The sequence below is a fragment of the Melospiza melodia genome, chromosome 23 (genome assembly GCF_035770615.1).
Source record: "Melospiza melodia melodia isolate bMelMel2 chromosome 23, bMelMel2.pri, whole genome shotgun sequence".
NCBI lineage: Eukaryota > Metazoa > Chordata > Aves > Passeriformes > Passerellidae > Melospiza > Melospiza melodia.
Genome location: NC_086216.1, coordinates 12,246,606 through 12,783,658, shown reverse-complemented (window position 1 = coordinate 12,783,658; position 537,053 = coordinate 12,246,606). Strand labels below are relative to the sequence as shown.

The following is a 537,053-nucleotide window of genomic DNA, read 5'->3' as shown; positions in this document are numbered from 1 at the left end:
TGAAGCCTAGGTGGGTATCAAAACATTTTAAAATAACTCTGCCTTTTGTTAGCACCACAGCTATCTTTAGAAGAGATTTGGTTTTATTTGAAAGCCCTCTCTGTGAGGGTTCAGTGGAATAGATCCCCAGCCCAGCAGTTTAAAGGGATATAGGTGTGATGATCTCCTTTCTTGTCTGGAAACACAGTATTGATTATTGCTTATTGATGTGATAAACTCCATCTTACCCCTACAGCCATCTCCTCAGCTTTTCTGGCATTTCCACAGCTGAAAGAGACAGTGTTGTGCTCAGTGTGTTGCTCACGATTCATTTGTCCAGGCACCCTGGGATGGCTCTTGAGGCATCCTGGTCCCCAGCTCCATCCCCTCTCTGTGAGCAATTGCCCTGCTCATAACAGCTGGTGGTTTTCCCAAACGTTAAAATCAGTGTGAGGAGAACCACTGCTGTGTTTTCAGGTCACAACCATAGGCCACCACCTCTGCAGCCATGACAATGGCTTGGGGGACAGCTCACACCCAGCACCTGCCAGTGCTCCGGCTGTGATGGGAAGAGGAGGGAACAAGGAGCTCTGCACTGGAGCAGAGGTGGCCAGGAAGGTGCTCTGGACGCACTGGGGGCCAGCTCTGCACCTTTTGGGCAGCCAAACCATCGTGTGTCTCAGCACCTGTCCTTTCAGCAGGGTTGTTGTCCCTGCAGCAGACTGGGGAGATGGGACTGTGAATCACCCACAGTGGGCAGGGTGGCTGTGGTCCTTCTGTCCTGGGGCTGCTTCCTTGGACCTGCTGCCTTCCATAGAGCCAGCAGTGAGGGAGAGATGCTCTAGGAGGACCGAGCGGAAGCTATGCCCTCCCTTTTGGTTTCTTGCATGCTATTCTCAGGCTTCCTGCTCTCTCCAGGCTCTGATCTTTCTGACATTTAACCTGTGTCCCCTTTCTCCCCGCACAGCAGACAGGAGCAGTTCCAGACAAACCCCGACAGCTACAACGGAGCTGTGCGAGAGAATTACACCTGGTCCCAAGATTACAGTGACCTGGAAATTAAAGTGCCTGTGCCCAAGCACATTGTCAAAGGCAAGCAGGTAAAGTGATGTGAGTGGTGTCTCTGTAGCATTTGGGTGCACAGCTTTCCTGGGAGACCGTGTTTTGGATTGAAGCACCAAGATGTGGCTGTGCCATGTTCCACAGTGTGAGTCTGGTGAGGACTGAGATCACAGCCTGTCCGTGTTCCTGTTGTGCTGCACTGTCCTCTGCTCCATCTCAGCTAGGCTCCCTGGCACTGCCTCACCCCTTCTGTGCTTTTTCTTTCTGCTTCCACTACCTGCATACTCACACGTGTGTTTTGGAGCCTGGCTGGGGATGGATGCCCTTCCTCAGTTGTTCCTCTGGCTCTGAGTGTCTTCTGCCTTGTGTTTGGAAGCAGGAGCTGCTGGAACGGCTCCTCTGGCACTGGGGAGCTGGATCAGGCACAGCCCCTGTGTGGCTTGACCTGCTCTAGATGGAAGGGAGCCGGCCTGGGGAGGAGGCTGCGGGCCAGCCCCTCCTCCTGGCTGGCTTCATGCACAGAGAGGTCTCTCCTGTCTTTGGCTCAGGCAGGAGCTCCCCTGTTCTGCTTGTGCTCATGCTGTTCTTCCTGCACTTCTTCTGTTCCCTCCCGGTCAGGGACCCAGAGGGAGTGTGCCCATGGCTGGCCTTAGCTGCAGCTAGAACTTTCCCAAATGCTGCCCTTCCCTCTTTATTTTTCCATTTGGGAAGCCTGTGCTCCCCCACCTCTGCTCTTCTCTGCTTCCAGGGTGGCTGAAAGGAGCACGCTGGAGTTTGTCACTGGCTTCAGCCTACACAGCTCCTCAGCATGCCAAGGAATGTCACTGGCAGCAGCGGCAGCAGCCCGGGCCAGAGGGGTGAGGGGGCACACGGCTGTCACAGGCACAGCAGGGCACCAGGAAAATGCATCTCTCCCAGTGGGTCTCTAAAACAAACCCAGAGTGTTTCTTGAAAGGATTCTGGGGTGTCCAGATGGATATTGCATCCCTCTGCATCAAACTTTGGTCACGATTCCTCTCCCTGACTAGGGAAGTTTCCTCCATGCTAGGGAAGTTGTGTTCTTTCCAAAAACCCCACACAGGGCTCTGTCTGCTCCATCCTTGGCCAGGGAGAGGTTCAGGAGCCTGCAGGAGCTCACAGGAGTGGAGACAGGATATGGTTTCCTGACCTTTCCTTGGTTCAAAGACTGTGCCATGGCTGTGGAAGAGTCCCTGCACCTCAGAAGGGGCAGGGGGGCTTTAAGGCACCCCATTCCCCTGTGCCCGTGGCATGGCTCTGCCCACCCTTGCCCCAGTACTTGCCCACGCTGCCCTCTTGAAGCAATTGGTTGTTCAGATGCTGGACTTCCCTTCTCCTCGCACTCTCTTTCCTGGTGTTTTGTTCATCCATCCTCCTTGGGGCTCCTCTTGGCAGCTGAGTTTCCATTTCCAAATGATTCTGTGTATTCCCAGCCTCGAGGGAATGAGAACAGACAGGCTGGGGCTTCGGCCAGAGCAGGAGGACTCAGAGCAATTTAAAAGCTCCATGTACTTTGGACGTGTTCATGGGTACTTGCACAAGAGCAACATTCTCTTGCATTCAGACAACTTCATATTTTAAAAAAATTACCAGGTTTTTGGCTTCTGCCTGCCAAGGCAAGATAAAAAATTTCTGCATTTGGTCCCTGAGTTCAGAGTGCACCCAACTCTAATGTTGCTCACAGTCTTCCTTATGACACTTTTTGGGTTTCAGGCTGTTGCTATGGCACATTTTGCTCTGGTGTGCTTAAGGTTTCCTTGTTTGGAGCTCAGGTGTCCTTGGAGCTGGAATGGGTGATTGGGTAGGTGAGAGCATCTTCCCCCATGGTCCCCCCGCTCTGATCTACTTGTGGGCGCAGCAGAGGCCCCTGGATCTGAGCGCTCAAACAGAGATAATGACTCCAGGCCTCTCTCTGCTGAACTCAAAAGGAGACAAGCTCGATTCCTCTCTCAGTTTGTATTTGCTCGTTTGAGCTGCGTGGGCGGGCGTGGGCGTGCGGTGTGCACAGAAATCCCTGTGGTGAAAAGGCCACAGCACACCACGAGAGCTGGCTTTCCTTGGGGCAGCCAGGTGTTCTGGGCAGCAGAGGTGCTCGCAGGGAGCGCATGGGGAGGCACAGGAAGCTTCAGAGCTGCCGAGTACTGTGGCTTGCTCTTGACCTTCCCCAGGTGAGGGCTGTCCACAGGTACCACCTTGTGCACACCTGAGTCCTCTCAAACATGTCCCTCCATGCACGGAGGGGCTCTCCAGCAGGGCATGTGCTGCCCCTGTCCCTACTCCTGGGGGGCTGCTGTGCTGGGTGGGGCCTTCCTGCTAGGTGCAGGTAGAAGCAGTGTTGGAATGGCTTCTCATGTTGTCTACTTGCACAGCAAAGTGGCAAGGTGAAGTCTTCCCAGACTTCTTCCATTTGGGTTTCTCTTCTCCCTCTCTCAACTCATTGCTGGTCCCAGAGCTACCTAAAAGGTGTCCCTTGGTCCCACCAGATACCTTTTGCAGCCACCTGTGAATAAAACCCTCTCACATTTGGTTATTTTTGTCCATGTAGAACCCACAGACACAATGCCTGCCACAGACCTGTGCCTGCCATGTCTCCAGCTTAGGAGTCACCTTGCCTTTTTCCCCTTGGTCCTTTCTGGGCAGGCCCTGTCCTGTGCTGAGGGCCAGCACCAGTAGCTCTGTCCCTGCAGCCAGGAGCCTGAGCAGATGGTGGTGGTGGAGGGCAGAGCCTCATCCCCCTGCCTCTCTGCAGTAAGGTGCCAGCACTGGGCTGAGGGAGCTGCTCCATGGAGGGAGCACCTCCTCTGGAGGTGTTTTCATCCCAGCCAGGGGACAGCCTGCTGTCCTCTGCCGTCCTCCTGTCCCGTGAGCACGGTCCTGCTGCCAGCTGCCACGGGAGCTGAGTGCCTGCGCTGTGTGTGCTGGGCCTGCTGTGCCCCTGCCGGAGCACACAGCAGCTTTGGGGGCTGTACCCCGGTGACATCAGTCACACACAGCCGCCCTCCCTCCCTGGCTGGAGCAGCTCTGCCTGTCTTCTGCCTGCGTGGAGCTAGTGAGCTGCTGGAAGTCTCCTAGGTAATGGATAATGTAATAACATTTCAAATGAGATCTGCAGAGCAGGAGGAAGATCTGGGGGAACTCTGGGAGAGAATGCAGGCAAATCTCACTGCAGTCTCCTCCTCTCGGGCCAGCGCAGGGGGCCACAATCCTGCCCCTTCCCAGGCAGGTCCTCCCCACATCCCCTGGCTTGGCGCGGGCTCTGCTGGCGGCACCTCGGGGCTGGAGGGGACAGGAGAGAACATATGGTCTCCACAGAGACCAGGGGAACGGCGTGCCTCTCACAGCCTGCCTCTGTCTCCCCGGGGGACAGCCATGTCACCTGCGTGGCGGGTCGGAGCAGGGTTCCCCATATGGCTGCTGTGGGCGGGCGCTGGCCCCGTTCCTGGGGACGGAGCTGCCCCTGTAGCAGGGAGCCAGGAAAGCGTGCTGCAGCATTCCTCCTGCGCACAGCCCCTCCTCACACGCCCGACGGGAGGCCTGGGCTCAGCCCAGGGCTGCCTCCAGCAGCAGAAGCAGAGCCAAGGAGCAAGCTTTCAGCATGGTGCAGCAAATAGGGGATGACCGACTGCAGCCCTAGTGTAGGAACCCCGACACTATCAGCCCCTGCTCAGCTATCAGGATCACACACACTCATGCCCAGCTTGGCATGGTGGCAGAGAGGCAAACCCTAAAGAGCTCTCTCACAGCGAGTAGATGTCCAACCTTTGAATGCTGTTCAGAGGCCTGTAGCATTACTGGTCTTCTTTGAGAGGAAACTGAGGCACAGGGTAGAACCAGCTGCCTTGAATTCTTCAGGGGACCCCCGATTGCTGGCTGTACTGCTTTTCCTTCCCTGAAGAGGCTCCCTCTCTCCTCCAAACTGTTGCTCTTTGCTGTGAGAGAACAGTGGGATTCTCACCCTGCTGCTACAGACAGGACTGGAAGCTCTTCTCTCTCTCATCCCCTTGCAAGTGCACTTGACCCCAAACCCCAGCTTGCACAGTGAGAAGGGAAGCAGGAGCCTTCCGGATTATCGTGTCTGTGTTTGTTTCCAGGTGTCTGTGGATATCAGCAGTGGTGCCATTCGTGTAGCAGTGCTGGAGGGAAGCAGCCAACACGTCCTCATGGAAGGGAAGCTCACCCACAAGATCAACACAGAGAGTTCCCTGTGGAGCCTGGAGCCTGGGAAGTGTATTTTGGTAAGGGTGGTCTACACCAGCTGTGTCTGCTTGGCTCGCAGCTCTGCCACGCTTAACCCAGGAAACTGGAGCAGCTGGAAGTTGGAGCCAGCTCTAGATGTGTCTGGCTTTGCCTGTCCAACTTCTGGCTCATGCTGCCCTTGCCTGTGTGCTGTGCCTTGCCTCCTACTCCTGAGTTGCCTGTCAGGGTGTGGGCTGGGCAAAGGGGTCCCCAGCTCCAGCTGAGGGCAGGCAGCACAGCCATCACTTGAGGGTGGTCTCTGTCCTCAATCCCAGCATGGGGCCCTGCACTGCACTGCTGGTCCTGCACACTGGCCGTGCTGACCCTGCCCTCCAACTCTCCTGGCCCCACTCCAGCCCCAGCATCTTGGCAGGTGCCTGTTCCTCACCATTCCTTTCTGTCCTGTCATGGGATTCCTGCTTGTTTGAGGTGGGCACTGTGGCTCCTCTGCCTCCAGCGGGCCTGTGGTTTGCTGTGGGTCTGTTGTCCCAAATCATCCCTGTCAAGGAGGTCTCAGGGCAGCTGATGCCCAGCTATGTGTTATTGGTGGGTTCCCAGCCCCAAGCCTCATTTCCGAAGTGCTCTAGATGTTCAGGCTGAGGGTGTGAGTTCAGCTGTGCCCACAGCTGGAGCTGCTGCAGGAGTTCTGCCCTTCACCCTGGGATCCTGAGTGTCAAACAGTTTCCAAAGTTTATATGCCAGTTTGGGGGCCAGGATTGTGCTAGGAGCAGGATTTTGCTACCTGTGACCATCTTTGTTTGCCCTATCCTTTCCCACCCAGAGGCTTTTCCAGGAGAGTTTCAGGAGTAACAAAGCTGTTGTGAGACCCAGGAGAGGACACGTGCTGTCTCCTGGGAGGGAACGAGCTGGCTCTAAGCCTTTCTCCCTGTAGCACGAGGGTGGCAGCAGATGAGCACCCAAATCCAAGCCCTCACAGTGGAAAATGGAGTGGAAATGTGCTGCCAGAGTCAGGAATCCCGTGAATGGTGTCTGGGGAGGCTGCACAGTGCCACCCGACCACTGCTGATCCACAGGGATGTTCCTCGAGTGACAGGCTGGTGCCAAAAGGTTGAGTGAGGTCCCTGCAAGGGAGAGGAGCTTCGCTGATGCTGCTAGGCCACTGAAGGGATGTGGTAGTGGCATCCTTAGCCTGCATTTTGTAAATATTCGTAAACATCTTGAAAATTAGCTGATCTGGGACAAAGCAATAATCCTGGAAAGGCATGAACCCGTTGAAGAGGAGGTGGCCCGATGGGTGTCTGCTCCACAGTGTGGATGGAAGCCTGGAAGTCCCTGGTGGGTGTTGCCAGCGCCAGCAAGGGAGGCAGTGTCTCCTGAGTGCCCGTCAGAGGCCGGGCACGGCTCGGTGCCTCCCGGGGCGGCCGCGGGGAGCAGAGGGGGCCGTCGCCCCCAGCCCCAGAGCTGGCTCTTGCCTCGAACAGCACGAGCCCAGGCTTGTGAGGATCTCCAGCTGGCTGCCAACATATTGATGGTGGGATGAGATCTCGCTTGAAGAATTGTAAGGTAACTGGAGCAGAGTGAGTAATCCTCGCCCAAGAGCAGCTCCTTTTCCATGCGCTGAGTAGCCAGGAGTGGTTTGCGCCTCCTCCCGATTCATTCATCAGGGGACACCCACCCTTGTGGGAAGGCATTGCTTCATTCAGTGCCCGGATGGGGCCATTGGGGTTTATTTGGGGCTTGTGGGGCATATGGACCCTTTCTGTGCCCCATTGCTCCCTGTGAGCTCCAAATGCAGCAGTTGGGCTGTCTCCCTCCTGCAAGAAGCTGCAAGGTGCTGCCTGGCTTCCCTGTGGGACCCAGGGGTGGCATTCTCTGGCAGGCTGTGGATGTAGCCAAAACGGAACTCACCCAGTGCCAGCGCTGGGGTAGTCCAAGGAGATCCTGCCTGCTTTGGGGACTGCTTGGGGCACCTTGGTGGCCCTGTCCATGCTGCATGTTCATGGTCTGTGAATTGAGGTGATCCCTGCAGCACAACTTGGTCTTGGTGCCAAGGAGGTGGAATCTCTTGCTTGGTCCTGTCTGTCTGAAAAGATCTCAGTTCTGTGCAGAGAGGCTGTTGAGTCCTGTGTCCTCTTGCAGGGCGTGTCAGGGATCATCAAGATCCCCAGATTCTTCAGGTGGCTGCAGTAACAGCTTTCTCATTGTCCTCAGCTTCCCTGGCCTCCTCCCAGCTCCCTTCTGGGATGTCATTCACAGCCGTGCCACCAGCAGACTCCCTTCTCCTCCAGCTCTTATCTTGGGGAGATGTTTTTGCCTTACAACCCATCCTAGTTCTGCTTCCCCCATCCTGCCTGGTGTTCTTATTCGTATATCATCTTCATTATGTCACTCACACTCCAGCAGCCCCAGAACTCCCCTCACCAGCATTCAGAGACCACTCTGCCTTCCGCCTCCTGCTCCATGGAGCTCTCCCAGCTGGAGCCCAGCCTGACACCAACATGATTCTCATCTCATCCTTTGGCACACCCGTGTGCACGGCAGCAGAATCCAGCTGGCATTGTTCCTCAGTGCTCTGGTGACGTGGGGGGGGGGCCCTGTCCATTGCTCCTGGTCAGGATTTTGTCCCAGGATTGTGCCCCTGCCTGTGGCATGCTGCACGGTACCCTGGTCCTGGGTGTCATCCCTGTGCTCTCCCTTCTCTGTCACACCCGCTTGCTTGTTGAAAGTGAGATTAAAATAACCTCGCTGTTTTTAGCAATCCCCACTGGGTGTTGTGCACAACTCCTTTTGGTATTATTTTCGTTGTGGAGGATTTTTCTCCCATTCCTTCTCTTTTTCTCTTCCTCTCAGCCTTTGTTTTCCGCGCTTGGGCTTTTTTCAGCAAGTCCTGCCTTGAACGTTTGTTGCAGTCTCGGCTTGCCATCCTGTGAGCCATGAGGCTGAGGGGATGCAGTTCATGGTGCTCAGCCCTGCCCTCCCCATACTGCTGAGAGCCCTCACTGGGGAAGTTCACAGCTTGCCAGCCGCATCATGGGGTCATCCCTCCTGTTCCAAACCTGAGGAGCCCGAAGGGTGCTCCTGCTGCAAGTGTGGACAGTCAGGGCTGCTGCCCCTCCGCTTTGCTTTCTGTCTCAGGGTGATGTTCTGGGGGCTCCCCCACCTGCCCACCCAGGGTTGGGAAGCCCAGGAGCAAACCCTCGGTGGCTCTCCCTCCCCTCCAAAGTGGAACTGTGCAATTAAAAAGAGAACAAGCATGCCTGTCTAGCTGGAAAAACTAACGCCTTCCCCAAGCTGGAATATTTTACCGGCTCTGCTCTCCCAGAAGGATTAAACCCCAGCCACCCCCTCCTGTATTAATTGGTTCCTTTTCTTCACACCACGGAGAAGCTTGGCTCCGTAACAGGAATGGCTGTCCGTGTTCTCCCCTCCGGAGCTATTGAGCTTCCTGGGAGGTTTGAGCAAATTGTATTGTCTGCCTTTATTGATGATTTTGCAGAGGCCGACGAATGCCATAAATCTGCCCTGCTGCTGGGATTAGTGCTAAAATAACATGGGAGGAAGGAGCCCACTCTTCCTGGAAAAGCTGAAAGCAAGTTGGAGTTGCCGTTGCAGGATGCCCCTTGCTGGCCTCAGCACAGCCCTGCTGGCCAGCCAGCTCTGTTCAAGGCACTGCCATCAGGATGGCTTTTCCCACTGAGGGTGTTGGCTGGAGCAGGGAGATATCCCCTCTTCTTGTCCATCCCTCCGGGGCTGCTGCTGAGCTGTGGTGCCACGGGAAGCAGGTGCTGGCAGTCAGCAGGGGTGGCACAGAGCAGCAGGTGATGTCCTTGCCTCCTCTGCCACCCGTGCTGCCACCCACCAGCCAGAGCCAGGGGAGCTGAGGCCAAGCTTCCTTCTAGGTTAGGGAAAGGCAAGATGGCTGCACTGCCACACCAGAGTCCCTGACCCCACACTCCACCAGACACAGCCTCCTCATCCCACAGTGCTGGGCTCTGACACTGCTGCTGTGTCGGCCGTGTGGCCCCAGGCCAGTGTCACCCCCAGCCACCCCTGGGGCACACTGGTCCCAACTTGGAGCCGTAGCGTGGGCTGAGATTTCATCCTCAGGGTGTGAGCTGGGGCTGTGGGGGCCCACAGCAGCGTTGTGCAAAGCCTTTGGCTGCTGGGGGAGGGAGGCACGAGCATGCCACCCCTCTGCTAGCTGTGAGGCTGGATTAGTGTGAGCTTGGCTTCCACTGGTGGGCAAGCGCCATGCTGCTGTCAGCCGAGCTCTGCATCCCTGCCATGGAGCTGTGAGGTGGGCAGGGGTACCAGCCACATCCTGGCCAGGACAGGGGCTGCTCCCCCCATTCGCTGACCCATAGCTTGTCCCCAGATCAGCCTGAACAAGGGGGATGAGTACTGGTGGAATGCCATCCTGGAGGGCGAGGAGCAGATCGACATCGACAAGATCAACAAGGAGCGCTCCATGGCCACGGTGGACGAGGAGGAGCACGCCGTGCTGGATCGCCTCACCTTTGACTACCACCAGAAGCTGCAGGGCAAGCCCCAGAGCCATGAGCTGGTAGGTGCTGGCTGCTTTGTGCCACCAGCCTTTCAAGGGTCCCATCTCCAGGAAAAGGGGCCCCATGGCTCTGCTCCATCTCAGAGCTCTTCATTTGTCCCCCCACACTAACATTTGGGGGGGGTCAGGTTCTGCTGATCAATCTTTTGCCATGCACTCCTGCCTTCCCCTTCCTGGCACCCTGGCAAGTGCCCGTAAGCCAGGGGTGGGCCCCACATCCCTGAGCCTCTTTCCCCAGCTGGCCCTGCTCAGGGCTGCACCCACATGGGTCTGGGCTCAGCCCGACCCAGGAGCTGCCTGGTGCTGCCCTGGGCGCTGTCTGGGCACAGAAATGGTGTGTGCCCCCCCTGGCAGTGACCACTGCCAGCCAGGCAGGAAGGGGCACTGCTGCCCACACCCCTTCCCGCGGGTCAGGTGGCCGCGCAGCCCCAGGGCCTGTGGGATGAGCTGCAGAGAGCAGGGGGCGCGGGGAGCAGCGTGGCGTCGCCCCGGGCTGACGGACGCCTCTTTGCAGAAGGTGCATGAGATGTTAAAGAAGGGCTGGGACACCGAGGGCTCGCCGTTCCGTGGCCAGAAATTCGACCCCTCCATGTTCAACATCTCCCCCGGCGCAGTCCAGTTTTGACAGCGGCAAAAACAACTGAGAAATAAAGCGGGGAGAGGCGACGTGCCTGCCCCTGGATGCCCACCAGGATCCTCCCAGCCAGCGCTAGTGCCCGGGACTCACTGATCCACGCTGCCAGCCCGTCCGTGCTCTGAGGGGAAGCCTGAGGAAGTGGGCAGATTTACATCCTGTCACCACGGCAACCTGGGCACCAGGACCCCTCTCCTCCCCTCCTCTCCCCTCCCCTCACCTCGAGCTGCTCCATGTTTTTCTGGGTGGCATAGTTACTGTTTTTGGTGGAGGAGGATACTGCTTTTGGGGTTTCTGGGGATGCAGAGCCCTCCCTGCCCTGGCACGGGGCAGCTTTGCCCCTCACAGGTGGAGATGGGTGCTGGGTACGGGCAGTGGGGATGGGGAAGCCTGCCCCTGCCTGCCTCTGCCAGCACCCTGCCCACCTGGCACCCCCAAATCCTCTCGCCAACCCCACTCCAGGGTGTCCCAAGGGGGCCGTGCTGCCCCGGGGGAGGCTTTCTCCTGGCTTCCCCCTCCTTCACGTCCTCACTGGACGGGGTCAGGACACCCGGGAGTGGGCAGAGGCCACAGCCATCCGCTGGGGTTTGCTCCCCCTGTGTCAGGGAGCAGCAGGGGTGCTCCCCACAGCACTGGCGTTTGGGGGGGCTGCAGGCCCACCCCTCATGGCCAGCAGCTGGGCAGGAGCCCCTGAAACATACGGGTTTCCCTGGCATGGTACTTGGGGGTCTGAGGGTGGGGTCTGCCTGGGAGAGGAGGCCCCAGCAAGCCCAGCCTGGCTCTCACAGCTTCCACCAGCCCTCCCCCCGGGGTGTGTGGGCTGGGGGTCCCCGGCCCGTTGCCCACCCCTCACCCCCAGCCTGCAATAAACACATGTCACCGTGGGGCCTGTGAGTGACTCGGTGCCACCAGGGGAGATGAGTGTGCCCGATTCTCCAGCATCACCTTGCTTAGGGGACAAGGACGGGGACACCGAGCCCGGGGTGTCTGTCTGTCTGTCTGTCTGTCTGCCAGCACGGGCTCCAGACACTGGGGTGGGTGTTGTGGTAGATATGGGATTCCTGGGGGAGAGTGGAATTTTTGGGGGTCCTTCGGGGTGTGGATATAGGACTCCTGGGGGTGGAGGGAGTGAATTCTGACATCCCTGGGAGGGGCTTGGTGTAGGATACCCGAAGGAGGGCCGGATTTATGGGGTTACTTGGGTGCGGGGGTGTTGGAATGTGGGATCCCGGGGGAGGGGGGCTAGGTTTTGGACTCCTCGGGGTGTGGTGTGAGATCCCTGGGGAGAGGCGCTGGATTTTCGTGTCCGTGGGGCAGGGAGGTGGCTCTGGGATCCCCACGGCTGGCTGGGTTCCACACGGGGGGTGCTTTGGGGACGCCGCCCCCGCCCGAGGTGTCACCCACCCAGTGCCGGCATCTCCCGGTGCCGATGCGCTCACCGGGCCCCCCGGGCCCCCCGCCGCCCACCCGCGGTCCCCATGGCAACGGCAGCGCCAGCCGCCCGCCGCCCACCCGCGCCCACCGCCCGCCCAGGCACCCTCCGGGGCGGGGGGACGCCGCTGCCCCCGGCCCTGCGGCCGCTCTGCCCCCCGGGGCGGCCCCTGCGTGCCCCCCGCGCTGTGCTGCGGCACCGGGGGGCTCCAAGGTGCCCTTGGGGGAGGCACGGGGCGATTCTGTCCCGCCCCGACCCCTGCCGGGTGCTGTGCTCGGGGAGGCGTTGGAGCCTGGCAGGGTTGTTTGGGGTGACAGTGGTGCGGGAGGAGGGCGCTTGGGGTTGGGGGGAACGGGGGGATTCCCCGCGGGGGGAGAAGGCAGGGCGGGGATGGGGGGGGTCTTTGAGCGGGTTATCTGGATACTGGGGCTGTTTAGGGGGAGAATGTGGGATCCGGAGGGGCTGCGGGTTGGGATTCCTTTGGGGGGGATTGTGAGGTTCTTGAGAGAGGTCTGGGTCTGCGTCCTGTTGCGGGGAGTGTGGATTTGGGGTCCTTGGGGGGATCCGTCGGAGGGAGCCTGGACACAGGGTTATTTATGGGGGGACTCCCGGGAAGGGCCTTTAGGGGTGGGGGCCTGGTCTCCCTCTGCCGGGGCAGTTTGCGATAAGGGGGTCCCGGCTCGGGGGTCCGGTCGCGGGGCGCTCGCGGCGGGCGGGGGATCCCCCGGCGTGCGGGGGCAGCTCCGCGGCGGGGGTGCCCGGGAGGGGGCTGGGGGATCCCGGGCGGGGCGGGGGGCGGCGGGGGCTGTCCCGGGCTGGAGCCTCCCCCGGCCGGCGCCTCCCCCCGCCCCCCCGCGCCGGGCGGAGCCGGAGCCGAGCGGAGCCGGTGCCGGGGCGGCTCATTGCGGCGCGCCGCGGCGGCAGCATGGCCACCACCGTGCCCTGCACCCGCTTCACCGACGAGTACCAGCTCTACGAGGAGATCGGCAAGTAAGGGCGGCGGCCCCGGCCCCGGCCCCGGCCCCGGCCCCGGCCCCGGCCCCGGCCCCGGGGCGCGGCGGGGGCGGGGGGCGCTGCCCGGGGCTCCGGGAGCCGCTCGGTGCAGACGTGACGCATCCCCCCCCCCCTCCTCCCCCCCCGGGATGGGACACCCGGGACTGGCCCCCCCGCCCCCCCCGGGACCGGCCCCCCCCAGCCCACCCCCCCGGGACCGGCCCTGCCCAGCTCCCCCCCCCCGGTACTGCCCTCCCCCCGGTATTGGCCCTGCCCCCCCCAACGGCCCCCACCCCTTATACCGCCCCCTCCTGGGGCCTTCCAGCCCTCCCCGGCTGCCCGGACCCCTCGGCTCCTCTGGGCCCCCCTCCCCGTAGCCTCCCCGGTCCCTGCAGCCCCCTTGCTGCCCATCCTCATGGACCCTCACCTTTAGGCTCCCCTGTCTGTCCTCATCCCCCGGCCCCGGTCACCCCAGAGCCCTCCTCCATCCCTCCCGATCCCCTGCAGTCCCCAGTCTCCTGTCCCTGGAGACCCCCACTCAGTCCTTAGAGCTGCCCTTGACCCCATGGACCCTCCATCCTCACAGACCCCCAATTCCTCCTCAACCCCCACCATTTTCACAGATTCCCCCAGCACTGCTAATCCTGCCCCTGCCTCCTGCAGACCCCTCCGTCCTTAAAGCCCCTTTGCCTCCATTCTCACTGAGCCCCCCCATCCTTCAGACCCCCTCTCCCTGGTCCTTATAGATCCCCATCCCTCCAGATCCCCCCCAAACCCCCACCCCCTCCAGTCCTTATAGCCCCCTCAGTCCCTACCAAATCCTCCACCCTCCCCAGTCCCCCCTCCCGAGTCCTTACAGCCCCCATTTGCGCCCCCCCCCCCCAATTTTCCATCCTTGAGTATTTATAGGCACCTGCTCCTTTTAGATCTCCTCCCTTTTCAGGACCCCTTTGCCCCTCATCTTGATGGATTTCCCCATCCCTCCAGCCCCTCCATTTCCACAGGCCCTCCCCCATCTCCACAGACCCCCCCTGCCCCCCCATCCCTCTCCCCCCTGGTCCTTTTAGACCCTCTTCCCCCCATCCCCTATTAGACCCTTTTGGGCCTTATATAACTCCCCAAATCCACTCCCCCTTCGGGTCCTTACAGACTCCAGCCCTCCTGGGCCCCCCGGGCCTCAAAGACTCCCAGGGCCCCTCTGCTGCCCTGAATCCCTCCAGGCCCCCCGGCTGTGCCCCCCATCGTGCCCCCCTCGGGTGGGTGTTGTGGGGAGCTGGAGAGGAGCTCTTTTGGGGGGTTCATTTGCCCCCAGGGCCATGGGGATGCAGTTTTCCCCCCCATCCACGGGCAGGGATCGGCTGGGGGTAAAACGAGGGGAGCGGGGAGGGGGTCTGACCCTTTGTGAGGGGTTGCACCCCCTCCCTAGATGGGGGGAAGGTTTTGCAGGGGTGGCTGTAGTCCCTTTGGGGGTGCCAGCAGGGGGAACATGGTGCCAATCGGGGGCTGTTCTCTCGGTCTGCCCAAAATCCAGCCCATCCTGGTTGCCATGGCAACGTGGTCCTGTTTCCCCCTTCCCATCTCTCGGTGTAGCCTGCCAGCCATCGCGCATGTGTCCCCCCATCACCGGGGGGAAACTGAGGCACGGCTCGGGCCAGGACAGCGTGCCCCCCCCCCAGGGACTGGCACCCACCATGTCGCCTGTCCTGGGGGCCACGTGGGGAAGGGAGGGGTCAGGGCCCTGGGAGCCCCCACTTTTCCCCTGGCGGTGAGAGCATCGCCCTGTTTTGGCCAGCATGGGGCCCGTGGTGCCTGGGGACATGGGGACATGGGGCGGTGGCAGAGGACAGCCAGGCCCCGCTCCCCTCCCAGGGCACACGTCCCACACGGCTCCCTCTCCGTGGCAGGCCTGGGGTGGTGCTGGCCCCAGCCATGTCCCCATCCTTCCCGGGAATCTCCTCTGCGTGCCCTGGGGCTGCCTTGGCCCCCCCAGCAAGGGACAGGCAGGGGACGTGCAGGGACACGGGTCCTGGAAGGGGGACAGGAGCTGATGGCACCTGAAGGGGCTGCCGGTGCTTCTGCCTGGCACGGGCACGACCCTGCTTTTCCCATCTCTGTCCCTGTCCCTGCGGGGGACAGCTGGTGGCTGCCAGCTCCCCATACTCAGAGCTGGGTGCTGTGCCCCGTGCCAGCCCCACCGCTGTCACCGCTGTCACCGCCACTGCCATCCTCACCATCGCCGCCACCACCACGGCCACCGCTGCCATCCGGGCCACCCGCTGTTCCCATGGCAACGAGCTGCCGGTGCTGGATCCTTCCTGCGACCCCCCCTCCCGCGATGCTCCGTGGCTCCCAGCCCCCCCCCTTCCCAAAGCCACCCCCGGCAGGGCCCCGTGTGCCAGGGCCCCGTGTGCCAGGGCCCTCCCGCCACCCCCGGGCCGGGGCTCACCCCCCGTGCTGAGTCACGGCGGGCGCAGCCCCCCGACCCCCGTGCTGAGTCACGGCGGGGCCGCCCCCACGCCCCCCGGCGCTCGGGGCCGCGCTGAGCCTCGCCCTCCCCAGGGGAGCCTTCTCGGTCGTCCGGCGCTGCGTCAAGCTCTGCACTGGCCATGAGTACGCTGCCAAGATCATCAACACCAAAAAGCTCTCTGCCAGAGGTAGGACCCCGGGAGCCTGGCACTGCCGGCACCCCTCTGCCACCCCGGGGCACTCCCAGACAGGCCAGGTGCCTGGGACGGCCCCACGGCACCTGTGACACCTGTAACATCTGATACCCCTGGTGGCCATGGCACCTGTGACACCCCTGGTACCCCTGGTGGCCATGGCACCTGTAACATCTCTGATACCCCTGGTGGCCATGGCACCTGTGACACCTCTGCCACCCCGGGGGACTCCCAGACAGGCCAGGTGCCTGGGACGGCCCCCCAGCACCTGTGACACCTGTGACCCCTCTGATACCCCTGGTGGCCATGGCACCTGTAACACCTCTGGTACCCCTGGTGCCACGACAGCCGGGCTACCTGTGGTGCCCATGGCAGGTGTGAGAGCTGTGACCCCAGTGGTGCTGGTGGGAGGGAGGGGTGAATGCTCTGGGGTGGGGTCTGGCCCTGTCCATCCCCGTTATCCCCCTGCTGCCTCCCCCGAGGCCCCTCAGAACCTCACCTGTCCCTAAGGTGTGGGTGCCCTGCAGGTACACAGGTGTAAGTGGATGGGGAGGAGGGTGTGCACGCACAGGTGTGAGCCGTGTGTGTGTGCAGGTGTGAGCTGTGCGTGCACAGGTGTGTCTACATGGGGGTGTGTGTGATGGTGGGTGTGCACACATGGGCAGTGGGGGCACCTGAGTGTGTGTGCACAGGTGTGTGTGATGGTGGGTTTGCACAATGAGCAGTGAGGGTACACACACACCTGAGTGTGTGTGCTCGGTGTGCAGGCAGGTGTGCACATGTCAACAGTGTGTGTGTGCTTTCACACGAGGGTGAGCGCTGCTGTGTGTGCACAGCTGTGAGCAGAGTGGGTGCCTGTGGCGTGGGGTGGGGTGTGCTCACAGCTCGGCAGTGGGGGTGTGCAGGTGTGTGCAGGTGTTTGCAGGTGTGGGATGTGTGACAGCGTGTGGGGGTGTGGAGGTTTAGGGTGTGCACTTGGATAAGAGGCAGCACAGAGTGGCACAGGGGGCGTGTGAGTGTTCTGTGTGTGCACACGTGTGTCTGTGGCTGGAGCTGTGTGCACAGGTGTGAGCAGTGCACACACACCTGTGTGTGAGCTGTGTGCACATCTGTGCGCAGGTCTGTGTGCCCTTGAATGCAGACACACCCAGAAATGCAGCTGCACACACAGGTACACATGTGCACTCATACAGTGGCTATTGCAGGCACACACATGTAGAGTTGCACACACACACAGCTGCACAGATGTGCACACACCTGCACATGCAGGAACCACCACGCACTGGGGAACAGCTGCACACTCCACATCCCGTACAAACACAGGTACAGCGATGCACACGGTGCAGCCACACACACACGTGTACCTGTGCACACAGGTACAGCCACGGAGCTGTCTGGCTGCACACAGAGGTGCACAGAGGGACAGCCACACGCAGGCACACTCGCGTGTGTGCACAACTGCAGGGTAGGGATACCCACCACACCTGCACACCCACACGCAGGTACAGCCACAGGTGCCTGCACTCATGTGTCCTCCCATCTGTACCTGTGTACTGGCATGCACAGCCCCAGACACGGGCCCACACGTGAATGTGCACACCTGTGCACACCTGCAGCTTGTGCATGCCTGTATCCACATGCACAGCCCACCCTACCTGTACACACGTGCACACCTGTACAGCCCTACCTGTACACACGTGCACAGCCCACCCATACCTGTACACACCTGCACACCCAGGCACGCGTGCACAAGCTCACAGGTGCCGCCCCCCCCAGCCCTGCCCCCAGTGCATACCTGCACACCCACAGAGCCACGTGGCTCCCTCAGGGGCATCTTGGGCTGCTCTCACTGGGGCTGGGCTGGGGACAGGTGACGTGAGGGGGCTGCAGGGCCGGGCAGGTGAGGGGGTGCAGGGCAGGTGAGGGGGCTGCAGGGCCGGGCAGGTGAGGGGATGCAGGGCAGGTGGGGGGGTGCAGGGCAGGTGAGGGGGCTGCAGGGCCGGGCAGGTGAGGGGATGCAGGGCAGGTGGGGGGGTGCAGGGCAGGTGAGGGGGTGCAGGGCCGGGCAGGTGAGGGGATGCAGGGCAGGTGGGGGGGTGCAGGGCCGGGGAGGGGGTGCAGGGCCGGGCAGGTGAGGGGGTGCAGGGCAGGTGAGGGGATGCAGGGCAGGTGAGGGGGTGCAGGGCAGGTGAGGGGATGCAGGGCAGGGCAGGTGAGGGGGTGCAGGGCAGGTGAGGGGGCTGCAGGGCGGGGCAGGTGAGGGGGTGCAGGGCAGGTGAGGGGATGCAGGGCCGGGCAGGTGAGGGGGTGCAGGGCAGGTGAGGGGGTGCAGGGCAGGTGAGGGATGCAGGGCCGGGGAGGGGCCCCCCTGACCTGTGCCCCCCCAGATCACCAGAAGCTGGAGCGCGAGGCGCGGATCTGCCGGCTGCTCAAGCACTCCAACATCGGTGAGTGACCGGGGACGGGGCTGGCACCGCTGGGGACACCCCGAGGGGCGCCGGCAGTGGCTGGGAGAGGGGACCCGGGCTCGGGGGCGCCTGAGGCTGAGCCTGTCCCCATCTGGTCCCCACAGTGCGGCTCCACGACAGCATCTCCGAGGAGGGCTTCCATTACCTCGTCTTTGACCTGTGAGTGCGGCAGGAGGCTCCCGGAGCTCCGGGAGGGCTCGGGGGATGCCGGGGGCCCTCGGGCTCATGCGGGGCCCGGCTGTGTTCCAGGGTGACGGGCGGCGAGCTCTTTGAGGACATCGTGGCGCGGGAGTACTACAGTGAGGCCGATGCCAGGTGAGCGCTGGCCCCGCGCAGCGCCGGGCACCGTGCCCCGTGCCCCGTGCGCCGTGCCCTGCAGGGACGGGGCAGCGCAGCCAGGCAGGCGGGGGGGCAGCCCCTCCATCCGGTGCTGGGTGGGGCGGGGCCCCCGGCTGGGGCACCCCCATATTGCACCCCCGTGCTCCCCCCCGCCGCCGAGCCCCGGCGCTGCCGAGCCCCGTGCCGGGGGCCGGGGGCAGGCGGGGGCCCCGGGCCCCTCGGTGCCGTGCCAGCCCCGTGCCCTGTGTGCCGCCGTGTGCCCCCCCCCATGGTCTCTGGGCTTTCACAACATTTGTTTCTCCCCCTCTCTCGTTCCCCCCATCTCCGCCCCCCCCCGTCCCCGTGCCCCTCGTGCCCCTCACCTCCTCCATCCATTCCCCCCATCCCTCTGTCCCTCTCGTCTCCCATCACTCGTTGCTCGGGCTGTGTGCGTGTCCGTGTTTCCATCTGTGTGTCCGTCCGTCCCACCGCTGCCCTCCGCTCGCTGCCCCCCTGGCCCTTGCCCTCTGTTTTGCCTCCCACACCCGTCCTTGCCCCCGAAATGCCTCCTATCCTCCCACGCCCCTCTCCTGCCTCTTTCTCCCACCCCTCTGCCCCCAACCTGTCCCCACACCCCGGCCTCTCACTTCTTGCCCCCACCCCTTTACCTCATCCCCCCCCCGCCAACCTGCCCCCCATTCCCACCCCCTTTACCTCACCCTGACCCCATCCCGCCCCCGTCTCCCACCCGTGCCCCTCCATCCTGCCCCCCCTCGCCCCATCCCGCCCCCCCCCGCCCCGCCCGCCCCCCGTTCTGTTTTGCAGTCACTGTGTCCATGAGCTCTTTGCCCGCGTTCCTCCCACCCATCACTTTGCCCCTGAGCAGAGGGAGCCGCAGGTCAGTATCTGGGGGGGGCCGGGGGGGCCATTTCCCCCTCGCTGCCCCCGCCCGCGCTGCCCCCGCTCCCCGGCCCCCTCCGCTCCTCAGGACCCCGCTCTGCTCTGGGCCTTTCTCCTCACTCTTTTTTCTCCCCCAGCCCCCTTTTTTGCCCCCCCCTCACAGGGAGGTGCCCCCCCAGTGCCCCCGCTGCCCCAGCCAGCGGGGCCCCCCTTCACCCCCATTTCAGGCTCTCATCCCCTCGCTCTTTCCCTCTTTCTTTCTTGTCTCGTCTCCATCCGCCGCCCCATCCCCTGTTCCCCCCTCCCCGTCAGTCCTGTCTGGGGGACCCCCGTGTCTGGGCGGCAGCAGGGACGGGGGGCTCCCGTGGGGGACGGGGGGGGGCACAGAAACACCACTGGGGTGGCCCCCGTGGCTCTGTGCCCAGGGCGGAGCTCACCTGGTGGGCGCTGGGGGGTGAGCCCAGGCAGTGACCCCCAGGCAGTGACCCCCAGGGGATGGTCCCACAGGTGTGACCCCCAGGGGATGATCCCACAGGTGTGACCCCTCTCAGTGACCCCCAGGGGATGATCCCACAGGTGTGACCCCAGGCAGTGACCCCCAGGGGATGGTCCCACAGGTGTGACCCCCAGGGGATGATCCCACAGGTGTGACCCCTCTCAGTGACCCTCAGGGGATGGTCCCACAGGTGTGACCCCCAGGGGATGATCCCACAGGTGTGACCACACTCAGTGACCCCCAGGGGATGATCCCACAAGTGTGACCCCTCTCAGTGACCCCCTTGCAGTGACATCCCTGGGATGACACCCCAGGGGTGACCCCAAGGGATGACTTGCAGACAGGGATGTGCCCCCAGGAAGGAATGGCACGCTCAGGGATGACCCCTGCTCAGGCTGTGACGTCCCCACAGGTGTCCCCTAGGCACCGAGCCACCCCAGGTGGGGCTGTCCCCAGGGTAACCCCTCTGTGTGACCCCCCAGGGGTGATGCCCCCGGGCTGAGCCCCTGGCAGGGGTACAGACAGGTTCTCATGCACGCAAATCCAAGGTCACCGCTGGTTTTTGTCAGCTCCCCCGGGTGCAGAGGGGCAGGGGCTGCTCTGGGGGTGCAGGTGGTGCGCAGGGCGTGAGGCAGGCGGGGGGCAGCGTGCCTCTGACCCCCTCCCATTTGCACGCAGCCACTGCATCCAGCAGATCCTGGAGGCTGTCCTGCACTGTCACCAGATGGGGGTGGTCCACAGGGACCTCAAGGTAAGTGTGTCCCCCACCCCCATCCATCCCCTGCCCGGTTCCTGGGGTCCCCACAACCCGGGGCTGCCCTGGCCTGGCGGGTTCCGGGGCTCACTGGGATCTTGCTGGGCTTTGGGGATCCCCATCCACCTTTCCTGGGGTGCACACGTGTCCCCCAGCTGTGTCACAGTTCTGCACTGCTGGGGGGTCTCACTGCAGCCCCCAGCTGCCATTGCCCCAGGGGGAGTGTGAGCTGTGGGGATGGAAATGGATGGGGGCACGGGGGGGGAGCAGCTGGAGCTTGGCTGGGGGACAGGGCAGGACACGGAGGGTGATGGTGGGACACGGGGGGACAGTGGGACATGGGGACAGTGGGACACAGGGGGATGGTGGGACACGGGGGGACAGAGGGACACAGAGGGACATGGGGACAGAGGGACACAGGGGGATGGTGGGACACGGGGGGACAGAGGGACATGGGGACAGAGGGACACACAGGGATGGTGGGACATGGGGACAGTGGGACACAGGGGGACAGTGGGACACAGGGGGACAGTGGGACACAGAGGGATGGTGGGACACGGGGGGACAGAGGGACATGGGGACAGAGGGACACAGGGGGACAGAGGGACACGGGGGGACAGAGGGACATGGGGACAGGGGGACACACAGGGATGGTGGGACACGGGGGCACAGAGGGACACAGGGACAGAGGGACACGGGAACAGGGGGACACAGGGATGGTGGCATGGGGAGATGCTGGGCTGAGGCCAGTGAGACACAGGCGGACCCTGAGCTGGCCGTGGGGCTGTGCCATGCGGCGCCATTGGCAGAGGGCACCCACGGCCGCAGCCCCACAGCACAGAGCCAGCCGAGGGCAGGACCTGGGCAAGGGCAGCAGTAAAGCCCCTCTGTGGTTGCTGCATCCCTGCTCTCTGTCCCCCCGTCTGTGCCCCGTGCTGGTGCTCCCTGTGCAGCCCGAGAACCTGCTCCTGGCCAGCAAGTGCAAAGGGGCAGCAGTGAAGCTGGCAGACTTTGGCCTCGCCATCGAGGTGCAGGGGGATCAGCAGGCCTGGTTTGGTGAGTGCTGGTGTCCCCCTGTCCCCCACAGCCCCTGCCCACTGCTCTGGGCACCTGTGCTGTGTCTGCTGGGTCCCTGCACATCCCCTGAGTCCCTGCTCTGTTCCTGCTGTCCCTGCCCCGAGCCCACCCCAGCCCCATCCCAAACCCACCCTGTCCCTGCCCTGTGCCCTCTGCACCCTGCTCCCTGCCCACCCCTGCCCAGCACATCCCTGCCCCACGTCCCAGTGCCGTGTCCTGTCCTTGTCCTCTCCCCTTGTGGCTCATCTGTCTCTCCTCACTCACGCTCTCTCTGTCCCTGTCCCAGGATTTGCAGGCACACCTGGCTACCTGTCCCCCGAGGTGCTGCGCAAAGAGGCCTATGGCAAACCCGTGGACATCTGGGCATGTGGTACGAGCCAGTCCCTGCCTGTCCCTGCCCAATCCCATCCTATCCCTGCCCCATCACTGCCCAGTCCCTTTCTGATCCCATCCCACTCCCGTTTGGCACTTTCCAGGCTCCATTCCAGTCTTAGCCCATGCCCATCCTAGTATCGCCCTTTTCCCCATCCCATTTCTGTGCTGGTCCCAGTTCGTGTTCCAGCTCTGACCCCATCCCGGGGCCATCCCGTGCCATGTGCCTGGCAGTGCCACACTGCCTGTGCCATCCTGGCAGCACAGGGACAGCCCACGTGTGGAATGCTTGCTTTGTCACGGGGACACCTTTGAGGGAGCCAGGGTGGTCTGGGGTCCCTGCATCCCTTAACCCCACTCTCCCCGGCCCAGGGGTCATCCTGTACATCCTGCTGGTGGGCTACCCGCCCTTCTGGGACGAGGACCAGCACAAACTCTACCAACAGATCAAGGCTGGCGCCTACGACGTGAGTGCCCGGTGCCAGGGCCCGTTAATTCCGGAACCTTCTGGGAGCCGCAGCTGATCTGCAGCTGTGGGCTTGTCTTTGGTGCTGGCTGGGGACGTGTGGGGATGTGGGGGCCATGGGGCTGCCCCTCCTCAGCTGTCCCCCCCCTGTCCCCGTGCTCCCCCAGTTCCCTTCGCCTGAGTGGGACACGGTCACCCCCGAAGCCAAAAACCTCATCAACCAGATGCTGACCATCAACCCCGCCAAGCGCATCACAGCCCACGAGGCCCTCAAGCACCCGTGGGTCTGCGTAAGTGCAGGGGTCCCCCGGGCCTGGCACCCCCACGGCGCTGCCCCGGCACCCGGTGCTGACCCCCCTGTCCCCGCAGCAACGCTCCACCGTGGCCTCCATGATGCACAGGCAGGAGACAGTGGAGTGCTTGAAAAAGTTCAACGCCCGGAGGAAGCTCAAGGTGAGGGGGCTGCTGGGGAGCTGTGGGCAGTGCTGGGGACACCACCCTGCCTCTCATCTCCATGGGGCTCTCCTGTGGGACCCTCCCTGCCCTGCCCACTGTGGGACCCCTGCCCTGTCTGCTGTGGGACCCCTGCCCGGCCCACTGTGGGACCCCTGCCCTGTCTGCTGTGGGACCCCTGCCCTGCCCACTGTGGGACCCCTGCCCTGCCCACCGTGGGACCCTCCCTGCCCACTGTGGGACCCCTGCCCTGCCCACTGTGGGACCCTCCCTGCCCACTGTGGGACCCCTGCCCTGTCTGCTGTGGGACCCTCCCTGCCCTGCCCACTGTGGGACCCCTGCCCTGCCCACTGTGGGACCCCTGCCCTGCCCACCGTGGGACCCTCCCTGCCCTGCCCGCCGTGGGACCCTCCCTGCCCACTGTGGGACCCCTGCCCTGCCCACTGTGGGACCCCTGCCCTGCCCACTGTGGGACCCTCCCTGTCTGCTGTGGGACCCTCCCTGCCCTGCCCACTGTGGGACCCTCCCTGCCCACTGTGGGACCCCTGCCCTGCCCACCGTGGGACCCTCCCTGCCCACTGTGGGACCCCTGCCCTGTCTGCTATGGGACCCTCCCTGCCCTGCCCACTGTGGGACCCTCCCTGTCTGCTGTGGGACCCCTGCCCTGCCTACTGTGGGACCCTGCCCTGCCCACTGTAGGACCCCTGCCCTGCTCGCTGTGGGACCCCTGCCCTGCCCGCTGTGGGACCCCTGCCCTGCCCACCGTGGGACCCTCCCTGCCCACTGTGGGACCCCTGCCCTGCCCGCTGTGGGACCCCTGCCCTGCCCACTGTGGGACCCCTGCCCTGCCCACCGTGGGACCCTCCCTGCCCACTGTGGGACCCTCCCTGCCCACTGTGGGACCCTCCCTGCCCTGCCCACTGTGGGACCCTCCCTGCCCTGCCCACTGTGGGACCCCTGCCTGCTCGCTGTGGGACCCCTGCTCTGCCCGCTATGGGACCCTCCCTGCCCTGCCCACTGTGGGACATTTCCCTGCCCTGCCCACTGTGGGACCCCTGCCCTGTCTGCTATGGGACCCTCCCTGCCCACTGTGGGACCCTCCCTGCCCTGCCTGCTATGGGACCCTCCCTGTCTGCTGTGGGACCCCTGCCCTGCTCGCTGTGGGACCCTCCCTGCCCTGCCCGCTGTGGGACCCTCCCTGCCCGCTGTGGGACCCTCCCTGTCCACTGTGGGACCCTCCCTGCCCTGCCCACTGTGGGACCCCTGCCCTGCCCACTGTGGGACCCTCCCTGCCCTGCCCACTGTGGGACCCCTGCCCTGCCCACTGTGGGACCCTCCCTGCCCTGCCCACTGTGGGACCCCTGCCCTGTCTGCTGTGGGACCCTCCCTGCCCACTGTGGGGCCCTCCCTGTCTGCTGTGGGACCCTCCCTGTCTGCTGTGGGACCCTCCCTGCCCTGCCCACTGTGGGACCCCTGCCCTGCCCGCTGTGGGACCCCTGCCCTACGCACTGTGGGACCCCTGCCCTGCCCACCGTGGGACATTTCCCTGCCCTGCCCGCTGTGGCAGCACCTGGTACCCTGGTACGGTGGCAGAACCCGGCATCTTCCTGCCCCCGTGCCCTTCAGGGCCTTCCTGTGCCCTTCCATGGGGCACAGTCCCTTCCCATCATGCGTGGCAGTGCCAGCCCTGTGGGCCCCACCCTGCACCCCCCATGCCATCGCCCGTTTGCCCCCGCCCCTCGCCCACCCCACGGCCCCCCAGCCCCTCTCCGGCTCACGCTGTCCCTCCCCGCAGGGTGCCATCCTCACCACCATGCTGGCCACCAGGAACTTCTCAGGTAAGGGGGGGCTCGCCCTGGCCGGGGGGGCCGGGGGCCGCAGTCCCCCCTCCACGCCCCCCCCCCCGGGCCGGTGCCCCCCTCTCTCTATCTCGCTGTCTTTCTCTCTTTCTCTCCCCTCCCTTCCTTAACCCCCCCACCCATTTTTTCCCCATCGGTGAGGACGGGGCATGTGGTAGCCGCGGTGGGGCCGGCGGCGCCCCCCGCCCCACGCACACACGGCAGCAGGTAGAGCGCGGTGGTCCCCGCGTGTCCCCCCGGGCAGGGGCACGGACACCGCAGCCCCCCCAGGCCTGGGGCCGGGTGAGGGGCGCCCCGAGAGCTCTCTCTGGGGGGGGGGGAGGGCGGGGGTCCCGGCCGGCCCCGCCGCCCCCTAACAGGAGCTCCGCTCCCTCTCTCTCTCTCCGGCCCTCCGGCAGTGGGCAGACAGACCACCGCTCCTCCCACCATGTCGGCGGCCGCTGCCGGGGCCCCGCTGGGGCTGGTGGAACAAGGTAGACGCGTCCGCAAAGGGCCCCCGGCCCCCCGGCCCCGCTTGGTCTCTGTGTGTCCCCGGACCCTCCATCCCCACGTCGCCCCCCTCTTCTCCCGCCCGTCCTCTTCCCTGCCTCCCACCTCCCCAACGGGTTTCGGGTGCCCTCCTCGGAAATCGGAGCGCATGCATGGCCCCCGGCACTGCCCCGCAGCCGCTCCCTCCCTGCTGGCGCCGAGAGACGCCGCTGCCCCCCGCTGCCCCCGCGCCCGGCCCCGGGGAGGGTCCCTGAACGCCCCCGCCCCCGAGGCGGGCTGCGACGGCCTCAGCCCGGAGGGGACACGCTGCTGCCATCCCCGGGGGCACACAGGCGGCGTCCCCAGGTACCCACGGGTGCCAGCCCCAGGTGCCATCCCCAGGTGGTGCCATCCCCAGTCCACACTGGGTGAACACAGGGAGCTGGGGTGGGGGGATGATTTTGGGGTGATTTTGGGGTGATTTTGAGCCTCCCCACCGCTCCCAGCCCCCCATGCACACAGGGGGGGCACACGGTGCATGAAGGGGGGGGCAAAAAGCTGCATGTCCCGTGTCCCCCCGTGCCCCCCCTGCGTCCCCACCCCGCATGTCCCCCCTTGCATGTGCCCCCCCGCATGGCCCCCCATGCATGTGCCCCCCTGCATGTGCCCCCATGCACGTGCCTCCCCACGGCTTCTGAGAGCTGCAGCCGGTGTTTGTGGTGCCGTGAAACACTCGGCGGGTCTTAAACCACCCCCTCACCCAGGGCTGCCCCTGGCCCCCCTGCCAGGGGTCCCCCCCTCCCGCCCCCCAATTCGGCTCTGGTTTAAACCCCCACCTCTCAGCGCCCGCCTGCTTTCAGAGGAGGGACCGGGACCCTTGGGGACACCCTGCTAGGGCCCCTGGGGGACACAGGGCCAGGGGAGGGATGTGTGGGTCATGTCCCCCTCCTCTGGTGCCGATGGGCGCCGCCCTGCTGCCACTGGGCTTGTCACCACACATCTCCCCCCAGCTTGTGCTGCCAGCCAGGGGAGGGGTCCCTCAGTGTGGAGGGATGACGAGGATGCTCGAGGTGATGGCCCCTGCCCTCCACGCACCCCCACAAGCACTCGTGCCCCACCACGTCCCCGTCAGCCCTGTTCCCCTCTGGCCAGAGGTCGTGGTAGCAGTGACAGATGCTCGTACCCGTGCCCGTCCTTGTCCCCCTCCAGGGAGACAGGGGGGCACAGGCGGCTGTCCCCGCCCCCTGTACTCAACTCATCTTTTTTATGTTCTTTTTTTATGTTTTTCCCCTTTTCCTCCTTTCCCCCCTCCCCGTTTCTCTCTTGTCCCCCTCCCCACTCCTCTCTCTCGCTTTCCTCTCTGCATTTCTCCAAGGTAAGCCAGCCCTGCCCCCCCACGCGGGGGCCACCAGGATGGGGACCCCCCTCAGGTTGGGGGCACCTCCTCCCCCCAGTGTGGGGACCCCCTGAGTTTGGGGACCCTTCCCTCCAGGATGGGGACGCCCTGCCTGGATGGGGATCCCCACAGGTTGAGGACATCCCTCCCAGGGTGGGGACAGCCCCCCAAGTTCGGGGACCCCCCTGAGTTTGGGAACCTCCCACTAGGAGGGGGACACCCCCCAGGATGAGAATGGTCCCACAAGGTTGGGGAACCCCTCCCTGGGTGGGGACCTTCCTGAGGCTGGGGACTCCTCCAGGTGGGGGACACCCCTCCCAGCATGGAGAACCCCCCAAAATGGGGATTCCCTAGGATGGGGACCCCCCACCCAGCATGGGGACTCCCCCCTGTAAGGGAACACCCCCAGCATGGGGACACTTCTCAAAACGGAGCCCCCTTAGAATGGGGACACCCCTCCCTGCATGGGGACCACCCCTCTAAAATGGGGACCTCCCCCAGGCTGGGGACAGCACCGTGCTGGCGTGTTCCCCTCCGTGGCACGGGGGTTGGTGCTGCCAGCGCCCGGGGTGGGGTCAGCCGGGGTGGCCGGGAGGGCTCTGGGCAGGGGGACCTGCGGCGCCCCTCGTGCAGGGGGGCACTGACCCTGTCTCCCCCCGCAGCAGCTAAGAGCTTACTGAACAAGAAGGCGGACGGCGTCAAGGTGAGGGGCCCGAGGGGCTGGGGGGGCCCGGGGGACTCCTTCCCCCATGGCACTGAGCCCCCCGTCTGTCCCCTGCAGCCCCAGACCAACAGCACCAAAGGCAGCGCCGGCGTCACCAGCCCCAAGGGGACCCTCCCGCCCACCGCTCTGGTAGGTGCCCCCCGCCCCGCACCCCAAATCCCCCGTCCCATGGGATCCATCCCACAGCCCATCCCATCCCATCCCATCGGCCGCTCCTGGGGAGGGGGGTCCCGAGCGTGGAGAGGGGAGTGCAGGACGGGGGCGCAGGGGGACCCCGCCGCACAGAGCAGGTGGGTGAAGGGACAGCCCCGTGTCCCCCTCGGCCCTGGGGACAGCGGCGTGGCTGAGGACACGCCCATGCAGGTGTCCCGTGCAGGGACAAGGTGGGTCCAGGACACGGACACAGAGATGTTCCTGCCGTGGGCACAGCAAGGTGGGTGCAGGACGAGGGCGTGAGGGTGTCCTGTGACGTGGGCACCGCAAGGTGGGTACACTGCATGAGGATGGGAGCAAGGTGGGTGCAGGGTATGGGCACAGCTGCCCCGTAATGGGGACGAGGCACAGCCTGGTGACACAGATGGACAGGTGGGTGGAGGGCAGGGCGTGGGGATGCCCTGCAGTGCCAAGGCAGGTGCAGGTCACAAGGATGGGCTGCTGACTGTGACCTCGCAGGTGAGGTAAGTGCAGGATCCAGACATGGAACTGCCCAGCGGGCACGGTAGGGTAAAGGCATGGCTGTCTAGAGCAGCATGTGCTGGATTTGGGGGTGCTGTGGCAGTGCCAACAGCAAGGTAGGTGCGGGATGTGGGGGCAGGTGTGCCCGTTGTGACCTTTATGGCACAAGGGGTGCAGAGTGAGGGCATGGAACCACGAGGGCAGGATACAGGCAGGGTGATGCCCAGCTGGCACAGAGTGCTGTGCACTGGGGAAGGGGTGCCTGGCTGGTCAGTGAGTGCAGGATATGGAGAAAGGGATGCCCACCCCACACACTGAGGGTGGGATGGGCAGCAGGAAGCTGTGGTTGGGGTGGCTCAGGATGTGGGCACTGAGATGCTCAGGATGCAGACACAGGGACGGTTGGGATGCAGGCACAGCAGTGGTCTGGGTGCTCGCTGAGGGATGCACAAGGACATGGGCAGTGCTCGGGATGCAGGCAGCAGGATGGTTGGGGTTCAGGCACGGGGATGCCCAGGATGCTGAGATGCACGGTGAGTGGAGCCCCTGGGCACCGGGATGCAGGACAGGGGCACGGAGCTGCCCCCCAGCCCAGCCCATCCTTTTGGCCTCACTGCGTCTCTCCCCCGGCTCTGCCCACCTCTTTCCCCCCTCTCTTCCCCCTCCATGTCTGTGAATTAAACCATTTGGCTTTGCTGGACTAATGACTCTCTGCTTCTCTTCCCCCTCTCTATCCCCTTCCCAAACCCGGTCTGGGTCTCTCTCCTCGCCCCTGTCCACGTGCTGCTCAATCCGTCGTCCCCCCTCGTTGTCCCCTCCGGGCTCTCGCTTCCCCCACCCCGCCTGTCTCTCTCCCTTCTCCTGTAGGAGCCTCAAAGTACCGTAATCCATAACCCCGGGGACGGCGCCAAGGTACCGCTGCCCGCCCTCGCCTCCATCCCCCGCATCAGCCATGGCCGGGGGGGTGCCAGGAGCGCGGGGGCAGCGGGGTCCCCCCGCGCCGTCCGGCCCCGCCGGGGTCCTGCCGAGCCCCCCGGGCTCGTCCCCCCTCCCCGTGCCCCCCGGGGCCAGCTCTGACCCCCTGTTTGTGTCTCCCCCCCACCGCCGCCGCCCCGCGAGCAGGAGTCCTCCGACAGCACCAACACCACCATCGAGGACGAGGACACCAAAGGTGACGGGCGTGGGGGCGGCTGGGCTGCACTGGGATGCACTGGGATGCACTGGGAGCGAGCCGGGGTGGTGCTAGGATGCACTGGAATGGCACTGGGATGCACTGGGAGGGTCTTGGAATGCACTGGGGTGGTGCTAGGATGGCACCAGTATGCATTGGGGTGCACTGGAATGGTACTGGGATGACCTGTAGGATGCACTGTAGGATGGCACTGTGCTGGACAGCTGTGGAATGCACCAGGATGGCACTAGGATGCATTGGGATGCACTGGGAATGTGCTAGAATGCACTGGGGTGGAGCTGGGATGGCACTAAGATGCAGTGGGTGCACTGGAATGGCACTGGGATGGCACTGGCATAGCACCAGGATGCACTTGGTTCACTGGGATGCACTGGAGCAGCACTGAAATCATTGAGACGGAGCTGGGATGGCACCAGGATGCACTGGAATGGCACTGGGATACACTGGGACGGTGATGGGATGCACTGGGATGGCGCTGGAATGCACTGGGATGGCACCAGGATGCACTGGGAGCGTGCTGGATGGAATGCATTGAATAGAGCTGGGATGCATTGGCACAGGATGCCTTGGATTGCACTGGAATTGCACTGGGATGAACTGGGGTGGACTGGCATGGCACCAAGATGCAGTTGGTGCACTATGATGTGCTGGGGCAGCACTGGAATGCACTGGGTGGGGTTTAGGATGGCAACAGGATCCATTGGGATGGTACTGGGACGTTTTGGGATGCACTGGGAGTGTTCCAACTCACTGGAATTGATCTGGGCTGACACCAGGATTCATTGAGATGGCACCAGGATACACTGGGAGCATGCTGGGCTGCACTGGGAGGGTACTGGGAGGCATTGGGGTGCGCTGGGTGGAAATGGGATAGACTGGGACACGCTGGAATGGCCCTGGAATGGCAGCTGGGTTTAGTTGAAAAGGCACTGGGATGGCACCAGGATGCACTGCAATGATACTGGGACATACTGGGATGGTACCAGGAGGTGCTCTGGGTAGAGCTGGGCTGAACTGGGATGCCCTGGAATAGCAGTGAGACACAGAACGTTGGCACTGAGATGTGGTGAGAAGTCGCTGACAGAAACTGGAGTGTACTGGGACATACTGGGATGGAAATGGGCGGTGTTGGAATGGACAGGTGGCACTGGGATACACTAGGAGGGCACAGGAGTGACACTGAGATGCACTGGGATGTAGTGGAGCGGCACTGAGGTGGTTGGGGCGCATTAGAGTGACAAAAGAATGGATTGGGGAGCACCAGGATACAGTGGAATGGTAGTAAGATTAATTGAGATGCACTGGAGTGACAGTGGGATGGGACTGGGGGATACTGGAATGCACTGGAGTGTACTGGGCTGTCACTGGAATGCAGCGGGATTGAACTGGGGTGTATTGGAATGCACTGGGCTGGCACTGGGATGCACTGGGAAGCATCAGAGCACACGAGCAGCTCTGGGATGCACTAGGATTACACTGGGATGTATCAGGATGCACTTGTATGGAACTGGGAGGGTACTGGGATGCACTGGAATGGCACTGAGACACACTGGGATGGCACTGGGAAACACCAGTGTGGAACTGGCTGTTCTGGGATGTGCCAGAACAGCACTGGGATGTACTGGGACTTGAAGGAGCAGTGCTGGGAGACACTTGGAACTACTGGGACAGGTTGAGCAGGCACTGGGATGCTTTGAGCAGGCTGGGAGGGCACTGGGATGGCACTGGGACATGCAGGGCTGGCACTGGGCTGGCAGTTGAGACTTGTGAATACTGGTGTGGCAGAGCTGTGGGGGTCCTGGGAGCACAGCGGTCCCTATCTGTCCCCAAGGGGTGTCTGTCTGTCCCCATAGTTTCTGTGTCTGTCCTCGAGGTCCCTGTGTGTGTCCCTGTGGCCTGTCTTGTCTGCCCTCATGGTCCGTCTGTCTGTCCCCGAGGTCCCTGTGTTTGTCCCCGTGGTCCATCCCCATGGTCTGTCTGTCTGTCCCCAAGGTTTTTCTGCCCCCAAGGTCTGTCTGTCCATCCCTGTGTCTGTCCCCAAGCCTCCCCTCATGTCCCGTGTCCACCCCCCCCCGGACGGTGTCCCCGGGGCTGGGGCGTGGCGGTGACAGTGGCGTGCCCCCAGCCCGCAAGCAGGAGATCATCAAGATCACGGAGCAGCTCATCGAGGCCGTCAACAACGGCGACTTCGAGGCCTACGCGTGAGTGGGGCGGGGCCGGCTGGGTGGGGCCGGGCGGGGCCGGGGGCGGGCGGGGCGGGGCCGGCTGGGTGGAGCCGGGCGGGGCCACTCTCACCTGCCGCCCGCAGGAAGATCTGCGACCCGGGGCTCACCTCCTTTGAGCCCGAGGCACTGGGCAACCTGGTGGAGGGGATGGACTTCCACCGCTTCTATTTCGAGAACTGTGAGTACCCGAGCTGCCCGTGACACCTGCCCGTCCTGCCTGCCCGCGACACCTGCCTGTCTCACCTGCCCTGCCCCTCGAGGCCCTGTCCAGCCCAGCCCGATCCCTCCTGCCTCTTCCCTGTCCCCTGTCTCTTGCCCACTGCCTGCCCATCCTGGTCACCTTGTTTGCCTGTCCCCAGCCCTCCTTTGCTGGGCCATCTGTCCGCTTGCACTGCCCCCGTCCCTGCCCCCGTCCCTGCCCGTTCCCTGCCGGTGCCGGTGCCAGCCGCGCTGTCCCGGCCGCCCCGCAGTGCTCTCCAAGAACAACAAGCCGATCCACACGACCATCCTGAACCCGCACGTTCACGTTATCGGGGAGGACGCGGCGTGCATCGCCTACATCCGCCTGACGCAGTACATCGACGGGCAGGGCCGGCCCCGCACCAGCCAGTCCGAGGAGACGCGCGTGTGGCACCGCCGCGACGGCAAGTGGCAGAACGTGCACTTCCACGGCTCGGGGGCCCCGGTGGCCCCGCTGCAGTGAAGGTGAGCCGGGCTCGGGGCCGGGGCGCGGGCAGCCGCGGCCGTGCCTCACCCCCCGCGCTGTCCCCGCAGAGCTGGCGGTGGCTGTCCTGGTTCCAGCCCGATGGAGACGGCGATGGGAGCCGATGGCAGCCGGAGCTGCGGCCCCCCGAGCACGCGTCCGCATGCCTGTCCCCCCTACCCCGGCCCCGCTCCCCCCTCCGGTGCCTGTGTTTGCAGAAAACAAAAAGACAAAAAAAAAAAAAAAAAAAAAAAGGCAAAATTATGAAGACCACACACAAAAAAAAAAAAAAAAAAAAAAAAAAAGGGAAAAAAAAAAAGGGGGGGGAAAAGCCACCCCCAATCCCCAACCCCACCCACACCCCCAAACCCGACCCAGCCGCTCGGCCACAGGCGAGGGCGCTGGGGGGCTCGGCCCCCCCCCTTGGCCCGTCTCTGCTGGGGGGGACGGGGGGTCCCGGGCCCCCTCCCGGCTGTGCTCGTGGCGTGTTGCTGTCGCTGGTGGTGGATGTTGTTCTTTGGGCTCCGCTTTGCTCTGTCCTGCCCCAGCCCCTGTACATAGAGAGAGCTATTTATTTTTGAATTCCCGCGGGGGTCCCCAGCACCGGGGGGCCGCCGGGGGGTGGGTGAGGCGGGGGGAACGCGCAGAGCCTCTCTCCCCCGCAGCCCGGCGCGGTGCCGGCCCCGGGAGCGCCGCCCGTGGGCCCGAGCCGACCCCGGGCGCTGCTGCTGCCGCTGCTGCTGCCGCTGCTGCTGCTGCGCGGGGAGCGGGGGCTGCCCCGGGGAGGCGCCCGCAGGGCCCCCGAGCCCCCGGCCCGCTGCTCGGCCCCAGCAGCCCCGCCGCAGCGCCAGCCCGGGGCGCGGGCAGGGGCCGGGGGCGCCGCTCGGGGGGCAGAGGGCAGCTGGCGTGCGGGGCGGGGCGGGGGGCTCAGGACGATCCAGCCAGCACTGACGCAGCATCGAAAGCACTTTAGACTAAGAGAATGGGTCTCTTAGGGGGCACAGGCTGCTCCGCCGGGCGCCCAGCACGGGGAGACCCTGCACCCCCTCCCACGGCCCGCGCCCGGGGGTCCCGGCCCCGCAGCCCCCCGGCCGTCCACGCCGGGCGCTCCCCACGTCCCCCAGGGCATCCCCACCACGCTGAGGGCTGGTTTGGCTGGGGGCAGGGGGCGGGGCGGGCGGGCGGGGGATATTCATTATTTTTTAATTATTCCGATGATTTCTCTGCATGCCCTTTGCGCGGGAGCAACCCTCGGGCGCTAACGCTGTATGTTGAGGAGCTGAGCTGTTCCTGTCCCATGAATGCTGGTGGATCGTTGCCAAATTTTTCTCCTTCCTCCCCTTTTCTCTCATTCTTTTTCGTCTCCCCCTCCCCAGCATATCCCCCCCCCATGCCCCTCCCCCCAAAAAAATCCCCTTTGTCTTTTCTTTCTGAGCCTTGTAAGTGTAAAAGATGACTCTGATTTCGTTTTTGTCTCGGGAAAACTGCAAATAAATTACGAGGAAAAACCGATGATCGTTGGAGTGAGGGGTGGAGAGGGAAGGCCAGGTGCATCCACCCCTGCCAGGGTGCCCAGGACGCCACAGAGAGGAACAGCAACAACTGCCAAAGACACTTTATCCCCCGGCCTGCAGCCGGGGCACAGACACAGCCCCAGGTACAGCCCAAGCCCCACCTTCACCTTCCCCTTCCCGCCGGGAGGAAGAGGAGGCAGCGAGGGCTGCCGGGCCCCGGCTGTGGGAGCAGGGCAGGGCCCTGAGGTGCAGGGGTTGAATTCCCCCCTCCCCAGCACCAGGACACAGCTCCGGGCTCAGAGCGTGGGGAGGAGCTGCCCCCCGCCCAAAATCCTCCTCCCTTGCCCCCCATCCCACCCCCAGCTCACCCTCAGGACACAAATACATAAAAGCTGCCTGGGCCGGCAGCAGGGCTCCGCCTGCCCCCCCAGCCCCCGGCCAGCACTGGGGGGCTCCTGCAGGCCCGGGGGGCTGTGGAGGCAGGGCGGTGCGTGGCCGGGCGCCCCCTGGTCCCAGCTGCCCCAGGACAGCGAGGGTGGGGGCCTTGGTGTGCCCCCCGGTGCCGGCCCGGTGCCAGCCTCGGTGTCCCCGCAAGGTGGACAACAGTCACATCAGCCCAGGGGGCTGGGGACCCCCGGCCCAGCCCCAGGAACAGCCCTGGGGGGGCTCTGCAGGGGGGTGTGGGGCTGCTGGTCCGGAGCTGGAGAGCCCGGGCTGCACGTCACATGATTGCACAGCAGGAATTCTGCTTGCGGGCCTGGCGAGAGAAGGAAAAGCATCTGTGACCCCCCCGGGGCTCTGGGGGTCCCGCACAGCCCCTCCTGCCAGGGCAGGACAAAGCACAGGGCACGTGGCCAGAGCCGGTGCCAGCGCTGGGCAGGGTGCAGGGCACCCCCGGGAGGGGCTGGGGGCTCTGCGGCTGCAATTGGGGCTGGGGGCTCTGGGGCTGGGGGCTCTGCGGCTGCAATTGGGGCTGGGGGCTCTGGGGCTGGGGGCTCTGCGGCTGCAATTGGGGCTGGGGGCTCTGGGGCACCCAGGCTCCCCCCAGCCCCAGAGCCTGCAGCACCAGGGGGGGATCCCTGTCTGGCCCCCCGAGCTGTGCCCCCCAAGGATGACCCCCACCCTCCCAGCCCCTTGGGGAGGGGTCTCCCTCCACACCCACCGTTTTGTAGAAGGCTTTGGACTGTGCCCCCAGCACCTCCGACTTGGAGACCAGGTCGTCCAGCTTCTCGCCACGCTCCAGCAGGGACTCCATGGTGTTGTGCTGCCAGGGAAAGGAGTGCTGAGCACCGGGGGGGCTCACAGCACCCCCAGCCACCCTCCCAGAGCCCCCCCGGCCCTGCAGCCCCAGGGGAGATGGGACAGAGAGGAGGCGAGACGGGCACGAGGGGGCAGAGCCTGCGTCCTGCCAGCCGGGAAAAGCCCCAGGAGGAAAAGGGGGAAGGCAAAGGGGAAGAGCAAAGGGAGCTCCGGCCCCAGGGAGGTGTCTGGGCATGGCTGGGGGACCCCAAAGGTGCCCCAGGCCCGGGCAGGCAGCAGCCCCAGCCCCGCAGCCTCACCAGGATGATTTTGGTCTCGTCCAGCTCGGCCTGCACTCGGGTCATGGGGTCAGCATCGCGCGGGTTCTGGGGACAAACAGCACCGTGAGGGCGATGGTGCTGGGGCTGGCACCCCCACAGGGACACCAGGGGGGTCCCAGCAGGTGCCAGAGCTGCCCACACACCTGCCCTGCCATTTCCAGGGAGCCCTCTGTACCTGGTATTTGCTGAGGTACCCATCCAAGGCAGAGTAGCTGATGGTGGCAGGTGACCCTGAGGGCCAGTCCATCTTGCTGACCTCCCTGGAGAACTCCTCCAGCACCTGCCAGGTGAAGAAGCAGCAGTGAGGAGCCACACCTGCCACAGAGGGCCACAGTGGCTGGAAGGGCTTTGCTCATCAAAATAGGAGATCTGAAGATTTTTGGGAAGGGACCTCACAGTCATCCACAGCCCTGCCATGGCAGGAACACCTCCCACCAGACCAGGCTGTTCCAAGCTCTGCCCCAACTGGCCTTGAACACTCCAGAGATGGGGCTGGAGTGGTGTCCAGAGACAGGACAGAGCTGGGGAAGGGGCAGGAGCCCCAGCAGGAGATGTGAGCAGTCTTGGCCAATGATGCCCAGGCTGAGATGGCCAGCCCCGAGTGCCCAAAAGGTGTGCCAGGGCAGGGGGGCTGGAGGAGCCCTCACCTTGTCCAGCAAGGTGAAGCAAACCCTCTGGGGATACTCATTGTCTGCAATCACCACTCCAGCCAGCCCGTCGCTCCTCACGTACACGTGGCACAGGTACTCTGCCAAGGAAGCTCCTGTCAGGGATGGAGCAGCACCCAAACCCTCCCAGCACCCAAGGAAGCTCCTGTCAGGGATGGAGCAGCACCCAAACCCTCCCAGCACCCAAGGAAGCTCCTGCCAGGGAGGGAGCAGCACCCAAACCCTCCCAGCACCCAAGGAAGCTCCTGTCAGGGATGGAGCAGCACCCAAACCCTCCCAGCACCCAAGGAAGCTCCTGCCAGGGAGGGAGCAGCACCCAAACCCTCCCAGCACCCAAGGAAGCTCCTGTGATGGAGGGAGCAGCACCCAAACCCTCCCAGCACCCAAGGAAGCTCCTGTCAGGGAGGGAGCAGCACCCAAACCCTCCCAGCACCCAAGGAAGCTCCTGTCAGGGAGGGAGCAGCACCCAAACCCTCCCAGCACCCAAGGAAGCTCCTGCCAGGGAGGGAGCAGCACCCAAACCCTCCCAGCACCCAAGGAAGCTCCTGTCAGGGAGGGAGCAGCACCCAAACCCTCCCAGCACCCAAGGAAGCTCCTGCCAGGGAGGGAGCAGCACCCCCCGGCCCTGTTGCAGCTCCCAGCAGTGCTGCCCCCTCCCCAGGCTCTGCTTTGGGGTGCGTTTCCCCGGGGTGGGCCAGGGGCAGCTCTCACCTTGCTCCTTGACAGAGGCCCTGCTGCCCAGCGCCGAGCGCTCCGCGATCAGCTGGCTCGTGAAGGTCATGAACTCCTGCACGCTGTGGGGACAGGCAGGGCTGGGGACACTGCTGGGGACACAGCTGGGGACACAGCCCCCGCCGTGCTGGGTATCAAACCCTGCCCTGCCCCCCGAGCAGTGCCAACCCCCAAGGGCACCCCCAGGCGCAGGGACGGCCGCTGTCCTGGGCTGAACCTGCTTTTGGGGGGTTTAGAGAGCAAAGCCACCACTGAACCTGGCCCTGCCTGGCCAGCACCTGCTGAGCAGCTGCATCGTGGAATGATTTGGGTTGGAGGGGGTGGATTGTTTGGGTTGGATGGAGTTATTTGGGTTGGATGGAGTTATTTGGGTTGGAGCCCCCGGGCACGCTGTGAGTCAAAGCTCAGGAGCAGCCCCAAGCCAGGCTTGCTCTAATTTGGAGCACATTCCAGAGCCCAGGCCCAGGCCTGTCCAGCAGGCTCCTCAGTGAGCCCTCAGCACCCCTCAGCAAGGAAAGGAGGCCAGAATTAATGAGCAGGAGCCAAATGAAGCTGCTTGCAGGACAGCCCGTGCTGGCAGGCTGGGATGAGCCACCCCAGGAAGGGACTTTTACCAGGGATGGGGCACAGAGCTCACCAGACACCACGAGTGGGACAGCCCCTGCTTGGAGGTGCCAGGGAAATGTCACTGGGCACAGACTGGTGGGGCTGACTGGTTCTGTGACAGCCCCCACTGCTGGGAGCAGCTCCAGAGGGGAAATGGCCTCCCAGTCTGCATCCCCGAGGGCTCTGCACTGCTCCCAGCCTGGACACCAGCTCCACAGAGACCCTGCAGGGCAGGGAAAGCCCAGCCCGAGGATTCCTGAGCATCCTGATCCAGCCCAGGGACCCCTGACCATCCCTGCCCCATCAGAGGGGCAGCACAGACTCCCCTCCCCACGAGGAGGGTCCTGCTGCCAGCCCCAGCCCCCGTGGCCCCAGGGTGTCCCTCACACCATGGAGGTTTCACACGCTCCTCCAGGAGCCAGCTGGATGCCAGGGCCTATTCCCACTGGGAAATCTGGATTTATTCCCAGTGCTCCAGAAGGAAGTGGCCACTCAGCGCCTCCCTCTGACCCTGCCCAGCTCCTTGGCAGGAGCTCCTGCCCAGCAGGTTCCACAGCCCTGCTCACCCCACATCCAGCTCTCCACAGCCCCGATAAACACACCCGAGCCATCACACCTGGGCCAAGCACCAAACCCTGGGAGCAGCCGGCAGGCACAGACCCCCTCCCCAAAACCCCAGAGTTTTCCCAGGGCACAGACACAGCCTGCTGGGGGCACCCCACATGGAATTTCTGGGGATTTGGGAAACCAGAGCTGCAGCTGTGTTGGGAGTGAGCTGGCACTGCTGCACATCTGGCTACGGAGGAGCTTTTTCAGACAGTCCTGCTTCACCTTTCCCCTTTTCCCCTGCAGTCACGGAGCCCAGCGCGCCTGGGGCTCCACAAAACCCTGGCACGGAGACTTTGGGTCCCTGCGGGATTTCCAAACTGCTGCGTGTGCTCCACAGCATGTTCCTGCTCTGTCCCACAGCTCCAGGCGGTGCTCAGGGGCTGCTGCAGCCCCCGACCCCCATGAGCCCCCTCCCAGGGCGCTCCCTGAGCCCCGATTTCCCCCCTGGGCTGCCCTGGGCATCTGTGGGCTCAGAGCTCTGGGGTATTTTCCCCAGGAAAAGCCTCTCCCTGCTGCCACTGCAGCCCCAGTGGGGCAGAAACCCCCAGGGCTGTGCCCCCCTGCCCCAGGTGCTCCCGAGGCAGCCCCCAGCAGCAGCAGCCCCCCAGGCCGAGCTGCCCAGCCCCACCTGGACCTCTGGAAGAAGTTGAAGGTGGACACGTCGTAGGCAGCTTTGAGCAAGTGCACTTTGGGGTCACCCTTGTAAAGGACACTTAGGCTGTAGAGCCTCATGGCAGCGGCTCGGGGGCCTGGGGGGAGAGCAGGGGCTGGGCTGGGCTCCTCAGGGGGCCAGGGCTCCCCCGGACCCTCCTGAAACCCCCCTGGGGCTCCCCCGGACCCTCCTGAAACCCCCCTGGGGCTCCCCCGGACCCTCCTGCCAGCCCAGGCAGCTGAGCCCCCCACCCCCGGAGCCCCCCTGGCTCCCCACCCTGACCCCTGCCCAGCCCAGTCCTCACCTGGCCCAGCATAACCCAGCACCCAGCCCGGTACAACCCAATACAACCCCCCCCAGTACAGCCCAGTACAGCCCAGTATAACCCAGTATAGCCCAGCCCAACATAACCCAGCACCCAGCCCGGTACAACCCAGTACAACCCCCCCCAGTACAGCCCAGTATAACCCAGTATAGCCCAGCCCAACATAAGCCAGGACCCAGCCCAGTGCAGCCCAGTAAAAACCACCCCAGTATAACCCACCCCAATATAACCCATGCCGGTATAACGCAGTATAACCCAATATAATCTACCCCAGTATAACCCAGAATACCCCAATAAATCTCATCCTAATGTGACCCAGTACAGCCGAAAATAACCCAGTAAAGCCGAGCCCAGCGCAACCCAGCACCCAGCCCAGCACAGCCCAGTATAACCCAGTACAACTCACCCCAGTATAACCCCCGCTACAGCCCAGCCCCTCCACCCAGTGTACCGCGGCCACTCCCAGCACCACCCCTGCAGCCCTGGGCCCCCGGGCAGCCCAGCCGGCCCCGCACGCCCAGGATCCCCCCGGTTCCCCCCGTTCTCCCCCGGTACCGACGCGGCGGTCGCGGCTCAGCGCGGGCGGCGGCCGGGCGGCGATGGGCGCGACCCGGAAGTGGAACGCGGCGGCCGGAAGTGCCGGCGCTGCCACGGGACGCCTCCCGTCCCGCGCACGCGCCAAGATCGCTCCGCCCCCTCAACCTTCTGGCCAGTCATCGCCCGCCTCCCCGCATTCCGGCGTCAGCCGGGCGACCAATCAGCGCCTCCCGAGGAGCGGCGCTCGTTCCTCGGGGCGGGCAGCAGGGGGCGCTGTGCCCCGAGGGGGCCGCGGGGCGGGGCCTGCCCGGTTCCGTGGGGCGGGGTCTTTCTGTGGGGCGTGGTCTCTCTCTGGGGCGGGGCCTGTTCAGCTCAGTGGGGCGGGGTCTCTCCCTGGGGCGGGGGTCCCGGTGTGGGGCGGGGGTCCCCTATGTGGCGCCCTGTTCCCGCAGTGTGGTGACGTCTCTGAGAAGCGGGAACGGCCTTCCCCGGGTGCTGGGGGCCGCCCTGGGGAGTGGGGACCCTTCCACGGGGCGGTTCTGTTCCGGGGTGGGGTTCCCTCCATGGTGGGGATGTAGGAGCTGAGCCCCCCGCGGGTTTGGGACCCCTCAGAGGTGCGGGGAGCCCTCGTGGTTGGTGACACAGGGGCAGGGCTGCCAGGGCCCTCCTGTGACCCCGGAGGGGCAGGGGGTGCTGTGGGGTGACCCTGCATCCCCCAGGCCCTGCCCCGACACCCTAAACTCTGTGCTCGCCCAGAGCACCCAGGGCTGTCACAGTCCGGGCCTTCCGGGGTGTCCCAGAGCAGCGCCGGCGCTTTCGGGGTCACCCATCCCCGGGGTGCCCCTCATCCCACTCGGACCTCCCCTCTTTCCGCCACACCGGGAGCATGACGTGCCGCGGGGCTGCCGGGGTGCCCCATCCCCGTGCCCACACCGGCACCATCCCGGATCCCCGCGGTGCCGGTTCGGGGGTGCGGCGCCGTCCCGGGCCGGGGCCCGCAGCGCTCCTGCCGCCCTCGCCCCCGGCCGTGCCCGGTCTCCATGGGAGCGCGGTTGCCAAGCCGGCCGCTGGAGTGCCTGCCGCCACCATCGAGCCGTTGGCACGGCAACGGGGACACGGCTGACCCGGGGCGGGGTGCGGCGGGGAGGGTCCCGGCCGAGCCCGGCCAGCACACCAGGGGTCCCCAGGGCTGCCGGAGCCCCCCGCGCCGGGCTGGGACCCCCAGGCAGGCCGCAGTCACCGAGGCAGCCCCGGAGAGCGTGAGCGGAGCCGAGCAGAGCATGTGGGGCCGCAGGGCTGACCCCGCCGCGGCCCCGGGGCCCGCTCGCTGCCGCTCCGCCTGAGGGCCGGGACCGGGACCGGGGCCGGGACCGCCTCGCCGGGGCCGCTCGGGCCCTCGGATGAGATAAGGCAGCGAAAGTGGAGCATCCGCGAGGCACGGAGCGAGGGACGCGGCACGGAGCAGCGCGGGGCCCGGCGGACGCGCTCCAGGCCAGGGCAGGGCGCTGCCCCGGGCCCGGCACCACGGTGGGGACACAGCGGCCGAGGGGGGCACGGCTCGGCCCGCAGCCCGCCCCAGCCCGCGCCTGCCCCCATGCTGGATCACCGAGCCAGGATGGAGAGCAGCAGGAAGGAGAAGGTGAGGCGCTGCGGGGGCCCGGGCGGTGGCGGGAGGAGTGCGGAGCCTCGCCGGGCTCCAGCCTCCCCTGGTGCTCCCAGCAGCTCCCCAGGCTCCAGCCCAGAGGAGGATGGCTGCTGGGGAGGGCACCAGGGCAGCCCCATCCCTGAGGTCACCCCCAGAACAGCACAGGCCCTACAGCCCAGAGGGCTCCTGATGGAGCTGGGAGCGTTTGTGGGACATTCTGCTGGGCTGGGATTCTCCCAACATCCCCAGGATGGGATGGGGCCTGTCACCTCCTTCAGCTGGCTGTCATCGTTGTCACTGTGGCACCCAGCACGGTGGCACAGGGCTCATGCCAGCTAAGAACCAGCTGTTTGTGGGAAGCATCCTCTCCCAGATGGATTGAGCTCAGGGGACACCAAGGGAACACTGAGGGGACTCATCACATGCTGGACCAGCAGAGATGGGTGTCACTGGCCACTGCAGCCAGCAGCCACAGGGTTCCCAGCTCCATCCCTTCGATGGGATGTGTTGGAGCACACCATTTCCATGGGAAGCTGAGAGCCAGATAACGTCATGTGGGAAGAGCCAAATCCTGCCAGGAAAGGACCAAACCCATGGTTTTGAAGGCGAGGGGAGAGATGAGCAGGGAAATGTGGTGCTGAGATGGGAAAAACACTGGAGAAATAAAACTGGGACTCCCAGGTGCCAGCCTTGGGACAGGGACCCTCCAGCCATGGCAGACTGGGGATTCCCATTCCAAGTGGTGCCACCGGATGGATTGGCACTGAATACCTGCAGCCAACAGCCCAGGAGGGCTGTTGATCGGATCCAGCTCCAGCTTTCCTGGCAGGATTTTTCCAATCGTTCTGGCCAATCACCCTCAGGACCAGGGCAAACCTCCCCGCCGTGGGAGCCCAGCCCCGTTCCGGGGGCTCCGTGCTGCAGCCACGGCACTGGGGGCCGGGTGATGTGCCAGGGCAGCTGCATTGAGCCACGGCAAGGGGCGCCCCCAGAGCTGGGACGCTCCAAACGCTTTCCTGAGCCCCCTACCCCAAAACCTGTCGGGAAACAGCAGCAGCCTCGAGGCAAACACCTGTGTGCCGGGAAGCGGCGGTGGCTAATGAGCCCTAATGCTGCCGGCTGCAGCTGGCCGGGAGGGAGCGCCGGCCCCGCTCCATCTGACAGCCGGGGCACCTGGCCCCAGCCCTGCCGCCTAATGGAGGCTGCGCCGAGCCCTGGGTTGCTACGGACAGGATAAACACGGATCCTGCTTGCCAGGTGCTTCCCTGGAGTGGGCCCTGCGGCTCTCCCTGGCAGCGAGACAAGGCAGCAATCCCCAGGAGCATTCCTACCTGCCTGCCCTCTGCCCCATTTTAGCCCCACGTTTGGTGGGTGCCCACGATTCCCGGTGGGGTACAGGGAGAGGGATGCTCCCAGGGGAGCAAGGGGGACACACCAGCATCTTCACCATAAAATAATCCCACGTCCTTGGTGGGAGATGCTGTGTTCCTCGAGGGCATGGCCAGGAGCGCACCTTGCGGGAGTGACTCTGGGATTCATCAGGATGGGAGGTCCCAGGTCACTGCTGGAATGGTGCACAGCCACCCAAACAATTCAGCTGGGTGACAGGGATGGCAGCAGCCCAGTGCCAAGCCCGGACACCAGAACTGACCGTGGCGTCCTGCAGGCAGCACCAGAAGGGGCCTTGGTGCCTCATGACGGTTCTATGGATTCCCTGCTCAGAGGGAGAATAGCAGAGCGACAGGATATGTCATTTCAGGGCGGCCGTGTGAAAACAGGGCCGGGGGAAGGGAAACTTGGAGTTTCCTGGAATTCTTGCAGCTCAGGCACCTTGCATCCCAGATCCCTGGTGCCTGTCTGACGCTGTGCTGTGTGCAGGTGGAGCAGATCCTGTCGGAGTTCCGTCTGAAGGAGGAGGACCTGAAGAAGGTGATGTACCGCATGCAGAAGGAGATGGACCGAGGGCTCAAGCTGGAGACGCACGAGGAAGCCTCTGTGAAAATGCTGCCCACCTACGTGCGCTCCACCCCCGAGGGCTCTGGTACGGTGCCACTCCAGCCCCTTGTGTGCCACCCTTGCAGCTCCGCGTGCAAGGCTGAGCCTACCAAGAGCCCGTCACCTTGTCTCCCTCTTCCTGGCTCTGCAGAGGTGGGAGATTTCCTGTCTCTGGACCTGGGCGGCACCAACTTCCGTGTGATGCTGGTGAAGGTGGGCGAGGGGGAGGAGGGGCAGTGGAAGGTGAAGACGAAGCACCAGATGTACTCCATCCCGGAGGATGCCATGACTGGGACGGCTGAGATGGTCAGTGGAGCACACGGGGTGTCCCATCCCATCCCATCCCATCCCATCCCAGTCCCTTTCGTTGTGTGTGTTTCAGAGGGAACACCTGAGGGGACACACCCGTCCCTGCAGCCTGGGGAACCCGTGGTGGGGGACAGCATCTGTCCAAGGGCAGTGGGAGGGTGGGGACATCCCTCGGGAAAGCCTGGGCCTCCTGTCTTCCAGCTCTTCGACTACATCTCCGAGTGCATCTCTGATTTCCTGGACAAGCACCAGATGAAGCACAAAAAGCTGCCCTTGGGCTTCACCTTCTCCTTCCCCGTGCGGCACGAGGACATCGACAAGGTGAGGGGGTGTCCGGGCAGCACCAGGGCTTGGGGGTCCCCAGGCTCACCTAAAGCACAGCCCCATTTCGGTCTGACCCCCATTGCAGGGCATCCTCCTGAACTGGACCAAGGGCTTCAAAGCCTCGGGCGCGGAAGGGAACAACGTGGTGGGGCTGCTGAGGGACGCCATCAAACGGCGAGGGGTGAGAGGATCCCCCTGTGCTGGCACCACCCCTGCTGTCCCTGCCAGGCTCACTGCAGCCTGCCTCTGCCTGCCACAGGGCCACTGCAGCCTGCTGTGTCCCCAGGAAGGAGCCACGGGAGCTCAGCTGTCCCCAGATGTGGCTGCTGGAGCCCTGTGTGTCTCTAGGCAGGGCTGTTCCATGTGTGTGCACACACGTGTGCATGACACGTGCCCAGGCCCTCACCCTTGGGGACCATGCACCCCAAACCCACCTGTCTGGGGACAGCCGGGCCCCCCAGGAGCCCACACTGATCCCTGTCCCCAGGACTTCGAGATGGACGTGGTGGCGATGGTGAACGACACGGTGGCCACGATGATCTCCTGCTACTACGAAGATCACCGGTGCGAGGTTGGGATGATTGTGGGTAAGATGCCCCTTCTACAGGGACACGTGGCTGGGCACAGGGAGCTGTCCACGGGCCCACTGCCCCTGCTGCTGCCCCGTCCTTCTGGGGGGACACACCAATGACATGGGGGTGGCAGCGGCTCTCTGCTGACTTTGGGAGGAGAAAGGGGGTGGTCATCATAACAGGGCTGGTCCCCAAGGGGCTGCCCTGGCCCCAGACTCTGGCCTTTGTTAGTCCCTACCACCCTCACAGGGAAGGATTTCTTCCTGGTATCCAATCTAAATGTCCCCTCTTTTAGTCTGAACCCTCTTCAATCTAAATCTCCCCTCTTTTAGTCTGAAACCTCTTCCCCATGTCCTGGAGCCACCTTTGAAGCAGTTTTATACCATGGTGCCAGTCACCAGGCTGAGGAACATCCCTCAGGCTCTATATGGGTCCCAACCCCTGCCCTGGCACGTCTGGACCCCCCAGTTCTTCCCCACTGCTGCACAGCACCGTCCCAGTTTTATCCCAGCTGGGATGGGGGGCTGTGGTGGGGGGTGCCAGCGCTGCCCCCCTGCCCAGACCCATGCCCAGTTCCTGGCAGGGACGGGCTGCAACGCCTGCTACATGGAGGAGATGCACAACGTGGAGCTGGTGGAGGGCGACGAGGGGCGCATGTGTGTGAACACGGAGTGGGGGGCCTTTGGAGCCTCCGGGGAGCTGGACGAGTTCCTGCTGGAGTACGACCGCGTGGTGGACGAGACCTCCCTTAACCCCGGTCAGCAACTGTAAGGAATAGGAGAGATCCAGTTCCTCTGGGCGTCCCTCCCGTCCCCGCGTCCCTCAGCCCCGGCAGGGCACCCTCCGCCCTGGGCCATGAACACATCCAGCAGGGAGGGGGAGGAAAGAGGGGCTGCTCTGGGAGGTGAGCCCTCAAATCCCAGCTCTGATGCCGCCCCCTGGCCTGTGCCCCCCCCCAGGTACGAGAAGATCATCGGGGGGAAGTACATGGGGGAGATCGTGCGGCTGGTGCTGCTGAAGCTGGTGGATGAGAACCTGCTCTTCAACGGGGAGGCCTCTGAGAAGCTCAAGACTCGTGGGACCTTTGAGACCCGCTTCATGTCCCAGATTGAGAGGTACAGGGCTGGGGGTCACCCCCAAACTGCCTGCCAGGCTGCACAGCACTGGGAGGCACTGGGAGGCTTGTGCTCTGACTCTGCACTGCTCCAGGCACACTGAGGAGTCTGTGCTCTCGCTCTGTGCTGGGCTGTCCCACAGGGGATCGATCCCCTGTTCCATCATCCCATCCCAGTCTGCTTTCACTGCCTCATTTTGGGCTCCTTTATCCTGTTACTCCACACCAGCCTACTCTGACTGTCCAGTCCCTGTGTTCTGCCACCCAAACCAGTGTCCCCTGTCACGGGCCCATCATGATCCCATCGTTCCGTACGTGCCTGCTCTGTCCCATATTGGGGTCCCCATATCCCATCACCCCACATACAGGGGGCCCACTTCCAGGTCCCTCTGTCCCATCACCCCACACAGCCCCATGTTGGAGTCCCCCATGCCATCACCCCACACCAACCCACTCTGACTGGCCCAGTTGGGGTTCCCCATCCTCGGACCCCATACACTGTCCCCCGTCCCCTCAGTGCCCCATCCCTCTGCAGCTGCCTCCCCGGGCTCCCCACCCTTCAGCCACTGCTGACCCCCTTTCCTCCCCTACCCCAGCGACTCCGACGACCGCAAGCAGATCTACAACATCCTGTCAGCCTTCGAGCTGCTGCCGTCGCGGACGGACTGCGAGATCGTGCGGCGCGTGTGCGAGAGCGTGTCCACGCGCGCCGCCCAGATGTGCTCGGCCGGGCTGGCCGGCGTCATCAACCGCATGCGCGAGAGCCGCAGCCAGGACACCCTCAAGATCACCGTCGGCGTCGACGGCTCCGTCTACAAGCTCCATCCCAGGTGGGGACCCCGGCGACGCCCCCGTCCCTCCCTTCATCCCCCAAGCCCTGACCCCAGCGGTGACCCCGCGTTCCCCTCCCCAGCTTCAAGGACCACTTCCACGCCACGGTGCGGCAGCTGACGCCCGGCTGCGACATCACCTTCATCCAGTCCGAGGAAGGCAGCGGGCGCGGGGCCGCCCTCATCTCGGCCGTGGCCTGCAAGATGGCCTGCATGATGGGGCAGTGAGCTGGACTCGGGGGGACGGCGGGGCCGGCGCTCCTCTGGGAGCTGACACGGACGCGGGGAGGAGGCGGCTCCGGCCCCCAATAAACGGGGTGTGTGTGGACTTCTCTGGGGCCGCTCTGGCCAGTGCTGCTCTCTCCCCGTGCTGGCAGAGAGACCCCCATGGGGCTGCCCCACATCTATGGGGTGGCCACGGAGCTTCCTGTGCCCTCACCTCCCTCCCCCATCCTCACACAGCTGCAGCAAGGGGGGCTCCAGCGCACCCCAGCCCCTTTGCTGGGAGAAAGCCCCCCCAGGGGGGTGGCCTAGAGATGAGGGGCTCTCTGGGGTACTTTGGGGGGGATGTCAGGGTAGAGGAGCTCCCCACCAGTGATCCCTGGGGTGCAGAGGGTGACCGGAGTGCACCAGAAATGGGCCAGATGGAGGGGGTCAAACAGAAGAGATTCCCTGCACTCCAATTGGCTGGAATTAAAGAAAAAGAACCGGGTGTGGGATTCCCTGTGCTCTGATTGCCTGGGGCTGAAGCAGGGATGCCCCGTGCTCAGCTGGGACAGCGAGGAGGAGGATCCCAAGCCCATGGCAGCACCGGTGACAAGCGGGTGACAAATGACAGTGGCGAGTGCAGGGACAGATGTAGTGCCAGGCATGGGGTGCACAGGGAGGGGACAGTGACAGCCAGCACCACCCGGGTGTGTGAAGGGAACCCACAGGGGACACATCCCCACCCTACTGCTGACACCTCCGGTGTCACCTTGGCCCTGCTGGGGGCAGGCTGTCCCCTGCCAGTGCCTGGTGCCATTCACCCTTGTCACCATGTCCCCCCAGGGCAGACAAACGACACCCTGGAGCCAGAGGAGGGAGTTTATTGTGGGGAGGGGGATGGCTGGGCTGTGGGGCCATCGGGGCTGGAGGGGCATCGGGTTTGGGGGCACTCGGGGCTGTGCCTGTGGAGAAAGAAAAGAGCAGGGGGAGTCAGGGGCCAGTGGAAGCAGCTCCTCCAGCCGCCCCCTGCTGCACAGCGCACTGGGGGTGGCCTGGCTCAGCCCCACCCTACAGAGTGCAGCACGGAAGGTTCTGAAACACTCCCACCCTTCCAGCAGGTGTGGGGTGAGGGATGCAGAGGGGGGATATGGGATCAGGATGTGGGGTGCAGGATGCCGGGCTCAGGACACAGTGCAGGACTGGGACATGGGGTGCAGGATCAGGATATGGGTGCAGGATGTGGTTCAGGACCAGGTTACAGGGTGCAGGGCACAGTGCAGGACAGGGGGTGTGGGAGTGCCACGCAGGGAAGAGTACACGGTGCAGGATGTAGGACGGGGATGTGGGGTGCAGGATCAGCCCGTGGGGTGCAGGATCAGGATGCAGGTGGGCACTGACCGTGCTCAGGAGCGGCAGAGGCCAATGGCAGTGCAGATGTCCTTGGGCATGTCCCCGTTCTGCAGCCCCTCGCTGATCTGATCCTGGTACTTGCTCACCAGCTGCTGGCACTGCTTGCCCAGCCTCCGGCCCAGCGCCCGGCAGCCCTTCTGCAGCGCTGCCTGCACCGCTGACTGCCAAAGCCACCACAGGTCAGGGGGACGCAGGGACAGGGCCCCCAGCCCGGCCCCCCAGCCCCTCATCACCCCTCACCTCGTCGGGGTCGTCACCTGCCAGATCCTGCATCTTCTTCAGGACCTTGGTGCACAGGCTGCACTTCAACTTCCTGCCCTCTGCCACGCCGTCCCCGTCAGCCACGCCGTCCCCGTCAGCCACGTCCCCCTGTGGGGACACACAGACCCTCAGGGCTGCCTGCACCCCCGGGTGGCCCTGGCAGTGCTCGGGGCTGGGGTCTCACCAGGGCCAGGCTGTCCCAGAGGTGCTGGCACTGCTGCTCCCAGCCACAGCGCTTGGCCGTGGCCGTGTCCCTGCACCAGGAGATGGGGTCACCCTGGCAGGGCAGGGGGTCCGCGGCCTGAGCTGCTGCAGGGGGACAGGACGGTGAGCGTGGCTGCAGGGTGGGTGCCGAGACCCTAAACCACCAGCCCCAGGTACTCAGCCCCGTCCCCACCATCCTGCCTGCCTGTTCCCACTGTCCCCGGGTGCCAGTGTCAGCATGGGCACCGTGCCCATCATCCCTGGGTGCTCAGGCAGACCCCATCCCCGCCACCCCCAGGTGCTTGTTCCCATCAGACCCCACCATCCCTCCTGCCTGTGCCCCTGTCCTCCTCCCCACACCCCTGAGCGCCCGTCCCTGCACAGACCCCATCCCCATCACACGCAGACCCTCCCTGCACAGACCCCATCCCCATCACACAGAGACCCTCCCCACACCCCTGAGCGCCCGTCCCTGCACAGACCCCATCCCCATCACACAGAGACCCTCCCTGCACAGACCCCATCCCCATCACACGCAGACCCTCCCCACACCCTTGAGTGCCTGCCCCTGCACAGACCCCATCCCTGGCACACACAGCTCCCCACACAGACCCCAGCCCCCCAGCTCAGTCACACAGGCTGCCATCCCCGTTGTCCCCATGTGTCCTGTCCGTGCCCCCGGGGAGGCGGGAGGGTCCCGGTACCTCCCAGCAGCAGCAGCAGCAGGACGAGGGTGGCAGCCATGGTGAGCCCGCTGAGCCGGTGACAGCAGGTGACACTGCGTGGCCGTGGTGACTGCCTGCGTGCCGACCCCTTTTATAGCGGGGCCGCGGGCTGTGGGGGTGGGGGACTGAAACCCCAAAACCCCAAACCCCAAAACCCCTTAAACCCGTGCACAGCTGCTCGCAGGGCCCTTCCTGCCTCACAGCTCCACCCCCGCGGGAAGGGCTTCGGGGGGCACACGGGGAGCTCGGCACCCCCAGCCCTGCAACGGGGGCACACGGGGAGCTCGGCACCCCCAGTCTCACCCGGGGGCACACGGGGAGCTCGGCACCCCCAGCCCTGCAACGGGGGCACACGGGGAGCTCGGGACCCCCAGCCCCTCCAGCCTCACCGGGAGCTCGCCCCCCCCCCACCTCGCCCCTCAGGGCCGCTGCCCCAGAGCTGGGGCGGGGAGGGACCGGCCGGACCCCCGGGGCCCAACCGTAGGGTCCGTCCCGGCTCCTCCGGGGACCCCCCCGGCCTCCGGGGAGCGCAAGGGCTCGGTGTCCCCTCGGGTGGGTGCCGGTGTGCCCTCCACCCCATGGGTTCGGGTCGGTGCCGGTGTCTCTCGCTGTCCCGGTCCCCGCCATGTCGCCCCCCCCCGCCCCGCGCCGCCCCCGGCCCGCCGCCGTTCCCGCGGCGGCTCTGACGTCACTTCCCCGCGCGCCGCACCGCTTCCGTGTTTGCGGCCTCGCGCCTTTTCCCGCCGCGGCCCCGCCCCCATGGCGGGCCCCGGTACCGGCGGCGACCCTCAGCCTGCGACCCCTGACCCCGCGCGGACCGGCCCCTGACCCCTGACCCCGCACGGACCGGCCTCTGACCCTGACCCCGCACGGACCGGCATCTGGACCCCCCTCCGGTACGGATCGGCCTCGGACCCCTCACCGGCGGGAGCCCCGGGCCGCGGCCGAGCGGCTGTGCCCGATTGGGAGCGAGGGAGACCCGGCTGGGGGGGTCCTGTGAGGGCCGCAGCCTGAGGGGGGCTGCGGGTCTGGGGGGCTCCCGGTGCCGCGGGGAGGGGGATCGTGCCCCAGGGACTGTGTTTGCTGGGCACGGCCAGGGGGCTGTGCAGGGCCCGGGTCCCTTTGGGAGAGGGGCCTGCGGGGATCCGGTGGCCGAGGTGCGCTCTGTGGGGGCTTCAGGCGTCCTGCTCGGGGGGAGATCGTGGGAGAGGATGGTGCGGTCACCAGGATGGGTCTGGGGGTGCCCTGGGTGGAGAGGAGAGCGGGGCCGGGATGAGTTTGGGGATGCCCTGGGTGGGAGGAGAGGGGGGCCGAGCGCTGCAGCGTGCACAGGGAGGGTCAGACCCGGGCGCGGTTTGTATTTTGGGGGTGGAAGGATCATTTTCGGGGGGCCTGTTGTTCCCTGGGGTGACAGTGGTGGCCGGGCCGGACCCTGACCCTCAGTTCCCCGGTTTGTTTTGCAGACCCGTGGCTGCACCCCGAGGATGTTCTCGGAGCGGGCCGCCCCCACGGCGCAGGGGCTGCTGGCCCCCCCTTCGGGCGAGCCCCCCACCTTTCCCCGGGTGCCCGTGGCGGCCTACTCGGACCTGTCGCAGCCGTTCCGGCTGGGCGAGCGCAGCTTCTGCCGGCAGTACGCGCACGTGTACGCCGTGCGCCTGGCCGGCATGCGGCCCTGCCTGGAGCGCCGCGCCCGCGGCCGCTGGGGTGAGCGGCGGGGAACGGGAACGGGAACGCGCTGCCCCGGGGGAGAGGGGGACACTGCCCTGGGGAAAGGCACTGCCCGGGGGAACACACTGCCCGGGGGAACACACTGCCCTGGGGAAAGGCACTGCCTTGGGGAACACAGTGCCCTGGGGAAAGGCACTGCCCGGGGGAACACACTGCCCGGGGGAAAGGCACTGCCCGGGGGAACACACTGCCCGGGGGAACACACTGCCCTGGGGAAAGGCACTGCCCGGGGGGAGCGGGAGAACGCTGAGAAAAACACTGCCCTGGAAGAAGCACTGCCCCAGGGAAAACATTGCCCAGGAGAAATACTGCCCCGGGGAAAGGCACTGCCCTGGGGAAACACTGCTCAGGGAAAGCACTGCCTTAGGGAAGGGAAGAAAACTGCCCCAGGGCAGGGAGACCACGATTGTCACGTCCCCCCATAGGCTTTGGGGAGCAGGAGCTGAGCGTGAGGTTTGTCAGGGTGGGGCTGGGGGCCCAGGCCAGGAAGTGGGGTGCAGGGGGGGTGAGAGGTGCTGTTTGTGCTGGGGGGGCTGTTTCCTGTCCTGGGGGGTTGTGGTTCTGCGGGTGGGACCCTCGCTCAGAGTTTCCATCCGCGGGATGAAGCAACACTGCTGGGGCTCTGCCCCCCCTCCCTGGCCTGAGATCGAATTTCCTTCAGCTTTGCCCTTCTATGGGCAAAAACCCCTACAGTGGGAGCTTTTGGGCCAGCACAGCTCTCGTGCTCTCCCCAGCCCCGTGGGCTGTGTGGAGGCAGAGCCAGTGCTGGTCCCACTGCCGATGTCCCTCCTTGGTTGGGCTCTGCCAAGTGTGACAGGACCCAGTGGTTTGTAAAGCTCCACCTCCCCGAGCCCTGGGATGGGACCAGATTTTGGGGTTTTGTCTCCCAGCAGGAAGCGCCTGCAGGCAGAAATCTGGAGAGCACAGCCCCCTCCCCCCAAACACACATTTTGGGGAGCTTGAGCCAAAAATAAGAAACTTCACCGGGATTGTTTTTGTTCTGACTCAGAGTGTTTGCATTCCTGGGCTCGGGAAGCCTTGTTTCCAGTGCGGGGTGCCAGGGATGGCAGCGGGGTGCTCTCCCTGGGACAGGAGTCACGTTCAGCAGCGCATGATGAGCAAAGTGGGGTTCTGGGGAGGAGAAATGTCACCCAGATAGGACGAGGAGCTGGGGCAGGCAGCGTTGTTTTGGGAGGGGAGACCAGGAGCAAGTTCCTTGCTCTTCTCCAGGGCCTCAGGCTCAGGATGGACTTCACAGGCTGGGATAGATGGGGAATGACAGTCCCACAGCCACATCCTGCATGGGAAGACACACACTGCACGGAGCTGGAGCACCTCTGTGTGCCCAGTTTTGGTCTCACCTTGTGGTGAGGGAGATTTTGCTCCTCTCCCAGCCCGCATCCCCTGTGGATCCCTGCCTGAAACCCAGGGCCCTGTCAGCATGCCAGGACCTTCTCTGGCAGTGATGGGGATCCTGAATTCCAGCGGGGATCTGGGCCAGAGGATCTGGCCCTGGCAGGGGTCAGGTCTGGGGGCGCTGAGTGATCTGTTTGGGTCACCCCCTGGGTGGAGAGCAGGAACAGCAGCCCCCATGCCCAGGGTGCACCTTCCTGGGGCCCTGAGCTGTTGGTGGGAGCTGAGCACAGCACGGTGCCGAGCTCTCCCCCCAGCACAGAGGAAATGCCTGCAGGCTCGCAGGCTCTGGAATGCTCCTCGGCCCCATCTGGCCCACACATGTCTGCTGGGCGCCGTGCCTCGAGGAGAGGAGAGGAAAGGCAGGAGCTCCCAACGTTCCCCAGCACTCCCCAGCACCAGGGCCCTGCAGCTGCTGCCGCCAGCCCTGCCCCTGCCTGCCTGCACCCCAGGGCCACTGAGCTGACCCCCGTGTCTCCACAGGGGAGGACATTGCCCTGCGGAGGCTCTCGGAGCTGCAGGAGGGAGAGAAGTGCTGCGTGGTGGGGACGCTCTTCAAGGCCATGCAGCTGCAGCCCTCCATCCTGCAGGAGATCAGCGAGGAGGTAATGGGCTCACCCCCTCCTCCTCCACGCAGCTCAGGGGGCTGTGCCAGCACACCTGAGAGCTCACCGTGGCTTCCCTGTGCTCCTGGTAGCCAGAGCACTGGCGGAGAACTGGCCTGGCCCTGGATGCCACCTTGGTGCCAACGTATGTGGATAGCTTCCACTGGCCCAGGTTGCTCCAAGCCCTGTCCAACCTGGCCTTGAACATTTCCAGGGATTCAGGGGCAGCTACAGCTGCTCTGGGCAGCCTGTGCCAGGGCCTCACCACCCTCACATTCCTTCCCCATATCCAGTCTAAGCCCACCCCTTGTCCATCTGTGCCCCTGCCCACTTGCCACCACTCTATCTCAGTGAGTGAAACCAGCCCATCCGGGGGGTTCCAGCTCCCCCAGCTGGGGTGCTCGCAGTACTGGTGGTGAGGGGCTGGGGTTGGGGAGGGTCCCTGAGGCTGCTGGTCCTTGCTGAGGCCCCCAGAGCTGTCCCTGTGCCCTCGCAGCACAACCTGGTGCCTCAGCCCCCCCTGCCCAAGTACATCCAGCCCTGTGACGAGCTGATGCTGGAGGACGAGCTGCAGAGGATCAAGCTGGAGGGAGCCATTGACGTGCAGAGGCTGGTGACAGGTGAGGGGCAGCGTGGCTCCGGTGGCTCTGCAGGGGCTGCCTGGGGCTGAGTGCCTGCCTGCTGTGCCGCAGGGACCATCGTGGCTGTGTATGGCCGTGAGGAAGAGGATGGCAAGTTCCTGGTGGAGGATCACTGCCTGGCCGACCTGCCGCCGCCGCTGCCCTGGAGCGGGCCCAGCTCCGACCGGTGAGGCAGCAGCAGCAGCAGCAGCACTGGGGCTGGCACTGTCCCTGCTGCATCCTTGTGCCAGGGGGGCTGCCAGGGGGTCAGGGCCCCCTGCCCCAGCTCTCTGAGCCCCTCGGTTTGGGAGTGTGGCACACTGAGCCTCTCCCTCCCTGCAGGTTCGTGCTGCTGGCCTCGGGGCTGGGGCTGGGCAGCATGAGTGGGGAGGCCCTGCTGAGCACTCAGCTGCTGGTGGACGTGGTGACAGGGCAGCTGGGTGCAGAGGGTGAGCAAAGCTGTGCTGCCCACATCACCCGAGTCATCCTGGCCGGGAATCTGCTGAGCCAGAACACCCAGAGCCGAGACACCATCAACAAGGTACGGCAAGGAGGGGGCTGCAGCCTCGCCTGGGGTGTGGGGAGGGGGCAGACGGGGTGCAGGGCTGTCCTTCACTGTCTGCCTACTTACCCAGGCCAAGTACTTGACCAAGAAGACGCAGGCTGCAAGTGTGGAGGCTGTGAAGATGCTGGATGAGATCCTGCTGCAGCTCTGTGTGAGTGCTCAGGGCTGGCCAGGAAGTCGGGTTCCTCTGGGGGAGGGAGTCTTGTTCCTGAGGCGGGGTAGCAGTGCAGGGTGGCAGAACTCCCTTCCCCAGCACCCAGCTTCCCTCTGAGCACCCTACATGGGGAGGCAGCTCCAAATCCTTCTCCTGGGATCCTCGGTGGAGCCGAGCAGGGTGTCCTGGGGAAAAGGAGCAGCAGTGACACCAGGGCTTTGCCCTGAGCCCCCTTGGCTTTGATGCCACTCTGCCCGCAGAGCTCCGTGCCCGTGGACGTGATGCCCGGCGAGTTCGACCCCACCAACTACACGCTGCCGCAGCAGCCGCTGCACCGCTGCATGCTGCCCCTGGCCAGCGCCTACGCCACGCTGCGCCTCGTCACCAACCCCTACCAGGCCAGCCTGGACGGGGTCAGGTAGGCAAACCTGCCAACTCTGCTGGCTCTCAGTGCCGGGGGCCGAGGGACACGTCCCAGCACGCCCAGCATCTCAAGCTCCCCCTCTTTCCTCCTTAATGTAGGTTTTTAGGGACATCGGGACAGAACATCAGTGACATCTTCAAGTACAGCAGCATGGACGACTACCTGGAGATCCTGGAGTGGACACTGCTGGCGGGACACATCAGCCCCACGGCCCCAGACACCCTGGGTACGGTGAGGGCTGGGGGGTTGAATGGGAGGGCTTTGCCAGGGGCTCCCCCAATAATTCCCATCTTCCCCAGGCTGTTACCCGTTCTACAAATCCGACCCGTTCATCCTCACCGAGTGCCCTCACGTCTACTTCTGCGGCAACGCGCCCCGCTTCCAGTCCAAGGTGCTCCAAGGTGGGTCTCAGAGCACCCCCATACCCTCCTGGGGCTGCGGGGGGCTCCTCTGCCTGACACCCACCTGTGCTTGCAGGGAAGGAGGGGCAGCGGGTGCTGCTGGTGACGGTGCCAGACTTCAGTGCCACGCAGACCGCCTGCCTCGTCAACCTGCGCGACCTCAGCTGCCAGCCCATCACCTTCTCCAGCTTCGGGGCTGACTCTGAGGACGGGGACATGGAAGTTGGACACTGACCACAGGGAGGGCACAGACTGCACAAGCCCCCACCCCTCAAGGGGTCCTGGCACTCGCTGTCGTTCTCTGTTGTCTGGGAGGGCGACAGAGCTGGGGAAGCACCGGAGGGACCAGATGTTCATACCAATATAACTTGATTTATTTGTGTAACAAAAACTGTATGGAAGGGAGAAAGGCCGTGCCCACCTCCATGGGCCCTGCCCAGGAGAGCAGTACCACCCCTGCCACCCCACTGGGACACGGGCAGTGGGCTGGCACTGCCCGGCTCCGAGGGATGGGGCAGCATGTCCCTGACAGCAGCCAGCTGTTGGCAACAATGCCTGCAGTCCTTGGAAGCAGCAAGGTGGGGGGCTGGAGCCCACCTGGAGCAGCTGCCTGGGCTCAGGGAAGGTGTTGGAAGCCAAAGCGTCCGACCGTGGCTTGAAGCAGAGAGGGGTCATTGTGGTGACCCTAGTCCCCGAAGTTGATGGTGTAGGTCTCGGCCGTGGTGAGGGGCTGCGCCGTGCCCGTGTGCAGCTCCCAGCCCTCCGTCTCTGTCACCAGCTCGGTGACCACCTCTGTCTCGGTGTCCATCTCCCAGGTGCCGGCCGTGGGCGGCTCCTGGCTCCAGGGCGTGTAGGCCGTGCTGCTGAAGGGGAAGGGCAGGGCGGTGCTGCCGGTGCCCGTGGGGCTGCCCGTGGGGCTGCCCGTGGTGGTGGTGGTGGCGTTGAGGCGCCGCAGCCGCAGCTGCTCCCGCAGGCGCATGCGGTGCCGCAGGCGCAGCCGCAGGCGCATCCGCTCACGGGGCGTCATGGGCCGGCCCGGCACCACGCGGCGGATGGGCCGGTTCCCGTTCATGGCCATGATCTCCCGGATGCGCTTCCAGTTGGAGCGCGACAGCACGAAGTTGCACTGCGTGGCCCCGATGTCGTAGAGCACGTGGCAGGTCTTGACGCTGGGGTTGTAGCCCTCGGCCCGCGCTGACACGCGGTACTCGCCCGGGTTCAGGATGCGCCAGTAGTCCCCGCCGCTGGCTGCAATTCAGGGGTGGCACGGTGCTGCCAGCAATTCGGGGGTGGCACGGTGCTGCCGGCGCCCTGCCAGCTCCTCACGGCACCTACCTGTCCTGACGTTGTGGTTGATGCCCCCCACCACAATGGTGGCGTTGGCAATGGGCTCTCCCTGCTGGTCTGTCACCACACCCTTGATTCCCCGGTGGGTCTGGGTGAGGGAGAGGCATGAGTGGAGCTGTGTGGGACAGCTGGGGCAGCTGTGGTCACGTCCCACTACACACCTGCTCCATGAAGGTGAGCAGAGACTCCTTGTTGTTCTCCCACTCCTGCTGCAGCTCGCTCTCGTGGGGGAACTTGTCACAGCCCAGGTAAACGGAGAGCTCCAGGCAGTTGGTGTGCAGGTAGCTGAAGTCATTCATACCTGCAAGAGCACAGACACGCCCGCCCAGCCCCTCGCTCCCCTGCCGGTGGCCGGGCTGGGGGGCAGCCAGGGCCCTGTCCCCAACTCACTGCCAGCCCGGGGCCGCCACTTGGCGCCCTGCACGATGCCCATGGCGTCGGTGACGTCCTGTGCGTGGCAGCCCCCGCGGAAGGTCTCGGCCATGCTCAGGTGTGCCGAGGCGTAGGAAATGGCGAGCCAGCGGAACACGGCGTGGTCAGGGGTCTCCTGCAGCTCGGGCCGCTCGTCCTCGTAGTCCAGCGGGCGGGGGGCAGCAGCCGGCGTTGGGGGGCTGGGCCGGGCCGTGTCGAAGGGGAAGGACACCAGCTTCTCCCCGCCCTGCAGGTTGGCTCCCAGCACGAAGGGGTTCTTGTCCATCCACGCCATCACAGCCCGTGTCTCCACTGCCACCTGTGAGGTGGGCACGGGGCATGAGGTGTCACCCCCTGCCAGCCCGTCCCCAGCCCTGTGCCCTGTGCCGCACTCACCGCCGCATCCTCGGACAGGTAGTGCTCCGGGATGGGGATGTGGTGGTTGGGGAACTGGTGGGGCACCAGCCGCCTCTCCTCGGCTGCCCACAGCGCCGACGCCAGGTCGGGGAAGTTCTCAAAGAGGTCAAAGCCTTCCTCTGTCCAGTGGCCCAGTGCCCAGTTGCCCAGTTCAGAGCCCTGTGGGCAGCCCAGGACACTGGTGAGTGCAGGGGGCTGTGTCCCACCACCCACATCCCATCTCACTACTCCTGCTCCCATCCCCTTCCCTGACACAGCTCAGGTGCCCAGCTTGGAGCCCAAGGCACTGGTGAGCTGTGAGGGGGGAGCTGTATCCTACTGTTTTGCCATCCCATCCCCTCCCATCCCATCCCACTGCCCCACAGCCCATCCCAGCACCCCACATCCTCCCTCCCCCACTGCCCCACGGCACTGCCCCATGGCCCCCTCACCGCCTCGTGGGCCAGCTCGTAGCCGTCGGGGTTGAGGGAGGGCACCAGGTGGATGCGGTGTCGCTGACCAGGCCCCGCACGCGGGGGTTCCCGTCCTGGTACTCCTTGCACAGGAACTGCATCAGCAGCAGCAGCAGCTCCGGCCCAGCGCCTCGTTGCCGTGCAGCCCCGCCGTGTAGCGGAACTCAGGCTCACCTGGAGGGGCCCAGCAGGGTCAGCAAACGCCCGGAACCCTGGCTGGGGGCCCCGGCCCCCTCACAGCTCCCTCACCCGTCTCGTGCTCGCCCGGGTTGTCGGAGATCTCCATGGCGTAGATCTTCAGCCCCCGTGAGCTCTTGCCGATGTTGTAGATGCGGGTGATGGTGGGACACTCCTCATTCACCACCTTCATCAGCTCGAGGGTGGGGAGACATGGGGCAGTGCTGGGGGGACAAGCCAGAGCTGCAGAGAATTCCACGCTCTATGGAGGGTCCCACCCTATGAAGATGCCCACCGCCATGGAAGTGCCCACAAGCGCAGAGAATGCCGTGCCCCAAAGATGTGCCCACTCCTCATGGAGGATCCCACCACCACGGGGGTGTCCCATCCCCTACAGAGGATCCTGCCCCCCAGCCCTGCCCACCTGCCTCATGTCCTTGTAGGAGTGGTGTCGGAAGGTCCAGGTTGTCCGTGGAGGTCACCTCGTTCTGCTGGCTGTAGTAGCTGCTGACAGCTGTGGGGGGGACAGGGACAGAGCAGCGGGGGATGGCTGCAGAGGTCCCACCCCCGTGGCCCCCCGGCTGCTTGGGGTGACTGTTACCCGAGAGGGGACAGCCCAGGACCTCGAGGCGCAGGCAGAGGCTCCCGTTCCAGCGCTGGGGGTAGATGCGGATGTAGCGCGCCACCATGGGCTCGGGGAACTCACTCAGCACCGGCGTGTCCTTGTCCACGTTGCCATAAAACATCTGCCAGGAGGGAGGGATGTACCCCAGGGGCTCCCTCCCCGTGTTTGCCCCGTCACCCCCCCAGAACAGTCCCCACCATCTCCTCGTAGCCATTGCTGTACATCACCCAGTGCTGGCTGTCGTTGCTGAAGCCCACGTAGAAGCTGGTGACAAAGTCATCGCTGTGGGAGGACAGGGACAGGTTGGGGCGGGGGTCCCCACGCTGCTGCCCCCTCCCACATCCCCGGCTGCAGCCCCGGGCGGCCGTACTGGATCTGGGAGTCGCGGCCCTGGGTGATGACCCCGGTGAAGAGCGTGATGCGGCGCGTGTCCACCTCCAGCCCAGTGCGCGCGGCTGTCGTCCTCGGCGCACCACGCGCGTCGAAGAAATCCTCCTCGTTGGGGCCCGCCTGGTGACAGCGAGGGGGCGTGGGCAGGGGGGTGTCACTGAGACCCCTGGGGCAGGAGTGTCACCGTGGCCGTGGGGCATGGGCAGGGGTGTCACCGTGGGCACTGGGGGTGTCACCGTGGCCATGGGGCGTGGGCAGGGCTGTCACCGTGGGGCGGGCACTGGGGGTGCCCCTCCTCACCTGCATGTTGAGGCGGCCACGCTGGGCGCCCAGCCCGTGGCGCAGCATGGACGAGGCCAGGATCTGGTCGTCCTCGATGCGGTGGGACTCCAGCCCGATTGGGGGACACCTGGGGACAGCAGGGGGTGAGGGGCGCACCCCCCAGCAGGGTGTCCCTGTCACCCCAGCAATGGGACACTCACTTTTCTTCTCTGCTGGAGGGGCCCATTCCTCCTCATCCGGATCCCACTTCTTTCCTCCTGTTTTTTTGGGTTTTCCTGGTAAAGGAGAAGGCACAGTGAGGGGGCAGGGACGGGGACAGGTGTGAGGGGACAGGAATGGGGGCTGGCACCCACCTTTGGGTGTGAGGGGGCAGGAATGGGGGCTGGCACCCACCTTTGCGGTCCTGGCCCTTCTCCTCCGCCCAGCGCTCCTCCTCCTCCTCCTCCTCTTTCTTGGGCTTCGCTGCTGGTGAGGTGACACCAGTCCCAGGGATGTGACACCAGTCCCAGGGACATGCCACCCTCCTGTGGCTCTGCCACCGACCCTGGGGCACACGTGTCCCCCCTGCCCACCCCCCAGCCCCTCCACCCCTCTCACAGGCTCTGGTTTTCTCCTCGTCCGTCTCCATCCCATCCTCCTTGTCCGGGTGCTCCTCGCGAGGCTTGGTGGGGGGGGGCAGCCCGTAGGACCCTGGGGGGCACAGGAGGGGCTGGGCAGCCTTGTGGGGGCGGGGGGCAGGGATGGGGGCAGGGATGGGGGCAGGGATGGGGGTGTTTGGGGTGTTTGCGGTGTTTGCGGTGTTTGGGGTGCTGCGGCTCCCCGTCCCTCCCGTCCTCACTCACAGTCGTCGTAGTCCGGCGGCTCGAAGCCCTCGCCGTAGTCGCCCTCGGTCACGGGGCCGGGCGGGGGGGGCGGCGGGAGCGGCTGCGGGGGGGGGCGCGGGGGGCGCTCCTCGGGGCCCTGCTGGGCGGGAGAGGGGCTCTGCTGGGCATGGGGGGCAGCGAGGGGTCCCCATGGGGTCCCCACGTCCCTGCGGGGCTCTCCACAGGGTCCCCATGTCCCTGCAGTGTCACCCCGGGGTTCCCAAGGCTGGGGGCCTGTCCCCAGGGTCACCCCGAGGGGCGCCAGCCCCGTCCCCCCCCTCCCACGTACGTGTCTCCTCCTCGGCTGGGGCCACACCCCGCTCGGGTCTCCTCCTGCCCGGGGGCTTGGGGGGCTTCTGCTGCCTCCGGATGAAACTCGACTGGGGACACGGAGGGTGGCACTGGTGTGTGCTGGGGCAGGGGGACGTGCCCAGTGCCCCCTGTGCCCCCAGTGCCCTCCCCAGTGCCCCCCGTGCCAGCCCAGCTCCCTACAGTCCTCGTAGTCCTCCCGCTCCAGCTGCTCGTTGTAGTCCAGGGTTGGGGGCTCCGGCTCCTCGGGGACCTCTGCAGAGAGGGGACACGGGGGTGAGGCAGGGGACAGCAGGGAGGTGGCACCTGACAACGGGAGGGAGGTGACCCTGGGGCTCACAGGGGGTGACACTTGGGAGCAGAGAGATGGTGCTGGGACAAAGGAAGGTGACACAGGGGGTGCCGGAAGGTGACATCTGGGGACAGGCAGGTGGCCTGTATTGCAGGAGCTCCCTAGGGAGCTGGGATGTGACACTGGGGCGCAAGAAGGTGACATTTGGGGACAGGGAAGGAGTCCCAACACCGGGAAGTGTCCCCCAGACACAGGGGTGGCCCTGGGGCTGGGCTCTCACCTGGCTCAGGGCTCCAGTCCTCCCGGCCCGGCCCCCAGCGCTCCTCTGGGGGCTCCTCCAGCTCTGCCGGGGACAGGGACAGAGTGAGGGGCTGGCACGGCCACCCCAGGCCCTGTCCTGCCCCACAGCCCCACAGCGGGAGGGAAAGTGTGGGACAGAGGGGGGACAGAGGGGAAACCCACGGGGACAGAGCTCTGGGGTGCTGCCAGGGTGTGGGTGAAGCGCTGCTGGGATGAGACCCCCACCCCAACCCCCCCAGGGGCAAGATGGGCGCGCCCAAAACTCACCTCGGACACCTCCATCCTCCTCCTCCTCCTTGTGCGAGGGCTCCAGGAGCTCGGGTATCTCTCCATCCTCCCTGCCCTGCCAGGGCTGCTGGAGACTGGGGGGGCTCGGTGCCACTGGTGGCTTCTTGCCAGAGGCTTTGGTGGCCTTGGGTGGCTTCTCCTTGGGCTTTTTGGAGCCTTTGGGGGGCTTTTCTGAGCTTTTGGAGTCTTTTTCAGAGCCTTTGGAGTTTTTTTCAGAGCCTTTTGGGTTTTTTTCAGAGCCTTTTGGGTTTTTTTCTGAGCCTTTTGCTGGGTTTTCAGAGCCTTTGGGCGGCTTCTCCTTGGGTTTCTTGGGGGGTTTGTTCTTGCCCCGCTCCTTGTCCTTGTCCTTGTCCTTCTTGGGCCCCCGGGGTCTCTCCTTGGGTTTCTTGGGGGGCTTTTCCTTCTTGCCCTTCCGGGCTTTCCCGGGCTCGGGCAGCGGCCCCGGAGCGCCTGCGGGGACAGAGGGGGAGCGGCGGCCGGGCGGGGTGAGCGCGGCGGGGCCGGCCCGGCCCGGGGAGCCCCGTGCGGATCCCGGGATCCCGGTGCCCATCACTCACCCGTGCCGGTGCCGGTGCCGGTGCTGAGCTCGGGGCCGAAGCCCAGCTCGGTGCCGTCCCCGTCCCGGTCCCCGTCCCGGTCCCCGCCGTCGCCGGGAGCGAGGAAGCCCCGCAGGAACTCCTCGATCTCGGCGTCGGTGAGCGCGGGGGGAGCCGGGGCCGCTCCCGGTGCCGGTACCGGCAGCAGCGGCAGCAGCGCGGCCGTCAGCAGCAGGCAGGAGCGGGGCGGCCCCGCCGGGACCATCGCGCCGCGCACCGGGCCCGGTACCGGAGAGCCCCGAGAGCCCCGCGAGGGCGGGCGGGGGGCGGCGCTCGGCCGGGGGCGGGACCGGGATGGCACCGAGCGGGACGGGCACCGACACCGGGACTGCTCCGGGACTGCCGGGAACCCGCACTGGCACCGGGACCGACACCGGGATCAGCACCGGGACTGCCCGGGACCCGCTTGGCACCGGCACCGGGACCGGCGCCGCCCGGGACCGGTACCGAGCCCACACCGGCGCCGTGCGGGGCCCGGCTGGCGGGGCTGGCGCTGCATCAGCGCTCGCACGGCCCGGGGACCGGCAGGACACCGGTGCCACCAGCCCGGCCCCGGGGCTGGCACCGGCACCGGCCCCGCGCTCCCAGCACGGACAGGCACACGCAGAGCCGGTGTCTGCGCCCCCAAACCCGGCACCCCCCGTACCCCAGCACCCCGACACCCCCACATGGCGGTGCCTGGACATCTGTACCCACAAACCTGGCAACATGCACCCCCACACCCCGATAACCCCGTACCCCAGCACCCCTGTACACACAGCACATGAGGTGCCACACACACAGAGAACACACATGGATCACACACTCTGCACATGGATCACGGGGCACACAGGGCACGGGGACCCTGCACACGCCTGGGACTGCCCGGGGCCTGCACACACACACACAGGGGATGCCAGGGATGCAGGGCACACACTCTGCACACACAGGGGATGCAGGGCACACACTCTGCACACACAGGGGATGCCAGGGATGCAGGGCACACTCTGCACACACAGGGGATGCAGGGCACACACTCTGCACACACACACAGGGGATGCCAGGGATGCAGGGCACACGCTCTGCACACAGGAAGGATGCCGGGGATGCAGGGCACACGCTCTGCACACACAGGGGATGCCAGGGATGCAGGGCACACGCTCTGCACACAGGAAGGATGCCAGGGATGCAGGGCACACACTCTGCACACACAGGGGATGCAGGGCACACGCTCTGCACACACGTTACACGCGTGTGACCCCCCCAGCCGGCAGGACTGGGGCTCAGGCTGGGCTGAGCCCGCCCCGGTGGTCCCTGGGGGTGCCCTGGGGGTGTCCCGGCTGTGTCCCCCTGTCCCGGCCCCGCAGGCTCCCCGGGCCCCGCTGGTGGCCGGGCCACGTGGCAGCTCGGCCCCGTCACATGCGTGTCCCCCCCGGCCGTGAGTCACTGCCCAGCAATGCTGGGGCCTGCCGGGGCTGGGGGGGCTGCCCGGGGCTGGGGGGCTCCCCTGCACCTCCCCAAACCCCTTCACCCCTCCCCAGCCCCCAGCAGGAGCCTGCTGCAGCCATCACCAAAGAAAAGCCCTTTTATTGATGCTGGGGAGGGCCCGGGGCACAGGGAGGAGAAGGAGCTCGGGCAGGACTCGGAGAAGCCCCCACGGCCCCCAGCCCCTGCAGAGGGGGGGGCTGAGCTGGGACCCCCCAAGCCTTTCTCTCCTTTTGTTCCTAAAGCGACAGCAGAAGGGGAACTCCAAAGGGAGGGCTGGGCTGGGCTTTTCCTTGTTCACAGTGAGTTTGGGGTGGGGAGGGGTCCCACACGCCTGGCCAGGCTGCAGGGGAGGATTTCACTCTCAGTTCAAACCCCAGAGCAGGTCTGGGGTGAGCGAATGCGGGAGAGCAGGGAGGAGAACACAGGGTGAGCACACGTGTGAGCTCAGGGCGCTGCAGGGCCAGGATTCTCTCCTGCTCGTGTCAGACCCTGCAGCACCCCAAAATGGCTCTGATGAGCTTCTCCAATGAAATGAGCTTGGGGACGTCCAGTGTGGCTGTGGCAGGCCCAAGGCCACGGGGAGGGAGGCACGGAGGGAGCACAGGGGGGAGGTAATTCTTGAATCTGTTCCCTGAAAATTCCTGCGAGGGATTTGTCACACCCCAGAGCCAGGGAGGAGGGCTCAGGGTGGGATGGGACCCTTCATTCCCACCCTGAGGGACGGGGAGCAGCTCTACTGCCGAGGGACTGGGGAATGGCACTTCACTGAGAGAGAGAGAAATAAAGAAATAATAAAGAAATACAGAAATAAAGCCACGTGTCGCTGGAAGAGCCCAGCTGGAGCTGGGTGGGCTCGGGGTCTCTGGAGCAGCCCCGAGGGTCTGGGCCCCCCAGCACCCCCTACTCGATCAGCTCCACGTAGTTGGCGGGGAACATCCCAAAGTGGCCGTCGGGGCCGAAGCCGCGCCACCAGCCCTCGTCGATCATCTCGATGTTGGTGATGATGTTCTCGGGGTCGAAGGAGATCTCGGTGTCGTCAGCTGTGAGGGGACACGGGGGACAGTGGGGACAGAGCGCCTGAGCCACCCCGGCCTCGGGGTCACAGGGCAATGGGGATGTGGAGCTCCCCAGGGCCGGAGCCCCTCTGCCACGGGGACGCACTGGGAGAGATGGGGATGTTCGCTGGGGCAGGGAAGGCTCCAGGGAGACCCTTGCAGGGCCTGAGGGGCTCTGGGAGAGCTGGGGAGGGGCTGGGGACAGGGGCAGCAGCGGCTCAGGGGTCTCACCAGCCTGGTAGTCATAGAGGGCCCGGGCACAGAGCCCCTTCCCCGCCAGGTCTGGGGGCTCCTGGTACTCCTCCCTGTAGTCGTACTTGGCATCGGCAGCTTGCTCCTGACGAGAGCAGGGAGAGGGGAGCAGAATCAGCAGGGGAACGGCGGGAAGGGAGAGAACAATGCCCAGGAATGGCCATCAGCATGGGACACAGCAGCCCCTGCTGCCCACAGGGGCATCCTGAGCACCCCTGGGGTTCCCCCATTTCCACTGATTTCAGCTCAGATTTCAGTCCCAGCTCATGCCAGGGGTGGGACCAGCCGCGCTCCCCCACCCAGACGCGGCCCCCAGACCCACCTGGGGGGGCTCCTCGTAGATGGCCGCGGGCTCGGGGGGCTCCTCGTACAGGTTCTCGTCGCCGTGGGAGCCCGGCACGCCGGAGCTGTAGCCAGAGTCCCGTCCTGAGGAGGAAGCAGGGCTCTGTCACCACGGCCAGCCCTGAACCCTGGGGACCCCTGCCCAGGCAGGGGTGGGTGAGGAGGGGTCTGGGGAGCAGAGGGACGGACACAGCACAGACCCACCCCCGGCAGGGGAGGGATGAACTGGCTCCGGATGGATGATTGCCATGGAGGGAGGGGCCGGAGCGCAGCCCTGGCCAAGAGCAGCATCTAGTGGTGCCAGTGGCCCGGGGACACCGGGCTGGGGACACCGGGCTGGAGCCCAGCACGGCCCTGGTGGGGAGCTGGGCGCTCTCTGAGACCCCCGCCCAGCCCAACCCATCTGGGGACAGGGCCAGCCCTCAGTGCCACCCACAGCACACGGGCAGAGCTCTGGGCACAGCCAGCCCTGCCCTGGAACCAATTCCTGCCCAGAGCACTGGGAAATGGCTGGGCAGGGACATCTCCCAGTGCCAGGGCAGGGACAGCCCCAGTGCCCCAGGTGCCCCAAACCCTGCCCAGCCTGGCCTGGGCGCTGCCAGGGACATCCGTGGCATCACCTGCACCAGGGGCTCACCACCCTCACATCCAGTCTGAATTTACCTCCAATATCCAGTCTGAATTTACCTCCAATATCCAGTCTGAATTTACCCCTGATATCCAGTGTGAATCAGCACAGAGAATCCTGGAATGATTTGGGCTGAAAGGGACCCAAAGGATCCCTCCTGTCATGGGCAGGGACACCTCACCATGTCCCAGGAGCTCCAAACCCAGAGCCCAGCCTGGCCTTGGCACCCGAGGACGAGCAGGAACCATCCTCATCCTCAGCACCACCCCCAGCCCTGGCTGCAGGCAGAGCCCAAAACCCAAACGGAATCTCCAGATGCCCAAATTTGTGAGAAAGGCAGCGGGAAGGGGGAACAGCCCTGGGGAGAGCAGGGAGCCGAGCACCAACCTGCTGCAGGGCCTGGGGAGGCCGGGGGGGACCCCCAGACGTCCCTGCTGGGGGAGGCTGGGCCGGGGTCCAGCTCCTTCTGCAGGAATGGGCTGCGCAGCTTGCCTGGGGGGAGAGCGGGGGGCTGCTCACGGAGGGACCCCCAAACCCCCTGGGGCCCCCTGCACTACTGAGTCACACAAATAGAGGAGGGGGCTGCTCACGGAGGGACCCCCAAACCCCCTGGGGACCCCCGCACTACTGAGTCACACAAATAGAGGAGGGGGCTGCTCACGGAGGGACCCCCAGGGCACCCCCACGCTGCCGCCTCGCCCTCCCAAGCAGGATTTTCCAGCTCCAGCCCTGGCTGTGGAAAACAAGTTTGGCAACCGGTTGCAGCGGCAGCCAAGGGGAAATTTAAAAATGAAATGAATGAATAAATGAATGTATTTCTGTGGAGGAGGAAGAGCTGCAGCCCCTGGCTCTCCCTCCGTGTGGCTCTGGGAGGGAAGGCCACAGGCAGACTGGGAGGGGACGATGCAAAGTGGGTCCTGCTTCCTGGGGCAGGAGGCACCTGGGCTGCTGTCGCCTCATCTCCACCTCCAAACCAAACAAAAGCTGAGCAGGATTCCTGCACCAGCCCTGCCAGCACCAGGGCTCCTGCCTGCCCTTATCTCTGATCAACTCCAGGGCATGTACCTGCCTTTCCTCCATGAAACACCTCTAAGTCAGTCTCTCCTCATGATCAAAAAGACATTTTCAACCATCAAAACCACCAAAAAAGACATTTTCAACCACCAAAACAGACACTTTCCCAGCCTGGCATCCTCTCCTCTCCCCCCCAGGGTGTGCCTACCCAAGGCACAGGATCCCTGCTCCTGTCACCAAGTGGAAGTGATTATTGGGATCAACCCAAGGTGCTTTGGAGGGGGCTGGGTGAGGATGAGGAAGAGGAGGCAGAGGCCTCACCCAGGCGTGTCACGGGGGTCACAGCCACTTCCTCAGCCGCTCTCAGCTCTGCCCTGCAAACTTCCTGATTTCTGCCTGAGAGATCAGCCCAGATCGGTTCCTGCTGACAGCACAGGGCTCTGCCTGGCTGGGGCAGCACAAAAATCTGGGTGAAACTTCATTCAGTGGGGACAGACTGCCATAATGATGGTTTCCTGGGGTTAACAGATTGAACCACCAGGCCATATCTGGCTGTGTCCCAAGCCCCTAGCCCTGTCCCCAGGCTGTACCTGGCTGTGTCCCCAAGCCATACCTGGCTGTGCTGGCAGCCCCTGGCAGTGTCCCCAGCCCCCTGGCAGTGTCCCCATGCCATACCTGGCAGTGTCCCCATGCCGTACCTGGCAGTGTCCCCAGCCCCCTGGCAGTGTCCCCAGCCCCCTGGCCCTGTCCCCATGCTGTACCTGGCAGTGTCCCCAGCCCCCTGGCTGTGTCCCCAGCCCCCTGGCAGTGTCCCCAGCCCCCTGGCCCTGTCCCCATGCCATACCTGGCAGTGTCCCCAGCCCCCTGGCTGTGTTCCCAGGCCGTACCTGGCTGTGCTGGCAGCCCCGTGTCCCCCGGCCCCGCTCTCTCCTTTTGTTTGAAGATGTCTCGGGGGTTGACGGCTCTCTGCGCGATCAGCGTGGCTGCCTCCTGCCCGGGGAGGGGGCACGGGGTCAGTCAGGGCCCGGGGACACGGGGGACAGGGCCCAGCAGCCCCCCCTGCCCCGGGGACAGGTGAATTCCCCACCTGGGCTTTCTCCACCGACTGGCTCCTCCTGACGCCCCGGCGAGCCTCATCCTCCTCGGCGTGCTCCTTCTGCACCAGGGGACAGGGACAGGGATGGGCCACCGGGGCATGGGGACAGGGCTGGGCCACCCCCGGCCACCCCTGCCAGAGCCACCTGCCCCCCTCCAGCCCTCCTGCCCCCCTCGGGCCCCAGGGAGGGAGGATGAGGAGGGAGCCCCGGGTCCGGGGGGAAGATGAGGGAATCCTGGGCTGGGAGCAGGGAGTTGGTGTCACTGGGGTCAGGGACATTCCCTGCTGGGGTCAGGGAATGACTCTGGGTGGGAAAACCCCTGAGAGAAGAGTCCAGCTGCTCCCCAGCACTGCCACGGCCACCACTGCCCCGTGTCCCCAAGTGCCACATCCCCAGAGCTGTGACACCCCCCAGGGACGGGGACTCCACCCCTGCCAGGGCCGCACAGCCCTTCCCATGAAGGAATTTCCCCAATGTCCAACCTAAACCTCCCCTGGGCAACCTGGGGGCCATTTCCACTCGCCCTGTGCCCCCCACCCTGGCCTGGGGCCAGCACAGAGCTCACCCACTGCTGCTGCTCCCTGTCCCTGCTCTCGGCCTCCTGCTGCTGCTGCAGTCTCCTGTGGGGACAAATGGGTTAAAAATGAGCGTTTGAGACCTCACCCCACTATCCCAGCTCCAGGAACAGCCTGTGAAGGCCACCCCTCACTGCAGGGCCAGACGAGGGGCTGCAGCCACCCTCAAGGAGAGGAGCAGGAGCTGCTCCAAGCACTGGGATCATTCCAGGCGAATCTCCTCCCTGGGGACAGGGACACCTCATAGGGGAGCTGGGTGGGTTTCCCTGGAGTCATCCCCGCGGGGCCAGGGCTCCCTGGAGCTCTGACACCCCAAAACAGGGCCAGGGGTTTGGGGAGCAGAACTGGGGGAGCCCTGGGGCAGCATCCACGGGCAGGGAGGCTCGGGGTGATGCTGGACGAGCAGCCAGGGAGACGCTCCCTGCACAGCTGCATCGGGATCCCTCCAATCTGTTCTATTCCAGGAGATTTCCTACAGGAATCCCAGCATGGGCACCGTGTGGAACAAACCCTGCCGGGGTGGGGGCAGCTCGGAGGGGCAGTGACAGGGGCAGGGGCACCGCGAGGGCAGGGCGGGCTCTGAGCCCCCGTTCCCGCTCACTTGTGCGCGTCGATCTCGCTGTCGCGGGCCTGGCAGAGCCGCTCCCGCCCCGCCGCCTCCCGCAGCTCCCGCTGGCGCCGCTCCTGCTCCAGGCGCTGCCGCTCCTGCTCCGCGCGCCGCCGCTCCTGCTCCCGCCGCTCCTGCTCGTCCTTCTGCGGGCACCGGGCACGGACGGCGCTGGGGGCTGTGGGGCTCACAGCGCTGGGCACACGGGGCTGGGCACGCTGGGCACACGGGGCTGGGGACACTGGGCACGATACTGGGCAGAGGGGGGTGGGATGCTGGGCACGGGGGGTGCGGGATAGTGGGCACACAAGGGCTGGGGGTCCCACTGCCAGGGCTCCAAGACCCCCATCCCTCTGCAGCCCGGGGCACGGGGCAGGTCTGGAGGGACACAGCGGGTCCAGGAGACACACAGCACACCCCTGGGGACACACAGCACGTCCCTGGGGACACGGTGGGTCCCAAGGACATGGCACGTCCCTGGGCACGCACAGCACATCCCAGGGACATACACAGCACATCCCTGGGGAACACACAGCACGTCCTGGAGGACACGCAGAGTACATCCCAAGGACACACAGCACGTCCCTGGGGAACATGCAGAGTACATCCCAAGGACACACAGCACGTCCCTGGGGCTCGTGGTGGACCCCAAGGACACGGCACATCCCGGGGGGGGGGGGGGGGGGCACACACAGCAGGTCCTGGGGCCCCTGGTGGATCCCAGGGCACTTTCCCAGTCGGGAGGTTCACAGGTTATTGTTCAACCCCATAAAACCCCAGGAGCAAGGGCAGGGAAGAGGGAGCAGCCCTGCAGAGTCAAACTCCCATTTCCCCACCCAGCTGGGGCTGGCTGGGAGCTGGATCCAGCCCCGAGCCAGGCCCAGGTGAGACACAGGGGATGGAGCAGCACCTGCAGCTCGGGGAGCACCCAGGGCAGCAGCAGGACTTGGAATAACACTGGAGAACAACCTGCAGCCATCCCCTGACACCCCGTGCCCACGTTCACCCACCTCTGCTTTGGCCCAGAAATTGTCCTTATTGACCCTCTTGATCTCAGACATGGCGTTTGTCTTCTGGTACACAGAGCCCTGAGCAGACACAGACAAAACACCTTTCAGGCACCTTTTGTCACAAATCAGCCCAAACCAGCCCGGTCTGGGACCTCCCTGAGAAGAAGCTGAGCAGTTTCCATAACCTGATGCTTTGCCCCACAGTTTAAAGGAGGGCTGGGCTGGGTGAGGCCAGTGATGTGCACCTTGCCCAAAAAGGAGAATTGCTGGCCCTGGCACAGGAGGCTGCTCCATCCCTGGAGCGTCCCAGGCCAGGCTGGATGGTGGGAGGTGTCCCTGCCACGGCAGGGGTGGCACTGGGTGGGCAGAACCCCCTCAGGTGCTGGAAAGGTCCCCAGGTTCCCCCTGGACCCTTTAATTCCCCAGGCCGAGCACCCCACAGAGGGGTCGATGCCCCTTCCCCCGTGGGGTCAAGCAGCCCCCAGCAGCCCCCAGCAGCCCCCTGCCCCAGCTCACCACGGGCGCCTGGGGCCCCGAGTCCTGGAACTTGCTGCTCTCCTTGTGGAAGCTGTAGTTGGCCCCCGAGGCCTTGGCCACCTTCTCCATGATCAGCTCGGGCTCCACGTCCTCCTCGGCCCGGGCGTTGATGGTGACGTGAGCGCCCTGAGCACAGGAGCCAGCAGGGGCTCAGGGTGGGCCCGGGAGCCCCCAGACCCAGCAGAGGCTCAGGGTGAGCCCCGGGAGCCCCCAGACCCAGCAGGGGCTCAGGGTGAGCTCTGGAGCCCCCAGACCCAGCAGGGGCTCAGGGCTGACCTCGGGAGCCCCCAGACCCAGCAGGGGCTCAGCCCTGGAGCCCCCAGACCCAGCAGCTGCCCCAGAGCTCCCAGGGCAGGGAACAGGAGGAGATGCCCAGGGGGATCATTTGGGCGAGGGGCTCTGCTGGAAGGATGCAGCTCCCTTCCTTGCATCCCACTCGCCCTGGGATGTGCCCCTGTGCCCCCGAGGGTGGCAGGGGGCAGAGGGGGGGTGGTCTCAGGGCCCTCCCACCCAAAACATTCACTGAAGGGAGGGCAGAGCAGGCTCACACCTTGAGGAAGTTGGCCACAGTGCTGACGTGGTTGGCGCAGGCTCCTTTCCTCACGTCATTGACACCTTCACCTGTCTGCAGGGGACACCAGCAGCTCACCTGAGCCCCTTGGGGTGCACGAGCCCCTCCCCAGCCCACCTGAGCCCCTCCCCAGCCCCCCTGAGCCCCTCAGGGCTGTACCAGGGCTGTCCCCCACTCACCCAGGGCTATCCTCAGGTCTGTCCAGCTGTGCCCATATGCCCCCATTCACCCAGAGCTGTCCCCAGGCCTGTCCCTGCTGTCCCCAGGTGTCCCCACTCACCCAGTTGACCAGGACGTATTTGGGCAGCCCCGAGTTGGGGTCCCGGACGCGGCAGAAGCCGTACATCACCTTCCCGCTGTTGAGCTCCTCCACCATCTCCTCCAGGCCCCCCTCTGCCCCGGGAGGGAGCACAGGGTGAGCCCAGCCCGCCCTGGGCCTGGGGGAGCACCCAGAGCCCCCCCAGAGCCTTCTCAGCCCTGCTCCCCATGAGCTGTGGGGCTGCCCCCAGCCCAGGTTTGCTCTGAGAACACAGAACCTGAGCTTTGCCCCCAAACCCAGCCCCAGCAGCCTTCATCGCCCCGCTCCTCTTGCTCAGGCCTGGCTCTGAGATCCAGGACCCCCCCCAGGTGAGGGGCAGGGGGAAGGAGCTGCCGACACCCCCCGAGCCATCAGGAGCTCCAACGCCAGCTCTGCCCACGGGCTCCTGCACAAAGCCACGCTCAGCAACACTCGGGCAGGGGGAACGGGGCTGGGGAGGAGCTGGCTGGGCCTTGTTCCTGCTCTGCAAGATGGGAAGCAGAGCAGGAACCAAAAGGGGCAAGGTCCTGTTAGTGCACCACGGGGAAACTCCGGCCTCATTGCTTCCCTCTCCCTGTCACACCCACCTGGAGAGGCCCCAGAGCTGCTCTGGGCAGCTGGGAGTGAACCCCAAAGGGAGAATCCCACTCGGGGCTCAGGCAGGGGCAATGGGAAGGGAGCAGGTCACTCCCACTGCACCAACAAACCACAGGAAAGCAGGAAAGCCACCAAAAATGCGCTCTTTCATCCCAAAACCATCCTCCCTCCGTGCCGGGCTGTGTGAGCCTGGGGGAGTGGGAGAGCAGCCCCTGCTCCTTATCAGCCTGGCAGGAACAGGGAGCCTGCACAGCTCGCCCTGCCCTGCCCTGCTCTGCAGAACCACCCGGATCGTTTCCCTCTGCCCATTAAACATTCATGGGCTGCCTCTAAATTTGGCTCCACACCCGGCAGGGAAGCTGGGGGTTGGAACTCTGGAGCTGGTGGGTGAGGGAATGCTGGGGGGAGCTGGGGGCACGCCCTCTGCAGCCCCCAAAACTCCCCAAAAACTCCCCAAAAATATCCCAAAAACTCCCCAAAAAATACCCCAAAAATTCCTCAAAAAATCCCCCAAAAATCCTCATTTGGGACCCAGCAAGATTCTTCCTCAACAAATCTCCCCAGCATCAAATCCCTGTGCTCCACCAGACCCAGGAGCTTCCACGGGCTGGGAAAAGCTCCTGGAAAGTGAGGGAGAAGCTGGGGAGGGATGAGAGGATGCAAATCCCAGCCTGGACGTGGAGCTGCTGCTTCCTGGAGGCTGAGGCTCCCCAGGCAGGGGTGTCTCAGACACAAAACAAAGGGAAAAGAATGGCAGGAAGGAGGGAACGGGGCACGAGGGGCTTTGGGAGCGCGGGGCAGGGTCAGGGCTGAGCGAGGGGCCCTGCCCAAACCCGGGATTCAAACACAAGGAGCAGCCAGGATCAGGGCATGGACCCCAAAATCCTGAAACGGGAAAGGGTCCCCAAAATCAGCCCCAAAAACCTGGAAACAGGGGGATGGTCCCCAAATCAGCTCCCAGACCCTGGAAACAGGGGATGGACCCCAAAATCCTGAAACAGGAAAGGGTCCCCAAAATCAGCCCTAAAACCCTGGAAACAGGGGGATGGTCCCCAAATCAGCTCCCAGACCCTGGAAACAGGGGATGGACCCCAAAATCAGCCCCCAGACCCCTGAAACAGGGGATGGTCCCCATAATCAGCCCTCAAACCCTGGAAACAGGGGGATGGTCCCCAAAATCAGGCCCCAGATCCCCGAAACAGGGGATGGACCCCCAAATCCTCACCTCCGGAGCCGGCCACTCGCAGGTCATTGCTGTTGCCTTCATAGGTGAACAGAGCCCTAAAATCAAGGCAGAAATGGGATTTTCAGCCAGCTTTAGTGCTTATCTGGGGTGCTCACACACCCCTGGTACATTCTGAGGTGCAGAAACCCACGGGGACCCCCCTGAGCCCCCCACAACCCCTCTCACCCACCCCATATCCCCCCAAATCCCCTCCCCATCCCCCATTCCCATCCCCCACCGCAGCACCCCCTCCCCATCCATCTCCCCCCATCCCCTCCATCCCCATCCCGGTACCGCCCCGGTGCCCCCGGTCCCGCACCAGTCGGTTCGGCTGCCCGCGGCCACCACGCTCCCGTAGGCCTCCTGCAGCGCCCGCCCGTTCTTGGCCAGGTTCAGCGCCATGGCCGCGCCCGCTCCGCCCGCCGGCAGCGCCGGGACCGCCCCCGGTACTGCCGGGACCGCCCCCAGGAACGGTGATACCGGCACCGCCCCTAGCCCCGCCCCGCTGGTACAGCCGGGACCGCCCCCAGGCACCGCCCCGCCGATGCTGCCGGGACCGCCCCCGGTACCGCCCCACCCCACCGGTAATACCGGCACCGCCCCCCCGATGCTGCCGCACCGCCCCCGGCCCCGCCCCGCCGGTAATACGGGCCCCGCCCCCCCGCACCACCCCGGCCCCGCCCCGCCCGTGCTACCGCCACCGCCCCCGGCACGGCCCCGCCCATGTCCCCGGCCCCGCCCCGGAAGCGCCCGGCCCCGCCCCGGACAGCCCCACCCCACCAAGCCACGCCCATGAGTCGCTACACCGCGCCCACCACTTGCTAAATCACGCCCCTGTATGGACAGACCACGCCCCTGCTACAGAGCGCCCCTCAAACAGCGGAGCGCGCCCCCCAATAACGGACCCCCTCCCCGACAGGGAGACCCCTCCCCAAAAACAACAGACCCCGACAGGAGACCCCCCCCAAAATAACGGACCACCCCCAAAAGGAGACCACCCCCCAATAGGGAGACCCCGCCCCCAAATAACAGACCCCGACATGAGACCCCCTCTCCGAGCAGGCAGACGCAGCCCCCGGGACCGAAATTCGCCATTTCCGAGGATTTCCCTCATTTCCCAGCCTGAGGGGGGGGGGGGGGCACATCGGGGAGCGCCTCGGAGCCTGCAGCTTTCTGGGGTGTAAATGCGGCTCAATTTTAGCCCAAATCGTCAAAATTGTGCCACTCGCCCCGCTGGGGTGCTGGCCCTCCCGAAGGGGTGATCCTGGGGGTCCCGGGAGGTGACCCGAGGCACGGGCGCTGTCCCCAGGGCGCTGATGGCACATTCGCGGCTCGTTGTCCCCCTGCCCTGCCCCGCTGCTGGGGGGGTGGGATGGAGTGGGAGGTGGAGAATGAGTGATAGAGGGTCCTGGGGTACCCGGGGGTCCCAGGGTGTCCAGAATTCCTAGTGGGACCAAGGATCCCCCGCCCCACGGACCCCCCATCCCACGGATCCCCAGAACACCAGGTCTCACCTACCCGTGGATGAAACCCACCGAGGAGGCTCTCCCGTGTTTGTAGGACCCACAAAAATGTTGGGAAACACCCCAAAACTGCAGGGCTGCCTTTTTTAGGATTTAGGGCGTCACAGGAGGGCAAAGTTTTGGGGCACCTGGGGAGCGCTGGGTGGCACAGGACGTTCACCCCCACACGTGCCCTGCTGGGAACCAGCCACCTCCTCACGCCTCGAGGGTTCATCCCGAATAATTTACGGGAAATATGGGCAAAAATAATGCATAAGGCGATAATTCATATTTTTTAGCATCCCGGGACTCACCCAGACCCCCGGACACATTCACACCCCTGCTCCAAGAGCCCCCAAACCAGGGGCGGTGCGGGAAGAAGGGGCAGATGTGAGCTCCCCATTGAGCACGTGGCTGGAAATGTTAATTAAACGCAGGGCAATAAAACATCTGGAGGGCCGGGAGCGGGAAGGGCCAGCCGGCACGGCCCCCCGCAGCTGCCTCCCGCTTTTCCTTGGGAATCTTGGGCAGGGGGGACCGGGGTCACCAGCGATCCCGACCGTACAAAAGCCTTTTCATCGACTATTTCAGGCGCAGCAACTGAAGGAGCTTTGTGGCGCAGAGCGAGGGGCTGCGCGGCCGGGGGGCGGCGGGGGCTGCGGGCCGGGGGTCTGGGGGCTGCTGGAGGTGCCTGGGACTGGGGTTCACGGCCGGGCTGCGGGCGATGGCAGCGGGACGATGCCGCCTCGGGGGTGATGCACTGAGCCCCGCTGGGTGCCACCCCGCCGGCCGTGCGGGAACGAGCCCGCCCTGTACAAAAAAAGGAGGAAAAGGGGTTTTGCATGAGTCTGTCCCATCATGGCAGGATCCTCTCCCAGCGTGGGGAGGGGTGGGCACGTCCCCGGAGCATTCCTGGGGTGGGGGACAGGGGCACTGGGGTGGGATGGGGGCACCCATGGGTGGGATGGGGTACCATAGGTGGGATGGGGGCACAGGGATGGGATGGGGGCACAGGGATGGGATGGGGAAACCCTCGGAGGGATGGGGTACCATGGGTGGGATGGGGGCACCCCGGGAGGGATGGGGGCACCCCGGGAGGGATGGGGGCACCCCGAGACAGATGGGGGACAGAGATGGGAGCACCGAGACGGGAGGGGACACCCTGGGAGGGATGGAGGGACCCAGGGCACGAGGGGGACCCCAGGACAGGGTGGCAGGAACACGGACGGAATGGGGGGACCACGAGTAAGCTGAGAACGCTCAGATGTGTCAGAAGTGTCACCCCGTGTGGGACGGGGAACACGGCTGGGAGGTGACACCCCGCGTGGGACGGGGAGACCCCAACTGGGGCACCCTGGGCCGGGTGGGGGAGCCCCGGGTGGGATGGGGGCGGCACGGACGGGACGGGGGGAGCCCGGACGGGATGGGGGGGCCGCAGAACGTGCGAGGAGCCCCCGGACCGTGCGGGGAGCCCCGGTCGGGATGGGGGGGCCCCGGACCGTGCGGGGAGCCCCGGTGGCGGCGGCACCGAGCGCGGCCGGTGCGGGGCCGGCGCGGGACCCTCGCGGAGCGGAGCGGGCCCGGCGGGGCGGCGCGAGCCCCTGCCCGGCCCCCGGTGTCGGTTTGCATCCCGGCTCCTCCCCGCCCCGCCGCCCCGCGCATTCCCGACCCTCCGGGCGGTGGCGGCGGCGGCGGCGGGGCCCGGCGGGGCCGGGGCGGGACCCCACGATGCCGCAGCTGGAACCCACGGGGGGGGACGACCTGGGGGCCCCCGACGAGCTCATCGCCTTCCAGGACGAGGGCGAGGAGCAGGACAAGGGCGCGGGGCGCGGCTCGGCCCACGGGGACCTGGACGAGCTCAAGTCCTCGCTGGTCAGCGAGACCGAGAACCGGGGGGGCCCCGGCGGCGCGGCCGGCCCCGGCCCCGAGGTGAGGCGGGGGGCGGCGGGGAGCCGGGGGGAGGCGCCCCCCGCCCGGCCCCGCTCCGCTCACCGCCTCTCCCCGCAGGCGGAGCGGCCCCCGCCGCCCCGGGAAAGTTTCCAGAAGCCGCGGGACTCGCTGGCAGAAGGTACCGGACCCCCCCTCCCCGCTGCCCGCCGCATCCCCCGGGAGCCGCCGGCACTTCCCAACTTCTTTGTTTCCGCCCCCGCCGCGGGCGGGACCCCTTGTGTGCCCCCCCCGTGTCCGTGTCCTCCGCTCCTCCCCGCGGTGTCCCCCGGGGCCGGGTCCCCTCCGGGCCGTGTGTGTCCCCCCCGTGTGTGTCCCCCCCGTGTGTGTCCCCACCCCGGTCACCGGCCCCGGGCATGGATCGGTGATCGGTGCCCCCGTGGCTCGGGACGCCCCCGGGGCCGGCTCCGTTCGGGGGGCAGTGACCGGCACCGGGAGCCGCCGCCGCCCCCGGGGCTGCCCCGCGCAGCCGAGACCCCCACAAGAACCGGGGACACCCCAAGGGACCAGGGACACCCCAAAGGGACCTGACCGGGCCCCTCCCGAGCGGGGCTCCCCCAAAAGACCCCCCCAAAGGGGCTTGGGCACCCCCAGAGGGGCGCACCAGCTGCCCCCCAAGTGGGACCCCCTAGACAATCAGGGATACCCTAAAAAATCGAGGAACCCCCCAAATGACTTGGGCCCCCCAGAGGGACCCCCCCCCCACCCTCCGCGAGAACCAAGGACTCCCCCAAAATTCCGTCGGAGACCCCCGGAGGAACCCGCGACCCTCCCCAATGGATTTGGGCATCCCCGAGGGTCCCCCCGTGCCCCCCGCCCGCTGACGCCCCCTCCCTTCTCCCGCAGTGGTCAGACGGCAGCAGGATGGGGCGTTCTTTAAGGGCCCCCCGTACCCCGGGTACCCGTTCCTGATGCTCCCGGAGCTGGGCAGCCCCTACCTCGCCAACGGAGCGCTGTCCCCCGGCGGAGCCCGCACCGTAAGTGCCCCCCGGACCCTCCCCTCACCTTTCGCGGGGGCTCAGAGCCCCCCAAGCCCGTCCTGCAGGACAGCGACCACCTGATGCTAAGAAAAAGAAATTTGGTTTATTTATTTTAGTTTTGGCTCACTTCGCCCCTTTTGGGGGGGAGCTTAGAGGGGGGTGGGGAGTTTGGGGGGGCTTCGCTCCGGGGGACCCGCCCCGAAACCTGACCCTGAGCTGCTGCTTTTCTCATTTAAACGCGTTTTAAAGCCGTTAATGGGCCAACATTGGCCGCGGGGGGAGAAGTGATTAAGCAAATTGAGCGAGAACTGGGGGGGGGGGGGGGGGTGGGCGAGGGGGAGAGACCCCCTCCCCTCAGCAGGGTCCCTCGACCCCCAGACCGTCCCGGGCAGCGTCCCAGAGCGATGTGAGGGATGTGGAGGCGCTTTGGGAACACAAGGTGTTCCTACGGGGCCATCCTGGGGGGAAATCAGAGCCCCCCAGGCGAGGAGGGAATTCTCGGGCCTCCGGGGGTCCCGACCCCTCGGGGAGGGATGCTGACAGTGGGACGCCCTCGCTCCCGGTTATCCAGGTGTATTCCTCGCTCCGGTGATGCTTTTCCACGTTGTTTCTGCGGATTCACAGGGAACTGTGTGGAATTTACACGGGATAACAATGTTTGTGGTGGTTCGGAATCCCGGAACCCCCCTGGTTCCCCTGGAGGGGTTTCCGCATTTTCAGGGTTTTCCTACTTTTGCTTTCCTGGAAGCAACTGGTTGGAGCGGCCGTGAAGTGCAAATCCCGGGATGGGGAGGGCAGATAAGCTAATTATCCCGGCTGGATAAAGGCTGTATTCCCAATTTGTCACTCCTGGGATTAGGAGGTTTTGGGGATGAGGCAGGGCTGACCGCGATGCCAAACACTGGCCGGGAATCCGGGATAATGAGCAGGGATTGGGCTCGGGATCCGTCACAAGCGGCCACTAACGATGATTTAATGAATCCCAGAAAGGGGATTAATTAACAGGGGCTGGGGCGGGTGTCGCCTCCCGGATGTTTCAGGGGGATGGCTGGCCTTGGGAAAGCGCGGATTTGGGCTGAATTCCGACGGAATGGGGCCTCCGGTTAGTGAGGGGTGTGTGGGGATGCTGGGGGCGGCTCGGGGAGTTTTGTGATGCTCTGGATGCCCCGGGAGAGCAGCAGAGCTCTGTGCACAGCACCAGCCCCTCCTGTGAGTGTGGCAGATCAGGGATCCCCCGGATCCCAGATGGGCACAGTGTCCCTGATCCCACGCTGGATCCAGCTGGGCACAGCACCCTGACCCTGGACCAGACCCAGCAAGGCTCAGCATCCTCAGCCAAACAGGACAGAGCATCCTTGGTCCTGCTCTGGACCCATCTGGGCACCGCACCCTGACCCTGAGCATCCTCAGTCAAACAGGAGAGTCAGGACAGAGCATCCTTGGCCCGGGTCTGGATCCATCTTGGCACAGCACCCTGACCCTGACCCAGAGCCAGCAAGGCTCAGCATCCTCAGTCAAACTGGACCCTGCAGGACAGAGCATCCTTGGTCCTGCTCTGGATCCAGCCGGGCACAGCCCCTGTGATTCTGTGCAGCATCCTGGACCCTACACCAGATCCTGCTGGCTCAGCGTGCCTGATCTCCTGTTGGATCCTGTTCCTGATCCCTCCAGGCATCCCTGATTCTGTGCTGAATCCATCTGGACACACATCCTGACCCTGAACCAGACCCAGCAAGGCTCAGCATCCTCAATCAAACAGAAGAAAAGTCAGGACAGAGCATCCTTGGTCCAGGTCTGGATCCAGCTGGGCACAGCATCCTGGATCTGACCCCGCATCCTCGCAGGCTCAGCCTCCTCACTCCACACCTCAGCCTCTGGGAACAGAATCCTCCATGGAGCTGGACACAGCACCTGGACACACCCAGGCACAGCTGGACACGGCACCCTGATCCCTCCTGGATCCATGCAGGCACAGCTGGACGCAGCGTCTGGGTATACCCAGGCACAGCCTCCCAGCCCCGTGCTGGCAGCAGCCCCTGGTGCCCCTGGGTCCAGCCCCACGTCCCCACACGCAGCACGGCCCCGGGGCACCGAGCTCCCAACCCAAGTGCCCTGGATGGGCCTGGACACGCGGAGCTCCGGGGTGGCAGCAGCAGGCACAGCCTGCCCTGGGAACCGCCCTTGCCCTGTTCCCTTCTTGCTTCTGCCCCAGTTTGGAGCTGATCTGCAGGACCCAGCCATCCCAGAGGCCGTGGCACCCACCCAGGTGCCGTGGATGGAAGGGAGAAGAAAGATTTTAGGAGAAGAATCCCAATCCCCAGATAATCTCCGTGGCTGGAGGTGCTCTGAGGAGGAGGCCAGGAAGGTGATGGATGGACCCTGGGGATGGATGAGTCTGCAGGTGCCAGCACTGATCTGACACACCAACAGCTGGAGGGATTGTTTGGAATACTGGGAATTCTGCATTTCTCCACTCCAAAATCTATGGAAATCTGGGAAATATTTAGGAATCTGGTTGCACAGTGCCTTTCCACACTCCAGACCAGAAGTCACATCCCGTGCCAACCCACCAAGCTCCAATGGATGGATGCTGCTGCTCTCCAATCTCTGTGGACTCACTTTGCTCCTGGAGTGCTTCCAGCTGGGATCCTGGAATTTGGGAAGTCTCCGTGGTGCCCAGAATCACTTTCCTGGCAGTTTCTGCCCAGGGAGGATTTTGGGGGCTCTGCTCTGATGGTGAAGGAATTTGTTGGAATCTGACGATGGCATTGTTGGGAGCAGCGTTCCTGCCAATTTTCCTCAATTCCAATCAGGAATTGGGGACCTGTGAGGCAGTGTTTGGCTCCTTGGGATTATTCCCAACAACCCAAGGTGGATGGAGAGGGAATACTCTGGATGTGCACGAGCTGGATGGATGCAAATCCCCATTGCCACATGATGGATCCACTTATTCAGGGTGGTGTGGAGCTGATGGGTTTTACCCCAAACCCAGAATGAGAGTGATCCATACTGGGCAAAACCTCATCCCAGCATCTTCCTCCTGCTCGGGAAGTGGATGGGAACCAGGCACGGAGCAGCGACCATGCACAGGATTGGCACCATTCCCAAGAAAACCAGTTTAACCCCAGGAATTCGAGTCTGGAGGCGAGGATTTAAATAAATCCAAACCTTCCTCAGGCGTGGAATTCCATCCAAACAGCTCTCCCGACGCTGTGCTGGTGTAATTAATGCACCTCGGTGTAATTAATGCGCTGAGGCAGGCTGCGATCCCAAAATAAATGAGGGAAAAATCCATAACCTGGACCTATTCCGGCGTTTTTTGCGCCACTCCTGCGATGAATTCCCGAGGATACAGAGCCCTATCTGTCTCCTAAAGAAAATAGATCCTTAACTGCGCTGCTGCCAAAGAAAACGATTAAAATACGGATTTTTGGCAGGGAGAAGGGCAGCTCCAAAAGCCGGGCGGGTCTCGCTGGCGGTTCTGGCAGAGCCTGGAGGGATTTTGGCGCTGGGATGCGGATGGAGGTGTTGGAATGGGGGGATTTTTCTGGCGTGGGGGCCCGCTCCATGCTCAGCATCCTGGGACCAGTTCCTCCTCCTTCCTGCTGCACTAATTCGGGATTTTCTGCTTTATTTGGGATTTGCCCCCCATCAGCGCCGCCCTCCTTCTCCACCTGGTAAATATTAAGGGAAAACCCTGTTTTTTCCCCACTCTTTGGCTTGTCCTCGCTGCTGTGCGCAGCTGCTGGGCTGATCCGGCGCCGAGCCCTCCCCGTGCCTCAGTTTCCCTCTCGCGGACTCCGCAGAGCTGCCGCACACAATGGCCCCTTTATCCCGCTCCTTAATTATGCTCTTCGGCTAATTACCCCTTGGGCGGGGCTTGCAGACCTCCGGGAGGTTCCCACCCCCCGAACCTCCCTCCTCCCTCCTTTTCTAACACGATTCCCAAATTAAAGCGATGAAGTAAGCGCTCGGGGCGCCTCTGCTCGGCCCTGGGATTGTTCCGGGACTGAGGCGCATTCATCATCCTTCTGGAATTCCCAGCAGCTGCTTTTCATTAGTTTTCCTTCCTTCGAGTCGCGGGCGGGGAAGAGGAACCCGGGGGAAGTGCCCGGTGCATCCTGGACGGAGGAAGAGGAGGGATGAGGGAAGAAGGGGTTGGAACCGGGAGCGGTCGTGCTGTGTTTTCCTCTCTGGGAGTTTGGGGAAAGGGCATGAGGAGGAGGGGAAGGGCTGATGTGCCCCTTCTCGGTTTGCCTCTTTCCTGGTGGTGTTTTTGGCAAGGATTTCACCTTGTGTTCAGCCTGGGGATCCTGGGGATATTGGGGATCCCTGAGGATCTTGGGGATCCTGGGAATATTGGGGATCTTGAGAGTCCCTGGGGATGCTAGGGATGCTGGTGAGGGCTTGGCAGAGGGCAGGGGAGGGGCAGGACTGGATCTGGCTGTGCTGGTGCCATCCCCAGCTCCAGGAGGCTCTGGAAGCTCTGGGGCAGGGATCTGGCTGTGCTGGTGCCGTGCCCAGCTCCAGGATGGTCTGGGACAGGGATCTGGCTGTGCTGGTGCCATCCCCAGCTCCAGGATGCTCTGGGGCAGGGATCTGGCTGTGCTGGTGCCGTGCCCAGCTCCAGGATGCTCTGGGGCAGGGATCTGGCTGTGCTGGTGCCATCCCCAGCTCCAGGATGCTCTGGGGCAGGGATCTGGCTGTGCTGGTGCCATCCCCAGCTCCAGGATGCTCTGGGACAGGGATCTGGCTGTGCTGGTGCCATGCCCAGCTCCAGGATGGTCTGGGACAGGGATCTGGCTGTGCTGGTGCCATCCCCAGCTCCAGGATGCTCTGGGGCAGGGATCTGGCTGTGCTGGTGCCATGCCCAGCTCCAGGAGGCTCTGGGACAGGGATCTGGCTGTGCTGGTGCCGTGCCCAGCTCCAGGATGGTCTGGGACAGGGATCTGGCTGTGCTGGTGCCATCCCCAGCTCCAGGAGGCTCTGGATGCTCTGGGACAGGGATCTGGCTGTGCTGGAGCTTTGGCTGAGCCTGCTGCTCCTGCTGGGGTCCCCCAGAGGATGCAGGCCATGAATGGATCCATTGGGGGAGCTGCAGACAAAAGCCTGGGCCAGCAGCGGGCTCTGGGGCCACTGGCTGTGGGGACGGGGAGCAGGGGCTGCGAGTTGGGGTCCCCTGTGGGTGGGGGAGGCTCTGGGCACCCATGGGTGGACCCAGGACCACCCTGGGCTGTGCCCACTGCAGTGCTGCAGCCTCATCCACAGCATCCATCCCATCCCATGGATCCCATCCCATGGATCCCATCCCACCCCATCCCACCTTCCTCTGGGCCCCAGCTCTCCCTCAGATGCCACCCAGGGTGTGGATGTGGGATCTGTGGATGGGGATCAGGTAGCACCAGTGCCACCTCTCCAAGCTCATCCCACATTGAGTTGTTTTTGTTTTTAACTTATTTTTCATCTCCCAGCCCCGTTGGCATTTCCCATCCGGTGCCTGTGTTATGGGAACGGACAAACAGCTGCTGTTGGGGGGTCACAAACCCTCATCCCCACCCCAAAATCCCCGTCCCCAGCTGGGACACCCTTTGCATGGCTGCTGTCACCCAAAAAATCCCAAAAGAGAGCGTGGAGATGTCTCCTGCATCAACCCTGAAACCCTTAGAAACCCTAAATCCCGATGGAACAATAACTCTTATTTTGGGGGATTTTTGGGATTCTCCCTGGGATGTGGGGGTGCAGGAGACCCTCCCAGGAGTCCCCTGGCTGGGATTTGTCATGCTGGTGCTCATGGGCAACATCTGGAGGAGATTATGGGTCTGGGAAGCGGATGGATGGATGGCGGGGGTGGGGGAGAGATTTATGTCTGCCTGCCTGGGCTGTAAATCCAGCTGTAATTGGGATTTCTGCCTCCCCAGCCATCCCGGGGACTGCAGCAGCTGTGGGGCCGGGATGCTGCTGGCTTTGCTGCCTGTTTGTTGGCACTGGGGGGCTTTGTTGGGGTGTGAAGGACGCCCCGTCCTGCCTCAGGAGGGTGACAGGCCAGGTCCCCGTTTCCCCTCTCCTTTTGCCCTTTCCCCTCTCTTTTTTGCCCATTTTGGGGCTTCCCCCAGTCCCCACTGGTGCCATCCCCATCGCAGCATCCCTGCCTGCAGCCCCAGACCCTTCTGCCAGGGCAGATTTGGGGGTTTTTTCCCCACCTTCTTATGCCCAAACACAAAGTTTTGGAGGAACTGGAGGATGCATCGAGCCCAGCATCCCCATTTCTCTCCAAAATCCCATTCCCTGTCACTCCTGGAGCCAAATTTGGGTGGTTTTTTTTTCCGGAACAATCCACTGACACTGGGATCGGGACAGACAGACAGGAGGGGCTGGAACCAGGACAGAGGGACAGGACAGAGGGACAGGAGGGGCTGGGACACACAGCTGGGTGATGGAACCCTGGGCAGGAGGGTGACAAACCCCTCTGGGACACGGGCACATGGAGCTGCCAGGACCTGCAGCTATGGGTGGGACACACCAGGACCCACCGGGGCTCTCCCCCTGCCCAGGGCAGCAGCACAGCTGGGCTGGAGCCTGTGCAGAGCAGGAGGAGTGGGAATCCTCTGGTGAACGCCCCCAGCTGCACACCAGGGCATCCCCGGCCCCTTCCCCTGGGTCTGGGGGCTCCCGGGGGGCTGGGCTCCAGCAGGGAAGGGGTTACCCCTGCTTTTAATTGGCTGCTAACGAGCACCCAGAGCTGGCTCTAATCTCTCTGGAATGTGACCGATTTTCGACTATTTTCTCTTTTTTTTTTTTTTTTTTTTTTTTTGCTGCTGTTTCCCAGCTCGGTCCCCGTTGTGGGACAGTGGGGGGACAGTGGGGGCTGTGTCCCAGCTGGAGCCAGGGGATGGGGAGGAAGAGGAGGGGAAGGGGAGGGAGTGGGGGTCATTTTGTCATTTTCCCACATCACCACTGAACCGTTCAGCAGCTCCCCCCTCTTTGTACATTTTGAGAGTCCCCCCTGTTCCTCCCTCTCCCTTCCCCAGGCTCCCAAAATGAGAATTCAGCCCTTTATCCCCAAAACTTCCCCCAGTGCTGTCCCTTGGCATCTCCTCTGCTCACAGGGCAGCCCAGAAAGCCCCTCGGGGTGGGGAGGGGGCCGGCTGGGGCTGGGGGGGCTCAGGGACCCCTCGGCTTTGGGGCTGTGCCGTGCCAGGGGGCCCTGGGTGGGGGTCCTGGAAGGGTTAACGCTGGGTTTGGGTTCCAGCTGCCCCGGCTCAGGGCTCAGGCAGGTTTGTGTTTGGGGAAATTCCTGCAGCAGCTGCTGCCGCCACGTTCCCACATTCCCACATTCTGCAGCCCTGGCATCTCCAGGGACCCTCCCTCTGGTGCCTCGGGCCCCCCAAACACGCACTGAGCCCCTTTTTGGGGTGCCAGGCAGACATCCCAGTGTCACAGCAGGCTCCTAACCCAGACTGGGAGAAAAACCCCGAAACCCCTCTGCCCGTGGGCTGGGGGGTCCTTGGCTGGCTGTGCAGGCCAGGCCGGGGGATATTTTGGGGTCAGAGGGTTGTTTCTGAGCTGGGGAGGATTTGGGGACTGGGGGGAGGTTTTGGGGCTGGGGAATATTTTGGGGATGGGGTTATTTTGGAGGGCTGTGGGAACGTTTTGGGGCTGACTGGGATGTTGGGGGGGTTTGGGGCTGGGGGTGTTTTGGGGCCAGGGCTGGGTTGGTTTTGGGATTTTTGGTTTTTGGGGCCCAGGGGCTGCGTGGGGGTCCCTGCAGGGCAGTGTCCATCCCTCCCACAGTACCTGCAGATGAAGTGGCCGCTGCTGGACGTGCCGGCCGGGGCCACGCTCAAGGACAGGAGCTCGCCCTCGCCCGCCCACCTGGTGAGAGACAGGGGGCAGCCCCCAGACCCCTGGGGGGGGCGTTCACAGCATCCCCATGGTCCTCTCCCATTCCATGGGGGGGATTCGGGGGTGGTTTGGGCTGGGGAGGGGCCTTAAAGAGCCAAGGGGGCAGGGACACCCTCAGTGGGGCAGGGACACCTCCATTGGGGCAGGGACACCTTCCCTGGGGCCGCTCCCGTGGGCTGAGCCCTGCCCTGCCCTCTCTCCCCGCAGTCCAACAAGGTGCCCGTGGTGCAGCACGCCCATCACATGCACCCCCTGACGCCGCTCATCACCTACAGCAGCGAGCCCTTCCCGCCCGGCTCGCCCCCTGGGCACCTGAGCCCCGACATCGACCCCAAAACGGGTGAGGAGCGGGGCTGGGGGGGCACCTGGGGGACACCTGGGGGTGAGTGGGGCTGGGGGACACCTGGGGGACACCTGGGGGACACCTGGGGGTGAGCGGGGCTGGGGGACACCTGGGGGACACCTGGGGGACACCTGGGGGTGAGCGGGGCTGGGGGACACCTGAGGGTGAGCGGGGCTGGGGGGCACCTGGGGGACATCTGGGGGTGAGTGGGGCTGGGGAACACATCTAGAGGGGGCTCTGGGGTGCTCAAAGGGGGGATCTGGGGTGCCCAAAGGAAGGTGCTGGGGGGCACGGGGGGCTCAGGGGGATCTGGGGTGCTCACAGGGGGGATCTGGGGGGATTTGGGGTGCTCAGTGGGATCTGGGGTGCTCATGGAAGTGTTTTGGGGGGCACAGGGTGCTCGGTGGGATCTGTGCTGCTCTGGGGTATCTGTGGTGCTCACGGAAGGTGCTGGGGGGCACGGGGGGCTCCTTGTCTGCTCTGACCCCCCCTCTGCCCTCACAGGGATCCCACGGCCGCCGCACCCCCCCGAGCTGCCCCCCTACTACCCCCTGTCCCCCGGGGCCGTGGGGCAGCTGCCACCCCCGCTGGGCTGGCTCGTGCCACAGTAAGGACGGGGGGCTTTGGGGTTGGGGGTGCTGGGAGGGGGCTGGCTGTGCTTGGGGCAGAATCTGGGGTCCTGTCGGGCTGGGAAGAGAGGGACTCCGTGCTGCTGGAAAATTTGGGGATCCTGCAGATGGACAGAGCAGCCCAAGGGTGCTCATGAAGTGGAAAAGGACTTTTTTTTCCCCAAAGAATTCGTGTTTTTGTAGGCAAGGACAGCCCGTGTACTCCATCCCTGCCGGGGGCTTCCGGCACCCCTACCCTGCCCTGGCCATGAACGCCTCTATGTCCAGGTGGGGCTGGGTCTGTGGGGTGGATTTGGGGTCTGTGGGGCCGATTTGGGGTCTCTGGGGTCTCTCATGAATGCCTCCATGTCCAGGTGGGGCTGGGTTTATGGGGCGGATTTGAGGTTTCTAGGGTGGATTGGGGTTCCAGCACGGATTTGGGGTTTCCAGTGTGAATTTTGGGTTCTGTCACGTTCTCGGGGTTCCCGGCTGGGCTGGGGCAGGCGCTCTCTGAACCCAGGCGGTGCTGGGGGGTCTCTGGCCGCCTGTCCCACCCCTGCTGTCTGTCCCCCCCTCTGCAGTTTGATGTCCAGCCGCTTCTCGCCGCACGTGGTGCCGCCCCCCGCGCACGGGCTGCACCCCTCGGGCATCCCCCACCCCACCATCGTCTCCCCCATCGTCAAGCAGGAGCCCCCCCAGCCCAGCTCCAGCCCCGCCGGCACCTCGTGAGTGGGGACAGGGGGGACAGGGTGTGCTCCTGGGGGTCCTCACCCGGGCTGGTGCTCACAGGGGTCCCAAAATGAGCAAAGAGAATCTTGACTCCGTGTTTCAGACGGCTGGTTTATTATTTTGTGATGTATATTATGTTAAAATGATATAATATATAATATATTGAAATTTAAATTTAAAGATTAAAATTTAAAATTAAAAAAATAATTTAAAAATTAAATTTAAAAATTAAACAATTAAATTTAAGTATTACAAATTTACATTTTAAAATTTATATTTTAATTTTAAAATTAAATTTTAATTAAATATATTAAAATTATATATTGTACTATATTATATTATATATATATTATATATTATATATTATATAATATATATTATATATATTATATATATTATATATTATATATTATGTGTTATGTAGCATTAATTATATATTAATATACTATAGTATATTAATGTATTACAATATACTATATTGTATAACATAGTATATATATCGATATATTATAATCCCATATATTAATATAATAACATAATATATAAATGATATATTGATGTATTAAAATGATATACTAAAAGTATACTAAAAGAATAGAAGTAAGGGTTTAATCAGAAAGCTATCAAAAAATAGAAAGAAATGATAATAAAAGAATAGAAAGGAATGATAATGCAATCTTGTGACTGATGAGGGAGTCCGAGCCAGCTGACTGTGATTGGCCATTAATCAGAAACAACCCCATGAGACCAGTCACAGATGCACCTGTTGCATTCCACAGCAGCAGATAATCAATGTTTACATTCCGTTTCTGAGACCTCTCAGCCTCTCAGGAGAAAAAATCCGAAGGAAAGGATTTTCCATAAAATGCGTCCATGATTTTTCATAAAGTAAGTCCTGACCCTCCTGTCCCGCTCCTCCCACGGCAGGAAATCCCCCGTGGCCGTGAAGAAGGAGGAGGAGAAGAAGCCGCACATCAAGAAGCCTCTGAACGCCTTCATGCTGTACATGAAGGAGATGAGGGCCAAGGTGGTGGCCGAGTGCACGCTGAAGGAGAGCGCGGCCATCAACCAGATCCTGGGACGGAGGGTACGGAGTAGGGACCCCAGGGACCCTTTGGGGGGTTAGGGCCCACCTGGGCACTGCCCCAGGGACCTTGCAGCCCCCACACCTGGGCACTGCCAGCCCAGGAGCCCCAGGGAGCTCCTGGTGACCTGGGATGGGGTGGACAGCAGGTGCTTGGGGTCAGCACTGTGGATTTGGGGATTCCAGCCACCTTTGGGGTCCCCAGCGTGGATCTGGGTGTTCCTGGAGCAGCTCTGGGATTCCCAGTGTGGGTTTGGGGGTTCCCAGCCTGGTTTTGGGGTCCCCAGGGTGGCTCTGGGGGCCCTGGGGCAGTTCTGGTGTCCCCATCGTGCTGTCCCCGCAGTGGCACTCGCTGTCCCGGGAGGAGCAGGCCAAGTACTACGAGCTGGCGCGGAAGGAGCGGCAGCTGCACTCGCAGCTCTACCCGACCTGGTCAGCAAGGGACAACTACGTACGTGTGACCCCCCCCTCCATGGGGACCCCAGCCCCTTCCTGGGGTTTGTCTGTGCTGGGAGGGGACTGGCTGGGCTGGGGGCAGAGTTTGGGGTGCTGGGAGAGGGCTGGCTGTGCTTGGGGCAGAATTCAGGCTGCTGGGGCAGCGTGTGACGGTTTCAGTCCCCTCCATGTGCTCTCCCATCCACATTTCCCACCCCAGCACCCCCATGGCGGCCGGGAGCCGCGGGAGGAGCTGAAACTCTCTCGTTCAGGGCAAGAAGAAGAAGCGGAAGCGCGAGAAGCTGGCCCAGCAGCAACAACAGCAGCAGCAGCAGCAGGGCCCCGATGCCGACGGTGAGTGCCCCTCACGCTGTCCCTGTCGCCTCACACTCCCCGCACCCCTCACGCCATCCCTGTCCCCTCAGGCCCCCTGTGCCCCTCACGCTGTCCCTGTCCCCGCAGGCTCGCTGCCCGCCCGGAGCAAGAAGCCCTGCGTGGTGCCCTTCCTGCCCGAGAAGCCGTGCCCCAGCCCGGCCTCGTCGCACGGCTCCATGCTGGACTCCCCGGCCACGCCGTCGGCCGCCCTGGCCTCGCCGGCCGCGCCGGCCGCCACGCACTCGGAGCAGGCCCAGCCGCTCTCGCTCACCACCAAGCCCGAGGCCCGGGCCCAGCTCAGCAAATCCTCCTCTTCCTCCTCCTCCTCCTCCTCCTCGCTGCTCTCCAGGCCCGTCCCCTTCGCCTCGGGGGCCCCCTCGGCCCTGCTGGCCTCCCCTCCCGGCGCCATGCCGGCCGCCCTGGCCGCGCTGCAGACGCAGCCGCTGTCCCTGGTCACCAAACCCGCTGACTGAGGGACCAACCTCCCCTCCTGTCCTTCCCCACCCCGTCCCCTCCCCGCTGTACATTGCAGAAGCCACAATCAAGATTAGAACGCAGCCAAAACCGTTATTGGTCAATATTTGACCTTTCTGAACTCTTTGGGGAGCAGGCTCTGGAGGGAAGGGGCTTTCTGCTCAGAGCTGCTGCCAGCGGTCAACCTAAAGACTGTTTTTATTAAAAAAAAAGGAGAAAACAAAAAAAAAAAGATAAAAAAATGATGGAATAGACCCTCCAGAAGGTGCCGCCGAGGGGGATCTCTGAGGGAGGAACTGATGCCCGTCGCTGCCGCGGGGCCCGGGGATGGACCCTCACGGTGGTGCCAGCCCCAGACTCGGCAGGCGTGGGCTGGAACTGGCTCTCCATCCCGGATCCAGGGGCAGGAACGCCTCCAGCTGCTCCCAAACCCTGCTCCGTGCCCTGGCACGGGGCTGGTGCTGCCCCGTCGGTGCTGCTCCTGCCCGCTGCGCTCCTGCTGCGCTGGGCAGGGCCTGGGGCTGAGCCCCGGGAGGGGTTGTGTTTTTATCACCTCAAAAAATCCTGTTATTTTTCACAAAAGGAAATAAAAACTGCAGCTGCAGCCGGCGGTGTGAGTGTGGTCTGTGTGGGGAGCGCTCACCTCTTTTCCTCTGCCAGTGTTCCTGGAAAACACCTCGGGATGGAATTCCTGCTCCCGAGCTCCAGCATCCCTGAACAGCTGTGGCCATGGGCTCAGGGGGATTTTGGGGTGCCACCAACAGGGTACAGCTTGCTAGAGTCACCCAGGCATCAGGACAGGGGAAATTGGGTGAAACAGTGCCTGAGAAACCGGGGACTGGGAGTTACTGGTGTGTACTGGGTGCTCTGGCGCCGCTTCTTCCTAACCAGGCATGAAAAACAACCAACAGAAAACCAACTCAATGGAATTTCAGCCCATTTGGGGTCCTCAGTCAGCTCCATACCTGGGTGTATCAGGACTCTTCCTCTCCTTGTATTTCAGCAGGAAAAAACCTCAATTTTCCCCCCAGAACTCACTATTTTGTCTCTGTTGCAGAGTGACCTGGAGCTGCACCTGCCTGGAGTTAATTTATGAGGAGGATCTGTCTGTGTTTTCCAGATGTGAGAGGTGCTGGCATCCATATCTGCAGCAGGAAACACCTGGATTGGAGGATTTTCATACCAGAGCTGGGCAGAACTCCAAAAACCCCCACCTGAACCGGGCCCCAGCTATGGACACTGACCTGAGCCCTGGGGACACACCTGGGGCCAGCTCCAAAACCCTGTGGAAGCTCCAGCAGGAGCGCGGCTGCTCTGTCCAGCCCAGGACCATCATGTGGGCAGCTGGAACCGCCAGCTTGGAGCCTCCCAGAGCTGCCAGAGCCAAGATCTGGGAGGTGCTTCCATTATTTAAATTTCCAAATTATTTAAATTTCTCGCTTTCAGAGAGGAAAACCTGTGTGAATTCTGGCCTGTAGCTGGGGAGGAGCAGCCACGTGTCACACAGCTGGGGCTGAGGGGATTAGGGTGCACCCAGAGCGTGCGTGGCCATTGCCTGAAAAGAGCCAAAATTGAGCTTTTTTGAGAGAAACCATTCCAAAGAAAGTGATTTTTGGTGAGGAGGACGCCCGGCCCCGCTCTCCCCAGCACCAGGAGCAGGCTGTGCACAAGCAGCCCCTTGGATTGGATTTCATGGGGCATTAGAGGCATGGAGAGAGCCCTGTCACAGGGATTAAACCCCAGCCAGAGCCAGACAGCCCCAGACAGATGTTGGGCTTCAGCAGGAGAATATTCCTTTGTTTGACTCAGAGCTTTCCCATAGGGACAGGGAACATCTGTTCCACTGCCTGGTGCTGCTCTGGGGCTGGGGTGAGCCCTGCCAGGGGCTGTTGGTGCCCAGGCCCTGCTCTGGGCAGGAGGTGACACAGGGGAGCAGTGCTGTGCACAGAAATTGGGTCCTTTTTGGGTTTTATTGTCCTCTGGAGTGCTCCCACAGGAGCTGTGTCTGCCCACAGGTGTGAAAATGCAGGATTCGGGGTGGCTGTGCACAGAAATTGGGTCCTTTTTGGGTTTTATTGTCCTCTGGAGTGCCCCCACAGGAGCTGTGTCTGCCCACAGGTGTGAAAATGCAGGATTCAGGGTGGCTGTGCACAGAAATTGGGTCCTTTCTGGATTTTATTGTCCTCTGGAATACAGAGGGTGTGTCTGCCCACAGGGGTGAAAATGCAGGTATCACAGTGGCTGCCCATGGAAAATGTTTTTTATTTCATTTTATTCTCCTCTGGGATACAGGAGCTATTTCTGCCCAAGAGAGGGGATTAGATTTGTCCTTTAAGGTCCCTTCCAACCTAAACCATTCCCTGGTTCTAGAAGAGGGAAACTCTTTGTTGTAGGAAAAAACCCTGAAAAAATCCAGCGTATTTCCATTTGGGATGGTGTGACCAAGAGCTCTGGTGGCTCCACGCAGCTTTGGACAGGTTTTGGGTGATGTTCCTTATGATTTAACCTCTCCTCAGAGCTGGGGGGTGAAATGGAGCCGGCAGCACGGGATGAGGGAGGCCTGGGATGCTCCAGCAGGGTTTGGCTCTCTGGATGTGCCCAAAGGGGATCCAGGAGAGCTTTTGGGGCACCTTGGGAGCACCTGGGGCTCTCCAGGCTCTCTCAGGACACCTTGGCAGCACCTGGGGCTCTCCTGGCTGCTCTAAGGACACCTTGGGAGCACCTGGGGCTCTCCTGGCTGCTCCAAGGACACCTTGGGGGCACCTGGGGCTCTCCTGGCTGCTCCAAGGACACCTTGGGGGCACCTGGGGCTCTCCTGGCTGCTCCAAGGACACCTTGGGAGCACCTGGGGCTCTCCAGGCTCTCTCAGGACACCTTGGGAGCACCTGGGGCTCCTGGCTGCTCCAAGGACACCTTGGGAGCACCTGGAGCTCTCCTGGCTGCTCCAAGGACACCTTGGGAGCACCTGGAGCTCTCCAGGCTGCTCCAAGGACACCTTGGGCGCTCTCCTGGCTGCTCCAAGGACACCTTGGGGGCACCTGGGGCTCTCCTGGCTGCTCTAAGGACACCTTGGCAGCACCTGGGGCTCTCCTGGCTGCTCCAAGGACACCTTGGGAGCACCTGGGGCTCTCCTGGCTGCTCTAAGGACACCTTGGGCGCTCTCCTGGCTGCTCCAAGGACACCTTGGGAGCACCTGGGGCTCTCCAGGCTGCTCTAAGGACACCTTGGGCGCTCTCCAGGCTCTCTCAGGACACCTTGGGCGAACCTGGGGCTCTCCAGGCTGCTCCAAGGACACCTTGGGCGCTCTCCAGGCTGCTCCAAGGACACCTTGGGCGCTCTCCCGGCTCTCTTCTGGCCGCGGGGCTCCTCCTGCCACCCCCTCCCGCTGGTTTAGTCGCAGCCCTGCCCCCCTGCAGGCTGGCCGGGCACTAATTGAAAAGCCTAATGAGGTCCCGGGGGTCTCCTGCCGAGATGGAGCTAATTAGGGGCTGCAGCACGGGCTCCGAGGTTGCTCCAAACCCCTTTTCTCCTTCTCGGGGCCAGATGTCCGGGGTGAGGCTGCGGCTCCCGCGCTGTCCTCGGGGCTCCTGCCAGAGCAGCTGCTGCAGAGGCACTGGCTACACTTAATACATTTTAATTAGCGTCATTAAATTCTTCCATTTGCTAATTGTTCCTCCTTTTGATCCTTTATCCCGAGCAGATTAGCCCTCGGGGGGGACGGGGCGGGCTGGGGGATGCGGACACGTCGGGCGAGGTGAGGACTTTATTATCCTGACACCAGACCTCGGGACAGCGGCGCAAACACCCCAATTAGCGCTAATTAGGGCCAGATCTGCGCGTCCGGCCTGCTCCGGGACAGAGCCATCCCCAAAAAGTGAATTTGCGGGGATCGGTGAGAGCAGGGGGCGCCCCAAAGCTGAAGGTGGGATGGAGCTGTGCCCAGGTGAGAACGGGCTCAGGTGTTGGGGGTCCTGGGGCTGCACCCTGGGGTCCCTCCCGGCCTGGGGTACCCCGGGATCCATGGACAGGAGGCGAGGGGAGGTCACTGCTCCTCCTCATCCTCAGCAGTGCTGGACCCTGCGCTGCCCACGGCGCTTGGGGCAGAATCCCAACCCCATGGGCACAAACTCGGCCCGAGCTCAGCCGCTCTGCACTTCCAGGGGGCGGGTGGGAGCCGAGCATGAGAAACAGCCTCGGTTTTCTGTTGAAATCCCCCAAAAAGCGCTGGGCCAGCTGCTCTGGTCTCCCTGGGAAGGCTGGCACGGGCAGCAGGGGCTGCTGGAATGTGCTGAATGGAGCTGAGATTCCCCGGGGATCGGGAAAAAGAAACCATGAGAGGAGAAATTCAGCCGCATCTCCCGCCACACTCCAAGCAGGATTATTCTCTGTGTTGGTTTCCATGTGGTGTTTTTCCTCTGTTTCAGGAGAAACTGCAGCGGGCCATGGACCCAGGGAAGAGTGTGATCGCTGCTGGAGACAGAGTCCTGGATATTCAGCCCGGAGAAGGGAGATTTAACCGTCTAAACCAGACAAACTGAAAGAAGTGAGCAGTCCTGGGTGCCTGCTGACAGTTTCCTGCTCCGCTGGGAATCGCTGCTGTGGAACAAGACAAGCCTGCCTGGGCCAAAAAAGAAAAACAACAGGTTATCCAAAAAACGAAGCAGCATCTGAAAAGTAACAGGTATCCAAAAAATTTTAAATATTTGAAAAACAACAGGGTATTAAAAAAATACAAAATAATAAAAAATATAAAATAATACCCGAAAAAGAGCGGGTTATCCAAAACCAGCAGGTTCTGCAGAGCTTGTCCTGGAGGAAAGGGGAAAGGAAAGGGAAGGGGAAAAGGAAAAGGAAAAGAAAGCAGCCCTGATTTCCTGCCGGCTGTCCCCAGCCTCGCCCACTCCAGAGCTGGTCTGGGGCTGCAGTCACTGCCTCTCTCATTGACTGTCCGCCCCGGGTTCTCAGGGCCGGGAAACAGACCCGGACCGGTGGGTTTTACCCCAAACCCTTCGGTTTTACCCCAAAATTCGGCTGTGACCGCCAGAGGGCGCCAACCGCCTCCCAAAGGGGATCCCAAGCCCCGCCCGCAAACGGAACAAGCTCCGCCCCACACACGGTCACGCCCATAACCCCGCCCCTCGGCAAGTCCCGCCCCGCGCAAATAGGCTCCGCCCAAATATGCAAATATACTTCCGTCTCCGCTCCCTCCCCGCTCTCGCGAGAGCCGCGCCCGGAAGCGACCGAGCCGGCGCTGAGGGCCCGCCCGCCATGGAGGCCCCGCGGGCGCTGCCGCTGCTCTCGGTGCTCTCGGTGCTGCTCCTGCTGCTCCTGGGGCTCTGCGCCGCCGGTACGCCGCGCCGGGACACTGCCGCGGGGGCGGGAGGGGGCACCGAAACCCTGGGGCCGGGGGGGGGTGAGGCACCGCGCTCGGTTTGGGGGCTTCCTCTGCCCTTGGGGTTCCGCCGCATTCGGTCACCGAGGGTTCCCCCCCCCACACTCTTGGTAACCCCTGATCTCCGTTCCCCCCGGGTTCACCGGGGTGCCCCCTCCGCCCTCGGTAACCCCCGCTCCCCCGAGGTTCCCGTCCTCGTGCTCCCCTCTGGGCTCCCCCGCTCCGGTGCCGTGGCCCCCGGGTCCCGCCGCCCCTCTCGGGGTCTCCCCCCGGTGCCCCCTGACCGTGCTCCCGTGTTTGCCACTGCAGACGCCTCGCAGGAGAACGGCGGATCTCCCGGGGTGTCTCAGGGAGCCGGAGCAGGTGACAACGGGGAACACACCAACACCGCGAACACAGCCCCAGGGAATGGAAACGGGCAGCAAAACAACGGTAACTCCGGCAATGGCAACGCCCAACCAGACACGAGCGGCGGGACCAACACGGGTGAAAACACGGCGAACAAACAGCAGGACAACAGCGTGACTGGAAACGGCAGCGACGACGACAAGGAGAAGAAAAAGAAAGAGGAAGAGGAGTCACAGAATGGCAGCGACACAGAGACTGCTCAGGAGGGCCAAGGTGCAAAAGGCAGTGATGAAACCAGCAATGGAGGAGGCGGGGGACAAGGAGGTGGAAGCCAGAGCAGCAACAGTGGTAACACGGACAGTGGTAACACAGGCAAGACAGACAGTGAGGGGCAGGACAATGCAGGCAGCAAGGCAGGCAGTGGCCCTGTCAGCCAGGGCGAGGCAGGGACCAGCGGTGTTAGCCAGGGCAATGCAGGGACCAGCAGTGATGGGCAGGGCAGTGATGGCCAGAGCCGTAAAGAGTCCAACACTGCAGGCACAGGCAGCCAGAGCAGTGGCACTGGTGGCCAGGGCAGCACAGCGACCAGCACTAACGGTGAAAGCGGCAGCCAGAGTGAAAACAATCAGCAGAACAGTGTCAACGAGAACGGCCAGGCTGGCAGCCAGGCAGGGGGCACCGAGGAGCAGGACAGCAAGAATGACAAGAGCAAGAACAGCAGTGAGAGCACAAATGGCAGCACCAAGCAGAGCACCGACCAGAACAGCAGCAACAAGGACCAGGGCGACAACAACAAGCAAACTGATGGCAAGGACAGCGAGAACACAAATGGCATCACCAACCAGAACAGCAACACCCAGGACAACACCAACCAGGATGGCACCAACCAGGAGCAGGGCAATACCCAGAGTGGCACCAACCAGGACAACAATGACAGAAACCAGGCTGGCACAAACGGGGCCAGCAGGCAAGGAGGGCAGCAGCCCCCGGCTGAGAGCCAGGGCAGTGCTGCTGGCGAGCAGCCCCACGGCCAGGACAGTGCTCAGGCCTCCCAGGAGGAGCAGAGCGCCGTGCCACACTCTGCTGCCCCCGCTGGGGACGGCGACAGCTCCCTGGAGAACGACGAGAGCGCCCTGGAGGAGGCGGCCAAGGCTGAGGAGGGCAGCGACCCCTCCCAGGAGCAGGACAGGGACAGGAGTGTCCCCTCCCTGCCCAGGCCCCGCTCGGAGAGCAGCCACTTCTTTGCCTACCTGGTGACCACAGCTGTCATTGTGGCAGCCCTGTACGTGGCCTACCACAACAAACGCAAGGTGAGCGCCCTGCCAGCCCTTTCCCCTCCTCCTGACTGCTTCCACACCAGTATCTCCCAGTTTGGCCCACGTTCCTGTGGTCCCACAGCACGGGAGGGTTCCTGTGACCAGGAATGGGGCTGGATGTGGTGGCAACTGGGTGTTCTCAGCTCTGCTGCTGGTTTCCAGCTGAGAGGTGCAAACCACAAAGGGGTGTGGATCCCTCCGTCTTATCTCTGACAGTTTCCTCCTGACAGATTTCTGTAGCAGCATTACAAGGTTGGGGTTGTTTTTCCTCACATAAAGCTGTTTTGAGGGAGGACAGAAAAAAAAAAAAAAGCAAATTCTTACTGTTTTCTGCTTGTTGGCAAACCTCATTATCCGTCTTGGGAATGGTTGAGTGCTGGCATTTACATGTTTCAAGTGCCTGGTCAGAGGAAAAGGGTTGTGGGAGCAGGAAAATGAGAATCCAGAGGTGAGCCTGTGCTGGAAGCTGCTGTTCCACTCACCCTGTCTCTGTTTTTCTCTCTCCAAAGATCATTGCTTTTGCTCTGGAAGGAAAAAGATCCAAAACTGGTCGGCGGCCCAAATCTGGTGATTATCAGAGACTGGATCAGAAGGTGAGAGCCAGCCCAAAATGGGGTTGGTGTGCCTGGTGGGTGTTGGAAACACAAAATATTGTCCCTTTGCATTAGAAAGGGTCCCAAAGGCCCAGGTGAGGCAGCTTGGGAAGCCCAGTTTGGTGCAGAAACAGGGTTTTGCCAGGAAATGGAGAAAGTGAGACTGAGGAGTGCTGGCAGAGCTGCCCCAGGGCACAGATGGGAGCTGGGCTGGGCTGGATGACTTTGTCACTGATCTAATGACTTGTCAGAGAGGATTTCAGAGGGAAAAGGGTAGGATTTGTGGAGAAATCCCTTTCTTCTCCCTTGAGACCTTGTTCCACCTCTTGCCCTTCAGATGTGCCTGTAACTGTTTTCTAGCATAGCAAAGTTAGGAAAGCAAAGGCAGGAGCTCGTGCTTGCTTTGGGAGCTTCTCAGCCCTCTCAAGCTGGGGAGCAGCAGAGTAACTGTGAGCTTTCAGGCAGTCCCAGCCTCTCCTTTTGCCTTTCCAGATCTGATTCCTGCTCAGAGGATGGCGGGGATGCAGTGCTGCCACAGCTGGATTCCAGCCCACGGGGAGGAAGGAGGGCAGACGCTTTTTGTTTTGCACCTGCACCTTGATAAAACCTCTCACTTCCCTGAATTGCTCCTTTCCCAGCTGCCTTGTTTTCCCCCTGGGCGTCTGGCTGCTGGAAGAGCCAGACCCAGGATTTGTGTCCCAGTGCCATGGGATTTGCCATCTGCTGGACTGACCCCTCCTTTTGGGGGGAATTGAGGATCTGCTGCACAATGAGCCACGGGACTGTCCCTTCCTGGGGACGGAGCTGCCTCGGTCTCCTGCTGCCCCTCCTTCTCCACCTGCTGGTTTGGCTGCTCAGGTTGGGAGCACCTGGCTTCTCTTGTTTGGCGTTGGCCCAGCACTGGCTCAGGTTTGGGGTTTCTCTCCCTGATGAGCCTCACACCCAGATTCCCTTTCTCACACGCACCTCTGGCTGTGCTGAAGCAGTTTTTGTAGCTCAAACCCCTCGTGCTCCATGCAGGTCTCTTCCCTCCCAGTGCTCCCGATTCAGCTGTGCACACTGGGGGTGTTGGTGGTGGTGTGGTGGTGGAGGAGGGGGTCAGGCTGGGCAATCCGTGCCCTGTTGGCTCAGGGATTCAGATGGGAGCGTTGCTTCCTGCCCTGGTCAGGTGTAGGAAGGAGGGAATGCCAATCCCTGAGGGGTTTGGGATGAGGGAGGCTCCCAGTCCCTCCAGTGCTGGACTGGTGCTGGTCAGCCCAAGGGTTGGTGCCCCGCTTACACCTGTGAGGTTTTCATTCCTGCAGCTCTGCTCCCCACAGGTTTCTGCAAGCTGGGATGTTTCTGGAGAGGGCACAAAGCACCTGCTTAGCTCCTGGTTTAGATTTTCCCAGAAAAAAAGGGATGTGAGGAGCCCAGAGCTCCAGCTGCGCCACATCGGGTGCCAGGCGTGTGCCACTCCTGCACTGACTGCATGGAAGAGTCCCAGGATGGTTAAATTCCCGTTAAATGGTTAAAAAATTAAACTAAAATTTTCTGGCCTTGCCAGGCTTGGGAACAATCGGCTCCTCGCCCTGTGGGCACCCTGGACAAGGGCAGAGCTGTTTCCTGGTCACTGTGAAAGCTGCAGCTCTAGTTTTGATTTGCTAACGGTTCATTCCAAGAGGGGAGAGAGGGGCTGGCCTTCTGCAGACCCTGAAACCATCCTGTCCCTTTCTGCTGGCTCTTGGCAAGCCCCAACTCTCTTGGCTTTGAAGAGTTCTCAGGGTTCCCCTAGGAAACACCCAGGGTGCTGAAAGGACTCGCAGGAGGTGTTTGGAGGGAGGGAAAGAGAAACAGGGCTGGGAATGCAGCTCTGGGGGGAAAGGGTGGGAACCTCCTGGTGCAGAGCCCCTGGGGGACCAGCCAGGCTGGGGTCAGCCCCTTGGGGAGGGGGCACTTCTGCCTTTTGGGCACAGCAGGGGCGCAGACTGCAGCGTGTGGGGCTCCGTGTGCTGCTCTGGCCCGGGGTTTGCAGTGTGTGTGTGTGTGTGTGTGTGTGTGCTTTTTGGAGTGTGAGTGCTCTACGCTGGCTTCGTCCTGCTGTGTGGGTTTTTTAATTGAATAATAATTTAGAAAGGCTTTTTATTTTTTCACCTTCTACCTGCTTTTCTGTCCTGGGAGCTGTTTCAAACCCTCTCTTGCTCCAGGCTGGAATCCCACCCTGCTGCCAGCAGGGCAGGGGATCATTTGGACCTGGAGCATCGATCCCAGGCTGAGCCGAGCATTCCTTGGGGTGGTGAGGACACACCTCAGGGTCTGGGGACAGGCAGGGCTCACAGCAGGCTGAACTGGGGCGTTTTCCCCCAAAATCTCCCCACCAGCACTTCTGAGGCTGCTGTGTTCTGCCTGGGCTGCCCCAAAGCCCTGGGGCTGCTCCACTTTGTTGAGGTTTATGGTGTTTGTGCCACGTGTCCCAAAGGGATCAAGGTGCACAGGACCTTTTCCCTTTGGACACATGTGTCTGTTGGTACAGAGGGGTTTTTGCCAAATATTCCTACTGTTTAGGCTTGAGCCAGCACATGATTTGTTTTCTGCTGCAGTGCAATGCACCTTGCTTCTTGGAAGGATCAGAATTTTTTACAGCTCTTTGTACTGTTTTGTTTTGTTTTGTTTTTTTTTTAATTTTCTGTGTGGTGAAATCAGTAAATGGATTAAAAAAGACACAAAAGGTTGAGTTTTCACTTCTTTCTTGGTTTTGTTTTTCTTGCACGTTCTTTGCACGGTTTTCATTGACACCTGGCACCAAAGGTGCAGGGTGGCTCCTCTTTATGCAAAATAAGATTTTTTTACAAAAAGCCCTGTTTTTGTGGAGCTGTCTGTGCTCAGAGCCCCGTGTGCGGCCGGAAGGAGCCCAGACAGGTGCGGGCCAGAGCGGATTTGAAGTTTCCAGTCTGCTTTCCAGGGCCTAGTGTCAGCCCAGCTCCGCTGGGTGCTCTCAGGTCAGGGCCCAAGAGGAGATTAAACTGCTCTGGACACAGCTTAGTCCTGAGCTCTGCCCTGGGATTTCTGCCTTGTCCTGCAGAGAGCCCCAGAGGGCAATGCCGGCGTGTCCCAGCTGGTTGGAGCGGCCGCTGGAGAGGTGTGGAGCAGGAGGAGAAGGTGCCCGGGGCGCGCTGAGGGCGCTCCGGGGAGGGTTTGGGATAAAGTCCCTCCTTTCCCTGCCAGGAGCGAATCCTGCCTTCCCCTGGCAGCAGGGACAGCCCCTGGTTTTCCTGGGAATGCCTTACTCACAGCTTGCAGCAGGAAATAAGGGTGAAAATGGGGGATCAAAGGAAAATCCCCATGGGGATGTGGGGTTGGGAGAGACCTTACAGACCCCCCAGCTGCCAGCCCTGCTGCCAGGGGCTCAGAGCACGGCTCTGTGTGCTTGGGGTGAACCCCCAAATCTCAGGAGCCCCCTGCCTGCTCCCACCCGGGTCTCAGAGGGCTTTGGCAGGCGGGACAGGTCCTGTCCTGGTGCAGGAAGCACCGGGGGCACCCCAGGGCTGGGCAGTGCCCGTGGGGCCACGCGGGGGTGGCTGCCCCCGAGCCAAAGTCCACGGGTGGAAATAATGCCAAATAAAATCAGGAACGCTTTGCCAGCTGGGCTGGGCCCTCTTATCGGGGCAGGATTGAGACACTGTGATAGAGGCAGCTCAGCAGAGAGGCCCCGAGGGCGGAGGAGCTCTCATGCATGAGAAACTGGGTGAAAGTGGGCACAGGGCTGGGCTGTGCCCTTCCGCCCTCCTGCTGCTCTGCAGAGTGCAGCTCTCCCCCAGCTGACAGGGGACACGATGTGGGGAAGGGGCCTCAAGCTGTGCCAGGGTGGAGACCCCATCCCTGGGGGCTTTTAGCAGCTGTGTGGATGTGGCACCTGGGGACACGGGGCACTGGTGACTTGGTGGTGTTGGGGCTTTTACAGCCCAGAGCATTCCAGGGTTCTGTGAAACGCTCCTGCAGCCCCTCCAGGCTTCTGTGAAAGGCTCCTGCAGCCCCTCCAGGCCCCTCCAGGGTTCTGTGAAATGCTCCTGCAGGCACTCCAGGCCCCTCCTGGGTTCTGTGAAACACTGCTGCAGCCCCTCCCTGAGCTCCGCTCTGCCCCCCTAGCCTGCAAACCCCATTAACCTCCCCGGGTTTGTTTGATCTTATCTTCCTCTCCCGGAAGGAGTCCTGCACGGCCTCCTGGGCAAACAGCTGAACCTGGGCTGATCTCACAGCAGGTGTTTTCCTTATGGGCAGGGCACCAGCCAAGCAAACACATCAGCTTTGCCTCTGCATGACAGATTCCATGGCCTGGGACCGTTCGTGTGGGTTAAAACACCACCAGCATGACTGAGATGGCATTTGCAGGGTTGGAGCTCCTTGGGGTGAGAAAAGCAGGAGGAGAGGCAGGTTTGGGTCTCCTTGGAGCTGCAGGGGGAAGGTTGGGTGTCACTGCACTGTTCTGGGCCTAAATCAGATGTTTCTGCTCTGCAGAGGGTCCCTGGGAAGAGGACCTGGCTCTTCTGCCAGGGAACAATTCCTCATTCCCAATCTCCCATCCATCCCTGCCCTCTGGCACTGGGAGCCATTCCCTGGCTCCTGTCCCTCCATCCTTGTCCCCAGTCCCTCTCCAGCTCTCCTGGAGCCCCTTCAGGCCCTGAAGGGGGTCTGAGCTCTCCCTGGAGCCTTCTCCAGGTGAGCACCCCCATTTTCCCCATCCTGGACTCGCTCCAGAAGCTCCACATCCCTCTGGTGCTGGAGCGGAGCTGGGGGAAGCTCTGCAGTGCCCCCAGGCTGGGTCTCAGCTGGGCTGGAGGTGCCAGAGCCGCCTCCCCAGTTCCCTGCTGTGCCCTGGGCTCCTCGAGGGGCTGGCTCTGGGTGATCTCCCCTGGCAGAGCTCACCTTCTCTGCAAATCCCATCCCATCACTGAATTATCTCTCTGCTCAGTGATATAATCCTCTTTGCCAGATCAGCCCTCAAGCCTCTTTCCAGGGCTCCTTTCCAGCACGGTCACACTATTCCCTGCTCGGTCACACCGCTTCCTGCTCAGCAGCTGCCTCTGGCCTCTGTTTTTCCATGCTTCCATGTTCTTCCATGCTCCATCAGCACATTCCATTCCGCTTCTCCTTCTCCCTCAGCACCCCCAGCCCCACTGACCCATCATGAGGCACAAACCCCAGTTTCATGATCACTATTTTATTACTTCCAGTCTCACGTGCCTCCCTTCCCATCTGGAGAGGACTTTCATCCCATTCCCAAGCTTTTACCAGCAGACAGAAGGACTTTGTTGCTGCTAAAGGAGCATGAGCTTGTGCCTTGGGGCAGTGGGGGAGAGCAGCACCCAAACACTGGGAATTCTAGGGGGCTGGGGAATGACTCTGGAAGCACTGGACAGCCTGCAGGCTCTCAGACAGCCCTGGGGCTGCAGGGGGACGTGGGCTTTGGCTGGGGGAGGTGGGCTTTGGCTGGGGGCTTTGGCTGGGGTCAGTGATCACAGTGGGATCAAGCAGCCACGGGAGCTGCTGGTGCTCCCATTTTGGGGTTATCTTGACTTCTCTCCTGGCCACAGCAGCTCCTGGGCACTCCCTTCATGGCCAGGGACCAGCACTGACGTGATGGTGGAAGGGGATGCGTTTTTTAGGGGGGCTGAGTTCCAACACAATCTGTCTGGGCACGGGAACGGCATCGCCCTGGATGAAATCCCTCAGCTGGGCACAGAGACGGGTCTGCTACGGGTGTGTGGCAGGTGGGGAGCAGTGCTGGGGAGCAGGGGCCCTGCTGGGGGATGGCAGCCTCTAGTCTCCCTTCTTGCTGCTGGCGGCCTGCAGGCGCATCTTCAGCCGCGCCACGTCCGCGTACAGGTTGCGCTTGAGGATGGTGCTGGCGCAGATGAGGGCTCCCTGCAGGGCCCCCATGAAGCCCCCCAGGCACAAATCCTGCCCTGCAAGGAGGGAGCAGCAATGAGGTTCCCTGAGAACAGCCCTCAGTCCCCACTCCATCCCAGCCACCATCAATGGGGGTTTGGGCATCACCTTCCAGCTGCCCCGCGCCATCCCTGGGCTCTGAACCACAACCCCCTTCCCTTGTCTCCAGCAGGAGATCCCCCCGTGCCCTGGGCAGGGGACAGCCCCCAGAGCTGGGGGAGCACAGCCTGCCCCCCTCCCCTGGAACTCTGCTTTTCCAGGCGTTATCCCACTGCCCCACAGCGGCTCTTTGCTTTGCTCCATTTCAGGGTTTTCCCGGAGCTGTCCTGCTCTGAGGACCCCGGTGGCCCTGTCACCTGTCAGGTAGAGGTTGGGCACGGCCGTGTCTGCCCGCACGGTGGCAATGGCCTCAGCCTGCAGCCGGGGGATGCCGTGGTCAGCGCCGTAGAACTCGCCGTGGGGACTGGCAATGTAGTGCTGGTTGGTGAGGGGAGTGCCACCGGACAGGTACTCGATCTGTGGGGACAGGGACAGGGACACAGTGAGTGCTGGTTGGTGAGGGGAGTGCCACCGGACAGGTACTCGATCTGTGGGGACGGGGACAGGGTGGTCATCCTGGGATGGTCACCCAGGTCTGCCCAGACTGGATGGGGACTGGAGCAAGCTGGTCTGGGGGAAGGTGTCCCTGCTCATGACGGGGTGGAACTGGATGAGCTTTAGGGTCTTTTCCAACCCAAACCATTCCATGACTCCACAGTCATGGGCTAGGTAGAGGGGAGGACCCCTGAACCCGAGTTTGGGACTCCTGAATCTGAGTTTGGGACCCCTGAAGCTCACGTTTCCTCACCCGGCCCTCGATGCGAGGGTAGAGCTTGTAGACAGTCTGCATGATGGCATCCACAAAAGTCTTCTTCAGGTTCTCATAGTCATCGCCCCTCTTGTGGACCTGCTTGTCCTTCCACTCCTCGAACCACTCGTACCTGGCGAAGGTGACGATGGCCAGCGTGGATTTGCCTGCAGGAGGACAAGGCTGGGGTGCTTGTCCCTCTGCCCACCCTCATCCCACCCTGTCACTGGATGTCCCCAGGTCCTTGGGGTTCCCTGTCCTTCATCCAGATGCATTCCATGAGCCCCGTGCTCAGCAGCTTTCCCCATGGACTGGCTGAGGGGAAACTCCTTGTTTGGGATCACCAAACCCCATCAGGAGTTTTGAAACCCCTCACAAGCGTTTGTGGTCAGTGTCAGCCTCACCTGGGTGCCTCATTTCCCAGGTGGGGTCCTTGGCTGATGGCGAGGTGACAAAGAGCAGGGGGATGTTGTTGGCAGCTTCTTCTCTGGAGGAGGCCAGGTAGCGCTGCATGCTGCGGGAGAGGGAAGGGCTGAGCTGGGGCTCGGGGCACAGCTGCCCCTGAGTCACTGCCCAGGAATCCATCTCCTCACGCTCAGCCAAGCACATCCCAGGCGAAGCCAAACCTACATTCCATCCAGGTCGTGCCCGGGGTACATGAAGTAGTTGATGGGCTCCAGCCCCAGCTCCTCCCTGGAGCCGCTGAGGCCGACGAAGACGGTGAAGCCGCCCTCGCCAGGGGTCAGCATGTGGAGCTGGGACTGGATCTCTGCAGCGTGGGGGGAAAAGGGCAGTTAGGGGGGAAATCAGGCTTTTCTAGGATTCCTGGATACAGAGAAGTGGCTTCTCCAATCCTGGTGCTTTCCCACCAAACCCTGACCCTTCCCACCCACACAAAGCATCCCCTTTCCACCTGGCTGTCACCCTTCCACCTGACTGTGCCCTTTCCACTTGTCACCCACCCAATGTGACCCTTCTACCCGACTGTGCCCCTTCCCAAGCACCTCTGTCCCCTTCCCCTCATCCCTGCCCCTTCCAGAAGATCTTCTAGGACATTCCACCAACTCCCAAGAATTTCGGGGCCCTGCACTGTGTATTTTAGGGGATCCCCGCAGCAAACCACAGCCAATTCGGGCGGGTTAATTTAAGCAGAATGAGACCCCCGTGGAGAAAGGAGCGGCCGGGGCCGGGTTTGCAGGGCTTGGCACGGGAGCGCCGGGGGGTTCGCAGTGTTAATTGGTAAATCGGCTCTGCCCCGGGGCTCAGCGCGGCATTAGCGCCGTAACGGCGGCGGAGCCGGCGCTGACGCCGCACCCGGCAGAGCCCGCGCCTCCGCCGGCAGCAGCCGCTCGTAGGTGTTGAAGATGCCGGCATCCGAAATGACCACGGGAGCGAAGATATCCACCGAGTCCTGGCCTTTCCTGACGCTCACACCTGGCGGGGGAATCCAGAATGAGGCGCTGGTGGAAGGAGCCCCCTTCGGGAGCGCCCCGAGCCCGGCGCTCACCGCAGGCTCTGCCCTGCGCGTCCAGCAGGATCCTCTGCACCGGCGCCTTCCCAAAGACGTTTCCTCCGGCGCTGCGGATCACGGGGATGGTGTGGAAGGCGATTTCCCCCGCGCCGCCCTTGGGGTACCAGGCGCCGTGCAGGAAATGGTTCACCAGGATGCTGTGCATGGAGAAGCTGGCCTTGGAGGGGAGCACACCTGGGGAAAGGGGTGGGTGTGGGCACATCATGGGCTTGCAGCTTATCCTAAGTGTTTTAGGATGAGGAATGCTTTGTGCATCCCCTTGTCAGCCCATGGGCAAGATGAGCAATGCAGAGGGAAAGAGATGGAGATGAGCAATGGGGACGTGTCACCTGACAGTGACTTGGGGACGAGGATGCTGCCGAAGCATCCACCAGAATATTCATGCAAACCTTCCAAAAAAGTGGTGTTCTTACCTTTTCCCTGTTTCTAAAGGGTTTAACGTCACCCCAGGGCCCCCTGGTCACCTACCATAGGTGGGGAAGATGTAGCTGAGGACAGCCCGGAGCTCGGGGTTGGGGGTGAGACCATCCACCACCTCCTTGAGGCTGCGTGAGGCCAGCTGGGAGAAGGAGCAGAGCCGTGGGAGCAGCCTGGAGCAGACCAGGAGCTTGGCCAGGAACCTGGGGAGCATCTTCAGGATGCCCAGCAGCACAACCCCACGGCTGGCACTCTGCAGGGACAAGCAGGGGCTCAGACACGTCCCAAAGGTGCTGCAAAGCAGTTTTTACCCTTAAATTCACTGCTGGGCAGCTGTGGGCAAGGGCAGTGAGTACTGGCTCCCTCAAAAACCTTCCCTCAAAAACCTCCTTCAAGAGAAGCTTACACCAAAAAGGTTCCCCATCGAAACTCCTCCAGAGAGCTCCTCCCCAAAAACTTCCCCAAAAAATGGTTCTTGAGAAAAGCTTCCTCAAAGACCTCTGCCCCAACTCCTTACAGAACTTCTTCTTTAAAGAAATCTCCCGCATGCTGCATTTTTGAGGCAGAAAGGGGCGATTTTGCCCGATTTTGAGACTGGTGTGTTTCCCGGCGCTTTTGGGGTGATGCCATCGTTCCCTGGGGGTGCCAGGGGGGCTCCCCTCGTTGTGTGACCCCCCAGACCCGGGCTCCCCTGGTGTCACCCCACCTTCACCAACCGCTGGAACTTGTCGATGGCCGCGGCCTCCCCGGGGAACTGCTCCTTCAGCCTCTGGAAATATTCCCTCTTCCCAGAGTGGATGTGGAAGGTCTTGCCAGAGCCCTGGGGGTCCCCCAGAACCACGGCATCGTAGGTGGCCGGCAGCGGGGCCCACTCCAGCTGCCCATCTGTCAGCTGGTCCACCAGGAACCGCATCAGGGAGCCCTCCTGCATCTGCCCCACATAGTGGATCCCTAAAATAGACATTTTTTCTTTATTGTCTTCTCTTTTCCTTTATTTTCCTCTTTTTCCCTTTATTTTCACCTCTTTTTTCTTTCATTTTCCCACCCCAGGACACACCAAACCCACCTCTCATTTATCCATCCCCACCCCACCAGCTCCACGTGGAAGGGGAAGGGGAAATCTGGGATACAACTGCCTCCCAGCTGGGGTGAATGGCACTGACAACAGTGTTTTTAGCTGGTAATTCTGAGTTTTGTTACACTTTGCTATCCATCTCTGCTGTAAATAATCAAGCCTGGATATTCGGGGACACGCAGAGCTGGACTTTGTCTCACCACGAGAAGTTTTCCAGCAAGAAATGTCCTGAGGTGACATTCCCCATGCTGGGAACCACACAGGGGCCTTGGTGTCCTGCACCCAGAGGGTTTTGGGGTGAAAAGCTGGAGAATGGGTTGTGTAACACGAAGAGGGTGGGAATGGGTTGTGTAACACGAAGAGGGGAGCTCCCACACAGCTGTGGGGAATTTGGGGGGGTTTGGTATTTGGGGGTTTTGGGGCGAAGAGCAGCAGAATGGTTTGTGTAACAGGAGCTGTGTGCAGGGGAGCTCCCACCCTGAGGGTGTCCCCTGCCCCTCCCAGGGCCCCGGGGGGATTCGGGGGCCCCGAACACGGTACCGGTGTCGAACTCGAAGCCCTTCTCGGTGAAGGTGTGGCAGCAGCCGCCCAGCTTGCCGTGCTGCTCCAGCACCAGCACCCGCCAGCCCGCCTTGGCCAGCAGCGCCGCGGCCGCCAGCCCGCCGATGCCGCTGCCCACCACGATGGCATCGAGCTCCGGCGGCACCTTGTCCGCCGAGAACACTGCGGGACACGGGGATGTCACCGGGGCATCCCCGCGGCACCGGGGACAACGCCACCCCGGGGCATGTCGCTCCGGGAAGCTAATGGCAGCCCGGGGTGCTCCCGTCCCGGGGATGATCCACCCTGGGCTGGCGATGCCACCCCGGGTCTAACCCCGCCGGGGGGCTCGGTGGCCCCGGGGGTCCCGTACCTGTCTTGACGACGGTCCTGCGCACCGCCTTGTCGGTGACGAGCGGGCCCGGCGGGCGGCGGCTGTCGGTGGCGAAGGGGTTGCGGCTGCCCGAGCCCCGCAGGAGCACGAGCGAGAGGAGGGCGAGGAGGAGGAGGAGGAGGGCGGCGAGGAAGAGCAGCGCCTGCAGCCACATGGTGCTGCGGGAGCCGCGCTGCGCCGGGAGCCGGGAACAGCGGCACGAACGGGAACAGCGGGCACGGGGGTGGCTCCGGCACGGGGCGGGGGGACCGCGGGGAGGAGCGGGGGCGGGCACTGGGAGCCGGGACCGGGAAGTGGCGTTGGGCACCGGGAGCTGGTCCTGGGCACTGGGAATTGGGACTGGGCACCGGGAACTGGGACCGGGAAGTGGCGTTGGGCACCGGGAGCTGGTCCTGGGTACCGGGAGCTGGGGCTGGGCACTGGGAATTGGGACTGGGCACCGGGAACTGGGACCGGGAAGTGGCGTTGGGCACCGGGAGCTGGTCCTGGGCACCGGGAGCTGGGGCTGGGCACGGGGAGCTGGGAAGTGGCATTGGGCACCAGGAGCTAGGACTGGGAAGTGAGAGCTGACACTGGGCACCAGGAGCTGGCACTGAGAGCTGGCGACACCGGGAGGTGGCACTGGCATACTGGGAGCTGGGACTGGCACTAGGCGGTGGCACTGGTGTCGCCAGGTCCGGTCGCCCCTCTGCAGGCTCCGGGAGCCCCGAGTCCCGTTCCGGGCACCGGCCCCGTTCCAGCTCCGCCGCTTGGGCCCCGCCCTGCCCCACCCACTTTAGCCCCACCCACCTGGTCACGCCTCCGCCCCGTACGCCTCCGTTTCCGCGTCGTGCGGTGCACGCCGGGAATTGTAGTCCCGCGCGCCATCCCTAGCGGGCGGAGGTGCGGACTACAGCTCCCGGCGTGCAGCGAGGCTGCGCCTGCGCAGTGCGGCGGCCTCGGGCTGGGGGCGCTGAGGGGTCAGAGGGGCTGGAGCGGGACCGGGTCTGGAACGAGCCTGGAACGGACTCCCGAGGGGCTGGGACGGGCTCCTGAGGGGGTGTCAGTCGCCGGGACGCTCCCCGTTGCCACCAGCCCTTCTCTCCCGCAGGCCATGAGCGGCGCCGCGGGCTGGGAGCGGCCGGAGGAATGGCCACAGGAGCGGCCGGAGGAGCGGCAGCGCGTGGTGCCCCCGGCAAGTCCCGTCCCGAGCGTGTCCGGCCGGAGCCCCCCCAGCCGAGACCCGCGGGACCCACACCTGAGGGGTGCCAGCCCCCCACTTCCCCCCATTGCTCCATTTCTGCCGTTACAACCACATAAAATCCTCCTGAGGGTGCAGATCCTCCCCGAAGGGGCCTGAGCCGGGGGGCTCGGGGGCTGTTCCCTGAGGGAAAGCTTGGGATTGGGGTGGGCCGGAGTTTGGGGTCTGCCGCGGGGCTGACGCTGTGTTTGTTCCCTCTGTCCCCTCAGATGCCAGCTCTGGGGCAGGGAGGTGTCCTGCAGGAGCTGGTGCTCGCAGACGGGCAGCCCCCAGCGCCTGGTGAGCTTCTCCTGCTTCCCCTGGATCGGTCCTGGCGTTTCCTGGTGGGAAAGTCACCTGCCAGCCCCAGGGATCAAGCAGGGGAGATGTCTCGGTCAAATCTCAGTCAAATCCGTCCGGTCCCAGATCGTTCCCCAAACTCACCCCAGACAAACCTTGTGGGGTGGCTCTGGTTGGGATTTTCCTTGCAAAAGAGGAAACACAGCCCCAGGGTGTTCTGAGCGGGGCTGGGGGCTGAGGGAAGCCCCCCACTCCGTGCCTGCCCCAGATCTGATTCCAGCACCCCTTCCCTCGGGCAGGGATCAGCGAGGAGCAGCGCCAGGCCCAGGAGGAGTGGGAGGCTCTGGAGGAGATCCAGTCAGGTACTGGGACTAACGGGGAAGGGGGAAAGGAGCCGCGGACGGATGGGGGCGAAGCGGGGGCGTTATTTGGGATGGAGGGGAAGGAGGGGGCGGCCGGTTCCTTTTTCCCCTCGTTCCCCACGGCTTCCTTCTCCCGGAGCCGGGGTTAATTCGGGGCGAAATCAGGGCTCCGTGGGTCTGACCGTCTCCCTGCCTCCCTGCAGGGTTGGGGGGCACCTCGGGCACGCCCCCCCCTCCGATTTCCTTCTCGGAGGCGCTGCAGCACTTCCAGAGCGCGGAGCTGCCCTGCAGCCGGGTACGGCCGCGCTCCGGCCCCGCTCCTCGCCGGGAGAGGGGCGCCGGCCCCTGCCCCGCCCCGGGCCGCGGCCCTGAGCGCTCCGGGCTCCTCTCTCTCCCGCAGGGCTCGGCCCGGGCCCCGGCGCGCCGCGGCGTCCTGGCCGCCCTGCTGCGCTGCCTCGGCGGGCCGCCCCGGCTGCGCCCGCAGCTCCGCGGCGAGCAGGAGCTGGCGCTGGCCATGGCGCAGTGTGAGTGCCCCGCCGGATCCCGTCCCGCTCCCCACGGGCACAGCTCCGCCTCCACGGCCCTTCTGCCCCTCGGTGCGGGGGCGACGGGGTGGGAATCACGCGCTCCCTTGGCATGAGGGGGCACACACACATGGGAGCCCTGGGCCTGTGAGTCTGGGGGCAGAGTGGACTTTTCTGGGCGCCGAGAGGTTTTTGAAGGTGCCAAGCTGTGCTTTTTAGGTGCTACGAGGGTGTAGGTTTGGTTCTGGGCACTGAGGGACACTTTCCGGGTTTTTTAGGGTATTGAGGGGTGAGTTTGGGATCTTTTGAGCACCAAGAGGCATCTTTTGGGTGCTGAGAGGTGGTTTTGAGAAATGAGGGGGATTTTTAGGGTGCCATGGGGCATGGGTTTGGCTGCTGAGGTTTTTACAGTGCCAAGGGGCGTTTTTAGGTAATGAGAGGGTTTTTTTGAGGACATGAGATGTTTTTTAGGCGCCAGTGAATGATTCTGGGGGCCAAGGGGTGTTGTTGGGGCACTGAGGGGTTGATGACAGATGCCAGGGGTGTTGTGAGCAGCCGGGTGCTGGCTCCCTCCCTGCAGGTGCCCTGGATGACTCGGAGCGGGTGCACATGCGGATCCTGCAGACCATCTACCGGCAGCTGACGCGCTCCAGGCTGGGCTGCCCGCGCTACGGGGCACACTGGGAGGAGCTGGGCTTCCAGGGTAGGGCAGGGAGCAGCCCTGTGCCTGGGGGCATCCCCAAAATCCGCCCAAACCTCCCCTGGAACCTGCCCGTTCCATCCCAGCTCCCTCAGGCACTCCCTGTGCTCCAGAGCCAGCCCCACTGGCCTCCCTTGGGCATCTCCAGCACCTCAGTGTCCTCCTTGGACCCCGAGACTGACCCCAGGCTTTGATCACCCCGATCCTCCCACTCCATATCCCTACAAAATTCCCCCGGGGCACTCTCAGTCCTTTTGTCCATAGAAGAATTAAATCAAACTGGCCCCAGTATGACATCTGAACTGGTTGGCAGGGTCATCCCAGTACCACGTTCCTAAAAAAGCTGGTAATTCCTGGAGAGGTGTGGGAGTGGTGGGGTGGGGCAGGGGCTGGTTAATGCCCAGGTGATGGCCCCATCAGGGAAATGCCTGCAAGCTTTCCCTCAGGAAAGGGGATCCCAGGATTGTTGGGCTCTGGAGGTGCAGGGACAGGGAGTGCAGGGAATAAACACCCCACGGAGGTGGGAAGGGGGCAGGGGGTGACTCCAGGCTGTCCCTCACCCTCCCAGGTGCAGATCCTGGCACTGACCTGCGTGGGACAGGAATGCTGGGGCTGATGCAGATCCTGTTCTTTGTCCTGGATTCCCGGACGCTGCCGCTGGCACGGGAGATCTTCCAGCTCTCCCAGCATGAAACCCAGGCATGATCTGCCCCCCGTCCCTGACAGGGGGTCTCCCTTGAATTCCCCATGCTCTGGGAAGGGGCAGAACCAAAGTCTTCTCTTCTGAGTTTTTTTGGGATGCTGAACCACCTTGTCCTCATGAGGGGAAGAAGGTGGTGCCCAAGAGCCCTGATCCAGGCTGGAGCAGAGCTGTATTTATGTTGGGAATGGGAATTTAGGGATCTGATACTGGCTTGGAGCGGGATAAACAGGCTGGAGAGTTGGGCAACAGGAAAATGGGAGTGAGTAGAGACATTATAGTCTGGGTTTAAGCCTGGGTACAAGATAGGCTCAGCCCTCAGCATCCATCCAGGCCTTGGTCTATAGGGCCGTGTTATCCCAGGGCATGGATAACACGGATGCATGGATGCAGTGTCAAAGGGCCAGAGAGGAGGAGGGTTTTCCAGCTGAGCTTCCTTAATGCTGGGGTTGTGGTTGTTCTCCAGAATTTTCCCTTCTGCGTCATGTCAGTGAACATCACGCGGATCGTGATCCAGGCGCTGCAGGAGGAGCGGCTCTCCCGGTGAGCAGGGCTGGGGTTGGGCTCTCAGGCTGCATCCCAGGCTGTTCCCCTGCCTGCCCAGAAGGTGGCTGTAATAATAGCAACCAGAGGGCACTCTGTTTCTTCATGCAGAAAAGCCATTTCTTTATTCGCATAACTCATTTTACACAGTTTTCACATATCTCATGTGCAACTCCTGTTGGCTGGTAGTTTTCTTGCTAATCAATTAATTGGTTAAAAGGTGCCTGTGCATGTGAGACTCTCTCCATCTACAAGTGTTTACACTTAGTGGATTGTCGTGGGACAGATCAGTTTTTATGGAAGTGCAGATTCCTATTTCTCTCCAAGAGCAGCTGTCCATGTTAACAGACTCTTCACTCCCAACATTGTTCTGCATGGGAACTTCCAACCTGTCGCTCTCTTAGCTAGACCAGCAGGGCCTAAACCCGATTTTTAAAGACTTTTCCAGTGGTTTGAACTGTCAGAAATGTCTGTGCTCCCCCTGCAGGGAGTGCAACCGGCGGCAGCAGGTGATCGCGGTGCTCAACGACCTCTACGCCGCCGCCTTCCTGCGCCTCTCCCGCCTCTGGGAGCAGCAGCACGGCACCGTGGCCAACGCTGGCTTCTTCCTCAAGGGTTTGTCTGCACGGCTGCTCCTTCCCCTGCCCACGGACACTCCCAGTTTAATCCCCACGCTGAGGTTTTTCCAGTTTTCCCTATCCTGGGGGTGGTTTTCCTCACATTTTCCACCCCAGGGGGATGCTCAGGGTGGATGACACATGGGGACAGTCCCTGCTGGGCACCCCTGTCCATGAATTACTTACTCCAGAGAGGAATGCTGTCAGTGGGAGCAGTGTATCCCCCAGAAATCAGGGTCCAGCTTTACCCCATCTCCCCTGCACCCCAATTTTAGGGTGCTCAGGCTGGCACTGTGCTCCCTCCTCCCAAGGAAAGCACCAGCATGCCCTTTCCCAAGGGAAAATGACAGGACACCAGATGTTTTGGACCCTTGGCACCATCCAGGCCTGCTCCCCTCAGCCTTTTCCCCCTTTGCCCTTTCCAGAGCTGGAATTATCCACCAAAAAGAAGCCGAGGCAGCTGCTGAAATCCCTGGAAGCCTACCTGAGCCGTGGCCTTCGGCCTCCCTCCCCTCCCTCCGCCCAGATCCACTTCAGCAGCATTTGTGACCCTGGCGTGGAGCTGGAGGGAGATGCCTGACTGCTCTGGCACGGAGTGGGACCTGCACAGGGAATTGTGCTGGTGGATCAGCCCTTGGAGGGACGCACACGAGTGTGCCCCTGGTTTGGGGGCTCAGCAAGGGCCAGGAGAGGTCTCAGAGCCGGGATTTTGCCTGCTCCAGGTGGAGCTTTCTGGAAGCAAAGGAGGAGGAGGTGGTAGAGCAGGGGATTCTGTGAGCCACCCAGCCTGCTGCTGGGATAGTCCCTGTCCCCACCCCAAATCCAGGGTCCCACCTGGGTGCTGACCCTGCCCAGGTGGAGCTGGAAGGTGGTGCTGGGTTCCTGGGTCCCATCCCAGCCCCAGCAGCGCTAGGAATGGGTGACCCCCACTTTGGGGGGCCGTGTCAGACCCCCAGGGTCACTGTGGGCTGTCAGCACCCAAAAAAGTTATTAAAGGGGAAGACGAGGGATCTGGTGGGAAAGAGAGTTTTGGGTTTGCCACTGGACTCTGTGTCTGGGGGAAGGAAAGGAGAACTGGGGGTGCCCAGAGTCACTTTGGGGTGGAAAAGGTGCTCTGGAGGAGTGAAACGAGGGTTGAGAGCTCCAGGGAGGAGGGGAAGGGTTATTCCCTCTGGGAGATCAGGGCCAGTGCTTGGGAATGTCCCCAGGCCCCTGAAAATGGGGAAAAGCAGCCCCCAAAGCCAGATCTAGGGAGAAATGAGGGGTTTGGAGAAGTGGGAGCTGGGGGAGAGTGGAACGTTGTGGCCCCAGCCCCCCTGAGAGGGCGATGGTTCCCAGGGGCTGGGAATGCTCCTGGATGGAGAAAAAAATAAAATAAATGGAGAAAAAAGCAGCCTGGAGTTGGGGTTTGCTGTCTTGATCTTGAATTATTGAGGAAATTGGAGGGGGAATCGTTTTCAGGTGTTTTGGATCAACAAAGATGTGGTGAGGGGTCGGGGCAGTCCTGCACCTGTGGGAACACATTTGGGAGTGGTGTCTGAGATCTGGGAGAAGGGGGGGATAGAAAAGATGAGAGGAAAGGTAAAATGGATGGTATAAAACCAAAGAGACAAGAAAAAAAGGAGGGAAAACAAAGAAATAGGAGAAGGAAAAAAGGAGGAAGAAAAAGATGAGGAAAAAAAGAGGTTAGAAGGGAAAGAGGCTCCACCACTCTTTTCCTAGTTTGTTTGCCTTTTTTCTCTTTCCCTCCTCCTGTCCCCTTTTTTTTTTACCCTTTTCCAGGGGTGGTCCCGGAGGTGCGAGGCCCCCGCCCCTCCGCAGGTCACCCGGGGCCGCTTTGGCCTCTCCAGGCCGCTGCGCCCCGTGGGCTCGGAGCCGTGGGACGGGCAGAGCTGGGCACGGGACGGGGACGGGGACGGGGCTGGTGGTGCCGGGTGGTGGGGACCGGCCCTGGGGGCACCGGCACCGGGACGGGCCGGGAGCGGCGGCGGGGCTGGAGACCCAGGGGTGACGGGGATCCCCCCGGGGCCACCGGGGCTGGGCTGACCCGGGCCGGTTCCGCCGGGGCCGGGCCCGGTTCCGGCCGGGCCGCCCGGGGGCGGAGCGGGGCCGAGCCGGAGCGCGGGGCCTGCGGTGAGCGGGGCCGGGGCCGTGACCCAAAGGCCGCGGGGGCGGTGGGGCCGAGACCCCCGGGCTGGGCCGAGACCCCCGGGCTGGGCAGAGCCCCCGGGCTGGGCAGAGCGGGGCCGGGCCGGCGGACCCCGAGGGGCTGCGGGGCTGTGCGGGGGAGCTGCCCCCACACCTGGGCCTGGCGGGCCGTGAGCGTGGGCAGGGGCAAATCCTGCAATCCTGCTGGGGATGTGGGGTGAGTAACGCCTCAAACACCCCCAATTCCACAGGAATTTGTTTGTGTCTGCAGGGTTTTTCCCAGGACCCTCGATCAGAGCCAGGACCTCGAGCAGCCATGACACCCCCCAGGGTATGTGACACCACACTCTGTGCCACCATCCCGCCCCTCAGGAACCCCCTCCAGATCATACCAGGGTCTCCTCATTTTCCCCTTCTTTTTTAGGAAATAGGATTTGTTAGCCCTCAGAAAAGGAAGGGGGATCCCAATTGGGGGCCAAAGAATTGGAACCCCAGAGATCCAGGGCACCCCCTGACCCTGGAGTTGGGGATGGAAAGGGCTGAGCCCCCTCAGGCCCACATTTCCCAGCTGATCCCACTGGATCTGTGTCTGTGAGGGAGGGAAAACCCAGTGCCAGGGTGCTGATCCCCCAGAACCAGGTTAATTCCCCTGCATTCCAGGCTGATCCGGGTCCACACAGTCACCAAAAAGTGCCACCAGCTTGTCCCAGCTAAAATTCCCTTATTATTTCCATTACTCATCAAACCCCCCTCATCACAAGCACGTTTTGGGGTGTATCCCCCCCACATTTGGCGTTCCCAGGTGCCCATTCCCATTTTCCTTCCCCTGCTGCTCAGACCCAGCCGTGGCTCGTCCCCTCGTGCCCCAAGCTGGACATGTGCATCCCCTTCCTGGGCAAGTACCACCGGCCGGTTTCGGGGCGCTCCTGCCAGACCTGCACGCCCAGGAGCTGGGTAGGAGAGCCAGTCTGGGGTCCCGGGGCGCCGGGGCTCTGCTCCTGCGGGGCTTGATCCCGTTTTCCCTGCCAGGATGGATTCTACCCCGAGGAGCTGGCCCCTCTGGGGTTCCGCGACGCCAGCCGCCTGACGGAGGCGGACACGCGGTGAGCGGCCGGGGGCTCTGCGTCCCGCACAAGCACTTTTCCCCCCATGTTTCACCAAAACCGAGCTCGTTAATTGGTTTTGGGAGGCTGGAAGTGATGGCTCCGAGGGTTTGGGCTGTGCTGCAGTTGTGGGATTGGGGATTTGGGGATCATGCTGTTATTTGGAGTCTTGGTGGGAAGGTCGGGGAGGTGGAGGGTTGTTCTTCTCTCTGGCTCGCAAGGAAAAGGGAAAACAGGCACTTCCCCCTAGAAGGAAAAATACCAGGAAAGGCAAAATTGTGGTTATCCCCCCTTTGCCTCTGGGCAAGAGCCATTTCCAGATATTTTCATTTTTGAGGTGCCAGATCGCTTTAGCTCCACTCCCCTTTAGGGAGTAATCCCTGGATTATCCATGTTTTGCTTTTCTCCTTCCCAAGCTGGGTCGTTTTCCTCTATTCAGTTCCAAATGTTCCCAGCTTTGGAGTGCTTGGAGGAATCCATTGGGATCACAGAGAATGCAGTTCCCCAAGCTCCCTCCCACCCTCCCCTCAGCACAGATTTGGGGATAGATTGGGAAATTTCTGCAATTTGGGTATCCCAGGTTTGAATCTCAGTTTTCCTTCCTGCTGGGCACCCTGAAGCACCAATTCCCCGGTGCCTCAACACTTCCAGCTGTGAAATGGGGACAAATGTCCTGACTCCGGCAGAGAGGCAGACAGGGGGGGACTCTGATCCCCCGCATGTCACCGTGTGTCCCCTGCAGGTTCCGGGGCTGGCTGGTCCGGAGGATCTGTGGCTTCCTGGCCGCCTGGGAGTGGGAAATTCCAGCAGAGAGCCCCGGGGAGCTCCTGCAGCGGATCTGCAGCAGCCGGAGGTGGGTGGGGGCCCCCCCCAGTCGTGGGGGTCCTTTTGGAGCCCAGCGGGGCTCCCTGCACCCCAACACGCGGTGCTGGGCGCTCGCCCTGCCCTGCTGTCCCCAGGGTGCGGGATGCTGCCTCCAGCCCGGAGCCTGGCCCCCGAGGGGATGAGGGATCCCAGCAGTGCCGCAAGGAGGAGATCTGCCAGATCCTGGGGGAAATCCAGGCCCCACTGTCCCCCCTGCTGCTGAGGTCAGGGGCCTGAGGGGAAATTCTCTGGGGGAAGGAGACAGATCCCTCAGGGGGGATGCACATGGATCCGTTGGGTGGGTTCCTGGGATTGGTTTTGGGGTGTTCTGGGATTTTGAGGGGATGCACGTGGATCCGTTGGGTGGGTTCCTGGAATTTTGGGGTGTTCTGGATTTTGAGGGGATGCACGTGGATCCGTTGAGTGGTTTCCTGGGATCCTTCTGGGGGATGTGCTGGCATATTTCAGGAGATATTTTGGGATCCTTTGTCTGGCTGCCCTCGGGGTCCTCTCTGGCTCCTGGAGCCATTCCCTCAGTTCCTTCTGAGGAGCTGGAGTGGGAAAATCCAAACCCCTCAGGAGGGAGGGAAGCAGAGAAAACTTTCCTTTTCCTTTTCCGTTTCCCATCCCATCGCTGACTGCTGGGAATCCGGGGCTTCATTGCTTGTCTGATCCAGTGGGAATAAAGAGTACTTTTGAGCCATTAAAGGGCAGGTATTCCCCCTGGAATGAGAGCATATGGGGGTCCCAAAGTGGGGCAGGAAGATGGAGGGAATGCAGGATTCCCAGTGGCAGCTCTGATTGCCAGTGGAAAGGAGGATGTTTCCACACACACAGCCTTTCACGTGTGATAAAAGTGGGAGTTTTGAGCAGGGATTTCGGGGGTTTGGGGCTGCCCTGTCCCTGGCAGGGTCCCTCATTGCCATTTTTCCCGCAGGCTGTGCCACTGGCTGCTCCCCAAGCTCCTGACCCGAGTGTTCCTGAGCGTGCAGGTGCACCGGGCGCAGCTGGAGATGGTGCTGCGAGCTGCCAGGACGGTAGGGAGCCCGGGCTGGGCCCTCCCCGGCCCTGGAACACCGGGCACTCACCCCGGGATGCCCCTGGAACGCCGGGCACTCACCCCGGGATGCCTCCCCGCAGCCCGAGGTGCCGCTGGTGTTCCTGTGCAGCCACCAGTCCCCGCTGGACGGGCCCCTGCTCTCCTTCCTGCTGCTGTCCCAGGGCGTGGGGCTGCCCAGGGTGGCCGTGAGCACCAGGACCAGCCCTCGCCTGAGGTGAGGCAGCACCAGGGGCGCGCCCAGAGCATCCCGGGCCTCGCAGGGGTGCCCACGGTGTCCCTGCCTCGCCAGGTCCCTGCTCCAGCGCCTGGGAGGGATTTTCTTGCCTTCGGGCTTGGCCCCGCCGTGCAGTGAGCGGGACGAGGGGCTCCCCGGGGCCGTGCTGGACGCGGTAGGTGCCGTGAACGCCCCCGGAGCGCTCGGGGAGGTGCTGGCAGCCCCCGGCAGCCCTGGTGTCTCCCCAGTACGTGCAGGAGGTGATGCGGAGCCGCCGGCCCCTGGTGCTGTTCCTGGAGGAGCCGTCGGGGTTCGCGCGGCTGGCGGAGCCCGCGCGGCGCTGGCTGCTGCGGCTGCTGCGGGCGCTGCGCGACGGCGCCGTGCCCGACGCGCTGCTGGTGCCCGTGGGCATCGCCTACGACCTGGCCCCGGGCGGGCTGCGGCGGCGTGCAGCGGTGAGAGCGGGGCTCGGGGGGTCAGCACTGCTCCCCACATCCCTGGCACTGCCCCGGGGATCAGCGTTCCCCAAACCCACGGGAAACGCTGCTCCCTCGGTCCTGGGGAGAGGCCTGGCCCGCATCTCTGGGGGCATCCCCGGGGCTGGCATCCCCCCGAATGTGCCACTGACCCCTCGGTGCCCTGTCCTGGCAGCCCCCGGAGCCCCTGGGGCTGGGCTCGTGTCTGCGGGCAGCGTTCCAGGCCCTGTGCTGCCGGCACCATGGCTTCGCCCGCGTGGACTTCTCTCAGCCCTTCTCCCTGCGGGTACGGCATCCCCTGCACCCATCCCCTGCACCCATCCCCTGCATCCATCCCCCTGGGGGACCCTTCCTGGGGTGTTGGTGGGCTTTGGGCTGCATGGGGGGGTCTGGAATCCATCCTGGGGGTGTCTGTGCTGCTCCCAGCCCTGGGGATGCAGGGTGAGCTCCTGCTGCTGAGGGCTGGGAGCACCCACAGGCTCCTCTGTGCTCATCCCCAGGAGTTTGTGGACAACAACCTGGTGGGGCCCATGCTCAGAGGGAGTCCCCCGGAGCAGCTGCTGCTTCCCACCATCCTGGGCAGGGGGTGAGGAGCTGAGCCCTTGGGGGGCAGCGTTCCCCTCTGCCCTGGATCTCTGCCCCCGGCTCTCTCCTCACCCTCTCATCCCAACTCATCCTGCCCAGCCCGCTGGATGTGGGGAGCGTGGGGAATTCGGGCCCCACTTCGGGGACAGAAGAGGAGATTTTGGTGACAGCACTGGGGCTGCATGTGCTGAGCGGTGAGGAGGGGGCTGGGGGGTCCCTGCATCCCTTGGGATGGCATTCCCTGCTCGGGAATGGGGGGCAGGTTAATAAACCCCCCCTGGATAACGAGGGCCTCTCTCCCACTGCAGATTGCAGGGCCTGCTCTGCCGTCACAGCCGTGGGAATCACCGCAGCGCTGCTGCTGCACCGCTACCAGGAGGTGGGAGAAGGGTTCCGTGGAAGCTCCCTGGCCCAGTGGGAATCGCCCTGGGAGCGCCATTCCCAGCGGGGATCCCCTCTCCCGTGTCCCCAGGTGGTGCTGCTGCCCCAGCTCATGTGGGATTTCTCCAAGCTGCTGGAGCAGCTGCTGCTGCGGGGCCGGGCCGTGAGCTGCTCGGGGCGGCTGCGGGTGCTGCTGCTGCACAGCCTGCGCCTGCTGCCGCCCCTGCAGCGCCTGCAGCCCCCCCTGCGCCTGCTGCAGCCCCCGCGCGCCTCGGCCCGGGCACGGCTGGGACAGCTGGCAGGGGGGGTCCGGCACCAGCTGGCCGGGGAGGCCGTGGGCGGTGAGCGGGGACACCGGGAGCGGGGACGGGGACGCCGGGGACACCAGTGACACCGGGAAGGGGTGGTGGCTGCAGTCTGAGGAGCACCAGGGGTGTTGTTTATGTCGTGGTGCTCAGTGACGTTGGGATTTGGGACAGAAGGGATCGGTGATGCCAGGGAGGTTGGTGACATGGGGGATTCAGTGCCACCAGGTAAGGGGCACTGGGGAAATGGGGCACGCAGGGCATTATTGACACTGGGGTGGGGGCATTGGGGATGCCAGGGCTCAGGGGCACTGGGCTGTTCGGTGACTCTGGGACTGGTGCCAGCCCTGTGCCCTCAGCCTGTGCCATCCGTGCCCTGGTGCTGGAGATGCTGCCTGTGCTGGGGCCGCCCTCCAGCCTCACCAAGATCGTGCTGAGCCGGGACGAGCTGCTCCACAAGATCCTGGAGCTGCTGCAGCTGCTGCCCCCCACCCTGCTGGGGCTCCAGGTGGGGACACGGGGCTGGGCTGTGACCCCCAGCCCTGCTGGGGACACGGGGCTGGCCTGTCACCCCTGTGCTGTGTCCCCAGCCCTGCCGGCCTCCTGACTGCCACAGCCTGGACGTCCTGGACAAGCTCATCCTCGGGGGGCTGCTGGAGGAGGAGGTGGTGGGTGACCCCGGGGGTCTGTCATGGGGCACAGGGGCAGGGTGGCTGCCAGGGGAGGTGGCACTGCTGTCCCTCCATGGGGCACAGGGGGGTGGCACTGCTGTCCCCCCGTGGAGCACAGGGGCAGGGTGGCTGCCAGGGGAGGTGACACTGCTGTCCCTCCATGGGGCACAGGGGCACAGGGGGGTGGCACTGCTGTCCCTCCATGGGGCACAGGGGCAGGGTGGCTGCCAGGGGGGTGGCACTGCTGTCCCCCCGTGGGGCACAGGGGGGTGGCACTGCCGTCCCCGCAGGCCGAGGAGGAGCGCTGGGGCTGCGATGTGGCCCCGCGGCGCCTCGGGCAGGGACAGTCCCTGGGCTTCTTCACGGATGACAGCGACAGTGACGGCGAGCTCGAGCTCGGCGTGCCCAAGCAGTGCTACAAGGTACCGGGGGTGTCCCGCTGCTGGGGGGCTGCGGGAGGGCGGTGTCCCCCAAACGTGGCCCTGTCACCCCCACAGCTCCGAGGGCCCCAGGGCTTCCCCGGCTTCCTCCTCTTCCTCTGCCGCCTGCTGAGCCCCGTGCTGCAGACCTACGGCCGCGCCGTGCAGTTCCTGCAGAGACCCCCCTGGCCCCAGCCCGGTAGGACCCCCCGGCCTGGGGAACCCCCCGGGACTCCCTGGGGACACTGAGGCACGGGATCTGACCCCCCTCCCCACTGCAGAGCAGGACTACGTGGAGGCGCTGCTGGAATTCCTGGCCGAGGATGAGGATGGTGAGTCGGGGGGGGTCTGGCTTTAGTGCCCCCCAAACCAGGCTGAGGGGCATTGAGAGGTGGCATTGGGGGCTCTCTGGCATCTCTCTCCCCACAGGGTATCCCGACAGGAGCCTGGCCCTGAGCTCCCTGCAGAGTTTCAAGGACATGGGGGTAAGCACAGCTCCCCCAGCCCCCCAGCATTGCTGCTCCCTCCCTCCCTGCCCTCCTGACCTCCCTGTGCCCCCCAGGTGCTGGAGGAGCTGCAGACCCCCACGGGACCCGCCCTGCAGCTCTCCCAGCCTTTCCAGTCTGCTTCCAGCCGGGAGAAGCTGGCAGCCTTCATCCAGCAGTTCACGCAGCTGTAGCCCCCCGACCCCCCAGACCCATAAACGCAGAGAGCAGAGGCTCGTGGATTTATTGACCCCCGGGGGGGAGGTGGGACCGGGGCTCCTCTCGGCCGTCACACCACCCTGTTGCAGATGGTGCCCAGCTCCTCAATCTCACACTGCACCTCGTCACCGGGCTGCAAGGGGGGGACACGGTGGCACCTGTCCCCACTGGGGTCCCCGTGTCCCCCCCGAGACCCCATTTCCCCTCACCTTCAGGAAAACGGGCGGTTTGCGAAAGACCCCCACTCCCGCGGGGGTCCCCGTCAGCAGGACGTCCCCAGGGACCAGTGTCACAAACCTGGGGGCACAGGGGGGGTCAGACACGGCCTCCTGGGCTCTGGGGGTCCCCAGGCCCCCGTTCCTACCGGGACACCCAGGCCACGAGCGCGGGCACCCCGAAGATGAGGTGCTGGGTGCTGCTGTCCTGCATGCGCTGCCCGTTGACGCTGCAGCGGATCCAGAGGTTGTGCACATCTGCAGGGGACACGGGGCACACGGGGCACACGGGGACAGTGCCACCGTGCCCCCACCGCGGGGGCAAACACGGGGAGCACGGTCCCGCGTCCCTGCCGCACCTGGCACCGCCTCCTTGGTGACAATGGCGGGCCCCAGGGGACAGAAGGTGTCGAAGGTCTTGCCCAGCAGCCACTGCCGCCCGTTGCGCCGCATCTGCCAGTCCCGGGCGCTCACGTCGTTGGCCACGGTGTAACCCAGCACGTGCTCCAGGGCCGCCGACTCCTGGGGACAGGGGGGACGCTGCCAGGGACGGGACGCTGCCAGGGGGCCCCAGAGTGGGGAGGGGTCGGGGGTACCTCGATGTGCCGCCCCCTCTTCCCGATGACCGCAGCCAGCTCCACCTCCCAGTCCAGCTCCTGCGGGGACAGAGGGGCTGGGAGCGCCATCCCGGGGGGCTGTCCCCGTTGGGGGGCACCGGGGGGACACCGGCTACCCACGCTGGTGTCCTGGGGGTGCACGATGTCATCGAAGGGCCCGGCGATGGCGCTGGGGAACTTGCTGAAGATGAGGGGCTCCCGGGGCACCTTGGCCGCCTGCTCGCGGCAGTGGTCGTGGTAGTTGAGCCCCACGCAGATCACCTTCTGGGGGTCCCCCAGGGGCGCCAGCAGCCGCGCAGCCCCCCGGGACACGCGGTGCTGCCCCGACTGCAGCGCCCTGCGGGGACACGGGGGGCGTCTGGGGCACCCCCGACTGGGGGACACGCTTTGGGGGGCTCCAGGAGGGCCTGCTGTGCTTTAGGGACTCTGCTTTTGGCCCCCACGCTGGGGTCAAGCTCTCTTGGGGGTCACGCATCATGGGGAGGGGATCACTCACGGTCTGGAGTGCCTCCCGCCCTTTGGGGGGCCAGCTGTTGGGGTGACCCGCTTTGGGGTCAGCCAAAGCAGCAGGCAGATTTGGGTGGCCACTCCTGGGGGGATCCATGGGGATTCACCCCCGTTTTGGGGCTCCCTCTCCTTTTGGGGGCTCCTCCACCGCTGGGAGTCGCCCACCTTTGGGGTCCCCCACCTTCCTTGGGTCACTTTTGGGGGTCCCCCACCTCCTCTGGGGGTGCCCGTTGGCCTCACGCACCTCTGGGCGAGCTCCAGCCCGCGGGGCCCGATCTCCAGGAACTCCCGCATGGAGCGGGGCAGGTCGGGCTCGGCCGCGCTCAGATCCACCAGGTCCCCCCCGGGCGCCTCCTCCAGCCCGAGCCGGGGCCCCCCGCCCGCGGCGCCCCGGAACCGCACCAGGCGCAGCGCCCCGCGCATCGCCTGCGGCACCGGCCCGGTGAACCCCGGCCCCGGGGTGGATCCCCGGAACCCCCGCAGTCCCGGGGACGCGCTCCCGGTCCCGGCACCTTCCCCCAGCCCCGATTCCCTCCATCCCAGGGATCCCCCTGGTTCTGCCCAAACCCGGACCCCGGGGATTCCCCCCGTTTCTCACCCACTCAGTCCGATCCCAAGGGATTCTCCACCGAGCCCCCAACGCCCCCAGCCCAGCCCCGAGTCCCACAGAGCTCCGATCCCGAGGATCCCCCCCCCCTTCCCGGGCATTCCCCCGTTTCCAGATGCCCTCGTTCCCATGGATCCCCCCAGTTCCAGACCCCCCCATTCCCGGGCATTCCCCCGTTTCCAGATGCCCTCGTTCCCAGGGATCCCCCCAGTTCCAGACCCCCGCGCTCCCGGGCATTCCCCCCGTTCCAGGGGATCCCCCCCCCCAGTCCCGGGGGTCTCACACGCCGCTCCTCCCCCGCTCCGCCAGGGGGCGCTGCGGGCCCCGCCCCGTCACGTGACACGTCAAGGTCGCGGCGCCGAGGCCCCGCCCCCTTCGGGCCGCCCAATGGGAGCGCGCGGGAGGCGGGGCCAGATTTTCAATGAGAGCCAATGAGAGGAGAGAGCTCAGGGGCGGGGCCGCGGAACCGGGAACGAGAACGGGACCGGGAATGGGACCGGGAACGGGACGGGGAGTGGGAATTGGAGACGGGACCGGCCACGGGCAGGGCCCGAGAGCAGGACAGGGACCCCCGGGACCCCGCGCGTCCCTCCCGTCGCCCTTGGCTCCATTTCACCGCTGAGTCGTCACCGTTTGGTTTATTTATAAAATCCCCCTCCCCACGCTGCCGGGGAGCAGGGGCTGTGCTTTGGGTCGGTGTCTGGGGGCTCCATCTCACGGCTGCCCTGTGGACACCCCCACAGCCGGGCTCCCATCTCGAGGGTCCCCAAGCCCCTGGGGTGGGGTCTGTGCAGTCCCTGCACCGCCAACGGGGGGGTCCGTGTCTAGGGGGGCTCAGCCCCCCAAAATGGGTCAGTCTGGGGTGGCAGCGCCGTCCTTGTCCTTGTCCTTGTCCTGTCCCGTCTCTGGGAGCCACATGCTGGAATTCTCCTGCCTCTGGTTCGTCTGAAACAGCAGAAAAGCTCCGGGGGGAGCAGGGTCTAGAGCACGCTGTGGAAGATCTGCATGGAGCTCATGATGTCCTTGTCCTGGCGAGGAGAGAGCAGACCCCGTGTGCCCCTTCTCTCGTCTCCCTTTTGCCATCTCCCTCCTGTCCTGCATGAGGAGGATGAGGATGGTGCCCCCCGGAGCCCCTCACCTCCTGGCAGGCGGCCAGGAACTCCTCGAAGGTCACCACGCCGTCCCCGTTCCTGTCCATCTTCTGCAAGGGAGCGGCCGGGGCTCAGCGGGGCGGCCCCGGGGACACCTTGGGGACACCCTGGGGACACCTTGGGGACATTCTCACCTGGAAGAAGAGCTCCACGTGCTGAGCGGGCGCGCTGTGCCCCGCGGCGGGCTGGCCCATCATGGCATAGATGGACTTCATGATCTCCAGCATGTCCTGGGGGGGACACAGGGCGCTGGCAGCCCCCGCCCGCCTGTCCCCACCCCGCCACCCCCGCTGTCCCCCAGCGTCACCTCCTTGCTGATGCAGCCGTCCTTGTTCACGTCGTAGAGGTCGAACGTCCACCTGAGCTTCTGCTGCTCCGTGCCCCGCAGCAGCACCGAGAGCCCCACGGCGAAATCCTGCCCGCACGGGGGGGCGGCGGGAGGGACCCTGACCCGCCCTGACCGACCCTGGCCCACCCTGACCCGCCCTGACCCCGGCCCGCCGCCGCCCCATCGATCCCGGCCGCCCCGGGGATTGCAGCCCTATTGATCCCGTTATTTTTACCCGGCCACAGCCGGGAGGAGGAGGAGGAGGAGGAAGGAGGAGGATGTGATGAATCACGGCGCGGGCACCGCCGTTCCCCCCGGAATGCCCACCTGGAAGCACAGAGCCCCGTTGCGGTCCGCGTCGAAGGCGTCGAACAAGAAGTGCGCGTAGGAGCTGGCGTCTGCGGGGACCGGACCGTGACCCCCGGTACCGCTCCCGGTACCGCTCCCGGTACCGCCCCGGCCCCCCGGGACCCCGGGACCCCGACTCACCGCCGCGCGGGAAGAAGCGCGAGTAGATGAGCGTGAAGGTCTCCTCATCCACGAGCCCGCTGGGACACTCCTGCCGGGGCAGCGGCGCCGGTGACCCCGGGGCCCCGCGGGTTTGGGGGGGCTCGGGGCTCGGGACCCCCGACTCACGTTCTTGAAGCCTCGGTAGAGGGACTGCAGCTCGGTCTTGGTGAACTTGGTGCGGGCCAGGAGCTGCTCCAGCCCCTCGGGCGGGTGCCGGGCCGTCGGCAGCTCCACGTCGGGATCGCCGCTGTCTGCGGGGAGACCCGGGGCGGAGACCCCCTTAGGGACCCCCCAAACCTGGGCAGAGACCCCCTTAGGGACCGCAAACCGTCCCCGGGAAAAGACCCCCTTAGGGACCCCCCCTGCACCCCAAACCCGGGGCAAAAACCCCCTTAGGGACGCCCTTAGAGACCCCAAAACCACCCCGGGCAAAGACCCCCTTAGGGACCCCTTTAGGGACCCCTTTAGGGAGCCCCTCAGGGACCCCCTCTCCCCCACGGCCCCGGAGCTCCCCGGGGCCCCGCGGGTGTCGCTCCCGGGGCTTTCCCCGCGCTCCCGGGGCTCCCGAACGTTCCCGAGCCGCCTCTTGGCCGCCGGGCCCGGCGCGAGGTAATTAATAAATGATGCTTCATTAATAATTCCCGCTCGGGAAGCCCCTGCGGGGCCCTCCAGCAATTTTGGGATGGGCTTGGGAGCCCCGAACGTTCCCAGGGCTGTCAGAGGGGGGTGAGGGGTCTCGGGGGACCTGGGGGGAATAATGGGGGTCCCTGTGTCCAATCTCAGGGTTTTTTGGGGGTCCCTGTGTCCAATCTCAGGGGTTTTTGGGGGTCCCTGTGTCCAATCTCGGGGGGGTTTGGGGTCCCTGTGTCCAATCTCGGGGGGTTTTGGGGGTCACTGTGGGGTCGTGACCCCCACCTCGGGGGGCTTGTTGGGGTCAGTGCCAGCTCGGAGCCCTCCCGGCCCTCCTTGGGAAGGTTTGGGGGTCACCGGGGGTCCCCATTGCCCGTTCCTGGGGGTTAAAGGGGCGAGGGAGAGCTCTGGGGTGGGGGTCCCCCTTCCCCGGGTATTTGAGGTGGGGGTCCCCATTCCCGGGTGTTTTGGGGATGCTCTGGGGGTCCCCCCAGGCCAGGGCACTTCAGGGGGTTTGGGGGCTCTGCCCGCTCCCCCCCCAGCCCCAAATCATCATCCTTCCCCCCGACCCTCCCGAGGGGACCCCAGACCCAAACCCGGCTCTGCTCCGGGAGGTCACGGGGCAGTGGGGCCGAGCCGTCATTAACTCATTAATTATCGCTAATTGGGGCTCGGGGAGCGGGGGGTACCTTCGGCAGAGATGGGCTCCAGGATGCCGAACTGCTTGAGCACGGCGATGAAGAGGAGGATGACCACGGCCACGGCGCACAGCTCCATGCCCTGGATGCCCATGGCACCGGGGGCACGGGGGGCTCCGGGGGTCCCCAACCCTGCGGGGCTCCTGCGGCAGCGCGGGGCGGGTGCTGCCCGTGCCCGTCCTGCCCTCCTCCCCTCCTCCTCTTCCTCCTCCTCCTCCTCCTCCTCCCCTGGCACCCTGCCCCCCCGCCCCGCGGTTTTGGCGCTTTCCCGCACGAGTTCGGGGTTTTTGTGGGGCGGGGGTCCAGGGCCGCTCCCCCCGCTCCCCGCAGCACCCCGGGGCCGGGGGCACCGCCGGGAGGGTCCCGCGGGAACTGGGGGGGGAAAGGTCCAGAGTGCCCCCCCGGGCCGGGGGATCGATGGGATCGATGGGCATGAGTAAGCAGCGAGGGCAGGGAAACTGAGGCACGGAGGGCGGGCGGCGGGGCTGTCCCCTCCCCGCGCCGGGTGTCTCGCAGCCCCGGGGACATCGGGCCTGTCCCCTCGGGGTGTCCCTGTGTCCCCGGGGCTGTCCCTGTCCCCTCGGGGTGTCCCTGTGTCCCTCGGGGTGGCCCTGTCCCCACAGTGTCCCCGTCCCCACAGTGTCCCTGTCCCCTCGGGCTGTCCCTGTCCCCTCGGGGTGTCCCCGTCCCCACAGTGTCCCTGTCCCCTCGGGGTGTCCCTGTGTCCCCGGGGCTGTCCCTGTCCCCACAGTGTCCCTGTCCCCGTCCCCACGGTGTCCCTGTCCCCACAGTGTCCCTGTCCCCTCGGGGTGTCCCTGTCCCCTCGGGGTGTCCCCGTCCCCACGGTGTCCCTGTCCCCCCAGAGTGTCCCTGTCCCCTCGGGGTGTCCCTGTGTCCCCTCGGGGTGGCCCTGTCCCCACAGTGGCCCTGTCCCCAGAGTGTCCCCGTCCCCACAGTGTCCCTGTGTCCCTCGGGGTGTCCCTGTCCCCACAGTGTCCCTGTCCCCGTCCCCACAGTGTCCCTGTCCCCAGAGTGTCCCTGTCCCCTCGGGGTGTCCCTGTCCCCTCGGGGTGTCCCCGTCCCCACAGTGTCCCTGTCCCCTCGGGGTGGCCCTGTCCCCACAGTGTCCCTGTGTCCCTCGGGGTGTCCCTGTCCCCACAGTGTCCCTGTCCCCACAGTGTCCCTGTCCCCGTCCCCAGAGTGTCCCTGTCCCCAGAGTGTCCCTGTCCCCTCGGGGTGTCCCTGTCCCCTCGGGGTGTCCCTGTCCCCACAGTGTCCCTGTCCCCTCGGGGTGTCCCTGTCCCCACGGTGTCCCTGTCCCCCCAGAGTGTCCCTGTCCCCTCGGGGTGTCCCCGTCCCCACAGTGTCCCTGTCCCCTCGGGGTGTCCCTGTCCCCCCACAGTGTCCCTGTCCCCTCGGGGTGGCCCTGTCCCCACAGTGTCCCTGTGTCCCTCGGGGTGTCCCTGTCCCCACAGTGTCCCTGTGTCCCCTCGGGGTGGCCCCGTCCCCACAGTGTCCCTGTCCCCCCAGAGTGTCCCTGTCCCCTCGGGGTGTCCCTGTCCCATCCCAATTCTCAGCCCCGCCTCTCGGGACCCCCGGACACGCTCTGGGGGCGGGGCCACACGCAGGGGCGGGGCCGCATCAGGGCGTGGCACATAGGGGCGGGGCCACCACAGGGGCGGAGCCATTCACATGGGCGTGGTGCATGGGCGGGGTCTCCCGCAAGGGGCGGGGCTCCGTGTTTGTGGGCGTGGCTCCGGTGCTGCCGCTCCGCTACATCTGGCGTTCCCGCCGTCCCGCCTAACGTCACTTCCGCTTCCGCCCGTGCCGGAAGTGCCGCCAGTCTCGCCGCCATGGCCTCAAGGTTACTGCGGGTGAGCGCGGCCCTGCGGCTCCTGCCCGCGGCCTCGGCCCGCGCCGCGCCCGCCCGCCAGCTCGGCGTGCCCGGTGAGTGGGGACGGGGGAGCGGGGGGTGCGGCGGGGGGCACGGCGGGGGGAGCGGGGCGGGATGGGGTGTGTGTGTGCAGCCCGGTGTAACGGAGCCCCGCAGGGAACCTGGCCAGCGATGAGGAGCAGGCGACCGGCCTGGAGCGGAAGGTGATGGAGGCCACGAACAAGGGGCTGGTGAGTGCCGGGGAGCGCGGTAGGTCTGGGGCCGGGGTCAGCCGGAGGGCGGGGGTGGCCCGAGGGATGCCGGGGGGCTCCGGGGCGGTTTCGGGGTTCGGCTGCCCTTGGAGGGGCAGAGATTGGCGGATGGGTGTCAGGGGCAGCCTCACGGTGTTCTGCGGGGGTTCGGGGGTGGCGGGGGTCGGGTTATTTCAGGGTTCCCGTGCCCTTGGCGGGGGCGGAGTCAGAGGGATCGGGGGTGAGGAGATCTGGGGGTCCCTGGGGTTTGGAGGGTGGGGGGCTCATCTGGGGGGGCGTATTCCAGTGTTGGTGCCCTTGGAGGGCTGCAGGGTCTGGGGGCTCAGAGGTGGGGGTCTCTCAGGCACAGGGGCTCTCGGGTGGAGCTGGGGATGCCAGGTTTGGGGTTCGCGGGGCCAGGCTGCCCTCGGGGGGTTCTGGGCTGGTTCTGGGGGTCTCAGAGCCCGGGGCGCCCTCCAGGACCCGTACAGCATGTTCCGGCCCAAGCGCTACGCGGGCACCAAGCAGGATCCCAACCTCGTGCCCTCCGTGTCCAGCAAGCGCATCGTGGGCTGCGTCTGTGAGTGCTCCCGGCCCTGTCCGTGTGTCCGTGCATCCCTGTGTCCGTGCATCTGACGGTCCCCGTGTCCGTCTGTCCCCGCGTCCATGTGTTTGTCCTTTCACTGTCCATGTGTTCCTCCATCCCTGTATCTGTCCCTTTCCTGTCTGTGTGTCCATCCTCCCACCCATGCCTGTCCACGGTGTCTGTGTGTCCATTCCTGTCCCTTGTCCATTTGTCCGTCCCCTTCTGTCCTTGTGCTCCGTCCCACGCTGTCCCCGTCCCCCTGTCCCTGTCCGTGTGTCCCACGCTGTCCCTGTCCCCCCAGGTGAGGAGGACAACAGCTACGTGGTTTGGTTCTGGCTGCACAAGGGCGAGCCCCAGCGCTGCCCCTCCTGCGGCGCCCACTACAAACTGATCCCCCACGACCTGCCCCACTGAGGGGCCCCCAAATCCCCCCACACTGCTGCCCCTCTGAGGGCTGGGGGACCCCCAAATCCCCCCAAACTGAGCTGCCCCGCCGAGGGGCTGGGGCCCCCCTCCCTCCCCTCCTGGGGCTCTGTTGGACCCCCCAGTTCCCCCCATAAAGAGTTTGTGTGGAGAGCCTGGCTGTGTCTGTGCTGGGGGTGTCACCGTGGGTAGGGAGGGGACAGGGGGGTCTGAGGGGGACCTTGGGCAGAATTTGGGGTGAGGGGACCCCATATTATTGTCCCTCATCCCTGGGGCTGGGGGTGGGACACTGAGTGGGTCCTGTGGTGGCTTTGTCCCCTTTGGGATCCCTGAGCACTGAGGGGGTCCCAGAGCCTCCTGGGGGCCCCACAGTCTCCTGGACAGATCACCACCCCCTCCCACACACACAGGGGACCCCCAGGGCCGTTTATCCCCTCGGGCGTGCGCTGGCCTGTCCCATGGGTGTCACCCAGGAGGGTCCCAGGGTTCCCGTCCAGCGCGGCGCCGGTGGCTGCGTCTCCTGGGGAAGGACCACAGGACCTCAGGAGGTCCCTGAAGGTTCCCAGGTGATCCCCAGAGACCCTGTGTGGTCCCAGGGTGTCCCTTAGGGGTGGCCACGGCTGGGACTCGAGGACTCCCCTTGGGCAGTTCCTCCCAGCCTGGGGTCAGGGTGAGTTCTGGGGAGTTCCAGAATGTTCTGGGGGGTTCCGGGAGGTTCTGGTGGGTTCTGCCCTCCAGGCCCGTCTCGGGGCAGACTTTGGAGTTTGCCCGTCCAAAGTGTGGCCACAGAGCCGCTGACCAGCCATGATGTCATCAGTGATGTCACGCTGACTGGCCATGACATCATGCATCACTGGCCGGAGGGGGCGGAGCTGTCTGCCTCGCTGGCCAATGGGAGCTGAGCTAACAGTGAGAGACAGGTGAGGGTGGGGCTTTGGACACCACGGGCCAATGGGGGCAGCAGGAGGCCGTGATTGACAGCAGGGGAGGGTGGAAATCTGCGCTCAATGAAAGGAGGAGCTGGGGCGGGGGCGGGGCTTCACGGACCAATAAGAGGTGCCACTGCCCATGACTGACAGCCGATGGGGCGGGGCCCTGGACTGCGTTGACCAATAGGAGCGAGCGGTGGCCGTGATTGACAGCCGGTCAGCAGAACGCTGCACTCAATTGAGGGGAGGGGGCGACGGGGCGGGACCCGGGCCCCGCCACCAATGGGAGGCGTGGCCGCGGTGACTGACAGCTGGGGGCGGGACTCGGAGCGATGGAATGAATGGGTGGGGAGGGGGCTTCGGGGCGGGGCCTAGAGAGGGGGCGGAGCTTCGCCGGGGGCGCGCGGGGACGCGGCGGGCGGGGCCCCTGGCGCACGTGACGGCGGCGGTGCGGCGGTGACGTCAGCGGTGTCGCAGCGGGGCCGGAAGCGGGCGGCGCGCGGGGCGGGCGGACAAGATGGCGGACGGGGACAGCGGCAGCGAGCGCGGCGGCGGCGGCGGGTTCGGGACCGCCCGCGGCGGGGCGGGGGGGGCCGGCCCGGCCGCGGGGCCCGGCGGCGGCGGCGCGGCCGGCCCCGAGCAGGAGACGCAGGAGCTGGCGTCCAAGCGGCTGGACATCCAGAACAAGCGCTTCTACCTGGACGTGAAGCAGAACGCCAAGGGCCGCTTCCTCAAGATCGCCGAGGTGGGCGCGGGCGGCTCCAAGAGCCGCCTCACGCTCTCCATGGCCGTGGCCGCCGAGTTCCGCGACTACCTGGGCGACTTCATCGAGCACTACGCGCAGCTGGGCCCGTCCAGCCCCGAGCAGCTGGCCCAGGCCGCGGGGCCGCCGGGCGAGGACGGCGCCGGGCCCCGCCGCGCCCTCAAGAGCGAGTTCCTGGTGCGGGAGAACCGCAAGTACTACCTGGACCTGAAGGAGAACCAGCGCGGGCGCTTCCTGCGCATCCGCCAGACCGTGAACCGCGGCCCCGGCGGCCCGGGGGGGTTCGCGGGAGGCCCCCCCGGGCTGCAGAGCGGCCAGACCATCGCGCTGCCCGCCCAGGGCCTCATCGAGTTCCGCGACGCCCTGGCCAAGCTCATCGACGACTACGGCGGCGAGGAGGACGAGCTGGGCGGCCCCGGCGGCGGCGGCCCGGGCGGCGGGGGGCTCTACGGGGAGCTGCCCGAGGGCACGTCCATCACCGTGGACTCCAAGCGCTTCTTCTTCGATGTGGGCTGCAACAAGTACGGGGTGTTCCTGCGGGTCAGCGAGGTGAAGCCGTCCTACCGCAACGCCATCACCGTCCCCTACAAGGCCTGGGCCAAGTTCGGCGGCGCCTTCTGCCGCTACGCCGAGGAGATGCGCGACATCCAGGAGCGCCAGCGGGACAAGCTCTACGACCGGCGCGCCGGCCCGCCGGGGCCCGGCAGCGGCAGCGGCGCCGGTGACGACTCCGACGGCGACGACGTGGACGACGACTGAGCCGATCCCCCCAGCCCTCGACCCCGACGCCGGCCCCCCACCATCCCCCCCGAGCCCCGGGGCGAGCGGGTCCCCGATCCCCCCTCCCAGCGACGGGGCAGAGGGGTCCCGGAGCCCCCCTTCCCCCTCCCAGTGACGGGGTGAAGGGGTCCCCAAACCCCCCGGGTCCCCGCTCCCAGCAACGGGACGAAGGGGTCCCCGAGCCCCCCCCCAGCAGCGGTGGGGCGCGGGGGTCCACAGGCCCCCGAGCCCCCCCTCCTGCCGCCACCGGAGAGAGAGAAACCTGCCCGACCGTGCCGCGGCCCCCCCGGCCCCTCCCCGGCTCCCACCAGGGGCCCCCCGGACCCCAGGACTCGCTGCTTTGGGGGAGCAGGGGGTCACCCGCAGCCCCCTCCCCTCCCGGTGCCCCCCCCATCTAAACCAGCACGCGAGGGCCCCGGAGCCGAGCGGCGGCGGCAGCGCCGGGGGCGGGGGGGCAGCGGAGGCACCTTGGACCAACGGCCGTTCCCTCGGCTTGTGATTTTCCCTTCATTTTCCTTTTTTTTTTTTTCTTTTCCCTTTCCTCCTCTTTCCACCTTTTTTTTTTTTTTTTTTTTTTTTTTTGGGTGGGGGGAGGTTCTTTTTGGTTTTTTTGGTTTTTTGGGTTTTTTTTTCGGGATGCAAACTCCAGGCGCCCGAACTGGAACCCGCCCCGAGCTGGCGGCTCCCTGGCCATTAGGGAAGATTTCCTCGGTTTTGCCGATTTCTGACCGTTTTTCCCCCCCTCCCCGTTTCCCGCCGGGAAGGGGGAGGCGCCGGCACAAAGCACAAGGAAAAACTCGACGGGGCGAACCATCTTCCCCTTCTCTCCAAATAAGGCGCCTCCGGCCCCGTTTCACCAGGACCCGCCGGAATCCGCCCCTTGGCTTCACCCAAATTGGATTTTCCGGCCCCAAATCCGTGGCCACGCCCGGCCCCGGCACCTTGGGGGTGGATTTTGGAGGTTTATTGTTATTTTTTGCCTCCTTTTGTCTTTTTTTGCCCCCCTGGGCCCGGCCCTGGCGCCGCCTGGTCCCTCCAGCCACCTCCTATTAAACACATTTTTCCACTCTCAAATAGTCTTTTTTTTTTTAATTCTTTTTCACTCCCTCGGCTCAGTCCTGCCCTGTACAGAATTCCGGTTTTTCACCCCGTTTTCCCATAACTCTGAACTCCATCGCTCTCATTCCAAAGTTTTGCCTCTTCTTCTCCAACGGTTTCACCACTTGTAGGACTTTTCTTTTTTTTTTTTCTCCTTTTAATCCATTTTTGGGAGCCCAATCAGCTGCCTCCTTAATTTATTACCACGGATCTGGCATCTCCCTCTCTCCATATTTATTGGGAAGTGAGGAACGGCCGCAGAGCCCTGGGGAGCCCCCACGCCGCTGTCCATCCGTCCGGCCGGCCGGCCCCTGGCCCCATCCCGCTGCTCCCGCCGGTCCCGCCGCCGTCGCTCTTTTTAAAGGGATTTTTAAAGCGAATTTCTTCCGTTTATCCCGTTTTTAAGCCTTCTCCGTCGCAAAGGACCTGGATCCCTCACTCACTCACTCGGGAGCAATAGTCCTTCCTCGATGGCCGATGTGTCCTGTACTGTATTTTGTACCCTCAGGCAGCTCTTTCCGGTGAATTCCTGCTGTATCCACCCATCCTCCTGGTCCTGTGTTCTTTGCCACGGAGAAAAATCCATAAACCACGACGGCGACGACGGATTTGGGGGGAAGAACGCTCCCAGCTCCGCGGGACTCACCGGCGTCCAGCCGCGGGACCTCTCCTTTTATTTTTGAAGAGGATGAGATATATATATATATATATATATATATATAAAAATATATATATATTCCTTTGGGTTTCTTTCTTTTGGCTGAATTGCGGTGATTTGGCCTTATTTCTACTCTGGGAGAGCGGCGGAATTGCTGCTGGCCCGGCCCAGCTCTGAGGAGCTGGCTAGAAATACGTGGAAGAGGAAAAAAAAAGCAAGGCAAAACCACCTAAATCCAGTAATAAACCCAAAAAAGCAGCTCCCGGCGTTGGCCCAGGGAGCCTTTCCTGGCCAGAGAAGCGCTGGATCCATGGACACAACCTCCCACAGCTCCATTTGGGTGGGAAGAGCAGAGCACGTCGGGGGAAGACAGCGGAGAAAAACAGCCAAAACGAGATAAAATAGGGGAAAAAGGGGATTTGAGGTGCCAGCTGGAGCGAGGGGAGCGGCCATGGGGGCGGGGATCTTGGGGGGCAGTTTTGGGTTATTTTTTCTCTTGGAGCCCCCCAGGAGGCGTTGGGAGTTTCCCAGGAAAGCGGGACAACGCCGGCATCTCCCCTGACCCCCTTCCCATCTCTGTGTGTATAGACATGGCTGTGTGTACATAGCTCAGATTCGGTTGGGTTTTGGGTTGAATTCTGTAGAAAATGGGCAAATTGCTTTTTTCTCTTTTTTTAATTTTTATTTTTAAACCACAAATAGGGGGGAAAATATCCCGAATTCCTGGTACTTCCAGCTTTGCTGCCCCAGAGGGGCTGATGGAGAACGCGATGATGGCTGTACAGACAGAATATTGGAAGTCTTGTACAGCGCCCCAAAACCCACTGGAAAATACCCCAAATGGCTGGGTCTGGAGCGGGTGGTGCTTCCAGGGCAAGTTCAAACAGCTTCCGTTCTTTTTGCCCTAAAAAATACAAAAGAAAATTTGGATTCTCCTGCCGTGTTTCCAGGCGATTTGGGAGCAGTGGGGGCTGGTTTGGGGGGCCACGCCATGGCTCCTCATGTTGGTGACAAAACCAACCCAGACCCTCACTGGCCTCTCATAAAAAAAGCAAAATGTGGAAAAAAAGTCGCAAAAAAACTGGAAAAGATTTTAAAAGAGCAGCTGAGGGAGCACTGGGGGTAGGCAGGGTGGTGCACCAGGGAGCTCAGCAGGTATTCCCAGTGTGGGCTCCGTGGATGCTCCCAGCTGTTCCTGCAGGGCGAGGCCCTCGCCCTCCTCGCCCTCCTCATCCTCGCGGAGCCGGTAGAGCCAGCGTTGCCGGGGTTGGGCGTTGGCGGGAGCAGCCAGATGCGGGCGGGACGGCCGGGGAGGAGCACGGCACGGCACGGCCTGCAGCCCCATCCCAGCCGGGGCTCGGGCCTCGGAGCAGCGGTGAGAGCGGCTCCAGACACGGGGCAGCCCAGCCACGGGCTGGGACAGCATTGGTGGGGAGAGCGCTGCATCCTCCTCCAAGAGCCACGCACTCCCAGAGCTGGGTTCGCTGACAGCGGGGTCCTCCAAGAATGGCATCCTCCGAAAGCTGGATCCTCTGAGTGCCCGATCCTCCTTCGAGAGCTGGATCCTTCAAGAACTGGATCCTCCAGGAGCTGGATCCTCTCAGCACCAGATCCTTCTCTGAGTGCTAGATCCTCCTCCAAGCTCGATCCTCTGAGATTTGGATCCTCCAAACACTAGACCCTCCTCTTCGAGCTGGGGTCTTCTCCAAGCAGCAGATCCTCCTCGGAGAGTTGGATCCCCTGAGAACTGGATCCCGTGAATGTTGGATCCTCCTCCGAGCAGCGGATCCTCCTCGGAGCAGCAGATCCCGGGAGCGCCGCCTCCCTCCCCGAGCGCTCGCCATGACGTCCCTTTGCCGAAAAGAGAAAAAAAAAGAAAGTTTTATTCCTGTTATTTTTTTAATGAAAGAAAAACAAAAACTAAAGCAAACCTGCACTTTAGGCGGCCGGGGGGGCCGGGGCCCCCGTGTCCCTTCCCTGCGGCCGGCGGGGCGGCTCCGGGGGCCGGAGGCAGGTCCTGGGTGTTACCACTAGCGCAGACGAGGCCGACGCGACGAACTCCTCCTGCTCCGAGCACTCCTGACGTAGCAGATTTTTGCAAATGGAGTTTTACAGTCTATATTTAAAGAATTGTATGTTTGTAACAAATAAAGTATGCGGAAAAGTGAATGAAAACCAGCCCGGGCCCGACTTGCTCCTTGGGGGTGCCGTGGTGGGCCCTGCAGGGTGGAGCTGGTGGTGAGGGGTGGGGTGGTCACCCTGTGGCATTGCAGGGACACGCAGGATGCCCCCCACAGACGGAACCTGGGGTGTTCTGAGGGGATCGCCTCACTCAGGGGAGCTGGGGACCAGCACGGTGGGGAGGGAGGAGGCTTGGCGTGGCGTAGGCATGGTGTGTCACAGCTCATGGTGTGTGCGCAGCATAACGTGTGTGTGGGTGTGTGTGAGGTGTGCGTGCCAGCACACGGCTCCGTGTGTAAGGTGTGTGTAAAGTGAGTATACGGCATTGTGCCATCACGTGGCTGCCTGCTGTGGGAGGGTGTGTGTAAAGTGTGTGTAAGCCATTTGTGCCATCACATGGCTGCCTGCTGTGTGCGGGTGTAAGGCTGGCAGGGTTTGGCGCGGCCTGTGTGCGGTGTGTGTGCCATGGCTCAGGCAGGTGTGTGTGCACAGATGCGAAAGCCTTGCGTGCCACGCACACGCCTGCGTGCCGCGTGTCAGGTGCGTGTGCCGTCCCACGGCCGTGCCATCACAGAGCCGTGCCCGGGGCGCCGTGCCGTGTCCCCGCCGTGCCCGTGCCGCGTCCCCACCGGCCGGCGCTGCCGCAGCCCCCGCCCCCCGCGCTGCGGCTCCCTGCGGGCTCGGGCTCATCTGAGGACACGCGGGGACCGCCTGCGCATGAGCCGCCGTCACCGCCATCGCTGTCACCGCCACCGGGGCCCGCCGCGACCCCCGCCCGCCCCGCGGCTCTTCCCCGTGCCGAGCCCGCGCCCCGCGTACCCCCGCGGCCGGGGAGCGGCTCCTCCGGCCCCATCCCCGGCCCCACCGCACCCCGCAGCTGCTGCGGCCCCCCCGGCTGGCCCCGGGGATCGGGGGAGCTGGGGACAGCTGGAGGGGCCCCGGGGACAGCCGGGGGGCCCTGGATGGAGCCCGGGGGGGCGCAGCCCGCGGCAGTTGCTGCGCCCCGGGGCAGGTGCGGCGCTCCCGGGGTGCGGAGGCAGCTGCGGCATGAGGGGTGGGCGCACCCTGAGCCCCCCGGCAGCTGCAGCGAGGGGCGCGGGCCGCCTCGGCAGTGCCCAGTGCAGGGAAACTGGCACCGGGACAGCCGGGGGGAGCAGGAACAGGTGCCGCCTCCCCCGGGCGGAGCGGGGTGAGGGGACCGGAGCCCCCCGGCGGTGAGAGGAGGAGCGGGCACGGTGCGCGGCTCTCTACCCCGCCCGCTATGGAGGGAAGCTGAGGCCCGGCCGGCAGGGCTGTGCTGTACGGGGCTCCCCTGTGTGGGGTCCACCAGGTCCGAGCCGCTGCCCTGGCACTGACCCTCGCTGGTGAATCCCCGGTTCCATTTACGAGCTCAGCTCGCCCCACAGTGAGGTTCCACTCGGCACTGAACGGGGCCCGTCATGAGGAACTGAGGTTTTATTCGCTGTGACATGTTTGCTCGGAAAAGGGGCCCTCTTCCCCCAAAACAGTGCCGTGATTTTTTGTTTTTTTTTGGCCACACCGCCGTCACCACTGACAGACCCTCCGGCCTCTCAGGGTCCGCCCCAGCCCCCAGTCCGGCCCGGGGGCGGCGGGGTCCGTGTTACCTCACGACCGCTGCCCTCCTCACTCATCCTACAGGGCAGCGCGGAGTTATTTGTGTACTGTTCCAGAGACACCGGCGGGCCCGGGTGTCCCCTCTCAGCCCCGAGCAGCGCCGGAAGAGCGAAGCCCCCGGAGCCGCCAAACCCCCGCGCTCCCCTCACGATCCGGCCCCCCCTCCCGGCTCCCTCACACAAACACGACCGGGGGCGGAGCGATGGAATGGGCGGGAAACAGCACCCGCTTTCGGTTGGTTTGGTGAGCTGTCCATCATTATAACCCCGCCTCTCATGGCGGCGGTCGTTATCGCTATTCGCCGGGCGGTGACGTCACCGACGCGAGCGCGCCCCGCCCTCACCCCGCTGCGTGCCGTGTGCAAAGGCAACACAGCCGTTAAACGAGCCGCTGGGCGGAGCCAGCGATGGACGAGAAAAGAAGCGGCTCGCCCATTGGGCACCGCGGGATGTTCAAACTAGTATGGGAGGCGGTGATTGGTGGAGACGCGGCGCGGCCCGCCGCCCCCGCCCGGGCGGGTCATTGTCTGGCGGCTCCTGAGGCGGGTCGGGCGCGGCGGTGGCTTTGGGGTTCGGACGACGGCGGCGGTACCATGGTGAGGGCAGGGGCAGCGGTGCGGCTCGGGACTCGGGGGGCCGGCCAAGACAGCGCGGCCGGGCAGAGCCGGGTCCCGCGGGGCCGCCAATGTGCGCCGCTGTCAGCGCAGGCCGGGCGGGGGGAGGGGGCCGGGCCCCGGTCCGTGACCTTGGGTCCGGCCCGGCGCTGCCCCGGTGCCCCGTGCCCGCTGCCGCCTGGTTTCCGGGCAGGGAGTTTGTGCTGCCCTCCAAGCCCGGCCCCGCCAGTGCCCTCCCGCGCTGTCAGAGCGGCGCGGTGGCGGCCGGGGTCTCCTCGGCCGCGGTTTGTGCCGGTTGTGAGGCGGTTGGACGGCAGGAAGAGGTTGTCGTGAGGGAAACGTCGGTCGAGGGGCCCAAGCTGGCTCTGTCAGCCGCCCGGTGCCTCCTCCGGGTTTACACGGGCACATCTCCGCCCGCTTCCCGGGGAAACAGCCCGGTCCCGGGGGGAGAAACGGGGGTTCGTTCTGCCCGGTGCCCCGGTCCTGTGGTCCCGCAGGGAGAACGGGGGCAGCAGCCGGCTGTGGAGCTGTCAGCCAGGGCGGGCAGGGGGATGCCGGTTACGGGGTTCCGTGGGTCGGCAGGGTCGCTGGGGGGGTTCCGCGGGTCAGCGGGAGCGCTCGTGGTTCCACGGGCGGGTTCCGGCGGGTCTGTGCAGCCGCGGGGGTTCTGCCGTTCTCCGGAGATCCACGGGAGAGGCTCTCTGGGTCCGCAGGGGGCTCGAGGGGTTCTCCGGATCCACAGGTGGGCTCGGGGGGTTCCCTGGGGGCTCCGGAGCCGGCGGTGAGAGCCCCGGTCCCTCCGCGGTAATGGAAACACCGTTGGGTTATGCAACTCCGGCTGCCGCCAAGAACTTGTGCTCGGGGATGTCTGGGAATGTGCGGCCCGAGATAAGAAATTGCTGCTTGCAGGGGTTTTATCCTGTTTAAAGCAATAAGAAAAGAAAAAAAAAAAAAGGCAAGTTTGCCTGCCGTGAAAAAGCTAGCGGGTCAGAGCCAGGGAGGATTTAGCACGGGAATGTGCTCCCAGCGAGGGGCTGTGGTGGAGAGCAGGGATGGAGATGCCACAGGGATTGTCCCGAGGTGGAGGGTGAGGAGGGAATTGCTGGGGATTGTCCCCTGGGTTTGGAGGAATCCAGGAGCCCGCACTCCCAGCACGAGTGGGGTGATCTCCCATAGGGAGCAGGAGCCACCTGGGCTGGGGGAGCTTCCCATCGGGACAAACCTCGGGGTTCTTGCTCTTGGTAGTCAACCCCACTGAGAAAATGTCTCAGGCAGGCGGCTCCGAGCTGGAAAACCTGCTGGGGCAGTGGGAAATTCACAGCTGTCTGATAAAAGCCCGCAGAGGGAACAGGCAGTGCTTTTCCCAACGCTGCTTGTTATTCCTGGAGCAAGGAAATATCCACAAATCCCCCTTGCCTCCCCCTTCCTTTCCCATCGATCTCCCTTCCCACCCCTCGAATCCACCCCCAGAACGCCCCCCTTGAGTTCAGCAGCTTGATGCAGCAATGTTTTCTCCTGATGAAAGTAACTCCTACAGAGGGGATTTGCTGGGTCCCCCATGGCCTCGCCCCTCTGCTTGCTTTAATCACCTCGGGATTAATTAATGCCCCCTTGTGACTGATTTATTTTCCAGTGTTTGAACTGAACCTTGTGTTAACTCCCACCTGTCCAGATCCTGGACATTGCCAGGTTAACCAGCATCTTCTTTTAAGGATTAACGTGCTCCACTTGCTCTTCTGGAGTGTCTGAATCCTTTCAGCTCCCTCACCATGAGCCAAAATTCCTCCTTTTTAGAGGGGATGGGAACTGTGGGATCAGTATGTTCTAGAAAAACAGGGATTGTGAATATCCAGGGTGTTTACAGGCTCCCTTGTCTTTCTGTGGGCTGGAAAACTTGTGTTTGGGGATTCTCACCCCTGATTTTGTTTACCTGGAGCAGATTTTGGGTTGCTGACGTCTTTCCCACGGGGAGGGTGCAGCTCCCTCTGCTCTCCTGCGTCACCCAGAGCTCTCACCTTCATTAGGAACAGCTCTCATTAGTGATTAATGATGTCATAGGGGCTTCCCATGTCCCTGAAATCTGTGGATTTCCTGGCAGCGGATGGGAGAGCCCGTTCTCTCTTCCTTGTTACTCAGCAACTCCCAAACTCTGGGCTTTGGCATTTCCACCCCTCCCAACGTGGTTTTCATTAAAGCCACCATTTCTGGGGCTCCTGGTGGTTTCCCACTCTGCAGTAGGATGGGAATTACCCCCAAATCCCACAGGATTCACGTTCCCATGTGCAGGAACAGTGTCCTGCCCAGTGTCAGCGTGGGGAGAAATCGAATCTGGAAACAAACTGGGCTCACAACTGGAAGAAAACTGAACAGTGGGATTTTGGGCTGTTTCCCCCCCCATTTGGCATTTTCTGGAAGATAGTGGGAGTGGTGGCAGCAGGATGAGCGCCTGGGTGAGGGAGCAGCTGCTGCACCCTGAAACCCTCCCTTGTTTATCCCCTTGAATCCGCGTGGTTCGAGCAGCCCTGAGTTGCCAGGGAGCTGCCAGCTTATCCTGCAGCGGGTCCCTCTGGCTTAGAATTAACGAGATTGTTTGGATTCAGGGGCTGATTAGATTAATTAACGGGCCCCTTTCTCCCGCAGGCTGGCGGCAAGGCGGGCAAGGACAGCGGCAAGGCCAAGGCCAAGGCCGTGTCGCGCTCCCAGAGGGCCGGGCTGCAGGTATGCTCAGGGTGCTGGGCACCCACGCCTCTGATTTGGGGCAAAAACAGGGGGGTTTGGCACTGGGAGGGGCATGGAGCCATGGGGGTTTTGCTGTCAGGTGGGACACAGAGACTGGGAGGATTAATTGGGAGAAGTGCTATATTATTATATTCATTATAATATTTATATCATAATATTACATATTACAGTATTTTATATTATAATATTAAGTGGTAAAATATATTATTATATAATATATACTTTTTAATAATTTTTATTATATATTTCATTAAAATATTTTAAATTAATAATTATTATAATTAAAATACAATTATTTTATGCTATACAAGGTATAACTCATGTACACATTTTAGGTATAACTTATATCCCATTTTATATATACAAGATATAACGTATATACACATATACACTTACATACATTTTAGTAAATTATATTTTATGAGATACATATATATCATAAATATATATTATAATAATAATATGTCAATATATATCATAACCATATCATGTGTTACTATAACATATGTTAATAGTAGCTATTAACTAGTAATAAATAAATTGGCTAGTGATCTGTTTGGAGAGTTGCAGCCCACATCAGCCATGCAGGGTGTAAATATGCACACCGTGGGGGCTGTGGCCGTTAACGAGGTTGCTAATTGCCCCCAGTTCCCAGTGGGCCGCATCCACAGGCACCTGAAGACTCGGACCACCAGCCACGGGCGCGTGGGCGCCACGGCAGCCGTGTACAGCGCGGCCATCCTCGAGTACCTGACGGCCGAGGTAGGGCCCCCTCCCTGTGCAGCCCTGCAGCCCCCTGCCCGGCACTCCCACCCACTCCCGCCCTCCCGCAGGTGCTGGAGCTGGCCGGGAACGCGTCCAAGGATCTCAAAGTGAAGCGGATCACGCCCCGGCACCTGCAGCTGGCCATCCGCGGCGATGAGGAGCTCGACTCGCTGATCAAAGCCACCATCGCCGGAGGAGGTGGGGCTGGCTCCCTGCTGGGGGGGATATGGGGCAAGGAGGGAACGGGGGAAACCGGACAGGGACTGGGGCAGGGAGGGAACGGGGGAAACCAGACAGGGACTGGGGCAAGGAGGGAATGGGGGAAACCAGACAGGGACTGGGGCAAGGAGGGAATGGGGGAAACCGGACAGGGACTGGGGCAAGGAGGGAATGGGGGAAACCAGACAGGGACTGGGGCAAGGAGGGAATGGGGGAAACCAGACAGGGACTGGGGCAAGGAGGGAATGGGGGAAACCAGACAGGGACTGGGGCATGGAGGGAACGGGGGAAACCAGACAGGGACTGGGGCAGGGAGGGAACGGGGGAAACCAGACAGGGACTGGGGAGGGAGGGAACGGGGGAAACCGGACAGGGACTGGGGCATGGAGGGAATGGGGGAAACCAGACAAGGATTTGGGCAAGGAGGGGAATTTAACAGGAATTTGGCATAAGCACCTGGGCTCGCTGCTTCCCTTTATTCACACTGAGGGGGATCTGCTTGACGTTCACAAAATGGGGAGTTGAGGGTTTTTTGGAGTTTGTTGGGAACTCTGCAGGTGGGTTCACAGGATTTCTCCTCCCCTCTCTCTGCAGGTGTCATTCCTCACATCCACAAGTCTCTGATTGGAAAGAAGGGACAGCAGAAAACGGCGTAGAGGGAGCGCGGCATCGGATCCCCCGTCATTGTACTGTACCTGGGCACAGGAACATCTCGGGGACACGAGGGATTTTTTTAAGGAATAGTTGAAGGGAAGAGCATAGAGGATTGACTGTAGAGGAAGCATTGGGATGGGTTTAGATTCTGAGTAGGACACACCGCGGGCTGTGGGGCGGCAGCTGGGGGTGGGCGAGTGGCTCGGCTGCCCCCGCGTTTTATACAAAAATGGAACCCATAAACCATTTTTTACAAAAATCCAGACTGTCTCCAGTGGTGGGAGGGGAGTGGGGCTTTCGGAGGGGGCTTCGTGACCTCCCCGGTACCGGAGAGGGACAAGCACCGCCCACTATGCAAATATGCGGTGGGTGGGGCGTGTCGCAAGGCCCCGCCTCCCGGGAGCACATGGCCGGTTCTGTCCGTCTGTCCAGCCATGGAGGTGTCTGTCTGTCCTGGCCTAACACAGGAGCGTTTGTGTGTCCCTCCCGCCCATCTGAGTGGTGTTGTGTGTCCGTCTGTCCCTGGGCCGGGGGTGCCAGCGGGCAGCGAATGGGGTGTGCGTGTTTGTCAGACAGGTCTGGCTGTGTGGGGGCCACATCTCCATCCCTCCGGGCCGTCTGTCAGTCAGTCTGTGACTGCCAGGCTCTGTCAGTCCTGGCTGTCCCTCTGTCCTGCCCACGTGGGTCCTGCCCAAGCTCGCACCGAGCCCCGGATGTAGCAGCTGCATACGGGGGCGCTTCGGGCCGGGCCTGGAGGCGGTGGCGGGGGCAGCCGCAGCCGGGCCGGCTCCAGCACTGGCAACACCGGGCGCCGGTTGCATCAGGCGTCAAGTGGCCCTGACGACCGAGGGCACCATCAGGGCCGTGCCCGGGCTCAGGCGCGCCCTGCCGCACCGCAGCGCCTGGGGTAGCCGTGGGACCGGCTGTGACGGGGGCAGGGGCCAGGCGGGGCCGGGCCGGGCCGGGGTCAGTGCCGGCGGGCCCGAGGTCGCACAATGGCGACGCCGGTCTGCGCAAGATGGCGGCGGCCGGAGGCGGGGCCGTCCTCGCTGCCCGCGGGCCGAGCACTGCGCATGCGCGCTCCGTGCAATCGCCGGGCGCATGCGTGCGCCGCCGCGCGCCTCGAGCTGCCGGGCCGCGCGGGAGGCACCATGCGGATACCACGGGGGAGTACGGCGGGGGCCCCGGTGTCCGACCGCACCATTGAGCCATGCGGGGCAGAGGAGACGGCCTGACCGGTGGTTTAACTCCGGTAAGTGCCCGGCTGGCAGTGGGGCGCTAGGGGCTGCCCCGGAGATTGATTTCAAGCTCCGCGTTACGTAACGTGCTCCCCCTGCCCGACTGCAGTGGTTCTGGCCCTCCGCCCCCGTGGCCCGTATGACGCTCGCCATTGGCTGGAGCAGCAGCGGGGCGGGGCGAGGAGGCTATAACTAGAGGCGGCGCGGTAGGGGCCGCGTTCAGTCCATCTCTGCCGCGCTCCTGTTTTGCTGCTCCTGTGTTCTCCCCTTTCGCCTGTCGCCGCCCATCGTGCCGCCATGAACGGGCAACTGAACGGTTTCCACGAGGTGTTCATCGAGGAGGGCACCTTCCTCTTCACCTCCGAGTCCGTGGGCGAGGGGCACCCAGGTGCGGGCCGAGCGGGGCTGGGCGGGGCGGCGATCGCGCAGGCGCGGCCGGGGGCGGGAGGGGGAGAGGAGGAGGATGATGATGATGAAGATGAAGGTGAAGGAAGTGAGGATGAGGATGGAGGGGAATGAGGGTGGGCCGGGGGGGCGGGCGGGCGGTGACGCGGGCGGGCGCGCGCGCAGTGTGAGGCGGGCGCGCGCTCGCCGCATTGCGGGCCCGGCGCGCACGTGCGGCCCGCGTGGGGCGGGACACGGGGGGCGGGGGGGGAGCCGGTGCCGCCGTGACTCAGCCGTGACTAAGCAGCTCCCGGTGCCCCCGCACCCCGTGGGCCCCGTCCCCGCGCGGATGGCGGCGGTAACACATGCCCGGTGAGCCCCACACACACGCACCCCACGGAGGGCCGCCCTCAGCCCACCCCGCGGCCCCCGACGGTGCCGCCCGGCCGGTGGTGAAGTGCCGTGGGTCTCCCCGGATGTGCCCTCCCGCTGCAGCGGGGCGGTGGTTGGAGCCCCCCAAGCTCGGTACAAGCCGGTGCCGGTCTCTCCCGGTCTTTGTCTTCGCCGTTTCGGGGCACATGACCGTTAATCTGCGGAGGCGGCTGCCAACGCCCAGTGCCCGCTGTTCGGGCGCACCCAGAACTCCTAAACCCTCTCCGCTCCGGGCACTCGGGCACCCAGAGCACGCTGAGCAGCCCCCGAGTTCCCATCAGCTCCGGATCCCACTCGGGCCCCACAGCGCCCCACAGCTCTGCTCTTTCTGGCCCCAGCACCCCCAACCCCATGGCACAACCTGTGCCTGCTCTGGGGCTCTCCCCACACTGCCTGAGGGATGAGGCTCTGAGACCCGATTCCTCCCTCTTTCCCACCAAAAAGCATCCGGGGCATCCTCCTCCCCTCGCCCAGCGGGGCGCTGCCTTGTCCTCGCCCAGATCCTGCCCGGAAGGTCGCTGCCAAGGACACCCGCAGTCCCGGGGACACGGGTGGCCCTTGGGACACCCCGCACCCACACGAACCCCCCGGGAGCAGGAGGGAGCTGGTGTCTGGTGGGCTATGGCTGGAGCAGCTTTGGCTGGAGGCAGAGCTGCTGGGAGCTGGCGCGCTGCGGATTTGGGAAGCTGGCACGCGGGTCTGATCCCCTCAGCAGTGCCACAGGGCTCAGCCTTAGTTGGAGCTGGAGCTTAACTGGGACATGCCTGGAATTCCAGACTGGGGACAAGGCGAGGGCTGTGTGTGCCTTGGGGGTGTCCTGGCTCATGGGGCTCTGATCCCCGTGCTGGAGGCTCCGGAAGGAAGGGCTGTGCTGTGTTGGGCTGTCCCACGCCGCCGTGACGCCTCCTGCTCTCTGTGTACCCAGATAAAATCTGTGACCAGATCAGCGATGCTGTCCTGGATGCCCATCTCAAGCAGGATCCCGATGCCAAGGTGGCCTGTGGTGAGTAAGGGCACCAGGGCACAGCCGGTGGGTGACGTGGAGGTGACAACACGCTGACGTCACCCTTGTCCCTTCAGAGACGGTGGCCAAAACCGGGATGATCCTGCTGGCGGGGGAGATCACCTCGCGGGCCAACGTGGACTACCAGAAGGTGGTGCGGGACACCATCCGGCACATCGGCTACGATGACTCCTCCAAAGGTGCGTCCCGGGCTGCCACGGCCTCGGCGACAGCATGGGCTGGCACCGGGCTCACCCGAGCTCCTTTTGTCCCCTCAGGGTTTGACTACAAGACGTGCAACGTGCTGGTGGCCCTGGAGCAGCAGTCCCCGGACATCGCCCAGGGCGTGCACCTGGACCGCAGCGAGGAGGACATCGGTGCTGGTGACCAGGTGAGCCCGGGGCCGCCGTGGGCTCCCTGTGGAGTGACCAGGGCTGGGCGGGGTGTGACCCCCTTGTCCCTGTGCCACAGGGGCTGATGTTTGGCTACGCCACGGACGAGACGGAGGAGTGCATGCCCCTGACCATCGTCCTGGCACACAAGCTCAACGCCAAGCTGGCCGAGCTGCGCCGCAGCGGAGCCCTGCCCTGGCTGCGCCCCGACTCCAAGACGCAGGTGAGGCACCGGTGGCTCCACAGAGCCCCGGGCAGCCCCGTGTCCCCGCTTGGCCTCTGATTGGTGTGGCGTCCCCACAGGTGACGGTGCAGTACATGCAGGACCGCGGGGCCGTGATCCCCATCCGGGTGCACACCATCGTCATCTCGGTGCAGCACGACGAGGACGTGTGCCTGGACGAGATGCGTGACGCTCTCAAGGAAAAGGTCATCAAGGCCGTGGTGCCCCCGAAGTACCTGGACGATGACACCATCTACCACCTGCAGCCCAGCGGCCGCTTCGTCATCGGCGGACCCCAGGTGCAGCCCGGGGCAGCAGTGACACTGTGCTGGTGGTGGTGGCACGGTGATGGTGTGGTGCTGAGAGCTGGTGACAGCACGGTGACGCTTACGGTGGCACGGTGGTGGCAGTTTCAGTGGTAGTGAGAATGGCGCAGAAGCGGCACGGTTACGGCGGCAGCAGTAACACGACAGTGCTCGCAGCTCGGTGATGGATGACGCTGGTGCCACGCCAGGGTTGTGACGCTGCTGTCCCTGTCCCCCAGGGTGACGCGGGGCTCACCGGCCGCAAGATCATCGTGGACACGTACGGGGGCTGGGGCGCGCACGGCGGCGGCGCCTTCTCGGGCAAGGACTACACCAAGGTGGATCGCTCGGCCGCCTACGCCGCGCGCTGGGTGGCCAAGTCCCTGGTGAAGGCCGGGCTGTGCCGCAGGGTGCTGGTCCAGGTGGGTGCTGGTTCTGTGCGGGTGCCAGTCCCCCCTCTCGGGCTCCGGGGTCTGGCCTCACCCACAGCCCCATATCCCCCCCACAGGTGTCCTACGCCATCGGGGTCTCGCACCCCTTGTCCATCTCCATCTTCCACTACGGCACCTCGCAGAAGAGCGAGCGCGAGCTGCTGGAGATCGTCAAGAAGAACTTCGACCTGCGCCCCGGGGTCATCGTCAGGTAACGGGCGCGGGGGGCTGTGCCGGGGGGCGGGGCGGGCGGGGGTCCCTCCCGGAGCAGCCCGGGGACCGCCTGGCGCCTGGACCCGGCGCGGAGCCGCTCGGCCGGACGGAGAAGGCGCGCTCGGGGCGCGGACGGGGTAAGTATCCGCCGGAGCCGAGCGCTTGGAGCTTCCCCGGCTCCGGAGCCCCGGGGGCGCGGCCCGGGAAGCTCCAACCGCCCCGCGGGGCGGGGAGGGGGCGGAGGCGCCGCTGCGGAACCCCCGGCCAGGCAGGGAAGGAAGGGGCGAAGGCAGGAGCCCGGGGCAGCCTCACTGAGTCCGGAATTGTGTATTCCAGGGATCTGGATCTGAAGAAGCCCCTCTATCAGAGGACCGCAGCCTATGGCCACTTTGGTAGGGACAGTTTCCCTTGGGAAGTGCCCAAGAAACTAAAATACTGAGCAAAGAGCATTGTTAGGGCTTTTCCCCCCACTCCCGCGGGCGTAGGTTACAGAGAAGCCCGTGGGCTCTGGGGGAAGAGCTCCCGGCCCCCCCCAGGCTCCCCGGCCCCCCATTGTCTCTCACCATCGTTTTGGTTGTGTGGGGACCACGTGCCTCTCCTGGAGCCCCCCTCGTGTCCCCCCCCAATTCCCTCTGGATGGTTTTTAACAAATGTCTCTTCACTCCGAGCTGTGAGATGGGGAAAAAGGCCCAAGTGCCCTCTCTCACCCTCCCCGTGCCCCCACTGTGGCAAGGGCCACCCCGATTTGGGTCCCAGCAGTCCTGCTGTGGGAGGATGCTCCATTTTATCACTCCTCTTTTTCCCAAATTCCACTACATCAGGGGGACCCCCCATTTTGGCTCCCGCCGTCCCCCCCATCCTGCTGCAGGGGGGGACACACAGCCCCCCGTTCTGGCTCCCCCTGTGTCCCCCCACAGTCCCCATTCCACTGGGAGGATTCTCATTTTGGCTCCCCCAGTCCCGCTGGTGGGGAAGACACTTCCCATTCCACCTCCCCACGCCCCTGGGACCTCGCTGGTGCTGGGTTTGGTTCTTAACCCTCATTTTTAACCTCTTTTTGTTCCAAAAATGCACATTTCGGGGGGGACACGCTAAAACAGACCCCCAAACCCCCCCTGAGGGTTCGGTACCAGAGGAAAACATTTTACATTCTTTTTCTTTTTTTTTTGTTTTTTTTTTGGGGTTTTAATCCAAAAGCTGAAACAACTCCCCAACTGCACAACCCCTCCACCCCCCAAACTGTGTCCGGATTTTGGGGGGCAAGGGGGGGCATTTGGCGCTTGATACTTGAAGGTTTGGTGTATTTATTGTGCGCCGAGGCGGGGGCGTGAGTACAGAGAAGCCCCCGCGCTCAGCCGGCAGCTCCTGATCCCCCACGAAAGCCCCCCCTTCCCCTCCCCTGCCCTCCCCCCGCCCTGCCCCAGCGCTTTGGGGTGAAACGGGGCGGGATTGGGTTTGTTGGAGCGCCGGGGGTGCCCGGGCGCGGCGCCGTGGCCGGTGTGGTACAGAGAAGCCGGCTTGTTTACTGCCCGCCCGGGCTCCGGCCCCCAGAGTGCCTTGGGGGGGGGGGCAGCGGCGGCTTTCCCTGCCCTGGAGGAGATTTTGGGTTTGTTGGTTTTTTTTTTTTTTTTTCCTTGGTTTTACTATTTTCGGGAGGTTTCGTCCGAATGTTTTGATCCACTGAATCCAAAAATGAACTCAAAAAGAAAAAGAATCTCAATAAAAGCGATGGGTTAGACGGAGCCACCGCGAGTGTGTGGGGGACTCGGGGGCAGCTGAGGGCACTGGGGATGGAGAAATTAGGGTGCAAGGGAAGGTGGGATTTGGGGGAGGAGATGGGGAGAAAGCGTGTGTGGGAACAGGTGCTGGAATGGGGTGGGGAAGTGGAGTACAAGGCAGCAATGAGCATTGGGGCAACAGGTATGGGGGAAATTGGGGTTTGGGGAGATAATGGGAATGGGGAAATGAGCTTGGGGGAGATGTGATGGAGAACCAGGAAGGGAATGTGGCTGAGAGATGAAGGGAAAGGGGCACAGTGGGAATGCACAGGGCAGGAAAGCAGTTATGGGGAGAATCCGGGGCACCGGGGGAAACTGAGGCACGGGAGCATTTCTGGCTTACAAAACTGCATTTATTTGGGGTGTTCAGAGCTCGGGGCCCCTCGGGGCGCCCCCGTCGCTCTCGGGCCGAGCCTCCTCCTCCTCGCCGCGCCAGCTGGCGAAGGCCACCTCCTGTGCCAGGCGCTCCGGGGCCGGGCGGCCCAGCGCCAGGTTCCGCAGGGCAATCATTGTCATCAGGGCACTGCGGGGACACGGTGGGCACGGTGGGCCCTGGGGACACCACGGGGACACCGTGGGGGGACAGGGGGGGCTCTGGGGCTGACCTGCGGCGGAAGAGGAAGAACTTCCTGCGGAGGAAGCGGCGCAGGCGCTGGGCCAGGCTGGAGTCGCGCTCCCGGCGCTGCTGGCGCTGCTCCCGCCGCAGGAACAGCGACACCAGCGGGTCCAGGGGCGCCCCCGCGGGCAGCGGCTCCCCCAGCAGCGGCCGCAGCTCGGGGGGCAGCGGGGCCTGCTCTGGGGGCACAGCGCTGCGGGTTATGGGGTGTCTGCGATCCCCCGGCCCAGCACCGGCGTGCCCGTGGACCCCTGCCCAGTGGCAGGGCCTGGCTGTCCCTGTCATCCTCCCATGCTATGGCTCACCAGAGAATGAGGGGACTGCAGTTTGGGGACTCTGCTGTCCCCCCCCAGCCCTGTGACAGTGCTGGGGTCTTCCGTGATCCCCTCAGCCCAGTGCTACCCAGGGTGTGATGTGATGGGGATTTTGGGGGCCCAGGAAGCAAGGCCTCAAGGATTTTGAGGTTCCCAGGTGTGAGGAGGCAGGGGAGCCCAGGGCTGGGTGTTAGGGGGTCCCAGGGGTGCCCAGCCGTCCGTGTTTGGGGGTCCCAGGAGCGCCCGCCGCGGGGTGTTTGGGAGTCTCACCGGTGCCGTTGCGCACGCGCTCCCGCAGCTCCCGCAGCCGCGTCAGGTTCTGCTCCAGCTCCATCGCCGTGGTGTTCACATACAGGTACATGTAGCACGAGGGCTCCGGGGACACCGTGTGCACCTTGTGGTACTGCCCTGCTGGCAGCTGGAACGGGCTGTCAGCACCCCCGGGCACCCCAAAACCCACCCGGGGAACCCCCAGCCTCACCTGCATGCCCTGCCCCTCACCTGCATGCCCTGCCCCTCCTGCAGGGAGTGGTTCTGCTGCTGCTCCACCAGCTCCACCAGCACCTGCCCCTTCAGCACCCGCAGGCTCGTGTTGCCCAGGTCCTCGCTCACAAAGTTCTCCAGGTGCAGGCCTGTGACACAGCTGGCTCTGTACCCCCACCCCAAATCCTGGACCCCTCTGTGCCCCCCATGACCCCCCCATGGCCCCTGTACCCCACCCCCAGGAGCCCCGGGCCGCACCGGGGAAGTCGGCGATGAACACGGTGTCCGTGTGTCCGTCCAGCTGCGCCTCCAGCTCCTGCAGCCGCTGGCGCCACGGCGACAGATCCACGAGCAGGGGCAGCAGCCACGGCGTGGGGGTCCAGGGGGACCAGGGGGCGCGCACCAGGTCCACTCGAGGGTCCACGAGCCTGAGGGGGACCAGGGCTCAAAACCCTGCAGTGCCCCCAGATCCCTGGTGTGCCCCCAAACCACTGCCGGCAGTGACAGTGCTCATGGCACAGGGAACCTTGAGAGCACATGGGGCCCACAACAGCTGTGGGGACAAGCCACCCCCTTGTGGCACCCCCACGTGTCCCTGTGTTCCCCCAAACCCTGTGTCCACCCTAACCTCAGCTGAAAGGAGCAGCAGCACCCACAGCTCCCAGCCCAGACCCAGCGACGAGTCCTGTCCGCCCTGTCCCCTGTGTCCCGTGTCCCCCATATCTCCTGGTTTCCCACATCCCCGTGTCCCCTGTCCCCCGTGCGTGGCACCTCTGCTGGAAGCGCTCGTTGATGGACACCCAGACGTCGAAGTAGATCTGGGGCTGGCTGACGTTGTAGCGCGGCAGCAGGCGGCTCAGGCAGGCCGAGTACTGCTTCAGCATGTCGGCGTGGTCCCGCCAGCGCCGGCTCTGCGTGAACGCCTGGGGAAACGGGGGGAAACTGAGGCACGGGGACACTGAGGGACAGCACAGCACCAGTACTGCTTCAGCATGTCGGCGTGGTCCCGCCAGCGCCGGCTCTGCGTGAACGCCTGGGGAAACGGGGGGAAACTGAGGCAGGGGGACACTGAGGCACGGGGCAGTGGCACGGAGAAACAGGCATAGGGGAATGAGGGATGGGGGAAATGAAGAATAGGAAAAAACGAGGCTCAGGGGTTGTTCCATGAGTGATGGGGAGACAGAGGCACAGGGGGAAAATGAGGGATGAAGGAAACTGAGGCCCACGGGGGAAGCCCCGCGTCTGGGAGCTCCGGGGGTCACTCACCCCTGGCTTGAGGTAGCCCACCTCCCCGGTGAGCCCGTCCCTGTAGGTGATCTTGACGTGCTGGTGGAAGCGGGAGTGCACCATCATGTCCCACGAGTAGCCGTAGAGCCCGTTGGTCCAGTTGTTGTAGCCCTGGGGGGACACGGGGGGGTCACAGAGCACAGTGCTGTCCCCACCCTGGGGGACAGGGACCCCAAACCCACCCCCAGCCCCCCTTTGCCACCCAAACTGCCCCCCAAATGTCCTCCACATTGCCCAGTCCCCTCCTGTGCCTCCCAAACTCCCCAGTGCCTCCCCGCGCCCACCTGGGTGATGAAGTGCGAGTAGGGCAGGAAGAGCTGCTCCAGCACGTAGAGGATGGTGAAGGCCGCGGCCAGGTGCTGGCGAGGCCGAAGGCCCCCCCGGGCTCTCCTCCCCCCGTAGTGGCAGTCGGGGCTGGGCTGGGGGGGCTCCGTGCTGGGCAGCCAGGCCTGCAGCCGGCGGGGGCAGCGGGCCACGAGCCCCCGGGGCCACTCGGGCCGGCAGAAGAGCCCGTTGGTGGCCAGCATGGTGTAGGAGAACATCCCTGGGGGGGACAGTTAGGGGGACATTGCACCCGGGGCTGGGGGTGCCCCTGGCTGGGACTGGGGGGGGGTCCCTGCACAGGGCCAGGGTGTTTTGGGGTCTCTGGGCACCCCTGTTTAGCATTGGGGACGTTTGAGGGCTGTGGAGGGGAGATCAGCCTGGCTGGGGGTGCCCAGGGATGCCATGTCCAGGTTGGAGATGCTCTGGGGGTGCCCTGGGCACACAGGGGGGGTCTGGGGATGCCTTTCCCCCCTCACCGATGCTGAAGAGCTGCGAGTTCATGCAGTGGAAGTAGGTGACGAAGACGAGGGCCAGGGGCCGCGTGGCGTCGAAGAAGAGCAGGAAGCCGGCGGAGAGGTCGAGCACCAGCCCGCCGCCGTGCACCACGAGCCGGCTGGTCAGCTCCTCCGACAGCACCAGCCTGGCCACGGAGCCTTCCTCGGCATCGGCCCCGCCCCAGCCTCACCCTCCTCCTCCTCAGCCCGCCCCATCACCGTCACACTCCTCATCCTCAACCCAAACCCATTCCCCTGTACTCATCCCATCCTAACACAGGCCTGCAGACCCCCTCCCTTGCCCATCATCATCATCAAACCTCCTTAACCTCATGCTCCAACCCCATAACTCTCCAAAACCTATCCCACTGATCCCATCCTATCCCATTCCCATCCCATTGATCCCATCCCATCTCCCAGCCCAGCCCTACCTTCATCCTCATCCCCTCCCCATCACCCCCTCCCCATCCTCACGTTGGACCCCTCAATTCTGCCACACCCTCACTGACCCCCTTCACCCTCCTCATCCTCACCCCTCGCCCCCCTGGCCCCTGCCCTGCCCTGGCCTGACCTGAAGGGTGCAAAGAGCCAATGCCGGGCCAGGGTCCCCATGGAGAAGCCCCCGACCCAGTCAGCGTCCAGCTTCTTGAGCCCCGCGATGAAGTACACGATGAACACCTGGGGGGGGCACGGTCAGGGGGTCCTGGGGGGCTCCCAGGGGGTCCCAGGGGGGGTCTCGGGGCAGGGACACCCACCTGGGCACGCAGCAGGGCGTAGTTCCACAGCGGCACGTGGGCGTTGCGCTTCTGGGGCCGGAACAGCCCGTCCACGGAGCTGGGGGGACACGGGGGGACACTGTCACTGTCCCCAGTGTGCCACCACTGCCACAGCCCTGGGCACACGCTGGGACACGGAGCCAGGCCTGGCAGCAGCACCTGTCCCACCAGGTGGGTGCACAGAGGCACAGGGATGTCTCCTGGGGATACAGCACCATGGGGACACTGGAGCTGTGCCACCCCAATGCCACAGGGGACGCCAGGAGCTGTGCCACCCCATGGGAACCCCAGCCCCCTGTCAGCACCCTGCTGCTCCTGGGATCCCCTGTGCCCCTGCAGCCACCGGTGCCCACCCGTACCGGTCAGTGCCCGTGTCCCCCTGTGTCCCCCCGTGTCCCCCGGTGCCCACCCGTACCGGTCAGTGCCCGTGTCCCCCCGTGCCCCCCATGTTCCCCGGTGCCCACCCGTAGCGGTCGGCGCCCAGCAGTGCCAGCTGGAAGCCCAGCAGCCCGTAGAGGTAGGAGTGGTTGTTCCAGGAGGTTTTGTCCAGCAGCAGCAGGTACCAGTATGGGCACAGGAACGCCACGCAGCTCAGCCGGTAGCAGCAGCCCAGCATGATGCCCAGGGCTCCTGCGGGCACAGGGTGCCGGTGTGTCCCCTGTCCCCGGAGTGTCCCCTGTCCCCGGAGTGTCCCCTGTCCCCGGAGTGCCCCCTGTCCCCTCCTGCTGCCTGTCCCCAGCCTCCCTCTACTCCCCTGCCAGTCTCAGTGCCCATCCCAGTGCCCATTCCACCCCAGTGCCATCCCCATTCCTGTCCCCATCCCACCCCCGTTCCTGCCCCAGTGCCATCCCCATCCCTGCCCCATTCCCACCCCCATTTCCCCCCCCGTTCCCCCCATTCCTGCCCCGTTCCCCCCCGGTTTCCCGGTGCCCGTACCGAGGAACATGACGGTGTAGAGCAGGTACATCCAGTCCAGGGGCAGCGGCGCCAGGAAGGGCAGCAGGGGGAAGCGGCACACCTCCAGCCCGTCCAGGTACCGCTGGTCCAGGTGGCCCAGCCCGCGCTCCTGCGGCACGTCCAGCGCCATCAGCAGCCCTGGGCACGGCGGGCACGGCGGGCACGGGAACGGCGGTCAGCGGGCACTCGGTCACTGACCGCTCCTCCCGCCCGGACATCGCCGGACCTTTGCTCCGGTGCTGACGTGTCACGGCCGGACACCGCCGGCCCCGGGGATGGGGGACCCCGGATCCCGGCCCCGAGCCCCATCCCCCGAGCCCTCCCGGTCTCCCCGAGCCCCTGCTCGCTCCGTTGCCCCGGTGCCCCCCCGTGCGCGGTCCCCCTGTCCCGGTGCCCCTCAGAGCCCCTCGGTCCCGCCATCCCCCGGTCTCCCCGTGCCCCCGAAGCACCTCCGGCCCTCCCGGTGGGTCCCAGCCCGGTTCCCCCCCGGTGCCGCTCCCCGCTGACCGAAGGCGGCGCGGAAAGCGCCGAGCGCGGCGGGGTCCTGCGGCCGGTGCAGCAGCCGCACGAAGCGGTGCCAGCGCGTCAGCTCCCGCAGCTCGAACCCCAGCAGCCGCCGCGCCAGCCCGGGCCCGGGCCCGGTGCCGGTTCCGGGGGATTTGGGGGTCCCGGTGGGGCTCGGGGGGGGCTCCGCCGCCGCCTCCCCCCGCTCCGGCCGCCGCCGCCGCGCCGGGCCTGCCGGGGGGTCACAGGTCAGGGGTCGGGGGTCACGGGGGGTCACGGGGGGTCCCGGTGATCACGGGGCTCCCCGGGGGTCCCGCGCCCCCCGCCCCGCTCCGCACCCGCCGCCGCCGCCGCCATCGCCACGGCCCCGCCCCGCCCGCCGCACGTGACGGCCGCGGCAGCCAATCAGCGGTGAGGAGGGCGGGGCAACAGGACCACACCCTGTTAAACCCCGCCCCTTGTCCCCCGTTAAGCCCCACCCCCGCCACCCCCGAACCGGGACCGGAACCGGGACCCCCGGGCCGCCCCAAACCCCCCGAACCCCCCCGGGCTCTGCGCGACCCCCGGCCCGCCCTGACCCCGCCCTGACCCCGCCGCGCCCCCGGCCCGCCCCGCGCCCGCCCCCGGCGCCGCCGCCGCTCCCGGAAGCCCCGGGCGGGCGGGGCGGGTCCGGGGCCGCCGCCGGAGCGGAGCCGAGCGGGGCCGGACGGACCATGGTGGGTCCGGGGCACCGGGGGGCACCGGGGGGCACCGGGGGGCACGGGGGGGGCACCGGGGAGGGAGTGCGGGGGGCACCGGGGGTCACCGGAGGCGGGTGCGGGGGCACCGGGTTGTGCGTGGCGGAGCAGCCGGGGTGATCCCGGGTGTCTGTGGGGTGTTCATGGGGTGTCGTGGGGGGTCCCGGGAGTGTCCCCTGAGCCCTGCCCCGTGTCACTGCCGGGGGTCCCGGGGGTCCCGGGGGTGCCCCCTGAGCCGATCCCCGTTCCGCAGGCGGGGGTCCCGGGGTGCCATGTCACTGCCGGGGGTCCCGGGGTGCCCCCTGAGCCCATCCCCGTGCTGCAGGCGGGGGTCCCGGGGGTCTCGGGGTGCCATGTCACTGCCGGGGGTCCCGGGGGTCCCGGGGTGCCCCCTGAGCCCATGCCCGTTCCGCAGGCAGGGGTCCCGGGGGTCCCGGGGTGCCCCCTGAGCCCATGCCCGTTCCGCAGGCGGGGGTCCCGGGGGATGCCCCCCTGGCAGACGGCGCGGGGGGCTCGGGGCGCGTGCGGGCGCTGCAGCAGGAGGTGCAGGGGGTCACCACCATCATGAGCCAGAACCTGGAGAGGATCCTGGCCCGCGGCGAGAACCTGGAGCAGCTGCACAGCAAGAGCCAGGACCTGGAGGCCACGGTGAGGGGGCACGGGGGGCACCAGGGTGGGCATGGGGTACCTGCATTGGGTACCATGTCACCAGGGTGGGCAGGATTGTCACCAGGGTGGCAGGGCTGCCCTCAGGACCTCGGCCGATGTCCCTGGGGTGGCAGCTGGGGTGCCCAGGTGACAGAGGTGTCCCCAGGGGCCAAGGGCTGTCCCTTGCATGGGATTTGGGTTCTCCAGGGTGGCATGGGTGTCCCCAGGGTGGCATGGGTGTCCCCAGGGCTGTCCCCAGGTCCCTGAGCCCTGTCCCTTCCCCGCAGTCGGAGCATTTCCGCACCACGTCGCAGAAGATGGCCCGGCGCTACTGGTGGAAGAACGTGAAGCTGCTCATCATCCTCGGCCTCGTGGGCGTCATCATCCTCGTCCTCATCATCCTCCTGGCCACCGGCACCATCCCCACCTAGGGCCACCGTCCCCACGGGGACATGGCCACCACAGGGCACAAATACAGACAGGGGAGAGCCAGAGGGACTCGTGTGTGTGTGTGTGGGGCTGGGGACACGGGGGGACATGGGAGATCATGGGGGCACATGGGGGGACACAGGGGGACATGGAGTACATGGGGGGGACACATGGGGACATGGGGGGAAACATGGGGACACAGATGGTGAGATGGGCACGTGGACACATGGGGGGGACACAGGCATGTGGACACAGGAATATGGGGGACACAGGCCCCGGGGATGTGGGGACACTGCCGTGGGGTCACGAGGTGGGCGACACGTGTGGGGACACTGGCATGAAGGGATGTGTGTGTGTGGGGGGGTGGGTGCCGTGCCAGGGCGCCGGGGGCCGTGCCAGGCACCGAGGGACAAAGGACACTGTGGTGGCACTGCCACCCTCGGAGGCCGGGGAGGGGGGAGGAGGGGAGGGACAGGGACGGGGACACGGGGGGGTCCCCAGGGACTCGGACACTGGGTCCTGGCGTGGCCCCACATCTGCAGGGACTGGGGGACACCGACACGGGTGGGGTCCCTTTCCTGGGGACAGGGCAGGGCCAAGGACACGGGTCCGGGGGTCCTGGGGACAGGGGGGACATGGGGACAGGGGGGACGTGGGGACAGGGGGGCTGCAGGGACAGGGGGGACATGGGGACATGGGTAGGGGTCCCGAGGAGCCCCGTCCGTGTTGTGTCCGGGCTGTCCCCGCACTGTGTCCGTGCTGTCCCGGGTTGTGTCCGGGCTGTCCCGGGCTGTCCCGCTCTGCGGCCACTCGAGGGTGGCGGGGGGGCGGTCCCGGTCCCTCCCGGCGGGGGCGGCCGCTGGGGCCCGAGGCCGGACGGGTACAGGAACGGGCGCACCGGTACCGGCACCGAGCCCGGCCCGCGGAACCGGGACCATGGTGAGTCCCGGCCGCCGCTTTCGCTTTCGCTTTGCTCGGGGCAGGGCGGGCTCGGATGCCCCGGTGCCGGTGCCGGTGTCGGTCTCTCCCCGCCGAAGGGAGGGACGCGGTCCCCGGGGCGGTGGGAGGTGGCCCGCGCGGGACATTCCGTGTCCCTGCGTGTCGCGGCCCCGCGTGTCCCCCGTGGTCCCCGTGTCCCCGTGTCCCTCTCCAGTCCCCGTGCTCCGGTGGCCGCGTCCCCACGGTTTCCTGTCCCCGAGCTCCGTGCGTGTCGCCCTCGCGGTGCCCCTGTCCCTGCCCGTGTCCCCCTCGCGGTGCCCCTGTCCCTGCCTGTCCCCGTGTCCCCTTGGCGCCCACGTCCCCGGTGCTCTCCCCGTGTCCCCTCTGCCCGGCTCCAGGTGTCTCCCCAGTGCCACCCCCGTGTCCCCACACTGTCCCCGTGTCCCCAGGCGGGGCTGGAGCGGTGCCAGCGCGAGGCCGAGGAGGTGGCGGAGCTGATGCGACAGAACGTGGCCAAGGCGCTGGAGCGGGAGGGACACCTGGAGCAGCTGCAGAGCCGGGCCCAGGACCTGCGACAGGCGGTGGGACACGGGGGGGACACACAGGGCTGGGGACACTGTGGGGGCATACAAGGCTTGGGGACACTGTGGGGACACTCAGAGCTTGGGGACACTGTGGGAGCACAGAGCTTGGGACATTGTGGGGACACACAGAACTGGGGGACACCCAGGGCTTGGGGAGTCTCTGGGGACACCCAGGGGCTGGGGACACTTGGGGCACCCAGAGCTTGGGGACACTCTGGGGACACCCAGAGCTTGGGGACACTCTGGGGACACACAGAGCTTGGGGACACTGTGGGAGCACAGAGCTTGGGACATTGTGGGGACACCCAGGGCTCAGGGAGTCTCTGGGGACACCCAGGGGCTGGGGACACTTGGGGCACACAGAGCTTGGGGACACTCTGGGGACACACAGAGCTTGGGGACACTCTGGGGACAGCCAGCTGGGCAGGAGAGGCTCCAGGGCTGCAGAGGGGCTGCGAGGGTGTCTGTCTGTCCCCTGCTGTGCCCCCAGCCCCTGGCACTGTCCCCGTGTGTGTCCCCCAGAGCGAGGCCTTCACCCGCACCACGCGCACGGTGACGCGGCGCCAGCGCAGGAGGCACCGGCGGTGGCACCTGGTGGCCCTCGGCCTCGGCCTCCTCCTCCTCCTCATCCTGGCGCTGGCCCTGGCGCTGGCCCTGGCGCGGGCGTCCCCCGGGGCTGTCACCAGCGCTGTCCCCACGCCGCAGGGCGGCACCCAGCACCCCCCCAGCACCGCGGGCACCCTCTGAGGACAAGGAACAAACGGCAGAGAAACAGCCGGGCTCGGGGGACGCCTGCAGGGACAGCACTGTCACCCTGCAGTGACACTAACACACCGGCGGGACGTCCTCCAGGAGCCCCCACAGCCAACCAACTGCAAAATCTGCTCTCAAGAGACCCCACACCGAACACCCAGCCAGCCCCACGCGAGGGAAACAGCGCAGCGAGCACAGGGGCTCTGTGGGGAGAGCGAGAGCCCAGACCTGGAGCGTGGACCTCGGGGAGAGCCTGCAAGGAATGAACACCAGGATCTGCTCTGGGGTCACAATAAACAAACACCAGGATCTGCTCTGGGGTCACAATAAATAAACACCAGGATCTGCTCTGGGGTCACCCTGCAATAAATGAACACCAGGATCTGCTCTGGGGTCACAATAAATAAACACCAGGATCTGGTTTGGAGAGATCTTACAACAAATAAACACCAGGATCTGCTTTGGGATCACCCTACAATGAATAAACACCAGGATCTAGTTTGGAGAGACCCCACAATAACTAAATAGCAGAATCTGTTTTTGGGAGACCCTACACTAAATAAAACCCAGGATCTTTTCGGGATGACCCTACAAGAACTAAGAATGTGGAATCTGATACGAAGATGCCCCACAAGAATAAACCAGCAGGATGGACTCTTGGGGAGACCCCACAATAAATAAACACCAGGATCTGCTTTGGGGTGGCCCTACAATAAATAAATACCACGAGATCCTACAGAAGCAGAGCATGGGGTGAGCTCCAGGGTGACCCCACAACAACAAAAGGCCCTGAAATCACAAATAAACCCCACGACCCACCCTGGGGACACCCCACAACCCACAGAACCCACCCTGGGCACACCCTGGGCACACCTGGCCTGGGCCCCAGGGCCACCAACCTGGGCTGGGGGCAGGAGGGGACGCAGAGGGGGCCCTGGGGACACGGTGGCACCCGGGAGAGGCCTGGCAGCCGGTGTCACTGCAGGGGCCACCCCCCCTGGGCTGCTGCATGGGACGGGTGGCAAGGTGACACTCGGGGACACAGGGGCCGCGTCACACCCCCCCCCACACACACACACCCCGCCGTGCCTCAGTTTCCCCGAGCAGTGAAGGACACGGAGCCTCGCAGCACCTTTATTGACACCGGGGGACGGCGGCGGTCCCGGGGGGCGTCGCGGGTCCCGGGGCAGGGCGGCAGCGCCCGGGGCCGTGCCCGCAGCCTCACCCCGTGCCCCGGCGCTTGCTGAGCTCGTCCTGCACGCGCTGGCACAGCGCCCTGCGCAGGGGGGGCTCCAGGGGGCTGTGGGCACACACGCGCCGCGTCACCTCCTCCGCGCTGTCCCCCTGCGGGCAGCACTGTGTCACCCGTGCCAGCCGTGCCACCGTGCCACCGTGCCACCCGTGCCACCCGTGCCAGCCGTGCCACCCGTGCCAGCCGGCAAAGGAGCCTGCCGCGGCTCCGGGGCACCGGGGAGCCCACGGGGTGACCCCACGGACCCGCCAGGGTGACCCCCCTGTTCCGGGGATCCCCACGGGGTACCCCCACTGTCCCCACGGGACCCCCACTGTCCCCGGGGTACCCCCACTGTCCTCATAGGGTACCCCCACTGTCCCCACGGGACCCCCACTGTCCCCGGGGACCCCCCCACTGTCCCCACGGGACCCCCACTGTCCCCGGGGACCCCCCCACTGTCCCCACGGGACCCCCACTGTCCCCGGGGTACCCCCACTGTCCTCATAGGGTACCCCCACTGTCCCCGGGGTACCCCCACTGTCCCCACGGGGTACCCCCACTGTCCTCATAGGGTACCCCCACTGTCCCCGGGACCCCCCCACGGCACCCCCGCTGCCCCACAGCACCCCCAGAGCACCCCCCCTGCCCCGGGACCCCCCCGGAGACCCCCACGGTCCCGTGGGCACCCCCATCCCGGGCACCCCCCGGTCCCCGGTCCCGTTGCCGGTGCCGCACCTGGTGCACGATCACGGCCGTCACCCGCCCGTCGTCGCCCTCGTACTCGAGGCAGAAGAGCCGCGGCCCCCGCGCCGGTTCCGGGGCGGCCCCGCTGCCCTCGGCGGGGGAACCCGCGCTGGCATCGCCCCCGGGCCCGCCTGCGGCACCGGCACCGCCTCAGCGCGGACACCGGGGGCTCCAAACCCCGGGAACCCCCAATCCTCCGGGGTCCCCATCCCCACCCTCCGTCCCCCCGGTTCCTCCGGTCCCCCCCGGTTTCCCCCGGTTCACTCGGTCCCCCCGTTCCCCCCCGTTCCCCCCCGTTCCCCCCGGTATCCCCGATCCCCGCTCACCGCCCCGGTGCGGCCGGTACACCTGCTGGTCGGGCCGCCGGGGCCGCGCCGGGCCCGGTGTCAGCCTCGTCCGCGCTCGGCCCCGCGCCTGCCGCACCGCACGGTCGTACGCGTCCCTGGCACCGGCGGGACAGTGGGGTTAGCGGGTGAGGGGAACCGGGAGCACCGGGGATGGGGGCCCCGAGAGGGCCGCCCCGATGCCGGTACCTGGCGAGCTGGTTGCGGCGGATGTGACGCACGAAGCCGTGGCTCATGTCCAGCCGTCCCCCCGGCCGGCAGCGCCAGCCCGGGGCCGCCGCTGTGGCGGGCGCCGCCTCCATCCCCGTACCGGCGGCGGGCTCGGTACCGGGACGCGGCGCCTTTAAGAGCCCCGCGGGCCCGGCCGCAGCCGCCAGGGGGCGCCGCAGCGCGCAGGCGCGGTACCGCCTCTTCCCGGAGCGGCGGCTGCGCATGCTCGGCGCACAGCTGACGTTTTTTACTCCGCGCCGCGCATGCGCACAGCGCACAGCGCCGCCGCCATGTCGAGCCGCGGGCGGCGGGACCGGGAGTCCCGGGAGCCCCGGGAGCCACGCGGGGCCAGCACCGCCCGCGCCTCCTCCCGCAGCCGCCGCGACGCCGACGGAGAGCGCTCGCGGGGCCGGCGGGACTCGGAGCGGGAGCGCGCGCGGCGGGAGGCGGCAGAGGCGCTGCCTGTGGATCTCGCGCGCGTCAAGCGAGAACCGGGCACCGGCACCGGCACCGGGAGCAGCGTCTGGGGGGGCTCCGGTACTGCCGGGCCCGCCGCGCCCGTGCGGGTGAAGAGGGAGCGGGAGCCGGATGGAGACTCCGACCCTGAGCCCGAGCCCGCCGGTGGGGACCGGGGCGAACGGGTGGGACCGGAGGGCTGAGGGGACACGGGGTGTGAGGGGACATTGGGGGTGTCTGGGGGGGCTCTGGGATGGCAGTGGGGTGTCTGTGGGGGGTTCTGGGACCGGAGGTCACCACGGTCACTGGTCCTGAGCTCAGCTCTGGGCAGGGTTTGGAGGCACTGGGGGGATCTGGAGCTCAGCCCCAGGGAAATGTCACAGAGGGGGGTTTGGGGGGGATCATCCTCATGTTTTCGGGGTCCTGTGCCCCCCTTTTCACACCCTGCCACCCTCCCCAGTGCGTTATGGGCGCTTCGACCCCGAGGACCAGCGCAGCCGGCACTGCCCCTACCTGGACACCATCAACAAGTGGGTGCCGGGGCTGCTTTGGGGTGCCCCCCGCGGCCCCCCAGCCCCCTGACAGCGCTGTCCCCCCAGGAGCGTGCTGGACTTCGACTTTGAGAAGCTCTGCTCCATCTCCCTGTCCCACATCAACGTCTACGCCTGCCTCGTCTGTGGGAAGTACTTCCAGGGTGAGGGACAAACACTCTGGGGCTGCTGGGGACAGCCTGGGGACAGCAGGGACAGCGGGGACACCACCGGGGACACCCCGGTGCTGTGCCCGGTGCCCGGTGCCGTGCCCGGTGCCATGGCGGTGCCCGTGTCCCCGCAGGCCGCGGGCTGAAGTCGCACGCCTACATCCACAGCGTGCAGCTGAGCCACCACGTGTTCCTCAACCTGCACACGCTCAAGTTCTACTGCCTGCCCGACAACTACGAGATCATCGACTCCTCCCTCGAGGACATCACGGTGCGGGCCCGGGGCGCCCCGAGGCGGGGCTGTGGGGTGGGATCCGAGGGGCTCGGGTGAGGGGCTCCCCCGTCTCTGAGGGCTCCCTCTGCCCCCGCAGTACGTGCTGAAGCCCACGTTCACGGCCCAGCACATCGCCCACCTGGACAAGCAGGCCAAGCTGTCGCGGGCCTACGACGGCACCACGTACCTGCCCGGCATCGTGGGGCTCAACAACATCAAGGCCAACGACTACGCCAACGCCGTGCTGCAGGTGACAGCCACAGGGCCACAGGCAGGGTCCCCTCAGCCCTCCGCGGGGCTGCCAGGGCTCTTCCCCGGCTCCGTCTCCTTTCCAGCTCTGGTTTCTCTGGGATTCCCCACCCAAACCCCCCGGCTCCCCTCCCGTGGGGGTCCCGGGGCTGAACCCCCCTGCTGTGCCCCCAGGCCCTGTCCAACGTGCCCCCCCTGAGGAATTACTTCCTGGAGGAGGAGAACTACCGGCGCATCCAGCGCCCGCCCGGGGACATCATGTTCCTGCTGGTGCAGCGCTTCGGGGAGCTCATGAGGAAGCTCTGGAACCCGCGCAACTTCAAGGCGCACGTGTCCCCCCACGAGATGCTGCAGGCCGTGGTGCTCTGCAGCAAGAAGAACTTCCAGATCACCAAGCAGGGTGAGGGTGGGCTCCTGGGGGTGTGCTGGGTTTGGGGGGAAGAGCTGGGCATGGGAGGTGCTGGGTTTGGGGCACAGGGCTGGGTCTGGGGTCTCTGGGCTCGGGGCAGACCCAGCAGGCTCCAGGCCCAGCTCCAGCCGTGCCGTTGCAGGGGATGGGGTGGAGTTCCTGTCCTGGTTCCTGAACGCGCTGCACGCCGCGCTGGGCGGCACCAAGAGGAAGAAGAAGAGTGAGTGGGGGGAGTTCTGGGGGGCCCTGGGGGCTGCAGGGCCCCCTCTGAGCCCCCCTTGTGCCCGCAGCCATCGTCACCGACGTGTTCCAGGGCTCCATGCGCATCTTCACCAAGAAGCTGCCACACCCCGACCTGGTGGGACTGGGGGGGAGTGGGGGGTCTGGGGGGGCAGTGGGAATGGCAGGGTCAGAATATGGGGTGTCAGGGTCAGAAAATGGGGTGTCAGGGTCAGAAAAAGGGGTGTCAGGGTCAGATGGGGGGTGGCAGGGGCTGGTTTGGGCGTGGTGGGGATACGACACGGGTCTGGGTCAAATGAGGAGAGTGATGGGGTTAAATGAAGGATGGGGCAGGGGGGTGTTGGGGTATGGTGGGGGTCTTTGGGTACAACAAAGGGGTTTTAGGTGGGGGTCAAAATACAAATAAGTGGTGGGAAGGTCCAGTGGGGCTGGTGGATCCAGGGAGGGGTTTGGGTCCAGCGGTGGGTGATGGATCCAAGGGAGGGTGATGGATCCGGTTGGGGTGTGATGGATCCCGCAGGGCTGACGTGTCCAGGGGGGATGCGGGGTCCAGGAGGCTGACGTGCCCCTCTGGGCTGCCCTGTGCCCCTCTGGGCTGCCCTGTGCCCCTCGGGTGCCCCAGCCTGCCGAGGAGAAGGCGCAGCTGCTGCAGAACAGCGAGTACCAGGAGCGCATGGTGGAGTCCACGTTCCTGTACCTGACCCTGGACCTGCCCACGGCGCCGCTCTACAAGGACGAGAAGGAGCAGCTGATCATCCCCCAGGTGCCCCTGTTCAGCATCCTGGCCAAGTTCAACGGCAGCACCGAGAAGGAGTACAAGACCTACAAGGAGAACTTCCTGAAGCGCTTCCAGCTGACGCGCCTGCCGCCCTACCTCATCTTCTGCATCAAGCGCTTCACCAAGAACAACTTCTTCGTGGAGAAGAACCCCACCATCGTCAACTTCCCCATCACGTGAGCCCTGGGCAGGGGGCTGGGGGCTGCTGGGGAGGGTTAAAAGGGTCCAAGAGGAGATTCGGGGTATCTGGGGGGGGTTGAAGGCAGCTCTAGGGGGTTTTAAATGCCTGTGAGGTGCTGGAAGTATCTAGAGGGGCTTTGGGAGCACCTGGGCCAGGGGAGTGGAAGTGTCCAGGGGTTTGCAGGTGTCCTGGGTGGTGTGTGGGTGTCTGGGGGGGCTTTGTAGGCGTGCAGGTGGGCTTTGGGTGGTTTTTGGGCATCCGAAGGGGTTTGAAGGCACCTGGGGGCGTCGGGGAGTTTGGCAGGGGGATGTGGATGCGTGAGGGGTGTGGTGGGGGTCCGGGGGCGCTGCAGCGGCCCAGGAGGGGCAGCACACCTGCTGGGGGCCCTGAGGGTGCTGTGGGTGCCCAGGAACGTGGACCTGCGCGAGTACCTGTCCGAGGAGGTGCAGGCCGCGCACTCGCACACCACCTACGACCTCATCGCCAACATCGTGCACGACGGGAAGCCCTCGGAGGGCTCCTACCGCATCCACGTCCTGCACCACGTGAGTGTCCCCTCCCGGGGGGCTGCGGGGGCCGCAGGGACCCCCCGAGTCACCCCGGCCCCTCCCGGCTCCTGGCAGGGCACCGGCAAGTGGTACGAGCTGCAGGACCTGCAGGTGACCGACATCCTGCCCCAGATGATCACCCTGTCCGAGGCCTACATCCAGGTGAGGGGGACACGGGGGACCCCCAGAATGTGCTGTGACACGCCCTCAATGTCCCCTGACACCCCTGAACGTGTCCTGTGCCCCCCAAACCCCTCCTGCTCCCTGCAGATCTGGAAGCGACGCGAGGAGGACGAGACGAATCAACAGCAAGGAGCCTGAGAGCCTTGGGGACACCCAGAACCCCCCTGGGGACACCTAAAACCCCCTTGGGGACACCCAGAACCCCATTGAGGACACCCAGAAACCCCCTGGGGACACCCAGAACCCCATTGAGGACACCCAGAACCCCATTGAGGACACCCAGAAACCCCCTTGGGGACACCCAAAACCCCCTTGGGGACACCTAAAACTCCCCTAGGGACATCCCCAGTCTCCCTTGCAAGTGTGTGCATCCCAGTAAATGCCACCCGTTATTTTTGTAACTCATTTTCACCTCTTCTCTTCTTTGGGTTTGGGGGGCTTTGTGGTTTCTGCTGCTTCCCCAGCACCCCATGAACCCCCGTTGGGCCCCCCAAGACCCCCGGACACTCAGGCAGAGCTGCATCCAAGCTTTATTGGGGAAAGCCGGGGGGTCCTGGTGCCCCCCTAGAGCCAGACGTGGTCCTTGCAGTGCTGCACGGCCTGCGGGGGGCCCGGGGGTCAGTGGGGGTGCAGGGGGTGGCAGCCCCCCGTGTCCCCCCGTGTCCCCCCGTGTCCCCCGTGTCCCCACTCACCTGGCAGCGCCGCGCCGCCTCTGGGCCTGAGCACCAGAAGATGGGGCCCAGGGCACAGGGGCCCAGGGACAGGGACAGCGCGGGGACAGTGGCGTTCTTGGGGTGCTGTGGGGGACACGGCCATGAGGGGCTGCCCCGAGGGTGGGGGAGCCCTCCCCAGGCTGTGCCCTGTGCGCCCTGGCACTGTCCTCTGGAGGGAGGGTGGCACTGCCTGGGGAGCGCCGTGTGTCCCCAGGGCTGACAGGGCAAGCCAGGCTGTGTCCCCAAGGGCTGTGACACCCAGGATGTGTCCCCAAGGACTGTGGCACCCAGGACGTGTCCCCAAAGACTGTGGCACTCAGGCTGTGTCCCCAAGGGCTGTGACACCATGGATGTGTCCCCAAAGACTGTGGCACTCAGGCTGTGTCCCCAAGGGCTGTGACAGCCCAGGCTGTGTCCCCAAGGGCCGTGACACCATGGACGTGTCCCCAAGGACTGTGGCACCCAGGACGTGTCCCCAAGGGCTGTGACAGCCCAGGATTTGTCCCCAAAGACTGTGGCACCCGGGACGTGTCCCCAAGGACTGTGGCACCCAGGACGTGTCCCCAAGGGCTGTGGCACTCAGGCTGTGTCCCCAAGGGCTGTGACACCATGGATGTGTCCCCAAAGACTGTGGCACCCAGGACGTGTCCCCAAGGGCTGTGACAGCCCAGGATGTGTCCTCAAGGGCTGTGACACCATGGATGTGTCCCCAAAGGCTGTGACACTCCCGGACGTGTCCCCTCAGTGCTGTGCCACCCTGTCCCCTCCTGGGGCCCGTCCCCCCCGTGTCCCCCTCACCTCGTCCCCGACACAGTCTGCCAGCCGCACCACGATGGCCTCCAGCACCCGCGGCGGTGGCAGCGTCCCCTCGTCCCCGCCGTCGCCGCCGGCGCCGCTGCAGGCCAGGAAGAGGCGGCAGAGCAGGCGCGGCCCCAGGCGGCCCAGCAGCCCCTCGAGGGCCAGCGCCGCGTAGCGCTCGGCCAGGCACTGGCACGCCCCGGCCACGGGCAGCGGCAGCGCCCGGCACAGCCCGGCCACGGCCGCCGCCACCGAGCGCACCGGCACCGCCGCCTCGGCCCGCGCCACCAGCGAGCGGCACAGCCAGCAGCGCGGCAGCGGCAGCGACAGCGGGGACAGCGCCGGGCCCTGCGGGACAGGGGACACTGAGGGGACACTGAGGGGACAGGGGACACTGCATGGGAGAGGGGACACTGCACCCACTGCTGGGACACTGCACCCACTGTGGGCACTCTGTGCCCGTGTCCCCCTGCTGTCCCCGTGTCCCCGTACCTGCAGGCGGCTGCCAGGCCCCTCGAGGACGGGCACAACCCCGGGCTCTTCACGACACAGGGTCAGCTTGGCACAGACACTCCAGGAGTCCTGCGGGGCACACAGTGTGACCCCGCTGTCCCCAACCCCCTGGTGGCCCTGAGTGCCACGCTGTGCCCGCTGCCCCCGCGCCCCCAGAGCCCCTCCCGTGTGCCCCGGTGGCACTCACGAGGTGCTGCATGTTCTGGAGGAAGCGATGGACAAGGTCATTAACTGCCCTCTTGCACAGGCTCTCCACCACAAGTATATGGGGGCACGCCAACCCCACCAAGTCATCCAACACCACCTGCACCAGGGCACCGACAGGGACAGGGACAGGCACAGAGACAGGGACAGGGACAGTGAAAGCTACAGCGACACCCACAGTGACACCCAGTGACACCCACAGTGACAGCCACCACTGCCGTGCTCACCACCACCACACCCCAGCCACAGCCGTCACCGCTGCTGCCCATGGGTGCCACCTGTGGCCATGGCACACACAATGGCACCAACCCTGTCACCTCAGCGCTGTGGCACCCGGTGACACCCGCCACCGCTTCACCCACTGTCCCAGCACCCACAGGGACACGCATGGTGGCATCTGGGACCGTGGCACTCTCAGTGGCAGCCACCACCTCATCGGCCACATCGGTGGCACCTCCCTGTGCCCAGTGGCACTTGCTGGCGCCCACTGTGACACCCGGTGGCACCTGTGCCTGTGGCCCCCGTGGTGACACCCCCAGTGTCACTTGTCCCCACCCCAGTGGCACCTCCACGGCCGACACGCTGGAGATGTGGCGCAGTGAGTCCAAGAGCTGCTGGCACACGGCACAGGCGTCCTGCAGGAGAGGACAGGGGGACATGGGGACACCGGGACACGGGGGTCTGGGACATGGGGACACAGGGACACTGGGGTCTGGGACATTGGGACACAGGGACACGGGGGTCTGGGACATTGGGGAATGGCCACAGAGGAGGACAGGGACATGGGGAACATGAGGACATGGGGGTGTGGTGGCACAGGGATGTTGGGAGCTGGGACACGGGGACCAAGGGGAGTGGGGACACGGGGACCAAAGGGAATGGGGACATGAGGACCGAGGGGGACGGGGACATGGGGGGTGGCTGTGGACTCGTTGGTGTGGGACCACGGTGGGAGGACTGGGGCCCCTCTGGAGGTCTGGGGACATACGGGGAGGGGGCACAGGGACGGAGGGGAGGCTGGAGGGACACGGGGGGGGCTCTCACCAGATCGGGGGCGTCTCTCAGCGCCTCGAGGGGGTCTCCCAGCGCCTCGAGGGGTCCCTGGCCCAGGCGGGGGCAGCGCCCCAGGGCCCCGCAGCGCAGCGCCGTCACCCAGTCCTGGCACCAGGCAGAGGGGGGCACCCCGCAGCCCCCGCCCGGCGCCCCCAAACCTGCGGCCACGGTCAGCACCCGGCCGGGGGGACCTGGCAGCCCAGGACCCCCCTAGTGCACCCCCCAAAGCCCCCCCGCCCCACAGCAGCGCTTATGGGGGGACCCCTCAGTGAACCGTCCCCATCCAGCACCCATCCCGGGGGGCTCTGGCACCGTGAGCCCACCTCCGAGCACAGAGCGCCCCCAGACCCACCCCTGCCCTCCTGGGGGGACCCGGGGGGAAGGGACCCCCAGTGACACCCCCGTACCCATCCCACACCCCAGGAGGGCTCCAGACCCCACCCAAGGGCCCCCTGCCCCCTTTGCCAGGGTCTGTGCCCCCGGCCCTTCAGCGCAGGGTCCTTGAGAGGGTGCCCGGCTCTGGGGGTGCCCCAGGTGCGGGGGGCACGGGCCCTACCTGGGGTGGTCCCGAGCAGGGCGAGGAGCAGCGGCAGTGCCGGGGCCATGGCTGGGGACAGCGCGGGGACAGCGCTGGCACGGCCGAGCCCGCGGCCTCTTAAAGCCCCGCGGGGCGGGCGGGACGTGGCGCTGGGACGGTGCCAGCCCACGGGGACAGGTGTGTCGCACCCACCCACCCACGGGACACTGCGGGGCCGCCACCCCCGCGGGCCCCGCCGCTCTGTGCTGGCCCCGGGCCCGGGGCCCCTCTCAAGGGCCCCGTGTCCCCGGCAGGGACCCCCTGTAATGTCCCCGTGTCCCCACCGCGTCCCCAGGGCTGTCCCTGAGCTCCCCGTTGGGCTCCACACCGGGCTCCCCACACCCCCGTGTCCCCCCCAGTGCTGCCCCTCTCCCAGCCCTGTGCCACCCCCTCCCTGTGCCCCCTGTCCCCTCCCTGTCCCTTCCCGGCAGGTCCCTCCCCGGTCCCCCCTTGACCCCACTTGTCCCTCGAGAGCCCTCAGGGCAGGTGTGGCCCCAGGGGTGGGGCACCTGGCCCAGGTGAGGCTCTGGGATGGCTGCAGGTGCCCTCTGTCACCCTGTGCCCCCCCCGTGTCCCTCTGCCACCCCAGTGCCACCCCGTCCTTGTGCCACCCCCGGTCCTTGTGCCACCACCCTCGGTGTCCCCTCCCCTCCCGCAGCAATCCCGGCTCTTTCGTAACCAAATAATTTATTTCCTAACAATCAAACAAGACAGAAATATCCATGGACACAGCAAAAAGATCTCCTAAAACACGGAATTCCTAAAAAAAAAAAAAAAAAAAAAACCCAAAAAAAACCCCAACAAAAAAACCCCAAACCAAAATTAAAAAAAAAAAAAAACAAAAAACCAAAAAACAAAAAAAAAAAAAAAAAAAACAAAACCAAAAAAAACCAACCTCCCCCCAAAAAAACCAACAATAAAAAAAAAAAAAAAAAAAAAAAAAAAAAGGAGGAAAAAAAATAAAAAGGAAAAAAAGCACCATTCTATTGGCTTGCCACGGGGGTTCAGCCCTGCAGTGGGACAATATTGGGATATTTACATTTACAGCAGGAAACGGGAGCTGAGCCCGTCCCAGCTGGGCTGGAGCCACTGCTTGGGGAGAGCAGAAAGAACAGAAAAAAGGAGGGGAAAAGCACAAATAATCAGAAGTGTCCCAAAGAATAACAAAGCTCGAGTGGAGACGGGGGGGTGGCTCCGCTGGACAAATCAAGGATGAAAAGAAAAGGACATTTTGGTGCTTCCTGGGAGCTGGTGGTTTGGGATCTGCATTCCAAGAGGAAAAATAAAGGAAAACCAGCCCCAAAAATGGGGGGGTTTGATTCCCACCCGTCCGTGCCCTGATCCGACTCCCCCCACTCCCTGGATTATTTTTTATTTTTTACGTCACAACCTATAAAAAAGTCCTTCCTGCAGCTTATTTGATAGGAATGCTGGTGGATCAGTGAATTCCAGGAGAAGGCTGGCACCACCACGGGCACCCGGGGGGACTCCGGGCCAGTGCAGAGCTCTGGGGGTCCCGGAGCTCAGCCCCACAGTGCAAAGGGCTGGCAGGGGCAGCCTGGGCGACGAGGGGAAAAAGGGGAAAAAAGGGGACAAAAGGCATTGGGAACCCAGAAAGGCACAAAGCTGCCAAAACCCCTCATTTGTGCTGAGGCCAAACCTTCAGAATGCCCAAAACCGACCAAAAATCAACGTCTGGTACCTCTGGAAGGGCCTGCCCAGAGCTGGGAACCACCTGGGATTCCCCAGCTGGAGGCGAAGCCGCCCCAGCAGCTGCTATTCCTCTTTTTCTCTGTCTTTTCCACCTTTTTGCCTTTTCCCCCCTCTTTTTGGCGGTGCAGGGGTTGAGCTCAGGTGCCCAGGGTCTGTGACAACGCCAGAGGGTGGAAAATTCCAGCAGCTTTGAAGGAAAATTCCTTGTGGATTTTTTTTTTTTTTTTTTTCTCTTATGAGCCAGCACATGGAAAAAAAGAGGCAAAATCTGAGGGGATTTGGGCAACTTGTGGGGCCTGTGGGCTCCCATGTGAGACAGGAATGGGATTGGGGAAGGGAAAAGGGAAGGGAAAAGGGAAGGGAAGGGAAGGGAAGGGAAAAGGGAAGGGAAGGAAAAAGGAAGGGAAGGGGAAAGGGCCCAGGAGAGGGAGAAGCGCCGGGGTCTCCTGCTGCCCACCATCCCCAGCGCCGCTCGGCGCATCCCGCTGCCCCGCAGCACCGGCATTTCCTGAGAGGCACCGGCAGAGGCTCCGGGCTCCATCCCAGCCCTGCGGGGTCCCCGGACCCCCGCCCGGCCCCGGGGGCTGGGAACGCCTGGGAGCGGGCAGGGGCAAGGGGAAGGTGCTGCGAGCAGAGCTCTCCGCGCCTCCACAGGCCAAAAGGGGTGGGAGAGCTCCGTGCGGTGCGCTGGGACACGAACCCACACCACGGCCGGGACCCGCCCTCCCTTCTGGAACCTTCCAGGAGCCCGGAGCGATGCCGGGCGGACGGAGGGGAGAACCCCGCGGGGTTATTGCTGAGCAGAGGCATCATCTTTGTGCTGAAGGGGTGGAGAGAGGCCCCGGCTCCCTCCGAGGTAGAGAAGCTGTCCCCGAGAGGATGGGGAGGGCATTCCGGGCTCTGCGGGGCCGTGCCCCGCTCCGGGAGCGGCACAGGAGCCCAGGGCTCCGAGCCTGCCCCGGCCAGGACGCTCCCGGGCTGGCGAGGCGTCCCTGAAGGTTTAGAGTCGGGCAAGGCGGCCCCGACTGATCCCAAACGCCGCTCCCGGTCCCGCGCACGGGAACTCGCAAAGCACCGGCTGCGTGCGGGACCTGCTCCCGAAAACCCCCAGCTTGTCCTGAGGACGGAGGGAACACGGGGCAGCGACGGCCCGGGGAGCATCCAGGGCAGGCTCCTGAGGCCGCTGCTATTGCCGGGCGGGCAGAGAGGAGCCCCGGGAGAAAACGGAGCCCCGGGAGCAAACGGAGATCCGGGAGCAGAGCAGGCGGTGCAAACGGAGCCCCGGGAGCGGGCGGGCCGGCGGGGGTTTCCGTGCAGGGAATGCTGTCGCTGTCGCTGTGCCGGCCGGTGCCGTTCCAGGGAAGCGCTCCCTCCCTACACGCCCGCGGGAAGCTTCCTGCCGCCCGCCGCCTTGGCCCGCGTCCCGCCGGAGCTGGCGTAGCCCTCGTCGCTGCCCAGGCTCTGCAGGCTGCCGCGCTCGTCCGAGTCGCTGGGGCTGCTGCTGCTCCAGTCCAGCTCGGCCGGCAGGTCGTCCGTGCTCTCCACGTCCACGTCCATCTCTTCTGCCGGGGACACGGGCGGCGTTGGGGCTCCGGCGGGGCCGGGGCTGCCCGCGGCCGCGCCCCGCGCCGGGCTCTCACCTTGCTCCGAGTCGGAGCGCTCGGAGGAGACGCTGGAGCCGATGCTGTCGATGCGGACCCGCTCCATGCCCAGCTTCTCCAGCTGCCGCTGCAGGTGCCGCTGCTCCCGCTGCAGCTGCTCGATCTGGTGCAGGGCTCGGCGCTCCTGGTCCTCCAGCTTCTGCGGGGAACACGGCACCCTGAGCCCGGGATTCCCTCAGAACCGCCCGGGACAGGGCACACTGAGCCTGGGATTCCCTCGGGACAGGGCACCCTGAGCCCGGGATTCCCTCGGGACAGGGCACCCTGAGCCCGGGATTCCCACCCAATTCACCCCGGCTCCCAAGGGCCTCCCATCCTCAGCATGCTTGGGATGTGGATGGAGCCGTAAGGATTCCAACCCTCCCAGTTATCCCAGCCCAATGCTGGCTCTCTCCCAGTTATCCCTGCCTGGTGTCAGGGCTCTCCCAGTCATCCCAGTCCAATTCAGAAGTACCCCAGTTATCCCCAGCCCCATCCCAGTGCTCCCGCCATCATCCCATCATGATCCCAATGCTGTCCCCATCACCCCAGCCCCATCCCAGCGCTCTCCCAGTTACCCCAGCCCCATGCCAGCCCTCTCCCAGCCCATGCCCCATCCTGGAACACTGCTCCGGTGCTGGATCCCGTTCTGGGCTCACCTGGATGTGGAGCCTGGCCCTGGTGAGCAGGCTGAGCGTGGTGTGCCGCCCGGCCGCCGCCCCCAGGGGCACCAGCCCCTTCAGCCTCTCCAGGCACAGCCGGAGCTGGGCTCGCCTGCAAAGGGGGGAACACAGCTGCCTCGGCTTCCCCAGGGCCATTCCCACCCCGCTGCTGGGGGGAAACGGGGTGCCGGGAGCTGAACCCCACCAGGAGCCTCCCCAGCGCCCGCGGATGCCAGAAACTGGGAGAGAATGCAGCCAGGCGAAAAGGAAAAGCTCCTGGATGATCCTTGCTGGCTGCTGGGGGGGATCCCAGGCAGCAAAACGCCAATGGCCTCGTGATTCTGGGTGAGAATGCCCACTTTTGGTCATTCTCCTCCATGTCAGGAGGGCTGTGCGAGAGCTGAGGCTGCCCCGGCTAACACCCAGCAGCACATCCCCTGGGAGTGCTTCCTTTCCCTATTTTTAGCAGGAACAGGGTGGTTTTGGACACAAAAGCCCCAGATCCCTGCAGGAGCACTGGCTGTTCTCCAGGAATCCTCCCTCTTCCTGGAACATCTGGGTTTTCTCTGCTTTACCAGGTTAGGGCAGGAGGGAAGCTCCAGCTCCTGGAGGAAATCCCTTTTTCTGCTGGAAAAAAGGGATTTCCTTTTTCCCCAGTTTCCCCGTGCTCCCAGCAGGTCGCAGCCTCCCCGTGCCCATTCCCAACCCCGGGATGTAGGTCAGGTCCTTGGCAAGGGGGTGTAACACCCATCCCTGAACCGCCTGATCCCGGGCAGCTCCAAAGGGATTTTGCAAGGACCTGCTGGTCTTGTTTGGGATATGCTGGGAGGCAACAGGGATTTCCTCACCCAAAGGGCCTCGGGATGGCAACACAGCCCAAAAAAGTGGGATTTACTCGGGGTAAATCCCAAACTGCAGCCGGCTCAAAGATGAGCCTGTGAAAAGATAATTTTCCTGAACAAGCCAGGGCTGTGGAGATGGAGGTGGTTCCCAACAACCAAGGACAGGGAATGCTTGCGTCCTTGGTGTCCTTTATCCCCTTCCTTCCCTCCCAAGCCATCTCAGGATGGTGGAACACCCCTGGAAAAGCAATAACTGCCCCCAGCCCAGCTCCTGACACCCCCTGGCACTCACCTGTTCTTCTCCATCTCATTGTGTGTCGACCTGGAAGAGAAGGAAGGAGTTATTAACTCCTCTGGCTGATTGGGGATTAGCACTTGGGATTAACGTGTGGGAATTAGCAAAGGCTCCCTGCAAAAGCTGCACAGCCCAGAGCTCCCCACCCAGGCATGGTGAGTGCCAGCAAAAGGGCCAGGAAAACCACGAAATGGGATTTTAAACCTGAGACTCCCGAGTTTTAGAGCTGGGGGTGGGATCTACAGCTCATCCCTGTCCCCCAAAGCAGGAATATCAATTGGGAAAAGCCTTCCCTCAAAAACAGCACAGAGCAGCTCTGGAGGAGACCCCAAACACAGGAAACCCACAACAAACCCCCCTGAAGCTCCCAAATCCCACAGAGCTGGGAAAATGTGGAAAACAATCCAGGACTGGCTTTTTCTCCACTGAAATCCAGGAGGAAACCACAGTCCCAGGGAGGAGCTGCTTCCCCGCCCTGACTTCCCAACACCTCCAGGAGCTCCACTCCAGTTTGGGGAAAATGTTGTGATGTGCCTGAAAATATAAATTTGGAATAACCCAGGGGCTGTTGGGATGGGGATTTCTACTGGGATGGCCCTGGGGGACCTGGGAGGGCTGGGAAAACAAGGATGTCACCAAAGGGAAAGGAGAGATGGCACCAAAGGGAAAGGCAGGGATGGCACCAAAGGGAAATGAGGGATGGCACCAAAGGGAAAGCAGGGATGGCACCAAAGAGAAAATCAAGAATGTCACCAAAGGGAAATGAGGGATGGCACCAAAGGGAAAGGCAGGGATGGCACCAAAGGGAAATGAGGGATGGCACCAAAGGGAAAGCAGGGATGGCACAGAAGGGAAAATTGAGAATGTCACCAAAGGGAAAATGAGGGATGTCCCAAAGGGAAAGGCAGGGATGTCACCAAAGGGAAAGCAGGGATGTCACCCAAGGTAAAAGCAGGGATGTCACCACCCCAGCAGTGGGAGATGCTCCCCCAGGTCTCCATCCCTTCTCCAGCCTTTCCTGCTGGATCACCCTGCTCCAGGGGCTTTTGGGCCCCATCTCCCACGTCCCCAGAAATGTCCCATCCCAGCAGAGACATCTCCCACCCCAGGGGGATTCTCCTGGCATGCTGGAAGGGCTCAGCTCCTGGGCAGGGCCTCCCTTCCATTCCTCCCTGGATAAATGTTTCACACCCAGCCCTTTACCAAGAGGCTGCCATGAGCTGCAGCTTTATGAGCTTGTTCCTTCATTCTAAATTATCCAAACACTTCCTGAGCACAGGTACAGACAGGGGTGAAGCTCCCATCACCTCCACAACCGCTAATTACAAATCCATCCTCTTTTCTGCCTGGATCCTTCCTGGAATGGCTCTTTTCTCTTCATTCACCATCACCAATATTTAGAGGGAGAAAAAAATGAACGGACTGATGGATTTAAACTCTGGATGAATCAAACAGGGACAGAGGGGCCGGCAGCCTCACCCCGGGGCAGGTGGAGCTCCCCACAGAGCCACTGGTTTGGGTTCCCAGCACTCTGAACCTCAGCTGATCGCCAGCTTTCCCTTCGGAATGTGTTGTTTTATTGCCGAAAACCCCAGCAGGCGGACCCAAAGCAAAGCAAATATCCCCAAAGCAGCGAGTCCAGGCGGGACAAACCCCCGGAGCCCGCGGGATTCCGCCCCCCGAGGGGCTCCCGAGCCCGGCCCGGCCCCGGGGCACCGGGGCACCGGGAGCTGCCAAAGGTCGGGGCGGCGGCGCCGCGCAGGCGGGAGCGCTCCCGAGCAGGAAAAGGTGACAGGTGTGCTGCCACCAGCGCCGGCCCCTCCCTGGCACCTGGGGACGTGTCGGGATGGGGCTGCCGTGCGGGGCTGGGGACACGAGCAGCTGCGGGGAGGGGATTGCAGGGGGCGATGAAGGCTCCGGGTGTGGGGTTCGCTCCGGAATTCAGTGTGGGTTCTGCAGCTTGGGGAAAAGGATTGAAACCAGCGGGGGACAGGGACAGAGGGACCAGGGGAGGGTCTGGGGTGACTCGGGAGGTGACAGGAGGGTCCCCGCCAGCCCTGCCCGGCTCGGTGACAGCAGCAGCTCTCCGGGCCGGTCACCCCGGGACAGGAAGGTGCCACCCACGGTGTCACACCCGCTGACAGGTGGACTTTGGTGACAGCAGAGCCGCACCCAGCGCTGTCACACACCCAGCGACAACAGGAGCTGCCCGAGCCGGGTCAGCCCATGGCAGCGGGGTCTGTCACACACACCGGGGACAGGAGGGTGCCCCGGCACGGTGACACCCCCGGCACGGCCCCACCAGGGCCCGGGTTACCGGGGAACCGGCCCGGCCCGGTGCCAGCGGGGCCTCCCCGAGCCGGGACAGCGGGGACGGGAGCCTCGGGCCCGGGGCACACCTGGGCACAGGGGGACCGGCAGGCACCGAGCAGCGCCGTGACAGGAGGGTGCCCCGGGCCTGCCGCACCCCCGGTGACAGCGGCAGCGGGGCGGTGACCCCGGGCCTGACCGGACACGGAGCCCCGCGGGGCCGTCCCCCCCCCGGAGCCAGCGGGGACACCCCGGGCCGGGCGGGGCCGCGCGGGGCCGGAGCTGCCCCGGCCGGGCCCCACAACGGCCGGGCCCCTCCGGGCCGGTCCCCCCGCCCCGCCCGGTGCCGCCGTCACCTGCCGCCGCCGCCGCTCCTCCGGGCCTTGGCGCGGCGCCGCGGGGCCTCGCCGTCCTTCCCGCCGGGCCACAGCGAGGCGTAACCGTGCTCGGCTTCTGCGGAGACACAACGGCGGGCGCGGGTCACGGCGGGGCCCGGCCGGGGGCGCCGCCGGGGGCACCGCGGGGGCGGCGCGGGGGGTACCTCGCTCCCGCCGCTCCAGGAACTCGGCGGCCTCCAGCAGCATCTGGATGCCGAGGCGGGGGGGGGCGGCCATGGCGGGGCCGGGACGGGCCGCGACCGGCGGCGGGGGGGGAGCGGCGGCCTCTGCCCGCCCCGAGCGCCGCTCCGCCAGACCCCGCGCGCGCCACGCCCCCAGCGCCGCTCATTGGCGGAGGCTGGGACAGGCCCCGCCCGGCCCCGCCGCTGATTGGAGGATGACGGGCAGGCCCCGCCCCGCGCCTCCACGAGCGGCGGAGAGGGAGCGTGGCCGCGCCTGAGGACACACCCCCCGCCCGCTGCTATTGGACGAGAGCGCCACGCCCTCCTGCCATTGGCCCGACCCTCCCCGGCGGCGCCCCGCCCACACAACCGGCCCCGCCCCGCTGGCCGCACGCTCTGCCCTGACTCACTTCCTGCCGCTCAGCCAATGGCGAGGCCGGAAGGGGGAGGGGGCGGGGCCTCGGGTACGTCGGGCAACGTAAGCAGGGACAGGGACAGGGACAGAGACCCCCGAGATGGGGATAGGGACCCCCAGAAAGGGACCCCGGGATGGGGACAGGGACCACCGGATACGGACATTCGGAATGGGGACAGGGAACCCAGGGACAGGGACCCCGGGATGGGGACAGGGACCACCGGATACGGACATTCGGAATGGGGACAGGGACCCCCTGGGCAGGGTCCCCCTGTGTAGGGACCCCCAAATCGAGAACCACCCCCAACCCCAGGCAGGGCTCAGAGCACCCAAATCCCCCCCCCAAAACCCAGAGCACCCCAATCCCACTGCCCCCATGTGGGCTCCCCAAAATCCGTGTCAACCCCAAGGATTTGTGGGAAAAGGGGAATGCAGGCCCTGCTTTATCTCTGAATGATAGAAATTGAAGGAAAAAATACATCTGGGGTTTTATTAACAGGGAAACAAACCAAAACTGGGGAAAACACAGCAAAAATCCCAGCCAGAAACTGACCTTTGTTGTAAAAAAAAACCAACAAACAAATATCTGGGAACTCGTGGCGGGTCTGGGTGTGGGATTTGTTAGGAATAACCCAAATTCCACTGGAATCCAGCACGGGAGCCACCCAGGAGAGTGCAGGGAGGAGAAATCCTTCCGTGGTGGGAGCCTGTGCCAGCGTCAGGCGATGAAATCCAGGGGCCTGTTGAATCCTCCTTTCCTGTTCATGTATTGCCTGGGCGAGGATGGAGCCAGAGTCAGCCCCAAATCTGGGGAAATCGGGACAAAAACACCCAGAGGAACCCACATGGGAACTCAACTCCCCAGGGATTTGAGCAAAAGGAGGGCAGGAAGGCTCCCAGTGAGGAGTTGCTGCAGAGGAGCCCAGGTGCCAGCAGAAAGGGAGCAGAATTGACAATCAGGGTGGTTTTTGGGGACAAAGCAGGCGAGCAGGGTCACTTTGCTCTGATCCTTGCTGGGCACATCCCAGCTGTTCCTAAGGTGCTCCTCTCTCCTCATCCTCCTGATTTCCCCATTCCCAGGGAGATCTGGAGAGCTCTCATCTCTGTTTCTGAGTCTAAACCTCACCAAATTTCCATTTTCCCTGGAAGCTGGATCAGGGTGAGACCGTGGCCACAGCTACCTCACCAAACAACCTCCTCTCTCCATCCCAAAGCAGGACACACACCTGTACTTCCTCTTCTGGGACACGTTGATGGCGTAGGCATTGGCAGCACCATCCACCTTCTTCCCCTGAGGAGAAACGCGCCAAAATCCCATGGATTACCCCCAAACAGGGCAGCTGGCACCGCAGAGCCCCTGGAGTGGCGCTCACCTTGGTGGTATCAAAGGAGGCAAACCCCATCATCTTCATCATCTCGATCTCCTCCTCTGTCTTGCCCTGCAAATCCTCCTCTGGGGGGAGAAAATCGGGGATTGAGCAAACACGGATGTTGGGATGCCCAAAAACCCAGGTGTCCCTGGGCTGGCCCTGGCCCCGGGGCCCTGGCCCAGGGGTGCTCCAAGAGGGAGATCCCCCCTCACCTGTGATCTGCCGCTCCTTCTTGGAGTCCTTGAGCTCCTTCTTCTCCTCGTCCCGGCGCTCCTTGGGCCGTGCTGGTGACGAGGAGCTGGAGCGGTGCCGGCGCGGGGACCTGCTGGGGCACACAGCTGGGGCTGCAATTCCCACCTGGAGCTGCTGCTGTCCCCAGGCCACCCAGGGTGCCCTCACCGAGCTGTGCCCACCCCACGCCGGTGCCCCTGCCCTCACCTGGATCATCCCTGACATCACCTGGATCATCCCCGCCTTCACTTAGATCACCTCTGACATCACCTGGATGTCCCCACCCTCACCTGCATCATCCCTGCCATCACCTGGATGTCCCTGATATCACCTGGATGTCCCTGCCCTCACCTGGATCATCCCTGCCTTCACTTAGATCATCTCTGACATCACATGGATGTCCCTGCCATCACCTGGATCATCACAAACATCATCCTGGATGTCCCTGCCCTCACCTGGATCATCCCTGCCATCACCTGGATGCCCCTGCCCCTCACCCGGATCATCCCTGCCATCACCTGGATGGTCCCTGCCCTCACCTGGACCATCCCCAACCTCACCTGGATCGCCTCCGGTGCGGGGAGCGGGAGCGGCTCCTCCTCCTGTCCCTGTCCCGGGACCGCGATCGCTCCCGCCGCCGCCGGTCCCTGTCCCGGGACGTGGAGCGCGAGCGCCGCCGCTCTGCCCGGGGAAGGCGGGCTCAGCTGCTGCTCCCTGCCCGCTCCCCAAAGGGAATGCCACAGAAACCCCGGCCCCGACCCGGGACTGCCCTTCCCACCCCGTCAGGGACCCCTTGGGCACCCCCAGGAGGGAGGGAGCAGCAGGACAAATCTCCAGATGGAGCGGGGGAATGATCCGGGGGGAATCACCCGGGGGGAATCACCCAGGGGGCTCAGCCAGGAGGGGAGGGAGGATGGGAGGATGGTCCCCAAAACCTGAGCCAGGTGGAGAGGGGTGTGAGGAAAGGAAGAGAAGGAGAGGAGGAGGAGATAAGGATGGGGAGGGGGAGAAGAAGGAAAAGGAGAGGAGGAAGAGGAAAAGAGAAGGAGGAGAAGGAAGCATACAAGAAGAGAAGGAATAGAGAAGGATGAGAAGGAAGAGGAGGATGAGGGAGGCAGTCTCTGCTCTCCCCCAGAGCGAGGAACCGGGGCCTCCCCGCCCTGAGGGTCTCAGTCCCCCCTACCCCCGGCCCTTCCACCCCGATCTCCCCACGCCCCGGGTTCCCCCTGACCTCCCCGGCTCCCCCCGGTGCCTCCTCACCCCGCCGCGGCGGTGACCGGGAGCGGCTGCGGCCCATGGCCGCCCCTCAGCCCCGCGCTGCTGCTCCCACGGCGCCGCCGGCCCGAGGGACCCGGCCTGAGGGGAGCCGGAGAGGACCCGGCTGAGGGGACCGGGATGAAGGGACCCAGCTGAGGGGAGCCGGCTAAGGCGACCCGGCCTGAGGGGACCGGGCCGGCGGGGCCGGTCAGCACCGCATCGGGACGCACCGGGCCGGTCCCGCCGCTCGCCCCGAGAGCCCGCCCAGGCCGGAACGAGAGGGGACAGCCGGGAGGAAGAGGAGGGCTGGAAGGAGGAGAGGGCAGGAAGGGGAGGGGAGGAAGGCGGGGCCGTTACCGTCACCCTCCGCCGGCCGCTGCTCCACCGGCCCGGCCCGGTGCCCGTCCCGAGCGTGTCGGCTTCGGTGGTGGGGGGTCCACGAGGGGCTTCTGTGAGAAGCTGCGGGGACCTTCCCGGTGTCCGGCACACCCATTCCCACCTCCACCCTGTCCCGTCCCCGTCATCTTAGTCCCATCCCAGTCGCGATCCCAATTTCATTCTCATTTCCACCTCCATCCTCATCCCCTTCTCATCGCATCCCCACTTCCACCCCTGAGGCTCGGAGCGCTGCCGGGTGCCAAACACGGGGTTTATTTATTTATTTATTTACTTACACCGGCGTTCCACGCGCTCCCGGCCGCGATTGTCACACGCGGGGGGACAGGGACATGCCAGCCCCCGGCCCCCTCCCGGGGCTCCAGCAGCCGCCCTTGTGCCCCGGTGGGCAGCGAGGTGCTGAGCCCGGCGGGACTCGCCCGTCCCCGCTGCCTCGGCGGGATCAGCCTCTGTTTTCCAGCGGAGGTGCGGGCGTGGAGATCGGGGATTTGCTTTGCCCTGAGCCTTGCTGGAGCGAGGGGAAGGGGAGGCAGGCAGGTGGGCTGGGGGGATTACCCGAGGGGTGGTCCTGGGATATGAGATTGGCTCTGTTCCCCTCCATCATGGTGATGATGGTGGCACTGGAGCCTTCATCCCTTTCTACCTGGAATTTCATGCGTGGGGAGGTCAACCCCGGGGTCCCCTGCAAAGCCAGTGGCCCTTGGGAAAAGGGGTGGCAAAAGCCCCAGGGACAGAGCCTTGGGGAGAAAAGGGGTGACCAAGGCCCTGGGGACAGAACCCTGGGGAGAAAAGGGGTGACCAAGGCCCTGGGGACAGACCTTTAGGGAGGAAGTGGGAACAGAACCCCTGGGGGAGCCCCCGGGTTGGGCTGGGGGTGTGGCAGTGCTGTCATTCAGGAATGGCCCCCAGGTGTGACAGTGCTACCCCAGGGAGGTGACAGGCTGTCCCTGCAGGCTCTGCTGCCCTGGGTCACGCGGGTGACAAAAGCGGCCTCAAAGAGCCTCAGAATCAGTGGCAGTGAGGAGCAGCCCCTGCAGTGACAGGGTTTGGGGGCTCAGCGTGTCCCCTTGGTGCCCCCCATCCTGCAGGGGTGGGGTGGGGACCTCTGGGAGGACACTGGGCAGGGAAAAAGGCTCTCCCCAAACTCCAGGAACCCAAGATCCCTGCCTGGGCTCTCCCTGCTGCTTCCACCCCCTGTTCCATGAGGCTCCTGCCCTTCCAGAGGGGATCCAACCCCCAGGAGCCGTCTCACAGCAGGGAAAGGGTTTGAAACCGCAGTGATGGCACATGGGGAAACCCTGCTGGGCTGGGGGAGCCCCAAACGGGGGGTTCAGGGCTGTTCCAGACCTCCATGGACTCAGCAAGGCTCAGGGGGAGCGCCCCAGGACAGGGGCAGGATCTGGGGCTGATCCCGGTGGTTTATCCCCGAATGCCAGCGCTGGAAGGGCTGTGGGGAGCACGGGCGGGAGGCTGTAACGCTGGCAGGGAAGGGAACGCCAGGCAGGACGGAACGGAACGTGTGCTGGGAATTCCAGAGCTGGGAAAAGCAGGGGGCCGGCGTCGCTGTGAGCTGGCAGCGTGTGTTCATCCCGAAGTAGCACTTAGTGAGTGAGCCTTGCTCAGTTTTTAAATAACACAGACAATTCCCGGAGGGGTGTGGGTGGTTTTTTTTTCCCTATTTTCCCAGGTGCGGGTCGTGCAGTGAGGTGGGGGCTTTTCCAGCGGTGGGAAATCCTGCTGCTCTTCCTTGGGTGGGCAAAACACGGGCTGGGGGTACCAGGAGAAGGGGATGGAAGTGGTTCTTGAGCCCACGGAGAGGAAGGTTTACAACCCAGGGAGGAAAAACCTCATCTCCTCCCTCAGGAAAAGCAATCCCGTTCTCCTGGCGAAGCGATGGACAGTTTTCCCTGGGGATGAAGCCAGCGCCATTCCAGCAGAGGCGAAACAGAAGGTGAAGAGAATAACCACGAAACACCCTTTTCTTCCTCAAACCAAGGAGCTCTGGGCCCTGGTGAGACAGTGCAGCCCTCGGTGGTGGGAAGGGCCGGAGCCCAGGAGGGACAGGGGCAGGGAGGTGCAGCGGGAGCTTCCCCAGACGGGAGCACGGTCTCTCTGAGCTCGGTGGCAGCCCCCAGAGGGGGTGACAGGGGGGACGAGGTGCCTCGTGCCCGGGAGGCAGCCGGGTTCCGGGGTCTCGGCGATCCCCAGGGACACTCAGGATTCGATCTTTTCCTTCTTTTTGCCTTTTTTCAGGAAGGACGGGGTCCGGAATTTCTTCTTCTTTTTGGAGGGTGATTTGGAGGGCGAACCGTCGGGGGACACGGGGTTGCTGGTCACCGTCTCCTTCTCCTTGGGGGCGTCCTGGTCGGCGTTGGTGGTTGTCCGGTCTGTCCCCCCTTTGCCAAGGTTTTCCTCGGTGCTTTGCTCCTCGTCCTTCCCGTTCACCACCGCCGGTGGCTCCTTCTTGGCAGTGGAATCAGGGGGGGCTTGGCCACCATCGGGCTTCTTGTCACCTTGGGGAGAGGGAACAGGGGTTTGGGGCTGCAGCACCGCTGCTCTGGGGGGTTTGTCCCCCCAGATGTGCCGTGGGGCCTGGGCAGGAGCAGGATTCGGGCTCCCCGAGAGGAGAAGGCTGGGATTTGATCCTGTCCTGCCGCAGGCACCGCTCCCCGAGCCCCCCAAGCCGCCCCCTCCCTGCGGGACAAGCGATGTGGGATGGAGAGCCGGGAGGAGGCAGCAGGAGAAGCGGGAAGCGACACCAGGGAGGGAGGGAGGGTTCCCCAGGGGTTCCTAAGGGATTTCCATGGACCAGAGATCCCCCCGAGCCCCTGTCCCTCGTCCATCCAGGGTGGCCTCTCCGTACTTACTACGGCGCCAGGGATTCAGGGATAACTCCTTGGGTGACAGGCACACGGGGAGGAAAGAGAAAGGAGACGTTGTGGAGACACACAGACAGACAGACGGACACCACGAGACACCATGGCAGAGCCAGCAGCCCCGAGCCGCGCCCCGGCACCCGCTGTGGGTGGGAGCAGTGGGGTCTGGGCTGGGGGACAGCGCTGTCCCCTGCGCCCCACAGAGCCACCGCACAGCCACCACTCACATCCTGCCACGCTCCCCTCGGCCCCTCCGGGGCAGGGTGACAGCACGGGGTGACACGAGGTGACAGCCACAGCCGCCCTGGTGCCCCCACTCCTGCTGCTCACTGGGACCCCAGCCCGCATTTCCCTCGTTTTGGGGTGCTCGTCACCCCACTCACCCTCCGTGGGCTCCGTGGGCGGGGGTGGCTCTGGGGGGGGAGCCCCGCTGTCCTCTGCAGCCGTGTCCTTCTCACCTGCCACAGAGACACGCGCTGGCCTCGGTCCCCTCGGTGCCACCCGCGGCTCTGGGGGGCTCCGGGGGTCCCTCCTACCCTGCAGGCGCTTCTTCCTCTCCACCTCCTGCTTGTACTCCTCCAGCTCCTGGTCCGTCAGCTGGCTGAAGGGGTTGGGGGGCTCTGGCTCGGGGGGAGCCTCCTGCCCGCCCTCCTTGGCCTCTGCGTCCCCCAGGTGGCTCTCGGTGGACTGAAACAGAGCCACGGAGCGGTGTCACCTCCCTGGGGCAGTGTCACCCCCACCGGAGAGATGGGGACATGGAGGGTCACACGGGGACATGGGGTGCTCATGGGGCTGGGGAGATGGGGTGACACAGGGTGACATGGGGTGGCACAGGTGACAAAAGGTGACACAGGTGCCATACGGGGCTGCGGCTGGTCTTGGCAATGATGCTGGCCAGCAGCTGTGACTGGGGACACAGGGACATGGGACTGGGGACATGGGGTGACACAGGTGACAAAAGGTGACATAGGTGACAAAAGGTGACACAGGTGCCATACGGGGCTGCGGCTGGTCTCGGCGATGACGCTGGCCAGCAGCTGTGACTGGGGCCCAGCTGATTTCACGTCCTGGCGGTTTTGCTCGCGGATCTGTGGGGAAGGACAGAGCTGAATCCCCTGTGAGGACAGGGCTGAGCCCCCCGAGACCCCGCTGTCCCCCTGCCCTGCCCACCTTGTTGCGCATCTCCAGCACCTCCTGCGGGTCCGTGTAGAGCGGCACGAACTGGTTGGGGTTCTCGATGCGGATCGGGGTCCCGCTGCTGCCCTTCTCCACCTCGTCTGCCCGCAGCCACTGCAAACCCAGGGACAGGTGTGGGGAAGAGGAGACGCCCAGGATGGAAGGGAGATCCCAACAAATGCAACTTGTATAGAGGGGAGACCCCGACGTAGAGGGGAAGCACCATAAATGCAGGGAGACCCCAATAAACAGCACAGAAGGAAGACCTGACTACATGCATCATGCATAGAAGGAGGAAGACTCCAAACCAAGTTTCCCAATAGTATAGGGAGACCCCAATAAATGCATCTTGCATAGAGGTGGACCCCAATAAATGAGGACACCCCAATAAGTGTGTCTTGCATAGAAGGAAGGCCTCAGTAAATGAGGAGACCGCAATAAATGCGTCTTGCACAGAGGGAAGACAGCAATAAATGACGAGACCTTAATAAATGTATCTTGCACAGAGGAAGGACTCCATAAATGAGGAGACCCCAATAAATGCATCTTGCACAGAGGAAGGCCTCAGTAAATGAGGAGACCGCAATAAATGCATCTTGCACAGAGTGAAGACCCCACTAAAGCCAACAGCACTCGGCCCCACAAGAATGGGGCGGCGATATTTCAAAATAACCATTATTACAGGACGCAGGAGGTCCCCAGGCCTCCCTACACCCCAGATTTTCGCGGAGTCCATCCCAGGACCCCCTCCACCTCCCTGTCCGTCCGTGCCCAGGCCCCCTGTGCCCCTCACCGTGGTCTTTGTCCTCTGGGTGCTGCCCTGCTCCTCGGCCAGGCTGACGCGGGTGTAGGTGTTGGGCGTGTTGAGCCACCGCGTCTTCTCCTTCTGCTGCTTGTGGGCGTGCTGGCGCAGGGCGGGGGTCCCGGCCGGCTCCTCCTCGAACACGAAGGCCGTGACGGTGGCGGGGATCAGCACGTCGCTCTTGGGCTTGCTCTTCTCCTGCACGAACGGGTAGCGGTACGTGTAGCCCGTGCGGTAGCCCTGGGGAGGCAGGGAGAGGGGAGTCAGCCCATAGGGCAAACCGAGGGTTAGGAGAATGTTTTTGTCTCATAAATTATTATAAAGAAAGTGATTTATGAGTTCCCATCAACAAGAATTAGAGGAATGAGAAAACGGCTAGTGCAGTAACCTATTTTAGTGAAAGAACCTTTTGCACCTGCTTAAACTATTGGTCAGTGGACAAGATATGTAAAATTACCTGAAAAGAAGAGAGAAAATATTATTATATTCGCTAGCCCTTACCAAGCACTGAACTGGGTTTCACTGCGCTGCTGGCCGGTTAGGTTTAACCCAGTGCACTCTGACATTTATATATAAACACACATTTTTATATATAAATATAAGCATATTTCAAATAAATATATTTTTGTGTAAATATAAATATATAAATAGATAAATATAAGTATAAACATATAAAGATATAGTTAAAGTATTTCTATAAATAAATAAATATATAAATATATAATCTATAAATATATATTTACAAATAAAAATATAAATAAAAATATAAATTTTATATATGAATAAAATATATTTATATATTAAAATATATAAGTATATAAATATATTAAAATATATAAGTATATAAGTATATAAATATATACAAATAAAAGAAACATTTAACATATTTATACATAAATATATAAAAAATATTTATATGCAAATATAAATATATATTTCATAAATATCTATAAGTAAATATAATATAAAATATATAAACAAATATATAAAATATAAATAAATATGTAATATATTTATATAAAAATATATATTAATATATATACTCTGAATAGAGCAGCGGCCCTTCCTGCAGGAAGGAACCGAGCCCCTGACAAACCCCGCTTTATCCCGCCCGTGTCGGGGCGGGTGGGGCGCTCACCAGGTTGTCCAGCATCCTCATGAGCGCCTCGAACTCGTGCTCGCCCAGGCGGCTCTTGTGCAGCGGCCCGAAGGCGGCCCCGGCGCGGCGCACGGCGCTCAGCCCCTGCGGGCCGCGCTGCTGCTGCTGCTCCAGCACGATCAGGTTCTGCGCGCCGCCCGCGCTCGCCAGCGCCGACACCTGCGGGCACCGGGCACGGCTGGGCGGGGGCCGCGGGCACCCCCGGGGGCGGCGCAGGGCGGGGAACGGGGCCGGGAGAGGGGACAGATCGGGGTGTGGGGCTGGGAGATGGGACACGGGGGGAACGGGGCCGGGAGATGGGACACGGGGGGGAATGGGGATGGAATGGGGCTGAGAGTGGCACAAATCGGGGCACGGGGATGGCAATGAGGCGCAAACACCTGGCGCAGCTCAGGGCACAGGGGAGGAACAGGCCCGAGAGCTGGCACAGCTCGGGGCATAGGGAAGGGACACTGGAGGGGCAGAGAGCCGGCACAGGTTGGGGCACGGGGATGGAAATGGGGCGCAGAGAGCTGGCACAGCGCAGGCAATAGGGATGGAAATGGGGCGCAGAGAGCTGGCACAGCTCGGGAAATAGGGATGGAAATGGGGCGCAGAGAGCCGGCACAGCTCAGGCAATAGGGATGGAAATGGGGGGCAGAGAGCTGGCACAGCGCAGGCAATAGGGATGGAAATGGGGGGCAGAGAGCTGGCACAGCGCAGGCAATAGGGATGGAAATGGGGGGCAGAGAGCTGGCCCAGCTCAGGCAATAGGGATGGAAATGGGGGGCAGAGAGCTGGCACAGCTCGGGCAATAGGGATGGAAATGAGGGGCAGAGAGCTGGCCCAGCTCAGGCAATAGGGATGGAAATGGGGGGCAGAGAGCTGGCCCAGCTCAGGCAATAGGGATGGAAATGGGGCGCAGAGAGCTGGCACAGCTCAGGCAATAGGGATGGAAACGAGGGGCAGACACCCGGCCCAGCTCCTGCAATGCCCCTGGGCACTCCGGCTGACCCGAGCCCGCCCCAGCTCCCGGTGCCCTCCCCTCCGTGCCCGGCCCCGGCCCCGCGCTCACCTGCACCTCGCAGGCCGCCTGCAGGTGGAAGATGCTGTAGAAAGCCTCCTCGGCCGTGTCCCCCAGGGCCAGCACGCCGTGGTTCCGCAGCACCAGGATCTGCCGCGGGATGTCAGCGGGGCGGGCGGGGCAGGGCGGGGCCGCCCCCGCGCCCCCCCAGGTGCGCGCTCACCTTGCAGGTGGGCCCCAGGCACTTCTGGAGCTCCACGCGGTCCGCCTCGTCCTCCACCTCCCCGCGGAAATCGAAGTAGGCGACGTCCCCCAGGAGAAGGGCGGCCCGGGAGATGGGCAGGAGCCCGCAGCGCATGGCCGAGACCTGGGCACGGGGAGGGACAGGGCAGGGGGCCGAGGAACACCAAACAGCCCCAAAAAACACCAAAAAAAACCAACCACCAAAAACCCCAACTGCAGCCCCCCAAAAACACCAACAACCCAAAAAACCCTACAGCCAAAAACCCCACCATCAGTTCCCCAAAAAACCCTTCCACCCTCCGAAATTCCCCCCAAACCCAACCTCCACCAAAAATCCCCAAGATGCAAACCCAACCTTCCAAATCCCCCCATGTTCCCATAACTCCCAAGCCCTCAAATCCCACCCAAACCCAACCTCCCCCAAAAAACCCCAAGTTCCCATAACTCCCAAGACCCAAATCCAACCTCCCCAAATCCCCCCATGTTCCCATAACTCCGTAACCCTCCAAATCCCGCCCAAACACAACCTCCCATAAAAACCACCACATTCCCCTGACTCCTGAGCCCCCTAAACCAAACATCCCCTAAAAATCTCCGCATTCCCCTAACTCCCAAGCTCCCAAATCCAACCTCCCACAAAAACCCCCAAGTTCCCATAACTCCCAAGACCCAAATCCAACCTCCCCAAAATCCCCCCACATTCCCCTAACTCCATAGCCCCCCAAATCCTGCCCAAACCCAACACCCCCTAAAAATCTCCACATTCCCCCAACTCCCGAGCCCCCCAAATCCCCCCTAAGCACCCCCATGTTCCCATAACTCCCAAGCTCTCAAATCCCACCCAAACCCAACCTCCCCCAAACGCTGCCACATTCCCCTCCCTCTGGAGCCCCCGAATCCCCCCAAACCCCATCTCCCCCGAGCTCCCCTGCCTCCCAAGGCCCCAGACCCCTCTCCCACCCCGCTCCCCACGTACGGCGGCCGCGGCCGGGGTGTGCAGCCGCACGATGCAGCGGATGTCGGGGCGCGCCGCGTAGATGGCGGCGTGGAGGCTGAAGCTGCGGGCGTCGGGGGCGAAGCCGGTGCTGCCCTGCTCCACCACGGCCCCCAGCACGTTCACCTTCACCTGGGGGAGCGCGGGGGGCTCAGGGGGCTGCTCCTCGCCCGGGCAGCCCCGCGTTTGTGGGGTGTTTTTAATTTTGGGGGGCTCACCAGGCTGGCCGCTGTCACCTCGCTGCACGCCAGCCCCTGCGGGGCCACCAAGAAGTGCTCCTGCTCCTTGCTGACCCGCAGCTGCCGCGGGGGACGGGGTGGGGTGAGAAACAGCCCGGAAAAATCCCAAAACGGGCATTCCCCGAAAGACCCACACCGCTCTGATCGCCCCTAAACCGTGAGAAAGGCTCCGAAACTCCCCCCCCAAACCAACACCGCGAAGGAACCCAATGACAATCCCAAAACCCCCCCAAAATAACAACCCACAAACCCTCAAAGTCCCAACCCACCTCAAATGTCCAGAACCCCACAAACTTACCCCCAAAATAACAACCCACAAACTCCCCCAACCCACTTCAAATTTCCAGAACCCCTTAGACCCCCCAAAATAACAACCCACAAACCCTCAAAATCCCAACCCACCTGAAATTTCCAGAACCTCTTGGACCCCAAAAATAACAACCCACAAAACCCTCAAGGCAACCCCAAATGCCCTATTTTTTGGGTTATTTTTGTGTGCTCACGGTGACAGCAGCGTGTCCCAGCTGTGCCCAGCCGTACAGGTCCAGCAGGTACCAAAAGCCCTCTGAACCCCCAAATTCCCCCAAAACAACCCCAAATTCCCCCAAAACAACCCCAAATGCCCTATTTTTTGGATTATTTTTGGGTGCTCACGGTGACAGCAGCATGTCCCAGCTGTGCCCAGCCGTACAGGTCCAGCAGCCGGTGGATGCTGCCCACCTTGCAGCGCATCAGCCGCTCGCCCTTGGCCAGGGCCGGCCCCTCTGTCCCGTGCAGGTCATTGATGGGGGTGACCGACGCCAGCCCTGGGGATTGGGGACCCCCCATCAGCCGTGGGACCCCCGAATCACGGGGGGCTCAGTGGGGGAAGAGGGTTGTGGGATGGGTTTGGTGGCTGGCAGGGTTTGGCAGACCCAAAAGTTTGCTGGAGATCAAGGATTGGTGGCCACAAAAGATTTGGGGGTCCCTGAGGCATTAAAGGCTTGGTGGTCCCCCAGGTTTGATGGCTCCAAAGATTTGGTGGGCCTCAATGGTTTTGGAGGGGTTTGGGGGCACCCCAAGATCCCAAAGAGTCGATGATTGTAAAGGTTTGGGAGTCCCCAGGATCTCAAAAGTTTAGGGTCCCCCAAATTTTGGTGGCCTCAAAGGTTTGATGACCCTAAATATTTTTGGCGTCCACAAGGTCACAAAGGCTTGGTGGCCTCAAAGGTTTGATGACCCCAAAGGCTTTTGGGGACCTCAAGGTCCCAAAAGCTTCGTGGTCCCAAAGCCCCTGAAGGTCCCAAAGGTTTTGGTGAGATTTGGAGCTCCAAGGTTGCCCAGATTTGGTGTCCCCCCAGGTTTTGGGGTTTTTCCCACGCCGCCCCTCGTCCCCAGAGGGCCCCACGTACCCATGGGCGAGGTGGGCAGGGTGGCAGGGGACGTGGTGGCCATGAAGTCGGCGATCTGCCGCAGCGCCCACACGTGTGACGAGTTGTTCCCCTTCTTCATCTGCTCCTGGATCAGGCTCTCCAGCTCCTCCCGGAAGGACTGTGGGGACAGGGTGACACTGGGCTGGGTGGCACCAATGGGGACATCGGGGCCGGGGCTGCACCGCTGGCTCGGTGGCACAGTGGTGGCAGTGGGGACAGCATTGCCAGCTTGGTGCCACAGAGGTGATGGTGGCACCACCAGCTTGGTGGTGGCACTGGCTGTTTGGTGTCAGGGACACCATTGCCCTGGTGGCGTGGCAGTGGTGGCACTGCCGGCTTGGTGACATGGGGATGATGACACCACCGGCTTGGTGACACGGTGAGGGTGGCACTGCTGACTTGGTGGCTCACTGGCAGTGCCAGCATCACCAGCTTGGTGTCAGCAACACTGCCAGCTTGGTGCCACAGAGGTGATGGTGGCACCACCGGATTGGTGGCACCGTGATGGTGGCATCACCACCCTGGTGTCGGTTTCACCGCTGCCTTGCTGGCACGGTGGCACTGGCAGCTCAGTGGCACTGCCAGGTGGGGACACCGTGTGGTGACATCCATGAGCTTGGGGACAAGAGCGACGGGGGCGGGGACAACAAAGGACAGGGCTGGCGACAGGAGGGACGGGACTTGGGCTGTGTGGGGGACAGAAGAGAAGAGGTTGGGGACACGAAGAAGGGGTTTGGGGACAGATGGGACAGGGTTGGGGACAGGAGATAAGGATCGGGGGATGTAAAGGAAGAGGTTGGGGACAAGTGGGACAGGGTTGGGGACCAGTGGATGGGGTTGGGACAGAAGGAACGGGGCTGGGGACAGGCGGGATGGGGTTTGGGGACAGGTGGAATGGGGCTGAGGAAGAGGAACAGGGATGGGGACAGGTGGGACAGAGACGGGAACAGATGGATGGGGTTGGGGACAGGCAGAACGGGGCTGGGGACAGGTAGGTGGGCTGAGGACACACGGGAAGGGGCTGGGGACACACGGCGCGGGGCCGGGGCTCACCGGGCTCTGCAGGATCATCGTCACCCGCTTCTTCTGCTCCATCAGGTTGAAGTCCTGGCGCAGGTCCCCGGCCCCGCCCCGCGCCCGCAGGAACTCGGGGTCCTCCTGGGGGGCACAGCGCGGCCCCGGGGCGGGGGGCTCGGGCAGGGGCTCGGGGCTGGCGGCCGTGCTCATCCTGGGGACACGCGCGGCGTCACAGCCCCGGTACAGATTGGGCAGAAAGCACCGAAAACACGGAGCGGCTGCGGCCCGCTGATAAGGGCGGAGGGGAACCGCCCCGCCCCGGCGAGGGGACACCGGGAGGGGACAGCGCGGAGAGGGCTGAGGACGGGCGGGGATGGGGCTGAGAACGGGCACAGCTCAGGGCACCCATGGGCGCTCCCCCAAATTGGGGTCACCCACTATGGGGGGCTCGGCCCCACTCTGCTGTCACACGGGCAGGGGTTCCTGGCCCACCGACCCCAAACCGGCCCCAATAAGGCCCCCACAGGACCCCAAACCGGCCCCAGTAAGACCCCCAAGGACCCTCCCCTCCCCTCCCGGTCACCATCCCCAATCACTGTGGGGATGGTGTGTGGGAATCACTGTGTGCCCCCAAGGCCCCCCCAAAACAGGGCGGGGCCGCTCCTCCAGACCTTGGGGGTGTCCCTCAGTCCCCCCCCCATGCTCAGAACAGGGGGGCACCCCCCGATTTCGCGGCTCGGAGCGCACCTGTCTCACCGGGCCGCGGTAAATCCGGGGGTCCGCGCTGGCCCCTGGGGAAGGCAGGGGGGCTTTGGACGCCCCCACCCCGGGTTCGCCCTCCCATCATCCATCCATCCATCCATCCCCCCCCGCCTCCATCCATCCATCCATCGCCGCCTCCGCCCGCGCCGCGCCCAGCGCCGCTGCGGCAGCCGCAGGGCGGGGGGGGAGCGAGAACCGGGATGGAACCGGGATAAAACCGGGATGGAACCGGGATAAAACCGGGATGGGAGCGGGGGGGCCGCAGCATCGCCCCCGCCCCGGGGAGGGGGGGGAAGGGGGGGTGAGGATGAGCTCGGCACCACCCGGGGATGAAGGCCCAGCACGGGGGGAGGGGAGGGATGCAGCCCCCCCCCCCACACACACACCTGCGTGCGGCCAATTTGGGGAGGGGGCAGAGGAAAGAAGGGGGGGGTCCCCCAGGCTCCCCCCAATCCCCCCCGCCCCCAGGGCGCTGCGGCCGCGGCTGCTGCCATCACCCACCTTCCTCCTCCTCCTCCTCCTCCTCAGAGCATCCTGACAAAGGGCCGCCCCCCCCCGCACCACGCGTGTCCCGCGCCTCCCCCCGCCCCGCCCCGGAGCCAACCCCGCCAATGAACAGCGGGGGGACCCCCGAACCCCGCCATGAACAGCGGGGGCACCCCCGAACCCCGCCATGAACAAACAACGGGGGCACCCCCGAACCCCGCCATGAACAGCGGGGGGACCCCGGCAATGAACAGCGGGGGGACCCCCGAACCCCGCCATGAACAGCGGGGGCACCCCCGAACCCCGCCATGAACAGCGGGGGCACCCCCGAACCCCGCCATGAACAAACAACGGGGGCACCCCCGAACCCTGCGCTGCCGCTCCCGCAATCCACCTTTATTAATTAATTAATTAATTGGGGTCATATCAACAACCATTAATAAGCCATTACCTGGGGGGGGAGGAGCTAATTGCTAAAGACAATTTCATAGAGAAATTAATTACAGCTCTGCACCCCCCCTTCCCCCCAGACTCTGCGTTTTAAGGGGGACAGACCCCCTGTCCCCCCCTTATTTTGGGGTGTGGGTTTTATGGGGTGCGGGTTTTATGGGGTGCGGGGCGCCAGGAAAGGAGCGTGACCCCAAAAATGGGGAATGGGGGCTGGAGCCTTGAGCTTGGCCTTCGGGGGAGACCCTTTTAGGGGCGTCAGGAAACACCTGGGAAAAAAAAGAGGAAAAAGAAAAAGAGGGAAAAAAAAAAAAAAAGAGGAAAAAGAAAAAAAAAGAGGAAAAAGAAAAAAAAAGAGGAAAAAGAAAAAAAAAGAGGAAAAAGAAAAAAAAAGAGGAAAAAGAAAAAAAAAGAGGAAAAAGAAAAAAAAAGAGGAAAAAGAAAAAAAAAGAGGAAAAAGAAAAAAAAAGAGGAAAAAGAAAAAAAAAAAGAGGAAAAAGAAAAAAAAAAAAAAGAGGAAAAAGAAAAAAAAGAGGAAAAAGAAAAAAAAGAGGAAAAAGAAAAAAAGAGGAAAAAGAAAAAAAAGAGGAAAAAAAGGAGGAAATAAAATAAAAAAGGAGGAAATAAAATAAAAAAGGAGGAAATAAAATTAAAAAAGGAGGAAATAAAATTAAAAAAGGAGGAAATAAAAAAAGGAGGAAATAAAAAAAGGAGGAAATAAAAAAAGGAGGAAATAAAAAAAGGAGGAAATAAAAAAAGGAGGAAATAAAAAAAGGAGGAAATAAAAAAAGGAGGAAATAAAAAAAGGAGGAAATAAAAAAAGGAGGAAATAAAAAAAGGAGGAAATAAAATAAAATAAAAAAGGAGGAAAAAAGGAATATTGAATATTTTAGAATATTTGGAATATTTTGGGGAAAAGGTAATTTCGAGCCTCGCTTATTTACCCAGATGCTCCCCCAAATACAGAGCCCATTGTGAACCCCCCCAGATTTTCTGTCCCCTCCCCCGGTGCCCCCAAACCCCCCCAAGGTTCTGTCCCCCCCCCTCCGGGTGGGGCTGGGGCTGATCCCCCCCAAATTCCTGGGGTTCCCCCCCACTCACCGTGCCCCAGGTTTGGGGGGTCCCCAGGGGCACGGGGCTGCTCGGCCAGACCAGGCTCGGGGGCTCCCCCGGCCGTGCCCCCCAACTCCTGCTCAGCACCGAGCTCCTGGGAAAAGGAGAATTAAAAAATAATATATCAGAAACGGGGGGGGGGGGGGGTGCCCCCCATTAATAACAACTCCCCCAAAAGAAATCAATTTAATTATTAAATTAATCCCAACCTCAAGTAACTCATGCAGGGAAGTCTCCACCAGGCCCCCCAATTATAGGGGGGGTTGTGGGTCAGTTTTGGGGTCTCACCTGCAGCACCCCCCTGAGCAGACGGATGTTTTGGGGGGTTTTTGGGGTCTCACCTGCAGCACCCCCCTGAGCAGACGGATGTACTCGGCCGCCGCCCGCAGCGTGTCCGCCTTGCTGGGCCGGCGGTCCCGCGGCACCAGCGGCACCAGCGAGCGCAGCTGCGAGAAGCCGCTGTTGAGGTTCCGGATCTGCGGGGCACAAAGGGGCACGGTCAGAGACCCCAGAGGGACCCCCGAGAGACCCCAAAAGGGCTCCAAAGAGACCCGGTCAGAGACCCCAAAGGGAACTGGGTCAGAGACCCCAAGAGGGCTCCAAAGGGACCCCGGTCAGAGACCCCAAGAGGGCTCCAAAGGGACCCCAGTCAGAGACCCCAAAGGGAACTGGGTCAGAGACCCCAAAAGGGCTCCAAAGGGACCCCCTTAGAGACCCCAAAGGAACCCCAAAGACCCCCACTAGAGACCCTAAAGGAACTCCAGTTAGAGACCCCAAAAGGGACCCCAGAGACCCCCATTAGAAATGCCAAAGGGAACCAAATCAGAGACCCCAAAAGGACCCCCTTAGAGACCCCAAAGGGACTCCAGTCAGAGACCCCAAAAGAGACCCTAGAGACCCCCATTTGGGACCCCAAAAGGGCTCCAAAGGGACCCCAGTCAGAGACCCCAAAGGCTCCTGTTACAGACCCCAAAGACCCCCCCCTTAGACACCCCAAAGATCCCCATTAGATACCCCAAAAGGGACCCCAGAGACCCCCACTAGAGACCCTAAAGGAACTCCAGTTAGAGACCCCAAAAGGGACCCCAGAGACCCCCGAGCTACACCAGGATCCCCCCAGGCCCAAACTGGGCTCTCTCAAGATTAAACTGGGACCACCCCCAGGGCTCAGCAGGATCAAACCAGACCCGCCCATAACCAAAACTGGGGTTCCCCCCGAATTAAATCCCACCCCAGGACTGAACCGCCCCCGCGAGGATTAAAGTGGGTCCCTCACAGAATCAAACTGGGTTAAACGGGGACCCTTAAACCGGGATTAAACTGGGACCTTTAAACCAGATTTAAACTCGGCTCACCAGGGCTAAACATGATTCCCCCATAATTAAACTGAGACCTCAGAATTAAACTGACCCCAGGACTAAGCCGAGTTTTAGCGGGGTTTGGGGCTTTTTGGGGCGGCTCACCCTCTCCCTCTCCTTGGCGTTGGCCGCCTGCCGCCGCTCCAGCACCTCGGCCGGGTCCCCGCTGGGCTCGTAGCCGCCGCCGGGGCCGCGGCGCAGGCGGACGATGGGCGCGGGCCGGGGCAGCGGCCCCAAGCGCTGCTGCAGGAGCTGCTCCAGCGGCTCGGGGGGCGGCGTGGGCTCCAGGGGCTGCGGGACCCCCGGCGGCTGCGGGACCCCCGGGGGCTCCAGGGGCTGCGGGGGCTCCAGGGGCTGCGGGACCCCCGGGGGCTCCGGGACCCCTGGAGGATCTGGGTCCCCCGAGACCCCCGAGGGCTTCGGGATCCCCGAGGGTTCCAAGGGCTGCGGGACCCCCGATGGTTCCAAGGGCTGCAGGACCCCTGATGGCTCCGGGATCCCTGGAGGGTCTGGGTCCCCTGAGGGCCCTGAGACCCCCGAGGGTTCCAAGGGCTGCGGGACCCCCGAGGGCTCCAAGGGCTTCAAGACCCCTGAGGGCCCCGGGACCCCTGAGGGCTCTGAGACTCCCAAGGGTTCCAGGACCCCCGAGGGCTCCAGGACCCCCGGCCACCCCCCAGCTCTGCCGGGCTCCCCCATCCCACAAAAGGACTGAAGCAGGACCCCCCGAGCTGACCCTCAAAAAGGGAGGAATTTGGGAAAAAAAGGGCCCTTAAATACCCGGGGCTAACGAGGCACAGGTGGGACCCATCTGGGCCTGACGAGCTCGGGCTGTGCCTGGGTTCCCTCACACACGCTGTCTCGGCCTGTGCCCCCGAAATCCTGACCCCAGATACCCCAAAATCCTCATCTCTGGCTGTTTCCTCATTCACCACCCCAAAATCCCAATCTCTTCCTGTGCCTCAGTTTCCCCCCCCCCCATCCCAACCCACAAAGCCCTGAGCCCAAAAGAGACCCCCAAAAGCGCACTGAGGAGTATTTGGGATGGTGATATTTGGGGATATTTGGGATATTTTGGGATTTTTGGGGTCCTTCCTGTGCTCCTGAAGCCACTCGTGGGTGGGAAAGCAGAAAAAAAGAGGTTTAGTGACAGCTCGGTAGGTGGCAGTGTCAGTCCCTGGCATGCCGCAAAACTCGGGGAGGCTGGAATAAAAATGGCAAAAAGCAAAATAAAAATGTTAAAATCGCCCTTTTTCCTCCCAAAAAAACTCAGGTCACTTCTTGTTATCGGCCGTGGGGGGATACTCATCCTCATGCCATCCCTCAGCCCTCCGAGGGGCTCATCCCGGGGGATTTGGGGGCACTGGGGCTGCCGTGCCTCAGTTTCCCCACACCTGGAGCCCCCGGATCCTGCTCCGGGACCCTGAGATTCCTTCTGTGCCCATAAGGAGAGTGAGAGCGCAGAGCGCAGAGCAAACTCCAAAAAAACCCCAAAATGACCCTAAAATGAGAGGCGCATGGAAGTTAATGGAGGTTTTCCCTAAGAACTCAGAAAAACCCAATTTCCTTCTCTTTAATGCCCCTTAATGAGCTTCCCCGTCCCGCAGCAGGCTCGGGATAATCCCATTATTCCTGCCCCGATCTGGGCACCGTTCTGGTGCCTGACAAATTAATCTGGGGGCAGGGAGGTGCAAAAGTCACCCCAAAAATGGGCCCGAGCAAGGCTGGACCGCCCCTGGGAGATTCTGGGGCTGGGGAAAAGCTCCAGGTTCGACAGAGGGGGATTAAATACCGAGGGGAAAAGGAGGAACCGGGGTGGAAATGGGGTTTGCAGGGGTCGCGGCTTTGGGGTTACAATAACCAGAATTTGGGGCTATTTGGGATCATGGTTTCAAGGGGATTTGGGGTTATTAGGGGACACTTATTAGAGGCCACTGTTAATAGGGTTGGGGGTTATTAGGGGTTTTAGGGGTTCCAATAGGGGTTACAGTTTTAGGGGTTTCGATGGGGATTACAGTTGGGGTTACAGTTTTAGAGGGGCTACAATAATTACCATTTGGGGTCATTAGGGATCGTGGTTTTAAGGTTATAGTTTAATAGTTATTAGGGCCCACATTTTTTATGGGTCACTATTTTTTGGGGTCGCTGTTATTAGGGATCTGACATCGGGCACCGGGACTGGGAAGGTGCCAGGGAAGGTGCCAGGGCTAATCTGGGCCCGGGGCAGCTGTTGGCACGGCATTAAACCCAATTTTCCTGGCACGGCTCCCGGGAAAATTCGGTGCCTGCCAGGGCTGCCAGCCTCGTGCCAGCCTCGTGGTGCCCAGATAAAATAATAAAAATATTTAATGGGGAGTAGAATATTCCAAGGGTCACAAATGTCCTGGAAAGGGTTCGGTGCCTGCCAGGGCTGTCGGCCTCGTGGTGCCCAGATAAAATAATAAAAATGTTTATGGCAGTGAAATATTCCAAGGGTCCCCAAATGTCCAGGGCTGCCAGCCTTGTGGTGCTCAGATAAAATGATAAAAATATTTAATGGGGAGTAGAATATTCCAAGGGTCACAAGTGTCCTGGGAGGGTTTGGTGCCAGCCTTGTGGTGCCCAGATAAAGTAATAAAATATTTTATGGAGAATAGAATATTCCAAGGGTTCCAAACGTCTCGGGAGAGTGCGGTCCCTGCCAGCCTCGTGCTGCCCGGATGAAATGATAATTTATTTCATGGGGAGTGAAATATTCCAAAGGGGGTTTATGGACATGTGGCACCACCTTGGGGACACCCTGGGGACACCGTGGGGGACATTTCAGGGGCCACATCGGGGGTCCAAGGGACACCTTGGGGACATCCTAGGGGGGACATCACCACTCTGCTGCATCCCAGGCTCCGGCTCCTCCAACCCTTTTGTGAAGGAATTATCGATCCCCCCCTTGTGCAGGGATTATTGATCCCCATTTTGTGCAGGGATTATCGATCCCCCCCTTGTGCAGGGATTATTGATCCCCCCTTTGTGCAGGGATTATTGATCCCCCCCTTGTGCAGGGATTATTGATCCCCCCCTTATGCAGGGATTATTGATCCCCCCCTTGTGCCGTGCCCCGGTTATCCCTCAGGAGGGAGCACAATAAAGCTATTTATCGGCACCGAGGATTCGGGCATGGCTTGGACCCCCCTCTACCCCAGCGCTCATCCCAGGGGATATCAAACAGCCCAGGCTCGGATAAACCCAAATAATGGCTAAAACCCCGCCGGGTTTGGGTGAATCCCGGCGAGCAGCGATGCCGGCGCCCCTCGCCAGCGCGGATCGCTGGTTTCTCACTGTTGCAGCTCCCCGAGGGAAGGGGATGCGGGGGAACAAAGGTGCCTCTGTCCGGGCGGTGAAGGAGCCTTTGTGCGAGCCGGGGCGGCGCGGGGAGGATCCCGGCCCCGAGCGGCCCGAGCTCCCCGTCCCGGGAGGGGAATCTGGGCAGATAAAAGGAGTTTCCGTGGGATGGAGGCGCTGCCAGAGCCGCGGAGCGAGGCAGGTGGGTGGGGGGACAGCTCGGGGTGGGGGTCCCTGTGCCGGGGTCTGGGGGAGCCCTGGGCTGCCACCGGTGGGCATGGGATGGGGTGGGATGGGATGGGATCAATGGGATGGGATCAATGGAATGGGATCCATGGGATGGGATGGGATCAATGGGATCAGTGGGATCAATGGGATCAATGGGATCAATGGGATCGGGACAGGGATCAGGATGGGATCCAAGTGGGAGCAGGAACCAAGACAGAGATGGGGTGGCAGGGATGGGGATGGGCATGGGTTTGAGATGGGGATGGAGATGGGGACAGGGCAGGGATGGAGATGGGATTGGGATTGGGATTGGGATTGGGGTAGGAATAAGGATGGGAGCAGGTTTGCGATGGGGTGGAAGTGAAGATGGAGATGGGGACAGGGCAGGGATGGAGATGGGCATGGGATTGGGATTGGGACATGGATTGGGGCAGGGATCGCGATGGGGACAGGGCAGGGATGAGGGCAGGGATGGGGCCAAGGCTGGAGCTCAGCTCTGCCCTGCCCCACCAGCTCACACAGCACCCAGCCAAGGGCTGGGGCTCATCTCAGCACCTGGACCAAGATTTAGGTCTGATCTTAACCTTTGGCCCATCCAGGCCGTTCCTAAATCCAGCTGGAGCCTGCTGCTCCCAAATCTGAGCTTTACCCCGTCCCTCTCTGTGATGGGCAAACAGGGGCTGCAGCTCCATCCTCCTCCTCCTCCCTGCCAGCAGTTCCTGCCTTTCCCATCGCAGACAACCCTCCAGGAGTCTGCTGGTGCTGCTGGGCCCTCTGGGCTGGATAATCTCCGTCAGAATGAATAAACGACTCGGCCTTAACCCTGCTTTCCCCAGCAGCAGTGACGGGGGCTCTGCGTGCCCACTGTCACGTAGGGATGGACCCACGGAGCCAGCGCTGGAGGAGGAGCCAGGCAGCTCCTTTCCCCTCTTTCCCCCTCTTTCCCCTCATTTCCCCCTCCGTTCTCCCCCATCCGGGTGTTTGGGATTCTCGAGACTCTCAATCTCCCCCTGAGCGCCGGGAGCCGCCGCGGCAGATGCTGCGGATCCCAATTAAGCCCTTTGCCGGCTCAGAGCCTCGGGGGAGGCCACGTGTGCCCGTCCCACGTGTGCCCTCACACGCAGCACACATTTGCACACGCATGAGGAGGCTGCAGCATGGCTCGGCCGCGGCCTCGTTCCGCCCCGGGGCTCCCGGCCCCTCCACGTCCATCCCACCCCTGTTTGTGGGCGCCCCTCCATTTATTGCCGCTCTCTGGGAGGGGGCAGAGAGGGTTCCTCAGTCAGAGAGGGTTCCCCAGTCCAGAGAGGGTTCCTCATTTGAGATAGGGTTCCTCAGTCTAGAGAGGGTTCCCCAGTCCAGAAAGGGTTCCTCATTTGAGATAGGGTTCCCCAGTCCAGAGAGGGTTCCCCAGTCCAGAGAGGGTTCCTCATTTGAGATAGGGTTCCCCAGTGCAGCTCTGCGCTGGAGTTGGGGCTGGGGGCAGCCAAGGTCACCCTGCAGGGCAGAGCCATGCCCAGCCCATGATCTGGCTGCTGCTCCTGGCCGTGCCCAGGGGTGCCAAGCGCAGGGCTCTGGAGCACAGGGGTGCCAAGCAGAGGGGTGCCAAGCAGAGGGGTGCCCCGTGGGGCTGCCAGGGTGGGGCAGCAGCAGCCCAGCCCCTCTGCAGAGCATCCCAGCGCCGCCAGTGCCATCCCAGGGCTGCGGGATTACAGCGCTGCTGCTCAAATCCCGTCTCCATCCGCGCCGTGCCCAGCCAATGACCTCGGCGCTGGCACGCAGGGCCTTCCTCCCTCCGCGGGGACCGGAGGTGATAAAGCCCTCGCAGACCCCGCTCGGCGCGGCTCTGCCTCAGCCAGGCAGCGGGATGGCGCTCCCCGAGAGCGGCGCGGACCAGGAGGGCTTCGCCCAGGTAAGGGATTGCACCTGCGGGTGGGATGGGGGGGTTTGTGCTCTCTGCGCCTGGCGGGTGAAGCACGGAGGGGTGCCAGGGGAGCAGCTGAGGGTGCCAGGGGAGCAGCTGAGGGTGTCAGGGCATCAGGGAATTGCTGATGGCAGGGTGGAGGCAGCTCCCCAAATCCCCGGCCTTGACCGGGTGAGGTGATGCTGGCGCGAGGTGGGATGGAATATTTGGGGCGGTTTTGTGCCTGGCAGAGCAAATTGGTGGAAGTGCACGTGGCTGGGGTCTCTGAGCCGTGATCACCCTGCCAGGGAGCGAGGGATGAGCCTGAGATGGGCAGGGATCCTGGCAGAGCCCAGGGGAGCCCAGCTCTGCTCCCACAGCCCAGGAGAGCTCTGGGCTGGGCTCAGGACCCCTTCTGGACATGGGGCACCGCAGGGTTTCCATCCTTTAGGTCTGATCTTAACCTTTAGCCCATCCAAGCCATTCCTAAATCCAGCTGCTGCCTGCTGCTCCTCAATTTGGGCTTTACCCCTTCTCTCCAGCCCGTGCCTTTCTGTGATGGGCAAAGCAGGGGCTGCAGTTCCATCCTCCTCCCTGCCAGCAGTTCCTGCCTTTCCCATCCCAGACAACCCTTCAGGAGTCTGCTGGTGCTGCCTGAGATGGGCAGGGGTCCTGGGAGAGCCCAGGCACTGGGCACTGCCAGCATGGCACAGGGTGAGAGTGGGATTCTCTGTCACAGCTGTGCCTTCCCCAAATCTGAGTTTTGGGCAATTTCCTGCCATGGGGTGAGAAGGATTTCGTGGAGTCAGAGGTGGCTGTGGCACAGGACCACCAGGGTGGCCGTGGCACAGGACCATCAGGGTGGCTGTGGCACAGGACCACCAGGGTGGCCGTGGCACAGGACCATCAGGGTGGCCGTGGCACAGGACCATCAGGGTGGCCGTGGCACAGGACCACCAGGGTGGCCGTCCCACCCCATGAGACCCCCGGGATCCGGCTTGCTCACACCCACAGCGCCGGGAGAAAGGACGAGGCTGCCCTGGGCAGGGCTGGGGAGAGGCCCCTGGCACCCTGCCCGTGTCCCTGCCCCAGTTTGGTGGCACCGGGGACGTGGCAGTGCCCACGGAAAGAGCCCCGGGGAGGCAGGAGAAACCTCCCCTTTCCGCTGGGATTGGGAAAGTGCCGCACGCTCTGGGAGTTGCTCATGCCAGGCCAGGGTGACTCAGGGTCCCGTGTCCTGACCGGCACTTTTGACCTCGGAGCTGTGCCAGGGCTGGTGGCACCTGGGGGGGTGCAGGATGCTCCTCAGCCCTCCCTGCCTTTGGCCCTGGTGGCTTTTGGGGGACACCTTTTCTCCTGCCGCCGCTCCTGCCAGCTCCAGCGTCCAGGCTTTGGGTGCTGCACTGGGACTTTGGGGACATTGGGATTTTTGGGACCTTGCTGGGAATTTTGGGATCTTTCAGGGATTTTTGGGGCCGTCCTGGGGTGCTGGGGACAGCGTGGCTCCCGGCAATGGAAGGGGCCAGCCGTCTCCTCCCGCTGCGGTGTCACGAGGCCGATCCCGTGGAGCGCCCGATGGATCAGGAGATGCTGGATGGGGCTGGAGGGCTCCTGCACAGCTGGGTGAGCTGGCGCTGCCCTGAGGGAGGTCTGGCCAGGCCAAGGTCACCCTCGCAGTGCAGCGAGCAGGACGTGCAGGGCAGGAGCTGGGAGTAGAGGGGGAAAAGGGGACGTGCCAGAGCGGAGGCTCTCCCAAGGCTGGGGGTCAGCACCACCAGTGGGCAGCGACCACCACAAGAGGACAGTGACCACAAGGGGACAGTGACCACAGGCCAGGAATGGTGACCATCCCTGGAGGCAGATGGCTGTCACTGATAGAGAGTGGCTGTCACTAATGGAGGGTGTGACCATCACCCCCAGCCCCTCCTGGCACAGGTCTAGAGACCCCCACGCCCACCCACCCTGGGTGCCACTGCCCAGCCAAAGCCCCTTTGGTGCCTCCTGTCCTGACTGGTGGCCCCGGTGGCTCTGGGGGTCACACAGGGCTGGGGGAGCAGGGGAAGAGCTGGAGCAGTGTGTCAGCGACACGTGAGGACGCTAAAATTAGGCGGCTCCAGCTAATCTAATTTAATCTCCCCTTTTCCGCCCGCTGCTGGGGATTAGCCCTGGCAGAGGGGTGGGCTGGGGGGCAGCCGGGCTGGAGACCCCCGGGGGTCCCCTGGCTCTTTTGGGGTGAGGTGTCCGTGGGGGTGACGGGGATTTGGGATGGGCTGGGAATGGCACCAGCACCATGAGATCTGCCGAGGGATGGATGGAAGGATGGACGGAAGGAAGGATGGATGGAAGGATGGATGGGCACAACCCTCACGTCCCTCTGCCTTCACGGGGCAGCTGGGGCTGGGGAAAGGCTTGGAGAGGCAGGGAGAGGCTGGGAGAGGCTGTTCCACCCGGGGTCACGCGCTCGCCCGCCCGTCCTGCGGCCGCCCCAGGAAGGCAGCAAAGTTCCCTGACCGGTTCTGCGCTGCCGGCCCCGCGCGGCGCCGGGGCCAGCCCGGCTCCCGGTGAGGTTTCCGGTGCGCCGGGTGACGGGGGCCGAAGTCACGGGCTGGTCACCGGTGTCGCAGCGGCTTTGCGGGGCCGTGGGCGCCCCTGCAGCCAATGGAACCTCGTCGGGAGGTATGTGGAGCAGCGCTGCGGCCCCGGTGAGTCACGAGGCAGGTGATGCCCGATGAGCTCACGCCTCTGCTGGAGCAGCTCCAGGCCCAGCCCGGCTGCCCCGTGATGGTTCCCCGCTCCTCTGGAGCCACCCGTGCCTCAGTTTCCCCAGCGTGGGAGTGGGTTGCGGGTTCCTGAGGGGGTCCCCAGGAGCAGCAGCACGCCGTGGGACGGGGGCTTGGCTGGTGCCAGGGCTCCGGGCTGCTCTGGCCCTGCTCTGGCCGCTGGGCACGGCTCTTCCTCCCGCTCCACGCTGTCATTACTGCGCCACTCGTCCTTGAGGAATCACATTTGAGAAATTAGAGCCGGTTCCAGCTCCAATCCCTGCAATCAGCCGCTTCCTTTACCCCAGGAACGCGGCGTTAAATGCCGATGGATTATTACAGGCCCACGTGGAGCTGGGGTGCCTCGAAAGGGTTCCCATTGGGAGCTTTATTCCATGAAAGGAATTCCAAAACCAACTGAAAAACCTCAAATTAAAACAAAAAAATTACTTTATTTAGAGGAGCTGGTTGACCAGAGCGCAGCTCCTCCTGTCTTTCCTTGACTAGGGCGTTATCTGGGGAATGAACGGGGTGTTGGGGATTATTTTCCCTGAATAAACTGATTTTACGGGACAGAAGGATGAGACAGGTCCCTCATTTTGCACAGACAGTCCCTCCCTTCATCCAGCCAGGCTGGCAGCAGATGGGGAAGGCGGACAGATGTGTCCAGCTATTTTTAGGCTCAAACGCTGCTTTAATTTCAACATGACCACGGAGAATTTGCCTTTTCAGGGGTAAAAAAAAAAAAAAAAAAAAAGCTGGATCAGAGGGTGAATTGAAATGTAGGGCCAGCGACAGAGATTAATGGAATATCCTGGGTTGGAAGAGATCCACAAGGATCATTGAGTGCAAATGCTGAAAGGCATCAGGTCACGATCTGGGGGTTGGACTGAGGGATGCGTGGTGGCTCTGGCAGGACCGGATCCTGCAGGAAAAGGTGTCTGGCAGCAGCATTGCCTCGCCTCTGGCTCGGGTTGCCTCTCCCCCTGTTTCCTTTGAAAAAAGGAGCAGCAATTCCCCGAGCAGAAACACCAAAACGATGTAAATGGCCGCGGAGAGGCTGCGGAGAGGGGGAAGCGCCGGAGCTGCTCGGGCCGGGTTGGGAAAGCGGCGGGAGCGGGCAGACGGGTTGGGTAACGCCGCCCCGGGGCTGCTGCGACCGGCTCTGCCGGCAGCGGCGAGCGGAGCCGCTCCGGAGGGCCAGGACGTGCCGCGGCCCTCGTACGGCTCCGGGCCACCGGCGGGCCGGGGAACCCGGGATGGGGCCGGGAGGGGCCGGGATGGAGCGGGGATGGGGCGGGGATGGAGCCAGGGATAGAACAGGGATGGAGCAGGGATGGAGCGGGGATAGAAGAGGGATGGAGCAGGGATGGAGCTGAGATGGAGCGGGGATGGAGCGGGGATAGAAGAGGGATGGAGCAGGGATGGAGCGGGGATTGAGTGGGGATGGAGCAGGGATGGAGCTGGGATTGACAGGGATGGACAGGGATAGAACAGGGACAGAGCAGGGATGGAGCAGGGATGGAGCAGGGATGGAGCAGGGACGGAGCAGGGACAGAGCCGGGATGGAGCGGGGTTGGGGCCAGGATGGAGCCGAGGAGGAAGGCAGGATGCAGCCGGGATGGAGCCGGCATGGGGCAGGCAGAGCCCAGCCGCGGGGACCCTCCCGAGGGAGCCTTCCCGAGGTTTTGGGGTGCAGGGGGCAGCCCCGCCGTCCGTGGCCGCGCACGGGGAGCGGGACACGCGGGCGGAGCGGCGGCGCCACGGGCCGCGGGCTGATGGATGCGACCTGACGGGCGCACAGGGCCCAGCACGTTCACACGCATGTGACAGGGACAGCCACAGCGCCGGGCACACCGGGCGGGGCAGCGGCGGCGGGCACGGGCTGCGGGGACACGGCCATGGACACACGGACACAGACACGGACACACGGACACACGGACACACGGACACACAGACAGGGACACACGGACACACGGACACGGACCCATGGACACACCGACAGAGCCATGAACACACGGACACAGACACGGACAGGGACACACGGACAAACTGACAGAACCGTGAACACACGGACACAGACACGGACAGGGACACACGGACACAGACAGGGACACACGGACACGGACAGGGACACACATACGGGCTGTGGGGATGGACACGGACACACAGACACAGTCACGGACACACACACGGGCTGCGGGCATGGACAGACACACGGACACACAGACACAGACACGGGCTGCAGGCATACCCACGGACACAGTCACGGACACACACACAGGCTGCGGGCATGGACAGACACACGGACACACAGACACACACAGGGGCTGCAGCACACGTGTGATAGACCCCAAATCCAGCCCCCCGCTGGACACCCTCACTGCCCCCCCCAGTGCTCCCCCATCCTCCCAGTGCACCCCCCAGTACGCCCCCAACTTCCAGTACCCCCCAGTATCCCCCAGTACCCCCCAGTGTAAGCCCCGGGGCACCGCCCCTCCCCGTGCAGCTCCCCAGTACACACCAGTGCCCCCCCGTGCCCTCCCCCGGTCACCCTTCCACTGCACCCGCACCCCAATGCACCGCCCAGTGCACGCCCAGTGCCCTCCCAGTGCACTCCCAGTCCATTCCCAGTGCACTCCCAGTGCACTCCCAATACACTCCCAGTCCATTCCCAGTCCATTCTCAGTGCACTCCCAGTGCATTCCCAGTCCATTCCCAGTGCACTCCCAGTGCACTCCCAGCCCATTCTCAGTGCACTCCCAGTCCATTCCCAGTGCACTCCCAATACACTCCCAGTGCATTCCCTGCCCCTTCTGTACCCACCCCAATGAACCCCTCCAGTGCACCCCCAGTGTCCCCCCAGTGTCACCCCAATGTCCCCTCCGTGTGCCCCCAGTGCCCACCCAACGTACTCCCTAAGCACCCCCAGTGTCCCCCCAGTATCACTCAAATGCACCCCCACTGTTACCCCGGTGTCCCCCCAGTATGACCCCAATGTCCCTCTCAGTGTCTCCCTATTATCCCCCCACTGGACCCCCGGTGTCCCGCCAGTATCACCCCATTGTTCCCCCGTTGTCCCCCCTGTGTCCCGCCAGTATCACCCCACTGTCCCTCTCATTATCACCCCATTGTCCCTCCCAGTGCCCCCCCATTGTGCCCTCATTGTCCCCCCAGTGTCACCCCATTGTGACCCCAATGTCCCCCCCCCCGGTGTCCTCCCCAATATCACCCCAATGTTCCCCCGTGTCCCCCCGTTGTCTCCCCATTGTCACCCCATTGTCCCCCCGCTGTTCCCCCGTTGTCACCCCATTGTCCCCCCATTGTGCCCCCGTTGTCCCCCCGGTGCCCCCTCACCCCCCCCCCCCCGCCGGTGCCAGGCCCCGCCCCCCCGCGCGCGCCGGGCACACACCCTCGCCTTTGGGCCAATGGGGGCGCGGCGGCGCGGCCACGTCACGGGCGCGGGGGAAGCTCCTCAATGAGCGCGATTGGCGCGGGGAGCGCGCGGCGCTGCCGGGGCCGCTCCGCTCCGACCGCTCCGAGCCGAGCCGAGCCGAGCCGAGCCGAGCCGAGCCGAGCCGCTCCCGCCATGATCGCATCGCACCTCCTCGCTTACTTCTTCACCGAGCTCAACCATGACCAGGCGCAGAAGGTGAGGGGGGGTCCCGCGGGGAGCGGGAAAAGTGGAGAGGGGAGAGAGGTGAAAAGGGGAAAGTGAAGAGGAAAAGGGGGGAAAAAAAGCGGCGGGGAAGAAGAGAAAATGGGGGGAGAGGAAAAGGGAAGAAAAAAAAAGGAGGGGTAAAAGCAAAAACAAAAGAAAAAGGAGGGGTAAAAGTAAAAACAAAAAAAAAAAGGAGGGAAAAGAAGGGGAGAGTGAAGAGGGAGAAAGAAGAGAGAAGGAAAGTGAAAAGGGGAATAAGTAGGGAAGGAAGAAGGATGAGGAAAAGAAGTTGGAAGAATAAAGTAAAAGGAAGGAGAAAAAAAGGAAAAAGCAGAAAAGGGGTAGGAGGAGAGGAGTAAAAAGAGCAAAAAGAAAGGGGGAAAGCGGGAAAAAAAAAAAAAAAAAAAAAAGAAGGGGAAATGGACAAAAAAACCCTCAAAACCCAAAAACAAAAAAAAAAAAAAAAAAGGAGAAGAAAGCCCAAAAAACTTTTTAAGAGGGAAGAGCCGGCGAGAGGAGCGGGCAGCGGAGGGGAAGCGGCGCCGGGCGGGCGGAGGCCCCGGCGCTCGCTGCCCGGCCGCGGCCGCGTGCGGTACGTGCCGCGGGACCCCGCGTGGCCGGGCGGCGAGGGGGAGGAGGAGGAGCGGGAGGAAGGGGAGGAAGGGGGGGGATCGGGGGCATCTCCGCGCCTGTGCTGCCCGCCGCGGCCGGGACCCCGCGCTCCACGTGTCCGCCGCCCTTCCCGCCGGCGCCGAGCATCCATCCCCGGCTGCGGTTGCTCCGGGAGCCGGGGCACCGAGCCGGGATACCGGGAAACCCAACCGGGGCACCGAGCCGGGGCACCGGGCCGGGACACCGAGCCCCGCACAAGTGCCTCCGGAGGGAGCTGGCACTTGTCCCTCGCGTCCCCTTCCCCACGCGGTGTGCACCCCAAGGCGCACGTGTGCCCCCGGTCCCCGCACTGACCGGGGTGGAAAATGCCTTTTCGTGACCCGTTCGTTTAGTTTTGGGGTCCTGGATCCTTGGTTTGGGGTTCTGGATCCTTGGTTTGGGGTTCTCAGTGCTTGGTTTGGGGTTCTGGATCCTGGATTTGGGGTTACGAATCCTGGATTTGGGGGTTCTGAGTGCTTAGTTTGGGGTTCTGGATCCTTAATTGGGGGTTCTGAATGCTTGGTTTGGGGGTTCTGGATCCTGGATTTGGGGTTATGGTCCTGGATTTGGAGTTACAAATCCTTGATTTGGGGGTTCTGGATCCTTGGTTTGGGGTTATGAATCCTGAATTTGGGGTTCTGACCCTGGGATATCGGTCACCCCCTGCCCCGGAGCTCAGACACAGGAAAAGCTCGGCTGTTCCTGCTCCCGATGGCTCCGGCCTTTGTCTGGCCGGGACAGCGCTCAGGCTGGGCTAAATAAATTATTCCTGGAGGAGAAATGCCGGGTGGGAGGCTCAGGCTGCTCCAGCACTGCTCTGCTGGCATCTGGGAATAGGGTGGAGAGGAACTATCTGTGATTCCGGGATTTGCTGGTCCGAGCGTGAGGCGGTCGGGATGCGCAAAAATCGCCATAAAAAAAAAAAAAAAAAAAAGAGAGAAATGCTTGGAGAGACCCGGGAATAAAAAAACCCCGAGGGAAATGCTTGGGAGAGACCCGGGATAACCCTGGACATGCTCGCGGGGAAGCGAAACTTGCCACGTTGGCCCTTCAGCGGGGTGAGATAGGAAGGAAACCGGGGCAGGACATTTAAAAAGAAAAAGAAAAAAAAAAAAAAAAAAGGTAAAAAAACCCCCCAAACCTCAAAAAAAAAAAAAAAAAAAAAAAAAAAAAAAAAAAAAAAAACCAAAAAAACCCAAACAAACAAAAAAACCAAAAACCAAAAAAAAAAAAAAAACCCCACAAAAAAATAAAAACAACAAAAAAGCAAAAAAAAAGCAAAATAAAAAACCAAAATAAAAAAAAATAAAATCAATAACAACCAAAAAAAAAAAAAAAGAAAAAAAGAAAAAAAAAAAAAAAGAAAAGAAAAAAAAAAAAAACAAACAAACCCAACCTATACAAAGTGCAGGGAAAAGTTGCCGAGGCCAAGCGATCCGCAAGGAAAGCCGGGCTCGGCTCCTCGCCGCTGGCCCCGGGGTTGTGCAACAGCCGCATCCAGGGTAGGGACGGGGCCGCGTTGTGTAACCCCGGCAGAAATAGGCCAGCGGCGCACTCACGCCTTCCTTATCGGGGATGGCTGGGAACGATGCAGGGGCAAAGCCGGCGTGGGCCATTCTCCTTCCCCGTGCCCTGCGAGGAGCCTCAGGAACCGGCCCCCGCCTCCCAAACGCGGATTGAAAACAGGAAAAATAAATATCCGTGAGCTGGGGATGCTGCGGGACGCGGCGCTGCCCTCCCGGCCGCCTCCACGACTGGATTTCCTGGGATGTTTTCGAACAAATTCCCGGGAATCCTCCCGTGAGGCGAGACGGGGGAGATGCCAGCTGTGCGCCCTGGCTGCCCCCGCCGGGGCTGGAAAATCATCGCTGCCTTATGGAGCTCCCCGGGCAAAGGGAGAAGCCAGCACGGGCGGTGACATTCTTGGAAAGCTGCGATTTGTTTGGTTGGGTCTTCTCATCAACCCCTGTGTTTGGGAGAAGAGATTGTAGGTGGTAGCCTGTAGGTAGGGATGTGATTTCCCTTTGGGTCAAGGAGAAAAGGAGCTCAGTTTGGGTTAAAAAGCGCCTTTTCCAACAGCTGTGGTTTGTGTCCGCCTCAAGGCCTTGAAAATAGCCTCAAAAATGGGATTTTCCTGTCCGTTCTCGCCATGGAGCAGCTTTACCTGCTCTGCCACCTGTCTGGGGGCACATTCCCTCCCTGCCCAGCCCCTGCCCTGCTCCTGCCTGCAGAGTGGGCTGTCCACACTTATCTAACCCCCAAGGGATTGTGCAAACTTTAATTAACCTCGGCGGCGTCCTTGGAGAGATCCCGGCTTGAAAGTGTGCCGCCGCCACTGCCCTGGGATGTGCCAGCTCACCCTGGCCTTCCTCATCCTCATCCTCGTCACTGGGAGGGCAGCTGAGCCTCTCCTCTGCCCCATCCCTCCATCGAAAGGGGAAAAAAATGGGGGTGGGATTGATTCTCCTGCGTTTGGAAAGCAGGGGCAGGTTTTTAGTTTTTTAGGACTTTTTAGGTTTTTAGGGGTTTTATTCATTTTTTGAGTTTTTTTTAAGGTTTTTTGTTATGATTTTTAGGGGTGTTTTTAGGTTAATTTTTAGGAGGTTTTTTTTTAGTTTTTTTTTTTTAATTTTTTAGAGGTTTTTTAGGTGTTTTTTTTTGTTTTTTTTTTTTTTAGGGGTTTTTAAAGTTTTTTTAGGTTTTTTTTTAGGGTTTATTTTAGTTTTTTAGTTGTTTTTTTTTTAGCCCTTTTAGTTTTTTTTTTTTTTTTTAGTTTGTTAGGGGGATTTTTTATTTATTTTTTTAAATTTTTTTCAATTTTTAGTTTTGTTTTCTTTTTAAAATTTCTTTTTCCTTTGCCCAGGGATTAGCTTCACCCAGCTGATTCCTCCCTGCTGGCCGCCTCTGCGGCTGTGGCTTTGGCAAATTCCTGGAAAACCAAGCTTGCATCTTCCCCTGAGGCTGCCCAGGCCGGGTCGGGGCCAGCACAGCTCGTCCCACCTTGGGGGAGCCACCCTGGGTCTCCTTCCTGGGTCTCCTTCCCCACCGGAGCCACCCTGCCTCAGTTTCCCTTGCACAGGGGACGCTCCCGCCATCCCAGGGGGGTCCTGGGGGCACAGAGGCATCGCCGAGACCCTGTGGGTTTGACAAGGACAAACAGACAGCAGCAGCTGGGCGTTTCCAGCTGCAGAACAGAGAGCAGAGCCTTTTCTGGCTGAACTGGGTTTTGCTGGGGTCGTTCCAGCTGCAGAACAGAGGGCAGAGCACTGTCCCGGCTGAGCTGTGTTTTCCTGGGGCTCTGGGGCAGCGGGGTCACCCGAGGATGGGCTGCTGGCTGCTCCCCGCTGTCACTTCCTCACCGTCAGCTCCTCCTCCGGCGTGGATCCAGCTGCTGGCCCGGGGCTGAGGATGAGGAGGAACCGGCCGAGCAGGAACCCCAGTGTGACTCACCCAGTGAGGATGACTCCGGGCGGGCGTGTGTCACCCCGGGCAGCAGCAGCGAGGGAGGAGGGCGCCCACGTGGGCTCGGAGCTGTCCTGGAAGGGTGGAAGGACAAGGACGTGGGTGCCAGCAGCAGGGTGGGGGCAGCCCAGCATCAGCATCACCCCTGTGTCACCGGGGCGAGGGGACGAGCCGGTTCCTGCCCTGAGTCACTGGGGTGGGAAATGGGGGCAGGAACGGGCAGCGCAGCGGGGACTGGGCATGTGGGGCAGGGAATGGATCCCCCAGGCCTCCCCCTGCTTGGCTTCCCCCAAATTCATCGCATCCCACCGGGGATTTGGGTGGGTGGTGCTGGCACAGCATCCCCCTCCCAGGGAGCCAGCATCCCCTCAGACTGCAGGGATTCCTACAGAACAGCATGCTCCAAGTTAAAAACTGTTAAAAACTGGCATGGGGAGGGAGGTAATTTAAAGAAAATATGATTCCCAGCACAAATGTCCCCGGAGAGAGGGGTGACAGTGCATGCTGTGGGTTTGGGGTGTTGCAGCTTTCCTCAGATTTGAACGCTGCTCTGTCACCTTGCAGTCAGCAAATGTTTGGCTTGGTTGGCAAAAAGGTGAAGAATCTGTCCCAGGAAGCAGCCACCCTCTCCCAGTGCTCAGATTTGCCCCCAAATCTGCAGGAATCGGTCACTCCACTGTGTCCCAGTGCTCAGATTTGCTCCCAAATCTCCAGGAATCGGTCACATCCAGCTGAAAATGAGGTGCTGAGGGATGGGGAGCACATGCTCCTGCCCCACTTCCTGGCAGCCACGTGGCTCTGGGACAGGGTTCAGATCAAAATGAAAACAAAAGGCACACGGCTTCCTCTTCCCAGAACCGGGGTCATTAATGGGAAAGATGTTCTGGGAGCCACAGGAACAGAGCTGCCTTCCCTTCCCGTTCCTGCTGCGGTGCCAGAAGGGCTGTGCCCCTCAGCAGCCCAGCCCCGCGTGCCCAGGAGGCGAGGCTGGGAATCAAAGCTGTTTTCTGGGGCGCTTTAGGCTGGGCTCTAAGCTTGGCCCCCCAGCAGCAGGGTTTGGGCAGGCTGAGGTTTCCCAGCGGTGCACAGGCGACCCTGGGCTCTGCTCCAGCATCCGGCGTGGCAGCGAGCGAGCCTTGGAGACAGCCTTGGGCCAGGGGACGGGGATTCGCTGGGGTTTGCTTCAGAAACGTGGCACTGAGCTCACGGCACCCACAGCTGCTCCGTGATCCGCAGCTCTAACGCGCTGCCCTGGGCCGGGGCATGCCCCGGCGCTCCCCAGCCTCCTTTTCCTTTCCCTCCCCTCCCTCAGTTTGTTTGGATTTCCTCGAGGAAATGCCGCTGTTTAGGCTGGAAGCTTTCCAGGAACTCAATTGCCCCCTCCAGGATGCTTTGTTTGTTTGGAATTGGCGACCTGACCCAAACCATTCCCTGCTCTTCAGAAGCCTCAAGCAGCTGGGAAGGTGTTTTGTGCTGAGAGGTGCTCAGGCTCTGGCGCTGCAGGCTGAATTCCTCATTTTATCCCATCTCTGTTACAATTTTAGGGGTGTTTGGGGTAACCAACCATGCCGCAGGGAGTTTTGGGGTGTTTGGAGGAGTTTTGGGGAGTCCAGTGGCTCTTCCTTGGTGGGGAAAGATGGATTCAGTGGGGAAGGAGATGTCCTGCTGTACGCCCTGACCTGCTTTAGCTGCCAAGTGGGGTGAGATCCACCTTGGCAGAAGATGATCCAGGTTTTAAGGGCTTTGGGGATTAGGGGAGGTCACCCTGCTGCTCAGGCTGGGTTATTCTGGTGTGGAGGACATGGGGGACGTGCTGGGCAGGGCCTGCCCTACGTTTCCTTGCTCTGGGATTTTTGGGTAGGGGGGGTTCACTGCTGTTCAAGCCAGTGTTTCTGGGATGAGCAGGTGCTCTGGGCTGATGGCATGGGCTGGTAACTCTGGGGATAACCCCAGGCACAGCTCAAGGGGAGGTTTCCCACCCTGGGGCTGAGCTCCAGCCCCAGATCCACCTCCTGACCAGTAACTGGAGCTTGCTGGTGCCAGTGAGCAGAGCCTGGGCACATGGGAGGGGATTTCCAGCAGGTGAAAGCAAACAGGAGGGCAGGGAGGAAAGTGTTTGACTTCCTGCTGGATAAGGAGAGGCTGGCAAACACCTGGTGCCAGCAAATCTCCAGGTTTCCTTCTCCTTGGCCTTTCCTTCCTGTTCAGCTCCCGGTTTTGGGAAGGAGCTGGGAGCACCAGGAGAAGGGACAGGAGGTTTTGCTGCTCCTCAGGGGATGCAGCATCACTCCTGGAATGCCAGGGTGGGATGCAGCCAGGTCACCCTGGCCCTGGTGCAATTATTTGCCCACAAAATGCCCATTTCCTGCAGCTCAGCCCCATAAAGCACGGCCGGGCCTGGTCCCGGTGACCCGGCCTTACGTGCCTGCACACAGGTGAGCACATGGGGTGGAGCTTTCCTCCTCGATTCTCAGGGCTTGCAGCTGCCCTTTAATTAGCGCTGAGTGGCGCTAATTGGAGCAGGGCACGGTTTGGGAGCGGGCAGTGTCCGTCTGTCCTGCTCCCTGCTCTGGCCAGGGCTGGTGCTTGGGGAGGAGCATTTCCACACCTTGCCCAGCAGGACAGGAGGCTTTGATGCCGTTTTTGGGAGCATTCCCCACACCACCAGTTTGCAGGAATGGGAAGGTGGGGTGGGTTCCTTCCCTCCCCAGCCACGCGCTGGTGTCACCCCAGCCTGGCCTGTGTCACTGCAGCTGCCACCCGTGTCACTGCAGCGGGGATTGCTCCGGGCTCTGGGCTCCTGGCGTGATCTCAGCGGTGCAGGAATGACAGGGCACTGCATTGCTGCCCAGGACAGGCCCTGGGGGTCAAGGTCAAGGTGTGCTGGGAAGGGCTTTGCACCTGGAGAGCCTCCTGAGTCACCCCCGAGCTGGGTTCCTGTTTGGGTGCCCCTGTTTGGGTGTCTGCAGCTGGCTCAGCAGCCTGTGGCTCAGCACTCCCAGCTGGCACAGCCTGGGCAGGGGTCAGGGTGGCCTTGGGAAGGGGCAGGAGCAGGGCTGGGTGATGCCTGCCGTGAGCAATCCCAGCCAAGCTGCTGTGCCCTGCGCTTCGGGATGGCCCAGAGCCTGCTCCAGCTCCCTGTGTGCCCTCAGGAGGGGCTGGGCGCTGTCCTGTCCCCTGTCCTGTGTCTGACCCCATGTCCCTGTGTCCCCTGCAGGTGGACAAGTACCTGTACCACATTCAGCTCTCCAGCTCCCTGTGTCCACTCAGGAAGGGCTGGGCGCTGTCCTGAGCTGTCCTGTGCCCCTGTCCCCACCCTGATCCCTGCTCTTTGTGTCCCTTGCAGGTGGACAAGTACCTGTACCACATGCGGCTCTCGGACGAGACCCTGCTGGAGGTGTCGCAGCGCTTTGAGAAGGAGATGGAGAAGGGGCTGGGGGCAGACACCAACCCCACGGCCTCCGTGAAGATGCTGCCCACCTTCGTGAGGTCCACGCCGGACGGGACAGGTACCGTGGGGCTGAGGGAGGGCTGGGGGCGCCGCAGCAGGGGTGGCACTGCCACAGGAGGGGTGGCACTGCCACCAGAGCCACCTTGCCCGCTCCGTGCCGAGCGTGGCACAGGCCTGGCTCCCTGCTCTGTGCTGGGGCTGGAGGGGATCCCAGTTCCTGCTGGCCGGGGGAGCAGGGAGGAGGAGGAGGAGGGAGGGAAGCCGCCCTCGCGTGCCCTTGCTGGCAGGACAGAGACAGTCACGGGTCCGGCTCATCAGATTTCACGGGCAGCGGTGCCAGCGCTGTCTGAGTGCCACAGGGCCCCGGGCACTGCAGGGCCCTCACAATGTGGCCTTTCTGCCTCTCCCCGAGCTGCCCAGGCCGCGCTCCAGCCGGGCACATCCTCCTCTCTGCTCCCTCCTGTCGTGGGGCTCAAAAGGGTCTGAGATGAGAATGTCGGCTCCATGTTTCAGAAGGCTGATTTATTATTTTAATATATAATTTTATAATAGCAATAATATTCTATAAATATGGCTATAAATAATTATAAATTATATAGTAATATATATTATAAATTATATAATAAATAATATATAAAATAATAGAATATATATCTATATATTAATATAGATATATAAAATATTTATATATAGTATTTATATGTATTGTATATAATATTTATCTATATATATCTATATATATTATATATATTATAAATAATATAATATAATATAATATGTAATAGATAATAATATATATTATAGATTCTATAATAATATAATAATTATAAATTATCATATTAATAATGTATTAAATATTATTCTAAATAAGTAAATAATAAAGGAAATATTGTTATAATATTAATAATGGTTTTAAAATATTAATATTTTATTATATTTTGATTTTAATATATAATTATTATATATAATATGATATGATATGATATGATATGATATGATATAATATAATATAATATAATATGATATAATATAATATAATATAATATAATATAATATAATATAATATAATATAATACACTGTAATACAATGTAATATATAATTTATTATTTTAACATAAAATTTATATATAATATATATTGAAACCATGCTAAAATAATAAAAGAAAGGATTTCATCAGGAGGCTAGCTAAGAATAGAGTAGAAGAATGATAACAAAGGCTTGTGACTGACTGAGACAGTCTGGACAGCTGGGCTGTGATTGGCCATTAATTAGAAACAACCACACGAGACCAATCACAGATGCACCTGTTGCATCCCACAGCAGCAGATAACCATTGCTTACATTTTGTTCCTGAGGCCTCTTGGCTTCTCAGCAGGAAAAATCCCAAGGAAAGAATTTTTCAGAAAATATCACGGCTACACCCTCAGCCACCCGGCTGTGCCAGGCCTGGGCTGCCCTTTCCATGAAGGAATTTCCCCAACAATTTAAATGCAGTTTGTCATTCAAACTTGCAGCGTGGAACCATTGCCATCTCTCACTGCAGCCCTGCTGAAAGTGCCTCCCCTTCCCCCTGAGCCCCTGGAACTCTCAGAGCCCCCCCAGCTGCACCTACACCCAGAGCTGGGCCTGGCTGCCTGCCCTGGCGCTGAGATTCCCATCTATTTAAATGTTGGAGGATATTTTTAATTACAGGCAGGGCCAGGAGCCGCCCCTGGGCATGGGAACTGGTGCAGCCCAAGGTGCTGGGTGCAGGTGGAGCGTGTGTCAGCACTTGCAGCCTCTCCCCTGCCCTCACAGGACGGATCCTTGGCTCCCTGCCCTGTTTCCAGCCTCTCCAGTGCCCCTGCTGGCATTTCTCGCCCGGGGCAGGGGGAGACAGGAGCACCAGCATGGAAAATGTCACATGAGAGGGATGCTGGGGCAGTCACGGCCCTGCAGCTGCCCATGGAAAATGAGGGGGCTTAGAGCAGATCCCAGGGAAATGAGAGCTGGGATTCCCTGTCCAGCTGGAGCTGCACCCAGCCTCTGAGCGGCACCCTTGGGTTTTGGGGAGGGGGAAAACCAGGGCTGGGGGCTTGGTGCCTGATCCCCGGGGAGGATCTCAGTGCTCAGGGCCACCTCCTTCCTCCTTCCCTCTTTTTAAAGCTCCTGGGCAAAGTCTGACCTGGGCTGGGCCCCTGTGCCAGGTGCCAGGAGCTGCTCCCAGTCCAAGGCCGGGTTATTGCTGTGCTGCAGCCCTGCTCTGAGCTGGGGCTGGTGCCACAGGGCTGCCAACATCCACCTGCGGGGCGTCCCTGTCCTCCCTGTGGTGCCACAGGGCTCTGGGGGATGTCCCTGTCCTGCCCCGTGTCCCTGGGTGGGATTAGACCCCGTTTAATGCCCAGCTCCAGGGGGATGAGAGGGGCTTATGGAAATGCAAGGTCACACCTGCAGGTTAAGCCAAAGCCCAGCCCTGGCTCTCGGGGGCTTTGCCATCCCTCTGTGGGGTGATAAGAGGGGGGAATTCTGCTTTGAAAGCAGGAGCTCTTCTCCAAAAAGGTGCTGCAGGATTTGTGGGGCATCCAAAGGATGCTGCAGGATTTGTGGGATATCTAAAGGGTGACTCTTGGCAGCAACTCTCCCCTGCCTGTTTGGCTTGTGGGCTCAGCACAGGGGCTGATACCTTATCACAGACCTGGGAGCCCAAACTGGGGGCGGTGCCCACACCTGGCACCCGCCACGTGCTCCAGGCATGGCTGGGAGTGTTCCAAGGGAGCCTTCCCTGCCCTGTTTCTCCTGCAAAGTTGATCCACCCAGGAATTCCCAGAAATCCACCCAGGAATTCCCAGGGATTTCCCCCAAACTGCTCTTTTTTTTGGGATCCTCCTGGGTTACCCCCAAGGAGCTGAGCAACCTGTGTCCCTCTTGGCTCCTCTTGTCCCTGGTGGATTTATCAGCCCTCTGAGGTGTTCTCTGTGCCCTGTTGGTATTGATCACCCTCCTGAGGTGTTCTCCATGCCCTGCAGGTATTGATCAGCCACTGGAGATGCCCATTCTGGGGCTGTTTCCATGTGGAACCACTGGAGATGCTGATGGAGCTGGGCTGGGGCTGTTTCCAGCCTCATTCCCTGCAGGTGCTGCTGCTCTGTGCACACCAATGGCCCCGATGGCCCGCGGGTTTTGTTCCCTTTGTGCCTCACAACAGCCAGCACAGCACATTCGGGGCTCTGAGTGCTGAGAGAGGCTTTCCCCTGCCCCCAAACAGCCAGCTGGGCGCTTTTCCCTGCCCCAAACACGGCCCTGGGGCTGCCCTTGGAGGAGCCTCGTTGGAGCCCTGCGTGCTGGGAATTTCAGATTTCCTGTGCTGAGTGCAGGAGAGCTCTGCGTTGAGCTGAGGCTGTGGAGAACACTTCCAAAATCGAGTGGTAGCGCTGGGATTGTGGGCGTGGAGTTTGGATAGAAGAGTGTGATACCACAGAAAAAAACCTTTAAGATTTTAGAATATAGGGAAATCTGTAAAGCAAGAGGGAGGTTTTAGGGTGGAGGCTGGTCCTTCTTTTTCACCTTCCTCCCTTTCTTCCCCTCCTTATTTTCCTCCCCTTCTTCCTCCCCTTTTTCCCCTTCCCCTCCTTCTCCTTCTCCTTCTCCTTCTCCTTCTCCTTCTCCTTCTCCTTCTCCTTCTCCTTCTCCTTCTCCTTCTCCTTCTCCTTCTCCTTCTCCTTCTCCTTCTCCTTCTCCTTCTCCTTCTCCTTCTCCTTCTCCTTCTCCTTCTCCTTCTCCTTCTCCTTCTCCTTCTCCTTCTCCTTCTCCTTCTCCTCCTTCTCCTTCTCCTTCTCCTTCTCCCTGGGTTTGGGTGGTTTTGTGTAATTGGATAAAAAGCCCCCATTGCAGCCCATGGGTGGTTGGTTATTGGGTTAAAAGTAAAGATAATTTCAGTGTCATTTTCAATGGGACGGTTTATCCTTAAAAGGCCTTGGAGAGAGAGAGAGAGAGAGGCAGGGCTCCAGTTTTAGTTTGTTGGAGTGCTGCAGAGCTCAGGGTTTGTGAGAGTACAACAGAGATAAGAGCCAATAAACATCTGAGTCCCAGCATGAAATTCTGTCCTGCACATTTAATAATGGCAAATTAAAAGCAGCAGAGATTCCTCAGCCGCTCTCCCTGGAGAAGGCAGCAGTGAGGCCCCAAAACTTTGGGATTTTCTCCCTCCCTGGTTTCCTGCAGCCACGTTCCAGGAGCGTGTGGCATTCCTGGGCTGGGCTGGGGGGTTTGAGTACGGCACAAACCAGGCTGGGGAGTTCCCACAGCTGCTATCAGGGTTTAACCCTTTGGGATGGAGGTTTGGGAGCCTCCAGCAGCATCAGTGGGGTCAGGAATGGCTCTGCTGCCTCCTTCCTGATGGAGCCTGAGGCTGCAGCTCAGATCCCTGCTGGTCTGGGCTTTTCTGGGTGGGATTCATGCCCCAAAGCATCAGTGATGGTCAAAATACTGATCCCCCGTGTGGGGGCAGAGGAGGGGCAGGGAATGCAGCGACCGCTCCAATAAAATACCGAAAAAAATAGAATAGCGGACAAAATGATGAAATATAACAAAAATCTGGGCTTTTCGTGGTGCCTGGGAGGGGGTGGTGGGCTCGGGGCTCCGTGCACAGGGGAATGAAGGGGCTGTGCTTGTGCTGACCCACAGAGGACGGCGATTTCCTGGCCCTGGACCTGGGCGGCACCAATTTCCGCGTGCTGCGCGTGAAGGTGTCGGACAACGGGCTGCGCAAGGTGGAGATGGAGAACCAGATCTACGCCATCCCCGAGGAGCTGATGAGGGGCAGCGGGGTCCAGGTGGGCTCCCGGGGGGCTCCTGGCCGGGGGATGCTGCTGGCAATCCAGCACTGGGCACGGGGGATGCGGCATCCCCTCGCAGTGGGGCTTTTTGTCACTCTTTCCCTTTTTTCCAGCTTTTTGACCACATCGCTGAGTGTTTGGCCAACTTCCTGGACAAGCTGCAGATCAAGGACAAGAAGCTGCCCCTGGGCTTCACCTTCTCCTTCCCGTGTCACCAGACCAAGCTGGACGAGGTGGGTGAGGGGGCTGAGCCCTCCCCGTGGGTCCCACACCGATTTCAGCTCGCCCAGGGCAGCTCGCTCAGTGCCTCAGTTTCCCCAGCTCCAAGGCAGGGCGGGTGTTTGCCTCCCTAAGGGGCTGCGGCCATAGGGCTGGAGATTTCAAATCTTGAAATTTGGAACTGAGTTCTTCTCCTCCCCCCAGGGCTCAGCTCAGCCCCTGGCCAGGTGCCCCTGGCCACAGGGGACTGTGAGCCCCCCACCCCACAGGGCTGGGTCAGGGAGCATTCCATAGGTACAGTGAACCCCCTGCCCCACAGGGCTGGGTCAGGGAGCATTCCATAGGCACAGTGAGCCCCCAGCCCCACAGGGAGCATTCCAAAGGCACAGTGAACCCCTCACCCCACAGGGCTGGGTCAGGGAGCATTCCATAGGCACAGCCAGCCATCCACCCCTCAGGGATGGGTCAAGGAGCATTCCTTGGGCTCGTGAGCAGGTTTTGCTGCAGGGCTCAATCAAAGCTGGTCATGGGAAGCACGTTCCTGCTGCCGGGGCAGCAGCGGGCAGCTCACGTGTTGTTTGGTGGCCATAAACTTTATCTGTCACGGAAGCTGCGGCTGATGGCGCAGCTGGTGAGCTGATAACGGGGAGCCAGGGGTCACCCCCAAGCCTCCTCTTGCTGTTCCCCTGCAGAGCATCCTCGTGACGTGGACCAAGGGGTTCAAGTGCAGCAGCGTGGAGGGCAGGGACGTGGTGTCCCTGCTGCGCAAGTCCATCAAGAAAAGAGGGGTAAGAGCCTGGGCTGGGGGCACACGGCTCCTGGCCAGCACACCTGGGCTCTGGGCAGGTGCTGTGGTGAGTTTTGCCTCTGTTGGGTCAGCCTCTCCCCTTTCCACCACGTCAGGACTTTGACATCGACATCGTGGCCGTGGTGAACGACACCGTGGGCACCATGATGACCTGTGGCTACGATGACCAGAACTGTGAAGTTGGCCTCATTGTTGGTGAGCTGCAGCCAGGGGAAAGATGTTCTAGGGGTGTTTTCTGGGCTCCAGCAGGGCCAGAGGGAGATCCTGCTTCTTGCAGGCCTGGGGGTCCCTGGGGGAAAAAAGAGAGGGGGGATACCAGTGCTGGAAAACCAGCATTGTGCAGAGTTTGTTTGCTTGGTTCTTGGCTTTCTTTGGTGCACTGGGCTGTGGCCAAAGGGAAATGGGGAATAATGGGAATAAGGGATAATGGGAATGGGGGATAAGGGGGATGAGGAATAATGGGAATGGGGGATAATGGGAATGAGGAATAATGCGGATGAGGAAAGGCCGTGTCCCCGCTCACCCTGTGCCCCTGCTTGGCCCAGGAACTGGAACCAACGCCTGCTACATGGAGGAGATGAGGCACATCGACCTGGTGGAGGGGGACGAGGGCAGGATGTGCATCAACATGGAGTGGGGCGCCTTTGGTGACGACGGGGTGCTCAACGACATCCGCACCGAGTTCGACCGCGAGATCGACATGGGCTCGCTCAACCCTGGCAAACAATTGTGAGCACATTCTTGGCTCGGGCTCGTGGTTTGCTCAGCATTGTCCATCCTCCCACAGTCACTGGGGCTGGGGAGGTCAGCCCAGCTAACTGGGTCAGCGTGTCCTCTGTCACTGGTGCAGAGAGGGGCTCTGTCCCAAACCAGGGCTCTGTCCCAAGCCAGGGCTGTCTGCCCCACCTGCTGCCCTTGTGGCCCCCTCATGTGAATGATTCCTGTTCCCTTCCTGCCCAGCAAAGTCCCCACCAGCTCAGACAGAACATCCACATCCCAGTCCTGCAGATCTCCCTTTCCCCACAGTGCTCCTGTGGCCTGGGGGTGACCCTGCAAACCGACTGAGCCCCTTCAGGTGGCCACGAGGTCTCTTTGCAGGGTGATGGTCGTGTCCACATGGCCTCATATGCTCAGTGATGGGATAAACTGCTCTGGGAAGGGATTACCCAGATTCTGTTTGGGATGGGAGGCTGCCAAGGGGTTTTCAGGTCATCCTGTGGCCACCTCGTGGCACACACAGCCAAACACACATTGTTTAGCCTGGAGAAAAGGAGGCTCAGGGGGAGATAATGGAGAGAGAGGAGAGGTTTAGGTTGGATATTTGGGAAGATTTCTGCTCTGAAAGGGCGTCAGGTGTGGCACAGGCTGCCCAGGGCAGTGATGGTGCCACCATCTCAGAGGGATTTAACAGCTCTGTGGATGTGGCACTTGGGGCTAGTGGTGGCCTCGGCAGAGCAGGGGAATGGCTGGACTTGCTCACCTTGGAGGGCTTTTCCAGCCTTTCAAACCATTCCCTGATTGCACCCCATGCCTCCCCACGGGCAGGTTTGAGAAGATGATCAGCGGGATGTACATGGGCGAGCTGGTCAGGCTCATCCTGGTGAAGATGGCCAAGGACGGGCTGCTCTTCGGGGGAAGGCTCACGCCAGACCTGCTCACCACGGGCCACTTTGAGACCAGATTCGTGTCTGCCATTGAGAAGTAAGCAGGATCCAGGGCTTTCCTGTGCCCCAGCCCATGGACGGAGCGGCACCGAGCCAGCCCAGGCTGCCACCCACAAGCTGCGTTCCCCCTTTTGGCATGAACCCCCTTTGTGGTTCCAGGGAGAAGGAGGGGCTGCAGAAAGCCCACGAGATCCTGAGCAAGCTGGGGCTGGAGCCGTCGCACGAGGACTGCGTGGCCACGCTGCGCATCTGCCAGATCGTGTCCACGCGCTCGGCCGCGCTCTGCGGGGCCACGCTGGCCGCCGTGCTGCGCCGCATCCGCGACAACAAGGGCGGCGACAGGCTGCGCTCCACCGTGGGCGTGGACGGCTCTGTGTACAAGAAACACCCTCAGTGAGTGTGGGATGGGCATGGGAACAGGGTCAGCAGGGGCTGGAGACAGGGACAGGGGTCTGGGGACAGGGACAGTGACAGGGATGGGGACAGGGACAGTGACAGGGATGGGGACAGGGACAGGCTGTGCTCCACCGTGGGCGTGGACGGCTCTGTGTACAAGAAACACCCTCAGTGAGTGTGGGATGGGCATGGGAACAGGGTCAGCAGGGGCTGGAGACAGGGACAGGGGTCTGGGGACAGGGACAGTGACAGGGATGGGGACAGGGACAGTGACAGGGATGGGGACAGGGACAGGCTGTGCTCCACCGTGGGCGTGGATGGATCTGTGTACAAGAAACACCCTCAGTGAGTGTGGGATGGGCATGGGGACAGGGTTAGCAGGGGCTGGAGACAGGGACAGGGGTCTGGGGACAGGGACAGTGACAGGGATGGGGACAGGGACAGGCTGTGCTCCACCGTGGGCGTGGACGGCTCTGTGTACAAGAAACACCCTCAGTGAGTGTGGGATGGGCATGGGGACAGGGAACTGGGGGTCCTGGGGACAGGATCTGGGGGTACTAGGGGTAGGGATTTGAGGACAGGGACGTGGATTCTGGGTGTGCTGGGGACAGGGCCAGAGAGGGATCTGCTGCTGCCAGCAGTGCGCACAGCTCGGCACACGAGAAGCGCCCCCAAAGATCCCCTCGGGCCCCTCGTTTTGGTCCCCGGGTGTGCCCAGAGGGTCCCGCTGAGGCCCCCTGTCCTCCTCCCGCCCAGCTTTGCCCGCCGCCTGCACAAGACCGTGCGGAAGCTGCTGCCCGACTGCGAGATCCGCTTCATCCGCTCCGAGGACGGCAGCGGCAAAGGCGCGGCCATGGTGACGGCCGTGGCCTACAGGCTGGCTGCTCAGCACCAGGCCCGCCAGAAGATCCTGGAGCCCCTCAAGCTGAGCCACGAGCAGCTGCTGGAGGTGAAGGAGAGGATGAGGATAGAGATGGAGAAAGGGCTGGGCAAGGAGACGCACGAGGAGGCGACGGTGAAGATGCTGCCCACCTACGTGTGCTCCACTCCTGATGGAACAGGTGATGTGTCCTCTGTGAAACCCCTGTGTGTGAGCCCTGCAGCTCCTGCATCCTCGGGAGGGGCTGGATCCTTTGCTGTGGCCGGTTCCTCTTTGTGGTGGGAGTGGCACAAAGCTCCAGTTCGGTACTGGGCAGAGCACTGAGCCTCTGGGACGTTCTGCACCTGATTTAGCACAAAGCCTGGCCACAAATCCTGCCACAGCATTCCCTCCACCCTCATCCTGGGTTGTGCTCCTGGTTCTTCCTGTGGCTTGGGCGAGTGCCTGACCTTGGCTTGAAGCTTGTGCAGGTCCTGAGTGCCAGGAGCTGGACTTCAGTGATCTTTGTGGGTCCCTTCCAGCTCAGGTCTATGATCTGAAGCCTCACCATCACCCTGAGTGTGGAGCAAACCTCTCCATCCCCCTCCTACCTGCAGCCCCTGTTCCTACCTGTCCCCAGCCACGTTTCCATTTCCATCCCTCTCCTGGGAGGAGGGCAGGTCCGTGTCTGCTCCGTGCTGGGATCTCTCTGAAGATCCTCTCTGGCCTTGCAGAAAAGGGAGATTTCCTGGCCCTGGACCTGGGAGGAACCAACTTCCGCGTGCTGCTGGTGCGCGTCAGGAACGGGATGCGGCGCGGGGTGGAGATGCACAACAAGATCTACTCCATCCCCGTGGAGATCATGCAGGGCACGGGAGAGGAGGTCAGTGTGGGCAGGCATACGGGGGAAGGGGCCTCTTTGCTGGTTTTGCCTTTCCAGAGGGTGAAACCAGGAGTGGGGAGCGCTGGTGCTCTCCTGGCCTTGGAGCAGCCAGCTGTGCCCAGGGCTCTGCAGTTTGGGAAGCTGGGGCCTGGTTTTTGGGTTGGAAATGGTGTTATTCCCAGCCATGAGTGAGCCTCCCTGAATCCCACACACCCCACGAGGGCAGATAAGCATCATCCCCATTTCCCAGATAGGGAAACCACAAGAGAAGCAGTGAGACACGTTTGGAAAGGGTTTTGCAAAGCGCTCCAGGCAGTGCTTGGGGACTGGGCTGGAGGGGATCCCTTGCAGAGGGACTGGGTCCCAGCCCTCCAGGCACCTGTGGGTGGAGATAATGCAGGGATTTGGCCACACTGTGGGTGGGGAAGAGGGTGAGCTGAGCTTTTTGGGGTTGCTCACCTCCCACATCCTGCTCTGTTCAAAGTCCTGGGGGTGATCTGAACACTCCAGCAGGCCTGGGAGTGGGTCAGAATCCCCAGAAATCAGGCTTCCAGCTGGGCCCTGGCTGTGGTGGTGACTGTTCTCGCTGGCTTTGCTCGTGCAGCTCTTTGACCACATTGTGCACTGCATCTCTGACTTCCTGGAGTACATGGGGATGAAGGGCGTGTCGCTGCCGCTGGGCTTCACCTTCTCCTTCCCTTGCCAGCAGAACAACCTGGACGAGGTAAGGGGTAACCCCAGCCCTCCTGGCAGCATCCTTGCCGTGCCTGGCCCTTCAGGGGCACTCACTGGGGGCTTTTCCCACCACAGGGAATCCTCCTCAAGTGGACAAAAGGCTTCAAGGCGACGGGCTGCGAGGGAGAGGACGTGGTGGGGCTGCTGAAGGAGGCCATTCACAGGAGAGAGGTGAGCAGCCACAGGGCTGGGAGAAGCTGGGCTGCTCCCACATCCTGGCTCTCTTTGGCATCATTAATTGGCCTGTAAAACAAATTACTGGGCTGAGCTCAGCGTAATGAGTGTAGGAATTCTCGCAGCCGCCCTTACTCATCAGTCGAGGTTGGATTTTCAGACCCTGGGGCTACGGGCTGGCTCCTGGCCAGGGCTGGAGCAGACTTGTCTGGCCCTGAGCTCAGGAGAGAGCGGCTCGTTTCCTCGGCACAGACCACCCCGAGCTCCTGCCAGGGGCTGCTCCTGGCCGGGCTGACCCAGCTGGAGGTGTCTGAGCTCTGCCTGCAGGCAGGAGGGGCTGGGGAAGGCCAGGTGTGAGCAGACTCAGCAGGGATTCCAGGCCCTCCAGGAGTAACTCCTGCAATCCATCCCTCTGCAGGAATTCGACCTGGACGTGGTGGCAGTGGTCAACGACACCGTGGGCACCATGATGACCTGTGGCTACGAGGATCCCTACTGTGAAGTTGGGCTGATTGTCGGTGAGAGCTGAGCGTTCCTTGTGCAGCTCCTGCCCCGTGCTGCCACCCCTGCCCTGCCCTGGGGCTGTCCTGGCGTCCCTCTGACCCCGCTCCTCCCCACAGGCACGGGCAGCAACGCCTGCTACATGGAGGAGATGAGGAACGTGGAGCTGGTGGAAGGGGACGAGGGCAGGATGTGTGTGAACATGGAGTGGGGCGCCTTTGGGGACAGCGGCTGCCTGGATGACATCCGCACCGAGTTCGACGTGGCCGTGGATGAGCTGTCCCTCAACCCTGGCAAACAGAGGTGGGTGGTGGCTTTGGGGGGCTGGAAGGGGCCCCAATGGGGGGGTTCTGCCTCAGCAGCCCCTTGGTGGGTTGCAGGGGATGACGGGCAGGACCCCGACGTGTCCCTTGTCCCCTGCCCATGCTGCTGAGGGGATTGTCCAGAGGGCACCTGGCAGAGCTGGAATCCCCAGCCAGCCCCGGTGTCCCTTCCTGTGCTGACGTCCAGCCTCGTCCTCTCCTGCCCAGGTATGAGAAGATGATCAGTGGGATGTACCTGGGGGAAATCGTCCGCAACATCCTGATGGACTTCACCAAGAAAGGGCTGCTCTTCCGGGGACGCATCTCGGAGAGGCTGAAGACCAGAGGGATCTTTGAGACCAAGTTCCTGTCCCAGATAGAGAGGTGAGCTCCACCAGCTCCAGAGCAGGGATGGAATGTGGGGGAATTCTGGTGGGAGAAGCTCCACGTGAGCTTGGCGTGGAGCCGGGGAGATGCACGACGGTGCCCCACGGGTGAATCAGCAGAGCCCACGTGGTTGGTTTTGTGCAGGGACAAGGAGAGGCTGCCTGGGGCTGGCAGCACAGATGGCTCTTTATGCTCTGCCCTGGGCAGGGTGGCAGGGGTGTCACACTCCGCTGGCCTTGTCCTGAAACAGCCTCCCCGATCAGGATGTGACACCAGGCCACATCCAGGCCTGAAAGCTGAGGTTTGGGGGGGCTGCAGGCCACCCCAGGCCCTGCCACGAGCCCGAGTGCAGGGTGAGGATGAGGATGAGCAAGGGGAGGCTGCCCGTCCCTGACGCTGCTCCCGCCGTGTCCCCGCAGCGACTGCCTGGCCCTGCTGCAGGTGCGCTCCATCCTGCAGCACCTGGGCCTGGAGTCCACGTGCGACGACAGCATCATCGTCAAGGAGGTGTGCACGGTGGTGGCGCGGCGCGCGGCCCAGCTCTGCGGCGCCGGCATGGCCGCCGTGGTGGACAAGATCCGTGAGAACCGCGGCCTGGACTTCCTCAAGGTCACCGTGGGCGTGGACGGGACGCTCTACAAGCTGCACCCGCAGTGAGTGCCTCTGGATGTGCTGCCTGGGGAGATGGGGGCTCGGGGAGAAGGTTCGGGGGAGAATGGGGGAGGATTGGAGGTGTTTTGGGGGCTTGAGGCCTAACAGGAGCTCGCTGACCCAAACTTGAGGCCTAACAGGAGTCAGCTGCTCCCTCAAGGACAGGGGCTCCTCCAGTCCCACTGGGCCTGACCCAGACGTGGAGACCAGGCTCAGCCAGGGCTTCAAGTCATGGGAATGGGTCATGAAGGTTCATGGCCACACAAATTGCCCATGCCAGAGCTGGCTGGCTGGTGCTGCTGGGCACTGGAGCTCAGACAGGATCTAAGGCACTGAGCTGAGCTTAAATAGGGCTCAGGAGCCCATGGGGAAAGGAAGGCACTGAAAACTCCCCCCCAGATGGGGCTGGTCAGGGCTGTTGAGGCTCAGTAGAGTCCCAGGGCTTGGTGGGCCTCGAGAAGGGGCTGGATTCAGGCCTGAGTTAAGGTACAGCACGGTTCTGTTGTAACCATGGGCTTGGGCACACAAGTGTGGAGACTTGAGCTTTCTAGGCTTCATCCATGACCATCCATCCACCCACCCACCCACCCACCCACCCATCCCTCCCCCTGGGGTCCGTGTTTCTCCTCGAGGCTCTGTGAAGGCGCATTAGGGGCTGGGACTGACACCTTCACCCCGCGGCCGCTCAACTCAGAGCCTCTCCCTCTCCTTGCCCCGCAGCTTCTCCACGGTGCTGCAGGAGACAGTGAAGGAGCTGTCCCCCAAGTGTGAAGTGACCTTCCTGCAGTCGGAGGACGGCAGCGGCAAGGGCGCCGCGCTGATCACGGCTGTGGCCTGCCGCATCCGCGAGGCCGGCCAGCGGTAGAGGCGAGCAGGTTTGCCCCGGAGCTTGGTTTCAGCAGAACAGGACGCGTTTCCTCTCCCAGCCCCTCCCTCCTCCCCCTGCACACACTCACACAGCCCTCCCCTCCAAGCAGACTCGTAGCTTTACTCCTTCTCGGGACACCACGGCGCGACGGAGACGCCGTGGGCTCCGTACCAAGTGTTGTCGTAGGAGTTTCCTTGCATGCCATAAAACCCGCTGTCGAGTAAAGCTCACAGCGCCTTTTGGCTTCTCTCCCTGCATTTCCAGGTGGTGCTGGAGCTGTCCCACCTCCGTCACACCCCAGCTCTCCTCCCACCACCAGCTCTCCCCTAGCAGCAGTAGGGATAACACTCGGATGATTCAGACACTGCATTGTCACTTTAACAGAACCTATTTATGTGTGTCGGAGCCGTAGCTGTCCGTGCTGTAGAAGCAAACCTCTAAGATTGGGCTAAAGACCTCCACTAGTCTTTTACCCTGATCAAGGCTGTATTATTTCCATGAAAGTCATGGTAACTCTTAAAGCACAAGGTGCAGAGTTCCACGGGCGTGGCTGTGGCTGCACTGGAGGTACCGCGTACCTCCCTTGGTGAGCGACCCCAGAAAGTTCTGGGGCCAGGCTGCAGGGCCCTCAGCCTTGGTGAGCAATCCCAGAGAAGTTCTGGGGTCCCTCAGCCTTGGAGAACAGTCCCAGAGAAGCTGCAGGGCCTCTCAGCCTTGGAGAACAATCCCAGAGAGGTTCTGGAGCTCCTCAGCCTTGGTGAGCAATCCCAGAGAAGTTCTGGGGCTCCTCAGCCTTGGTGAGCGATCCCAGAGAAGTTCTGGGGCCACAGGGCCCCTCAGCCACCCCAGCAGAGCACGTGCCTGGAAATAATGGGGGACTCAGGGTCTGATCCCGTTTCCTGCCCTCTCCCCAGCCCTGAGTAGTGCAGGACGTGGCGTGTGTAGGTCGTGTTCCCCCCAGCCCTTCCCTGTGCACGGTGGGCCCCAGAGCCGCGGGTCAGCGTCGCCCCTGCCCAGCCCCAGCCCGTGTCTGCCCTCGGCGTGGAGAGTCTGGTTTGCTTGGTGTCTGTGAAATAGTTCTGCGGCCGCAGCCTTTAGGTGGCACCTGATTTGTACACTGTATATTTATGTTTTAAGAGATCTGATGTCTTTTTATGTACATAGTCTTGGGGGGGGGTTGTATCACTTAGTTTTAACGTCACCTTTTCATGTTGTTGAAGAAGAGTACAGAGTAATTATTTTCCTTTTTTTTTTCTTTGATCCTGTCATGTAATTTTATTTTTTTTAATTTAAAATTTTCTTGGGGTAGACTGGAGAAAGAGACCCAAATACCTGAGGAACTGTTGTACAAGAAGAGGTTTGGGCATTCTGACTTTACCAGCAGGACAAAAGGGAAAGCAGAAAGCCAGGGCGTGCAGGATGCTGTGGGCTTCAGGCTGGGTTTAACCTTAGCAGAGGTTTTGTTTTGTGCCCTGGAATGTCACATCCCTGGGCAGGTGACACACCCAGGGCCCTGCAGGTCCCCCTGTGCCCGCAGCATCATCACCTGTGTGCCCTGGCCCAGTGCAGGGATCCGTTTTTGCCAGCAGAAAACTCTGGATGAACTAAAAGCTGCAAGTCTCTGCCTCAGTGAGAGGAGGCAGACAGAGGGTGGGGGGGTTTTCTGTAAATATTTAGCAGAAGTTAATGAAATTTCAGTGATGTACAAAAAAAAAAATATATAACTAATAAACCCCACAAACAGCCCTTCAGATTGGAGGATAGAGTTTTGTCTATTTTTATGTATATTTTTATACTGCTTGGGGTAACCTCATTACCAAAAGTCTCTCTTCTGTGTTGGGGGTCAAGTTCAGTAGCACAATTTTAAAGGAAAATTACTCTTTTGGGCATTTTAAATGCTTATTTTTTTATAAGCCTCAAGACGATTATAACAAATAAAACCTGTGTATAGAAATGATGTAAGAAACCAAGTTTAGTGGAAGTTTTAGAAGCTGTCAAATAAATCTTTGAAGGATGATGCAGAAATCCTCTAATCTGGTACCAAGCAGTTTTGTGTGATTTTTTTTCCTCAGAAAACCAGCATCAAAAATCAGAACAGAAATCTTTTTAGCTGCTGCACTGTGCAGAGTTGCATTAGTGGCTGTTTTTACTCTTAGCCAGCTGTGCCCCTGCTGAGCTCCATAGTGTTTTCATCTGTTAGTGAGTGAAATTTTACAGCTTTGGGGGCAGAATGGGAAGGATGGGGATCTGAGCAGCCCTGCTTTTGAGCAGGGGAAGGACAGGGTGAGAGGGAAACTGGGGAGCAGGGTCACCACAGTCCCCTCACCTGCTGCAGCTCACAGGGGTGAGGACCTCACCCTTGTGGGTGCTGGTGGTGGATTTTTGGCTGGGCTTGGTCACAGGGACATCCCCTGGCTCTCCAAGGCTCCCCCAATGCTGGAGAGCTTTTGCTTAGGCTCAGAATAAGCAGGGTCTGCAATGTTCCCAATTCAGAGCATTACAGGACAGCTCTGGGTGCAGCCCACCCTCCCTGGGGCTGCAGGGGAGTTTGGGGAGCCCCTGGAGGGGTTTGGGGATCCCTGGAAGGGGTTTGGGATCCCTGGAGGGGTTTGGGATCGCCAGCCCTGCAGGTGTTGGATGTCCAGCCCAGAACCTCACGCCAAAAACGTTGCCATGGGATGTTCTGTGAATGTGTTTAAAATGAAGAAGGGAAGATTAAATCCTAGTTGTTGATATGAAGGGAAGATCAAATGATTATCTGTGGGGACAGACGGACAGACTGCTCAGCCTGGTTTGTCCTCCCTGCAGCAACAAGTGCTGCTTTGTGGGTTTAGGATGGTTTTGTTGTGCTTGGTTGTTCCCATCTGGATGCATTTTCTTTGCCTTCCTGGGGTGCTGGAATGTTCTCTGGCCATGCAGGCAGCAGGGAGCGGAGTCTCTGCCCTGCCCTGCCTGGCAACTCTCCCCTCCTTGGTACTTTGGACAGGATTTTATTGGGCTTTTAACGTAAATGTACATCTATACAAACACAATCAGCAAATGACCGAGAGCTGCAAGCAGAATTTGCCTGCTCTGCTGCCTTGCTGGAGCCCAGGGCTGGCAGGGAGAAGCTCGGTGGTATCAGTGGGGCACAGATCCCTGGCCCTGGCAGCAGCTCAGGTGCAGTTTGACCCGAGATAACTCGGTGCCTCCTCTCCTCCCTTATCAGGCAATCCAAACCCATCTGGCTGTCACAGAGATAAGGGGGTGAAAGGTCCAAGTGCACAGAGGGGAGAGGTGCAGAACGGTGCCAAGTGCACCGTGCAGGGGCTGTGAGGAGCAAGGTAACAACAGAATAACCTGGAATGTGGGGAGCCCTCGCCCCATTCCCCTCCAGACAAGGAAAACGCCTGTTTTGGGCACATCAGTCCCTTGCTCTGGCACAAAAATGGGCACTGAAGGCAAAAAGAGGCAATTCTTGTTCTCAAGGTAAATTGGAGAGAGGAAAATTCTCTCCCTTTGACATCCCTGACCAGCCTGAAATCCTTCTGGCCTGAAGCAAAGAAAATGCACCTGGATGTGGGCAGGGGAGTCCTAAAGCCAAAGACTGTGTGGCTGCTGGCAGAAACGAGTGCTGTAGATTCACCTGATGTTGTTCTCTCTATTGTGTTTACAATATTTATTTTAGCAATTGACTGCAACGATATTATATATAGGCTTCCTTATTTTTGTACTTTTCATACCTGAGTGTGGTGTTGTACTGCTCAGCTCCCCTCGGCCACCACTGCTGCTCCTCAGAGACAATAAACCAGAGAAAAACAACCACCAGCCACTGCTGGGCTCTGTGTCGTGTGTGTGGGGCCCTGCGCTCCCCTGTGCCCCCCAGCCCACCCCAAACCCCTGGTGCTGCCCCCGGGAAGGGGCTGCCCCTGGCACTGGCAGTGCCCACGGCCAGGAGGGCACAGGGACACCCAGGGACCAAGGGACCAAGGGAAGGGGTTGGTGCCTGGCAAATCAATGCCCAGATGAGTTCCCTGCTCCACATCCCACATCCTGGGGACACTGGGTGGGTCCCACTGGGGTCCAGAGGGCACAGCAGGATCAGGCCCTGCCAGGGGTGCAAACCCTGCACAGCTCAGGCTTTGAGGTGCTGCAAAAAACCCACCTGGGTTTGAGGAACCTGCTCCCTCTGCCATTAACCAGCTGCCCCTGTTGCTTTCCATGCAATCAACCTTAAGGAGTGGGTACTTCTAATTAAAACCAGAGCTAAGTATCTAAATACAGGTAATTCTATAAATAAATTGGATACTGCAGCAGCTGAACAGCTGAAAATGCTTCTGCTCTCTGCTGCCAAAGCTGTGACACAACACAAGATCACACTGAGGTGCTGAACCCAGCACAAAAAGCTACTCCCAGCAGGAAAGGACACACATGGACAAATATCCCACTTGAAATCATTTACTGACACGTTGCCATGTTTTTCTATCTTGCTCAGCATATTTTTACCCTTGTTATAAAGTACAAATGGTTTTATATTTTTCTGACATTAAAAAAATAGGCATTAACGAGGCAAAAATTCCCAGTTTGAATCAAAAAATCCTGCTGTAAGAATTGAAAATTGTAAGAGACAAACATAAAACCCAGCAAAGACTGAACAGAGTGTACCATGACACGACTCATCCATCACACCAAGTGGAGAGGAATCTCTTGTTCCCAGCTCTGCCTTTGGATCCTGTGACCTTGCTGAATTGATGTGAAGTTGGTGTTACACATACAACTCAAAAGGCACTGGAAAGTCACAAGTTCCTGAGCTAACATGGGATGTATTCCCAAGGTAACAGCTACAACAAGCCACAGAAAATGTTTAAAAACTGGTATTTGGTTTGTGTGAGTAGAGTCAGCACTCAGCAGAACTCCAGCTGAGAGCTGCTGCTGACACAACTCAAGTAATGGTGAGGACATTGGAGTACTCACTGTACATGGAAAAAGAATTCATTTATGAACATCCTTATTAGTAAATTAACCTGCTAAAAGACAGAATTATTGGCTGCAGTGTTAAGAGCAAGACCAAGAATGAAACGTGTGTTTGTGTGAGCTGCAAAAAAAGGGTTAAACCCATCAGGTGGGAAAGGCTGTGCAGTTAAATAACCAAAGTTGAGATGCCACATTTACAGACATTATTTGGCCCTAAGAGAAAAGGACCAGGAAAAAAGCAAAATATGGATCTGGTATTTACAGATCAGTTATTTAAAAACCCAACAAATAATACAACCAAACCCCACACTAACAAAACCCACACAACCTACAATGTGTGCTCAGAGTCCAAGAGGTCATTTCCTAAGTTGTGAATCTACACAATTTCCCTATTTCCAGTTTGGCTCAGTTTTCACCCAGAAAAGCCCAAGTGTGACAACACTTCTCACACACGGAATGGTTCCTGCCTGACGCAGAACAGAAATAAAATTATAAAAAAATAAAAAGATGACTGGTTTTGGCCTACCTAATGTCAGAGCTGCATAGGAGAGCACTAAGGCCAGGGCTGTGCCACAGTGTAAGGCCTGTCCAGCCAGGCAGGGCTCAGCATTCCAGGTGATCCAGCTGGGCCTCGCTGTCTGCCCTCTTCTCTGGGGAGGTGTACAGGAAGTTGCAGCAGATGTACAGGGGGAAGGTCAGGAGTCTGCTGTCCAAATTCATCACGATCTGCTCCTGCAGCACACAGGATATTTGTGGGGTGAGGGGACCAGAAAGCACAACGCTGACACAGCGCTCACTCTGCACAGCTCAATGGCTGCAGGCTAAAATCAGAATATAAACATAAAGCAAAGACAGCTCCCCTTCACCTCGAGTCTATAACACTGACACATTCTCAGCCTGCCCACAGCTCCTAGCAGCACAGGGAACAGCCACAGGAAATGCTGGAGCACATTTCCCCTCCAACATGCTGGGGAGGAAGGGACAGTTCTCAAACTTGGGAGATTTCACAGGCCAGGCATTCCACAACAGAAAGCAAACTTCAGTTTGTGGGCTGGAATTTTTTTGGTTCCACTCTAGGAACTGGTTTTGGGGAAGCAAAGTTGAAACTTCAACCTCGTGAGGATGCAAAACAACTGAAACTTCAAAACTGAAACTTCACCCTCCAGTGAGGATGGCACTGACAAGGAAAGGTTTTCTGTGTTCTCACCACCTTTGTATCACTGCTGGCTGGGATTTGAGAAACTTGATTAGCAAGTCCCACACATGCCCCACTACATCCTGCTGTCAGCAATGGGTGGAAAAGGGCACTTGCTCTAAGAAAACTCCACTCCTCTCTGGGGCTTTCTTCAGTTTACTTAACAGAGTAATAAATCCAACCCTTAAACAAGATGCAGACATCCTTTTAACTCCTCGGTTTATGAGAGTCTTCACATTCTGGATTTGCCTCTAAATGAGCAGTCTGATGGCCAGATTATGCAGAGGGTGATGCCAGCAGTGCTGAAGAGCAGCAGACAGCAGCACCACAGGCACTCATTTCACTAATATGGGAACTAATTTCACATTATCAACACTCGCACTACCCTACTCTAGATCCACTTCACAAATTAGCCTAATTACCCACTACCTCTAACAGGAATGCCTGAGATTCCACATCAGCAACGCCAACAGGAGCAGCAACTCCCCTTCAAAAGCACCGGTGACTTCTGAGCGTTTTTTTCATGCCTTGAGCTGCAGCAGCCCAGCCCACAGACACACCTGGTCCTTCTCCAGAGTGAGGATCTGATAGCCCGTGGTCCTGCTGCAGATCATCTTCCCGCTGCAGTCGAACGAGGCCAGGCGCAACCTGGGGGCAGCACAGGGGGGAGACCACCTCAGCCTCCGCGATTTCGGGTACTCGTGAGGAGGAGGCAGGGTGGGGAGTGTGCTGTGACAGCGCCAGCAGGGCTGGCAGCAGGGAGGGAGCGGGCCCAGGGCTGCACCTGAAGGCGATGCTGCGGCGCGGCTGCAGGCTGACGGAGCCGCTGCACGGCTGGTTCAGCGTGTTGCGCTTGAAGATGATGTAGCGGTTGGTGTAGGTCACCAGCAGGTCCAGGCCGAAGTTAAAGCCAGTCCAGCGCCAGCAGTACTGCAGGACAGAGGGGACACACAGGGGACACACAGGGGGGACACACACACAGCCTGAGGGTGCGCTGTGACACGCAGCAGCAGGGCCACCCCAGCTCCGAGCGGTCACTCCTGAGCTGCTCGGGGGGCTCAGGGATCCCTGCCAGCACCTGCCCGGGACACACAACTCGGTGGGGACAGCTGGACACTGCAGGGGACTGTGTGACAGCAGCTGAGGGTCAGCTGCCTCCCAGAGAGGCAGGACACACGTCACAGCAGCGGGTATCACATACCAGCTCTGGGTAATGGGGCTGATCTGTGAGCCCCAGCCATGCCCTGAGCACCCTTGGGTTATGCGACCTCAACGGGAAAAATGAATGTTCTCAGCTCATTTCACAAGACCTGTTACCTAAAGTCACTGAGGGGCCCTGGCTCTGAATGTTACACATTTTATCTACAGAACTTCCTTCTCCAGCTGATAAGTGATCAGAGCTCTGTTTAACTGCCTGCACTAACAGTTTTCCCAGTCTTGCAGCACAAGAGCACAATGAAACTCCAGTTCCTTGCTCCTTGCAGAGACATGGCTTCCATCTCTCTGGGGAGGAAAAAATGGTGTCTTTCTCCATGACACCTTTTGATACAGTTTGCCAATGAGGACTTAGATGATTTGGAAATGCCTGACTTGTCTCAGCCACGCCAGCCCTGCAGCTTGCCACGTGCCACACTTACATCACCATCCTTGGCCAGCTTGCGACCACACCTCATGCTGTTTCCTTCCAGTTCCTCCTTATTGATTTCTTGAGGCCTGAAAAAAACCCAAACCAGCATCTTTAAGGACACTTCAACAGCTTTGTGTGATACCTTAATGTGGGGAAGATGAACAGACTGGGGTAAGCTTGTCTGACCACGCAATGATGGAATACCCTGAGGTGGAAGGGACTCTCAACTGACCCTTAGAGCAGAGGCATGACAGGATGAGCTCCCAGAGCCTCTTCCATCCCAAACTGTCCCATCAACTACAAAACTGCAATATAAACCAGGCTGTGACACCTCAGTTAGGGCAGGACTTCTACAAAAGAACTTTTCCAGATAAAATAATAGCCCTTGCAATGCAATGCATTCTCCCAGCCTTGTAAAAACCCAAGTGTTTTTTAAACACAGCAGGCTGACTTCTCAGACACAACCAGAGACAAGTGGTGGGGCACAGCTGCAGGGCTCTGCACAACAGCAGTGCTATGAAGCAGCAGCCACGAGACACTGGGAGAGGTTTCTCAAGGGGCTGGTTATGCAACTTGACTAAAAAAAAACCCACTTCCCCTCAGTGCTCATAAAAAAACCCCACTTCCCCTCAGTGTCAAGAAATGAGAGCTCCTGAGATGCAGAGCCCTGGGCTGTGTCATCCCACACCAAGATCAGCTCCTCTCACCCAACACCCCCCATGTCCAGCACGTACAACAGCCTTGCAGAGCCAGCACGAGTGAGATCAGCCCTGATTTTCCACAGTTGTGTTACTCACTTTGCTTCTCTCACCACGACAGCACTAACCCAACACCCACTGCCAGGAAGTGTCCAAGTCACAGCAGGCTGAGGGCTGGCAGTGAACTTTATTAATCCCGGTGACATCAATCCCCACAGCCTCAAGTGCAAACCCACGGGACCCAGCAGTGCCCTTCAAGCCAGAAGAGATGCAGCCTCTGTTCTCCTCCTGCTGCTCACTCCACAGCAACTCACAGCTAAATCTTTTGTAAGCTCAGCCCAGGTCTCTTGTCTCGTGTCTGTAAAACCCAGTCCTGGGAGGTGAAATGCTCAGAGAACAGGTTATGCATACAACTCATCACACTTCAACAAATTCACCCAGGAACCTCCCGTGCGCCTTTCCACATCTTCCAGCTGAACTGGTTCTGCGGCTGACCTAAATGCAGTAATGGTGATAAAGGATTTATTTCTGTTTAATTAGTGACAAATTTCACAAACATTAGTCCATAATGCTCAGACTGACATTAACATTCCCCTCTCCATGCCTCGAGCAGCCTCAGACAATGCAGAACTCCAGCTTGAACCACTTCCACCAGCTGCCACACAGGGAACAGTGGAGCCATTCTGCCTCCTTCTTGCATACTGCCAAAGAGACTGCTAAGAGCAGAAGTGATTCCAGCCCCAGACTTGAAGGATCTGTCTGGCTTCTGCCACAAAACACATGTTTAATTTAAAAAAAAAAGTGATCCACTTGAACACAAGTAAACCCTGAGCAGCTACAGTTCAAAGCTACAAACTAACTGCTAACACTAAAAAATTCTCCAATTCTGAAGAGTGAATAAGATGTTTAATCCTTTTAAATGCAAACTCAAAGCAAAAAGGAAACACTTTCTTCTCCTCTCCCTAAAGCCACATCACAGTTTCCAGGCAGTGCCATTTCCATGCTGCCAGTGCTGCAAGAAGCAGGTGCAATTATGCCCTGCACCAGGTGGGTTATGGAAATAGAGCCTGACTTCAGCTCTGAGGAGTCAGATTCACGTCCTGCTCTGATTCCTACGTCTGCCTCCTTACCCCTGAGGGAAAACATGTGTTTGATGCTGACACGGGCAGGAGGTGTGAGAGGAAGAGCAGCAGAGCTGGATAAACCATGGGCTTATAAAACCTGAATTCTTTTCCTGCAGCTACACGTTGGTCAAATGGCCAAAACATTTGCACTAACACAAAAGAACAGCTGCATGTCTGCCCTTCTGAGGCTGAGACCTTTGCTTTTCACTGCCTTAAAAGAAATAAGCAGCCCATACTACAAAAGAGAAGACTAAACAAGCAAGAAAAAATGTGGAGAAATACTCTGCCCATTCCAAAAGCCATTGAAATCCTCAGCTGTAGCTGAATTTTGAAATCGCTGTTTTCCAAGCTGGATGACCCCCATCATCCTCACTCTGTGGGAACTCCCTTTCCCAGAAGCATGTGTATGTAGTGGCTGGCAACTCCAATGCTCCCACTGCACTCAACTACCAAAACACATCAAAATTAGCAAATACTGCCTCTGCTGACTCACTTTCCTGAGAACCCTGTCTCCCCACGAGCCAGGAGGTGACACTGCTCTCAGACACAGCCACAGCAGCACTGCAAAACCCTTCCCACGAGAGCAGCACCAGAACCAGGGCACAGCCACCCAAAATTCACCTGCAGGAGCTGAATGTGAGAGCCACAATGCTGCACCTTGCCTCCACCACTTCCCAAAGCACTGCTGCCTCAGAGAACAACTTTCTAAAGATCCTGGCTGTTGTTCAGACCAGACTCTGGGGCTTTTTGAAGCTCCTGTTACAGCCCAACACGTCCCTGCCCACAGTGTCACCTGCTGGGTGACAGGACAAAGGAGCAAGTCAGCCTGCTGGGTTTGGGGAGGTAACAGGCATTCTGCAGCTGCCTGACTTGGCATTTTTTTCTCCTCAAAGCACTCCAGGAGCCAGCAGAGCAGACAAAGGCAGCACCAACTCCCCCAGCTACATTTTGCCATAGTTTTGGTGTTAAATCCAGGACCTGGCTCACTGCAGCACGGCCAAGAGCAAGCACAAGGAAGAGGAACAGTCTGATGGCCAAAGCATGCTTAAAATGGAAGGCTCAGAAATTCCCCCTCTCACAGCCTCAGCACAGATTTCCAGGTGAAGTGCCAGTGAGAAGCATTAACCCACATGAAGCAAAGTACAGAACTCGTGTCCCCCACCCAGCATTTCCCTCTGGTCCCATCAGATCAGTGTTCCAGAGTTCTGCTGGTTGAGGGAGGGGGGACCAGCCAGCCCAGGGGAACTGAGAGCTACAGAGATCAACAGTTCAAAAGCACTGAAGTATGCTTCCCCCCTCCTTTTAATGTAAACTCCAAATAATTCATGTCAAAATTTCCATGACAGGAAGGTTTCTAACATAAGAGAGAAATAAAGCCTGTAATATACCTACCCAATATCATTGTCCTGTTCTGCTCTGAGCATGGCAAACCACTGCTGTTTGTAAACAGAGGACAGCCATTCTAAAATTAAAAAAAAAAAAAAAAAAAAAAAAAAGAAAAAAAGGCTTGGTGTTGTCTTTGGAGCTGGGAATGGGGATGGTCATGTACATTAGAAATAGAGAAATACAATTAGATATAAATAATAAAGTTACACTTATGAACAAGTGTGTGCACCCCACCCCCTGTAACTCCCTGTGCTCTCCAGCCCCAGCACAGGGGTAAGGATAAACACCCACAGCTAAGAGCAGCCACTCCAGACTGTGCTCATCTCCTCCAACACCCACTGCTGCCACAAGTGATGCAACTCCACACGTTTTCTCAGCACACACAGCCCTGCTCAGCCAAGGAGCTTGTTAGCAAGCTCTGGGGAGAAGGTGCTGTGCTCTGAACCCCCAGGGGAACTCTATTCAAGCTGAAGAAGAAGAAAACACAATCAAGGGATAAAAGAAAACAGGGACTTAACACAAATATGGTAAAACAAACACAAGTTGTACCCTGCTAAGAATAAACATAAATCATGTCTTCCTTGGAGAACACACAAAGATTTTACTGGCTGTGTTAATTTAATGTTGCAACCAAGAGATAAAACAGAACAAAACTCAGCGGTTTGCCAGGCAGTTACACAAAAGGGATCCCAGCATCACAGGGTGTAAGAAGTTCTTAGTCAAGATAACAAATGGGGCAAGGGGCAAGGTCAGAAATGAGAATCACCTCTGGGAAATGGGCTGGGTGAGAGAACAGGGAGAGCCAACGTGACCAAACCAACCCAGGAAACTGGTGAATGGGACAGAAGGGAGGAGAGGCCAGATCATGGATGGAAAATTCAAACCAGCCTTTGTCCCACTGACTCTAGAGTGAAAGTACAGACTGTGATAGGAGCAAACTGGGCATCAACCAAAGTACAACTGCAAATAAAAAATGAATTAAGGAAACCTACACAGGCAAGGAGCAGAGAATGGATGTGCTAGAAGGGAAGGAAGAAATATCAGGAGGGAGAGCGTCTTCTCTGTTTGTGCATTGCAGGTATCTATTTCCTACCTCACATTTCAGCTGCTGCTTTATGAAGAGGGAAAGCACAGCTGAGGAAATGTTCACAAGCCACCAATAAAACAGAACAACAAACACTGTGCTCACACAGACACATTATGTATTCCTGCCTCTTGCACCTTTTCTGCACAAACATCAGACTGCTGTGAACTCCTAACACAGAATTTCAGTTCTCCCCTCCAGGACCTACACACCAGAGTATAAAAATAAATAAATAATCACAGTAGTACTTTCAACTACTCAGTGTGATTTGCTTCTCTACCTCCTTGAGAACAATTTCATCTGGAATAACCTTCCAGCAGAGCACAAACTACCCAGCAAAGGCCCTGCCTGCAGCCTCTCAGGTACAAAGCATCCCCTCACATAGTGAATGCTGGCAGCCACCAGCCTGCTCCAAAGTGCAGCCCAGGAGTTATCTCAGCCTCCTTGTAAAGGAAGAGCCAAAGTTCTGATCTCAACACAGCTGCACCCTGGCATGGAGAGATTACAGGGGCAGGCGAGCACCAAACTGAGACAGCACTTCCCAGCACAGAGATCCTCCTGCAGGCAGCACGTGCCCTGTGCCCCCTTTCCTTACATCACAGGCCCTTTGTCCCCTCTCTGTGTCACCACAGTGCCACCCTGTGTCCCCTTTCCTTACATCACAGGCCTGTGTCCCCTTTCCTGCACCACAGTGCCACCCAGCTGCCTGTGTCCCCTCTCTGTGTCACCACAGTGCCACCCAGCTGCCCTGTGCTCCTGCCCCCTCCCCAGCTCTGTCCCTCCTGGGACATGCCCAGCCCCTCCGTGTCTCTCTCCCCTGGGCTGAAGGAACCCAAGGCAGGAGTGGAGGTGAGGCCCCAGCTGTGCCAGCCCTCCCTCCCTGCCTCACCTGAGGGCAGCAGGGCGTCCCTCTCCACGATCCTGGCCGAGGCCAGGTCACTGATGATGTACTGCAGCCTCAGGTGAGCGAACACAGGCACGAAGGCACTGCCCTGCGCCGACTCCAGGAAGGCAACGTCGCCCCCAAACTCTGCAACACAGCGCCCACACCGTGGTTTGCACCCCCAAGTCCTTCCTACACCCTGTTCATACTGCAGGCTTTACTTATTGGTTAGAAAAAGTTATTATTGGTTAGAGAAAGTTATTATTGGTTAGAGAAAGTTATTATTGGTTAGAGAAAGTTATTATTGGTGTTTAACGGCTTTGATTTTATTAGGGTTATTGAGTGGCTTTTGGCATGAAAATGGAGAATTGTTGGTGTTCAAGGGCTGGCAGCTCCTCCTACCTCTCCTGCGCTCAGCAAACCAGGCATCAGCTTCAGAAAGCACCTGCTTGAAAGAGCCATTCCAAGAAGGCACGAGCTGAAGGAACATCCACTGGGCAAAACAAAGAAACTCCAGTGAGTCAGCTGACGTTTCAGCTAAGAAATCTGCATGCTAATAAGAGACATTTCCACAGTGCACTCATTTCTATAAAAGTTCTGCTATTCTATTAAATACTTCCAGTCAATCCCACAAAGGCTCACTGCACTGAGCCCCAGGCAAGCACCTTTTTGAGAGCAGTGTACACATCCATCTCCACCTGCAGCACAAACAGGTTGGAGGAGCTGATCAGCTGCTTCATGAGGTTTATGCTGGAAAAAATCAATTGTAACAGGTCAGTGAGACACAAAAGAGAAAAAGGAGAAGGGGAGGCAGGGAACAAGCAACCAGCAATGCCCAGAAAGTGATCTGCAGTGGGCTCCAGCCTTGGGCAGGGACTGTCCTGCATCCCTGCTGCCCCAATAAGGGAAGTGCAGCCCCAGTACCTGAGCTCCTTGAAGAGTCCAACACTCTGGTGAGTCATCAGATTGTTCAAGAGCCACTCAAGGCACCTGCATGGAAAGCAAGGAGTTAGGGCCTCTGCTTGTTCCTTCTCTGTGTCAACATTGCTGTAACAGCTGCTCCCTCAGCAAATTCGCAGACAGCACTGAGCTGGGTGGGATTGTGGATCTGCAGGAGGGCACAAGGGTTCTGCAGAAGGAGCTGGACAGACTCAATCAATTCAGATTAGGCACTTGATGTTTTTTTCCCTGTTTGGGAGGTCAGGCATTGGAATAGAGTCCCACCTCCACCCTGGAGGTGTGAATCTGCCTCTGGATTATGTGGTTTAGTGGTTTCAGTGGAAGTGCTGGGTGGGTGGTTGGACTGGATGATCTTATGGATCTCTTCCAACTTTGATGTTCTAAGATTCTATTCCAAAAAAATATTGAAACAATTAACCTGGTCATTATGCTACTGTGTGTAAATCCAGTGCTAATTAGCAATGTCCAAAGCAGTTTGGAGACAGCAATTCTTACTTTTTCTTCACGGAGTCCAGCCCATATGTCCCTGCAGAATTGTAATAACCACACACAGTTTGGGCAGTGATGGTTTCCTTCATTGTTTCACCACATTGCTGGATTAAGCCATCCTGCAGGGAGGAAAAAGCACACAGACATTCTGAGTGTTCACTTCCCAACAGGAAATGTCAGACACCGTCCTGTTCACATAGATTTTCATGCCTGAGCCATCCCCCAAGTCCCACAGTGACTGGTGCTACATTGTTCAAACCACTTAAACATCATTCCTCAGAAACACAGACGTTCCTAAAGAACATTTCCCATGAAAGAAAAGGGTACTGAATGCCCTCAGGGTAGAGAGCGAGCTCCAAAACCTATTTAATCTACTTGTAGATATCACTCACAAATCACTTAATCTCACACCTCAACCTTAGTCACAGCATTTTCCAATAAACCCACTGCTTTGTGTTTGGCTTTTTCCCCATTTAGCTGAAAAGCTGATTCATTCCTCTGGGCGCAAACGGCCTCGTGGGCGAGGGTGCCCTGAACTGCTGCGTTCCTTTCAGGTAAGGACAGAAGGAATTGTGGCATTTCTGACTCACCAGCTGCAGCATGCAGGCTGCGGCCAGCAGGGCCACCACGCGGCTGGGGTTGATCAGCACATCGTCTCTGTAGAGCGAGCCAAAGGCCACCTGCAGGGCTGCACAGGGAACACAGTCACAGGGAGGCACTAAACACAACCCTAAAGTCCCTAAACACAACCTAAACATGACCTAAACACGACCTTAAAGTCCCTAAACACAACCAAACCCCTCGCTGCACGCCTTCTCTGTGTCATTCTTTCCTATTCTATTCTTAGCTAGCTTTCTGGTGAAATGCTTTCTTCTATTCTTTTAGTACAGTTTTAATGTAATATATATAATGAAATAATAAATCAAGCCTTCTGAAACACGGAGTCAGATCCTCATCTCCTCCCTCACCCTCAGACCCCTGTGAACACGGTCACATTACTGAGCTCCCAGGATTTAAACAAACTCTCCAGCACCCCTGACAGCGGAAAAACTGCACAAAGAGAAGCTGAACCTCATGAGCCTTCTCTGAACATCACCAGGTTTAACTTAAGCTCTCCCTTCAGGGTTCTGTTAAAATGAAAGGCTCCCACTTACCTTCTACATCAATATTTTGATCAGGAATCTCCAGCTCTATGACATTCATGCTGGATTCTTTCCAAGAGCCACTGAACATACTGGAAAAGTAGCCTGACTGTATGAAGGAAGAGAGAAAAAGAACTCAACCAAGAGATTTCATCCCACTTCAAACTGCCAAAAGCAGCACCAACACGGTTAATATTTCCCTTTATGCAGAACAAAATAGATCAAGGGAGCTTTCACAAGCTAAAACATTCTGACAGACTCGAGGGGCTGACTCTAGCTGCTGTTTCTGACACTCAAAATGCCTACAGGAAAGTTTGGGCTACGTGTGTGTAACCAGAGTAAGGAAAGAGTTTGAAAAGGCCAGAAAAGCTACATAAGCTCTTTTTCCCACAAGCCACAACACCAGTGGGGACAGAATTAGTCCAAAAACGAAGTCCTTAAGGTTACTGGCAAACAACAAATCCTGCAGGCATTAGGGAATGCCAGTTAGGGGTGGAAAAAAAAAAAAAAGGCATGCAAGACATACAAATTACTGTACAAGGCTGCAGCCTCATACCAAGGACACAGACACACACACCATTTACGGCAATATACCTTTTATTATTAAGTGAAAAGCACATAAAACTAGAATTTGAGGTTTCCATCCAAAGGAAGGGAAAGATAATGCTCTACTAGGGTTCCTGATTTTCCTTCCCAGCAGCAGATGTGCCCATTATGAGATGCTATCAATGAAGTTTACCTGAGAGATCAAAAAAATAAAGTCTATTTGTACAGCACCGCATTCCCTGACCAAATGGAAAGCAATCCCCTCGCTGGGACCACACAAGCATTTGCTGAAGCTGCTCTGGAATTCGGGCACTGACACAGCAACAGCCACCAAAAAAACTCAGAATTGGCTTTTCCTGTCACTTGTGGCACCAGAGAAAGCGCAGCCAGGCGTGGAGCACCTCCCTGTGCCGCAGTGTCACAGCCCTGCTCTGGCTGCCACTGCAGCTCCTGTCCAGGTACGGCACCTGAGGGCTTCACACCAACCCCTGCAAGACACGGGCACAAGGGAATTTGGTGTTTGAGGGCACAGCACAGACAACAAAGCCACCAGCACCTCTGAGCTCCCACAACACAGACACAAAGGACTCCACCTCAACACCAGCCCAACAGGAAATGTGTGTGGAAGCAGCATCCTTTCTGGGCCATGCACCAAGATTAGGAATAAAAAAGAAATTAAACAACATAATTAAGCAGTATGAGAAGCAAAAGATTTTTGAAATATGAACCTAAAGCTCTGCTTCCCAACAGGAACTCCTGTCGCTAACAGGAGCTGGTTAACTGTTAACATCTACAAAAAGAGTTAAACTCCTAAATGTAAAGTGGAAAAAATAAAAGATTACCAGTCATACTTCAGAGTTCTCAGACATCCTTTTATTAAAAACACAGTTCCTACTGGGAGCTAGAAAGGAGCCACTTACCTGACACAAATAAATCTTGTGCAAGTTCCACTCCTCTCCCAGTGCACAAATTTTGATATCACTGTTCTCCCCATTCAAAAACAGAGTCTGATAAATATACTTCGACGTGCTTTTCAACTTTTTCCTGGCAAAAACAAAACAGCAGACCACGGACAGTGAGACACACCCCTCGAGACCGTCCCGTTACAGCAGCTACAGTCGCTCCCACGCGCTCCGGGGCGGGCGCTGCCCAGCCCGGGACGGCCGCCGCGTTACCCGAGCCCGCCGGGGCCTTCCCCGACCCGGGCAGCCCCTTGAGGCCTCACCCACCCCGATACCTCTCCCCGGCGGGCTCTGAGGGGAGGCCGAGCCGGGACCTGCGGTGTCTCCTTGGAGCTGCGCGCGGGCCCGGCCCTGCATCCTCCTGGGCCGGCCATGCATGCCCTCAGCCCGGCCCCGCATCCCCTCGGCCCGGTGCTGGATGCCCCCGGCCGCTCGGCCCGGCCCCGCATCCCCCCCGGACCCCCTCAGCCCGGCCCCGCATCCCCTCGGCCCGGTCCGGCCCTGCATCCTCCTGGGCCGGCCATGCATGCCCTCAGCCCGGCCCCGCATCCCCTCGGCCCGGTGCTGGATGCCCCCGGCCGCTCGGCCCGGCCCCGCATCCCCCCCGGACGCCCTCAGCCCGGCCCCGCATCCCCTCGGCCCGGTGCTGGATGCCCCCGGCCGCTCGGCCCGGCCCCGCATCCCCCCCGGACGCCCTCAGCCCGGCGCCGTCGCTCGGACCTGCGGCCGCGGAGGTGCAGCAGCCGCTCCTCCCGCTCGGCCTCGCCGTCGCTGTCGCTGTCGCCGGTTCCCTCGGCGCCGCCGCGCTTCCTCTTGCCGCCCTTGCCCGCGGCCGCCGCCTCGCCCCGCGGCAGCCCGGCCTTCCGCCGCAGCACGCGGCTGCCCAGCGAGCCCATGGCCGCTCCGCCGCCTCATGGGGCCGCGGCGCAGCGGGGCCGGAGCGGCGGCGGCGCCTCAGCAGCCCCGGCCGGAGCGGCGGCCGCGGCCCCGCAGCTCCGCGGGCCCGCAGCTCCGCGCCTGCGCGGGCGGGCGCTGCTCCTGCGCCGCCTGCCGTGCGAGCGAGACCGCCCCCGGTCGGTTATTTATTTATTTATCTATCAATTTATTTATTTATTTATTTATATATACATAACCTGTATATACATATATCGATATAGAGGTAATTATTAAGAAATAGAAATATATATATTTAAGAAATATATTAGGAAATATATATATATATTTCTTATATGTGTTTATATATATAATATTAATATATAATATATAATATGTAATATAATATATATAATTTATTATATTATATATTTTTATAGTATATGTAGTATCTATATATTTGAGAATAAAGCACTACATATATCTATATCTATATCTATATCTATATCTATATCTATATCTATATCTATATCTATATCTATATCTATATCATCTATATCTATATCTATATCTATATCTATATCATCTCTATCTCTATCTCTATCTCTAGCTCTATATCTAGCTTTATTCTTAAATTACTCCTATCCAGCGTTTAGCAAAGTTCCCATAAGCTGATTTAGTAGAAAGCTTGGGAGCCTCACTGAAACTTACTGAAACTTACTGAAACTTACTGAAACTTACTGAAATTTACTGAAACTTACTGAAACTTATAAAAAACTTACTGAAACTTACTAAAACTTACTAAAACATAAACGAACTCTGATGTAGTTCAATGAACGAAGCCTGGGAGAGAAACCTGTTGTTGAGGCTGGACATCTGGAATGTAGAGTGCATGAATGAAAGGACAATTTCCAGAAACCAGAAGATAAAGAAGAGACAAAGATTGAGGCCATGTGTTGTATAGTCCTTACCGGAGGAAAATGATACAAAGACTGAGAGAATGTGGATGAATCAGCATAAAAAGCAGCGCTGCAGCCACTCCCCATCCAGGACCTCAGGACAAAACTAGTGTATTTATTTATTTACTTATTATTTATTTACTTGCTGTGTCCCCCCCCCAGAACACACCATCGCAATGGGAAATACAGAAACAAATTCTTTATTCATTTTTCAACGCTCTGAAACCCAGCCAGACCCAAGGCACTGAAACCCACCCCAGGCAGCACCTCTGCAGTATAATTATTTATACTCCCATGATCCAGCAGACAGACCAAAAACCACAGGGCTGCTCTAACCAGGGCAGAACAAGGTTTTTCTCATTCACCAGTGACAATTTCCCCACTTACAGGCAACATGTACACACAGCACAGCCAGGCTGTTAATGCTCCACACTAACAGAGGCAAGTTAATATGTAAACGCGCTTGTATTTTAGATATTTGGTTTCTTTGTGTTTTAATTCTACTGAACAACTGGAGCAGACCCATGTTCTGCAGTCTCCAGGTACCAATGAGGTTGGTTTTTCCCTGTGCAGCCTCTCACACTCAGGTTTGCTTTAGTTGATTGATGCATTTTGCTGGTGAGCACAACAGCAGAGGGGCAGCTGCTCAGGAAATAACTTTTATACCTTTGGTTACAGCATTCTGTGCAAGCTGGGCTTCACCAGCCCAGTTAGTAGGCAAACGGGTGTTCCAAGCATAAAAGTGTATCAAAAGGGTCAGCCAGAATGGCCACTACCTAACCAGAACATGAACTAACCAAAGTCAATAATCAGAGTAATTAATAAGGCATTTGGGAGAGAAAAAAAAAAAAAAAAAGAAAGAAATCTCTATCATGATTGGGCTCGATGATCTTACAGGTCTTTTCCAACCTAAAAATCTGATCAGCTGCTTGCCACGACCCAGTAGGTCCCCCAGGCCTCCTTAGTCCTCCCCACCACACAGCCTGAGCAGAACCTTCCTGTAGTCCCCTGAGCAGTCTCCCTAGAGAGAGCAGGAAAAAGGAACACCGTGAGTTTTGCAGCTCCGTGGAAAGCAGGATTCCCTCCAGCATCAATGGCTTATTGCAGGGTTTGTATCCTCTTTGACAATAACCAAGAACATTCAGGGGGGCTTCCAGCAGATAAATGTAAAGTCTCCTTAATCCCTCCTCCTCTGAAATATCCAAATGCTGTTTTGAGGGTCTCCTTGGTGCTGCTTAGCAAACCCAGGCGTGTGCAAGACTCCGAGCTCACCTTGATGAAGGAGTGGAGTGATTTTCCGTACGTGGCCAGGAACTCCCTCCTGATGTAGAGCATGTCTATCTCGGCACGGGACACCATCACCCGGATCAGCGTGCTGTCATCGGTGCCCAGGCCCTGCGGGGACACAGCAGCAGCTGGGGACACTCAGGGACACGCAGGGACAGGCCCTGAGCCTTGGCCTTCCCCGCCATCCACTCCTGACGAGACCATTTCTGCATTAATGCAGGCATCCACTACCAGCTCTGAGCTTCCTTAGGGAAAAGAGCTCCACAGAAAACCTCTGAGCATCCTGAAGGAAAAGAGCTCCACTAAAAACCTCTGAGCTTCCTGAAGGAAATAACTCCACAGAAAACCTCTGAGCATCCTGAAGGAAATAACTCCACAGAAAACCTCTGAACCTCCTGAAGGAAAAGAGCTCCACTAAAAACCTCTGAGCCTCCTGAAGGAAATAACTCCACAGAAAACCTCTGAGCATCCTGAAGGAAATAACTCCACTAAAAACCTCTGAGCTTCCTGAAGGAAAAGAGCTCCACTAAAAACCTCTGAGCCTCCTGAAGGAAATAACTCCACAGAAAACCTCTGAACCTCCTGAAGGAAAAGAGCTCCACTAAAAACCTCTGAACCTCCTGAAGGAAAAGAACTCCACAGAAAACCTCTGATTTGTTTATTTTTTTCCCCCCAATTAACACAGTTTCTTTTTCTCTAATTGCTGTTGACTTAAGCATGGAGAGGCAGGGGGGGAAACAGCAAAATCTCTTTACCTTCATGGATTTGTACAATCTTTCAGCAAAATAAGCAGGTTTGTTCCTCATGCACTTTACTGTAAGGGAGACAAGAACGAGATAATTAAAACCAATAAACACTGAAGGATAAATTCTTCCCTTCCAGCACTTTCTCAGTGCAGACATTTATTCTGTAAAAGTGCAACTCAACAAGCACAGTGCAGACATCCAGAGTCAGTGACCTGCTGTCAATTGATGTCTCCATGCCCAGTGCACAGCAATAAAATATTTTTAAGGCTTTAAGGCTTCCACACAGCAAATGCCATCTGCCAAAGCAGAGAAATATAAAGCACTGTGATATTATAAATACTAAGAGCCTTCTAACCAGGTCTTTGCATCTGCAAAGATTAAAACACCGTGCCTTGTAAAACAGTGAGAAAGAATGTGCCTCCCGAAGCTGTGCAAACAGTCAGGGCAAGTGTCTTTAATTATTTAATTAGTTTGTAGACAAAGATTAGAATCAGGGAACTCACCCACAGCTAACAAAGCATCCTCAAGGTCTCCTGACATCTCGGATTTAATGCTGTCTGTGATGTCCTTATTAGCAATCACTCTGTACACATCAAAAACTGGAGGAAGAGTTGGATAACAGAGCCAAGTGAGCTGCTGCAGTGTGTGCCCCCCGAGGATCACTTTGCAAGATCAAGCTCCTCACAGCCTGTACAAACACTGCACCATCACCACGACCCTGTCAGCTAAATCAGGGCTGCCCCCCAGAAACAATTCATTTTAATTATCAGCTCTCTTGCTAATTAGCCTGCCACCGCTGCAAGGATTTTCCAGAACTGCTTTTTAATGCAGACATTTTCTGTGTTTAGCTCTGTCCCATGGGAGTCACACTTCATTATCTCCAACTCACAGGCTGGAGGAAGTTGGATGGGTGTTTTACTGAACCCCCATTTTGAATCCACTGGCCCTGAGAATATCTGTTATCTCAGGAAGGGATCACAGCCAGTTAATAAATAAGTACAAAGCTCCTACAAAATACTGTCCTCAAAGCAGGGAAAAAGCCCAGGACACCAGAGAGGCCCTACCTCTGAGCAGGTGGCACCTGTTCCTTGTGCAGAGGATGGACAAGAACTGCACCTCATCTGTTCCCCATTTCTTCTCCCCAGCTTCGTACAGGGCCTGCAAGGCATGAACAAAGTGGGGATAACTGAGAACACCAGGTGTGTATAATGAGATTTTTGCTTCATAGAACCACTTGGGCTGGAAAAGCCCTCTGAGGTCATTGAGTTCACCGCTAACTCATGTCCCCAAGTGCCACATTCACATGGCTGTTGAGTCCCCTCAGGGATGGGGACACCACCCCTGCCCAGGACAGCCTGTGCCAGAGCTGGGCAATTCCTATGGGGGAAAAATATTTCCTAATTCCCAATCAAGCCTCCACCTGGGGCACTGCTGACTAGCACAGCTCCAGGTTTACTCATCGACCTTGAGAAAAAGAGGCCTATAAACAGCAGGGACTCACCACACATCACACACACAAACCCAGACAGTTCTTGCCAGGAAGCAAATTGCTACACACCTGAGCATCTTGTTGAGCAAGGGCTTCATCCACAAATGTTCCCTCATCTCTGTTGCCCTGCAGTAATACAAGGAAGAAAAACTCATTTCAACAGAGCAGCTAATGGAAGTCAGCCCTGCAAATTCTCCATTCAAAACCAGTTATTGGAGATGTATAATGGGATTCTTGACATTGAGTAATGGGTCACAAATACAGCAAAACATGATTCAGATGTGATTTGTTCTTTCTTTTGAAACAGCCATCCACTTTATTAAAAAGAGCAAATGGCATTAAGGCATGGCAGAGTGAGGCTGCTCTCCCTGCAGAAGCTGGCAAGGTGAAATGCAAGGGAAGTGAAGCAGCAGCCAGCTTGAAGCACCTCTGTGGGAAATGGATTTATAGGAAATTCTCCAAGCCTGACAGCAGGCTCACAAAGTGTGCAAACTTTGAGATAAGAAACGAGCGAGGGATGCCCAGCAGATGTTCACCCCGGTGCTGCCCCGCCTGGACTCACCGTGGCGAGGGACACGAGCACCCTGCGGAACAGGGACGAGGTGTCCGAGACAATGTCCTCCTCCAGGGTGGAGCCATACTCTGCAGAGCACACACAAAGGGCACAGCTGCTACTGACAGCCCACAGAACACACAGAATGCAGGATCTGCTGCCTGGGAAGGGACCCACCAGCATCACCAGGTCCAGCTCCTGGGCCTGCACAGAACCACCCACCATGTGCCCAAGAACATTGCCCAAACACTCCCTGAGCTCCATCAGGATTGCTGCTGGGAACACTGTTCCAGGGAGCCCATTCCTGTGCCCAGCCACCCTCTGGGTACAGAACCTTTCTCTAATATCCTAAATATCCTAACCTTTTCTAATATCCTAATGTTCTCTAATATCCCAAACCATCCCCAGGATTTGCCGAGGTGTCAGCAATGCAGCACTGGGAGGGGGACAGGCATGTCCTGCTGGCCACACTGTGACTAGGACAAGCCAGGATGCCCTTTTTCCCTGCCTGGCTTTCATCACAGCAACCCAGCCATCACATCGAGTGGGGCAGGGCAAAATTCAGAAGCACAGCCAGGATAAAATTGGTAAAAGATCCACCACGGATAGACCTCCATCTGACAGACATAACCACCCCACCCCATTACACCAACTCAATTTCTGGGTGTAATTGTAGTCCCTGCTGCTGACAGACCCTTCTCCTGCCTCTCCACACCCCCCTGCACACACACAGAGGTGGCTCTGGAGCCAGTGAGGAATTGCAGAGCGTGCTACGTACGGAGTTTGTAGTTCTCATTGATGTGCCGGATCTCGGCGTTGGTGCGAGACGCCAGGATTTCAATCAGGCAGCCTTCATCTGTCCCTGCTCCCTAGGGAATCACAGAGACAACACTGTGACAGCCAGGACTCTTGTTTAATAAGAAATTAATGATTAATATACAATTATGGCACTGCACACTGAATTGACCATAAGTCATGCAACACAAAAAGGGATTTCCAAACCTTTAGAGCCCTCCTCAGTTCATGCACGTCATACATGGTGGTAGGAGTCATCAAACCAATGATCACCCTTTCAAAATTCCCACTCAGCTCAGACTTCAAGTCATCAATCAAATCCTAGAAATCAGAAAGAGGAGAAAGGAGAAAAAGACTCAGCCTTTGAGAAGAGGAAGAACTCGTTCAATGCTTTCTTTGGGATGAACAGTTTCTCTGAAGTGAACAAGAACAAAAAATCTTGGCCAAGGAAAGTTTATGCTCAGTGCCAATCGTGCTCTTGTGGAGACTGGGATGTTCTTCACATTTCACCCAGGTGGTACAACCCAAAAGGTCCCCATCTCCCAATGAGAGGCACAGCAGTGATCTCTGGAGAGCCCCTACCCTGCCAATGGTGCTTTTATAGGCGATCAGAACTTGCTGGCGCTGGGACACGTTCAGTTTGGTCAAGGTCTCAATGATGGCATCTTCATCCGTGCCTGGAAGGAGCCAAAGCAAACCAGTCAGGCTGCCTGCAGCAGGACCAGAGGCCTGTGTGTGCCACTGGGTGTGCCAATGGGCACACGGCCTTGCACACACCCTTGCACAGCCTGGGTCTGATGTGTGCACGAGTGTCTCAGCCCAGCAGCACCACACCACAGACACAGAAAACAAAGCCTTGACTAAAGATGTTTTATGGCCAAGACTTGGGTTTCCAGTGGGGTTCAAGCTGCCCAATTCCCTCACAAGGCAGTGAGGTGATGCAAACGGCTGAACTTCCCCTCCAAAAAACACCAGTAAAAACCTTCCCAACCAGCAGAGCTAAAAAAGAAGGTTTAACACCAGTAAAAACCTTCCCAACCAGCAGAGCTAAAAAAGAAGGTTTAACAGTGAGGGAGAAAACTTACCAAGTCCCTTCATGGCCTTCCTTAGTGCCTGTGCTTCATGCTCGGCACTGAAAGCTGAGACACCCTTGACTGTTGCCTAAAGCCAAAGGAGAGGAGTTATGAAAAGTGGTCACAAAGGGAGACATTCACAGAGTAGAGCTGAATTAAAAAAAAAAAAAACAAAAGACAATTCAAAAGATGCGAACATCTCTTTTGGAAAGTGACAGCAAGTAAAGTCTGCCCTCCAAACTTGAGTGATTTTATACCAGGTTCCGTTCATTCCAAAAATGAAATGGTTTGTTCCAGAAGGATTCCCAGGCACATAAGAAATAAGCTAACAACTGAAAGGAGAAAATGTCTTAATGTGGCTGCCCATGCAGTATCTGTTTTCCAGCTAAATAAGGGCACACTGCAGACATGTATGTTCAGTCCAGCTTCTTTCCAGCAGTTTTCCATGTAAATCACAGAAGAAGCTGTTCCCAGCAAAGCCCCATTTCTGCCTTCTCTAAGAGCAGTCAAGGGCCATCATTCTGTTAGATAACACACCAGGAAGTGCAGTGTTTCACCCCAAATGGTGCTTCACAAACAGGTTTCTCCTGCCCGTGGTCTATTGCAATTTCTGGGGAAATACACTTTTCTTGCTAAGCTCTTTGTGTTCCCAAGAAAATCATCAGTGGTAAAAGCATCACTCAACATTCAATGGGCAGAAAAGTGTTTCCCTTGTCCCTGGAAGTGTTCCAGGTCTGTCTGCATGGGGCTTGGCCTAGGAACTTTATCTGCAGAAATTAATGTTCTTTGAATTATTTGAATATCTGATCAGGTTTTCCATTAACTCCCCAAAGGCAAAAAGCCTGTGTGTGCGCGGGCCATTCTCCTCTGCAATGAGGAAGCAGAAAGAAGTGATAAATTGACCCCCTTGAAGGGACAGACAGTGACAGGTTCTTCCTGCTGTGTCCTTATCTGAGCTCCACTCCCCACCTTTATCAGGCCAGGGCAAAGGCTTGGCACAGCCTGGCACAGCAAACACTCTCACTCACCATCCTGCCCAGATCTGGTCAATCTGTTATTGTCTGTGTCCAGGGCACTGACAGCTGCAATAATAAAACACAGGGAGTGTTAGTTTTCTAGCAAATCATTAATAGAGTACACCTTCCCTCGAAGGTTCATGGGGCTGGTTAAATAACCATCCCATTCTTTGAGGAATAAAGCAGGATTGAGCAGCACAAGTGAACACCCAGGGCAGCTCCCCTGAGTGCCCAGCCCTGCTCTGTGCTGGGCAAAGGCTGTAGTTTTAACTGACAAAACCCTCCAAAACCCCCAAAGCTTCCTTGCCATCTGCCCAGGGTTATCAGTTCACAATTTCGTGTGCAGTCAGAGAGCCTCTGCATGAACACACCCAAATTTTCCTGAGTCCCTGATCCCCTGACAAGATGCCACGTACCAGGACAAGGTTCACTTCCCCACAGTTCATGCCCAAGATTCACTTCCCCACAAGCCAAGTTCATCCCAGCATCCCAGCAGAGGAGCTAGGAAAGGCAGACTCAAAGAGATACCCACACATAGCAATTATTAGTGCTGAGTTTGCCTCCTTTCATCTGATCGTAAATCCCAGTCATCACGGAACGACCTGGACCTCAGAAAAGTCATCCTTGCTCTTCTCTAATCTTTCTACAGAAGTAAAAAGCCAATTTGTCAGACGGGCTCCAAATTTCACTGCTGTTTTTGTGATGGAGCTGGTCTGCACACATAAGCATGAATATCAGACAGGCTGGTTGAGCAAGTCAATTAGAGGGCAAAATAAAGGTCAGTGGTAGGGGAAAGGGAAGCAGGGAAATTCTGAGCTGGCAGAAAGAAACCAAACCATGAGGAGAGGCTGCATGCACTGCACTCAGGGAGAATCCCCTCGCAACACCCATTAACAGCAGAAACACCACACTGAATATTGGCTGCAGCACTCTGATTTCTTCATCCTGGGAACTGAAAGAGCAGAGCACTGGGAAGGCAGCAGTGCAAAGCCACTGCTCAATCTGAGAGTGCTGGTTTGCTCCTGGTGCATTTCTGCGTGAGATGAGCACTGAGGTTACAGGTGGGAGAGCCCAGCCGGGCTGTAACCCCTCATGCAGGGGCTTCAGATGAATGAAACTCCCCTAAGCCACCCTTTGGCAAGCAGAGAGAGAGACGGAATTGCTCAGCAGATTTGCCGGTGCTCAGCAGCTTAACACAATTCCTGGTGTGCAGCTCAGCCGGGGAAAAACAGCTCCAGGACAGGAACAATATTCACTCTGTGCTTTGGAGAATTAAACTGCGCATGCAAGCGTCAGCCAGCCAGTGCTACGGTCCTGATGTTATTTCTTCACCCCAGAATAAAGGCCTGGTTCAATAAAGCTGGCAGAGAACAAGCTCCAAACGCTGCGCCCAGGTGACAGAGTGCAAGTGTAGGAGGCATCCCTCCCATCACTCGATTTGTTTTTTTCCATGGACGATCTTTCCCTGGCAGGCTTTATCAGCTAGTTTTAGGCCCATATCAAACATCCTCTAAAAGCTGAATAGACCTGATTTATCAGGTAAGTGCTGACACCATTGCATGTGCTGGCCAGTTCAAGTTTCGGCTTGCACACAGTCAGGTTTTCCTGGCTATGCTCGGAGCACACACACAGGAACCACCAAGGAAAGTTCCAACAGCTCAGGAGGATATAAACACAGATCTTTTCCCCTCCCATTTTGAGCTCTCAGCGTTGCCAGTCCTTCACCTCGCCTCCGCATGGAAACCCACCGCTTGGCGACCCTTTTCCTTGCCGGGCAAACCCCGGACCCGTCAGACGAGTTCCTGCATTGGGTGCACGTTTACCCGAGCGCAACCCGCACCCAGAGCCGGGCCAGCTTTCGCAGAGCTCGGTCAGTGCCCGCTGCTCGGAGTGCGGGACGGGCCCGGCTGTGCCCCGGCTGTGCCCAGGCTGTGCCCGGGCTGGGCTCCCGCAGGCTCTGACCCCAGAAAGGATCTGCCCCGAGCCCGACACAGCTGAGGCATCGCAGAGCCTCCCACACAGCGGCCTTTATCTGGCCACGGCCCTCAGGAGGAATAAAGCACGATTCTTACAGCTTTGTACGCCCCACTCAGCCTGTGCGCGCTCCCCGAGCCAGCCCTGGCACCAAACAGGAGCCAAACCCGCACCCGCTGTGCCCGGGCAAGGTCAGCCCTTCCTCCATCCCCAACTGCCCCCTGTCCTTCCTCAGCCCCGTCCGGGCTGCCCTGGCACCGGTGCGATGCCGTCAGTGCCCGCTGGAGAAGGGCATTGGCACCTTCCTCCATCCCGAACTGCCCCCTGTCCTTGCTCAGCCCCGTCCGGGCTGCCCCAGCCCCGCTGGCACCGCTGGCATCGCAGCGCCCTCGGTGCCCGCCGCGAAGGGGCGTTGGCACCTTCCCGGGCACCGCCGTGCCGAGGGGGACGCCTGGCACTCACCTGCTGTCCCTGCGGCTCCCTGGCACGGACGGGCAGAGCTCCGGCGGCTGCCCCGGGTGGCCAAGTCCCCGCCCTGGCGACACGCGGCGGTGACGCGAGGGAGCTCCAGCCCTGCCCTGCCCATCCCTGAGCGCTGGGCTGCGGTCCAGGGCAGGGAGAAGCTCCCCGGGAGCCTCACTCACACTGCTCATTCGGGATGTAACCCCAAACTGCCCATCCCTGAGCGCTGGGCTGTGATCCAGGGCAGGGAGAAGCTCCCTGGGAGCCTCGCTCACACTGCTCATTCGGGATGTAACCCCAAACTGCCCATCCCTGAGCAGTTCATTGTGATCCAGGGCAGGGAGAAGCTCCCCGGGAGCCTCACTCACACTGCTCATTCGGGATGTAACCCCAAACTGCCCGTCCCTGAGTGCTGGGCTGCGGTCCAGGGCAGGGAGAAGCTCCCTGGAAGCCTCACTCACATTACACATTTGGGATGTAACCCCAAACTGCCCATCCCTGAGCAGTTCATTGTGATCCAGGGCAGGGAGAAGCTCCCTGGGAGCCTCACTCACGCTGCTCATTCGGGATGTAACCCCCAAACTGCTCTTTTGCAGTTTGCTCTTTTTTCAGCGTGGGGCACACGGGCAGCAAAACCCTCGAGCAAGAAGCCCTGTTCCTCCCCGGTGTTGTTTGTGGGGATTCCTGACCTGTATCGTGCTCCCACAGCACCCCTCTGGCTCTTCAGCATCCTCACCCCTTGTCCAGGAGCTCTGCATTGCAGACGGCCGTGATTTCAGTTAGGATGGTTCTTTGCATAACGATTGCTCACTTTGCCCCACAAATGGCAGTGCCCTCAAGCCAAAACCCCGCAGGCAAAGGGACTTCAGTTTTACCTTCCAGGGTCAGCCATGGACAGGATCACAGGGCTGACACAGGGAAATCAGCCTCGCAATAGAAGACATTTGTTTTCAAGTGTTTATCCTCAGCACCTTTGGTCTCCTCTGATGCCAAACGTGCTGTTATTATCATGGGTGTTTTCTGGCTCTGTCTCATCCCTGTGCCTCTCTGCCCATGCTCCTCTGCTGGAAGGAACCTAAATTTAGCAGCCTGGATGTGGGCAGGCTGTGCCTCAGTGAGCATGTCTGTGTGGGTTATTTATTGCAGCTCCTGCTCCCAAAACAGCTCCAGGGAGCCCAGCACCTACTGCTGATGCAAGGGGATGGACCAGGGGAACAGAAAAACCAGGCTCAAGCCTCAAGCCCTCTCCTTTTGCACTGCAGAGCCTCTTTCCTTGCAGAACTTGGCACCTGACCCTGACCAGGATCCAGCGTGGACCAGCACACATAAACTGTTGCTAAGGAGAAACTTTTCTCTTTCCTACATCTGTGAAAGTTTCCATTCTCAGCCCTTTCTCTCACGTCAGCAGTCCCTGCTTTGGGCCCATTTTAATCCCCCAGCAGAATTGCTGTGTTTCTCCATCTTACATTGCCAGGGATTTTTTTTAGCCTGGGTATTTTCATCCCTCTGTTTGCTTCCCAGTCTCTTCAGCCCCCAGGACTGGGAGGCTCTGTCACTGCAATCACTGGTCTATGCAATAGCAATTATTCAATACCACGAGTTATTAATTTTCTTTACAAATTAGCTAAATATTGCAGCAATCCTCCCATTCATTATTTTCACAGTTTAACCTTTTCTTTCCCCCTGGCAGAGGCACCAAGTAGGAGGAATACTTGAAGGTACAAAGTGTTTGTGTGGACGTTTTTGGCCACCTGGAGTTAGCCATGTAAGCGAATTCCATTCAGCAGCCAGATCCTGACACATCACACAGCCAAGTTCCCTGGAATCATGGCTGGTTATGGGTGCTGGCTCCAAAGCCATCTGATCCAGTCACGAATATCTGGACCAGAAAGGAAAACAAAGAGGCACAGAAGCTTCTGAGCACACTGAGAGTGTCTGAGCCTCTCTGGAGGGTGGGTAGAATGACAGGGGGTTTGAGGAACCCTGTTGTACCTTGCTCCAGGAGCTGCTCCCTCCAGGAAGGCGAAGGGTTGTTGCTGTATTTTCCTAGACCGGGTTTAGGTGACAAAGCTTTGTCTCTCCTTTGTGCAGGGTCTGCTCAGCTTTCAGCTTTGTCTTCATCTCTGAAAGGATGGGAAGGCTGTGGTTATTCTCCAGTATCTCCAGCTGGAGGATATCACTGACTGGCGTGGCTTTGCTGTCCTTGCATCAAAAGATGCAGTGCAGTGGTGTTTGACATATGTTCTAACTTTCTTTCAGGTGCAGATGCATTCCAGGTGTGGCAGAGGGTCAGGGTTAGGGGGTGCCGGGCCTTCTTAGGAGCGTGGTGAGTAGCAGAGTGGTGGGGTTGTGGCCGATGCAGTGCCAAGGTCAGGCACTGATGTTTGGTTCTCTTTAATACAGCTGTCTGAGAGACACCAGCCCAGTGCCAGCAGGACCTTCCCAGGTGACGAGGTGGCCTTTCTATGCACCTGACAGGGACCAGCATCCCCAGATGTCTGAGAGATAAGTAGAGGGCTGTGACCCACAGAGGGGATGAACGTGGGGTGCTGGGTCAGGACTCCCTGAGTTGGGGGTCTGAGTTGGCTCTGGCAATGAGGGTAGCCCAGATGTTGCCCCTTATGCCCCATAAAAGCAAAATCTCACTTTTGATCACAGTGGGGAGGTGTGCAGGGGAGAACAGTCCCGGTGTGTCTCGTGTCACTTGTCTTTTGTGTATTGTGTGTTGTCTGGATATCTCATGTCTCTTATCTTAGCCCTGTGAGGGGCCTCTCAGAAACCTTTCCTAGCATCCGTGATCTCAGCGTTCCTTGCCCTGGCACCCATGCCATAGAACTTTTGACTGGGGAGCTCACACAGGCATCAGAAATGCATCTCTCTTTAGAAGCATCCAGTCAGATGTCTTGCCAGGTCTTGTTCTGAGCTGTACGGACAGCCATGCTGCGCAATGATCCATTATAGCAGACTGGGACTTGTAAGGATGTGAGGTTAGGGAGAGGATTCTGACTGTAGGATTCTCGGGCATCCATCTTTGCAGTTTTTGGAATAAATAATTCAGTTTGCATCTTCTTCCTCCAGGGTTCTCTGAGCCTCATCAGCTCGCCATCATCTTCAACTCTTCTTCTTTTGCCTTCTCTCAGTCCTTGCAGCCATTTTCCTTGCTAAGAGTTTTCTGTTCCTGTTGTGTCCCCAGTGTTTGTCACGTCTTGTCTGTCCTGTGTCACGGGTGTCTGCACACATTTGGGACGGGGCTGCTCTGCCCTGCTGCATAGCCTGGTGCAATAGGAGAAGTCCTAGGGACTTGGAATTTGTCATGTGGGGTGTAGTTGGATTCTAGATGGGATTTGTGGATGGACACAGGATACCTGGAGCCCATAAGTTATCCTGCAGCTCTTGACTTTCATCCTAATTTTCTTTTAGTTGCAGAAGGATAAATCCAGGGCGGAGCCCCCCATCCCAGGTGAGGGGATTCCCCCGTGAAGGTCAGTCACGGTTTGTCTCTGCAGAGGAAGCATAAATTGTGGCTGCTGCAGCTCTGCTCTTTGTCTTTATTTTTAGGAAGTCAAGGCAGAGAGCAGCTGTCAAGGCTGAGTGAGCAAGGTGAGCATTGAGTAGGGTACCGAAGCAGTTGTTATTGCTGCCGTAAAGCGCGACAGTCGTAAATACTGCCGTAAAGCGCAACTGTCGTAAAAGGTGCCGTAAAGCGCGACTGTCGTAAAGACTGCCGTAAAGCGCGACTGTCGTAAAAGGTGCCGTAAAGCGCGACTGTCGCAAAAGGTGCCGTAAAGCGCGACTGTCGTAAATACGGCCGTAAAGCGCGACTGTCGTAAATACTGCCGTAAAGCGCGACTGTCGTAAAAGGTGCCGTAAAGCGCGACTGTCGTAAAGACTGCCGTAAAGCGCAACTGTCGTAAATACGGCCGTAAAGCGTGACTGTCGTAAATACTGCCGTAAAGCGCGACTGTCGTAAAAGGTGCCGTAAAGCGCGACTGTCGTAAATACTGCCGTAAAGCGCGACTGTCGTAAAAGGTGTCGTAAAGCGCGACTGTCGTAAATACGGCCGTAAAGCGCGACTGTCGTAAAAGGTGCCGTAAAGCGCGACTGTCGTAAAGACTGCCGTAAAGCGCGACTGTCGTAAAAGGTGCCGTAAAGCGAGACTGTCGTAAAAGGTGCCGTAAAGCGCGACTGTCGTAAAGACTGCCGTAAAGCGCGACTGTCGTAAAAGGTGTCGTAAAGCGCGACTGTCGCAAAAGGTGCCGTAAAGCGCGACTGTCGTAAATACGGCCGTAAAGCGCGACTGTCGTAAAAGCTGCCGTAAAGCGCGACTGTCGTAAAGACTGCCGTAAAGCGCGACTGTCGTAAAAGGTGTCGTAAAGCGCGACAGTCGTAAATACGGCCGTAAAGCGCGACTGTCGTAAAAGGTGACGTAAAGCGCGACTGTCGTAAAAAGGTGCCGTGAAGCGCGACTGTCGTAAATACGGCCGTAAAGCGCGACTGTCGTAAAAGGTGCCGTAAAGCGAGACTGTCGTAAAAGGTGCCGTAAAGCGCGGCTGTCGTAAAAGGTGCCGTAAAGCGAGACTGTCGTAAAAGGTGCCGTAAAGCGCGACTGTCGTAAATACTGCCGTAAAGCGCGACTGTCGTAAAAGGTGTCGTAAAGCGCGACTGTCGTAAATACGGCCGTAAAGCGCGGCTGTCGTAAAAGGTGCCGTGAAGCGCGACTGTCGTAAATACGGCCGTAAAGCGCGACTGTCGTAAAAGGTGTCGTAAAGCGCGACAGTCGTAAATACGGCCGTAAAGCGCGACTGTCGTAAAAGGTGACGTAAAGCGCGACTGTCGTAAAAAGGTGCCGTGAAGCGCGACTGTCGTAAATACGGCCGTAAAGCGCGACTGTCGTAAAAGGTGCCGTAAAGCGAGACTGTCGTAAAAGGTGCCGTAAAGCGCGGCTGTCGTAAAAGGTGCCGTAAAGCGAGACTGTCGTAAAAGGTGCCGTAAAGCGCGACTGTCGTAAATACTGCCGTAAAGCGCGACTGTCGTAAAAGGTGTCGTAAAGCGCGACTGTCGTAAATACGGCCGTAAAGCGCGGCTGTCGTAAAAGGTGCCGTGAAGCGCGACTGTCGTAAATACGGCCGTAAAGCGCGACTGTCGTAAATACTGCCGTAAAGCGCGACTGTCGTAAAAGGTGTCGTAAAGCGCGACTGTCGTAAATACGGCCGTAAAGCGCGGCTGTCGTAAAAGGTGCCGTAAAGCGCGGCTGTCGTAAAAGGTGCCGTAAAGCGCGGCTGTCGTAAAAGGTGCCGTAAAGCGAGACTGTCGTAAAAGGTGCCGTAAAGCGCGACTGTCGTAAATACTGCCGTAAAGCGCGACTGTCGTAAAAGGTGTCGTAAAGCGCGACTGTCGTAAATACGGCCGTAAAGCGCGGCTGTCGTAAAAGGTGCCGTAAAGCGCGACTGTTGTGAATACGGCTGGGAGCCTGCAGAGCTCAACCAGCCCCATTATTTGTGGGACTGCCACTGCTGGGGATGGAGGATTCCAGCCACAGGGAGCAGAGCCATTGCTGGAGCCAGTGAGGATGTCCTGCAGGGGCAAACAGGAGCACCAAGGAGGTGGAAGCTTCCAGTTCCTAAACATGTGAAATACAGGTCTGAGTTATGGAGTGTTTTTGTTGCTCTGCACAGCTCTGAACCCAATAAAGCCCAGCTCCATGATAGTGTGCTTGAGAACTGACCTTTTCCTGGGGGTGATGGAGACCAGTGATGGTTTTTCTGGTCATACTAATGCGCACTTGGGAAGAAATCCTTGAAAAACCAGAAAATCACAGGCAGAGAGAGGATAGAACAGTGGCTCTATTCCTTGCTGGTGAGAGGCTTAACAGAGTTTTTTGCAGTGAATGTGTATTTAAAGAGACATAGGACTGTGGAATGCATTGGGTTGGGAAGGACCTTAAAGTTCAAATCTCCATGGCAGGGACACCTTCCACCGTCCCAGGCTGCTCCCAGCCCTGTCCAGCCTGGATCTGGGCATTTCCAGGGATCCAGGGGCAGCCACAGCTGCTCTGGGCACCCTGTGCCAGGCCCTCATCCCCCTGACAGGGAGCGATCCCTTTCTTACATCTAATCTGAATATCCCCTCCCATACTTTGAAACACCCTCATCGCTGCGTAAAACGGGCTCTCGCAGCATCCTTATCAAGATAAGCGCTGGGGCCCTGATTAAACCTCACTATTACGGTGAATTCAGGAAAAGCTCCGCTCCCCATCGCTGCCGCTCCCGAGCTCTCCAGAAGGGGCCAGTGCGCCCTCGCCTTTGCGGCCGCAGCATCCCTGCCCAGGCCTGCGCTTTTATTTAGAAAGCGCTGAGCTGTCCGGAAAGTTTGATGGGGAGGGATGCAGCTGCATCAATGTGCTTCTTCCCGGGGATTTGAGTGCATTTTCTGAGCGGCGCAGGAGGAGCGGGGATGGGGCGGGCAAGGCTCGGATATTTTAAACCTCGCGTCGTGGGATTTCAGCAGCTTAAAATGCAGCGTTCGGGATGGAGCGCGTTAGTCAGGGGCTGCTCTCTGCAGCACGGCAGGCCCTGGGTGTGCTGTGGCCACGGAGCAGCTTTTTCCCCTTCTTTAGGGCTCAGTTCCCTCTGATCCCTGCGAAGGTCACTGGGATTGCAGCAGCCTGGAATGAAGAATATTTATTTATTTATGCTCAGCGCCTGCAGCCGGGCACGGCTCCTGCTTTTTGTGCTCCCCAGAATGGCCGTGGGTGGGTTTGTGTGCGTGGGCCGAGCATCAGAGCCCCCAGCCCGCGTGGGTCTGACACTGCCTGCGCTGCACTGCAGGTACGCTTGAAAAAAGCCCTCAGAGCCAGGGAGGAGGCTCAGCAGTGCATCTGCAGCTCTCTGCATGCAGTGGCTTTTATCTCCTTCACTTGGAAATGACTCATTTCCCTGTACTATACGGAGATGCCCAATTTCCTTGGAAATGGTTCAGTTCTGCAGAGTCCCCAGAAATCCCCAGTGATGGGGCCCAGTTTTTGCGCTGGGTGTTTTACCTGGCTTGAGAGATGCCTGGGGATTTTCACAGGTTAGAGAAAATAAAAAAAAAATATTAAATAATGGCCAGAAGCAACTGAGACCTTACTCAGCTCATATTTATTCCAAAGGGCACGTGAACCTTCTGTACTGAGCTCTGGCAGTTAATTCATCACAGAGCCCCAAAGCACAGCCAAGCATGTTCCATGCAGATTGAAGGCTGCAAATGAAAAAGGGCTGTTTGCACACGTGTGCTGGCTGCCATCCCTGCAGCTCCAGCTGCGTGGACTGGGGCTCTATTGGAAATGAGGGGCAGCCAGCAGCCACCCTACAAATTATGGGTGGCTGAAGGTGGTCAGACGAGGACTTTTGGGCCCAAACCTTTAAGCCCTGCTGAGGTTGAGGATGGTGGAAGATATGCAGCATTATCCACAGTGAAGAGGCACAGTGGCTCAGCAGAAAAACAACTGTAGTGACGTGCTGTCAGATCTGCGTATTGCTAAATGTTGCCACCAGCAATTTTACCTGCCTGTTCTCAGAGCCATATGCATCTTAAAAGCCTTCAAACACTGAGAGGAAAAACCCAATTAGAGCCATTTACAACAGGCTGATCCAATCTCGCTGGCATTGCTGGAAGCCGGTGACCAAAGCCAGGCCAAGGGCTGTGTGAAGGATAAACATTTTAGTCACCCCAAAGCAGCCAGGCCTGGCCTACCCTGGGGACAGGGGCTGGAGAAGGACGGCTGTAGTTATTACCATCATACAGGAAATAATGGTCATTGGGAAAATGGGACCATGCTTTGGTTTCCTCTTCCATCCCAGTCAGAGGGGAGGAAGAAGAGTGGTGCTGTCATGGAGGTATTCATTGGGCAGCCAAGTGCTGCTTGGGTTTTGCATTCTGGTGCTTCATTCTGGAAAAAAAAATAATTTTGCCATTTTAACATTTCCCTCTGCTGCCTGAAATCCAGCCTTTAATAGTGCATGAGGGGTTGGCTGCTCTGGATGCCAAAGGCAGGGAAAATCCTCTGATTTCTAAGGAAAAAAATGCTGAGAAGAACCCAAAGTGTATTTAAACTGAGCTTCCCAAGATCTGAGCTCAACTAAACCTTTCCAAAGCCTGACCCCATGGCTTTGGGCTCTGGAGGAGCTGCAGTGCCCCCGAGGAGCATCGTGCCAGGCAGGAAGGAGGAGGAAGCTGTAATTCCACAGCAAATCCAAGGCACAGCTACCAGGTGTAAAACACTAAAGATGTTTTAAGGGCTTGGGATATCTCTGCTTTCAGGATTTTTTCTTTGCTCTGAAAGCAGGCGCTAGCAGAGCTTGTGTGAAGATAAGCCTCGTGCTTCAGGTTAATCCCAAGATATCACCGCAGTGGCCTTTTATTATTATATCACAAAAACATCGACTTTAGCGCATTACTTCAAGATAAACATAAATACCCGTCACCATGCACACCCCAATATGGGCCGTGGTTCCCCACGGACAGGATTTCTGCACTCATCCCTCCGGGCGAGGAGGACACAGGGCCCCCGGCCCCGTCCGCTGTCCCGGGGCAGCCTCCGGTCCCGGCCGGTCCGAGGGGCGACCCCGGCCCGGGCCCCGCGGCACAGCGCCCCCTGCCGCCCGGAGCCGCGCGGCATGCCGGGACTTGTAGTCGCCACCGCCGCATGGCCCCCCTTCCGCCGGCCACGGGGAACTACCGCCCCCAGCGTGCCGCGCGCGGCGCCGCCATCCCGCCGAGCCCCCGCTCCCCGTCCCGCCGCACCGTGGGGCGCTCCGGGGGCTGCGGGACGGGACATCCCGGGACGCGACATCCCGGGACAGGGCACTGCGGGACGGGACGGGACGGGACAGCCCGGGGCGGCGGGGCCGGGCCCTGCCGCTGGCGGAGGCGCGGGGGCGGCGCTCCCGACGGCAGCCGGGACTTCCTGTGACGGCCCATTTCCTGGTCGGATGGGGCCGGCGGGGGGCGGCGGCGGCGGCGGGGTCGGTCCCTGTCCGTGTCCCTGACGCGCTCGGTGGTCGCCGGTGACGCCGCCAGGCAGCGATGCGGGCCCCGGGCCCTGCCGGCAGGCGGCCCCCGCCGTGACCCGCCGGGGCTGCGCAGGCCGGCCCCGCGGGGCGCATGGAGGCTCCCGCCGCCCTCTGCGAGGTACCGGGCAGGGTCGCTGCGGGCCGGGCTCGCGGCGGGGCCCGCGGGGGTAACGCCGCAGGCCCGTTATCCGCGCTGCTTTTGCAGGTGTGATCCCCGGGGGACAGCGCGGCTCGGCCCCGCCAGGCCGGCCCCCCTCGGCCGCGGCAGGAGCCGCAGGGCTCGGCACCGACACCGGCATCGCCCCGCGGCCCCGCCGCCGCCTCCCGAGACATGAAGAAGTTCTTCGACTCTCGCCGCGAGCAGGGCGGCTCCGGGCCCGGGGCGGGCAGCAGCGGCGGCGGCGGCGGCAGCAGCGGCCCCGGCAGCGGCTACATCGGCCGGGTCTTCAGCATCGGCCGGCACCAGGTCACCGTGGACGAGGTGCTGGCGGAAGGTGAGGTCCCGGTGCCGTTCCGAGCGCTCCGTGGATGCGGCTTTCCCCTGCCCAGGCTGGAAGGGAGGCCTTGGGCTGTCCCGGGCGCCCAGCCTGCTCCTTGACCCCCAGATTGCTGAATATTTCATTGTCCTTGGCAGAATTGCAGTCCTGTGGTGTCTGCAGGCTGATGTGTCTGGTGTTCCCATCTCTAAATCCAGTGTGGATTTGGCAGAGTTAGTTGGTTTTTTTTTAATGCTTTAGGAATTTGGAGATATTCAGAAGTTAATTGTTTCTTACTTCTAAAGTGGGAGTTAAAAAAACCAAAAGAAACACCCGTACCAAAATTTTGGTGCAGAGAAAGCAGCATCCTTCGCTCTTAAACTTTCTTCGGCTGTTACCTCCTTTGCCACCTCAAGCAGAGAGGATTAAAACACTGGAGTAAATTCCTTGTTATGCACATAGGTAGGCTGAGCAGGACTGGCTGTGACCTGGGATGAGGATTTCTCTGTGTGTGGGATGTCTGCAAGGCGGAGTGGTGATCCCAATTGCCTTTTTTTCTTTTTTTTTTTCTTTTTTTTTTTTTTTCCCAAATAAAACAGTTAGAGACCTAAAAATAAATCCTGGGGTTTACAGAACTCATGGCGTGTGCAGGCCTTGCCGTGCAGCAAGCTGCTGGTGGCATTCGTTTAATTGTAGCCAGCTCTGCTGCTCCAACTATCATTTTACATTTCATTTGTTGGGGCTGCAGGGAGCCTCCCGAACGGCTCTGCCTGGTAACCTTAGCCTCGACCTTCAGGGAGGTGTTGGCCTCTTTAGACCTGCTCCTGGTGCCTCCTGCGCAGCATCCTGGGCAGATTTAGTCCAAACAGTGTTTTGTTTTGATGGCGAGGGAGAGCAGAGCTGCTGGGAGAGAGCTGAGTGGGAGGACCTGTGTTGGCTTTTACAGAAAGAGCCCTAAAATGGAAAAGGGACTCTGTGTACACTGCCTGTGTTCAGATTTGTAAGAATTCACCGCGGTGTGCAGGAAAATAGGTCTGTGGCTGTTTTTCAGACTTGGTTTCTGATGTGTTCTGCTGAGAGGAGCACTGAAGCTAGGCTTTTACCTAGCAACTATAGTGATTTTTTTTTTCCCTTTGAAATTTGCACTATAGGCTTGCCTGGGCTGGTATTTCCAAGGCCCTTTTGGCCCTGGGAGCTGAGGACCCACATGAGCTCAACTTGGGAGGCTGTCAGTCTCCCTTAAACGCAGGATGGCCTCATCCTGGTAGCACGGGGAAGGCAGAGGCTTTTTTTGCTGATGAGTAATGTGCTGGCAGGTTCTGCCCCGGGAAGAGGAGCCGTGTGTCACCGGGCTCTCCTGCTGCTGCAGAGGTGGAGGTGGGAGCACAGATTGCCTGGGGGGGGAAGAGCCTCCCTTCCCTGCCTGCCTGTCCTGGGGGAGCTGCTGGTTCTGGGGGCTCTGCCCTGCATCTCCTGGTTGCTGTCTGTGGGATGCAGCTCTGGGTTCATGCATGCAGGCCGGGAGCTGTGGAACCGTGAGGCAGAGGGAGCTCTGGTGGAAGGTGCTGCCCGGGTCCCTCCCTCCCGGTGAGACAGTGTGAAATCCTTCTGTGTGCAGAGCGGAGCCTCCAAGGGGCACGGGCAAGGCGGTGTGCTGGTTTGTTTGCAGGTTGTCTTGCTGGTTTTTGTGCTGGGGAGCAGCGTGGCTCGGGAGTGCTGCGGCTCTGGGTGTGCTGGTAAGCAGCCTTTTCTCCCTGACTCAGCTGGAGACCTGGGGAGCTCGTGGGCAGCCCAGCCCCTGCGCTCCTGACGCCTGGAAAACCTCTCTGTAGCTGCAGTGGTGCTTCGGCAGTGCTGAAGAGGCAACTCCTGGCTATTTGTGCTGAAAGGAAAAGTCCCCTGGGAAGCACTCTGTAGGAGGAGTATCCTGTCTGGGGAGGAAGCACCTCTCATCCCAATTGCTTTAGGAGGGAGTGGGGAGGGCTGTGTTTCAGTGCAGCCTGTGAAACATGAAAAAAATGAGATGTAAAAGTGCCTTAAAAGAGAGAAGCAATGAAGTGACGAATGGAGTTGAAGCACAAGTTTTGGAATGGAAGTGCTGGGATTTGGCTGTACCTGGTCACCCTGAATTCTGCTGAGCAACCCTGCTGATGGGGAGTGTGCCCTGGCTGCAGCACTGCCCGTGCCAGGTGCCAGATGGCTCCACGTGCCTCTGGGCTCTTGTGTAGATCCCCCAAAATACCTGCTGCTGGCAAACCTGCATGGTTTAACTCCCCCACCCCTGAAAAGTAGTTCTGTCTGGATGCTTGCCTGCCTGGCAGGGAGGAACATCCCCTCCTTTTGGAAGGAAGGAGGTGGGAATAATGCAGAAGGAATTTGAGGGGTTGGTTGTGGTGTTGGGATGTGGTGAATCAGTGGGGGTTTTACAAACAGGGTGTTGCAATAGGCGGTTCCTAGCTGGGTCCTTGTAGCTCTCCTGCTCTAATCCACATAAAAGCACAAATAAGCTCTTGGACAATTGGCCCCAAAGTTTGCACAAGGATTATCTGTGGTGGGAGGGCAGAGCTGGGGGTCTGCAGGGCCAGGTTTAGTTACACAGTGCCCCAGTATGGGCTCAGGAGTGTTGTCAGTGGTTTTGGGGTGAATGGTGTCTCACAGAGCTGAAACAAACACGCAGGAGCTCTTGCAGTGTGGGGCTGAGTCAGGCTGCTGTCTTGCTGTTTTCTTTCTGAAAATAAACCAAAACAGCCTTGGATCAAATCAGATACTGCTGTTTGTTTCTGCCTGTGTGTAGGGGAAAAACCAAAACAACAGAACCCCATCCCAGAGCCCCACGCTGGAGCTCTAGGGAGGTTGGTGTCCCTCTGATGGGGATCCAAGCAGCAGGACCACTGAGAAGGGTGTTGCCATAAATGAGGAGTTTGGGAGAGCTGTGTGTGTGGCAAAGTCCCACAAGGCACGGGTGAGCTAAACCAGGTTGGGGATTGCCCCAGTGTCCCATTTTTGAGGGCCTCTGTGTTTTGTGTGACTCTGTGCTCAGTGTTGTGAGAGTGCTGAGCTGACCCGAGGTGTGTAAACATCCATGGGGCACGTGTTTGAGCAGGGTTTTGTTTGTCTTGCTCTGCTTCTAGCAAAAAGTACAGGCTGAGTTTCTGCAGGTCTGTGAAAAGTTGCTTTTAAAATTGTACTTCTTTGAAGGTCTTTTCCCCTTCAAGTAAGTTGAAGTCTAAGTAAGGGACTTGGGTTTAATAATTGTAGGATATCTCACTGGAGTTTTTCAGGTAGGTACCTGTGTGCTGTAACTAATGTTGATTTGAAAGCATTTAATGATTGATATTACAAACCAGTGCAAAGTCACAGAACCATCCTACGTTTGCCAGCTGTGTTTTCCCTCTGTTTTGAAAAGAGGGATGCTGTGGGATCCATCCTGACTGTGCTTGGCAGAGCTGCAGGGCTGAGGCTTTCTGCTGACCCCTGCCCTCCCTTGGCACCTCCTTCCCTGCAGCACCCTAACCTGAAGCCACTGAAAACACACGTGAGCTTCCTCTGAAATGATTTCACTTTAAAGCAAGCCCCATCTGAGGAACGTTTTGCAGATTTATGTCATCCTCAACCCAGTTCCAGTGTGGTTGGTTTCAGGACATTGCTTTGAAGTGTATTTTGTGAGTTACTGCTTTCCAGCTTCAGCCAAGGGCCAGCTGCTAATCAGCTGACCAGGGACATTTGGATTAGGAATTAAACTGTTTCTCCTCTCGGAATGGGACACGTGATTCTTATTTTTAATTTTTTCCCTGTTTCTTGTGGGGCAGAACATGTACTCTGCACTCTGCTCTGCCAGGTAGGATGTTTGATTCTGTGTTCCAGCAGTCTGTTTTTCTGAGAGTAGAACCAGGGGAACTTGTGAAGGATCTCAGGGGAGTTCTTTACTAAATGCTGAGGTATCCCAAGTGTTTTGGTGCTTTTAGCAGCGCAGCTTTTGCTGGGACAGCGTGTGCTGTGTCCTGAGATGTAATCAGGGAGGAAAAGCAGGTGTTAGTGGATTTAAGTGTGTAAGAAGTAGTGTGGGCCAGAGACTGACCTGGCCCGTGAGCTTTGTGCAGCCTGTTGCAGAAGGGGTCTGCTTCCTTATGGAACAGCTGTGGCAGCTAAAAGCTGCTTTAAAGGCAGTGTTGGCCCAGCCAGTCACCATCCCAGGAAGGAGCTTCCCTGTGAAACCAGCAGAGTTTCTGTTTCAGCACTCCTGCCATGAAGCTGTCAGTGTAAGGAAGCCGAGCTTTGGGATTCTGGCCGGGGGTAATACATGGTTTGACTCCAGCTGGAGCCTTACAGAAGTGTTCTGGTAGTTTTAAAGGCTGCTAACCTCTGGTTGCGCGTGCATAATGTTTTTGTTGTGGCACGGGCCTTCTCCCCTTTGTGCTTGTCAGCAGCTCGAGGAGAGCAGGTGGGAAGTTACAAATGTGCTGAAGACAAGCTGGAATCCACTCTGGGTTTAGCCCTTCTTGCCTTCCAGGCTGACCCACCTGCATTAATCATGGCTAATGAGGGGTCAGCACTGGCTGGGTGCTGCACACTTGGGCAGGGGCTGGGAGCTGCTTCTCTTGAAGGTGACTTTATTCAGTTTAGATGTTCTGGGCAGGCTGAGGCTGTGCCCGTGGGGAAGGCAGCGTGCCAGCTGCAGGGCTGGTGCTGCTTCTCTGGAAAGTCACAACCAATTTGCCTGCTCTTGTGCTAAGTGTTTACTTGTGTTCTACATGTGGTAGGAGACAGGGAGTCTCTGAGGAGAACATGCCATAAGCAGAATTGGTTTATGGAGGAGTTATCTTTGATAACAAGAGGTAACTGAGTAAGTTTCCCAGGAAGGGGTGCTGCCTTCCTTGGATGGGGACAGCACAGGATGTCCTTGTGGTGGTGTCATGCTGGAAACAAACCTCCTTGGATCAGATACTGGCTGCTGTGCTTCTGGAGAGTAGGAACAATACTGACAGTGATTTACTAGCACAAGGAGAAGATTTGGAAAGGCTTAAGTGAGGCACTGCAAGGTAGTTCTCATTTGTGGCTTTTTGTCATTATGGAAACTTTCTGCTTTTGTAGGAGGTCCAGGAATTGCCACTAAATGAAATGAAGGTTATTGTTAGCTGCCCTCAGGGTGATGCAGCAGAGTGAAACAGAGGGGAGCTGCTGCAGCTCCTCTAATGCCAGCAGCTCTCACTCCCCAGAGTATCTGAGCCCTGGCACAGCCTGTGGATGTGCCCTTCCACCCCTTTTAGGGCTGCTGGGAGCTCAGATAGGAGGTGAAGCAATGCAGAGCACGTGTGGCCAAGTCAGGAATTGATCTCTGCCCTTCCAGACTGGGTGCTCTAATTGCAGTCTGTGTTTCCTCTCGAGTGCTGCCTCGCTGTGATTTCAGTGAAGCTCTTGGCACTCGTGTGCTTTGGGTGTAAATTCACACTTGCTCTGTGGCAGAAGCCCTGCTGACACCAGGACCCTGGGCCATGTGTTGCAGGATTGCATTAAAGACATTTTTGGAACAAGATGCTCATAGCATCTGCTTTGCTTCATGATTTCGCAGAAAGAAATTACGTACCAGTGACGGGTGATCTCATAGATTAAAAATAAAAAAAGCCATCAGCAGCTGAGTTCCCTGAGCAGGGATTTGCGTGTGCATCCCCTCACAGCTGAGCTGGAAGCTGCCTGTGCTGTGATGAGGGCAGGTAGAGCTGATCTCCATTCACTGTCAGGCACACAGCAGTTTCCCTTCCCAAAGGCCTGTGGTAGGGGGCCCCAAAATGTGCCTGTGTGAGCTTAGAGCAATCTGACAAGCTGTTCTCGAGGGTGTGAGAGCAAAATGCAGGATCTGAGGCTGCCTAATTGCACAGCTGTTGTTCAGATATCATCTTAGCTTGTGTCTCCTTCTGCAAGCAAAGTGATGCTTGCAGGGCTGATGTGTGCTTTTGCTGCACAAATGGCAGCAGTGGAATAAACCCAGGCTTGTCTCAAAGATGTGCAGAGTGCTCCGTGAGGACATGATGTGCCTGGTTCCTGTGGCTGTCACTGAGCATCAGGCTCTCTCCAAGGCACCAGGTTTGGTGTGCCATACATGTTTTTGTGACTTCCCTATCCCAGGTTCTATAGGGGTGCTATTCAAACGTTCATGAGAGTGATATGGACTTTCAAAAGTGGTTTGAAATTCTTAAAAGGAACACAAGAAACCAGTGCTGATGTGAGAAGCACAGAAATGGAAGCCTTGTGCCTTCTGTGCCTTCTCTGCATGACCTACCTGCTAATTCAGTGTTAGCTGAGTTACCTGTTGTGACCCTCTGAAGGATTAATGGCTTCTGACCTGGGCCATCAAGACCTCTCTGGCACTGAGCTGCTGCTTGTGAGAGGGAGCTGGATCGATGGGAGATGCTCCCTGATGGCCACAGGAAGGTTATTTGTGGCTGCTGCTGGCCCTGGGCTCTGCTCTAATGGCTCTTCCTGACTTTTGGCAAGGGGTGTGTAACCCCAGGGGTATGCAGATGGCTGTGGCATGAGCAATACCCTGGGATTGTTAAAGAAAACCCTCTGGGGTTGGAAGGGTCTGTGACAGCACCTGTGTGTGTGCAGGGACTCAGGTGCTGAGATCCTGCTGGTTCCTATGGTTGTGTTTGTAAGGAAATGAGGAAATGCATCACAGGGCCCTGATGTGTGGGGTGGCAAGGGCTGGAGGAGGGACAGTGTGGGAGAGAGGGCAGGACAGGCAGGTCACACTGTCCTGTCATCCCTGGGGACATTTCTGGAAGGAACAAACCTGCTGAATGTCAGAGCCTTTCTTTCAGCCTCTACCTGTTGCTTCTGAGTCAGCAGATGTGCTTGGATATGTGAACATGAGTTACCCTGCTGTTCCTGTGCTGCATGTCCAGTTGCAGTTTGAAGTGCCGAGCTGTTGTGCAGAACACAAAGGCTCTGGCTGTGAGGTGTGCCCCAACCTGTGCCCGTCCCCTCTCTGCAGAGCAGACACACAGAGATGGTGCCAGGGAGGGTTTATCAAATTATTTCACAAATAAGAAGCTGAAGCCCATGAAGATGAAGCCATTTGACAAGGGCTGTGTAGCAGAGCAGGGACAGTCTTGTATTAAATGCAAATATGACTCCTTGCCTGGTGTTTTAATCGCAGGGTCATTAATATTCATGTCACCATAGCACCCAGGAACTTTTATCATGGGCCAGGGCCCCGTGTCACATAATGCAAACACAGAACAAAGCCTGGCCCTGCTCCTTGGGGATTCCTGGCTCTTCCCTTGGTGCCAGAGCACACTGGTGTGCTGCTGCCTCTCTGCCTGTTCAGGAACAGGCAGTGATGGTTGGTACAGCTCACCATGCCGTGAGAGCTGACACACAGGATCTTCTGGAGATCCACAGAAACACACAGACTCAGCCTTGCTCACCCAGCTCTCAGCAGCACATGTGACAGGAGTAAATGTACTGGACTTTTAAAAAATTAAAATGATGCTAGTTTTGGAGGGGGACAGGTGGTTGTTTCCTACCTTTTGCTTTTGTTTTAAACTTAACATAAGAAGACCTTTGAAAGTTTTTCTGCAACTGATGCATTTAGTGATATATTTATTATTTAAGTTGGGATATAAATACGTAAAGCAATTACTTAAGTTCATTTGAACTGATGAATTCAATCCCCAGTGGTTGCAGGCTTGGTGAGTAACAGTCACAAGACTGCAGGTTCTGGACCCCTGCAACTTTTGCTGTTCCTAGACATCTGACAAATGAGCAGACAAATAGTTCATACCTCTCCCTCTTCACCTGTGCATGTGTGGAGAGCTCAAAGCCTTGTTTCATGTAGGGCTGATATTTTTTCCTGTTAAATGCTGAACGGAGCATGTGGAGTTCTGCTTCTGCTGCTGTGCTCAGGAGCATGTCTGGGTGCTGCCCTGGGAACCAGAATTCCCCGATGCTGGAACCAGAATTCCCCGATGCTGGAACCAGAATTCCCGAATGCTGGAACCAGAATTCCTGCATGCCTGACGTGTCTGTTGCTGTGAGCTGTCCTAGGATCCTTGCATAATTGCTTCTCCAATGGAGTGTGCTGTTTCCATGACACTTCTCCACGGCCTGCTCTGCCTTGCAAGCCAGCCCAGTTAGTCCCAGCCTGGCCTTCATCCTGCCTTCTCCCTCCTCTTCACCTCCAGCTACAGCCTGCTCTCTGCTCGACTGGTTCTGCTTTTTTCTGATGTGATTCACGGCTCCCTGGCCTTTCCAGGGAAGCTCTTGAGCTGCCTGCAGTTGCTGCAGCTTCTTGCTGGCTTTGCATTTCCAGCCGTGTTCACTCAGCCCGTCATGCTCCACAGCATGTTGATGCCAGTGCTAATTTCACTTGGAGATGAACAAGGGCTCAGATGCTATTAGCAGCTGCTGGGAATAATAGCAGCTGAAATGTGCTTTTTAAAGGGCTGACTGATAACTAAACAAATGATTCTTTTAAATTTTTTTTTAAGCCCTGAGTTATTCATGACCCATTAATTTTTATTTTTTTTTCGGGCTTACAGTGGAAGTTCAGGACTAAAATTGTTACAGTAGAGAGGGACTGAGCCTGCCTTGCCAAGTAATCTGTTTGGAGGCAGCGTGTCTTGCTGCACAGCAATGAAACACCGTTCTGTCAGCTTTGGTTCTGCATGTCTGCCTGTCAGGGAGAAATGGAGTGGCTGCACAGGGCTGTGCAGCAGAGCACATGCCCAGCAAATCCCCCCATGTGAACACCTCAACGTGCTTCCTGCTGAGGCAGCCAGAGCCTCCAGTGAGCTGCTGTTGGTTATGAAATTGCTGTCACCAATGCTGCAAATGCTGCGAGGCTCTGATGCCCCTGCCTTGGGGTGCCTGGGCTGCTCCCAGCTCCTGCTGCCCTTGGACTGGAGCTTCTGACAAGAGAGGGCCTTTAATGCACAGCCTGGACCTGGCCCAGTGATTATTTTAGGCTTCTGAAGTGCTGCTGCATGGCAGAGATTAATTTCCTTCCCCTCCTTTCTCTGCTGTGTTGTGATTTACTGCTTCCTGTTTGTCCTTCTCCATGGGCCTGCCTGGGAGCTGCAGGAGGATTGTGTGGGGAGTGAGGTCTGTCATGAGTTGGGGTCGTGAAACATGCAAAGAAATGAGGCTGGATGGCTTTAAAGCAGCCCCACAGAAGTAAGAGGCATAACTAAGAGGCAGTTATGCTTTCCCCATGCTGTCCATGCAGTGAAAATGCCTCTGACTGTATAATTATTTTGTGTCTGTGTGTTGTTGTGAGCATCACAGCTGATAGATTGGCTGCTCACTCCCAAAACTGCCACAGTCCCTAGACAACCAGTCTTGCTCTGCTCAAATCAGGAGAGGCAGAGGCTGTGCTGGTGCTGTGTGGGGCTTTCCTGGCTGCATCATTTTGCACAGTTCAGGCACTCCTGGCTGGGGCTGCCACACCAACATTAGCCATGGTGACGTCCTGCCTATTTAACAGGAGAGGGTGGAGCTTGTAAATCTAAATCTGTCCTGTCATGGCCTAGATATTGCAGCAGTGACATTAAGCAAGGGCCCTATAATTGTGTTGGTAATATTGGATAATCACATTAGGATTCTCAGCTATGGTAAAGCTGTGTAGGGCTGAGAGTCTGAGCCATGAACTCAGTGTGAGCTGAAGCCTTTGTTTTACCTGGGGAGGAATCCTTTGCTCACATGTGCTGGATGTTCTGTTCAAGTTTTCCTGGTGGTATTTAAAGCCCAAAGCCCTAGCAGTGCTGGGGCTGGAAGAGCTGCAGCTTTCTGGGGCTGGAGTGAGCAGGGTTTGTGATCAGCAGGGCTTTGCCTGGGCTGTTCTGCTCTCTTGGCATCAGACCTTTGCCCTGGTGATGGGTGCTGTCTGATGGACTCTGGAGGTGTCTTTGAAGGCGTTTCTTTGGTTTTTTCCCCTTTTTCTTCCCGCCTCCCACTGAGTCCCGGTTGCATTTTGTGTGGGCAGGTGCTGGGCTTTCCGTGCCTGGGGAGCTCAGGGATTTCTGCTGGCCAGCCTGAGCCTCCTCTGCTTGCTGTTCTGTGCAGGCAAAAGCCTTCCCAGCTCCAGTGTGAGCTGTGTGGGGAATTTCTGGCTGCCTGCAATGGTGATTATTGGAAGGACAGTGCCCAGTGAGTTGTTACCTGCCCTGTCAGAGCTGCTGCTGTTGTGGGTATGGGCTGGGTGAGCACAGAATCCACCTCAGTTTCCCAGTTTCTCAGTTCCCTTTGCTCTGGCAGCAGGATGAAGGCTGGGAAGGCCCAGCATTTGCTAGGAGAAATCAAGCTGAGCACATTGCTCTGCAGGCAGGGAAGGGGAGCTGGGGATTTGCCCAGCAAAGCTTGAATATTCTTCAAGAGTTTGTCCTGTGCCAGGAGGATTCTGCCCTTGGTTGGCTTGACACACAACCTGTATCTGTCCCTTGTGTTTCTTCCACTAAAGAATCACTAGAAACACTCAGAAAATAGTTGTATGTCCTGTATGTTCACTTTAGCTCTGAGCTCGCCTGACTTTTTAGAGTTGTAACTGTTGCAGTCTTCTTTAGAGTATGTTCACTATTAAATTCCTGATCTTGTTGCAAAAATACCTTTTTAGCTAATTTTCCATCTGGGGAGATGCAGGATTCAGCTGATTCTCCTGGTACTGTGCACATTTCAGGTTTCCTGTCATGAAATACTAGATGTCCTCTCTGCTTTATCTGGGTGCCATCTACTTTCCCTGCAGTTCTGGGGCTCTGATTGCCTCCTACAGCCAATTAAAATGGTCAGAACAGGGCTGAAATTTGAGTTACTGTGACCATTGCTCCTTTCAGCTGGAGTTAGTGGTGTGCCCTTTCTTTTTTGCCCTCAAGATAAAACTTAAATGTTCAGACTATTTAATTGGCGGTTGATGTTTCAAGATCTGATGTGATAAGTTTCCCAGAGCAGTTCTATCTCCACTCCAGGGTGAAACCTTTTAAAGTGCTGTTTAGGGGCATGGAAACAGCCCAAAGGAGCAGATGGAGCCCCAGCTGAAAGCTCAGTGAACCACCCAGGTTTTTGTTTGGTTTTGGTGTGTTTAACTCCCTGCTCAGGTGAGTGTGGGGGCACTGAGAGCTGCTTGAAATTCTGCTCTGGGAGATGCTGGGACAGCCCTTTACACTGAAGCAGCCCCTTCACCTGGGCACTGTTATGCTTAGATAAGTCAAGGGACTTCATACAACAAAAACCAACTAAGTAAAGCTTGTTATTTCCTTTGAGGTGGAAAAGCTGGGCTGAGAGAGGCCCTGTTTAATTTAGGGTTATTATCTGCTCTTCTCAGCTGGGCAGGACACGAGGGTTTGTTTTGTTCTCATTCAGAGCTGGACTCTGGTTTGTAACACACATGTACACAAACACATGCACTGTTTACAGACATTTGGGTGTAGTAAGAGATCCACATTCAGGCCCTCCTGGAGCAGAGCCTGCTGCTGTTATTCGTGTGTGTGGCGTGTCCTGAGTGTCACCTCTGTCCCCAGTGCCACCTGCAGACACTTGTGCAGGTCCCCTTACCCCTGTGGCTGACACAGCCTGTCAGTGCTTTGTGCCTCAGCGTGCTGACTGTTGACCCCAGGTGCAGAAAATCCTGTTTTTTAGCCTGGGTTATGGTTTTATCTTTATTTTATCTGTATACTCCTGAGAGGTGATGCAAGCCTGTGCCGTGGGACAGACCGTGTGTTTTGTGTGCCTGCAGCTTGAGGGTGAATAATCTTCACTTTCATGGCTATGAAATGGCGTGGAAATACCCCAGTGTAGGCAGAGGATTATGGAGTTGGGTGGGAGAGTGAGTCACAGGCACTAATTAAATCCCAAACCCCAAGTGTCGTGTCTCTCCAGCATGTAGTACTAAAACAACAAAATGCAGACACAAAGGAGAGCATTAGTACAACCACTGCTGTGAGTCCCTCCAGCCTTGTGGTGCTGGATCATTGGGAAAGACTGGAGAGCATCCTTCCAGGAGGAAAGATGGGTTACAGCTGCACTGGCATGTAGGGGAAGAACTTGGGGTTGGAATCCAGAGGAGATTTTCATGGTATTTGGCATTTTCATGATCTTGGATATTACAGCCCCAATGCAAAGTCTGCCTCATTGCTGTGCCTTCTGAATTATGCCTCAAATGACTTTCAAAACAAAATGAGGCAGTTGTATTTGTCTGTAAAGATGTTAGTGCTGACACACTGTGACTTTGAAGGTGTTGCAGATGCTTCACAAAGCATAAAAAGCAATGTGCAGTGATCCTGTTCATTCCAGCCCCTCGTTATGTGTCACACAGAACACTTCACAGTGCTGCCTCTGGTTTGTGGGCACATCTAGTAATAACAAGGAATAATGCTGGAACAGAAAGCTTAATTTGGAGTGAAATATCCTGTCCTGGAAACAAAGAGCTCAGAAGTGGCACAGAAACGGGGGAAAATGGGATTTGAAATGGTGTGTTTGCAGCAGGTATGTGCAGCAATACCCTCCTGCTGGGCAATGGAAGAGTGGAATAAAGGCAGCAGAAAGAATACATTGGTGCAGATTAATAGCCACAAAAATAGCACTGTAATCCTAATGCAAATCATGGGGAGCTATTATTGAAATAAAAAGCCCATATTAAAATCCAGCAGCAAATATTTACTTGTTGGAGGGTCAGAGCAGAGCGTGGCGCGAGGCAGGAGCAGTGGCACTGTTTCCCTTGGCTCTGCTCCCTGGCACTGCTGGCTTGGTGGGACTGTGGTGCTTTTTTAGGAGCTGCTGGGGTCCCAGTGCCACTTCCAGCAGTCACAGGAGGGTTTCTGGGGTCTCTGCAGCCCCAGCTGCTCAGAGGATCCCAGGGCACCTGGGTCTCTAGAAAAGATGCCCAAAACCATTGCTGCTTTAGGACCAAGAATCACATCACAGAATGGTTTGGGTTGAAAGGAGTGACTATTGTGTATACACAACTTGGGGAAAAACTTTTTTCTTTTTTTGAATGACTGTGTGTTGCTCCAGTTAGAGCTGCCAGAGGTGCAGGATGGCTTCCCAGCACAGCAGCAGAGAGAAAATGGTTCTGGTGCTGCCAGGTGATGCTGTCCAGTGATGGGTGATGTGCAGTGTCTGTGTGTGACAGCTGATTGGGGCTGTGACTGGGCAAAACCACATTACTGAGTGTTTTAGTAAAGCTTTGGGAATGGTGAGCTGGGAACACCCCGTGCAGGGGAGTCACTGTGGCTTTCCTGCAGCTGGATCACAGCATCCTGACCGGGGGGAAAAAACAAAACCTGAGTGAGCCTGCCCTTGTGCTTAGGAAGGCAAGAGCTGAGGAAGTTCTTGTGGCTGGTGAGATAAGGCAAAATATGACATAATTCTTGATGGATAAGGATCAGTGAGTATTGGAATTGTGCAAATGGAGTGGCTTTGTGCCTGGTTCAGCAGAGCACTTAAAATTAAGTGCCTGCTGGTACAGCTGGAGCTTAAAATGCCCGGCTGGCTGTCCCTGGAGGCCGAGTGTTCCTGGGGCAGGTCTGGGGAGATCTGAGCAGTGCAGGGGCTGCACTGGTGCCCTGCAGCAGCAGTGCTGGGCTGTGTGCATGCAGAGCATTGGAAGGAGATCAGGCAGGAGCTGCACTGGTGCCCTGCAGCAGCCGTGCTGTGCCTGGCTGGCATTGCTGGCTGCAGGAGCATTCCATCTCCAATCCACCACGAGTCCCTGGAGCTCAGCACAGCTCTCTCCTCCTCACCTGCAGCTGCTCTCACCTGGTTCAGCAGTGCTTGCCTGGCTGTGAGGAGCTGTGCATCCTGCTGAAATTACAGAAGGGCTGAAAACACAACCAGCAGGGCTGGCAGCTGGCCAGTGCCCTGACACAAGCCTGCATGGAAAATTGCTCTGGCATCTGTATTGACTGGAGATAATTGGAACTTCCCAGTATTTTTTCAGCTTATCCTGAAACCCTTTAGCAAGAACAGTGTGTGGCTTGATAACCATGTTTCCATGCAGTTCAGGCAGGCCTAAAACACCAAAGAGACACAAAAAAATTTCCACAGAGAGAGCCCTGTAGCTGGTGGTGGCTCTGAGCTGGTGGTGATCCCAGTGCTGCCTGTGTGCTGCCTGCTCAACAATATTCACATGTCTTAAGGGTGAACACAGAAATGACTTCTCACATTTTAGAATGGGTATTTTAGTTTTTGCTGGCTGCTGGGGGAAGAGAGTTGAATTTCCCTCAGAACCTTAAATCAGAGGCACATGTGCAGGGGAAAGCTGTCCTCTGAGGTGACTCTCAGGCTCAGCTCTTGCTCCTGGGTTTATTTCCTCTCTTGCAGCTGAAGCCTGCCCTGGTCTCATGCCTTTGCTTTCCCCACGTGCCCTGGGAAAGAGGCTTTGCCAGCAGAGAGATGGGCACGTTCCTGGTGCCTGAAGTGCTTTAAGCTGTGCCTGAGTGTGGCACAGGCTCCCTCATCCCAGGATCATCCTCTCTGTGTGCCTGCCGCTGTCTTGCTGCTCTCTGAGAGAAGGAGTAAATGGTCCTGTAATGTGCATCTGGCAGGGCTCCATCATAATTGCCTGTAAATTTGTCTTTGATCTGTTTCCTTTCAACTTTACCAGGATTTAGCCAAGTTGGGGGTTGGACTGGGATAACGAGGGGGAAATTGGTTGTGGTCTGGAGCTCTGGAGGCTGAGGAGGTGCTGGTGGTGGTGTAGGTGTGCAGTGGGCGAGGAGGAAGGGTTAGGCAGCTGTCAGCAGTTAAATGATAAGGTAAATGTATTTTTGATGTATTTTTGCTGCTCAGCTCGTGTTTCTTTCTGCTGAGCACAGCGCTGTAAACAGAGATGCCCTGTCCTGCTGGCCAGAGCTGGGAAAAGGGAACTGAGCCCTGGGGTGGAGCAGCTCACTTTGGGGGCAGGGAAACCCAAAAGTGTTGTTATTACCAAAACCAAAATTGGGACTGTAATAAACTTTGAAAAAAACAATTCTTTGGGTTTTTGTATTTTTCTGAGATCCATGGAAATACTGTACTGAAATTAAAAAAAAAAAAAAAATCCAAACCTGATCTCTCCAATGATTCTGAAAAATGCAGGCTGTTAGCAAAGTAGGATTTGGGGAGATTGTGTTGGTTATGGTCCCTTACTTCTTCCTGGCTCCATTGTGGGGTATAAGAGGGGGAAGAAAAGTCAGTGCAGTGCTGTGTTGCTCTTTTCCACAGGCGCCCTTTGGGCTGAAGATTCACAGCGGGATGTGCAGGTTTGCTCTCCAGAAACGAGACAAACGTGGCTGGGGAGAACAATGAGGCTGCTGCTGTGGGTTCAGAAGCCCTTAAAAATGAGTTGTAATTTGAGATGCTCAACTTGCAGCAGCTTCAGGGAGAGTCAGGGTTATTTTTGGGTCTGAATCGAGCGCTGTGCACAGAGGCCCCTCCAGAGCTGGAGGGGGCTGGAGCAGCTGTGGCTGCTTCATCCCAGGGCCATGGCACGCTCTCCTCACTTTGAGTGTCCATTCTGCAGCCTGGCTGCAGTTTTCAACACCTTTAATTGTTTTTTGTTTTGTTTGTTTCTTCTTTCTGTCCCATCTTTCTGGGGCTGCTGCTGGAAGTCCGTGGGGTTTCCTGGGAAAGCCTGCTGTGGTTCTGTGGCTGTGGTGTGTAAAACTGGGCTTGGGCTGCCAGGAGAGGTTCCTGCTGAGCCCCGTGCTGGCAGTGAGGTACCTGTGTGTGTAACTCCTGTGTCGAGGTGGAAGAGGAGCTGTAATGTCATAAAAACCATTGAAAACGACCAGGGAGAATTGTACATTACACACAGCAGTGTTGTCTGGTTATTTGCTCTTTTTCATTCTTTCCTGGTCAGTAAGTTTCACCCAAGTGTGGCATCATGGGATGGGGGCAGCCCATGCAAGTGCTGAATAACCATGAGCACAAACCCATCCATGGAACTGTGTGAAAGGCCTTCATCTGAAACAAGTCCATTTATCCTGGGAATCCTGACTTTACTAATAGCAATGACCACAGAATGAATTGTGGGTTTTTCCCTTGTTCTTCTGTCCTGATTTAAAAGCATTAACATCAAACTGCATGTGGGAGATGTTTCTTTTGCTTCTTGCACAAATCAGCTTTGTAATGTAACTTAGATGCTTCAAAGTTGCAGAGCCTTTTAAGTTTAGGCCTTTGGTGGTTCAGTGGGTGATCTGTAGCTCTGATTTCTGTCCAAGGCAGCATTGCTGTCCTTCAGCTTTCTTCTTCATAATGGGAATTAATGGAGCAATGAGGGACTGTCTGGCAGGACCAGGAACTGGTGTAATTGCTTGTTTTTATGGAGATGTTAGGTGTTAACTTCGTGGCCATTAATTGAAGATTTCCCCCTTGGATCCCTGTGAGTTCCTGGAGAAAAGTGTGCAGGCAGAGCTGGGAGAGGGGCAGGGAAGGAGCATTTCCACAGCAGGAGCTGCTCCGTGTCCCCCTGTCCCCATCCCTGCTGCACTCCCCTGGCAGGGACAGGGCTGGCAACAAAGGGGGGTTTGGTTAATGAGCAGATGATTTTGTGTCCTCCACAGGTGGCTTTGCAATCGTGTTCCTGGTGAGGACGAGCAATGGGGTGAAGTGTGCCCTGAAGAGGATGTATGTCAATAATGAGTACGACCTGCAGGTCTGCAAGAGGGAGATCCAGATCATGGTGAGTGCCTGCTCTGGGCTGGGCACCTTCTGCTCGTGAGCTCTGTGCCATCAGGTCACAAACCCTGCCTTTTCCTAGCAAAAATGGCTTTTGTGTGGAAATCCTGGCCTCTGGAGTGTGTGAAAATCTGGTACTGAACTATTTCTAAAGTTCCTGTCTAGTGGACAAGGAAAATCTGAAAAAAACAGGGAATTCCAGGAAAAGGAGGGGAGAACTGCATGGCTTAATGGGAAAAGGAAGGGCAGAAGATGTGAGCATGGCTGGGGATGTTGGAATTCAGTCCCACAATCTTCAGTTGGGATCTCAAGACTTCAGCCTTTTAAACCTGATAAGAAAAGGCTGGTGATTCTGATATCTCTGAACTGCAATCAGTGCATGAATGGCAGACCTCCATCCTGAGATAAATCTGTATCACAGCATCGTCTAATCCTGGGTTGGGATGAAGGTTATCTCTGCATCACTGGGGTTGGTAGATTAAAACTGTATTTGTGGGGTAGCTGCTGCCAGGGCTTTTGAAATGTAAAGTATTTGTAATAAGCTCTGGGATATTTCTCCAGATTATTGGACACAAGGATTTAGATGATGGGATAGCTATTTTTAATAACTGTTTCAAACTTAGCTTCCCTAAACAAAGACAAAATGGAGATGATCCAAATAGATTTGCCTAATCTTGTTTGCAGCGTGGTAAACGTGGAAGTGCCACTTTTGAAGTTGTATTCAAAGATACTGATGAGTATTTAGAGCAGCTGCCAGGTGGGGAAGGAAATATAAAATCCTCATGTTGTGAATTTACCGCACGAGGCACAGGTTTGGGGTGGATGTCAGAAACTCCTACCTGTAGTAATTCTGTGTGTGATTCCTGCAGTAGCTTTAAATGAGGTTAATGCCTTTTAAGTGAGCTGCTGTAGTTTGTGATAGTGCAGGGAAGCTTTGGGCTGTGTGGGGAAATGTGAGATTAGATCTCACATCAAAGCTTGTTTACTGGGGTTTCATTGCTGCTGCTCTCTCTTGTCTTTGCCTTTGGAATGATGGCTCGTGGAAAGTGAGGATGAGGAGGGTCCATGGTGTGGATGGGGCTGGTTGTGAATGTGGCTGGTCCATGGTGGGATTTTGGCTGGTCCATGGTGGGATTTTGGCTGGTCCATGGTGGGATTTTGGCTGGTCCATGGTGGGATTTTGGCTGGTCCATGTGTGGATGGGGCTGGTCCTGAATGTGGCTGTTCCACGTGTGAATGTGGCTGGTCCATGTGTACATTTGGCTGTTCCATGTGTGGATGGGGCTGGTCCGTGTGTACATTTGGCTGTTCCATGTGTGGATGGGGCTGGTCCGAGTGTACATTTGGCTGTTCCACGTGTGAAGTTGGCTGGTCCATGTGTACATTTGGCTGTTCCATGTGTGGATGGGGCTGGTCCATGTGTACATTTGGCTGTTCCACATGTGGGTTTGTCTGTCTTGCAGCGGGATCTGTCTGGCCACAAGAACATTGTGGGCTACATCGACTCCAGCATCAACTCAGTCAGCAGTGGGGACGTGTGGGAGGTGCTGATCCTCATGGACTTCTGCCGGGGTGAGTGGGGCTGGGCACGGGGTGGGGTTTGTCCTTCTGTGCCTGCAGGGACCTTGCACATCTTCCTTTGGAGCAGGAGCTGTCCCTAAGCTGCTCTGGGCTGAGCAAACCAGGACTAGGGCTGTGTTGGCTCTGCCAGTGGGATTGGTGCCATCTTTGCTGCTGCCCAGGCTGGTCCTGTACCCCTCTGCTGTGACGGAGAACCCTCAAATACATCTTGCTGTTGTCTTTAGGATGCTCCACACAAGAAGTGGCTCCTCTTAGAGCAGCCAGGAATGTAATTTTTCTTCACTTTAATCTCATTGCAAGCTTTGTTCCTCATCAGCCTGGCTGGGATTGTTCTGGAAGAAGCAGGACATGGATAATGCAAGGCCAAAAAGCATTCCTCTTACCTCTGACCTTTTTGCTTGGCTTTCTGTAGCCAGACAGGCTGTTCCATCTGTCCCAAAGCTTTGATCTTTGTGGCTGGATGTGGTGTGTGGAACATGATGCGTGTGCTGGCCTCAAATTCTGTCTTCTCGCAGAAGAGCCTTCAGCAAAAATAATGTTTTGGCCAGGTGACTTCAGGAGCCTGTGACTGGTTTGGGTGGTGGCAGCTGATGGAAATGGGTATTTTTGGGCCTGTCTGGCTTTGAACTCAAGAGCATGGTAGCATTTTCACACATGTAGATGTGTGTGAACAGGCTCCGTGCAGGCTGCTGTTCTGCCACATCCTCTTTGCTGCTTTGTTTGCTGGTGAGAGGAGGAACCTTTGGGGCAGTTTGGCTGAAGGCATCACCCACAATATCTCTTTAAGCTTCAGGCCGTTGTTAGCCCAGGCCTGGCAGTGCTGGCACACCCCTGCTCAGCCCCACGTGCAGAGCCCACCGTGAGGGAGGTACAAACCTGAGCTCTCCACAGGCACCCCAGTGCAGCACCCACATTTTGGGCTGATGAATTAAACCCATCTTTGTGAGGAGTTTGCTCCCATCTGCAGGGAGGTGGCTTTTCTCACGTGGCTCTTGCCAGATGCTCTGCCTGCAGCCCTCCCCCTGCAATGCTTGTTACTCTCTGATTTTCCCTTGTTACTTTCCTTTTGTGGCCGGCAGTTTCCAAACCAAATCAGTGCCTTTGTGTGCAGAACTGCATTCATTTTGGGTGTAAAATGTTCACAGCTGTAGTATTCATTAAACTGAGCTTTTCTTTCCTACCACGAAAGTTTTCCAGCGCTTGTGATGTGGAATGATGCAGTCCTGCTTCACCAGAGCCTCAGAAAGGAGATTTTCTCTGTCTGTCTAGGGCATTTAGAGGAGAAAAAACCCTCAGGATTGCTTTGGAAAGGCCTTTACAGCAACAAAACCCCAAAGCTGAGACAAATCCAGGACTCGTTCCTGAAAACTTGCCTTTGTTTGTGCAGAGTTTCCCTTGTTACAGATGGATCTTTAATTTTTTGCTGTCAACAGCTTCAGCCAAGCCACTTACTGTGTGTGTTTTCTGAGTGTCTCCCTTGCTCCCTCCTCTTGCTTACGTGAGGCAGACTAATCCATGGACTGTGGGTGCCCCAAATCCAGCCTTTTATTCCTCTAGTCAGACAAAAGAAGTCCTATTTGGAAAAAAAATAAGAAAATTAGTCCAGAGCTCAGTGTCCTGCTGTCATTAGGGATGATCAGAGCTCACTGTCCCTGCTGTGGTTTGGGATGGTCAGGGCTGTGTCCCTGCTGTCATTGGGGATGGTCAGAGCTCACTGTCCCTGCTGTGGTTTGACAGCCCACCCCTCAGTGTCCCTGCTGTGGTTTGGGATGATCCGAGCTCACTGTCCCTGCTGTGGTTTGGGATGGTCAGAGCTGTGTCCCTGCTGTCATTGGGGATGATCCGAGCTCACTGTCCCTGCTGTGGTTTGGGATGGTCAGAGCTGTGTCCCTGCTGTGGTTTGGGATGGTCAGAGCTGTGTCCCTGCTGTCATTGGGGATGATCCGAGCTCACTGTCCCTGCTGTGGTTTGGGATGGTCAGAGCTGTGTCCCTGCTGTGGTTTGGGATGATCCGAGCTCACTGTCCCTGCTGTGGTTTGAAACCCCACCTCTCGGTGTCCCTGCTGTGGTTTGGGATGGTCAGGGCTGTGTCCCTGCTGTCATTGGGGATGATCCGAGCTCACTGTCCCTGCTGTGGTTTGAAACCCCACCTCTCGGTGTCCCTGCTGTGGTTTGGGATGGTCAGAGCTCACTGTCCCTGCTGTGGTTTGTCACCCCTCCCCTCCCTGTGCGTCCTGCAGGGGGACAGGTGGTGAACCTGATGAACCAGCGCCTGCAGAGCGGCTTCACCGAGAGCGAGGTCCTGCAGATCTTCTGCGACACCTGCGAGGCCGTGGCCAGGCTGCACCAGTGCAAGACCCCCATCATCCACAGGGACCTGAAGGTGAGCTCTGCCCCAGGGCTGCAGCAGGGAGCTGCTGGCACCCTCCTGCCTGTCTGCCAGCTGCCCACGCCGCCGTGCTTCTGCTGCTGGTAATGAGGGGAAGTGGGCACAAGCACACCTCTCTGCTGGGAGATAAAAACAGAAAAGAGCCTCTCACTGCTGCCTACCATATGTTTGCCATCTACAGATCTACTTAAACACAAATGTTTGTGAATAATTGTGGCTTGCACACGTGCCAGGATGTACCTGATGAATTATTCACAGTGGCCTGAAACGCTGCTTTATTTAAGGTAGCTCACAGAATTGTTTCCAGATTAAAAGGAGCGCTTCAGAAGTGTTGGCCTTGGGGCAGGAATCCTTAGGAGCTTTGGAAAGTGGCCTCTGGAGCTCTGACCATGAAAGTGTGTTGTTAATTCTGTGTGCTTAGCTGGGAGCAGAGCTGGGCCAGCTTGGGGAAAATCCCCCACCTGTAACCCAGCAAACAGAAGGATGTTCCCTTTGCTCTCAGGGAGCTGGGATGAAACACTCAGCCAGCAAGGAGGCTGCTGTGTGCATTTGAAATTCAGATGTGCTCTGTGGGGCAGGTTCTATTTTCAGAGCCCTCACAGATGTTTGTTTGTGCCACTGGCCATTGTTTTACATGCCACGTGTAGCAAGGAGAGCCAGGTAGAGCAGGGCAAATCATCCCTGGGGTTTGGTATGCTGTGGCATGTCTGAAATGACAGTGATGCCACTCTCAGTCACTTTGGATACAGGAGCAGCTCTGTGTCTGTTCCCAGGGGTGATTTCTTACCATCAGTCCTGGATTTAAGGCTGTAAAGTTTGTGTAGGTCAGGAAAGCAGGATGAGGACCAGGAGCCTCCCCGGCTGACATTAACCCTGCCCTTACCTTTCTGGTGAGCCCCTGGGGGTTCAAACACAACAAACTCAGTGTGTTATAGGGGAGTAAATCTGGGACATCTGCGCTGCATTAGTGAGTTGATCTGTGGTGTTGCTTTTGCCTGAGTTGCAGCTGAAATGGGCTCTCGGTGTCCAGCCCACCAGGTTTTGCAAGGCCTGATCTGGCTAAGCTGTGCCCAGAGTCAGGGCTGGCTCTTCTCTGCTTGGAGATGTGTTTTCTGCTTGAGCAGTGTATTGTTTGTGTCATGGTGACCTCTGGGGATCTAAGCACTAACACAGAATTAATATTTATATATATTTTGACTTTATTTGTGTTAAAATGGAACACTGTCAAGGGGCAGTTGCAAAGCCAGGAGAGATGAAGGGCCAGAGAAGTTCAGGACAAGTTCTGGGTGTCAGGAGGGACACGTAGATGTTTTCTTGGGGTGAATATCACCCTGCTGAAGAGGGGCAGATGTTGGTTTGCAGGCAGCTGGAGCCCTTTTTTGCCTTGCAGCTCTTTGATGCTGCCCTGGAGCTGGAGGCTGCTGCCAGCAGCAGGGAGGCTGTGAATGAGCTCTCAGCCATTCACACCAGTGCAGCTGGAGCAGCTACACTGGCCCTGGCTCTGATTTTGAATTAACCCAGAGCAGAGCAGCCTCCTGTTGGCACAGTCCCCAGCTGGGGACAGCAACCTTCACCCAGCATTTCTGGAGTGAGGATCCTGTGTCCCCCCTGGGTGTGCTCAGGGCTGCACCTTTCTGAGTGTTTCACCACAAGAAGACACCTTCATACTCCTTTTAAAGCCACGTTTCTCTGGCCTGGCAGTGGTGGCAGCGATTCCTTTTGCTGTGTTTATTTTTTTTACCTTCTCCTGGCGTTTGCTGGTCACACCTGGTTGCTGGATGGTCCCGTGCTGATGTGTGACAAACCTTCCAGGGTGTTTGATGAGGAATCAGCCTGCTCAGGCAGATACAGGGGGAGGGCTCCTGGGGAAGTGTTGGAGGAGTGCTTGCAGGGAATAGCAGGGCCAGCGTTGCTGTGCTGGGGAGAACATCTGTGTGCAGGCTTTATTCAGAGCAGATGGATGGCACAGGGGGAAGGGGCGTGTTTAACCCTTGGGTTCAAGCCAGCCTTCTCCCCCCCGGCTGCTCTAATTTGGCTGCATTTTCTGATGCTTAAAACGCTGACTCCTTCTTTTTCTTTCCTTCTTGTAAAGACCATCCTTGATGGGGAGCTCTGCTTCCAAAGGGTTTTGTTAGCAAACGCTCATGTGGGGATTTTTTATTTATTTTGAGCTCTATGAGCAGCATGTTTTATCTCGTTGTTGTATCTGAGCGTTTGACACTGATTGAAGATAAAGGCATGAAAAATGGTGTGTTCCCTCCAGAGAACATGCTGTTAGTGCTGCTGCACAGATGAGGAGCTGGAACACAGGGATGCTCTGCCAAAGCCAAGATCTGAGCACAGGGTTTCACACGTTTACAGTCAGTGTTGGAACAGGCAATTTCCTTAGGTGGGTGCAAGGTAGAGTTTTGTTAATGCACAGGGGAAGGTTTCTGCTGATTTTATTGGTTTCTGTTGCCTGATTGAAGGTCCCAAATAATGTTTGAAAGAAAGGGGTCTCAGCCCCTGTTCAGGGATTTGGGCACCCAGCAGACTCTGAGAACAGGTGAATAAATGTGAGCATGAGCTGAGGTTTGTTTTGAATGGGACCCTCAGGGACAGGTGAGATGCAGGCAAAGACCTGGAGATGTTTTAATTTCATAAACATGGAAGCGTGTGTTGTTTGCCTGCCCCATGGACTGTGAGGAGTTACAGCCTCTGTAAATCTGGAGCAGTTTGGATTTCCTGACCCCAGTTCAGGTGCCTGACCAGGGCCACAGTAGCTCAGGAGCCTTCAGCTCCAAAGGCACCGGGACTCTGAAGCCTTACAGAGGCAGGGAAATGTGCTTGCAGGAGGAGAAGGGAGGGGTGGCAGCATGGAAGGCAGTGTTACAGCTGTGCCTCCATGATTTGATGTCTATTTTAGGAGATGTGACAGTTTTGATGCCTGTTTTCTTTGCTGTCACTTTTAGACTTCAGTGTCAGAGATGTCTGATATGTCTTCAGGCACTTAAAACCTTGACTCATCTGAAAAAAAAAAAACCCGCCAAACCCTGAATATTCTTTTGTCTGAGTGATTCTGTGTCTGTCTGTGATGCTCCAGGTTGAAAACATCCTGCTGCATGACCGTGGCCACTACGTCCTGTGTGACTTTGGGAGTGCTACCAACAAATTCCAGAACCCCCAGACAGAGGGGGTGAATGCAGTGGAGGAGGAGATCAAGAAGTAAGTGTGCTGTGCCTGTCCAGCCCAGTATTTGTGTTTTCAGGGTGATTTGCCTCGTGCTGGGGTGGTTTTGCTCAGCCTGGTGCAGCAGATTGGCTGTGCTGCGTGGCAGTGTCTGCTGCAGGTGAGTGAGTGCCCAGGGGAAGGTGAAACAATAAACTGAGCTCGATGTAATTGCTTTGGAGCTGAGATTAATGCAGAGCAGCAGCCCCTCCTCGGCGAGGCAGCGACCTGCTCTGTGCTGAGCAGGGTCAGGCTGTCTGTCCTTCATCTCCTTGGCTTCTCTGAGCCCCAGGCTGGGCTGGCACAGTCCCATCCCCACGGATCTGGGCCGATCTGGGCAGTGCCAGCTCCTGGAGGGGCTCAGCCCAGCTCCTCCTCCTGCCCCAGCACTGCCAGCTGTCCTGGCAGCATCTCTGGTGCCCCTTTGTAAGAGGGGTTCACCTGCAGTTCAGGAGCCCTGGGCCAGGAGTGGAGCACACTCCAGCTCCTTGGCCTTGCTGTAGTTCTGACATCACTCCTGCTAATCCAGTTAAAATGGGTACAGATGTCTCTTTTTTGCTGGGATTCAGCTACACCTCCTGGATTTCCTGGGTTTGTTTGAGTGCAGTTCTGAGAGTGCTCCTAATCCAGCATTGCAGTCCCCTGGAGTGCCCTACTTGTACACCTAAGCCTACAAAACCTTTGCCTTTGGCAATGCTTTCCTGTGCTCAGGTGAGCAGCAGGAGCAATGACAGACCTGCTGGCAGGAAATCTCATCAGAGAGAGGAGCCTCATCATCTGTGGAGCAGTTTGCAGCTTTCCTGTTCTTGTGATCTGTTAAGATGAGGCAGATTCTCACTGTGGTTTGAGGCACACAGTGACCCATCCCTTCCACAGTGGCTCTGAGCAGGGCTCCTGTTGTGGAAATCTCATTTTTGGGAGCCACATATCCAGATACAATCTCTGTGATACAGCTGGGCACAGCCCTGCAGTGAGGGCATTGCAGAGGACATTTGGTTACTGACCTTGTTAATGCTTTGAATCCTTGGATGGTTCTGTTCTGGAAATGACTGAACATTTTGTGGTGAATTCTGTGCTTTAGAGAGGACTGTGGTTGTTATTTAATTCTGTGCTTTAGAGAGGACTGTGGTTGTTATTTAATTCTGTGCTTTAGAGAGGACTCTGGTTGTTATTTAATTCTGTGCTTTAGAGAGGACTGTGGTTACTGTTCTGGCTGCCCAGGGCACTTTGAGGGGTGTTTCACTGTTTGAGGTGTGTAGCAGGTGATGCTCTTAGAACATTTTTCCAGTAGATAATCTTTAGCATCCCTTTCTTTGTAAAGAATAGGGGAAAAGTGAATTTTGGGTTGTTTGGGAGTGTGACAAACCTGCTTATCCCCCCTTTGAACCCCTGACCCTCCTTCCCCTGCAGGTACACAACGTTGTCCTACAGAGCCCCAGAGATGGTGAACCTGTACAGTGGCAAACTCATCACTACAAAAGCAGACATTTGGGTGAGTATGGAAGCCCTGGGCATCCTTGCACTGCCAGGGCAGGGAAACAGGGCTGGCCTGCTTTTCTGGGAGCCTGGGCAGTTCCTGAATGCAGAATTGCTCTGGTGATGTGTGATGAGCTCCTGCTGCAGCAGACGTGTGCTCCTCCTGTGTGCTTTGAATTGAGAGATGGATCAAACTCCAGGGCTCAGTGGGGCAGACCTGATTCTGTATCATAAATTAGGGTGTTGTGGCACCAGGTTGTTGGTGTGTGGAATCAAAGTTCTGCTCAGAATTGAGTGGGAAGCTGGTGAAATGGCCCTGGCCCAGCAGCAGCAGTGTGCTGGTCTGTGTAACACAGGGCTGAGGTGCCAGACTGGCCAAAGGCCAAACTCTGCACTGTCTCCTGGTGATCAGGGCAATCCTGCCATGCTCCTTCTTCATGGTGGGAACAGAATCCAGCTGTGGTGGGATCCCTTCCTGGCTCACCTGCTCTCCTTTGGGGGGACACAGGTGAGAAACAGTCTGTGCTGTTTGCAGTGGCAGTCCATCACCTGTGCTTAAAAGCGTTTAAGATGCTTACTGAGAGCATTTTTGTGTTTTTTGGAGCCCTGAGCTAGGAGGTAACGTGGTAGAAGCAGAAAAACAGAGTTTTGATCTATGTTCAGTAGTTGTGCATCCACAAGAGGGAGAATTGCTGAATTCCCCTCAGCCCTGCACTGGGCAGGGTCACTGTGTGCCAGGGGAAAGGACAGGGCCCCGAGGCAGCCAGAGCAGGACCAGCATCTGCACTCCCTCCTGGGGCAGGCTGGAAAGGGGAGATCCAAAGGCTCTGCTGTTCCTGGCATGGCAGGAGCTGGGTTCCAGTGACACTTGGAGCATGTCCAGGGCAGTGTTTGGTGGTGGGGCCTCAGCTTCCAGGCCTGTTCCAGTGCTTGTCCTGCTGGGAGCCTCCCTTCCCCTGAAATCCTGTCCAGGTTGTTTAAGCCAGCCTGCAATTTCATTGTGAAATCCTGTGACAAGAGAGATGAGCTGATGAGGAGTTTCTTAGGATGAGGAAATGTTTCCTGCTCCCCGCTCTGAGGTGGTGGGAGTGTTTCATAATTAGCCCTTTGTGCAAAAACGGTTTGCTTTTGCAATAGGTGGTGGCTCTTGGTGCCAAAAGCAGCGTGGCAGTGGAGGGAAGGGTGGCAGAACCTGGCAGCCTGCAGAATGAGCTGTACTTCCCTGGCATTTATTTATAGCAGCTGAAAGGTTGTTTGGACTTAATCTGGGAAACAGTTTGGGTTTCTCTTTGTCACAATGGGTGCATTAATGATGATGGTTACCATTTGTTTTTGCTGTTGCTTTGCTCTTTCCTCCCAGAGCGTGGCACAGAGGCTTTGCCTGTTCAGTGACCCTCGGGGTCGTGTGGTGATGAACATCACGTGTGATCCCTGCCCTGTTCTCTCTCTGCAGGCCCTGGGCTGCTTGCTGTACAAGCTGTGCTACTTCACCTTGCCCTTTGGGGAGAGCCAGGTGGCCATTTGTGATGGCAACTTCACCATCCCAGACAACTCGAGGCACTCGCAGGACATGCACTGCCTCATCCGTGAGTGCCTGCAGGGCTCTGTCCTTTCCAGGGGCTTCCCTGCACACAGGGGGGTTAAAGGGACCTTGGACTGCTTTGGGAGTGATGGTGACAGAGATTTCAGTCTGGCCAGGCTGGAGTGAGCCAGTGGAAGGGCAGGAGCACACACAGCTGTTTGCTGTGAGCCCTGCACAATCAGCCCATTTATGCAGAAACGTATTTCTGCTGTAATAAATCTGTTTGGATAAGGAACTGAAAAGACCACAGTGGCTTAGGCTAGTGATAAGAATTCATCTCCTGTGAACTGGGAAACAGAACTGAAATGATTTATAAATATCCCACTGACTGGAGTGAATGTGTAATTAAGTGTACAATGCACTACTCTTGGCAAAGCTGGGGCAGCTCTCTTGTTTCCAGCACAGCTTTTGATTTTTTCCCTTTCCCTAGCCACAGTCTTGAGTCACACAGAGCTGGATGTGTTTGCAGAGCAGGCTGGTATTTTCCTTGCTGCTGTGGGCTGTCTGCAGTGGCTGCCCTGTCTCCCTGCCCTGCTGGCACTCCAGGATCAACCCTTTTCCTGTGCTTCCCCTGCAAGTGCCCAGTCCCACCAGAGCTGTTCCTGTTCCCTGGCCAGGCAGCATTTCCCCTCCCTGCCCCAGAGTTTTGGGGGTCCCAGCTGTGGTGGGAGGTGTGTCCTGGTCCGTGCTGGGTGTGCTGCCCTGTTCTGAAGGAGGCAGGACTCTGTTAGCTCCTGGTTGTACCAAATGTGGAGTTGGGTGGGTGGGAGGGAGCTCAAAGCCCACCCAGTGCCACCCCTGCCATGGCAGGGACACCTGCCACTGTCCCAGGTTATTCCAGCCTGGCCCTGGGCACTGCCAGGGCTCCAGGGGCAGCCACAGCTGCTGTCTGTGGGCACCTCTGCCAGGGCTGCCCACCCTGAGCACAGAAAATTCCTGCGTGGTATCAAGGATGTGCTGCCCTCTGTGTGTGCTGCTGCTCTGATCTCTGCTTCTCCATCTCCTCCAGGCTACATGCTCGAGCCAGACCCTGATAAGAGACCTGACATTTATCAGGTCTCCTACTTTGCATTCAAGCTGGCCAAGAAGGAGTGCCCAGTGCAGAATGTGCAGGTGGGCAGGGGGAGGCCTGAGGGGGCTCTGGGAGGGGCTGGGGGCAGCTGATGGACACTGAGCACTTTCCTCTGTCCTCTTGGTTGGTCCCAGTCCTGTCATCAGGAGGGTCCTGTTTGTAACAGCACGGTTTGGGTTGGATTTTTTGGGTCAGAAATCACGGTTTCTCATTCTTTTTGTCCCTGATTTACCTCCTCACCCAGTCACCAGTGTGAGGCCAAGCAAGAGATCTTGTGCACGTGAACATGGAAAATTAGGCCATGCTTGGGAAAGCAGTTTGATTTCCAGGCACTCTCATCATAGCCTGTGTAATTTGGCCTGCACTTGGGTTTGAGCAGCAGTTCTGGGACTTGGCATTGGAACTCCATCTGCCCCTTCTTGGTGTGTCTTCAGAGACTTCAGCTGGGAAATTGAGTGGACAGTTATTTTCTTACACTGTTATGGACACTGTGACAGACATTTTATTTTGTTGTTTTTTTCATAAATACAAATTAGGGTTTTCCCCCTATGTTCACATGCTTATTTATGGTCTTTATAAATAAGAGGCAGTTTGGGTTCTATTATGCCTGTGGTTTTATAGCATCATTAATAAATTTTGTCACTACTGTCGTCTGACAGTCTTATAGAAATGTCTTAAAAATGACATGTCTTTTAAAAATTGGTGCTGTGGAGCTTTATGTTCATATTCCATGTTCAGTGGTCAAAAAGCTGAGCCCTCTTTTGTTCCCTTGTAAAGACTCCCCCAAGCTCCTGTCTCCCCATGACACGAACCTTTTGTGGTGGTGTTTGTTGTGTGTCCACTTGAGGAGTAATTGCTTTGGGAATCCCCAGTTCTCTCTGTTTTATTGTGATGTTTTTGCACATTATTTCTGACTCTGTTTTCTGCCCTCGAAATACCAAATTGGGCATTTTTGGGTTCTGCAGAACTCTCCAATCCCTGCTAAACTCCCAGACCCAGTTAAAGCAAGTGAAGCTGCTGCAAAGAAGAGTCAACCAAAGGCCAGGTAACCCCACCTGCTTTTTAGTCCTTCTTTTCTTGCCTGTTGTCTCTGCTGGTTATTAGCAAAGGTGGATTCAGCTTCCTTGGGGACTTCAGTTGCCCAGTTACTCTCCCTGACTCAGAAACAATCTGATATCAGGTTCATTAGTTATCAGTTTGGTATCTCCAAACCACAGAGGGCTGGGGGCATGGCTGCTCCTCTCTCTTGCTGTGCATTTTCGGAGCTCAGTGAACCCTGAGCAGAGATCAGGAGAGTTCAGTGGTTCTGGGCTGGATGTACCAAAGTTAAAGTGCACCCAAAGATGGCAGTTCAGACAGCTCTGCCCAAAGGTACCAGCTGCTCATGAGCTGATCTGTGTCCTTCATGTGCTCATTCAGAAGTCTGGGTGGTTTCAAGCAATATGTTGTAGGAAATAGTTGGGTATAAGTTGAGTGGTTTTGACAAGTCCCAGCTGTCCTCCAGCAGAGGATGCCACGAGTGGCAGAGAAGGCAGAAGGACAGTGTTGGGTTAATTGTGGTGAATGCATGCAGGGGCTTTCCCTGTGCCTGGGTGCCCACGAGTGTTTCACCTTTGTCACTCCCACCCAGCTGAGGTGTGGGTGAGTGTTCGCCCCTGCTGTGTGTTCTGTGTCTCTGTGCTCACTGCCCTTCCCTCTCCTCCTTCCTGTGCAGGCTCACAGACCCCATCCCCACGACAGAAACGTCCATAGCACCCCGGCAGAGACCGAAGGCAGGACAGACCCAGCCCAACCCTGGCATTCTGCCCATCCAGCCAGCCCTGACGCCCAGGAAGAGAGCCACAGCCCAGGCAGCCCTTCAGCCCCAGGGTGAGCCCCGTGTCTGTGTGCTCCCTGCCCCGTGTGCCTCGGGCACTGCCCTAACCCTGCCTTTGCTTCTTGTGCCAGCTGCAGGCCCGGCCGCCCTGGGCAGTGCCCAGCCCTCCAGCACGCCCCAGGCCAAAGCAGCCCCCCAGCAGCCTCCAGCCCAGCCCCAGGCCAAGCCAGCAGCAGCAGCAGCGCCCCAGGCACAGCCCCAGGTGCCCTCCACACAGCCCCAGGCCACCCCTCAGCATCAGCAGCAGCAGCTTTTCCTGAAGCAGCAGCTCCTGCAGCAGCAGCAGCAGCAGCAGCAGGCTGCCTTCTTCCAGCAGCAGCAGCAGCCACAGATGATGCAGGCTCAGCAGGTGGGTGGTGCAGCAGGTTTGTCACATCCGTGTCTGCAGGGCTGTAGCTCTGTGTTCCCTGCTCTTTTGGGGGGACTGGGTGCAGCTTTTGGGCATTTCCCGTGTGTCCCCAGTCCTCTAGCAGGGTTTGCTCTAGGTCCTTCACACCTGCAGCCTCTCAAGCAGCAATTGTTCCCCAGTTCCCAGTGATGCAGCAAGGAGCGCCCGCACAGCAGCAGCAGCTGATGCAGAACTACTACCAGCAGCAGCAGCAGCAGCAGCTGCTGGCCCAGCAGGCAGCTATGCAGCAGAAGACCACAGCAGCAGCAGCTCAGCAGAAGCAGCAGCCCCAGGCCCAGCCTGGCTCAGCACCCCCAGCACAGCCACAGGAGCAGGGGGTGAGACCTTGGGGCCCTGGGATTTGGGTACAGCTGCTCCTCTGCCAGCTCCTGAGTGCTGCTCTGAGCCCTTCCACCTCTGCTCTGTGTCTCAGCCTCTCTACCCTGAGCAGGCTTGAGCCCAGCCAGCCTTTGCCAAGCCCTAATGGAGGTTTTACCTCCAGAGCTGCACCACAGAAAGGGGAGAGACTCTGCCTGTGCAGTAATCCTGCAACACTGCAGAGCAGCAAATCCCTTTGTTTGTCTGGTTTTTCCTCTCTGGGCCATCCCCAGTCCATGGCTGGCATGCTGGGTGCTGTTTTCTCCCCAGTCCATGATTGGGACAGTGGGTGCTGTTTTCTCCCCAGTCCATGACCTGGACGCTGGGTGCTGTTTTCTCTCCAGTCCATGATTGGGACAGTGGGTGCTGTTTTCTCCCCAGTCCATGACCTGGACGCTGGGTGCTGTTTTCTGCCCAGTCCATGATTGGGACACTGGGTGCTGTTTTCTCCCCAGTCCATGGCTGGCATGCTGGGTGCTGTTTTCTCCCCAGTCCATGATTGGGACACTGGGTGCTGTTTTCTCCCCAGTCCATGGCTGGCATGCTGGGTGCTGTTTTCTCCCCAGTCCATGGCCTGGACACTGGGTGCTGTTTTCTGCCCAGTCCATGGCTGGCACACCGTGTGCTCCACCAGGAGCTGTTTTCTCCCCTGGCTGCCGTTCTGAGCGAGGTCCCTGTGCTTTCCTCCCCCGGCAGGCGCAGGTGCAGGCTCAGAGGCAGCAGCAGCAGCAGCAGGCCCAGGGGCAGGGGCAGAAGCTGGGCTCCCTGACGCCGCCCTCGTCGCCCAAGGCGCAGCGCGCGGGGCACCGCCGCATCCTCAGCGACGTCACCCACAGCGCCGTGTTCGGCGTGCCCGCCAGCAAATCCACCCAGCTGCTGCAGGCTGCGGCTGCTGAGGCCAGCCTCAACAAGTCCAAGTACGTGCCAGGGCCGGGGGGTCAGCTTCAGCACGTCTGAGTAGGTGCCAGGGCTTTTGGGGGTCAGCTCTTGGTTTCAGGTGGGTTAATGGCTCTTGTTTGGGGTGACCCCATCCAGATCTGCTTCCACCACGCCCTCGGGCTCGCCAAGGACCTCGCAGCAGAACGTCTACAACCCCCCTGACGTGTCCACGTGGAACCCCTTTGATGATGACAACTTCTCCAAGCTGACAGCTGAGGAGCTGCTGAACAAGGACTTTGCCAAGCTGGGGGATGGTGGGTGCCCAGGGTGCTGTGACACCTGCCTGCTCTGGAAGGGAAGGTGCCATGGGGTGGGGATGGATTGGGCAGGGACTGCTCAGGGGTTGGGGATGGTTTAGTCAGAGGATTGGGGATGGTTTTGGGCAGGCACTGCTCAGGGGTTGGGGATGGTTTAGTCAGAGGATTGGGGATGGTTTTAGGCAGGCACTGCTCAGGGGTTGGGGATGGTTTTGGACAGGGAATGTTCAGGGATTGGGGATGGTTTTGGGAATGCTCAGGGATTTGGGGTGGTTTTGGGCAGGCACTGCTTGGGTGCCCCATATTGTTACAACCCTCTGGCTAAATCCTTCCACATGCTTTCTGGTGGCAGTTGTGTGGTGCCTCCAAGGCAGAGGTACCAGCTGCTTTGACTGGTACTCAGGTGCCTGTGGGAGCTGCAGTTTAAACTCTGCTTCCTCTGCAGCAAGGGCCTTGAGTGGAGCAGTGTCCTGGAAATACAGATGAGCAGCCTGCTGTCAGAATAGAACAGAAGTTTCAGAATCGAGGTTTCCCCCTAACTGTGGGTGTGCTTTGCAGGGAAGGCTCCAGAAAAGGCAGGCAGCTCCACAGAGAACCTGCTGCCAGGGTTCCAGTCTGCAGCCCCCACGGATGCCTTCGGTGGCTCCTCCTTCCCTGCTGGGCCAGGTGAGTCTGGGAGCATGGGCAGCTCCTGGCCAGAACCTCCTTGAAAGGGAAGGAAAATGCTGCAAGCAGAGCGTATGGGCGCTGAGAGCTGCAGGGAACGGGGCTGGCACTTGAGGAGAGGGGGGAATGTCACAGCTGGGTGGCAGAGACTGTGGGGAGACAGAGGTGGGGCTTGTGGTGAGGGAAGAAACTGAGCCCCGAGTTGCCAAGGAAGCTCCTTAGTGTGTGGAAGTTCCATGGAGCTCATAACAAGGAGCAGAGCCTGCCGTGTGCAGGGAGGGAGCTGGCTGGGAGGTGCTGGTCAGAGCTGCTGCTCTGTGTGGAGGAGCAGAGACACAAGGGTCACACCTCTGCTGCAGGGTGAGAGGAGAGCACAGCCCCATAACTGACACGGGCAGTGATGGAGGCAGTGATTTCTGCCCTGGCTGGGCTGTGTGGCTCCACCTTGGCTGCTCTGAGGGGTTTCTCTGCCTGTGGGGCCTTGTCTGGTTCTCCTTTGGTCCTTGTGTCCCGGGGTTTTGCTGTGAGCAGCCCCTTCTATGCCAGTGACCCCTGGTGGGTGCTGCTGCTCATTTCCACTCCTGCAGCATCAGTTCTCCCTGGGAGCAGCTCAGACCTGCCAGGCTCAGGTGGGAAGCTGCTTCCAGGAGCTCCAGGAGCCAGGGATCCTCCCTCCCCTGGTGACAATGCTCCTTCTGGCTGGTGCCTCCCCACCGAGACAAAACAGCCCTTGGTGAGAGGAGTCTGGGCTGAAGAACCCTTTGTGGGGCAAGGAGTGACAAATCCATTTGTGCTTATTTCTATTTATAAAAGGAGATTTAGGGGAGCTTATAACTGAGCCTGGTGTGTTGGTTCTTACCAGAGAATTAAGGAGCTGGAGTCCCTGACACAGGAGTGCTCCTGGGGAGTTGCTTTCTGGGTTTGTCCAGCTGTGAGCAGTTTCTGCTGTTCCATCAGCCTGTGTGGGTGATGCTGAGCAGCAGCAGCTCCACGTTGAGCTGTAAAATACCTTCTGCAAAGCCTGAGGAGCATCTGTGTGCTCTGTGGTGCTGTACCATGGTCAGTTCTGCAGTGTCTGTCTTCAAAATGTGCCCCTTGGCTTCCCAGTGCTGGGCTTGGCATGGGAAGGAGCCTTGGGAATCTGGGCTGGGCACTTGAGCCCTTCTCTCTTTGCCCAGAGACAGGAGCCTGTCCCAGCCTGGCTGCTGGGATAGATTTTATTGCACACTGTGTGTCCTTTGTGAAACCTTTCACCTTTTGTGCTGCTGTGGAGGCAGATAGCAGTTCCTCCCTGCCAGGAAATGTTCTGGGATCTGTGGGTCAAACTGTATTGGAGAGCTGCATGGTAACAGTGGTTTTGTTTGGGTTTTTATTGTTTTCAGTGGCACACTTGGTCAGAGTGTGCCTGTGTGAGTGGCTGTGCCTGTGCTGGGGTTTTGTTCTGTGCTTTCTCCTTTTCTCTGTTCACTCTGCCTTTTCTTTTCTTTTCCTTTCCTTTCCTCTTCTCTACCAGCTGAAAAAACGAAAGACATTCTGAGCTTGGACTCTAGCCCTGCTCTGCTGACTGTGCCTGATCCTTTCACTCCTCTCCCGTTATCTGACACCCCAGGTAACCCGAGCCGGGGGAGGAGGGGACAGTCCTGCCCTTTGTTCTGGCCTCTGCATCTCCTGCCTCTGTGGAGAGAGGGCACACCTGAAATGCTGGGCACTGCTGGGCTCTGCTGGCACTGCCGGGCTCTGCTGGCACTGCCGGGCTCTGCTGGCACTGGGGGTGGTTTCCATAGCAGGGCTGGGGCATCTCAGAAATGGGGGTGGGTGTCCTCAGGGGCTCAGCATCCCCAAAGGGATGGCAGGGCTGGAGCAGTGTCCTGGAGGGAGAGCTGAGAGCTGCAGTTGTTGAGTCTGGAGCAGAGCAGGCTCCAGGGACACCTCAGGGCCCAAAGGGGTCCAGGAGAGCTGGGGACAAGGATGGAGGGACAGGACCCAGGGAATGGCTCCCAGTGCCAGAGGGCAGGGATGGATGGGAGATGGGAATGGGGAATTGTCCCCTGAGGGTGCCCACCCTGGATCCCTGGCCGTGCCCAAGGCCAGGCTGGGCACTGGGGCTGGAGCAGCCTGGGACAGTGGGAGGCGTCCCTGCCAAGGCAGGGGTGGGATGGAATGATGATTTAAGGTCCCTCCCAACACAAACCATTCCAGGATCCTGTGAGAAATAATCCCCAGGTGATTCATTACCTGCTTCTGACTTAAGCTGTTTTCAAATGGCTTCCAACCATGAAATTGTAGGCTTTATTACTGTTAATCTTTCTTTCCTCTAAGAGTCAGTGTTTCTTTGGCTTCCAAAGTCTGTTGCAAATCTGAGCATCTTGAGAAGCACAAGTTCCATGTGACCTTTTCTGATTTGGCAAGGTTTTGCAGTGCAGTTGGTGCTATTTCATTTACTTTGCAGTGCTGCTTCTGAGCCTTTTCTGTGCACATTTCTGACTGCAGCAGCCAACACTTTTTAGCACAGATTATGTAAGGGCTTAGGAGCTCATTTGCAAATCGGTGGGATTTGGAATGTGGGGATGTTTTTATCCTGCAGCCTCTCCCTGTGAAGGTGTGAGCAGGTCCCAGTGTGAGCCCCAGAGCACAACTGCAGCTCCCGTCCTCATCCTCAGCCCAGCTCTGGGTCACTGCTGCTTTGGAGGACCCAAAAAAGACAATTTCACGTGTTTGTTCTTGAATATTTCCAAGGCCTGGGGCTGCAGAGTTTCCTTGGCTTGGAAACTGAGAGGGTCTGTTTGTAAATTCAGCAGAAAGGATCAAACTCGTGGAGCTGAGCTCAGGTTTTCACCTGGCTAAAGCTCAGCTCAGGCACAAACCACCTCCCCTTGGCACCTGGAGGTACAGGTGGCATCACCTGAGTGCCTGCCACACCTTGCAGGGCACAGGTGCAGGGGTGGTGTCACTGTGTCCCTCCTCTTCCTCCCTGGGTAATGGCTGCGGTTAATGGAATTGTAACCAGGAAGAGGAGCTGGCAAGAGGGATGTAAAAATATGGCAAAACATCTGTTAAAACAAGGGAGAATTAAATATTCATGCTGAAAACATATTTCCTTGTGTATGGGCAGGAAAATGAGCCAAGTTGTTCTTAATGAGCTTATTTCAGGCTTCAGCACTGCCTGATCCAGGCTGTTGGTCAGGGGAGCTCCCTGTGGGTCACTGACTGATGCAGGGAGGGTATTTCATTTTTTTGGGTGCAGAACACTGGATGAGGTGTTTTTAATCACCATAACTCTACTCCAGCCCATAAATTCTGAGGAGATAACTGGGTGCCCAGCTCTGCCTGGGTGTTTAGAGCAGCTGCAATAAACAACTGTATTGCTGCTGAGGATTTATTTGCACCAAGATGACACATTGAGATAAAGTAATTGCACATGCTCAATTAGGCATGCACAGCAGCTGTGGGTGTGCACTAATGATCTGAGTTTGCATCTTGAGCTGGGGAGATGCAAAAGGGCAACTGCTCATGTGGGAACTGATGGATTTATGGCTGTATTTACTGGGAGGACAAGGTGGGGGTGTGATGATTTAAAGCAGCAAAGCCAGCAGACCACGAGAATCCAGCTAGATGAGTGTAAAGAGCATCCAGTGTTCTCCTGCCTGGGCTTTCAGTTTGAGCTTAGGGGAGAATTTACTGCTTTACAAATATTTGAAGTCTTGAAAGTGAGCCTGAAATTGCTTGGTTTTGCTCTCTTAAGGAGCCACTGTTTGTCACTGTTTAAAAAGAAATGACACAGATTTATCAGAGGCTGAGTGGCCCAAGGGCCTCAGGGTGCACTGAGCTGCTCCTTTTGTACACTGTCCTGATACAGGTGGGCCTGAGTGGTCATTTACTCAATGCATTTCACCTGAAAGAGTAATTAACGAGATGATTGGTCATTTTCTCAATGCATTGCACCTGAAAGAATAATTATCAATATGATTGGTCATTTTCTCAATGCATTGCACCTGAAAGAATAATTATCAATATGATTGGTCATTTACTCAATGCATTGCACCTGAAAGAATAATGAACAAGATGATTGGTCATTTACTCAATGCATTGCACCTGAAAGAATAATTAATGAGATGATTGGTGGTTTACTGAATGCATTTCACCTGAAAGAAGAATTAACAATATGATTGGTCATTTACTCAATGCATTCACCTGAAAGAATAATGAACAAGATGATTGGTCATTTACTCAATGCATTTCACCTGAAAGAATAATTATCAAGATGATTGGTCATTTACTCAATGCATTTCACCTGAAAGAATAATTAACAAGATGCCCGTTTGTAAACAATCTTGGAGAATAACAAGAAAACAGATATCAGGAAAACAACACTTGCAGGTTGTTTATTACAATTGGCTCTCCTAGTGTATCTCCAGCTCCCTGCAGTCTCCCAGGGCAGTTGTGGGAGAGCTTTTTTAGCACTCTCTCTCTGAGCAGGGTGCCACATCCACAGCTGCTGGGTGTTGTCCCGTGAGCTCTGTGGTGTTTGCAGAGCCCCCATTCCCTTTCCCCGTGTTCCCTGTGTTCTCTCCCGTCCCGTGCTGTGTGAGCCCCAGCCCCATGTCCCCAGGCCAGAGGGGTGCAGAGCATTTCCCTGGGCTGGTGCATGGGCCGTGCCCCAGGCAGGGCTGCTGTGCCTGCTCCGGCTCCATCAGCCCTGGCAGAGCCCCGGGCAGTGCCAGAGCCCTGCCCACCCCTGCCCTGGCAGGGTTTTCACAGCTCTGTTCTCTCTCCCAGCTGCCCCCCAGAGGAGAGGACTCTGCTGTGTGCTCTGCTGAGCTGGGGGTGCTGCCCAGGGCAGCCCTGCAGTGAGTACCAGCCCTGTGTGTGCCCCTGTGCCTGCTGGGCACCGTGTCCTTGCCCTGGCACACAGCTCTGCCCTCCGCTCCCTTTTAACTTGCAGCTTTTCAGGAGTTCTTTCTAATAGCCTGCTCTAACCCCAAGCCCCTTGGCCTCTCTCATCTCTTGATTGGTATTTTTGATGTGGATATTATGGATACTACCTTGGTTGGTGTTTTCTCCTAACTCTGGTGTTCCCTAAACTGCTTTCTGAGTGTTTGTGGCTGGAGGGGTGTGTGGGCAGCAGTGAAAGCAGCATGGCAGTGGAGGCTGCAGGTGCAAAGCCTGAGCAAGCTGACTGTAAACCCATCAGGTGTGTGCAGTGTGCTGGGAAAGGGTCTGAGCTGGTGGGGTTTAGGATAAAGAGAGCTTTGCAGTGAACCAGGTGAGGGCCTGGCACAGAGAGAGATCCCTGGCAGTGCCCAAGGCCAGGCCAGGCTGGGCAGGGCTTGGGGCTCGAGGGAGGTGTCCCTGCCAGGGCAGGGGTGGCTGAGCTCTGAGAGCTCCTCTGCAGCCCAGGGCTCTGTTCAGAGCTGATTCTGCAGCCCAGAGCACTCAGGGCTCTGTTCAGAGCTCTGACTCTGCAGCCCAGGGCACTCAGGGCTCTGTTCACAGCTCTGACTCTGCAGCCCAGAGCACTCAGGGCTCTGTTCAGAGCTGATTCTGCAGCCCAGGGCACTCAGGGCTCTGTTCAGAGCTCAGACTCTGCAGCCCAGGGCACTCAGGGCTCTGTTCACAGCTCTGACTCTGCAGCCCAGGGCACTCAGGGCTCTGTGCTGCAGCCATTTCCCACCCGTGGTGCAGGTGCTGCTCTGGGGCTCACACACAGCACAGCCAGCCCTCATTAATGGTGTCTTCTTCTTTCTTCTGCTTTTCTCACCGTTGCCTCCTTTCCTCCTTTTTCCTGCTTGCCCCAGAAAAACTGATTGAGGGCCTCAAATCTCCCGAGCCTGCGCTGCTGCTGCCCGAGCTGCTGCCCCTGGCTGACCCCTTCGGCAGCACGGCAGAGCCTGCCAATGGTAACTGCCCCCCTGTGCCCCCCTGTGCCCCCCGTGCCCCCCTGTGCCCCCCGTGCCCCTCTGTGCCCCCCGTGCCCCCTGCATGCTCCCAGAGCAGCCCTGGGTGGTGCTGAGCCTGAGCTGCCCTCTCCCTCCGGGGTGGGCACTGAGCAGGGGGACTCGTGGCTGCTCTGCTCTGCTGTTCCTTGGGGGTTCTCTTGGGAATTCCCTCAATTACTGATTGAGGGTGGCAGAAATGCCTTATTTGTGTCAGCAGCTGGTGTTTGAGCGTGCCCCAGGCGCTGAGCTGGCTGTGCCCATGGCTCTCAGCAGGAGGAGGAGGAAGGGGAGGGTTCCCTGGGAGTGCTGGGGATGAAGGTGGGCAGCAGCAGCTGCCGGCAGGTCGGGGCTCTGGGGGGCTGCAGAATTGGGGTTTACATGCCAGGTGCCCTGCAGACAGGGAGGGCAGGCTGCAGGCTGTGCCATCAGCTGCTGCTGTGGGCTGGGTGTGACGTGTGGCTCTGACAGAGAAGAAGGACCGGACTCCTGGAACAGTAAAACTTCTGCTTTGGCAGTTTCTGACAGTTGTCTGAATTGTAATGATCTGAATGCAAGGGGACTCCAGTGGTCACTGCTTTCCTTTTGCTGGACAAGGATCTTGTGGATATTTCCTTCCTGTTCAGCTGCAGGGGAGGTGTTAGCAACCTGCTGTTCCACCCTCTGGGTATTTCAAATTGGGCTTGTACAAATTAAACAAAAGCTGAAACCAGGCTTCAAAGCCAACCAAACCCTTGAGCTGACAGTGCAGGTCAGTAAAGGACTCGGCCAACTCCTGCTCAGTTTCCTCCTTGTGCTTTTCCTTGCAAACCAACCCGTGTGTGCTGTGCCCGTGGGAAGGCCAAGCTGCCGTGGCTGTGGAGAGCCTGATCCCGGGGCTGGAGGCGCCCCTGGCCCAGCGCCTCGTGTCCCACAGCGACTCCGTGGCCTCCAACAGGACAGGTTGGTCAGGCCCGGGGCTGGGGGTGCCCCTTTAGGGGCTGGGGGTGCCACTGCTGTCCCCTCAGGGGCTGGGGGTGCCCCTCAGGGGCTGGGCCTGCATCTCCTCCCTGTGCCCTGGGCCTGCAGCTCCTGTCTGCCCTTCTCCCTGTGCCTTGGGCTGCAGCTCCTCTGTGCCCCTTACCTGGCCCTGTGGGATTCCCTGCTCAGCCCAGAGGGACACAGAGCCCTGCTGAGGTGTTGGGCCTGCAGCTCCTGTCTGCCCTTCTCCCTGTGCCCTGGGCCTGCAGCTCCTCTCTGTGCCCTTACCCGGCCCTGTGGGATTCCCTGCTCAGCCCCAGAGGGACAGAGAGCCCTGCTGGGAGTGCCCTGGGCCTGCAGCTCCTCTCCGTGCCCTTCTCCCTGGGCCTGCAGCTCCTCTCTGTGCCCTTCTCCCTGTGCCCTGGGCCTGCAGCTCCTCTCTGTGCCCTTACCCGGCCCTGTGGGATTCCCTGCTCAGCCCAGAGGGACACAGAGCCCTGCTGAGGTTTTGGGGCTCTGTGCCCTCACTGTGAGCAGCAGGATCTCCCCCATCACAAGCAGGGCAGTTTCTGTGCTGGCTCTGCAGCAAAGCTGTGCTCCCTCCCTGCCTGTGGGTGAGGGGATGTGGCCACAAGGGGAGTTTAACACTGTTTGTGTCCTGTGCAATGCCACCCTGGGATGCTCACCTGGATCCAGACTCTCTCACTGGGGAAGACTCTCTGCTTGACTGTTCTCTGCTCTCTAACCCTGCTGCTGACCTCCTGGATGAGTTTGCTCCTGTAGCTTTCTCAGCTCAGCCTCACAAAGGTAAACTGGCCCTCCTGCTTCACAGGGACAGCTGCTCTGGCCTGTTCTGGAGCTTCACTGCCCCCAAGCCACTGCTCTGTTTTCTTCCCAAGCTGCTCAAACTTGGAATGTGCCCTGATGTACTAAGGGAGGGGGAAAGTCAATTACTCAGCTTGACTGTAAAGACAGAGCTTGTTCGGAGTGATGTTGTTTTCCATGCTCTGTGTGCAGCCCTTCCCCACCGAATGCACTCTGGGTTTGCTTTTTGCACATGGCATTTGAGACTGGTGGGTTTTTCTGCATTATTCATTCCAGAAGGGAGCCTGATAATCATCTGCCATAAGGGTTTGGAATAAAAGGAATTTTTTGTGGTTTTTGGAGTAGCATCCCAGGCAGATGAGCTCTTGCAGCCCTAGGGAACGTTGTCCTTATCAGGAGAAGTTCCTGAGTCCAGCTGTGGTGTCACAGCAAACTGAATGGGAGCCTAGGGGCAAGGCCAGGGGATTCCCTCAGGGTTGTTTTCCCTAGGGCTGGTCCCCCAGAGCACAGAGCAGCTCCACAGGTGCTTTCTTGCCTCACCTCTCCCCAGACCCGTTCAGTCTTGGTCAGCTTTAGGTGGAAATCTTTTATTCCCAGCAGGAGTCAGACAGGAATGTTCTGTCCATGGAAACTGTTGGGTTGATGTGTCCTTGCTGGGCTTTCAGGAACATTTCATGCAGGAGATTTGGGAGGGTATTTGAGGTGTCTGAAGGAACAAGGAGTGATGCCCAGGGAGTGTGAGAGGCTCTGAAAACACATAATTGCCTGATGAGGCGGATAAATCATCTCCTCTCTGGAGATGGTTGGCAGCGCCTCTCCCATGTGTTGAGCTGCAGCTGATGTGGTTTGAAGTGATGGAATTATCTCCCAGAACTGCCCTGGGGGCCTCTGGAAAGCCTCTCACAGCATCTGGGCACTCTCCAGGCAGGTGAACTCCTTGCATATCTGCCTTCATGTTGGTTCATTGCTCCGGGGTTTGTCTCAGGTGGATGACTGGAGTTTCCTCTGTGGTTTGTTTTGTTCCCCAGCCCTTCTCCTGTCCCTGTGCATGAGAGCCAGCCTGAGCCCTCACACCAGGAGCACCTCCAGCCCCTGGGAGCTCCCCCAGGCTCTGCTCACCTTGCAGCTGAGCCCTCAGAGTGCTCTGGCTCTGTTCTGGCTCCTGCTTGCTTTGGTTTGATCCCCTCCACTCCTGTGTTTCACTGCCTCCCTTCTTTCCTGCCACACTTACCAGCTTCATTTCACCTTTTAAATTGAACTCCTGCTTCTAAACGCTGTCTCTGAAAACATTAAACAGAAACATGTTCTAACACTCCTGCAATTCTAACCAGCCTCTCTGCTGTCTTTGCTTCTTTGCCCTTATTTCTCTCTATGCTGCAGAAGATACTAACCTGATATCAGGCTTTGATGCTCCTGAGGGCTCTGAAAAAGTGACAGAAGATGAGTTTGACCCAATTCCAGTGTTGATATCCAAAAATTCACAAGGTAAGCCAGGATGTGGGAGCAAAAAAGGGAAGGAAGAAAGGCAAGCAGTGGATCTATAAAGGAGTTTTGGGGCAGTGATGCTGCAGCACAGGGCTCCAGTCTGTGAGATGGGAGTGTGGTCCCTGTCCCAGCTCCCTGAGGAGCTCTGGGCAGGCAGAGCCTGTGGCAGCTGCTGATTTCAGCGTGCTGGCCCAGATCCCCTGGAGATCCCAGCCCTGCTGGGGTACCAGAGAGCTGTGCTGAGGCTCTCATTGCCCAGGGAAGGGTCACTGAGCTGGGTCCCCTCTCTGCAGTCACCCCTCTGCAAGGGTTTTGTGATTACTTGGGGAGGTGTAAAGACAAATCCAGAACTTTTTTTGTGTGTTTTGGGGGGTTTTTAAAGGCTTTTTTTGCCTTTTTTTTCAGTTAGGTCACAGAACCTTTTGGCTTCCCTAACTCCCGTTTTTGGTCTCAGCAGGAATGTGCTGAACCCTGCTCTGCACCAGTCTTGGCTTTCAGAGGCTGACACTGGTTAGGACCAGTTCAGACATTACAAACTCCTCTGGAAGTCAGGGATTTCTCCCAAGGCTGGGCCAAGACAGGGTTGGAACCAGATGGACTTTGAGGTCCCTTCCAACCCAAACCATTCCCTGGGTCTCTGCTTTAGTACCCAAGTCCCAGTCCCACGATAGCCCAGTTCTCCTGGACGCAGCTCAAAGCACCCAAAGGTGCTCTTAAAATAGATTTCAATATTTAAAATTCTGGCCTGTCCTTTCTGTGGGCTGTGGGAGTATTGAATTTGTGTTAGAGATCCCTTAGCAAGGACAGGGTTCTGGATAAGCTTTGTGGCAGGAATGGGTTTGTAGGGATTTGCTGTGCTGGTTTGGTTTGGGGGCAGAGGGTGAACAGCAAGCAGGGGATTCATTGCTGTGCTGATACAAATAACGAGAAGAGCTTGAGCACATTCTCTGTTTTGCTTTGACTTTTTTCTTTCTTTCTTGATCTTGAACTTCTGAAACTGTCGCGTGTGTGTGTGTCCTGCTCAATACTGAATTCCTATCTCTCACACTTTCAGGTGGGCATTCTAGAAACAACAGTGGAAGCTCTGAGTCCAGTCTTCCCAACATAGCCAGGTCTCTGCTGCTGGTGGATCAGCTCATAGACCTGTAGCAGTGACACAGTAGCAGTTTGTGTAACTACCCACACCTCCGGTTTCCCTGCCAGAAGAGTTTCCTTCCTTGTGCTTCTTTGGGGCTTTTTTTTTTCTTTTCTTTTTTCTCCTTTAATTAAGAGAAAAACCTGCCAACAGGAGACAGTCACCCACCTCTCTCCCTGTCCCCCCGTGGCCTGGGGAAGGTTTGGCTCAGCTCTGCAGTAGCCTGGTGTGTCTCAGGCTGGTGGAGCGCTGTGGGTTCCCCTGGCCCAGCTCAGGGAGCTGGGGCTGCTCTGGGACCCTGCCCCAGCCTCCTGTCCCCGAGCAGGGCGTGAGCAGTGCAGCCCCAGCTGTGCTTTGGGCTTTGGGTCTGGTTCTGTTCCCCCGGGGACAGTGACAGGGACATCCCTGAGCTGCAGGACGTGGGGCAGCGCAGCTGGGGGCTCTGAATTGCTTCAGAGCAGGGGGAAGCCCCAGGTTCCTCCCGGCCATACTCTGGTGATGGTGCACATGAAGAGTTTTCCAGCTGCCCCCAGCTCTTGGTTTGCTGTTTGACAATCCTGCTGGGAACTAACTGCTCTTCCTGGGGGAGGGAAAACAGAGAAAAGGAAAAAAAAAGAGAAAAGGAAAAAGAAAAAAACCAGATTGTTAAAGCTGCAGAAATGACCCTAAGTGAAGCGTGACAAGGTTTTGAACCAAATCCATGTGAGTATGGCTGTGACCAGTGTTTCACTGACCTTTTTTGGGGTGAAAAGGGCGCTGTGGCAGCAGCAGATGTATTTTCTGTGACTTCTTTTCTGTGTTTGACTGGAAAAAAAGAAACTCCCCTCAACCTACTGTAAATGGTGTATGAAACAAATTGTCCTCCGGCTGTTTGTCTATTTTTAATCCTGGTTTTAGTCGAGCATCTGGTATCTGTTCTGGGTTCTCCATTTTCTCTTGTAACTGCTATAGTGCACCCCAGTTCAGTATGGAGCCATTGTTTCAGTAGACAAAGATTCCTGTGGGCCTCTCTCCACCCCAGTCTCTGTGACCACGCATGCCCTGGGTTCAGGTGGTTTGAAATCAGTGCTGCTACAACTCGATGGGTTCTCCCTTTTCCTCGCCCCTCGCTTGGTTTGTCCGTAGCTGGATCCGCTCAGCTCGTTCTCCTCGGCTTCCCACCGAGTCTGGAATTTCTCTCTCGTGTTTGAAAGCCCTCTCTGAGCAGAAGGACTCTTCCTCTGTAGTGGAATTCCCCCCGGCTTCCTGCTCCCCGTGTTTGTGTTTGTAGCTGTATTAGTGGCGGTGCAGTTCCCCCGTGCGAAAGTGCGAGCGACTGAATGTCTGTCTGTGCTGATCTCGCTGGGAAGGGAAGAACCCCACGTTTGTGACTCCTCCTCTCCTCTCTCCATCTCCTCCCCAGCCCCACACTTAGTTTAACAAATTCTGTACATAGAGCTCCCATCGGTTGTGTCTCTACATTACTCTTCTTTTAAAACCTACACTTACTAATAAAAGTATTGCTTACGTGTGTTGTATCATTACATGTGTATACTGCACTTTCCAAGAGAAGCTTTACATGAGAACTATGGAAATGACCTTAGTAAAATTGTGGATAGAACTTTATTATTTTTTTGTTTTATATTCCTAAAGCACAGGCGAGCTGGACTGGAAAACACGAAGATGCTATAGATAGAAAGTTATTGTATAGTCAGATACTGAGATTATATGAAAAGAGAATGGATTTTAAAAAGTAACCGTCTACTGTATATTAGAAACAAAGATTTCTGTGAATTAAAGTACTTTTAAAGAATGTTTAAGATTTTAAATCTAATGGCGCTTGTTCAAGGGTTCTGGAAAAAATGACAAATGCACTGGGTTGTTAATAATGCTATTAAATAAGCAGATGTGAATGTTTATTTTATTGCTTTTTCAAGTAGCTGTTCCTGGGTGTGGGTGGAAATCTGATATTTTAGAGACTTTTATTTGACCTCCTCCATCAGAAAATACCATGTGCTTGCAGAGCGAATGGGATTGAGAGATGAGTGGAGACTGGGGATTCATTTTAAACTCCAGAAACTGTGAGTGTGCCCCAGCTCTGGGTTGGTGCTGGTGCTGCTCAGAGCCGAGGGGCTGTGTGAGAGCCTCACCCTGTGTCCCATGGGACAAGTTTGGTGTCCCTGGGCGGCAGGATCAGTGCTGTAGCTTGGCTGGAGCCAGGGGAGGTGTCCTGGCCCCTCTGAAGGGCTTAGGAGGGGTTCAGGCCACCCCAGCAGGGCTGTTCTGCTCTGCCCTCAGGGCTGGAGCTGCTGTGACTGTTCTGGTGATCTCCTGTCAGGGTCAGACACAGCCACAGCACCTGGAGCAATTCCCCTTCACCCCAGGGTCTGCTCTGGCTTTGGGTGGCAGAGGTTCCAAGGAATGGTTGGAATGTTGGTGTTGGTTACTCTGAGGGGCTCAGGCTGGGCAGGGCCCCTGCCCTTGGAGCCCTCCTGTTCATCTTTAACCAGATGACTTCAGTCAGCCTCCCCATTTCTGACACACCCACTGCGTTGGGAGCATCTGTCCCAAAACAGGAGCTGCACCTCCCTGGCTCTGGACTGTCCAGGTCCTGTCAGGATCCTCTGGGACCTCCTTGGCCAGGGTTTCAGGTGCTGTGCAGCCTGCTGGGACAGTGGGTGGGAGAACCCTGGCTTTGTGAGAGATCTTCATCTTCCTCCAGCCTTCCTCATCACAGCCCAGGGCAGCTTGAGCCAGTCTGTGTGGAGCAAAGTCATTTTTAGAGGGAGCTTCTTGTAAAGGAGCCATAATGGTGTTCTTTGGCCTAAAAGCTGTGCAAAACCACCTCATTTAAAAATCCACTCACTGTGCTGGTCCTGGGGAGCCAGGAGGGGCTGCTGGCTGGGCTTGTGCTGGGGACATCCCTGCTCTGGGGACGTGTCCCAGAATGAGGCTGCTCCTGCAGGGCTCAGACAGTTCATCCCTGCTGGGATGTGAGGTGTGGGTTGGTGTGCCAGAACTGCAGCATTAAATTCCTCATCCTCTGGAGCTGAAGGCTCTGGATCTGCCTCCAGGTGTCTCTCTGTGAGCGGCTTTGAGCAAACACTTAATCCTGCAGATTGTGCAGTGCCACAGGTGTCCCTGACCTCTGGGGCTGTGCTGTTCCTCCTTGCTGGCAGTGCTGGGTGGGGATAGTTCTGGATTCTTGTTTCATGGGATTGCTTCTAGAAACTGGAACAGAGGAATTGGAGTACAAGGAAAACCTGCACAGTGCAGGAATGAAGGAGTGATAAGCTTTTGACCCCTGTGAAGTTCCAAACTAGTAATGCTGCTCACTGGTAACTGTGCTGGTCTTTAGCTGCCTGTTCCTGGGTGTTGAGTCCTGCCTGACCCTGGCTTGATGAAATCAGGAGAGTTTCCTGCTGGAAGGGGAGCTGTAGACTCCAGGAGTTTCTCTGTCTCCCCTGACCTTTCTTTTGGGCTCTGCTCCAGAAGTGAGATCCTCACCATTGTGGTGACTGCTCTGCCTCTTGCTAACAGGGAGTAAATCTTTTCTGGTCTTCCTCTTGGTTATTCCAGTGCTCTGCCACTTCAGGGCACTGTTTTCCTTGGAAGCTGGGGAAGCTGCAGGTGCCAGGGCTGTCACCTAGGGTAAAGCTCTGAATACCTGCACAGTGTGTTCCTGGGGTGCTGAGTGATCAGAGGGGTTTTTTTAAGGGTTCTCCCTCTTGAAAAAGAGCCTGAGTGTAGTTTGGAATCTTCCCTAGTGTGTATAGCTGACCCTGGAATCAAATATTACACACACTGGTATTGTGCAGGAGACAACTGCTGCTGAGCATTTCGTGCCCTTTTCACATCGATGGGCAGAGAGAAGATCAGAAAAAGGAGTTTTTCCCAAAATGAGGCATTCTGCTTCTTGTGCAGTGTCCCCACATTGAGAGCTGTGTGCTGCTCAGCAGATGGGTTTAGATGCTGTCCTCCCTCTCTTACCCTGTCCCAAATGGCTTGTTGGGCACGAGTTAGAAGATTGCAGGCAGCTGTGCTGTTGTGGTGCCGAGCGGGCCCTTGGTGCCCCTGCTCTCCATGTGAGTGCCTGAATGCCTTTTCCCCTGGGCCAGGCGCAGCTGGTCCTGCTGTGGCTCAGCTTTGTCTCAGAATATCCCAGTGTCCCCTGGCCAGGGTGGCACAGCCTCCTGGCAGCTGTGCTGCTCCTGGCATCCCAGAGCGGCCCCTGAGGGAAAACCAGTGTGGAGAGCAGGGCTGCAGGAGACACAGAGGGGATTTTGGGCAGTGACTGCTGCAGTGTGCTCATACCTGCGCTTTGTTAGCCGTGTGCTGTACCCAGGTGAAGATTCCCAATAAATGCTGGTTCTGATGCCTCACGAATGGGTCTGTGTCTTTCCTTGTGAGCAGTGATGGACGAGGGGATGTTCTGTGTCTCTGGTGCCCCAGGGCTGTCATGGGTGTGTAAATATGAACAATTAACCGGGCAGTTTTCCCTGGGTGAGGTTCTGGCACTGCAGGGTGTGTTGGTTGGTGCCTTGCTGACCCTGGGTACCACCCAGCCTCCTTGTTCTTCCTGCAATTCCTGCTGTTTTGGTTTTCTTGTGATTTTCTCCTATGCTCTTGCTAACGAGTCCAATGACACTTCTAAGCTGCCAGTAGTTCTGTGAAGGTAAGAGATCTTCTGTTTTGTCTGTGTGAGTCCTAAGGCAAACCTGGCCTCCTGGTGGCTCCTGGAGCTGGAGAAGGGCAGGACAGCCTCTCCCTGCACTGCCTGGTTGTGCCAATGCAGAAACCAGCCAGGTCTTTGGAGCTCTGAGCCTTGAGCTGAAGTCAGGCTATGGAGTGGTTAAAAGCCATTTGTCTGGCAGTGGTTAAAAGGAATAGCTGCTACTAAAACAGCTGCTACTTAGGATTCACTGAAAGCTGTAAGCTGACCTTCAGTCTTTGAAATGGGCCTGTTATTTTAGCAGGTTTTGGGGCATCCCCACAAGCAATTCCACGTATCTGTGGGCTGCCCCACAGGAAGAGAGGCCAGGCCAAGCAGTAGATGTGCTTGGAGAGCAGCAGTGCAGGATGGAAGGACAGAACTTGTCTGTCTGCTGGAGCTTCCCTCGGGCAGCAGCGTTGGGAAGGGAAACTCTCTGTGCTGGTGGTGGTGTCAGGGGTGGGAGGGAGAGGAACCTGGTGGGACGGTGCTGAGGGTGCTGTGTGTGCCCATGCGTGTGTCAGACATCTCCCATCCTCTCAGCAGTGGTACCCGTGTTGCCAACGCTTCCCTGGCATTGTGTTTTCATTGATTTGCCCTCCCTCTCCTGCCCATTCTCCATGCATGGTGGTGGTTTCCATCTGAGCAGCGTGACATTCCTGTGCAGTGTGCCTTGCTGTGACTGCTGAGCTGGCTCAGAAACTCCCTTCTCTTGTGTTTGTAGGTGTGCAGAGGGATCCAGGCCGGTTCCCAGAGCTCTGCAAAGGAGATCCTGGCACTGACGGACTCACCTTGTACAAGGGCCGGCCCGAGATGCTGCAGGTGAAACAGCACAACTCAGAGCCAGAGTTCCTGGCCAGAGATGGTCCTTCAAGCAACAGCTCCTTCTACAGCAGTGAGGGAGAGGGGACAGACCACGAGGGAGACATCCTGGACTGCAGCGGCTCCAGGCCTTTACTGATGGACTCGGAGGAGGAGGAGGAGACGGGCAAGCCGTGCCCAGGGTTCCTGCAGCCCGTGCCCAGGCACGAGGCCTCCAAAGAGGATGCCCAGCCCCAGGCCAGGGCAGGGGAGCCGCTGTTCCCGGCCTTCCAGTCGCACAGCGGGGAGGTTTTCAACGAACCCGACGTGTTTGCCACGGCTCCCTTCCGCAGCTCCAGGAAGGTCCCCGATGAGGTGGATGTCTTTACCAAAGCTCCTTTCGTCTGTAAGGGCAACGCAGCTCTGCGGCACCCGGAGGAGGCAGACGTGTTTCTGAGGGCCCCTTTCACCAAGAAGAAGAGCGTGGAAGAGCTGGCTGCCCACAAGGAGCCGTTCTCAGCGCCCCTTTTCCTGAGCCCCGGGGGCGACGGCCGAGCTCAGCCCGTGTTCCCAGGCCTGGACCCGGCAGCGCACGGCCCCGTGGGCTCGCTGAGAGCTCCACAGGCTGCTGCTGGCTTTGCTCAGCCGGGCAGCGTGCAGCCCTGCCCCGTCAGAGCCGGGGAGGCCCAGGAGGGCAGCCCGGCCAAGGCAGCGCTGCCGGAGCAGGGCGACGCCCTGGGCCCCGTGGCCAGCAAGCCCTTCCGTCCGCAGTCCCTGTCCAAGTACTCCCGGCACTACGGCCCTGAGGACGGGCCGGGGCTGGAGGCGCAGCCCATAGCTGCCTACAAGGTGGTGTCTCAGACCAACAGGCAGGCCATAGCGGGCTCTGTGCCCCTGGTCCCTCTGTCTGCCAGGACTACGGAGCTGCCCGGCGCCGATCCCTTCACCTCGGCGCCCTTCCCTTCCAGAGCAGCCAAGCAGAAGCCTTGACGTGCTGGGGGCTGTGCTGCCTGCAGGAGCGCCTCGTGGGGGCCTCACACCTCTTAGCTGGACTGAATGACATAGCAATATATATATATATAAAGTAATTATTATTTTTGGTCAGAACTCTATTTGCAGTGATATATAGCTGAAGCATTTAAGTTATGTTTGTCCGAATGCCTGGCTCTCAGGATCCTCGTATCCTTTCCAGTTGCTTCTCAGCTTCCTCCTCTCACTGTCTTCCCTCCATTTATTTCTTTTTTTTTAGATGCTTTTCTCAAACCAGCAGTATTCCATATTTTCTGGTCCTGGGTGGAGAAATGCACTACAAGATGAATTAAAAGGTTTATTAATTACAGAGCGAGTTAAGCAGGACTTGCTAATGCTCTGGAAAGGACATGATTTCACAGGTGAAAGGGTTTTTGTGACTTTTGCTCTCAGAGACATTCCTGGTGCCCAGCTCTGGCTGTGCAGGTGGGCTCTGTGCCCACAGAGCCATGCTGGGGTGTCTGGTGCCAGTTTGGGCAGTGCAGGTGGAGCAGAGCCAGGGCAGGGCACAGCTTTGCTCCCCCAGGATGGGAGCACCAGGCACTGCTGCTGCCATGGAAGGTGTCCTGAAGCCAGTGAAGCAATCAGGCTGTTTCTGTTGCTGGAAAATCAAAGGGTCGTGCAAACAATCAGGCAGAGCTTTCACTTTTACACTTGTATTTCCTGTCTGGTCTATACCAAAGTGTAGGACCTGGAAATCTGCTTATGGTGAAGGAGAAATGTGTATTTACAGTATTAAAAGTAGACCTTATGGGACATTAGTGATGTAAACAGCTCCATAACTGTCCTGTTGTATGTACCTCATGTGGTGTGACTCAGCAGAGGCCACAGCCCCCTTAGACTGGTTTATACTGGCAGAGAGCTCTGCTCAAAGTCACTTCTGCCTATTGCTTTCCTGTTGGTTAAGGATGAACCTCAACAAAATCCATTTGCCCTCCTTCTGAAGTGATGTTTTCTATCCTGTTCCCAAGAGCAGGGCTGTGGTGACTGAGGCGTGGACTCAGCCTGGCACAGAAACTGAGGCGTTTGTTAGGAAAGGCAAACTCTTTTTATACCCTTCCACAAGACACAGTATTTCCTTAGATGGTAACTCTCACTGTGACACACATTGCCACTTCTGTCAGACCAAATCATCTGTCAAAGGACTGGATGACTGTCTAGGTGTTGGTGCATAGTGGTGGTTGTGGGGCTCTCTGCCCTCCATCCCCACCTCCTGAAAACAGAAGTACTGTAGAGAACTTTCTGGGTTTCCCTTGACATGTTTCTTCAGCAAAGCTGACGCTTTTACTCTGTTTTGTTGTTTAGTTTTCTGTTTAAATATACACCCGAAAGGTGGTTTTAGTTTTAATTATGCGTTCCCCCAGGTCGGTTGTTGCTGGAATCAGTGAGAGACACAGAGAATGACTGTGACAGCAAACTGTGAATTCAAGGGCAGTGAGTGTGAGGGTCACGGGCACACTGAGCCAGGAGCTGCCCTTGAGCTCTGGGATGTGCTCAGAAGCTGCTGAAGGGAGGCCAGGCCTTGGTGCTGTGGGAGATGCTTTGCTCCTGTGGGGGCCACGGGGGTTCAAGGCGTTACCTCTGCTCGCTGGAGCTTCTCCTTCCTTCTCTTCATTTTTACTTGAAAAATTGCCTCTGAATAATTCAGTGTGGCTTCTGTCAGCGCCACGAGCTGATGCTGGGGAGCCTCGGCCTCTCCCTTCATGCTGGGAAAGGGAAGGTGCCCTGGGCTGTGCGGGCTCCTCTCCAGCCCTGCTGGGCCACGCCAGGCTCCGTTTCCAGCTGGCATTTTGGCAGCTCCTCGCTCCTGCAGGCACTTTACACGAAGAGCAGGCTGTAGCTGTGCCCCAGAGCTCACCATCCTGCCAGACACATCCAGGGCTTAAACGGTTTGAAATCTCTTCTGGGGGTGCAGGCAGCTCGTTTGTATCTCTGCATGTGACTCATAAGGTAACAGGGCTTCTGGTTATGGCCAGAAAACTCAGTTTCAATGCCTGTTACTCTAATACCGTTCTCATTTCCAGCCTGTGTTCCTCCTAATCCTGCACTACCACTGCTGCAGCCTCAGCGTGATCAGTTGTAAGTGGAAATTTAATTTCCATAGCATCTGAAGCTCACTGTTTTAATGAATGTGGAAGAATCATGCTAATTATTTGCCACACAATCAGTGATCTTAATGAAGTGAGACTTATACAGACTCAATGGGGTGTTTTGAATCAGTTTTATGAAAAGAACCACTGGTTTCTGTATGTAACACTGTAGTAAAAGGTGTTCACTGCCCTGGGTCCTCTGGTTATCACACCCCTGTGACAATCCCGGATTCCTGCTGGGAGAGGGACTGGCTCCTGGTTCTCACCCACCGAATGCACTGAAGTCTCTGTTCAAAGTGATTAATCAGAGTTTCTGCATGAGTAAAGCGAGCAGCTGGCTCTGTGCTCACTGCCCTGACTGCTGCAGGACTTTGGGGGCTGTCCCTGTGTCCCCTCTCCTGCTGTCACCCCGTGTGACACAGCACACAGCAGCAAAACCGGGTGAGATCTCCTTGATTGCTGAACTCAATCACTCCAAAGTGCTAATCGGTTACTTTAACTCAGCTTCCACCAAAGACTCTTGTGTTGGGGAGTTGAATTTTTGTGGGTTTTTGTTCCTTTCCTCACAGTGTTAAATCAATGCCTTGGAGCACACTGACAGACCCCAAAGCACTTTTACAGTAGTATCATGACACTGAAACCCTGCTCCAGTTCTGAAACACATTCCTGAAACCTGATCAGAAATAACCCCCAGGCTGTAGTTTCTGCTGTGGGTGGGTGAATCCCCTCACACACACCCAGAAATCCCCCTGTGCAGTCAGAGGGATGAGGCTGATCAGCGTTCCTGATCCCTCGCCTCCAAAGGGACGGGCTGGGAGGGCAGGGGGCTCTCTCTGGTGTGGGATGCAGCTGGTGGAGCATCCCAAACACCGAGTCTGGCTTTGGGAAAACTCCTTTGTGTCCAGGAGGAGCTGGGGGTGTCCGTGGTCCCCACAGTGACCCACAGTGAGATGCTCGTGTCCCCCAGTCCCCTCTGTTCCCCCCGTGCCTGGCAGATCCCCGGGCTCAAATTTTGCACTCCGGTTGGGATCGTCTGTTCCTGGTAATCATGAAGAAATGTTCCACTTGTAAACTTATGTACATTTTATTAAAACTATATCTGATGACAAGCACCGTCTCCATTGTGCCTCCCTTCTCCCCTCCCCGTGGAAAATATTTCTGCTGGACACAGGGAATCTGGGTTTTAATGAGTTCTTCCTACCTAAGTGCTGAACTGGGTTTGGATGTTTAATCTGGCAGCTGTGAAGTCAAGCTGATCTTGCTGCTTTAAGCAGAGGATATTTCAGTTTATATTCCAGAGAGAACTGCAGGGCAGGACAGAGCCCTGAGCCCTCACAGTGTGCTGGTTAAACGTGTTTTTCGGTATCATTCAGCTGCCAAGACTCTCTTAAGTGCAAAATATTAATTGGGCTTTGCTGCACTTGTTAATTTAATTTCTCTCTTGATGTAAATGTCCATGGAGAGAGATTTTGTGCTGTGTTCTGGCTCTGCACAGTTGCTGGCAGGAGGGGACAGGAGAGGGAACGGGCTCAGGCTGGGCCAGAGAGGCTCAGGCTGGAAACTGGGAAAATTCCTTCCTGGAAATCGGGAAAATTTGTGTTAAAATTTTCCTTTCTGGAAACTGGCAAAATTCCTTCCTGGAAATCAGGAAAATTCCTTCCTGGAAAGGGCTGCCCACGCTGGCACAGGCTGCCCCGCGCAGTGCTGCAGTCGCCATGCCCCACCTGGGGGGATTTAAGAGCCCTGTTTGTGTGAGGCATTCGGGCACAGCGTCCGTGGCAGCCCCGGCCGTGCCGGGAGCGGCGCTCGGTGGTCCCGGCAGCCCCGCTCGGAGCCCGTTCCCTCACGCTCGCCGCCGCCATGGCCGCTGTCCCCCTCAGGCGCAGCCGCCAGGGGGCGCCGCGGTGCCCGCGCGGCCGCGGGGAGCGCCAAGATGGCGGCGGCGCGGCGGCTCTGCGCGGCGGCGGGGCTGGGCGGGCGGTAGGTGACCGCGGGGCCCGCGGCTGCCGCTGCCCCGGCGCGGCTTTTTCTCGGAGGGAGCTCGGTTTATTCCCGGAGGGGACCCCTCTCGCCCCTTCCCTACGCGACTGAAAAGGGGCCGCGTCGCAATTAGCGGCGCTGCGACCTCCAGGGCCGCCCCGGGTGCTCCTTGCTCTTCCCCTTCCTTTCTCCACCGCGGACGGGAGTGACGCTTCTTCCTGGCAGGCAGCGAGAGGCTGTTCTTCGTTCTCAGCCTTTCCCAGCCGCGAGCTGGTAGTTCTGCAGCTCTTGGGTGCTCAGCCTGTACACCCGGGGAGAACCGTGAGGGGAAATTCCCCTCGCACCCGCCCAGGATCCTGCACTGAGGGGTAATTCCACACTCATATCCTGCTCCGAGGGGTAATTTCCCACACACACCCTGTGCCGTAGGATAATTCCCCTCACACCCGCTCAGGACCCTGCTCCGAGGGGTAATTCCACACTCACATCCTGCACCGAGGGGTAATCGCACACACACCCGACTCAGGATCCTGCTCTGAGGGGTAATTCCCCTCACATCTGGCTCAGGACCCTGCTCCGAGGGGTAATTCCCCTCACATCTGGCTCAGGATCCTGCTCCGAGGGGTAATTCCCCTCACACCCAGGACACTGCAGCCGGCTGTAATTCCCCTCACAAGTGCTCAGGGTACTGCAATGAGGGATAATTCTGCGCCCCACGTGTGCACAGGATCAGGCAATGAGGAGCTGTTACACCCTTCCCGCTCCTGTATGTTCAGGGTTGTGAAACAAGAGGAAATTCCTCCCCCACAGCTGGCTCAAGATCAAGCAGTGAGGGGGGATTTGGAGGACCCTGGGCACTATAAAATGGGATATAAAATGGGATATCATCATTAGCTAAAAGGAGCTTCCAGAGCACCTTCCTTACACATCCTGTTGTGGTTTCTGCCTGCTCCGAAGCCCACAAAAGTAAGCAAATAACGCGATTTAGACCTTTTCTCTATTCCTGTGTCCTGCACTCACAGTAGGGATGTTCATTTCATGAGACAGAGCTCCTTTGGGACAGTGGAAATGTAGAATTTGGAAACTGTTACTAAAGTTATTTTTCTCTAGGTTCTGTCACATGCTGTTAAAAGGTCATAATCTGACAACTCGCCAGCCTTTCCACCAACTCCTGCAGAAGAAACCATCTCTTCCATCTGCAATATGGCATCGTGCAGGTAAATACCGGTTAAAAATGAACAGATGAGCACATTGTGTAGTTTTATGTCCCGTGGTAATGCTGAAAGTTTGCTTTTTAGTAAATAAACGTTAGCAAAAGAGGCTAAGCCAAGGTTCCTTTTATCCTGCTGCCTCCTGTGAGATGATGTGCCCGTGTTCAGCAGTGTTCCCATGGGCTGGGATCACCCTGGGCTTGCTGAGTAATCAGGACTTGACTTCCATTTAAGCTCCTTAGGTTTCATTATGTTACTTTTCTTATTTGTTTTTGTCTTTGCAGTGAGAGGCATGTTTATTCAAACCCAGGACACACCAAATCCAAACAGCTTGAAGTTTATTCCAGGAAGGGAAGTGCTGGGGTCCAGGACTATGGAGTTTTCCACACCAGCTGCAGCTTATTGCTCACCTTTAGCAAGGTATTATTATTCCCTTTTAAATAGGGTTCGGAATAAAAATTTCCAAAGAATAAACAGAAGCTCCCTGGAGGAGAGGGAGGGAGGGAAGAGAAATATTTAATTATTTCAGATGGTTTGGTGCACTTCTGCCATTCCATGGTTTAAGTTTTGTCAAAATCCACTTGATTTAGTGATGCCAATGCTCAGTGCACGTACACCTGTTCCATCTGTAGAAATTCTTTCAAGTGGGTGTTGTGAAATCACTTTTATCATTTTCCATTACACATACTTTTGTGGTAGGATTTCTGATTCTTTCATTCATTGCATTTTTGATGTTTTCCAGTCTTCCAAGAGAATATATTTTCTTCCCCTATAATTACAAAAACCACTTTTATAGCCTTACACTGTATTTACTCCAAGTTCACCAGAGTTTTTTTTTTTTTTTTTCTGTAGATGAAATTGTTGGGTAACCGTATTGTTAATTGTTAAAATTAAAGCTCAGCTTGTAAATCTGGGACAAACATTTTTGCCCATTTTCCCCCCCCTTGTGTCCTTAACAGACAGTTATTCAGGATTGAAGGAGTGAAAAGTGTTTTCTTTGGGCCAGACTTCATCACAATCACCAAGGTAAGCAGAGCAGGGATTCAGCTGAGATGAGCTGTGTGGAATGGCCACAGAGCAGATCCAGACAGGCACAGTGGAGCTCCAGAGGAGTGTCCATGAGTGCCTTTAATATGAAACAAAATAAGTTCAGGGAATGATAAATTGGTTAGTTGACAATCTTGAGTCTCTGAAGGAGTTGATAAAAATATCTGTCAAATAATAACGTATTTTGGAGGCTTTCACACCTTTTTAGCTAATACTTTAAAAGCACTTGCTTGGCTTGCAGACAAGGAGAGCCTTCTTTGGCTGTCACAGTCTGAGTCTGACTGAACGTCTGTGGCAAAGCTGGACGTGAGAGAACATAAACCCAGTGTGTGCATCAGCTGGGAGAGTCCATGGTGGCATTTTTAGTGTGACAGTCTCTGGGAATGCAGCAGCAGGCATGTTCTCTTCTTCATTCTTTTTCTGATCCTCACAGGAGAGTGAAGACCTGGACTGGAACTTACTGAAACCAGATATTTATGCAACCATAATGGATTTCTTTGCCTCTGGCTTGCCTGTAGTTACTGATGAGGCGCCCAGGACAGACACAGGTAAATCAAATCTTCAGGGGAAGGCCGAGTCTGCCTTTGGGTTCAGCTGTTGTGACATCCAGGAGAGCCTCCACTTCTCCCTCAGGAAAGCAAGCAGGAGAATTTAAATTTAAAACCCGTTAAGGTGACTGCAGGCAGGAATTTGCAGCCTGGAATTCTCTCAGTGTTCTGACTTGCACATTTTTCTTTTCCCAAGCTGCTTCAGAAGAAGATGATGAAGTTGTACTGATGATTAAGGAGCTGCTGGATACAAGAATCAGGTAGTTTATATTCCAAAGGAAAATCCTGGCCCTCAGTGCATTTTGGCCTTGCACTCTGCTGTGATTTCATTGGTGCTTTAACACAGCTTGAATTTAGAGGCTGGTGCTGACTAATGAAGTCTCAGGAGTGTTTGGTGCTCATTAATTGCCTTCCAAAGCAAACTGAAAGCAAAAGCAACTTGACATTTGAGGTGCAGGGAAGATGTCTATGTGTCTGTGATATCTGATGGTGACATCTTCCCTGGCTCACAAACTGCAGCAACCAGAAACTTTACTTTTTTTTTTTCCTTTTTTTTTTTTTTTTTTTTTTTTTTTAGCAGCTGCATAAACTGATATCAGAGAATTTAAAAAATTGTTTATCTCAGAGCAGACACACGGTGCTGGTAAATTTTCCTGACAAAGCAAGAAAAGTAGAAATAAGCTGGAACATCTTTCCCAAACATTTGCACTAAGTGTTGAAACCAGAAGCTTTCTAGCAGGGTATTCTCAGAAATTATCCATCAGTCAGGCTACACATAGAGCATTTGTTGTCCAGCAGATCAAAACTAAATGCAGAGGAGCTGTCAGAAGGTGCAGGATGGGGGGAATGTACATCTGAAAGGTCCTGTAGTGTGTCAAAAAGTTAATTCAAGTAAGAAAAATGGAATTTTAAATCATGATCTTTGGCTTTCTGGCATGGAGATAATTTGCTGTGGTGAGTTTATAAATGTGTCAGGCTCACAGATTTTTCTGTGAGGACTGTAGCTCTCAGAGAGTTATTTTGGAAATCAGTATAAAGAGCTTCTGTTAGAGTAACTTGATGGTTTTAACTTGGTCTGGAAAAATGTTGCTATGGGGACAGAGCTACAATGCTGGGCATTTGTGGCTGGCAGAGGGGGAGCAGGGCTGCAGAAATGCTCGTGGCACTGGGGTGAGCTTATCAGGAGCTGCTTCCTTCACCCTGAGCAGGATTAACCTTTTAGAATTGGGGCTGTTTTCTGTCCTGCGTAAATTGTGTAGAACTGCATATTTACTTATGGAAGCAGGGCTTCTTATCACAGGTGACAGCTGTGCTGCACCCTGGGGGGACACACCCTGAGGTGTTTATTGGCAGCACCTGGGGCAGCCACTGCCTCCAGGTGTTCCTCTACCCTGAAATCTCCGGGCAAGGCTGAGCTCTGCCCCAGGGTCTTCTACCCTAAAATCTCCAGGCTGAGCTCTGCCCCAGGGTGTTCACTCTACTGTATAAAATCCCAATGCCTACAGAAAAGGTTTCTGTGTTAGATAGTCCATCACAGCGGGAGTTGTTGGAAATGTGAACCAGGTGGTTGTAGAGAAATAGTGACTAAACCCCTCTGTCTCCACAGTTCCTGTGAATATTAAATATTGCTTTCCTGAGGGGTTCTGGCAGGATCCCTGTTTCAGCTCTGACTCTAATGCTGTGTTCCCTCAGGCCCACGGTGCAGGAGGATGGTGGGGATGTCATTTACAAGGGCTTTGAGGATGGCATTGTGCAGCTGAAGCTGCAGGGCTCCTGCACCAGCTGCCCCAGCTCCATCATCACCCTCAAGAGCGGGATACAGAACATGCTGCAGTTCTACATCCCTGAGGTGGAAGGCGTTGAGCAGGTGGGTTGGGAGACATCACTGAGGTTTTGTTTTCAGTGAAGAATGAGCTCTTTGTCCCTTTCCAGCAGGGGCAAAGAGCTCCTTTTAGGGCAAACCAGGGGTGTGTGGATGCAGGTTTTCCAAGCCAGCTGGAGAGCCCAGAGCTGGACACACTTGCTGACACCTTTGTGCTTTGGTGACTTGGTGTCATAAAAAGCAAGGAGCTTTGTCCCCTGAAATTCACATTCTTTGGCTTTCTCATGAAATATGTGATCTCTGGAGCCATTGTTTCGTGGCCTTTGTGGTAGCTTGACCAGCTCCTGTAATTAAAGCTCATTTCCTCCTGGCATTTTGGATTGCCACTTTTTCTTACCTTCCTCCCGAGCCCGATGTTCAGTGGTGTGGAATAACTGCTGTTCTCCTCGGGCCCAGCAGGGATTTAATGTAATAAATCCTGCAGGACTGAGAGCTTAACCTGTTTATCTAAACTACTTCTGGGTTTGATTTCAGGTTGTTGACGACGATGATGACGTGGAGAAAGAAGCAAATTCTACTTGAGCTTCGTCATCTGTGGCCAAATAAACATTTACCTCCTGCTGTACGTAAAGCATCTTTGTGCTGAGGAACAACCAGATCTGCCTTGTCAGAAAAACAGTTGTAGCTACTGTGAGAGTGCACCATCAGTTCAAGCAGTTCACCCACTAATTTATTAAATGCCCTGGATCACAAAAAGATTCTTCTGCTGTCTGTAGAAAGAAATGGTGGGCTCAGAAAACAGTGATGTGTTTCTTGTTTGTTTTTTCACACAGAAACTTCAGTACTGAAAGAAAGAGAAGGCAGAAGATCCTTGGCTTTTTTTGTGCAATAGCAATATTAAATGTTTATTCCCCCAACTTGTGGGACTGACAGGACTGGCTGCCCTTACTCTGTAAATGGGAGCTTCAGGAATGTTCATTATATCATGTCTTGTTAAAAAGCTGCTGATTCCTATCAAACTTCTTTGTGTGAAAGATAACCTGTAATATCAGCTGTTCATTTTGGGGGCTGCAACACTGCCATGGCTTTGTGAAGTTACCTCCTTGCTCACTACCACTGTGCAAACCATAGCAACAGAAACAAAACAGGTTTGTTATAAAAATCATCCCTTCTAAAGCAAATGTTAGAGAAGAATGATCCTTATCAGCTTACGCAGGAAGACTGATGAGCTCGTTTAGCAGTAAAATCGTTCAGCCAGCGTGCAGCAGCTGATTGCCCAGCACGGGGGAAGGAGGGCCCGTGTCTGTGCTGCTCTGCCACATCCTGTTTGCCCTGGACGTGGCAGAGCAGGCTCCTGCAGTCCTGCACACGCGGCAGAGCAGTGTTTGCTGTTCTGACGTTGGAATACATCAGTGGGGCTGTGCAAGGAGCTCTGTTTACTCTGTGTGTGGGGGAATGGTTTGTTCCTGGTGCCTGCCTGTGTGACCAGGAATTCTGTTCCTCCTCTGTGCTGCCACCACAGCTGAGGTTGTGCTGTGACCAGGAATTCTGTTCCTCCTCTGTGCTGCCACCACAGCTGAGGTTGTGCTCCTCGTTTGGCTTAGGATTGCCTTGAGAGCCTCTGGTGTGCTCCCCTCTTTCCTCCCTTTCCCAGGGTAATTATTCCACTGATAAATCCCTAAACAGGATCAGTTCAGCTGCTGGAGAATCCCCTCTAGAGCACCACATCAGCATGTGGTAACTGTAAACTACCTATTGCTTGGGAGAAATTTGAAAATAAATATTTTAGCTAAATAAGCTAAATATTTCCTCAGCTTTCAGTAATCACCCGCGGTTGTTTGACTCTGGCAGTCGGTGTGAAATGACCATGCTTTCTTTGAGTCTCTGGTGAACTGCTCGGGGGTATTGATGGCAGAATTCCCTGCTGCAGGGCAGGGAAGGTATCCTGGCTTGAGGCTCCAGGCTTCTCATGTTCCTGATACCTTCTCCTCTGCTCTGTGCCCAGCCAGGTTCTGGCAGCAAGCTCAAAATACAGTTATTTTCTGTGTCCTGATGGTGTGGGTTGTTTTCTGTGCTTTTGAAGGAAATAGTTCTTGATTGAAACTCTAGTGTAATATAAAGCAGAATGAATGGCATCTCTCTTAAGGCATTGCTCTCTTTTGTAACCTTAGGCTTTTAATAAGTTTCCAAGCAGGGTTTGGTGGGGGTGGCTGCAGACAGACAGACAGCACCACTGATGTCTCCATCTGCACGGATGTCACGCCTTGGTCAGCTACGCCTGTCCCAGTTTGCTTTGCAGATTCGTCTTAATGGTTTCTTTCTGTGGCCTGTGAATGGGAGCTGTTGTAGTGCAGGGCTGGCGAAGGAAGGAAGGAAGGATGCCGCCCGTGTGACGGGCTCGGGGAGCCTGCGGGGCCGCTCCTTCCCTGCAGCAGCCTCGTTTGGCATCCCGTGATCTCCAGACACGTGGGTGCCGCTCCTGCCCGGCGCCAGTGGGAATTACCGGGGGGAACGGCTGCCGTCCGCTGGCCGGGGCTGGGAAACACCGGGAAGGGTCTGGGAAAAGGGGGTACCCCGGTCTGGGGGCCGGGAAACACCGCGAAGGGACTGGGAACGGGGACGCACTGGTCTGGGGGCTGGGAAATACCGGGAAGGGTTCTGGGAACGGGCATCCCCGGTGTGGGGCTGGGAATTACCGGGAAGGCTCGGGGAACGCTCTCCCCCCCGCTCAGAGGCTGGGGATCACCACCGTGTCTCTCGGGCAGCGGGCCCGTCCCCGTGTGCCGGCGCTGTTCCCAGCCCCGGCCCCGCCCGGCCCCCGCGGCGGACGCGGCCCCGGCAGCGGCTGCCACGTCCCGGGGCGGGCGGGCGGCGCGGCCAATGGCGGGCGCGGCCGGGGCGGGGCGGGCCGGGGCCTGCGCCGGGCCTGGCGCGAGGGGCGCGGCCCCGGCGGCACAGACAGCGCGGCTGCGGACCGGGACGCACCATGTGCGGTGAGCACCGGCCCGGGGGCGCCGCGGGGCCCGGCCCGGCCCCGGCACGGCGGGAGGAGCCGCCGGGGCGGGCGCGCTGAGGCCGCGGCCGGGCGGGGACGCGGGCACGGCCGGCCCGGCTGAGGGGAGCGCGGCCCGGCCCCGTTATCCCGAGTGCGGCGGGCGGCTCGCTCCGTGCCGGGGGTTTAAAGGGCCGATTGCCGGCGGAGCGTGGGGACAAAGGGCCGCTGTGCCCGGGGACGCCGGGGGGATTCCGGCGGGCAGGGCCGGCCCGGGGAAGGGGCGCTCCGGGGCCGCTCCAGCCGCGGCTCCGCTGCTCTCGGGGGCGCCGCTCCCACCCGGTGCCGGGGGTGGTTTTAGGCGTTGCTGCTCCGGTAATTTGCGCTCCGCAGGCCGGTCCGGGCTGGCCCGGTGTGGCACGGAGGGGTCCGGCCTGGCCCGGCTGTGCCGGACCGTGCCCGAGCTCGGCCCGAGCCGGGGCCGGTCTGGTCCTGGTCCTGGTCCTGGTTCTGGTTCTCCTCTCCTTCCACTCCGCTGCCCATGGCAGTGCAGCCACCCTGCCCATCCCTCACGCACAGGAATGTCATTTATCCTTCTCCTATCCCTTCCTGGTTTTCCATGGAAATTTATGCAACAGCACTCTCTTGGAATTTCCCTATTTTCTTTCCACTCTACCTTCTTTTTTCTTTTTTCCCTTCCCTGCATTTTTGTGTGCAAAATTATGCTCTCAGCGGGACTGTGCGTTTTACACTTAATGTGCAAGTTGCCATTTCTCTCATTGTTTTTGTGGGATGGAACCGGCGTTGCCTTCAAGCTGTCAAGCTGTGGAGAATCAGTCAGAGGCTCATACCTCAGCTCGTATTTAACACCGTGTTAATTCGTGTTTGAAAGTACAAAGCGGAGCAAAGCTAAGAATAGAAAGAATAATTATTATTATAAATAGTCTGCTGCAAGAATAGGGGTGGTTTTGGTGCCTCGTGCTTGCTGTATTTGGGGTTTGGCCTTTGAAATGTGCAATATTTACATTCTGCTCTTTGTCTTTTCTGCCGTGAAGCGCCGGGCAGTTCCCCAGCTGTGCTCGGGATTTGAGGCGTTTCCCCACTTTTGGATACAAGTGAAGTTCTTCCTGGATATTGACACATTTTATGGGAAGAGTGAGAAAAGCACCGGGGATTATTGTCTCTGAGGGTTGCTCTGGGTTGTATCCTGGACCCTGATTTCCCAGGCAGCTGCAGGGCTCAAACACAACATTTCTGTCATGGAATTGTGGCTGGGGATGGACAAACCTGGCTTTATCCTGCCTTCAGAGTTTTATCCCATTCACACAGAAAGGTTAAGATGGGTTTTAAAAGAGATAAATGTGACAATGGTGCTGTTGTTACCTGAAATCTCAGATTTCTCAGTCTGTGACACTGAAGGGATTCCAGCCTCCAGACTGGAGTGGTCAGTGCAGTGTCTTCAGCCTCATCTTCAGGTTTGTGACCTTAAAAATCTGATGGGCTGGTGCTGCTGGACAGGTGAAGGAAAGGAGCCTCCAGGTGTCTTGGTGCCTGCTGTGGGCACTGTTTGCGTGTGCTGGGGTTTGTTTCTAACAGAGAAAAGCTGGCTTTGTCCTTGGCTGTGTGTCACACACCTGCAGTGTGAGCACCTGGCCAGGTGTGAGCCGGGTGTGCTTTGCTCTGAGAGTTCAATGGCATCTGTGAGACGCTTCAGGAAACTGGTTTTTCCAGGGCTGTTCTGTAAATCAGTAAGCCTGTCATCTGCCACGGCTGGATTTAATGAGCAAAGGGGATGGCAGAGTTCAGGTCTGGTTCTGGGTCTGGGGTGGTAGAATTGTGTGGGACAGCAGAATTCGGGTCAGGAGTAGCAGAAAAAGGGCAGAAAAAGGGACATTTTGGGACTCCAGGAGGTCCTCCAGCAGGGCTGAGCAGCAGTTTTGGGATGAAGGATCCCTTGGAGTTGCCTGGTGGATGTACTGATAACAAGGTCTATGGAAATGAGCGAACAGTAATAGGAAAAGGAATTTGGGAGTAAAGCCAGCCTGAGGGCTTTTCTGCTTTTGTAGGGAAAGGATTGCAAGAAGCAATTCCTTCAAGTATCTCAGTCATTTACCTGCGAGGGGTAAAGGCATTTCGTTTGCCTGGGAATGTGAAATTAAGGAACCTGAGCTCCAAAAAAGTTCATGAGGAAGATAAAGTTCTCAGAAGTAGTATTGTGGCTGTCAGCTGTAGAAATCAATAATGCCCATTTGTTGGGAATGTTATTCTGTTAAAATGACCTACTCTTTATAGGGAATTATTTACATAGGATTTGTACCTGAGTGTTAAAAATCAGTGAGAGAGCTGAGTGTCAGAACAGCTGAATGCCTGTTCTGGTGGTTCCCCAGCTGAGGTGTTTAAGGCAAACCAGCAAGAAAGGAAATGCTTTACATTCTAAATTATATTGTTCAAGGGATTTCACTGGAGAGAACTTATTTCTGTGCATCTCAGTGTGGTTCAAGAGCTGCCTGATAAGCTGACATGCTTTGGGCTGCTCTTTCCAGTCCACACATGCAGAGTCCTGTGTGCTGCATGCCCAGTTCCAGAGGTGTCCCAGTGCTCCTTTCCCAGTTCAGAGCTGTCCCAGTGCCTGTTTCCCAGTTCCAGAGGTGTCCCAGTGCCTGTTTCCCAGTTCCAGAGGTGTCCCAGTGCCTGTTTCCCAGTTCCAGAGGTGTCCTAGTGCTCCTTTCCCAGTTCCAGAGGTGTCCCAGTGCTCCTTTCCCAGTTCCAGAGGTGTGCCAGGGGTGGGAATGGTGCCCATGGGGTGGCACTGGTGCCCACACAGAGCCCATGGGGTGGCACTGGTGCCCATGGGGTGGCACTGGTGCCCACCTGAGCTGGGTTCTGGTGGTGCTGACCCTCCTCTCTCTCCCCCGCAGGCATCTTTGCTTACCTGAACTACCATGTGCCCCGGACCAGGAGGGAGATCCTGGAGACGCTCATCAAGGGGCTGCAGCGCCTGGAGTACCGGGGCTATGACTCTGCAGGTACCCCTGGGCTCTGCTGGGGCTCCTGGGGGGCTCTGGGGGCTTTTCCTGGGGTGCTGGGAGTGCTTTCTGCCACCCTCTGCTGCTGAGGAAAGCTGGGACACAAACTGGATGTGCCCGTGGTCAGAGATTCGGATTAACTTCAATATACAGATTTCTGTAAGCGTTCTTGATGTTTGTGTTTGGGCTTTTTTTTTGTCTGTTTGGGGTTTTTTTGGGTTTTGTTTTTTTTTTTTTTTTTCTTTTGTTTCCCAATGGTTTTAAAAATACCGACATGATGCAAAGTGAAAGCTTAGTTCTAATCTAATCTTAGTTCTAATCTAAAGGGTTTCTTGCCTTTATGTGGCAGGCCAGCTCTTGGAGAAAGGGCTCAGGAGGAATCAAAAAGGGCAGAATTTTTTGACAGAAAATACTGAAAAACCTGAAAATACAAAAACCTCTGCACTCTTTCTCCATGTGCAGAAGTTATTGCAGTATTAGTAATACTGCAATATTATTACAGTAATCATATGACAGTATTATTAATACTGTGCTAACTCTTTCTCCATGTCCCACGGGGGGGTTCAGGTGTGGGACTGGATGGAGGAAATGACAAAGACTGGGAGGCCAATGCTGGCAAAATCCACATTATCAAGCAGACGGGGAAGGTGAAGGCTCTGGATGAAGAGGTTCACAGTAAGTGTCTCCCTTTCCTCCCTTCCCTCGTTTTTGGTTTGAATATCCCCTGTTTTAGCCACAAACACGAATTTCCAGAGGTGTCAATGCTCAGGGTTGAGCTGTGAAGAGCCTGGTGGTCCTCTGGCTATTGGTGTGAAGTCACAGAGAAATCCTGGTTTTTCCAAGATAAATGATTTGCATCCTACTAAAGCAAAACAGACCTGAAATCCATCGTGGGAAACAGGAAAAACTCCAAAATGAGCAACCAAAAAGCTCCTTGAGCTGGGGATAGAGGAATTAGCAGGAGATAATTATCCACACCTAGAGCTTGGGCAGAAGGAGAAACCTGTAGCAACCTCCCCCTGTTCCCTGTAGGAATCTCTTTCTGCCCTTTATTTAAACCTTAATTCATTAAATCTGAGCTCAGTGCAGAGATGCACGAAGGTGTTGGGAGAGGCGAATAGAGGCTGTTTGAGGGTGGGGAGATCTTTTCTTCTCAGCTTCACATTCAGAAGCTGCTGTGTTGGTGAAATTGGAGTCTTTTTAACCCATTCTTGTGTTCACCTGGGGCACAGAGTGCTGAGTGTCCCAGGGGGGAGGTGAGTCAGTGTAAACTCAGTGTAATCTCAGTGTAAACCAGGAGCCAGAAAGCCCAGATGAGGTGGGATGTGTGGTACAGAAACAGGGGACGGACAGAGCATTCCTGAAGGGAGATTTGAAAAGAAAGCATGAAAGAAAACATCAGGATACAGAGTTTAAAAGAGATTGTGGAAACACTCGTGGAGTAAGAGGAGTACTTTTCCCCAAGAAATAATTTTTCCCCAAGAAATAATTTTTCCCCAAGAAATAATTTTTCCCCAAGAAATAATTTTTCCCCAAGAAATATTTTTTCCCAAAGAAATAATTTTTCCCAAAGAAACATTGATGTTCATGTTAGCTTTGGAGGGACAGGGGTTAGGGGTGCCTGAATGACCATGGGGGTGTGCAGGTGACAGGAGGGCAAGGAGCAGCCCAGGCTGGGCTTCTCCCTTAGGGGCTGCTTTTGGTTCTGGCACAGCGAGGAATGCAAGGAATGTTTTCTCTGTGTGTCCCTCAAACCCCCTGAGGTTTTGGTTGGTGTTTGATGATCCCAAAGGCCTTTTCCATCCTGATTTGTGTCCTGTGGGGTTTGCTGGCCCTGCCAGCGTTGCTGTCCTGCATCCCCCGGGTCCTGCTGAGGCTCCCGGGGCACACGGACAGCCCCTCAGGATGAACCTTTGTTGTGCAGAGCAGCAGGACATGGACCTGGACATCGAGTTTGACGTGCACCTGGGCATCGCCCACACGCGCTGGGCCACGCACGGGGAGCCCAAACCGGTGAACAGCCACCCGCAGCGCTCCGACAGGAACAACGGTCTGGGGCTGCTCCTGGGGGGCTGCTGGGGCTCCTGGGGGGCTGCTGGGGGTCTTGGGGGGCTGCTGGGGGTTCTGGGGGGCTGTGCCTGCTCCTGGGGGGCTGCTGGGCCACGCACGGGGAGCCCAAACCGGTGAACAGCCACCCACAGCGCTCCGACAGGAACAACGGTCTGGGGCTGCTCCTGGGGGGCTGCTGGGGCTCCTGGGGGGCTGCTGGGGGTCTTGGGGGGCTGCTGGGGGTTCTGGGGGTCCTGGGATCCTCTGCAGCTCCTCCTGGGGTCGCTGCCGGCCCTGGGTGTCGCGGGAGAGCTGCTGGCAGGCTGGGGCTGAGCAGGGCCTTTCCTGTGTCCCCAGAGTTCATTGTCATCCACAACGGCATCATCACCAACTACAAGGACCTGCAGAAGTTCCTGGTGAGTGACCCCAGGGAAGGGAAGGGGGAAAGAAAGGAAAGGGAGAAGGGAAGAAAAAGGAAAGGTGAGGGAGGAAGGCAGGAGCAGAGAAATGGAAAAGCGTGAGAAAAAAGGAAGAAGAAGCTAAAGGCAAGGTGAAGGGCAGGGAGTAGTAAGAGCAAAGCAAGGCAAGGAGGGGAGGCAGGAGCTGCAGAGCCACAGGAGCTGTCCCTGCAGGAGAGCAAGGGCTACGAGTTCGAGTCGGAGACGGACACGGAGAGCATCGTCAAGCTGGTCAAGTACATGTACGACAACCGCGACAGCGACGACATCAGCTTCTCCACGCTGGTGGAGAGGGTCATCCAGCAGCTGGTAACTAACACTGGGGGGGCACTGGGCACGGGGGCACACAGCCCAGAAACACCCCCTGCACCCCGGGGCTGCTGCAGCACGGCGGGGCTGGTGGGAGTGGGGAGGGAGAGTTGTTCTGCTTCCAGTCCTTCCCAAAAGCCCAACCTGGGACAGTCTGTGCTGCTCCCAGTCCTTCCCAGAGCTCCAGAAATCCTGGGAGAGTCTGTGCTGCTCCCAATCCCTCCCAAAACCCCAACCTGGGACAGTCTGTGTGGCTCCCAGTCCTTCCCAAGCTCCATCAGCCCAGGGTTGCTGCTGAGCCCTGCTGGGAGCTGCTGTGCCTCCCTCCCTGCCTGTGTGCAGGAGCAGGACCCAGCACAGTTCCCCCCAGGGTTACCTGCCAGGAACTCCTGTTGCTGGAGGGTTGTGGCACCTCCCTTCTGGGGCTGCTTTTGGCAGATCTTTGCCTCTGCAGGTCCCCTGACTGCACCCTGAGCTAGAGCAGGAGCCCCTGGGGTAGCCAGGGCAGTCTGAGGCTCCTTCAGTGGCTGAGGATGCACTGCCAGGCTCAGGGGAGGGAAATCCTTCCAGCATGGGGGGGCTGGAGCTGCAGGCAGTTCTGGAAACATCTCTGAAACCTCTTGGGTGTGTCCACAGAGACACAGGAGCAGTTTCTGTGCTGGGAGCACTGAAACAGTGCCTGGGCCTCAGCTGAAATTTGTGTTTCTTGTTGCAGGAAGGGGCTTTTGCCCTTGTGTTCAAGAGTGTTCATTACCCTGGGCAGGCAGTCGGTACCAGGTGAGTGTGCCATGGGAAGGAACATTCTTGCCCCCTGCCTGGTGCTTGTTTCTGTACCCCCAAGTTAGAGTGGAGATCATTCTCATCACACTGTATGTGCTGGGGAGAGGGTGGTTGTTGTTTTTCATGTCCTTTCTCTTGTTTTCCAACTGTCATAGCAGAAAGCTCCCAGAAATGTTTTGGAAATGTCTTAGTGACCAGCTGTAGCACACCTGCTCTGGAGCAGCTTTGTTTTGGCATCCTCTGGGGGTGATCTGAAAGGAGATGGTTTTACCTTTTCCTTTGTGCTTGCCCCTGTGGCAGCACTTGGACAATTCCTCCTCTTGGCCTGGAATGTGGGCCAGCCTCGTGTGCAGGGGTTCTGTCCCACTTTCCAACAGCAGTGCCAAAAGCTGTGTGTGGGTGTGTGCAGTGAGGGCAGTCCCTGCTCAGGGGGACTCTGGGGGATGCTCAGGGCTGCAGTGAGGGCAGTCCCTGCTCAGGGCTGCACTGACTCTGGGGGAGTTTCTCCATCCCTGATCCAGGTTCCTCCCATCCTCGTGTTCTTCATCCCGGGATGGTTTCAGTGTTTGCAGCAGCTGCTCTGGGGGCACAAGGCCTGGGGGGGCCGTGGGGGTGTCCCCAGGGCTGAGCTGTCCCTGTGTCCCTGCAGGAGAGGCAGCCCCCTGCTCATCGGCGTGCGCAGCGAGCACAAGCTGTCCACAGACCACATCCCCATCCTGTACAGGACAGGTGAGTGGGGCAGCCCTAAACCTGACCCTAAACCCAACCCTAACCCAAACCCACAGAGCACATCCCCATCCTGTACAGGACAGGTGAGTGGGGCAGCCCTAAACCTGACCCTAAACCCAACCCTAACCCCAATCCACAGAGCACATCCCCATCCTGTACAGGACAGGTGAGTGGGGACAGCTGAACCCCAAACCTGACCCTAAACCCCAACCCTAACCCTAATCCTAACCCACATCCCCATCCTCTACAGGACAGGTGAGTGGGGCAGCCCTAAATCTGACCCTAAACCCAACCCTAACCCCAATCCACAGAGCACATCCCCATGCTGTACAGGACAGGTGAGTGGGGCAGCCCTAAACCTGACCCTAAACCCAACCCTAACCCAAACCCACAGAGCACATCCCCATGCTGTACAGGACAGGTGAGTGGGGACAACTGAACCCCAAACCTGACCCTAAACCCCAACCCTAACCCCAATCCACAGAGCACATCCCCAGGACCTGCTCCTGTCCTGCTGCAAGAGCCAGTCCCAGCAGCTCTGCCTTTTGGCTGATTAGCAATAACATTAATCTATTTGTGTAACACTGTGGTTTTTTATTGAATAGCTCAAATTTGGTTTGTTTGTTTGTTTTTGTTTTTTTTTTCCAATTGCACTTCCAGCTGTACAATCTATGGATCATTCTTTTGATGGAATATCCATAAAAATGGAGGAAGGTGCCCACCAGAGAAAAAAGCTAACACTTAAAATTTCAGACAAATCCTCCAGCTCCTTAGGAAAGGAATCATAAATATGCATTGTCTTTTTAATATGTGGCTGTTGCTTTCCATGCAGTGAAACATGTGGGAAAATCAAAATTCCTTCTTGATCAGAAACACCACGAGCAGCACACAGGAAAATCCAGCCATCCCACTTCCAGCATTGGGACATAATGCTCAGCATATGTGCAAAAACTGATGACAGTGCAGCTTGTCCTGAGTGTTCCTGCAGCTCTGGCTGCAGGAGGAAACAGTGAATTACCCTAAAAACAAACCCTGCTAAAGCAGGAGGCTGCTGCAAGCACTGCCCAAAATTCCTGGTGTGGTTTGGGTGGTCAGAGCCCTGTCCTGCCCCTGGGCATGGTGAGAGTCTGAGCTGGGCCTGCCTTCCCCTGTGCATTTATCTATCAGGGGAACCATCTGTCACTGTCCTGAAGGGCTTTAAAGCCAGCCCAGCTCACATCTGAGGCAGGAGAGCCTTTTCTGGCAGGGGAGGATGTGCCTGCACCTGCAGAATCCCTCGTGCAGGAAAGCAGTGCCACATAAGGAAGGCAATGCAGGGAATGCTCTATTTTGAGAACCCAAATTTGCATGTTCTGATCAGGTCTGGGTGTTTCTGATGGGGAGTGGCCACTGGCAGCTCTGCTCTGTCCCTTCTCAGCACCAAATCAGCCTGTCCTGCCTCAGCTCAGCAGCAAAGGTGCTGTTCTCCTCATTTACTGACTTGATAACTGAGCTGGGAGGCTCTGAATGGTTCTTCCTCACTGAGTAGCAACATGAAAGCAGTATTTTTCCCTCACATTTTCACCTGCAGAAGTGGGAGCCAGAGCACCACGAGCTCTGCTTGCATCACTGAATCAGATCAGTGTCTGGTAGGTGAAACAGCACCAGGGTTGTGCAATAAATATAGAATGGAGGAACTCCAGTGGTGCTGCTCTTCAGCAATGGTCCCATTTTGGGAGATAAGCTGATTAATCCACCCCCTCCCTCCCCATACCCTGCACAATGACTGGCAAATAGTTCTGCTGGAGGCTGGTGCTGAGCAGTAGGTGTTGGGTGCCTCATCTGCATCCCTGATGAGCTCCAGCACCGAGCAGCAGTGAGGAGGAGGAGGAGACAGTGTTGGGAATTTCCAGAGTACTCCAGGAAGGATCCCTGGTGAAAGGCTGAACTTTGGGCACAGCTTTTCCCCAAGCTGGCTCTCAGTCCTGTGTGCCCTGATGAGCACAGGGGTGGTTTCCTGAGCAGCTGAGGTGCCTGTGTTTGCTGTGCAGGAGCAAGGCCGAGCTCCTCATCCTGGATTTCCTGAGCTGCGTCTGACACTGAGATCAGGCAGACAGAAATGGCTTTGGGTTCCACCTGTGGTGCTCAGGGTGGGCGCACAAAGAGTTCCCCCAGTGCTGAGGGTAACAGAGAGAGAAGGAGCAGTGCTGCTCCATTCCAGAGAGGAAACTTAAAATGATAACGGGGCAGGTTTAATGGGGAAATGTGGCTGCTCATAAAGCACCTTGAATTCTCTGCCCGTGGAGCCACACAAAACATTAATTTGGATTTTCTCCTGATACTTTGCTCTACATTTCAGACACACCAGTAACACACTTGCAGACTTATTAAAAAGCAATCAAACTCTTGCAAGCCAGCTGAGGATGGGCCCAAGTGCTGCTGCCCCTTTTGCTGTGCAGGCGTGAAAATAGTGCTTCATGTTGGTACCGTGCTTTGGGGGCTCTGCTGGTGTCACCTGTGCCCAGGGCTGTCACCTGGGCAGCCCCTGAGCCTCCTGTCTCCTAGGGAAGGACAAGAAGGGGAGCTGCAACCTGTCCCGAGTGGACAGCACCACCTGCCTCTTCCCCGTGGAGGAGAAAGCTGTGGAGTATTACTTTGCTTCTGATGCCAGGTAGGGTTTTCCTGCTCCTCTGGTGGTGTGGGTGGAAATGTCCTGTTTAAAGGAACAAGGCATGGGGAGGCTGGGGTTTTCTGTGTGAATTACTTTACAAATACTAATCAAAACAGAGCTGCTGTTAAAATAACGAGCACTGGCCTTGGAACAGAGCGTTACCATTCTTGAGGCTCATTTCTGATTAAGATTTCCCAGGGATAGGAAACCTGAGGGAGTCCTGAGCTAAATCAGCAGGCCAGGTGCTAATTATGAGGAGAATTGTGTTGATTCTCCAGGGATCTCTGCACCATCAGCAATATACTATTATAATATACTATAAATGTTATATATCTTAATAGTATAGTATAATAGAGTATATGTTATATACTATATAATATAGTATAATAGATATCTTAATAGTATAGTATAATAGAGTATATATATAATATAGTATCGTATAATAGATATCTGAATAGTATAGTATAAGATAGCATATTATATATACTATGTAATATAGTATAATAATATCTTAATAGTATAATATAATAGAGTATATATTGTGTACTATATAATATAGTATATTATATATCTGGATAGTATAGTATAATTATCTATAAAATTCTTTCTCCTGTCCAGCTGAGGTCCATTCAGCAGGACAAACTGAGGCACTCTGCCTGCCTCTGGGGCAGTGTTATCTTTTTATACTAAAAACTACATGTACAATATTTACAATTACTTCCCAATACCCATCACCTCTGTCAGAGAGTGAGCTTCCACTCCAAACCAATCTGTAAGTGCCACCATCACAGCGAGAGATGGAGGCCAAGAACAAGAAGGAGAAAGGCTGGACACGCCCAGATTGCTGTATTTTGCCTCCTGAATTCCCATTCTAAAAACCCCCCAAATTCTATGTGATAAATTCACTGTCATTCTACTTAAACTGTCGTGGTTGTAATTCTTCATGTAAGGTTGGTAATTTTTAACATGGGTTAAAATCAAAGTCACAGGGCTCCGTGCCAGGCTCTCCGGGCCCCTGGCAGGGTTCGGGCAGCCCCAGAGGGGTGTGCTGAGCCCGGCTGCGATGTCCCCGTGTCCCCACAGCGCCGTCATCGAGCACACCAACCGCGTGATCTTCCTGGAGGACGACGACGTGGCGGCCGTGGTGGACGGCCGTCTGTCCATCCACCGCGTCAAGCGCACGGCCGGCGACCACCCGGGCCGGGCCGTGCAGACCCTGCAGATGGAGCTGCAGCAGATCATGAAGGGTGAGAGCTGCTCCCTGCCTGCCTCCCTGCCCGACTGGGGCTGCAGTCACCCTGGGCCACCCTGCCCCGAGCGGGGACAGGCTCTGCTCCGGTCTGGAGCACCTCTGGAGGTGCCGCAGCCTGGTCTGGTGCCTGGAGCATCCTCATGGGGAAAAAAGTTCTCACGTGTCATGGGACTTCCCTTCTAGTCATTGACACCTTATGAGGAGAGTTGTGGGGCTGAGGATTTTGCTTTTTTCCTGCTTGGAGCCTTCTGGTTTTTAACCCAGACTGATCCCTCACCAAGTTGCCAGTCTGGATCTGCCCTTCACTGACACCTCCCAGAAGCTGGAATCAAGCTCTCACCATGAGCTGGTGTTTTGGCAGAAAATCAGTTTAATGATCTTTGGCTGGTCCAAGCTTTTCTCTGTGTCCACAGGAAAAACGGCAACTAGCAGGAAGTAATTTAAAATTTGAGTTACCAGGAGGTAAAGTGTTCTAATTTGTTTTCTATCTTTCTTCATAGGTAACTTCAGCTCGTTCATGCAGAAGGAAATATTTGAGCAGCCAGAATCTGTTGTTAATACCATGAGAGGAAGGGTCAACTTTGATGATTACACAGGTAACTGAGCTGGAGCCTCCCTCACTGAGTGTCCACAGTGGGTGCAGGGGAGGGAGGGGTGGAAATCTTGCTGGGATGGGATGAAATCTGTGTCAGTGCCTGCAGAATCCCATGTGAAATGAAATCTGTGGCACAGTGCCTCCAGAATTGCATGTGCTGCTGGCAAGGGCCCATTTCTGGTGGGTTTTTGCACATTTGGTGATGGAGATGGTGACACTCTGTTAGCACCAGTGGTTTTGGGAGCCTCTCCTCCCTGCTCACCCTGACTGGGCTCTCTGCTCTTGCCCACAGTGAACCTGGGGGGGCTCAAGGATCACATCAAGGAGATCCAAAGGTGTCGGCGCCTGATCCTCATCGCCTGTGGCACCAGCTACCACGCAGGAGTGGCAGTGAGTGCGGGGCTGCAGGGGCCAGGTGGGGTCCAGCAGGGCCTGGCTGTAGGTGGGGATTTGGGTTCTTCGGGCTGGGACACACTCAGGACACCCAGCATTGCATAATTTATGTGCAGGGTTATGTAACCTGTGAGACTGACTTAGAGAAATCTCCATTTGAGGGAGGAGTTGGCCCCACAGGCCAATGAGTTTTACCCCCATACCTCCCTGCCCAGGTGAATTTTTATTAAATATAAAGCTGGTGGTGGTGCCAAGGCAAGGTTGCTTCTCCCAGGGGTTGGTGGTGACTGCAGTGTGGGCAATATAAGTAATTAAAGTCTGGTCCAGCACTAATTGTCACATGGAGTTTAACAGTAATATTTTCCAGCGTGTGTGGCAGCTAGAAGGCTTTTTTGTGCTTTTATAACCATGATGTAATAACCGCTGCCTTCCTGGCCCTCCCGCGCAGACCCGGCAGGTGCTGGAGGAGCTGACGGAGCTGCCTGTCATGGTGGAGCTGGCCAGTGACTTCCTGGACAGGAACACGCCCGTGTTCAGGGACGATGTCTGCTTCTTCCTCAGCCAGTCAGGTACCCTGCGCCCCCTGCACCCCCTGCCCTGCCCTGCTCTGCCCCGGGGGGCACAGGGCACACTCTGGTGCCTCCCTGCGGGACTGGGCGGGTGCTCTTGGTGCCTTGGCAAGGTGACCCAGAGCTGAGTTACAGAATAAAGGAGGGATTTATTGAAAGGCCTCCATGTCCCCCCTGTGTCCCCGTGTCCCAGGGGAGACTGCAGACACGCTGATGTGCCTGAGGTACTGCAAGGAGAGGGGAGCCCTGACCGTGGGCATCACCAACACCGTGGGCAGCTCCATCTCCCGCGAGACCGACTGCGGGGTGCACATCAACGCGGGCCCCGAGATCGGCGTGGCCAGCACCAAGGTGGGGAGCCCCACGGCCTGGGCTGCCTTTGGGTTGTTTATTTTATTTTATTTTATTTTATTTTATTTTATTTTATTTTATTTTATTTTATTTTATTTTATTTTATTTTATTTTATTTTATTTTATTTTATTTTATTTTATTTTATATCATTTTTTTATTTTATGTCATTATTTTATGTCATTATTTTATGTCATTATTTTATGTCATTATTTTATGTCATTATTTTATTTTATGTCATTATTTTATTTTAAATTTTTATTTTAATATTTTATGTATTTTTAATTTTTGAAATTATATTTTTATTTTATTTTTGTTTATTTTATTTTAATATTTTTAATTTAAAATTTAGTTTATTATTTTTATTTTCTTTTAGGTTCTATTTTTATTTGATCTTATTTTTATTTTTATTTGATTTTATTTTAATTTGTTTTATTTAATTCTATTTTTATTTTGTATTTTATTATTTTATTTTATATTTTATTTTTTAATTGTTTTATTTTATTTTTCATTTTATTTTTATTTGATTTTAATTTGTTTTATTTAATTCTATTTTTTAATTTAAATTTAAATTTTATTTTTATTTTGTTTTAATATTTTTTATTTTTAAAAATTATTTTATTTTATTTATTTTTTTTATTTTTAGTTGTTTTATTTCATTTTTATTTGTTTTTGTTTTACTTTTAATTTTTATTATATTTTATATTTTGATTTATTTTTTATTTCATTTTCCTTTTTTAAAAATTTTTATTTATTTTTATTTTTTTAGATAAGATAAAGGAAACTTTGTCTGCATGTAGCTCCCTCACTGGGTGTGCTTTTCCAAAGAAAATGGGATATTAAAACTGTCCCTTTAACAAATGGGGAAAATGTTTTTTACAGAACCCCAGTGTTTGTGTCCAGCTAACAGGATTGTTCTGGCTGGGGGAGAGGCAGCATGAGAGAACTCACTTTGCTGCCTTTCGTTTGGGTGAAGTGCTCCTGCATGCTGAAATCTGCTTTGGCTCAGTTAAATTTAGAGGCGAGATGATGTCAATCTGTTACATAAATTCAGCCAAAAACCACATTTGGGTTTAACAGTTCATGGGGAATTTGATCATGGAAAATTCATGAGTCTCTTACAAGAAACTCTTGAAGGAGCTGTTTGTCCTGTTGTTTTCAGCCTGGACAGAAATGGCGTTTTTCATTTTTCCTCTGGCCATGTGGGGAGGCACCAAAGCTGTGCACAGAGGAAATCACAACCTGCGAAGTTTCTGCCCTGAGGTGGCCCAGAACTTCCTTTGGAGAATATTCTGAGCAGCCCGGGCACGTTGGGTGCTGTGCCAGCAGAGAGCTCCAATCCCCAGCAGGCAGAACAAAAGCAGATTGTCTGGGCTCCTGCAGAGCCTCCAGAGCTTTCCTGGGTTCCTTCAGAGCCTCCAGAGCTTCTCTGGGTTCCACCAGAGCCATCCCAGCCTCCAGAGCTGGTCACAAAGCGGGGCTTGGCAGTCAGCAGGGGTTGTAGAATACAAAATCAGGGGATATGGGATATAAAATCAGAGGAGATATGGAATAGAAAATCAGGGGATGTAGGATATAAAATCAAGGGATATGGAATAGAAAATCAGGGGATGTAGGATATAAAATCAGGGGATATGGAATAGAAAATCAGGGGATATGGAATAGAAAATCAGGGGATATGGAATAGAAAACCTTGGTTGTTGTGTCCGAATCCCCTGGGGTGTGAGGGGATCACTGGTGAGCTCTGCCTGGTGAGCCCAGGTCCATTTCTGGGAGCCAAAGCTGCCACTTGGAGATCAAAATCTGGGCTGAGATCTGCCGTGTGTGGTGCAGCAGTGACCTCCCGTGTCCCCCGCAGGCCTACACCAGCCAGTTCGTGTCCCTGGTGATGTTTGCCCTGATGATGTGTGACGACAGGATCTCCATGCAGGAGCGGCGCAAGGAGATCATGAGGGGGCTCAAGGGGCTGCCAGGTAGGGCCTGGGGCAGGGGGAGCTCAGCTGGGCTGGGTCTGGGCAAAGGGAACCCATTCTGGGCTGGGTCTGGGCAGGGAGGGTGGCAGAGCTGTCACAATTCCTCATGGCCGCGTTCTCTCAGGTGTCCCCAGGCCACCAAGCTGTCCAGTCCAGCTCTGAGCCCGGGGTTTTACGGTCCCTGCTGGCTGTGGGGGTCACTGGGGTGTGAGCACACTCAGGCTGGGCTTTCCCTCCCCTGCAGACCTGATCAAGGAGGTGCTGAGCATGGATGATGAGATCCAGAAGCTGGCCACGGAGCTGTACCACCAGAAGTCTGTGCTCATCATGGGACGGGGCTACCACTATGCCACGTGTCTGGAGGGAGCCTTGGTAAGGTTCTGGGATTAAGGAATTCACAGAGCCACATTTCAGACCTCTGTGCACCACACCTGGCTCCAGGTGCAGCTGGGGAGGGAGCCTTGGTGAGGTTCTGGGATTAAAGAATCCACAGAGCTGGTTGAAAACCACGACAAGGTGGCTCAAAGTGTAAATGAATCCTTTGCCCCCCTGCAGAAAATCAAAGAAATCACCTACATGCACTCGGAGGGGATCCTGGCTGGGGAGCTGAAGCACGGGCCCCTGGCCCTGGTGGACAAGCTGATGCCTGTGATCATGATCATCATGAGAGACCACACCTATGCCAAGTGCCAGAACGCCCTGCAGCAGGTCATTGCGCGGCAGGTGAGGGCTGGGAGGGGTCTGCAGGGCTCCAGAGGGGCTGCTCCTGGCAGGAACTGCTGGCCTGGGTGTCTGCAGGGCTGCTTTTGACAGAAACTGCTCACCTGGGTGCTCTGGGCATCTCACAGCAGCCCTTGCAGCAATTGCAGAAGCCTGGCATGGTCTGTTAGACCCTTAAATACCCCCCAGGGCACGTGGAGCTGTTTGGCTCTAAATTAAGTCCCATTGGTTCTAAATTTGGTTCTAAATTTGGTTCAATGTGAAGCTGCTTGGTTCTCAATTAAGCAGTAGATTTTGCCGCTGGCAGGGAAGAACCCCCCAGATGTGCTTCCCTTTGGGGAAGAACCCCCCAGATGTGCTTCCCTTGGGGTAGAACCCCCCAGATGTGCCTCCCTTTGGGGAAGAACCCCCCAGATGTGCCTCCCTTCGGGGAAGAACCCCCCAGATGTGCTTCCCTTCGGGGTAGAACCCCCCAGATGTGCTCCCCCCCAGCCCCTGCCCTGTGTTGCAGGGCCGGCCCGTGGTGATCTGCGACAAGGAGGACATCGAGACCATCAAGAACAACAAGAGGACGATCAAAGTGCCCCACTCGGTGGATTGCCTGCAGGGCATCCTGAGCGTCATCCCCCTGCAGCTGCTGGCCTTCCACCTGGCCGTGCTGCGCGGCTACGACGTGAGTGCTGCACCCTCCCGGGGGCTGCAGGGGGGCTGCGGGGCTGCTGCGGGGCTGCTGCGGGGCTGGGGGATGCTGCAAGGCTGCGGATGCTGCACGGCTGCTGCAAGGCTGGGTGTGACCACGTTCGCAGGAGTCCCAGGATGAGGGAAGGGATGAGAATGTTGACTCCATCTTTCAGGAGTGGTATATATTATCATTAAAATAGAAATAGTATGTATAATAATATAATATATATGATAATTATTATGTATAATATATATCACAAAATAGGATATATATAATATAATATAATATAATATAATATAATATAATATAATATAATATAATATAATATAATATAATATAATATAATATAATATAATATAATATAATATAATATAATATAATATAATATAATATAATATAATATTATACTATATTATACTATATTATACTATATTATACTATATTATACTATATTATACTATATTATACTATATTATACTATATTATATTATATTATATTATATTATATTATATTATATTATATTATATTATATTATATTATATTATATTATATTATATTATATTATATTATATTATATTATATTATATTATATATTAATTACATATAATATACATTACTATATATTATATTTTATTAACAATATATTATATTTTATTATTTATTTATTATCTATTTTATTATAATATATAATATATATTTTATTATATAATATATATTTTATGATATATATTATATTGAAATTATACTAAAAGAATAAAAGAAAGGATCTCATCAGAAGGCTAGCTAAGAATAGAAGAAGAAAGAAAGAATGATAACAAAGGTTTGTGGCTCAGACTCTCTGTCCGAGCCAGCTCACTGTGGTTGGCCATTAATTAGAAACAACCACATGAGACCAATCACAGATGCACCTGTTGCATCCCACAGCAGCAGATAACCATTGTTTGCATTTTGTTCCTGAGGCTTCTCAGCTTCTCAGGAGGAAAAAATCCTAAGGAAAGGATTTTTCATAAAACATGTCTGTGACTGCTGGGGCTGCTGCAGGGCTGGGTGTGACCATGTTCAGTTCTGGCCCAGGGGCTGCAGCAATCAGGGCTGTGGAGTTTTATTCCCTGCACTGATTGGTAGGAAATGAAGGTGAAAATGTGTTGGATTGTTTTCAGTTGGAAGGCAGAGCGTTCCACAGGTTACAGAGCTCTGCACAAACAAACAAACAAAGCAAGTGTGTAAATTCTCACCAGCCTGTTCTTTCTCCTCCCTCTCTGCAGGTTGATTTTCCAAGAAATCTGGCCAAGTCCGTAACTGTAGAGTGAAAGATCATCTGACTCATAGGGGCAAAGGGGAATTAAATGAAAAGACTTTTTTTGGTACCAAAATAACTCGATTTTAAAGCCCCCTAGGTAAATCTTATTTTGGTAAACCGCTGTTTGTGTACAAGATCACCACAATTCCATTGCATTAGTGATTGTCCCGTTGATTCCACGTGCTCCATCAATAGCTCTGGGGTTGGTTTTTTTATTTTGATCAATAGGCTTCCATGAAAGATGTTCAATGGTTTTCCTAAAGATTGCTGAGTGCTGTAGGTGAGGGGTTACTCTGGCTGAGCCCAGGCACTGCTGGGAGAGCTCTGCAGGATCCTCAGTGTCCTGTGGGGACAGCAGGACAGCAGGACACACAGCTGCAACAGGAATTTCACCAGTGCAGGCAAACCTTGGGCTGAGCTCTGCCCCAGGAGCAGGAGGGGATTCAGCAGAGCCTGGGTAAGGCCCTGCTGCTCCAGAGGGGTTTAATCCAGGCCAGACCCAGGGCAGGTGACAATCCTGTGGCCAGGGGGACCCAGCAGGGCCAGGGCTGGGGGCACAGGGGTGGCAGGGCTGGCTCTGAGCTGCTGCTGCTGCTGCTGCTGCTGCTGCTTGGGGCTGTTAAAGCAAGGGGAGCTTGTGCTGTGCTGAGGGTTTCCCCTGGAACTGGGAGCACACCTGGGTGTGACAGATCTGAGTGTGACACGCCTGGATGTGACAGTTCTGAGTGTCCCAGCTGTGTGACACACCTGGATGTGACACATCTGGATGTGACACACCTGGGGTGACCCAGCTCTGTGACTTCAACACACCTGAAGGGCATAAAAAGGCTCCATAAACACGACAGAAATAACCTTTGAAAATTGCCTTGGTAGTTAAGGAATTACCTAAAGAAATTACCTTGGTAATATGTCCGTGACAGGCTTGAAGGGAATCAAAAATGCCACAGAAAATAATACTCAAAATGCCGCAGAAAATACTCAGAATGGCACAGCAAATGCCCCTTCAGGACTGAAAACCTGACTTTCCAGAGTCACCAAAGGGCAGTTATTGTGTGTTTCCTCATGTGCAAAGGTGAATTTCGTCCCCCTTTGCTGGGATTTGAATTGGCTCTCCACAGGCACTGTCAGACCGTGCCACAAGGTGTGAAACAGTGCTGGGGGTGTTCCAGGTGATTTACTGCCCTGAGAAATGGCTTTGGCAAATGGGCAGTGCCCAGTTCCCCTGGCACAGGGGCTGCTCCTAAAGATTCTCTGGAATTCTGTGTTTTATAAACCCCCAGGGACTCTCCAGTTCAGTTCAGTGCCCAGATGAATTTCAGTTGATGAAATGAAATGCTGAGTGCCTGCAAAAGCCCCTCAGAGCCAGAGCCTGTGTTTATTAACCTGTCCCACTGTTGGTTTGTGAGCACGCCGTGCTGCCAGCGTCTGCTTGAGAGCAAAAAGTGGAAATTGCTGCATTTTGGGTCAGCAAAAGCTCCGTGTGTGTGAGGCCCTGCCCTGCCACAGCTGTGCCCTTCAGTGCAGGGGAAAGCAAATTGTGCAGTGCTCACAGTGGCAGAGAGCTCCCCATCTTCCTCCTCTTCCTCTTCCTCCTCCCAAAGCCCTGCAGGGCTGGGTCCTGGCCCAGGGATGTGCAGTGCCCCATCCTTTGCTCTCAGAACGGCGCCTGTTAATTAATATTAATTACACATTAATATTAATTAATAAACACTCATTAAAAGCCCCACGAGGGGATGACGGGGGGCCCTCTTCTGTCCCCCTGGCACAGAGCATTGGGCCAGCCAGCCCTGGAGAATTTTAGTGCAGGAGTTTGAGTGCAGGCTGTGGCACCTTGGGGAGAGCCAAGGGGACCAAAGACCCGAGTTGGGAGTGTCCAGCGTGGTTGTGCTGAGCTCTCTGAGGGATTTCCCTGCCACACCCCGTTGTTGTTGTTGTCGTTGTTGGTGCAGTGGGAATGCACAAAGGACTCTCTCTGCCTTTCCTTACCTCATTCTGCCCCCCTGTTGCATCTCTGAACGGATGATGCTCCTCTTCCCCTTAGGAAAAGACTTGTAGGGTGTCTCGTGGTATTTATTGACAGCCAGTCAGCCTTCTGCTCTCCCAAATGAATGTTTTGCTTACTGAGCCAGTGAAATCCTCTCCTGCCTCGCTGAGGGATTGAAACATTCAGCAGTCCTGTCTCTAAAATTGAGCCACAGGTAAACACAAACCTCCAGAGCCCTTTGCTGTCACAGATTATTCTGGTGTGAGGAGGTTTTAATTCCCCAAAGCTCAGCCCACCTTTCTGCCCAGCAGTTCTCACCCCGATTCCACACTCCAGTTAAGCTGCACATGGAATTTGCTGCAGCCAGAAAGGTTTTTTTGGGTATTTTTCCCCCCTGGCTGTGATGCAGAAGGGCTCTGGGCAGTTTTTTCTTCCCCAGATTTTCTGTGCAGAGCCCATCAGTGCCCGGGGCTGGGCAGGGCATCTCCTGCTGCCCCAAAAGCTGCTGAGAGAGCCAGAACAGCAGAGGAATGACAGAAATGCAGACTCTGGTGAGGGAGGCTCCTCCCCAGCCTCCCTTTTAAATGAAATCTGCCCTCTGCAGTCATCCCTGCCTCTCTAGGAAGGTAATAAAAATCCAGTTTCTCTGCACTTGAACAGCCAGTTTGATCCTGACTTTGGATTCCAAACATTCAGTTTCCAAGCCACCGAGGTCTCACGCAAGTGAAGATTATAATTTTATTTAAGCAGCAAGACAAAGGGCAGGGAGTTCTAGTGCAGTAAAATCATTAATGATGGGATAATTGTGGCACCAGCTGGGCTGATTTGGGAGCTCTGCTCTGCTCATTGCACTGCAGGCACCCACAGTTGGGTGGATGGAGGGAGAGGATGAAATTAAATAGCTCAAGTAGCAGGTCAGTGTTTAGCTGTGGCTGATTTTAGATCCTGCCTGAATGTACCAAATTGCCTCAAAGCATGGAGTCTCTCCTCTTCACCAGGACAGGAAGAAGAAGAAACAGAAGTATTTGGGTTGGCAAAAAAAAAAAAAAAAAAAAAAAAAAAGGAAAAAAAAAAAAAAGGAAAGAAAACTTTATTTGCCTTCAATTCATTTTCTGTAAATAGAGATTTGAGTGGCAAACCCACATTTGTCCCTTGTAGATTCTGTGCTGTACATATCCAGCTGGCTGGGGCTGTGGGACCAGACTGTGTTTGTCGTGTGCTCTAGGAGATGTCTTTTATTCTGTCTGTAGTGTTTATTATCATTTGGGTTTTGTCTCTTTGCTTACTGTTTTTGTATCTCACCCTTTGAATAAAATCAAGTGCCCTACATTAACCAAATGGAGCTGCTGGTCTTTAGTTGAATGCACTGAGGACAGAGGTGACCCCTGGGGAGGTTCAGGGCTGGGGGGACAGAGCAGAAAAGCTCAGGGCTGAACAGTGGGGCTGTTGTGGGTCAGGTTCAGCATTTCATTTCTCGTGTTTCACCTACCATAATTCTCACTGAATTATTATTTAATGATCATGGGGACAGCAGAGCCTGTCCCTGGCCGTGCCCAGAGAGTGTCACCCACATCCCACAGCTCCTGGCTGGGTGAGGCTGGGCTGGAGCCCGGGGGCCAGGGCAGGGCAGGGGCTCAGGGCTGAAACCCACCCGGGTGCCGTGGTCAGGGAACGCCAGGGTGGCAGAGCCCTGGATTTCCAGCCCTGGATTTCCATCTCTGGAATTCCATCTCTGGAATTCCACCCCTGGATTTCCACCCCTGGAATTCCACCCCTGGATTTCCAGCCCTGGATTTCCACCCCTGGATTTCCATCTCTGGAATTCCACACCTGGATTTCCACCCCTGGATTTCCACCCCTGGATTTCCACCCCTGGAATTCCAGCCCTGGATTTCCATCTCTGGAATTCCACCCCTGGATTTCCAGCCCTGGATTTCCAACCCTCGATTTCCACTCCTGAATTTCCACTCCTGGATATCCACTCCTGGATTTCCACCCCTGGATTTCCACCCCTGGAATTCCACCCCTGGATTTCCACCCCTGGATTTCCACCTCTGGATTTCCAGCCCTGGATTTCCACCCCTGGATTTCCATGTCTGGAATTCCACCCCTGGATTTCCACCCTTGGAATTCCACCCCTGGATTTCCAGCCCTGGATTTCCACCCCTGGATTTCCATCTCTGGAATTCCACACCTGGATTTCCACACCTGGATTTCCATGTCTGGAATTCCAGCCCTGGAATTCCACCCCTGGATTTCCACCCCTGGAATTCCACCCCTGGATTTCCATCTCTGGAATTCCACCCCTGGAATTCTACCCCTGGATTTCCACTCATGGATATCCACTCCTGGATTTCCACCCCTGGAATTCCAGCCCTGGATTTCCAGCCCTGGATTTCCACTCCTGGATTTCCATCTCTGGAATTCCACCTCTGGATTTCCACCTCTGTAATTCCACCCCTGGATTTCCACCCCTGGATTTCCACCTCTGGATTTCCAGCCCTGGATTTCCACCCCTGGATTTCCATGTCTGGAATTCCACCCCTGGATTTCCATGTCTGGAATTCCACCCCTGAATTTCCACCCCTGGATTTCCACTTCTGGAATTCCACCCCTGGAATTCCACCCCTGGATTTCCACCCCTGGATTTCCACCCCTGGATTTCCATCTCTGGAATTCCACACCTGGATTTCCACCCCTGGAATTCCACCGCTGTATTTCCAGCCCTGGATTTCTATCTCTGGAATTCCACCCCTGGATTTCCACCCCTGGATTTCCAACCCTCGATTTCCACTCCTGAATTTCCACTCCTGGATATCCACTCCTGGATTTCCACCCCTGGATTTCCACCCCTGGAATTCCACCCCTGGATTTCCACCCCTGGATTTCCATTTCTGGAATTCCACCCCTGGATTTCCAGCCCTGGATTTCCATGTATGGAATTCCACACCTGGATTTCCACACCTGGATTTCCACCCCTGGATTTCCACCCCTGGATTTCCATCTCTGGAATTCCACCCCTGGATTTCCATGTCTGGAATTCCACCCCTAGATTTCCAGCCCTGGATTTCCACACCTGGATTTCCACGTCTGGAATTCCACCCCTGGATTCCACCCCTGGATTTCCATGTCTGGAATTCCATGTCTGGATTTCCACTCCTGGATTTCCAGTCCCTGGATTTCCATCTCTGGAATTCCACCCCGGGAATTCCACCCCTGGATTTCCACCCCTGGATTTCCATCTCTGGATTTCCACCTCTGGAATTCCACCCCTGGATTTCCACCCCTGGAATTCCACCGCTGGATTTCCAGCCCTGGATTTCCATCTCTGGAATTCCACCCCTGGATTTCCAGCCCTGGATTTCCAACCCTCGATTTCCACTCCTGAATTTCCACTCCTGGATATCCACTCCTGGATTTCCACCCCTGGATTTCCACCCCTGGAATTCCACCCCTGGATTTCCACCCCTGGATTTCCACCTCTGGATTTCCAGCCCTGGATTTCCACCCCTGGATTTCCATGTATGGAATTCCACCCCTGGATTTCCATGTATGGAATTCCACCCCTGGATTTCCACCCCTGGAATTCCACCCCTGGATTTCCAGCGCTGGAATTCCACCCCTAGAATTCCACCCCTGGATTTCCACCCCTGGATTTCCACCCCTGGATTTCCATCTCTGGAATTCCACCCCTGGAATTCTACCCCTGGATTTCCACCCCTGGATTTCCACCCCTGGATTTCCACCCCTGGATTTCCACCTCTGTAATTCCACCCCTGGATTTCCATCTCTGGAATTCCACCCCTGGAATTCTACCCCTGGATTTCCACCCCTGGATTTCCACCTCTGGAATTCCACCCCTGGATTTCCATCTCTGGAATTCCGCCACTGGAATTCCACCCCTGGATTTCCACCCCTGGATTTCCATCTCTGGATTTCCACCCCTGGATTTCCATGTCTGGAATTCCACCCCTGGATTTCCACCCCTGGATTTCCACCCCTGGATTTCCACCCCTGGATTTCCACCGCTGGATTTCCACCCCTGGATTTCCATCTCTGGAATTCCACCCCTGGATTTCCACCCCTGGATTTCCACCCCTGGATTTCCACCCCTGGATTTCCATCTCTGGAATTCCACCCCTGGATTTCCAGCCCTAGATTTCCATTTCTGGAATTCCACCCCTGGATTTCCACTCCTGGATTTTCATCTTGGAATTCCACCCATGGATTTCTACCCCTGGATTTCCACCTCTGGAATTCCACCCCTGGATTTCCACCCCTGGAATTCCACCCCTGGATTTCCATCTCTGGAATTCCACCCCTGGAATTCCACCCCTGGATTTCCACCCCTGGATTTCCACCCCTGGATTTCCACCTCTGGAATTACACACCTGGATTTCCACACCTGGGTTTCCACCCCTGGAATTCCACCGCTGGATTTCCAGCCCTGGATTTCCATCTCTGGAATTCCAGCCCTGGATTTCCACCTCTGGATTTCCACCCCTGGATTTCCATGTCTGGAATTCGAAGTCTGGAATTCCACCCCTGGAATTCCACACCTGGATTTCCACCCCTGGAATTCCACCCCTGGATTTCCATCTCTGGAATTCCACCCCTGGAATTCTACCCCTGGATTTCCAGCCCTGGATTTCCACCCCTGGATTTCCACCCCGGAATTCCAGCCCTGGATTTCCACCCCTGGATTTCCATCTCTGGATTTCCAGCCCTGGATTTCCACCCCTGGAATTCCACCCCTGGATTTCCATCTCTGGAATTCCACCCTTGGAAATCCACCCCATTCCTCATGGGTTCATTTCTGCAGGGTGGCAGAACCCTGGAATTCCACCCCTGGATTTCCAGCGCTGGATTTCCACACCTGGATTTCCGCCCCTGGAATTCCACCCCTGGATTTCCACCCCTGGATTTCCATCTCTGGAATTCCACCCCTGGATTTCCACCCCTGGATTTCCACCTCTGGAATTCCACCCCTGGATTTCCACCCCTGGATTTCCACCCCTGGATTTCCACCTCTGGAATTCCACCCCTGGATTTCCATCTCTGGAATTCCACCCCTGGAATTCTACCCCTGGATTTCCACCCCTGGATTTCCACCTCTGGAATTCCACCCCTGGAATTCCATGTCTGGAATTCCACCCCTAGAATTCCACCCCTGGATTTCCACCCCTGGAATTCCACCCCTGGATTTCCATCTCTGGAATTCCACCCCTGGAATTCTACCCCTGGATTTCCATCTCTGGAATTCCACCCCTGGATTTCCAGCCCTGGAATTCCACCTCTGGATTTCCACCCCTGGAATTCTACCCCTGGATTTCCAGTGCTGGATTTCCACACCTGGATTTCCACCCCTGGAATTCCACCCCTGGATTTCCAGCCCCTGGATTTCCATCTCTGGAATTCCGCCACTGGAATTCCACCCCTGGATTTCCATCTCTGGATTTCCACTCCTGGATTTCCATCTCTGGAATTCCACCCCTGGATTTCCACCCCTGGAATTCCACCCCTGGATTTCCACCCCTGGATTTCCACCCCTGGATTTCCACCGCTGGATTTCCACCCCTGGATTTCCATGTCTGGAATTCCAGTCCTGGAATTCCCCCCCTGGATTTCCACCCCTGGAATTCCACCCCTGGATTTCCATCTCTGGAATTCCACCCCTGGATTTCCAGCCCTGGATTTCCATTTCTGGAATTCCACCCCTGGATTTCCACTCCTGGATTTTCATCTTGGAATTCCACCCATGGATTTCTACCCCTGGATTTCCACCTCTGGATTTCCACCCCTGGAATTCCACCCCTGGATTTCCACCCCTGGATTTCCACCCCTGGATTTCCACCTCTGGAATTACACACCTGGATTTCCACACCTGGGTTTCCACCCCTGGAATTCCACCGCTGGATTTCTACCCCTGGATTTCCATCTCTGGAATTCCAGCCCTGGATTTCCACCTCTGGATTTCCACCCCTGGATTTCCATGTCTGGAATTCGAAGTCTGGAATTCCACCCCTGGAATTCCACACCTGGATTTCCACCCCTGGAATTCCACCCCTGGATTTCCATCTCTGGAATTCCACCCCTGGAATTCTACCCCTGGATTTCCAGCCCTGGATTTCCAGCCCTGGATTTCCACCCCGGAATTCCAGCCCTGGATTTCCACCCCTGGATTTCCATCTCTGTAATTCCACCCCTGGATTTCCACCCCTGGATTTCCATCCCTGGATTTCCAGCCGTGGATTTCCATCTCTGGATTTCCAGCCCTGGATTTCCACCCCTGGATTTCCACCGCTGTATTTCCATCTCTGGAATTCCACCCTTGGAAATCCACCCCATTCCTCATGGGTTCATTTCTGCAGGGTGGCACAACCCTGGAATCCCACCCCTGGATTTCCAGCCCTGGAAGGTGGAGCTGTTGTTTTCAGGGCCGCCTGTCCCTTTAGCAGGTGGATTTAGTGTTTCATGGTCCCTTTTGCAGGTGGATCTGTTGTTTTCAGGGGCCCCTGTCCCTTTAGCAGGTGGATTTAGTGTTTCCAGGTCCCTTTTCGGGTGCAGTTGGTGTTTCACGGTCCCTTTTGCAGGTGGATCGCATCGCTGCCTCCCGAGACTGAGCCCGGAGCTGCTGAGGAGAGAGAGCAGAGCCAGGGGTGAGCGGGCTCTGCTCTGATGTGACACTGCCTGGGGGTGGCACCTGCCCCGGGGTGACACCGGCCCTGATGTGACACCTGCCTGGGTGACATTGGCACCGAGGCGATGCCACCCCAAGGTTGGCATTATCCCAAGGGTGACACCATTCCCAAGGTAACACCATCCCTAGAGTGACGCCATCCCAGGGGTGACACTGGCACCGAGGTGATGCCACCCCAAATGGTGGCACTGTCCCAAAGGTGACACCATCCCAGGGGTGACACTGGCACCGAGGTGATGCCACCCCAAATGGTGGCACTGTCCCAAAGGTGACACCATCCCAGGCCCCCCCGAGCCCCCAGTCTCTGCTCCTCAGCCCCCTAAATAAGCCCAGAGCCACCCTGGGGAGGTGACACAAACGGGGAGGTGACACAAATGGGGAGGTGACACAAATTGGAGGTGGCACAAACGGGGAGGTGACACCCCCAGAGGGCACTGTTTGCTGCTGTGTTTGCACTGGAGTTCTCCTCCTGTCTGTAGATTTTAAGCAATAAAAATCTGCAGGGATTCCCTTGGTTTGCAGAGCCCAAAGGGGAGTGTTTTACCCAAAAAGGGGAGTGTTTTACCCAAAAAAGGGAGTGTTTTGCCCAAAAAGGGGAGTGTTTTACCCAAAAAGGGGAGTGTTTTACCCACATAGGGGAGTGTTTTACCCAAATAGGGGAGTGTTTTACCCACATAGGGGAGTGTTTTACCCAAAAAAGGGAGTGTTTTGCCCAAAAAGGGGAGTGTTTTACCCAAAAAAGGGAGTGTTTTACCCAAAGGGGAGTGTTTTACCCAAAAAGGGGAGTGTTTTACCCAAAAAGGGGAGTGTTTAACCCAAAAAAGGGAGTGTTTTACCCAAAAAAGGGAATGTTTTACCCAAATAGGGGAGTGTTTTTCCCAAAAAGGGGAGTGTTTTGCCCAAAAAGGGGAGTGTTTTACCCAAAAAGGGGAGTGTTTAACCCAAAAAAGGGAGGGTTTTGCCCAAAAAGGGGAGTGTTTTACCCAAAAAGGGGGGTGTTTTTCCCAAATAGGGGAGTGTTTTACCCAAAAAGGGGAGTGTTTTACCCAAAGGGGAGTGTTTTACCCAAAAAGGGGAGTGTTTTACCCAAAGGGGAGTGTTTTTCCCAAAAAGGGAGTGTTTTGCCCAAAAAGAGAGTGTTTAACCCAAAAAGGGGAGTGTTTTACCCAAAGGGGAGTGTTTTACCCAAAAAGGGGAGTGTTTTACCCAAAAAGCTCTGGGTTTTGGGAGGAAAACCTCCAAGTGTGAGTCCCCAGCACAATGAAAAACCAGTCTGTGAAAATCAGTGAACATTTCCTTTTTTTCCCCCTGAGGATTTTCAGAAAATTGCAAGGAACGGCTCAGAGCCCACAGGAGGTTTGTGTATTCTTTAATAATAATAATTATAATAACATCAAGGCCAGCAATCAAGAGTAATGACTGGGTTTAACAAAGGACACGTTGAACATGCAACACACAGAGGGGTGAAACGTCCCTGCACAGCCCTGGGCTGACACCAACCAACAGCAAACCATAATGGAGACACCAAACCAGCCCCTATCTGCACCCCAAAATCACCCAAAACTGTCCCCAAAATCACCTCAAAGCTTCCCAAAATATCACCCCAATACTGTCCCAAAACTGTCCCGAAAATCACCTCAAAGCTTCCCAAAAAAATCATCCAAAACTGTCCCAGAAATCACCCCAAAACTGTCCCAAAAATCACCCCAAAACTGTCCCAAAAATCACCCCAAACCTTCCCAAAAATCACACAAAACTGTCCCAAAAGTCACCTCAAACCTGCCAGAGCCCCTCTCCAAAACCAGGGCAGCAGAGGGAGCATCCACAGAGCTCATGTGGGCAAGGAAAATGAAATAAAATAAACTAAAATAAACCAAAATAAACCAGAATAAAGCAGAATAAAGCAGAGGCTGAGCCTTATTCAAAGGCTGGGCAGGGAAAAGTCACCCAGGGTACAGAGGGCACCACGGGGGTGCCCAGCTCTTCGACCTCATTTACATGGCATTAATTGGCATTAATGGGCATTAATTGGCATTTATTTGCATTCATTGGCAGCCCATCCTCTGCAGAATTTTGGGGTTTTTTCCACCCAGATTTGGTGCAGAAATGGGCTCTGATTTTTGTGGGTCACCAGAGCCCATCCTCTGCAGAATTTTGGGTTTTTCCACCCAGATTTGGTGCACAATTGGGCTGTGCAGCCTGGAGCTGCCCCAGTTAATGCCATGTAAAACAGGTGCTCGTCACTACAGGAAATATTTGTACATTTATATATATATATATATATATATAAAAAAAAGCAATACAACCATAAAGAAAAAAAAATACAACAAGCACAGCTTGATACGATAACATGCCATGAACTGTCATTGGCTTTATAATAATTTACTACAACTTGAAAAATGTTCTTTTATCCACAAGGGATAGGAAATGCTTCCATCTAACATATGGTAAGCATGCAGCAACAATATGTACAACAAGAATTATTTGGAGCTTGTTTTTTTATTCTTTTAAATGGAGGATTACAAAGGGAGCATTTGAAAATTCTGATTTCTTTTCCTAGCCTGATCTAGGCTCTATTTTGCTTCTTTTAATCTGCAGGGTTGGGGTTTTTTCCTTAGTTTGGGGAGAATGAGAATTTCTATGTACATCTGCAAAATGCCATGGAGAATACACAGCTTTTACATTTCCCCCCAGCAGGAGGTTTATTGGTTAATTAACCAATTAATTAACCACCTCATTGGCTAACCAACACTATAAAAATAAAAATTCTCGACGCTGTCTTGTGGGAAATGAATTTCCTCCCCAGACGTTTGTGAAATGCTGAGGATCTGTGGGGGACAGGGATCCTGTGTTACACTGTCCCAGTGTTCACACCGTCCGTGGTGGGGACAAACCAGAGCAAACCAGAGCAAACCAGACTAATCCAAACCAAACCAGACCAAACCAGAGCAAACCAGACCAAACCAGACCAAACCAGACCAAACCTGACCAAATCACAGCACACCAGAGCAAACCAGAGCAAACCCGACTAATCCAAATCAAATCAGACCAAACCAGACTAATCCAAACCAAACCAGAGCAAACCAGAGCAAACCCGACCAAATCACAGCAAACCAGACTAATCCAAACCAAACCAGAGCAAACCAGAGCAAACCGGAGCAAACCGGAGCAAACCAGACTAATCCAAACCAAACCAGACTAATCCAAACCAAACCAGACCAAACCAGACAAACCAGACCAAACCCGACCAAATCACAGCAAACCAGAGCAAACCAGAGCAAACCAGACTAATCCAAACCAAACCAGATCAAACCAGACCAAACCAGACCAATCCAAACCAAACCAGAGCAAACCAAACTAAACCAATAATCAAAACTCACCCAACCAAGCCAGACCCGACCAAACCAGACCCAACCAACCACACCAAACCGAACCAAACCAGACCAAACCCTACCCAACCAATCCAATCCAAACCAGACCAACCAAAGCAACCAAACCAAACCAAGCCCAACCCAACTCAACCAAACCAAATGAATCAAGTCCAATCCAACCTAACCAATCCAATCCAATCCAAACCAACCAATCCAATCCAAACCAGACCAACCAAACCAAAGCAACCAAACCAATCCAAACCAAAACAATCCAATTGAAACCAAACCAAAGCAAACCAGATCAAACAAAACCAAACCAGATCAAACCAATCCAATCCAAACCAAATCCAACCAAACCAAACCCAACCCAACAAAACCCAACCCAACCAAACAAAACCAATCCAATCCAAACCAACCCAACCGTACCAAACCAAACACAAACCAACCAAACCAGACCAAGCCAAACCAAACCAACCATACCAAACAAAACACAAACCAATCAAACCAAACCAACCAAACCAGACCAAGCCAAACCAAACCAACCGTACCAAACCAAACCAAACCAGACCAGGGCAAGCCAAGGCCAGGAGCTCTTTTTCCGACCCAATCCCGTCCATCCAAGGGGTCCCACCCCAGCTGCAGCACAGGGGGCTGGGGGCTGCTCCGTGCTGCCTGCACACAGAACAGGGGCTCGGGGGGCACAGACAGAACGGGGGGCTCAAAGGGGGGACAGACAGAAGAGGGGACCAAGGGAGCACAGCCAGGGCTGCCTGGGGCACACACACAACAGGGGGATCGGGGGGCACACACAGAACAGGAGGATCAAAGGAAGGACAGACAGAACAGGGGGCCCAAAGGGAGCCCGGCCTTGGCTGCTGCAGCCCCAGCTCCTCAGCACTCACAGGTCGGTCCCACCTCACCTGGCAGAGGGAGGCACCAGAGCCTCTGCCAGGGGCTCCCTGCTCTCCTCGCCCAAAGGGCCAGGCCAGGTCCCCGCTGAGTCTCGTTCCTCCATTCCCTTTCCTCCTTGAGAGGTTCTTTTTTCCTTTTTATCCTCCCCATCCCTTGTTTTGCTAGAAAAGCTAGAACTGCTATTTCCAAAAGCATTTCTGTATCTGGTAAAAAATGAGATGAGAACCTTTGCTGCTGACAGAACTGCGGCTGCAAAGGTGATTTCTGTCCTGGGAGATTTCCAGAGGGAGTTTTGTGAGGACTGGAGGGGCTGGGGGGGATGCCCTGGGCTGCAGGAGAGGCTCGGGGGGCTGCAGGACGCAGGGGATGCGCTGGGCAGAGCAGAAATGCAGCAGAAATGCAGCCAGTGCATTTCTTGGCAGCCTGGCTCCCACCTGGCCTGGGCCAGGGCTGCTCTCAGGTGGGAGTGAGGATGATGAGGGACACACGGCTCCTCCTCACGCCGAGCTGGGCACGCAGCTGCTACTTGTTCAGGAAAGGAAAATAAAGCAAAAATACCCAACCCCCCCAAAAAAACCCAGGTGTCCAGGTGTGCTCAGGTGAGCACAGGTGTGCCCAGGTGTGCCAGGTATCCCAGGTGAGCCCAGATATGGCAGGTGTGTCCAGGTGCCCAGGTGTCCCAGGTCTCCAGGTGTGCCCAAGCATGCCCAGGTGTGGAAGACATCCAGGTGTCCAGGTGAGCCAGGTCTGCCAGGTGTGCCCAGATGTGGCAGGTGTGTCCAGGTGCCCAGGTGTGCCCAGGTGAGCCAGGTGTGTCCAGATGCACCCAGGTCTGCCAGGTGTGCCCAGGTGAGCCCAGATGTCCAGGTGTGCCCAGGTGAGCCCAGATGTCCAGGTGTGCCCAGGTGTGCCCAGGTCTCCAGGTGCCCATGTGGCCCGGTGTGCCAGGTGTGCCCAGGTGTGCCAGGTGTGCCCAGGTGTGCCAGGTGTGCCTTCCTGCAGGGGGTCCCGTGGTGGCACAGGGGACCCAGAGGTGGGGGGGTGCAGAGGGGAGAAGGTTCCAGAAGGTTCCAGAAGGTTCCAGAAGGGGGCGTGGCTGCTGTGCCGTCCCGGGGGTGTGTGTGGGGGGGGGTACAGTACCGAGAGAGCCCCGGGGGGAGCGGGGGGACCCCCCAGGACCCCTCAGGCCGTGGGGCGGGGCGGGGGCCGGGACGGGGGCGGGGCCCGGGCGGGGGGCGGGGCCTGGGGCGGGGGGGGCAGCGGGGGCAGCGTGGAGGAGGGGGAGGGGGCGTGGGGGGGCGGGGCGGTGTAGGTGGGGGCGGGGCCGGGGGGCGTGTACACGGGCGCGGGGGGCGGGGCGCAGGGGTAGGCGTTGTTCAGGGGGTACTTGGGGGGCGCCCCCGCGTTCTTCACCCGCGTGAAGGTGATGCAGCGGCCCTGCAGCGGAGCGGAGGAGAGCGCGAGTTACGGGGCGAGGAGCTGACATCGCCAGGGAGCCCAGAGACCGCCCCCGACCACCCCCACGGAGCTCAGAGACCGCCCCCGACCACCCCCACGGAGCTCAGAGACCGCCCCCGACCACCCCCAGGGAGCTCAGAGACCGCCCCCGACCACCCCCATGGAGCTCAGAGACCGCCCCCGACCACCCCCATGGAGCTCAGAGACCGCCCCCGACCACCCCTGGTACCACCATGGAGCTCACAGACCACCTGTCCCACTCCTGGCCATCATCCTGGCCTGGGATGGACCCCACAGACCACCCTGTCCCACCCCCATGGAGCCCACAGACCACCCTGTCCCATTCTTGGTACCGCCATGGCATGGCTGGGACCCCACAGACCCCCCTGTCCCACCACCCTGGCATGGGACGGAGCTCAAAGACCACCGTGTCCCTGCCCTGACCACCACCATGGAGCTCAGAGACCACCATGACACAGCAGGGACCTCTCAGACCGTCCCATCCCACCCCTGACCACCACCATGGACCTCGCAGACCACCTTGTCCCACCCTTGGCCACCACAATGGCATGGCAGGAACCTCACAGACCACCCTGTCCCAGCCCTGGTACCACCTTGGCACGGGACGGAGCTCACAGACCACTTCTGGCCACCATCCTGGCGTGGGATGGACTCCCACAGACCACCCTGTCCCAGCCCTGGTACCCCCATGGCACAGCTGGGACCTCACAGACCCTCCCACCCCAGCGCTGGCCACCGCCATGGCACGGCAAGAACCTCACAAACCACCCTTGGCCACCACCCTGGCACGGCTGGCACCTCTCAGACCTGCCTATCCCACCACCCTGGCATGGGATGGAGCTCTCAGTTCCTGAAATGCATCCCCTCCCCATCAGGGCGTCCCCGAACCCCAGCGCTCCTCGGGAGCCAACAAATTCCTCCTCCTGCTCTTCGGTGCTAAGCTACAGTTTGTTGTACGGCTCTAAACAAAACCTCTGCCCTCTGAGCTGTCATTTTCTCCTTTTTTCCCCTCACGAGTTCCACCTGCAAGAGATCCCACTGTAAATGCTCGGATGTCAGCATCAGCATTACTGTATCGTGGACTCATTCCTTTGGATATGAAATCATCCCAGAAGGCACCAGAGCATTTCTGGGGCCTTTCTTTGCTTTTGGCCTGCTGAGCACGAGCTCGTTTTCTCTTTTACTCTTTCCTCTCCCAAAGTAAATGTTTTTCCTGGTGGAATGAAAAGCCAAATGGAGCAGATTTTGGGGGATTTTTGCAGGTTTTGAATGCCCTCCCTGCAGTGCCCAGGCTGGGCACAGGGAGGAGGATGAGGAGGGATGAAGGGTTCAGAGGAGCTGCTGTGGAGGGGACACAGAGAGCCCCAGACAGCTGTGCCAGCTGTGCATGGGGGAAACATCTGCCTGGGAGGGCAAAGGGCTCCAAAAAGCCCAAAATCAGAGATTTCACTGAGCCTTGGACAGCCCAAAATCAGAATAATTCCTACAGCTTTTGGTCAGGAACAATATACAATATACTATATAATATACTATATAATATACTATATAATATACTATATAATATACTATATACTATATAGTATATACTATATACTATATAATATAATTGGCAGAGGTGGCAGAGGTGGTAGAGGAGGTGATGGGGTCACACAGGAGGTGACAGAGGTTGTGATAGGGGTGACAGGGGAGGTGACAGAGGTGACAGGGGTGACGGGAGGTGACAGAAGTGATCAGAGGTGGCAGAGGAGGTGGCAGAGGTGGCAGCCATTGCTGCCAGGCTCTGCAGGTCCATACCTTGTCCCCGGGCTGCGGGCGCATCACGGACACGCGGTCGTAGCCCTTCCTCAGCAGCACCCAGAGCGCGTCCAGCTTGCCCTGGGGGGACACAAACGGGGCGGTTTGTCCTGCCCGGCACTCAGGTGTGTGAGATAACAGCACTCAGGTGTGCTAGATCTGTCAGGTGTGGCAGGTAACAGCACTCGGGTGTGTTAGATCTGTCAGGTGTATGAGATAACAGCACTCAGGTGTGTTGGATCTGTCAGGTGTGGCAGGTAACAGCACTCCTCCCTGGAAACGGGGATGACAAACCCCAGCGAGGGCAGCAATGCCCGTGTGAGTGCCCTGGGACCCCTGAGGGTGGCAATGTGAGCTGGGCGTGCCAGAGGAGCTGGGGAAGGGCTCAGGGTCCCCACCCTGAGCTGACTCTGCTGCTCTGGGTGCCAGCCCCAGGCCTGGGAGGGGCACAGCTCACGTCTGGGGGGTTTGGGGGCTCCTGTGTGGTCCCAGGTGTGGGACCCACACTCCCTTTCATGGGGCAGAGCCCTTCTGTTCCCGTTCCAGGGATCCCAAATCCCCTCTGGGGTCCTCATGGTGCTGCTGGGGTGGAGCAGACACGAGAAATGACTGCATGGAACTCGTTTCCAGAGGATGTGGGGGAAAAACTTCCCGAGGTGAGAGCCAGGAAAGTCTGGGATGCTCAGAGGGAGAGGCAAGAAACCTCTCTGTCAGATTCTCCTGCGTTTGGGGCCAGAGCTGAGGGAAACCACCCCTTGTGCTCCAACCCCTTGTGCTCCAACCTTTGTGCTCCAACCCCTTCCGCTCCAACCCCTTCTGCCCCAACCCCGTCTGCTCCAAATCCCTGCCCCAACCCCTTCTGCTCCAAATCCTTCTGCTCCAACCCTTCCGCTCCAACCCCTTCTGCCCCAACCCCTTCCGCTCCAACCCCTTCTGCCCCAACCCCTTCCGCTCCAACCCCTTCTGCTCCAAATCCTTCTGCTCCAATCCTTCTGCTCCAAATCCTTGTGCTCCAGCCCGTCTGCTCCAAATCCCTGCTCCAACCCCTTCTGCTCCAAGCCCTCTCCCCTCTGCAGCAGAGCTGCTGCGAGCCCTTGATCTCCTGTCCACCCTGACAGCTCCAGAAATGAGCACCTTCCCCTTCCATTTCTCCGTCAGGAAACCAGAGGCAAAGCGACAACTTTCCATGGAACACATTTAAAAAAAAATAATAAAAAAATTCCTTTTTTCACTCTGCAGTCCCAGTTTCTGCCATGGTTTTTGGGGAAAGCCAAGAGCTCCATCCCTGGGAGCCTGTGAGACATCTGGGTGGGAGGGAGGGAGTGTTTGCATCATGGAAAGGATGATGGCTGGAGACAGGGGATGGCAAAGCTCTCTCCTGGCAGCAGAAAGCCTCCTTGTGCTCTCTGTGCATGGAGCTCCTCCACAGCTCCAGCACGAGGTCACTTGGAGGAATAAAAAACAAAAATATGCAAGCTCTGAAGGCAAACAAAGCCTCGAGTCCTGCTGGATCTGGAGCCCAGAGAGAAGAAACACTCAGGGCCGATGACAAATGAAGGAGTGCACGGCTCCAGCCCTGGAATTTCCTCTGGATTCGTGGTGAACTCAGCCCTGCACTGACCCTGGGCCACCTCAGTGCTCCTGGGACCTGCTGGGGTCAGGCACAGGCACCTTGGGGCTGCCTGCGAGCCCGGGTGGCCACAGCAGCTTTGGGAACAGACACAGGAGGGACAGGGGCTGGGGAAGGGAGAGGGACACACGGCCAGGCAGTGCTGGGGGGCTGGGATCCACCTGAGCTTCCCCTGGCAGTGCTGGGATCCACCTGGCAGTGCTGAGGGGCTGGGATCCACCTGAGATCCACCTGACAGTGCTGGGATCCACCTGGCAGTCCTGGGGTGGCTGAAATCCACCTGGGATTCACCTGGGATCCACCTGAGCTTTCCCTGGCAGTGCTGGGATCTACCTGGAATTCACCTGGGATCCACCTGACAGTGCTGGGATCTACCTGGGATCCACCTGGCAGTGCTGGGATGGCTGAAATCCACCTGGGATTCACCTGGGATCCACCTGGGATCTACCTGGGCTTTCCCTGGCAGTGCTGAAATCCACCTGGGACTCACCTGGGATCCATCTGGGACCCACCTGGAGTCCAGTGCTGGAGGGGCTGGGAAATGACATTTAAAATGTCATTTCAACAAAAGGATCTGCTGGTGCCACCCTGGCAGTGGGCACACCCCACAATACCTGGCAGTGAGCACACCCCACAACACCTGGCAGTGGGCACACCCCACAACACCTGGATGTGAGCACACCCCACAACACCTGGCAGTGGGCACACCCCACAACACCTGGCAGTGGGCACACCCCCAGCAGAAGCACCTGGCGCCCCGGGCTCACCTTGATGGGCGAGTACCACCTGTGTGGGGCCGAGGCGCGGCGGGTGCTGCTGCCCAGGCTCCGGGGCTCGGGGAACTCGAACTCCTGCTCGGGCATCTTCACCCGCGCGTTCTTGGCCTTCTCCAGCTTGGCACCTTCCTCCGTGGAGCCCTTCTCGCCCCAGCGCACCTGGAACGGCCAGCGGGGCAGGGATGGGATCAGGGATGGGTCAGGATTAGGGGCAGGGGTGGCATCAGGATTAGGGGCAGGGATGGGATGGGGTCAGGATTAGGGTCGGGATCAGAACCAGAACCAGGGGCAGTATCAGGATTAGGATTAGGGGAAGGATTGGGGTCAGGGTCAGGACTGGAATTGGGATCAGGGTCAGGATCAGAACCAGGGTCAGGATCAGGATTAGAGTCAGGGTTAGGATTAGGGGCAGGATCAGGGTCAGGATCAGATTCAAGGTCAGGGTCGGGATCAGGATCAAGGTCAGGACCAGGGTCAGGATTGGAATTGGGGTCATGGTCAGGATCAGAACCAGGATCATGATCAGATCAGGATCAGCGTCAGAATCAGGATCAGGTTCAGGGTCAGAACCAGGATCAGGGCCAGGATTGGGGCCAGGATTGGGGCCAGGATCAGGTTCAGGGTCACGGTCAGGGTCACGATCAGAACCAAGGTCAGGGTCAGGATCAGGATTATGGTCAGATCAGTGTCAGGGTCAGGATCAAGATCAGGGCCAGGATCAGGGTCAGGATCAGAGCCAAGGTCAGGGTCAGAGTCAGGATCAGGGCCAGGATCAGATTCAGGATCAGGTTCAGGGTCAGGCTGTGCCACCCCTGCTCCATGAACAGCCCTGCCTCTGGGTGTCCCCAGCTGAACAGCAGTGCACCGCCCAGCAGGTTTGGTTCCAGACTGCAGCCCAAACTTTCAGCCTGTCCTTCGTGGTGGTTTATGAGAAATGTGGCAGCAGGGGAGCTTTTCAGGAGAGCTAAAACCATCTCCTGGTAATCTGTGCGGCAGTGTCCCAGGCACGGACCAGGACGTTGCTAAACTCCATAAATCTGTGTTTGCCTCCCCAATATTCCCACACAAAAAGATCTGGTTGTGCCTGGCCCTGATGGGTGCCCTGCCCGGGGTCTCCTCACCTCCATCCGCTTGATGCCGCCCACTCCTCGCCCTCCGTAGTAGGAGGCGTCCACGGTGGGCCACTTCTTCTTGGGCAGCCCATCATCATCCTCCTCCTGCAAAACACAGCAGGGCTGCAGCTGCCAGGGGAGTGGGCAGGGCTGGGAAGGATGGGAGGGATGGAAAAGGATGAGCAGGGATGGAAAGGAATGAACAGGGATGGAAGGGATGGAAAGGGATGAGCAGGGATGGAAAGGAATGAGCAGGGATGGGAGGGATGGAAAGGGATGGAAATGGACGAACAGGGATGGAAGGGGATGGAGAGGGATGGAAGGGATGGAAAGAGATGGGAAGGAACAAACAGGGATGGGAAGGGATGAACAGGCTTTGAAAGGAATGAGATTTGGGATGGGAAGGAATGAGCAGGGATGGAAATGGATGGGCAGGGATAGAAAGGGATGGGGAGGGATGGAAGGGAATGAACAGGCTCTGAAAAGAATGAGATTTTGGGATGGGAAGGAATGAGCAGGGATGGAAAGGGATGAGCAGGGGTGGAAAGGGATGGAAAGGGATGGGAAGGGATGGGAAGGGATGGACAGGAATGGGAAGGAATGGAAGGGATGGGAAGGAATGAGCAGGGATGGAAGGAATGAACAGGCTTTGAAAGGAATGAGATTTTGGGATGGGAAGGAATGAGCAGGGATGGAAATGGATGGAAAGGGATGGGAAGGGATGGACAGGAATGGAAAGGAATGGAAGGGATGGGAAGGAATGAGCAGGGATGGAAAGGGATGGGCAGGAATGGACAGGGATAGAAAGGAACAAGCAGGGATGGGAATGGGTGAGCAAGGATGGGAAGAAACAAGCGGGGATGGGAAGGAATGGAAGGGATGGGAAGGGATGAGAAGGGATGAGCAGTCCCAGGCTGCCTTGTCCTTGCCTAATGATAAATTATTATCATTGTTTGAAATGAGCCTGCCAAAGCCCCAGTGAAATTCAAGGTGTTTTAAATTCCCTGCCAGGTCAGAGTGTGCACTGACAGTGCCTTTCCCTTTAATTCCTACAGCTCAGGCTGTGAACTGGCAAAGCAGAAAAGCAGAGTTCATCAAAAACGTGAAGTATTTCCTGTGAAAAACGTGGAGAGAAAAAGAAAAATGGTTCCTCTCTCTTTTTGCTTCTCCTTTCTTTAATTTTTCACAGGGATTTGGCTAAACTCCAAAACTCAGGAGCTTTCCAAAACTGGAAAAGCCAAAAATACTTTGAAATTGAAACTCCCCATCAGGAAAACTGAAAATCTGGGTGGCGGCGGGAGGGGGGGGGAAGAAAAAAAAAATCCAAGAAAAACTCCGGTTTTCACAGCAACAAAAAGCATTTCAGTTTATCAAAACACAGAAACCGGGCTGCAAAACGTGGCCTGAGCCAAGGCAAGGGTGAACAACTGGTCACAAGCACCAGGCTCTTCTCCTCAGGGCTGCTGAGGCTCTTTGCTGCAATCCAAAAAACTTGATATCTCTGCGGGAAGCTTGCCAGGAGGATTTTTCTTGTTAAAAAAAAAAAAAAAAAAAAAAAAAAAAAAAAAAAAGAAAAAAAATAAAAAAAAGGAAAACAAAGAAAAAAAAAAAGAAAAAAAAAGGAAAAAAGAAAAAAGGAAATAAAGGAAGAAAAAAAGAAAAAAGGAAGAAAATAAGAAAAAAAGGAATAAAAAAGAAAAAAAGGAAGGAAAAAAAGAACAAAAAAGGAAGAAAAAAAGGAAGAAAAAAGGAATAAGGAAGAAAAGAAAAAAAAGAAAAAAGAAAAAAGGAAAAAAGAAAAAAGGAAGAAAAAGGTAAAAGGGAAAAAAGAAAAAAGAGAAAAAAAAGAAAAAAGAGAAAAAAGTAAAGGAAAAAAAAAAGAAAAGGAAAAAAAGAAAAAAGAAAAGAAAGAAAAATAAAAAAAGAAAAAAAAGAGAAAAAAGTGGAAGCGAAGCCATGGAAATATTTTCCTTCAGCAATTCTCTTTTCTCTCCCTTCAGCCCAGCACAGTCTGGACTCCTCACAACAGGAAATTCCAAGGTTTAGGAAATTTTCCCCACAAGCCCTGCGAGCCCGGGGCACAGCAGCGCAGCCACAAACAAAGGAGCCCCAGGTTTGCTGCAGCAGGGGCTGTTCGCATCCCTGCCAGGGCAGGGGAGGTTCTGCAGCCCCAAAAATGCCCCCAGAGCCCCCCAAATGCCCCCCTGGCTCCGTGCCCACCACACTGGGGGAGCTGGGCATGGCTGGGAGAGGCAGGAGCGGGGAAAACACCCAAATTCCACACCCAGCACCCCAATTTGGGGCGATCCTCGCCCCCTGCCTGCCCCAGCTGCGCTCTCCTCCACCTGGGGTTGGCACCTGAGGAGCTCCGGCTCCACAAGCAGCCCCAGGAGCGTTTGAGGATGCTGGGGATGGGCTGTGCAGAGCTTGGCGCCCTCCCAGCGCCACAATCTGCTTTGGACGGAGCTCCAGTTCCTTTTCAGAGCTGCGTTGCACAGTCGGGGTAAGTGCTGTGTTGCAGAAAACAAAGATGTGTGCTTGTCTCAGGGGCCTGGCTGGGCTCTGGATGCTGTGACCCTGACCCGAGGGAACCTCGTCTGTGGGTAACACCAGGATAATTCAGGCTCCAAAGGGACAGCTGGACCGCTCGGGGTAAGGACTCAAATTTGGCCAGATATTAAAAAAAAAAAAAAAAAAAAAAAATTGGACAACTTACCCCTCTCCCCACCCTTATAATTATTTTCGCAGTTGTCCCTGCAGTGCCTGAATTTTGTCAGAATTCAGCATTTTTGGAGAGCCCTGCCTGCAGCGGGGGCTGAGCCACGGCGCGACAACCGCTGCTGTGAGTGAGAGATTCCTCGTTGAATTTCAGTGTGGGATTTTAGTTCAGGACTCGTTTCTGCCACCCCCGGAGCCATTCCAAACCCCACGGCCACCCCCGGGTGACACTTTGGGGACGCTCTGGTGTCCCCGGGGAGCTGGGGAAGGTTTTGGTGCCTCTAAAGGGTCCCAGAACCTTCTCCTCTGCAGCCTGGACAGCTTCAGCTTCACCCGAGCTCATCCTCGAGACACAAACATGAAACTGAAATTTGGTTGTGAAACTGAAAATTGGTCATCAAACCGAAAATTGGCTATGAAACTGAAATTTGGCTGTGAAGCCGAAAATTGGTGATGAAGCTGAAAGTTGGTTATGAAGCTGAAATTTGGCTGTGGAACTGAAAGTTGGTTATAAAACTGAAAATTGGTTATAAACTGAAATTTGGCTATGAAGCTGAAATTTGGCTGTGAAGCTGAAATTTGGCCATGACACTGAAATTCATTTCAAATTCTTTTGGCTGTGAAGCTGAAATTTGGCTATGAAGCTGTAATTTGGCCATGAAACTGAAATCTGGCCTGAAACTGAAATTTGGCCCTGAAGCTGAAATTTGGCCATGACACTGAAATTCATTTGAAATTCATTTGGCTGTGAAACTAAAATTGAAGCTGAAATTTGGCTATGAAACTGAAATTTGTCTATGAAGCTGAAATTTGGCTATGAAATTGAAAATTGTCCATGACACTGAAAATTGGCTGTGAAACTGAAATATGTCTATGAAGCTCAAATTTGGCCGTGAAGCTGAAATTTGGCCATGACACTGAAATCTGGCTATGAAACTGAAATTTGGCCATGAAGCAGAGTTCAGTGAAACCTCTGAGAGCAGAGCTGCTTCCCCTCCTTGTATGCAATGCATTCTCCTTCCTCCTGTGGCCTTCAGCTCCCAAACCTGCTGATGCAAGAATTCCTTTTTTGGGTTTTTTGGGTTTTTTTTTGTTTTTTTCTTCTTTTATGGCCAAGGATTTCGTGAGAAGGAAAGAATCCAACTGTAATCCAAGTGTAACCCTGCTGCTGCAGGGAAGGGGGATGTCTGCGAGGCGAAAAATGGATTGTAGGAAATCAACCCCATCTTCTATTTGTTTGGAGCAAAACAGAAAACCCCGGGTCAAGATTTTAGCAAAGTCAGAGTTAAACACAGGCTCAGGGGCTGCGTGTGTGAATCACACCTGAGCGCTCCGGCCAGGTGAGGAGGGATGGTCTGAGCTCTCCTTTCCTACCAGGTTTAATCAGCTTTAATCACCTTTTCTGGGGTGATTTGATCACTTTTTCTGGGGTGATTTGATCACTTTTTCTGAGGTCATTGAATCACCTTTTCTGAGTGATTTAATCACCTTTTCTGGGGTGATTTGATCACCTTTTCTGGGGTGATTTGATCCCTTTTTTTCTGAGGACACTGACCAAAACCTTGTCCCCAAGGGTCACTCACCTCGCTATCCTCTGCAGGAGGAGGGGGAGGCTCCTTGATGATCTGGAAGATTAAAGAGAAAGAGAACCATAAATTGGTGCTTTGTTCCTCAAACGCACGGGGGAAAGCAGCAGGATGTGCTGCTCTAGCCCCCCGTGGGAGCACAGTGTGGGCAGGGGGTGCCCCAAAGCCACAGGGATATCCCCAGTGGCTATGACATTTTTCTGAAAAATCCTTTCTTTATTTATATAAATGTAAAATTAAAATAAACCTAAAACTATAAATATAGAAATAAAAAATATTAAATATATAAATATTTATATAAATATAAAAATAAAACAAACATAACCATAGAGATATAACATAAATATATAAATATAAAAACATATTTATATAGATATATGTGAATATATAGATATATATGTATATATATATATATCTCTACATCCCCAGTGACAGCCTGTGGTTATGATATTTTTCTGAAAAATCCTTTCGTTTATCTATATAAATATAAAATTAATATAAAACTAAAACCATAAATATAGAAATACAAAATATTAAATATGTAATTTTTTATAAATATAAAAATAAAATAAACCTTATCATAGAAATATAAATATATAAATATATAATGTAAATATAAATATATATGTTTGTATATTTATATAGATATATGTAAATATTTATATATCTATTTACATATATCTATTTACATATATATCTATTTACATAATACATTATACGTATATTTACATATATACATCTATTTACATCCCCAGTGACAGCCTGTAGCTATGATATTTTCTAAAAAAAATTCCTTTCTTTATCTATATAAATATAAAATTAAAAAAATCATAAAACTATAAATATAAATATAGAAATACAAAACATTAAATGTATAAATATTTCTATAAATATAAAATAAACCAAAACAGATAGAATAGAAATATATAAATATATAAACATATGAATAAATATTTATATTTATATATTTATATCTATATATATTTATGTATATATATATTTACATTTATGTATTATTATATGATATTATATTAATGCATATTTATATCTTATATTCATAAATATATATTCACATATTCATATATTTATGAATATAAATATATAAATATAATATAAATATATAAATAGAAGATTAGATATAAATATAAGTGTAAATATAACCATATAAATATAATATAAATATATAAATACAAATATAAGCACACAGATCTATGGCTGACTGAGGTTTCCAATGGAGCAGGGAGAGGCTCCAGGATTTCTCCATAGGAACCAGCCCAGGGCTGAGGGTGTGAGCCCATTATTTCATGCAGAAACTTTGCATGCAGGGCTTGGCAGCAGCTGCAGCCAATGGAGCCTCCAAGAGCAACAGAGACTTTCCAAGGGGAGGGCAGGGACAATCATGAAAACTATTGAAAGTACCAAAAAAACCCTGTGAAAATGACCCAAAAGGATCAAAACTGTCTCAATGACCAAAAATGACAAAGACCGTGACAATGACCAAAGCTACGAAAACGACCCAAACCAACGAAAACTGTGAAAATCACTCAGAACGGTGCGGAGTTAAAAATCAGAATAACCCCTCCAGTTTTGGTCCAGCTGAGCGTCCAAGCACAATTCCTGAGCCAGCACCAGTGCAGATTACACACTCGGAATTGAGGCCGTGGCTCATTTCCATACATTTGCATTCCTCCCCATGGGCACACACGCACACACAAACTGGCTGATTTCTGCAAACAGATCAAGTGTTTTCTGTCACAGGCCAAAAGCGGGGGGGGGGAAAAGGGACATTCCTGCCATTTTTGGGTGCTTTGCACTTCTCAGAGTGAATCGGCAGCAGGGGTTGGTGAATTTGGACGAGGCTGGAGATAAGGGAGTTCAGTCTCTGTGCCTTTGAGCTGTGTGACCTTTCAAAGTTCAAATTTTACAGAAAAAAAAAATCTCATTTCTGACTCGCTGCCCAGGCCTTCAAACAGCACAAAGCTTTTCCTTCTCCCCTTTGGGTTCTGACAGCTCCAGCTCCGGGGTCATGAAATCATCATTTTGGGGCACTGAAACCTTCATTTTGGGGAACTTGAGACCCTCATTTTGGGACACTGACGCCCTCATTTTGGGGCTCAGAAATCCTCACTCTAGGGCCCTGAAATCTTCATTTTGGGACAGTGAGACTCTCATTTTTGGGGCACTGAGATCCTCGTTTTGGGGTACCAAGATCCTTATTTTGGGGCTCTGAAATCTTCGTTTAGGGGCACCGACACCCTCATTTTGGGGCTCACACTGAGCTCCTTGTTTTGGGGCTCAGAAACCCTCATTTTGGGGCACTGATATCCTAATTTTGGGACATTGAAACCCCTCATTTTGGGGAACTTGAGACCCTCATTTTGGGGCACTGAGATGCTAATTTTGGGACATTGAAACCCCTCATTTTTGAGGCATTGAGACCCTCATTTTGGGCCATTCAGACCCTGATTTTGGGGCTCTGAGACCCTCATTTTGGGCCATTCAGACCCTCATTTTGGGCCATTCAGACCCTCATTTTGGGCTCGCACTGAGATGGATAACCCCATGGCAGAGCACAGCAATGCCACCACCTCCAGGCAGGTTTCAAACATTGGGAAATGATGAATTTCCCGCTGCCCTGGGATTTCTGCGGCCGTTCAGGCACAGCAGAGGCTGAGCCCAGAATCTGCAGATCCCAGGAATGTGTCTGGGGTGTTTTCTGTGCTCTCTGAGTGTCCCTGGGGTTTCACATGATAAATGGGGCAATGTGGTTCTTGTCAGCGGAGATGTCCTGCTCCAGGATGGGACAGATCATCGTTTAAATCCAAGCAAACAGCACAAAATAAGGAATAAAGGACTTTGCCTACAATTAGGCTCGGAGTTTGGAGGCGTGCTGTTAACTGGGCAGATTACTTTTGTCCTTAATTCCCTTCACTCCTCTGGAAAACACCGAATACATATTCTTGCTGTCTCAATAAACAAGGATTTTTAATGGCATTAACCACGATCCATCTGACTAATTTCCTTATTTTCCCCCCCCCCCCCCTTGCATATTTATAGTTTTGACCTCTCAGTCCTGTGACTGCTTCATATTTGAGGTATGAGCTGGGGAAAGGAACATTTCCTTTTTATTTCTGTCCTATCTGCTGTGCCTTCTCCTTGGAGATCTGCTGCTTCCACACTTCAAAGCTAAAGCAAGCCTGTCCCAATTTCTTCAGCTGCAACAAAGCACAATCTTCTCCTTAGAGACAGAAATGAAATCTTGGAGGAATGAAAATTCAAAGAAATGAAATTTTAGAGGAATGAAAATTTGGAGAAATGGAATTTTGGAGAAATGGAATTTTGGAGAAATTCCCATCCCAGTAAAGGGAGAGACCATCCTACACAGGTATCCAGGGAATCCTCCCATGCTTTTTCAATATCCTGCACAGGTTTCAGGGGAATCCTCCCCATATTTCTGTAACATCCTGCACAGGTATCCAGGGAATCCTCCCTCCCATTTTCTGTACCATCCTGCACAGGTATCCAGGGGAATTCTCCCATATTTTAATAACATCCTGCACAGGTTTCAGGGGAATCCTCCCCATATTTTTATAACATCCTGCACAGGTATCCAGGGGAATTGTGCCTGTGCATTGCACCAGGCACAGCCAAGAGCTGTTGTTGTTCTGACCTGCTAAGCAACAATTGCCTCTACTGTAAACTGCAGTGCTGGATTCCAGCCTCATCCCAGAGCCCCTGTGAGGCCAATAAAGCTGGATGCATTTGGAAAGAGCATTCCTCCATGGCCGAGGGCCAGGGGATGCTGGGCTCCAGATAAACCCCAGGGTGAGGGTTTATTATTATATTGTTGATGCAGCCCCTTCACTCCAGGGATGGAGCTGGCTCGGGCTCTTTCCTGGAGAACTGCTGCACACCAATGACTCCTCTCCAATCAAGGAGCGTGCCAAGAGCAATTTCAGCCTTCAGAAATGTGCTTGTCGCTCAGAAACAGATTTATCCTCGGCGAGGGAAGAGGCTGGTGTGTATTTTCCCCCGTTTTTTCCCCTGACACATCCCCAATTATCCCGGAGCCGTCCCGGGGCTGGGATCCAGGGCCATGTCTGTGGTTTGGTGACTCGAGGCTGCAGCTCTGGGCTGTTGTGCAAGGCAGCTCCTGTGCCCTCAGCTCACTCCTGAGAGCCCTGCATTGCTCCCCGTTCCACCCCTGCCAGCCTGGGCACCCCTCACCACCCTTTACCTCTCGTTTTACAGAGCTTTGGGGTGAGCAGAGCACAGGGAGCCACCCCGGCTGCTGACCCTCAGGATGCCCTCGCAGAGAGGTGAAAAAGAGAAGAGGGAGCTCTGCCTGCTCCCCCTGACTGTGTTTGCTGAAGCGGTGCTGGTGATTTGGTGCCACTTACCACGGTGCAGCAGAGGGGCCAGAACCACCAGAGCAGAGCCAGGGCCAGCAGCAGGAACAGGATCAGCAAGGCAATGGCCAGGATGGTGCCATCAGACTGGGGAGAGCACAGAGAGCACCGAGTGTGACACCCCTGAGACACCCCTGAGACACCCCCGAGACACCTGGCATCTGCTGGTGCAGGAGGAATCTCTGCAGAACCTGCACCAAGGCAGCCTGATCTTTGCCCAGGAGCACAAACAATGCGGAATGGAGAGGGAAAAACGAGGATGGGGCTTGATAATAACCTAAAGTGCAATTGGGCAATGAACTCCAAGATGTAAATGGAGCAGAATTATAAAAGCAACAGAGCCTGTGACCTGTCAGGAATTTGGGACCATTTTGGTTCATCTTGGGTCCATTTTGTGCCCATTTTGGGTCATCTTGGGTTCATTTTGTGCCCATTTTGGTTCATCTTGGGTGCAGCCCTGGCAGGGCTCTTGTGCTGCCCAAGGTGGATCCACAGATAATAAATTATTAATAAATCCCTGCTTTATTCCTAAACTGTGCTCTAGGTCAGCCTCCCCAAGCCTGTCCCAGCCCAGACCTGGAGCCTGAAGGCATGGCCACCTTGTGGCACACAAGACACCCAAAATGTCACACTGCCACACGTCCAAAGCCCCCTTTGCACCCCCAGGAGCATTTCAGGGACCCCAACTCACACAGTGCGTGCTGGAGATGATGACAGAGCTGGAGATGAAGCTCAGCCCATCGTTCATGCTCACTTGCAGAGCTGCTTCCCTGGAAAAAGCAGAAACAGGTCAGGGCAGCTCCTGCCCAGCCCCCTGTCTGGTGCCCTGGGTGCTCAGAAATCCTCGTGTGCAGATAATTGCCACTGCTGCAGGGCACAGCTGGCACTGAGCGCCGGAGGATGGCAGCTTGGGGTCAAGTAAGAGGAAAACAGAATCCAGAGATGAGACCCAGCCCCATCTCCCCACGGGCAGGTGAATTTTGGGGCAGCAAAAACCTACATGCCAACTTCCCTGAGCACAGGTGCTGGGCACAGCAGGTAGGTGTCCTCCACCACGAAAGGCTTCTCATCTGCAGAGGGGGAACAGGGGGGTTAGTGCCACACCACCCACACGGGCCCCAAAGAGAAAGTTTAAATGAGGGATTTCCTCGCCATTGATGCATAAATGAGACGGGGGATGAGGACATTAGGGTGTCTGTGCATTACAGAAGTTAGGCTATAGGTGAATCAGGATATAGGTAAATCAGGATATCTGCACATTACAGAAATCAAGATATAGGTACATTAGGATATCTGTACATTACAGAAATTAGGATCTAGGTAAATTAGGATATAGGCACATTAGGATATCTGTACCTTACAGAAATTAGGATCTAGGTAAATCAGGATATCTGTACCTTACAGAAATTAGGATATAGGTACTTTAGGATATCTGTACATTACAGAAATTAGGATATAGGTACATTAGGATATCTGCACCTTACAGAAATTAGGATATAGGTACTTTAGCATATAGGTGAATTAGGATATAGGTAAATTAGGCTATCTCTACATTACAGAAATTAGGATATAGATACATTAGGATATCTGTATATTAGGATATCTGTACAATATAGAAGTTAGGATATAGGTGCATTGGGATATCTGTACATTACAGAAATTAGTATATAGGTAAATTAGGATATAGGTACATTAGGTTATCTGTACATTACAGAAATCAGGATATTTGTACCTTAGGATTTCCTGTATATTAGGATACATTACAGAGGTTAGGATATAGGAGTATTAGGATATTAGGATATAGGTACATTAGGATATCTGTACATTATAGAAAATGCTGCATTTTAAGGCAGAAGCCTCTGAAGCTCAGCTAAACCTTCCAGCCTGAACCTCACTTCTTTAAAAGTGATGGGAGAAACTCCCCAGAGCCTGAGGAGCCCTGGGTGATGCTCAGGAGCTCTGTGGCACTGGGGACACTGGGGCTGCCCACCCCTTTCCCAGCCCTCTGCGTGAGCTGGGCTCTCCTCACCCTGATTTATGAGCATATCATGAATTTACCACGTTGTCTCGGTGCACACACACGCCAAGAAAACGAAGATCAGCTTCCCTTGCTTTCCCTTTGCTGAGGAGAGGAGAGGAGGCCAAACCTGCTCCGTGCCAGCACCCACACAACCAAAGCTGCTTCGTCCTGCCAGGCCTTTCACTGGGCTCTCTCAGGTTTCTGTTTCTGTTTCTGCCCCTGCCATCAGCCCCTCTGGAAGCTTTACTGAGCTGCAGGCACAGATCAGTTTGTGTGGAGGATGTTTTGTGCTCGGCCACAGAAATGAGCTGCGCTCCAAACAAAGGAGCACCCGCTTGGTTTGCACAACTCTGCCTGAAAGCTCGCCCGGGGACAGCAGACAAAGCAGGATTCTCATCCCCTGCCCGGCTGCAGGACAGATTCCTGCACCCCATGGAGGGGCTGCCTGTAAAACCCCCCCAGAACGACCCAAACTGGCTCTGAGCAGAGCGCAGGAGGGTCAAACCTCCCCAAAAAAGCCAATTCTGGGCTCCGTGGGTGCCCCTCCAAGCAGGTACCTGGCACTCCTGCAATGCCAGCTCAGCGCTCCTGCACCTGAGCAGCTCAGGGCAGCCTGGAAAACCCATCACTCCCAGCAAGAGAAAATCATTCCTTGTGCCATTAGCAGGGGCGGGACCTTCTGGCAAGGCAGGACCTGGAATATTTCCTGACCCTCATCATTAAAAAAAAATAAAGCTTCGATGTATGCAGGATGCTTTGACAGCAAGCCTCAAATGAAAGAGCAAGCTTCAAAAAAAACCACCCCAAAACAACAACAAAAACAGAACAAAAGGGGGGGAAAAGGGGGGGAAAAGGAAAGGAAAGGGAAGGGGAAAGGGGGAAAAGGAAAAGGGGGGAAAGAAAAGGGGGGGAAAAGGAAAAGGGGGAAAAAGGAAAAGGGGGAAAAAGGAAAAGGGGGAAAAAGGAAAAGGGGGAAAAAGGAAAAGGGGGAAAAAGGAAAAGGGGGACAGCCTGCTGCTGAACATTGCTCTGATCACTGCTCTGCCCAGCCAAATACCCCTGATGCTTTCTGCAGATGTTCCTTTTATTTTACCCTGAACGTTCTGAGTCTCTGCTCCCTCACCTGCCCCCTTTCCCTGCCAATAATCCAAATAAAACCCCATTAGCTCATGCCTTTAACCTCAGCACGTCCCAGCCCTGCTCGCTGCGCCTCATCTGGGATAATTTAAGGTTTCAGGAACTGTTGGCTTAGTGTTATCTTTAGAAATACCTCCCCTCCCTGATGCAATCAGAGGCAAACAAAGGCAGCTGAGCTTTCCAGCCTCCAGGAGGTTTCCATAAAATCCTGGTTCATCTCTCTCAGGGAGAGGGTTTGGGTTGTGTCACCTCAGATGGGCCAAAACGCCTCCCTCATTCCCTGCCACACCCACCAGGGAGCTGCTAAATTAAAGGAAAAATTATAAATATATTTTTAAAATCTTTATTATTATTATTATTATTATTATTATTATTATTATTATTATTATTATTATTATTATTATTATTATTATTATTATTATTCTATTAAAAATCTATCAAAGTGAGACATAAACATTAAGGAATTTAGGGATTTTAGAGGAGCTAAGGTTTTAGTCAGAGATAAGCTTTATGGGAGTTAACTAAAATAAACGGGTAGGCCTTGATGAAGTTAAGAGTTAGTAGTTAACTAATAATTGATTGCTTGTCAGCACAATGTTTGGCTAGCCGGGTTTATAATACAGAATTATAAGAATATATTCTTATAGAAGAATATAGGAATTGATAAATGGCTTCTAGGAACATAAGGCAATTGGTTTTTAGGAACGTAAGACAATTGTTTTTAGGAACATAAGACAATTGTGGCCTCCTCTGTTCTGAAACCAACTGAAGACAGGGAATGGGCGTTCTACCAAAGGGTTCATTTGTCATATTTGCATTGAAAAGGCGGAAAGGTCAGAATGAGGAAGATTTCATTTACTTCCTCATTTTGGGACCCCTCCCCATGAAAGGGATCCATTTCAAGGGACAAACCACTCATGCTTAATGGCTTTTGAACTAATTACGATATGGAGCAGGGGATGGGATGTACCAAAGTCATGAATATGCATTTGTATTTTGGATATTCAATACTTGTACAGATAAAGGGGCTCTGTAATCTCCTGTAAATTGGGTGTGTATTTGGGAGCTATCCCGCAATAAACAAACACTTCCTAACTCTAAACTGTTAGAGAGTTTTTGGATATTGGTACCAGATCAATATCCTTATTGGGAATGGGGTGTACCAAAGCCATGAATTTGTATTTTTATTTTGGGTATTCAGTACCTGCACAGATAAAAGCGCTCTGTAATCACCTGTAAACTGCAGTGTGTGTTTGGGAGTTATCCCACAATAAACACACACTTTCCAACTTTAAGCTGTCAGAGGGTTCTTGCCCGTCACAGCTGGGTACCAGTACTAGATATCCACACCAATATCCACATTTTTTTAACAGATGAGGAGAGTTTCAGCGCTCCTTACTGAGGGTGAGGGTGTCGTTGATCCTGAAGCTGCACAGCACCCTGTCCACGTTGCGGGCGTGCCGGAACCCGTTCCCCCTGACCACCACCTGGAAGGACTCTGCCAAAACACCCAGCGTCAGCAAATCCAGCCACAAACACCAGGGCTTTGTGTCCAAAAAGGAGACACAGGAGCCCTTTGATTTTCTCCAACAAAGGGAGAGCCCATGGGGCATCCCCCTGGGGTCTCTCTGATTTTTGGAGGATGCACCCTCCCTTTTTATCCCAATTTCCAGCCACATTTCCCTTCTCTCTTTCCCCATTTCTGAGGTACTTGAGAGGTTCAGACTTCCTGATCCCAAAGATTCCCCTCTAATGTACAACCCTCCCCTTTAATTTTTAATTCTTACTGAATTTAGGGGTCTTTTCCCCCATTTCTGAGGTACTTGAGACGTCCAGACTTCCTGATCCCAAAGATTTCCCCCTAATGCACAACTCTCCCTTTTCATTTTTAATTCTTACTGAATTTAGGGGTTTTCCCCCATTGCTTCTTCCATCTTTAACGTCCAATTTCATTTATCAGCAAACCCAAAGTTTATTCGTAAAAGCAAATATTCTTTTTCCATTCACCAATCAGTGGAATCCTTCCCATTATTCCTTTCATTTCTCAATGCTGGTTTTATCCACCACAGTTTGTAAAGACAAACCCCTCATTCCTCTCAGGCAGGAATTCAGGCCTTTTCTGTAAGAAAATCCCATTTGACACCACTTGGCAGAAGTGGGGCAGCGCAAACTGCCCTGAAAGAGAAACTCACCCCAAAATAAAGGTGAAATTTGGTAATCAGTGAATGTGGCACTCTCCAGCAGTTAGAGATGGACTGAACATGGTATTTTGGGCAACAAGGAGAACGTGGGCTGGCTCATACTCACCCCCTGCACAGATGCTGGAGGGCTCTGCTGCCAGGATCTCTATGCAGGACTTCTTCAAAATCTGAGAGAGACAAAATGTGAATTCCTCAGCGTGGTTTCCACGGAGATAGAGATGGAAATACAGATGTGGCACCAACCCCTGAACCCAGCAGAGCAATTCCAGCCCTGGGCGCCCACCCTGAACCCCCCAAACAGGTCCCAGTGCCCCCCTGGGCCGTGCCAGGGCGAGGGTGCCAGGCTCTCCCCTGCCCCTTTGTGCCCCATTTTCTGCAATAATTCTGAAATTATTGCTGATTGTCTGCAGCCCCCCAGGGCTGTGGGGGCATCACTCAAGTGTGGACTCAAACCAGACTCAAACATCTCCAGTTTAAGCTGAACTGTTCAGCCAGAGAGTCCTTGGGAGGGCTGGCCCTGCCTTTAAGCACTTTATTGCAGTGATTTGCTTGGCTCAGGCTTGGCTCTCAGGGCAGAGGCATTATTTATTATTTATTAATTTTTATTTATTATTTATTAATAATGATTTATTTATTTTTATCTATTATTATTAACTATTATTTATTATCTATGTTATTATTTAGATATACTATTTATTATTAATTTTATTAGGTTTATTTATTTATTATTTCTTATCTATGTTATCATTTATTTATATTATATATAATTAATTTTATTATTTAGTTTTTAGGTATTATGTTATTATTTTATCATGTTATTATTTACTTGTTATTTATTATTTATTTATTATTATCTATGCTATTATTTCTTTATAGTATTTATTATTTTTATTATTTCATTTTTAGGTATTTATTAATTATGTTCTTATTTATTTAAAATATTGTTTATTATTTATTCAATTACTTATTTTATTATATATTATTATTCATTAGTTATTATCTATGTTATTATTTATATTCACTACTTATTATTTATTTTTATTGAGGTTTTATTTATTATGTATTTAATAAATTATTATTATTATTATATTTATTATTATATTTATTATTATTATATTTATTATTATATTTATTATTATATTTATTATTATTATTTTTATTATTTTTATTATTAATATAGCTGGGGGTGCTCAGCTCCCAGAGCCCAATAAACGCCAGCCAAGCATCCTTGGGTGACTCCAACCCAGCACCAAAACTATTTTCCCAACTTTAAACTGAAACATCTGCGAGGGAAGAACAGCAACCAATGCAACAAACCCTGTAAGGAAAGGAGAATTTTTGGGTTTTGTTTACACCTAATTGCAAAAGCCGCTCCTAGAGCCAGGCTTTGCTCCTTGGAACATTTAGACAGGAATTTGAAGGTTTAAAACATTGAGACAGAAGTTTTACTGAGAAAGCAGAGCTGAAAGTACCAGGGGGCTGGAGGATGCTCTGAGCTGGTGCAGCCTGACAGGTGAGGAGAGAGGAGATTTGCAGCAACAAGGTTGTACAGGAACTGTCGAGTGGGGAAAAAGAGAAAGTCAGCAGCTGAGAACAGAACTGGAGCATTCAAAACAGGGGAATTTAAAATAGAAGAGTTTAAAAGATGAGGATTTAAAATAGAAGAATTTAAAATAGAGTAAGGGAAAACCACAGAGAATGTAAAATACAATCAGCACTTTTTAAAATGAAGTAAAGCCCCCCATGATTAAATTTGAGACAAATGACCTCTGCCCAGCCATTCACAAACATTCCTGCTGGCTCAGAGGGGGGAATTGCAGGTGTCTCATTTGGATGATGCAGATCTCCCAGTCCAGTCTAACCCCTTTACATGACCATTAAATCTGCCCCTAAACACTTCCACGGTGCCAACTGCAATATTTATTTTGATTTAGATTAAGTTTCCAAGCACACATCCTAACTCAAAGTGCAGAATTAGGGCAAAAGGACCAAAATTACAATTGCAGCACAGGGCTCCTTTTGGCAAGGGAAGAGGGACCTGATTTTCCAGGAATCCAGAGATTGTCTGTTATTCTCTGGGTGATCAATGCCCTCCTTGCCATTCCTTTCACCCACAAAACCTCTTCCCTTCTCCCAGGCTGCTGCAGGGATCCATCCCTGTGCCCTTCCCTCCTTCCCAAAATGGGAATTTTCCCTCCCCTCTCAGCTGGAGCAGCTCCTGGAGGTTGAAAAATCACAACTGGAAGGGGAGGCAGAGCTGGGATTCATTAAAAACAGCTGCGGAGGGAATGCAGGGCTGGGGAGCCAAGCATTGCTGTGCTGCTGTTGTTGTTGTGCTGCTCTCTGAAATAAATGAAATAAATGAAATGCGGCACCTGATTGTCCCAGAGATCTCAGGAAAAGCAACAGAGCAGGACTGGGGTCCATGTGCATGTGAGAGCACTGGGAAAACTGGGGGGAAAAATTGGGGGAAAAATATGGGGGGGAAAAATGGGGGGGAAACTCTCTTCACAGGGTAGGAAGACAAAGCAATTCCTTCTCTAGCTGGGGACCAAGGACAACCACCCAAATCTCAGGCCCAAGAACATAAACATCGTGGAATGAAGAGAGAAAACAAGCAGGATGGGACTTCATAACCTAAATCTGTAACTAGGAAATCAACTCCAATATGTAAATAGAGCAAAACTTGTAAAAGTGACAGACCTTGTGACCTGTTGCCCATTTTGGTTCATCCTGGGTTCATTTTGTGCCCATTTTGGTTCACCTTGGGGTCATTTTGTGACCATTTTTGTTCACCTTGGGTTCATTTTGTGACCATTTTGGTTCATCTTGGGTTCACTTTGTGCCCATTTTGGTTCACCTTGGGGTCATTTTGCGGCCATTTTGGTTCATCCTGGGTTCATTTTGTGCCCATTTTGGTTCACCTTGGGTTCATTTTGTACCCATTTTGGTTCATCCTGGCTCCACTTTGGTTCATCTTGGGTTCATTTTGTGCCCATTTTGGTTCATCCTGGGTTCATTTTGTGCCCATTTTGGTTCACCTTGGGGTCATTTTGTGCCCATTTTGGTTCACCTTGGGTTCATTTTGTGCCCATTTTGGTTCACCTTGGGTTCATTTTGTACCCATTTTGGTTCATCCTGGCTCCACTTTGGTTCATCTTGGGTTCATTTTGTGCCCATTTTGGTTCATCTTGGGTTCATTTTGTGCCCATTTTGGTTCATCCTGGGCGCAGCCCTGGCTGGGCTCTGGTGCTGCCCAAGGTGGATCCATGCAGGAGATCCTTTTAATCAATCCCTGCTTTATTCTGTAACTCTGCTCTAGCCCAGCCTCCCCAAGGCACCACAGGAATGGGGAAACTGGGCCCTATTGACAATTCCACCCCAAAGCAGCATTTGAGCACAGACCAAGGCTGCTCCCCTTGGCCTGAGTGATGCAGTGAATTATTTTCCAGCGGGCTCTGGTGATCACAGGAAAACCCAAGCTCAGGAGTGCAGCCAGGGGGTGACAATACTCACAGAGTCGATGATGCCCTGCAGGGCCTCAAAGCCATCGTTGACAGGGAACACATGGTCTCTGCTGTCAGCAATCCGGGCCAGCTGCCACAGGGGGACAAACGGAACAGAAATGCAGAGGGGGACATCAATTAGCCTGCAGGCAGGTAATTAACGCTTCCCCAGATTGCAAATAAAACCCTCCAATGCTCAGCTGCTCTCTCTGGGGTGCCCCTGCGAGGCAACACAGGGAATAAACCACGGGTGGTTTATTGGGCAGGAAAATGTTTGTCCTGTTAGACTGGTTGGTTTGTAAATCAGGGATTTCTCAGATCAGGGATCAGAAAGGATTTGGAGACAAGACACAACATGGTTTTCACTGGTACCCAGGGGCTAATGACCTTTAGGGCAAACCCAAAACAGGTTGGTCTCCCATAATCATGGAGGCATTTTGCAACCTTAACTCTTCCAAAATTCCTTGAAATTGGCCTGATCCAGCTCTCCTGTCAGGACAGGGATTTTTTTTCCTGGGCCTGTGTCCAGAGAGGAGCCAGGCAGACACCAGGGGATGCTTTGTGGAGGTTGGAAGGGCTCAAGGAGCATTGAGAACCTCTGTGGTGATGAGCAGGAGCCTCCTGCAGGCTGCCAGGGCCGGGCTCTCACCTGGGTCTCGTTGAAGTCCTTCACCCCCACGCAGTACACGGTGGCCCCCAGGTCCCTGGAGCGGTTGGCCTGCAGGGGACAGGGGCACAGGAGGGTCACCAACGGTGGGGGACCCTTAAAATCACAGAAAAGCTGCAAAGGCAGGCCTCAGAGACAGCAGAACTGTGATTAGAGCTAAGCAGGAGCCATGAGATTGGTCAGCAGAAAAGTTCTGTGAGATGTACAAAGTAAGGACAAATGTTGGTTTTACTCTGCAAACCCAATTCTTGTCGTTGCTGTTGGATTTAATGCTGCACTTTGGACAGACTGAGAGGGAAAACTCTGTCCATAGCAAACCCATGCAGAAATTCCCTCTGCCAAGTTTAGGTCACCCTGGTTTGACTGGCAAGGGCCAATTGCTCATCTCTGCAGGGAGAATATCCAAAGGAACATTGGGGATGCTGAGAATGTGTGCTTGAACCCCAGGGATGCTTGTGGCAATGCCAGGCTGGCTGATCTGAGGGAGTTTCTGGTGTGGCAGAAGCCACCACCCTCCCTCTGCAGTCCTGACTTTGTGTGAGGGGAGAAAAGCAAAGTGAAAGTGAGAATATTCAGCATTTCCCAGAGCAATCCAGTAAACGCTGAGAGTTTTCAGCTGTGAACAATTCCTCCTGCTGTGTTTATTTTGAACTGGAGGTTTTAACCCCTCTCCTTCCCCCTGAGCAGCCTCAGCTGGGGTGGCTCAGGGTGTTGTCCTTTGGATTCCTGTCTGCAGAGCACCAAAGTGGAGATTTCTCACTGGGAAAAGCTTCTGCTCATCCTCTGCATTCCCAGCAGCGAGCCCAGGCGTTCCCCTGCCTCCCTGGCCATGAAACAAAGCCACTTACCTCCCTCTCAGAGTAGAAAAACAGATCCTCGTGGAGCTCCCCATCTGTCAGTGCAATGATGACACTGGCAGTCCTGTAACCTGAACACACAAACCTCCTTAGTGCTGGCTTTGCTAAACCACCTCAGAAAGCACCTTTTGGTTTGTTAAACGATCTCAGAAAGCATCATTTGGTTTGCAAAACCACCTCAGAAAGCACCTTTTGGTTTGCTAAACCACCCCAGAAAATATTCTTTGGTTTGCTAAACCATCTCAAGAACATCCTGGTGGCATTCCAGGCCAGGGAATGAGGCTGCAGCCACCAAAATCCCAATTTGCTCCCAGTTAGCACCTGGTTTTATTCCTGCTCTCAGTTCCAGAAATCCAGAGGGGCTTTTGCAGCTGGTGACAAAAAGCTCAATTGGGATTTAAACAAAGATAGTGGGGAAAGGGCCTAAAAATCTTCAAGATCCCTGAGCAACATTTCAGGAACATCATAAAACCTTTGCAGCCTTCCCTTCCAAACCAGAAAGTTTTTACATCCATTACAGGGAAGGAAAGGACATTTTTCCAGTTGTTTGCACCGGTCCCTGCAAGAACAGGAGACACCCCCACCCTTCCCACAGCAAAGCTGCATTTATTTTATTTTAGATCTGTTAAAGTTATCAATCAAAAAGAAAGAGAAAAAAAAAAATTCAGTGGATTAAGAAGGGGCTCTCACCGTGAACATTCTCATGGTAAATCTGCTCACTGGCCTGAAATCAGATCAGAAGATTGTCAGTAATAAATCAACAATTGGTTTGTTCATCCATCAGCCAAAGCAGCCCCAGAGCTGTGTCCCACTGCTCTCCTCTCTGAAAACCCCATCCCCTTTCACCCTCCCTGAGAAACATCCCAGGCTAATATTCTAATATTCCTAAATAAATATTCCTAAACATCCCTAAATAAATATTCCTAAATATTCCTGAATAAATATTCCTAAATAAAGATTCCTAAATATTCCTAAAGAAATATTCCTAAATAAGATTTCTTAAATATTCCTAAATAAATATTCCTAAATATCCCTAAATAAAGATTTCTAAATAAAGATTCCTAAATAAATATTCCTAAACATCAGTGCCAAATATTCCTCAGTAGCCCCAGATCAGCTATTCCAGCTGCAAATAAACCAACAGCTCAGTCCGTGTGCTCCCATTTCAGGGATGGGGCAGCACTTGAACAGTTCAAACCCTTCCCAAATCCCCACGTGGGAGGCAGTGCAGGAGCTCAGCTTTAGAGAAAGCCCTGAGCTGGTAAAAATATGTAAAAATGTCAAAACCTGAGCTTGTAAAAATACGTAAATATGTCAGAACCATGCCCAGGAGGAGAAGGCAATAAGGTCTGCAGTTCTTTGGGCACCCCAGGTGTGAGCTGTGGCCTCAGCCCACCCAGCCCAGGTGGGACTGACCCCTTCCCACCCTGCTGGACACAGACTCAGTGCCACTGCCTTCCCCAGGCAGAAATAAAGGAATGAAAAGAGTTTGCAGCCCCAGCCCTGCAGAGGGACAGGGTCCCTCTCCCCCAGCAGGAATACCCAAGGGTTGTGCAGCCCCCGGGGAGCAGAGACAGCCCCCGGCCCCGTTACCCTCTCAAATCCTTCGTGCATGTACGTGTCCCCTCCTGGCAGCACCTTCTGCAGCTCCTCCAGGCCCTGCCGGATCTGCTCCCTGCGAGGAAGGCAGGGCCGTGAGAGACACCCAGCAGAATGCCACCAAGGCGTCCTGGTGGCACCGTGACACCCAGGGGGAAAGGACCAGGGTGTCCTGGTGGCACTGCGACACTCAGGGGGAAAGCCACCAGGCTGTTCTGGAACCCAGCAGAGGTGGGTGATGGAGCCAGGGTGTCCTGGTGGCACTGTAACACCCAGGGGGAAAACCACCAAGGTGTCCTGGTGGCACCGTGACACCCAGGGGGAAAGCCACCAGGGTGTCCTGGCACCTAGCACAGGTGGGTGATGGACCCAGGGTGTCCTGGCGGCACTGTGACACCCAGGAGCAAAGGACCAGGGTGTCCTGACAGGCAAAGCCACCAGGGTGTCCTGGCAGGAGAAAGCCACCAGGCTGTTCTGGAACCCAGCAGAGGTGGGTGATGGAACCAGGATGTCCTGGCTGGCACTGTGTGACACCCAGGAGAAAGCCACCAGGGTGTCCTGGCACCCAGCACAGGTGGGTGATGGAGCCAGGGTGTCCTGGTGGCACTGTGACACCCAGGAGCAAAGGACCAGGGCGTCCTGGTGGAAGTGTGACACCCAGGAGCAAAGCCACCAAGGTGTCCTGGCACCCAGCACAGGTGGGTGATGCCCCCAGGCTGTCCTGGCATGCAGGGCACAGAGATTGGGAGGCAGAGTCACCCAGTGCCTCCCCAGGCTGGTCCATCCTCCCAGCCCTGCCCTGCAGGAGATGCTCAGGCTGGTTCAGGGACATTTCCAGGCTGCAGTGAGGGTGCACTGCTCTGCAGGAAGGCGGCCAGCTCCCTCCCCTCTGGAATGTGATCCCAGCCATCCGAGATGTAAAACACATGCTGGCTTACACACCCCACACATGTGGAACATATATCCCTGCTCCACGTGGCAGTGGAGTGAAAAGAGGAAGCGAGAGAGATTTAGGGACCTCATCCAGCTCTCCTTGCGAGGCAGAATAATTAAAAAATAAAATAAAAATAAAAATAAAATAAAACATTTAAAAAATAAAATAAAATAGACAACACAAAATATTAAAAAGGAAAAATAAGTAAAAATAAAATAAATGAAAAAATAAAATAAAATAATCCATCCCATAGATTTTTCTGGGATTAACATGGGGCTCTGTAAGGGAGTGGCAGGGACACTCCTGACAAACAAGGCAATCTGGTATTGCCACAAAACCCACCCCAAACTCCCTTTGGCTGTGCCACACCTTCAGGCCCTGAGGAAATCTCATTGCCCCCCAGCCAGGGGTGTGGGTGGCACCTCTGCCTTCCAAGCTGCTTTTGTGGGAAGGGATTTTCATCCCTGAGGATGTTCCACAGGCACCGAGCCTCTGCTCCTCCGACAAAAGCACACAGAAGCTGCTGTTGACTTTAAACCTCTCCTTACCTGTCTTCTGTTAACCTCATCAGAATCGTCCCTCTGGTTGAAAAGACAATGAAGGACATCCTCAGCTGAGGGCTGGAGGAGAGAAAAAAGGGAATTAATGTGACACAATCACACCCAGCCCAGCAGGATGGAAATGTGTTCAGCCCTGGGCTTTGCTAGCCCAGGGAAACCTTGGGGAATCCTTGTGAAACCTGGGATTGTTAAAGCCAGAAAGGCTTAAATGCACCCTGGGACAAGGGAGGGCTCAACGTGGGTCAGGTTTGTCACAGCACATCCCATCCCCTGTGCCCAGGGATTCCTCACCCAGGGCCTGGAGGCTCTGAGCCAGGGAAGGCAGGCAGGAATACATGGAATTGTTTTATCTCCCACAGGTCTGAGCCAGGGAAGGCAGGCAGGAATAAATGGAATTGTTTTATCTCCCCCTGGCCCACAGAACAGGAGCGTGGGGAGCAGCAGTGAACGGAGGGTGAGCCCTTTGTGCACCACATTTCCCCATGGAGCAGCACAGGGCTGGCACCCCCAGATTTCCCTAGGGATTTCAGAACTTTCCTCACCTGATGAACTTCCTGGCCAGGTGCTCCACAAAGTGATAGATCTCGTTCCAGTGGTGCAGGACACTGCCTGACCTGGGGACACAGGGGTGACAGACAGACAGACAGACACGTCAGGGTCACTGCTCTGCCCCACACTGCCCAGGGAGGCATCTCCTCTGTTCAGCACTCACTGCACTCCATCCAGAGACATCAAGCTGGGACTGACATTTCCCACTCCACTTAAAATCAAAATAATTCCCACTCCTGTGACGGTGCTCACAGGGGTCCCAGGATGAGGGAAGAGATGAGAATGTTGACTCCATGTTTCAGAAGACTTGATGTATTATCTTAACATATAATTATTATTAATAACTTATTATATTTTTATAATTCTATAATATAATACTATTATATTTATAATATTTTATAAATATTAATATTCTATAAATAGTATAAATAATTGTAAATTATAAAATTATAAATATTTTATTATATTATGACATTATAATACTAGTGATATTTTATAAAATATTTTTAATATTTTATAATAGTATATAATTTGTTTTAATATATAATTATTACATATAATATAATATATAATTTATTGTTTTAATATTTAATTAATATATAATATCTATTAAAACTATACTAAAAGAATAGAAGAAAGGATTTCATCAGAAGGCTAGCTAAGCTAAGAATAGAAAGGAATGATAACAAAGGTTTGTGGCTCGGACAGAGAGTCTGATCCAGCTCACTGTGAATGGCCATTAATTACAAACATCCAACATGAGACCAATCCCAGATGCACCTGTTGCATTGCACAGCAGCAGATAACCATTGTTTACATTGTGTTCCTGAGGCCTCTCAGCTTCTCAGGAGGAAAAGTCCTAAGGAAAGGATTTTTCAGAAAATGTCATGGCTGCACACTCCATCGAGGGTTTGGGGCTGCCCTTGGCACTTAGGCTGGGCTTTAACACAGCCTGAACCAAACAAATAAACCCTGTGAGAGTGAGGAGCTGCCTCTGCACAGTGTTTTAGATTAATTCCACCCACTCACCTCCAAACCATTACACAGAGCTTGCAGCCCAAGTGTGTTCTGAGAATTACATGCACTTGGAGGAACAGATTGTTGAACTCCTCCAGAGTTTCCACTGTGCCAGAGCCCATGAGGAGTAAAACACCTCAATCCACATCTCCGCTGCTCTGGTTAATCCTTCCACACCTCAGCTAAAGACAAAACAAACTCATTCTGCTCCTCAGGAGAATAAACCACAGGATGTAATGGGGTTGGATTATTCTTCTTTATGTTGTAAGAACGAGGGAAAAAATAGGTTAATCACAATCTTTCAGCACAAAATGCCCCTTCTGGCATAAACACATCTGTGAACACTGGAATATTAATATTGGAAAAAAAAATCTTTCCTGGAGTTGGAAAATAAATGTGTCATCACTTATTGAATTCATTGAGTACAATTAGAAATATTTACATGGGAAATAACCGTTCCAGCTCCGACAGAAATTCATTGGTCTGCAGCCTGAGGAAGAAAGGGTGAAGGTTTGAGATGGTTTTTCACTTCCCAGGAAGAAAAGGCAAAGGAGCTGTCCTGGCTCAGCTTTGGGAGTGCCAGGGCACAGGCAGAGCAGGTCCTCAGGCTGCTCAGAAATAAACCCAGGATACACAGCTATGGTTTATTGCTGTTTATTTTTATTTATTTAATGCCAGTGGAGAGGCAGAGCAGGTCCCCAGCCTGGCTGCTCAGAGAATAAACCACAGGATGTAAAGCTGTGGCTTATTGCTATTTATTATTATTTATTTCATGCTGGGGGAGAGGCAGAGCAGGTCCCCAGGCTGCTCAGGAATAAGCCACAGGATGTAAAGCTGTGGTTTATTGCTATTAATTATTATTTATTTAATGCCAATGGAGAGGCAGAGCAGGTCCCCAACCTGGCTGCTCAGGAATAAACCACAGGATGTAAACCTGTGGTTTATTGCTATTTATTATTATTTATTTCATGCTGGGGGAGAGGCAGAGCAGGTCCCCAGCCTGCTGCAGCCACCCCAGCCTGGCTGCTCAGGAATAAACCACAGGATGTAAAGCTGTGGTTTGTTGCTATTTATTATTATTTATTTCATGTCAGTGGAGAGGCAGAGCAGGCAGGACCCTCAGCAAATGCTTTTAGTGCTGAATTCTTCATTTCTTTCTTTCCTCAGGACATGGCGCAAAGGCTCCTTCCCCACACAAATGTTTATTAAAAAGGAACAAAGGAACACCAATAGCCAAGCTCTCGATAAACCAATTAAACCACAGGCAGTGGGAAAATTAGAATCATAAGAGGTGAGGGGTGACAACATCAGGAGTTGCTCTCAGACAGGAAACTCAACCCCCAGATTGATAGAACAGAGACACTCAGGGCTCAGCCCCAGGTGCAAATTCCCCCTGGATGGATGGGATAACTCAGAGAGCTTGAATTCCACAGGCACTCCAGGCCCAGATAATTTCCTACAACTGGCCTGGAAAAGAAGTTTTTATTGTCTTTAGGTGGTGAGGCATAAAAACCACCTGAATTTATAGCAAGGGTCACATCAGTCTCCAGAAGGCTTGGAGAGGCAAGGTTGGTTAATCAGAAACCAATTAATGCTTGTTCCGGTTGCTTTAGACCAAAAATTCCCCTCCCAAAAGCACCTCAGAGGATATTCCCACATTTCCTGACCCAGCTGGTGGCAGGCACGAGGAGCTGGGAGCAGCAGCCCCTGCCCAAATACAATTTCGGAATCACACTTCAGAATTCTCATGTTCTTCACTCGGCGTAAAATGGACAAACCCAATAAAAACCACAAAAATGGACAAACCCAACACAAGCAACAAAAATGGACAAACCCAACACAAGCAACAAAAATGGACAAACTCAAGACAAGCAACAAAAATGGGCAAACCCAATAAAAACAATAAAAGTGGACAAACCCAACAGAACCATCAAAAATTGGCAAACCCAAGCCAACCAACAAAATGGACAAACCCAAAACAACCAACAAAAATGGGCAAACCAAACACAGCCAATAAAAATGGACCAACCCAACACAACCAGGATTTCTGCAGCCAGAGCAAAGCTCACAAAAGCAGCATCAGCTCGCAGTGCCACCTCCCTGAGCTGTGTCACTCAGCAGCCACACTGTAAATGACACTCCCTTTGCACAGGGAGCCAGGCCAAGAGCTCTGAGCAGGATGAGCGTTTCTAGAGTCCAACTGTAAGATAAGAAAAGCCAATTTTCAAATAGTTCTCTCCTCATATTCCCCAAAGAGCCGAGATGAGCGGTGAGCCAAGGCTTTGCAGCTGAATGGCTGATGCTGTGAACTTGCAATTGAAGAAAAGGCTCGTCCTGAGGATGCCAAGATCTCTTCTGGAGGAGGGCCCAATAGATGGAAATTAAACCCTGTGACTGTGTTCACAGGATGAGGGAAGAGATGAGGATCTGACTCCATGTTTCAGAAGGCTGATTTATTATTTTATGATATATATTATATTAAAACTATACTAAAAGAATAGAAGAAAGGATTTCATCAGAAGGCTGGATAAGAATAGAAAAGGAATGATAACAAAGGCTTGAGACTGACCAGAGAGTCTGAGACAGCCAGACAGTGATTGGCCATTAATTAGAAACAACCACATGAGACCAATCACAGATGCACCTGTTGCATCCCACAGCAGCAGATTACCATTGTTTACACTTTGTTCCTGAGGCCTCTCAGCTTCTCAGGAGGAAAAATCCCAAGGAAAGGATTTTTCAGAAAAAAATCATGGCTACAAAACCCAAGTAAACCAATCTCTTTAACAGGAGAGTGAGACCTTCTGTGGCCACCTGCTCTGGCCTTCTGTACCTGTCAGGTGTGGAGAGAGACCCTGCAGTGGCTCCTTCAGCAGTGCCCTCCTCCTCCTCGCTGGGACAGGGTGCTCCAGAACCCAAAGCTGCACCTGAAGCTGCTCAAGCCTCCCTAGACTTGGTCCTTCTTGCACTTTTTAGACTCCACTTTTCCATTTCTGCACCTGTGGCTTTATCCAGTCACAATCCAGGAGGGATTGCACAGAATCCAGCCCAAACTCTGACACCAAGGTCTCATGGGCTCTGCAGCTGGCAGGAGGACATGGAGACACTTGGTTCAGGGGCTGGTGTTGATCCAAAAATCTCCTTAAGCTTGCTGGGTTTGGGCTATAAGTCCCAGAGATGCCATTTACCTAAGAAGCTGTGCAGCATCCCTTTATTGAGCTCCTCAAAACCAACACCAACGAGCCCAAAAGCATCCTGTGCCCTCCCAGACCCTGCAGGAGCGATTGTGAAAGGCCTCCAGAGCACGGAGGCTCAGAGGGGTGATGCAATCCTTGGAGGAAATGCTGATATCTCGTGCCACAGCACACAGCTCGCTGCCAGCACGGATCCACGGGGCTCAGGTCAGAGCAGGACAAACCCCTCAGGACATTCCTCTCCTCCTGGCTGGCAGGGGTTGTGCAGGAAAACAACTAACAAACAAGCAGCCGTGCCTTAATTTCCATTAATCAGCAGAGAGAGCACAGAGTGCTGCAGGCACTCGCGGGGTCCCGGCTGGAAGGGAGCTCCGGCCCATTCCTTCCACCAGGAATGCTCATCTGAGAAATGCAAAGCTGTGTTTCGTGTCAATGTGTGTATTTGTGATTGCCACATGTGTGGAGAGTGACAGTGGGATAGATGCCAATTCTAACGATAACTGAGGAAAATAAACCATGGAAAAAGCCTATGAACCTATATTTTGTTTGCAATTAACCCTTGTTGATTCAGGAGCATTGGAATTAAAGCATTAAGGATGTTGCTCTTTACTTGCATTTAATCCACAAAAAGCTCTGCAATAATAACCTTTTGAAGTATAATTTTAGAATATTGCCTGTATCCTTGAAACTATAGCTTTGGAATATATATAAAGGAAACGCACTTATCTCACACCTTAATAAAGCAGAGAAAAGCAGCTTGAGAAAGGAAGATGAACATCACCTCAGGGATTTATGGTTTCGACCAAGGGAAGCTGGACATCACTGTTATGAGGTTTATAGTCCTTGCAATTAAAAGGTGGAGCATCAGGAGCACTGGCACTCTGGAGCAGGCAGCGTCTCAGCGCTGGGTTTTGCCCAGGATTTTGTAATAAAGGGTTATGTAATTCCAAGTCATTTCTGCTGATGGAATGTGGGAGCTACTGCAAAACACTCCAGAGGATCAGGCAGAAACTTCGTCTGGGAGCGCTTCTGGCAACGTGCAAACACTTTCCTGCCTCTGAAATTTATGGTTATTAATGTCAGTGCCATGGCTCTGGCAGGCAGCACCTCCACCATTTCCAAGCCTTTGCTTCGAAAGAACTGCTCTTGATGGAGAAAATCAGGACACCTATTTCAGCTAGGATTTTTTTAAGGTTTTTTCCTTTTTTTTTTTTTTTTTAATTGCTGTATTGCTTTAGTAAGGAGCTTTCCAAAGCTCAGCACAAAACGATTCCACATTGCTCCATCCCCATCTGCGAAAAGCAGCACTGGTGCAGCGCCAAGGAGGTGACACTGCCACAGTTAGTGATGAAAAAGTGAGGCAGGAAGTTATCTGCAGCACAAACAGCTAAACAGGCAAAATATGCGTTTGATTAACAGAAGAAACAAAGAAAGTGTGACTCAGCTCGGGCAAATGAAGCTCTTTAAATGGGCTGCTCTCCATCCCAGCAGCTGAATTCAGCCCTCTCTGAGGGGAGCAGCCCCTCTCTGGGAGCTGTGGGCATGGGCAGAACTCCCTGCAATATCCCAGCCCTGGAATTGGTGCTGCAGGGACAATTCTGCACTCCCTGCAGCGACAATTCTGCATTCCCTGCATGTTCCCAGCCCTGGAATTTGTGCTGCAGGGACAATTCTGCTCTCCCTGCAGAGATTATTCTGCATTCCCTGCATGTTCCTAGCTCTGGAATTGCTGCTGCAGGAACAATTCTGCACTCCCTGCATGTTCCTAGCCCTGGAATTGGGGTCTGAAGGAACAATTCTGCACTCCCTGGATGTTCCCAGCCCTGGAATTTGTGTCTGAAGGAACAATGCTGCACTCCCTGCATATTCCCAGCCCTGGAATTTGTGCCTGCAGGAACAATTCTGCACTCCCTTCACATCCCAGCCCTGGAATCGGCGTCTGCAGGAACAATTCTGCACTCCCTGCAGGGACAATTCTGCATTCCCTGCATGTTCCCAGCCCTGGAATTGGGGTCTGAAGGAACAATTCTGCACTCCCTGCACATCCCAGGCTGGAATTAGTGTCTCCAGGGCCAATTCTGCACTCCCTGCAGGGACAATTCTGCACTCCCTGCACATCCCAGGCTGGAATTAGTGTCTCCAGGGCCAATTCTGCACTCCCTGCAGGGACAATTCTGCACTCCCTGCATGTTCCCAGCCCTGGAATTTGTGCCTGCAGGAACAATTCTGCACTCCCTGCACATCCCAGCCTGGAATTAGTGTCTCCAGGGCCAATTCTGCACTCCCTGCATGTTCCCAGCCCTGGAACTGGTCTCTCCAGGGCCAATTCTGCGCTCTTTAGGCACTGCTTTAACCAACACGCCCGAGCTCAGCACACACAAAGCTCCCGCCCCGTAAAACCCATCACGATGCCATCGCGGAGCACAAAGGGATTTAGGCACCGGAGCCACCACAGCAATAACACAGCAAGCAGCGGGAGCTGCGCGGTGCCCTGGGGACACGGGGACTCGCGCAAACCCCAAACCCGGAGGGAAATCTCCTCATCCCAGCCCAGAGCCCGGCGGAACGAACAAAGCGGGCGGGACTCACTTGTCCAGGATGAAATACAGGTCAAAGCCTCCGTAGCAGGCAGGACCTCCGTGCTCTCTCCGCCCGCCGTGCCCGTCGCAGGTGAGGGTGCAAACGGCGAGCAAGGCGCACTGCAAACCAAACCTCCAGGCGCTCTGCTTTGCAGTGGCCATTATATCCACAGAGCAGGAGAAAAAGGAAAAAAAAAAAAAATCTCTTCTTCCCGAGGCTGTTTTATTTCCCAGGTTTCTCCACAAAAGCCATCCAGCGAGCCCCGGAAGGTTTCGGTGTGAATTGTATTCCTGAAAACTCCGCTCGCAACAGCTGTCCGCAGGAATTGCCAGGCTTTCCTTCCCCCTTGTTTCTCGGTTTCGGATTTCAAGATGCACAATACTGTATTTAACTTTTTTTCTTTTTAAAGGGACTCGACCCTCAGTGTCCCCGGCAGCTCTGGGGGAGCAGCACCATTGTTTGCCAGGAGCAGCCTCCTCCTCCTCCTCCTCCTCTTCCTCTCGCTTTGTCACGGGCTTCAGCAAACGCAGGGAGGGTTTGTGGCTTCCCCCCCTTCCCTTTAATTATTATTGTTATTATTGAAAACGGCAAGCTCTGCTTTTCCTTGGTGAGAGAAGCTCGGAGAATGCCATCTCGCGGCCGCAAAATCTGCAGCACGGAATGGAATCCCAGCCCGGGCTGGGTTAGGACGGACCTAAAGCCCCAAAGCCCAGCCCAGCTCTGGCAGGGACAATTTCACTGCCCCAGGGCGCTCCAAACCCCGTCCAGCCTGGCCTTGGCACTGCCAGGGATCCACAGCTGCTCTGGGAACCCCATCCCAGCCCCTCTCCCAATATTTCTCCCCAAAATCCCAGGGAATCCTGGAATGGTTTGGGTTGGAGGAGACCTCAAAGCCCATCCAGCCCCACCATGGGTCCCACACCTCCCCGTGTCCCAGGTGGCCCCAACCTGGCCTTGGGGGCACTTACAGGGATTTCAGCTGCTCTGGGAATTCAATCCCACCCTCACAGGGAGGAATTCCTTCCCAAAACCCAAAATCCCACCTAACCCTGCCCCCAAGGCCGTTCCCTCCATCCTGTCACTTCAAATTTGCTCCCCACACAGAGAGATGTGCAGGGACATCTTTATTTCCACACAGGCAGAAGAGAAGTGCAGGGACATCTTTATTTCCACACAGACAGAAGAGATGTGCAGGGACATCTTTGCCCCACACACAGGCAGAAGAGAAGTGCAGGGACATTTTTATTTCCATAGACAGAAGAGACGTGCAGAGAAATCTTTGTTCCCCATACAGACAGAAGAGATGTGCAGGGACAGCTTTGTTCCCCACACAGACAAAATCTGGATTTAAAGACCTTTCAAACCTTGGGGCAGCTTCTCAGGGGTGAAGAGCCGGGCCAGGCTTCCTCCCCTGCCTTTTCTCGCTCCTGAGCAGTGCCCAGCAGTTCCTGTGGCCACCAAAGCCTGCCCCAAATCCCCAAACTCCAAAGCCTGACCTCCCCCTGCTCCAAGGAGAGGAGAATATAAATCAATGCACACTCACCTCTCCTTCCACAAACAGCACCCCAGGCTCCACAGCAGGCAGGGGAGCCCCTGGTGCCTCCAGCTGAGCTTTTATTGCTGCAGGGATCCCAAATTCCCCTCGGGGCACACCAACAGCCCCAATCCCCTAAATGCCAACACCTGGCGAGCTCGGAGGGGCTGTCAGGGGATGCAATGCTCTGTGCCAGGCTTTCCAGCCGTGCAACTCGAGGCTGACACTCGGTGGCCGAGAGGATTTCTTTCTTCCCTGGGCTGCTGTAATTGTTCAGAGATTGGAGCAACAGGAATCCCAGCCTTGCTTTGTGTCAGGGACAGAGCTGTTCTAAATCCCACACAGGAGACTCCCCTTCCTCTAAAAAAGAGGAATTCGTTGTTTTTCACTGATTTCTATCTGCCTTTTGTGCCCCCTAGGTTTTTAATCTTTCCCCAGGCAGGGAAGGAAGGTCCAAACTGTGAATTCCCTGTTTTTACCACACACACCCAGCTCTCTGGCTCTGCTGGGATGAAAAGAGCAGTGAAAGGGCAAATATGGGACAAAATATTTTCGTGGAGGTGCTCTTAGATGAAAAAAGGGTAGAGTAATGACAAACAGGCCGGAGTTATTCCATGATGAAGGAATTTAATTGATAGCTCTGCTCACCAACTGATCTGTTCCAGCACCCAATCCTCAGGAAGGAATCTCTTGGAAGAAGAGATGCCAGGGAATGATTCCAGCAGGGCTGGATTTGGGCAGCAGCTCAGGAAAGGCAGGATTTACACAAAGTTATCGTTGTGGCAGTAGGTGAGGGCCAAATATTGGAGGACGTCGAGCTTGAGGCACGATCCAAGATTGAATTGGGGTCCTTCAAACACAAGGAAAGAAAAACAATGACCATGAGGCAAAGATGCTGTTAGGTGCTCTGGGTCAAGCCCAGACAGAGGTGCTTGGAAACACCCTTTTTATTAACTGGGCATTTCAGGGGGCCCAAAATTAAGCTCCATTAAGCTGTAAGGGTTTGGTTTGGATCATTTTTTGGGGGCTGTGACCCCACCCTGGCCCAGTCCTGATTGCAGAGATGTCAAACCCTTTGTACAACTGCTGAAGCCCCTGCGTGCTGTGGGTTCTGAGGTGCAAGAGCAGCAACTGTGCATTGAACAAATGTTCAGAGACAGAATTCCTCTGCTTGCACTCACCCTGAACTTCATAGGCCACGTAAGTTGAGAGCCCTCTGCACGTGGAGAAGATGTCTGGTCCATAAGATTCCAGGTCACGGATGGCTCTCCTGATGAGGGTGAAGGTGATCTCCTTGCTAGGGGGTCTTGGGTGCCTCTGGTTCTAAAGAGCAAACACCAGCACTCAGCAAGATCAGTGCCCTGCTCTGCTCAACTCCAGGCACACTCCTCATTTTAGTTGTTACAAAATAATAATAACAACAATAATAGCAATAACAACAATAGAAATAACAATAACAATAACGTTGTAACAATGTAAACTATGCAATAAGAATAATCTAACTGAGCTACAACACTGGCCAAACATGTAAACCCTCCACTGGAAGCACCTGAACAAGGGTATTCCAATTTTCAAAAGCTGAAAGTCACATTGTTTTAAAATGTCATTGAAATTGATAAAACTATCTAATTAATGGTGTGACAAATCTGGTCTTTAAAGTATGTGTTGCTTTTCGAAATAGCAAGGTTTCACTTTGCATTAAGTACAACTTGCCAATAACTGTTCCTTTTCAATCTCACCCTGAGGTCTGCAGCCAGCTGGGGAAGTCCATCAAAGCTGGGCATCTCTGTTCTGTTCATTATGGAAATGTAGCAAGCTCTCTCTGGCAGCACTTTGGTGGCCATAAAGCCCTGTAAAATAAAGTTGTTGACCGCATGGAGTTTAATCATTAATATTGGAATTTCATACCTATTAAAAAAAAGTAAAAATCCAGTTTTTACTGAGTGTTTGAGCTGCTCTGAACAAGCCCCTCCCTGCACTCACTGTGTCATAGTTCCAGATGGTTTTCCAGTACTCATGGTTGGTCTTCTGCTCAATACTTGCCACCAGCCATTTCCTATTGATGGTCATAATTTGGTAGCCTCCACTAATGGAGATTTTCTTGCTTATTTCAGTCTGCTGGTGCTAGAAAAACAAATGAAAGAACACAGGCTTTCAAGTGATTGTCTCCCCAAGGCTTTAGAAAAATGAAAGGTTCAAGGATATCTCATGAAGCAGGGAACATAGAAAGAGCAGCATTGTGGAATTGTTCATTTGTACTCACGTAATCAGCAAGGGCTGGATTCAGGACGAGTCCTAGAAGGACTGCAGTCCAAATCTGAAATCAAAAACAAATACAAAAGTGTAACTGCAGCTCTGACTGACAAATCTGGTCATGGGAGTCCTCCTTCCCTTTTCCTAATCTGATGTTCAAGGGTCCTCCTTGGATCCTTTTTTTGCTTTCAACCTGGGATTGCATCAGTGCCCCCAAAGGGAAGCATCCTTGCTTTACCCCAGGGGCTGAGCTGCTCCTTCTGGAGGAGCACGATGTCCCCAGAGAAATCCTCAGTGCTCCAGAGAGGCAGGAGCCCTTCTGAGAGATAAAGGAATGGGTTTGAATCAAAGTTTCAGTTCATAAGGAAGAAAAGCATGCATACTTACGGAGAGATGCATCCTGACTGCAGAACTGATGCTGCTGAAGGCAGAATAAGTGATGTGAGCCTCCCACGTTTTATTTGTTTTCAGAATTAGGTGTGGAAGGGCTGAATGTTGCAATAAAATTATTTTGTCATTTGTTTCCCTGCTGCATGTCCCTGATAATTATTTCCTGGTGTAACTACTTGATCAATATGGGGATTTTACTTCTGAAAATTTTGATCTGTTGGAGTCTGATGATTATGAGGTAGGAATCTGTTGGTATGAAAAAAGAATAAATCGGTTTTATTGCCTCCTCCAGCAATGCCGCGTGTATGATGTTTCTCCTGCTCAGGCATAACCCCAGTGCCACAGTGGTGTGAACTTCCATTGTGGTGCTCCTGGGAGCTTTTCTTGATGTTCCAAATTCTGGGATAGATTAAAGGAGGTAAGGATTGAGCGTTGTGGATTCCCAGCAGTGTTTCTCTCAATAAAGCACTGGCTGCAGCGGCCAGGTTTTGGGGGATTATTGCCCTTGGAGATCAGATTAAAGGGGAGATGGTCTGTGGCCTCAGAGGGGCGGCTGGGAAGCCCAGCTGGGAACCCCAAAGAGCCATCAGTGCCTTTGTGCTGGCTGTACATCCAGGCTTGGCCCCAGCCTGGTTTTCACGACTGCTCTGGGAGCTCTGAGAGGCAAACGTGGGAGTGACACTGCTTCTGTCAGGAGCATTGGCTCCCTGACCCAGCAGGGAACAAGGGACAATCACTCAGCCCTGACAGCCTGGGAACATGATCTACCTGGATCACAGCCTGGGTGCAGCGGGGCCATTGTTACCAACTGGGACAGGCCAGGGTGGAAATCTCCTGGCAATGAAGGCCAACCATCTCCTGACCCCATCAACAGCAGAGCTAAGGGGCCCTCTGAGCTGCCCTGCACTGCACTGGGCTCCTCAAGCCTCTCCTGTGGACTGGGATGTGTCCTGCAGCTCGCAAAGCCTCAGGTTTGCAGTCAAAATCTGATTTCCTGAAAGCTGGGCTGGAATCCCCCACTCCTGGAGACTCAACCCTCACCCACTGCAAAGGCATTTGACCCCTTCCAGTGAACTCAGGGGAATTTTTAACAGGTCCTTTTGCACACACAGATAGAGATGCAAACAGCTCTGGGCCTGTGTGGGTGCACGAGCAGTGATTAGGGTATGAATGTTGCTATCTAGAATCTATATTTCAGTCTTTGTTGTAACTGTAGTAAACACCATTGAATCACTTTGTAAATGAGTCAGTGTTTAAATGCTCTTAAACCCTTTGCACCCTCACCCTTTGCAGCCCTGGGCTCTGTGTGTGCCATTCTGAAGGGCTTTTAATTTGATTTTCCTTTGCAGGTTTCATCTATGCAGCAAGCAACAGACCAACACTTGCCACTGAATTCTGTTAACTTTCACAAACTGATGTTGAAACCTGCTGCTAATTGATGTGCACTCTTGCTTTTTATGCATAATATCCCAAAGTTAAATCTGAAAATAAGGGTTTGCCTTATTGGCAGGTGCCCTGTGTTCACAGAAGCATGACGAGTTTCCTGGGGAAGTGCTCTGATAAGAGGAGGCTTTGATACCTGCCTGATTGAATTCATGGCGTACAGGGAGGTGAGAGAAAAGTGCTCATGGTAAGCTCAGTGTATTGAGCAGCCACCTGTAAAGGAACAACAGTGATCATCAGAAGCAGAGCAGAGATTCCCAGTAAACTTGCAGTGATGCTTTGTGCCAGTGTGCACCAGATTATGGACTAAGGGCTGATTTGAGTCTGGCAGAACCTGAGGGATGTGGCATGGCTGGTGCTGGCACTAAAGACAGATTTGTATTTGCCTGGATAACCTGGGGCATCCTGCCATTTTTGTTAGAGAAAAGGAAATAATCGTGATTGTAAAGATTTGAGCAACAGGAATCCCAACCTTGCCTCATTCTAGGAGTAGAACAACTCTGCAAATCCCACAAAGGAGACTCCCCTTCCCCTAAAAAAGGCAAATTCAATGCTTTGCCCTTCTTTCTTTCTGCCTTTTGTGCCACCTGAATCAAGATTCTTAATGGGAGGCATCTTTCTCTGAACAGGGAAGGAGGGTCCTAACTGTGAATGCCTTGTTTGTACCATCCACACCCTGGGGCTTGCCCAGCTCTTTGTCTGTGTCCTGTGTTGGGAGCTGGCAATGAAAAGAGCGTCAAATGGGGCAGAAGGGAGACAATAAAAATATTTTTGTGGAGGGGTTCTTAGATGAAAAAGGGTAGAGTAATGAGAAACAAGCTGGAGTTAATACATAATGAAGGACTTTATTTGAAAGTTGTGGTCACCAGTTGATGTGTGTCAGCATCTAAATCCCCAGGCCATCTCTCAAAGGAGATGTGAGGGAAGAATTGCATCAGGGTTTGCCTTGGGCAGCAGCTCAGATCCTCTGTTCTTGATTGAAGAAAGATAAGGTTTTCAGGCCTTGATATTTCCACCACAATAATTCAGATCCACAAGTTTGAGGACATCAAGAGAGATACATGATCCCTGGTTCAGTTGAGGTCCTAGACAAACAACATCAAAAATATTTTAAAAAAAGAGGCACTGGCTAAGATGATTTTAAGTGCTCTGTGCATTCACTGACGGCCCTTAAACCTGGCACATTGCACTTGCCTTTTCAATCCCATTGAGCCCTTTCAGCTGCCAAAGCAACCTTAAAGCAAAGCAAGCACTGAGGACGTGGAACTATTGGTAAGCCAGAATGCAGCAGCTGGAGCCTGAGCTGCAGAATGTTTTCCAAAGGAGGGTTGGAGACCATCAGCTTGGAGAGAGGCTCAGAGTACTTGGATGGTGCCTGAGGATTAACTGCTCCGAGTAAAAGAATTACTTGAATATATTTCAAAAGAATATTGGCTTTGACCTCAATAGAAGAACCTCTGTGATTAAGAAACTGACACAGATTCAGTAGTTTCATACACATCTCCATAACAAGAGCTGCTCTTCTACAAGGATGCATGTTCGTTGCTTACTTCGTGTCAGTGTCAAGGTGGAAAAGCAGCAATTGTGCATTGGTCATTCCCCAAGGGAAACAAATGCCAGGTCTGTTAGAATTCCTTGGCTTGCACTCACCGTGAACTTCATAAGCCATGTAGGTGGTGAGTCCACTGCACATAGCAAAGACATCTGCTCCATAGGAGTTGAGGTTGCTGACCAATCCATTGGTGACAAAGGTGATCTTCCTGGTAGGTCTTCCCAGGCCAACCTGGTTCTAAACAAAAACCAGCATTCAGCAGGGTCAGTGCCAGGATTGGTTCCTGCTAGGGCTGTTCCTCGCTCTGGAAGGATGACTCAGGGCTGGGTATTTCAGTCCCAACTGATTTTAGGGACAACTTTCAGTCCCTGGGAGACTGTGGGACCACTGGCAAGCCTTGGGGCAGCTCCAAAGGTGGATGGTTCTGAGGGAGCCAAGGTGCAGGGAGCCTGAGGGGCAGTGGCAGCACAAGGAAAGCGCTGTGAGGAGGAGTGTGGCCACTCTGTGGAGCCAGAGCTCCTTCCAAGGCATTTGCTCAGTCCCTGCCCTCGCCTCTCAGGTTGGCTGGCAGGAGAAGTCTCATCCTGATTCCCTTCTGCCCTACAGAAATGTGAAAATGTGTTTTTTTCCTGCTATTGAAAATGTGGTTTTTTTACAGACTCAGTTCTCAGATTTCAAGGGAATCTTCAGCTTTTAGCAAAGGTGAATCTCCTGAATGCTGAGATAATTTGTATAATGTCTGTGCCAATGTGAATCGCTGAACTTAAACATGGTGTATAGTCCTCTTCAAAAAGTTTGAAAGCTTACCAAAAGATTTTTTCTATAAAATTGAAATATTTTTTTCTCTCTCAATTAGATCTTCTGAAGAAAAATATTTTTCTAGCCTTTGAGAATGAGAATTTATGAAACATACTTAGCAAAGAATTTAAAGTCTGGGTTACTAAGGTAGTATAAAATATCTGTTGAAATAATTATTTGAATAATTGTAAAAATAACCTAACTAATCTGAGACTTGGACTCAAAATTAACCTGCACTAAAGGCATCCAAATGAGAATGTTGTAATTTTTGAAAGCCTTCAAATGATGTATCTGAAAAAATATCACAGAAAATAACCAGTAAAATGGCTTTTAATTACCATTTGGTTAAGAGGGTTTTGAAAACAGCAGTGCTTCAGGCAAAAAAAGGAATTTCAAATACAGCAAAATGTTCCAAGCAACTGCTGACTTTGAATCTTACCTTGTTGTCTGCAGCAAACCTGACGAGAGCATCAAAGGTGGGCATCTCACTCCTGTTCATGGTGGAAATGTAGCACGTTCTCTCTTGCACCAGTTTGGTTGCAATGATGCCCTGTGCAAATAAAATTGATTGAGCACTTGCAGTTTGGTTTTCCACCCAAAAAGAGGGGATAGACTCTGACTCACAAGAGTAAAAAATGCTGAGAGGTTCCACCCCTAATCCTGGACTCAGGATGGTGACAATACAGAAACGTGCCCTGTCCTTGGGCCAGCTGTGCCAAGAGCCAGGCTCCCAGCAGAGCTTTTGAAGGAGCCCCCTCCCTGCCACTCACCGTGTTGTAGTTCCAGATGGTTTTCCAGGAGAACTGCTCGCTCCTTTGCTGGAAAATCACCTCATGGGTTTGACTGCTGAGGGTCATGTTTTGGAAAACACAGGAACCAGAGAAATGGCAGTTGTGACCTGGAATCTGCTGAGACTGAAAAGCCAAAAGAAAGCAGATGTTCCACCTTTGAAGGGAGACAGTGATGTCCCCAAAGCTTCTGGAAAATCCCTGCTGCCCCCTGGGAAGTGCTGGCACTGCCCTCAGTCTTTTCCAAAGGACCCAGAATCAAGGGTGCAAGCATTTCTTTTTAAGCATTCTGTGAATCGTTGCTGCATCTGACAGCTGCTGTCTGGTGCCTTTAGAGGTTGATGCATGCAAGAGCACTGGCCAGAGGCCATCCATGGTTACATTCCTGAACAGAAACCTCTGCTGACCCATTGCTCTGTTTCAGCATTGGCCCCTCAGCAGAAACTTCTCAAAAGAGGAGATGTCAGGCAAGAAGGGCATCAGGGTTGGCTTTGAGCAGCTTTGAGCCCCCCAAATTGGTTCAAGAAAGGGAAGGGCTAAGGTTTTCTCACCTGTCCATTGCCATGGAAATTACCACTGCAGTACTGCAGGTCCACAACTTGCAAAACATCCAGGGTAATGCATGATCCCAGATTCACCTGGGGTCCTTGCACACCTGGAAAAGAAAAGACAAAACCCCATGAGGTGGTGCCTAAGACATTGACTGACCTTCTACAGGAGGATGGTAGTGTTGCTCAGAGCCAGCCAGGTTCTGAAGAATTACTGTTCTGGCAATATTTAAGTTATATGAGGGACAGATTCTCTTGGAGTCCCCAAAGAGCACTGTCTCTGTGGCTCAGCCAGGGATGCTCACCAAGACCTGCTCTTGAACACCCTTAGGGATTTCCTGTGCAGAAATTGGGGCTCTATTGCACTTTGTTCTGAAAGTCCCAAAGGCAGGGCATTGCATGGTGAGGCTGCTGCCAATCAATGGGCCCAGACTCATTAAGATTACTGGAAAGGAGCTGTAGGGTTTGGTTTGGGTAATTTATGGGGGCTGTGACACCACCCTGTTCGAATCCTGATCTGCAAAGATGTTGAAACCTTTGAAGCCCCTGGTTTCTGTCTGACTTGAGGTGGAAATGTAGCAATTGTGCATTGGTGATTCCTCAGGAGAGAAAATTCCTTTGCTTGCACTCACCATGAACTTCATATGCCATGTAGGTGGTGAGTCCACTGCACATAGAGAAGACATCTGATCCATAAGACCTCAGGTTGTTCACCAATGCACTGGCAACAAAGGTGATCTTCTTGGTAGGTCTTCCGAAACCAATATGATTCTAAACACGAAATTACAGCAATTAGCCAGATAAGTGTCAGAGCTGTTTTCTGCTAGGCATATTCCCCAGGGGAAAGGCTGTGGAATAGGGAGATGCTCTCTCACACCCCAAAGGCAAAGGGAGTCCGGCCAACAGCAGCTGCAACACCAAGATCTGAGCTGACCAATGCAGTTTGGTACTGAATAGTCTTTGAAGGACTTGGAGATATTGGAATGCAAAGGGAATTAAGGCCCTTGAAGGGCTCCTCATGGAGAGCCTTGGCCCAGCAAGCTGCAGAGCTCAACCTCATCCTCAGAAAAAGTGGAGATGAGAAAGATAATGGTGCAGCCCCCTTCTTCTTTCAGCAAAGCATTCCTCTGAAAAAATCCCACTAGTGTTGAGAGAAAGAAAATCCTGCCACTTGTGACAACATTCTCCTGTCCAGAAGGAAAAAGCAAATGAAAAATGGGGCAGTGAACTCCAGGGTCAGGTATCTGCTACACCTTGGGAACCTTACCTTGCTCTCTTCTGCCAGGTGAGCCAGGTTATCAAAGCGAGGCATCTCATTTCTGTTCATGGTGGAAATGTAGCAGGCGTTCTGCTGAGTGACTTTGGTTACAATGACACCCTGTGAAATAAGGTTATTGAGAACATGCACTTTAGTCTTTCAAGCCTCAGGATTGTAAAAAACCTTTCTTAAAACCAGAATGTGTGCAGGAAATTTTTACTTGAAATTGTGCACTCAAAATGGTCAAAATAAGGAAACAATCGCCATCCCTGGGCCAGCTGTACCAGCAGCCAGTCTCCTTGGATGCTTTTGAAGGAGCCCCCTCCCCGCCACTCACCGTGTTGTAGTTCCAGATGGTTTTCCAGGACCCACTGATGCTCGTTTGTTCAATGATTGCCACACGCCATTGCCTGTTGATGGTCACAATTTGGGACTGGCCACCAATGATAACGACATGTGTTTGGCTGCCCTGAGTGTTGTTGAAGATGCCACCAGGAATCTGCTGAGACTGAAAAGCCAAGGGAAAGCAGATATTTAGCCTTTGAAGAAAGGCAGTGATGTCCCCAGAGCATCTGAAGTCCCCTCCTATTAGGTTCAAGAAAGGTAAGGGTCAGGTTTTCTCACCTGATCATTGCCATTGCCAGTGCAGTATTTCAGATCCACGATTCTCAGGACATCGAGGGTAATGCAGGATCCCAGATTGACTTGGACTCCTTGCAAAGCAAGAAAGGAAGAAACAAAACCCCATGAGTGAATGCCTGAGACCTTGGCTGCCATTTAAATCATCAGATAGCTCTGACCTGAAGGACAGGGGTTCTTAGGGAGACATATTTTATTGACTGGGAATTACAGGGGAGCTCAGTGTCAGCTAAACACTCTGGTGCCAAAATTCACCCATCTTAAGCTTCCAGGGAAGGAACTGCAAGGATTTGGTTTGGGTCATTTATGGGGGCTGTGACCCCACCGTGTTCCAGTCCTGATCTGCTAAGATGCTGAAGCTTTTGTACAACTGCTGAAGCCCCTGGTTTCTGCCTGAGTCAAGGTGGGAAAACACCAATTGTGCATTGGTCATTCCCCAAGGGAAACAAATGCTAGGTCTGTTAGAATTCCTTGGCTTGCACTCACCATGAACTTCGTAAGTCATGTAGGTGGTGAGTCCAGTGCACATAGAGAAGACATCTGATCCATAGGACCTGAGGTTGCTGACCAATCCATTGGTGACAAAGGTGATCTTCTTGGTAGGTCTTCCAAGACCAAACTGGTTCTAAACATCAAATACCAGCATTTAGCAAGATCAGAGCTGGGATCTGGTCCCTGCTAGGCATATTCCCCAGGGGAAAGTCTGAGGAATAGGGAGATGCTCTCTTGTGCCACAGAGGGAAAGGGATTGTGGCCAAGAGCAGCAGACATGCAAAGTTCCGAGCTGACCAATGCAGGTTGGTACTGAATAGCCTGTGTAGAATTTTGAGAATTTGCATGTCAGGAGAATCAAGGCCCATAAATGGCTCCTCAGAGAAAGGCTGTGGCAAGCAAACTGCAGAGCTCAACATTGTCAGAGGAAGTGGAGATGAGGAAGGGAATGGTGCAGAAACTTTCAAGTTTCAGCAAAGCATTTCTCTGAAAAATTCCCAAGTCCCACTAATGTTGAGAGAAAGAAAATCCTGCCACTTGTGACAACATTCTCCTGTCCAGAAGGAAAAAGCACACGAGGAATTGGGCCAATGAACTCCAGGGTCAGGACTAGGCTACTCCTTGGGAACCTTACCTTGCTCAATTCTGCCAGGTGAGCCAGGTTGTCAAAGCGAGGCATCTCATTTCTGTTCATGGTGGAAATGTAGCAGGCGTTCTGCTGAGTGACTTTGGTTACAATGATGCCCTGGAAAATAAAGTTATTGAGAACATGCACTTTAGTCTTTCAAGCCTTAGGATTGTAAAAAACCTTTCTTAAAACCAGAATGTGTGCAGGAAATTTCTACTTGAAATTGTGCGCTCAAAATGGTCAAAATAAGGAAAGAATCACCATCCCTGGGCCAGCTGTACCAGAAGCCAGACCCCCTGGATACTTTTGAAGGAGCCCCCTCCCTGCCACTCACCGTGTTGTAGTTCCAGATGGTTTTCCAGGACCCGCTGAAGCTCCTTTGCTCAATGATTGCCACACGCCACTGCCTGTTGATGGTCACAATTTGGGAGTTGCCACCAATGATGACTTGAGTGTTGTTGAAGATGTTGCCTTGGGTGTTATTGAAGATGCCACCAGGAATCTGCTGAGACTAAAAAGCCAAGGGAAAGCAGATATTTAGCCTTTGAAGAAAGGCAGTTTCTTTCCCCAGAGCATCTGAAGTCCCCTCCTATTAGGTTCAAGAAATGTAAGGGTCAGGTTTTCTCACCTGATCATTGCCATTTCCTGTGCAGTATTTCAGATCCACGACTCTCAGGACATCAAGGGTAATGCAGGATCCCAGATTGACTTGGACTCCTTGCAAAGCAAGAAAGGAAGAAACAAAACGCCATGAGCTGATGCCTGAGACCTGGGCTGCCATTGAAATCATCAGTCAGCTCTGACCTGAAGGACAGCAGTTCTTAGGGCAATGCTTTTCCTTGACTGGGCATTACAGGGGAGCTCAGTGTCACCTGAAATACTCTGGGCCCAAATTTAAGCCTTGTTACGCTTCCTGGGAAGGAGCTGTAAGGGTATGGTTTGGTTCATTAATCAGGGGCGGTGACCTCATCCTGTTCCAATCCTAATCTGCAAAGATGCTGAACCCTTTGTGCAACTGCTCAAGCCATTGGTTTCTGTGGGTTTTGAGGTGGAAGAGCAGCAACTATCCATTGGTCATTCCCCAAGGGAAACAAATGCTAGGTCACTTAGAGACAGAATTACTTTGTTTGCACTCACCGTGAACTTCATAAGTCATGTAGGTGGTGAGTCCACTGCACATAGAGAAGACATCTGATCCATAGGACCTGAGGTTGCTGACCAATCCATTGGTGACAAAGGTGATCTTCTTGGTAGGTCTTCCAAGACCAAACTGGTTCTAAACATCAAATACCAGCATTCAGCAAGATCAGAGCTGGGAACTGGTCCCTGCTAGGCATATCCGGTAGGGGAAAGCTGTGAAATACGGAGATGCTCTCTTGCACCCCGGAGGAAAGGGAGTCTGGCCAAGAGCAGCTGCAACAGCAAGTTCTGAGATGACCAATGCAGTTTTGTACTGAAATGTCTGTGAAGAACTTTGAGATCTTGGCATGCCAAGAGAATGAAAGGCCTTGATGGGCTTCTCAGTGAATGGCTTTGCCCAGGAATCTGCAGAGCTGAAGATTCTCAGACAAAGTTGAACTTGGGGACAGAGTATTGCAGCCCCTTTATTTTTTCAGCAAAGCATTCTTATGAAAAATTCCCAAGCCCCACTACTGTTGAGAGGAAGAAAATACTGCCACATGTGAAAATCTTGCCCTCTCCTGCAGATACAATCACATGGAGATATTTCCCAGTTAAATCCAGGGTCAGGACTTTGTTACACGTTGGGAACCTTACCTTGCTCTCTTGTGCCAGGTGAGCCAGGTTATCAAAGAGGGGCATCTCATTTCTGTTCATGGTGGAAATGTAGCAGGCGTTCTGCTGAGTGACTTTGGTTACAATGATGCCCTGGGAAACGAAAATATTAAGAAATCGCACTTCCGTCTTTCACTCATTGGAATTGGAGAAAACCCTCTGTTAAAACAGAAACAATTTCCAAGCGTTCCTACCACAAATTTTGCACTCAACTCAGCCAGAATTAGGAAACAATCCCCATCCCTCTGCCAGCTCTGTCAGGAGCCAGTCTCCTCATATGCTTTGTGAACAAATCCCCTCCCTGCCACTCACCGTGTTGTAGTTCCAGATGGTTTTCCAGGACCCAATGCCAGCCTTTTTCTCAATGATGGCCACACGCCATTGCCTGTTGATGGTCACAATCTGGGACTGGCCACCAAAGATGACGAGGTGTGAGTTGCCCTCGCCACCGGGAATCTGCTGAGACTGAAAACCAAGGGAGAGAAGATGTTCTACCTTTGAACGGAGACACTGATATCACCAAAGCTTCTGAAAAATCCCTGCTACAGTGGAAGAAGTGCAGCCCCCTGGGAAGTGCCATTCCTGCACTCAGTCTTTTCTAAAGGACCCAGAATCAAGGCTGTGGTGTTGGGCAGAGGGTCTAAGGAGAATTGGCCACAGTTCATCCATGCTCAGACTCCCAGATAGAGTCCTGTCCTGACCGAATTTTTTGTTTCAGCATCTGCACCCTTGAGCAGGAACATCTCAAAAGAGGAGATGCCAGGAAAGAAGGGCATAAGTGTTGGCTTTGGGCAGCAGCTCAGGTTCCCCTTCCCATTTGGTTTAGGGAAGGCCAGATTTTCTCACCTGATCATTGCCATTTCCAGTGCAGTATTTCAGATCCACGACTCTCAGGACATTGAGGGTAATGCATGCTCCCAGATTGACTTGGTGTCCTTGCAAAGCAAGAAAGGAAGACACAAAACCCCATGAGCGAATGCCTGAGACCAGGGCTGCTGTTTAAATCGTCAGTCAGCTCTGACCTGAAGGACAGCTAGTGACATTTAGAGTGACACTTTTACTGACTGGGCATTACAGGGGAGCTCAGTGTCAGCTGAAACACTCTGGCCCCAAAATTAAACCTTCTAAAGCTTTCTAGGAAGGAGCTCTGAGGATCATTTATGGGGGCTGTGACCCCACCGTGTTCCCGTCCTGATCTGCTAAGATCCTGAAGCTTTTGTACAACTCCAGAAGCCCCTGGTTTCTGCCTGAATCAAGATGGGAGAACACCAATTGTGCATTGGTTATTCCCCAAGGGAAACAAATGCCAAGTCTGTTAGAATTCCTTGGCTTGCACTCACCGTGAACTTCATAAGTCATGTAGGTGGTGAGTCCAGTGCACATAGAGAAGACATCTGATCCATAGGACCTGAGGTTGCTGACCAATCCATTGGTGACAAAGGTGATCTTCTTAGTAGGTCTTCCATGACCAAACTGGTTCTAAACAAAAACCAGAATTCAGCAGGATCAGTGCTGGGATGTGGTTGTGGCTGGGCACATTCCCCAGGGCAAAGGCTGAAGAATAAGGAGATAGCTCCACAGCTCAATGTTCTCAGGGAAATCCAAAATCAGAAAAAGAATGTGCAACCCTTTTCTTCTTTCTTGCAAAGCATTCCTATGGAAAATTCCCAAACCTAAATACTGTTCAGACAAAGAAAATCCAGCCACTTGTGACTAAGTCATCCTGTCCTGAAGGTGAAAGCACATGATGAAATGGATCAATGAACTCCCAAGTCAAAGCTCTGCTTCTCCTTTGGAACCTTACCTTGCTCTCTTCTGCCAGGTGCACCAGATTATTGAAGCTGGGCATCTCATTTCTGTTCATGATGGAAATGTAGCAGGCGTTCTGCTGAGTGACTTTGGTTGCAACGACGCCCTGTAAAATAAAATCATTGAGTACTTGGATTTCATTTTTTCATGTCCTGATATTGGAGAAAATGTTTTGTTAGAACAGAAGAGCATGCCAAGAGTTCCTACCCAAAATTTTGCACTCGATACGATCAGAACAAGGAAACAAGCCTCATCACTGGGACAGCTCTACCTGCTGCCAGTCTCCTCATTTGTTTTTTGAACAAGTCACCCATGCCACTCACCGTGTTGTAGTTCCAGATGGTTTTCCAGGACCCACTGAAGCTCGTTTGTTCAATGATTGCCACACGCCATTGCCTGTTGATGGTCACAATTTGGGTCTGGCCACCAATGATGACAACATGTGTTTGGCTGCCCTGAGTGTTGTTGAAGATGCCACCAGGAATCTGCTGAGACTGAAAAGCCAAGGGAAAGCAGATATTTAGCCTTTGAAGAAAGGCAGTGATGTCCCCAAAGCATCTGAAGCTCCCTCCCACTTGGTTCAAGAAATGTAAGGGTCAGGTTTTCTCACCTGTCCATTGCCATTGCCTGTGCAGTATTTCAGATCCACGACTCCAAGGACATCCAGGGTAATGCATGATCCCAGATTGACTTGGACTCCTTGCAAAGCAAGAAAGGAAGAAACAAAACCCCATGAGCTGATGCCTCAGACCTGGGCTGCCATTTAAATCATCAGTCAGCTCTGACCTGAAGGACAGCTCACCACACTTAGGGAGACACATTTTATTGCCTGAGCATTACAGGGGAGCCCAGTGTCACCTGAAACACTCTACACCCAAAATTAAGCCTCCTTTAACATTCTGGAAAGGAACTGCAAGGATTTGGTTTGGGTCATTTACAGGGGACTGTTACCGCACCCTATTACAGTCCTGATTTGCTAAGATGCTGAAACCTTTGTAGAATTGCTGAAACCACTGGTTTCTGCCTGAATCAAGGTGGGAGAACACCAATTGTGCATTGGTCATTCCCCAAGGGAAACAAATGCCAAGTCTGTTAGAATTCCTTGGCTTGCACTCACCGTGAACTTCATAAGTCATGTAGGTGGTGAGTCCACTGCACATAGAGAAGACATCTGATCCATAGGACCTGAGGTTGCTGACCAATCCATTGGTGACAAAGGTGATCTTCTTAGTAGGTCTTCCATGACCAAACTGGTTCTAAACAAAAACCAGCATTCAAGAGGATCAGTTCTGGGATGTGGTTGTGGCTGGGCACATTCCCCAGGGCAAAGGCTGAGGAATAAGGAGATAGCGCCACAGCTCAATGTTCTCAGAGAAATCCAAAATCAGAAAAAGAATGCGCAACCCTTTTCTTCTTACTTGCAAAGCATTCCTATGGAAAATTCCCAAACCTACATACTGTTCAGACAAAGAAAATCCAGCCACTTGTGACCAACTCATCCTGTCCAGAAGGTGAAAGCCCATGAAGAAATGGATCAATGAACTCCCAAGTCAAAGCTCTGCTACTCCTTTGGAACCTTACCTTGCTCTCTTCTGCCAGGTGCACCAGATTATTGAAGCTGGGCATCTCATTTCTGTTCATGATGGAAATGTAGCAGGCGTTCTGTTGAGTGACTTTAGTTGCAATGACGCCCTGTAAAATAAAATCATTGAGTACTTGGATTTCATTTTTTCATGTCCTGATATTGGAGAAAATGTTTTGTTAGAACAGAAGAGCAGGCCAAGAGTTCCTACCCAAAATTTTGCACTCGATACGATCAGAACAAGGAAACAAGCCTCATCACTGGGACAGCTCTACCTGCTGCCAGTCTCCTCATTTGTTTTTTGAACAAGTCACCCATGCCACTCACCGTGTTGTAGTTCCAGATGGTTTTCCAGGACCCACTGATGCTCGTTTGTTCAATGATTGCCACACGCCATTGCCTGTTGATGGTCACAATTTGGGTCTGGCCACCAATGATGACAACATGTGTTTGGCTGCCCTGACTGTTGTTGAAGATGCCACCAGGAATCTGCTGAGACTGAAAAGCCAAGGGAAAGCAGATATTTAGCCTTTGAAGAAAGGCAGTGATGTCCCCAAAGCATCTGAAGCTCCCTCCCACTTGGTTCAAAAAAGGTAAGGGTCAGGTTTTCTCACCTGTCCATTGCCATTGCCTGTGCAGTATTTCAGATCCACGACTCCAAGGACATCCAGGGTAATGCAGGATCCCAGACTGACTTGGACTCCTTGGGAAGCAAGAAAGAAAAACAAAACGCCATGAGCTGATGCCTGAGACGTGGGCTCCCATTGAAATCGTCAGTCAGCTCTGACACGAAGTACAACAGTTCTTAGGGAGACATTTTTATTGACTGGGCATACAGGGGAGTCCAGTGTCACCTGAAACAATCTACGCCCCAAAATGCAGCCGCCTTATGCTTCCAGGGAAGGAGCTGTAAGGATTTCTTTTGGGTCCTCTATGGGGACTGTTACCGCACCCTGTTCCAGTCCTGATTTGCTAAGATACTGAACCCTTTGTACAATTGCTGAAACCCCTGGTTTCTGCCTGATTCAAGGTGAGAGAACACCAATTGTGCATTGGTCATTCCCCAAGGGAAACAAATGCCAGGTCTGTTAGAATTCCTTGGCTTGCACTCACCGTGAACTTCGTAAGTCATGTAGGTGGTGAGTCCACTGCACATAGAGAAGACATCTGATCCATAGGACCTGAGGTTGCTGACCAATCCATTGGTGACAAAGGTGATCTTCTTGGTAGGTCTTCCAAGACCAAACTGGTTCTACACAAAAACCAGAATTCAGCAGGATCAGTTCTGGGATGTGGTTGTGGCTGGGCACATTCCCCAGGGGAAAGTCTGAGGAATAGGGAGATGCTCTCTCACATCCCAAAGGGAAAGGGAGTCTGGCCCAGAGCAGCTGCCATGCAAAGTTCTGAGCTGACCAATTCATTTTGTATTGAAAGGCCTGCAAAGGTCTTTAAGGTCCTGACATGCCAAAAGAATTAAGGACCTCACAGAGCTGCTCAGAGAAAATGTTTTCAGCAAGCTCCACAGCTCAATGTTCTCAGGGAAATCTGAAATCAGAAAAGGAATGTGTAACTATTTTCTTCTTTCTTGTAAAGCATTCCTATGGAAAATTCCCAAACCTACATACTGTTCAGACAAAGAAAATCCAGCCACTTGTGACCAACTCATCCTGTCCAGAAGGTGAAAGCACATGAAGAAATGGCTCAATGAACTCCAGGGGCAGGACTCTGCTTCTCCTTTGGAACCTTACCTTGCTCTCTTCTGCCAGGCGGGCCAGATTATTGAAGCTGGGCATCTCATTTCTGTTCATGATGGAAATGTAGCAGGCATTCTGCTGAGTGACTTTAGTTGCAATGACGCCCTGTGAAATGAAATCATTGAGTACTTGGATTTCATTTTTTCATGTCCTGATATTGGAGAATACCCTTTGTTAGAACAGAAGAGCATGCCAAGAGTTCCTACCCAAAATTTTGCACTCGATACGGTCAGAATAAGGAAACAACCCTCATATCGTGGACAGCTCTACCTGCTGCCAGTCTCCTCATTTGTTTTTTGAACAAGTCACCCATGCCACTCACTGTGTTGTAGTTCCAGATGGTTTTCCAGGACCCACTGAAACTCGTTTGTTCAATGATTGCCACACGCCATTGCCTGTTGATGGTCACAATTTGGGTCTGGCCACCAATGATGACGACATGTGTTTGGCTGCCCTGAGTGTTGTTGAAGATGCCTCCAGGAATCTGCTGAGACTGAAATGCCAAGGGAAAGCAGATATTTAGCCTTTGGAATAAGACAGTGATGTCCCCAAAGCATCAGAAACCCCCTCAGTTTGATTCAAGAAATGTAATGGTCAGGTTTTCTCACCTGTCCATTGCCATTGCCTGTGCAGTATTTCAGATCCACGACTCCAAGGACATCCAGGGTAATGCAGGATCCCAGATTGACTTGGACTCCTTGCAAAGCAAGAAATGAAGAAACAAAACGCCATGAGCTGATGCCTGAGACGTGGGCTCCCATTGAAATCATCAGTCAGCTCTGACATGAAGTACAACAGTTCTTAGGGAGACACATTTTATTGACTGGGGATACAGGGGGGTCCAGTGTCACCTAAAACAATCTACGCCCCAAAATTCAGCCTCCTTAAGCTTCCTGGGAAGGAGCTGAAAGGGTTGTTTTGGGTCATTTATGGGGATTGTGACCCCACCGTGTTCCCGTCCTGATCTGCTAAGATCCTGAAGCTTTTGTACAATTGCTAAAGCCCATGGTTTCTGCCTGACACAAGGTGGGAGAACACCAATTGTGCATTGGTCATTCCCCAAGGGAAACAAATGCCAGGTCTGTTAGAATTCCTTGGCTTGCACTCACCATGAACTTCATAAGTCATATAGGTGGTGAGTCCACTGCACATAGAGAAGACATCGGATCCATAAGACCTGAGGTTGCTGACCAATCCATTGGTGACAAAGGTGATCTTCTTGGTAGGTCTTCCAAGACCAAACTGGTTCTAAACAAAAAGCAGAATTCAGCAGGATCAGTTCTGGGATGTGGTTGTGGCTGGGCATATTCCCCAGGGGAAAGCCCGGGCAATAGGAAGATGCTCTCTTGCATCCCAGAGGGAAAGGGAGTCTGGCCCAGAGCAGCTGCCATGCAAAGTTCTGAGCTGACCAATACATTTTGTATTGAAAGGCCTGCAAAGGTCTTTAAGGTCCTGACATGCCAAAAGAATTAAGGACCTCACAGAGCTGCTCAGAGAAAGTGTTTTCAGCAAGCTCCACAGCTCAATGTTCTCAGGGAAATCTGAAATCAGAAAAGGAATGTGTAACCCTTTTCTTCTTTCTTGTAAAGCATTCCTATGGAAAATTCCCAAACCTACACACTGTTGAGACAAAGAAAATCCAGCCACTTGTGACCAACTCATCCTGTCCAGAAGGTGAAAGCACATGAAGAAATGGATCAGTGAACTCCAGGGGCAGGACTCTGCTTCTCCTTTGGAACCTTACCTTGCTCTCTTCTGCCAGGCGGGCCAGATTATTGAAGCTGGGCATCTCATTTCTGTTCATGATGGAAATGTAGCAGGCGTTCTGCTGAGTGACTTTGGTTGCAATGACGCCCTGTGAAATGAAATCATTGAGTACTTGGATTTCATTTTTTCATGTCCTGATATTGGAGAATACCTTTTGTTAGAACAGAAGAGCAGGCCAAGAGTTCCTACCCAAAATTTTGCACTCGATACGGTCAGAATAAGGAAATAAGCCTCATCACTGGGACAGCTCTACCTGCTGCCAGTCTCCTCATTTGTTTTTTGAACAAGTCGCCCATGCCACTCACCGTGTTGTAGTTCCAGATGGTTTTCCAGGACCCACTGAAGCTCGTTTGTTCAATGATTGCCACACGCCATTGCCTGTTGATGGTCACAATTTGGGACTGGCCACCAATGATGACGACATGTGTTTGGCTGCCCTGAGTGTTGTTGAAGATGCCACCAGGAATCTGCTGAGACTGAAAAGCCAAGGGAAAGCAGATATTTAGCCTTTGAAGAAAGGCAGTGATGTCCCCAAAGCATCTGAAGCCCCCCCAATTTGGTTCAAGAAATGTAAGGGTCAAGTTTTCTCACCTGTCCATTGCCATTGCCTGTGCAGTATTTCAGATCCACGACTCCAAGGACATCCAGGGTAAAATATGATCCCAGATTGACTTGGACTCCTTGCAAAGCAAGAAAGGAAGAAACAAAACCCCATGAGCTGATGCCTGAGACCTGGGCTCCCATTGAAATCGTCAGTCAGCTCTGACGTGAAGTACAACAGTTCTTAGGGAGATATTTTTATTGACTGGGCATACAGGGGAGTCCAGTGTCACCTGAAACAATCTACGCCCCAAAATACAGCCGCCTTATGCTTCCAGGGAAGGAGCTGTAAGGATTTCTTTTGGGTCCTCTCTGGGGGCTGTGACCCCACCGTGTTCCAGTCCTGATTTGCTAAGATAGTGAACCCTTTGTACAATTGCTGAAACCACTGGTTTCTGCCTGATTCAAGGTGAGAGAACACCAATTGTGCATTGGTCATTCCCCAAGGGAAACAAATGCTAGGTCTGTTAGAATTCCTTGGCTTGCACTCACCATGAACTTCATAAGTCATGTAGGTGGTGAGTCCAGTGCACATAGAGAAGACATCTGATCCATAGGACCTGAGGTTGCTGACCAATCCATTGGTGACAAAGGTGATCTTCTTGGTAGGTCTTCCAAGACCAAACTGGTTCTAAACAAAAAGCAGAATTCAGCAGGATCAGTTCTGGGATGTGGTTGTAACTGGGCACATTCCCTAGGGGAAAGTCTGAGGAATAGGGAGATGCTCTCTCACATCCCAAAGGGAAAGGGAGTCTGGCCCAGAGGAGCTGCCATGCAAAGTTCTGAGCTGACCAATACATTTTGTATTGAAAGGCCTGCAAAGGTCTTTAAGGTCCTGACATGCCAAAACAATTAAGGACCTAATAGAGCTGCTCAGAGAAAGTGTTTTCAGCAAGCTCCACAGCTCAATGTTCTCAGGGAAATCTGAAATCCGAAAAGGAATGTGTAACCCTTTTCTTCTTTCTTGCAAAGCATTCCTATGGAAAATTCCCAAACCTACACACTGTTGAGACAAAGAAAATCCAGCCACTTGTGACCAACTCATCCTGTCCAGAAGGTGAAAGCACATGAAGAAATGGATCAGTGAACTCCAGGGGCAGGACTCTGCTTCTCCTTTGGAACCTTACCTTGCTCTCTTCTGCCAGGTGCACCAGATTATTGAAGCTGGGCATCTCATTTCTGTTCATGATGGAAATGTAGCAGGCATTCTGCTGAGTGACTTTGGTTGCAATGATGCCCTGTAAAATAAAATTATGGAGCACTCTCATTTCCTTCTTTCAAGCCTTGGGATTGAAAAAAACCCCTTTGTTAAAAGAGGAATGATTGCTGGAATTTCTTACCCAAAATTTTGCACTCAAAGTGGTTCGAATAAGGAAACAAGCGCTGTCCCATGGGTCAGCTCTACCTGCAGTCAGTGTTTTGTGAACAAGTCACCCATGCCACTCACCGTGTTGTAGTTCCAGACGGTTTTCCAGGACCCAGTGAAGCTCCTTTGCTCAATGATTGCCACACGCCATTGCCTGTTGATGGTCACAATTTGGGAGTTGCCACCAATGATGACCTGAGTGTGATTGAAGATGTTGCCCTGAGTGTTGTTGAAGATGCCACCTGGAATCTGCTGAGACTGAAAAGCCAAGGGAAAGAAGACATTTCAACTTTGAACAGAGATACTGATGTCCCCAAAACTTCTGAAAAATCCCTGCTTAAATGGAACAAGTTCTTCCCCTGGGAAGCCTCAATTTTTTCCACAGGACCCAGAATCAAGCTTTGGCAGTGGGCAGAGGCCCTAAAAATTCTTTTCATGGATTCAGTGATTCATTGCTGCATCTGACAGCTGTCATCAGGTAGCTTTAAATGTTGATGTGTGCAAGAGCACTGGCTATAGTAAATCCTTTCTCAAAGGTCTTGGATGGAAATCTCTGCTGGCCCATGGCTCTCTTTCACCATCTGCACCCTCAAAAAGAAACCTCTCAAAAGAGGAGATTCCAGGCAAGAAGGACAACAGGGCTGGCTTTGGGCAGCAGCTCTGGAAACTCCAGCATTTCACACATGAAAAGGAAAGGGTTAAGGTTTTCTCACCGGGATATTGCCATTCCAGTTGCCATTGCCACCGCAGTAATCCAGCTCCACAATTCTCAGAACATCCAGGGTAATGCATGATCCCAGATTGACCTGGGATCCTTGCACACCTGGAAAAGAAAAGACAAAACCCCTGAGCTGAAGCTGAAGACATTGACTGACCTTCTACAGGAGGATGGTAGTGTTGCTCAGAGCCAGCCAGGTTCTGAAGAATTACTGTTCTGGGAATGTTTGATCTGTATGAGGGACAGATTGGAGTGCCTAAATAGCACTGGCTCTGTGGCTCAGCCAGGGATGCTCACTAAGACCTGTTCTTGAACACCCTTAGGGATTTCCTATGCAGAAATTGGGGCTCTATTGCACTTTGTTCTGAGTCCCAAAGGCTGGGCATTGCATGGTGAGGTTGCTGCCAATCCATGGGCCCAGTCACATGGGTGTGACATTCTGGAAGAATCCTACCATGTGTAGTTCATTAACCCTGGGGAATGGGATCGTTGCCCCAGGGGAAAACTTACAGGGGAGGAAACCACTTGGTTTAGCACAAGGCTTTGGTGGCTGCCTGGGTCAACTCAGCAAGCTTTGTTATGAAGGACAGCAGTTCTTAGGACAACCCTTTTTCTTGTCTGGGTGTTTCAGGGCAGTGCAGAGTGAGTCAAAACACCAGGCCCAATTTATACCCCATTAAGCTTGCTGGAGAGGAGCTGTAAGGGTTTAGTTTGGAACATTTATGGAGGTTGTGACCCCACCCTGTTCCAGTCTTGATCTGCCAACATGCCAAACCCTTTGTGCAACTGCTGAAGCCCTTGGTTTCTGTCTGGCCCAAAGTGGAGGAGCAGCATCTGTGCCTTAGTCATGCCCCAGGAGACAAAAAGGCCAGGTCAGTAACACTCAGAATTGCCATGCTTGCACTCACTGTGAACTTCAGTAGCCATGTATGTGGTGAGTCCACTGCACATAGCTGAGATTTCTATTCCATAGGAGCTGAGGTTTGTTACCAGTCCATTGGTGACAAAGGTGATCTTCTTGCTAGGTCTTCCAAGACCCATCTGGTTCTAAACAGCAAATACCAACATTCAGCAAGATAATACAGAATAATGTAACTGCAAAATATTACCAAAAGTCTCAGCAATAAAATGTCTTATTATTTACCCATTGGTTAAGAAGGTTTGTAAAATAGTCTCAGACAAAAAATGAATATCAACTACAGTAAGATATTTTGAATCTTACCCCATTCTGTGAAGCCATGTGGGCCAGATTCTCAAAGCTGGGCATCTCATTTCTGTTCATGACAGAAATGTAGCAGGTGTTCTGTTGCACCAATTTGGTTGCAATGATACCCTGTAAGAAAAAGTTATTAATCACTTGCAATTCAGTTTTTTAAGTCTTGGGAAAACAGGAACAAATGCCAAGGGTTGCTGCCCCAGATCATGGGCTCCAGATGTACAGAATAAGGAAACAATCCCCATTCCTGGGCCAGCTCTACCAGGAGCCAGTCTCCTCACATGCTTTGTGAACAAGCCTCCTCCCTGCCACTCACCGTGTTGTAGTTCCAGACGGTTTTCCATGAGAACTGGTTGCTCCTTTGTTCAATAACCACCACACGTGTCAGACTGCTGAGAGTCAGATTTTGGAAAACACCACCAACAGAGACCTGGCAGTTATTGCCCGCCTGCTGAGACTGAAAAGCCAAGGGGAAGAAGATGTTTAGTCTGAAGGGAGGCAGTGATGTCCCCACAGTGTTAGAAAAATCCCTGCTACATTGGAAGGGCTGCTCTCTGCTAAGTGCCATCACAAACTGTGATTGGCCACTAGTGAAGGGGACCTCGGTTTCTACCCCAAGGATGTTGATTTTCAATTATTTGCTGAGACTCAATTAAAAAATGAGACATGTTTAGATTTTCAAGCTAGTCAGTGATCTCCTAAAATTTTAACAAAAATCTTTGCTAGACTAGAATAAGTTCTACCACATAGAGAGTGTCAGAGTTTCATCTGTCAGAGAAGATTTCAATTTGTTTCCTCCAAAGGGGTGGTGAAAGAAAAAGGATATCTCATGAAGCAGGGAACATAGAAAGAGCAGCATTGTGGAATTGTTCATTTGTACTCACATAATCAGCAAGGGCTGGAGTCAGGACGAGTCCTAGAAGGACTGCAGTCCAAATCTGAAATCAAAAACAAATACAAAATGTAACTGCAGCTCTGGCTGACAAGTCTGGTCATGAGAGTCCTCCTTCCCTTTTCCTAATCTGATGTTCAAGGGTCCTCCTTGGATCCTTTTTTTGCTTTCAACCTGGGATTGCATCAGTGCCCCCAGAGGGAGGCACCCTTGCTTTACCCCAGGCTGCTCAAAGTAGACACATTCAACACTTGCTCTTTCAAGAGCTGAACCTCAAGTTGTTTCTCAGAGCTGTGCAGGCACACACAGGTATTTCACAAGAGTGAGGAGAAAGCTTTTCCATTTCTTCTGCTCTGGCATTACAGGGAAGGGCTTGATGCCCCAGTGCAGTGCTCCAGTGGTGCAAAAGCATTGACAATAAGCCCTTCTGAGAGATAAAGGAATGGGTTTGAATCAAAGTTTCAGTTCATAAGGAAGAAAAGCATGCATACTTACAGAGAGATGCATCCTGACTGCAAAGCTGATGCTGCTGCAAGTAGGAAGAACAATGTGAACCCTCCACCTTTTATATGTTTTCAGAATTAGGTGTGGAAGGAGTGAATGTGGCAATAAAATTATTTTGTGATTTGTATCCCTGCTGCATTTCACTGAAAATTATTTCCTGCTGTAACTACTTGATAAACACGGGGATTATACTTCTGCAAATTTCGACCTGATAATTATCAGATAAACCTCCATTTCTAGTAAAATATTAAATATGCTTTGCAGTAACTTTCTGACATGTACTAATTACTTCTGAAACTTTACATCAAACTTACAATCAGAGATAGCCTTGGCTTTAAGCAAACAAAAAAACCCGCTTTCACTTAGTCTGAATAAATAAAAGCCTTTGCACTTTCCAAATTGCACTTTATGTTCTTTGTAACCATAGAACCCACACAAACACGTGCCCCAAGTACAACATGGCCACTGAAAACTGTTTTACCAGAATCACAGAGGACCCACAAGAATCATCAGGTCCAGCTCCTGGGCCTGAACAAGAACAGTCCCCAGCAGTCCCACCTGGTAATATTGTCCAAACACTCCTTTGTGGGGGAATAGAATGTGACAAAATAAAGATAGTGCAGAAGGTAATCTCACTGCTGAGGAGTTGCAGCTGTACTAATTACCAGAGATTAGGAGCAGGCCTGCCCTTAACAGGCCACACTGTGTCCAATGAGGATGAGTGCTATAAAAGAGGGGGTTAGCTGGGTAAGGAGGGAGCTGGGGATTGTTGCTTGTGTTGTGAAGAGAGCTGCAGGTTGTTGGCTGTGCAGAAGAAGGAGTCAGTGCTGTGAGGAACTGCCCATGAGAAATCACTGAGGAGGTATGGGACTTTTGCAATGCAATGACAACACTCCTTGATCTCCATCTGGCTTGGTCCTGTCACAACTTTTCTGGGAGCCTGTTCCAGCTCCCAAGCACCCTCTGGGTGAAGAATATTTTTCTAATATCCAACCTAAACCTCCCCTGACCCAGCTCCAGCCATTCCCTTGGGTCATGTCACTCATTACAGACAGGAGAGATGGGAGAGCTCCTTCTCCATAGCTCCTTGGAGGATGTTAAAGAGCTCCATCTCCCCTCAGCCTCCTCCACCACATACCCTCAGCTGTTCCTGCCATGGCTTCTCCTTGAAGCCATCCTCATAGCCCAATACCAAGTTTTCAGTTTCATTCTGTGAGCATCCCGGCTCTATGGCACTGAAACTACTCAGCTGCAAGCCAGTTTTAAAAGGCAATACGGTTAGGTGTGGGAGATTATGCATAAAAATGAGGTCTAAATGCTGTTGCGTGTGCCACAGCATTTAGATCTCATTTTGCTTGTCTCAGTTTCACTATGTGAATCAGCAAGCCCGAAGCAGTATTTTTGGCAAGTGCAGCTACACCAAACGGGCATTGCATACGACAGGCTGCTTTATAAGCAGCAACGCCGGTGTGGATTTATGAGAGGCGAACTGTGCTTTCCCTCCCTTGCTGCTGCCTGACGAGAAACACCGAGAAAACCCCTATGCTGCCCGCACGGAGTTCACCCTTTGCTCAAGGAACAAACCTTCATGCTTTTGCTGCAGTGTGGGACAGCTTAAGAGGGCCAGAGGGAGTGGGGCTGAGGCAGCGTCGGGCCATGAGGGGAGCGGAAAAAGGGCGGGAAAGGCACTCAGAGGCGGCGACGCCTCAGCGGACCCAGCAGAGTGTCGCTGGCACGTTTATGTCCTTGCAGCTTGGTTATTTTACAATTCTTAAGGTAAATTTTACTCACAAGAGCGGCGCTGGCACATTTATGTTGTTGTAGCTTGGTTAATTTACAATTCTTGAGGTAATTAGGTGGTGGGGGGAGGAGACGAGCATGGGTGCGAGGAAAAAGTGCGGGAAAGCCCCTCAGAGGCGACGGCGCCTCAGCGGACCCGGCAGAGCTTCGCTGGCACATTTATGTTGTTGCAGCTTGGTTATTGTACAATTCTTGAGGTAATTTTTACTCACAAGACAGGTATTAGGCCTGCTGGTGGTGCGTCCAATCAGAATATCTATTTTGCGTAAAAAAAAAAAACCCTCGGAAATCTGGTTCTTTCAAAATCGCCAATTTGTCTTAAAATCCATGAGGGAATTAAAACACCTGTATTAGATTGTGTGGTGGCATTTTAATTATACTCAAGTCACTCTTGAGCATTTTTTGTTCACAGTTTTTCAGGTGTTAACTTTATATTCTGTCTGCCGTAGGATGAGCAGAAAAACAGATTTAAGATTGGATAAAATCCTGACACTTTGTTACACTGAGTGGATTGCTTATGGGTTGTGCTCACAATTTAAATTCAAATGAAGCTCAGGCCTCACGCCTTGTTGAGAGAGATCTTTTCTGGCTCGAGTAAGCGACTCCAATCTTCTACACTCCTAATATTTCTAGACCTGTGTAGTTAAATAGACATTTTGTGAGTTACAGTGCTGATGTCTCCTGAGCCTCACTGGAGTCATTGCTGTCATGTCCATATTTAGAAATCTCTTTTTCAGTCTTGTTCTTTTCTTGATCAGTCAAAACCTAAATCAATTTAAATTCTCTACTTAATGGCATGACAATGCTTATTTCTGAAATAAACTATTGCAATTTGTTGGTATGTTGGTAAGATGTTAAAATAAAAACACCATAGTTATGCTGATCTCTATAAAAACAGACTTTAGTTCACCTGATTTTAAATGGTTAATGTAGAAGATATAGCAAAGTAATAGGCAGTTAATTTATCTTAACTTTCAAGTGTGAATTATCTTGCTCTAAGAAGTTTGAGGCTGATAAGAACTTTGATCCTGAAAAAAAAAGGAAAAGCTGATTAAACTGAGAAAATAAGAGAACATTGTAGTGGAAATTTTTCCAACTTTGTGTTGGAAATTTACCAGGAAAAGTCACTTAAGAACAGAACTGCATCATTCTAAATGTATACAGCAAGCACTTGTTTATTTTGGAACTCCAGTAGCAGACTCACCAGGAGCTGGCCTTGTATTTTCCATGGGCTCAATCTTTGGAGTCTGTTCCTGGAGGTAATGAAGTGATTCTCTCTGGCTGACAATTGGTAGGCCCAGGTCCCTGAGCATCAAAGAAACAAAGCCAGAAAACAGCATTTAGGAAAACCAGCACAGGAATTCAGAACATGTACACACTTCTTTGTTATGGGGGAAGGGGTTATTCCTGGGAATGCAGCTTTTGAAGGAACTTTTAGAGCGACTCTGCCCTGCTGAGAAAGTTTCTTCGGTTCTTGGAGCCTTTTCTCCTGCTCCTGTGTGTAGGAACAAGTGCGTTTCACTGACAATCTTTTGCCCCACTTTCAACCATCCTACCTTGTCTCCTGGAGGTGGTGTAGGAAAGGGTTTGCCAAGCCAAAGCCTCTTGCTGGTTGTAGCAATGATGCAAGTGTTCTTTGAGAAAACCTTGGTTGCAACATAGCCCTGTTAAACAAAAACTCCTTTTTGTTGCAAACAATATATGGGGAAAGGGAAGTGCGTTGCTAGAGAGAGGCACTGGTTAGAAGAAAGGCTTCCTGCAGTGCAAATAGTCATGGGGAAAGAAAAATATTGGTCCTTTCCATTATATTGTTTAGGCAAATGTGTCATGGAGGCCGACAAGAGACTTTGGTAAAGGGTAAATTGCCTCCTCCAGTAATGCCACGTGTATGGTGTGTTCTGCTGCTGAGGGCAGGTGAAGGAATTTGCTGCTGAAAAGCTAATGCAGCACACAGTGTACCAGGAGGAGTTACAAGGCTGAAGGAGCATGTTTTAAAGCATCTCCTCTGAAATCTGTTGAAGTTTTACAGAATCAAAGAATCAACCAGGTTGGAAAAGACCTTTGAGGCCATCGAATCCAACCAATGACCTGACACCTCCTTGTCAACCAGACCGTGGCACTGAGTGCCACATCTGGTCTTTTCTTAAACCCTTCCAGGGACATTGACTCCACCACCTACCTGGGCACCCATTCCTATGCCCATCCTGCTTTCTGTGAGGAAATTCCTCCTAATGTCCAGCCTACATTTCCCCTGGTGCTGAGGCCTCTTGTCCTATTGCAAGTTACCTGGGAGTAGAGATCAACCCCACCTGGCTGCATTCTCCTTTCAGGGAGTTGTAGGGGGTGGTAAGATCTCCCTGGAGCCTCCTCTTCTCCAGGCTAAACACCCCCAGGTCCCTCCACACAGGGCTTGTGTTCCAGACCCTCTGTCAGCCCTGTTGCCGTTCTCTGGACACACTCCAGCATCTCAACTTCCTTCCCTTTTATGGGAAATGATAGGTGTACTTACAGGGAACTTCATTTGGATGGCAGGCCCGGCCAGCTCTGCTGCTAATTGATGTGTACTCTTGTTTTTTATGCATAATATCCCAAAGTTAAATCTGAAAATAAGGGTTTGCCTTATTGGCAGGTGCCCTGTGTTCACAGAAGCATGACGAGTTTCCTGGGGAAGTGCTCTGATAAGAGGAGGCTTTGATACCTGCCTGATTGAATTCATGGCGTACAGGGAGGTGAGAGAAAAGTGCTCATGGTAAGCTCAGTGTATTGAGCAGCCACCTGTAAAGGAACAACAATGATCATCAGAAGCAGAGCAGAGATTCCCAGTAAACTTGCAGTGATGCTTTGTGCCAGTGTGTCAAAGGACTCAGCCTGAAGTTGTGCCTCTGACCAAAAGCACCATTCAAAGCAAGGGGGTGGTAATCTTGCTGTGTTAAAAATGTTACGTGATTCCTTAGAGATCACAAGGTTGGTTCTAAATCATAGGAATTGCTGAGTTCTTTTGCTGCCCTTCCTTTCTGAGCTCATTCAGGATCTGATTTCTTCTTGTCAGACATGGCTTTAATCTTACAGAGCCTCTTCAGGAGAGTAGCACCTGATCATGGACTAAGGGCTGATTTGAGAAAGGGACCTGAAACTAGAGGTAGCAAATCATGTGTGAGGGAGGAGCAGTGACATGGGGCATTTTATATCCCCTGTTATTGAGGAAGTAGATTTTAATTTTTTTCTGAATTTGATATAGAGAGCCATGGCCCAGGAGCCTGTGGTAATTTGGATTTGCTTTTTTGCTGTGCCTTTTCCAGGTTCTGGAAGCAGCACTTCGAGCAGAGCTCACTTCCCAACTCCCCAGTTGTTTATATTTGACAGCAGTTCTGCCCGTCCCCCTGTGCTGATTGTGCCCTTGGCTGCAGCTCAGGGTGGGTTTGCACACTAAAGCTTCCTCTGCAGTGCCAGACTGGCCTGATGGGGACTCAGTGTCTCTCTGATCTGAGTCTCTGAACACTCTTCTCCTCCGCCATCCATTGCCAAGGATCATTATTGCAGCTGTTCCTGGAAAAGCCAGGGGATCTTACTTGGTTTGGGAAGGGGTGGCCCAGCTGTCACTTGTGCTGCTCTGGGCCACGCTCTGTCCCTGTGCTCCTGCCCAGTGCCTTGCTGGAGCTCTGTGAGTGCCCAGGAGGTGCAGCAGTCTGCCAGCACTGTGAGCAGAGCACTCAGCTTTTCATGTTTCACATCCACTTCATACTTCACTCCAGGTGTCAAACACAGTGAATGAAAGTGATAAACTACCAAGGGGGAAGATTTATAGGTCTTCTAATCAGACTGATTTGTGGATGCCAAATGGAGACAGGTTATGTCCTTAGCTTCCAATATACCAAATACACATCAAATTCTTATTTCCTATGTTATGTATGTTTTGTAAGAAAGTGCTCTTTTAGCCTCTGGAAATTCCATAAATTGAGCCCTCCGCAAGACAAACCAAGCTGTACAATCCTCCTCCCTCCAGTGTAATTAGCCATGAGTTGGAAAGCAGTTTTGTCCCCAGCTTCCACCAATTCAAGCCAACTTGGCCATTACAGAAATGCATCACCCTTGGAACCCCGACCCTCCACATCCTCCACATCTTCTGAGTGCTGGAGCAGTTTGTGTAGCAAATGCACAGCTCAGGTACTTGCTGTTAAGCACAGCTTATGTAACTAGTGACAGCAGTACCAGGGAAAAGGGCAGGTACTCTATGGGTCTCTGCATAAAAGCCCCTGATTTCTTTCAGTACAGGTTTGTCTCTGTGTCCTTTTCAAAGCTCTGCTCAAGGCATTCTTTTTCTACGGTAAATTCTTGTCCCACTGTGCAGAAACCTCCCAAGGGTAAGAAAATTCTAGTTTCGTTCTGTGTCTACACATTTTCATGTGTTTTTTCTGCTCCTTGCTGTCTAGCAAGAGTAAAACTGATGAAATTATTTCTGGTTTCATCCTTGAAGCTGGATCTTGAGGGTTTTCTTTTAACTATGGAATGTGATTAATTCTGTCCTTGAGCCACAGTTTTCTAGGCTATGTCACACTGCCTTTATCTAGAGCATGGCCTGCCCACCTGAGTGCAAATGGGAGCGTGCAGAATTATGTTGATTTTTAGAGGTGTTGCTTCACTCTTTACCTTTTCTCCCACTACCTGCTGATTCCCTGATAAAGTAAATATTTATGCAAAGTACCTGGAGAAAAGCCCCATGTGTCACCCATGAGAGTTCATTGTGATCATATAACCTCAGCATAACTTGATTGAATCGTCCTTTTACATGTTTAAATTTCTGTTTGTTAATCAGACTTGAACTGAAATGCTGCAATTTTACTTTTCACTTGATGCTCAGGGTTCTCCTGTTTACCTGGTTTTTAGTGGATGACTAGTGGTTTTTACTGTCAGATAATGGGTCAGGTTTTTCTGGCATTTTTACAAGTTAAGAGGAATTCTGTAACTTTATAATATAGCAGTAGATGGGGATTGACATTTTGTCAAGTGCTCTTGTCAGCTCAGCAGAAACATGACTCTATTCCTAGCTTGATTTGTGTCCACTTCATGCTACTGAACACTGGGAGGATCTCATAGAGAGAATCTGGAATTTGCTATCGGGAAAGAGACATGTTCCTGGCAGCAAAAATGGAAGTAGTCATTCATTTTGAAGGTACCATTGCTGCATTAAGGAAGAAATCTTTTTCTTTTTCTTTTTTTTTTTTTTTTTGCATGTCCATGTCTGAACTAAAGGCGTTTGGGAGGAGATGAGTGGGAATCTTAACACTGTCCCAAGGGATCAACAGTTGTGTTTATACTGTGTATGAATCTTTGGAGCACATTTTCATCCACGTCAGTGTTCAAGGCAATGCCCTGGAGCCAGTTTTTGCTGTGCACTGGAAAATGGAGGGCTCTATAAGAACAACATGGTAAATTCCACAGAGACTCCCCTTCCCCTAAAAAAGGCAAATTCAATGCTTTGCCCTTCTTTCTTTCTGCCTTTTGTGCCACCTGAATCAAGATTCTTAATGGGAGGCATCTTTCTCTGAACAGGGAAGGAGGGTCCTAACTGTGAATGCCTTGTTTGTACCATCCACACCCTGGGGCTTGCCCAGCTCTTTGTCTGTGTCCTGTGTTGGGAGCTGGCAATGAAAAGAGCATTTGAAGGGCTCAAATGGGGCAGAAGGGAGACATTCCAAAAATATTTCCATGGAAGTTTCAAAGATGATTGAAGGGTAGAGTAATGAGAAACAAGCCAGAGGTCATCTATGCAAGAGGTTTTTAATTGAAAGCTCTAGTCAACAAATTATCTGTTTCAGCTTCTGAACCATGAAGAACAAAACTCTTGAAAGAAGAGATGTCAGGGAAGAACAGTATCAGGGTTGGCTTTGGGCAGCAGCTCTGAAGGCTGGATCTTGGTTCAAGAAATGTAAGATTTTCCGAGCTGTCCATTGCCATGGCAGTACTTCAGCTCCACAAGTCTCAAGACGTTGAGTGCAGTGCATGAGGGTTGATTGTATTGGGGTACTTTAAAAAAACAAAAAAAAAAATTACAATTAGTTCAGGGGGAAGATATTCTTAGGTAATCAATAAGAGCTCATTTTTGTTGCTTGAAGGGAACTAGGTTGTCCATAGGTGCTGTATAAGAAATCATTGAATGGACAAAGAATCTCTTTGAAGTCATGAAACAACACTGGGTCTATAATGCAGAAATGAGAGAACAATGGTGCTTAGAGCTACCCTTTCTCTTAGTGTAGGCATTGCAGAGGATATCAGTGTGTAAAATCCTACACAATAACTGAAGCCACCTTAAACTTCACAGAAAGGGGTAGTAGCGGTTTAGATCAGGTCATTTAAGGAGGCTGAGACTCTGCCCTTGTTTCAGTCCTGAGCTTTGGAGATGTCAAACCCTTTGTGCAAGTGCTGAAGCCCTTGGTTTCGGTGCAGCTCAAAGTGGAAGAGCAGCAATTGTGCATTGTTCATTCCCCAAGGGAAAATAAGGCCAGGTCACTTAGAGACAGAATTCCTTTGTTTGCACTCACCGTGAACTTCATAAGTCATGTAGGTGGTGAGTCCACTGCACATAGCAAAGACATCTGCTCCGTAAGAACTGAGGTTGCTGACCAATCCATTGGTGACAAAGGTGATCTCCTTGGTAGGTCTTCCAAAACCGCCAATCATGTTCTAAACATCAAACACCAGCATTCAGCAAGCCCTCGGGAGCTGGGTCCCTTCTAGGCCTAGCACTGCAGTGATGACTCAGGGCTGGCTGTTTGAGTCCAAACTGCCTTTAGGAACACCTTTTAATCCCCTGGGGGCCTGTGGGACCGCTGGCAAGCTTTGAAGGCAGCTGCAAAAGCAGAGCTTGTTCTAAGGGAGTCAAGCCTTGAGGCAAGCCATGATCTATAGCTAAAGCTGAATCTTTTAGCTTGCCTTTACTGATAACACTCTGCTGGTTTTCTTCTGCACCCTAGTTGTTCTTGTTCATTAAAGCCTTGATTTTTTTAAGGACTCAGTTCCGAATCTTCAGTGGAAGCCAGTGCCTACCAAAGGTGAGTATGCTAAATGCTGATACTATTTTTAAAATGTCTGTTAATTTAGTGGGTGGAGCTCATGCTAACATGGTAGTTATTTGCTAACATTTTGAGAAATTATTTAAATTTTCCAGTTTATTGGGATATTTGTTCTTAATCAACTACACGTAAACCAAAGAAATTAAGTTTTTTACCATGCAAGGAGTGGAAGATTATAAAGGGTAACTTACCACACATCTACATTCTTGGGTCATAAGAGAGTATTAAAAAGAGGTCTGTATAAAAACTCATTGCAAACTATGTGAAAATTACCCAGGATATCTACAACATTAATTAAAAATGAGAAATCTTCACCTTAAAGAGCTTATTCTTATTGTTGAACATTTTAAAATAAAATGTAATTCAAAATAAATTGAACTACATAATTAAGTGTGATAGAAATCACTTCTAAACACCTAATGGTTTAAAAGGCTTCAAAAATAGTAGGCTTCCACATCTGTTTACTTTCAAATACTGAGCAACATTCCAAGTAACTCCTCCATTAAATTCTTACCCTCCTCTCTGCAGCCACTCTGACAAGTGCAGCAAAGGTAGGCATCTCACTCCTGTTCATGGTGGAAATGTAGCATGTTCTCTCTGGCATCACTTTTGTTACAATGGTACCCTGTAAAATAAAATTGTTCAGTGCTCGCAATTCAGTTTTTTCCAACTGTTTAATATTTGAATTAAGTTTGTATTGACACAATAGGAAATGCCGAGAGTTTCTACCCAATATCATGGACTCAGAAGTGTAGCATAAAGATGACAATCCCAGTCACTGGGCCAGCTGTATGAGCAGCCAGTCTCACTGTACACTTTTTGAAGCCCCCTCTGTGCCACTCACCGTGTTGTAGTTCCAGATGGTTTTCCAGGACAAATGGTTGCTCTTTTGCTCCATAATTGCCTTCTGTGTTTGGCTATTGATGCTTATGCTTTGTGAGACACCAGAGATGGAGATATGGGAGCCCCCACCAGAGATGGAGATGTGGGAACCTCCATCAGTGATGATTTGTTGGTTGTTATCTGACTGTTGAGAAAAGAAAGCCACACAAAATAATTTAAGACTATGCAAGTAGCTAGGTCTCACAACATATATTTAAAAAAATCCCTCCAAGAAAAGAATAAGCGCTCTGGTATAGGGAGGGATGGCAGTAGAGATGTATTTTAAAATGAGGAAGAGACATTTAAAATAAAAAAACAAAAAACAAGGCTGTGGCATTCAGCAGAGGCCAAAAGAATTCATTTCATGGATTCAGTGGAGCATTACTACATCTGACAGCTGTCATCTGCTGCCTTTAGAGTTTGATGCATGCTAGAGCACTGGCCAGAGGAAATTTACACTCAAGGGCTTGGATGGAAAGCTCTGCTCTCTCATTGATCTCTTTCAGCATCTGCACCCTCTCAAAAGAGGAGATGCCTGGCAAGAAGGGCATCATGTTTGGCTGTGGGCAGAAACTCAGGATCCCCCCATTTGGTTCAAGAAATCTAAGGGCTACGATTTTCTCACCGGAAAATTGCCATTCCAATTGCCGTTCCAGTTGCCGTTGCCGTTCCAAATGCCATTCCAGCTGCCATTGCCGTTCCACTGGTTATTCCACTGGTTGTTCCAGTTGTTGTTCCAGATGCCATTGCCATTCCAATTGTTGTTCCAGTTGTTGTTGCCGATGCCATTCCAATTGTCATTCCAGATGCCATTGCCAATGCCATTCCAGTTGTTGTTCCAGTTGCCATTCCAATTGCCGTTCCACTGGTTGTTCCAGTTGCCGTTCCACTGGTTGTTCCAGTTGTTGTTCCAGTTGCCATTCCACTGGTTGTCCCACTGGTTGTTCCACTGGTTGTCCCACTGATTGGTCCAGTTGCCGTTCCACTGGTTGTTCCACTGGTTGTTCCACTGGTTGTTCCACTGGTTGTTCCACTGGTTGTTCCACTGGTTGTTCCAGTTGCCATTCCACTGGTTGTTCCAGTTGTTGTTCCAGTTGCCATTCCAGTTGTTGTTCCAGTTGCCATTCCACTGGTTGTTCCACTGGTTGTTCCACTGGTTGTTCCAGTTGCCATTGCTACTGCAGTACCGCAGCTCGACAACTCTCAGGACATCCAGGGTAATGCATGATCCCAGATTCACCTGGGGGCCTTGGAAAGCTGGAAAAGAAGAGGCAAAACCCCATGAGCTGATGCCTAAGACCTTGGCTGATGTTCTGCAGGAAGGTTTCTTTGGGTTTTGAGGTGGAAGAGCAGCATCTGTTCCTGAGTCACACCCCAAGGGAAAATAAGGCCAGGTCAGTAAGAGTCAGAATTGCCATGCTTGCACTCACTGTGAACTTCGGTAGCCATGTAGGTGGTGACTCCGCTGCACATAGCCGCAATCTCAGTTCCATAGGAGTAGAGGTTGTTGACCAGTCCATTGGTGACAAAGGTGATCTTCTTGGTGTGTCTTCCAAAAATGCCAATCAGGTTCTATACATGGAAAAACAGCTGTCAGCAAGCTCATTGTTGGGGCCTGGTTCCTGCTAGGCGTGTTCATAGCTTGGGGAGGAGGACTCTGGGCTTGTGTTTGATTCCCAACTGTTTGATTGCCAACTGGGACATCTTTTAATCCCCTGGGGGGGGCCTGTGGGAACCACTACCAAGCCTTGAAGACAGCTTCAAAGGCAGAGCTTGTTCTACAGGACTCAAGGTCTAGGGCAATTGAGGGGAAGGGGCAGCACAACAAAAGCACTGAAGGGCTCTACAGAGAACAGGTATACCCAGCAAATGGCACAGCTCATCATCCTCTGGATAAGTGGGGGAGAGAATAATGCCAGCCCTTTCTTTTGGCAAACCATTCCTACAATAAATTCCTAACCAGCATTACTGTTCAGTGAAAGGAAAGTCTGCCACTAGTGACTACTTGATCTTCTCCAGAAAGAAGAAGCACAGGAAGAAATGGGTGAGTGATCTCTGGGGCCAGAAACCTGCTCCTCCTCCTGAACCTTACCCTGCTCTCTTGTGCCAGGCGGGCCAGGTTATCAAAGCGGGGCATCTCGCTTCTGTTCATGATGGAAATGAAGCAGACGTTCTGTTGCCTGACTTTGGTTGCAATGACACCCTGTAAAAGAAAAGTATTCAGCACTCACAATTCTATTTTTCTGACTGTTAAGGATGGGATAAATTCATCATGGAAATCATAATGAATTCTGAGTGTTAGTGTCCCAAAATGTGGACTCCTAACACTCAGAATGAAGGAACAATCACCATCCCTGGGCCAGCTGTACCAGCAGCCAGACTCCTTAGATGCTTTTGAAGGAGCCCCCTCCCTGCCACTCACCGTGTTGTAGTTCCAGATGGTTTTCCAGGACCCGCTGATGTTCCTTTGCTCAATGACGGCCACACGCCATTGCCTGTTGATGGTCACAATTTGGGAGTGGCCACCAATGATGACCTGAGTGTGATTGAAGATGCCGCTGGGAATCTGCTGAGTCTGAAAAGCCAAGGGAAAGCAGAGGTTTTGCCTTTGAAGGAAGACAATGATGTACACACATTTTCTGAAAAATCCCTGCTGCAATAGAAGAAGTGGTGCCTCCCTTGGGAGTGCCAGCCCTGCACTCAGTTTTATCCAGCGGACCCAGAATCAAGGCTGTGGCAGTGGGGAGAGACCAGAAGAATTCTTTTCATGGATTCAGTGAATCATTGCTGCATCTGAGAGCTGCCATCTGCTGCCTTTAGAGGTTGATGCATGCTAGAGTACTGGCCAGAGGAAATCCCCGCTCAAGGGCTTGCTTGGAAACTCCTGCTCACCCACTGTTCTTTAAAGGCATCTGAACCTTCAGGCAGGAAGCTGTCAATCAGGAGATGCCAGGCAAGAAGGGCATCAGGTCTGGCTTTGGGCAGCTGATGAGGTTTCCCCCCATTTGGTTCAAGAAGGCTAAGGGCTAAGGTTTGCTCACCGGGAAATTGACACTGCCATTGCTATTGCAGTACTTCAGCTCGACAGCACTCAGGACATCCAGGGTAATGCAAGATCCCAGAGTCACCTGGGGTCCTTGGAAAGCTGGAAAAGACAAAACCCCATGAGCTGATGCTTGGCTGAAAACCTTGGCGGACTTTCTACAGGAGGGATTCTTTGCGTTTTGAGGTGGAAGAGCAGTATCTGTGCCTGAGTCTCGCCCCAAGGGAAAATAAGGCCAGGTCAGTAAGAGTCAGAATTGCCATGCTTGCACTCACTGGTAACTTCGTAAGCCATGTAGGTGGTGAGTCCGCTGCACATAGCCGTGATGTCTATTCCATAGGAGTTGAGGTTGCTGACCAATCCATTGGTGACAAAGGTGATCCTCTTGTTCGGTCTTCCAAAACCACCGATCAGGTTCTAAACATCAGAAACCAGCATTCAGCAAGCTCAGGGCAGAGAGGTGGCTCCTGCTAGGCCCGTTCCTCTGCAATGATGACTCAGGGCTGGGTCTTTGATTCCCAACTGCTTTTCAGGAGGCCTTTCAATACCCTGGGGGGCCTCTGGGACCACCAGCAAGCCTTGAAAGCAGCTCAACAGGTAGATGTAATTCTAAGGACATCTAGGTGAATGGAACTTGAGGGCAAATGGCAGCGCAAAGAATGCCTTTAAGGGCTCCACAAAGAACAGGTGTGCCCAGCAACGTGGACAGCTCAACATCCTCTGGGAAAGTGGGGGAGGGAATAATGCAGCCCCTTTATTTTGGAAAAGCATTCCTACAACAAACTCCTAATCTGCATTACTTTTGAGACATAGGAATCTCTGCCACAAGACACAACCTGATCCTGCCCACAAAGAAGCAGCACATGAAGAAATGGCACAATGATTTCCAGGACCAGGAACCTGCTGCTCCTTTGGAACCTTACCCTGCTCTCTTGTGCCAGGTGGGCCAGGTTATCAAAGCGAGGCATCTCATTTCTGTTCATGATGGAAATGTAGCAGGCGTTCTGTTGCCTGACTTTGGTTGCAATGACACCCTGTAAAAGAAAAGGATTCAGCACTCAAAATTCAGTTTCTTCCAAGTATTCATGTTGGCATCAAATCAAGGTGGAAACCATAATGAACACTGAGTTCCACTGCCACACACTGTGGACTCCAAACGTTGTGGATAAAGGAAAAATCGCCATCTCTGGGCCAGCTGTACCAGCAGCCAGACTCCATGGGTGCATTTTGCTCCGTGCCACTCACTGTGTTGTAGTTCCAGATGGTTTTCCAGGACCCGCTGAAGCTCCTTTGCTCAATGACAGCCACACGCCATTGCCTGTTGATGGTCACAATTTGGGAGTGGCCACCAATGATGACTTGAGTGTTGTTGAAGATGCCACTGGGAATCTGCTGAGACTAAAATGCCAAGAAACAAAAGATATTTTGTCTTTAAAGGAAGACAGTGATATCACCAAATCTTCCAAAAAACCCTTGCTACAATGGAAGAAGTGCTGGCCCTGAGGTCATTCCCATTGGTTCCCCCACTCTTTTCTAAAGGACCCCGAATCAAAGCAGTGGCAGTGGGCAGAGGCCAGAAGAATTCTTTTCATGGATTCAGTGAATCATTGCTGCATCTGCAGCTGTCATCTGCTGCCTTTAGAGTTTGATTCCTACTAGAGCAGTGGCCTGAGGAAATCAATGCTCAAGGGCCTAGATGGAAAGCTCTGCTCTCTCACTGCTCTCTTTCAGCGTCTGCACCCTCTCAAAAGCAGAGGTACCTGGCAAGAAGGCCATCATGTTTGGCTTTGGGCAGAAGCTCAGGATCCGCCCATTTGGTTCAAGAAATCTAAGGGTTAAGGTTTTCTCACCGGGAAATTGCCGTTCCAATTGCCGTTCCAGTTGCCATTCCAATTGTTGTTCCAGTTGTTGTTGCCAATGCCATTCCAATTGTTGTTCCACTGGTTGTTCCAGTTGCCGTTCCACTGGTTGTTCCAGTTGCCATTCCACTGGTTGTTCCAGTTGTTGTTCCAGTTGCCATTCCACTGGTGGTTCCACTGGTTGTCCCACTGGTTGTTCCACTGATTGTCCCACTGGTTGTTCCACTGATTGTTCCACTGGTTGGTCCAGTTGCCGTTCCACTGGTTGTTCGTGTTGTTGTTCCAATGGTGGTTCCAGTTGCCATTCCAATTGCCATTCCACTGGTTGTTCCACTGGTTGTTCCAGTTGTTGTTCCAGTTGCCATTCCACTGGTTGTTCCAATGGTGGTTCCAGTTGCCATTCCACTGGTTGTTCCAGTTGTTGTTCCAGTTGTTGTTCCAGTTGCCATTCCACTGGTTGTTCCACTGGTTGTTCCACTGGTTGTTCCACTGGTTGTTCCACTGGTTGTTCCAGTTGCCATTGCTACTGCAGTACTGCAGCTCGACAACTCTCAGGACATCCAGGGTAATGCATGATCCCAGATTCACCTGGGCTCCTTGGAAAGCTGGAAAAGAAGAGGCAAAACCCCATGAGCTGATGCCTAAGACATTGGCTGATGTTCTGCAGGAAGGTTTCTTTGGGTTTTGAGGTGGAAGAGCAGCATCTGTTCCTGAGTCACACCCCAAGGGAAAATAAGGCCAGGTCAGTAAGAGTCAGAATTGCCATGCTTGCACTCACTGTGAACTTCGGTAGCCGTGTAGGTGGTGACTCCGCTGCACATAGCCGCAATCTCAGTTCCATAGGAGTAGAGGTTGTTGACCAGTCCATTGGTGACAAAGGTGATCTTCTTGGTGTGTCTTCCAAAAATGCCAATCAGGTTCTATACATGGAAAAACAGCTGTCAGCAAGCTCATTGTTGGGGCCTGGTTCCTGCTAGGCGTATTCATAGCTTGGGGAGGAGGACTCTGGGCTTGTGTTTGATTCCCAACTGTTTGATTGCCAACTGGGACATCTTTTAATCCCCTGGGGGGGCCTGTGGGACCACTAGCAAGCCTTGAAGACAGCTTCAAAGGCAGAGCTTGTTCTACAGGACTCAAGGTCTAAGGCACTTGAGGGGAAGGGGCAGCACAACAAAAGCACTGAAGGGCTCTACAGAGAACAGGTATGCCCAGCAAATGGCACAGCTCATCATCCTCTGGATAAGTGGGGGAGAGAATAATGCCAGCCCTTTCTTTTGGCAAACCATTCCTACAATAAATTCCTAACCAGCATTACTGTTCAGTGAAAGGAAAGTCTGCCACTAGTGACTACTTGTTCTTCTCCAGAAAGAAGAAGCACAGGAAGAAATGGGTGAGTGATCTCTGGGGCCAGAAACCTGCTCCTCCTCCTGAACCTTACCCTGCTCTCTTGTGCCAGGCGGGCCAGGTTATCAAAGCGGGGCATCTCGCTTCTGTTCATGATGGAAATGAAGCAGACGTTCTGTTGCCTGACTTTGGTTGCAATGACACCCTGTAAAAGAAAAGTATTCAGCACTCACAATTCTATTTTTCTGACTGTTAAGGATGGGATAAATTCATCATGGAAATCATAATGAATTCTGAGTGTTAGTGTCCCAAAATGTGGACTCCTAACACTCAGAATGAAGGAACAATCACCATCCCTGGGCCAGCTGTACCAGCAGCCAGACTCCTTAGATGCTTTTGAAGGAGCCCCCTCCCTGCCACTCACCGTGTTGTAGTTCCAGATGGTTTTCCAGGACCCGCTGATGTTCCTTTGCTCAATGACGGCCACACGCCATTGCCTGTTGATGGTCACAATTTGGGAGTGGCCACCAATGATGACCTGAGTGTGATTGAAGATGCCGCTGGGAATCTGCTGAGTCTGAAAAGCCAAGGGAAAGCAGAGGTTTTGCCTTTGAAGGAAGACAATGATGTACACACATTTTCTGAAAAATCCCTGCTGCAATAGAAGAAGTGGTGCCTCCCTTGGGAGTGCCAGCCCTGCACTCAGTTTTATCCAACGGACCCAGAATCAAGGCTGTGGCAGTGGGGAGAGACCAGAAGAATTCTTTTCATGGATTCAGTGAATCATTGCTGCATCTGAGAGCTGCCATCTGCTGCCTTTAGAGGTTGATGCATGCTAGAGTACTGGCCAGAGGAAATCCCCGCTCAAGGGCTTGCTTGGAAACTCCTGCTCACCCACTGTTCTTTAAAGGCAACTGAACCTTCAGGCAGGAAGCTCTCAATCAGGAGATGCCAGGCAAGAAGGGCTTCAGGTCTGGCTTTGGGCAGCTGATGAGGTTTCCCCCCATTTGGTTCAAGAAGGCTAAGGGCTAAGGTTTGCTCACCGGGAAATTGACACTGCCGTTGCTATTGCAGTACTTCAGCTCGACAGCACTCAGGACATCCAGGGTAATGCAAGATCCCAGAGTCACCTGGGGTCCTTGGAAAGCTGGAAAAGACAAAACCCCATGAGCTGATGCTTGGCTGAAAACCTTGGCGGACTTTCTACAGGAGGGATTCTTTGCGTTTTGAGGTGGAAGAGCAGCATCTGTGCCTGAGTCACACCCCAAGGGAAAATAAGGCCAGGTCAGTAAGAGTCAGAATTGCCATGCTTGCACTCACTGGTAACTTCGTAAGCCATGTAGGTGGTGAGTCCGCTGCACATAGCCGTGATGTCTATTCCATAGGAGTTGAGGTTGCTGACCAATCCATTGGTGACAAAGGTGATCCTCTTGTTCGGTCTTCCAAAACCACCGATCAGGTTCTAAACATCAGAAACCAGCATTCAGCAAGCTCAGGGCAGAGAGGTGGCTCCTGCTAGGCCCGTTCCTCTGCAATGATGACTCAGGGCTGGGTCTTTGATTCCCAACTGCTTTTCAGGAGGCCTTTCAATACCCTGGGGGGCCTCTGGGACCACCAGCAAGCCTTGAAAGCAGCTCAACAGGTAGATGTAATTCTAAGGACATCTAGGTGAATGGAACTTGAGGGCAAATGGCAGCGCAAAGAATGCCTTTAAGGGCTCCACAAAGAACAGGTGTGCCCAGCAACGTGGACAGCTCAACATCCTCTGGGAAAGTGGGGGAGGGAATAATGCAGCCCCTTTATTTTGGAAAAGCATTCCTACAACAAACTCCTAATCTGCATTACTTTTGAGACATAGGAATCTCTGCCACAAGACACAACCTGATCCTGCCCACAAAGAAGCAGCACATGAAGAAATGGCACAATGATTTCCAGGACCAGGAACCTGCTGCTCCTTTGGAACCTTACCCTGCTCTCTTGTGCCAGGTGGGCCAGGTTATCAAAGCGAGGCATCTCATTTCTGTTCATGATGGAAATGTAGCAGGCGTTCTGTTGCCTGACTTTGGTTGCAATGACACCCTGTAAAAGAAAAGGATTCAGCACTCAAAATTCAGTTTCTTCCAAGTATTCATGTTGGCATCAAATCAAGGTGGAAACCATAATGAACACTGAGTTCCACTGCCACACACTGTGGACTCCAAACGTTGTGGATAAAGGAAAAATCGCCATCTCTGGGCCAGCTGTACCAGCAGCCAGACTCCATGGGTGCATTTTGCTCCGTGCCACTCACTGTGTTGTAGTTCCAGATGGTTTTCCAGGACCCGCTGAAGCTCCTTTGCTCAATGACAGCCACACGCCATTGCCTGTTGATGGTCACAATTTGGGAGTGGCCACCAATGATGACTTGAGTGTTGTTGAAGATGCCACTGGGAATCTGCTGAGACTAAAATGCCAAGAAACAAAAGATATTTTGTCTTTAAAGGAAGACAGTGATATCACCAAATCTTCCAAAAAACCCTTGCTACAATGGAAGAAGTGCTGGCCCTGAGGTCATTCCCATTGGTTCCCCCACTCTTTTCTAAAGGACCCCGAATCAAAGCAGTGGCAGTGGGCAGAGGCCAGAAGAATTCTTTTCATGGATTCAGTGAATCATTGCTGCATCTGCAGCTGTCATCTGCTGCCTTTAGAGTTTGATTCCTACTAGAGCAGTGGCCTGAGGAAATCAATGCTCAAGGGCCTGGATGGAAAGCTCTGCTCTCTCACTGCTCTCTTTCAGTGTCTGCACCCTCTCAAAAGAGGAGATGCCTGGCAAGAAGGCCATCATGTTTGGCTTTGGGCAGAAGCTCAGGATCCGCCTAATAGTTTCAAGAAATCTAAGGGTTAAGGTTTTCTCACCGGGAAATTGCCGTTCCAATTGCCGTTCCAGTTGCCATTCCAATTGCCATTGCCATTCCAATTGTTGTTCCACTGGCCATTGCCATTCCACTGGTTGTTCCAGTTGTTGTTCCACTGGTTGTTCCAGTTGCCATTCCACTGGTTGTTCCACTGGTTGTTCCACTGGTTGTCCCACTGGTTGGTCCAGTTGCCGTTCCACTGGTTGTTCCACTGGTTGTTCCAGTTGCCATTCCACTGGTTGTTCCAATGGTGGTTCCAGTTGCCATTCCACTGGTTGTTCCAGTTGTTGTTCCACTGGTTGTTCCACTGGTTGTTCCAGTTGCCATTCCACTGGTTGTTCCAGTTGTTGTTCCAGTTGCCATTCCACTGGTTGTTCCACTGGTTGTTCCACTGGTTGTTCCACTGGTTGTTCCACTGGTTGTTCCAGTTGCCATTGCTACTGCAGTACTGCAGCTCGACAACTCTCAGGACATCCAGGGTAATGCATGATCCCAGATTCACCTGGAGGCCTTGGAAAGCTGGAAAGGAGAAAACCCCATGAGCTGATGCCTAAGACCTTGGCTGATGTTCTGCAGGAAGGTTTCTTTGGGTTTTGAGGTGGAAGAGCAGCATCTGTTCCTGAGTCACACCCCAAGGGAAAATAAGGCCAGGTCAGTAAGAGTCAGAATTGCCATGCTTGCACTCACTGTGAACTTCGGTAGCCATGTAGGTGGTGACTCCGCTGCACATAGCCGCAATCTCAGTTCCATAGGAGTAGAGGTTGTTGACCAGTCCATTGGTGACAAAGGTGATCTTCTTGGTGTGTCTTCCAAAAATGCCAATCAGGTTCTATACATGGAAAAACAGCTGTCAGCAAGCTCATTGTTGGGGCCTGGTTCCTGCTAGGCGTATTCATAGCTTGAGGAGGAGGACTCTGGGCTTGTGTTTGATTCCCAACTGTTTGATTGCCAACTGGGACATCTTTTAATCCCCTGGGGGGGCCTGTGGGACCACTAGCAAGCCTTGAAGACAGCTTCAAAGGCAGAGCTTGTTCTACAGGACTCAAGGTCTAGGGCACTTGAGGGGAAGGGGCAGCACAACAAAAGCACTGAAGGGCTCTACAGAGAACAGGTATGCCCAGCAAATGGCACAGCTCATCATCCTCTGGATAAGTGGGGGAGAGAATAATGCCAGCCCTTTCTTTTGGCAAACCATTCCTACAATAAATTCCTAACCAGCATTACTGTTCAGTGAAAGGAAAGTCTGCCACTAGTGACTACTTGTTCTTCTTCAGAAAGAAGAAGCACAGGAAGAAATGGGTGAGTGATCTCTGGGTCCAGAAACCTGCTCCTCCTCCTGAACCTTACCCTGCTCTCTTGTGCCAGGCGGGCCAGGTTATCAAAGCGGGGCATCTCGCTTCTGTTCATGATGGAAATGAAGCAGACGTTCTGTTGCCTGACTTTGGTTGCAATGACACCCTGTAAAAGAAAAGTATTCAGCACTCACAATTCTATTTTTCTGACTGTTAAGGATGGGATAAATTCATCATGGAAATCATAATGAATTCTGAGTGTTAGTGTCCCAAAATGTGGACTCCTAACACTCAGAATGAAGGAACAATCACCATCCCTGGGCCAGCTGTACCAGCAGCCAGACTCCTTAGATGCTTTTGAAGGAGCCCCCTCCCTGCCACTCACCGTGTTGTAGTTCCAGATGGTTTTCCAGGACCCGCTGATGTTCCTTTGCTCAATGACGGCCACACGCCATTGCCTGTTGATGGTCACAATTTGGGAGTGGCCACCAATGATGACCTGAGTGTGATTGAAGATGCCGCTGGGAATCTGCTGAGTCTGAAAAGCCAAGGGAAAGCAGAGGTTTTGCCTTTGAAGGAAGACAATGATGTACACACATTTTCTGAAAAATCCCTGCTGCAATAGAAGAAGTGGTGCCTCCCTTGGGAGTGCCAGCCCTGCACTCAGTTTTATCCAACGGACCCAGAATCAAGGCTGTGGCAGTGGGGAGAGACCAGAAGAATTCTTTTCATGGATTCAGTGAATCATTGCTGCATCTGAGAGCTGCCATCTGCTGCCTTTAGAGGTTGATGCATGCTAGAGTACTGGCCAGAGGAAATCCCCGCTCAAGGGCTTGCTTGGAAACTCCTGCTCACCCACTGTTCTTTAAAGGCAACTGAACCTTCAGGCAGGAAGCTCTCAATCAGGAGATGCCAGGCAAGAAGGGCATCAGATCTGGCTTTGGGCAGCTGATCAGGTTTCCCCCCATTTGGTTCAAGAAGGCTAAGGGCTAAGGTTTGCTCACCGGGAAATTGACACTGCCATTGCTATTGCAGTACTTCAGCTCGACAGCACTCAGGACATCCAGGGTAATGCAAGATCCCAGAGTCACCTGGGGTCCTTGGAAAGCTGGAAAAGACAAAACCCCATGAGCTGATGCTTGGCTGAAAACCTTGGCTGACTTTCTACAGGAGGGATTCTTTGTGTTTTGAGGTGGACGAGCAGCATCTGTGCCTGAGTCACACCCCAAGGGAAAATAAGGCCAGGTCAGTAAGAGTCAGAATTGCCATGCTTGCACTCACTGGTAACTTCGTAAGCCATGTAGGTGGTGAGTCCGCTGCACATAGCCGTGATGTCTATTCCATAGGAGTTGAGGTTGCTGACCAATCCATTGGTGACAAAGGTGATCCTCTTGTTCGGTCTTCCAAAACCACCGATCAGGTTCTAAACATCAGAAACCAGCATTCAGCAAGCTCAGGGCAGAGAGGTGGCTCCTGCTAGGCCTGTTCCTCTGCAATGATGACTCAGGGCTGGGTCTTTGATTCCCAACTGCTTTTCAGGAGGCCTTTCAATACCCTGGGGGGCCTCTGGGACCACCAGCAAGCCTTGAAAGCAGCTCAACAGGTAGATGTAATTCTAAGGACATCTAGGTGAATGGAACTTGAGGGCAAATGGCAGCGCAAAGAATGCCTTTAAGGGCTCCACAAAGAACAGGTGTGCCCAGCAACGTGGACAGCTCAACATCCTCTGGGAAAGTGGGGGAGGGAATAATGCAGCCCCTTTATTTTGGAAAAGCATTCCTACAACAAACTCCTAATCTGCATTACTTTTGAGACATAGGAATCTCTGCCACAAGACACAACCTGATCCTGCCCACAAAGAAGCAGCACATGAAGAAATGGCACAATGATTTCCAGGACCAGGAACCTGCTGCTCCTTTGGAACCTTACCCTGCTCTCTTGTGCCAGGTGGGCCAGGTTATCAAAGCGAGGCATCTCATTTCTGTTCATGATGGAAATGTAGCAGGCGTTCTGTTGCCTGACTTTGGTTGCAATGACACCCTGTAAAAGAAAAGGATTCAGCACTCAAAATTCAGTTTCTTCCAAGTATTCATGTTGGCATCAAATCAAGGTGGAAACCATAATGAACACTGAGTTCCACTGCCACACACTGTGGACTCCAAACATTGTGGATAAAGGAAAAATCGCCATCTCTGGGCCAGCTGTACCAGCAGCCAGACTCCATGGGTGCATTTTGCTCCGTGCCACTCACTGTGTTGTAGTTCCAGATGGTTTTCCAGGACCCGCTGAAGCTCCTTTGCTCAATGACAGCCACACGCCATTGCCTGTTGATGGTCACAATTTGGGAGTGGCCACCAATGATGACTTGAGTGTTGTTGAAGATGCCACTGGGAATCTGCTGAGACTAAAATGCCAAGAAACAAAAGATATTTTGTCTTTAAAGGAAGACAGTGATATCACCAAATCTTCCAAAAAACCCTTGCTACAATGGAAGAAGTGCTGGCCCTGAGGTCATTCCCATTGGTTCCCCCACTCTTTTCTAAAGGACCCCGAATCAAAGCAGTGGCAGTGGGCAGAGGCCAGAAGAATTCTTTTCATGGATTCAGTGAATCATTGCTGCATCTGCAGCTGTCATCTGCTGCCTTTAGAGTTTGATTCCTACTAGAGCAGTGGCCTGAGGAAATCAATGCTCAAGGGCCTGGATGGAAAGCTCTGCTCTCTCACTGCTCTCTTTCAGTGTCTGCACCCTCTCAAAAGAGGAGATGCCTGGCAAGAAGGCCATCATGTTTGGCTTTGGGCAGAAGCTCAGGATCCGCCTAATAGTTTCAAGAAATCTAAGGGTTAAGGTTTTCTCACCGGGAAATTGCCGTTCCAATTGCCGTTCCAGTTGCCATTCCAATTGCCATTGCCATTCCAATTGTTGTTCCACTGGCCATTGCCATTCCACTGGTTGTTCCAGTTGTTGTTCCACTGGTTGTTCCAGTTGCCATTCCACTGGTTGTTCCACTGGTTGTCCCACTGGTTGGTCCAGTTGCCGTTCCACTGGTTGTTCCACTGGTTGTTCCAGTTGTTGTTCCAGTTGCCATTCCACTGGTTGTTCCAATGGTGGTTCCAGTTGCCATTCCACTGGTTGTTCCAGTTGTTGTTCCACTGGTTGTTCCACTGGTTGTTCCAGTTGCCATTCCACTGGTTGTTCCAGTTGTTGTTCCAGTTGCCATTCCACTGGTTGTTCCACTGGTTGTTCCACTGGTTGTTCCAGTTGCCATTGCTACTGCAGTACTGCAGCTCGACAACTCTCAGGACATCCAGGGTAATGCATGATCCCAGATTCACCTGGAGGCCTTGGAAAGCTGGAAAGGAGAAAACCCCATGAGCTGATGCCTAAGACCTTGGCTGATGTTCTGCAGGAAGGTTTCTTTGGGTTTTGAGGTGGAAGAGCAGCATCTGTTCCTGAGTCACACCCCAAGGGAAAATAAGGCCAGGTCAGTAAGAGTCAGAATTGCCATGCTTGCACTCACTGTGAACTTCGGTAGCCATGTAGGTGGTGACTCCGCTGCACATAGCCGCAATCTCAGTTCCATAGGAGTAGAGGTTGTTGACCAGTCCATTGGTGACAAAGGTGATCTTCTTGGTGTGTCTTCCAAAAATGCCAATCAGGTTCTATACATAGATAAACAGCAGTCAGCAAGCTCATTGTTGGGGCCTGGTTCCTGCTAGGCGTATTCATACCTTGGGGAGGAGGACTCTGGGCTTGTGTTTGATTCCCAACTGTTTGATTGCCAACTGGGACATCTTTTAATCCCCTGGGGGGGCCTGTGGGACCACTAGCAAGCCTTGAAGACAGCTTCAAAGGCAGAGCTTGTTCTACAGGACTCAAGGTCTAAGGCACTTGAGGGGAAGGGGCAGCACAACAAAAGCACTGAAGGGCTCTACAGAGAACAGGTGTGCCCAGCAAATTGCACAGCTCATCATCCTCCAGATAAGTGGGGGAGAGAATAATGCCAGCCCTTTCTTTTGGCAAACCATTCCTACAATAAATTCCTAACCAGCATTACTGTTCAGTGAAAGGAAAGTCTGCCACTAGTGACTACTTGTTCTTCTTCAGAAAGAAGAAGCACAGGAAGAAATGGGTGAGTGATCTCTGGGTCCAGAAACCTGCTCCTCCTCCTGAACCTTACCCTGCTCTCTTGTGCCAGGCGGGCCAGGTTATCAAAGCGGGGCATCTCGCTTCTGTTCATGATGGAAATGAAGCAGACGTTCTGTTGCCTGACTTTGGTTGCAATGACACCCTGTAAAAGAAAAGTATTCGGCACTCACAATTCTGTTTTTTCTGTTAAGGATGGGATAAATTCATCATGGAAATCATAATGAATTCTGAGTGTTAGTGTCCCAAAATGTGGACTCCTAACACTCAGAATGAAGGAACAATCACCATCCCTGGGCCAGCTGTACCAGCAGCCAGACTCCTTAGATGCTTTTGAAGGAGCCCCCTCCCTGCCACTCACCGTGTTGTAGTTCCAGATGGTTTTCCAGGACCCGCTGATGTTCCTTTGCTCAATGACGGCCACACGCCATTGCCTGTTGATGGTCACAATTTGGGAGTGGCCACCAATGATGACCTGAGTGTGATTGAAGATGCCGCTGGGAATCTGCTGAGTCTGAAAAGCCAAGGGAAAGCAGAGGTTTTGCCTTTGAAGGAAGACAATGATGTACACACATTTTCTGAAAAATCCCTGCTGCAATAGAAGAAGTGGTGCCTCCCTTGGGAGTGCCAGCCCTGCACTCAGTTTTATCCAGCGGACCCAGAAACAAGGCTGTGGCAGTGGGGAGAGACCAGAAGAATTCTTTTCATGGATTCAGTGAATCATTGCTGCATCTGAGAGCTGCCATCTGCTGCCTTTAGAGGTTGATGCATGCTAGAGTACTGGCCAGAGGAAATCCCCGCTCAAGGGCTTGCTTGGAAACTCCTGCTCACCCACTGTTCTTTAAAGGCAACTGAACCTTCAGGCAGGAAGCTCTCAATCAGGAGATGCCAGGCAAGAAGGGCATCAGGTCTGGCTTTGGGCAGCTGATGAGGTTTCCCCCCATTTGGTTCAAGAAGGCTAAGGGCTAAGGTTTGCTCACCGGGAAATTGACACTGCCATTGCTATTGCAGTACTTCAGCTCGACAGCACTCAGGACATCCAGGGTAATGCAAGATCCCAGAGTCACCTGGGGTCCTTGGAAAGCTGGAAAAGACAAAACCCCATGAGCTGATGCTTGGCTGAAAACCTTGGCGGACTTTCTACAGGAGGGATTCTTTGTGTTTTGAGGTGGAAGAGCAGCATCTGTGCCTGAGTCACACTCCAAGGGAAAATAAGGCCAGGTCAGTAAGAGTCAGAATTGCCATGCTTGCACTCACTGGTAACTTCGTAAGCCATGTAGGTGGTGAGTCCGCTGCACATAGCCGTGATGTCTATTCCATAGGAGTTGAGGTTGCTGACCAATCCATTGGTGACAAAGGTGATCCTCTTGTTCGGTCTTCCAAAACCACCGATCAGGTTCTAAACATCAGAAACCAGCATTCAGCAAGCTCAGGGCAGAGAGGTGGCTCCTGCTAGGCCTGTTCCTCTGCAATGATGACTCAGGGCTGGGTCTTTGATTCCCAACTGCTTTTCAGGAGGCCTTTCAATACCCTGGGGGGCCTCTGGGACCACCAGCAAGCCTTGAAAGCAGCTCAACAGGTAGATGTAATTCTAAGGACATCAATGTGAATGGAACTTGAGGGGAAATGGCAGCGCAAAGAATGCCTTTAAGGGCTCCACAAAGAACAGGTGTGCCCAGCAACGTGGACAGCTCAACATCCTCTGGGAAAGTGGGGGAGGGAATAATGCAGCCCCTTTATTTTGGAAAAGCATTCCTACAACAAACTCCTAATCTGCATTACTTTTGAGACATAGGAATCTCTGCCACAAGACACAACCTGATCCTGCCCACAAAGAAGCAGCACATGAAGAAATGGCACAATGATTTCCAGGACCAGGAACCTGCTGCTCCTTTGGAACCTTACCCTGCTCTCTTGTGCCAGGTGGGCCAGGTTATCAAAGTGAGGCATCTCATTTCTGTTCATGATGGAAATGTAGCAGGCGTTCTGTTGCCTGACTTTGGTTGCAATGACACCCTGTAAAAGAAAAGGATTCAGCACTCAAAATTCAGTTTCTTCCAAGTATTCATGTTGGCATCAAATCAAGGTGGAAACCATAATGAACACTGAGTTCCACTGCCACACACTGTGGACTCCAAACATTGTGGATAAAGGAAAAATCGCCATCTCTGGGCCAGCTGTACCAGCAGCCAGACTCCATGGGTGCATTTTGCTCCGTGCCACTCACTGTGTTGTAGTTCCAGATGGTTTTCCAGGACCCGCTGAAGCTCCTTTGCTCAATGACAGCCACACGCCATTGCCTGTTGATGGTCACAATTTGGGAGTGGCCACCAATGATGACTTGAGTGTTGTTGAAGATGCCACTGGGAATCTGCTGAGACTAAAATGCCAAGAAACAAAAGATATTTTGTCTTTAAAGGAAGACAGTGATATCACCAAATCTTCCAAAAAACCCTTGCTACAATGGAAGAAGTGCTGGCCCTGAGGTCATTCCCATTGGTTCCCCCACTCTTTTCTAAAGGACCCCGAATCAAAGCAGTGGCAGTGGGCAGAGGCCAGAAGAATTCTTTTCATGGATTCAGTGAATCATTGCTGCATCTGCAGCTGTCATCTGCTGCCTTTAGAGTTTGATTCCTACTAGAGCAGTGGCCTGAGGAAATCAATGCTCAAGGGCCTGGATGGAAAGCTCTGCTCTCTCACTGTTCTCTTTCAGTGTCTGCACCCTCTCAAAAGAGGAGATGCCTGGCAAGAAGGCCATCATGTTTGGCTTTGGGCAGAAGCTCAGGATCCGCCCATTTGGTTCAAGAAATCTAAGGGTTAAGGTTTTCTCACCGGGAAATTGCCGTTCCAATTGCCGTTCCAGTTGCCATTCCAATTGCCATTGCCATTCCAATTGTTGTTCCACTGGCCATTGCCATTCCACTGGTTGTTCCAGTTGCCGTTCCACTGGTTGTTCCAGTTGCCATTCCACTGGTTGTTCCACTGGTTGTCCCACTGGTTGGTCCAGTTGCCGTTCCACTGGTTGTTCCACTGGTTGTTCCAGTTGTTGTTCCAGTTGCCATTCCACTGGTTGTTCCAATGGTGGTTCCAGTTGCCATTCCACTGGTTGTTCCAGTTGTTGTTCCACTGGTTGTTCCACTGGTTGTTCCAGTTGTTGTTCCAGTTGTTGTTCCAGTTGTTGTTCCACTGGTTGTTCCAGTTGTTGTTCCAGTTGCCATTCCACTGGTTGTTCCAGTTGTTGTTCCAGTTGCCATTCCACTGGTTGTTCCACTGGTTGTTCCACTGGTTGTTCCAGTTGCCATTGCTACTGCAGTACTGCAGCTCGACAACTCTCAGGACATCCAGGGTAATGCATGATCCCAGATTCACCTGGGGGCCTTGGAAAGCTGGAAAAGAAGAGGCAAAACCCCATGAGCTGATGCCTAAGACCTTGGCTGATGTTCTGCAGGAAGGTTTCTTTGGGTTTTGAGGTGGAAGAGCAGCATCTGTTCCTGAGTCACACCCCAAGGGAAAATAAGGCCAGGTCAGTAAGAGTCAGAATTGCCATGCTTGCACTCACTGTGAACTTCGGTAGCCATGTAGGTGGTGACTCCGCTGCACATAGCCGCAATCTCAGTTCCATAGGAGTAGAGGTTGTTGACCAGTCCATTGGTGACAAAGGTGATCTTCTTGGTGTGTCTTCCAAAAATGCCAATCAGGTTCTATACATGGAAAAACAGCTGTCAGCAAGCTCATTGTTGGGGCCTGGTTCCTGCTAGGCGTATTCATAGCTTGGGGAGGAGGACTCTGGGCTTGTGTTTGATTCCCAACTGTTTGATTGCCAACTGGGACATCTTTTAATCCCCTGGGGGGGCCTGTGGGACCACTAGCAAGCCTTGAAGACAGCTTCAAAGGCAGAGCTTGTTCTACAGGACTCAAGGTCTAAGGCACTTGAGGGGAAGGGGCAGCACAACAAAAGCACTGAAGGGCTCTACAGAGAACAGGTATGCCCAGCAAATTGCACAGCTCATCATCCTCCAGATAAGTGGGGGAGAGAATAATGCCAGCCCTTTCTTTTGGCAAACCATTCCTACAATAAATTCCTAACCAGCATTACTGTTCAGTGAAAGGAAAGTCTGCCACTAGTGACTACTTGATCTTCTCCAGAAAGAAGAAGCACAGGAAGAAATGGGTGAGTGATCTCTGGGGCCAGAAACCTGCTCCTCCTCCTGAACCTTACCCTGCTCTCTTGTGCCAGGCGGGCCAGGTTATCAAAGCGGGGCATCTCGCTTCTGTTCATGATGGAAATGAAGCAGACGTTCTGTTGCCTGACTTTGGTTGCAATGACACCCTGTAAAAGAAAAGTATTCGGCACTCACAATTCTGTTTTTTCTATTAAGGATGGGATAAATTCATCATGGAAATCATAATGAATTCTGAGTGTTAGTGTCCCAAAATGTGGACTCCTAACACTCAGAATGAAGGAACAATCACCATCCCTGGGCCAGCTGTACCAGCAGCCAGACTCCTTAGATGCTTTTGAAGGAGCCCCCTCCCTGCCACTCACCGTGTTGTAGTTCCAGATGGTTTTCCAGGACCCGCTGATGTTCCTTTGCTCAATGACGGCCACACGCCATTGCCTGTTGATGGTCACAATTTGGGAGTGGCCACCAATGATGACCTGAGTGTGATTGAAGATGCCGCTGGGAATCTGCTGAGTCTGAAAAGCCAAGGGAAAGCAGAGGTTTTGCCTTTGAAGGAAGACAATGATGTACACACATTTTCTGAAAAATCCCTGCTGCAATAGAAGAAGTGGTGCCTCCCTTGGGAGTGCCAGCCCTGCACTCAGTTTTATCCAACGGACCCAGAAACAAGGCTGTGGCAGTGGGGAGAGACCAGAAGAATTCTTTTCATGGATTCAGTGAATCATTGCTGCATCTGAGAGCTGCCATCTGCTGCCTTTAGAGGTTGATGCATGCTAGAGTACTGGCCAGAGGAAATCCCCGCTCAAGGGCTTGCTTGGAAACTCCTGCTCACCCACTGTTCTTTAAAGGCAACTGAACCTTCAGGCAGGAAGCTCTCAATCAGGAGATGCCAGGCAAGAAGGGCATCAGGTCTGGCTTTGGGCAGCTGATCAGGTTTCCCCCCATTTGGTTCAAGAAGGCTAAGGGCTAAGGTTTGCTCACCGGGAAATTGACACTGCCATTGCTATTGCAGTACTTCAGCTCGACAGCACTCAGGACATCCAGGGTAATGCAAGATCCCAGAGTCACCTGGGGTCCTTGGAAAGCTGGAAAAGACAAAACCCCATGAGCTGATGCTTGGCTGAAAACCTTGGCTGACTTTCTACAGGAGGGATTCTTTGCGTTTTGAGGTGGAAGAGCAGCATCTGTGCCTGAGTCTCGCCCCAAGGGAAAATAAGGCCAGGTCAGTAAGAGTCAGAATTGCCATGCTTGCACTCACTGGTAACTTCGTAAGCCATGTAGGTGGTGAGTCCGCTGCACATAGCCGTGATGTCTATTCCATAGGAGTTGAGGTTGCTGACCAATCCATTGGTGACAAAGGTGATCCTCTTGTTCGGTCTTCCAAAACCACCGATCAGGTTCTAAACATCAGAAACCAGCATTCAGCAAGCTCAGGGCAGAGAGGTGGCTCCTGCTAGGCCTGTTCCTCTGCAATGATGACTCAGGGCTGGGTCTTTGATTCCCAACTGCTTTTCAGGAGGCCTTTCAATACCCTGGGGGGCCTCTGGGACCACCAGCAAGCCTTGAAAGCAGCTCAACAGGTAGATGTAATTCTAAGGACATCTAGGTGAATGGAACTTGAGGGCAAATGGCAGCGCAAAGAATGCCTTTAAGGGCTCCACAAAGAACAGGTGTGCCCAGCAACGTGGACAGCTCAACATCCTCTGGGAAAGTGGGGGAGGGAATAATGCAGCCCCTTTATTTTGGAAAAGCATTCCTACAACAAACTCCTAATCTGCATTACTTTTGAGACATAGGAATCTCTGCCACAAGACACAACCTGATCCTGCCCACAAAGAAGCAGCACATGAAGAAATGGCACAATGATTTCCAGGACCAGGAACCTGCTGCTCCTTTGGAACCTTACCCTGCTCTCTTGTGCCAGGTGGGCCAGGTTATCAAAGCGAGGCATCTCATTTCTGTTCATGATGGAAATGTAGCAGGCGTTCTGTTGCCTGACTTTGGTTGCAATGACACCCTGTAAAAGAAAAGGATTCAGCACTCAAAATTCAGTTTCTTCCAAGTATTCATGTTGGCATCAAATCAAGGTGGAAACCATAATGAACACTGAGTTCCACTGCCACACACTGTGGACTCCAAACATTGTGGATAAAGGAAAAATCGCCATCTCTGGGCCAGCTGTACCAGCAGCCAGACTCCATGGGTGCATTTTGCTCCGTGCCACTCACCGTGTTGTAGTTCCAGATGGTTTTCCAGGACCCGCTGAAGCTCCTTTGCTCAATGACAGCCACACGCCATTGCCTGTTGATGGTCACAATTTGGGAGTGGCCACCAATGATGACTTGAGTGTTGTTGAAGATGCCACTGGGAATCTGCTGAGACTAAAATGCCAAGAAACAAAAGATATTTTGTCTTTAAAGGAAGACAGTGATATCACCAAATCTTCCAAAAAACCCTTGCTACAATGGAAGAAGTGCTGGCCCTGAGGTCATTCCCATTGGTTCCCCCACTCTTTTCTAAAGGACCCCGAATCAAAGCAGTGGCAGTGGGCAGAGGCCAGAAGAATTCTTTTCATGGATTCAGTGAATCATTGCTGCATCTGCAGCTGTCATCTGCTGCCTTTAGAGTTTGATTCCTACTAGAGCAGTGGCCTGAGGAAATCAATGCTCAAGGGCCTAGATGGAAAGCTCTGCTCTCTCACTGCTCTCTTTCAGCGTCTGCACCCTCTCAAAAGCAGAGGTACCTGGCAAGAAGGCCATCATGTTTGGCTTTGGGCAGAAGCTCAGGATCCGCCTAATAGTTTCAAGAAATCTAAGGGTTAAGGTTTTCTCACCGGGAAATTGCCGTTCCAATTGCCGTTCCAGTTGCCATTCCAATTGCCATTGCCATTCCAATTGTTGTTCCACTGGCCATTGCCATTCCACTGGTTGTTCCAGTTGTTGTTCCACTGGTTGTTCCAGTTGCCATTCCACTGGTTGTTCCAATGGTGGTTCCAGTTGCCATTCCACTGGTTGTTCCAGTTGTTGTTCCACTGGTTGTTCCAGTTGCCATTCCACTGGTTGTTCCAGTTGTTGTTCCAGTTGCCATTCCACTGGTTGTTCCACTGGTTGTTCCACTGGTTGTTCCACTGGTTGTTCCACTGGTTGTTCCAGTTGCCATTGCTACTGCAGTACTGCAGCTCGACAACTCTCAGGACATCCAGGGTAATGCATGATCCCAGATTCACCTGGGGGCCATGGAAAGCTGGAAAAGAAGAGGCAAAACCCCATGAGCTGATGCCTAAGACCTTGGCTGATGTTCTGCAGGAAGGTTTCTTTGGGTTTTGAGGTGGAAGAGCAGCATCTGTGCCTGAGTCACACCCCAAGGGAAAATAAGGCCAGGTCAGTAAGAGTCAGAATTGCCATGCTTGCACTCACTGTGAACTTCGGTAGCCATGTAGGTGGTGACTCCGCTGCACATAGCCGCAATCTCAGTTCCATAGGAGTAGAGGTTGTTGACCAGTCCATTGGTGACAAAGGTGATCTTCTTGGTGTGTCTTCCAAAAATGCCAATCAGGTTCTATACATGGAAAAACAGCAGTCAGCAAGCTCATTGTTGGGGCCTGGTTCCTGCTAGGCGTGTTCATAGCTTGGGGAGGAGGACTCTGGGCTTGTGTTTGATTCCCAACTGTTTGATTGCCAACTGGGACATCTTTTAATCCCCTGGGGGGGCCTGTGGGACCACTAGCAAGCCTTGAAGATAGCTTCAAAGGCAGAGCTTGTTCTACAGGACTCAAGGTCTAGGGCACTTGAGGGGAAGGGGCAGCACAACAAAAGCACTGAAGGGCTCTACAGAGAACAGGTATACCCAGCAAATGGCACAGCTCATCATCCTCTGGATAAGTGGGGGAGAGAATAATGCCAACCCGTTCTTTTGGCAAACCATTCCTACAATAAATTCCTAACCAGCATTACTGTTCAGTGAAAGGAAAGTCTGCCACTAGTGACTACTTGTTCTTCTTCAGAAAGAAGAAGCACAGGAAGAAATGGGTGAGTGATCTCTGGGTCCAGAAACCTGCTCCTCCTCCTGAACCTTACCCTGCTCTCTTGTGCCAGGCGGGCCAGGTTATCAAAGCGGGGCATCTCGCTTCTGTTCATGATGGAAATGAAGCAGACGTTCTGTTGCCTGACTTTGGTTGCAATGACACCCTGTAAAAGAAAAGTATTCAGCACTCACAATTCTATTTTTCTGACTGTTAAGGATGGGATAAATTCATCATGGAAATCATAATGAATTCTGAGTGTTAGTGTCCCAAAATGTGGACTCCTAACACTCAGAATGAAGGAACAATCACCATCCCTGGGCCAGCTGTACCAGCAGCCAGACTCCTTAGATGCTTTTGAAGGAGCCCCCTCCCTGCCACTCACCGTGTTGTAGTTCCAGATGGTTTTCCAGGACCCGCTGATGTTCCTTTGCTCAATGACGGCCACACGCCATTGCCTGTTGATGGTCACAATTTGGGAGTGGCCACCAATGATGACCTGAGTGTGATTGAAGATGCCGCTGGGAATCTGCTGAGTCTGAAAAGCCAAGGGAAAGCAGAGGTTTTGCCTTTGAAGGAAGACAATGATGTACACACATTTTCTGAAAAATCCCTGCTGCAATAGAAGAAGTGGTGCCTCCCTTGGGAGTGCCAGCCCTGCACTCAGTTTTATCCAACGGACCCAGAAACAAGGCTGTGGCAGTGGGGAGAGACCAGAAGAATTCTTTTCATGGATTCAGTGAATCATTGCTGCATCTGAGAGCTGCCATCTGCTGCCTTTAGAGGTTGATGCATGCTAGAGTACTGGCCAGAGGAAATCCCCGCTCAAGGGCTTGCTTGGAAACTCCTGCTCACCCACTGTTCTTTAAAGGCAACTGAACCTTCAGGCAGGAAGCTCTCAATCAGGAGATGCCAGGCAAGAAGGGCATCAGGTCTGGCTTTGGGCAGCTGATCAGGTTTCCCCCCATTTGGTTCAAGAAGGCTAAGGGCTAAGGTTTGCTCACCGGGAAATTGACACTGCCATTGCTATTGCAGTACTTCAGCTCGACAGCACTCAGGACATCCAGGGTAATGCAAGATCCCAGAGTCACCTGGGGTCCTTGGAAAGCTGGAAAAGACAAAACCCCATGAGCTGATGCTTGGCTGAAAACCTTGGCTGACTTTCTACAGGAGGGATTCTTTGCGTTTTGAGGTGGAAGAGCAGCATCTGTGCCTGAGTCTCGCCCCAAGGGAAAATAAGGCCAGGTCAGTAAGAGTCAGAATTGCCATGCTTGCACTCACTGGTAACTTCGTAAGCCATGTAGGTGGTGAGTCCGCTGCACATAGCCGTGATGTCTATTCCATAGGAGTTGAGGTTGCTGACCAATCCATTGGTGACAAAGGTGATCCTCTTGTTCGGTCTTCCAAAACCACCGATCAGGTTCTAAACATCAGAAACCAGCATTCAGCAAGCTCAGGGCAGAGAGGTGGCTCCTGCTAGGCCTGTTCCTCTGCAATGATGACTCAGGGCTGGGTCTTTGATTCCCAACTGCTTTTCAGGAGGCCTTTCAATACCCTGGGGGGCCTCTGGGACCACCAGCAAGCCTTGAAAGCAGCTCAACAGGTAGATGTAATTCTAAGGACATCTAGGTGAATGGAACTTGAGGGCAAATGGCAGCGCAAAGAATGCCTTTAAGGGCTCCACAAAGAACAGGTGTGCCCAGCAACGTGGACAGCTCAACATCCTCTGGGAAAGTGGGGGAGGGAATAATGCAGCCCCTTTATTTTGGAAAAGCATTCCTACAACAAACTCCTAATCTGCATTACTTTTGAGACATAGGAATCTCTGCCACAAGACACAACCTGATCCTGCCCACAAAGAAGCAGCACATGAAGAAATGGCACAATGATTTCCAGGACCAGGAACCTGCTGCTCCTTTGGAACCTTACCCTGCTCTCTTGTGCCAGGTGGGCCAGGTTATCAAAGCGAGGCATCTCATTTCTGTTCATGATGGAAATGTAGCAGGCGTTCTGTTGCCTGACTTTGGTTGCAATGACACCCTGTAAAAGAAAAGGATTCAGCACTCAAAATTCAGTTTCTTCCAAGTATTCATGTTGGCATAATGCCGGACTGGAAACCATAATGAACACTGAGTTCCACTGCCACACACTGTGGACTCCAAACATTGTGGATAAAGGAAAGATCGCCATCTCTGGGCCAGCTGTACCAGCAGCCAGACTCCATGGGTGCATTTTGCTCCGTGCCACTCACTGTGTTGTAGTTCCAGATGGTTTTCCAGGACCCGCTGAAGCTCCTTTGCTCAATGACAGCCACACGCCATTGCCTGTTGATGGTCACAATTTGGGAGTGGCCACCAATGATGACTTGAGTGTTGTTGAAGATGCCACTGGGAATCTGCTGAGACTAAAATGCCAAGAAACAAAAGATATTTTGTCTTTAAAGGAAGACAGTGATGTCACCAAAACTTCCAAAAAACCCTTGCTACAATGGAAGAAGTGCTGGCCCTGAGGTCATTCCCATTGGTTCCCCCACTCTTTTCTAAATGACCCCGAATCAAAGCAGTGGCAGTGGGCAGAGGCCAGAAGAATTCTTTTCATGGATTCAGTGAATCATTGCTGCATCTGCAGCTGTCATCTGCTGCCTTTAGAGTTTGATTCCTACTAGAGCAGTGGCCTGAGGAAATCAATGCTCAAGGGCCTGGATGGAAAGCTCTGCTCTCTCACTGCTCTCTTTCAGTGTCTGCACCCTCTCAAAAGAGGAGATGCCTGGCAAGAAGGCCATCATGTTTGGCTTTGGGCAGAAGCTCAGGATCCGCCTAATAGTTTCAAGAAATCTAAGGGTTAAGGTTTTCTCACCGGGAAATTGCCGTTCCAATTGCCGTTCCAGTTGCCATTCCAATTGCCATTGCCATTCCAATTGTTGTTCCACTGGCCATTGCCATTCCACTGGTTGTTCCAGTTGTTGTTCCACTGGTTGTTCCAGTTGCCATTCCACTGGTTGTTCCACTGGTTGTCCCACTGGTTGTTCCACTGGTTGTCCCACTGGTTGGTCCAGTTGCCGTTCCACTGGTTGTTCCACTGGTTGTTCCAGTTGTTGTTCCAGTTGCCATTCCACTGGTTGTTCCAATGGTGGTTCCAGTTGCCATTCCACTGGTTGTTCCAGTTGTTGTTCCACTGGTTGTTCCACTGGTTGTTCCAGTTGCCATTCCACTGGTTGTTCCAGTTGTTGTTCCAGTTGCCATTCCACTGGTTGTTCCACTGGTTGTTCCACTGGTTGTTCCACTGGTTGTTCCAGTTGCCATTGCTACTGCAGTACTGCAGCTCGACAACTCTCAGGACATCCAGGGTAATGCATGATCCCAGATTCACCTGGAGGCCTTGGAAAGCTGGAAAGGAGAAAACCCCATGAGCTGATGCCTAAGACCTTGGCTGATGTTCTGCAGGAAGGTTTCTTTGGGTTTTGAGGTGGAAGAGCAGCATCTGTGCCTGAGTCACACCCCAAGGGAAAATAAGGCCAGGTCAGTAAGAGTCAGAATTGCCATGCTTGCACTCACTGTGAACTTCGGTAGCCATGTAGGTGGTGACTCCGCTGCACATAGCCGCAATCTCAGTTCCATAGGAGTAGAGGTTGTTGACCAGTCCATTGGTGACAAAGGTGATCTTCTTGGTGTGTCTTCCAAAAATGCCAATCAGGTTCTATACATGGAAAAACAGCAGTCAGCAAGCTCATTGTTGGGGCCTGGTTCCTGCTAGGCGTGTTCATAGCTTGAGGAGGAGGACTCTGGGCTTGTGTTTGATTCCCAACTGTTTGATTGCCAACTGGGACATCTTTTAATCCCCTGGGGGGGCCTGTGGGACCACTAGCAAGCCTTGAAGACAGCTTCAAAGGCAGAGCTTGTTCTACAGGACTCAAGGTCTAGGGCACTTGAGGGGAAGGGGTAGCACAACAAAAGCACTGAAGGGCTCTACAGAGAACAGGTATGCCCAGCAAATTGCACAGCTCATCATCCTCCAGATAAGTGGGGGAGAGAATAATGCCAGCCCTTTCTTTTGGCAAACCATTCCTACAATAAATTCCTAACCAGCATTACTGTTCAGTGAAAGGAAAGTCTGCCACTAGTGACTACTTGTTCTTCTTCAGAAAGAAGAAGCACAGGAAGAAATGGGTGAGTGATCTCTGGGGCCAGGAACCTGCTCCTCCTCCTGAACCTTACCCTGCTCTCTTGTGCCAGGCGGGCCAGGTTATCAAAGCGGGGCATCTCGCTTCTGTTCATGATGGAAATGAAGCAGACGTTCTGTTGCCTGACTTTGGTTGCAATGACACCCTGTAAAAGAAAAGTATTCAGCACTCACAATTCTGTTTTTCTGACTGTTAAGGATGGGATAAAGTCATCATGGAAATCATAATGAATTCTGAGTGTTAGTGTCCCAAAATGTGGATTCGTAACACTCAGAATGAAGGAACAATCACCATCCCTGGGCCAGCTGTACCAGCAGCCAGACTCCTTAGATGCTTTTGAAGGAGCCCCCTCCCTGCCACTCACCGTGTTGTAGTTCCAGATGGTTTTCCAGGACCCGCTGATGTTCCTTTGCTCAATGACGGCCACACGCCATTGCCTGTTGATGGTCACAATTTGGGAGTGGCCACCAATGATGACCTGAGTGTGATTGAAGATGCCGCTGGGAATCTGCTGAGTCTGAAAAGCCAAGGGAAAGCAGAGGTTTTGCCTTTGAAGGAAGACAGTGATGTACCCACATTTTCTGAAAAATCCCTGCTGCAATAGAAGAATTGGTGCCTCCCTTGGGAGTGCCAGCCCTGCACTCAGTTTTATCCAACGGACCCAGAATCAAGGCTGTGGCAGTGGGGAGAGACCAGAAGAATTCTTTTCATGGATTCAGTGAATCATTGCTGCATCTGAGAGCTGCCATCTGCTGCCTTTAGAGGTTGATGCATGCTAGAGTACTGGCCAGTGAAAATCCCCACTCAAGGGCTTGCTTGGAAACTCCTGCTCACCCACTGTTCTTTAAAGGCAACTGAACCTTCAGGCAGGAAGCTCTCAATCAGGAGATGCCAGGCAAGAAGGGCATCAGGTCTGGCTTTGGGCAGCTGATCAGGTTTCCCCCCATTTGGTTCAAGAAGGCTAAGGGCTAAGGTTTGCTCACCGGGAAATTGACACTGCCATTGCTATTGCAGTACTTCAGCTCGACAGCACTCAGGACATCCAGGGTAATGCAAGATCCCAGAGTCACCTGGGGTCCTTGGAAAGCTGGAAAAGACAAAACCCCATGAGCTGATGCTTGGCTGAAAACCTTGGCTGACTTTCTACAGGAGGGATTCTTTGCGTTTTGAGGTGGAAGAGCAGCATCTGTGCCTGAGTCTCGCCCCAAGGGAAAATAAGGCCAGGTCAGTAAGAGTCAGAATTGCCATGCTTGCACTCACTGGTAACTTCGTAAGCCATGTAGGTGGTGAGTCCGCTGCACATAGCCGTGATGTCTATTCCATAGGAGTTGAGGTTGCTGACCAATCCATTGGTGACAAAGGTGATCCTCTTGTTCGGTCTTCCAAAACCACCGATCAGGTTCTAAACATCAGAAACCAGCATTCAGCAAGCTCAGGGCAGAGAGGTGGCTCCTGCTAGGCCTGTTCCTCTGCAATGATGACTCAGGGCTGGGTCTTTGATTCCCAACTGCTTTTCAGGAGGCCTTTCAATACCCTGGGGGGCCTCTGGGACCACCAGCAAGCCTTGAAAGCAGCTCAACAGGTAGATGTAATTCTAAGGACATCTAGGTGAATGGAACTTGAGGGCAAATGGCAGCGCAAAGAATGCCTTTAAGGGCTCCACAAAGAACAGGTGTGCCCAGCAACGTGGACAGCTCAACATCCTCTGGGAAAGTGGGGGAGGGAATAATGCAGCCCCTTTATTTTGGAAAAGCATTCCTACAACAAACTCCTAATCTGCATTACTTTTGAGACATAGGAATCTCTGCCACAAGACACAACCTGATCCTGCCCACAAAGAAGCAGCACATGAAGAAATGGCACAATGATTTCCAGGACCAGGAACCTGCTGCTCCTTTGGAACCTTACCCTGCTCTCTTGTGCCAGGTGGGCCAGGTTATCAAAGCGAGGCATCTCATTTCTGTTCATGATGGAAATGTAGCAGGCGTTCTGTTGCCTGACTTTGGTTGCAATGACACCCTGTAAAAGAAAAGGATTCAGCACTCAAAATTCAGTTTCTTCCAAGTATTCATGTTGGCATCAAATCAAGGTGGAAACCATAATGAACACTGAGTTCCACTGCCACACACTGTGGACTCCAAACATTGAGAATAAAGGAACAATCACCATCCCTCAACTAGCTCTACCAGCAGCCAGACTCCATGGGTGCATTTTGCTCCGTGCCACTCACCGTGTTGTAGTTCCAGATGGTTTTCCAGGACCCGCTGAAGCTCCTTTGCTCAATGACAGCCACACGCCATTGCCTGTTGATGGTCACAATTTGGGAGTGGCCACCAATGATGACCTGAGTGTGATTGAAGATGCCACTGGGAATCTGCTGAGACTAAAAACCAAAGGGAAAAAAAGATATTTTGCCTTTGAAGGAAGACAGTGATGTCATCAAATTTTCCAAAAATCCCTTGCTGCAATGGGAGGATTGCCGGCCCTCAGGTAATGCCAATCACTTTTCTCCATGTTTTCCAAAATACCCAGAATCAAAGCAGCGGCAGTGGGCAGAGGCCATAAGAATTCTTTTCATGGATTCTGTGAATCATTGCTGCATCTGCTGCGTTTACAGTTTGATTCCTACTAGTGCAGTGGTATGAGGAAATCCATGCTCAAGGGCCTGAATGGAAAGCTCTGCTCTCTCATTGATCTCTCTTAGCATCTGCACCCTCTCAAATGAGGAGATGCCTGGCAAGAATGGCATTAGGATTGGCTTTGGGCAGCTGCTCAGAATCTGCCCATTTGGTTCAAGAAATCTAAGGGCTAAGGTTTTCTCACCGGGAAATTGCCGTTCCAGTTGCCATTCCAGTTGCCATTCCAGTTGCCGTTCCAGTTGCCGTTCCACTGGTTGTTCCACTGGTTGTTCCAGTTGTTGTTCCAGTTGCCATTCCACTGGTTGTTCCAGTTGCCATTCCAGCTGTTGTTCCACTGGTTGCCATTCCACTGGTTGGTCCAGTTGTTCCAGTTGCCATTCCACTGGTTGTTCCACTGGTTGTTCCAGTTGCCGTTCCACTGGTTGTTCCAGTTGCCATTCCAACTGTTGTTCCAGTTGCCATTCCACTGGTTGGTCCAGTTGTTGTTCCAGTTGCCATTCCACTGGTTGGTCCAGTTGTTGTTCCAGTTGCCATTCCACTGGTTGTTCCACTGGTTGTTCCAGTTGCCATTGCTACTGCAGTACTGCAGCTCGACAACTCTCAGGACATCCAGGGTAATGCATGATCCCAGATTCACCTGGGCTCCTTGGAAAGCTGGAAAAGACAAAACCCCATGGGCTGGTGCCTAAGACCTTGGCTGACATTCTGCAGGGGGGTTTCTTTGGGTTTTGGGGTGGAAGAGCAGCATCTGTGCCTGAGTCACACCCCAAGGGAAAATAAGGCCAGGTCAGTAACACTCAGAATTGCCATGCTTGCACTCACTGTGAACTTCGGTAGCCATGTAGGTGGTGACTCCGCTGCACATAGCCATGATGTCTGCTCCATAGGAGTAGAGGTTGCTGACCAATCCATTGGTGACAAAGGTGATCCTCTTGTTAGGCCTTCCAAAACCACCAATCAGGTTCTAAAAAACAATATCTTTCAGCAAGCTCAATGCCAGGATCTGGTTCTTGCTTGTTCTGTTCCTAGCAGTGGGATGATACTTCATGGCTGGGTGTTTGGGTCTAATTTTTTTTTTTAGGGACATCTTTTAATCCCCTGGGGGGGCCTGTGGGACCACTGGCAAGCCTTGAAGGCAGCTCCAAAGGCAGATGGTTCTAAGGCCATCAAAGTGCAGGTGGCCTGAGGGGAGTGGCAGGACAAGGAAATCACTGATGTGGAGAAGAGGAATGTGGCCGCTCTGTGGAGCCAGAGCTCCTTCCAAGGTATGTGCTCTGTTATTTCCCTTGCCCCTCTTGGGCACTCAGGCTGTCAAATGGAAAGCCGGCATGAGAAGTCTCATCCTGCAGCCCATTCTAACCTGGAACCACAGAGGGCAGCAGCAAGTTTGGGCAGATACATTTCCTGTCAGACTATTTTCAGATGGTGCTTAGGGCCCCTCACTGAGAACTCTGTGTGCTCAAGTAGGACACTTCTTTCTGAAAGCCCCCTGTGAGCTTCATTTCAGATCCTTTCTCCTTTCCTCCTGGAGTGCTTTGTTGCCTGGTCCAAGGCATTGCCTGCTTTCTGGCACTTTCCTCTGAGACCCTTGGTTCCCTCTGCCCTCTCAGGTAGAGCCAGAGGCCTCCTGTTGTGGCTCATCCCATGAATGTGAGAGAAAACCTGAGGAATGGTGAGATGTTCTCTCACGCCGCAGTTAAAAAGGGAGTCTGACCATGAGCAGCTACAAGGCTAAGTTCTGAGATGACCATGGATATTGGTAGTGAAAAGTCCATGAAGGACTTTGAGATCCTGTCTTGCCAATAGGATTAACGCCCTTGAAGGGCTCCTCAGAGCAAGGGTTTGCCCAGCAAGCTGCACAGCTCAGTATCCTCAGAGAGAGTGGAGCTGAGTGAGGGAAAAACACAGTCCCTTTCTTTTGGAAAAGCATTCCTACAATAAATTCCTAATCAGCATTACTGTTGAGAGAAAGAAAACTCTACCCCTGGAGACAACCTGTTCATGTCCAGAAAGAAAGAGCTCATGAAGAAATGGACCAATGCTCTCTGGGGCCAGACCCTGCTACTCCTTTGGAACCTTACCCTGCTCTCTTCTGCCAGACGGGCCAGGTTATCAAAGCGGGGCATCTCATTTCTGTTCATGGTGGAAATGTAGCAGATGTTCTGTTGCGTGACTTTGGTTGCAATGACACCCTGTGAAATGAAAATAATTTAGCGCTCAAAATTCTGTATCTTCCTGCAGTTTACACTCGATAAAGTCAGGATGGAAAGCATAACGAATTCTGAGAGTTTCTACCCTGCATTGTGGACTCCAAACATTCAGAATAAAGAAACAATTGCCATCCACGGGCCAGTTTAACAAGCAGGCAGACTCCTTGGATGTATTGAAACAAGCCCCATCCCTGCCCCTCACCGTGTTGTAGTTCCAGATGGTTTTCCAGGACCCGCTGATGCTCGTTTGTTCAATGATTGCCACACGCCATTGCCTGTTGATGGTCACAATTTGGGAGTGGCCACCAATGATGACCTGAGTGTGATTGAAGATGCTGCCTTGAGTGTTGTTGAAGATGCCACCTGGAATCTGCTGAGACTAAAAAGCCAAGAGAAAGAAAGAAGACATTTCATTTTTGAAGGGACAGTGATGTCCCCAAAGCTTCTGAAAAATCCCTGCTACAGTGGAAGAAGTGCAACCCCTTGGGAAGTGCCAGCCCTGGGCTCAGTCTTTTCTAATCAATGCTTTGGCAGTGGGCAGAGACCATAAGAATTCCTTTCATGGATTCAGTGAATCATTGCTGCATCTGAGAGCTGCCATCTGCTGCCTTTAGAGGTTGATGCATGCTAGAGCAATGGCCAGAGGAAATCCACACTCAAGGGCTTGCTTGGAAACCACTGCTCACCCATTGCTCTCTTTCAGCATCTGCACCCTCAAGCAGGAACCTCTCAAAAGAGGAGATTCCAGGCAAGAAGGGCATCAGGGTTGGCTTTGGGCTGCAGCTCAGAATCCCCCCCATTTTCTTAATGACAAATAAGGGCTAAGGTTTTCTCACCTGTCCATTGCCATTCCAATTGCCATTCCAATTGCCAGTGATATTCCAATTGCCATTCCAGTTGCCATTGCCATTCAAATTGCCATTCCAATTACCATTCCAATTGCCGTTGCCAATGCCATTCCAGTTGCCATTGCTATTGCAGTACCTCAGATCCACAGCTCTCAAGACATTGAGGGTAATGCAGGATCCCAGATTTGCTTGGAGTCCTTGGAATACAAGAAAGCATGAAACAAAACCCCATGAGCTCATTCTAATGACCTTGGCTGCCCTTCTACAGGAGGGTGGTGGTGTTGCTCAGAGCACACACAGGTATGAAGAATTTCTGCTCTGGGAATGTTTGATCTATATGAGGGACAGATTCTCTTGGAATCCCCAAAGAGCACTGGCTCTGTGACTCAGCCAGGAATGCTCACAAAGACCTGCTCTTGAACACCCTTAGGGATTTCCTATGCAGAAATTGGGGCTCTATTGCACTTTGTTCTGAGTCCCAATGGCTGGGCATTGCATGGTGAAGCTGCTGCCAGTTCATGGGCCCAGTCACATGGGCTGTGACATTCTGGAAGAATCCTACATAGTGTAGGTTATTAAACTCTGGGGAATGGGATCATTGCCCCAGGGGAAAAGTTACAGGGGAGGAAAACCCCTTGGTTTAGGTGTGTGAAGCACAAGGGTTTGCCAGCTGCCTGGGTCAACTAATTAGCAAGCTCTGACCTGAAGGACAATGGTTCCTGGAATAACCCTTCTTCCTGACTGCGTATTACAGGGAAGCTCAGGTGTGGGCCAAAACACTTATTAAGCTTCCCAGAAAGGCAAAGTAAGGTTTTGGTTTGTGTCATTTATGGGGGCCGTGACCCTGCACTGTTCCAGTCTCGATCTGCCAAGGTGCCAAACCCTTTGTGCAACTGCTGAAGCCCTTGGTTTCTGTCTGCCCCAAAGTGGAAGAGCAGCCTCTGTGCCTGAGTCATGCCCCAGGAGACAAAAAGGCCAGGTCAGTAACACTCAGTATTACCATGAATTCACTCACCATGAACTTCATAAGCCATGTAGGTGGTGACTCCGCTGCACATAGCCGCAATCTCAGTTCCATAGGAGTAGAGGTTGTTGACCAGTCCACTGGTGACAAAGGTGATCTCCTTGGTAGGTCTTCCAAGAACACCAACCAGGTTCTAAACATCAAAAACCAGCATTCAGCAAGCTCAGTGTCAGGAGCTGGTTCCTACTTGAGATATTCCTAGCTCTGGGAGGATGACTTGGGGCTGGTTGATTCCCAGCTGCTATTAGGGACAATTTTTAATCCCTTGTGGCTTGTGGGACCACTAGCAAGCCTTGAAGGCAGTAGCAAAAGCACATGGGTTGCCCAGCAAGCTGCAGAGCTCAACATCCTCAGAGAAAGTAGAGTTGGGTGAGGGAATAATGCAGCCCCTTTCTTCTTTTGGCAAAACATTCCTACAAGAAATTTCCAATCTACATTACTGTTGAGTGAAGGGAAATCCTGCCACTAGACATAACCTGATCCTCTGCAGGAAGAAGAAGCAGAAGGGGAAATGAGCTAATAAACTCCAGGGCCAGGAATGTGCTACTCCTTTGGATTCTTACCCTGCTCTCTGCCGCCAGTCGGGCCAGACTATTAAAACTGGGTATGTCAGTTCTGTTCATGATGGAAATGTAGCAGGTGTTCTGCTGTATGATTTTGGTTGCAATGACACCCTGTAAAATAAAAGTATTTAGCATTCAGAACTCAGTTTCTCCAACTGTTGAGGTTGCAAAGTTGGGATAGAAGCAGTAACAAATACCAAGAGTTTCTACCCCACGTTGTTTACTTCAGATGATCAGAATACAGAAACAAGCCCCATCCCTGGGTCACCTTTTTGACAATCCCACTCCCATCCACTCACCCTGTTGTAGTTCCAGATGGTTTTCCATGATAAAGTTTGGCTCTTTTGCTCGATGATTGCCACCCTTGTTTGACTATTGAGCTTCACGCCTTGTGAGATACCGGTGATAGTGATTTGAGAGTCTCCACCAAAGATGATTTGCTGGTTTCCATTTGTCTTCTGAGACTGGAAAACCAAATGGAGCACTTTTAGATGGTAACATTAGTCAGTGTTGTCTCCCTTGCTTTTAAAAAACCCTTGGTACAATAGGAAAAGTTCTGTGCCCCCCCTCTAAGAGCCAGAAGTGGCCTCAGTATTTTTAAACAGACCCAGAATCAAGGCATTGGCATTGAGCAGTAGCTGTAAGAATACTTTTCAAGGATTCCATGAATCATTGCTGCATCTGACACCTGTGATTTGGTTCCTTTAGAGTTTCATCTGTTTGAGAAGACTTCAATTCTTTTCCTTCAAAGTGTTGGAGAAAGAATCAAGGAGATTTCATGAAGCAGGGAATAGAGGCAAAGTAGCCATGCATGTAGAAATTGTTCATTTGTACTCACGTAATCAGCAAGGGCTGGATTCAGGACGAGTCCTAGAAGGACTGCCGTCCAAATCTGAAATGAAAACCAAATACAAAATGTAACTGCAGCTCTGGCTGACAAATCTGGTCATGGGAGTCCTTCCCTTTTCCTAATCTGATGTTCAAGGGTCCTCCTTGGATCCTTTTTTTGCTTTCAACCTGGGATTGCATCAGTGCCCCCAAAGGGAAGCATCCTTGCTTTACCCCAGGGGCTGAGCTGCTCCTTCTGGAGGAGCACGATGTTCCCAGAGAAATCCTCAGTGCTCCAGAGAGGCAGGAGCCCTTCTGAGAGATAAAGGAATGGGTTTGAATCAAAGTTTCAGTTCATAAGGTAGAAAAGCATGCATACTTACAGAGAGATGCATCCTGACTGCAGAGCTGATGCTCCGGCAGGTAGAACGAGCAGTGTGAACCCTCCACCTTTTATATGTTTTCAGAAATCATAGTAAAAATGCTGAGTGTGCAATAACATTATTTTGTCATTTGTTTCCCTGTCATTTGTCCCTGAAAATTATTTCCTGGTGTACTTGATAAACATGGGGATTGTACTTTTGAACCTTTTGACCTCCTGGAGTCTGATAGTTATCAATAGGAATCCATTTGCAGTGAAAAATTAAATATGTTTCTAGTATTTTTCTAACATGTACTATTTACTTTTGAAAATTCACATCAAACTTAAGACCGGAGATATCCCAGGGCTTAAACAAGAACATAAAAAGCTTTGCATTAGACAAAATATGTGAAAGCCTTTTTACCTTCCAAAATATACTGTATGTTATCAGGTCACCATAGCACCCACTAAAATGTGGCACTGAGGGCTGAGGCATCTATGCCTCTGTGGACTTGTCAAAGCAGCCCTGAGACATTTACACCTTTCCAGCTTTATTGATTTACAGTTGTTGGCAGATTTTTCCTCTTAAGTGCATGAAGTTAAAGCAGTTTTGTGAGCAGCTGCACCTTGCTGGCAGTGTTTTACTCTCCTGGGGACAGTATTGCAGCAGGCATTGTAGTAGGTATAGCACCATTTTCTTCCAGTATTGATGAATAATTACTCAAGGCAGCATGTGAACTCTCCCTGAGAAGTTGTACTGGAAGAGCTTTAAATGCCAAAATTGGGATTTTGCAAGAACATTAGTTTTGCAACTTGTCTTTGGAATTGCTTCTGCTTTTTCAAAGGATTTGTAAAAACACAGCACAGACCAGTGTAGGTTGATGATAAATTTTACTGAGACTCAACAGCTTCCATACAGAGCAGAAGAAATATAAATGATTGAAAATATGATCAAGAGAAGATTATCAAGGAGAAAAATCTTTCTAATGGGTACACAGTTCTATGAATTTTCTTCTGCAGATTTTGTCAGGAGTAACCACAGTAATAACAGGCAGCTCATTAATGTTAAATTTCAATCATGAAATATCTCACTCCAAGAAGCTTCATCCTGATGAGAAGTTTGATCCCCTTAAAAAGTTTGATCCTGAAAGAAGAAGAAAAAACCAATTAGATTTGAACTGAGAAAATATGAAGGTAAAAATGTAGCTGAAATGCTTCCAACTAGTTGCCTAAAAATTCCAGATTGATGTCAAGAGCTAGAGCCCAGAACCTTCCTGAGAATGGCCGGGCTCCAGGTCACTCAGGAGAGTGACAGACCTGCATTTCCCGAGCTGTGTGTGCATGGATGTATACAAAGCCACCGCAAACACAGGATCTCAGTCAGTGACATGCTCATGTTTGCTTGAATCTTTTGTACTCCTGTCAACCTGTGCACATTTTGGAGCTCCAGGGCCGTCAGTAGCAGACTCACCAGGAGCTGGGTAAGCGAGGTAGGAGGGGATTCCTCTGCACAGGGCTTGGATGCGTTTCCCATACGGGCTCAAGCTCTGCAGTCTGTTCCTGGAGATAATGAAGCGATTCTCTCTGGGCGGCAGCTGGTAAGGCCCAAGTACCTGAGCATCAGAGAAACAGCCAGAAAACAGCATTGAGGAGAACCAAAACTGGAGTCCAGAACTGGCAAAGAATATCGAGAGCAGCCCTGCCGAGAAGGACCTGGTGGGTGAGAGGCTGGGCATGACCCACCAAGGTACACCAACAGCCCAGGAACCCCTCAGTGCTGGGCTGACCCCAGCATGGGCAGCAGCTCCAGGGGGATTCTGCCCCTCTGATCAGGTGAGACCCATCTGCAGAGCTGCCCCCAGCCCTGGGGCCCAGGAAGGACCTGGAGCAGCTGGAGAGAGCCCAGAGGAGGCACCAGCATGATCAGAGGGATTGAGCAGCTCTCAGGTGAGCAAAGGGTGAGATGATTGGGATTGTTCATGCTAGAGGAGAGAAGTTTCAGGTGACCTCATCATGGCCTTCCAGTACCTGAAGGAGCCAGCAGAAAAGACTGGACAAGACTATTAACAAGGGTCTGGAGTGAAAGGACAAGGAGAAATGGCTTCCCACTGCCAGAGGGCAGGGTCAGATGGGATACTGGGAAGAAATTCTTCCCCATGCGGGTAGGGAGGCCCTGGCACAAGTTGCCCAGAGAAGCTGTGGCTGCCTCCTCCCTGGTAGTATCCAAGACCAGGCTGAACAGTAATTGGTGTTGTTCCTGGGCAATGCAACTTTTGAAGGAACTTTTAGAGCGACTCTGCCCTGCTGACAATGTTTCTTCAATTCTTGGAGCCTTTTCTCCTGCATGTGTAGGAACAAATGCTTTTCACTGACAATCTTTTGCCTCACTTTCAACCTCCATCCTACCTTGTCTCCTGGAGGTGGTGTAGGAAAGGGTTTGCCAAGCCAAAGCCTCTTGCTGGTTGTAGCAATGATGCAAGTGTTCTTTGAGAAAACCTTGGTTGCAACATAGCCCTGTTAAACAAAAACCCCTTTTTGTTGCAAACAATATATGGGGAAAGGGAAGTGCGTTGCTAGAGAGAGGCACTGGTTAGAAGAAAGGCTTCCTGCAGTGCAAATAGTCATGGGGAAAGAAAAATATTGGTCCTTTCAATTATATTGTTTAGGCAAATGTCTCATGAAGGCTGACAAGAGACTTTGCTAAAAGGTAAATTGCCTCCTCCAGTAATGCCACGTGTATGGTGTGTTCTGCTGCTGAGGGCAGGTGAAGGAATTTGCTGCTGAAAAGCTAATGCAGCACACAGTGGCCAGCAGAAACAATCCCAAGGCTGAAGGAGCACATTTTCAAGCATGTCATCTAAAATACAATGAAATTTTGTTGATGTTTTGGTGGTTTTTAGAAGGCGTTTGTCTCTCTTGCCATTTTTCTTGTGCCATGGTGGCAGCTACTTACAGCCTCGAAGTCCCAGATGGTTTTCCAGGGCTCAGACCCATCCCTTGGGTTTGTGCTGACCCTGATCTCAGAGTGGATTGAGTTTTCACTGGGCTGCCCATTAAAGTTGTTCTCCATGTTCTGATTTTTGGAAAAAATTAAAGAGGTAAGGATTTAGCTTCCCGGATTCCCAGCAGTGTTTCTCTCTGTAAAGCATTAGGTGCAGTAGCTGTGTTTTGGGAAATCACTGCTCTTGGAGATGAGATTAAAGAGGAGATGATTTCTTGGCTCAGAATGAGGATGGGAAGCCTTTACTTTCTAAGTAATCAAAAGAATTCCTTACTGTTCTTTTCCCCGCAGGATCTTGCTGGCACCAGATTACTTATAATATTCTACTGTATTTTGTGGTCAGACCAATCATGTAAATATTTGTTTCTCTCCCCATCATTTATTTCAGTGTTTATGCTTATCTGAGGACAGACTTCCCTGATTCCATGTACGGTAACTTTCTTTTCCCCCCTTGATACACCAAGCATGGAAATAATTTCTTAATTATCGTAGAAAAATTAAAACGCAATTTTCTTCTAAGTATCAGACTTTAAAAAGCAGCTTCACTTCCAGAAACCCATTTCTCAGAGGTAAGAGCTAAAGCCAGTTGTTCTTGTGGCAGTGGTGAGTAGCTGTGTGTAGCTCTATACTTACAAGGTTGGCAAGAGCAGGAGCCAGGAAAACTCCAAGGAGAGAAGCAATCACAACAACCTGAAATGAACATTTGGAATTCAAAACTTGTCAAGATCATCAAGACGTCAAATTATTTGCTGTCTTAAAATAATTTTGGCTTCCTGTTTACTGTGTGTACAGACTCAGCACTTTCTTTGCAGTGGGGTGCAATTGAAGAGGATTGAAATATGCAGGAGAATTATTTGTTGATGATTTCACAGAACACATGCATAGAAATGGATCTTAGCCCCAGCACTGCACCTTGCCCAGGCAAGAAGGGAGTTCTGAAAACTTGCCCAGCCCCAATTCAATAACTTATTGGAAAAAATGTGCTCTCAAATATTTTCTAAGTAGGAGTGAGCTTTTCACCTCGAGCTTTTGATGTCAGACATGGAGCAGATCTGAGAAATGTCCATGTGCACCTGTTGTGAAGAACTGGAATATGGGTGCACATTCCAGCTCTGTGCCTGGAACACAGCAGCAAAGGCACCTGAGCATCTTCACAGTGATCTCATCCTCCAAATACTGGACTGACAGTCTAAAGGGAGGCACAGGCACTTCTGTTCAGAAAACTGGGACATCAAACATTTGTTATCCCTTTATAAAGCCACAGAGTTTCAACAACTCACAAGCTTGCTGTGCTCGGGTTTGTCCGAACCACTGCTGAAAACTTTTGGAGAAATTTCCTATTTATGATGAAAAATTCTTTTCAGAGAACTATTGTGAACAATTATTCTCTTGAAGACAATCCTGTGAGCATTGAATTGGTCCCAGATTTTATCTCCTTCAAAGGAGGATTTTGATGAAAAAGGTCCACGTTGGACTCAGAGTATTTAAAAGTAATGCTTGGGAATTTTCCCTGCACCAGTTTCAGGCTGCTGTCTATACCTCAGTGTCACCATCCTGCACTTGGAGTCTCTCGTGTCACACTCTCAGCAAACAGCTGAGCCCTAACTTTATGTGACTTGCTGAGACTGTTGGTTTGCCTCTGAGTGGTGAAGGAGAGAATCTTGTCCTGTGGACATGTCACGAGTGTGTGTCGCCCCTGGAACAGAGCGCTTCTCTCTTTCATGTTTGAGCATGTGGAGCTCCATCCCTGCCAAATGGGAGATTTCTCCCCTGCAGTCCCCACCCCTTTGGCATTTTCCCTTTGAAAATGCCCTTTGGCATTTTCACTTTGTCAGAAATCACTAAGAGTTCACTCAGTGCCAAGAAAAGCTCAAAACCATTTAAAAGCTGCCCAGACTTAAGAGTTTTATGAGAAAGTGATAGGTATACTTACAGGGAACTCCATTTGGATGGCAGGCCCAGCCAGCTCTGCTGCTAATTGATGTGTACTCTTACTTTTTATACATAATATCCCAAAGTTAAATCTGAAAATGGGTTTGCCTTATTGGCAGGTGCCCTGTGTTCACAGAAGCATGACGAGTTTCCTGGGGAAGTGCTCTGATAAGAGGAGGCTTTGATACCTGCCTGATTGAATTCATGGCATACAGGGAGGTGAGAGAAAAGTGCTCATGGTAAGCTCAGTGTATTGAGCAGCCACTTGTAAATGGAAAAAGAAATTATAAGCAGGAGCAGAGCAGAGATTCCCAGTAAACTCGCAGTGATGCTTTGTGCCAATGTGGCAAAGGACTCAGCCTGAATTGTGCCTCTGACCAAAAGCACCATTCAAACCAGGGGGTGGTAATCTTGCTGTGTTAAAAATATTAAGTCTCTGTTTGTCAGATGTGGCCATGAGTCTTCACAGAGCCCCTTCAGGAGAGTAGCACCTTATTATGGACTAAGGGCTGATTTGAGAAAGGAACCATAAATTTGAGGTGGCAAGGTTCACCGAGGGATCCTGAGCCACAGCTTTGTAAGCTGAGCCTCACTCTGCCTGAGGACTGGCCAAGGTGAAATTAGAGGGGTTCAAACCCTTCTTAGACAGCTCCTTCCTTCAGCTACCTCATATTGGAGGGTGCCTCTAGGACTGTGGTGCTTGGGTTTAGACACGTACCTGCTGATTTCAGGGGTGTTCCTGGGAGATGTGTGATGAACTGTGGACAAAAGGTCTCCAAAAAGCAAGGCTTGCCTGTTGGAATTATATCAAAGGCTTTGCCTGAGACAACCAGCTCGGGCTGTGTCACAATCACATTAATTAGGCAAATGCTTTTCAGAAATTAACTTTTAGTTTTTGTCCTTGTCTGATGGGATCAGCAGAGTTCAGTCGGTGCAATGCAAGGTGCAGATCATGGCTATTGTTGTAGTTTTCCTGCAGTAAACAACTGCTGCTCTCCCCTGCTGCTCTGCCCTTACCTGTGCCTCAGCACTTGGATGCAGAGGGAAACAGGAGCTGCTGCTTCTCAAGTGTTCTTCAAACAAAATTGCTACATGAAGGCATAAGCACTGAGGAAAAGGTAAATTACCTTTTTTTTTAAACTTGTGGTGCCTGAACCCTGTTAGAGTCCTGCTGTGAAATACTTGACTGTTGAAATCTATTCTGAGTATTTCTGGCATACCTGAAATCTTAAAATAAAGAATCTTTTGGGAAGAAGGGACAGAGCCAGCTTTCAAGAGAAGTGCAACATCAGCCTAATTAGTCTAACTGGGTTTAGCAGAATTTTATATCTGTTTATGTGTTTTCTGATATATTGCTTAGCAGCACAGCATTGTTACACTTGAGATAACATTTTCTCATGTGGACTTAGGTGGCATAAAGCAAATGTGTACAATTTCCTTTTATTCTTTTTCCATTGAGGCCTGTTTGCTGAGAGATATTTCTGTACAATCTCCTTCTCCTTTTTTTTCTGATAAGAGAAATTACAGAAATGTGTTTGCTGTTAGTTTGAGTTCTTGTTTTATTGGGAGGGAACCAGCCTTGATTATGACCTTCCAGCAGCAAGCAGAGTGTGATTCATCCAGGTGCCAGCCCTGGCTGGTGCAGGATAGCAGATGAGGAGGAGTCCAGGCAAGGTCAGAGTCCCCTGGGAGCACCCGAGAACATTCTCAGGGCGACATCCTGGCCGTTGGCATTCTCACAAAACACAGAAATCAGTGGGGATTCTGAGGGGGAATCCCCGTCCTGCTCCTTCTGTTTGTGACCTTGTGCACAGCACGGGGCCTCTGGGCTTTGGTGTCACTGCCTGGCGAGCTGGGCAGGCCAGAGGTGCCCCAGGCTGTCCTGTGAAGCTCCTGTTCCCAGCTCTGTCACTATTTCAGTCCATGTGCTCTGCCCATGGGGAAACTGCTCAGAAATGAGCAGCGCCTCCTGCCAGGAGTCCCTGCACACAGAATGGAATGGAATCATGGAGCCCCACAAAGGTTTGGGTTGGAAGGGCATTAAAGATCCTCCAATTCCAGCCCCTGCCATGGACAGGGGTGCCACTCACTGTCAGGTGGCTCAGGGATCCACCCAATATTTTCAGTGACAGAAATGGCTGAAGAATTGCTCTGTTTGTTGGCTGGCATTGAAGCCACCATGGCACAGGTGTTTCTTCCCAGCCTTTCTCTGCAGACTATCAATCAGGCTGTTAGGGACTGTGTTTCAGAAGACAAAATGCAGTTTGTGTGAATAAATAAATAGCAGTGTTATTCCCGATGACATTTAATTCTAGACAATATCCTGTTAAATATTTAAAAAAATAGAACCAGCAATACTAAAGTTTAAACCAGTGAATAATGGCCATTTGCAGAGTGATTGATTTACTGAGACTTACTGAGTGCTTTAAATATATCTGGGTCAGGTTATCTGTGCCAACCCAAAATTCAGATAGGAGGCTTACGACATGTAGATATGGACTTGTTCAAGTCATGAAGGAAAGTTCTGTCAAGTGTTTCCCACACCTCCTGCAAGATATAAAAGTTGAAGGTCTCTGGGATTTCCTTGCCTTCTTACCTTCTGCGCCTCTTGCTCTCATCCGAAAGAAAAATGAAGAGATTTGTGAGTATATCCATTTCTGTTGGACTTTTAATAATAATGTAAGTTCCTCGCTTTAAAAAACAAAAGGATAGAGAAGATGCTCAAGTAAGTGGTACAATACAGTGGCACAATAATATGATCTTGGGTGGAGAGAGGAGAACTTGCATTTCTTGGGTCAGCAAAGTCAGTGGAAGCCTCACTTGAGCAAAGAATGCAGAATTTGGTACAGTTCAGAAGGGAGGTTTGGTTATGATTTAATGATTGCAGTTATAGAGGCAAATCAAGAGGTAACGTGGCATCAGGGAGGGACTTGTGAAAATTGCAGAAATGCCATGGTTAAGTTATTCTGCTTTTTCAGCTACAGGCAAAGGAGAGCCTGATAGCAAATACTTGACAATGAGGAACTGCAGTTGTTTTCAGCTAATATACATGCTAAGTGGGGGATTTTTCAAACTGATGCTCAGCTCCTTCCCTCAGTTCATGGACTGGGTGTTTTTATGGCACTGCCTGGTGTTTCTGACAGTGAGAATTCTGCTTCCTTTTACAGGCTGCAGCCCTCATTTGCCTGGGAGTCTTTTGGGCTCAGACTTCTGCATTGAACGTGAGTAGAGGGATGAGCCTTGTCCTGCACATGGGTATTTAAAGTGTGTTTGATCCTGGGCACAGGGAATAGAACAGGAAGAAAACCACAGAAGAAACTAAAACCAACACGTTGCTTATTGTCAAGTGTAGAGAAAAAGCTTTTGCCAGAGGTTCTGTACAGGTGCAAAGTAACAAGACAGGGGGACAGAGCCCCCTTAGCCCAATCAAAATTTGGAGACTGGATCAGTCCCTGCCAGTCCCTGCTGCCCAGAATGACTGGGATCTCCCATGCAGGTTCTCCCCAACCTGCAGGAGGGCCTGTTTTATAACTCACCTCCATCTCAAGAGCCTCCTCAGACTGCTCCAGGATGCAGCAAATACCAAATCCCAAAAACACAGGGTTCTTAAGGGATTTGGTATTTACATGAGCATAAAGCATTGAAAGCATTGGGGGTTGTTGTGCCTGCTAAAGATGGAAGCCAGGTGATGAACACTGATTCTGTGCTTTTTACCAAAGACCTTTGTGCTGCACGATCCCATCAGCAACTATGTCACTGGCACCATGACCATCCACAGCGAGGAGCAAATCGTCGATGTCCACGTGCGCTCCGGCGTCTACTCCTCTGACACCATCTTTGACTACACACATGTGAGTAAATCCAGGGATCCGTTTTTGACTACACACATGTGAGTAAATCCAGGGATCCCTTTTTGACTGCACACATGTGAGTAAATCCAGGGATCCATTTTTGACTGCACACATGTGAGTAAATCCAGGGATCCACCCCAAATTAACCCCTGAGGACGTTTTTAAAATCAGAAATTATTTTAGAGTATTCTCACCACATCTTGTCCCTGAACACTGTTTCTTTGAGGACTCCCAGCACCTTTCCTCCTCCCTTCTTCACCCGTACAATGGGGCAGTTTAGAAGACTTGTAATGAGACTTGTGGTGGCAGTTCCTGGAAGTGAAGAAGGTCCCTGGGCTGGAGGTGGGGATGGACTACCAGCACTCATGGGCAGCAGGAATCTGTCAGAAATGATGCTTCCAGTCTCAGGGACAGGCACCAGGACAGGCTGGCTCCATTCCCCAAAGGAGAGAAAGGAACTGCAGTCATCCCACAGCAGAACCTCTGCAGCCACTTGCTGTTCCTTCCAGGTTGCCCCAAAGAGTAGAGAGCACCAGCTAATGTCAGCATTATTTAAATAATTTCTGATGATTTAACCTCCACTCTTTCCATCCCAGGGGTACATTGCCACCAGGTTGTTCTCACGAAATGCCTGCTTTATCATGAAAATAAAGAAGGAAATCATCCCAGACCTGCAGGAGATTGGACGTCTGGCTTTTGAGAGAGAGGTGACTGTGGGGAACTGTCTGCTGGCAAGGGAGGGGTGGGAGCAGTGTGCTGTGAGAGGGACCCTCCACTCTGCCCCCAAGGCAGCTCAGGAATGACTTGTGCTGTCCTAGCAAGGATGCAGCTGCTCTGACAAGACACAGCTTGAAGGGAATATCATGCAGAGCATTCTTTTAAGATAAGGAACCATCATGGCTCCCCTGTAGTTTTACAGAGGGTTGTTCAGGTGTCTCAAGCTGTACAATCCCCTGTTCTTGGCACTGATGTCATTTGGCCATTTCCAAGTGATCACAAGATAAGTTCAGGCAAACTTTCCCTTTATTCATTGTCCTGCTGATAATTTGACCTTGACACCGCTTGAAATTTATTTCTTTTCAGAACAGAAAGTAGAGATCAACTTACTTTGATCAGATTTTGACTTCCTTATTCAGTCTGAGGTTTCAGAAGGAGACTGGAAGTATTGCCTGGAGGTGAACTGGAGTTCTGGCCCAGTAGCAGATTTACAGCAAAACCTGGTGCCAATAATGTAACTTATTATGGCAGCAATAGAGCTCAGGCTTGCTGTGTTGGCACAATTAATATCCAGTGAATTTTGTTACTGAATAGATTGAAATTATTTTTTAATTTAAAAGCATGAAGCTCCTTTATCTAATGTTCTTTTGTGAGGCACAGGAAGGCAATTTTGGGTTTGGGAGCCTTCTCAAAGGGCGTACCAGTAGAGAGAAGCTAAAGCTACACTTGTGATGGTGTTTAACCTTTTCTTCTCAGACCATGAGGGATGTATACTCTCCCAATAATGTGTGGGCCCTGTTCCAAGCTGGCAGCTCCAGGCTGGGGCATCTTAAAGACTGGGTTCTCTACGGGAAGCACATTGAGAATCTCTGCACAGGGCTGCCTCTCTACGAGCTGGTGGCCACTGAACGTAAGTCACAGGCCAGGGCATTGTGGCACTTCCTCCCCCTTGAACCCAAATCCTCCTGCTACCCTGGAGCTGTGCAGGCATTTCTCCCCCTTGAGCTGCACCACAAATGTTCTGCATGGTTCTGAGACAAACAGAAGCCTTGAATGGGGCCATAGCTGGGGGTTGAGATTTGTGTGTTTAAGACTTTTCCTAGCTGGATACAGGGATCCCATCGGGTAAGGAGATACTGAGATATATACTGATATAAATACTGATACCATCTTCCTTTTCTTGGGATTTTTTAGCACTAACAAATGACGATGGCTGTGCCAGTGCCGGCATTCCAAGCATTTTGGGCCTTAAAATCTGTGAAGAACTCATTGCAAATGAATATTGACATTTCTGTTGCAAGGAAATGCCTTTTTGCATGTTTTAGTGATGGTAACCATGTTCTCCAGCTGGAACAGAACTTGGGTATGAGGCTCAACCTGCCTATGCAAAGCTTTGATGCATAACAAGCCTATGACATACAAATAAATAGAAAGCTTTAATAAATAAATAGAATGCTTTGTCTGTTTCTTCTACCCAACATCAGAACACAATGGCAGTGGGCCTTGTGAGTTGCCCTGCAGAAAAGACAAAATTCCCCAAATTTCCCCCTTGGTCCATTCCTGTGCTGGGGCTGCAGCATGGCCCAGACATTGGTTTGTGCTTCATAAAGAGAAGAAACAGAACCAGAATAGATTTTTCCAGTGGAGAACTTCACTTTGGCATCAGCATCCAGGTGTTGGCTCACCTTGTGTAGCATGGCTGGGGGAGGGAGCAAGGAGCTGAATGAAGGTAAAGGCAGGGACCAGATCCACACGTTTGCAGAGCAGCTTGAAAGCTGCAGGGCCAGTGGGAATTTGCAGCACTTTGAGAGAGTGCAGAGATTTTCCAGCCTGGCCAGAGGACACTGCCCCAGCCCTAAGAGATTCGTGCTTGCAATAAAGTTTTCCTTTCACACAATGGCACAAAGAGCTGGGACCACTTGGTGAGTGTCCCAGGTGTCCTTTGTGCCAGGAGCTGATGGAAATCCAGGATGGGGCCACCTGCCTGCTCTGGGGCAGATCCCAGAGGATGGCTGAGCTCTCTCAGCCTTCCCTCCAGGCTCTGGAAGGGCTGTGTATGTTTAGGGGATGAACACTGAATGTTTACTGTTTATGGGAGCCTTGAGTGGCTGCCAGAGGGCAAGAACTGGCCCCAGGTCTGCAGTTGGTAATTTTCAAATCAGGCTCCTGGTCAAACCATCTGCTATTTAATAAAAGAGCATTTCATCACATGGTGAAGCTTTTCTTTTAGATTAATTGTATTCATGACAGGCTGCAGGTTCTTGGTGGTCCAAAATAATGTTTCTAGAGGGTCAAACTTTGTTAATTAAATCCAGGAATAGTTGGATTTGTGGACCCTGAAACCAGCCTCAATACCTCATTATCTGCACCTCTTGGGGTGCAGCCCCCAACAAGAGAGGAGGGAGCACAGGAAGACCCATAAGCCACACAACCCATGTGGTCATGCTCTGATTCCCACAGTTTTCCAGAGAAAAACTCTGGAAAAGTTTTCCCTCTGCTCCCAAATTGCTGCTCTGAATTCAGAGCCCTTGAGCCTCCCTGTTGGTATCACCCACAACCACAAAGATCATGCTAGAAAGGGCTGCAGAGGAAAATAAATTTATTCTCTATTTAAAATAACTAATCACGGGGCAAACAGGAATGTACAGCCAGCTCTGAACAAACCAGAGAAAAGGACTTAGGCAGGAGAAAGAAGTTTGATATTCTATTTATTGATACTGTATTTGCCCTTGCTATTTCCTGCCATTTCATTCTTTGTTGACTAGGCCACAGTTTACAATATGCTTTATGGACCTGTCTGGGATTATAATAAATCTGTTTTTCTTATCTTGCAGGTGCTTGATATTAAAACTGGACTACAGGGAAAGCCCAAAGAGGTAAAAATTGGAGCACAGCCCGACCCTCTGGCTGTCCCCTCCTGTCAGGAGCTGTGCAGAGCCACAGGGTCACCCCTGATCCCCCTTTTCTCCCTCTGAGCCCCTTCCCAGCTCCCTCAGCCCCTCCTGGGGCTCCAGACCCTTCCCAGCTCCATTCCAGTCTCCAGACATACTCCATCCTCTCAATGCCCTTCTTGCCATGAGGGGCCAAAAGCTTATTAATATAATTAATATATTAACATATTTAACTTTTAATTCTATCAATCAGTTAACCTAGAGATGCTCTGTGTGATGTGAAACCCCTGCTGGCCTGCAGCCCATCAGGTATCAGAATCTTTGGGGGTCCCTTGCTGGTAGAGGATCTTTGTGCTTTGTGATCCATTGGGATTCTTCTGGCACTGTGAGGTTTTCCAGGGCAATGGGTGGAAAATTCCCAGTGGTTTCCATGGGAGGTACCCAGAGCCCTGCAGCCAATCCCAGGAACAATGGTGGAGTTGTGTTCCCAGGGCACAAAGCCCACGGCTCGTCCCGATAACTGCCCAAGGTCAAGGTGCAGCTGGACAAGGTGGAGCTCCTTGGCACTGAGCACAAACTGAGCCCCTGGAGAGCAGCACAGCCCCAGGAATCTGCACAGGAGAGGGGCAGGGCACAAACTGAGCCCCTGGAGAGCAGCAGAGCCCCAGGAATCTGCACAGGAGAGGGACAGGGCACAAACTGAGCCCCTGGAGAGCAGCACAGCCCCAGGAATCTGCACAGGAGAGGGGCAGGGCTGCCCTGCTGCCTCTGGAACCCAGAGCTGCCACCAAAATGAAAAGGGAGCCAGTGCACGAGCTTAGAGCCAAAAACACATTGGCTAGAAGAGCCTGGAGAGGGAGAAAGTGTCAGGATGAGATTCAGGATCTGGAAAGCTCCTGATGTTCCCAAGAGCTCCTCTCCACCAAATAGCACCTTCTGGTTGTTATCTAACCTCATCTATCCCATTATCACATTATCTAACTTGCCAGCCAGGCGTGTTCTGTAAAAAGCGGGGAATTGATTTGGTGTGGAATATTCTGAGCTGGAAGGGACACACTGGGAGCTCAGTGGGAGGGTCTGGCTGTGCCTCAGTGAGAATCTGTGGATGTCCTGGCCCATGAGCCAGGCCAGATCTCCAAGGAATACACCCCAACCCTGGTGCAATTATTCCTTTCCACTGGAGAGAGATTTCCACTGTCCACTAGATGGCAAATGGTGACAGCAACCTCGGCCCTCGGGACCGGGAGATGGGCTAAAAACAGCGACTGCAGGCTCAAAAATAAAACAGATTCAATCCTCTCACCCTGTTCCCCAGGAAGTAAAATCTGAGTGGGGATACAAAGCATTAGAATTCATTCTTTCAGGTTTCAAATCCAGTGGAATGTTTATTTTCACTTGTAATTATGCCCCAATTGGTGACTGATTTTTTTATTTCTTAATGATTTTAATATTTCTTTCTTACATATTTAGATATATTTATGAAAATATAAAAATAAAATATAATCTAAAATATGAATATTATATTTAGAATTCATATAATACTATTTGTTATATTATTAACAATTAAAATATTAATAATATTATAAGATATATTTTTAGTATATAAATATATTTCTATTTATATACTTTTCTATATTCTATTATATAATGAGACACTGCCTTTGCATGGCCACATCCTCTGCTGAGTCTGTGTCTCTCTCACTCCTGCCATTTCTTTTCTCTGCCCTTTTTTGCAGCTGACCACGAGGCAATTCCCACTTTATTTAATTTTCTGAGGGTGTGTGCCAGGAGAGGATGGTGATTCAGACCTACTCAAGGTTGCTTCAGCCGTTTTTTGTTGGGTAGAAAACCAAATGTAAAGTAAGTCAATCCTTTTGTAGCAGTGCTGAAAGAGGAGAAAACATCTTTTAAAAATCAGTTTGGAATTGCTGGGATTGGAGCTGATGTGGGCACCAGGCTGCTGTGACACCTCCTGACAAACCAAGCCATGGATCCACGAAATTCCCAATTTTGTAGAGACATTGAGGAGCTGCTGCCCCTGGACCCTCGTTTGCTTTGCCTCTTGTGAGCTGTTTTTTAACAGGTGCCAAGACAAAAAAAAAAAGCCATTTGGGTGTGCTGGTGAAATTCAGAGAGGAATCAGGGCTTCAGTTTGATTTTCCAGGTGAGGAGCCTTCAGCAGCTGCCTTGTGAGCTCTGTGCCCTGACCAAGGCCCAGCTCCTCTGAGCACCCCAGAACACAAAGCTGCAGAAGCCAGGGGGAACAGAACATATTTGTAATTTCTGCTGCAATTGAAGTCAAAATTAGTGAGGTGTCTGAGCCAGTTTCCCATAAACAAAAGGATGGAAAAGACAAAATTCGATATTCAGCTGCATGGCAGTCATAGCAGAGAGAGGCCTCTGACAACCTTAATTTACCCAGTATAATCCCAGTCACAGAGTTACAAAAAATAGAATATAATACACTTTCATCTTTGAATTTTTAAGGCTAAACTTTAAAAAGTATTTTTAATGAATCAATCTTCTCTACTGCTATGTACAATTTGCTTTCCCTTTCTGATTCCAGCCCTAACATTAAATAAACAGAGCAAATATTAGACATGCTTGTCTAATTTTTTCTCATGTTTTGCTGATGTGATTACAAGCTGTTGACTTAGTCATTAATATCTCATGCTGAGATATCAGCTAACACTGCCAGAAAATATTCCATCTCTGCTTAGCACTCAAGTTGTCAGTTTAATAATTCCATGTTATTAATCAAAATTGTCAGCAAAATAATTTCTGCTGACCCGAGTCTGGTTTTTTCCCCCATTGTTGAAGATTTGGACTCCTCAGTTCTCAAACCCAAGGACAAAATTTAGAGATTATTCCCAATAATTTTGTTCATTTAGAGCTTTTAAATGGAGCTCTGACTAAGAAAAGAATGGAATCCCTCAGAAAACCTGCTTGGACACGGGGCTGACAAGGAGAGGGGACGGGTCTGGGAGGCTTCTGAAAGGTTTTGCTCTGCAGTCTTGTTTGTGTCAGTGTCACTGAGCTGCTCAGAGTTTCCTGGAGTTTGACACCCACATGAATACCAAAGCACCACCAAACAACTGTGTGATGAGAGGAAGAATTTCAAAAATGTAAAATTAAAACTTTCTCTTGACCTTTTTCTGTCAAACTCTTCTGTGGAGGGAGTGTGATAAGAAGCCTGCAGAGTCCAAACCCCTGGGATTGAACAGCAGCTCCTCTGTTCATTAGCACTGCTCTCACTCTGTGTGAAGACATCAAATAGGAATTGATTTATTTTTGACCATGACTCACCAGGTTTGGATTAACTGGGAACTAAATTAATAAATTGTGTGACCATAATAGGTATTACATTTTTAATATTATGAGAGACTGCATCCATATTTACCAAGGCATGTACCTAGCTCATGGGAGGGGAGACAAATCAAGAGATTTTGAGACATTTCTGATCCCGTAAATGACATAATGATAAATTATATCATTAAATGGGCTAGGCAGTGAACTTGGTGAGTGCTACAAATTTCCCAGTCTAAAGCCCAGTCATGGAAGTGGCAGCTCCTCCAAATATCTGCAGGAGGAGCAAGGACAGCGGGAGCTGGGAGCTCCAGGGCCTTTTACTGCAGGACACTGACAGCAAGGCCATGAACAGCTCCTTTTTCCAGCTCTTTTCTTTCTGTTTCAGTTCCTCAGGCTTTGCACTGGCGTGGATCTCACAGCTTCTCCTCATGTCCCTGTGCTGCTGACCCTCTGGAGCAAATGCAGGAGGATGGAGTCCCTGCCTGGAGCTTCTGCACCTCAGCAGGATGGAAGGAGGGGAAAAGGGAATTTCCAGAGGCACTGCAGGTAGTTTGTGTGCCCTGCAGGTTTGTGGGGTCCCCACACGAAGCCAGAGGTGCTCCAGGTCAGGGGGAGCTGGTGGCACACAGGGAAAGGAATTCCCTGGGTCAGGAGGAGCTGTTGTCCCTCCATTTAAGGAATTCCTGTCCTTTCCTTCTCCCTTTCCCTCTTCTCCCTGATTTTCTCCTTGATCACACAGGCTGTAAGGCACTGCCATGTTTCTCCCCCCACACCCTTTCAGTAAATATCCTTTCATTTTCCAGTGCCATCTGAAATGGGATAGAGCCCCTGGGAAGGGCCCATTTATGGACAGGGAATCCAGAGCAGCAGCCATGAACCAAGGCATACAGGAATAAGGACTTGGGCAGATGCAGGAATGGAAACTAATTTTAGTTATTCCATTGCAAGCTCATCACACTGTCAGTGTCACACTCCTCTTTATCTCCCATCTCACACCCAGCAGTTACCTCATGCCACAGCTATCTCCTGACAGGAACCGTTGTGGGGCATTTTTGCAATAATTCCATCCCTGTATTTTGGAAAACCTCAAATCACATGCTGTGGTTGCTACAGCACGTTTGCATCCCTCTCCTGCTTCCCTGCAATGGTGTGACTGAGGTCCCTGATTAGGGAGCAGCCTTGAGCCAAAATTCCTGAAAAAATAATTTTAAAAAAAAGGACCAGAGAAACATTTTTACACATTTTAAAAGAAGCCTACTATGCAGTAACAATTTAATGAAATTTTGAAGGAGTAGACTGCTGAACCAAAACCCACATGTGGGGAAATCAGATGTGACAGTGTGAAACTGGCAGATTTTTATCCCCTGGGGAACTATTCATGCCCAGAAAGCCCAGGGGGAACTGAAGCAAACATTGATCCCCTTCTCCTGGGAAAGGTTCCCCCTCTGAGGCTGCTCTGAGCCCCTGGCTGAGGGCAGGTGTTCCTCCCTCCCAAAAACCAGCAAAGGAAGGTTGAGGATGCTTCAAAACCACTTCACATTCTTCTGAGGAGCATCTCAGCCTCTGGAGCTTAAGGGACCCTTCTGTGACCTCTCTGCAACCCAGGCTGCCCAATGAGCACCTAGTGCTAATTAAATGGGGTCATTAGATTAATTTTTAATTAATGGTTCAGCTGTGATGCTTATTAATGTTCCCTCAGCTACCTCAGGTGATCTAGTTAGCATTGATTTTTTGGAAAGCAACTTCTTTCTAGGATATTGTAAATTGCAGTGCATATGGAGGGGGGAAAAGGAGAAACCATCTCAGTGACATGAAATAAATCCCTTCTGTTACACCATTCAACTCAGAAAAAAAAATAATTATCAGTGTGTTAAAATCATCAGCCTGCAGCTTAAGGAAACAGGAAGCTGCTTTCATATCAGAGCTGCTTTTCTATCAGATGTGCTCTCTGGGTATCCCTCATCTGGCAGATCCCCAGCAGGGTCTACATGGAATAAGTCAGGAAACCCAGCACAAGCTGCTTTGTGTTCAACCCCTGCACTCTGCCATTGTTCAAGGACTTTTTGTCAAAGCCAGAGCGGAAATGCGGAAACACTTGGAATGTCTGAGCAGGAATTGTGCTCCTAATGAGCCACTGAGGCAAGAAGGCTCTGGTGGGTGAGCAGCTCTTACAATGATCTCTTTAATTGAATAATATCTGCATATATACATATACATATATATATATATATATATATAAAATCAGTGCATTTTTGAAATTAATATTGAAGCATTGAAAAAGGAAATGCTCTGGAGGCATTTTCACCCTCATGACGAATGTCCTGTGTCACTGGCTGTGATAAGCAGCCCCAAAAACTTTCCTTTACAGGACTCACTGCTGTGCTGCATTGAAGAGTTGAGGCTAAGCCAGCTCTCAGGGGTTTTAATGTTAACCTCACTTCCTGTGGAAGTAAAGATCTTAATTTGGTGATGAATCATCACCAAAAAGAAGACTGCACTTTTCTCTTAATTAAAAGAAGCCAAAGACCAAACTGCTCCAAAATTTCCCCAAGATTCCTGTGCTCAACTCTGGAAAGCCAAAATATGCAAAGATCAGATTTGATAAAGCTATGGAGGATTTCTAGATAGCCATGAACTCCACAGTGAAGTCTAAATTAATCTTGCTAAGCTCAAATATCTAATGTGGTGTAGCAGTAACCTCAGTAGCACCCTTTTCCTCTAGCATCAGGTTTCCCACGTTCAAAAGAAGAAAAGTTGAATAAAATGAAGTTAAAATGCTATGTCAGTGTCTGCCTCCACAGCAGCCACGCTGCACATGATTTTCACAAAAATATTGATATTTAAATAAAAACCTAGAGGACGAATTTAAGACAGGCATGCCTTGAGCATGGTTCTCATTGTTGTGGCTGTTTGTGAAGGATTTGGGCAAATGACAAAGGAAGAAAATTGCAGAGATGGGGCAGCAAATCACTGGATGTGCTCAGACAAAAAGCAGAGTCCAGAAAACCCAGCAGGGCAGTGGTTTAGTCCTTGGGTGCAGCTCTCAGTGCCTGCAAGGCAAAGCTCTGCAGCATGAGCAGAAATGCCTCTTTATCTTGAGTGCTGAACCCCTCGGGGACAGGCAGCGAGCTCTGACCACGCTGCCAAAACAAGAGCACTTTGGAAAGTCTGTGGAGAACATGGAGGTTTAAGTGGAAATTGTTATCTCTGAACCAGACCAATTTTTGCTCACTTTTTGTTGAAATTTGCACACTAACACAAAAAGCGCCATTAATTTTAGCACATGTTTTTGCAGAGTCATTTCTGTGTTTTTCACACTGTGTCCCTGAGCTGTTTGGATTGATGAGAACTGAAATCAGAGTCACCTGTTGGCCTGTGTGTGTTTTCAATAATTTTTATTTAGCAGTGCTGTGACTAAATCAAGTACAACCGTGATTTGTCAAGTCACATGTAAAAGACTAATGAAATAAAGATTTTCTGAATCGTTTGCGAATACTCCAGTCACGGAATCATGGAGCACCTCAAGTTGGAAGCGACCCAGAAGCATCACCAAGGCCAACTCCCTGCTCCTTGAGGGATGTGATTCTCCTTGCTCACCCTGAGCTCTTCTCCTCCACATCCAGGGCCTGGTGGTACCACCAAAGCTCTTCTCCCAGGCTTTGCAGAAGACCAGAATTTTTTCCCAAAGAAATTCCTTCTTAATGCAAAGACCTGACTCTAAAACAGTTTTGAGCAGGGCAGAGAGAGCTGTTGTTTGCCCTTGGTGTGAGGTGGGTGCGTTTGGAGAGAGGCTCTGCGGGATCCTCGCGTGCGCTGCAATCCGCGCGGATGGGAACGGTTCGCGGACAGCAGCAAAGTCAGCTACCGGAGGGAGAGAGGAAGGGCAGCTCCTCTCTGAGGAGAAACTTGTCCTATCTCTGTGAGTCCCGCTCAGAATGTTTACAAAACGCTCATTAGGGGAGAGGGGATGGCGAGATAGCAACAAATCTGGTGAGCAGCTTCCACTGGCCGAGATAAGGGAGGCAAGGCGGCCATAGAGGAGAGCGAGATCCAATTACCGAGACCTGGTTTTGGGGAGGGGGAAGGGGCAGACAGACAGGACGGATCACAAGCTTCAAGACAAGAGCTTCCAAACTTGTCATCCCTCTGTGACACAGCCCAGCGGATAAAACCGCCACCGAGCCCGCACCAGAGGCAGAGCTCGTTGAGCGCGGTTGGAGGCGAAGCCATGGATTCTGTCGTCCTCCAGCTCTGGGCTGTCCTCTCCCTCCTGGTCCACCTTGCAGCCTGCAGTCCCATCCTGAGCCTGGAGCACTCTTCCCTGGAGGAAGACGTGCCTCTTTTTGATGAGATCCTCTCCGAGCAAGACGGGGTTGATTTCAACACGCTGCTCCAGAACATGAAAAATGAGTTTTTGAAGACGTTGAACCTCTCCGACATCCCCCTGCACGAGTCGGCCAAGGTGGACCCTCCAGAGTACATGCTAGAGCTGTACAACAGGTTTGCCACAGACAGGACATCGATGCCTTCTGCAAACATCATCAGGAGCTTCAAAAATGAAGGTAAGAGCTGCTCATCTCTGGGGGAATGGATAGAGAGGGGCGTCCTTAGAGCCAGTGGGAAATGTCCTGACCAGGTACGGAGCATGAAAAGGGAAAAGGCCTTTGGTGAGGATGGCCTTGGAAATCAGCAGCTGTGGCAGGGCTGCCCAGACCCCAGCTCTGGTGAGAGACTCCTTGTCCTTGGCTCTGGAGACTGGAAGGTTTTGTTGGGGGAAGGTGTGTCTTTAATATCGGGGCAGCACCAAGTGTAATTTCAGTTCATCAATTTCTTTATCCCCAAAATGATTACAAACATCATTTGTAATCAGCTGATCAAATTTTTAAATGGATACCTTCAGTAATATTTGAATTTAAGGCAAGACGCATTTTTACACACTGTTCAAAGTGTATCTTCAAGTGAAATATTTTAAAATTATGAGCTTAACCAGGTACAGCTTTCTGTTAATGCCTTGTCACTGTTGATCCCGTGGCATTTGTAAAGTTTTCTTCCTTTGGATCGGCATACAGTCCAGAAAATACACAAAAGTAAGTGAAGAGGAATTTTGGATAACCAATAGGTTTTACTTTGGAGTACCAGACTATATCCTAATAAAAACAAACAAACAAAACTTGAAGAAACCAAATTATCACAGAATATTGTGAGTGGAAAGGGACCCACAAAGATCATCAAATCCAACTCTCAAGGGAATGGCCCACACAGGGATCAAAGATATAACCTTGGCATTATTAACACCCTGTGCCATCTCCCTCTCTTTTTTCCTGTTTTTCCTTCCACGTTCCACTGAGTTCAATGACAATGAGATAAGCTTCAGCACTAATATTCAATAATATGCCAATACCTTTTTAACCAACACATTAAACTAAATAAACATTTTTATACTAAAAACGTTTTTCAACTGAACAATTCCAAGTATCCATCAATCCACATGGCAAATGCAAGTGCTTTGATTCATGTTCAGTTACCATGGGGCACACGTGGCTGTTTGAGCTGCCACAGGGCCTCTCTCACCCTCTGTTCATTAATTAATGAAGTTAAAGACATTATTGCTTTTTCCTCAACATTTTCAGTTCCAAAGTGATGAGCTGTGAGGAGAGGCGGAGTGGAAATCACTTGAGTTTTGCAGGGCAGTGAGATGCCAGGGGAGAATCCCAAAGCTCTGTTCTGCTCCTGGCTCCTGCCAGGCCCAGGCACCCTTTAGAGCAGTGAATTTCCGCTGTGAAGAGAATCTGCACTGTGATTTAAAGTTCCTTTCCATCTCCTTTTTTCCAGTGTGGAGGAGTTTATTGGAGGGTTGGTGGCAAACCAATGCAGGCAGTGGTGGCCAGTGGCTCACCCTGCCTTGCTGTGTGTGCTCAGCAGCAAAGGCACACTCGTGGGAGGTGTTCTCATTTTGTGCTATTTGAAAAAGAAACAAACAAGCACAAAGATTGCCAAGTACAGCGTGGTAAAGAAGAAAACACCCTGTGGTTTAGTGATGCCAATCTGAAATAATTCCACCTGCAGAAATTCAGGTTTGCAGCACAGAAATGGCACAGACTGACCTTTGCCAGGTGGTGGTGGCAGTTCCCTGCTGTCCTGCTGTGCCTCTTGCAGAAGTTCTGCAGCAAATGGGGAAAATTCGCCTTAAATTTCTGCCCTTTCAGGTTTTCTCTCACCTCTTCCAATCCAAACCAGCAAGATGCAAAGTGACACCTCTGATGGGAGCACAGCTTCACAAATACATGCAGTTTAAGGACTGTACAATTCATGTTTTTTTATGTGTCCTCAGAGTCTGGATAATTAAGAACCATTCCTTTCATGCTAAAGAGCTCTTTTGATAGAGAAATTAATTGCTTGCAATGAGAAAGACAAGGAGAAACAGAGCTTGGAATTGTTTTGTTCACCTGCCTGCTGAAAACTGGCAGAAATCCCAGTTTCATAATTATCCATTAAATCCTTTATTATAGAAATATAACAGGTGGCATGGCTGGAATTAGCTCTTTGTTTTAACCTGTGGACCATAACAATTTCAGTGTAAATGGGGCTGTAATCAGTGTTTAATACTTGAAATAAAGTTTTAAGGGAAATTCTTCTTTTCCTATGGACTCCAGATCTCCCTTCCCAACCCTCCCAGGGGTGCACTGGAAAGAGCAGCAGGTCTGGACCCTGTGGACTTCCCAGAGAGAGCAGAGTCACATCCTGGCTGTGTGAGAGCTGCTCAGGGTCTGCTCCTACCCTGGCTCTGAAAGCAGAATCCCCCCTCTTTTTATTTTATTTGTGAAGAGATGAAAATGCAGAGTGGAAAAAAAAAAAAGAATAAAATAAAAAAGGCAGGTGCCTCAAAGCCTCCAAACTGGAGTCAAACAGCACAAGTCACGTGCTGAATGAAGTTCATGGCTTGCCTAAGTGCCCTGGTGGAGCATGGCCAGGCCTTGTGGCTTTATCAGAGTCATTTTTCTACAAACACAGAAAAATTGGGGAAGGCAGAGATGAAGGGAGCGACAGGTCACCAACAGTTTGCCTTTGCATTAATTACAGTTCCAGCCTCTGTGTCCCAATCTGCCTCCTGGGCTGGGAGGAGGCAGCAGATCCTGCTCTGGGGGAAGAAACGAATGCTGCTGTGCAACCAGGACAGGCAGCCCAGGTGACACCAGGCATTGTCCCTCTCACCTGGGCTGTTGCTAAAGGTGCCCAGGGGCCTGGCTGAGTGCAGCTGGTTGCTCACCAAAGCCCACGGCGCCTGTGGCTGCCAGGTCACCCTGGTGTCACCACCCGCCCTGAATGTAAAGCATCTCTCAAAGCAGCTTTTCCTCGCCAAGTGCTTGGCCCTCTCCATGTCTGAGGGGTGTTTGAGCAGCAGGGAATTCCTGCTAGCACAGGAACACTGCAGCACACACATTCCTTGTGTTTGCAGATTGCATGTCGTTCATTTCACGTTGGCCTCAGTGCCTGCCCCAATGAATGTTTTCCCTTTGTTTATTAAGTAGTTGCTGTGCAGCACCCTAGAAGTGATTCCTATGCCATTATTAGGTAGCACATTTTTAATATGTAAACCTTCCAGTTGGCAAGGAAGTCCCTGGAAAGCCTGGGGCCAGAAGGAGGATCACTAAATCCAGGTCTGTAGCAGGTGTGGCACCTTGCAGTCCTTACACATCTAAAATAACCTCGGCCCTTTTTCCAAGCACAGCTGTGGGAAGTGCTGAAAGAACATTTTCCTGGAGCTGTCCAGGTGAAACCCAGCATGCTGGATGACCCTCAGCATGTGTGTTTGTGGATGCGTTGACTCTCCTAAAACATTCGATTTTTGTCCCTTGCAGACTTGGATTCCCACCCCATAGGCGTGACAGGAACCCGGAGGTACCCGCTGCTCTTCAACGTCTCCATCCCTCACCACGAGGAGATCACCATGGCAGAGCTGCGGCTCTACACCCTGGTGGAGCGGGACCAGAGGCTCTACGAGGGGCTGGACAGGAAGGTCACCATCTTCGAGGTGCTGGACAACATCCCCCTGGGGGCCGGGGAGGACAGGAAGATGGTGGCCCTGGCCTCCAGGCACATCTACGGCACGAGCAGCGAGTGGGAGAGCTTCGAGGTGACCGAGGCCATCCGGCGCTGGCGCAGGGCAGGGCTGACCACGCACCGGCTCGAGGTTCACATCGAGAGCAGGGAAGGGGAGGAGCACAACGGGGAAGGGAAACTCGACATCGACATCAACTCCGAGGCCAAGCACCTGCCCCTGCTGGTGGTCTACTCCGACGACCAAAGCAACGACAGAAAGGAGGAGAAGGAAGAGCTGAACGAGATGATCGACCACGAGCAGTTCCTGGGCCTGGAGAACCTGGAGGTTGGCAACTTCCACGACCAGCCCGGCGAGGAGGCGCTGCTCCAGATGCGCTCCAACATCATCTACGACTCCACCGCCCGCATCCGCAGGAACGCCAAGGGCAACTACTGCAAAAAGACTCCTCTCTACATCGACTTCAAGGAGATTGGCTGGGACTCCTGGATCATCGCCCCGGCGGGCTACGAAGCGTACGAGTGCCACGGCGTGTGCGCCTACCCCCTGACGGAGCACGTCACGCCCACCAAGCACGCCATAGTCAAGACTTTGGTTCACCTGAAGAACCCCCAGAAAGCCTCCAAGGCCTGCTGCGTGCCCACCAAACTCGACCCCATCTCCATCCTCTACTTGGATGCAGGGGTGGTCACCTACAAGTTCAAGTACGAGGGCATGGTGGTGTCAGAGTGCGGCTGCAGATAGTAGGAGGGAACGCGCGCGCGGGGAGGGCACGGGGGGAGTATTTAATGATTCAGTCTGTAAATTTGTACATTTGGGATTTGCTATTTAATGAGGTTATTTAATGAGGCCTGTACAGATAATTGTATGTTTCCTGCCACGGGGAATGGGCATGTCGTGTAGGGATTGTATATTTTGTTCCTTGTCTTCCTTCTCGCTGCTCTTCGCTGTCCAGATCGCGACCGAGCCTCTCCTCCTGCCAGGGCATGGAGCTGATCACTGGATTGTTTGGGAGGGCTCCTGGTGCCAAAAAGGCACATCCAAATTCACGGAAATAAAGGCATATTTTTGTACTTTATCAATGTTGATTGGCATCTTCAGGGCTTTCCAGAGCTGTTAAAGATACGAGAGTGATGGGCAATCACACCTAGATTGTTCAGTCTTCTGTAATATCTTCATAAAGGTCTTTACATGCTCTTTTTTTCCTTAATTTATCTCTGTAGATCTTACATCCTGATCACTCTCAAGCTCCTGAATCACTAAGGCACAAACAAGGTGTTTGTTTTCCTTTTTTCTTAATACTTTCTTCACTCTTTCCCTGTTTCAGTCAAAGGCAACTGTAAGGGATGATCTGGAATCTGGAGCAGAAGGGCACCATTCCCTTTCCCACCTTTTTTAGGAAAGCAGGTGGCCCAGGAGCAGTGCCAGGCAAGGGCCAAGGCGAGAAATTCCCCCTGTGCAGGTTTATTACAAAATCACTCTGAGGCAGCTCTGGCTTTGCTGCTGCAGCAGCCGTGGCTCTCAAGGGCCAGAGCTTTAGGTGGCAGAAGGAAGTGCAATAAATTTCCTCAACCCTTGGAATTGCACCAGCTAAAATTGCCCTTGAAATTCCTCCCAGCTAAGAAGCAGCGCCCGTTCCCAGCCAGCAAATCCCCTCAGATGCAGCTGCACAATCCAGCTGGGATGGCCCAGCAGTGCCAGGCAGAGCAGCAGAGCCCTTGGTGCCACACGGGCATCCTCCCTCTCTCTAAGTGCAGAATTGTCCATTCGCAGGGATATTCCTCCCCCCAGACTCTGCAGATGGAGTCACATGCCATGTTTCCACCACTCTTCTGCGACAAATCGTGGTGATAAGGAGGTGTCAGAGCTGAGAAACAATAGACCCGTCACTTTATTTATACTAAGCTGCAAATTTGTCAGATTCTTGGGAAAGTGTAAGTGATGTTGACTCTTTTAGCCTGTACCAGAGCCTACTGTACTGTCCCTGCATCTGTTTTACACTTTTAAGGGAAAGTTATCTTCCCTAGGAGTGATAAGGGTCTTTGAAAGAATCACTCCAACACTTCATGGGAATGAACACCCAAGACTTTATCACGCACCAACTAAACCCAATTTCACCCATTTTCACACATACTCCTCTGTGCTTCCCATAATTTATTGACCTATTTATTGACTGCCTGCCTTTGTAAGATAATGTAGAATACAGAATGTTTTATTTTTGTGCTTGTGTGTAATCCCACTCGGATAAAACTGATCCTACTTCACACGGAATCTCTCTGTTGAGTTGTGTGGCACAGAGAAGGAGGCTGCTGACTTCTTGGATACTTGTAAGCTCCACATGGCTCAGTTACCCCCTTGCCTGCAGAGCTGCTCCCTCACTGCAGTGATTTATTTCAGTGGAGTTCTGGAGTATGGGCTCATCAATTTACAGCTCCTCTTGTGGGGGTATCACAGCTCTAAGTGCTCCGCTGTGTAGTTTATTGTAGAGTTTTGCAGTGTGCAGATAGTGGCCTGCACCCCGGGCTGTGATATTGCTTTATTGCTCACCCTGTGAGTGAGTGACAGCCCTGACAGCCCTTTCCCCGAGGCACTCTGCAATCAGAGCTCATGGCACGATGCAGGAATTCGGGGAGGTGTGACATTCGCTCTGCTGACATCAGCTGCAGCAGCCAACGGTTGAAGTGTGACCACACAAACCCTTTCAAAACCATCCACGATTCTTCTGAAGCCATTTGCCAAGACAAGCCACTCACCTTGTTAGGAGTGATAATCCAGCATTAGGGAGATAATCCGACATTTGCTTTTATCATCTCATTTCTGCGGGCGCTGCCGTGGCAGAGATCTGCCCTCCCTGCCTCCCCTGTCCTTCCCTGACTGCACCAGTGGCTCTGCAGGGAAAGCTGAGCCTCAAAACCAATAAATAACCCCCTGCAATGCCCATAAATCTGTGAGGTCTCACTGTAAATCCTCAAGGCACCGCACGGCAAAGCAGAGCAGGGCCTGCCCTCAGTGTCTGTCAGGGATTCGCTCTCTGTCCTCGTCTGGCAGAGATTTGCTGCAGCACAGCAGAGTCTGTGGAGTGCTCAGGTACAGAGCAAACACAGCCATGTGTCATTTCATCAGCTGTGTGTGTGAACTTCTACAAGACCAGTAAAATTGTCAATAAATATCAATGGTGGTCCTTCAGAACTAGGGGCAGCCAGCCTGCTGATATAACTTCTCTTCATAAAGAGATGAGGACCGTCCTGCTGATGGAGGAGGATTTCAGCCAGAGTTTGGGGTGAAGGAAGTAAAGCTGTGTCTCATTGTGCTGTTCTGGGAGAAAACTGAGCTTCTCTTGAATCCTTCAGTGCACCTGAGATCAGAACTCCTGCGAGTGGGGTTTCATTTATCAGGGGTGTCTGAGCAAAATCCTCCCTTTGCCCTTTTCAACACAACCATGCGAAGGCATTTCTTGGACGTTCGTGCAGTTCAGTGACAGAGATCAGAGCAAGAAAACCAGGGGGGCAGATATTTCCTAAAGAGCTTTCCCCAGGCAGCAAATCGAGGCTGTTTCTGCAGGTTCAGAGTGCTTTAAAGCCCCTGTCCAAGCAGACACAACACTCACAAATAACAGGGTGAGGGTGTGACAAGAGCCAGGGCTGCCGAGCTGGGAGTCCCATGAGTCCCTGAGGAACTGTTCCCCTGCATGTTTTCATTTTCTTTGTTTCTATGCTCCTTCCTTCCATCCATCCACATGAGTACTGTGACTTCTGTTTCTAAAAGGCTTTATTTGTCACATTAAATTCTGGTGTGCACCGATTCTCCTTTCATTTCTGATCTGTTTTATCTCAGCAGACGTTCGATTTAAATCTTCAATTCAGTCTTAATTTTAGAAAGGTTTGGGAAAACAGAACCTATTCCAAGTTTCTCCTCCCTAAAGTTACTGCCCTGCCCTTCTGAGGCTGCTCAGAGAGCAAGGCAAACCAGAGGCAGAATTTCCAAAGGAAAATGGGAATTTTGACAGCCCCAGGTACTTGGGTTACCCACAGCACAATGGCAGAGCTGGAGTTTGGGATTTTCTGTGACACACACTGAGCCAAAGCCCTGCAAAATCCACTGGGATTTTAGAGAGGAGGAAAAAAAGGAATAGAAAAAAAAAAAGAAGCACTTGAACATCTGCTTCAAACATTTGAAAAACTACAGCCCAGGGCTAATTTAAACTTCCTTATAACCCAGTTCAACATTTGGAGTGCAAACACTGTTAATAGGATGGGAACTGGGGTGGTAGTGATTTGCTTACTATATTGGGAAACAAAACCAGAACAAAACCAGCTTGAGATAGAGCTTTTGTTTATGTTGCTGACCCATCTGTCTTCATTAATGCATTATTTACAGGAAAAGTTAAAAAATTAGCTTCTGCTCCCTCTTGAAGTGCAGCAGCAACAAATAAAGGCTGAATGGTTCATTTGCCCTCGACTAAAAATGGAAATTCTTATCAGCACTCCTTGGAGGAAGAGGTTTATGATGTGCAGAGTATTATTGCTGGGTATTGGTGCCTTTGGCCACGGCTGGGTGTTCTGAGCCCAGCAAGGGCAGGGCAGCCAGGGAGGGGCTGTGGCACAGGAAATAGAAAACAGCCCCAAAATATCTCCCTCATCTTACCCAAACTCCTGCTTTGACATTGAAAGGAGAAATCTGAGTGTTTTCCCCTGTAATTGTGGGATTTTCCTGGGTGGGATTTCCTGGTAATGGTGGGATTTTCCTGGTTAATGGTGGGATTTTCTGGCTGTCATTTCCTGGGTCATGGTGGGTTTTTCCTGGTTAATGGTGGGATTTTCTGGCTCTCATTTCCTGGGTCATGGTGGGTTTTTCCTGGTTAATGGTGGGATTTTCTGGCTGTCATTTCCTGGGTCATGGTGGGTTTTTCCTGGTTAATGGTGGAAAGGTTTGGGGCTGAGCCCTGGCGTCTCTGGCCCTGAGGAGGGGTTCAGTGGGATTCTGTTCCCAGCACAAAGTGATCCCCCTCCTGCTCAGCATTTCAAGGGCTTAGAAAAACTTTTGGTTGTATTTTTTAAGTAAAGGCAGGAAATAGGAGGGATAAAAGCAATCAACAAGGCTGCAATAAAGGAAACTATACCAGAGGAATGGATTTCCGTGGCACAGAGCAAAGCTTCCTGAACAGGAAGGTCTTGGCTTGTTCCCTATCTCACAATATTTTGCTTTCTGTGATGACCAACAGAGACAACACCATGTGCTTTAGTTTAGCAGAGTTTAGCTGGAATAAATGCTGCAGCAGCATTTATTCAATATTAACACTGAGGAATATTCAATAATAACATCGAGGGATATTCAATAATAACATTGAGGGATATTCAATATTAACATTAGGGATATTCAATATTAACACTGAGGAATATTCAATATTAACATTGAGGAATATTCAATACTAACATTGAGGAATATTCAATACTAACATTGAGGAATATTCAATATTAACATTGAGGAATATTCAATACTAACATTGAGGAATATTCAATACTAACACTGAGGAATATTCAATATTAACACTGAGGAATATTCAATATTAACATTGAGGAATATTCAATATTAGCATCCTAAGGAGTCTGAAGGGCTGAGGGATGCTCCTGCAGCTCTCCAGCTCCCCAGACAATGTCCTTCAGCCCTGTGTGACTGAGCCTGTCCAGGCTGGGAGCTTCACATGGTGTTGAAAATGAATGTGTCGAGTTAAGTGAGAAGGTTTGGACACAGGGTGGTCTCTGCAATCAGGTACAGTAGCTGGCTAGCAACAGCAGCTAAACAACAGCCCAGCCTGCCAGGGAGCTCAGGTTTATGTTGGCTTTGCTGTAGCAACTCCTTATCTGCCAGAGATTAGAGCAGTTCCCATCAGTTGTTGTGGGATTTGGTGGAATCCGTTTCCTGAGCTGTCACCAGGGCTGGTGGGGATGCAAAGCTCGGGGAGGGCAGAGCTGCAGCTCTGACCCAGCTCTGGCTGCTTTAGCATGGCCAGGTTGGATCAAAATTTATGTTAGAATTAGCTGGATTGAATAACTAATTGTGTCATTCAAATGTATACAGTTTTATAAAGTTTAGATTAAAATTTGTTAGATTAAAATTTAGGTTAGATACAGGGAAGGAATTGTTCCCTGTGAGGGGGATGAGGGCCTGGCACAGGGTGCCCATAGCAGCTGTGGCTGCCCCTGGATCCCTGGAAATGCCCAAATCCAGGCTGGACAGGGCTGGGAGAAGCCTGGGACAGTGGGAGGTGGCCCTGCCGTGGCAGGGGTGGCACTGGGTAGCACTGGGTGGGCTTTGAGTCCCTCCTGTTGATCCACAGGAACGTGAGCCCACACTCCTGGAGCCCCAGGGGCTGATGCTGAGGCTGGAAAGGGTTGAAATTCTCCAATTTTGACTTTCAGCAGTTGGTTGCTGCTAAAACAGACACAGAACAGCACCATGCAAATGCAGTCTGCAATTCCAGATATTCCCTGGAGCTTTGCACCAAGTTTGGTGTTATCCTGGCAGGGAATGAGCTCCCTCCTTTCCCCTCGGCATCTCTCGTTCTCTGCCCACCGACAATTCACACCAGCTGCAAATTTGGCCCAATAATATTGATTGTGTGTCTTGTGCTTCCTCTGCGGGCCCTAATTAGTGCCTTGGAGATAATGAGCAGGGAGTGAATGGCAGGGGAGCGGGGCTGCCCCTCTCCAGCCGTGACACTGCTCAGGGCACAGCACTAATGAGCTCCCAGAGCTGCATTAACCCTGCTCTGGCTCTGCCTGGCCTTGCCCACAGCAGCCCCTGGGGACTGGGAGCCACTGGGACCCAGGAAAACCCCTGGGAATGAGGAATTGCAGCTCTCTGCCCTCTGCCAGCTGCTCTCCTGCCATGCCCACCCTGCTCCTGCACCACTGCTCCCATGGGTAACCCACTGTCCTCACCCACGGCCAATGGCTCAGCTGCAATTTTACTTCTAAAAGCCATTTATTTTAAAAGCCATGTGCTTGTGAGTGAGCAGGAGAGGGTCAGGGTGGCTGGCAGCAATTTAATCTGCATTTCCACAGCTCCCTGTGCCATCCCTGACCCCACAGCAATGCCCGTCCCCTGCCAGCAAGGGGACAGACCCAGCCCTGAGGAGATAATGAGTCTATAAACACACGTCCCACGTCTCCTGCAAAGTGTAAATGTGATTTTTCCCCGTTTCACACTTTACAGAGCTTTCTTTCCCCTGGATAGGAGGGATACTGCAAGGGAGCAGCACGTTCCCAGTCCCCCAGTGGAAACATCCCTTCCCGGGGTGTGACAACACTCCAGTTTCCAGTGGATGCTTTGACCTTTCACTCCTCAGCGCTGCCTGGAGCTGCTGTGTTGGGAACAACTGTCCTTGGGGTGCTTGGCTGACCTCCTGACTCCTTTTGGAAAGGCATTTCCATGGAGCTCTCAGCACTTCAGACCAGCACCAGGCCTTTAGTGGCATCAGAACTGTGGATGGATGTGAAGGGAACACTTGACAGCGCTCAGAAATCCATCCCTGGAGCTCCAGGCAGGGACAGGCAGGGGAAAGGTGTCGCTGAAAAGGCTCCAAAGCCCCCGGTGGCCTCGGGGATGAGTGTGGATCTCACCCAGAGCACGTGGAGCTCAAGGGGAGCCTCGGGGCTGGATGGCAGCCTGGGCCAGCCTTTATCAGGAGATGAGGAAGGAGAGGCTGCCAGGGAAAGCAGAGATTTACCCCTCACATGCTCGGGTGCAGCTGCCAGGCCAGGACTGAGCCAGAGGGCAGAGCTCTGCCCCCCTGGCTGGGGAAATCTCTCCTGGTGCAGATTACAGGAACCTGCCCCGTTCCCAGCCCCTCATCGGGACATCGTGTGGAGAGGGCTGAAATATCACATCGTGGTTTTACGCGTGATAAAGCCAATTTTCACAGGCTGCTGATGGGCCCTCGGCCACCCCGGGGTGCAGGGGGACGTTGGGGACAGGGCTCTGTGTGAAAAGGGCTTTTTGTGAGCTCGGGGTGTTTCCATCTCTGTTCACCTGGTGGATCTCTGCTCTTTCCTAAAGGCTGAGCACAGCCTGCAGTGCTGCAGAGGCAGCACCAGCTCTGCTCTGCCCCACAAACCCCACCCAAAGCCCTGTGTCTGAAATTATAAACCTCATTTATCAAGAACCCCAGCACTGCTCGTGGGAATTACCTGCTGGGGAAGGTCTTGGAGAGCAGAGGGGGAGCTCCTGCTGCCCTTGGTGGGGAGATTTTGGCAGCGTGGACCCTCCAAAGTCAATGCAAGGAGTAAAATCCTCCAAGGACTGGAGCACAGCAGCACCCAGGGCCTGCTTGAACCTCCCAGCTCCTAAATTCACAGGGTTTGTGTTTGGGATGAGGATTTTCTCCAAGGAAGAGCTCATTTGGACAACTCTTAGCCCCTGCTACCCCACGTGCTCCCTGGATCATCAGGACCCTCCTTTTTTTCCAGGTTATTTTTCCTGCAGGCCACTGTGGCTTCATAAATCCTGGTGCTGCAGCAAGGTGGCAGGAAAGCACGGGGAAAAGGGACAGAGGGACAGCTGCCAGCCTTTGGGACACTGTTCCCTGCCCACCTGGGCGAACAGCTGCTGCTACACCCAGCCTGGCGTGTTTTCTTCCCAGAACCAGCCTGGCCTGGGGGTCTCCTTCAGCTGCCACATAAAGGAAGGGAGGATGGGCTGCATCACTCTGGAATTCTGGGGAGAACAGCATGTTCCATGTTCTCCCTGCTCCTGGGGCTGCACGAGGCTCCTCACCACGGCTGGACACTTCCTGCACGTCCACCTCGCCTCCCCCTGCAACGTGCTGCTCTGGGCAGCGGCCAGGCCAAAAAAGGAAACTCCCTATCGTGCCAGAAACAAAACTTTGATAAATACGAGGGGATAAGTCACAATAAGCGTGACTGGCTCGGGATCCAAACACAATAATGTGGGAAGGAAAGTTTTGTTTTCTTGCCTCTCGCGCCTACCCAGCCCTTGGACACAACAGAGTGAATTCCTAAATGAATTTATTTAGTGACTACCTGAGGAGAGCAGAACAGACCTTCTGCTCTGGCACAAACAATGCAGTGAGAGGACTGAAAGGATGGCCTGGGAGGTGCCTTCCTTTCATCCCACACTGCACAATTTAACAGTTCTGGATGCAATGGGATCTGGGGTTAATTTGGAAAGCCATGTCACATTTAAAGGGAGAGGAAAATCCTCAGCCTGATCTCAGGGTTATCACCTTGGTAAAGCTCTTGTGTCCTCACAGTGCAGTGGGACGGTTAAGGGGTGAAAAATGTCTTTTTGGAAAGGATCTTTTTTCTCTGTGGTAGACAGTCTGTTGTGCTTTCATACAGCAGGAGCAGCATCACCCTCTGCAGGGGATCCAGAGTCAATGCCCAAAACCTGCTGAGCTGAAAGGCCCCAAAACCCCCAAAACCCCCAAAACCGTGAGTTTATAATGTCCCCTGCCCCAGGAACAGGAGAGAGTCTCTGCTGCTCCCACCCCAAAGAGCTTCCTGGCCTGGCTGCAGAAAGAGAGGGAGGGAGGCAATGCAGGCTGGGCACCAGGCAGGTTTTGGGGATTCACGGTGTGGGGTCTCCAGCAGAAGGTGTGCAAGTGCAGAAAATCCAGAGCAGGCTCTGGGCTGAGCAGAGAGGACACCCAGCCCCTCATGGATGAAGAGGGAGCAGTTTCAGAGGTCTGGCACGGGCAGTTCATGGTTCTCTGTCTCTGGAAAAAGCTCATTTTAAAGACAAGAACTCCTCATGATCTCACAGCAGCAGCTCAAGGTGCCCGTGGCTCTCTCCCCTCCAGGCTCTCAGGAACCTCCAGCCCACCTGACCTCTGTTGGGAAGTCTCTCTGTCCCAGATGACCTCTGCAAACCCTGCAAATGTTAATGGGTGGAATATCTTCAAAGAGTGCCTCTGATCCTGCAGCCAGGGGTTGTTCTGCCTATCGCAGCGGAAGCGCAGGAATGCACAGTTTATTTTAAATAATGCACTTGTCCTAATGGTTGGGATTTCTGAGCCTCAGCCAAGCCTTTGCACGTCATTCCAGTCTGCTGTGAAGGAATGACTGGCCTCTTCACACTTTTGATCTTTGCAGAAAGGAGCGTGTGGCATTTCCAGCCCAGATGTTCCCGATGCTGCACGGAGAAGTTTCTCCCTAAGGACTCACGCTCACACTGGTGAGGAGCTTCTTGCAGAGGTAAAAATTCAATCAACTCTAAAACAGCTCTGTCAAGGTCATCTGAAATCACAGGGAAGACTGGTGAATGGCAGCTGTGAAGTGGTGGCAGACACTGTGGAACCTCTGGTGTGAGTGTGGGGATCCAAGGATGTTTTCCTTGGGTATCTCAGACAGGCAGCTGGAGGAGGGACACTTCTGTTCCTCCTTGTGAAGGCACAATGGGTCCAGAGCCCAAACTTGTGACTGCAATCCTGCCTGAGCAGCAGGAAGTGCTGGCCTGTTCTGCAGGTAACATGAGCAGCTGACAGAAGAGTTGAAATAAACACACCCAAAAAAAGCTAAAGGATATTTCTGACATTTCCTGGTTCAGAGCACAAACCAGGCTCTGAGCTCTGCTCTCCTTCCTCCCCCCTGGCCTGTGGGGAGGAGCAGGACCCTGGACAATACAAGTCCCTGGCTCTGAACCTGCAATTCCTGAGCATTCCTGCAGCTGCAGTTGGTGTCTGTGAAAAGCTGGGTGTCTCCTCCTAGTTGGTTTTGGCACCAGTTTGACTCGTGGCTTTAGTTAAGTTTTTTATCTCCTCCTCGAGCATCCTGGTTTTCCTCTCCAGCTCCTCCCGCGAGCGCTCCGTGTTCTTCAGCCTCAGCTCCAGCTCCTCACTCCTCTTCCTCTCCTGCTCCAGCTCCTGGTTCAGCCTCACCACCTTGGCCCACACCTCGTAGTTCTCCTTCTGGAGGCTGCAAAGGGAAACAGAGCATGAAAGGATTGGATTGGATTGGATTGGATTGGATTGGATTGGATTGGATTGGATTGGATTGGATTGGATTGGATGGATTGGACTGGATTGGGTTGGATTGGATTGGATTGGAAAAGGACTGGGAAATCATTTGGCTCTCAGCACCAAAACAAGCCAGAGGTACTGCCCTGAGCCCTTCAGTGGCCACACAACTTCAATAAATCAATAAATGTGATCTGTGTGTATTGATAATGGGATAATAACTGTTTGCTGTCTCAGCACGAGCTGCTCCTGCAGTTACCTTTCCACCTGCCCCTCGTAGTCGCTCCTCTGCTCCTCCAAATCCTTCTCCAGCTTGTGGATCACGCCCTGCAGGGACTCCCTGCTGTCCTGCCCAGCTCTGGGCTCCTCAGCAGGGCTGCCAGGCTCCCTTGGCTCGTGGCAGGGGCTGAAGCAGGGCAGGAATTCCTTCTCGGAGGCGCTGCTGGCAGGGCTGGGGCTGGAGCCGCTGCCCTCCGCGCTCTCTGCCACGTTGCTGTCGCAGCTCGCGGCCCTGTGCAGGTCCAGCAGCTTAAAGAGATCGTGGGACAAGGTTCTCTTGTGTCCCTCACAGGCCAGGGGGCGTGGGCCGCTCTTCCAGAAGTCACTGGTGAGGACATCACTCCTGCCCTTGTCCCCGGGGGCTGCCAGGAAGGGTTTCCTGCTGGGTAAAGTCTGGGTTCTTTTCCTTGGCTGGGTTTTCCACGTTCCCGGCGTGGCTGTGGGCTCTGAGTCCTCCCCAGACACGCTCGAGGTGGCAGCTGGGCAAGGGCTGCTGCTGAAATTGGGGTGATCCCTCTGCAAAACAGAGCCCTGGGGCAGCCAGGGCACAGAGCTTTACAGGGGGCACATTGGAACGTGCTGGCCACACTTTTCCATGAAAATCCACTTGGAATTGCACCAAATTTATCATTTTTGCAGGGATCCCTTTCACCCTCAATGTTTTCCCCTCACCAGCCTGAGCTGGAAAGGCTTCATGTGCTAGGGCCAAAAAGCTTTGGGATTTTTCATATTCCCCAGAGCAGCAGATTTTCCACAGGAAAGTGGAAAGTTTATCTACATCATTTTCCTGATGTAAATATTCCAGGGGTGACAGACACAGCTTTTGAACCCAAAAATAGCAAATGCTTTTAGGGCTCTCTGACCTGTCAGAGCCTGCCACAATTAACCACACGTTTAATGAACGTAGGGTAATTTATTTGAATCCAGCCTTACCATCTGCCTTTGGGTGGGGGCCCTGGGGTCCTCTGCAGCCCCCCAGCCCACGGAGCTGCGAGGGACAGGAGCTTTCTTCTCGTTTTTGGGGGCAGGTGGGGAGGGAGGCTCGTCCTTGGAGGGGGGGAAGAGCTTCTGGTGGTCGCTGATCATCACTGTCATCACCTTCTGCACCTGGGGCGTGCCTGGGGGAGCAGAGGGCATCAGGGCAGAGCCAGGGACCCCCCCTGGCACCCCAGGGCTTGTGCTGGCTCAAAGGGAGGTGGGGCAGAAAACCAGCGGGGTCATAAAGCCAAATGAAGTAAATGGAGTGAGTAAAAGTGTGGGAAATGGGTTCGTGGAAAATTCTGAGTACCTGACAGAAGATTCACATGGTGTACATCTATATACGAGCCTTAAGTGACTTAAAAACACCAAAAGCTAAGAAAAATCTTGAAAAAAATTTAACTGGAAATAAGTTTCAAGAAATAACCTTACAAATAAGACTAAATACTTTAAAAAATAGAACTATAAAAAATACATTATAATAAGACCCACAAAAAGTAATTTTAAATTATTGACTTTAAACATTTACAACATAGTGTAACTAGAGCTAATAAACCAAGCAACACTTAGAATATATTGTCATTAAAAAATTGTCAACTTCTAATTGTAATAATGTAAATTATAACATCTATATTATCTCACCCTTCGCATAAGACTAAAAATAGAATAAAAAAATTTAAAACAACTCTCAGTTACCTCATCTCTAAGTAAAAAAAAAAAATATATATATATATAATTATAATCCAGCATAAAAGTAAAGGAGCACCCACATTTATTTCACATTTCCCTGAGTTCCCTCTGCTCCCCCAGGAAGGATTTTACACCTTCCTGCTCTGAGCAGCTCAGAGGTGACCTCAGCAGTTCCCTGAGTCTGCTGAACTCCACGAGGGGAGTTTTTGTCACTTTGTCAGTTCCTGAGGGGGTTTTTTGTCACCACAAACACATTTACAGCCCAACAGACACAGCTTCACTCTGTGCCCTGGCACATTTCTGCTTCTCTTTCAGCTCCACCACAGAAAATCTTTAATTCGGAAGCTGTGGATGCCTCAAAATTGAAATATCCTCCAGGATATGAAATTCCTCCATATGCCTCAAAATATTCCATATCCTCCAGGATGTGAAATCGCTCCAGGGGTCCCTTTTACCTCTCATGATGACTGCAGGGTCCTCCACCCTGGGCCTGATCAGGTTCACCCCCATCACTGTGGCCAGGTTGTCCACACTCATCTTGTTGACGCTGGAGTTCAGCTGGATTTCGTAGAGAAACCTGCCAGGATTCCACAGCGAATATTTCACATTTCAGAGGTGAGATTTGGCAAAAAATCCTGGTGAAAAGGTCCTGATTCCTCCTCCCAGCTCTTCCTCTTAGTCACAAGGACAGAAACCCTCAGGACTGAATAAATGAGGAGCTGCTCCCCTTGGAAGCAGCCCAGGAAGGAAGGGAATCCCCTCCTCAAATCCCACCCTGGTGAAACCTGGAGGTTTTGGTGCACAGGGCTTCTGTCCAGGAAAGCTACACCTGGTTTGAATCCCCAGGGATTTTTGGGTGACTTTGAGGATGGGGATTCATGCTCGGACATTCCCAGGGGGTTCATCCCAGGGGCTGGAATTCTCCTCTGCCAAAATCAGCACCTTCCCCCTTCCAAGGGAAGCCAAGCACAGCCCAGGGAGGCTCTGCCTGGAGGGGCCATCCCTGGGGTGCCATTTCTGCCCCCCAGCACCAAAGCTGAGCTGTCCCTGGCCCGTGCAGGGCACTGACCTGCAGATGTAGCTCAGGAGGTTGTAGTTGTCTCTGGGGAGGAGGGACAGCTGCTTCAGGAGCTCCTGGTGGCCCTGCACGGTGACAAACAGCTCCAGGAGGGTTCCCAGGAGCCAAGAACTGCTCCTGCTCACAGCCATGCCTGCGTGGGGCCTCCCCGTGTCCCCAGCCCCGGGACAGCTCCAAACACGTGTGGTGGCACTCGGGGTGACCCTGGGGGTGCTGGTTGATGATCTTGGGGATCTCTGCCAGACTCAGGTATTCCATGACTCTGGTTCTCCTGGTTTGCTCCCCTTGGAGCTCCATCTCTCCCTGGGACGTTCTGCAGGGCTCAGCAAGGAGGGGCAGCCCCAGCAGGAGCAGGGTCCCCCCAGCCCAGCCCAAGCTCTGGGAAGAGCTGATCCTGCCTCGCCTCCTCCAGCATCTTGTGGACATTCAGGACATTTTTAACCCCAAAGAGAAGCAGAAATCGAAGCTTTAAAATTCACAAACCCCTGTGGCCAAGCTGGGAAAACCCCACTGGCTTTGGGGGAGTTTTTCTTTTTAAATTTTTTCCCTTTTTCTCTCCCCAGATTCCAAAGCCTTGTTGAGTGCCCTGCGGCTCAGGGCCTGCCCTGGCACTACGACTGATTTTAAGGCTGGGAAGAGGAAAACAAAAGCAGCCCTACCTTTGTCTCGTCAGCCTCCAGAGCCTGCCCACAGAGCAGGAAATCCTCGTACTGCAGCCAGGGCACCACGGGCTCGGGCAGCTCCCGCAGGTACAGCTTGAGCAGGGAGGCCACGGTGTGGACATCGGTGTCCCTGCAGGGAGCAAGGGACACTCAGAGCCAGCAGGTACAGCTCGGGCACTGCCTCAGCCTCCCTGCCCTGCTTGGGGAACCTAAAATCTCTTTTCTTCACCCACATTTAGCCTCCACCTACCTGCCCGGCCTGGGGAACCCCTAAAATCTCTTTTCTTCAGCCACGTTTTACCAGTGGGAGCTGAGGTTCTGGAGCACCACCCTGGCTCTTGTCCCTGCGCTCACAGGGGTGGAGAACCAAGGAAAAGGGAGCAAAACCCTTCTCCCATTCCAGGTAAAACCCTTCTGGAAGGTTCCTGCTGAATCCTCTCTCCTCCTCAACTCCTTCTGGAGGGTTCCTGATGGATCGTCTCCTCCCCAAGCCCTTCTGGAAGGTTCTTGCTGGATCTCATCTCCTCGAGCCCTTCTGGAAGGTCCCTGCTGGATCCCCTCTCTTCCTCAAGCCTTTCTGAATTCTTTCTCCTCCCCAGCCCCTTCTGGAAGGTTCCTGCTGGATCCCATCTCCTCCTCAAACCCTTCTGGAGGGTTCCTGATGGATCTCCTCCTCCCCAGCCCCTTCTGGAAGGTTCCTGCTGGATCCCATCTCCTCCTCAAACCCTTCTGGAAGGTTCCTGATGGATCCCCTCCTTCTCAAGCCCTTCTGAACGGTTCCTGCTGGGCCCCCTCTCCTCCTCACACCCCTCTGGAGGGTTCCTCATTCCTGCAGGGCTCAGGGGGTGGCCCCTGGAGCTGGGGCAGGGATGGGGCAGCAGCAGTGTCACCTGCTGAAGGAGGGTCTCTCCCCGGCGTCGAAGGCGTCGCGCAGCTGCCGCACCAGGCTGTCCTGGCCGGGCAGGCGGAAGATGCCCTCCTCGGCCACGCCGTGCTCCAGGATGAACTCGGCGCTCTTCTGCACCACCATGGGCACCAGCTGCTGCCCAAACCTCTGCTCCTGGGCCATGGTGTGTGCCAGGCACTGCCCGAACACCCCTGGGGACACCGGGGCTCAGCTCAGGTGTGGCTTCGGGCTTTCCACACTCTGGGCTGGTACAGAACCCTGAACTTCACATAAAGTGTCTGCGGCTCTCCTCGCTGCATTCACAGGGGTGGAGAACCAAGGAAAAGGGAGAAAAACCCTTCTCCTATCTCCCATTCCAAACAAAACCCTTCTCCCACCTCCCATTCCAGGCAAAACCTTTCTCCCATCTCCCAGCTCAGACAAACCCATCCCTTTCCAGCCCAGAAAAATGGGGGCAGAAAGGATGGAATGCATAGAACCCACAGAAATCACAGGAAGGATGGGCTGGGCAAGAAAAGGCAGGGGAGAAGCAAAGTGAGGAGGCTGGCAGGTAAAAAAACAACATTTTTTTCAGGGCTTTATCCCTGAATGGGAGTTTTTCTCAAGGACATTTTTAGGGTGAGAAAGGAGTTTGAAGAGGAAGATGAGGCCAGCCAGGAAATGTTCATCCTTGGCTCTCCTGAGCACTGCAGCCCCATTTTCAGGGATTTCTGAGCCAAACCCACCCCAGCTGCATTCCCAGGACAGAAATTCCCGTTTGTACCTCCCGAGGCCGAGCCCAGCGCCCTCCGCAGGGATTTCACCCACTCCTCCAGCTCCGCCTGCGAGCTGGCCATGAGCACGCAGGGCTCCTGCCCCGCCCGCGGCTGCTCGCCAGGAGCCCCTGCGGAACAGAAATACACATTTTCTGGGCAGGAAAACACATTTATCGGGCAGAAAAAACCCACATTTACAGAGCAGAAAATACTCATTCATAGGGCAGAAAATACTCATTTATAGAGCAGAAAAAAACACATTTACATGGCAGAAAATACTCATTTAAAGAGCAGAAAATACACATTTACGGAGCAGAGTGGGGTGTCCTCACCCGGGATGATCTCAAAAATGAACTTCCCTCCTTCCTCGGGGTTGGTGGCCAGCACGTTGATGGAGCTCCCCTGGAGAGCCAGGCAGCCCTAGGACAGAGCAGAGCCCTGAGTTTATACAGATATCTATATCTATATATATATATATATACAGACATATTAGTGTGTGTATATATATATACACATATATATTCATATATATATATATATATATATATATATAGACTCGTGTATTTGTGGAGATGCACTGCAGGGATTTTAAAGCAGTAAGGGCACTTGGAAAATGCCACTTTTTCCACTGAAGCGATTCTCAGCAGGAGAAAACCGCTTCTTTTTGCTCTTCCCTATTTTTATCTCACTTCTCATCTCCTTTAGCCCTTGTTGGGAGTGGAAGAAGAGAGAACAACAGAGAATGGATTTGAGAAATAATATTATTATTGTTGTTACTTTTTACATTTTGTAGCGGGAACAGCTTTTCCAGGAGAGGGGACTTTTCCCGGGAATTTTTCCAGATGAGAAAAAGGTGGTGAGTACTCTAAAAGCCAGTTATGGCATGGAGAAAATGGTGGGAAAGTAAAATAAAATATAAAATAAAATAAAATAAAATAAAATAAAATAAAATAAAATAAAATAAAATAAAATAAACAAAGTAAAATAAAAAATAAAATAAAATAAAATTAAGAAAAATAAAGTCAAATAAAATCTAAAATACAAAATAAAGTAAAATTAAATAGAAAATAAAATAAAAACAAATACAAATTAAAATAAAATTAAATATAAAGTAAAGTAAAATAAAATCGAAAATGTAAAATAAAATATAAAATAAAATAAAATAAAATAAAATAAAATAAAATAAAATAAAATAAAATAAAATAAAATAAAATAAAATAAAATAAAATAAGTAAAAAAAAAAATAAAATAAAATTAAGAAAAATAAAGTCAAATAAAATCTAAAATACAAAATAAAGTAAAATTAAATAGAAAATAAAATAAAAACAAATACAAATTAAAATAAAATTAAATATAAAGTAAAGTAAAATAAAATCGAAAATGCAAAATAAAATAAAATATAAAATAAAATAAAATAAAATAAAATAAAATAAAATAAAATAAAATAAAATAAAATAAAATAAAATAAAATAAAATAAAATAAAATAAAATAAAATACATTTAATGGAATCACGGGATCCCAGAATGGTTTGGGTGGGAAAAGCCCCTGCAGTGGCACCCCAGCCCCGAACCCTTCGGGGTCCCGGCCCCACCTGCGGCTTGGCCTCGTCCTCGTCCTTGTAGTAGAGCAGCTGCTGCCCGCGGAGCACGAAGAAGCGCAGCTGCCAGTTCTTCACGATGGAGCGCTGCTTGCGCAGCCAGCCCAGCTTGTCCGGCCGGGGGAGCGCCGCGGGATCCGCGGTCATCACACTGCGGGAACGGGCTGGGGACACACGGACACGGGTGTGGGGACAGAGGGACACGGGTGTGGGGACACTGGGTATGGGGACAGGGACACGAGTGTGGGGACGGGCTGAGGACACTGAATATGGAGATAGAGGGACACTGGGTATGGGGACAGAGGGACGCGACTGGAGACAGAAGGACACAGAGCGGGGACAGAAGGACACAGAGCGGGGACACAGGGACACAGCCAGGCTCTGGGCCCCACTCTCTGCCGAGCCCCGGCCCCGTTTGCAGAGGAAGTGGCTGCAGTGGCTGCCAGGCTGAGCTTCCTTTTGCCTGCGTGGGAGCAGCTGCCTCCCAGTGAGAGCAGCATCATTGCTGGCGGGGTTTTTTTGGGGGTTTATTTTCATGGAGTGTGGGGGTTCTGCACCCTCCCCGGGGCAGCAGCCACAGCAGAGTGACCCCAAGGCTCTGGAGGTCCCTGTTCTGTTCTGGGGTGGCCCCAGCGGGGCAGAACTCACGTTTGTGGGGCTGGAAAGTCTCCAGGGATGGGTTGGGCACTGGGCAGAGCAGTGTCCCTGTCACCTGTCTGTGTGGCCCCGCTGGTGGCACGGCCCTGGGGCACCCCCAAATGCCTGGCAGGGATCATTCCCAGGGGGATTTTTGCCTCTGCAGCCCCCCAGAGCCAGCCCAGCTGGGCAGAGTTTGCATTTTTGGCTGCAAGGCCGGAATAAAGCCATGACTGCAGGGAATGGGGGCTGCACCCGGTGATTTCCTGAGCTGGAGAACCCTCAGGGTTCCAATGTTCACCTCAGGGCTGTCCCCACGTCCCCTCCCAAAATCCCCCAGGGCAAGGAGCCCCTTTGGGGAGCCCCCCAAGCGTTTCCTGCCCCAACGGCCTCCAGGGTTGGGCATTTCCTCCAAAACCTCCTCCCCTAGCAGAGAGAGACCTGCCCCAAAACCAGGAGGGCAGAAGAGGCCACAGGGCCACCACTGGCCTGGGCAGCAGCCCCCCCTGGCACCCCATTGCTGGGGAACTGCAATAAAAACACAATAAAAGGGGTTTCACCGGGGAGTTTCTGTTTCACTGAAATCAATTTCTCTGCAGTTCTCCAAAGGCTGCCCCAGGCAGGGCTGGGGGAGCAGGGGAAGTGTCCCCAGGCCACGAGGAGCCAGGGAGGGCAGTGGCAATCTGCAAACATTGCAAACATTTGCAAATGTGACTTTCGCATTTCTGCAAATGAAGCCACAGCAGTGCCGGAGACAGTGCAAACACACAAAGCCACAGAGAGTCACACAAGAATTCACACAAAGTCAAACTCACACAAAAATTCACACAAAAACTCACACAAAGTCACACAAAAACTCATACGCATAATGTCACACAAACTCACAAAAACTCACACAAAGTCACTCAATGTCACACAAACTCACACAAAGTCATGCTCACCCAGCAGCTGGAAGCTGCAGAAAGCACCGGGGGTTTCACCACAAGCCAAACCCAGGCCCAGGGTGGATTTTTGGATGGCCTGGGCTCAGGCTGGGCTCTGCAGCCCCTCCCTGACCACATCCTCACCCCTAAATCCCCTCCTTGACCACCCCTAAATCCCCTCCCTGACCACCCCATCGTCATCACCCCTAAATCCCCTGTTCCCTCCAGCCTGGGCCTGAGCCTTTGTGCCACCAGAAGGGAACTGGGTGGTTTAAATCCCCCCAGACTTGGGTTCTGGGGGGCAGCAGCCCCGTCCCCCTGCTCCCACAGCATCCCTCGCTGATAAATCTGCAAATCACTTCTTGGAAATCATCTGCAGATCATCTGCTCTGTCTCTAAAGTGGCACCGGGGGCCACTGAGCCAAAATCTCGGCTGGGCTCAGGCCCAGGGTTCCCCCAGGCCTGTCCGGGCCCTGCAGACATGGAGGGGCACCAAGGAACCCTCATGGAGGAACCCTCATAGAGGAGCCCTCACTGAGGAACCTTCACTGAGGAACCCTCACCAAGGAGCCCTCATGGAAGAGCCTTCACCAAGGAACTCTCACAGAGGAACCCCTATGGAGGAGCCCTCATAGAAGAGCCCTGACCGAGGAACTCTCACCAAGGAGCCCTCACGGAAGAGCCCTCACGGAGGGGCACCAAGGAACCCTCACGGCGGAACACTCACAGAGGAGCCGTCACAGAGAAACTCTCACCAAGGAGCCCTCACGGAGGGGCAGCAAGGAACCCTCACGGAGGAACCCTCACAGAGGAGCCGTCACAGAGAAACTCTCACCAAGGAGCCCTCACGGAGGGGCACCAAGGAACCCTCACGGAGGAGCCCTCACAGAGGAGCCGTCACAGAGAAACTCTCACCAAGGAGCCCTCACGGAGGGGCAGCAAGGAACCCTCACGGAGGAACCCTCACAGAGGAGCCGTCACAGAGAAACTCTCACCAAGGAGCCCTCACGGAGGGGCACCAAGGAACCCTCACGGAGGAGCCCTCACAGAGGAGCCGTCACAGAGAAACTCTCACCAAGGAGCCCTCACGGAGGGGCACCAAGGAACCCCCATGGAAGAGCCCTCATGGAGGGGCCCTCACCAAGGAACCCTTATGGAGGAGCCCTCACTGTACCTATTTTTGCAGCGTCCATCTTCAGGTTGAAATCCCAGTTCCGTGGCAGCTTGAGGGACATGCTGGATCAGGAAAGTTCTTGTTTTTCTCTTTCCTCAAGGTGAGCTTGTTTAGGAGAGGGGCTGGAACCAAGCCCTGGCGGTCCCGTGGGGGTCCCCCCACCAAGAGCAGCGGCCCGGTGACGCTTGGTTTGCCAGCGAGCTTCCTGCCTCCGAGAGCAGCCAAAACCCCATAAAAGTCCTTTCCTGCCCTGCTTTCCTGCCCAGCTCTGGCTTGCCCAGCCGTGCTCCCTGCTGGTGCCAGCTGCGGTGCCCCTGTCCCCTGCCCAGGCCCGGGGCCGCCAGCCCAGCCCGGGGCCGCTCCCCGGGCGCCGCTCGGGGCATTTGAGGAAGTGCTGTCAGCAGCTCTGCGTGGGCTCCTGGAGCTCCGAGCGCTGCCCCGAGCGGGAACAGCCCAGCCCGGGGCCCTGGGGGTGTCCTGGCGAGGGGCAGAGCTCGGGCTGAGCCCAGGGTGGCGCCCGGGCCCGGCCTGGGCATCCCGGGTGGCACCAGGGCTTGGGTTTGGCTTTCCTTGGCAGCCAAATGGGGATGGAACGGGGAGGAAAGGACGTGGAAAGCAGAGGGGTGAGCACCAAGGGGTGGTGGGGATGTGGAGAGGGGTGGGAGGGAGCTCAAAGCCCACCCAGTGCCACCCCTGCCATGGGGGGACACCTGCCAATGTCCCAGGGGGATCCAGCCTGGCCTTGGGCACTGCCAGGGCTGCCCACCCTCCCAGGAACAACTCCTTTTTCATTTTAATATTTTTTAATGGTTTAATTTTAATGTTTTGTTTTAATTTCAATATTTTAATTTTAATATTTTTATTTTAATTTTCAATTTAATTTTAATTTTTCATTTTAGTATTTTTAAAGTGTTTAATTTTAATGTTTTTATTATTTTATTTTCATTTTCGTTTTAAATTTAATTTTACTTTCTATTTTTTAATTTGAATTTTCATTTTCATTTTTAAATCTTAATTTTTATTTTCACTTTAAATTTAATTTTTAATTTTTATTTTTTAATTTTAATTTTAAAATTTTCATTAGAACTCTGCAGGCAGCTGAAGGAGCTGCACATTTTGCTCCCTTTTTCCTCAGCCAGGCTCTAGAGCAGCCCTTTCTCAGCTGTGTCATGGGCAGGATGTCACGAGGCCTGAACGGAAACTCTGCCTAAACCCAGAGCTGGGCTCAGCCCAGGCTGGGCCCAGCAGAGCTCAGCCCAGGCACCCCAAACCTGCCCTGGGACACCCTGGGACCCCCAGCTTGGGCAAGGAGAACAGCAGGATTCCCTCTGGAAATCTGCATTTTTCCTGGTCTAAAAATGCAGATTAAATTGTCACAGGATGGGGGGAAAAGCAGTGGGAAACTGCATATTTCCAGAATATTGAATATTGCTGAATATTGAACATTGAATACTGCTGAATATTGAATATTGCTGAATATTAAACATTACTGAATGCAGAATATATTGCTGAATATTGAACATTGCTGAATACTGACGATTGCTGATTATTAAATATTGCTGACTATTCTTCTCCAGGAAATCCCTCAGGAAGGAGAGCCCAGGGCAGGGAATAGGGAATGTGAGCGTGGAAACGGTGGAGCACCCACGGCGCTGAATGAAACTCCCACCCAGGTAATGGAATTTATATTTATTTAACAGTAACATACAGTATATAAATAGGGTAAATACTTTAAAATATACAATATTTCACATTCGAACATTCGGTCAAAGGAAGGCAACTCTACGTGTGCAGCTAGAACTGGAACCAAAACCAAAGCACAGGGAAAGAACAGCCAGGGCTGGAGAGCAGGGGCTGCCAGGGGGCCTTGGGGACACAGCTGTCCCCTGGGATGTGACATTCCCTGGGATGTGACATTCCCTGGGATGTGACATTCCCTGGGAGCTCTGGGGGATGCTGCAGGATCCTGGCTCCACTCAAGAGCTGCCCTCAGCTCAGGGGCACTGCTGAGCCCAGGGAATTCTGTTTAACCCTGGCAATTCTGTTTAACTCCAGTAATCCTGTTTACCCTGGGAATCCTGTCTTCACCCTGGTAACTCTGTTAAATTTAAACCCTGGTAATTCAATTTCACCCTGGTAACTCTGTTAAACCCTGGTAATTCAGTTTCACCCTGGGAATTCTGTTTATCTCCAGGAATTCAGTTTCACCCTGGGAATTCTGTTTAACCCTGCTCATTCTCTTTCACCCTGCTAACTCTGTTTAACCCAGGCTGATCCCAGCTCTGGTGCTTCCCTGAGCAGGGGCTCCCACCTGCAGCCTCACCTGGGCTAAAACCAAGCAAGGAAAAGCAAAATTCCCACCCAGGTGCCCCCAGGCCTGGCCCAGCCTTAGGTCAAACCCGTGTCCAAACCCAAGAATCACCTGGGGGTGCCCAGTGTGCCATCCCCACGGGCCCTGCCCCCTCCCTGGCTGCTGGCTCCACACCCTGGGACCTTGATGGGGATCCTGTCCCTGTCCCCTGCTCCCAGCTGGCAGCACTCCCCTGCCCTGCCCTGCTCTGAACCTTTGCATCTTCCCTGCTCTGAACCTTTCCCTGTGCCAGGCTGAGCTCCAGCCCTGCACATCTGCCCCGTCCCTGGGGTCACTTTGGCCCCAAATCCCCCAAGTTCAGCATCCCCAGGGCCACGTGGGCTCCTGCACATCCCTGGGCAGCAGGAACAGCCAGAGCCAGGCCTGCAGCTCCCATCCTTCCCAAACTCCCATCCCAGGCCCACAGCACACCTGCAGGATGCCCCAGGAGGTGGGACAAGATTTAACCCCCCTCCATCCCAAACCCAGGGTTCAAGTCAGCTCCCAGCCCTGTGAGCTCAGCTGCACAACCTGCAGACAAGCCCAGAGCCCAGCTGTTCCCACCCTTCACTGTTCCCACCCTTTAATGGCTTTCAAGGGATTTTTTCCATGCAGGAAACCCTTCCCAGGCAGCTCTGCCCCTGAGGAGCAGCCCAGGTTTGGAGGGAGGGGGCAGGAACAAAGCTGGTCAGGGAATTTCTGATCAGGGAATGTCTGATCAGGGCATTTCTCATCAGGGCATTTTCTAATCAGAGAATTTTCTCATCAGGGCATTGTCTGATCAGGGAATTAATTTCTGATCAGGACACTTCTCATCACAAAATTAATTTCTGATCAGGACACTTCTCATCACAGAATTCATTTCTGATCAGGGCATTTCTAATCAGGACATTTCTGATCAGGGAATTCACTTCTGACCAGGCCATTTCTGGCAGGGCAGGCACCCCAGGCAGAGCTGCTGCTGCTCCCTGGAGCTGCTTTGCCCTCCAGTGCCCACAGCCAGCACTGACAGCCCTGGCCCAGCAAAGCTCTGCCCTGCTGCTCACAGCACGAGAGGAACTAAAGGGTTAAAGCAGACGAGCAGGAGACTAAAAACCCACCAAGGGATTTCTCACTAAGGACAGAGCACAGCTTTGGGATATTTATCAACACTGTCACTTCTGCCAGGGCTTTGGGCAAAGGGCAGGAGCACCCAGGCAGCCCCCCTGGCACTGCCCCACACTAAAATTAATTTTAATTTAAATTAATTAACACTGCCCAAACACTGCCCTGGGCAAGGTGGGGGCACCTCCTTCTCCTCTGCAGTTCCTGTGTCAGGGGCTTGCAGCAAAATCTGCTCCGTGGACAGAAAATAAATAAAAACCTAATTGCAGCTGGAGGGGAGCAAGCACAGGAGGAATCCACAACCAGGAGAAAGCCACACGAACACCACAGGCAGTCCTGGACAGAACCTTCCAGCAGGAATTTGGAATGCTTTGTAAGAGCAGAGCCTCCTGTGCTTCCCACCCAACACCTGCCCAGGGAGCAGAGCCCAGCACAGCCCCACAGCAGGGCAGGAGAGGGCACGGCTGGCACCTCTGCTGTGCATTTACACACACTCAGGCTGTGAAAAGCTCTGAATTTTGGGCATTTTCAGGCGGTTTGTTCTCTGCTGATGCCAAGCAGGTGCAGGGGCTCACGGGTGGCTGAAGCTTTGTGGCAGCAACTGCTTGAAAACTCCAATGTAGTTCTGCAGGAGCTCTCCCTGTCACTCGTTCCCTGGGCTAAAACAAAGTAAAGTTTCTCTCTCCCATGCACAAACTATGGAAAGAAGGAAAAGCAGAGTCCCCTCGTGTTTCCACAAGGAGTAAATGGGGATATTTTCACTATCTGGTCACAAAAAAAAAAAAAAAAAAGGAAAAAAGAAAAAAAAAAGGAAAGTTTTACAATCTTTAGGGCTCTCTCATTTTTAAATAATAAAAAAGTATGACAAAATAAAGGAAAGTACTTCATAAAACCTGCAGCTAAAAAGTACAAACTACCTCTGACAAGATTCAGTGAGCCAAGCAGGACAGAAGCCTGCAGAGAAATGAACCCAGACTGAAATGCAACACAGACCTTGGTAAACTCAGCAGCACGACTTCTACAACTCAAGTAACAAACAGACATGATCCCTGAAAGAAAACAAAACCCCCAGAAACTGCCTGGGAACTGCTGCCCAGGCTCCTTCAAACATCTCATGTGGGGTTTCCAAGCTTGGAGAAATGAAGAAGTGTGGTTCTAAAGGTTATTTAATGGGGGAAACAAACCAAGGAGTTTAAAAATTGTTCTCACCTGGCAGGAATTGCTCAGTGAAACTTCTAAGTCTCGTTTACCTCCATGGGTTCTGGGGGAATCCGAAGCTCCCACGTTCCCACACACAGCTGCCACTCCCTGTGCCCAGCCTGCTCCTGCTTTGGGTGGCCACAAAAATGTGATTTGCCAGGGCAGAGGAGAGGGAATGTGAGAGGCACTGCAGGAGCAGCACTGAGAGCAGCTGCAGCGGGAATGGGCTCACACAGGATCCTCTCCCTGTGCCAGGAGATTCCCTCGGGCAGGAATTGCCTTGGGACATTCCCCAGCACACGAGGAGGGTCCCAGAGCTGCCCCCTGAGCAGGACAGCCATCCATCCCCTCCTGCTCCACCACCCCTCACCTCCTCTCAGCTACAAACCCAGCATTCGCTCTTTGAACCAAAGCTCTATAAATATATTATTTAGAAAAAAAAAATAAAATAAAATAAACCACAAATGCAAACATTTACCAAGAAAGGAAGAAAAAGTTACAGTGAAATGAGGCCTTGTTATTGTCTGAAATCAGGGGACTCCCTGGAGGAGGCCTGTGTGCTCTCAGTCCTGCTCCAAGCTCCTGCCTATGCATCCTCCAGGCTGGCCAGCACTCCCCTGTCCACCAGGTGAGCTTTGAGGGTGTTGAAGATGTGCAGCTGCTGCTCTGGCCTCAGGGTCAGGAACTGCTGGATCAGCTTGCTGGGGTTGGGGCCCCTGGAACACAAAATCAGGCTCAGCATGGGCTGCAGTTCCACCAGAATGTTCATTGCTGTGCTGTCCATCCCCTGGAGCCTTTGTTTGCTGACAGGGCTTGAATCAGGTATTTCTCTGAGAGAGATTCAAACCCTGTCAGCAAAAAAAAGGTCAAGTATCTGACAGAAATTCAGGGCAGCAAGAAAAATTTAATACCTGACACAGATTCAAACCTGGGCTGCAAAAAAAGGTGAAATATCTGATAGAGATTCAGGGCAGCAAGAAAAGGTGAAATATCTGACAGAAATTCAAGCCTGAGTGCATTTTTAAACAGAACCCTGGCCCCTGTGAAGGGAAAGCTGCAGTGGAGGAAGTTCCACGATGGGCACTCACCAACAACCCAAAGAGAAGAGCAGAAAAACCCCTCCAACAAAACCCTGCCAGGTTTTAGTGCTTTAAGCACAGGGCCAGGTAGGTGTGCCTGTATCATAACTGTCTACAAAAACAATGGGTTTCTTAATAAAAATCAAATAACAGAGAGCTGATCAGCCCTCCTGAGCCAAGAATGGCCCTGCTGTTACCTGATGAAGCTGGCAATGTAGACGTTGACAAAGGTGGCCATCAGGTACTGGCAGTCGAAGCGATCCATGATGCCCCCATGGCCTGGGATGGTGTTGGCAAAGTCCTGCAGGGCACAGGGGGTGGCACTGAGCCCTTCCCAGCACCTGTGCTGCCCTGCTGCCCCCACACACCTCACTCAGCCCTGCCCCACACCACGGAAATCTGGTTTCATGTCTCCCTGCTTCTGGAAGTTTCTCCTTGATGGAGCTGCTGGGGCAGCAAGTCTCAGCTCAGCTCAAAGGTCAGGGAAGGCAAATGTTTAAAATGTTTATCTGCTGCCACCCTGCCCTGCCTTTCAAGGCATCCTAACTGAGCACAGGCTGTTTGGATGTGAAACCAGCCTGCAAGACACCAAGGGAAACCTCAGATTGCAGAATTTCCTGCCTGGGTCTTCCTTCCCCCACCTGCACCACAGCAGGGTTTGGAATACCACAGTTACAACCTTGAGGTCTCTTCCCTTTTGGTCAAAACACCAAATCCTGCTCCAGCATTTTATCTGTGTCTGAGAAAACCTCCCTTCCCTGGAGCTCTGGGAGTGCCTGGAGGGACAGCGCCCACTTTGTGTCACCTCCCCAAAACCTCCGTGATCTCCCCAAAATCTCAGTGACCTCCTCAAAAATTCCATCACCTCCCCAAAACCTTCATGACCTCTCCAAAACTTCCAGGACCTGCCCGAAACCTCCATCCTCTTCCCCAAACCCCCATGCTCACCTTGATTTTGAAGGCCCTCTTGAAGCCGCTGGCGAAGAAGCCGCCGAAGGGCCCGATGAGGGAGGCGAAGGTGGAGAGGGCGATGCTGTGGATCTGGAAGGGGTACATCCTCACGGTCCTCTGCACACAAACACACACACACAGGGCACCTTCAGGGCCTGCCCTGCACCTTCAGAGCCTGCCCTGCTCCCTGTCCTGCTCCCTGCCCTCCTACCTGCCCCCAGGCTGGAGCTCAGGGGGCTTTCAGGTGGGCTCATGTCCCAGCAGATCTGGGATCTCTGGAGCTGGGTTCATGTCACACCAGATCTGGGATCATTCCTTTGGGATCTCTGGAACTGGGCTCATGTCCCAGCAGGTCTGGGATCTCTGGAATGGATTCACATCCCAGCAGATCTGGGATCATTCCTCTGGGATCTCTGGAACTAGGCTCATGTCCCAGCAGATCTGGGATCATTCCTTTGGGATCTCTGGCACTGGGCTCATGTCCCAGCAGGTCTGGGATCATTCCTCCGCAATCTCCAAACACGGCTGCCCTCCCCCTTAGCTGTGACCCCCCAGAGCACAGCCCTGCCCCTCCCCGGTGCTGCCACCCCCGAAGCAGGGGCACAGGGACCCTACCCAGCCCAGCACGGAGTGCAGCAGCACGGGGACGTTGTACTCCTGCAGCTGGAACAGCTCCGAGGGCTCACAGTCCACGGTGAAGCTGTTGGTGTCGTTGTTGAACTCCACGGGGCACGTGAAGCAGCGGTACCCCGACATCACGTAGGACAGCTCCAGGGAGAGAGGGAAAAAGCAGAATTTGTCAGGGGAAAGGCTGTGCTATAGTCTGGGTGAGGTGCTGGGGCACAGGTTGGACTGGATGATCCCAGAGGTCTCTTCCAGTCTCATCCATTCTGTGATAATAATGAAAACTCTGACTCTTTCCAGAGCCTCCACACAGCCTGGCCATAACTGGCCAATAAATCAAAATCATTCACATGAAACCAATGAAACAATCTCCAACACATCCCAAAGCAGCAAACACAGGAGAAGCAATGAGATTAAATTGTTTTCCTTTTTCTCTGAGGCTTCTCAGCTTCCCAGGAGAGAAATCCTGGGCAAAGGGATTTTTTCCAGAAAATGTGACTGCCACACACTCTCCCAGGTTCATTAAGGAGATTAATATCCTCTAAACAGAGATATGTCTCGGGAAGCTCTGAGAAAGTTCAGAGATTCAAACCCTGTCAGCAAGAAAAATTTAATACCTGACAGAGATTCAAACCCTGTCAGTCGGACAAATTTAATATCTGACAGAAATTCAAACCCTGTCAGCAAGAAAGTTTAATGTCTGAGAGAGATTCAAAGCTGGGCAGCAAGGAAAGGTGAAATATCTGAGAGATTCAAACCCTGTTAGCCAGGAAAATTTAATATCTGACAGAAATTCAGGGCAGCAAGAAAGGGTGAAACACCTGACAGAGATTCAAGCCTGAGAACATTTTTTAACAGAACACCCTAAGAAGGGAAAATAGGACCCTAAAAAAGAAAAGCTGCAGTGGAGGAAGCTCCACCATGGACACTCACCAGCAACCCAAAGAGAACAGTGGAAAAAAATCCTCCAATAAAACCCTCCCAGGTCTTCTTTGGGGAGAGCTGCCAGAGAGAGAGCAGAGAAATCAAAATTCTTGTAAGAAAAACAATTTACACCTATAAAAATAACAAGTCTATTCTGTGAAAATCAGTAGGGAAAAAATGTAAACTGTCTAGAAAAAAAAAAACTAATAAACATATACAGCAACCATTGTCATTATATATTATTATATATATTATATTACACAGTCACTAACCATTATTATTTACCAATCAATTTGACGATTTTTTTTAATGAGAAAAAGTCCAAATAATTTCCATAAATTAGGAAAAAAATCTCATTACACTAAGTTTCAATCATTTACTAACCTGATAAATTCAAACACAGTGCCTTCTAACACCATATAAAAAGAAGCTGTGTACAATAAAAATTCAACTATGCTAGAAAAACAAGGGTTGTGTCCATCTCTACAACAACAGCTGGACTCGATCATCTTCCCACCTCAGCGGTTTGATGATTTAATTTCATAAAATAAAACAAAATTAAATTAATTTAATTGGATTGAATTTAAATTCAATTCAATTCAATTAAAGTAAATAAAATTCAATGAAATAAATTTAATTGAACTTTATTGAATTGAATTAGATCAAATTACATTAATTTCATTGAATTTTATTGAATGCTATTGAATGGAATTTAAATTAAATTAAAATCAGTAAAATTAAATTAAATTCAGTAAAATTCAATAAAAATCAATAAAATTAAATTAAATTAAATTAAATTTCAGCCTCAAGGAGTGGGATGCAGATTTAATTTGGAGACTTGCTTCAGCCCCAGAGGAGGCCCCAAAGCAGAGCTGGGGGAGCTCAAATGCCCATTCTTGCCCCCAAATGCCCATTCTTGCCCCCAAATGCCCATTTTTGCCCCCAAATGCCCATTCTTGCCCCAAACCCAAACCTTGATGAGCGGCGTGCGGCCGAAGAAGAAGCCGAACATGTAGGCCATGATGTCATTGCAGATCACACAGGAGATGGGCACGATGAACCTGAGGCACAGCAGGGTTTGCACGTTATTCTTAATATTTAATGAAAACCAGTTCCAATTAAACTATTTAAAATAAATGTTAAATTAAAATATTTATTCTGTATTTTCAATTAAGTACTGATTGAAGTTCTAGAATGGAGGTGACACTGCTGAGGGATTGAACCAGGAAGAAGTCTTGACAAGTTTTAAAATATAGTTTTGCAAAAAGATTAAGTGTTGTAGAGAATTAGAACTGTGAAAGATGCATTGTGATAAGAATACATAGAGTAAAAATATATGTGATTAGTGTTAGAGTAGTGGTATTGTTTAAAAAAGTTAATTGTTTAAAGAGTTGTATTGATTAAAAAATAGATTAAATTTATTAGTGACAGAGTAAAAATATTTATTTAACTCAATAATCAATCTATTAATAAATTATTAATAAACAAATAAATTAAAACAAAAATAATAATAATAATAATAATAATAATAATAATAATAATAATAATAATAATAATAATAATAATAATAATAATAATAATAATAATAATAATAATAATAATATACAGAGGGATTCTATGAAAACCCAGCTTTTTTCAGGCTGCACAACCCAAAGCAGGGCAAACTCACCAGATCATTCCTTCAAACAGGTTGTGGATGATGAGGTGGGACTGGGTGACCACGATCAGCAACGTCACGTGGGTCCAGCCAAACTGCAAGAGAGGACAGCACCCTCACAGAGCTCATTAATCCATTAATTATCTGTTTATTAATTAGCCAGGGAAGCAGGATGAGCTCTCTGGTGCTGAGTTATTCCAGCCTGGGACCCCTCAGGAACATCTCAGTGCTGGAGGAAGATCTGAGCAGACAGGCTGGGTTTGACTGAACCACTGAAGCCCAAATTCAGCCTCACCAAACCAAGAATTTAACCCCACCAGACCCTGAATTTAACCTCACCAAAACATTAATTTTAACCACACCAGGCCCTGAATTTTAGCCTCACTAAAACCTGAATTTGAACCCCAGCAGCCCCTGAATTTTAAGCTCACTAAAACCTGAATTTTAACCCCAGCAGCCCCTGAATGTTAACCCCAGCAGCCCCAGGGCTGGGAGCTCACCATGTAGAACTGCAGGCGGTAGTGCTTCTTCACCAGGCTCAGCACAAACATGCAGAACCCTGCAGAGAGACAGGGGCACAGTGAGAGCTGCAGGTGCTGCTCAGCCAGAACCCAAATCCCTGCTGGGCAGCACCTCTGCCCTGCAGGACCCTGCACTGGGCCCCCACGCTGCACAGCTGCTGGGGAGCAAAATAATACTTCACTATAGTTCATTATTATAGATTTCATTATGCTAGTTTTTCATTAAAATATATATGTAAGTAAATATCATTTTATATTTAAATAAATTAATAAGTATACATTATAAATATTTATACAGTATATATATTATATATTTAAAAATAAAATATATATTTAAATAAAATATTGGTTTATATTTAAATGAGTATATACGTATATATTACATATACTTATATATAAAATTATATTTTTAAAATAGAAAAAGATATATTTAAATATTTTATTTTATATTTGAATAAAAATCAAAATGTAAATATACATATATATTTTATTATGTTTTTAAATATTAATATATATATATTTAATATTTAAATAAAAATAAATCAAACTACAAATTTATATTCTATCTAAATATATGATATATAAATATATATTCTATACAAATACATTATATATTGTATACAAATATGTATTAATATATTTATATATTGTATAAATATAATCTATTAATATATTGATAATATATATTAATAGGTATTATATTTTTAAATGTAATATATATCTTTAAATAAATTATTATTTCTATTTAAATAAAAAAACAACTATAAATATATTAAATATATAAAGAAGATATGAAAATTTTGGGGGTTTCTCCTCATTGTAAAGACTCCCCACTACTACAGAAAGATTTGTAACTTGCAGCATCCCCGGGGAGCAGAGGAGATTTCCTGCACTGTGGGCAGATTTTGCCAGCCCAGGTGTGCCCAGGTGTGCCCACCTGTGAGGTAGAGGGCGAAGGAGATGAAGCGATGGTATTTGCTGAGGATCCTCAGCGGCTCCTCCCTCTGCACCAGCGTGAAGAAATAATCAGTGACCGTCTCCCCGTAGAAGAAATAATTCACACACAGCAGGAAATACCTGGAGAGGGGAAAAAAATTAATTTATACACAGCAAAAAGTACCTGGGCAGGGGGAGAAATAATTCACACACAGCTGCAAGAGCCTGGCCAGCTGAGAGCCCAGGTGGGTGCCCAGGTGGGTGCGTGCCCTCACTCACCAGCTGAGCGTCCTGAACCAGGGCAGGTCGTAGGAGTGGTACACGTTGTAGCCGATGGTGATGATCTCGTGGAAGCATTTGATCTGCACACACATCACCTGCACAGCAAGGACAGCGGGCATGGAACCCCTGGGCAACACGTCTGCCCTCCAGGAGACAGAACAGAGCCCCTGGCACCTGCACGGCCCCTGGCACCTCACAGCCCCAGCTCCTCAGGCACCTCCCAGGCCCACCTGGGAGACTCTGGGTGAAGTTTGTCCCTCCCAGTCCCACCTGGAAAGCTCAGGATGTTATTTTTCCCTCCCAAGGGAAACTCAGGATGGCATTTTCCCCTCCCAGTCCCATGGCAGAGGAACCCAGGATCTCTGGACACGAGGCTGGAGCTCCCCACAAGCCCCCCCTGCTGCAGGGAAGGCCAGGACTCCCCGCTGGAGCACTCACTATTGTCATCAGCACCATGGGGCCCAGGTAGATGATGATGAAGAAGAAGGTGATCATGGCCAGCGTGAGGATCCCTCTCACCCACCAGTTCTTCCATCTGGGCCAGAGAGAAGGAAAACATCAGAGAAAGGCAAGGCAGGGCAAAGCAGCCCAGCAAACTCTGCTCTCTGTGCGCACAGGAAGCAAAGCCAGCCCTGCAAACCCCAAATTTCCTCTCAGGGGTGCACAGAGACCTCGATGTGCTGATAAAGGCCAGGCTGCAGCAGCTGCAGCTCAGCCTCGGTGGGTGCAGAGCTGAGCACCCCCAGGGCACTGAGGTGGGCCAGGGCAGCCCCTGCTCCTGCCCTGCAGCTTCCCCGGCCCCTGGAGCAGCTGCAGGATGAATTCCCATGGAATGGGGACCATTCCCCCTCCCCACACTGCTCTGCACGAGGAGATGGCCCCTGGCTGTGGAACCCCCAGTGCTTCCTGCTGGGAAACCTCAGGGAGGATGGAGAGGCCAGTGATGGACGGGAGGGATGGACTGGATGGACAGAGCCCTGCTCAGGAGTGATGGACAGGATGGATGGACAGGGATGGATGGACAGAGCCCACCCAGGGAGTGCTTTTACCTCGAGGACAGGTTGGACAGGGCCCTGTTCAGCACCTCTGGGGTGTCATCTGAGGTGGGCACAGGCGAGGACCCCCCGAACTCGGACTTGCTCTCGCTGTCTGACGCTGTCTCTCCATCCAGCCTGTTCTCAGATTCTGACTCCTGCAGCACAGAGAGAGCCAAGCACCTTCAGCAGCCACCCTGGGCTGCCTCACACTCACCAGGGAGGAGAAGGAAACATCCTCCTGACCCCTACCCCAGGGTAACACATGAGAAACATCCTGAGGTGGCACCCAGGAGGGCTCTGCTGGCCCCTCAGCCTCAGAGCAGGCACAGAACAGGCCCTGCACAGCCACAGGTGCCCCCAGGTTCATTCATGACCATCTCCAAGTGCTCCAGGCCTTGTTAGCAGCAATTCTGCCAAGGTCCCAGTCCCCAGGCAGGTCTCAGGGAATGCAGCACTGCCCAAATTAGCAGGAGAAAGGTCTCCAAGTGGGCAGGCTCCAGGCTTGCAGACAGGCTTGGGAAGTGCTGGCTGCTTGAGGACACTAAAAATAGCCCTGAGCTGATCCCCAGGCAGCTGAGGAGGAAGAGGGTGGCTTATCACCCTTATCAGCCTGGCCCAGGCATCCCCAGGTGTTGCACAGGGACAGCAGGTTTGGCCTCTTGTGTCCTTTGCACTGCACCTCACTTCCTCCCAGACCGCTTTCCTGTAGTCACTACATCTCCAGATTTTCTAGGGGTTTTTTTTGTTTTTTAATTGCGTTTCATTTGATCACATCTCCTTTCCAGAGCCTGTCTTTCCTGTTCCACAAGATTCCGAAAGGAAAACGCCCTGCCCTGCTGCACACAGCCAGGCCTGTGCCTGGGGCTGAACAAGCCCAGCTGGGGCAGCTTGGCCAGGGCTGGGAGGGGATTTAGGGCAGCCCTGGCCCTCCCAGGGCCACTGTTCCCTCTGAGCCAGCCCAGAGCTGCACGTCTGCCCTGCCTTCAGCTCCATCCTGCTCCTGAGGGAAGGGAAGGAAGGAAAAGCCGCGCCCTGGGGAGCACCCAGCAAGGCAAACTCCCCGAGAAGTGGCTCTGGCAGCAGGGAAAGCACGGGGGGAGCTGAGCTGACAAACGCTGGCGGCTCTGCAAACAATGAGGCTGCAGGGGATGAAGGCTCCAAAACAACCCAGCGTGCTGGCTGCAAGCAGGAAAAGGTCATTATTCCCCCTGGGATAATTGATAAATTAATTTGATGTATTAAATTTATTTTTATTATTAATAATAATAATAATAATAATAATAATAATAATAATAATAATAATAATAATAATAATACATAATATATTGCCACTGCAGCCACTGACACGTCTTATTATATATTATATATTACATGTTATATATATTATATATTATATACTATATACTATATGCTATATATTATATGCTATATAATAATATATATTTACAATATGTTATAAATATATAATATATATATTATATATTATATAATATTATATATAATATATAATATATATTATATAATATACATTGTACATTAATTATATATTATATATTAATTATATGTTATATATGATATATTATATGTTATATAATAATATATATTTATAATATGTAATAAATATATAATATATATGTTATATATTATATAATAATATAATATTATATGTTATATATTATTATTATAATAATAATGTCAGTGGCTGCAATGGCCAAGCTCTGCAATCAGACAGGCACAGGGAGGCTCTGTCAGGTGGAGGCAGCTGAAAATACCTGGGGGATGTCAGGGGTAATTGCCAGGGACGAGCAGAGCTGCAGGACATTGGGGAAAGGAATGCAGGAACAGAATCAGAATTTATCCCAATTCCCTGATTTCTGCACAGGGCACCATGAGGAGAAAGAGCACAAGCCCAAATCTCTGCCAGGGCTGGGAAAAATCCAGGTTCCTGCTCACTTTTCCTTTTTCCTATCCATGAAACCCAGAGCTCTGAGCAAGCAGATATTTGTCAGCAGATACTTCACCATCCCGAAGGAAAGGCACACAGAAAACTGAGCTTGAGCTCTCTTTAAACATCTCCCCTCCCTCCAGAGGGTGGGGAGACATCTCTGCTCACACTGAGATGGTTTTTGTCACACAAACATCCAGCCATGATCTCACTGCCATGGAAACGAGCCTGCCAAAAATCCTCAGCACAGATCCCAGCTCAGATCCCAGCTCAGATCCAGCCAAAAATCCTCAGCACAGATCCCAGCTCAGCACCCAGGCCTGGCACATGGAATCAGCCCCAGAAATGCCATTTTTAGGGGCTCTCCTTAGAGCCAGGCACTGTTTGATTCAGACTCCCTGCCCGGTTTTAACAAAAAGCTGTGACAGAAGATGTTACAAAATAAATAAATGCTGGAAAGGCAAACGGGGCTGCTTTTTCAGGCAGCAGAGCTGGCAGCTGGAACAGAGGGACACAGGATTGTCTCTGACCTTTAGGGACACAGGATTGTCCTCTGACCTTCTTTAGGGACAGCTAAAGCCAATCCCAGCTTGGCCCAGCCCATTTGTTGTGCACCAGCCCTGCCGATCCTCCAACTCCCAAAAAAAAAATTGAATGTAAAACAAAAAAAAAATGGAATATAAAACTCCCTGAAGTTTTTCTGCTGCACAGCAAACTCCAGCTGGGATGGACACAGCTCAAGGTCTCACCTGTGCACATCTGGAGCCACCTCAGAGCTCCAGGGAGGGAGGCAGAGCCCCCAGAGCCACCCCAGGGTGACAACTGCCAGCACTCCTGTCCCAGAGCACAGCAGCACCACGAAGTTCCCTCAAACCTGCCCGTACAGCCTCCAGCAGCTGCTTAACCGGCATTAAAATCGCATTAAAATTGGATTTAAATCGCATTAAAATTGCACTAAAATTGCATTAAAATTGCAGGAGTGCCCTGCCTGATGATTTCGTGCTGCTCAGAGCTGCACCCTCCGTGCACTAATGGTGCAAACATCCATTTGCTGCTGCTGGGGGCTGATGGATCAGTCCCAAACCAAGCGCATCAAAGGCAGAGCTGCTCCTCCCTGCCAGCCTGCACACGCTGTTTACAAAGTTCTGTCCCCTCCTCTCGGGGAGGGGCAGCAGCAGAGGTGACAAAGGTGACAAATGACTCACGGAGCAACCCCGGGCACGCAGGGCTGGATGGAGGGATGGCACAGGGACACGGAGCCAGGGCTGCTGCCCGTGCCTCTCCTGCCTGAAAATGAAACTTTTCCCTTTGCAGGAAGGCAATGACAGCCCTCCTTAAACCAGAAAATTCCATGGGGGGGGTTTGGGAGCTGTCAAACCCTTCCCCGAGGGATCCTGAGGGGTTTGGGACCCCCAGCTCCTTTCCCTGGGGATGATTTAGGGGGTCCCAAACCCTTCCCTAAGGGGAGCTTTGGAAGCCCCCCATCATTCCTTGGGATAACTGAGGGTTCCTTAGGAATGACTGAGGAGGTTCCAAACCCTTTCCTAAGATTTCCTAAGGTTTGAAACCCGCCCTGTCATTCCCTGGGGATGATTTGTGACATCCCAAACCCTTCCCCAAGGCAGGTTTGGAACACCCCTGACATTTCTTAGGGACGATTTAGAAGGAACCAAACCCTTCCCTAAGGGCAGGTTTAGAACCTCCCTGTCATTCCCTGGGGACGATTTAGGACATCCCAAACCCTTCCCTAAAGGCAGGTTTGGAACTCCCCTGTCATTCCCTAGGGATGATTTAGGGGGTCCTAAGCAGGTTTTTAATCCCCCATCGCTCCCTGGGGATTATTTAGGGGGTCCCAAGGCAGGTTTGGATCCCCCGTTATTCCCCGAGGATGATTCAGGGCAGGTTTTTAACCCCCCTGCCATTCCCCAGGGATGATTTAGGGGTCCCAGGGCAGGTTTTTACCCCCTGTTACCCCCAGGGATGATTCAGGGCAGGTTTTCACCCCCCCTGCCATTCCCTAGGGATGATTTAGGGGTCCCAGAGCAGGTTTTCACCCTCCCTGCCATTCCCTAGGGATGATTGAGGGGTCCCAGAGCAGGTTTTTACCCCCCCTGCCATTCCCTAGGGATGATTTAGGGGTCCCAGAGCAGGTTTTTACCCCCCCTGCCATTCCCTAGGGATGATTTAGGGGTCCCAGAGCAGGTTTTTATCCCCCCTGCCATTCCCTAGGGATGATTTAGGGGTCCCAGAGCAGGTTTTTACCCCCCCTGCCATTCCCTAGGGATGATTTAGGGGTCCCAGAGCAGGTTTTCACCCCCCCTGCCATTCCCTAGGGATGATTGAGGGGTCCCAGAACAGGTTTTCACCCTCCCTGCCATTCCCTAGGGATGATTGAGGGGTCCCAGAGCAGGTTTTTATCCCCCCTGCCATTCCCTAGGGATGATTGAGGGGTCCCAGAGTAGGTTTTTATCCCCCCGCTCATGCCCCGGGCCCGGCCCGCCATCCCCGCGCCGTCCCCACCCGCGCCCTGCCCAAACCCGCTCCCCGCCCAGCCCCGCTCACTCCTCCTCGCGGCCCCGGGGGCGGGCTCTGCTCCCCGGACCCAACACCCCGAGCCCGGGCCGAGCTCCCGGAGCGCGGGGCCCTCGCAGCGGCCTCACCGCGGGCCGCCGGGACCCCGCAGTGCGCAGGGCGTGCGGGCCCCGCTCCCCCCGGTGCTCCCCGGTTCTCCCGGTGCCCCCCGCGCCCCGAGGCCCCCCGGGGCCGCTCCCTACCTTGTCCTGGGGGTCTCGGGCCCCGCCGGGGCCGCGCCCGGGCCGCAGCCGCGCCTCGCTCATGCCGGACCCGCCGCGCCGCGCCGCCGCCGCCAGGGGGCGACACCGCACCGGCAAAACCACCGCCCACCAATAGGCCGGGGGGGCGGGGCCGGGTGCGCGGGGGGTGGCCACGCCCAGGCGTGCCCGCGGCGCCGGCGGCCAATGGGAGGCGTGGGATAGGCGAGGGGCGGGGCTTTGGGGGGAGGCATGGCGGCGCCCAGGTGTACCCGGATGGAGGGGGGCGCCATGATGTGTGGCGCGGGAAAGTCCGCGGGCGCTGGGAGAAGCGTGAGGGGTTTGTGTTTAGGGACAAGCGGGTTTGTGCTATGGCCGCTTTTCGGTCAGCACACGGTGCCCGAGGAGAGGCGCTCCACCGAGCCGTCCGTACGGCCAGGCCCCGTGTGCGGCACCGGCGGCGCTGCAGGGACCGGGCCCTGGCGCCATCGCTGCGCAGCAAGGCAGGACGCGGGCCTCTGTAACCCGCGCGGTGATTGGCTCCCGCCGCCCGGAGGGGCGGGGCTAAGGGGAAGAGCGGCGCTGTGATTGGCCGGAGCGCGGCAGGGCCCTGTATGTGAGCTCGGACGGGGGCTGGGCTAAAGGTGGAGAGCGGCGCTGGTGATTGGCTGCTGCGCGGCGGTGGGCGGGGCGACAGAGTGCATAAAGGGGCTTGGCGAACCGCCTCGCTGAATTTCAGTTGTTCCGTTTTCGACTCCGTCCGTGCTGCTCCCGCTGGTGCTGCCAAGATGTTCGAGGCGCGGCTGGTGCAGGGCTCGGTGCTCAAGCGAGTGCTGGAGGCCCTCAAGGACCTCATCACCGAGGCCTGCTGGGACCTGGGCTCGGGCGGCATCAGCCTGCAGAGCATGGACTCCTCGCACGTCTCGCTGGTGCAGCTCACGCTGCGATCGGAGGGCTTCGACACCTACCGCTGCGACCGCAACATCGCTATGGGCGTCAACCTGTCCAGGTCAGCCGGTGGCGGGCTCCGCTGGGGCGCTGCCATGGGGCGGCCGAGCAGGCCCGGGGGCTGTGGCGCTCAGGGCAGGGTGTGAGGGGAGATGTGGGGGCGAGGAGCGCTCCGGAGGTGTGCGGGGTCCCGGGGGCGCTCTGAGCCCCCTCAGCCCTTTTTCTTTCTCTCTCTCTCCCCCCCCCATTCCCCTCACGGCTCTCGCGCCGTTTTTCGCGGCGCGCGCGGGGCGCGTCGTGGCCGTGACGTCACTGCCGGCGCCGAGTGGCGGGAAAAGGCAGCGCTGGGCGCCATGGCCCCGGCCGGGGAAGCGGTGACAGCTTCAGACCCTGCCGCGGGCTGGGAGGGACCCACGGAACCCTTCCTGCCCCGCGAGGTGCCCCTTCCTGCCCCGCTGCTCAGCCCTGTGAGGCGCTTCTGGAGCGCTGTGCCCGGCTCTGCGTTCCGCACCAGAGCAGAGACACGGAGCTCCCGCAGCGGGACAGAGATGAGGGATCTGGAGCGTGTCCGTTATGAGGAAAGGTTGAGGAGACTGCTGAGAGAGGGAAGTCATCCCTGTTTGTAAACATCCATGGGAGGGGTCTGGATGGATCCAGCCATGGGACAGGAGGAACAGGCAGGAGCTGATCACGGGAGGTTCCACGCCGTGTATGTGAAAGAACTTTGTGGGTGACCAAGCACTGGAAGAGATCAGCCAGAAGGGGGGCTCCCCATACACCCGCCTTTCCTGGTCACTGTAATATCCCGTGCTCTCCTGCCCTGTCAGCTCCCAGCCCCGTGAGTGACCTGCCTTTGTCCCCTGCAGCATGTCCAAGATCCTGAAGTGTGCAGGCAACGAGGACATCATCACCCTGCGGGCCGAGGACAACGCCGACACCCTGGCCCTGGTGTTCGAGGCACCCAGTGAGTGGGATTTGGGAAATCCTTTGGTACTGGGGTGTGTTCAGGGGTGCAGGAGGGAGGGGAATGGCAGCGGGCCCTGCAGGGGAGGGAGGGGACACCTGATTCTTGGAACAGTCTGGAGATTGAAACTTGATCAAGTTATAAAATATTAAATATTATAAATAATTTTTTTGTGAGAGGAAGGCTCTCTCGGGCTGCACACAGATGGGTTTGGCTGTACCCTTAAAGCCTGTAAAAAGCTTTTAGGGCATTCCCAGAGTTCCAGCCCTAAGGGAACAGAGGGAAATCTCATTGCATTCATTGAGGTGGCCGTACCTGGAGGGAGTGGGGAGTGGCAGCAGTCCTGCTGCCATCTGGTGTCACTGAGCTCTGCTTCCCCAGACCAGGAGAAGGTTTCTGATTACGAGATGAAGCTGATGGATCTCGACGTGGAGCAGCTGGGCATCCCAGTAAGTAACGATGGGGTGACTGGGACACAGCAGCCCCGGGGCTGCCGGGGTGGCACTGTGAGTGGCACTGCCCCAGGGGTGGCACGGCGTCCCTGAGGCCGTGCCCGTCCCCAGGAGCAGGAGTACAGCTGCGTGGTGAAGATGCCCTCGGCGGAGTTCGCGCGCATCTGCCGGGACCTGAGCCACATCGGCGACGCCGTCGTCATCTCGTGCGCCAAGGACGGCGTCAAGTTCTCCGCCAACGGCGAGCTGGGCAACGGCAACATCAAACTGTCCCAGACCAGCAACGTGGACAAGGAGGAGGAGGCCGTGAGTGGGGCGGGCAGGGCTCGGGGCTGGGGTTGGAAAGGGCGTTTTTAGAGCGCCGCCCTGCAGCGAGCAGGGACAGCTCCCGGTGGGTCCCCGAGTCCCTCAGTGTTCCCCCGGGAGCTGCAGCAGAGCTGGGCAGCTGGAGCGGCCCTGTGGAACCCTCTGCAACGCTGCTCCCCTGCTCACCCAGGTCACAATAGAGATGAACGAGCCCGTGCAGCTGACCTTCGCCCTGAGGTACCTGAACTTCTTCACCAAAGCCACCCCGCTGTCCCCCACGGTGACGCTCAGCATGTCTGCAGATGTTCCTCTGGGTGAGTGCCTGAGCAGAAGTGGAATTGAGGCTGGGTTTTCTGTAGAACCCCCTGAACCCCCTGTTTTCACTCTCTCCCCAGTTGTGGAGTACAAGATTGCTGACATGGGACACCTCAAGTACTACCTGGCCCCCAAGATCGAGGACCAGCAGGATGGCTCTTAACTGGAGCGGGGCTGGGGACATCTGCTCCTGCCTGGAGGAGCAACTCCGGAGCCTGGGGGCACCCTGGGAGCACTGTAGCCGTGTCTTGTAGATATATTTGTAAATATTTTTCAACACTCTGTTTTGCTATTCTGGTGTCATTGGAAAGAGGAAAGCTGAGTTTTTCTAGTCTGTTCCTGTACTCCCAGCAATCTCTTGGATGCTGTTGAAGGTGAAATTTCTTACTCCTTTCAGCTGCTGTCGGAGAAGAGAGGCAATATTTAATGGGTCAAGATGTATCCTGGAGTTTCCCCTGTGGAGCTGTAGCTTAGGGTTGCCGTTTTGTTATCCCACAAGTTTATGTGACCTAACTTCATTTATTATTGAAGCCGATATTCTGATTGAAACTTGGAAAACGGAAATAAAAAATACAATCTCCTGGAGTGTGTTGTGTTTAAATGTGGGTGATGTGCCCTGAGTCCCAGAGTGTCAAGGCCCAGCGTTCAGCTCTGGTCACTCAGAGCTGTGGCAGAGGTGCCACTCTGCTCCCTGGGTGGCACCTGGGGACAGGGCTTGGTGCTGCTGGAATTCACCATCCTGTAAAGGCTTTTCCCAGCCCGATTGCCCCATTTTCAGGACATTATTTTGGAAATTGCTGAGGATGAACGGCCCGCACAGCTGTCCGGCGGTGACAGCGGATGGCAGCAGGTGGCAGTGCCGGCCCGGAGCGAGCCCCGCTGCGGCCTGGGAGGGACAATCGCTGCTGGCGCTGGGCACATTCCCCGCCTGGGCTCCTCGGGGACCCGCGCTCCTGGCCAGCCCGGAGGGGACACCCTGGGACACGGGGAGGGTGGCACGGCTGGCACCGGGGCAGCTTTACGGCCCCTCCCAGCCCAAACCATCCCGGCATTTCGGGCCCAGACGCTGATTCCAGCTGTCCCTTGTTGAGATCCCTCCCCGTTTACCCTCCAGCACTTCACTATAACATCCGGCGTGGCACATCCTCCATCCCAGAGCTCTCGGCAGCTCCGCACCGGTTCCCCCCGTGCCGAGGCGGCGCCGGCCGGGAGAGGCTGGCCCGGCCCCGCCGTGACCTGGAAGGGAAGCGGCGTCACCGGGATCAACTTCCCGGGGCCGCGGGGGGACAGGCGGGGCCGCCATGGAGCGGGCGGGCGGCAGGTACCGGGCCGGGCCGGGGGTACCGGGCTGGTACCGGGGGGGTACTGGGCCGGGGGTACCGGGCTGGTACCGGGCCGGGCCGGGGGTACCGGGGCTGGTACCGGGCTGGTACCGGGCCGGGCCGGGGGTACCGGGCTGGTACCGGGGCAGGGCCGGGGGTACCGGGGGATACCGGGCTGGTACCGGGGCAGGGCCGGGGGTACCGGGCTGGTACCGGGGGTACTGGGCTGGTACCGGGGCTGGTACCGGGGCAGGGCCGGGGGTACCGGGCTGGTACCGGGGCTGGTACCGGCGGGTACTGGGCTGGTACCGAGGGTACTGGGCTGGTACCGGGCCGGGGGTACCGGGGGGTACCGGGCCGGGGGTACCGGGGCTGGTACCGGGAGGGTACCAGGGCAGGGCCGGGGATACCGGCGGTACCGGGGCTGGTACCGGGGGGTACCGGGCTGGTACCGGGGCCGGGCGGGCCGGAGCTCGGGGTGGGCTTGGAGTGGGCTGAGGTTGGGTTCGGGTGGGTTCGGGGTGAGTTCTGGATTTGCGATGGGTTGGGGTTATAGTTAAGGTAGGTTCGGGTGGATTCGGGATGGATTTGGGATGGTTCAGGTGGATTTAGAGTGGTTTGGGTGGGTTCACATGGATTTGGGGTGGTTTGGGTGCATTTGGGTGCGTTGGAGTGGGTTCGGGTGGATTCAGGGTGGATTGGTGTGTTCTGGGTGGAATTCAGGTGGTTTGCGTGGGTTCAGGTGTGTTCAGAGTGGATTTGGAGTATTCTGGGTGGATTTGGGGTGGGTCCCCTTGTCCTGCTCCCTCTGAGTCACTCCTGCTGTCCCCATGACAGCTCCATCTCGTTCCAGTTTCCAGTGGTTTACGTTGGTTTTTTGTGTTTATTTGGTCGGGTTTGTTTGGTTTTGGGTTTTTTTTTCCCCAAAATTGCTCTTTTGCAACATCTCCTGGTGTATAAAAAGCTGCTTTGTTTAGCTCTGGGTTGGGTTTATTTGCTGCTGTCCTGTTCAGAGGCAGCCAGAGCTTGGACATCTGTGTTCTGGCAGTGGGAGCTCTCCATGGAGTGAGAGCTGGCTCATGCCTGGGCCCTGCCCGGGAATTCCCGTCTGGTTTGAAGCACAGGTTCTACCTTGATTCCAAACATTGTTCCAGCTGTACCGTCTTGCATTTCAGCCTTCAAATGAAATGCTTAAACCCTCTGTGGGAAAAGATTTAATTTCGGAAAGGAGCAGAGCGGTGTTGGGGTGGCACGGCCCTGACAGGGGAGTTTCTCCTCAGGAGCTTTGGTTCTGTGTCTCTCAGCCTGCCGTCCCTGAGTTTCCTCTCCTGTTTTCAGGCTGTAGCTGATGCCCAGGCCCCCCTGGCATGATGCCGTCCAGGACCAATCTCTCTGCTGGGATCCCCAGTAGCAAAGTGAAATATTCCAAACTCTCCAGCACCGATGATGGGTACATTGACCTGCAGGTAAGACTGGGAAAGGGAGCTGTGAAACCACAGCTTGGCCTTGCACGGGATCCTGTGATGCTGTCTCCTTGTGCAGCTCAGAGAGGGACAAAGCTGGGAGGGAGCCAAACCCTGACCCTAAATCTGACCCTAACCCTGGGCCCTTCCCCTCTGGGAAGCCCAAAGAGCCTTCCTGGGAACAAGGCTGGGAGCAGGGGCTGGCCCAGCAGGGTCTCCATGGGCAGAATTCCTCCTGGCGGGCAGCTCTGGAGCAGAATTCTGTCCTGTGCTGCCGTGGGAGGGGAGCTGTGCTCAGCTGAGCTGTTCAATATTTGGGTTTTTCCCCTCCAGTTCAAGAAGAGCCCACCCAAAATCCCCTACAAGGCCATCGCGCTGGCCGTGGTGCTCTTCATGATCGGGACCTTCCTCATCATCATCGGAGCCCTGCTGCTGGCAGGGTACATCAGCAAAGGGGTGAGTGCTTCACACGCTGCTGGCTCTGCCCTCGGGGGACACCAGGGGACAGCAGACAGCCCCGGGTCACACCAGGGCAGGTTCAAACTCAACACTGGGAAAGGTTTGGTGTGGGGAAGGCCTGGCAGAGCTGCAGTGGTGCAGTCCCCATCCCTGGCAGGGTTCAGAGCAAAGGATGGGGCACACACGTGGGTTAGGGGTGACCCCGGGGGGATCAGGGGTGTTGGCAGCTCTGCCTTATCTCAGGCAGCAGAGCAGCCTCTGGCGCTATCAGCAGCGCTCCAGGCACAGATCCTGGGCTTGGGCTCGCAGCTCCCAGCCCTGGCTGCACGTCCAGGGGGTCCCCGGTGGACAGTGGGGTCCCTTGAGGGTCCCTGCAGCAAGGATTGAGGGCTCAGCCTGATGGCAGCTGAGGTGCTTCTGGTGGAAGATGGGTTTTTATTTCATCACCTTGGGGATGGGTCACAGAACCACGGGATGGTTTGGGTTCAAAGAACCTTCCAGATCACCTCCTTCTGAGAATTCATTCACATCTCACCTGCCTTGGGCAGGGCAACCTTCCCCCAGACCAGGCAGGGTGTGAGAGGGAGGAGAGCCCCTCACAGAGATGTCACTGTGGTGCCTTGGGGAGGCTGGGCTAGAGCAGAGTTACAGAATAAAGCAGGGATTGATTAAAATGGATCCACCTTGGGCAGCACCAGAGCCCAGCCAGGGCTGCGCCCAGGCTGAACCAAAATGGGCACAAAATGAACCCAAAAACACCAAAGTTAAAGCTGAAAATACCAAAGTTAAACCTGAAAACAGCAAAGTTAGAGCTGAAAACACCAAAATTAAACCTGAAAACACCAAGGCTGGAGCTGCACCATGCCCAGCCCCGTGCCCCGTGCCCCTGCAGGAGACCGACCGCGCCATCCCCGTGCTCATCATCGGCATCCTGGTGTTCCTGCCCGGCTTCTACCACCTGCGCATCGCCTACTACGCCTCCAAGGGCTACCGGGGCTACTCCTACGACGACATCCCCGACTTCGACGACTGAGCTGTTAATGAACCCGCCCTAATTAGGCCGGCAGCGCCCCTGGGTGCCGCAGGGCGAGGCTGCTGAGCCCGGCCTGGAGGCGTGCAGGTTTTCGCGTTCGGGGGGTGGGGGCTGCAGCCCGGGATCGACCAAAAGGAATTGCAAAGAACTTGGGATTTGTGGGGTTTTTTCCCCTCCTCTCGGGGTTGCATAATTGCCCTCGCTGGGAAGCTCTTCCTGGGCGAGGCAATCCTTGCAGTTTTCCAAAAAATAGAGCAGCTGGTTGCAGCAGCAGATACTTGTTTTTTCTCTAAGCGTTTTCTAGAGTTTAATTTAGCTTTCCGTGGCATTGTGGTTATTGTTGGGTTACCTTTGCAGACAGACCATCATTAAATTCTCCTCCTGCTCTCTGTCCGTCAGAAACGCTTCCCAACTGGTCCTGGGGTAAATAAAGTGTGATGAGGGGGGAGATGATTTCCACACAGGGCACTGGCTCCAGAGCCCCCCGTCAGCCTGGCCACGCTCATTTCCCCACAAACACTTCCCTGAGCCAGCTTTGCCTGTGCTGCTGCTGGCAAAACCTGCTTATCCTTCCCAGGGACTGCTGCCTGCCACTGGAACAACCAGATGGGTACTGGGAGAAGGATTGGAACCCAGACTCGAGTGTCTAAATACCAAAAATCTTGGGCTGGACTGATGTGGCTGTTGGGGACACCTGAACTCCAGCTGTTTTTTGTGTGGATAATTTGCTGTGCAGAGCTGGCCAGGCCAGCGAGGAGAAGTTCTCTGTGTAGTTTGTGCTGACCAAACCCCTCTGGATTGCTTTGCCAGCTTTGCTGCTGTGTCATTCAGGGAGCTCAGAGTGCTGGCCCCAGCTCTGTGGGGTCAGAGCAGGCTGCCAGTGTCCTGCACAACGAGCAGCCGTGCAATGGGTGCATTTCACACCAATAAAGTTCTGTGTTCTCTGCAAGCACAGCTTTGTCCTTCCCACCTTCACAGGTGTCAGAGTGCACTGAAAGCTCTGCTGGGCCATGGCTGCTGCTGGAGTGAGGGAGGCAGAGCTGGAGCAGCCCCAGCAGCGTCAGCCTGCCCAAAGCGCTCTGAGTGAGTCCCAGCGCTGCACAGCAGAACTGGTGAAATTGCTAAATTCAGGATCTCCCTGTCCCTCTCTGGAGGTTGCCAGCCCTGCTGGGGAGGGGACGAGGGACTGCTGGCAGCAGCTGGAATGTGTCAAATACAGCAGCTCTGACAGGAGCGCTCCTGCTGACGCCAAGCCGTGAATCAGCCTCTCCTGGGGCACGAGAGCCTGCATTTGTTTGGCTCTGGGGAGCGGCACGGGAAGCGGAAGGGAAGTTTGGATGGAAAAAGCAGAGAGGGAGGGAGGAGACGAAGCAATTTGGGATGGGGGGGGTCACCTAAGTGGGATAAATAAAGGGGACAGGAGAAGGAACTGGATCTGGATGATCCTTGTGGGTTCCTTCCGACTTCCAACAGCCCTTGGATCTTCTTTCTGGAGGGAGAGGACA

The 537,053-nt window shown here is 55.3% G+C and overlaps 48 protein-coding genes and 2 long non-coding RNA genes across 73 annotated transcripts in view; 23 read left to right on the top strand and 27 right to left on the bottom strand.

Moving 5' to 3' along the window:
* NUDCD3 (NudC domain containing 3) overlaps window positions 1–11,338 on the top strand; it is a 25,503-nt gene extending 14,165 nt beyond the window's left edge. The window contains 4 exon segments of the mRNA XM_063175091.1: window positions 947–1,079; window positions 5,151–5,294; window positions 9,632–9,820; window positions 10,335–11,338. Coding sequence (XP_063031161.1) covers window positions 947–1,079; window positions 5,151–5,294; window positions 9,632–9,820; window positions 10,335–10,445 — 577 coding nt within the window. The 3' untranslated portion in view covers window positions 10,446–11,338.
* Window positions 11,339–12,743: 1,405 nt separating this feature from the next.
* CAMK2B (calcium/calmodulin dependent protein kinase II beta) lies at window positions 12,744–32,313 on the top strand. 4 transcript variants are annotated; one of them, XM_063175366.1, is made up of 21 exons: window positions 12,744–12,876; window positions 15,439–15,533; window positions 17,927–17,986; window positions 18,112–18,166; window positions 18,257–18,322; window positions 20,400–20,472; window positions 21,429–21,531; window positions 21,839–21,922; window positions 22,297–22,391; window positions 22,558–22,680; window positions 22,760–22,843; window positions 24,639–24,681; window positions 25,101–25,175; window positions 27,232–27,269; window positions 27,348–27,419; window positions 28,833–28,877; window positions 29,088–29,136; window positions 31,283–31,358; window positions 31,466–31,560; window positions 31,853–32,087; window positions 32,157–32,313. In XM_063175366.1, the coding sequence occupies exons 1-20, from the start codon at window positions 12,812–12,814 to the stop codon at window positions 32,083–32,085; spliced, it is 1,629 nt and encodes a 542-aa protein (XP_063031436.1). In that variant the 5' UTR covers window positions 12,744–12,811; the 3' UTR covers window positions 32,086–32,087; window positions 32,157–32,313. The 4 variants fall into 4 exon arrangements, with proteins under 4 accessions (XP_063031436.1, XP_063031439.1, XP_063031437.1 ...); XM_063175369.1 differs by lacking the exon at window positions 25,101–25,175 and having other exon boundaries at window positions 27,229–27,269; XM_063175367.1 differs by lacking the exon at window positions 28,833–28,877 and having other exon boundaries at window positions 32,157–32,312.
* A 1,372-nt stretch (window positions 32,314–33,685) lies between these two features.
* On the bottom strand, window positions 33,686–39,392 carry YKT6 (YKT6 v-SNARE homolog). 2 transcript variants are annotated; one of them, XM_063175253.1, is made up of 8 exons: window positions 39,327–39,392; window positions 38,423–38,543; window positions 36,559–36,641; window positions 35,827–35,927; window positions 35,355–35,459; window positions 35,159–35,224; window positions 34,762–34,863; window positions 33,686–34,356 (listed from the first exon to the last, which is right to left on the bottom strand). In XM_063175253.1, exons 2-8 carry the CDS (start codon window positions 38,524–38,526, stop codon window positions 34,321–34,323), a joined length of 597 nt encoding a protein of 198 aa, XP_063031323.1. In that variant the 5' UTR covers window positions 38,527–38,543; window positions 39,327–39,392; the 3' UTR covers window positions 33,686–34,320. The 2 variants fall into 2 exon arrangements, with proteins under 2 accessions (XP_063031323.1, XP_063031324.1); XM_063175254.1 differs by having other exon boundaries at window positions 39,331–39,352.
* A 1,294-nt stretch (window positions 39,393–40,686) lies between these two features.
* On the top strand, window positions 40,687–46,765 carry GCK (glucokinase). 2 transcript variants are annotated; one of them, XM_063175431.1, is made up of 10 exons: window positions 40,687–40,947; window positions 42,832–42,994; window positions 43,100–43,254; window positions 43,459–43,578; window positions 43,667–43,762; window positions 44,069–44,168; window positions 44,737–44,920; window positions 45,113–45,268; window positions 45,864–46,097; window positions 46,181–46,765. In XM_063175431.1, the coding sequence occupies exons 1-10, from the start codon at window positions 40,903–40,905 to the stop codon at window positions 46,323–46,325; spliced, it is 1,398 nt and encodes a 465-aa protein (XP_063031501.1). In that variant the 5' UTR covers window positions 40,687–40,902; the 3' UTR covers window positions 46,326–46,765. The 2 variants fall into 2 exon arrangements, with proteins under 2 accessions (XP_063031501.1, XP_063031502.1); XM_063175432.1 differs by lacking the exons at window positions 40,687–40,947; window positions 42,832–42,994; window positions 43,100–43,254; ... (1 more) ...; window positions 43,667–43,762; window positions 44,069–44,168 and having other exon boundaries at window positions 44,814–44,910.
* Window positions 46,766–47,167: 402 nt separating this feature from the next.
* On the bottom strand, window positions 47,168–49,251 carry LOC134428613 (antimicrobial peptide NK-lysin-like). Its single transcript, XM_063175446.1, has 5 exons — window positions 48,884–49,251; window positions 48,160–48,284; window positions 47,955–48,083; window positions 47,703–47,875; window positions 47,168–47,266 (listed from the first exon to the last, which is right to left on the bottom strand). Exons 1-4 carry the CDS (start codon window positions 48,921–48,923, stop codon window positions 47,708–47,710), a joined length of 462 nt encoding a protein of 153 aa, XP_063031516.1. The 5' UTR covers window positions 48,924–49,251; the 3' UTR covers window positions 47,168–47,266; window positions 47,703–47,707.
* Window positions 49,252–49,679: 428 nt separating this feature from the next.
* POLD2 (DNA polymerase delta 2, accessory subunit) lies at window positions 49,680–55,205 on the top strand. Its single transcript, XM_063175430.1, has 11 exons — window positions 49,680–49,800; window positions 50,368–50,608; window positions 52,529–52,650; window positions 53,147–53,270; window positions 53,343–53,457; window positions 53,613–53,811; window positions 53,906–53,986; window positions 54,250–54,407; window positions 54,512–54,639; window positions 54,713–54,814; window positions 54,891–55,205. The coding sequence occupies exons 2-11, from the start codon at window positions 50,389–50,391 to the stop codon at window positions 55,046–55,048; spliced, it is 1,407 nt and encodes a 468-aa protein (XP_063031500.1). The 5' UTR covers window positions 49,680–49,800; window positions 50,368–50,388; the 3' UTR covers window positions 55,049–55,205.
* AEBP1 (AE binding protein 1) lies at window positions 55,167–61,768 on the bottom strand. Its single transcript, XM_063175448.1, is given in 26 exon segments — window positions 55,167–56,062; window positions 56,150–56,249; window positions 56,323–56,462; window positions 56,552–56,891; window positions 56,969–57,148; window positions 57,421–57,479; window positions 57,482–57,562; window positions 57,565–57,615; window positions 57,691–57,814; window positions 58,043–58,075; window positions 58,077–58,132; window positions 58,220–58,364; window positions 58,441–58,525; window positions 58,614–58,684; window positions 58,686–58,723; window positions 58,726–58,753; window positions 58,934–59,044; window positions 59,117–59,190; window positions 59,309–59,377; window positions 59,513–59,605; window positions 59,758–59,896; window positions 60,093–60,153; window positions 60,264–60,342; window positions 60,660–60,722; window positions 60,947–61,417; window positions 61,525–61,768. Coding segments are annotated over 26 exon segments (3,498 nt in total). The 3' UTR covers window positions 55,167–55,499.
* A 1,341-nt stretch (window positions 61,769–63,109) lies between these two features.
* DBNL (drebrin like) lies at window positions 63,110–73,252 on the bottom strand. 3 transcript variants are annotated; one of them, XM_063175433.1, is made up of 14 exons: window positions 73,158–73,252; window positions 72,839–72,894; window positions 70,999–71,111; window positions 70,698–70,772; window positions 70,127–70,273; window positions 69,611–69,688; window positions 68,595–68,746; window positions 67,984–68,038; window positions 67,409–67,477; window positions 67,209–67,311; window positions 65,695–65,799; window positions 64,660–64,763; window positions 64,317–64,422; window positions 63,110–64,070 (listed from the first exon to the last, which is right to left on the bottom strand). In XM_063175433.1, the coding sequence occupies exons 1-14, from the start codon at window positions 73,238–73,240 to the stop codon at window positions 63,931–63,933; spliced, it is 1,386 nt and encodes a 461-aa protein (XP_063031503.1). In that variant the 5' UTR covers window positions 73,241–73,252; the 3' UTR covers window positions 63,110–63,930. The 3 variants fall into 3 exon arrangements, with proteins under 3 accessions (XP_063031503.1, XP_063031504.1, XP_063031505.1); XM_063175434.1 differs by having other exon boundaries at window positions 68,595–68,743; XM_063175435.1 differs by lacking the exon at window positions 65,695–65,799.
* A 2,801-nt stretch (window positions 73,253–76,053) lies between these two features.
* Window positions 76,054–89,810, top strand: TCF7L1 (transcription factor 7 like 1). The gene is made up of 12 exons (XM_063175449.1): window positions 76,054–76,269; window positions 76,348–76,408; window positions 77,134–77,264; window positions 85,059–85,142; window positions 85,377–85,509; window positions 86,017–86,119; window positions 86,325–86,408; window positions 86,702–86,845; window positions 87,777–87,936; window positions 88,277–88,384; window positions 88,641–88,722; window positions 88,831–89,810. Exons 1-12 carry the CDS (start codon window positions 76,069–76,071, stop codon window positions 89,214–89,216), a joined length of 1,677 nt encoding a protein of 558 aa, XP_063031519.1. The 5' UTR covers window positions 76,054–76,068; the 3' UTR covers window positions 89,217–89,810.
* A 4,640-nt stretch (window positions 89,811–94,450) lies between these two features.
* TGOLN2 (trans-golgi network protein 2) lies at window positions 94,451–97,489 on the top strand. The gene is made up of 4 exons (XM_063175429.1): window positions 94,451–94,564; window positions 94,919–96,267; window positions 96,783–96,866; window positions 97,359–97,489. Exons 1-4 carry the CDS (start codon window positions 94,486–94,488, stop codon window positions 97,362–97,364), a joined length of 1,518 nt encoding a protein of 505 aa, XP_063031499.1. The 5' UTR covers window positions 94,451–94,485; the 3' UTR covers window positions 97,365–97,489.
* A 4,558-nt stretch (window positions 97,490–102,047) lies between these two features.
* On the bottom strand, window positions 102,048–107,800 carry RETSAT (retinol saturase). Its single transcript, XM_063175427.1, has 11 exons — window positions 107,575–107,800; window positions 107,202–107,384; window positions 106,293–106,537; window positions 105,638–105,839; window positions 105,146–105,343; window positions 104,953–105,072; window positions 104,269–104,407; window positions 104,043–104,152; window positions 103,639–103,805; window positions 103,148–103,307; window positions 102,048–102,808 (listed from the first exon to the last, which is right to left on the bottom strand). Exons 1-11 carry the CDS (start codon window positions 107,747–107,749, stop codon window positions 102,663–102,665), a joined length of 1,845 nt encoding a protein of 614 aa, XP_063031497.1. The 5' UTR covers window positions 107,750–107,800; the 3' UTR covers window positions 102,048–102,662.
* On the top strand, window positions 107,748–114,606 carry ELMOD3 (ELMO domain containing 3). Its single transcript, XM_063175159.1, is given in 13 exon segments — window positions 107,748–107,991; window positions 108,375–108,652; window positions 108,655–108,789; window positions 109,045–109,114; window positions 109,414–109,476; window positions 109,680–109,771; window positions 109,877–110,000; window positions 110,581–110,703; window positions 111,269–111,399; window positions 111,867–111,943; window positions 112,431–112,558; window positions 112,986–113,155; window positions 114,343–114,606. Coding segments are annotated over 13 exon segments (1,899 nt in total).
* Window positions 114,607–114,854: 248 nt separating this feature from the next.
* On the top strand, window positions 114,855–121,497 carry LOC134428595 (glycerol-3-phosphate acyltransferase 2, mitochondrial-like). The gene is made up of 21 exons (XM_063175424.1): window positions 114,855–115,039; window positions 115,546–115,662; window positions 115,738–115,811; window positions 116,554–116,664; window positions 116,771–116,899; window positions 117,613–117,712; window positions 117,816–117,949; window positions 118,025–118,124; window positions 118,198–118,404; window positions 118,601–118,711; window positions 118,926–119,011; window positions 119,110–119,204; window positions 119,319–119,389; window positions 119,483–119,732; window positions 120,056–120,204; window positions 120,287–120,364; window positions 120,658–120,789; window positions 120,865–120,985; window positions 121,068–121,118; window positions 121,216–121,271; window positions 121,349–121,497. The coding sequence occupies exons 1-21, from the start codon at window positions 115,025–115,027 to the stop codon at window positions 121,463–121,465; spliced, it is 2,304 nt and encodes a 767-aa protein (XP_063031494.1). The 5' UTR covers window positions 114,855–115,024; the 3' UTR covers window positions 121,466–121,497.
* A 1-nt stretch (window position 121,498) lies between these two features.
* Window positions 121,499–123,267, bottom strand: LOC134428606 (fumarylacetoacetate hydrolase domain-containing protein 2-like). The gene is made up of 7 exons (XM_063175439.1): window positions 123,074–123,267; window positions 122,443–122,659; window positions 122,302–122,361; window positions 122,065–122,227; window positions 121,855–121,963; window positions 121,700–121,787; window positions 121,499–121,623 (listed from the first exon to the last, which is right to left on the bottom strand). Exons 1-7 carry the CDS (start codon window positions 123,250–123,252, stop codon window positions 121,561–121,563), a joined length of 879 nt encoding a protein of 292 aa, XP_063031509.1. The 5' UTR covers window positions 123,253–123,267; the 3' UTR covers window positions 121,499–121,560.
* Window positions 123,268–124,059: 792 nt separating this feature from the next.
* On the bottom strand, window positions 124,060–126,850 carry LOC134428607 (calsenilin-like). Of its 2 annotated transcripts, XM_063175441.1 has the most exons (8): window positions 126,745–126,850; window positions 125,552–125,676; window positions 125,405–125,474; window positions 125,243–125,313; window positions 124,895–125,002; window positions 124,722–124,817; window positions 124,575–124,637; window positions 124,060–124,464 (listed from the first exon to the last, which is right to left on the bottom strand). In XM_063175441.1, exons 1-8 carry the CDS (start codon window positions 126,845–126,847, stop codon window positions 124,417–124,419), a joined length of 684 nt encoding a protein of 227 aa, XP_063031511.1. In that variant the 5' UTR covers window positions 126,848–126,850; the 3' UTR covers window positions 124,060–124,416. The 2 variants fall into 2 exon arrangements, with proteins under 2 accessions (XP_063031511.1, XP_063031510.1); XM_063175440.1 differs by having other exon boundaries at window positions 124,060–124,637.
* A 1,741-nt stretch (window positions 126,851–128,591) lies between these two features.
* On the top strand, window positions 128,592–130,039 carry LOC134428614 (cytochrome c oxidase subunit 5B, mitochondrial). The gene is made up of 4 exons (XM_063175447.1): window positions 128,592–128,700; window positions 128,804–128,877; window positions 129,358–129,457; window positions 129,765–130,039. The coding sequence occupies exons 1-4, from the start codon at window positions 128,607–128,609 to the stop codon at window positions 129,875–129,877; spliced, it is 381 nt and encodes a 126-aa protein (XP_063031517.1). The 5' UTR covers window positions 128,592–128,606; the 3' UTR covers window positions 129,878–130,039.
* Window positions 130,040–131,332: 1,293 nt separating this feature from the next.
* Window positions 131,333–136,289, top strand: PURB (purine rich element binding protein B). The gene has a single exon (XM_063175438.1). It carries the CDS (start codon window positions 131,333–131,335, stop codon window positions 132,335–132,337), a length of 1,005 nt encoding a protein of 334 aa, XP_063031508.1. The 3' UTR covers window positions 132,338–136,289.
* Window positions 136,290–138,336: 2,047 nt separating this feature from the next.
* On the top strand, window positions 138,337–143,179 carry LOC134428611 (histone H2A.V). Its single transcript, XM_063175444.1, has 5 exons — window positions 138,337–138,525; window positions 141,184–141,261; window positions 141,931–142,044; window positions 142,116–142,245; window positions 142,861–143,179. The coding sequence occupies exons 1-5, from the start codon at window positions 138,337–138,339 to the stop codon at window positions 142,920–142,922; spliced, it is 573 nt and encodes a 190-aa protein (XP_063031514.1). The 3' UTR covers window positions 142,923–143,179.
* Window positions 143,180–144,364: 1,185 nt separating this feature from the next.
* On the top strand, window positions 144,365–149,283 carry MAT2A (methionine adenosyltransferase 2A). The gene is made up of 9 exons (XM_063175437.1): window positions 144,365–144,546; window positions 145,900–145,977; window positions 146,055–146,177; window positions 146,256–146,368; window positions 146,449–146,592; window positions 146,673–146,891; window positions 147,137–147,319; window positions 147,406–147,539; window positions 147,878–149,283. Exons 1-9 carry the CDS (start codon window positions 144,456–144,458, stop codon window positions 147,978–147,980), a joined length of 1,188 nt encoding a protein of 395 aa, XP_063031507.1. The 5' UTR covers window positions 144,365–144,455; the 3' UTR covers window positions 147,981–149,283.
* A 367-nt stretch (window positions 149,284–149,650) lies between these two features.
* GGCX (gamma-glutamyl carboxylase) lies at window positions 149,651–156,213 on the bottom strand. The gene is made up of 16 exons (XM_063175158.1): window positions 156,009–156,213; window positions 155,880–155,941; window positions 155,078–155,279; window positions 154,550–154,708; window positions 154,078–154,243; window positions 153,593–153,671; window positions 153,409–153,515; window positions 152,820–152,983; window positions 152,304–152,563; window positions 151,999–152,130; window positions 151,504–151,655; window positions 150,991–151,160; window positions 150,751–150,881; window positions 150,520–150,667; window positions 149,925–150,114; window positions 149,651–149,842 (listed from the first exon to the last, which is right to left on the bottom strand). The coding sequence occupies exons 1-16, from the start codon at window positions 156,211–156,213 to the stop codon at window positions 149,686–149,688; spliced, it is 2,484 nt and encodes an 827-aa protein (XP_063031228.1). The 3' UTR covers window positions 149,651–149,685.
* A 51-nt stretch (window positions 156,214–156,264) lies between these two features.
* On the top strand, window positions 156,265–156,951 carry VAMP8 (vesicle associated membrane protein 8). The gene is made up of 2 exons (XM_063175157.1): window positions 156,265–156,459; window positions 156,747–156,951. The coding sequence occupies exons 1-2, from the start codon at window positions 156,265–156,267 to the stop codon at window positions 156,888–156,890; spliced, it is 339 nt and encodes a 112-aa protein (XP_063031227.1). The 3' UTR covers window positions 156,891–156,951.
* An 873-nt stretch (window positions 156,952–157,824) lies between these two features.
* LOC134428436 (uncharacterized) lies at window positions 157,825–159,861 on the top strand. Its single transcript, XM_063175155.1, has 3 exons — window positions 157,825–158,109; window positions 158,277–158,408; window positions 158,934–159,861. The coding sequence occupies exons 1-3, from the start codon at window positions 157,825–157,827 to the stop codon at window positions 159,156–159,158; spliced, it is 642 nt and encodes a 213-aa protein (XP_063031225.1). The 3' UTR covers window positions 159,159–159,861.
* A 248-nt stretch (window positions 159,862–160,109) lies between these two features.
* C23H2orf68 (chromosome 23 C2orf68 homolog) lies at window positions 160,110–161,842 on the bottom strand. The gene is made up of 4 exons (XM_063175450.1): window positions 161,676–161,842; window positions 161,469–161,584; window positions 161,134–161,273; window positions 160,110–160,508 (listed from the first exon to the last, which is right to left on the bottom strand). Exons 1-4 carry the CDS (start codon window positions 161,786–161,788, stop codon window positions 160,386–160,388), a joined length of 492 nt encoding a protein of 163 aa, XP_063031520.1. The 5' UTR covers window positions 161,789–161,842; the 3' UTR covers window positions 160,110–160,385.
* Window positions 161,843–161,986: 144 nt separating this feature from the next.
* On the top strand, window positions 161,987–166,115 carry USP39 (ubiquitin specific peptidase 39). Its single transcript, XM_063175428.1, has 12 exons — window positions 161,987–162,317; window positions 162,613–162,682; window positions 162,752–162,846; window positions 162,987–163,123; window positions 163,224–163,376; window positions 163,550–163,775; window positions 163,927–164,004; window positions 164,075–164,142; window positions 164,647–164,978; window positions 165,393–165,528; window positions 165,607–165,693; window positions 165,802–166,115. The coding sequence occupies exons 1-12, from the start codon at window positions 161,987–161,989 to the stop codon at window positions 165,850–165,852; spliced, it is 1,764 nt and encodes a 587-aa protein (XP_063031498.1). The 3' UTR covers window positions 165,853–166,115.
* Window positions 166,116–166,226: 111 nt separating this feature from the next.
* LOC134428609 (proactivator polypeptide-like 1) lies at window positions 166,227–169,611 on the bottom strand. Its single transcript, XM_063175443.1, has 7 exons — window positions 169,552–169,611; window positions 168,987–169,153; window positions 168,509–168,577; window positions 167,926–168,042; window positions 167,718–167,807; window positions 166,407–166,511; window positions 166,227–166,314 (listed from the first exon to the last, which is right to left on the bottom strand). Exons 1-7 carry the CDS (start codon window positions 169,598–169,600, stop codon window positions 166,279–166,281), a joined length of 633 nt encoding a protein of 210 aa, XP_063031513.1. The 5' UTR covers window positions 169,601–169,611; the 3' UTR covers window positions 166,227–166,278.
* An 879-nt stretch (window positions 169,612–170,490) lies between these two features.
* MXD1 (MAX dimerization protein 1) lies at window positions 170,491–177,648 on the bottom strand. The gene is made up of 5 exons (XM_063175442.1): window positions 177,576–177,648; window positions 177,391–177,487; window positions 174,722–174,751; window positions 173,585–173,699; window positions 170,491–173,085 (listed from the first exon to the last, which is right to left on the bottom strand). Exons 1-5 carry the CDS (start codon window positions 177,646–177,648, stop codon window positions 172,660–172,662), a joined length of 741 nt encoding a protein of 246 aa, XP_063031512.1. The 3' UTR covers window positions 170,491–172,659.
* Window positions 177,649–178,471: 823 nt separating this feature from the next.
* Window positions 178,472–180,921, bottom strand: SNRNP27 (small nuclear ribonucleoprotein U4/U6.U5 subunit 27). Its single transcript, XM_063175445.1, has 6 exons — window positions 180,870–180,921; window positions 180,170–180,290; window positions 179,591–179,700; window positions 179,382–179,461; window positions 179,235–179,299; window positions 178,472–178,781 (listed from the first exon to the last, which is right to left on the bottom strand). Exons 1-6 carry the CDS (start codon window positions 180,904–180,906, stop codon window positions 178,727–178,729), a joined length of 468 nt encoding a protein of 155 aa, XP_063031515.1. The 5' UTR covers window positions 180,907–180,921; the 3' UTR covers window positions 178,472–178,726.
* Window positions 180,922–181,515: 594 nt separating this feature from the next.
* ADD2 (adducin 2) lies at window positions 181,516–193,501 on the bottom strand. Of its 2 annotated transcripts, none has more exons than XM_063175426.1 (15): window positions 193,447–193,501; window positions 192,220–192,394; window positions 191,146–191,284; window positions 190,409–190,560; window positions 189,734–189,814; window positions 189,498–189,647; window positions 188,502–188,645; window positions 188,330–188,428; window positions 187,255–187,434; window positions 186,108–186,356; window positions 185,309–185,428; window positions 185,137–185,226; window positions 184,675–184,825; window positions 184,522–184,596; window positions 181,516–183,775 (listed from the first exon to the last, which is right to left on the bottom strand). In XM_063175426.1, the coding sequence occupies exons 2-15, from the start codon at window positions 192,391–192,393 to the stop codon at window positions 183,477–183,479; spliced, it is 2,103 nt and encodes a 700-aa protein (XP_063031496.1). In that variant the 5' UTR covers window position 192,394; window positions 193,447–193,501; the 3' UTR covers window positions 181,516–183,476. The 2 variants fall into 2 exon arrangements, with proteins under 2 accessions (XP_063031496.1, XP_063031495.1); XM_063175425.1 differs by lacking the exon at window positions 193,447–193,501 and adding an exon at window positions 192,931–192,950.
* An 8,222-nt stretch (window positions 193,502–201,723) lies between these two features.
* Window positions 201,724–232,848, top strand: LOC134428594 (hexokinase-2). 3 transcript variants are annotated; one of them, XM_063175420.1, is made up of 18 exons: window positions 201,724–201,804; window positions 215,675–215,837; window positions 220,443–220,591; window positions 220,708–220,827; window positions 221,506–221,601; window positions 221,717–221,816; window positions 222,167–222,350; window positions 223,167–223,322; window positions 223,445–223,678; window positions 224,438–224,742; window positions 225,275–225,423; window positions 226,028–226,147; window positions 226,234–226,329; window positions 226,751–226,850; window positions 226,953–227,136; window positions 227,364–227,519; window positions 227,942–228,175; window positions 228,894–232,848. In XM_063175420.1, the coding sequence occupies exons 1-18, from the start codon at window positions 201,760–201,762 to the stop codon at window positions 229,036–229,038; spliced, it is 2,736 nt and encodes a 911-aa protein (XP_063031490.1). In that variant the 5' UTR covers window positions 201,724–201,759; the 3' UTR covers window positions 229,039–232,848. The 3 variants fall into 3 exon arrangements, with proteins under 3 accessions (XP_063031490.1, XP_063031491.1, XP_063031492.1); XM_063175421.1 differs by lacking the exon at window positions 201,724–201,804 and adding an exon at window positions 208,077–208,206; XM_063175422.1 differs by lacking the exons at window positions 201,724–201,804; window positions 215,675–215,837; window positions 220,443–220,591; ... (4 more) ...; window positions 223,167–223,322; window positions 223,445–223,678 and adding an exon at window positions 224,120–224,176.
* A 614-nt stretch (window positions 232,849–233,462) lies between these two features.
* Window positions 233,463–246,986, bottom strand: GMCL1 (germ cell-less 1, spermatogenesis associated). Its single transcript, XM_063175090.1, has 14 exons — window positions 246,811–246,986; window positions 246,049–246,172; window positions 244,595–244,691; window positions 244,031–244,128; window positions 243,447–243,559; window positions 242,916–242,981; window positions 242,657–242,741; window positions 242,394–242,484; window positions 241,998–242,138; window positions 240,031–240,100; window positions 236,827–236,902; window positions 235,974–236,119; window positions 235,750–235,837; window positions 233,463–234,726 (listed from the first exon to the last, which is right to left on the bottom strand). Exons 1-14 carry the CDS (start codon window positions 246,984–246,986, stop codon window positions 234,598–234,600), a joined length of 1,500 nt encoding a protein of 499 aa, XP_063031160.1. The 3' UTR covers window positions 233,463–234,597.
* A 1,120-nt stretch (window positions 246,987–248,106) lies between these two features.
* On the bottom strand, window positions 248,107–257,388 carry ANXA4 (annexin A4). The gene is made up of 13 exons (XM_063175225.1): window positions 257,318–257,388; window positions 254,894–254,947; window positions 253,878–253,953; window positions 253,375–253,469; window positions 253,000–253,113; window positions 252,776–252,866; window positions 252,007–252,086; window positions 251,514–251,570; window positions 251,020–251,113; window positions 250,459–250,554; window positions 249,965–250,023; window positions 249,195–249,317; window positions 248,107–248,943 (listed from the first exon to the last, which is right to left on the bottom strand). Exons 2-13 carry the CDS (start codon window positions 254,894–254,896, stop codon window positions 248,884–248,886), a joined length of 948 nt encoding a protein of 315 aa, XP_063031295.1. The 5' UTR covers window positions 254,897–254,947; window positions 257,318–257,388; the 3' UTR covers window positions 248,107–248,883.
* Window positions 257,389–266,686: 9,298 nt separating this feature from the next.
* On the top strand, window positions 266,687–319,361 carry AAK1 (AP2 associated kinase 1). Of its 7 annotated transcripts, XM_063175095.1 has the most exons (21): window positions 266,687–266,864; window positions 283,379–283,497; window positions 284,957–285,065; window positions 287,315–287,457; window positions 290,546–290,667; window positions 292,081–292,162; window positions 293,600–293,732; window positions 294,738–294,841; window positions 295,766–295,845; window positions 296,515–296,669; window positions 296,748–297,025; window positions 297,205–297,402; window positions 298,139–298,359; window positions 298,478–298,635; window positions 299,197–299,304; window positions 300,818–300,913; window positions 305,100–305,201; window positions 306,078–306,179; window positions 306,894–307,004; window positions 308,403–308,507; window positions 309,562–311,538. In XM_063175095.1, exons 1-21 carry the CDS (start codon window positions 266,702–266,704, stop codon window positions 309,654–309,656), a joined length of 2,784 nt encoding a protein of 927 aa, XP_063031165.1. In that variant the 5' UTR covers window positions 266,687–266,701; the 3' UTR covers window positions 309,657–311,538. The 7 variants fall into 7 exon arrangements, with proteins under 7 accessions (XP_063031165.1, XP_063031166.1, XP_063031167.1 ...); XM_063175096.1 differs by lacking the exon at window positions 306,078–306,179; XM_063175097.1 differs by lacking the exons at window positions 305,100–305,201; window positions 306,078–306,179.
* An 807-nt stretch (window positions 319,362–320,168) lies between these two features.
* On the top strand, window positions 320,169–326,913 carry NFU1 (NFU1 iron-sulfur cluster scaffold). Of its 3 annotated transcripts, XM_063175183.1 has the most exons (10): window positions 320,169–320,232; window positions 321,343–321,449; window positions 321,728–321,863; window positions 322,403–322,469; window positions 322,924–323,038; window positions 323,235–323,298; window positions 324,731–324,905; window positions 325,395–325,482; window positions 325,694–326,387; window positions 326,442–326,913. In XM_063175183.1, the coding sequence occupies exons 1-8, from the start codon at window positions 320,186–320,188 to the stop codon at window positions 325,440–325,442; spliced, it is 759 nt and encodes a 252-aa protein (XP_063031253.1). In that variant the 5' UTR covers window positions 320,169–320,185; the 3' UTR covers window positions 325,443–325,482; window positions 325,694–326,387; window positions 326,442–326,913. The 3 variants fall into 3 exon arrangements, with proteins under 3 accessions (XP_063031253.1, XP_063031252.1, XP_063031254.1); XM_063175182.1 differs by having other exon boundaries at window positions 325,395–326,387; XM_063175184.1 differs by lacking the exon at window positions 320,169–320,232 and adding an exon at window positions 320,294–320,600 and having other exon boundaries at window positions 325,395–326,387.
* Window positions 326,914–327,773: 860 nt separating this feature from the next.
* On the top strand, window positions 327,774–354,894 carry GFPT1 (glutamine--fructose-6-phosphate transaminase 1). 5 transcript variants are annotated; one of them, XM_063175362.1, is made up of 21 exons: window positions 327,774–327,853; window positions 330,771–330,878; window positions 331,446–331,553; window positions 332,803–332,928; window positions 333,285–333,343; window positions 333,560–333,694; window positions 334,410–334,471; window positions 335,124–335,203; window positions 335,864–335,917; window positions 337,748–337,853; window positions 338,937–339,100; window positions 339,606–339,701; window positions 339,993–340,090; window positions 340,542–340,662; window positions 340,856–341,013; window positions 342,870–342,984; window positions 343,229–343,356; window positions 343,540–343,707; window positions 344,216–344,377; window positions 354,265–354,501; window positions 354,571–354,894. In XM_063175362.1, the coding sequence occupies exons 1-20, from the start codon at window positions 327,847–327,849 to the stop codon at window positions 354,292–354,294; spliced, it is 2,085 nt and encodes a 694-aa protein (XP_063031432.1). In that variant the 5' UTR covers window positions 327,774–327,846; the 3' UTR covers window positions 354,295–354,501; window positions 354,571–354,894. The 5 variants fall into 5 exon arrangements, with proteins under 5 accessions (XP_063031432.1, XP_063031434.1, XP_063031431.1 ...); XM_063175364.1 differs by lacking the exon at window positions 335,864–335,917; XM_063175361.1 differs by lacking the exons at window positions 354,265–354,501; window positions 354,571–354,894 and adding an exon at window positions 345,653–349,009.
* Window positions 354,895–355,724: 830 nt separating this feature from the next.
* On the bottom strand, window positions 355,725–359,764 carry LOC134428494 (uncharacterized). Its single transcript, XR_010030400.1, has 2 exons — window positions 356,107–359,764; window positions 355,725–356,060 (listed from the first exon to the last, which is right to left on the bottom strand). It is a non-coding gene; the product is annotated as an uncharacterized LOC134428494 (long non-coding RNA).
* A 72-nt stretch (window positions 359,765–359,836) lies between these two features.
* ANTXR1 (ANTXR cell adhesion molecule 1) lies at window positions 359,837–395,581 on the bottom strand. The gene is made up of 18 exons (XM_063175100.1): window positions 394,989–395,581; window positions 388,182–388,253; window positions 387,628–387,699; window positions 386,140–386,221; window positions 385,237–385,270; window positions 384,538–384,617; window positions 383,672–383,740; window positions 383,033–383,113; window positions 379,623–379,683; window positions 378,715–378,813; window positions 375,159–375,228; window positions 374,850–374,928; window positions 374,150–374,245; window positions 369,747–369,788; window positions 365,455–365,550; window positions 364,325–364,492; window positions 361,928–362,008; window positions 359,837–360,091 (listed from the first exon to the last, which is right to left on the bottom strand). Exons 1-18 carry the CDS (start codon window positions 395,138–395,140, stop codon window positions 359,837–359,839), a joined length of 1,689 nt encoding a protein of 562 aa, XP_063031170.1. The 5' UTR covers window positions 395,141–395,581.
* Window positions 362,899–363,998, bottom strand: LOC134428393 (uncharacterized). Its single transcript, XR_010030387.1, has 3 exons — window positions 363,944–363,998; window positions 363,778–363,912; window positions 362,899–363,718 (listed from the first exon to the last, which is right to left on the bottom strand). It is a non-coding gene; the product is annotated as an uncharacterized LOC134428393 (long non-coding RNA).
* A 1,693-nt stretch (window positions 395,582–397,274) lies between the features above and the next one.
* GKN1 (gastrokine 1) lies at window positions 397,275–398,971 on the bottom strand. Its single transcript, XM_063175154.1, is given in 5 exon segments — window positions 397,275–397,363; window positions 397,695–397,830; window positions 398,253–398,363; window positions 398,497–398,637; window positions 398,777–398,971. Coding segments are annotated over 5 exon segments (672 nt in total).
* A 2,624-nt stretch (window positions 398,972–401,595) lies between these two features.
* Window positions 401,596–425,820, bottom strand: LOC134428434 (uncharacterized). Its single transcript, XM_063175153.1, has 42 exons — window positions 425,803–425,820; window positions 420,793–420,846; window positions 420,225–420,365; window positions 419,915–420,025; window positions 419,601–419,739; window positions 418,688–418,788; window positions 418,056–418,169; window positions 417,736–417,846; window positions 417,101–417,239; window positions 416,600–416,688; window positions 416,314–416,445; window positions 415,986–416,096; window positions 415,351–415,489; window positions 414,850–414,938; window positions 414,564–414,695; window positions 414,236–414,346; window positions 413,601–413,739; window positions 413,102–413,190; window positions 412,815–412,946; window positions 412,487–412,597; window positions 412,023–412,161; window positions 411,516–411,604; window positions 411,229–411,360; window positions 410,901–411,011; window positions 410,437–410,575; window positions 409,943–410,031; window positions 409,409–409,555; window positions 409,079–409,189; window positions 408,440–408,578; window positions 407,931–408,019; window positions 407,637–407,813; window positions 407,309–407,419; window positions 406,669–406,807; window positions 406,168–406,256; window positions 405,881–406,012; window positions 405,553–405,663; window positions 404,918–405,056; window positions 404,289–404,383; window positions 403,720–403,863; window positions 403,389–403,499; window positions 402,250–402,388; window positions 401,596–401,684 (listed from the first exon to the last, which is right to left on the bottom strand). Exons 1-42 carry the CDS (start codon window positions 425,818–425,820, stop codon window positions 401,596–401,598), a joined length of 4,863 nt encoding a protein of 1,620 aa, XP_063031223.1.
* Window positions 425,821–440,146: 14,326 nt separating this feature from the next.
* Window positions 440,147–444,273, bottom strand: LOC134428433 (uncharacterized). Its single transcript, XM_063175152.1, has 10 exons — window positions 444,235–444,273; window positions 443,740–443,892; window positions 443,418–443,528; window positions 442,770–442,911; window positions 442,505–442,596; window positions 441,874–442,026; window positions 441,544–441,654; window positions 440,884–441,025; window positions 440,638–440,706; window positions 440,147–440,157 (listed from the first exon to the last, which is right to left on the bottom strand). The coding sequence occupies exons 1-10, from the start codon at window positions 444,271–444,273 to the stop codon at window positions 440,147–440,149; spliced, it is 1,023 nt and encodes a 340-aa protein (XP_063031222.1).
* Window positions 444,274–444,293: 20 nt separating this feature from the next.
* On the bottom strand, window positions 444,294–448,393 carry LOC134428432 (uncharacterized). Its single transcript, XM_063175151.1, has 10 exons — window positions 448,355–448,393; window positions 447,860–448,012; window positions 447,538–447,648; window positions 446,890–447,031; window positions 446,625–446,716; window positions 445,994–446,146; window positions 445,667–445,777; window positions 445,007–445,148; window positions 444,761–444,829; window positions 444,294–444,304 (listed from the first exon to the last, which is right to left on the bottom strand). Exons 1-10 carry the CDS (start codon window positions 448,391–448,393, stop codon window positions 444,294–444,296), a joined length of 1,023 nt encoding a protein of 340 aa, XP_063031221.1.
* A 20-nt stretch (window positions 448,394–448,413) lies between these two features.
* Window positions 448,414–456,622, bottom strand: LOC134428431 (uncharacterized). Its single transcript, XM_063175150.1, has 18 exons — window positions 456,584–456,622; window positions 456,089–456,241; window positions 455,767–455,877; window positions 455,119–455,260; window positions 454,854–454,945; window positions 454,223–454,375; window positions 453,893–454,003; window positions 453,233–453,374; window positions 452,957–453,059; window positions 452,045–452,180; window positions 451,723–451,833; window positions 451,075–451,216; window positions 450,810–450,901; window positions 450,179–450,331; window positions 449,852–449,962; window positions 449,192–449,333; window positions 448,941–449,009; window positions 448,414–448,442 (listed from the first exon to the last, which is right to left on the bottom strand). Exons 1-18 carry the CDS (start codon window positions 456,620–456,622, stop codon window positions 448,414–448,416), a joined length of 2,031 nt encoding a protein of 676 aa, XP_063031220.1.
* A 20-nt stretch (window positions 456,623–456,642) lies between these two features.
* Window positions 456,643–463,627, bottom strand: LOC134428430 (uncharacterized). Its single transcript, XM_063175149.1, has 14 exons — window positions 463,553–463,627; window positions 463,069–463,245; window positions 462,738–462,848; window positions 461,479–461,620; window positions 461,208–461,310; window positions 460,248–460,383; window positions 459,926–460,036; window positions 459,278–459,419; window positions 459,013–459,104; window positions 458,382–458,534; window positions 458,052–458,162; window positions 457,392–457,533; window positions 457,146–457,214; window positions 456,643–456,653 (listed from the first exon to the last, which is right to left on the bottom strand). Exons 1-14 carry the CDS (start codon window positions 463,625–463,627, stop codon window positions 456,643–456,645), a joined length of 1,575 nt encoding a protein of 524 aa, XP_063031219.1.
* Window positions 463,628–463,687: 60 nt separating this feature from the next.
* Window positions 463,688–471,448, bottom strand: LOC134428429 (uncharacterized). Its single transcript, XM_063175147.1, has 10 exons — window positions 471,425–471,448; window positions 470,125–470,181; window positions 469,444–469,563; window positions 468,897–469,004; window positions 467,918–468,103; window positions 466,140–466,193; window positions 465,601–465,765; window positions 465,302–465,412; window positions 464,730–464,871; window positions 463,688–463,911 (listed from the first exon to the last, which is right to left on the bottom strand). Exons 1-10 carry the CDS (start codon window positions 471,434–471,436, stop codon window positions 463,688–463,690), a joined length of 1,179 nt encoding a protein of 392 aa, XP_063031217.1. The 5' UTR covers window positions 471,437–471,448.
* Window positions 471,449–471,627: 179 nt separating this feature from the next.
* Window positions 471,628–477,277, top strand: GKN2 (gastrokine 2). The gene is made up of 6 exons (XM_063175146.1): window positions 471,628–471,642; window positions 474,591–474,644; window positions 475,143–475,274; window positions 475,871–475,981; window positions 476,748–476,901; window positions 477,186–477,277. Exons 1-6 carry the CDS (start codon window positions 471,628–471,630, stop codon window positions 477,275–477,277), a joined length of 558 nt encoding a protein of 185 aa, XP_063031216.1.
* Window positions 477,278–486,419: 9,142 nt separating this feature from the next.
* On the top strand, window positions 486,420–490,994 carry BMP10 (bone morphogenetic protein 10). The gene is made up of 2 exons (XM_063175303.1): window positions 486,420–486,753; window positions 490,051–490,994. Exons 1-2 carry the CDS (start codon window positions 486,420–486,422, stop codon window positions 490,992–490,994), a joined length of 1,278 nt encoding a protein of 425 aa, XP_063031373.1.
* An 8,690-nt stretch (window positions 490,995–499,684) lies between these two features.
* On the bottom strand, window positions 499,685–511,220 carry ARHGAP25 (Rho GTPase activating protein 25). The gene is made up of 11 exons (XM_063175273.1): window positions 510,906–511,220; window positions 508,167–508,336; window positions 506,907–506,994; window positions 506,583–506,702; window positions 505,803–506,010; window positions 504,910–505,042; window positions 504,242–504,315; window positions 503,628–503,749; window positions 502,438–502,622; window positions 501,485–502,035; window positions 499,685–501,184 (listed from the first exon to the last, which is right to left on the bottom strand). The coding sequence occupies exons 1-11, from the start codon at window positions 510,964–510,966 to the stop codon at window positions 500,974–500,976; spliced, it is 1,923 nt and encodes a 640-aa protein (XP_063031343.1). The 5' UTR covers window positions 510,967–511,220; the 3' UTR covers window positions 499,685–500,973.
* A 1,359-nt stretch (window positions 511,221–512,579) lies between these two features.
* CDS2 (CDP-diacylglycerol synthase 2) lies at window positions 512,580–528,358 on the bottom strand. The gene is made up of 13 exons (XM_063175416.1): window positions 528,290–528,358; window positions 523,583–523,725; window positions 522,972–523,068; window positions 522,531–522,628; window positions 522,253–522,392; window positions 521,295–521,353; window positions 520,807–520,889; window positions 520,111–520,198; window positions 519,147–519,215; window positions 518,205–518,357; window positions 517,587–517,706; window positions 516,836–516,939; window positions 512,580–516,275 (listed from the first exon to the last, which is right to left on the bottom strand). Exons 1-13 carry the CDS (start codon window positions 528,350–528,352, stop codon window positions 516,146–516,148), a joined length of 1,347 nt encoding a protein of 448 aa, XP_063031486.1. The 5' UTR covers window positions 528,353–528,358; the 3' UTR covers window positions 512,580–516,145.
* A 609-nt stretch (window positions 528,359–528,967) lies between these two features.
* PCNA (proliferating cell nuclear antigen) lies at window positions 528,968–531,856 on the top strand. The gene is made up of 6 exons (XM_063175270.1): window positions 528,968–529,295; window positions 530,101–530,198; window positions 530,580–530,647; window positions 530,762–530,956; window positions 531,147–531,270; window positions 531,352–531,856. Exons 1-6 carry the CDS (start codon window positions 529,075–529,077, stop codon window positions 531,432–531,434), a joined length of 789 nt encoding a protein of 262 aa, XP_063031340.1. The 5' UTR covers window positions 528,968–529,074; the 3' UTR covers window positions 531,435–531,856.
* Window positions 531,857–532,486: 630 nt separating this feature from the next.
* Window positions 532,487–536,497, top strand: TMEM230 (transmembrane protein 230). The gene is made up of 4 exons (XM_063175169.1): window positions 532,487–532,592; window positions 533,932–534,059; window positions 534,390–534,512; window positions 535,408–536,497. Exons 2-4 carry the CDS (start codon window positions 533,961–533,963, stop codon window positions 535,546–535,548), a joined length of 363 nt encoding a protein of 120 aa, XP_063031239.1. The 5' UTR covers window positions 532,487–532,592; window positions 533,932–533,960; the 3' UTR covers window positions 535,549–536,497.
* The last annotated feature ends 556 nt before the right edge of the window (window positions 536,498–537,053 follow it).

Excerpts from the sequence above, each read along its gene's own strand:
- CDS2 (XM_063175416.1), bottom strand. The coding sequence starts at position 528,352 with ATGAGCGAGGCGCGGCTGCGGCCCGGGCGCGGCCCCGGCGGGGCCCGA. Across the intron at positions 519,216-520,110 it reads GCCGCACGCCGCTCATCAAG|CTCTCCCCAAAGAAGACCTG; the intron begins GTTTGGGTTTGG and ends TCTCTCTGGCAG. Across the intron at positions 518,358-519,146 it reads CTGTTCTCTTTGGGTTGCTG|CTGTCCTACGTGATGTCGGG; the intron begins GTGAGTGTCCAT and ends CTCTCCCTGGAG.
- LOC134428613 (XM_063175446.1), bottom strand. The coding sequence starts at position 48,923 with ATGGCTGCCACCCTCGTCCTGCTGCTGCTGCTGCTGGGAG. Across the intron at positions 48,285-48,883 it reads GCTGCTGCTGCTGCTGGGAG|CAGCTCAGGCCGCGGACCCC; the intron begins GTACCGGGACCC and ends GTCCCCCTGCAG. Across the intron at positions 47,876-47,954 it reads CAGGTGACGACCCCGACGAG|TCAGCGGTGCAGGCAGCGCT; the intron begins GTGAGGGGTGAT and ends TGGCTTTGGCAG.
- GFPT1 (XM_063175361.1), top strand. Across the intron at positions 333,344-333,559 it reads AGGACCTGCAGAAGTTCCTG|GAGAGCAAGGGCTACGAGTT; the intron begins GTGAGTGACCCC and ends CTGTCCCTGCAG. Across the intron at positions 343,708-344,215 it reads AGCAGGTCATTGCGCGGCAG|GGCCGGCCCGTGGTGATCTG; the intron begins GTGAGGGCTGGG and ends CCTGTGTTGCAG.
- LOC134428606 (XM_063175439.1), bottom strand. The coding sequence starts at position 123,252 with ATGCGCGGGGCGCTGCGCCTGGTGCGGTTCCGGGGCGCCGCGGGCGGG. Across the intron at positions 121,964-122,064 it reads CACCAAGGAGGCGGTGCCAG|ATGTGCACAACCTCTGGATC; the intron begins GTGCGGCAGGGA and ends TGTCCCCTGCAG. Across the intron at positions 121,624-121,699 it reads AACCGCCCGTTTTCCTGAAG|CCCGGTGACGAGGTGCAGTG; the intron begins GTGAGGGGAAAT and ends CCCCCCTTGCAG.
- ARHGAP25 (XM_063175273.1), bottom strand. The coding sequence starts at position 510,966 with ATGTCCCTCAAGCTGCCACGGAACTGGGATTTCAACCTGAAGATGGAC. Across the intron at positions 506,703-506,906 it reads CATTTTTGAGATCATCCCGG|GGGCTCCTGGCGAGCAGCCG; the intron begins GTGAGGACACCC and ends TCTGTTCCGCAG. Across the intron at positions 502,623-503,627 it reads CCCTGCAGTCATCATGAGAG|GCACGCCCCAGGTGCAGAAG; the intron begins GTAAAAGGGACC and ends CTGCTCCCCCAG.
- LOC134428433 (XM_063175152.1), bottom strand. The coding sequence starts at position 444,273 with ATGATGGCCTTCTTGCCAGGCATCTCCTCTTTTGAGAGG. Across the intron at positions 442,912-443,417 it reads ACCTGGCACAAGAGAGCAGG|AACCTGATCGGTGGTTTTGG; the intron begins GTAAGGTTCCAA and ends TCTGATGTTTAG. Across the intron at positions 442,027-442,504 it reads ACTGCAATAGCAATGGCAGT|ACTCAGCAGATTCCCAGCGG; the intron begins GTCAATTTCCCG and ends TTGGCTTTTCAG.
- GCK (XM_063175431.1), top strand. The coding sequence starts at position 40,903 with ATGCTGGATCACCGAGCCAGGATGGAGAGCAGCAGGAAGGAGAAG. Across the intron at positions 42,995-43,099 it reads CTCCACCCCCGAGGGCTCTG|AGGTGGGAGATTTCCTGTCT; the intron begins GTACGGTGCCAC and ends CTGGCTCTGCAG. Across the intron at positions 43,579-43,666 it reads GGCACGAGGACATCGACAAG|GGCATCCTCCTGAACTGGAC; the intron begins GTGAGGGGGTGT and ends CCCCCATTGCAG.
- LOC134428607 (XM_063175440.1), bottom strand. The coding sequence starts at position 126,847 with ATGGGCATCCAGGGCATGGAGCTGTGCGCCGTGGCCGTGGTCATCCTC. Across the intron at positions 125,314-125,404 it reads GCGCTTCTTCCCGCGCGGCG|ACGCCAGCTCCTACGCGCAC; the intron begins GTGAGTCGGGGT and ends CGGTCCCCGCAG. Across the intron at positions 124,818-124,894 it reads ACGGCTGCATCAGCAAGGAG|GACATGCTGGAGATCATGAA; the intron begins GTGACGCTGGGG and ends TGTCCCCCCCAG.
- BMP10 (XM_063175303.1), top strand. The coding sequence starts at position 486,420 with ATGGATTCTGTCGTCCTCCAGCTCTGGGCTGTCCTCTCCCTCCTGGTC. Across the intron at positions 486,754-490,050 it reads CAGGAGCTTCAAAAATGAAG|ACTTGGATTCCCACCCCATA; the intron begins GTAAGAGCTGCT and ends TGTCCCTTGCAG.
- MAT2A (XM_063175437.1), top strand. The coding sequence starts at position 144,456 with ATGAACGGGCAACTGAACGGTTTCCACGAGGTGTTCATCGAGGAGGGC. Across the intron at positions 145,978-146,054 it reads CGATGCCAAGGTGGCCTGTG|AGACGGTGGCCAAAACCGGG; the intron begins GTGAGTAAGGGC and ends TTGTCCCTTCAG. Across the intron at positions 146,593-146,672 it reads GCCCCGACTCCAAGACGCAG|GTGACGGTGCAGTACATGCA; the intron begins GTGAGGCACCGG and ends GCGTCCCCACAG.
- ANXA4 (XM_063175225.1), bottom strand. Across the intron at positions 250,555-251,019 it reads CAGGTGCCACCTGCTCAGAG|TTTTTGATGTGTACAGAGTG; the intron begins GTAGGGCCTCTC and ends CTCTTCCTCCAG. Across the intron at positions 248,944-249,194 it reads CACTCCACTCCTTCATCAAG|GGAGACTGCTCAGGGGACTA; the intron begins GTGAGCTCGGAG and ends TGCTCTCTCTAG.
- RETSAT (XM_063175427.1), bottom strand. The coding sequence starts at position 107,749 with ATGTGGCTGCAGGCGCTGCTCTTCCTCGCCGCCCTCCTCCTCCTCCTC. Across the intron at positions 105,840-106,292 it reads AGTTCCAGCGGTTGGTGAAG|AGTGCCAGCCGTGGGGTTGT; the intron begins GTGGGGTGACAC and ends TTGTCCCTGCAG. Across the intron at positions 104,153-104,268 it reads GGGCACGACCTGGATGGAAT|CATGCAGCGCTACCTGGCCT; the intron begins GTAGGTTTGGCT and ends CCTCTCCCGCAG.
- DBNL (XM_063175433.1), bottom strand. The coding sequence starts at position 73,240 with ATGGCGCTGAACCTGGCCAAGAACGGGCGGGCGCTGCAGGAGGCCTAC. Across the intron at positions 70,274-70,697 it reads CTGTGGCCAACTTCCTCAAG|GGCGCTCACGTCACCATCAA; the intron begins GTGTGAGCCTGC and ends TCCTGTGCTCAG. Across the intron at positions 68,747-69,610 it reads ATTTCTGGGCCAAAGCAGAG|AAGGACGAGCAGGAGCGGCG; the intron begins GTGGGTGAACGT and ends CGGTGCCCGCAG.
- LOC134428594 (XM_063175421.1), top strand. The coding sequence starts at position 208,144 with ATGATCGCATCGCACCTCCTCGCTTACTTCTTCACCGAGCTCAACCAT. Across the intron at positions 220,592-220,707 it reads TGAGGGGCAGCGGGGTCCAG|CTTTTTGACCACATCGCTGA; the intron begins GTGGGCTCCCGG and ends CCTTTTTTCCAG. Across the intron at positions 227,520-227,941 it reads TTCCTGTCCCAGATAGAGAG|CGACTGCCTGGCCCTGCTGC; the intron begins GTGAGCTCCACC and ends GTGTCCCCGCAG.
- CAMK2B (XM_063175366.1), top strand. The coding sequence starts at position 12,812 with ATGGCCACCACCGTGCCCTGCACCCGCTTCACCGACGAGTACCAGCTC. Across the intron at positions 17,987-18,111 it reads GCTCAAGCACTCCAACATCG|TGCGGCTCCACGACAGCATC; the intron begins GTGAGTGACCGG and ends TGGTCCCCACAG. Across the intron at positions 21,532-21,838 it reads GGATCAGCAGGCCTGGTTTG|GATTTGCAGGCACACCTGGC; the intron begins GTGAGTGCTGGT and ends TCCCTGTCCCAG.
- YKT6 (XM_063175253.1), bottom strand. The coding sequence starts at position 38,526 with ATGAGGCTCTACAGCCTAAGTGTCCTTTACAAGGGTGACCCCAAAGTG. Across the intron at positions 36,642-38,422 it reads AACTTCTTCCAGAGGTCCAG|CGTGCAGGAGTTCATGACCT; the intron begins GTGGGGCTGGGC and ends CTGTCCCCACAG. Across the intron at positions 34,864-35,158 it reads ACGAGACCAAAATCATCCTG|CACAACACCATGGAGTCCCT; the intron begins GTGAGGCTGCGG and ends TTTCCCTGGCAG.
- POLD2 (XM_063175430.1), top strand. The coding sequence starts at position 50,389 with ATGTTCTCGGAGCGGGCCGCCCCCACGGCGCAGGGGCTGCTGGCCCCC. Across the intron at positions 50,609-52,528 it reads CCGCGCCCGCGGCCGCTGGG|GGGAGGACATTGCCCTGCGG; the intron begins GTGAGCGGCGGG and ends GTGTCTCCACAG. Across the intron at positions 53,812-53,905 it reads GCCGAGACACCATCAACAAG|GCCAAGTACTTGACCAAGAA; the intron begins GTACGGCAAGGA and ends CTACTTACCCAG.
- LOC134428429 (XM_063175147.1), bottom strand. Across the intron at positions 469,564-470,124 it reads CTCCTGCTCTTGCCAACCTT|AACATGGAGAACAACTTTAA; the intron begins GTAAGTATAGAG and ends TCCAAAAATCAG. Across the intron at positions 463,912-464,729 it reads CATGGCTTATGAAGTTCATG|GACTCCAAGCAAATCTGGGA; the intron begins GTGAGTGAATTC and ends TTGTATTCCAAG.
- LOC134428436 (XM_063175155.1), top strand. The coding sequence starts at position 157,825 with ATGGTGAGTCCCGGCCGCCGCTTTCGCTTTCGCTTTGCTCGGGGCAGG. Across the intron at positions 158,110-158,276 it reads CCGTGCGTGTCGCCCTCGCG|GCGGGGCTGGAGCGGTGCCA; the intron begins GTGCCCCTGTCC and ends CCGTGTCCCCAG. Across the intron at positions 158,409-158,933 it reads CCCAGGACCTGCGACAGGCG|AGCGAGGCCTTCACCCGCAC; the intron begins GTGGGACACGGG and ends TGTGTCCCCCAG.
- GGCX (XM_063175158.1), bottom strand. The coding sequence starts at position 156,213 with ATGGGCTCAGGGGGCACCCCGGGACCCCCGGGACCCCCGGCAGTGACA. Across the intron at positions 152,984-153,408 it reads TGGCTCTTTGCACCCTTCAG|GCTGGTGCTGTCGGAGGAGC; the intron begins GTCAGGCCAGGG and ends CTCCGTGGCCAG. Across the intron at positions 151,161-151,503 it reads AACGAGCGCTTCCAGCAGAG|GCTCGTGGACCCTCGAGTGG; the intron begins GTGCCACGCACG and ends GGTCCCCCTCAG.
- LOC134428611 (XM_063175444.1), top strand. The coding sequence starts at position 138,337 with ATGGACGAGAAAAGAAGCGGCTCGCCCATTGGGCACCGCGGGATGTTC. Across the intron at positions 138,526-141,183 it reads ACGACGGCGGCGGTACCATG|GCTGGCGGCAAGGCGGGCAA; the intron begins GTGAGGGCAGGG and ends TTTCTCCCGCAG. Across the intron at positions 141,262-141,930 it reads CCCAGAGGGCCGGGCTGCAG|TTCCCAGTGGGCCGCATCCA; the intron begins GTATGCTCAGGG and ends AATTGCCCCCAG.
- PURB (XM_063175438.1), top strand. The coding sequence starts at position 131,333 with ATGGCGGACGGGGACAGCGGCAGCGAGCGCGGCGGCGGCGGCGGGTTC.
- TMEM230 (XM_063175169.1), top strand. The coding sequence starts at position 533,961 with ATGATGCCGTCCAGGACCAATCTCTCTGCTGGGATCCCCAGTAGCAAA. Across the intron at positions 534,060-534,389 it reads ATGGGTACATTGACCTGCAG|TTCAAGAAGAGCCCACCCAA; the intron begins GTAAGACTGGGA and ends TTTCCCCTCCAG. Across the intron at positions 534,513-535,407 it reads CAGGGTACATCAGCAAAGGG|GAGACCGACCGCGCCATCCC; the intron begins GTGAGTGCTTCA and ends GTGCCCCTGCAG.
- LOC134428431 (XM_063175150.1), bottom strand. The coding sequence starts at position 456,622 with ATGATGGCCTTCTTGCCAGGCATCTCCTCTTTTGAGAGG. Across the intron at positions 454,946-455,118 it reads CATGGCTTACGAAGTTACCA|CTTTCCAAGGACCCCAGGTG; the intron begins GTGAGTGCAAGC and ends TGTCTTTTCCAG. Across the intron at positions 449,334-449,851 it reads GCCTGGCACAAGAGAGCAGG|AACCTGATTGGCATTTTTGG; the intron begins GTAAGGTTCAGG and ends TTCCATGTATAG.
- VAMP8 (XM_063175157.1), top strand. The coding sequence starts at position 156,265 with ATGCCCGTTCCGCAGGCGGGGGTCCCGGGGGATGCCCCCCTGGCAGAC. Across the intron at positions 156,460-156,746 it reads GCCAGGACCTGGAGGCCACG|TCGGAGCATTTCCGCACCAC; the intron begins GTGAGGGGGCAC and ends CCTTCCCCGCAG.
- TCF7L1 (XM_063175449.1), top strand. The coding sequence starts at position 76,069 with ATGCCGCAGCTGGAACCCACGGGGGGGGACGACCTGGGGGCCCCCGAC. Across the intron at positions 76,409-77,133 it reads GCGGGACTCGCTGGCAGAAG|TGGTCAGACGGCAGCAGGAT; the intron begins GTACCGGACCCC and ends CTTCTCCCGCAG. Across the intron at positions 85,143-85,376 it reads CGCCCTCGCCCGCCCACCTG|TCCAACAAGGTGCCCGTGGT; the intron begins GTGAGAGACAGG and ends CTCTCCCCGCAG.
- ADD2 (XM_063175426.1), bottom strand. The coding sequence starts at position 192,393 with ATGAGCACGGCCGCCAGCCCCGAGCCCCTGCCCGAGCCCCCCGCCCCG. Across the intron at positions 189,648-189,733 it reads AGGTGACAGCGGCCAGCCTG|GTGAAGGTGAACGTGCTGGG; the intron begins GTGAGCCCCCCA and ends GCGCTCCCCCAG. Across the intron at positions 184,597-184,674 it reads GAGGAAGAAGCGCCTGCAGG|GTGAGAAGGACACGGCTGCA; the intron begins GTAGGAGGGACC and ends TCTCTGTGGCAG.
- ANTXR1 (XM_063175100.1), bottom strand. The coding sequence starts at position 395,140 with ATGGCCACTGCAAAGCAGAGCGCCTGGAGGTTTGGTTTGCAGTGCGCC. Across the intron at positions 379,684-383,032 it reads TGCAGGGCATCATCGACTCT|ATTTTGAAGAAGTCCTGCAT; the intron begins GTGAGTATTGTC and ends TGTCTCTCTCAG. Across the intron at positions 364,493-365,454 it reads GCGGCATCAAGCGGATGGAG|GTGCGCTGGGGCGAGAAGGG; the intron begins GTGAGGAGACCC and ends TGGCCGTTCCAG.
- LOC134428434 (XM_063175153.1), bottom strand. Across the intron at positions 407,814-407,930 it reads CAGGAAATGGCAATGATCAG|TCTCAGCAGATTCCTGGTGG; the intron begins GTGAGAAAACCT and ends TTGGCTTTTTAG. Across the intron at positions 401,685-402,249 it reads CATGGCTTATGAAGTTCACG|GACCTCAACTGAACCAGGGA; the intron begins GTGAGTGCAAGC and ends TTGTTTGTCTAG.
- LOC134428595 (XM_063175424.1), top strand. Across the intron at positions 119,205-119,318 it reads GGGGCTGCATGTGCTGAGCG|ATTGCAGGGCCTGCTCTGCC; the intron begins GTGAGGAGGGGG and ends CTCCCACTGCAG. Across the intron at positions 121,119-121,215 it reads CCTGGCCGAGGATGAGGATG|GGTATCCCGACAGGAGCCTG; the intron begins GTGAGTCGGGGG and ends CTCTCCCCACAG.
- USP39 (XM_063175428.1), top strand. The coding sequence starts at position 161,987 with ATGTCGAGCCGCGGGCGGCGGGACCGGGAGTCCCGGGAGCCCCGGGAG. Across the intron at positions 163,776-163,926 it reads CTTCCAGATCACCAAGCAGG|GGGATGGGGTGGAGTTCCTG; the intron begins GTGAGGGTGGGC and ends GTGCCGTTGCAG. Across the intron at positions 164,979-165,392 it reads ATCGTCAACTTCCCCATCAC|GAACGTGGACCTGCGCGAGT; the intron begins GTGAGCCCTGGG and ends GTGGGTGCCCAG.
- TGOLN2 (XM_063175429.1), top strand. The coding sequence starts at position 94,486 with ATGGAGGCCCCGCGGGCGCTGCCGCTGCTCTCGGTGCTCTCGGTGCTG. Across the intron at positions 94,565-94,918 it reads CCTGGGGCTCTGCGCCGCCG|ACGCCTCGCAGGAGAACGGC; the intron begins GTACGCCGCGCC and ends TTGCCACTGCAG. Across the intron at positions 96,268-96,782 it reads CCTACCACAACAAACGCAAG|ATCATTGCTTTTGCTCTGGA; the intron begins GTGAGCGCCCTG and ends CTCTCTCCAAAG.
- GMCL1 (XM_063175090.1), bottom strand. The coding sequence starts at position 246,986 with ATGGGCTCGCTGGGCAGCCGCGTGCTGCGGCGGAAGGCCGGGCTGCCG. Across the intron at positions 242,742-242,915 it reads GGACTCTTCAAGGAGCTCAG|CATAAACCTCATGAAGCAGC; the intron begins GTACTGGGGCTG and ends GATTTTTTCCAG. Across the intron at positions 236,120-236,826 it reads AGCTGGCCAAGGATGGTGAT|TACTGCTGGCGCTGGACTGG; the intron begins GTAAGTGTGGCA and ends TCTGTCCTGCAG.
- LOC134428609 (XM_063175443.1), bottom strand. The coding sequence starts at position 169,600 with ATGGCCCCGGCACTGCCGCTGCTCCTCGCCCTGCTCGGGACCACCCCA. Across the intron at positions 169,154-169,551 it reads CCTGCTCGGGACCACCCCAG|GTTTGGGGGCGCCGGGCGGG; the intron begins GTAGGGCCCGTG and ends CCGTGGCCGCAG. Across the intron at positions 166,512-167,717 it reads GGCCTGGCAGCCGCCTGCAG|CACCCCAAGAACGCCACTGT; the intron begins GTACGGGGACAC and ends TGTCCCCCACAG.
- LOC134428430 (XM_063175149.1), bottom strand. The coding sequence starts at position 463,627 with ATGCCCTTCTTGCCTGGAATCTCCTCTTTTGAGAGGTTCCTGCTTGAG. Across the intron at positions 460,037-460,247 it reads CCATCTGGAACTACAACACG|GGTGTCATTGCAACCAAAGT; the intron begins GTGAGTGGCACG and ends TTTCTTTTACAG. Across the intron at positions 459,105-459,277 it reads CATGGCTTACGAAGTTACCA|CTTTCCAAGGACCCCAGGTG; the intron begins GTGAGTGCAAGC and ends TGTCTTTTCCAG.
- NFU1 (XM_063175183.1), top strand. The coding sequence starts at position 320,186 with ATGGCGGCGGCGCGGCGGCTCTGCGCGGCGGCGGGGCTGGGCGGGCG. Across the intron at positions 321,864-322,402 it reads TATTGCTCACCTTTAGCAAG|ACAGTTATTCAGGATTGAAG; the intron begins GTATTATTATTC and ends TGTCCTTAACAG. Across the intron at positions 323,299-324,730 it reads CTGCTGGATACAAGAATCAG|GCCCACGGTGCAGGAGGATG; the intron begins GTAGTTTATATT and ends GTGTTCCCTCAG.
- GKN2 (XM_063175146.1), top strand. Across the intron at positions 475,275-475,870 it reads CCATCTTTGACTACACACAT|GGGTACATTGCCACCAGGTT; the intron begins GTGAGTAAATCC and ends TTTCCATCCCAG. Across the intron at positions 475,982-476,747 it reads GTCTGGCTTTTGAGAGAGAG|ACCATGAGGGATGTATACTC; the intron begins GTGACTGTGGGG and ends TTTTCTTCTCAG.
- LOC134428432 (XM_063175151.1), bottom strand. The coding sequence starts at position 448,393 with ATGATGGCCTTCTTGCCAGGCATCTCCTCTTTTGAGAGG. Across the intron at positions 446,147-446,624 it reads ACTGCAATAGCAATGGCAGT|ACTCAGCAGATTCCCAGCGG; the intron begins GTCAATTTCCCG and ends TTGGCTTTTCAG. Across the intron at positions 445,149-445,666 it reads GCCTGGCACAAGAGAGCAGG|AACCTGATTGGCATTTTTGG; the intron begins GTAAGGTTCAGG and ends ATCTATGTATAG.
- C23H2orf68 (XM_063175450.1), bottom strand. The coding sequence starts at position 161,788 with ATGGAGGCGGCGCCCGCCACAGCGGCGGCCCCGGGCTGGCGCTGCCGG. Across the intron at positions 161,274-161,468 it reads GTACCGGCCGCACCGGGGCG|GCGGGCCCGGGGGCGATGCC; the intron begins GTGAGCGGGGAT and ends CCGGTGCCGCAG. Across the intron at positions 160,509-161,133 it reads CGGCCGTGATCGTGCACCAG|GGGGACAGCGCGGAGGAGGT; the intron begins GTGCGGCACCGG and ends TGCTGCCCGCAG.
- PCNA (XM_063175270.1), top strand. The coding sequence starts at position 529,075 with ATGTTCGAGGCGCGGCTGGTGCAGGGCTCGGTGCTCAAGCGAGTGCTG. Across the intron at positions 529,296-530,100 it reads ATGGGCGTCAACCTGTCCAG|CATGTCCAAGATCCTGAAGT; the intron begins GTCAGCCGGTGG and ends TGTCCCCTGCAG. Across the intron at positions 531,271-531,351 it reads GTCTGCAGATGTTCCTCTGG|TTGTGGAGTACAAGATTGCT; the intron begins GTGAGTGCCTGA and ends CTCTCTCCCCAG.
- MXD1 (XM_063175442.1), bottom strand. The coding sequence starts at position 177,648 with ATGGCCGCCCCCCCCCGCCTCGGCATCCAGATGCTGCTGGAGGCCGCC. Across the intron at positions 174,752-177,390 it reads AGGAGCGGCGGCGGCGGCAG|GTCGACACACAATGAGATGG; the intron begins GTGACGGCGGCA and ends CTTCTCTTCCAG. Across the intron at positions 173,086-173,584 it reads GGGCCAGGCTCCACATCCAG|AAGCTGGAGGACCAGGAGCG; the intron begins GTGAGCCCAGAA and ends TGTTCCCCGCAG.
- AAK1 (XM_063175092.1), top strand. The coding sequence starts at position 266,702 with ATGAAGAAGTTCTTCGACTCTCGCCGCGAGCAGGGCGGCTCCGGGCCC. Across the intron at positions 296,670-296,747 it reads GGCAGCCCTTCAGCCCCAGG|CTGCAGGCCCGGCCGCCCTG; the intron begins GTGAGCCCCGTG and ends TTCTTGTGCCAG. Across the intron at positions 298,360-298,477 it reads GCCAGCCTCAACAAGTCCAA|ATCTGCTTCCACCACGCCCT; the intron begins GTACGTGCCAGG and ends GACCCCATCCAG.
- SNRNP27 (XM_063175445.1), bottom strand. The coding sequence starts at position 180,906 with ATGGGCCGCAGCCGCTCCCGGTCACCGCCGCGGCGGG. Across the intron at positions 179,701-180,169 it reads CCGCACCGGAGGCGATCCAG|GTCCCCGCGCCGGCACCGCT; the intron begins GTGAGGTTGGGG and ends GTGCCCCAGCAG. Across the intron at positions 179,300-179,381 it reads CCTCCTTTGATACCACCAAG|GGGAAGAAGGTGGATGGTGC; the intron begins GTGAGCGCCACT and ends GTTTCTCCTCAG.
- LOC134428614 (XM_063175447.1), top strand. The coding sequence starts at position 128,607 with ATGGCCTCAAGGTTACTGCGGGTGAGCGCGGCCCTGCGGCTCCTGCCC. Across the intron at positions 128,878-129,357 it reads AGGCCACGAACAAGGGGCTG|GACCCGTACAGCATGTTCCG; the intron begins GTGAGTGCCGGG and ends GGCGCCCTCCAG. Across the intron at positions 129,458-129,764 it reads GCGCATCGTGGGCTGCGTCT|GTGAGGAGGACAACAGCTAC; the intron begins GTGAGTGCTCCC and ends CTGTCCCCCCAG.